Source organism: Anomaloglossus baeobatrachus, chromosome 2 (assembly GCF_048569485.1).
Source record: "Anomaloglossus baeobatrachus isolate aAnoBae1 chromosome 2, aAnoBae1.hap1, whole genome shotgun sequence".
Lineage (NCBI taxonomy): Eukaryota > Metazoa > Chordata > Amphibia > Anura > Aromobatidae > Anomaloglossus > Anomaloglossus baeobatrachus.
This window is the reverse complement of record NC_134354.1, coordinates 320,253,876-320,830,591: the sequence shown is the minus strand read 5'-3', so window position 1 is coordinate 320,830,591 and position 576,716 is coordinate 320,253,876. Positions and strand designations below refer to the sequence as shown.

General features: G+C 47.7%; 1 protein-coding gene and 1 long non-coding RNA gene across 2 annotated transcripts in view; both read right to left on the bottom strand.

Annotated features, from left to right (window-relative positions):
- Window positions 1-100,313, bottom strand: part of TNNI1 (troponin I1, slow skeletal type) — a 1,221,672-nt gene extending 1,121,359 nt beyond the window's left edge. Inside the window, exon 1 of the mRNA XM_075333870.1 lies at window positions 100,272-100,313. The gene's annotated coding sequence lies outside the window, so the exon portion shown is untranslated. The remainder of the gene's footprint in view (window positions 1-100,271) is intronic.
- Window positions 100,314-121,136: 20,823 nt separating this feature from the next.
- On the bottom strand, window positions 121,137-561,026 carry LOC142289929 (uncharacterized). The gene is made up of 4 exons (XR_012750190.1): window positions 560,960-561,026; window positions 218,111-218,142; window positions 125,275-125,334; window positions 121,137-121,193 (listed from the first exon to the last, which is right to left on the bottom strand). It is a non-coding gene; the product is annotated as an uncharacterized LOC142289929 (long non-coding RNA).
- Between the last annotated feature and the right edge of the window lie 15,690 nt (window positions 561,027-576,716).

The following is a 576,716-nucleotide window of genomic DNA, read 5'->3' as shown; positions in this document are numbered from 1 at the left end:
GGGTATATATATCTCCCATAATCCGAGCAGATTGAGCAGAAATCTGATTGTTGTTGAACCATGCTGTATATGTGGATCGTACATTTTGAGAGCAGACACTCGGCGCTTGTGAATGACAGGTATGGACTAGAGAAATGCAGCGAATAATCTAAAAAAATGGTCAGATCAGTCATGTCCATATATTTTGGGGAGGATTAGGAGGGCCCATCGAAAACCATCTTGTGAATTTCTATATATCCCCTGTAATATGAGCAGATCGGGCAGGATTTTGATTACTGCAGAAATGGGGATATGTGTATCCCCTATAATACGAGCATATCAGGCAGATTTCTCATTGCTGCTAAAGTGAGAGTATATATATCCTCTATAATACGAGCAAATCGGGCAGGTTTCAGATAGCTGCTAAAGTGGGAGTTTATACATCCTCTATAATGCAAGCAGATTGGGCAGATTTCTGATTACTGCTGAAATGGGGGTATATACAATCCCTATAATATGAGCAGATCAGGCAGATTTCTGATTGGAGCTATACCATGCTGTATATGTGGATCGTGCATTCTGGGGGTAAATACTCGGCGCTTGTGAATGATAGTTGTAGACCAGAGAAATACAGGGAAATACAGAGAATAACCTGGAAAAATGATCAGAATAATCATATCCTTATATTGGGGAGGATCAGGAGGGCCCATCAAAACTACCCTGTAGATATCTTTATATCCCCTATGATACGAGCAGATCGAGCAGATTGTTAATTGCTGCTAAAATGAGAGTATATACATTCTCTGTAATATGAGCAGATCGGGCACATTTCAGATAGCTGCTGAAGTGGGAGTTTATACATTCCTTATAATGCGTGCAGATGAAGCAGATTCCTGATTGCTACTGAAGTGGGGGTATATATATCTCCTATGATACGATCAGATCAGGCAGATATCTGATCGTTGTTGTATCATGCTCTGTATGTGGATCGTACTTATTAAGATCAGACACTCAGCGCTCGTGAATGACAGGTATAGACTAGAAAAATATAGGGAATAAAATGGTCAGATCTATCATGCCCATATATTTTGGGGAGGATTAGGAGGGCCCATCGAAAACCACCCTGCGAATATCTATATATCCCCTGTAATACGAGCAGATCAGGCAGATTTCTGATTACTGCAGAAATGGGGGTATCTGTATCCCCTATATTACGAGCAGAACGGGTAGATTTCTGATTGCTGCTGAAGTGAGAGAATATATATCCCCTCTAATATGAGTAAATCGAGCAGATTTCAGATAGCTGCTAAAATGAGTGTCTATACATCTCCTATAATATGAGCAGGTTAAGCAGATTTCTGATTACTGCTGGAATGGGGGTTTACTAAGAAGATCCAGGAGTACCTTTTTGTGGAATCCCCTATTTGCCCCATATTTCAAGGTCTTCCCAAGGTCCACAAGAATTTATTTCCCCCCCCCACTTAGACCTATAGTGGCCAGTACAGGATCCCTATTGAGTAATCTGAGCAACTGGTTGGATCATCAGATCCAACCATTAATGAAGCGCACTGTAGGCTACATTAGGGACACTAAAAATCTACTACAGAGTTTAGAGAAAATCCCTTGGACGGAGGACTCCTATTGGATTATGAGTGATGTCATTTCACTATACCCCAGTATTCCACACAGGGAAGCCATCCAAGCCCTTTATTTTCACCTTGAGAAATATAGTCCATTGGATGATACAGTGAAAGAGTACATTCTCATGGTGACAGGTTTTTTACTTACTCACAATTTTTTTGAATTCAATGGCGATTTTTATCTCCAGATAGCAGGTTGTCCGATGGGAGCAAGCTTCTCCTGTGCCTTAGCGAACATCTACATGGCCTACTGGGAGGAACAGTACATCTACACGGATAATAATCCCTTTATGGATACCCTTGTCTGGTATGCCAGATATATAGACGACCAGATTTTAATCTGCAAAACTGGTCAATTTGATACCCCCCAGGAGGCCATGAATAATATCAAAACATATTTTGACAACAATTCTCTTAATCTAAAATTCAATATGAATTTATATATGGAATCGGCTCCTTTTTTGGATGTCCTACTATCTGGAGAACCAGCCACAGGCTCGATACAGTCCACCTTATTCAGGAAGCCCATTAGTGGAAATTCTACCCTTTATGCCACCAGCTGCCACGCACCCCACACCATTAATAACTTACCTGTGGGGGAACTTCTACGAGCCAAACGTTTGTGCTCTACTGAAGCTTCCTACCATAAAGAAGCTAGTAACATCAAAGGGAGACTTGGTAGGAGAGGATACTCAGACTTAACCCTTAGGAGGGCTTCCTCTATTGCTGCTAGTCGATCTAGGGCCACACTATTGATTGACCGTCCTGCATCCCCTAGGATTGGAGACCGTGTAACATTTTCCACACCCTTTAGCACGGATTTTTTCAAAATTAAACAAACCATTCTACGTTTTGTCCCCCTACTTTGTCAGGATATTACCTTGAATCAAATTCTTCGATCAGGTGTAAACATAGTAGCCAGGAAGGCAAATACTATAGGCAACTCAGTTGCGCCCAGTAGATATGCCCCCAATAAATCCAGTAAATTGGGCAAAAACTGGCTTAGTGTCCAGGGTTCCTTTAAATGTGGATCCAATCGCTGCTAACTCTGCAAGTTTATGCTGAATAATAAATTCATTTTGGGTAGCAATGGGGAGAAATTTGAGATCAGGACTTTCATCAACTGCTCTTCTACACACATTATTTATGTAGCTACATGTACTTTATGTTGTAAAAACTATGTGGGTTGTACCTCACGTGCTCTGAGGACGAGAATTTCAGAACATTTACGCATCCCCATAGCTGCCCAGGACAAAACTTCTTTGAGCTATGCTACACTTGTCAGAAAGCGTTCCTTATCAGGTCTGACTAGACACTATATTGAAAACCATGCAGGAGATTTTTCTACACTCAGAATTACGGGCATAGAACATATTCCTAGACCTCTGCGTGGAGGTGATTGGTTTAAAGCCTTACTACTGGCAGAGGCCAAGTGGATTCTTAAGTTGAATTCCAGATACCCTAACGGGTTTAATTATCGCTCCGAACTGAGATTCATTTTTTGATTGACAGGTATGCCCAAACGCTTATAGTCCTGGAGTTATGGGGTGTTAATATCATAGGGATTATAATCGATTTGAATGTATGTTTCTTTGCTAGTTACGATACACACATGCTTCTCTTTGACATATTTTTGATATGGACATGATAGATCTGACCATTTTATTCCCTATATTTTTCTAGTCTATACCTGTCATTCACGAGCGCTGAGTCTCTGATCTTAATAAGTACGATCCACATACACAGCATGATACAACAACGATCAGATATCTGCCTGATCTGATCGTATCATAGGAGATATATATACCCCCACTTCAGTAGCAATCAGGAATCTGCTTCATCTGCACGCATTATAAGGAATGTATAAACTCCCACTTCAGCAGCTATCTGAAATGTGCCCGATCTGCTCATATTACAGAGAATGTATATACTCTCATTTTAGCAGCAATTAACAATCTGCTCGATCTGCTCGTATCATAGGGGATATAAAGATATCTACAGGGTAGTTTTTGATGGGCCCTCCTGATCCTCCCCAATATAAGGATATGATTATTCTGATCATTTTTCCAGGTTATTCTCTGTATTTCCCTGTATTTCTCTGGTCTACAACTATCATTCACAAGCGCCGAGTATTTACCCCCAGAATGCACGATCCACATATACAGCATGGTATAGCTCCAATCAGAAATCTGCCTGATCTGCTCATATTATAGGGAATGTATATACCCCCATTTCAGCAGTAATCAGAAATCTGCTCAATCTGCTTGCAATATAGAGGATGTATAAACTCCCACTTTAGCAGCTATCTGAAACCTGCCCGATTTGCTCGTATTATAGAGGATATATATACTCTCACTTTAGCAGCAATGAGAAATCTGCCTGATATGCTCGTATTATAGGGGATACACATATCCCCATTTCTGCAGTAATCAAAATCCTGCCCGATCTGCTCATATTACAGGGGATATATAGAAATTCACAAGATGGTTTTCGATGGGCCCTCCTAATCCTCCCCAAAATATATGGACATGACTGATCTGACCATTTTTTTAGATTATTCGCTGCATTTCTCTAGTCCATACCTGTCATTCACAAGCGCCGAGTGTCTGCTCTCAAAATGTACGATCCACATATACAGCATGGTTCAACAACAATCAGATTTCTGCTCAATCTGCTCGTATTATGGGAGATATATATACCCCTACCTCAGTAGCAATTAGAAATCTGTTCAATCTGCTCGTTTTGTATGGGTTATATTAAGTCCCACTTCAGCAGCTATCTGAAATATGCCCGACCTGCTTGTATTACAGGGGATGTATATACTCTCATTTTAGCAGTAATCAGAAATCTGCCCGATCTGCTTGCATTATAAGGGATATATAGATATTTACAGGGTAGTTTTTGAAGGGCCCTTCTAATCCTCCTCAATATAAAGATATGATTAATCTGATTATTTTTCCAGGTTATTCCCTACCCACTTTCCCCCTGTTTCCCCCCCCCCCCCCACACGGATCAAAGGGAGATTTATGCACACACATATAAATAGTGTCGATCCCCATATGGATGTTTATACATATATTCATATTAAATTATGTGAATGATTTAATACAGATTTGATACATCGGACATATAAATCTCATTATTTAAAACCCATCTAACCAATTGATACCATTTCGTTGTTATTTTTACCTTCATTCCTACTTTTATATTTATATTTATATTTACTCTCATTTCCTTTTCATATTTATATTCATATTTATATTTATTTTTATTTTTATTTTTACATATCTGTTTCCCCCCCCCCTCTTCTGTTTTTCTTTCTTTTTATACCATTAATTTCACATATTAATCACATATTCCCACTTGAAGGGTGACTCCATCAATCCTGACTTCCACCTGATGTTTGCATGTAATTAGCATACCTCCACTCCTCCCTCTTACTTACTCTTCAGATCAGTCTATTTTAGCAGCTCTGCAGTGTTCATGAGACACTTATGATTAAGGACTTTTTTTGCTTTTATAATAGTCCGAAACACGTTAAGTTATCATGATCCCCATGCCTACCATCTGAGTGGATACTTGGTCTTCACGCTGTTTTTTAAGATGTTTCAATAAATTTTGGATGTTTTTACCTAAGGAGATTTTGTGCCGGATCATTTCCTTCCACACTCCACGTTGTCTGCCTGCACAGTGCATGCCTGGACAAGCCTAAGGGGAAGCTCTCCCATCTGCCACATCCTGTGTCACCTCTGCTTCCATTGTAAAGGGACAGTTTATGCACCTGCTGTTTCTCTCTTGCTATACGCCTTCTATAGACTTGCAGTACATTATACCTCATTACTGCACATTGCTGGACTGCGAACCCCAAGTTTTGCTAAAGACACCTTGGGAATCTCATCAGGGAGTCCTTGCAGAGCTGCACAACGATTTTTGGACCCCTATTCAAAAGTCAAGTTTCTTAAAGAGACAGTGCACCTTAAATCAAAATGGCCGAAAAAGACCTTGGACAGTTCCCCACTGCTGAAACAGAGCAAATACAACCTGATACTGTCCATTATGAAGCCCAGGAGGCAGAGTCCACGCTTTCAGCAGACCAAGTTGTCCGACCGAAGCGCTCTTCCAAACCCACGATAAAAGTCACTGAAAACTATCACACTATGAAAGATGAGTCATGTGAACACCTGGAAGAACAGTGGGAACGAGTCACCTATTACACGTCAAGACTTGAATCCTCATCAGGTGATGCCGCATGGTTACAAGCCGCTCTGGAATGGCTGAACACAGCTCATGAAAGATACAAGAGACTGTCAACAAGGTACATTACCTTTCTAAAAGACTCTAAAATTGATGAAGCTCTTTCAGACCTGAGCAAGGCAGAAGAGGTAGACAAGGAAAGAGATGCCAAGGTGCAAGATGCCATAGACAAGGCCGAACACCGTATCTCTCACCAGCAAGAAACCAGATCACACCGATCAACCTCATCTAGACATTCCTCTCGGTCATCCGGGTCATCATCCTCAAGAAGCTCAGCCCTGAGCGACAGGATACTAGAGGCCCGCATAAGATCAGAGGAATCCAAGGTGAGACGTTCCTTCACAGAAAGAGAAGTAGAGGAAGAAGCCAAAAGGGCAGAAGCAGAAGCCCTTGCAAAGGCAGAAACTGCTAAAGCAGAAGCCAAAAGGGCAGAAGCGGAGGCTCGGATAAAGATTCTTCGGTCACAGATGGAAGAGGAAGTTGCACTAGCTAAAGTGAGACTACTTGAGCAAGCATTGATCCAAGGTCCTGATCCAGCTCACTCGCCACCACTGGAAGCAGACAATCCAGTTGATCGCACAAGAGACTATGTACTGAATCAGTTACCTGTAGCAACCCCAGTTTGCAGTATCGTCCAAGCCGACAACACCGAAACCTCCAACTTACCTCTACCAGTGCCAGTGCCACCTAAAGCACCCGAGCAAATTAATAACAGTCACCAAGAGGTGCCCTCTCAAACACAGTCACCACGGCAAGATGGCAACCAAGTGTTTCCTGACCCACTTCCACAGCTCAAGCAGCGGTCATCAGAATTTACAGAGGCTAAACCACAGCTCAACCCTGCAGCAACATCATTTTACCCGGGAACATCTCATCCATTCACGCCAGGCAGCCCATACGCCCCAGGGGCATTACGAGTCGTCGTGGCAACAAGTAGTGAGAAATCAGATATGTCTGAGTTTGCCAGGTTCATGGTGAGCAGAGAGCTAATCAACACTAGTCTCACGAAATTTGATGATCGTGCAGAGAGCTACAGGGCCTGGAAAGCAACTTTCAAGGCAGCCATCGCCAATCTCAACTTCACTGCAGAACAGGAGCTTGACCTCCTGATCAAGTGGTTGGGGCCAGGCTCTACAAACCGTATCAAGAGCCTCAGAACCGTTTATGTGGGACAAGCAGAAGCAGGTCTCGCTGCTGGATGGCAGAGACTGGAATGCACCTTTGGCAGCGCAAAAGCAATAGAGAAAGCCCTATTCAAGAGACTGCAGGACATCCCAAAGATCAACCTTAAAGAAGTCCACGAGCTTCAAGACCTAAGTGATCTGCTTATGGAGCTGGAGCTCGCCAAAAGAGATCCTCGTCTGTCTGGGCTGTGCTACCTGGATACAGCCCATGGAGTGAACCCAATCGTGGTGAAGCTGCCATACAATCTGCAGGAGAAATGGGCAACGTCAGTCTCAAGGTACAAAAGAATGCATGACGTCACCTTTCCCCCATTTATTCAGTTCTGCAAGTTCATCGACGAGCAGGCCCAGATGAGGAACGACCCCAGCCTCGACTTCCTAGAGTTCAACACTTCGGCAGCTGAAACATCATTATCAAGGTATGAAGGTGCCATACACAAACGCAGAGACATTAAGAACACTGTGAGTGTTAGGAAGACTGAGCTACCATCACCTGCAGCACGCACAGATAAACAGAACACCATCTCATCACGAGATAAGTCTTTCAATCAAGAATGTCCCATCCATAAAAAAACGCATTCACTGAACAAGTGCAGAGGGTTTAGATCCAAAACCCTACAGGAGCGCAAGAAAGTCCTCACAGAGCTTGGGATCTGTTTCAAATGCTGCGCATCACTTGAGCACATGGCCAAGGACTGTAAATCCATCGTCAAGTGTGAGGAGTGTCATAGTGAAAAACACGTTTCAGCCATGCACCCAACCCAGCTAGCTAGAGACATACCGGCTGCAGTCACCACCACTCCCACTCCAAGTCATGGCGGGGAGCCCAAGAATCAGACTGACACCACCACAGCCGTCTCCTGCTCATGCTCAGAGGTATGTGGAGAGGGCCAAACACAGAAATGTTGTGCCCGAATATGCCTCATCAAGGTTTATCCCGAGGGACATCCAGAAAAGGCAATAAAGGTGTATGCCATCATAGACGACCAAAGCAACCGGTCCCTAGCAGGAACCAAATTCTTTGAAGCCTTCGGAATTAATGGACCATCAGAACCCTACACCTTGAACACCTGCTCGGGTCGCATAGAGACTAGCGGCAGAAGAGCCCAGGGATTCATTGCTTCTCCTATCAATGGGAAGACTGAAATACCTCTACCAACGCTCGTTGAATGTGACCAAATACCCAGCCACAGGAATGAAATTCCTACCCCAGAAGCTGCACTTCATCAACCACACCTAAGACACCTCGCTAGTGTTATCCCACCTCTGGACAATAACGCAGAGATTCTACTCCTGCTCGGCAGAGACAATCTAAGGGTACACAAAATGCGACAGCAGTGTAATGGGCCTGACTATGCACTATACGCCCCAAGACTGGACTTGGGATGGGTAGTCATAGGAAATGTGTGCGTTGATCGATCAGAAATTGATTCCTTCAAGACTTTTGTGCATGGAGATGGGCGCACAACCTGCTTAAAGCCATGTCCTCATCACTATGGAGTGAAAGTGAAGTCTCCAGACACAATACTGCTACCTGACATCGCTTCTTCTCTTAATATCGACAACTTGGGAAGATCAGTCTTTCACAGAACCAAGGACGACGATAAAGTAGCCTTGTCAGTAGAGGACAGAGAATTCATTGGAATAATGGACTGTGAGTTTTCTAAAGACAAAACCAACCATTGGATCTCTCCATTACCCTTCCAATCTACCAGGGTAAGACTCCCAAACAACCGAGATCAAGCTCAGACCAGATTTAACTCTCTTCAGCGTTCCATGAACAGCAAGCCTGAAATGAGAGAACACAGCGTCGCCTTTATGGACAAAGAAGTCTGCAACAACCTAGCAGAACCTGTACCAACTGAACTGAATCCAGCAGATCACGCAACTAGACCTATGTCTATAAGTTCTTTTGCTAACTCTTCTTGGTTTACAGGTCCAGAGTTCCTGCTGAGACAGTCAGAAGAAGGTGTCCAGGAAGCCTTCAGCATCCTAGATCCAGACAACGATCCAGATGTCCGAGCTGAAGTCAATACCCTGGCCACCAGTGCAGAAAAAACTTCCAACCTCGGTTGCCAACGTTTTGAATGTTTCTCCAGCTGGATGAGGCTCGTCAGGACTGTCGCTAGGTTAGTGCACATCGCCAGATGCTATCATACGGACCTTAAAAACAAAGACTGTCATCGCTGGCATGTCTGCCACAAACCCCTTTCTGCTGAGGACATCTCCCATAGCGAGTCCCTCATAATATGCCACCTCCAACAGAGTGAATTTGCCATAGAATGGAAGTGTTTATACAACAAACAGCAGATTCCATTAAGAAATCCTCTCGCCAATTTAAACCCAGTCATCGACAGTTTCGGCTTACTGAGAGTTGGCGGTCGTTTGAACCAGGCTCATCTTGGAGTTGCAGAACAAAATCCTCTCATCATTCCCAACAAACACCATGTTACAGTCTTGCTGATCCGACACCACCATGAAAAGACTGAACACCAAGGCAGGCAAATTACAGAGGGCGCTTTACGGTCTGCAGGCCTCTGGATTATTGGAATGAAGAGACGTGTAGCACAAATACTACACGATTGTGTGCACTGTCGTAAAGCGAGAGGAAAACAACTGTACCAACAAATGGCTGACTTGCCTACAGACAGACTTTCTACAGAGCCACCTTTCACCTACGTGGGCCTAGACGTTTTCGGACCATGGATGGTGTCCACACGCAGAACTCGCGGAGGCCAAGCAAACAGCAAGCGGTGGGCTGTGTTATTCACCTGCATGAGTGTTCGAGCCGTTCACATTGAGGTGTTAGAAGGTTCCTTGCCATCAGAGGACCAGTGAAACAGCTGAGGTCTGACCGTGGAAGCAACTTCGTCGGTGCATGTAGAGAACTAAACATCGACACCAAACCTATCCAAGATCAGCTGGCAGAGAAAGGTTGCACCTGGATCTTCAATCCCCCTCACAGTTCTCACATGGGAGGCTCCTGGGAGAGGATGATCGGGATTTCACGCAACATCTTGAACTCCATGCTAATGGACGTCAATTCCTCAAGACTCACACATGAGACTCTAGTCACTCTTTTAGCTGAAGTCTCATCCATTATCAATTCAAGACCCCTTGTGCCAGTGACCATGGATCCAGAAACACCAACCATACTGACTCCTACTATTCTTATTACCCAAAAAACTGACAACGCGGTAATGCACAGCGGAGAGTTCACCCACGCGAACACTTATCAAAAACACTGGAAATGGGTTCAATACTTGGCTGACTACTTCTGGAACCGATGGAGGAAGGAATACCTCACCATTCTTCAAGGAAGAAAGAAGTGGCGACATCCCAAGCCGAACCTCAAGGAAGGAGACCTAGTCCTCATGAAAGATCAGACCACAGAAAGGACTGACTGGCCTATGGGACTAATTACTAGGATACTGCCTAGTCAGGACGGCAATGTTCGGAAGGTGGAGCTAAAGGTCATCAGGAAAGGTGAGACGAAGACCTTTGCAAGGCCAATCCACGAACTTGTTCTGCTTTTGCCCATAGAGAGCGTCCCTACAAGATGAACACTACCGGACCTGAACTTTGAGCCATCCTTCTTGTTTTGGACTCAATTGAGCTTGTTTTTGCATTTAACATGCCTTTCCTTTCAGGTTGTATTATGGACTTAATAGTGAAATCCCCAAAGTGAATTTCAGACGGGGAGTGTGCTGTTTCTATTTGTCTTAGTTAAAACTGTTATTTAATGTTTTTCATGCTTGTATCTGCTGCCATCTACTGGTCAGACCTTTCAGCTCCTCTGTTTCTTTTGTCCAGCCCATGGGAGTGTCTGATGACCCTCTTGCATCACATCCTGGTATGTTCATTCCAAACCAGAGTTTGTGAGAACAACATCCCTTATTGGATAGGAGATACTAGGAGCAAAGTCTTCTGACAACGTAGTAGCTTCAGAGGCAAGCATCACTGGAGAATTACAGTGCCAAGTACTTGGATTACTGCACTCTGCATGTCCTAACCTTTGGAGAAAATAAACCACCATTGTTTCATCTCAGCATGTGCATGTTTCACTCTGGAGCGCTCTGGTCCTGTCTGCCCCACCTATAGGAAAAACGAAGGTAAGATTCTCACAACCTCTCACAACTACGCACCTTCCATCGCCTTTAAGTGGGAACAGAACACTCACAACACAACACAAACACATGGGAAAGTGACAAGGACATATACTCATGTGAAAACAAAATAGCTGGACAGGGAAAAAGAGGAGGAGACACAGATATATGAGTATATGCAAGGGAACATCGATGCCATTACTGTGCAACTTGAGCCCTGCTCCTTCTAGGCTTCCAATCTGGATAAATTGCTTGAGCTCACCACGTACGCCTTGGGGATCCTGTTGTGTCCCGCAGCCAGCGTTCTCTCGGAACGTGTCCTCAGTGCTGCTGGGGGTGTGCTGACAGATAAGCACACGCGTCTGTCCACTGACAATGTGGACATACTAACGTTCACCAAGATGATGAAGTCATGGCTCTCAGAGGACTTTTCTTCCCCTGGGTCATCCAAGGGAGGCGAAAGGCATGTGTATTTTTGAGAGTGCTTCATGCAAAGCATATTTTTCATCTTGAAAATGGGGGTCAACTGATGCCAGTCAAGTGGGGTGTGTGTGGCCCAATTAGTGGAAACGAGGGAGACTGTGGTTGGAGTGCCCTCGCTTTTGAAAAAAGAACCAAGATGAACAAGTCATGGCTCTCAGAGGACTTTTCTTCCCCTGGCTCAGCCAGGGGAGGCGAAAGGCACGCGTATTTTTGAGAGTGCTTCATGCAAAGCATCTTTTTCATCTTGAAAATGTGGGTCAACTGATGCCAGTCAAGTGGAGTGTGTGTAGCCCAATTAGTGGAAACGAGGGAGACTGTGGTTGGAGTCCCCCCGCTTTTGAAAAAAGAACCAAGATGAACAAGTCATGGCTCTCAGAGGACTTTTCTTCCCCTGGCTCAGCCAGGAGAGGCAAAAGGCGTGCATATTTTTGAGAGAGCTTCATGCAAAGCATCTTTTTCATCTTGAAAATGTGGGTCAACTAATGCCAGTCAAGTGGGGTGTGTGTGGCCCAATTAGTGGAAACAAGGGAGACTGTGGTTGGAGTCCCCTCGCTTTTAAAAAAAGAACCAAGATGAACAAGTCATGGCACTCAGAGGACTTTTCTTCCCCTGGGTCAGCCAGGGGAGGCGAAAGGCACGCGTATTTTTGAGAGTGCTTCATGCAAAGCATCTTTTTCATCTTTAAAATGTGCGTCAACTGATGCCAGTCAAGTGGGGTGTGTGTGGCCCGATTAGTGGATACGAGGGAGACTGTGGTTGGAGTCCCCTCGCTTTTGAAAAAAGAACCAAGTTGAACAAGTCATGGCTCTCAGAGGACTTTTCTTCCCCTGGCTCAGCCAGGGGAGGCGAAAGGCACACGTATTTTTGAGAGTGCTTCATGCAAAGCATCTTTTTCATCTTGAAAATGTGGGTCAACTGATGCCAGTCAAGTGGGGTGTGTGTGGCCCAACTAGTGGAAATGAGGGAGACTGTGATTGGAGTCCCCCCGCTTTTGAAAAAAGAACCAAGATGAACAAGACATGGCTCTCAGAGGACTTTTCTTCCCCTGGCTCAGCTAGGGGAGGCGAAAGGCACGCGTATTTTTGAGAGTGCTTCATGCAAAGTATCTTTTTCATCTTGAAATTGGGGGTCAACTGATGCCAGTCAAGTGGGGTGTGTGTGACCCAATTAGTGGCAACGAGGGAGACTGTGTTTGGAGTCCCCTCGCTGTTTTTTACATGATTTTCGAAGTGCATGACATGCCTAAGAGGTTTAGTTTCAGCATCTCAAACTTGTTGGCTACAGAAAGACTGCCTTTACACCCTTTTGTCACCAAGGATTTTCGAGACCTTATGCCCATTGCAGTGCCCCAAGAGCCGATGGCCATTCGCCACTCCTTTTTCAAGAAAGTCGTGCCCGTGCTAACACAGCAGGTCGCACACAACATCACCGATTCCTTGAGAAACTCTGTGTGTGACAGGGTGCATTTCACCACAGATACTTGGAACAGTAAGCATGGACAGGAGCGTTACATGTTGCTAATTGGGCACTGGGTAACTATGGTGAGAGATGGAGAAGGGTCTGCTGTACAAGTCTTTCCGTCCCCACGAGTTGTGTGTCAATCCTTCCTCTGTATGTACAAGTTCCTCCACTGCTTCTGCCTCATCAACGTCGTGTTATTCCTGCACCTCAGCCCAAACCCTGTGTGGTCAGGCCACCCTTCCTTGTAACTGCGCCCAAGGAATCCCACACACCTCCTTACTATGCTGGCAGCAGAGCTCAAGGCCATCAGGCGGTCAAATGTTTACTTTGAAATGTAGGACCGAGTTTCATCAATGGTTGTCTCCACACAACCAGCAACCAGGGAATGCCGGGTGCGACAATGATGCAAAACAGTCTGCGGCCCTTCTTCAGGGCAATGTGACACACGTGCCTTGTATGGCTCACGTGTTGAACCTGTTTGTCCAGCAATTTTTAAAGCACTATCCCGGCCTACATGGCCTTCTCCAGAGGGCACAGTGTAACACCTGCCTGGGTCGACACACTCAGACGGGCTGTAAAGGATAGGCTAGAGGGAAGCCACTCACCAAGCTGCACCCCCAGAACCCTGAAACCCTTTAACCCCTATACAGTGATTTTGAATGACACAGGGCCCAAGTTGATCAATACCTGTGGAAGGCTGTAGTTCCAGAGAATAGTAGTCATGCAGGGTCACAACATTAATTGAGGAAGAGGAACAGAATGGGAGGGACAGGACTTAATCAGAAAACAAGCAGAGGTGAAATGCGAATCGGCCAACGAGGTACATAAACAGCAAGCAGGAAAAGTAGTCAGGTAACAAGCACACAAAATCATAAAACTAAACTGGGAGTAACAGTAACCAGAGGTTCATAGCTATGTCTGGCAGTGGTCTGAGGACAGGAGGGGCCTAAAAAAGGGTGTTGTGTCTTCCCATTGGTTGTAGCTGAATGATGGTACTTCATCTGTGAGATATCCACCACCTGCATTCAGCCATTGGTTCTGCATCTGTCAAGGTAACGCAGCCCAGTGGGTGACCATAACCTGCGTCCACCTGCACCGCTGGCGTTGACTCCTCTCCCATCATCAGCACTATGCATGAAAGGAACACGTTGTCACCTTGCGACAGGAGTACAAATTGACGTAGCGGACTCCAGTGGTGACTTAACAGCCGTGTGCGGCAATGATGCAAACCTGGCTGCGGGCCTTCGTCAAGGCAATGTGACACACGTGACTTGTATGGCTCATGTGTTTAATCTGATTCTCCAGCAATTTTTAAAACAACATCCCGGCCTACATGGCCTTGTACAGCGGGCACTCTCGCTATGTGCTCACTTCCATCGTTCACATCAAGCAGCTCAACAACTTTCATCGCTCCTGAAATCTTAAGGTCTGGCGGTTAAATGTCTGAAATGCGATGTTCCGACATGCAGGAATTGGAATCTGCACATGTTGCAGCGTCTGTGGCAGCACCGCAGAGCCCTGCTGAAATACGTTATGATGTATACACTGGGCTAACTTGATTCAGAGGTGGTGCAGATCACGATGCTGGAGTGGTGTCAGATCAAGGACCTATGCACCGTTCTACACAGTTTACAAATGTTGACGAAGATGTTTACACTCGCGATGCCATTCTCAGCGTGACAATTTTGGTCATATACATGATGGAGCACACTGTAAGTATTATTTGGAGTCAGGTGTTGGTACAAGAGGAAGGGGAGGAATTTCTGGAGGAGTCATATGTGGAAGGGATAACAAGATCTACAAGGTCCAGACGGTCAGCGGCACCTAGGCGGCAGTCATGGTACGGTGGGGGAGAGGGATTATCAAGGGCGGATAGTATCAGCAAAACTGTTGAAGAAGGTGCAGGAGCCCAGGAAGAAATGGAGGACGAACTGGCGATGGGCATGGAAGACTCAGCAGATTAGTGAGAGCTTGCTCACATTTCGGTTGTGTGAGGTTGGGGGGAGAGGGCAGAGGAAGGAGGCACAATTCTCACCTCTCCACCACCAACACACCAAGGACTTGGTCCTCCTGGATGCACAAGACACATGAGCGCCTTCTTGCTGCCCTACCTACAAAATGACCCTCGGATTGTACGAATTCCAAGTCATGCTGACTACTGGGTTGCCACACTGTTAGATCCCCGGTAGAACATAAAATTTTGCGAAATAACTCCTGCCATTGAAAGGGACGCACGTATGCAGGAGTATCAGCAGAAGGTGTTACGCAATCTTAGATCTGCTTTTCCACTAAACACCAGTGGTGCACAGAGTGAATCTCAACGCTTTGTCATGGATAGGAGGAAATGGTCTTCCTTGTCCACATCTGAGGGACCGAGGGCTGGCTGCTGTGCTGAGACGGCGTTGAGTACGGTGTCCCTGCAGAGTTGCACTTTTGATCATATACAAACTGAGTTGAAAAAGGAGAGATGCTGGTGGAAAGGGCAACAGGTGTGTTGGAAAGGGTAAAAAAGTTTGTGTCCGTGGGTTTGGTGGTTAAGCAACATTAACATTTGCTGAAGAAACAACATCTGTTATGGTGGGACTGGCAGATTTGGATAAGGTGGTATATACTATGTTACCGCTAAGAAGAAAATAAAGAGAAAGGTAGATATTCCAATCGCCATTCGGTGTCCACCGTGCTCACAGATGGAAAAGGAGAGGTTGGCAACTGTAAGATTAGGTGGAGGATACAGAGCAGGTTGACTCTCAAACAAATAGTAGCCTGAACCGAGTTAGACGCCACTCGGATCTGAAGACTGGGAGCCCTGTTAGCGTCACAGGGTCCACACGACCACCCAGCCCCGGAACTCCCTGTTAAACACACAGGGGCCATTGGTTACGCTGTCCGTGTGCGTAGGGGACACACCTGTGGACAGCAGGCGCATCAGCAGCAGCAGGCCTGTTTATGCCACTGGGCTGCACTAGCAGGACTGGTAGGACAGGAGCTGTTCTTAAACTTTCTGCGTTACCAACTGCGGTGGTGGCCTGCATCGATGACCTATCCCTGCCTACCTCTGGCCTAAAGCCGCAATGTGTTCAACACATGGAGGTGTGCTCTTTCATAGCATAACAGAAGACTGGGCACCTTCTTGTTGGCTCCAGCCCCTTTTATAACCTGGGTCCACCCCAAACCAGGGTGGACCACAATGCACCTCCTGGAGACAAAAGCAGAGTGACACGTCATGAGTGGCATAACTAGCGTCCTATTTGGAACCGCCACTTGAATGATGACCTCATGGCTGCCACGACCAAAACACTTCAACAGTCAACGTCTGACCAACAACAATGAGGTGACAAGTCATAGGGGCGGGCCTCTGCAAGCCTGTTGGGAGTGGCCTGGCTAAATTGTCAGAACACCTGATGCCCTGTGGTCTATATGGGCCCCCCACATCAGGGGCAGGGCCAATGAGTTCATTACCGGACCTAGCCTCTGATGCAGTAAGTGCCTGAGCATGCTCAGTAGCATGAAATACAGTTTTACAAAAAAGACTATCCGCTTCAGCATGCTGTCTAGGCACAACACAGGACTTAGACCCGGCACGGAGTGCAAGTACCTGTGCAAAGAGGCTTTTCGCAGTAAGTGTGAAGCCCCACAGGTGTTGTGTTGGTGCATTACCTTCAGGGACTCCACGTGGAGGAAGAGCCTGGTCACACTTAGGTTGTTTCTTTATATGTATTTTCATGACGCCACTCTCGGTATTGCGGTCAGTGGGGACCACCACTGCAGTGTAAGGGGACACCGGGGGCTGATGTTGGATGCAGCTAGTTTTAGTGGCCTCTCGAGAGTGAGTCAAGCCCCAGGGCCCTGTGTAAGTGTGTTGAGCCGCAGGTCGCAGAATGACTCAGGCACAGTCCAAACAAGCTGTAGCCCAAAATGAAGACTTTGCCTCAGGAACGACACAGTCAGGCTGAGCATACTCAGTAGGCGAAACACTGGAGTTAGGCTGCGGCTGGGGTAAATCGGCACACTCATGCGCACTGGCCGCCTCTCCACACTTACACGTGGTTGAGAAAGCAGCCAGCTGGAAAACCCGAGGCACAGCCCTAAATAGCAGCTGACGCCTGGGCGCAACTGGAACCGCAGCAGGATGCTTGCGTTTACGGCGGCACCAACTCGTAACAACAAATAACAGCTAAAATAACAGGTGTACTTCTTCCCGTAGATAATCTGATATGTTCATTTTTTCACGGGCTCGACCATCGTTAACAAAAGTAGAGGAGGCACCCAAACAGCAGCTGCTTCAATGAATGTGAAGTGCGCAATAAAGTGGGCTCTCCTCCACCTCAAGTTCAATATCCCAAATACTACATTCCACAGTGGTGTAAACTCAATCGCACATGCTTCATAACTGCTCTCAAGTTTCCACCAGCACTGCTGAATACGGGGTAACAGAGATGGTTGAGTCTGCAGAGCCGTCCAGTCACACTGTAGCCTGGGAATCAGAGGTCTGCTCTAAAGCTCCAGTGAGTACAGATAAAGAAGTTCTTATTATTAGTATTATTATTATTTATTTATAGAGCACCATTGATTCCATGGTGCTGTACATGACAAGGGGGTTACATACAGAATACATATACAAGTAACAATAGACAGACTGGTACAGAGGGCAGAGGACTCAGCCCTTGCGGGATTACATTGTAAAGTATTTTGTGGAGTAGACAGTAGGTGGGGTGTAGGTTGGGCAGAAGCTCCGCACCATGGTGGAGTATTTAATGGTTATAGTAATTTATGAACAAATGAGTTTTCAGGTTCCGTTTGAAGCTTGCGGGTGTAGCAGATAATCTGAAGTTTGAGGCAGCGAGTTACAGGAGACAGGGAAAATGATCTGCACAGATGGCCAGAAGGTATGTGAGTTGGATCCAGGCCCCGATGAAGAAGATGCTGATCATAATGTACACCCTCATTTCCAAACCGTACATCATCCTGGTGGAGACAATGGGTAACATGATGAGGAGACTCAGATACCTGATTGTAATGTCAACTTTGCTATTCAGTCAGGGCAGGAAGAGGTTGTCACAGAGGACTCAGGATGAGGGGAATGAAAACACACAGAGTGATGATGAGGTTGGAGACACAACTTACTGTCAAACCAAAGTGAGCCAATCGATGACGTCAGCAGTGGAGGTGGAGGAGGATGCTACTGACGACGAGTTTACGTTGAGTCTTCATGGACAAAGACAAAGTACTGGAAGCAAGTCAACAACTGAATCCTCGGCCACAACTCTGCCTATGAGCATAAGTCATGTTGGCTATGCAGTTCGCATGGGCCGTAAGCCTTGCCTAGCCTGGGAATTTTTTGGTCATAGCAAAGGATCACACAAGTCATGTAATCTGTAACAATCTCTAAGTAGAAGGCAAAAAATTTCAACTTTGAGTACTACCACCATAAAGTGTCACATGGATATGAATTGATAGCGTGAGGATGTATTGCTCAGCTTTAGCCACTGTCACTGCAACATGCTTATTTGCCGTTCATTGCATGCATTGTTGCAGACTACACACAAGGGGCTGCAGTTTTTTTGGAGCTGCTTTTCTCTGTTTGTTCACTATAGCAATAGCAAAACGATCTTCGGGTGTGGACTTGGAGATGCTGTCTATGAACAGAATGAAAAGATAAAGGTGTGTGTTACAGCAAGGAGCAACCGCGGAAACACTTCGTTCAATTGTGAGGGGAGTCATTTTGGAGTTTAGTGAGGAGTACCGTAACACCATACTGTTTACCATGATAGGAGCGTAAAGTCTGTATTTAAGGCAAATGGACATCACAGTACCCGGGTACGGTAGGCTGTGCCCAGACAGTAATGCGTGCACGCAACACTTTGTTCTATATAACTATATATAACTATATATATATATCAACTGTAGGAAAAGGCAGCCGAGAATCACTACCTCACTTCTTCTCATGAAGGTGACGATGGGAGGCGAGGCAGGGGGTTTCGTTTACTACCACCCACTTCTTCACATCAAGGGCGAACCACCCCCGCTCTCCACAGTGTCGGGTGCAGCTCACCATGTCTCCGGGATCCAGATTTCGGTCTGGATGACCGGTAGGCAGGTGAGGGGCCACATCCCTCCGGGATACAAATATCTCGGAGTCCAGTCCCGGCTCATAAATGAAACCCCATCCCTTCTAGGGGTCAAAGTAGCGGACCTGTCCTCGGTATGTCGGGCCCCGGACCCGGAAAGTGGCTTGCTGTATATGGTCTTTTTCTTTGTAGGTGCGGGCCAGCACCTCAGCCTCTCACGGGTGGCGATTTCTTGACGCAGCTGCCGGTGCTGCCGCTCCCAATACGGGGCACCGGTTCCGTGCTCCGCCTCCTGCTCGGGAGCCAGGCCCACTCGCATGCCCTCAGTGCCGGCGACAACCGGACTCTCTCTCTGCCGTGGGCCCCATCGCTCAGTGACCTGCTCCTCCTCTCTGCAGGTGCATGCCCGCTGTTCCCCAGCCAACACTGGGTAATTGGGAGCGACCGGCACCACGGGCCAGACAGACTTCTGGTCGAGTTCCGCCTCCGCTGCAGCAGGGCGGACTGCCGGGGCCGTCGTCATCTCTGTTACTGCCGGGGCCGGGAATGACGTCATCGGGGCTGCGGCCTGGCTCGGGGCCAGATGGGATGTCATCAGGGTTGTGGCCTGGCTCGAGGCCGAAACAGGTGCCGGATTGGTGGTGCAGGCCAGGCCCGAGGTCCCCGTTGCTGGGTCCTCCTTCTGACACGAGATGGGTTTCGCTGCCGGTGCTTGGGATAGCGGGCCTATCAAGGTGCTGGCCGCAGACACGGGTGGCGAGGGAGGCAACGTGGCGGTCGGGGGCAGGCCGGACCCCTCAGCCAGGACGGCCGGTTCCTGGGGAACATAAGGGCGTGGGTCACTGCTTACCCGCTTCTCCGAGGCCATCTCCATCTCGTGCGCCCGGACAGCTGCAGCCAGGCCCTTGATTTCAGTGGTTCACTGCGTCATGATGAAATGTGCCTGGGCCTGGATTCTTCGGCACATCTTCTCCGTCTGCGCTTCAATCCAGTCGGCAGGCCCTGGAACGGGCCTCTCCACATGCTGGTTGTCAGACCCCTGAGACATCATGCCGCTTACTTGTCCAGGAACGGGATTTGGCAAAGTCCTGGTGTCCCTGCCCTTTTTCTTCTCAGTTTACATGCTGCTCCCCCTTGGTTTTCAACAGCAGTCTTGCGAGACCCACTGTCCTTTGCAGCTTCCTGATTTTGCAGTCACCGGGTTCAGCCCCTTTTTCGGGGAGGAAGATGACGCTGTTGTTGTTTTGGCGCTAAAGATGGCGGGCAAGATAGCGGCAGTTCAAGACTTTGGAACATTTCACGGACTTCAAACCAAGGCGCATGGCAGCTACTGATGCGATAAGAATCCTGTTCGTGACAACCGGCTTTGTGTTGTCGCGGTCAGGTGCCGCCTCTGCTGCGGCAACCGGGGCTGCTCGAGGGGCGCTTGGATTTAGGATCGTGTCCTGGGCTCGAGTGGCGACCGGACCCGGGGCTCGTGCAACCGCCCGTCCTCGCACACAGATAAAAAAGGAGGTATTTACAGGGGAGATTGTCTGTGACGCTACCCGTGGGTTGCGGTGATGGGATGGTGGAACCGCCGCTGCCTTGTATATGGTAAGGGTGCCCGGGGTTGATGGAGCTGCGCAGCAAGGTGGGATCCCCTCCAAGGGTAGGGGAGGTGTAGTCCCGGGGCCCGTTTGTGGAGTAAAGAGCAGGGCTGGGGCGTTGTTGACAGGTTGGACCGGGTGACACCGGTGTACTAGCGATTACGAATAATCCACAGAGTCTGTACTGTAAATCAAAGCCATATGCCGATTGCCTCTGGAGGGGTGTGCTGGTCCCGCACACGGGTTAGCAATGTAGGGGCCCTTCCTCCTGCACTTGTGTCTTGTGGTGTGTGGATTAACCCGCTTGGAATGAGAGAAATCCGCTCCCTTGCAGCTTTGGACGCAAAGGGAGCCGTTGCCCGCAGATGCTGACCCGTGGGACTTCAATGGGTTCTTGGCGGACACCTTGTCCCCCGCGTTGGGCTTCCAGTCTGCTCTATCTGGGCTGCACTCTTCGGGAACAAGGCCTAGTACCTTGTCCCGCTGGTCAATTAACAAGGGGCTTGAAGCTTGCCTCGTCCTAGGGTCCAGATACCCCACCCGTGCACGGCCTCCGGACCGGTTTCCCATCGTCGGTACCGGCGGGCTACATTCCTGCCCCGGTCCACTTCAGGTCTCCCGCGACTGAGTCTCCGTCGCCTGTGGCCCTACAAAGCCGTCTGCCACCTAGTCGGGTCTCCCATGGTCCAAGGGCTCCAACCCTGACCACGCTGCACTTCAGCTCCTGTCATCGACTGCTCCTCCAACTCTCTACTCCAACTCAGACTCAAACTCAACTCCAAACTGCACTGAACTCGTTCCCACCCCGTGTCACCTCAAGACCCCTAGGTGAGCGTTCCCATCCGTCTGGTCCCACCCACTGGTGTTTCCTGGCTGTCCTGGGAGGGCAACTAGGATTTGTGACTGGTGTTCCTATGTGTGGGATGTGTGGTGTTAATTCCCAAGGAGGAGGCGATTCCTGCACCCTTGGTGGGGGTACAGTCATCTGTGACTACCTGGTTTTGCCAGGGTGTAACACAACTAACACACAGTCTTAGTTTTACCCAATTTTTATTAATACTTGTTGTCAAAGTCACAACTTTTGCTTCAAGGCCAGTACCTTCCTAGCAACAAGCTAGCATATTTTAGGGGGCTTCATATTTTACAGAACCTACCTAGTGGTTTGCTGCAACTGTGACGCCCTGGCAAAACAAGGTAGTCACAAATAGGCCCCTACACAACACCTTCCCTCACAAAGCAATACCAGCCAACCAGTAAACCCTAGTCACCCCCCTTAGGGACAGTTAGGCACACCAGTGGGAGTGACTAGGTGGTTGGTGCACGCCCACCCAGGGGTCTAGACAGCCCGGGGTGGGAAAAGTTCAGTCTGTTCAGTTCTGCTCAGAGTTGATGTCAAGTTCAGTTTGGAGAGGAGTGTGGGCTGGAGCTTGGGGTAGCTCCAGCAGTGAAGCCGAAGTTGAACGGTACCAGGATAGGAGCCCTGGTGCCACTGGCTTGGAAGCAGACGGTGGTCTCCATCAGCAGGAGATGGGAAAACGGCTCAGCGGAACCGAGGTGGACCAGGACAGGGTTGTAGTCCACCGGTACCGACACGGGGAACTGACCCGGAAACCATAGCACAAAAGGGGGGTACTCGGACCCTGCAGCCGGCACCAGAAACCACCGGAACCAATTAATTAACCGATTGAGGCCAGGACTAGAGGTCCTGTCCCACCCAAAGTCCCTCATAGAAGACAAGAGCCCACCGATTTAGGGATAAGAGGTCACCGCCAGGGCCCAAAGATCCCACGGGCCAGCGTCTGCGGGCATGGCTCCTTAGGCCACATCCAGCCGGGATCGGACTCCTGAGTTTTATACAAGGACAGTCCACCACACACAAACAGTGCAGGGAGAAGATAGAGACCACCAGCCGGGTGGGGGACCAGAACGCAACCGACCACGGCACCGGCCACCACCACCTTGGTTTACCAGAGACTCGTGTGTTTACTAAAAGTGAGTACAACTACACTCCCTGTGGTCACCATCCCCTGCACTGCGCCTTTGGGCCCTGGGGCCACCATCCCTACCCACGGAGGGGTTAACAACTTGCTGCACAACATCACCCCCGGGTGCCTCACAACAGCAGCGGTGGTGTCCCACCTCACCACACACCGTGGGTGGCGTCACTACGGCCTAGCCCGTATAACTACGCCCCCCCTATTTATTCGGCGAAGAGAAGGAGAAGGTCCGGATCCGAGCAGCGTCAGCTGCTGGGCACGGGGGCGGAACACAACTAACACACAGTCTCAGTGTTACCCAATTTTTATTAATACTTGGTGTCAGGGTCGGTAATTGTGCCTCAAGGCCAGTACCTTCCTACCAGCCACCTAGCATTTTGGGGGGCTTCATATCTTTCAGCACCTACATAGCGGCTTTCTGCAACTAACACACAGTCTCATTGTTAGCCAATTTTTATCAATACTTGTTGTCAGGGTCAGTAATTGAGCCTCAAGGCCAGAACCTTCCTAGCAACAACCATGTATAGTTTTGGGGGCTTCATATCTTACAGCACCTACATAGTGGCTTTCTGCAACTAACACATAGTCTCAGTGTTAGCCAATTATTATTAATACTTGTTGTCAGGGTCAGTAATTGTGCCTCAAGGCCAGTACCTTCTTACCAGCCACCTAGCATACTTTTGGGGGCTTCGTATCTTACAGCACCTACATAGTGCCTTGCTCTTACTAAAACACAGTCGGAGTACCAAAAACCAATACTAAAAGAAAAGTGTTGTAAAACCCTGTTTTCTTTTGGGGCTGAAAGACATTTACAACATCTTTGTCGACTCCTCCAAGTGGTAGTTTGTCCAATAAAGGTTTTTAGACTTAAAGAAACAGCTATCATGAGAAACTATTAATGCAAGTTTAACAACCCAGCATAAGTGTTGTTCCACTGCCTGTAGAAAAGGTCATGATACAGTATTCACCTAGAATAATCAAACCAAAAAAAATGGGAAAAAGTGGGGGTAAGGGCCATGGACGAGGTGGTAGTGACAGTAGTGGTCGCCCAAGCAGTGTGATCGAGCCAAAGAAAAAGGTTCCTGCTTTATCTACTTCTGCCTTCCCATCCCAATATTCTTCTCCACGTGGGAAAGCACTCTTGCACCCTGAACAGCGGGAACAGGTAACGAGTTGAATAGCCAAAAATGCCTGCAGTTATGTGACGCCCTGGCAAAACCAGGTCGTCACACACATTTAGGCCCCTGCAGAACACCTTCCCTCACATGGTTACACCAGCTGACCTGAAACCCTAGCCACCCCCCTCAGGGAAAGACAGGCACACCAGTGGGCAGGACCAGGTGGAAGGTAACGCCCACCTAGGGGTCTGGAGAGCCCAGGGCGGGAAAAACACAGTTCAGTTCAGTTAGTTGAGCTCAGAGGAGTGGAGAGGAGTGTTGAGGAGGTGAAGCTGACAGGTGTCAGGGTCGGTGCCCTGACACATTGGCTAGGTGGCATACAGTGGCCACATCTAGTAAGAGACGGGAAGACGGCAACCGGAGATCCGAGTTGGAACGGGGCAGGGTTGGAGCCCGCCGGTACCGACACCAGAGAACCGACCCGGAAACCGTGCACACAGGGGGTACTCGTACCCTGAAGCCAGGACCGGCACCAACGGCCTAGCTAATTAACCGATTGAGGGCAGGATCATAGGTCCTGTCCCAACCTAAGTCCCGAAAAGAGAAAACCACCCACAGAGAGGGATAGTGTATCTGCCAGGGCCCAGGAGATCCCACGGATCAGCGTCAGCCGGCACGGCTCCCAACCGTAGACCGGGAGCGGACTCCCGCATTCCAAACCGGAAAGTCCAACACACACACAACACAGTGCACAGGAAGGAGATAGTGACCACCAGCCCGGGTGGGGGACCAGAGGACAACCGGCCGCGGCGGCCGGCCACCAACACCTTGGTTAAGTACTGGACTTGTCTGATTTCTTTAACCGTGAGTAAGCTGAGACTCCATGGTCCGATCAGGTGCGCCGGCCCCTGCCATCACCATCCCCTGCACCAAGCCATCGGGTCCCGGGGCAATCATCCCTACCCACGGAGGGGTTAACAACCAGCTGCTATCCCATCACCCCGGGTGTCCCACTTCAGCAGCGGTGGTGCCACATCTCACCACACACGGTGGGTGGCGTCACGAACAATTTGTGCAAATACGTCCCCATTCATTCGGAGTGTCCGCGCGACCCCTGTGTCCGGAAGATCCCTCGAGCCACACACACCGGGTCCGGATCCAAGCAGTCCAGCTGCTACTGACGTGGGGGCCGCACACTTCGAAATCTGGCGTCACGAACAGGATACTTACCCATTCACTCACCTGGTGAAAGTGCACCTTGTTTTGGACTGTTAGCGGTGGTCCGCTGCGAAATTTTTCAAAATCGCCATTTTGGTTGCCATTTTTAGGCGCGAAAATGACAGCCCAGTGTCTTCTTCCCCGAGAAAGGGCGCGAAGTTGAAGCCCTGCCCCCTGCAAACAAAGGCGGAAGATAAACCCTGAGGCCAAAAACGAAACTAACAAGCCCCATCGGGTCCCGGGGCAATCATCCCTACCGACGGAGGGGTTAACAACCAGCTGCTATCCCATCACCCCGGGTGTCCCACATGAGCAGCGGTGGTGCCACATCTCACCACACACTGTGGGTGGCATCACGAACAATTCATTACAATCCCCATACAAATACGTCCCCATTCATTCGGAGTGTCTGCGCGACCCCTCGAGCCACACACACCGGGTCCGGATCCAAGCAGCCCGGCTGCTACTGACGTGGGGGCGGCACCGTTACTTGCCGAGTAGCAAATCCCAAGGGTCCACACTGACAGACTTGAGTAGCCCAGAGGCTGGCTCATCGAATCCTCAGCCTTGTCATCTTCCTCACAACATCAGTATTCTAAGGAAACATATGACACCAAAGCAGGTTACTCTGAAGAACTGTTTACGGGACCCTTTGACCTTTTTTGCCTCTCACCGTGCAACACCACCAACGCAGGTGAGGATGTGGTGTGCAGTGAATCACAGATCTTTAAGCACCCAAGCCCAGAAGAAAGCCATGTTCTTGGCCGTGACATGCTGGGCAATCAGGTGGACATGTTGGAGGATGATGAGACATAGTTGCCCTCTGGTCAGCCTGAAACCTCCATTCCCAAAGATATTGACCTTCAGGAAATTGAAGACGATATGGTCGATAATGAGGTGACTGATCCAACATGGACGGGTGGCATGGATTGCGAGAGCAGCAGTGCAAAGGAGCATGTGCCCATAGTCCGCAATAAGGCTGTAAGACATAGGGTTTCAACCACTGCCTGAAGTCAATCAACTGTGCACATGACACCACCACCTGTGGCATCTCAGAGTCCAAGGGTCCGTGCACCAACTGTGCCATCTCAGATTCCAAGGGTCCGTGCACCACCTGTGCCATCTCAAATTCCAATTTTGTGGGAATTTTTTTCCAAGAGTCCTTCGGACCAAACGGTTGCCATTTGTCAAATCTTTCAGACCAAGCTTAAAACAGGCAAAAATACTTCCAGCTTAGGCACCTCCAGCATGAGAAAACATATTTTAGCCAAGCACACCACTAGGTGGTTGACAGCTCTAGGGGAAAAACACGATTTACAGACTCAAAACTCTGCCTGCTTCCCAAAGTGGTGTGCAAGAAGGTGGTGCTGATGCCTCCTTCTCCCAACCTGATGTTGGCCAAACTCAATCATCAACGACATCAGCTTCGGTGTCCCAGCGTTCCGTTCAGTTGTCCTTATCACAGACCTTTGAAAAGAAGCAAAAATACCCTGTTACGCACTCAAGGGCAGAAACCATAACTGCACACATTGCACGATTAATATCCCTTGAGATGTTGCCGTATCGGCTTGTGGGAACAGAGGCTTTTTGTGACCTTTTGGTGGTGTTAGAACATTGGTACTCTGTGCCTAGCCACCACTATTTTTCTCATTGTGAAGTCCTGCGCTCCACAATCACGTGTCCGTAAACATCAAGCGGGCTCTCACCAACGCCATAACAGGGAAGGTCCACTTAACCACAGATACGTGGACAAGCGGAAGTGGACAGGGACGCTACATCTCACTGACGGCACACTGGGTGAACCTGGTAGTGGCTGGTACAGAGTCTGAGCTGGCAACATAACATACAGTATATAATTCCCAGACCAGAAAACCAGGGCCCACTTCAATCAGTTTCAGTAGCCTCCTACACAGCAACAACTCCCTCCTCCTCCTTCTCTTCATCTGGCTCCTGTGCATCCTCCTCAACATCCGCCGGTGTCCAACCATCGACATCATTCCCCAGCTGGGATCTCTGCAGCACTGCCTCGGCTAAGTGTCAAAACGCTCTACTGAAGCTCATCTGTATCGGTGACAAATCTCACATGGCACCTGATCTTTTGAAAGCAATAACTGAGCAGACCGATGAATGGCTTGAGCCTTTAGATCTTCATCAGGGATGGTAGTGTGCGACAATGGTCGTAATCTAGTGGCAGCTTTAAAGCTTGGAATGCTTGAACATGCTCCTTGTATGGCCCACATTGTAAATTTAGTAGTTCAGCACTTTCTGAAGAAATATCCTGGGATACCAGACCTACTTACCAAGCTACGACGTATTAGCGCACATTTCCGCAAGTCATCTCCCTCTTTTGCTGGCCTGGCAGAGCTGCAGCAGCGCTTACACTTGCCTCGTCACAGACTAATATGTGACCTCCCTACGAGATGGAATTCAACCTATCATATGTTGGCCAGTATCCATGAGCAGCAGAGGGCAGTATCCCAATTCCAGCTGGAACATGCCCGTCAGATGCAGCTGCCAGACATAAGTACTGCCGAGTGGGTGTGAATTGCAGACATTTGTCAGGTCTTGGAGAATTTTGATTACTGTACCAACATTGTGAGCAGTGAGGATGCTGTTATCAGCATTATCATTCCACTGATTTGTTTATTGAAACACACTTTGGATGGTCTGACTGATCAAAGTGTTCATGCATCCGGGTTGTCTGCGAATCCAGACTTCACAATAGTTGCTAGTAATCCACACAACCTCGGCCAAGAAGCTCAGGCCACCTTTGCTCAGCATCATAAGGATGAGGAGATGATGAAGAACAGGAATGCTTTGAAGTTGGTAACCAAGGGAATGACAACCCAAGCTTTAGGGCTGTCCAGCATGGATGGCCTGAGGAGGAGCAGGAGGAGGAGCAGGAGGAAGAGAGAGACTGAGGAGGAGAGGAGGTTTAGGGAGACAGAATGTATTCTTAGCAGTGACACACAAAGGTTTCCAGTTCGGAGTCTGGGACAAATGGCAAAGTTCATGTCACACTGCCTTTCTCATAACTGTCTTCTAGTCTACATTTTGGCAGACAACAAATACTGGTTATGTACCTTCCTTGACCCACGCTACAAAGACAAATTTGCTTCGCTACTTGTGGAGGCAAATAAGCATTGTACTACGAAAACATTCAAGTAGTGGAGCAGTCGATGAAACGATTACCCTCAGATCATGCTGGTGTGGCGCCCCAGGACCTGGTCGCCACAACAGCATTGCCGATCCAAAGGGTTAATGCTGAGCCTGGAGGTAATTGGGAGGTCTATTGGCCAGTAAGTTTACCATCCAACGCAGTTTCTCCCTCAGGCCAGCAGGGGGAGCTCTGAACCTGGAGTTCCAGGGAGCATTCCTTAAGTCTGACCTGAGGGAGGAGTTAGTGTGCAGTCTGTAGAAAGAAAGCAGAGAGAGCAGATGCAGAGTAGTGCTGTCCTGCGGACTGGGGCCTGGAGCTGGAGTAGCTTGGCCCTGTGGAGCAGAGAGGCACAGAAGAGACTCGGACATCGGAGTCTGTGGTTGCCAGGGTGTAAAATCCTTCCCTGGTAGCCGAATCCGGAAGGCAGGAGAGCTGCAAGCCCCCTGGCCCAGAAGCAATCTGAAGGTACAGCTGCATCCCAAGGGCCCGGTGTAGACTCCAGCAGAGAAGCACCAGGGAGGGCCTGCGCAGCCTACCACACAGAAAAAGGGACGAACCACCGGTCCCAGCAGCAAGAGGGCCATTGCCAATTCAGAGAGCAGGGTTCTATAACAGTAAGGAAAGAACAGGAGTAGGCCTCATACTCATCTGGCCAAAAAGATTCCTCAGTTACTTCCAGGCCGGCCGGAGCCCTCAACCACCTGTAACGGTCTCCCAGGACTAACCGTTTGCAAAGTAAAAGAGGAGAAGGTAAAGAGACTGTTGTTTGTGTCCGGTCCTTTCACCGCCTGTCGGCCCTGCACTACACCTTACACCATAGACTCTCACGAGCACCAACAGTGTCCCCAGGGCACCGCTCCACCTGTGGGGAGCAGTACCACCATTGCTGCCATTCCATCACCCCGGAGGCCTCATACAGCAGTGGCGGCTTAATAGCCGCAAACCACAGGTGGCGTCACGACAAATATAAACTTTATTCACCCCAAGTCACCAGCCATATTAATTGACACCCACCAGGGCCACGGAGCCGGGCCCCGCCACCACTGACGGCCCCCGGACTAGTCCGGCCCGGCACCGGGTGTCCCATAGCCCTGGGGTGGGCGAGTCACTGGCGTCAGAGGTAGCGTGTCGTCTCACGCAACAGGATTACAAGAGAGGGCTACGCCTAGTAGGAGCAACACAGGCGGGGGACTAATGTGCCAAAACTGGTCCATTTTCCACAAACCATTAACTGCGAATCAGATACCAGTTGGGGGAACGATGACAAGGAGGGAAAAGTTAAGTAAGATGGTGAGGGACTATGTAAGTGACCGTATCAGTGTGCTTTCCGAGTCTACTGTTCCCTTTAACTATTGGGTTTCCAGGCTCAACACTTGGCCAGACCTTGCATTATACGCTTTGGAAGTGTTAGCTTGCCCTGCTGCGAGTGTGTTGTCTGAGCGCGTTTTCAGCTCAGTGGGGTTAATAATAACAGATCGTCGCACCCGACTATCCACGGAAAGTGCAGACAGTTTGACCATGATCAAAATGAACCATAGATTGATTGCCCCAGAGTATCTCAGGCCGCCTGTTAACAAGACCTAATAATAAGTCTAGCCCCAAAATTTGGATTTCTTAAGTTCAAATAAGTTCCATTGTTTCTCATTCAAGACTATTTTGTCTTCTATCATCTAATGACACCGCATGACTAATGTAACTTGTTATGCTGCTGCCATGTAATTGTTTGGCCCAATCACCCAGGGCAATATTTTTCAAGTCTTTGTACATTATGCACTGGTACAAGCACTGTCAAGGCTACACTGTCTAGAACAATTGGTCAGACAGTCACTATTTGTGTTCTTTATTGATGCTGTGCTCCATTGTGTGTTACACCTGGCCCCCTGCAAAACCAGAATTTTTTTTAGCTTATTGGCATGTTATGCCCTGTTGCTTATGCGACCAATTTTTTTTAAAATAAGCTGTTGGGAGCTTTTGGGAGTACCTTGTGATGCTTAGCTACATGGTGTCTGAACCACTACACCCTAGGGGAATTGAATGTACTAAACGTCTTGGCATGTTATGCCCTGTTGCTTATGCTACCAATTTTTAAAAAATAAGCTGTTGGGAATTCTTGGGAGAACCTTGTGATGCTTAGCTACATGATGTCTGAACCACTACACACTAGGGGAACTGAATGTGTTAAACTCCTTGGCATGTTATGCCCTGTTGCAAATCCTATCAATTTTTTTAAACAAAAGCTGTTGGGAGTACCTACTGATGCAGTGCTCCATAGTATCTAAACCATTCACCCCTGGGGAAACTGATTTTTCTTAAATCCTCTGTGTTAGCTAGAGGAATAAAGCCAGACAGAGGCTTTCTGCGACCTTTTGGTGGTGTGAGAAAATGAATGTATTAAACTCTGCCAATCCCCACACTGGCTTCCCATCGCCCAATGACTCCAGTTCAAAACATTAACCATGACATACAAAGCCATCCACAACCTGTCTCCTCCTTATGACATAGTCTCCCGGTACATACCCGCACGCAACCTCAGATCCTCACAAGATCTCCTTCTCTACTCCTCTCTTATCTCCTTTTTCCACAATCACGTACAAGATTTTTCCCGTGCCTCCCCCATACTCTGGAACGCTTTGCCATAGCATATCAGACTCTACCCTACCGTGGAAAGCTTCAAGAGGAACCTCAAGACCCATCTCTTCCAACAAGCCTACAACCTACAATAACCCTCAGTCCACTACACCACTGGCAACCAGCTCTGTCCTTACCTATTGTCCCTCACCCTTTCCCTATAGACTGTGAGCCCTCGCGGGCAGGGTCCTCTCTCCTCCTATACCAGTCTGTTATGTACTGTTAATGATTGTTGTATGTATACCATCTTTCACTGTAAAGCGCCATGGAATAAATGGCGCTATAATAATAAAAATAATAATAATAATAATAATAATAATAATAATAAACTCCTTGGCATGTTATGCCCTGTTGCTTATGCTACCATTTTTTAATGAAAAGCTGTTGGGAGAACCTACTGATGCAGTGCTCCATAGTGTCTGAACCATTATCCCCTAGGGGAACTGAATGCCTTTAAACTCCTTGGCATGTTATGCCCTGTTGCTTATCCTACCATTTTTTTTTTTTTTAAATAAGCTGTTGGGAGCTCTTGGGAGTAACTTCTGATGCTGTGCTACATGGTCTTTGAACCTTTAACCCCTGGGGAAACTGATTTTTTTTAAATCCTTGGTGCTACCTAGTGGAATAAAGCCTGAGTTCCAGAGTGAAACAACTACCACTTCCACGGTGCTGCATGCTTCACAAAATGCGGTCTAGGAAGCAGGCAATGATGCCTCCTGCTCCCAACCTGCTTTTGGTCAGATGCAATCATCATCAATGACATCAGCTTTGATGTCCCAGCGTGGTATTCATTTGTCCATAAAACATACATTTCTGAATCATTTGAATAGAATTTGAATAGAGGGTCACTGGAGCCGGTGGTGTTGGTGGAGGAGGAGGAGGAAGAGGGCAAGGACAACATACAAATGACCACATTGGCAATAGCACTGTAAAGTGTTATGGAGTATGTATTCCAACTTTCACACTAATGATATAGGGGACGCAGAAAACTACAAATTACTGCCATCCCTCCCCAATGTATGTTACAGGGCCCACCTGAGAGCCCTAAGAAGTCTGAGATTTGAGAACAACCAGTGGCCCTTTCTACATTTGAATAGAGGGCCACTGGAGCCGGTGGTGCTGGAGGAGGAGTAGGAGGAGGGCAAGGTCAACATCCCAACGGGCACATTGTAGCTGACCTTTTAAAGTGCTGTCAAATTTGTCCCAAAAAAGGAGGTGTGAGATAGACACCAATAAAATGTATAAGTTACAGCCCTTTTCGAAATAGAAGGAAAAATGTAAAAAACGAAATATGTGAACATATGCTATATGTGGGTTTTTTTTTGGAGGTCGGTTCTTGATTTGACATTTTATTACAGTTATTAGCCACTAGAAACTGTTTCTTAGCAATTTCCCCTCTTTTACTTTGGATTGAGAGCTGTTCTGGTGACTACGTAAACGCCGCGTGCTGCTCTGAGCACGTTAATCAAAGACACCAGAAATGCAGTCAGGCACCTTCTACAGGCTGTGCCCATACTGTTTCAGCCTTTCCCCATCCATTTCAGCCTTTTCCTCAGTCACCACAGGTTCAACGTAAAATTATTCGATTTTCCCATAGATTTACATTGGGAGTCAAATATTCGCGAATACTCGAATAACGGCGAGGTTTTCGCCGGATATCCGTCGAAGCGAATAATAGGGTATTCGATCATCCCTAATAATTATGAATATAAATAATATCAATAGATTTAAATAGAAATAGTAGCTTGATATATAAAATTTCATAATATGTTTATGTACAGTGACTAAGATAATGACAGTGCAGCATAACTTGGCCCAATCACAACGCACACATCTGCAGTAATATATAACTATGTAAGATTTATGGTCGCACACATGTACATGGAAAAACATAATAATGATGGTCACTGTTCGCAAATATATTCCATACCGTCTACCATCCAAATACTTACTACGAGGTGGTAATCACTAAAGATGAGCCACCACCCTAGTGTTCGAGTTCGGTTCGATTCGTCGAACGGCGGGTTTGTTCGTCGAACACCGTCGAACCCTATTGAAAACAATGGCAGGCAAACACAAACACATACAAACACATAGAAAGCACCTTCTAAGGTGTCCAAAAGTTGACAAACAACTCAGAAGACACCACAAACACATGGAAAAATGACAAGTACATATACTCATGCTGAAAGAAAAGAGCTGGATGAGTAAAAGGAGGAGGAGACACAGATGTAGTATTATCTCCAAATGAACATCGATGCCATGACTGCAACTGGAGCCTTGCTCATTTTGGGCTTCCAATCTGGTAAAATGGCCTGAGCTCGCCACTTACGCTTGGAGATCTTGTTGTGTCCCGCAGCCAGTGTTTTCTCGGAATGTGTATTCAGTGCTACTGGGGATGTGCTGACAGATAAGTGCACGCATCTGTCCAGTGACAATGTGGACATACTAACGTTCATCAAGATGAACAAGTCATGGATCCGCAAGGACTTTTCTACCCCTGTGTCATCCTGGGGAGACTAAAAGCTTGTGGATTTTAGAATGTGCTTCATGCACATAACCATTTTAAGTTTGCAACTGTGGGACAATTGATGCCACTTAAGTGGTGTCTGTGGCCAAATTTTTGGAAAACACGGAGACTCTTGTTGGAGTCCCCTTCCTGTGTTTTACATGATTTTAGAAGGGCAAGACATGCCTAAGAGGTTGACTTTCAGCATCTGCAAGCTGTTGGCTACAGAAATGCTGCCATTCCGCCTGGTGGACACAGAGGATTTTTGAGACTTTATGTCCATCGCAGTGCCCCAGTACCAGATGCCCAGTCACCACTACTTCTCCAAGAAAGGTGTGCCTGCGCTACAACAGCATGTAGCACACAACATCACCGCTTCCTTGAGAAACTCTGTGTGTGACAGGGTGCATTTCACTACAGATACTTGGACCAGTAAGCAGGGCCGGCGTCAGCACCCGGCAAACCCGGTCAAATGCCGGGGCCCTGAGCTGCCGGGGGGGCCCACTCACGGTGGCAGGAGTGGCGCACCGCTACTAAGGGGGGCCCGGTGGCCGCGCTGTTACCGCCCCCCACCGAGGATCGAGCTTTCAATTGCATCGGCATCGCAGGTGCCGATACAATTGAGAGCACTGATGAGAGAGTGAGCGGCGCACTCTCTTATCATTCTCCCCTCTGTGACTGTCGGCGTTCTGACAGCTCTGCAGAGGACCGCGGTGACGTCATCACTGCGCGCCTGCAGAGAGGTCAGAGCGAGCGACAGCAATGGACGACGCGCCGAGGAGACCGGATCAGCGGGGGAACGAGAAGTGAGCCGTCCCTCTACTGACACTGGGCTCCCCTGACTCACAGGCCGGCCACTACACAGCGGCACTAGTACACATAGGGGCCCGGCAGCCGCTCTGCGTCTATGTGTAGTGCCGCTGTGTAGTGGCCGACCTGTGAGTCAGGGGAGCCCAGTGTCAGTAGAGGGGCCCCTGACCTGGAGAGGCCACCAGCCGTTTCTGAGCTGCAGGAGTGCTAGTCCTGACCTGCACAGAAGATGGAATCTCCATCCTGCAGGACCTGCGATGATGTCACGCCCATGTGACTGTGTGAGAGGAGACACAGGATGCCGGGCAGAAAGCAGGAGATACTGAATCCTGAAGGAGATGTGGACACATGATGACTGGTAATAAGAAAAGAGGGGACATGAGGGTGAGGGGGGCTGCAGGGTGAGTGGGGTATGAGGGCTGCAGACTGTGACAGAAGCATGTGAAGGGGTGCAGAGTGTTTGAGAGGGGTAAGTTGGGGTACAGGCAGGGTGAGATTTGTGGGCAGGGTGTGTGTGAAATGGGGGTGTATTGTGTGTGATATGGGGGTGCAGGCTGTATGGGGAGCAGGTTATGTGACATATGGGGGTGTAGTGTGTGAGATCTGGGGGTGCAGGCTGTATGGGAAGCAGTGTGTGGGATATGGGGGGTGCAGGCTGTATGGGAAGCAGGGTGTGAGAGATATGGGGGTGTAGTGTGTGTGATATGGGGGTGCAGGCTGTATGGGAAGCAGGGTGTGTGAGATATGGGGGTGTAATGTGTTTGATATGGGGGTGCAGGGTGTGTGACATATGGGGACAGGGGCGTAACTACCGCAGTCGCAGGGGTCGGAAGGAGAAGAGAGGTACTTGTTTTTTTTTTTGCTGGCTGCATGATACATGGAGGTCTATGGGACTGCATAATAAACATGAAGGACACCTTATACATGGACTAGGGGTGCATTATACATGAAGGAGTATGAGGCTGCATAATACAATATGATGATTTATGGCGCTACACTATAATACATATAGCACTATGGGGGCTACATTATAATATATGGAGGAATATGGAGGCTACCTTATACATGGACACACATGGGTGTGCGTTATAAAACATGGAGGACTGTGGTGCAGTATAATATATAGAGTACTATGGGGGTGCATTATAATATATGACGGGTTATGTGGGACCCTTTATATTATACGGAAGGCTATGTGGGGGCCATTATAGTATTTGGAGATCTATATACAAGGAGGACAAAGATACAAGTATGGGATGGGGATGTTTTGTGCTGAGGGAAAAAGGCTCTTTCCCTCAGCACCCAGCTTTCCCATGCTCTGCTATACATCTTCTCTCAGCACCCAGCTTTCCCATGCTCTGCTATACATCTTCTCTCAGCACCCAGCTTTCCCATGCTCTGCTATACATCTCTCAGCACCCAGCTTTCCCATGCTCTGCTATACATCTCTCAGCACCCAGCTTTCCCATGCTCTGCTATACATCTCTCAGCACCCAGCTTTACTCTGTTATGGGAAAGCTGGGTGCTGAGGGAAAGATGTATAGCAGAGCATGGGGAAGCTGGGTGCTGAGGACAAGATGGATATCAGAACATGGGAAAGCTGGGTACTGATAGAGGGATTTCAGATCATGGGAAACCTGGGTGCTGAGGGTAAGAGCCAAGTGTCAGCATCATTATCCTGTACCCCAAGTGTCAGTGTCATTATCCCGCACCTTAAGTGTCGGTGTACGTGGAGGGGGGCCCCGGTCCAAATTTTGCACCAGGGGCCATTAAACTCTAGTTACGCCACTGAGTATTAATCACTGTATTCTACATGAGGGTGCCTACTGCTATCTGGCTCTGCACTGTGCTATATACAGGCTATGCTATATACAAGCTGTATGCTACATGAGGGTGCCTAATGCTATCTGGCTCTGCACTGTGCTGTCTGGATCTGCACTGTACTATATAGGTGCTGTGTACTACATGAGGGTGCCTAATGCTATCTGGCTCTGCACTGTGGTATTTAAGGGCTGTGTACTACATGAGGGTGCCTATTGCTATCTGGGTCTGCATTGTGCTATATGTGTGCTGTATACTACATGAAGGTGCCTAATGCTATCTGGGTCTGCATTGTGCTATATGGGGGCTGCATAGTGCATATGGGGGCTACATAATACTATATGGAGGCCAATGGGGGCTTCATAACACAATATGGGGTCTGCATACTACTATACCCCCAGAGTTGTATGTCCCCTCCACCCAGGTGCTGTATACCCCCTCAGAGCTGTATGCCCCCCCCCCACCCCAGAGCTGTATACACTCAGAGCTGCATGTCACCCCCCCACCTCACAGCTGCCCCCCCCACCTCAGTCACTGCGCTCCTCTAGAGCTGTATACCCCTTTCCTCGGTAATATGTATTCCCCCCAGTATTGTGTTTGTCCCCAGCCTCTCTTGTGATGTATATACAGCAGTGTTAGTGTGCTCTATGTGCGGCCATGTCTGTTAGACAAGCCGGGAGGTGAATGAGGCTGTTGCCGGCTTCCCAATATTAGAAATATATATATACAGGATAAATATATAAAAATAATTTGTGTGCATCTATGGTGTGTATCTATGTATGGCAGTGTATATGACTGTGTCTAGATTTATGTCTATGTGTTTTTGTGAATTTCTCTTTAAATAAGTATGTGTACGTGTGCCTGTATGTGTATGTATCTGTGCATGTCTGTGTGTGGATGGGGCCCACTGAGACTCATTCGCCCAGGGCCCGCAAAAACCTGGAGCCGGCCCTGCCAGTAAGCATGGACAGGGGCGTTACATGTCGCTGACTGGGCACTCGGTAACTATGGTGAGAGATGGAGAAGGGTCTGCTGTACAAGTCTTGCCGTCCCCACAAGTTGTGCGTCAATCCTCTATATGTAAAAGTTCCTCAACTGCTTCTGCCTCTTCCACCTCGTCTGGGTCCTCTACCTCCGCCCAAAGCCTGTCTGGTCTGGCCACCCATGTTGTAACTGCACACAAGGAATCCCGCACACCTCCGTACTATGCTGGCAGCAGAGCTCAATGGCATCAGGCGGTCTTTACGTTGAAATGTCTGGGAAATGTGAGTCACACAGCTGACGAGTTGTGGTTGAGACCGAGTTTCATCAATGGTTGTCTCCACTCAACCTGCAGCCAGGGAAGGCCGTGTGCGACAATGCTGCAAACCTGGGTGCGGCCCTTTGCCAGGGCAATGTGACACATGTTCTTTGTATGGCGCATGTTTTGAACCTTGTTGTCCAACAATTTTTAACCCACTATCCAGGCCTACATGTGCTTCTGCAGAGGGCACGGCCACTATGTGCTCACTTCTGTCATTCACACCCCGCAGCTGAATGACTTGCATTGCTCCAGAAGTCTTTCAGCCTGCCGGTTCATCGCCTGAAATTCGATGTGCCGAAACACTGGAATTCGACTTTCCACATGTTGCAGCGACTGTGGCAGCACCGCAGAGCTCTGGTGCAATATGTTATGACGTATAGCCTGAGCCAATGAGATCCAGAGGTGGGGAAGATCATGCTGCTGGAGTGGTCTCAGATCAAGGACCTATGCACCCTTCTGTACAGTTTCGACATGGCGACGAAGATGTTTAGTGCTGACAATACCATTATCAGCATGACAATTCCAGACATTTACATGCAGGAGCACACTATAAACAGTATTTGGAGTCAGGTGGTGGGACAAGAAGAAGGGGAGGAAGTACAGGAGGATTCATATGCGGAAGGGATACCAAGATCTACAAGGTCCAGACGGTCAGCAGCACCAAGGTGGCAGGCATGGGACGGTGGGGGAGAGGGAATAACGAGGCCGCATGGTAGCAGCCAAATTGTTGAGGAAGGAGCAGGAGCCCAGGAATAAATGGAGGACGAACTGGCGATGGGCATGGAAGACTCAGCAGATGAGGGAGACCTTGAAAACATTTCTGTTGTGCGAGGTTAAGGGAGAGGGCAGAGGAAGGAAGCATGATTCGCCGCCACCAACACAGAAAGGACTTGGTCCTCCTGGATGCGCAAGTCACATAAGCGCCTTCTTGCTGCACTACCTACAACATGACCCTCGCATTGTCAGAATTAAAAGTAATGCTGACTACTTGGTTGCCACACTCTTAGATCCCCGATACAAGTCAAAATATGGCAAAATAAATCCTGCCATAGAAAGGGACGCACGTATGCAGCAGAAGCTGTTACGCAATCTTAGCTCGGCTTTTCCAATAAACACCAGTGGTGCACAGAGTGAATCTCATAGTTCTAACTTGCCAACCATGGGACTGTCGAGTCATCATCACTCAAACCGTACCAGCAACACCGTATCTGGTTGCAACAGCAATTTTATGGTATCGTTTCATAAATTTTTTAGGCCATCCTTTGCAAGGCCACAAGACACAAGAAGTCTGAAACATAGTCAACGCCTGCAGAGGATGATACAGGAGTATCTCCAAGTGAATATCGATGCCATGACTCTGCAACTGTTACCTTGCTCATTTTGGGCTTCCAATCTGGAAAAATGGCCTGGGCTCGCCACTTACGCCTTGGAGATCTTGTTGTGTCCCGCAGCCAGCGTTGTCTCTGAACGTGTCTTCAGTAAAGTTGAGCGCGGTTCGCGGTTCGAGGTTCACCAGTTCGCGACTCGAGTGATTTTTGGGGCTGTTCTAGATAGAACTAGAACTCGAGCTTTTTGCTAAAGCTCGATAGTTCTAGATACGTTCGAGAACGGTTCTAGCAACAAAAAGACCAGCTAATTACTAGCTGGCTTTCCACTGTAATAGTGTAAGTCACTCTCTGACTCACACTATTATGAAATTTCAGTGTATAGTGTGCGGGAACAGCGCATTCAGATCACTGCTGTATGGATAATGGTGATCGCCTTTTTCTTTTTTTTTCCTTGTCTTCCTTCTCTAAGCGCGCGCGTGTAGTGTGGCGGGCCAGCATGTCAGCCAATCCCAGACACACACACAGCTAAGTGGACTTTTAGCCAGAGAAGCAACGGCATGTGTGATAGGATGTCCATGTCACATGTCCCTGCATTATAAAAACGGACATTTTCCTCCAGCACGCCATTATCTGCCTTCTGCGTCCTTGGTGTCAGTCACCGCTGGCGCAGTGCCTATCTCCGATACTGCTGTGTACGCTCTATACACAGTGCTGTACAGAATAGGGATAGCACTTTCTATCAGTCCTTTTAAGGGCTAATACCGGCAGGGTCAGAGCCATAGGTGACAGGTCCATGAAAACAGAGTTTAACAGCTACACAAGATGACAGCGTCTGTGTAGCTAAGGTCAGGGATTTCCTCGCTGCATTTCCCCATTAGGAGGGATAGAAAGGCAGGCTTCCTTTCCTCTACCCAGAGACCCACAACCCTGCCACTGTACCCTCCTGCCCTTTGCACACTCAAACTCATTGTTACTAAGCCATTATACTAGCAAACACTGAGTGAACTTAGTGGCATCCTAAACGTGTCTGTTGGACTTATGTATTGTCCCACTAGTGCAAAGATATTTGCAGCACGTCTGCCTGCATTGCACACTCAAACTCATTGTTACTAAGCGATTATACTAGCAAACACTGAGTGAACTTAGTGGCATCATAAAAGTGGCTGTTGTACTCCATTAGTGCCCCACTGGTGCAAATCTATGTGCAGCACCTCTGCATGACACCCTCCTGCTCTGTTTTTAATAAGCTATAATGATAGCAAAAAATGCTGCCATTTAGTGGCATACAAGAACTGGCTGTTGTATTTCACTATTGTCCCACTGGTGCCAAGCTATTTCTAGCACCTGTGCAGGACACCCTCCTGCTCTGTTTTTAATAAGCTATAATGATAGCAAAAAATGCTGCCATTTAGTGGCATACAAGAACTGGCTGTTGTATTTCCTTATTGTCCCACTGGTGCCAAGCTATTTCTAGCACATGTGCATGACACCCTCCTGCTCTGTTTTTAATAAGCTATAATGATAGCAAAAAATGCTGCCATTTAGTGGCATACAAGAACTGGCCGTTGTATTTCATTATTGTCCCACTGGTGCCAAGCTATTTCTAGCACCTGTGCAGGACACCCTCCTGATCTGTTTTTAATATGCTATAATGATAGCAAAAAATGCTGCCATTTAGTGGCATACAAGAACTGGCTGTTGTATTTCATTATTGTCCCACTGGTGCAAATCTATGTGCAGCACCTCTGCATGACACCCTCCTGTTCTGTTTTTAATAAGCTATAATGATAGCAAAAAATGCTGCCATTTAGTGGCATACAAGAACTGGCTGTTGTATTTCATTATTGTCCCACTGGTGCCAAGCTATTTCTAGCACATGTGCAGGACACCCTCCTGCTCTGTTTTTAATAAGCTATAATGATAGCAAAAAATGCTGCCATTTAGTGGCATACAAGAACTGGCTGTTGGACTTCCATTAGTGCCCCACTGATGCAAATCTATGCAGCACCTATGCATGACACCCTCCTGCTCTGTTTTTAATAAGCTATAATGATAGCAAAAATGCTGCCATTTAGTGGCATACAAGAACTGGCTGTTGGACTTCCATTAGTGTCCCACTGGTGCAAATCTATTTGCAGCACCTCTGCATGACACTTTCATGCACATTTTGCTACGCTAATTTTATAGCAAACTCAGGGTATTCCTTGCTGCATTTGATCATTCGGAGGGATAGAAAGTGAGGCTTCCTTTATCTTTTCCTTCTGTTCATAGACAGCATCTCCAAGTCCACGCCCGAAGATCAATTTCTCCTCCACGTCTAAGTGTGGAGAGGCAGCTAGTGCGCATGCGTGTGCCGATTTACCCCAGCCGCAGCCTAACTACAGTGTTTCGCCTAGTGAGTATGCTCAGCCTGACTATGCCATTCCTGAGGCTAAGTCTTCATTTCGGGATACAGCGCATGCTCCCACACTTAGTGCGAAAAGCCTCTTTGCACAGGTACTTGCACTCCGTGCTGGGTCTAAGTCCTGTGTTGTGCCTAGACACCATGCTAAAGCTGATTTTTTTGATTGCTTTGTCTTTTTTCGGAGACTGTATTTCATGCTACTGAGCATGCTCAGGCACTTACTGCATCAGAGACTAGGTCCGGTAATGAACTCTTTGGCACTGCCCCTGATGTGGGGGGCCCATATAGACCACAGGGCATCAGGTGTCCTGACGATGTGGCCAGGCCACTCCGAAATGGCTTGCAGAGGCCCGCCCCTATGACTTGTCACCTCATTATTGATGGTCAGACGATGACTGGTGAGGTGTTTGTGTCGTGGCAGCCATGAGGTCATTATTGAAGTTGCGGTTCTAAATAGGACGCTAGTTATGCCACTCATGACGTGTCACTCTGCTTTTGTCTTCAGGAGGTGCAATGTTGTCCACCCTGGTTTGGGGCGGACCCAGGTTATAAAACGGGCTGGAGCCAACAAGGAGGTGCGCTGTCTTCTATTATGCTCCGAAAGAGCACACCTCCATGTGTTGAACCCATTGCGGCTTTAGGCCAGAGGTAGGCAGGGATAGGGCGTCGATGCAGGCAGCCACCACAGTTAGTAACTCAGAACGGTTAAGACCAGCTCCTGTACTACAAGTCCTGCTTGTGCAGCCCAGTGGCATTAACAGGCCTGCTGTTGCTGATGCGCCTGCTGTCCACAGGTGTGGCCCCAATGCACACGGTCAGCGTACTCAATGGCCCCTGTGATGTTAACAGGGAGTTCCTGGGCTGGGTGGGCGTGTGGACGCTGTGACGCTAACAGGGCTCCCAGTCTCCAGATCCCAGTGGCGTCTAACTCGGTTCAGGCAACTATTAGTTTCATAGCCACACAGATCTGTATCCTCCACCTAACCTTCCAGTTGCCAACCTCTCCTTTTCTATCTGGGAGCACGGTGGACATTGACTGCTGATGGGGATATATACCTTTCTCTTTCTTTTCTTATTAATTTTCGTTATATAGCGGTAACATAGTATATACCACCTTATCCAAATCTGCCAGTCCCACCGTAACAGATGGTGTTTCTTCATCAAATGTTACTTTTGCTTAACCACTAAACCCACGGACAAAAACTTTTTTCCCGTTTCCAACACAACTGTTCTCCTTTCCACCAGCATCTGTCCTTTTTCAACTCATTTGGTATATGACCAAAAGTGCAACTCTGCAGGGACACCGTACTCAATGCCATCTCAGCACAGCAGCCAGCCCTCGGTCCCTCAGATGTGGACAAGTAAAAGACCACTTCCTCCTATCCATGACAAAGCGTTGAGATTCACTCTGTGCAGCACTGGTGTTTACTGGAAAAGCAGATCTAAGAATCCGTACCACCTTCTGCAGATACTCCTGTATACGTGCGTCCCTTTCTATGGCAGGAATTATTTCGCCAAATTTTGTCTTGTACCAGGGATCTAACAGTGTGGCAACCCAGTAGTTAGCATTACTTTGAATTCGTACAATCCGAGGGTCATGTTATAGGTAGTGCAGCAAGAAGGCGCTCATGTGTCTTGTGCATCCAGGAGGACCAAGTCCTTGGTGTGTTGGTGGCAGAGAGGTGAGAATCGTGCCTCCTTCCTCTGCCCTCTCCCCCCAACCTCGCACAACCGAAATGTGAGCAAGCTCTCACTCATCTGCTTAGTCTTCCATGCCCATCGCCAGTTCGTCCTCCATTTCTTCATGGGCTCCTGCACCTTCCTCAACAATTTTTGCTGATACTATGCGCCCTTGTTAATCCCTCTCCCCCACCATGACTGCAGCCTAGGTGCCGCTCACCGTCTGGACCTTGTAGATCTTATTATCCCTTCTGCATATGACTCCTCCTGTACTTCCTCCCCTTCCTCTTGGACCAACACCTGACTCCGAATAATGCTTACAGTGTACTCCATCTTGTAGATGACTAGAATTGTCACGCTGAGAATGGCATCGCCATTGCTAAACATCTTCGTTGACATTTGTAAACTGTGTAGAAGGGTGCATAGGTCCTTGATCTGACACCACTCCAGCAGCGTGATCTGCACCACCTCTGGATCAAGTTAGCCCAGGGTATACGTCAGACCGTATTTCAGCAGGGCTCTGCGGTGCTGCCACAGACGCTGCAACATGTGCAGATTCCAATTCCTGCATGTCGGAACATCGCATTTCCGGCGTTTAACCGCCAGACCTTAAGACTTCAGAAGCGATGAAAGTTGTTGAGCTGCTGGGTGTGAAGGATGAAAGTGAGCACATAGCAACGTGCCTGCTGCACAAGGCCATGTAGGCCGGGATGGTATTTTAAAAATTGCTGGAGAATCAGATTCAACACGTGAGACATACAAGGCACGTGTGTCATTTTGCCCTGCCGAAGGGCCGCGGACAGGTTTGCATTATTGCCGCACACGGCTGTTAAGTCACCAACGTAGTCCACTCAATCAATTTGTACTCCGGTCGCCAGGTGACAACTTGTGTCTTTCGTGCATAGTGCTGATGATGGGAAAGGAGTCGATGCCAGCGGCGCAGGTGGACGCAGGTTATGGTCACCCACTGGGTTGCGTTACCTTGACAGATACAGAACCACAGGCTGAATATAGGTGGTGGGTATCTCACAGATGAAGTACCATCATTCAGCTACAACCAATGGGAAGACACCACACCCTTTTTTAGGCCCCTCCTGTCTGCAGACAAAGCTATGAACCTCTTGTTACTGTTACCCCCAGTTCAGTTTTATGATTTTGTGTGCTTGTTACCTGACTACTTTTCCTGCTTGCTGTTTATGTACCTCGTTGGCCGATCCGCATTTCACCTCTGCTTGTTTTCTGATTAAGTCCTGGCCATCCCATTCTGTTCCTCTTCCTCAATTAATGTTTTTGACCCTGCATGACTATTATTCTCTGGAACTGCAGCCTTCCACAGGTATTGATCAACTTGGGCCCTGTGTAATTCCAAATTACTGTATAGGGGTTAAAGGGTTTCAGGGTTCTGGGTGTCCAGCTTGGTGAGTGGCTTGCCTCTAGCCTATCCTTTACAGCCCATCTGAGTGTGTCGATCCAGGCAGGCGTTACACCGTGCCCTCTGCAGAAGGCCATATAGGCCGGGATAGTGTTTTAAAAATTGCTGGACAACCAGGTTCAACACGTGAGCCATACAAGGCACGTGTGTCACATTGCCCTGAAGAAGGGTCGCAGACTGGTTTACATCATTGTCACACCCGAACTTCCCTGACTGCTGGTTGAGTGGAGACAGCCATTGATGAAACTCGGTCTCACTCTCCAGAGCTTACCGTCCACAACTCCTCAGCGGTGTGACTCACATTTCCCAGACATTTCTAAGTAAAGAGTCGACCGCATCATGCTGTTGAGCTGTGCTGCCAGCATAGTAAGGAGGTGTGTTGGATTCCTTGGGTGCAGTTACAAGGAAGGGTGGCCTGACCACACAGGGTTTGGGCCAAGGTGGAGGACCCACACGAGGTTGAGGAGGCAGAAGCAGTGGAGGAACTTGTACATACAGAGGAAGGATTGACACACAAGTCGTGGGGACGGCAAGACTTGTACAAAAAACTCTTCTCCATCTCTCACCATAGTTACCCAGTGCCCAGTCAGCAACATGTAACTCCCCTGTCCATGCTTACTGGTCCAAGTATCTGTGGTGAAATGCACCCTGTCACACACAGAGTTTCTCAAGGAATTGGTGAGGTTGTGTGCGACCTGCTGTGGTAGTGCGGGCACGCCTTTCTTGGAGAAGGAGTGACGACTGGCCATCGGCTCTTGGGGCACTGCAATGGGCATAACGTCTCGAAAGTCCTCGGTCTCAAAAGGGTGTAAAGGCAGCCTTTCTGTTGCCAACAAGTTGCAGATGATGAAACTCAACCTCTTAGGCATGTCATGCCCTTCGAAAATCATGTAAAACACAGCGAGGGGACTCCAACCACAGTCTCCCTCGTTTCCACTAATTGGGCCACACACACCCCACTTTACTGGCATCAGTTGGCCCCCCTTTTGAAAAAGAAAAAGATGCTTGGCATGAAGCATTCTCAAAAATACGCGTGCCTTTCACCTCCCCTGGATGACCCAGGGGAAGAAAAGTGCTCTAAAAGCCATGACTTGTTCATCTTGGTTCTTTTACAAACACAGCGAGGGGACTCCAACCACAGTCTCCCTCATTTCCACTAACTGGGCCACACACACCCCACTTGACTGGCATCAGTTGACCCCCCTTTTGAAAAAGAAAAAGATGCTTGGCATGAAGCAATCTCAAAAATACGCGTGCCTTTCACCTCCCCTGGATGACCCAGGGGAAGAAAAGTGCTCTAAAAGCCATGACTTGTTCATCTTGGTTCTTTTACAAACACAGCGAGGGGACTCCAACCACAGTCTCCCTCATTTCCACTAACTGGGCCACACACACCCCACTTGACTGGCATCAGTTGACCCCCCTTTTGAAAAAGAAAAAGATGCTTGGCATGAAGCACTCTCAAAAATACGCGTGCCTTTCACCTCCCCTGGATGACCCAGGGGAAGAAAAGTCCTCTGAGAGCCATGACTTGTTCATCTTGGTTCTTTTACAAACACAACGAGGGGACTCCAACCACAGTCTCCCTTGTTGCCACTAATTGGGCCACACACACCCCACTTGACTGGCATCAGTTAACCCCCTTTTGAAAAAGAAAAAGATGCTTTTCATGAAGAACTCTCAAAAATACGTGTGCCTTTTAAGTCCACTGGATGATCCAGGGGAAGAAAAGTCCTCTGAGAGCCATGACTTGTTCATCTTGGTTCTTTTACAAACACAGCGAGGGGACTCCAACCACAGTCTCCCTCGTTTCCACTAATTGGGCCACACACACCCCACTTGACTGGCATCAGTTGACCCCCCTTTTGAAAAAGAAAAAGATGCTTTGCATGAAGCACTGTCAAAAGTATGCGTGCCTTTCACATCGCCTGGATGACCCAGGGGAAGAAAAGTCCTCTGAGAGCCATGACTTGTCCATCTTGGTTCTTTTACAAACACAGCGAGGGGACTCCAACCACAGTATCCCTCATTGCCACTAATTGGGCCACACACACCCCACTTGACTGGCATCAGTTGACCCCCCTTTTGAAAAAGAAAAAGATGCTTGGCATGAAGCACTCTCAAAAATACGCGTGCCTTTCACCTCCCCTGGATGACCCAGGGGAAGAAAAGTCCACTGAGAGCCGTGACTTGTTCATCTTGGTTCTTTTACAAACACAGCGAGGGGACTCCAACCACAGTCTCCATCGTTGCCACTAATTGGGCCACACACACCCCACTTGACTGGCATTAGTTGACCCCCCTATTGAAAAAGAAAAAGATGCTTGGCATGAAGCACTCTCAAAAATACGCGTGCCTTTCACCTCCCCTGGATGACCCAGGGGAAGAAAAGTCCTCTGAAAGCCATGACTTGTTCATCTTGGTTCTTTTACAAACACAGCGAGGGGACTCCAACCACAGTCTCCCTCATTTCCACTAATTGGGCCACACACACCCCCCTTGACTGGCATCAGTTGACCCCCCTTTTGAAAAAGAAAAAGATGCTTGGCAAGAAGCACTCTCAAAAATACGCGTGCCTTTCACCTCCCCTGGATGACCCAGGGGAAGAAAAGTCCTCTGAGAGCCATGACTTGTTCATCTTGGTTCTTTTACAAACACAGCGAGGGGACTCCAACCACAGTCTCCCTTGTTGCCACTAATTGGGCCACACACACCCCACTTGACTGGCATCAGTTGACCCCCCTTTTGAAAAAGAAAAAGATGCTTTGCATGAAGAACTCTCAAAAATACGTGTGCCTTTCAAGTCCCCTGGATGACCCAGGGGAAGAAAAGTCCTCTGAGAGCCATGACTTGTTCATCTTGGTTCTTTTACGAACACAGCGAGGGGACTCCAACCACATTCTCCCTCGTTTCCACTAATTGGGCCACAGGCACCCCACTTGACTGGCATCAGTTGGCCCCCCTTTTGAAAAAGAAAAAGATGCTTTGCATGAAGCACTCTCAAAAACACGCGTGACTTTCACCTCGCCTGGATGACCCAGGGGAAGAAAAGTCCTCTGAGAGCCATGACTTGTTCATCTTGGTTCTTTTACAAACACAGTGAGGGGACTCCAACCACAGTCTCCCTCGTTTTCACTAATTGGGCCACACACACTCCACTTGACTGGCATCAGTTGACCCCCCTTTTGAAAAAGAAAAAGATGCTTTGCATGAAGCACTCTCAAAAATACGCGTGCCTTTCACCTCCCCTGGATGACCCAGGGGAAGAAAAGTCCTCTGAGAGCCATGACTTGTTCATCTTGGTTCTTTTACAAACACAGTGAGGGGACTCCAACCACAGTCTCCCTTGTTGCCACAAATTGGGCCACACACACCCCAGTTGACTGGCATCAGTTGACCCCCTTTCGAAAAAGAAAAAGATTCTTGGCATGAAGCACTCTCAAAAATACGTCTGCCTTTCAAGTCCCCTGGATGACCCAGGGGAAGAAAAGTCCTCTGAGAGCCATGACTTGTTCATCTTGGTTCTTTTACAAACACAGTGAGGGGACTCCAACCACAGTCTCCCTAGTTTCCACTATTTGGGCCACACACACCCCACTTGACTGGCATCAGTTGACCCCCCTTTTGAAAAAGAAAAAGATGCTTGGCATGAAGCACTCTCAAAAATACGCGTGCCTTTCACCTCCCCTGGATGACCCAGAGGAAGAAAAGTCCTCTGAGAGCCATGACTTGTTCATCTTGGTTCTTTTACAAACACATTGAGGGGACTCCAACCACAGTCTCCCTCGTTTCCACTATTTGGGCCACACACCCCTCTTGACTGGCATCAGTTGACCCCCCTTTCGAAAAAGAAAAAGATGCTTGGCATGAAGCACTCTCAAAAATACGCGTGCCTTTCACCTCCCCTGGATGACCCAGGGGAAGAAAAGTCCTCTGAGAGCCATGACTTGTTCATCTTGGTTCTTTTACAAACACAGCGAGGGGACTCCAACCACAGTCTCCCTCGTTTCCACTAATTGGGCCACACACACCCCACTTGACTGGCATCAGTTGACCCCCCTTTTGAAAAAGAAAAAGATGCTTGGCATGAAGCACTCTCAAAAATACGCGTGCCTTTCACCTCCCCTGGATGACCCAGGGGAAGAAAAGTCCTCTGAGAGCCATGACTTGTTCATCTTGGTTCTTTTACAAACACAGCGAGGGGACTCCAACCACAGTCTCCCTTGTTGCCACTAATTGGGCCACACACACCCCACTTGACTGGCATCAGTTGACCCCCCTTTTGAAAAAGAAAAAGATGCTTTGCATGAAGAACTCTCAAAAATACGTGTGCCTTTCAAGTCCCCTGGATGACCCAGGGGAAGAAAAGTCCTCTGAGAGCCATGACTTGTTCATCTTGGTTCTTTTACGAACACAGCGAGGGGACTCCAACCACATTCTCCCTCGTTTCCACTAAGTGGGCCACAGGCACCCCACTTGACTGGCATCAGTTGGCCCCCCTTTTGAAAAAGAAAAAGATGCTTTGCATGAAGCACTCTCAAAAACACGCGTGACTTTCACCTCGCCTGGATGACCCAGGGGAAGAAAAGTCCTCTGAGAGCCATGACTTGTTCATCTTGGTTCTTTTACAAACACAGTGAGGGGACTCCAACCACAGTCTCCCTCGTTTCCACTAATTGGGCCACACACACTCCACTTGACTGGCATCAGTTGACCCCCCTTTTGAAAAAGAAAAAGATGCTTTGCATGAAGCACTCTCAAAAATACGCGTGCCTTTCACCTCCCCTGGATGACCCAGGGGAAGAAAAGTCCTCTGAGAGCCATGACTTGTTCATCTTGGTTCTTTTACAAACACAGTGAGGGGACTCCAACCACAGTCTCCCTTGTTGCCACAAATTGGGCCACACACACCCCAGTTGACTGGCATCAGTTGACCCCCTTTCGAAAAAGAAAAAGATTCTTGGCATGAAGCACTCTCAAAAATACGTCTGCCTTTCAAGTCCCCTGGATGACCCAGGGGAAGAAAAGTCCTCTGAGAGCCATGACTTGTTCATCTTGGTTCTTTTACAAACACAGTGAGGGGACTCCAACCACAGTCTCCCTCGTTTCCACTAATTGGGCCACACACACTCCACTTGACTGGCATCAGTTGACCCCCCTTTTGAAAAAGAAAAAGATGCTTTGCATGAAGCACTCTCAAAAATACGCGTGCCTTTCACCTCCCCTGGATGACCCAGGGGAAGAAAAGTCCTCTGAGAGCCATGACTTGTTCATCTTGGTTCTTTTACAAACACAGTGAGGGGACTCCAACCACAGTCTCCCTTGTTGCCACAAATTGGGCCACACACACCCCAGTTGACTGGCATCAGTTGACCCCCTTTCGAAAAAGAAAAAGATTCTTGGCATGAAGCACTCTCAAAAATACGTCTGCCTTTCAAGTCCCCTGGATGACCCAGGGGAAGAAAAGTCCTCTGAGAGCCATGACTTGTTCATCTTGGTTCTTTTACAAACACAGCGAGGGGACTCCAACCACAGTCTCCCTCGTTGCCACTAATTGGGTCACAAACACTCCACTTGACTGGCATCAGTTGACCCCCCTTTTGAAAAAGAAAAAGATGCTTTGCATGAAGCACTCTCAAAAATACGCGTGCCTTTCACCTCCCCTGGATGACCCAGCGGAAGAAAAGTCCTCTGAGAGCCATGACTTGTTCATCTTGGTTCTTTTACAAACACAGTGAGGGGACTCCAACCACAGTCTCCCTCGTTTCCACTAATTGGGCCACACACACTCCACTTGACTGGCATCAGTTGACCCCCCTTTTGAAAAAGAAAAAGATGCTTTGCATGAAGCACTCAAAAATACACGTGCCTTTCACCTCCCCTGGATGACCCAGGGGAAGAAAAGTCCTCTGAGAGCCATGACTTGTTCATCTTGGTTCTTTTACAAACACAGCGAGGGGACTCCAACCACAGTCTCCCTCGTTGCCACTAATTGGGCCACACACACCCCACTTTACTGGCATCAGTTGACCCCCCTTTTGAAAAAGAAAAAGATGCTTTGCATGAAGCACTCTCAAAAATACGCGTGCCTTTCACCTCTCCTGGATGACCCAGGGGAAGAAAAGTTTTCTGAAAACCATGACTTGTTCATCTTGGTTCTTTTACAAACACAGCGAGGGGACTCCAACCACAGTCTCCCTCATTTCCACTAATTGGGCCAAACACACCCCACTTGACTGGCATCAGTTGACCCCCCTTTTGAAAAAGAAAAAGATGCTTGGCATGAAGCACTCTCAAAAATACGCGTGCCTTTCACCTCCCCTGGATGACCCAGGGGAAGAAAAGTCCTCTGAGAGCCATGACTTGTTCATCTTGGTTCTTTTACAAACACAGCGAGGGGACTCCAACCACAGTCTCCCTCGTTTCCACTAATTGGGCCACACACACCCCACTTGACTGGCATCAGTTGACCCCCCTTTTGAAAAAGAAAAAGATGCTTGGCATGAAGCACTCTCAAAAATACGCGTGCCTTTCACCTCCCCTGGATGACCCAGGGGAAGAAAAGCCCTCTGAGAGCCATGACTTGTTCATCTTGGTTCTTTTACAAACACAGCTAGGGGACTCCAACCACAGTCTCCCTTGTTGCCACTAATTGGGCCACACACACCCCACTTGACTGGCATCAGTTGACCCCCCTTTTGAAAAAGAAAAAGATGCTTTGCATGAAGAACTCTCAAAAATACGTGTGCCTTTCAAGTCCCCTGGATGACCCAGGGGAAGAAAAGTCCTCTGAGAGCCATGACTTGTTCATCTTGGTTCTTTTACAAACACAGCGAGGGGACTCCAACCACAGTCTCCCTTGTTGCCACTAATTGGGCCACACACACCCCACTTGACTGGCATCAGTTGACCCCCCTTTTGAAAAAGAAAAAGATGCTTTGCATGAAGCACTTTCAAAAATACGCGTGCCTTTCACCTCCCCTGGATGACCCAAGGGAAGAAAAGTCCTCTGAGAGCCATGACTTGTTCATCTTGGTTCTTTTACAAAAACAGCGAGGGGACTCCAACCACAGTCTCCCTTGTTGCCACTAATTGGGCCACACACACCCCACTTGACTGGCATCAGTTGACCCTGCTTTTGAAAAAGAAAAAGATGCTTGGCATGAAGCACTCTCAAAAATACGCGTGCCTTTCACCTCACCTGGATGACTTAGGGGAAGAAAAGTCCTCTGAAAGCCATGACTTGTTCATCTTGGTTCTTTTACAAACACAGCGAGGGGAATCCAACCACAGTCTCCCTCGTTGCCACTAATTGGGCCACACACACCCCACTTGACTGGCATCAGTTGACCCTCCTTTTGAAAAAAAAAAGATGCTTGGCATGAAGCACTCTCAAAAATACGCGTGCCTTTCACCTCCCCTGGATGACCCAGGGGAAGAAATGTCCTCTGAGAGCCATGACTTGTTCATCTTGGTTCTTTTACAAACACAGTGAGGGGACTCCAACCACAGTCTCCCTCGTTTCCACTAATTGGCCCACACACACCCCACTTGACTGCCATCAGTTGACCCCCCTTTTGAAAAAGAAAAAGATGCTTGGCATTAAGCACTCTCAAAAATACGCGTGCCTTTCACCTCCCCTGGATGACCCAGGGGAAGAAAAGTCCTCTGAGAGCCATGACTTGTTCATCTTGGTTCTTTTACAAACACAGTGAGGGGACTCCAACCACAGTTTCCCTTGTTGCCACAAATTGGGCCACACACACCCCAGTTGACTGGCATCAGTTGACCCCCCTTTCGAAAAAGAAAAAGATTCTTGGCATGAAGCACTCTCAAAAATACGTGTGCCTTTCAAGTCCCCTGGATGACCCAGGGGAAGAAAAGTCCTCTGAGAGCCATGACTTGTTCATCTTGGTTCTTTTACAAACACAGCGAGGGGACTCAAACCACAGTCTCCCTCGTTGCCACTAATTGGGTCACACACACCCCACTTGACTGGCATCAGTTGACCCCCCTTTTGAAAAAGAAAAAGATGCTTGGCATGAAGCACTCTCAAAAATACGCGTGCCTTTCACCTCCCCTGGATGACCCAGGGGAAGAAAAGTCCTCTGAGAGCCATGACTTGTTCATCTTGGTTCTTTTACAAACACAGTGAGGGGACTCCAACCACAGTCTCCCTCGTTTCCACTAATTGGGCCACACACACCCCAGTTGACTGGCATCAGTTGACCCCCCTTTTGAAAAAGAAAAAGATGCTTTGCATGAAGCACTCTCAAAAACACACGTGCCTTTCACCTCCCCTGGATGACCCAGGGGAAGAAAAGTCCTCTGAGAGCCATGACTTGTTCATCTTGGTTCTTTTACAAACACAGCGAGGGGACTCCAACCACAGTCTCCCTTGTTGCCACTAATTGGGCCACACACACCCCACTTGACTGGCATCAGTTGACCCCCCTTTTGAAAAAGAAAAAGATGCTTTGCATGAAGCACTTTCAAAAATACGCGTGCCTTTCACCTCCCCTGGATGACCCAAGGGAAGAAAAGTCCTCTGAGAGCCATGACTTGTTCATCTTGGTTCTTTTACAAACACAGCGAGGGGACTCCAACCACAGTCTCCCTCGTTGCCACTAATTGGGTCACACACACCCCACTTGACTGGCATCAGTTGACCCCCCTTTTGAAAAAGAAAAAGATGCTTTGCATGAAGCACTCTCAAAAATACGCGTGCCTTTCACCTCACCTGGATGACTTAGGGGAAGAAAAGTCCTCTGAAAGCCATGACTTGTTCATCTTGGTTCTTTTACAAACACAGCGAGGGGAATCCAACCACAGTCTCCCTCGTTGCCACTAATTGGGCCACACACACCCCACTTGACTGGCATCAGTTGACCCTCCTTTTGAAAAAAAAAAGATGCTTGGCATGAAGCACTCTCAAAAATACGCGTGCCTTTCACCTCCCCTGGATGACCCAGGGGAAGAAATGTCCTCTGAGAGCCATGACTTGTTCATCTTGGTTCTTTTACAAACACAGTGAGGGGACTCCAACCACAGTCTCCCTCGTTTCCACTAATTGGCCCACACACACCCCACTTGACTGCCATCAGTTGACCCCCCTTTTGAAAAAGAAAAAGATGCTTGGCATTAAGCACTCTCAAAAATACGCGTGCCTTTCACCTCCCCTGGATGACCCAGGGGAAGAAAAGTCCTCTGAGAGCCATGACTTGTTCATCTTGGTTCTTTTACAAACACAGTGAGGGGACTCCAACCACAGTTTCCCTTGTTGCCACAAATTGGGCCACACACACCCCAGTTGACTGGCATCAGTTGACCCCCCTTTCGAAAAAGAAAAAGATTCTTGGCATGAAGCACTCTCAAAAATACGTGTGCCTTTCAAGTCCCCTGGATGACCCAGGGGAAGAAAAGTCCTCTGAGAGCCATGACTTGTTCATCTTGGTTCTTTTACAAACACAGCGAGGGGACTCAAACCACAGTCTCCCTCGTTGCCACTAATTGGGTCACACACACCCCACTTGACTGGCATCAGTTGACCCCCCTTTTGAAAAAGAAAAAGATGCTTGGCATGAAGCACTCTCAAAAATACGCGTGCCTTTCACCTCCCCTGGATGACCCAGGGGAAGAAAAGTCCTCTGAGAGCCATGACTTGTTCATCTTGGTTCTTTTACAAACACAGTGAGGGGACTCCAACCACAGTCTCCCTCGTTTCCACTAATTGGGCCACACACACACCAGTTGACTGGCATCAGTTGACCCCCCTTTTGAAAAAGAAAAAGATGCTTTGCATGAAGCACTCTCAAAAATACACGTGCCTTTCACCTCCCCTGGATGACCCAGGGGAAGAAAAGTCCTCTGAGAGCCATGACTTGTTCATCTTGGTTCTTTTACAAACACAGCGAGGGGACTCCAACCACAGTCTCCCTTGTTGCCACTAATTGGGCCACACACACCCCACTTGACTGGCATCAGTTGACCCCCCTTTTGAAAAAGAAAAAGATGCTTTGCATGAAGCACTTTCAAAAATACGCGTGCCTTTCACCTCCCCTGGATGACCCAAGGGAAGAAAAGTCCTCTGAGAGCCATGACTTGTTCATCTTGGTTCTTTTACAAACACAGCGAGGGGACTCCAACCACAGTCTCCCTCGTTGCCACTAATTGGGTCACACACACCCCACTTGACTGGCATCAGTTGACCCCCCTTTTGAAAAAGAAAAAGATGCTTTGCATGAAGCACTCTCAAAAATACGCGTGCCTTTCACCTCTCCTGGATGACCCAGGGGAAGAAAAGTCCTCTGAAAACCATGACTTGTTCATCTTGGTTCTTTTACAAACACAGCGAGGGGACTCCAACCACAGTCTCCCTCATTTCCACTAATTGGGCCACACACACCCCACTTGACTGGCATCAGTTGACCCCCCTTTTGAAAAAGAAAAAGATGCTTGGCATGAAGCACTCTCAAAAATACGCGTGCCTTTCACCTCCCCTGGATGACCCAAGGGAAGAAAAGTCCTCTGAGAGCCATGACTTGTTCATCTTGGTTCTTTTACAAACACAGTGAGGGGACTCCAACCACAGTCTCCCTAGTTTCCACTATTTGGGCCACACACACCCCACTTGACTGGCATCAGTTGACCCCCCTTTTGAAAAAGAAAAAGATGCTTGGCATGAAGCACTTTCAAAAATACGCGTGCCTTTCACCTCCCCTGGATGACCCAGAGGAAGAAAAGTCCTCTGAGAGCCATGACTTGTTCATCTTGGTTCTTTTACAAACACAGTGAGGGGACTCCAACCACAGTCTCCCTCGTTTCCACTATTTGGGCCACACACCCCACTTGACTGGCATCAGTTGACCCCCCTTTCGAAAAAGAAAAAGATGCTTGGCATGAAGTACTCTCAAAAATACGCGTGCCTTTCACCTCCCCTGGATGACCCAGGGGAAGAAAAGTCCTCTGAGAGCCATGACTTGTTCATCTTGGTTCTTTTACAAACACAGCGAGGGGACTCCAACCACAGTCTCCCTCGTTTCCACTAATTGGGCCACACACACCCCACTTGACTGGCATCAGTTGACCGCCCTTTTGGAAAAGAAAAAGATGCTTGGCATGAAGCACTCTCAAAAATACGCGTGCCTTTCACCTCCTCTGGATGACCCAGGGGAAGAAAAGTCCTCTGAGAGCCATGACTTGTTCATCTTGGTTCTTTTACAAACACAGCGAGGGGACTCCAACCACAGTCTCCCTTGTTGCTTCTAATTGGGCCACACACACCCCACTTGACTGGCATCAGTTGACCCCCCTTTTGAAAAAGAATAAGATGCTTTGCATGAAGAACTCTCAAAAATACGTGTGCCTTTCAAGTCCCCTGGATGACCCAGGGGAAGAAAAGTCCTCTGAGAGCCATGACTTGTTCATCTTGGTTCTTTTACGAACACAGCGAGGGGACTCCAACCACAGTCTCCCTCGTTTCCACTAATTGGGCCACACACACCCCCCTTGACTGGCATCAGTTGACCCCCCTTTTGAAAAAGAAAAAGATGCTTGGCATGAAGCACTCTCAAAAATACGCGTGCCTTTCACCTCCCCTGGATGACCCAGGGGAAGAAAAGTCTTCTGAGAGCCATGACTTGTTCATCTTAGTTCTTTTACAAACACAGCGAGGGGACTCCAACCACAGTCTCCCTTGTTGCCACTAATTGGGCCACACACACCCCACTTGACTGGCATCAGTTGACCCCCCTTTTGAAAAAGAAAAAGATGCTTTGCATGAAGCACTCTCAAAAATACGCGTGCTTTTCACCTCCCCTGGATGACCCAGGGGAAGAAAAGTCCTCTAAAAGCCATGACTTGTTCATCTTGGTTCTTTTAGAAACACAGCGAGGGGACTCCAACCACAGTCTCCCTTGTTTCCACTAATTGGGCCACACACACCCCACTTGACTGGCATCAGTTGACCCCCCTTTTGAAAAAAAAAAGATGCTTGGCATGAAGCACTCTCAAAAATGCACGTGCCTTTCACCTCCCCTGGATGACCCAGGGGAAGAAATGTCCTCTGAGAGCCATGACTTGTTCATCTTGGTTCTTTTACAAACACAGTGAGGGGACTCCAACCACAGTCTCCCTCGTTTCCACTAATTGGCCCACACACACCCCACTTGACTGCCACCAGTTGACCCCCCTTTTGAAAAAGAAAAAGATGCTTGGCATTAAGCACTCTCAAAAATACGCGTGCCTTTCACCTCCCCTGGATGACCCAGGGGAAGAAAAGTCCTCTGAGAGCCATGACTTGTTCATCTTGGTTCTTTTACAAACACAGTGAGGGGACTCCAACCACAGTCTCCCTTGTTGCCACAAATTGGGCCACACACACCCCAGTTGACTGGCATCAGTTGACCCCCCTTTCGAAAAAGAAAAAGATTCTTGGCATGAAGCACTCTCAAAAATACGTGTGCCTTTCAAGTCCCCTGGATGACCCAGGGGAAGAAAAGTCCTCTGAGAGCCATGACTTGTTCATCTTGGTTCTTTTACAAACACAGCGAGGGGACTCCAACCACAGTCTCCCTCGTTGCCACTAATTGGGTCACAAACACCCCACTTGACTGGCATCAGTTGACCCCCCTTTTGAAAAAGAAAAAGATGCTTGGCATGAAGCACTCTCAAAAATACACGTGCCTTTCACCTCCCCTGGATGACCCAGGAGAAGAAAAGTCCTCTGAGAGCCATGACTTGTTCATCTTGGTTCTTTTACAAACACAGTGAGGGGACTCCAACCACAGTCTCCCTCGTTTCCACTAATTGGGCCACACACACCCCACTTGACTGGCATCAGTTGACCCCCCTTTTGAAAAAGAAAAAGATGCTTTGCATGAAGCACTCTCAAAAATACACGTGCCTTTCACCTCTCCTGAATGACCCAGGGGAAGAAAAGTCCTCTGAGAGCCATGACTTGTTCATCTTGGTTCTTTTACAAACACAGCGAGGGGACTCCAACCACAGTCTCCCTTGTTGCCACTAATTGGGCCACACACACCCCACTTGACTGGCATCAGTTGACCCCCCTTTTGAAAAAGAAAAAGATGCTTTGCATGAAGCACTTTCAAAAATACGCGTGCCTTTCACCTCCCCTGGATGACCCAAGGGAAGAAAAGTCCTCTGAGAGCCATGACTTGTTCATCTTGGTTCTTTTACAAAAACAGCGAGGGGACTCCAACCACAGTCTCCCTTGTTGCCACTAATTGGGCCACACACACCCCACTTGACTGGCATCAGTTGACCCTCCTTTTGAAAAAGAAAAAGATGCTTGGCATGAAGCACTCTCAAAAATACGCGTGCCTTTCACCTCCCCTGGATGACTTAGGGGAAGAAAAGTCCTCTGAAAGCCATGACTTGTTCATCTTGGTTCTTTTACAACCACAGCGAGGGGAATCCAACCACAGTCTCCCTCGTTGCCACTAATTGGGCCACACACACCCCACTTGACTGGCATCAGTTGACCCCCCTTTTGAAAAAGAAAAAGATGCTTGGCATGAAGCACTCTCAAAAATACGCGTGCCTTTCACCTCCCCTGGATGACCCAGGGGAAGAAAAGTCCTCTGAGAGCCATGACTTGTTCATCTTGGTTCTTTTAGAAACACAGCGAAGGGACTCCAACCATAGTCTCCCTCGTTTCCACTAATTGGGCCACACACACCCCACTTGACTGGCATCAGTTGACCCCCCTTTTGAAAAAAAAAAGATGCTTGGCATGAAGCACTCTCAAAAATACGTGTGCCTTTCACCTCCCCTGGATGACCCAGGGGAAGAAAAGTCCTCTGAGAGCCATGACTTGTTCATCTTGGTTCTTTTACAAACACAGCGAGGGGACTCCAACCACAGTCTCCCTCGTTGCCACTAATTGGGTCACAAACACCCCACTTGACTGGCATCAGTTGACCCCCCTTTTGAAAAAGAAAAAGATGCTTGGCATGAAGCACTCTCAAAAATACACGTGCCTTTCACCTCCCCTGGATGACCCAGGAGAAGAAAAGTCCTCTGAGAGCCATGACTTGTTCATCTTGGTTCTTTTACAAACACAGTGAGGGGACTCCAACCACAGTCTCCCTCGTTTCCACTAATTGGGCCACACACACCCCACTTGACTGGCATCAGTTGACCCCCCTTTTGAAAAAGAAAAAGATGCTTTGCATGAAGCACTCTCAAAAATACACGTGCCTTTCACCTCTCCTGAATGACCCAGGGGAAGAAAAGTCCTCTGAGAGCCATGACTTGTTCATCTTGGTTCTTTTACAAACACAGCGAGGGGACTCCAACCACAGTCTCCCTTGTTGCCACTAATTGGGCCACACACACCCCACTTGACTGGCATCAGTTGACCCCCCTTTTGAAAAAGAAAAAGATGCTTTGCATGAAGCACTTTCAAAAATACGCGTGCCTTTCACCTCCCCTGGATGACCCAAGGGAAGAAAAGTCCTCTGAGAGCCATGACTTGTTCATCTTGGTTCTTTTACAAAAACAGCGAGGGGACTCCAACCACAGTCTCCCTTGTTGCCACTAATTGGGCCACACACACCCCACTTGACTGGCATCAGTTGACCCTCCTTTTGAAAAAGAAAAAGATGCTTGGCATGAAGCACTCTCAAAAATACGCGTGCCTTTCACCTCCCCTGGATGACTTAGGGGAAGAAAAGTCCTCTGAAAGCCATGACTTGTTCATCTTGGTTCTTTTACAACCACAGCGAGGGGAATCCAACCACAGTCTCCCTCGTTGCCACTAATTGGGCCACACACACCCCACTTGACTGGCATCAGTTGACCCCCCTTTTGAAAAAGAAAAAGATGCTTGGCATGAAGCACTCTCAAAAATACGCGTGCCTTTCACCTCCCCTGGATGACCCAGGGGAAGAAAAGTCCTCTGAGAGCCATGACTTGTTCATCTTGGTTCTTTTAGAAACACAGCGAAGGGACTCCAACCATAGTCTCCCTCGTTTCCACTAATTGGGCCACACACACCCCACTTGACTGGCATCAGTTGACCCCCCTTTTGAAAAAAAAAAGATGCTTGGCATGAAGCACTCTCAAAAATACGTGTGCCTTTCACCTCCCCTGGATGACCCAGGGGAAGAAAAGTCCTCTGAGAGCCATGACTTGTTCATCTTGGTTCTTTTACAAACACAGCGAGGGGACTCCAACCACAGTCTCCCTCGTTGCCACTAATTGGGTCACAAACACCCCACTTGACTGGCATCAGTTGACCCCCCTTTTGAAAAAGAAAAAGATGCTTGGCATGAAGCACTCTCAAAAATACACGTGCCTTTCACCTCCCCTGGATGACCCAGGGGAAGAAAAGTCCTCTGAGAGCCATGACTTGTTCATCTTGGTTCTTCTACAAACACAGTGAGGGGACTCCAACCACAGTCTCCCTCGTTTCCACTAATTGGGCCACACACACCCCACTTGACTGGCATCAGTTGACCCCCCTTTTGAAAAAGAAAAAGATGCTTTGCATGAAGCACTCTCAAAAATACACGTGCCTTTCACCTCTCCTGAATGACCCAGGGGAAGAAAAGTCCTCTGAGAGCCATGACTTGTTCATCTTGGTTCTTTTACAAACACAGCGAGGGGACTCCAACCACAGTCTCCCTTGTTGCCACTAATCGGGCCACACACACCCCACTTGACTGGCATCAGTTGACCCCCCTTTTGAAAAAGAAAAAGATGCTTTGCATGAAGCACTTTCAAAAATACGCGTGCCTTTCACCTCCCCTGGATGACCCAAGGGAAGAAAAGTCCTCTGAGAGCCATGACTTGTTCATCTTGGTTCTTTTACAAAAACAGCGAGGGGACTCCAACCACAGTCTCCCTTGTTGCCACTAATTGGGCCACACCCCCCCCACTTGACTGGCATCAGTTGACCCTCCTTTTGAAAAAGAAAAAGATGCTTGGCATGAAGCACTCTCAAAAATACGCGTGCCTTTCACCTCCCCTGGATGACTTAGGGGAATAAAAGTCCTCTGAAAGCCATGACTTGTTCATCTTGGTTCTTTTACAAACACAGCGAGGGGAATCCAACCACAGTCTCCCTCGTTGCCACTAATTGGGCCACACACACCCCACTTGACTGGCATCAGTTGACCCCCCTTTTGAAAAAGAAAAAGATGCTTGGCATGAAGCACTCTCAAAAATACGCGTGCCTTTCACCTCCCCTGGATGACCCAGGGGAAGAAAAGTCCTCTGAGAGCCATGACTTGTTCATCTTGGTTCTTTTAGAAACACAGCGAAGGGACTCCAACCACAGTCTCCCTCGTTTCCACTAATTGGGCCACACACACCCCACTTGACTGGCATCAGTTGACCCCCCTTTTGAAAAAAAAAAGATGCTTGGCATGAAGCACTCTCAAAAATACGCGTGCCTTTCACCTCCTCTGGATGACCCAGGTGAAGAAATGTCCTCTGAGAGCCATGACTTGTTCATCTTGGTTCTTTTACAAACACAGTGAGGGGACTCCAACCACAGTCTCCCTCGTTTCCACTAATTGGGCCACACACACCCCACTTGACTGGCATCAGTTGACCGCCCTTTTGAAAAAGAAAAAGATGCTTGGCATGAAGCACTCTCAAAAATACGCGTGCCTTTCACCTCCTCTGGATGACCCAGGGGAAGAAAAGTCCTCTGAGAGCCATGACTTGTTCATCTTGGTTCTTTTACAAACACAGCGAGGGGACTCCAACCACAGTCTCCCTTGTTGCTTCTAATTGGGCCACACACACCCCACTTGACTGGCATCACTTGACCCCCCTTTTGAAAAAGAATAAGATGCTTTGCATGAAGAACTCTCAAAAATACGTGTGCCTTTCAAGTCCCCTGGATGACCCAGGGGAAGAAAAGTCCTCTGAGAGCCATGACTTGTTCATCTTGGTTCTTTTACGAACACAGCGAGGGGACTCCAACCACAGTCTCCCTCGTTTCCACTAATTGGGCCACACACACCCCCCTTGACTGGCATCAGTTGACCCCCCTTTTGAAAAAGAAAAAGATGCTTGGCATGAAGCACTCTCAAAAATACGCGTGCCTTTCACCTCCCCTGGATGACCCAGGGGAAGAAAAGTCCTCTGAGAGCCATGACTTTTTCATCTTAGTTCTTTTACAAACACAGCGAGGGGACTCCAACCACAGTCTCCCTTGTTGCCACTAATTGGGCCACACACACCCCACTTGACTGGCATCAGTTGACCCCCCTTTTGAAAAAGAAAAAGATGCTTTGCATGAAGCACTCTCAAAAATACGCGTGCCTTTCACCTCCCCTGGATGACCCAGGGGAAGAAAAGTCCTCTAAAAGCCATGACTTGTTCATCTTGGTTCTTTTAGAAACACAGCGAGGGGACTCCAACCACAGTCTCCCTCGTTTCCACTAATTGGGCCACACACACCCCACTTGACTGGCATCAGTTGACCCCCCTTTTGAAAAAAAAAAGATGCTTGGCATGAAGCACTCTCAAAAATGCACGTGCCTTTCACCTCCCCTGGATGACCCAGGGGAAGAAATGTCCTCTGAGAGCCATGACTTGTTCATCTTGGTTCTTTTACAAACACAGTGAGGGGACTCCAACCACAGTCTCCCTCGTTTCCACTAATTGGCCCACACACACCCCACTTGACTGCCACCAGTTGACCCCCCTTTTGAAAAAGAAAAAGATGCTTGGCATTAAGCACTCTCAAAAATACGCGTGCCTTTCACCTCCCCTGGATGACCCAGGGGAAGAAAAGTCCTCTGAGAGCCATGACTTGTTCATCTTCATGTTCTTTTACAAACACAGTGAGGGGACTCCAACCACAGTCTCCCTTGTTGCCACAAATTGGGCCACACACACCCCAGTTGACTGGCATCAGTTGACCCCCCTTTCGAAAAAGAAAAAGATTCTTGGCATGAAGCACTCTCAAAAATACGTGTGCCTTTCAAGTCCCCTGGATGACCCAGGGGAAGAAAAGTCCTCTGAGAGCCATGACTTGTTCATCTTGGTTCTTTTACAAACACAGCGAGGGGACTCCAACCACAGTCTCCCTCGTTGCCACTAATTGGGTCACAAACACCCCACTTGACTGGCATCAGTTGACCCCCCTTTTGAAAAAGAAAAAGATGCTTGGCATGAAGCACTCTCAAAAATACACGTGCCTTTCACCTCCCCTGGATGACCCAGGAGAAGAAAAGTCCTCTGAGAGCCATGACTTGTTCATCTTGGTTCTTTTACAAACACAGTGAGGGGACTCCAACCACAGTCTCCCTCGTTTCCACTAATTGGGCCACACACACCCCACTTGACTGGCATCAGTTGACCCCCCTTTTGAAAAAGAAAAAGATGCTTTGCATGAAGCACTCTCAAAAATACACGTGCCTTTCACCTCTCCTGAATGACCCAGGGGAAGAAAAGTCCTCTGAGAGCCATGACTTGTTCATCTTGGTTCTTTTACAAACACAGCGAGGGGACTCCAACCACAGTCTCCCTTGTTGCCACTAATTGGGCCACACACACCCCACTTGACTGGCATCAGTTGACCCCCCTTTTGAAAAAGAAAAAGATGCTTTGCATGAAGCACTTTCAAAAATACGCGTGCCTTTCACCTCCCCTGGATGACCCAAGGGAAGAAAAGTCCTCTGAGAGCCATGACTTGTTCATCTTGGTTCTTTTACAAAAACAGCGAGGGGACTCCAACCACAGTCTCCCTTGTTGCCACTAATTGGGCCACACACACCCCACTTGACTGGCATCAGTTGACCCTCCTTTTGAAAAAGAAAAAGATGCTTGGCATGAAGCACTCTCAAAAATACGCGTGCCTTTCACCTCCCCTGGATGACTTAGGGGAAGAAAAGTCCTCTGAAAGCCATGACTTGTTCATCTTGGTTCTTTTACAAACACAGCGAGGGGAATCCAACCACAGTCTCCCTCGTTGCCACTAATTGGGCCACACACACCCCACTTGACTGGCATCAGTTGACCCCCCTTTTGAAAAAGAAAAAGATGCTTGGCATGAAGCACTCTCAAAAATACGCGTGCCTTTCACCTCCCCTGAATGACCCAGGGGAAGAAAAGTCCTCTGAGAGCCATGACTTGTTCATCTTGGTTCTTTTAGAAACACAGCGAAGGGACTCCAACCACAGTCTCCCTCGTTTCCACTAATTGGGCCACACACACCCCACTTGACTGGCATCAGTTGACCCCCCTTTTGAAAAAAAAAAGATGCTTGGCATGAAGCACTCTCAAAAATACGCGTGCCTTTCACCTCCCCTGGATGACCCAGGGGAAGAAAAGTCCTCTGAGAGCCATGACTTGTTCATCTTGGTTCTTTTACAAACACAGCGAGGGGACTCCAACCACAGTCTCCCTCGTTGCCACTAATTGGGTCACAAACACCCCACTTGACTGGCATCAGTTGACCCCCCTTTTGAAAAAGAAAAAGATGCTTGGCATGAAGCACTCTCAAAAATACACGTGCCTTTCACCTCCCCTGGATGACCCAGGGGAAGAAAAGTCCTCTGAGAGCCATGACTTGTTCATCTTGGTTCTTTTACAAACACAGTGAGGGGACTCCAACCACAGTCTCCCTCGTTTCCACTAATTGGGCCACACACACCCCACTTGACTGGCATCAGTTGACCCCCCTTTTGAAAAAGAAAAAGATGCTTTGCATGAAGCACTCTCAAAAATACACGTGCCTTTCACCTCTCCTGAATGACCCAGGGGAAGAAAAGTCCTCTGAGAGCCATGACTTGTTCATCTTGGTTCTTTTACAAACACAGCGAGGGGACTCCAACCACAGTCTCCCTTGTTGCCACTAATCGGGCCACACACACCCCACTTGACTGGCATCAGTTGACCCCCCTTTTGAAAAAGAAAAAGATGCTTTGCATGAAGCACTTTCAAAAATACGCGTGCCTTTCACCTCCCCTGGATGACCCAAGGGAAGAAAAGTCCTCTGAGAGCCATAACTTGTTCATCTTGGTTCTTTTACAAAAACAGCGAGGGGACTCCAACCACAGTCTCCCTTGTTGCCACTAATTGGGCCACACACCCCCCACTTGACTGGCATCAGTTGACCCTCCTTTTGAAAAAGAAAAAGATGCTTGGCATGAAGCACTCTCAAAAATACGCGTGCCTTTCACCTCCCCTGGATGACTTAGGGGAAGAAAAGTCCTCTGAAAGCCATGACTTGTTCATCTTGGTTCTTTTACAAACACAGCGAGGGGAATCCAACCACAGTCTCCCTCGTTGCCACTAATTGGGCCACACACACCCCACTTGACTGGCATCAGTTGACCCCCCTTTTGAAAAAGAAAAAGATGCTTGGCATGAAGCACTCTCAAAAATACGCGTGCCTTTCACCTCCCCTGGATGACCCAGGGGAAGAAAAGTCCTCTGAGAGCCATGACTTGTTCATCTTGGTTCTTTTAGAAACACAGCGAAGGGACTCCAACCACAGTCTCCCTCGTTTCCACTAATTGGGCCACACACACCCCACTTGACTGGCATCAGTTGACCCCCCTTTTGAAAAAAAAAAGATGCTTGGCATGAAGCACTCTCAAAAATACGCATGCCTTTCACCTCCCCTGGATGACCCAGGGGAAGAAATGTCCTCTGAGAGCCATGACTTGTTCATCTTGGTTCTTTTACAAACACAGTGAGGGGACTCCAACCACAGTCTCCCTCGTTTCCACTAATTGGCCCACACACACCCCACTTGACTGCCATCAGTTGACCCCCCTTTTGAAAAAGAAAAAGATGCTTGGCATTAAGCACTCTCAAAAATACGCGTGCCTTTCACCTCCCCTGGATGACCCAGGGGAAGAAAAGTCCTCTGAGAGCCATGACTTGTTCATCTTGGTTCTTTTACAAACACAGTTAGGGGACTCCAACCACAGTCTCCCTTGTTGCCACAAATTGGGCCACACACACCCCAGTTGACTGGCATCAGTTGACCCCCTTTCGAAAAAGAAAAAGATTCTTGGCATGAAGCACTCTCAAAAATACGCGTGCCTTTCACCTCCCCTGGATGACTTAGGGGAAGAAAAGTCCTCTGAAAGCCATGACTTGTTCATCTTGGTTCTTTTACAAACACAGCGAGGGGACTCCAACCACAGTCTCCCTCGTTGCCACTAATTGGGTCACAAACACCCCACTTGACTGGCATCAGTTGACCCCCCTTTTGAAAAAGAAAAAGATGCTTTGCATGAAGCACTCTCAAAAATACGCGTGCCTTTCACCTCCCCTGGATGACCCAGGGGAAGAAAAGTCCTCTGAGAGCCATGACTTGTTCATCTTGGTTCTTTTACAAACACAGCGAGGGGACTCCAACCACAGTCTCCCTCGTTGCCAATTGGGCCACACACACCCCACTTGACTGGCATCAGTTGTCCCCCCTTTTGAAAAAGAAAAAGATGCTTTGCATGAAGCACTCTCAAAAATACGCGTGCCTTTCACCTCTCCTGGATGACCCAGGGGAAGAAAAGTCCTCTGAAAACCATGACTTGTTCATCTTGGTTCTTTTACAAACACAGCGAGGGGACTCCAACCACAGTCTCCCTCATTTCCACTAATTGGGCCAAACACACCCCACTTGACTGGCATCAGTTGACCCCCCTTTTGAAAAAGAAAAAGATGCTTGGCATGACGCACTCTCAAAAATATGTGTGCCCTTCACCTCCCCTGGATGACCCAGGGGAAAAAAAGTCCTCTGAGAGCCATGACTTGTTCATCTTGGTTCTTTTACAAACACAGCAAGGGGACTCCAACCACAGTCTCCCTCGTTTCCACTAATTGGGCCACACACACCCCACTTGACTGGCATCAGTTGACCCCCCTTTTGAAAAAGAAAAAGATGCTTGGCATGAAGCACTCTCAAAAATACGCGTGCCTTTCACCTCCCCTGGATGACCCAGGGGAAGAAAAGTCCTCTGAGAGCCATGACTTGTTCATCTTGGTTCTTTTACAAACACAGTGAGGGGACTCCAACCACAGTCTCCCTAGTTTCCACTATTTGGGCCACACACACCCCACTTGACTGGCATCAGTTGACCCCCCTTTTGAAAAAGAAAAAGATGCTTGGCATGAAGCACTCTCAAAAATACGCGTGCCTTTCACCTCCCCTGGATGACCCAGAGGAAGAAAAGTCCTCTGAGAGCCATGACTTGTTCATCTTGGTTCTTTTACAAACACAGTGAGGGGACTCCAACCACAGTCTCCCTCGTTTCCACTATTTGGGCCACACACCCCTCTTGACTGGCATCAGTTGACCCCCCTTTCGAAAAAGAAAAAGATGCTTGGCATGAAGCACTCTCAAAAATACGCGTGCCTTTCACCTCCCCTGGATGACCCAGGGGAAGAAAAGTCCTCTGAGAGCCATGACTTGTTCATCTTGGTTCTTTTACAAACACAGCGAGGGGACTCCAACCACAGTCTCCCTCGTTTCCACTAATTGGGCCACACACACCCCACTTGACTGGCATCAGTTGACCCCCTTTTGAAAAAGAAAAAGATGCTTGGCATGAAGCACTCTCAAAAATACGCGTGCCTTTCACCTCCCCTGGATGACCCAGGGGAAGAAAAGTCCTCTGAGAGCCATGACTTGTTCATCTTGGTTCTTTTACAAACACAGCGAGGGGACTCCAACCACAGTCTCCCTTGTTGCCACTAATTGGGCCACACACACCCCAGTTGACTGGCATCAGTTGACCCCCCTTTTGAAAAAGAAAAAGATGCTTTGCATGAAGAACTCTCAAAAATACGTGTGCCTTTCAAGTCCCCTGGATGACCCAGGGGAAGAAAAGTCCTCTGAGAGCCATGACTTGTTCATCTTGGTTCTTTTACGAACACAGCGAGGGGACTCCAACCACAGTCTCCCTCGTTTCCACTAATTGGGCCACAGGCACCCCACTTGACTGGCATCAGTTGGCCCCCCTTTTGAAAAAGAAAAAGATGCTTTGCATGAAGCACTCTCAAAAACACGCGTGCCTTTCACCTCGCCTGGATGACCCAGGGGAAGAAAAGTCCTCTGAGAGCCATGACTTGTTCATCTTGGTTCTTTTACAAACACAGTGAGGGGACTCCAACCACAGTCTCCCTCGTTTCCACTAATTGGGCCACACACACTCCACTTGACTGGCATCAGTTGACCCCCCTTTTGAAAAAGAAAAAGATGCTTTGCATGAAGCACTCTCAAAAATACGCGTGCCTTTCACCTCCCCTGGATGACCCAGGGGAAGAAAAGTCCTCTGAGAGCCATGACTTGTTCATCTTGGTTCTTTTACAAACACAGTGAGGGGACTCCAACCACAGTCTCCCTTGTTGCCACAAATTGGGCCACACACACCCCAGTTGACTGGCATCAGTTGACCCCCTTTCGAAAAAGAAAAAGATTCTTGGCATGAAGCACTCTCAAAAATACGTCTGCCTTTCAAGTCCCCTGGATGACCCAGGGGAAGAAAAGTCCTCTGAGAGCCATGACTTGTTCATCTTGGTTCTTTTACAAACACAGCGAGGGGACTCCAACCACAGTCTCCCTCGTTGCCACTAATTGGGTCACAAACACCCCACTTGACTGGCATCAGTTGACCCCCCTTTTGAAAAAGAAAAAGATGCTTTGCATGAAGCACTCTCAAAAATACGCGTGCCTTTCACCTCCCCTGCATGACCCAGGGGAAGAAAAGTCCTCTGAGAGCCATGACTTGTTCATCTTGGTTCTTTTACAAACACAGTGAGGGGACTCCAACCACAGTCTCCCTTGTTGCCACAAATTGGGCCACACACACCCCAGTTGACTGGCATCAGTTGACCCCCTTTCGAAAAAGAAAAAGATTCTTGGCATGAAGCACTCTCAAAAATACGTCTGCCTTTCAAGTCCCCTGGATGACCCAGGGGAAGAAAAGTCCTCTGAGAGCCATGACTTGTTCATCTTGGTTCTTTTACAAACACAGCGAGGGGACTCCAACCACAGTCTCCCTCGTTGCCACTAATTGGGTCACAAACACCCCACTTGACTGGCATCAGTTGACCCCCCTTTTGAAAAAGAAAAAGATGCTTTGCATGAAGCACTCTCAAAAATACGCGTGCCTTTCACCTCCCCTGGATGACCCAGGGGAAGAAAAGTCCTCTGAGAGCCATGACTTGTTCATCTTGGTTCTTTTACAAACACAGTGAGGGGACTCCAACCACAGTCTCCCTCGTTTCCACTAATTGGGCCACACACACTCCACTTGACTGGCATCAGTTGACCCCCCTTTTGAAAAAGAAAAAGATGCTTTGCATGAAGCACTCTCAAAAATACACGTGCCTTTCACCTCCCCTGGATGACCCAGGGGAAGAAAAGTCCTCTGAGAGCCATGACTTGTTCATCTTGGTTCTTTTACAAACACAGCGAGGGGACTCCAACCACAGTCTCCCTCGTTGCCACTAATTGGGCCACACACACCCCACTTGACTGGCATCAGTTGACCCCCCTTTTGAAAAAGAAAAAGATGCTTTGCATGAAGCACTCTCAAAAATACGCGTGCCTTTCACCTCTCCTGGATGACCCAGGGGAAGAAAAGTTTTCTGAAAACCATGACTTGTTCATCTTGGTTCTTTTACAAACACAGCGAGGGGACTCCAACCACAGTCTCCCTCATTTCCACTAATTGGGCCAAACACACCCCACTTGACTGGCATCAGTTGACCCCCCTTTTGAAAAAGAAAAAGATGCTTGGCATGAAGCACTCTCAAAAATACGCGTGCCTTTCACCTCCCCTGGATGACCCAGGGGAAGAAAAGTCCTCTGAGAGCCATGACTTGTTCATCTTGGTTCTTTTACAAACACAGTGAGGGGACTCCAACCACAGTCTCCCTAGTTTCCACTATTTGGGCCACACACACCCCACTTGACTGGCATCAGTTGACCCCCCTTTTGAAAAAGAAAAAGATGCTTGGCATGAAGCACACTCAAAAATACGCGTGCCTTTCACCTCCCCTGGATGACCCAGAGGAAGAAAAGTCCTCTGAGAGCCATGACTTGTTCATCTTGGTTCTTTTACAAACACAGTGAGGGGACTCCAACCACAGTCTCCCTCGTTTCCACTATTTGGGCCACACACCCCTCTTGACTGGCATCAGTTGACCCCCCTTTCGAAAAAGAAAAAGATGCTTGGCATGAAGCACTCTCAAAAATACGCATGCCTTTCACCTCCCCTGGATGACCCAGGGGAAGAAAAGTCCTCTGAGAGCCATGACTTGTTCATCTTGGTTCTTTTACAAACACAGCGAGGGGACTCCAACCACAGTCTCCCTCGTTTCCACTAATTGGGCCACACACACCCCACTTGACTGGCATCAGTTGACCCCCCTTTTGAAAAAGAAAAAGATGCTTGGCATGAAGCACTCTCAAAAATACGCGTGCCTTTCACCTCCCCTGGATGACCCAGGGGAAGAAAAGCCCTCTGAGAGCCATGACTTGTTCATCTTGGTTCTTTTACAAACACAGCTAGGGGACTCCAACCACAGTCTCCCTTGTTGCCACTAATTGGGCCACACACACCCCCACTTGACTGGCATCAGTTGACCACCCTTTTGAAAAAGAAAAAGATGCTTTGCATGAAGAACTCTCAAAAATACGTGTGCCTTTCAAGTCCCCTGGATGACCCAGGGGAAGAAAAGTCCTCTGAGAGCCATGACTTGTTCATCTTGGTTCTTTTACGAACACAGCGAGGGGACTCCAACCACAGTCTCCCTCGTTTCCACTAATTGGGCCACAGGCACCCCACTTGACTGGCATTAGTTGGCCCCCCTTTTGAAAAAGAAAAAGATGCTTTGCATGAAGCACTCTCAAAAACACGCGTGCCTTTCACCTCGCCTGGATGACCCAGGGGAAGAAAAGTCCTCTGAGAGCCAGGACTTGTTCATCTTGGTTCTTTTACAAACACAGTGAGGGGACTCCAACCACAGTCTCCCTCGTTTCCACTAATTGGGCCACACACACTCCACTTGACTGGCATCAGTTGACCCCCCTTTTGAAAAAGAAAAAGATGCTTTGCATGAAGCACTCTCAAAAATACGCGTGCCTTTCACCTCCCCTGGATGACCCAGGGGAAGAAAAGTCCTCTGAGAGCCATGACTTGTTCATCTTGGTTCTTTTACAAACACAGTGAGGGGACTCCAACCACAGTCTCCCTTGTTGCCACAAATTGGGCCACACACACCCCAGTTGACTGGCATCAGTTGACCCCCTTTCGAAAAAGAAAAAGATTCTTGGCATGAAGCACTCTCAAAAATACGTCTGCCTTTCAAGTCCCCTGGATGACCCAGGGGAAGAAAAGTCCTCTGAGAGCCATGACTTGTTCATCTTGGTTCTTTTACAAACACAGCGAGGGGACTCCAACCACAGTCTCCCTCGTTGCCACTAATTGGGTCACAAACACCCCACTTGACTGGCATCAGTTGACCCCCCTTTTGAAAAAGAAAAAGATGCTTTGCATGAAGCACTCTCAAAAATACGCGTGCCTTTCACCTCCCCTGGATGACCCAGGGGAAGAAAAGTCCTCTGAGAGCCATGACTTGTTCATCTTGGTTCTTTTACAAACACAGTGAGGGGACTCCAACCACAGTCTCCCTTGTTGCCACAAATTGGGCCACACACACCCCAGTTGACTGGCATCAGTTGACCCCCTTTCGAAAAAGAAAAAGATTCTTGGCATGAAGCACTCTCAAAAATACGTCTGCCTTTCAAGTCCCCTGGATGACCCAGGGGAAGAAAAGTCCTCTGAGAGCCATGACTTGTTCATCTTGGTTCTTTTACAAACACAGCGAGGGGACTCCAACCACAGTCTCCCTCGTTGCCACTAATTGGGTCACAAACACCCCACTTGACTGGCATCAGTTGACCCCCCTTTTGAAAAAGAAAAAGATGCTTTGCATGAAGCACTCTCAAAAATACGCGTGCCTTTCACCTCCCCTGGATGACCCAGGGGAAGAAAAGTCCTCTGAGAGCCATGACTTGTTCATCTTGGTTCTTTTACAAACACAGTGAGGGGACTCCAACCACAGTCTCCCTCGTTTCCACTAATTGGGCCACACACACTCCACTTGACTGGCATCAGTTGACCCCCCTTTTGAAAAAGAAAAAGATGCTTTGCATGAAGCACTCTCAAAAATACACGTGCCTTTCTCCTCCCCTGGATGACCCAGGGGAAGAAAAGTCCTCTGAGAGCCATGACTTGTTCATCTTGGTTCTTTTACAAACACAGCGAGGGGACTCCAACCACAGTCTCCCTCGTTGCCACTAATTGGGCCACACACACCCCACTTGACTGGCATCAGTTGACCCCCCTTTTGAAAAAGAAAAAGATGCTTTGCATGAAGCACTCTCAAAAATACGCGTGCCTTTCACCTCTCCTGGATGACACCGGGGAAGAAAAGTCCTCTGAAAACCATGACTTGTTCATCTTGGTTCTTTTACAAACACAGCGAGGGGACTCCAACCACAGTCTCCCTCATTTCCACTAATTGGGCCAAACACACCCCACTTGACTGGCATCAGTTGACCCCCCGTTTGAAAAAGAAAAGATGCTTGGCATGAAGCACTCTCAAAAATACGCGTGCCTTTCACCTCCCCTGGATGACCCAGGGGAAGAAAAGTCGTCTGAAAGCCATGACTTGTTCATCTTGGTTCTTTTACAAACACAGCGAGGGGACTCCAACCACAGTCTCCCTCATTTCCACTAATTGGGCCACACACACCCCCCTTGACTGGCATCAGTTGACCCCCCTTTTGAAAAAGAAAAAGATGCTTGGTATGAAGCACTCTCAAAAATACGCGTGCCTTTCACCTCCCCTGGATGACCCAGGGGAAGAAAAGTCCTCTGAGAGCCATGACTTGTTCATCTTGGTTCTTTTACAAACACAGCGAGGGGACTCCAACCACAGTCTCCCTCGTTTCCACTAATTGGGCCACACGCACCCCACTTGACTGTCATCAGTTGGCCCCCCTTTTGAAAAAGAAAAAGATGCTTTGCATGAAGCACTCTCAAAAACACGCGTGCCTTTCACCTCGCCTGGATGACCCAGGGGAAGAAAAGTCCTCTGAGAGCCATGACTTGTTCATCTTGGTTCTTTTACAAACACAGCGAGGGGACTCCAACCACAGTCTCCCTCATTTCCACTAATTGGGCCACACACACCCCCCTTGACTGGCATCAGTTGACCCCCCTTTTGAAAAAGAAAAAGATGCTTGGTATGAAGCACTCTCAAAAATACGCGTGCCTTTCACCTCCCCTGGATGACCCAGGGGAAGAAAAGTCCTCTGAGAGCCATGACTTGTTCATCTTGGTTCTTTTACAAACACAGCGAGGGGACTCCAACCACAGTCTCCCTCGTTTCCACTAATTGGGCCACACACACCCCACTTGACTGGCATCAGTTGACCCCCCTTTTGAAAAAGAAAAAGAAGCTTGGCATGAAGCACTCTCAAAAATACGCGTGCCTTTCACCTCCCCTGGATGACCCAGGGGAAGAAAAGTCCTCTGAGAGCCATGACTTGTTCATCTTGGTTCTTTTACAAACACAGCGAGGGGACTCCAACCACAGTCTCCCTTGTTGCCACTAATTGGGCCACACACACCCCACTTGACTGGCATCAGTTGACCCCCCTTTTGAAAAAGAAAAAGATGCTTTGCATGAAGGACTCTCAAAAATACGTGTGCCTTTCAAGTCCCCTGGATGACCCAGGGGAAGAAAAGTCCTCTGAGAGCCATGACTTGTTCATCTTGGTTCTTTTACGAACACAGCGAGGGGACTCCAACCACAGTCTCCCTCGTTTCCACTAATTGGGCCACACGCACCCCACTTGACTGTCATCAGTTGGCCCCCCTTTTGAAAAAGAAAAAGATGCTTTGCATGAAGCACTCTCAAAAACACGCGTGCCTTTCACCTCGCCTGGATGACCCAGGGGAAGAAAAGTCCTCTGAGAGCCATGACTTGTTCATCTTGGTTCTTTTACAAACACAGCGAGGGGACTCCAACCACAGTCTCCCTTGTTGCCACTAATTGGGCCACACACACCCCACTTGACTGGCATCAGTTGACCCCCCTTTTGAAAAAGAAAAAGATGCTTGGCATGAAGCACTCTCAAAAATACGCGTGCCTTTCACCTCCCCTGGATGACCCAGGGGAAGAAAAGTCCTCTGAGAGCCATGACTTGTTCATCTTGGTTCTTTTAGAAACACAGCGAGGGGACTCCAACCACAGTCTCCCTCGTTTCCACTAATTGGGCCACACACACCCCACTTGACTGGCATCAGTTGACCCCCCTTTTGAAAAAAAAAAGATGCTTGGCATGAAGCACTCTCAAAAATGCGCGTGCCTTTCACCTCCCCTGGATGACCCAGGGGAAGAAATGTCCTCTGAGAGCCATGACTTGTTCATCTTGGTTCTTTTACAAACACAGTGAGGGGACTCCAACCACAGTCTCCCTCGTTTCCACTAATTGGCCCACACACACCCCACTTGACTGGCATCAGTTGACCCCCTTTTGAAAAAGAAAAAGATGCTTGGCATTAAGCACTCTCAAAAATACGCGTGCCTTTCAAGTCCCCTGGATGACCCAGGGGAAGAAAAGTCCTCTGAGAGCCATGACTTGTTCATCTTGGTTCTTTTACATGGAGAGGGTGCAGAGAAGAGCGACCAAGATTATTAGAGGAATGGGTGGGCTGCAATACCAAGACAGGGTATTAAACTTGGGGTTATTTAGTTTGGAAAAACGAAGGCTTAGGGGGGATCTAATCACAATGTATAAATATATGAGGGGACAGTACAGAGACCTTTCCAAAGATCTTTTTACACCTAGGCCTGTGACTGGAACACGGGGGCATCCGCTACGTCTTGAGGAAAGAAGGTTTAATCATAATCACAGACAAGGATTCTTTACTGTACGATCAGTGAGACTATGGAACTCTCTGCCGCATGATGTTGTAATGAGTGATTCACTTCTAATATTTAAGCAGAGCCTGGATGCCTTTTTTGAAAAATTTAATATTACCAGTTATGTATATTAGATTTTATGACAGGGTATTGATCCAGGGAACTAGTCTGATTGCCTGATGTGGAGTCAGGAAGGAAATTTTTTCCCCATTGGAACTTGTTTGCCACATTGGCGTTTTTTTGCCTTCCTCTGGATCAACATGTTAGGCTACGGGTTGAACTAGATGGACTTAGGCGGGCTTTGCACGTTGCGACATTGCACGTGCGATGTCGATGGGGTCAAATCGAAAGTGACGCACATCCGGCGTCGCAGTCGATATCGCAACGTGCAAATCCTTTTTGATACGATGAACGAGCGCAAAAGCGTCGTTATCGTATCATCGCTGCAGCCTCCGACATTTCCATAATGCCGGTGCAGCGACAGGTGCGATGTTGTTCCTCGCTCCTGCCGCAGCACACATCGCTGTGTATGAAGCCGCAGGAGCGAGGAACTTCACCTTACCTGCCGCCGGCTGCAATGAGAAGGACGGAGGTGGGCGGGATGTTTACATCCTGCTCATCTCCGCCCCTCCACTTCAATTGGCCGCCTGCCGTGTGACGTCACTGTGATGCCGCACGACCCGCCCCCTTAGGAAGGAGGCGGGTCGCCGGCCAGAGGGACGTCGCACGGCAGGTATGTGCGTGTGAAACTCCCGTAGCGATAATAATCGCTACGGCAGCTTTCACTAGATATTGCACGTGCGACGGGGGCGGGACTATCGCTGCAGCATCGGTAACACATTGTTACCGATGTCGCAGCGTGCAAAGCCCGCCTTAGAGTCTCCCTTCAACCTTAAAAACTATGATACTATGATACTATGAAGCCACTAGGTAGGTTCTGTAAGATATGAAGCCCTCCAAAATATGCTAGCTTGTTGCTAGGAAGGTACTGGCCTTGAAGCAGAAGTTGTGACCATGACAACAAGTATTAATAAAAATTGTGTAACACTGACACTGTGTGTTAGTTGGAGCAAGCAACTAGGTAGGTTCTGCAAGATATGAAGCCCCCAAAAGTATGCTAGGTTTCTTGTAGAAAGGTACTGGCCTTGATGGAGAAGTTGTGACCCTGACAAAAAGTATTAATACAAATTGGGTAACACTGAGACTGTGTGTTAGTTGCAGCAAGCCACTAGGTAGGTTCTGTAAGATAGGAAGCCCCCAAAAGTATGCTAGGTTGCTTGTAGGAAGGTACTGGCCTTGAACCATAAGTTGTGACCTTTACAAAAAGTATTAATAAAAATTGGGGAACACTGTGTGTTAGTTGCAGCAAGCCACTAGGTAGGTTCTGTAAGATATGAAGCCCTCCAATATATATTAGCTTGTTGCTAGGAAGGTACTGGCCTTGAAGCAGAAGTTGTGACCCTGACAACAAGTATTAATAAAAATTGGGTAACACTGAGACTGTGTGTTAGTTGCAGCAAGCCACTAGGTAGGTTATGTAAGATATGAAGCCCCCAAAAGTATGCTAGGTTGCTTGTAGGAAGGTACTGCCCTTGAAGCAGAAGTTGTGACCCTGACAAAAAGTATTACTAAAAATTGGGTAACACTGTGTGTTAGTTGCAGCAAGCCACGAAGTAGGTTCTGTCAGGTATGTGTGCCGCCCTTGTGCCTGCAGCCTTGCTGCTTGGATCCGGATATAGCTCGTGGGACTCTACCGGACCCGGGGGTCGTGCGGACACTCCGAATAAAAAGGGGACGTATTTATACGGGGATTGTTGAAAACTGTCGGTGACGCCACCCACGGTGTGTGGTGAAATGTAGCACCACTGCTGCTATTGTGTGGCTCCCAGAGCGATGGTTCAGCAGCTGAATGTTAACCCCTCCGTGGGCAGGGATGAATGCCCCAGGGCCCAATGTCTCTGTGCAAGGGATGATAACGGCAGGGGCCGGCGCACCCGGCCAGGTCAGGGAAGTTACTCACAGTTGAACTAATCACACAAGTCTTTTGGTAAACCAAGGTGATGGTGGCCGGCTGTCACAGACGGGTGTATCTGGTCCCACACTTGGGTTGGTGGTCACTACCCCTCTCCTCTGCACTTTGTATTTTGTGGTGTAGACTTCACGGTGTGTAACGCAGGAGTCTGCTCCCGGTCCTCTGGTTGGGAGCCGTGCCCGTCAGACGCTGACCAGTGGGATCTACCAGGCCCTGGCGAATGCCCTATCCCTCTCTGTGGGTGGTTGTCTACTTTTCGGGACTTAGGTTTGGACAGGACCTGGAATCCTGCCCTCAATCGGTCAATTAGCCAAGCCGTCGCTGACGGTCCTGGCTTCAGGGTCCGAGTACCCCCTGGTGTGCACGGTTTCCGAGTCGGTCATCCAGTGTCGGTACCGGCGGGCTACAACCCTGCTCCAGGCCACCTCGGATCTGCCGAGCAGTCTTTCTGTCCCCTGCTGATGGTGACCACCGTCTGCCACCTAGCCAATGTGTCAAGGCTCCGACCCTGACACCTGTCAGCTTCCACACTTCAACTCCTCACTCCACTGAACTTGACTGTCTGTTTTTCCCGCCCCGGGCTCTCCAGACCCCTAAGTGGGCGTTTTCCTTCCGCCTGGTCCCGCCCACTGGTGTGCCTGTCCTTCCCTGGGGGGGTGACTAGGGTTTTGTTGGCTGGTTTAACCTGTGGTTTTAACCCTGTGTGGGGTGTTGTGTGGAGGCCTCAACTGTGTGACTCCTGGTTTTGCCAGGGCGTCACATTCCCCCTTGGTTTAATACAGACCGTCCGCGAGCTGTCCGATCACCATCGTTTATTTTTAACCGGAACTGGAAAATAGAAAAAGGCAAAATATAACAATAATATATATACAATTTTCTTCCCTTATGGGAGGCTCATATTTTAAACGTTGCACATAAAAACATAACGGAACGGACCGAGCCACCTTCTTCCTACCCAAACAAACCTGACTCTGGTGCCATCTCTAAAAACTGGTTGGCACCCCTTTTCCCAAGTCCAGGAACGGGTCCGGGTGACGCCCACACGGGTCGGGTAAAAAGTTCCTTACCCGGCAGTCCTTGTCACGGGTTCCCAAGCCCTGGACCCCTCGCCTGTAGGTTACTCACCGGTTTTGGAGGTGACTGGGCCTCGGCCGACTCTACCGCAGGCCCATCCTCCAATCTGCCATCTACAATCAGTGGCTGCTGCGGGACAAGAAGGTTGCCTTTAATTATTTACAAGGCCCAAAAGTTTTTAGTTGGCTTTCAAGTTCAAAGCCATGGTCCATAACTGTAAAACGGTAACTGTATTCAACTTTTTATCTGGTGTAGCCGGGAACCACTACCTTAACAATTTTGGCTTTTAATCAGGTGAGGTATTCGGTGGATTGGTATTCAGTCACATACATATTTACACAACAAGCAGACACCACTCACTAGATTGCAGTTTCCCTGTACCTGAGTGGCGGCTGACCAAAGTTAGGGCATGTAGACCTTCGGAGCCCTCTATCTTCACTTAGGACTGGTGGAGAAGAGTGAACTACGGGTTCCGCTTCCCTAATGTCAGATATAGCTGGTAAAGACCAACGGGGCCGTGGTGTAGGTGCATTCCTGGGCGCTGGGGTTGGCATGCTGCTAGACCTTTCTGGCTCTGCATCTTCCACGGGATGTGGGAACATTATAACTGGAACAATCAACGCTCCATTCTGCATAGGCCAATCAGCTGGAAAATCGATCATAATAGTGTGGATCACCTCTTTCTTCTTGCACATGCCCGGCATAGGAGCAGGGACCTTCTCCACTATCATCAGGGGCTCTGGACACTTCTTCAGGTGGTCCCTGGAGACAGTGGTCTTAGTCTTCCCTTGATCACGACTGACAAGGTATGTCTCCTGATCTTTCCAACCAGTGGGTTGGATAACGTACGGGGTCCTCTCCCACTGGTCATCCAATTTGTGTAGTCTTCTCTTCCTCTTCAATACTACATCTCCAGGTCCAAAGGGGGCAGCCTGGGCTCGTCTATTGAAACGCTACTCTTGCCTCTCTCTGCTCTGGCGCAAGTTCCCCTCCACATATTCCTGGATTTGTCGGTACTGCCTAAGACGCTTGGCGTCCCAGCCCGTAGTTGACGGTATGGTCTCAGGCGCTTCTACGTCCAACTACTGATCCACTGGCAGTCTTCCGGGCCTCGTCCTCATTAGATATGCGGGTGTGCATTTCGTGGAGCTGCTGGGGATGTTATTGTACATGTCTACCAGATCAGGTAGTTTCTCCGGCCACTGGTTCAGCTCTTCGATAGGTAATGTCTTGAGGAGGTTGAGGATCAGGTGGTTCATCTTCTCACACATCCCGTTGGTCTGGACGTGATATGGGGTGGTACGGATGTTCTTGCACCCGTACAAACTGCAGAACTCCTGAAAGATTTCAAGCCAGGGATTGGGCAGTGAGCACTAAAGATGAGCGAACCGGTCGCGGTTCGGCTCAAGCTTTGTTCGCCGAACGGAGGTCTCGTTCGAGTTCGGTTCGGCGAACCAGTTCGGCTAACCGCTCAAACCCCAAAGGAAACAATGGAAGGCAATCACAAACACATAAAAACACATTATAAATGTACACATACAGATAATAAACATTGCCATAACACTTACCAGTCCCCGCGATCCGTCCTGCACTCTGTCTCCTGACGCTATTCCATCTGATGATCACTGCATCCACCCGGTAACCAGCACTGCCAGCAGTGATGACAGGACCTATCGTGACATCAAAATAGCCATGTGACCAGTCACGTGTCTGTTATCTCATTGGCTACAGACTGGTCACATGACTATGACGCGTCATGTAGGACCTGCGAGTGCATCTCTCCAGTTCGCGGTGATCGTTTGTGTACCGCCGTGTACCGGGGACTTGCTCTGGCATGCGGTCGGGTTCCCGGTCTGCTTCCTTGTTCCGTTATAAACTGGCTGCCAAATCCGGTCAATAACAGAGATCACCGTTGCTATAGCAACGCGCCTGTCAGTGGTGACGTCACCGCTCACAAGCAGCAGCTCCTTCTCATTCACGGAGTGAGAACACTGCATGGGCAATAGCACCGCCTGCTTCCTATGCAGCGCTACTGATGTAGCTGAGCTGCATGGGTTGAAGGAGAAAGAAGACAGAAGACCATGGATCGTGGAGGGATGAGAGGGAGCAATAAACATGGAGTCTCTAATGTGTCTGTGTATTTATTTCTATTAAAGTATTTTTTCTCTGTGTGGTGTCTTTTTTTAACCCTTTATTGGAGATTAACCCTTATTACCCAGCAAGCCACCGTCACCAGGGCTGTTGGAAGAGTTGGATACAGCACCAGATGATGGCGCTTCTATGAATGCGCCATTTTCTGGGGCAGCTGCAGATTGCAATTCACAGCAGAGGCGCCCAGAAACCTTGGGCTAACCTGTGTTGCGGATTCCAATTCCAGCTGCCTAGTTGTACCTGGCTGGACACAAAAATATGGCGAAGCCCACGTCATTTGTTTTTTAATTATTTCATGAAATAAGTGAAATAATAAAAAAAACGGGCTTCCCTATATTTTTAGTTTCCAGTCGGGTACAAATAGGCAGCTGGGGGTTGGGGGCAGCCCGTAGCTGTCTGCTGTACCTGGCTAGCATACAAAAATATGGCGAAGCCCACGTCATTTTTTTGGTGGGCAAAAAACTCCTGCATACAGTCCTGGATGGAGTATGCTGAGCCTTATAGTTCTGCAGCTGCTGTCTGCTCTTTTGCATACACTAGTGAATGGAGCATGCTGACCCTTGACATTCTGCAGCTGCTGTCTGCTCTCCTCTATACAGACAGACAGCAGCTGCAGAATTACAAGGCTCAGCATACTCCATCCAGGACTGTATGCAGGACTTTTAGGCCCCCCAAAAAATTATTTGGGCTTCGCCATATTTTTGTATGCTAGCCAGTTACAATAGGCAGCTACGGGCTACCCCCAACCCCCAGCTGCCTATTTGTACTCGGCTGGGAACCACAAATATAGGGAAGCCCTTTTTTTATTATTTCATGAATTTCATGAAATAATTAAAAAACAAATGACGTGGTCTTCGCCATGTTTTTGTGTCCAGCCAGGTACAACTAGGCAGCTGGGGATTGGAATCCACAGCAAAGTTTGGCTTGAGCTTTCTGGGCCCCTCTGCTGCGAATTGCAGTCCGCAGCTGCTACAGAAAATGGCGCTTTCATAGAAGCGCCATCATCTGGCGCTGTATCCAACTCTCCCAACAGCCCTGGTGACGGTAGCTTGCTGGATAATAATGGTGTTAGGGCTAGCTGTATATTATCAACTGGCCCTAAGCCCGAAATTCATGGTGGCACGCCAATATTAGACATGGCCACCATGAATTTCTAGGACCGATAAAAAGAACCACAACACACAGAAAAATATTTTTATTATAAATAAAACACAACACAATTAGTGACTCCATCTTTATTGAAATAAAGAACCCCCCTCCGCAGCAATCCTGGGTCAAGGGTCCCGTGCTGTCCAATCCGGATCCAATATCATCTGATCGGTTTGCTGGAAGGCAAAGCGATCAGATGATGTGTCAGGTTCAAGGGCCTGAATCACATGACACAGCAGCTGATTGTATAAACGGCTTTTATACAATCAGCTGATGCATCAGTGGAAAAAAAAAAAGAAGCAAAATACACACTTCAGTGCAGACGCCTGTCCGACAGCATGAGCTGATAGTTTAGCCGGCTGGGTGGTAAAAAGCCGGCCTCACCGCTCGACTTATAGTGTCAGCTGATTCCGTCAGGTGACTGCATCAGCTGATCATCGCCAGGTCTGAGAAAGAGAGAGAGAGAAAGAAGCAAAAGAGGAGGAAGAAGAGAAAGAGAGAAGAAAGAGAGAGAAAGAAGAGAGAGAGAAGAAAAAGAGGAGAAAGAAGAGAAAGTAGAGACAGTAGAGAAAGAAGAGAAAGAAAGGAGAGAGGGAAAGGAGAGAAAGAAAGGAGAGAGAAAGAGGGAGAGAAAGGAGAGATAGAGAGGAGAGAGAGATAGGAGAGAGGGAAAGGAGAGAGAGAAAGGAGAGAAAAAGGAGAGAGATAGGAGAGAGGGAAAGGAGAGAGAGAAAGGAGAGAGAGAGAGAAAGGAGAGAGAGAGAAAGGAGAGAAAGAGAAAGGAGAGAGAGAAAGGAGAGAGAGAAAGGAGAGAGAGAAAGAAGAGAGAGAAAGAAGAGAAAGAGAGAAGGAAGAGAAAGAGAGAAAGAAGAGAGAGAAGAGAAAGAAGAGAAAGAAAGGAGAGATAGATAGGAGAGAGGGAAAGGAGAGAGAGAGAAAGGAGAGAGAGAAAGGAGAGAGAGAAAGGAGAGAGAGAAAGGAGAGAGAAAGGAGAGAGAGAAAGAAAGGAGAGAGAGAAAGAAGAGAAAGAGAACGAAGAGAGAGAGAAAGAGAAAGAGAGAAAGAAGAGAGAGAAGAGAAAGAAGAGAAAGTAGAGATAGAAGAGAAAGAAAGGAGAGAGAGAAAGGAGAGAGAAAGGAGAGAGCTAGAGAGAGAGCTCACAGCTGATCTCCGGCTCCTCCCCTCAGTGCATAATTAAATTGTATTTATAAATATATTATAAATATAATTTAAAATTAAAAAAAAAATATATATATTTTTACCGACTCTAGAACTCACAACCTTACACTACCTAGGTGAGCACTCTATCCACTCAGCTATTGCTTCTAATATGAATGATAGGCACATTTGGTAGTCTTGAAGTCTGGATTGCTGAAGTCTCAGCTGACCACGTGATTCACTTCATTGCCATGTGAAGCTCATGCAGAGCACTCGTGTTCTGTAGCAGAGATGACAGTGTTGTGTGGATTACGTCGGACCTGGAGGGGTATTGGAGGATTTTAATAAAATGGTGAAACTGTGTTTTTTTTGTCTTTTATTCCAAATAAAGGATTTTTCGCGGTGTGTATTTATTTACTTTCATTTTATAAATAGATAATTTTAATTTAAAATTATAAAAAAAATAAAAAAAAAATTCTTTACCAGGACTAGAACTCCCAACATTATGCTTCTTAGGTGGGCACTTTATCCACTAGTGTATTGCTTCTTACAATAGAAATAGGCAGATTCTAATCTTGAAGCCTGCTGTGCTGACTGAAGTCTCTGCTAACTGCGTGAGTCACTTCATTGCTACGGAGCCACTACATCCTGAGAGAGCAGAGCTGACCTTGTCGTGTGGATTACTTCGGACCTGGAGGGGTATTTTTGGGATTAATAAAGGGGTGAACCAGGGTTGTTTTTTTGTCTTTTATTCCAAATACTGTAAAGGATTTTTCGGTGTGTGTATTTCTTTACTTTCACTTACAGTTTAATCATGGACAGTATCTTGGGGAGACGCCTGCCATGATTAAACTCATTATTACCCCAAATGCCAGCGCACCAGGGCAATTCGGGATGAGTCGGGTAGAGTCCCGCAGGACTGTTGCACCTAATGGATGTGGCAATTCTGGGCAGCTGCAGGGTAATATTGTTAGGGTGGTGGGCTCCCCATACCGTGGCACTCTCCATCCAGACAATACCAGCCTCCTCATCATAAGCGCCGGTGGGCGGGGAAAGCACAGAATAACTAATTGACTAATGAAGCGGCAGCGATTTTCTAAAGAGGAAAAGACGCTGCAGATTTGTTACAGCCGGGGAGCGAGATGCCCGTGATTGGTGAGTAGGAAAGAGAGAGGGATTATGCTGGGGACGCATGCAGATAGCAACATGTGTACATAGCCTTACTGTGAAAAGCCACGTTTATAGTGATTGAACCGTTCTTGAACGTAACTCGAGCTGCCAAACTTTTAGCAAAAAGCTCGAGTTCTAGTTCTATCTAGAACACCCCCCAAAATCACTCGAACTGCGAACTGGAGAACCACGAACCACAAACCGCGCTCAACTCTAGTGAGCACCCTCTCCGGGTAACCATGCGGCCGGCAGAAGTATGATTGAAAGACCTTAGCTGCAGTGCGAGCCGTTAGATCCTTGACACCATGAACCATGTACCACCACCATGAACCTAGAGTAGTGATCTACAATGGTGAGGGCGTAGGTGTAGCCGCTCCGGCTCGGCGAAAGCTTGACGTGGTCCAAAGCGTCAAGTTCCAGTAGCTGGTGAATGATAATTGGCTGCAACGGGGCTTTCTGGCTGGTTCCATCCCTTCTTCTTAGCACATAGGGACCACAATCCCTACACCATGCCTCGATAGACTCTCTCAATCCGATCCAGTAGAAAATTTTCCCTCAGCACCATCTCTAAATTCTTCCAGCCGAAGTGTCCTGCTCCATCATGGTAAGCTTTCAAAACCACAGGCACATACGCTTGCGGCACCACAATCTGACAGACCTTCTCATGCGTCTTAAGATTAATCAGCCCTCTGTACAATTTGCCCTGGCGCAGGTACAAACGGTCCCTTTCGTTCCACAGCCGCTGTGCTTCTGTGGGCGAGTTGGGCTCCATCCTGGAATGGTCCTGGGAGATTAGCGTCTTGACTAGCCGAATTGCAGAGTCTTCATCTTGGGCCCCCTGCCACCCATGGTGGGGCAAGGGGTTGAAGGCTGCTCTTGCTGGCCACTATATGGCTTGGGGTCTTTCGCACTGTCCGGTTGATGGAATGCAGGCAGCTCAAGTTCTTCTAACTCATTTTCATCAAGCCCTTCATCAGGCAGGTGCGGCATCCGAGACAGCGCATCTGCATTGGTGTTCTTACGGCTGGCTCTGTACTTGATGGTAAAGTCATAATTCGCCAACCGAGCCACCCATCGCTGTTCCAGAGCCCCCAGCTTCGCCGTATCCAGGTGAGTTAGAGGGTTATTATCGGTGTAGGCAGTAATCTTCGTGGAAGCGAGGTAATGCTTAAACCGTTCAGTTATCGCCCAGACAAGGGCTAGGAATTCCAATTTAAAGGAGCTATAATTCTCAGGATTCCTCTCCATTGGCCGAAGTTTTCTGCTTGCAAAAGCAATAACCTTTACTTTGCCATCCTGCTTCTGGGACAGGACAGCTCCCAGACCTTCATTACTGGCGTCTGTGTTCAGAATGAACGGGAGGCCATAGTCGGGGTAGGCTAGGAATTCTTCTCCAGTCAAAACTGACTTCAGCTGCTGAAAGGACTTCTCCTGTTCTTCACCCCAGGTGAACGGGGAGCCGGGAGTCTTGTCATTTTTAGTTTGCCCCATCATGAGGTCCTGCATAGGGGCAGCCATCTTGGTATAACCTTTGATGAAGCGACGGTAATAGCCCATCAGGCCCAGGAACTGTCTCACCTCCTTGATTGTGGTGGGCCTTGGCCAGCCCTGGATGGCTGTAAGTTTCTCTGGATCCAGCGCCACACCTTCGGCACTCACCACATGCCGAGGTACTGTACTTTAGGCTTCAGCAAATGGCACTTGGAGGGCTTCAGTTTCATCCCGTACCTGGAGGGAGCTTCGAACACCTCGGCAAGGTGCTCCAAATGGGCCTTGTACATCTTGGAATAGACAATGACGTCATCTAGATAGAGCAGGATGGTTTTGAAATTGCAGTGTCCCAAACAGCACTCCATTAGCCGTTGGAAGGTTCCTGGGGCATTACACAGCCCAAAAGGCATGCTGTTGAACTCGTGAAAGCAGTTTTCTCCCGGTCCTCTTCCGCGACCAACACCTACCAATAGCCACTGGTAAGGTCAAGCGTAGATAAATAGTTTGCTGTTTTTAGTGCAGCCAACGATTATTCAATACGAGGGAGGGGATAGGCGTCCTTGTGCGTTATCTGGTTAATCTTCCGGTAATAATAATAATAATAATAATTATTTCTATAGCACCAACATATTCCACAGCGCTTTACAATTCAGGAGGCTCATATATATATACATATCATATACATAAACATATACAAACAAGTAACAATTATACAAGATACAATATTTAAAGGGAAAAAAAAGGCAACCCTGCTCGTGAGAGTGGTAATCCACACACATCCTCATGGTGCCATCCTTTTTCTTCACCAAAACTAACGCAGCTGCCCAGGGACTACAGCTATCACGGATGACCCCTGCCTCCTTCATGTTCCTCAACATGTCCTTGGCACACTGGTAATGCGCAGGTGGAATCGGCCTATACCTTTCTTTGATGGGTGGATGTGTACCGGTAGGGATGTGGTGTTGGACCCCCTTAATTCTTCCAAAATCTAGCGGGTGTTCCTGAATACCTGCTCATACTCATGCACTACTCTGTACAGCCCTCCCTTGTAATGTGCGGGTGTGGAGTCAGTGCCCACGTGTAACTCTCAACACCACTCCTCTAACTGCTTCGGTGGACTGTCACTGTCTGACTGTGATGCGGTGACCATGGAGGTTGCTACCTGGATGGCATCAGTGTCTACTGTAAAGAGTTTGTGGCATAGCGGGGTAGCCTAACCTCTTCCTCTCCGCAATTCATCACTCTCACGGGCACTCTCCCCTTCCGGACATCAATCACCCACCTGGCTGCCATTACTGTGGGCAAGTGCTCCGTAGGCAGAGGCTCCACCACTGCTGTGTAATCCTGTCCTCTAGGACCTACTGCTGCCCTGCACCAGATCATCATTTCACTCCGCAGAAGCACCACTAGAGGCGCTACATCCATCACTCGCACACTGCAAATCTTTCCACCTGACACGTTCACCTGTTGCCGCTGCAGGAGGGCACGAATTTCTCATTGCAGAGCCCTCTGCCGGCCCGCTCTTGCTGTGGCAGACAGTTGCTGTAGCAAATGCAGTACCTCTCCCATGCAGTTCTCAATCACATTTGTCCCTAGGACCATTTTTGGGTTGCGAACACTAGGGTCATTCTGCACCACAATGAGTCCTTGCTTCTTCAGCTCCACTCGCCCCACTTTTAAAGTTACTTCCTTAAACCCTATTTGGGTAATAGAAAGTCCATTAGCGGCAATGATGGTCAAGACGGCATCAGGTGAAGTGAGTTCAGTGTCAGATCAGTAACGTTTGTATAGTACATAAGGCACAGTCGTTACCTGCGAGCCAGTGTCTAGAAGGGCGGACATCGAGATACTTTCTACAGCAAGGGAGATAATAGGGCGACCTCCGACATACCGATCACGCCAGTCAGCTGGGCCTTGAGAATCTATTCCTGAGGATTGGCCCTTGTCCCCAGGGGTTGCTCGTTTAAAGGACACCGGCGGGAATAGTAACCAGTCTTGTTGCACTTATAGCAAACGGGCTGTCCATACCGGTTGTTCTTGTTGTCCTTCTCCTGTGCATCCAGGGGATGTTCTCGGGGCTGTTGGTGAGCTGGATCTTCTCGGCTGGCTTGGCCTTCGGCCGTAGCTGGAGGGTTGCAAGGATCCTGGCTACATTCTGGCTTAGGCGCTGTACTTGTGATGAGAGGTCCTCAGGAGCCCCAGACACGACTGGAGGTGCTGGTAGGGATAATAAGGGAGGTGCTACTGAGACAGGAGCAGTGTCAGCCGGCCATGCCGGCGGTTCAGGGGCCCCAGTTTCAGATATTTGTAAGGCCTTAATGGCCTGGTCCTTTAGGACCGCAAAGTCTAAGTCCGGATGCTCCAGGGCGCACAGCTGCAGCTGTTTGCGGTCTTCAGCGAACCCCAGCCCCTGCAACAACTGCTCCACTAGCATCTTGTTGCTCTCAATCTCGGGGATAGAGTCCATCTGTCTCAGTGTACGCAAAGCAGTCTGCAGCCTCAAGGTGTAGTCCCAGATGCTGTCCTTAGGACGCCTTCGGCAATGGTAAAACTGCATCCGCAACTCCGCTTCCATGTAGGTTTCGAAGGCAACTTGCAATTTGTCAAAAATGGCGGTTACTGAGGGCCTGTCGGTGTCAGCCCAAGTCTCCACCTTCTGCTCAGCGGCGCTGGTCAGCTGCCCCAACACCACCGATGCGCGCTGTTTGCCGGTCATGGCGTATATATTAAGAACAGTGCATATTTTCTTCTTGAATACCTGCAGGCCATCGGGTCGCCCATCATACTGCGGCAACCAGGCAGCGCTGGGCACATAAGGTAAGGTGATTGGCATAACTTGGGTGACTGCCGGTACCATAGGCCTCGCCGCTCCTGCGACCGGAGCGGGAGCCGCGGCTTCTTCGGCAACCGCTGCGTTCGCGGGCGCAACCGCTCCAGCGGTGGGCGCTGCCCCACCATCATCATTGGGCATGGACATCTTCCCGCTGCTGCCCATTGGCTCTTCGAGAGCGGTCTCTAACGTGGCTTGTTAGTTTCGTTTTCGGCCTCCGTGTTTCCCTTCCGGCCTTGTTCCCAGGGAGCGGGGCTTCAACTTCGCGCCCTTTCTCGGGGAAGAAGACATGGGGTTGACATTTTTCGCACATAAAAATGGTGGCTAAAATAGTGATTTTCAAAAATTTTACAGAGGAGCACCGCTGACAGTCCAAAAGAAGGCGCACTTTCACCAAACAGGTGAATCGGTAGGAATCCTGTTCGTGACGCCAAGTTTCGAGGTGTGCTGCCCCCATGCCAGCAGCCTTGCGGCTCGGATCTGGATATACGGTATGGCTGGAGGGACTCTACCGGACCCGGGGGTCACGCGGACACTCCGAATAAAAGGGGGACGTATTTGTACGGGGATTGTTGAAAACTGTGTGTGACGCCACCCACGGTGTGTGGTGAGATGTAGCACCACCGCTGCTGTTGTGGGGCTCCCAGGGGCGATGGGTCGGGAGCTGGATGTTAACCCCTCCATGGGCAGGGATGGATGCCCCAGGGCCCAATGTCTCAGGGGATGATAGCGGCAGGAGCCGGCGCACCCGGCCAGGCCGGGGAAGTTACTCACGATTGAATTAATCACACAAGTCTTTTGGTAAACCAAGGTGATGGTGGCCGGCTGCCGCAGACGGGTGTATCTGGTCCCACACCCAGGTTGGTGGTCACTACCCCCTTCCTCTGCACTTTGTATTTTGTGGTGTAGACTTCCCGGTGTGTAACGCAGGAGTCTGCTCCCGGTCCTCTGGTTGGGAGCCGTGCCCGTCAGACGCTGACCAGTGGGCTCTACCGGGCCCTGGCGGATGCCCTATCCCTCTCTGTGGGTGGTTGTCTACTTTTCGGGACTTAGGTTGGGATAGGACCTGGAATCCTGCCCTCAATCGGTCAATTAGCCAAGCCGTCGGTGCCGGTCCTGGCTTCAGTGTCCGAGTACCTCCTGGTGTGCACAGTTTCCAGGTCGGTTCTCCGGTGTTGGTACCGGCGGGCTACAACCCTGCCCCGGTCCACCTCAGATTTGCCGAGCCCTCTTCCCATCTCCTGCTGGTGTTGACCACCGACTGCCACCTAGCCAATGTGTCAGGGCTCCGGCCCTGACACCTGTCAGCTTCCACACTTCAACTCCTCACTCCACTGAAGTTGACTATCAGACTTCACTGTTCAACTTGACTGTCTGTTTTTCCCGCCCCGGGCTCTCCAGACCCCTAGGTGGGCATTTTCCTTCCATCTGGTCCCGCCCACTGATGTGCCTGTCCTTCTCTGGGGGGTGACTAGGGTTTTGTCGGCTGGTTTAACCCTGTGTGGGAGCGGTGTTGTGCGGGGGCATCAACTGTGTGACTCCTGGTTTTGCCAGGGCGTTACATATGAAGCCCCCCAAAATATGCTAGCTTGTTGCTAGGAAGGTTCTGGCCTTGATGTAAAAGTTCTGACCCTGACAACAAGTATTAATACAAATTGGGTAACACTGAGACTGTGTGTTAGTTGCAGCAAGCCACTAGGTAGGTTCTGTAAGATATGAAGTCCCCAAAATTATGCTAGGTTTCGCGTATGAAGGTATTGGCCTTGAAACAGAAGTTGTGACCCTGACAACAAGTATTAATAAAAATTGGGTAACATTGAGACTGTGTGTTAGTTGCAGCAAGCCACTAGGTAGGTTCTTTAAGATATGAATCCCCCAAAAGTATGCTAGGTCGCTTGTAGGAAGGTACTGGCCTTGAAGCAGAATTTGTGAGTTTGACACCAAGTATTAATAAAAATTGGGTAACACTGAGACTATGTGTGAGTTGCAGCAAGCTACTAGGTAGGTTCTGTAAGATATGAAGCCCCCAAAAGTATGCTAGGTTGCTTGTAGAAAGGTACTGGCCTTGAGGCAGAAGTTATGCCACTGACACCTAGTATTAATAAAAATTTGGTAACACTGAGACTGTGAATTGAGATGGTAGCTGTCAGGCAGTACACTACACCTGAACCCTTTGTTTTTACAATTTTGGGACCTTTTTTTGCACGCTGTAATACCTGCTGCTAGTATAACATACACAAAGGATGTAGCAGTGCTGAGATTGTTGATTATTAGTAGCAGATGTCAGGATAGCTTTAAATCTCTCCCTGCCTGTCATTAAGCTGTCCCTATAACACACTGCAGTGACAGACCATATGCAGCACTAATAAGAATATTTTTTTTTTTTTTGCAGCAGTTATATGATTTAAACAGATGCTAGCACAGTGGACACTGTCTTCAGCCCTTAAAAGGACTATTTTGGATTCTGCAGCAGGAACACTATCTCTTACAACAAACTGACAAACTGCACTGTCCCTATACCTGTTTCTATGATTAACACAGTCCCTAACAGCTAATGCTAAATATCTTCAGCCCTTATAAGGACTATTTTGGATTCTGCAGCAGGAACACTATCTCATAGAACGAACTGCACTGCCCCTATACCTGTTTCTATGATTTACACAGTCACTAAAAGGTAATGCTAAATAGTGTCAGCCCTTAGAAGGACTAGTATTAGTTGGCTGGAAAAACGCTGTACCGCACACAGTACAGTCTCGCTACACCGGCAGCTCAGGAATGAATTCATGCACACAAAATGGCAGCTGCCTTATGTAGCCCCTATGACGCTGTGCGGCCAAGTCAATCACAGTAACACCACAACAAAGATGGCTGCGGCGTCACTGTGAGGGCAAGCAATGTCAGATGTGTTCATTGGCTGGAAAAAGGCACCAGGAAGTCCAGAAACGAAAATGAAAGTATCGGAGCAAATACCATATTAGCCGTCATATAGGGAATACCTTGAATACCCCATTATCCGCCGGATACCAAATGGTGGCGAATATATTCACTCATCCCTATTAATTACAAATTAATTATTGAGACAATAAAGATAAGCTAAGGAAATCAAACTAATGTTTTTGTTAGAAATGCAGATGATTTGCAAGTGGTCTGTTCAGATCACTTCTGAAATTCTTTTAAGGTATCACTCCTAAAATACTTTTGTCAATCATGGGACATAGTATTTCAATTGATTTTTCTGGCTGGCTAACACGGTACCACAATATTACATTGTATTGCACTTACTATTCAAAATCATGTAACCTGTCTTCGGACGCTTTTGTGACGCCCTGGCACACCACGTAGTCACACAGTCTAGACCCCCGCACAATACCTTCCCACAAAGGGTTACATTAGCCGACCTGAAACCCTAGCCACCCCCCTTAGGGTAGGACAGACACACCAGTGGGCCGGACTAGGCGGATGAGAAACGCCCACCTAGGGGTCTAGAGAACCCGGGGTGGGAAAAAGCTCAGTTCAAGTTCAAGTTAGAGTCTGTGAGGACTTGAGGAGTGAGAGGAGAGAGAGCATTCAGAGGAGGTGAAGCTCAAGTTGGGGTTGGAGCCCCGGCGTGCTAGCTAGGTGGCAAACGATGGTCCGTGTCTGCAGGAGACGGGAAGACGGCTGCCGGAGATCCGCGGTGGACCGGGACAGGGTTGGAGCCTGCCAGTACCGACACCGGAGAACCGACCCAGAAACCATGCACAAAGGAGGTACTTGGACCCTGAAGCCAGGACCGGAGCCAACGGCCTAGCTAATTAACCAATTGAGGGCAGGATTATAGGTCCTGTCCCAACAAAAGTCCCAAAAGCAGACAACAGCTCACTGCGAGGGATAGGGCATCCGCCAGGGCCCAGTAGATCCCAAGAGCCAGCGTCAGCGGGCATGGCTCCCACCCGTAGTTCTGGGAGCGGGCTTTTGTGTTCCATATCGGAGAGCCCAAAAAGAGAACTCACAACAGTGCAGGGAGAAGTGATACAGACCGCCACCCCGGGCGTGGGACCTGAATACACCCGGCCGCGGCGGCCGGCCACCATCACCCTGGTTTACCAGTGGCCTCGTCTAAATTCTTTAATTGTGAGTAAACTAATAACCCCCGGTCTAAGCAGGCGCGCCGGCCCCTGCCATCATCACCCCTAGCACAGAGACATTGGGCCCCGGGGCATCCATCTCTACCCAGAGAGGGGTTAACATCAAGCTGCCATCACATCGCCCCCGGGGTACCCCACAACAGCAGCGGTGGTGCTACACTTCACCATTCACCGTGGGTGGCGTCACAGACAGTATACGGAAAATCCCGTACAAATGCGTCCCCTTTATTTGAAGTGTCTGCGAGACCCCCAGGTCCGGTAGAATCCCTCGAGCCACACTGCGGATCCGGACCAGAGCAGCTCGGCTGCTGGCACAGGGGCGGCACACCTCAAAACTTGGCGTCACGAACAGGATTGTAACCCATCCATCTACCTGTGGAAGTGCACCTTGTTCTAGACTGTCAGCGGTGTTCCACTGCAACAATTTTTCAAAAGTCGCCATTTTGCTGCCATTTTTGGGCGCGAAAAACGACAACCCAGCGTCTTCGTCCCCAAGAAAGGGAGCGAAGTTGAAGCTCCGCCTCCTGGGAAGAAGGGCCTGAAGGAAGTGACCCTGAGGGCGGAAAACGAAACAGAGAGATACGAAAAAGGTCTGCTCCTGAAAAACCAGGGGGGTGGGCGAGAGTTGCGGCATGTGATTCGAGGAGATAAGAGGCAGGGACACCAGGACTCTGCCATCTTTGGTTCCTGGACACCATCTAGAGAGGATGTCTGCCAGGTCTGGCGACCCGAGCGTGGAGGAACCAGCTCCCGGGACTGCTGAATGGGTGGAAGCCCAGACTGCGAAGATGTGCCGCAGGATCCAGACCCAGGCCAACTATATGCTGGCAAGATGGACGGCCGAGATGAGGGATCTGGCTGCAGCCATCCGAGCGCACGAAGAGGAGATGGCCTCGGAGGAGCGGGTAAGCGACCCACGCCCCTATGTTCCACCGGAACCGGCCCACCAGGCTGAGGAGCTCGGTCTGCCCCCGTCCTCCATGTGCCTCCCTCGCTGCCCATACCTGCAGTTAGTGACCTAATCGGTCCGCTGCCCCAAGCCACGGCAGCGGAACCCGTTCCATCTGCCCGCGAGGACCCGGCAACGGAGCCCTCAGGCCATGCGCACACCACTGCTCCGGCACCCGTATCAGCCCCCCGCCAGACCAGAGCCCGGAAGACATCCCCTCCGGCCCCGAGCCTGGCTGCGCCAAAGATGACATCATCCCCGGTCCCGAAGATAGCAGCGCGCTCGATGACGTCGGCCCCGGCAATCCGCCCGGCCGCAACAGAGGCGACGCACGACCGGAAGTCAGCACCAGCAGAGACTCCGACTGTTCCCCAGCACCCGATCCCGACTGAGGCGCAGCCGGGATGCACCTGCAGGTCAGCAGAGCAGGCTGCGGATCCGTGGAGCCCTCTACTTCATGTGAGGCCAGTCATAACCAGCAGTGAGGGCGTCCGCATGATCCAAACCCCTGTGCAGGTGGAGGCGGAGCACGGAACCAGTGCCCCGTATTGGGAGCGGCAGCGGAAGCAGCTGAAGACCTAGATCGCGGTCCGAGAGAAGCGGAAGGCCGAAGTGCTCAACCGAGCATATCGGGAAAAGGACAACCTCCGACAGGCCACCTTCCGGGTGCGGGGCCCTACTTATCAAGGACAGATGCGGCATTTTAACCCCCAAAAGGGATAGGGTTTTATATACGAGCTGGGCCTGTAGGCCGAGATATTCGTCTCCCGTAGAGATGTGGTTCCACACCTACCTACTGGCTATCCGGATCGAGACCTGGAGCCCGGAGAGTTGGTCTCATATACCCAGCATTGCACAGGGGGTGGTTCATCCTCGATGTGAAGAGGTGGGTGAAAGCTGGTGATCAGTTGCACCTCCACCCCTCTCCGCCATTTCCAAGCCAGGATGATGAGTAAAAGGTAGCGGTTCCCGGCTACCCCAGTTAACCCCGTTGGGGTTTTACAGTTTTAATGAACCACGGCTGAGAACTGGCAAGCCAACCCAAAAACCTTTGGGCCTTGCAAATACCCCCATCCACATTCTTGTTGTTCGCCACAGTCTCTGGAAGGGCCTGCGGTGGAGTAGGCCGATGCCCTGTCACCACTGCAACCGGCGGCTAACCTCCAGGCCAGGGGTCCCCGGACTTGGGGCCGGTGACAAGGACTGTGGGGTAAGGAACTTTTTACCTGGCCCGTGTGAACGTCACCCGGACCCGTTCCTGGACTTGGGCAAAGGGGTGCGCACCAGTGCTTAGCGGTGGCACCAGGTAACAGGTTGTTTTGGGTGGGTGCAATGAGAAGGTGGCCCGTTCCGTCCCGTTCCATTTGCAACGTTCAAGATATGTGCCTCCCATAAAGTGAAGAAAAATGTTCATTTGTTTACATGTTACCTTTTTCTATTTTACAGTTCCTGTTTAATAAATGGTGGTGGTCGGACAGCCCGCGAATGGTCTTTATTCAACCAAGGGGGAATGTGATGCCCTGGCAAACCAGGTAGTCACACAGTCTAGGCCCCCGCACAACACCTATCTACAAAGGGTTACTAAACCAGCCGACCTGAAACCCTAACCCCCCCCCCTTAGGGTAGGACAGACACACCAGAGGGCCGGACCAGGCGGATGAGAAATGCCCACCTAGGGGTCTAGAGAACCCGGGGCGGGAAAAAGCTCAGTTCAAGTTCAAGTTAGAGCCTGAGAGAAGTTGAGGAGTGAGAGGAGAGAGAGCAGTCAGAGGAGGTGAAGCTCAAGTTCAGTGAGCAAAGGCGTCGGGGTTGGAGCCCCGGCATGCTGGCTAGGTGGCAGATGGTGGTTTGTGTCTGCAGGAGACGGGAAGACGGCTGCCGGAGATCCGTGGTGTACCGGGACAGGGTTGGAGCCCGCCGGTACCGACACCGGAGAACCGACCCGGAAACCGTGCACAAAGGGGGTACTTGGACCCTGAAGCCAGGACCGGAACCAACGGCCTAGCTAATTAACCAATTGAGGGCAGGATTATAGGTCCTGTCCCAACAAAAGTCCCAAAAGCAGACAACAGCTTACCGCGGGGGATAGGGCATCCGCAAGAGCCCGATAGATCCCAAGTGCCAGCATCGGCGGGCATGACCCCACCCGTAGTTCTGGGAACGGGCTTCCGTATTCCATACAGGAGAGCCCAAAGAGAACTCACAACAGTGCAGGGAGAAGTGATATAGACTGCCACCCCGGGCGTGGGACCTGAATACACCCAACCGCAGTGGATGGCCACCATCACCCTGTTTTACCAGTGGACTCGTCTGAAATCTTTAATTGTGAGTAAACTAATAAACCCCGGTCTGAGCGGGCGCGCCGGCCCCTGCCATCATCACCCCTAGCACAGAGACATTGGGCCCGTGGCATCCATCCCTACCCACGGAGGGGTTAACATCAAGCTGCCATCACATCGCCCCCGGGGTACCCCATAACAGCAGCGGTGGTGCTACACTTCACCATACACCATGGGTGGCGTCACAGACAGTATACGGCAAATCCCGTACAAATATGTCCCCTTTATTTGAAGTGTCCATGAGACCCCCGGGTCCGGTAGAATCCCTCGAGCTACACTGCGGATCCAGACCCGAGCAGCTCAGCTGCTGGCATGGGGGCGGCACACTTTAGTTCCTCAACCATCCTCTCAAAACATCCAAAATTTCCTGGACTCTGTTAATCTTCCTGTCTTTTCACATATGGAACTCCAAGACCTTAACTCCCTCTTCTCTATTGAAGTAATGTCCATGATAAAATCTGCTAAAACACAATCAGCCCCTGGTCCTGATGGTTTGCTCAACGAATACTACAAAATGTTTGGTCCCTCTCCGGCTCCTTTTTTACTTTGGCTCTTTTCCTCCTGACAGGTTAAGGGTGGCATATCTACGTCTTTCTTGGAAGCTACTATTTCTACGATTCCTAAACCCAACAAATCTCCCACTAAACCGGAAAACGTCCGCCCCATCTCTCTTCTAAATGGTGATCTTAAACTTTACTCTAAGCTTCTTGCTAGTAGATTAAATAAAATTCTCCCTTCTCTGATATCCCCAGATCAGGTGGGATTTGTTCCGGGTCGACTAACCAGACATGGCACCAGAAGGGTAATTGATCTACTTCATATTCTGGAGGGGCCTGGGATCCCCAGTGCACCCCTCTCTCTGGATTCTGAAAAAGCTTTTGATAGGGTGTACTGGGGATACCTAGATTCTATTCTTGTGAAATTTATTATTGTGGGTCCAATGGGGAAAGCAATTATGGTCCTGTACACTAATCCTATTGCAAGGGTGCTTGCCTCAGAGTTTTTTCGGCCCCATTTAAAATCACGAATGGCACACACCAGGGGTGTCCCATGTCTCTGGGAATCTTTGCACTTGCTATGGAACCTCTGGCGGAAGCTATTCGTGCATCAACTGAGATTCAAGGAATTAAAGTGGGGGAGACCTCTCATGTCATAGGACTATACGCAGATGATGTTCTCATCTTATGTGTGGAGCCAGAAAAATCCCTTCTGGCACTTCTTAACATTTTGTCCTCTTTCTCCAGAGTGTGTTTTTATAAGCTGAACATCTCCAAATCGATAATACTCCCAATAAACTGCTCTGCTTAACTTACTTTAAGGCTGAAAAGAGCTCTATCCTTTACCTGGGTGGATAAAAGTTTAAAGTACTTGGGCATAAATTTATGTTACCCCTCTTCTAACTTAGTTGATGAAAATATTAATGCCCTTATCTCTTCACTCAAACCTGATATGTATAGGATTGCCTCTCTAGAGCTATCATGGATTGCTAGAATACACACTTGCAAAATGTTGCTCCTTCCTAAAATATATCTTCAGATGTACAGTATTCCATTACCCATACCTAAATCTAAGATATCCTTTCTTCAATTGAATGAAGAATTGTTAGTCGTACCCTCTACTTTAGGTCACAAGAGGGCGGTATGGGTATTTCTAATTTTTTATTATATTATAAGGCTTGTTTAGTGGATACACTCAAAAGTTGATTGGATACAAATTCAGATCATAAATGGGTGGCGATTGAAATAGAGTTTGTGAAGTCTCACTCCACTAGAAGACTCCTAGAGGTTGAATATCTTAAACAAAGCTTGCACTCTCAGATACTTCCTGTTATGCAAAATTATTTGCAAATGTGGAAGGAATTAGTGAAAGGTCACATTTACTTTCTTTGAGAAGTCTTGAAGATGCGATCCCTTACATGTTCCTCTCACAGTGGCATTCCTTAAAGGTTGGGAATCAGGGTGTAACCATGTGTGCTCATTTGAGGATTTAAGAGAAAAATTCGGCCTTCCAAAACATTTTTTCTATCAATATTTGCAGTTGAGGAGCTTCCTGTCGTCCTGCTCGGCCGTCACTACACAAAGCCCCCCTTCTGAGATCCAACGTTATATAACTGGTAAAACAGATCTTGCTAAAGAGCTATTGATTGCATACAATATTTTTAATTCCCCGCCGGAACAGGTGAAACTGTCATACATGCTAAAATGGGAGCAAGATCCGGGTGTGACATACTCGGCAGATCAGTTAACCATTTATAACTTTTTTAAAAAAATACATCTGAGGTGGTTTCATTCTCCTAAGAGACTATCTCATATCTCTTTCGTATTCCCCTCTCTGTTGGAAAAAATGCGGGGATACCGGATCACTCCCCCATGTGTGGTGGTCTTGTCTAAAAGTTGAATCTTTCTGGAATCAGGTTTTTTCCTTAATAACCGAATGTATGCATGCTCAATTCCCTCCTGACCCAGCTATGGCACTCCTTAATATTGGAATTTCAGATTTCCCAAGAGATTAAATGGACTTGTTCATTTATTTTTACTGCTGCGAGACAAAGTATTACCGCCTTTTGGAATCGAGTGGCGATCCCATCTCTCCAGGAGGTGATTAATAGAGTTAATAACTGTAGGCTGTATGAACTCACCTTCTCCCAGGACCTGCAATGCCATATGGCTTTGGAGGCCCGATGGTCTATTTGGTCCTCTTCTTGTTATGCTACCACCCTACTCGAAGGAGTTGTCCACTATATTACATGCAGGGCCAGATTAAGGTTGGTGGGGGCCCCTGGGCAGAAAATCTGGTGGGGGCCCCATAACGTTAACATTTTTAGCCATAACAGTAGAGCACGAACTGTAGCATTTAGATATAAATCCAATGAACATTTATCTTATCCTGTTCTGCCACATTCAGATTTACAGTACTACAATACAGACACAGTTTAGGATAACTCACAGCAGTCACATATACACAGAAAGTAGAGTTACTTACATATTTTTTATTGATCCCAATGTTAAGGCAGTCAGGGCCATCTCCAGGTTTTTGTGGCCTCCGGGTGAAAGAGTCTCAGTGGACCCCATCCACACACAGACACGCAAATACACATACAGGCATACGTACATATACATATTTGAAGACAAATTCAGAAAAATACATAAATAGACAAATATATGCACAGTTATATACACTGACATACATGCAGACACAGACGCATTAGGGCTCGTGCGCATGTTGCGTAATTCCATGCATTTACGCTGCGTATAGCACTGCAGTGTAAATGCATGCGTCCTGCGTCCCCTGCACAATCTATGAAGATTGTGCATGATATGTGCGCACGTTGCTTTTATGAACGCAGCGATTTGGGTGCTAAAATGTTGACCCAAATCTGTGCGTTCATAAAATGAACATGTCAATTATTCTGTGCGCTATGGATGCAGCTCCCACTCTGTCTATGGTGGAGGCAGCAGCCATAGCGCATGAAATCGGCTTTTTTTGTACAGAAAAACTGCATCCATTATGCAGTGTTTCTGCAGCGATTTGACGCGCACATGTACTGTCAAATCGCTGCAGAATATTCAGCAGTTACGTGTGTATGAGCCCTTACAGATATTAATATGGGGAAGTCGCCAGCAGCCTCACTCACCTCTCCCGCTTGTTTCCATCCAGCTCCTTCAGGACATGTGGCTGTGTTTCACGATGGCTGTCACTAATAGACATGACTGCACACTGACAGCACTGCTGTATATACATCACAGGAGGGGCTGGGGGCTACAATATATACATTACAGGAGGGGCAGGGGGCATAGACGTTACTGGAGTGGCAAACAGCTCTGGTGGTGAACTCATTACTGGGATGGGTGACATAGCGCTCTGTTGGACCCATATAGTTATGGCGGGGGCCGCACAGACTGCTCTAATACATATATGCACACACACAGTACTGCTTCGTACACACACAGCTCTGACACACACACACACACACACACATACTCAGCTCGGACACACACACACAAATACAATGCACCCCCCATTACTCCATACACAAACACACAATACAATGCACCCTCCCATCACCCCCTACACACACACAAATACAATGCACCCGCCATTACTCCCTACACACACACACAATGCACCTCACATCACCCCCTACACACACACAAATACAATGCACCCCCCATTACTCCCTACACACACACAATGCACCCACCCATCACCCACACACCCACACACACACAAACACACACATACTGCACCCCCCATCACCCTCTACACACACACACAATACCATGCACCCCCCATCACCCCCTACGCACACACATACACACACACAATGCACCCCCCATCACCCCCTACACACACACACAAATACAATGCACCCCTCATTACTCCCTACACACACACACTGCACCCACAAATCACGCACGCACACACACACACACACAATGCACCCCCCACCACCCCCTACCCACAATACAATGCATCCCCCAATCGCCCCCTACACACACACACACACACACACACACAATGCACCCCCCCATCACCTCCTACACACACAATGCACCCCCCATCACCCCCTTAACACACACACACACACACACACAATGCACCCCTCATCACCCCCCCACACTCAATACAATGCATCCCCCATTACCCCTCCCCACACACAATACAATGCAACCCCCATCACCCCCTACGCACACACATACACATACACACACACACACACACACACAATGCACCCCCATCACACCCCACACACACACACACACACACACACACACATACAATGCACCCCCCATTACTCCCTACACACACACACACACACACAATGCACCCACCCATCACCCACCCACACACACACACACACACACACACACACACAATGCACCCCCATCACTCCCTACACACACACACACACACACAATACAATGCATCCCCCAATCGCCCCCTACACACACACACACACACAAAATGCACCCCCCCATCACGCACTACACACACAATGCACCCCCCATCACCCCCTACACACACACACACACACACACAATGCAGCCCCCATCACCCCCTACACACACGCACACAATGCACCCCCCATCACCTCCTACACACACAATGCACCTCCCCATTACCCCCTCCCCACACTCAATACAATGCACCCCCCTATTACGCCTCCCCCCACACACAATACAATGCAACCCTCATCACCCACTACACACACAATACACTACCCATTACTACACACTCCTGCCTCCTCCCCTCCCTCGGAATACAGCACTCCCCCTCTGCCTGTCACAAAGCTGTGTTCCTTCACAAATGTTCCCTGTTATGTGTCCTCTGCCCCTCCCCACTCATCATCATTAATTAAGCCTGTCTCTTCAGCTTCTTCATGGAGCGCTTACCGCTTCCTGATGTTCCCTATGTGGCGCCCGCAGCACTGTGATGACGTCAGCAAGGTGCTGATCTCATCACGTTGCTGCACGTCGGGGGCGGGGCCCAGTCCTGGCACGCTGTTCAAATGTATTACGTCTACTGGCTAACACGGTACAAAGATATATTTTACCTTTGTATATTTTGTAATTTTTCCCATTCTTTTGGTACTGACAGGTTTTGCGGACAATTCTAGTACCATCTTGCTCTATCAACACTACAGTGAAGTCCAAATAAAAAAAAAAGTTATTCTGGATTAGATTACCTTTAATAGAAGTTTGCGTGAAGCTGAAATCTTTGACTTCTTCTATGAGATAAAAAGGGCAAGAAAATGATTAGATACACGTAAAGTACTGTATTTCTTATTGTAGAAAACATGAGATAGGAATTGTTTTTCTGCGCTAGCCTACAGGAATTTCCTAATCAGCAAAAATAAATCCTTGCTATTTTACTGGGTTTACTGTGTTTTAAGGCTGTAGTAAATATGATGATATGTTTGCAATACTGCCTTAATTTTAAGCAATATCCATAGGTCAGGGTATAACTTACTGATTATTGGGCTAAGGGCCGGCGTCAACACCCGGCATACCTGGGCAAATGCCAGGGCCCTGGACAGCCGGGGGGCGCCCATTCGTGAGTTCTGGGGACCGCAGTCCTCGGAAGGAAACTACGGCTGCTGTCCCTTTAAGGCACGCTGTCCACAGCGTTCCCTGTAAACTCCTTGTCTGAACTTCATCTGTGGGTGGAGCTATCGCACGGCGTCCTGCTCCAATCACTGTCCCACAGATGAAGACAAGGAACAGTGCCAGCCAGCGACCCCCAGCACATCGCTGCCCTCCAGCGCTGAGTGGGCCCCCTCTCCACAGTGATTTGAGTGGTATGTTCTACACCCCTCCCCCCCCGATCTGTATGTGCTCTCCCCGCCCCCCCCCCCGATTTATGGGCCCCAGTGAGCTGTATGGGCTTTTTCCCTCCCCAAGATGTATGTCCTCACTCCCCCCCTGGAGATGTATGTCCTGGCCCCCAGAGCTGTGTGTTTAGGCCCCCCAGAGCCGTGTGTGGGGCCCCCAGAGCCGAGTGTGAGGCCCCCAGAGCCATGTGAACCCCCTGAATTAAGAGGAAATAACTACAACAGTAAGTGTGTGTCTGGGTGCAGTAGAGCCGAGTGTGTGTCTGGGTGCAGTAGAGCCGAGTGTGTGTCTGGGTGCAGTAGAGCCGAGTGTGTGTCTGGGTGCAGTAGAGCCAAGTGTGTGTCTGGGTGCAGTAGAGCCAAGTGTGTGTCTGGGTGCAGTAGAGCCAAGTGTGTGTCTGGGTGCAGTAGAGCCAAGTGTGTGTCTGGGTGCAGTAGAGCCAAGTGTGTGTCTGGGTACAGCAGGGCCGAGTGTGTGTCTGGGTACAGCAGGGCCGAGTGTGTGTCTGGGTACAGCAGGGCCGAGTGTGTGTCTGGGTGCAGCAGAGTCTAGTGTGTGTCTGGGTGCAGCAGAGCCGAGTATGTGTCAGGGTGCAGCAGAGCCGAGTGTGTGTCTGGGTGCAGCAGAGCCGAGTGTGTGTCTGGGTGCAGCAGAGCCGAGTGTGTGTCTGGATGAAGCAGAGCTTAGTGTGTGTCTGGGTGCAGTAGAGCCGAGTGTGTTTGGGTGCAGCAGGGCCGAGTGTGTGTCTAGGTACAGTAGGGCCGAGTATGTGTCTGGGTGCAGCAGAGCCGAGTGTGTCTATCTGCAGCAGAGCCGAGTGTGTGTTTGGGTGCAGCAGAGCCGAGTGTGTTTTTGGGTGCAGCAGAGCCGAGTGTGTGTTTGGGTGTAGCAGAGCCGAGTGTGTGTCTGGGTGCAGCAGAGCCGAGTGTGTGTCTGGGTGCAGCAGGGCCGAGTGTGTGTCTGGGTGCAGCAGAGCCGAGAGTGTGTCTGGGTGCAGCAGGGCTGAGTGTGTGTCTGGGTGCAGCAGAGCTGAGTGTGTGTTTGGATGCAGCAGAGCTGAGTGTGTGTTTGGGTGCAGCAGAGCTGAGTGTGTGTCTGGGTGCAGCAGGTGCCGAATGTGTGTCTGGGTGTAGTAGAGCCGAGTGTGTGTCTGGGTGTAGTAGAGCCGAGTGTGTGTCTGGGTGCAGTAGAGCCGAGTGTGTGTCTGGGTGCAGCAGGGCCGAGTGTGTATCTGGGTGCAGCAGAGCCGAGTGTGTGTCTATGTGCAGCAGAGCTGTGTGTATATGTGTGCAGTAGAGCTGTGTGTATATGTGTGCAGCAGAGCTATGTGTGCAGTAGAGCTGCGTGTATATATACTCTTTGGGCAGCAGAGCTTTATGAACATGTGCTGTTTGGGCAGCGCAGCAGAGATGTGTGCAGCAAAGCTGTGTATATATAGTCTTCGGACAGCAGTGATGTGTATATGTGCAGCAGAGCTGTGTGTATATAAATATACTGTATATATATATATATATATATATATATATATATATATATATATAAACAACGACAGAGCAAAGTCCAGCAATACCGTGAGCAATCCAGGATGCTGTTAAAAAAGCTTTTCTTTCTTTTTATTCATAGATCCATTAAAATACAGTGGTCCAAGTAGTTCAAAACAGCATTATCGCAGGAAAGTAGCGCAGATAGGACTACACGTTTCAGCGGTAAAATCCGCCTTCTTCACGGTCCAGAATCTAATCTGCTTTCCAAACATGGAACCTTATATACATCTCACTCCCATCAGGGTAATTACAAACATATGTGAGAGACTTAAAAACATGAGCTAGAAAAGCAGATCAAACTATAAACTATGCGCATATTGATCAGTATACAACATTCATGAGAATTATAAAGAAAGGATTCAGCATTTTGGAGAGAAATACAATCGGAAAATCCAATAACCTGACCATAAAATTTAAATGGTACAGAAACATGAAACAATAATATTAGCCAGCATTATGTAGTGCAAATATATATCAATAGTGCATAATGATATCCAGGCGGTTATTAAAGCCCTGTGGCATGTGAGTCCCCAGCTCAAATATCCACCAACTCTCTCTTGCAAGCACTTTTTTATGAAAATCTCCCCCTCTCAATGGTTTTTTTACATGCTCTATGCCCATAAAAGAGAAACCGCGTAAATCCCCATTGTGTTTTTTTAAAAAATGTCGGGATACTACTGATGCACCAACCATTGGCAAATTACTAGCATCTGATAACGGGGGAACACTATTCTCCTTAAGGAGACTTTGCAAGCCAGTCTGGCTGCCAGGTAAGGGGACTTATAGCTGCAATGCCCCTCTGGGAAATATTCAAATTGTCTCTCCAGTAAAGGAGACAAACTCTAGCACAGCGCCACCTATTGGAAGTAGCGATCCTAAAAGTCACAAGTGGATTTTCAACAATCCTTTGCAATATGACTCAGGATATATAAGCCAGATCAGAATCCCAATTTGCAGACACGGTGTTTCGGGGTGCTTGCCCCTCGTCAGTGCAAAGTATGGGGGTGTCTGATCTGGCTCATGAGAAAGCTATGTGGGGACCACGGGGGAACACTATTCTCCTTAAGGAGACTTTGCAAGCCAGTCTGGCTGCCAGGTAAGGGGACTTATAGCTGCAATGCCCCTCTGGGAAATATTCAAATTGTCTCTCCAGTAAAGGAGACAAACTCTAGCACAGCGCCACCTATTGGAAGTAGCGATCCTAAAAGTCACAAGTGGATTTTCAACAATCCTTTGCAATATGACTCAGGATATATAAGCCAGATCAGAATCCCAATTTGCAGACACGGTGTTTCGGGGTGCTTGCCCCTCGTCAGTGCAAAGTATGGGGGTGTCTGATCTGGCTCATGAGAAAGCTATGTGGGGACCACGGGGGAACACTATTCTCCTTAAGGAGACTTTGCAAGCCAGTCTGGCTGCCAGGTAAGGGGACTTATAGCTGCAATGCCCCTCTGGGAAATATTCAAATTGTCTCTCCAGTAAAGGAGACACACTCTAGCACAGCGCCACCTATTGGAAGTAGCGATCCTAAAAGTCACAAGTGGATTTTCAACAATCCTTTGCAATATGACTCAGGATATATAAGCCAGATCAGAATCCCAATTTGCAGACACGGTGTTTCGGGGTGCTTGCCCCTCGTCAGTGCAAAGTATGATAGGCGTTTGCGGATTCTGGTTTTAAGGGGGTTTATCGTGCAACCTACATATTGCATGCGGCATATGTTGCAATTAATTAGATAAACTACATTCTCCGTATTACAGTTTATAAAGGAACGAACATTAAACTGTTTTTCATTGGAAATAGGTGTAAATATTTTGGACTTATTAGCAAAACCGCAGCACTTGCAAATATTGGCACCGCATTTAAAAAATCATGTTGTTTTTAACCAGTTGCTAGGGGAGATTTTATCCGGATCTTTGAACATGCTAAGTGATAATAGTGTAGCTAAAGTCGGGGCTCTTTTTGCCACAAAGGCAATATCATTATTTTCCACAATATTTTTCAAAATGTCATTCTGAGACAACAAAGGGAGATATTTTCTGATGATTTTAACAATAGAATTAAACTGAGGACTATAATTGGTACTGAAAACCACCCTAGATTTTTTAGAGTCAAACTGTCTTTTTTTCTTAGTAGATTCCAACAGCTTAACCCTATCCATGCCTGCTATCATTTTCTTGGCTCTCTCCAAGGATCAATTAGGATACCCCCTTTTTTTAAATTATTACAAGTTATTTCAATTTCTTCCTCCAATTTATCACTAGATGTGGTATTCCCTTTTAGTCTGATAAGCTCCCCCACAGGAATATTCTGAATGACATGTTTGGGGTGACTAGAGGAAGCCATTAAAATACTATTGCATGCAATGGATTTTTTATAGGGAGATATCAAAACCTTATTATTGTCCAAATCTGCGGTCAGTTTTAAGTCCAAGACATTTGTTGATACCTCATGACCACTACTAGTAAATTTTAGATTGAAATCATTCAAATCCAAATAAGAAAAAAAAACTTTTTGCAGACGAGAGACTACCCCTCCAGACAAATATCAGATCATCAATAAATCTCCCCAGCCAAACAATATTATCCTTGTATGGGTTATCAATATTAAAGATATAATTTTCTTCCCACACGGACATAACCAGGTTAGCTAGGGAAGGTGAAAACTTAGCGCCCATACTCACGCCCTGTGTCTGGAGGAAGTATCTCTCATCAAACCAAAAATAGTTGTGGCTTAAAAGAAATTGAATTGAGGAAACAACAAACCTCTGAATGGAATCCTCATAATTACTGTATCTGGACAAATAATATGTGATGCATCGTATCGCGATGGGGATAGAGGGATATAACCCCACCACATTGCAAGATAGCCACACATAGTCAGATTGCCAATTAAATTTTTCCATAATCTGTATTATACTTTTGGAATCTTTAAGATGACTTGGTGTTAATGGCACTAAGGGTTGAAGATAAAAATCCACTCACTCCCCTAGTTTCTCACTGAATGACCCGATCCCAGACACAATAGGGCTGAGAGGGGGAGGAAAAACCTGTTTATGAACTTCAGGGAGTGAGTGGTATATTGGAACAATTGGTGTTTCACAAAAAATAAATTTCTTAATTCTGTCTGAAATACCACCCATACTAATTCCCACCTGTAATAGATGTAATAATTCAGAATTGAATGAATTAGTTGGATTAGATGGCAATTCAATATAGGTGCTACTGTTTTCCAGATCCAACAAGTTCATTTTCTTGTATAAACCAGCATTGAGAGCCACAATAGCGCCCCCCTTGTCCGCCTGGACAACAAGGAGATCGCTATTAGCTCTCAGTTCATCAATTGCCCTATGTTCAGAAGTACTCAGATTAAATTTAACCTCTTGATGTTCTACTTGGTTATAAAGAGACACCAGCTCACTTTCAATTGTTTCCTGAAAAAAATCAAGGAAAGGAGGTCTCGATTTTACTGGGTAGAACATGGGGATTACGAGTCTGAAACCTGTCATTTAAATTAACCCTGTGCTCCAACTCTGTCTCTCCCTCCAGTTATCTTAAATTAGAGACAGCTACCTGTTCACTAAAATGAATACAATTATTATCCGATGATATACTGACAGATGATAAATCATTATACACCTGAATATTATCAATAGATTTGCTCATAATTTGACCCTTAAAGCTCATTATAATAAGGATATAAATTTGAGCTGGGGACTCACATGCCACAGGGCTTTCATAACCGCCTGGATATAAATATGCACTATTGATATATATTTGCACTACATAATGCTGGCTAATCTTATTGTTTCAGATATCTGTACCATTTAAATTTCATGGTCAGGTTATTGGATTTTCCGATTGTATTTCTCTCCAAAATGCTGAATCCTTTCTTTATAATTCTCATGTATGTTGTATACTGATCAATATGCGGATAGTTTATATGTTTGATCTGCTTTTCTAGCTCATGTTTTTAAGTCTCTCACATATGTTTGTAATTACCCTGATGGGAGTGAGATGTATATAAGGTTCCATGTTTGGAAAGCAGATTAGATTCTGTACCGTAAAGAAGGCAGATTTTACTGCTGAAACGCGTAGTCCTCTCTGCGCTACTTTCCTGCGATAATGCTGTTTTGAACTGCTTGGACCACTGTATTTTAATGGATCTATGAATAAAAAGAAAGAAAAACTTTAACAGCATCCTGGATTGCTCACGTTATTGCTGGACTCTGCCTTGTCGTTGTTCACATTTATATGGATGGACTCCTACGTCCTGATCCGGGCACAACGGAGTTAACCAGGTCAGCTGAGGTTCCAGGTGATTCACAGGAGTGAGCTGGTCTACATTGTTGGACTCATATGCTGTTGGGAGCTCTGACCGTGCTTCTCTCCACAAAGAACAGCTTTTTCACTGCAGCAGGATTTACTTTTATTGATCAACTGAATACAGCATGTTACCATATAAGGATTCTACGGGAGATACACAGGACCATACGGTACGTCTCAATAAGCTTGCCAGTATTTTTCAGGAAGATATGAATGAAAATTATCCTGTTGTTGAAAGTACTAACTCCATATTAAATAAATTGGAGCAATCCTTACGTAAGGAGCAAAAGCTCTGGTGGGACCACAATTCCCTTAATAGTTATTTGGAGAGGAAAATGATACCGCGTGGTCTCAGACTGAAAAAACAATCCACCACTGCTTATGGAGCGGACTTTCAAAAAAACTGGGACATTATTCTGAGTGAGTGTTCACTTAAATTGATTAAACTGATTATAGAGGAGGAGGATAAAGAACTTGTTAAAATTAATAATGAAATTGAGACTATTAAAAACTCCGTTAAAGATCTGGAGATTTCAGACACTATCACCAAATTCCAGGACCATATGTATAATAACTTAAAAAGATGGGAGAATTCCATCATAGCTATAAAGAAAAGAAAATTTCTGAGAGATCTTGATGATTATAAGAATGGCAAAATATATAATTGGGCTAGTAATCCTCGCTCTATTTTGAGAAAACATAAGTCCTGGTACAAGAAACCTAAAGTATCTTTTAACTCCACGGCTAATTATGATACCTCTTTCGGAGAAACATCGGATGAATTAACGGACTCCTCCGTTGCCTCAGCAGCCAGTATTCAGACTGGTGGCAAAAAACACCAAAAAAGGAACTTTCAACAAGAAGGTGCCTTGCCAAAAAACGATCATGCAAGAGGGGAGGAAGGAAACATAAGTCCAAAAGGCTTTCATATGACGTTTCGCAAGCGCCGTTAATGGAGATCCCTGTATTTAATCTTTCTTGTTATATTTTGACAGATTCACAAATTGGACTTTTGTCTAAAGGACTAGGTTTTTCTCTAGTCAAAAAAATCAGTTTATTTGACACTATTGTTGATATCAATAGATTTGCACGTAATTTGACCCTTAAAGTTCATTATAATGAGGATAATATTCATGTGTATAATGATTTATCATCTGTCAGTATATCATCGAATAATAATTGTATTCATTTTAGTGAACAGGTAGCTGTCTCTAATTTAAGACAATTGGAGGGAGAGACAGAGTTGGAGCACAGGGTTAATTTAAATGACAGGTTTCAGACTCGTAATCCCATGTTCTACCCAGTAAAATCGAGACCTACTGTCCTTGATTTTTTTCAGGAAACAATTGAAAGTGAGCTGGTGTCTCTTTATAACCAAGTAGAACATCAAGAGGTTAAATTTAATCTGAGTACTTCTGATCATAGGGCAATTGATGAACTGAGAGCTAATAGCGATCTCCTTGTTGTCTAGGCGGACAAGGGGGGTGCTATTGTGGCTCTCAATGCTGGTTTATACAAGAAAATGAACTTGTTGGATCTGGAAAACAGTAGCACCTATATTGAATTGCCATCTAATCCAACTAATTCATTCAATTTTGAATTATTACATCTATTACAGGTGGGAATTAGTATGGGTGCTATTTCAGACAAAATTAAGAAATTTATTTTTTGTGAAACACCAATTGTCCCAATATACCACTCACTCCCTAAAGTTCATAAAGAGGTTTCTCCTCCCCCTCTCAGACCTATTGTGTCTGGGATCGGGTCATTCAGTGAGAAACTAGGGGAGTGGGTGGATTTTTATCTTCAACCCTAAAGGCCCCGTCACACTAAGCAACATCGCTAGCAACATCGCTGCTAACGAACAACTTTTGTGACGTAGCAGCGATGTTGCTAGTGATGTCGCTGTGTGTGACATCCAGCAACAACCTGGCCCCTGCTGTGAGGTCGTTGGTTGTTGCTGAATGTCCTGGGCCATTTTTTAGTTGTTGCTGTCCCGCTGTGAAGCACTGTGTGTGACAGCGAGACAGCAACAACTAAATGTGCAGGCAGCAGGAGCCGGCTTCTGCGGAGGCTGGTAACCAATGTAAACATCGGGTAACCAAGAAGCCCTGTCCTTGGTTACCCGATATTTACCTTTGTTACCAGCCTCCTCCGCTCTCACTGTCAGTGCCGGCTCCTGCTCTGTGCACATGTAGCTGCAACACACATCGGGTAATTAACTCGATGTGTGCTGTAACTAGGAGAGCAAGGAGCCAGCGCTAAGCGGTGTGCGCTGCTCCCTGCTCTTTGCACGTGTAGCTGCGTGCACTGGTAACCAAGGTAAATATCGGGTTGGTTACCCGATATTTACCTTAGTTACCAAGCGCAGCATCTTCCACGCGGCGCTGCTGGCTGGGGGCTGGGACATTGGTTGCTGGTGAGCTCACCAGCAACTCGTGTAGCGACGCTCCAGCGATCCCTGCCAGGTCAGGTTGCTGGTGGGATCGCTGGAGCGTCGCAGTGTGACATCTCACCAGCAACCTCCTAGCAACTTACCAGCGATCCCTATCAGGTTTGATCGTTGTTGGGATCGCTGGTAAGTTGTTTAGTGTGACTGGGCCTTTAGTGCCATTAACACCAAGTCATCTTAAAGATTCCAAAAGTATGATACAGATTATGGAAAAATTTCATTGGCAATCTGACTATGTGTGGCTATCTTGCGATGTGGTGGGGTTATATCCCTCTATCCCCCATCACATCGTGATACGATGCATCACATATTATTTGTCCAGATACAGTAATTATGAGGATTCCATTCAGAGGTTTGTTGTTTCCTCAATTCAATTTCTTTTAAGCCACAACTATTTTTTGTTTGATGAGAGATACTTCCTCCAGACACAGGGCGTGAGTATGGGCGCTAAGTTTTCACCTTCCCTAGCTAACCTGGTTATGTCTGTGTGGGAAGAAAATTATATCTTTAATATTGATAACCCATACAAGGATAATATTGTTTGGCTGGGGAGATTTATTGATGATCTGATATTTGTTTGGAGGGGTAGTCTCTCGTCTGCAAAACGTTTTTTTTCTTATTTGGATTTGAATGATTTCAATCTAAAATTTACTATTAGTGGTCATGAGGTATCAACAAACGTCTTGGACTTAAAACTGACCGCAGATTTGGACAATAATAAGGTTTTGATATCTCCCTATAAAAAATCCATTGCATGCAATAGTTCTTTAATGGCTTCCTCTAATCACCCCAAACATGTCATTCAGAATATTCCTGTGGGGGAGCTTATCAGACTAAAAGGGAATACCACATCTAGTGATGAATTGGAGGAAGAAATTGAAATAACTTGTAATAATTTAAAAAAGGGGGTATCCTAATTGGTCCTTGGAGAGAGCCAAGAAAATGATAGCAGGCATGGATAGGGTTAAGCTGTTGGAATCTACTAAGAAAAAAAAGACCGTTTGACTCTAAAAAAATCTAGGGTGGTTTTCAGTACCAATTATAATCCTCAGTTTAATTCTATTGTTAAAATCATCAGAAAATATCTCCCTTTGTTGTCTCAGAATGACATTTTGAAAAATATTGTGGAAAATAATGATATTGCCTTTGTGGCAAAAAGAGCCCCGACTTTAGCTACACTATTATCACTTAGCATGTTCAAAGATCCGGATAAAATCTCCCCTAGCAACTGGTTAAAAACAACATGATTTTTTAAATGTGGTGCCAATATTTGCAAGTGCTGCGGTTTTGCTAATAAGTCCAAAATATTTACACCTATTTCCAATGAAAAACAGTTTAATGTTCGTTCCTTTATAAACTGTAATACGGAGAATGTAGTTTATCTAATTAATTGCAACATATGCCGCATTCAATATGTAGGTTGCACGATGAACCCCCTTAAAACCAGAATCCGCAAACGCCTATCAGATGCTAGTAATTTGCCAATGGTTGGTGCATCAGTAGTATACCGACATTTTTAAAAAAAACACAATGGGGATTTACGCGGTTTCTCTTTTATGGGCATAGAGCATGTAAAAAAAACATTGAGAGGGGGAGATTTTCATAAAAAAGTGCTTGCAAGAGAGAGTAGGTAGACATTTGAGCTGGGGACTCGCATGCCACAGGGCTTTAATAAACACCTGGATATCATTATGCACTATTGATATATATGTGCACTACATAATGCTGGCTAATCTTATTGTTTCAGATTTCTGTACCATTTAAATTTTATGGTCAGGTTATTGGATTTTCCGATTGTATTTCTCTCCAAAATGCTGAATCCTTTCTTTATAATTCTCATGTATGTTGTATACTGATCAATATGCGGATAGTTTATAGTTTGATCTGCTTTTCTAGCTCATGTTTTTAAGTCTCTCACATATGTTTGTAATTACCCTGATGGGAGTGAGATGTATATAAGGTTCCATGTTTGGAAAGCAGATTAGATTCTGGACCGTGAAGAAGGCGGATTTTACCGCTGAAACGCGTAGTCCTATCTGCGCTACTTTCCTGCGATAATGCTGTTTTGAACTGCTTGGACCACTGTATTTTAATGGATCTATGAATAAAAAGAAAGAAAAACGTTTTTAACAGCATCCTGGATTGCTCACGTTATTGCTGGACTTTGCTCTGTCGTTGTTCACATTTGTATGGATGGACTCCTACATCCTGATCCGAGCACAACGGAGTTAACCAGGTCAGCTGAGGTTCCAGGTGGTTCACAGGAGTGAGCTGGTCTACATTGTTGGACTTTTTTAATATATATATATATATATATATATATATAATTTTATTCATTTATATAGCGCTATTAATTCCACAGCACTTTACATATATATATATATATATATACACACACACACACACATATGCAGCAGAGCTGTGCATGTGTTTGTGTCTGTACATATGCAGCAGAGATGTGTGCAACAGTGCTATCAAGGGGTGTGTGTAGCAGAGCTGTGTGAGTGTGTATGTATGGATCAGAGCTGTGCATGCGGCCCCCCCATAGTCATCTGTGCAGCCCCCCAGAGCACTATGCAACCCACCCCAGTAGTAATGTGTTTACCCCCAGAGCTGTTTGCTACTCCAGTAACATCTATGCCCTCCAGTAATGTCTTTACCCCATGCCCCTCCTGTGATGTATATACAGCAGTGTTAGTGTGCACTGTGCGCAGCCATGTCTGTTAGTCACAACCATCATGCCGCACAGCCACATGTCCAGGAGGAGCTGGATGGAGACAAGCGGGTATGTGTCTGTATGTGAATGTATGATGTGTATCTATGTATATCACTGTATATGACTGTATAGATTTGTCTGTAAATATGTATATGTATGTATGCCTGTATGTGTACGTATCTGTGTATGTGCGTGTCTGCATGTGGATGGGGCCCAGTTAGACTCTTCCGCCCGGGGCCCACAAGAACCTGGAGCCGGCCCTGACTGGGCCCAAGTGCTGGGACTCCATCCATCCAGAGATCAGGGCTCTAGAACCTCTACAGATCACATGTTAAGTGGAGTGCCCCATCTTGAATGGAGTAACGGTCTGCATGATCGACTTCCGTTCCTTTTATTGTATATCTGCCTGTCAGAAATAACTAAGCGCAATAGTAGTGGAGTCAGTTTCCTTAACAATTTCTTTATATAGTTGTGAGGGGGACTGGGTAGGCAGTGATAGTCGTGTGTGCAGTGGATACCAGGCTGCAGCACAACTGCTCGGTCACCCCTTGCCTGCCGGTTGTCACCCCAGTGCAAGGATGCTGTCACCACAGTCCATTCGTACTCTGAGTCAATAAAACAGACACTGGTGTAGGTCCTTTAAACAGCCGATCTTTACTAGACTTCAAAACAGGGACATTTTCCATTCCCATAACATGGGCACCACTTGTGGTCCCAATGGGGTGACCTCCAGACTCCACTTCCACATATAATTTAATGGCCGACTGATTTCCTGGCACCTGGAGTCCATCGGACACCACTAGGCCCCTCATTCTCCCATCTGATGACATGCTGCACGAACCGATTCAAATAGTTCTTAAGCCTATCCATCCCACCCACAGGGATTAGCTTGAGCTTTGGAAGTGCTAAATGTGACAGAACTCCTCCGTTCGTGCTTTTGGCCAAGACCTACCCTTCTCTGTTCAGTGCCCACTGACCTTCGGTCTCGCAGGGGATTTCTTCGGGTTTTCTTATCCAGGAAAGAACGGACGCCACCCTGATTGACCGGGCTAAAACCCATTTCTGGGGACACAGTTCCACATTCGTCTTTAGAGCAGGACCCCATGTGTCCAGGATCAAAGGGCTGCCCCTAGGATTGCTAATCAGGTTCAATAGTACGGTCTCTTCTCTCTAACTCCTATTGGGGACTCTCCTACCCTCCTTGTATATCCTGTCATATTTATATCCTATCCTCCTCCTTTCTCTTAACCCACTGTCTACCTAACCAGGTGCCAGGGCAGCTGTCACAAACTCACATTGCCACCTGGTGGCCATTTACCAGATACACAATACATTAGATAACATTACAATTAACCTTGTGTGTGCCGACTACTTCTGAAGAGGAGTGGCATAGCCTTGACCATGGGCGTACCCAGCGAGGGATAGGGGGGGCAGCTGCCCCCCCATAGAAGCAGGGGCACGCACCTATTATGACCTGTCTCTGTCAGGTAGCGGGTGCGTCAGGCAGCGCGGGTGGTGAGGAGAGGATAGGGTGGCATGGTGCATCGGTACCCGCCACCCACTAGTACCGCAGCTGCTCCTAGTAGGAGCTGTAAAATCACGTCCTCAGTGCCTACCGGCCGCTCTGCACTGCAAACCAGAACAGCAGGGACTGGACTGGAGTGATGACATTGACATCATCACTCCGTGCCCCATTGTGTCGAGTCCTGCAGTGCAGAGCGGCTGGCACAGTCACAAGCTGGGGAGACTGCTGGGAGGCCGAGCTGCTGCCACAAGTAAAAAAAAATGTATATTTTAAATCAGACAGTCTGGGAGTCTGGGGAGCTGTTGTATATGATGGGGGGGATAAAAATGGGAGGCCTATAGGGGTCCTTATATGAGATACAGCCCCCCATAGGGCTCCTATCATGTGAGCCCTATGGAGGGGCTGTATATGATGTGGGAGCCCTATGAGAGGCTGTATATGACATGGGAGCCTTGTGGGGGGTGCTGTATATTAGATGAGAGTCCTATGGGGGGCTGTATATGAGATGGGAGCCCTATGGGGGGGTGTATATGAGATGTATATGAGAGACAGCTACTGTTGAACGATCTTTTAGTACCCTTCGAAGGGTAAAGACCTGGCTCAGAAGTACAATGGGAGAGGACAGACTGACTGGGTTGTGCTTGATGAGCGTCCATCGGAAATTCTTCAAGGAAAATCAGGACTGGATTGAAACAAAAGCTTTGAACAAGTTTTCTTCAAACCCAAGAAAAATTATATTAGTATAAGACATGTAATCAGAATAAAAATCTAAATTTATTTGTAAGCAAATACAGTCATATGAAAAAGTTTGGGCACCCCTATTAATGTTAACCTTTTTTCTTTATAACAATTTGGGCTTTTGCAACAGCTATTTCATTTTCATATATCTAATAACTGATGGACTGAGTAATATTAATAGGGGTGCCCAAACTTTTTCATATGACTGTAATTGTAATAACTAATAAAGCACTGCTATAATTAAAAGTTTGGGCACCCCTTTTAATGTTACTCAGTCCATCAGTTATTAGATATATGAAAATGAAATAGCTGTTGCAAAAACCCAAATTGTTATAAAGAAAAAAGGTTAACATTAATAGGGGTGCCCAAACTTTTTCATATGACTGTAATTGTAATAACTAATAAAGCACTGCTATAATTACATTTAATTCTCTTAAAATTTTCGTTTCATTCACCTTTTCCGTTCTAATATTTTACAACCTGAATGACCATGGCTTACCCCCCCTCTAGTTTTGATCCTGGGTACGCCCATGGCCTTAACCCCTACATATACTTTGTTTATTATCTGCTTTGTTCTGTGTCCTGTGTCCAAAAATATATGCATTATTATTCTTTGAGGCCGAGTCTTGTTATGGGAATGAACACCTGAATAAAGTGGAAAATATACTAATCAAACAATCATTATGGAAACTGATACCACTACTTTTAATATAACATACTGTATATTACCAGCAAAGAAAAGGATAAACATTTTTCAAGGGGTGCTTTTCTAAAACTTTTGTAACACATTGCCAATTTGCATTTATTTTTTTGTTTTTTTCCTTTTTGTATTTTACTCCCTTCTACTAGGAGTCATAACTTTTTGATTTTTCTATTCACATGGATCTATGAGTGCTTGTTTATTTGATTGTGTCGCTATTTTTATTTCCTGAAATGTTTTATGCTTTAATTATTTGGTCAATAGAGCTGTGTAAAGCCTACTTTACACCTTGCAATTAAGCATACGATATCGTATGCGATGTGACACGCCCCCATCGTATGTGCGGCACGTTCAATCTATTGACCGTGTACAATCGATTAAAAGATGTCACACGTACTTACCCCTCCATATGACCTCGATGTGGGCGGCGAACATCCACTTCCTGGAGTGGGAGGAACGTTCGGCGTCACACCGACGTCACACGGCAGTCGGCCAATAGAAGCGGAGGGGCGGAGATGAGCGAGACGTAAACATCTTGTCCACCTCCTTCCTTCCGCATAGCCGGCGGGACGCAGGTAAGATCTGTTCATCGTTCCCGGGGTGTCACACACTGCGATGTGTGCTGCCTCAGGAATATTGAACAACCCGACGTACAATTTTTAAGAAATGAACGACGTGTATGCGATGAATGGTTTTACGTTCAATCACAGTCGCACATTCCTGTCACACGCTACAACACCACTAATGATGCCGGATGTGCGTCACTTATGACGTGACCCCGCCGGCACATCATTAGATATGTTGTTGCGTGTAAAGCGCCCTTAAGAGCTTTTTTTCTTGCGAGGCTAGAAGAAATTTCAATTTATAACATTTTTGAACAGCTAAGACATTTTGATAACTTGTTAAAGCATTTTATGCAATATTGCAGTACCCAAAAAGCACCATTTTGGCAGTTAACTTTTTTAGTTTTACTATGTTTGTGTGCCGCCCCTGCAGCAGTCGAACTGCTAGGATCCGGGGTTGCTGTGGCTCGAGGATCTCTGGACCCGAGAGCTTGCAGCCACTCGAAAATGTAAGGGGGGGTGTTTACAGGGGAAAAGGGTTTGTGACGCCCCCTGTGGTTCGCGGTAAAGGGAGTACCACCGCTGCTAATGGGAGTACCTGGGGGAGATGGAGTGGGGCAGCCAGATGGAGTTCCCTCCACGGGTAGGAGAGACCGCAGGACTCTGGAGAAATAGGTAGCGGATAGCGTTGCGCAGGCTATGCGGGCAGCGTAGCAGTGTACTCACTCAAGCTGTGTGGATGTTGGTGCAACCATTAAGAAGACTCTGAGACAGGAGTAAACCAAGTCTCTGGGTGCTGCTGCCACTCCAGGGAGCTCCTCCGGGAATCCGATCCCACTGGTATTGCTTAGTGGTCTGGAGCCTGCCTCCATGCACATGTGTATAGATGTTTCTAAGTGACCCCTCAGCCTGAAGCAGTCAGGGTCCCGCTCCCTATATTTGAATAGGGGAGCTGTGCTCTCGATGGCTGACCCTTGGGATTGCAATGGGCCGCATAAGCTAGAAAGCACTATTCTCCTCGTTGTGTTGGTGCCTTCGATCTCTGAGCTCTTGCTGAAAGTTCATTAAGAGACTATCCTCCATAGGTGAATTACCAGTTTGCGTGAAGCTACTCCCTGATTTAGGGTCCTGTACCCCGCCGTGCTCGGTACAATTCCGGTTACTGGCCTTTACGGTGCATTCTCCAAAACTGAGTCGAGGCACCCTTCTCCAATACCCTGCGACTGGGTCTCCGACTCCTCTGGTCCCAGTCCACCGTCTGCGACCCAATCAGGGTCACACAGGGAGCTACAAGTCCCTCAGCTCCTGACTCTGAGGGCTACTACTGTTCTGACTATGTCCCTCCCAATAGTCTGCCTGACCCCTAAGTGGGTGGTCCTTTTCGAGCTCAACCACCCACTGGTGTGCCTGACAGGGTGTGGTGTGACGTGTGGTTACGATTTGAGTGCTGATAGAAGCAATACCAGTAGTTAGGATCCCAGAACCATGGAGGGTGAGTTCTGCACAATGAGAGACAGGGGTATAGTTCCCTGTAACACTCTGATATAGTCAGGGGCGTCACATTTACTAATTGAGTTAATTATTTTTTTTATTTTAATAGATCAGAATTTTCTGGGCAATTCCACTTATTCGTATTTTATTTTATTTTTTCTTATGTTTATTTTAGATGGGGGAAAAGGTGCTGATTTGAACTTTTTTTCATATTGTTTAAAACCTTTTCTCATTACATTTCACTGCATTTATTCCCTTAGGAGAATTAATCTTGCGATCGTCTGACCAATTGTAGTTTATACAGCAATACAACAGTATTTGCCCCCAAAATTAACACATATCTATTTAAGATATACATGCTTACCTCTCTAATGATGTTTTATGATGTGTTCAGAAAGAAAGAAAGAAAGAAAGAAAAAATGTTAGCTGAAATTACTTAATATGTACACTTTTCCACATGAAATTACATCACAAAGAAGGAACAGTCAAGAAGTTATGGAAATCACAGGATCACTAAACAAGTTAATGATATGCAAATGATAAAAATTGGGAGATAAATCTAAATATCTCAAATTATTTAGCTCTGAGTATGAGTTTGTCGTATAGAAAAACACACAGACACACACGCAGTCGTACTACCAATGAAATTATTAATTTCTGAGGAATGTTCTGCTACTCTGAAAGGACTTGGGCACACAAATCATTAAGATCTGCTGGTGGCATCTCCTTTTGCATCTGCCAATCAATGACTTCCTAGATGTGCTTGATGGGAAATAAGTCCTAAGATGCTGCAAGGCATGATAGCATGTTTCAGCCGCATAAACTACTCATAATAGCATGAGCAACATGCTGCCTGTTATTCTTGTGCTGAAATATGGCTCCTAGCATACTTTGGAAAAATGGCTGTACCACTGGTTCCATTACCAAATTATTTGTAACATTGAAATGTTAAGGTACCTAGCATGAAGACTATAGGGATCAGCTACCATTTATTATGCCATTCAATTACATAATTCTGTGAGTAGGACTGATTTGACATTCACTTGTGAAGGCCTCTTCATAATATTGACCACGTGATCTTCAGAACAATCTCTGACTTTCATTGCACACAAGACAAAATCAAGATTCATCACTAAAGAGGAGAGGCTTCATCCCAGCCTTCATTACTACCTAGTTCTGTACCATGATAGCATTTCAGAGTGGTGATATGAGGTCATTAGAACACCTTTATGGAGCATGTCACAAGAGTCCTACTTTTGAGATTACGGTATACAGTGTAGTTTAGTCATTAACTATTTGGGGAAATCATGCGGCCACTTCACCAAAGTGTTCCAGGAGCCGCTTTTCAATATGACAATGTCAGATATCATGCTGTGTGTGCTACTTTGAGCAGCCTAAATGTGCTACCATGATGTGCAGCATCTCAGGCCTTGTGTCCCATTACCACATCTGAGACTTCATCAGTTAGTAATTGCAAAGGGAGCTGCCAGTAGCAGATCTTGATAATCTGTGTGCCTAAGCTCAATCAGCACAGCAGAATAATCCTCAGTGAACCATTTTGAAAGAAAATTTTAATTTCTTTCTAGTTTTAAATTCATTTTTTCAATATTCGCTAATAACATTATTATAGTTATCATCTGTCTCAATGATATCCTTGTTTGTTAAAACATTGAGCAACACGTAGCCTTGACCGGAGGGGGGTTTAGCTTCTTTTGTACAGATAGAATTTCCCTTGTAGGATGCAATGATTGAATGTCCACAATTTTCCAAACTTCTATTTCTTCTAAGGATAAACGATTTATCTTACGATCTTAGTCATAGTTTAGGTGCCACAGAGGCACCATAAAAGACAATCCATCATATCAAATAACAGCATCCCGTCAAAAATCATTGTCTTTACCAAGTCACATGCCAATAATGTAATGGTTATGTAATTGTAAAATAGTGAGTTTATTATGAATATTTGATTCATAGTATATCTCTTACTTACAGGCCATTAGCTTGTAAGTATAGAAATCACTGGCTTTAGATGTGTGTTTGAAAAGTTGGAGATGTCACTGACCAAACCATCTGACAAGGTACATCAAAGCTGACAGCTCAGTGCTATATTCATCTGGTTTCTAGGCGACGATCTGAAATTAGCATTGAAACCTTTCTAAGTGTTACACTGAGGTCAAAAGTCAGCAAGCCTCAAAGAGTTCTATACATTCTATGGTCTAGGGTAAATTGGCTGGTTTTATAAATCTGTACTGCGCATGATGCTGCCTCTGCAGTTTTAGGACCACTTGAAAATGACATAATGCAATACCTAAAAATGACAATTGGGTCTTGAAAGCATGTGTCAAAACCATGTAAAGACACAAGGAGAATCAGAGGGAGGAGTTTGAATTGTATTTAAGCTGGACCATAGTTAACAGAGGGTAGAATGGGACCATTCTCAACCAGATGAACCAGAGAGAATATGCTATGACATCACCAGCTATGTAAGACAATGGACTCTTTCTCTCTTATCTTTTTGTCTCTTAACTAAGGGCTGGTTCACACTAAAGCTGGGGTCACACATAACGACAACGACAACGACGTCGCTGCAACGTCACCATATTCTGTGACGTAGCAGCGACCATAGATGATCGTTAGTAAGCTGTCAAACATTTTATGAAAAGCAGCGACGGAGCAGCAATCATAGCGACGTCGACGGTCGTTGTGTGGTTTCAGACGTAGCGTAGCGTCCCTGCTGCGGTGTCAAACACAAGGATTATCAGCTTATCAGCATGGCGCAGCGGGATAGCAGCGATCAAAAAATGACCTGGAGCATTCAGGAGCGAGCAACGATTTCGCAGCAGGGGTCTGATCGTTGTTATGTGTCACACACAGCGACGTCGCTGTTGAGGTCGCTGCGACGTCGTTGTCGTCGTCGTTATGTGTGACACCAGCTTAAGCGACAGCGACAGCGAGGTCGCTGTTACGTCACCATTTTCTGTGATGTAACAGTGACCTTGTAAGTCGCTGTTATGATCGCTGCTTAGCTGTCAAACACAGCAGAAGCAGCAGCGATCATAACCGCGAGAGCAGGGAGCCGCGCACACCGCTTAGCACTGGCTCCTTGCTCTCCTAGCTACAGTACACATCGGGTTAATTAGCCCGATGTGTACTGCAGCTACATGTCACAGTGCAGAGAGCAGGGAGCCGCGCACACTGCTTAGCGCTGGCTCCTTGCTCTCCTAGCTACAGTACACATCGGGTTAATTAACCCGATGTGTACTGCAGCTACATGTGCAGAGAGCCGGAGCCAGCAGCACAAGGCAGCGTGAGAGCTGCGGAGGCTGGTAAATAAGGTAAATATCGGGTAACCACCTTGGTTACCCGATGTTTACCCTGGTTACAGCTTACCGCAGCTGCCAGATGCCGGCTCCTGCTCCCTGCTCGCTTCATTTCGTCGCTCTCTCGCTGTCACACACAGCGATCTGTGTGTCACAGCGGGAGAGCGCCTTTGAAGAAAACGAACCAGAGCTGTGTGTAACGAGCAGCGATCTCGCAGCAGGGGCCAGATCGCTGCTCAGTGTCACACACAGCGAGATCGCTAATGAGGTCACTGTTGCGTCACCAAAACCGTGCCGTAGCAGCGATTTCGGTAGCGATCTCGCTATGTGTGAAGCACCCCTAACTAAAGCCAAAACATTCTTTTTCTGTAATAATTTTTAACCTTTATTGAATAAACCCATATATGGTTTGCACCACTATTTTCTTTTCAATCATTATATACTGGCTAAGCATATTTTACGTCAAATTCTATTTTTAACAGTAATGTAATCAGGCCCCTATAAAAGATGAGCCTATATTGTAATCAACAAGACTCTAAAGATAACCTTGTGTGTGTGTCATTGTTAGACATCAGTTTAAACTATATAGAAATCCCAGGTATACTTATGCCAATAATAGAAGGAGGTTTAATCCAACACTCAGAATTTGATTATCCAGTCCCAATTATTTTTTGTGGAGTCTTAATAAAATTCAAAACATTTATTGGGTATATAAAAAAAATTCCATTGTATAAAAACAATTGCGTCTTACGCGTTTCAAGCTCTATCTGAGCTCTTACTCATAGCTTAACACACAGACTGTATAGACATTTTATACACTCCATTATACTAGAGGATCACCCCACCTCAAGTTAATTAATCACATGCCCTCAGATTGCTGATCAGGGTGTGAACTTCAGAAGCTATCATGGCAAAAAAAAAATAAAAAAATTAAATTGGCATTTATATTCATCTTAGAACTTATTCAGCCAGCAAATACATCATACAATCACATAGTACAGATTATCTCACAGATTATCTCATATACATTTTTCACTGACAGTAATAATACAATAAATCTGTCTTGTAATTTAACCCTTGTGGGTAGCTGGTCTGCAAACCGGAGATCCAAAAGGCCTCCCTAGTCCTTAGGCGAGAGACCCATTCACCTCCCCTCCGTTGACAGTGTACTCTTTCAAGAACTGACACAGTAAGGCTCTCTGTACATCCTCCATGTTTATCCAAAAAATGTCGTGATAATCCCGACATATCTTTCTTAACCTTATCTATATTTGGATTATAATCAGTGAAATGTTCTGATATGCAAACCTTTAGTTTGCGTATTGTTTGTTAAACCTACATACTGTAAATGACATAAATTGCATGTAAGGCTAAGTTCACACACTGCGTTTTTTTGATGCTACGTTTATGTGCGTTTTTCGGGTGCGTTTTTGTTCAGAAAACTGCATGACTTTGCTTCTCCAGCAAAGTCTATGAGTTTTCATTTTTGCTGTCTTCACACAGCGTTTTTTTTAGCTGCGTTTTTGTGGTGCCCACAAAAACGCAGCATGTCAATTATTTTTGCGTTTTTCACTGCGTTGTCCACTCATTGAGTTCAATGAGATGTTCAAAAACGCAATGAAAAACGCAAATTGCAAATATAGCGGCATTTTAGTGCGTTTCTATGACTAAAAACGCAGCTATAAACGCAACGGATGGGTAGTAAAGTGACATGCACAGGAAGAGGATTCCTTCTGTTAGTAAACACAGAAGTGTGAATCCTCCCGGTACTGCCACCGCTGCTTCCATTTCCCGCCCAGTGCCATGTCCGCTCCCGTGCGGCGCCATGTCCGGGCGGGAGGTGGAAGCGGCTGCTAAATCAAAAGTGAACAGTAGAAAAATCTCATACTCTCCTGTCTGCAGACTCCCGGTGCAATGTCCGCTCCCAGCTTCTCTTCCCGGTACCGCCACCCCCGCTCTGGCTGTGTGCCGGCTTCTAGGCACGTCCGATAGCTGCAGGACCTGGCGGTGAGGACCTGGTGGTGATCACTTGATGCGGTCACCTGACGCATCAGCTGATCGTAAGTCTCGCGGTGATGCCGGCTTTTTACCGCCCGGCCGGCTATCAGCTGATGCTGTCAGGAAACTTCATCAGCTGATTACCGGCAGCTCCTGCAGCGGTCGGACGGGAGTCAGCATGGACGTGTGTAGTGGTTTCTTTTTGCACTGATGCATCAGCCTAGACTGTACAGCGAGCGCCGAGTGACTGATTCCCTGGCGCTTGCAGTCAATTCATGACAGTTGCAGACAGGCCAGGCTGAACTCCGGAGTTCAGGTGAGAGCACCGGAGATCAGCCCGGCCTGTCTGCAGCTGTCATGAACTGAACCGCAAGTGCCGGGGAATCAATCACTCAGCTCTCGCTGTACAGTCTCGGCTGCACTCCGGAGCTCAGGTGAGAGCTCCAGAGGGCAATGCAGGTAGCTGAATCCAGGCCTGGCATTACTGGAGTTTCCTCCGGTAGCCAGTCCGACGCTGCACAGAAGTGTGTAGGGTTTTCTTGCACTGATGCATCAGCTGATTGTATAAAAGCCGTTTATACAATCAGCTGATGTGTGATGTGATTCAGGCCCTTGAACCTGACACATCATCTGATCGCTTTGCCTTCCAGCAAACCGATCAAATGATATTGGATCCGGATTGGACGGCACGGGACCCTTGACCCAGGATTACTGCGGAGGGGGGTTATTTATTTCAATAAAGATGGAGTCACTAATTGTGTTGTGTTTTATTTCAAATAAAAATATTTTTCTGTGTGTTGTGTTTTTTTTATCTTTACTAGAAATTCATGGTGGCCATGTCTAATATTGGCATGACACCATGAATTTCGGGCTTAGGGCCAGCGGATAATACACAGCTAGCCCTAACCCCATTATTACCCAGCGAGCCACCTGGCATCAGGGCAGCTGGAAGAGTTGGATACAGCGCCAGAAGATGGCGCTTCTATGAAAGCACCATTTTCTGGGGTGGCTGCGGACTGCAATTCGCAGCGGGGGTGCCCAGAAAACTTGGGTAGACTGCATTGAAGATTCCAATCCCCAGCTGCCTAGTTGTACCTAGCTGGATTCAAAAATTGGGCGACGCTCACGTCATTTTTTTTTTTTAAATTATTTCATGAAATTCATGAAATAATAAAAAAAAAGGGCTTCCCTATATTTTTGGTTCCCATCCGGGTACAAATAGGCAGCTGGGGGTTCAGGGCAGCCTGTACCTGCCTGCTGTATCCGGCTAGCATACAAAAATATGGCGAAGCCCACGTCATTTTTGGGTGGGGGCAAAGAAATCCTGTATACAGTCTTGGATGGAGTATGCTGAGCCTTCTAGTTCGGCAGCTGCTGTCTGCTATCCTGCATCCACTAGTTGATGGAGTATGCTGAGCCTTGTAGTTCTGCTCCCCCTGCCTCTCCCTCCAGCATACAGTCCTGGATGGAGCATGCTGAGCCTTGTAGTTCTGCAGCTGTCTGCTCTCTTGCATACACTAGTGGAGAATGAAGAACATATTGAAGAAGGAAATGACATCAGACCTTTTTTCTTTTTTTTCAACAATCTTTAATGGCATTGTTCACTGATAAAAAAAACGCAAAAAAACGCAGTGCGCAAAAACGCAGCAAAAAATGCACCAAAACGTGGTAAAAACGCATGCATTTGTTATGCCTTTTTTTGCCGTGGGTGCGTTTTTGTGCATTTTTTGACGTAAAAAAAACGCTCATAAACGCAGCGTCAAAAAAACGCAGTGTGTGAACTTAGCCTTATTAACTGCCCCAGGAAACTGGATTCGGATCCCACAAAGATATTCATGAAGAAAGTAAAATCAATGTTAGAGGAGCCATTGAATGTCATAAACAAGAGAGAATTTGATTATTTGCTGGTGGAGGAACCCATAACACCTATATTTCATGCGCTCCCCAAGATTCATAACAGGGTTTTTTCCCCTCCACTACGACCTATCGTTTCTGGAACTGGATCTCTTCTGGAACATTTATCTGCATGGGTTGACAATTTTTTACAGCCCTTTGTGTCTTTGATGCCCAGCTTTATTAAGGACTCTAAACAATTGTTGCAACAAATGGATAAATTTAATTTTCCTGAAAACGCATGTTGGATAACACGTAATGTTACTGCATTGTATTCCATGATGCCACATCAGAGGACTGTGGAAGTATTACAACATTCGTTTAGAAGAACTAATTTATATCCTAAAGATCTAAATGAAATTTTGGTTATGGCGACAACCTTTTTGTTGGAGCACAATTATTTTATGTTGAATGGTTCTTTTTTTCTACAGGTATCTGAAAGCCCTATGGGTGGTAAGGCTTCTCCTTCACTAGCGAACATCTATATGTCCTATTGGGAAAGAGAATATTTATTTACAGATTGTAATCTGTTTTCAGATCGCATCCTATGGATGGGTCATTAAATTGATGATCTGATCATTGTATGCGATCGGATCATCAATGTGGACGAATTCCAGCGTTATTTGCAGGATAACGATATGAATCTTTTTTTCATATCTGAATACAAATCTGACATCACCCCATTTTTGGATATATTGTTAAAGGGTAATAAAGAATCAAATTTAGTATCCACGGAATTATATAAAAAAACCATTTCAGGCAATACTATATTGCATTCATCAAGTTGCCACCCCAAACATGTAACTAAAAATTTACCAGTGGGGGAGTTTATTAGAGCCAGGAGAGCATGTAGTGACCCTGATAATTATATTAAAACCTCGGAATCAATCAAGAGCAGGCTGAAGAAAGGGATACAGTACAACAAATTTATGCAGAGCTAATCGTATTGCGACATCTGGTACCCGTAATGATTTTCTTTATAGTACTAAAACTAAAAATATGAATAATGCTTCTGTCAGATCTACAGTAACTTTTTCAACTACCTATTCTCAAGAATATAATAAGATAGTAGAATAATCAAAAAACATTTACCGGTATTATACCAGGAGGATAAGCTTTCTTCAATCTTGAATAATGGAGTTAATTTTGTCCCTAAAAGAGCAAATACTTTGGGTAATTTATTATCACCAAGCTTATATACGAATAAAACAACTAGCAAGGAAATATGGTTACAACAAAAAGGTTGCTATAGATGTGGATTCCCAAGATGCGGGTTATGCAAGTATATAAGTAAAGGAGCAGTTAAAAATTCTTGTACTACAGGAAAACGCTATACATTGAAGGAATTTGTTAATTGCAACACAACACATACTGTATCAATAGTTACATGCAATTTGTCATTTACAGTATGTACTGTAGGTTCAACAATACGCAAAATAAAGGTTTGTATATCAGAATATTTAACTGATTGTAATCCAAAAAAGATAAGGTTAAGAAAGATATGTCGGGATTATCACGACATTTTTTGGATAAACATGGAGGATGTACAGAGAGCCTTACTGTGTCAGTTCTTGAAAGAGTACACTGTCCACGGAGGGGAGGTGACTGGGTCTCTCGCCTGAGGACTAGGGAGGCCTTTTGGATCTCTTGTTTGCAGACCAGCTACCCACAAGGGTTAAATTACAAGACAGATTTATTGTATTATTACTGTCAGTGAAAAATTTATATGAGATAATCTGTACTATGTGATTGTATGATGTATTTGCTGGCTGAATAAGTTCTAAGATGAATTTAAATGCCGATTTAAATGTTTTTTTTTTTCTTTTTGCCATGATAGCTTCTGAAGTTCAAGCCCTGGTGAGCAACCTGAGGGCATGTGATTAATTAACTTGATGTGGGGTGATCCTCTAGTATAATGGAGTGTATAAAATGTCTATACAGTCTGTGTGTGTTAAGCTATGAGCAAGAGCTCGGATAGAGCTTGAAACACGTAGGACGCAATTGGTTTTATATAATGGAATTTTTTTAGACATTTATTTTTTTATACACAACAATAAATGTTTTGAATTTTATTAAGACTCCAGAAAAAAATAATTGGGACTGGATAATCAAATTCTAAGTGCTGGATTAAACCTCCTTCTATTGTTCAAGCTTCTGGGAACCGGCCCACTGACTGTCCGTGCACTGATCATCAAAATCGGCCATGGTTGCTTAAAAGATGAGCTGAACACACATATATTACCTTGATACTTATGCCAATCTATCTGATGGTAAATAACTATTTTCTGACAGTTTTTGAAGGCTGCAGTGAGAAATTATTTTCCATTTTGTTTTTTTGGTTCCATAACAGAATTAACAAACCAAGAGCCCCATCCCGACCACACTGAAGAAATTACACCTTGATACAATGTAAAGTAGTCAGTGTACAGCTTGTTAAACAGTGTAAGGCTAGGTTCACACACTGCGTTTTTTTGACGCTGCGTTTTTGTGCGTTTTTTGCTGCAAAAAACGCACAAAAACGCACCCGCGTCAAAAAACGCGGCAAAAACGCACGCATTTTTGCCGCAATTTGGTGTGCTTTTTGCTGCGCTTTTGCTCACTGCGTTTTTATGCGTTTTTTATCAGTGAACAAAAAAAAAGGTCTGATGTCATTTCCTTCTTCAATATGTTCTTCATTGTCCACTAGTGTATGCAGGAGAGCAGACAGCTGCAGAACTAGAGGGCTCAGCATGCTCCATCCAATAGTGTATGCAGGAGAGCAGACAGCAGCTGCAGAACTACAAGGCTCAGCATGCTCCATCCAGGACTGTATGCTGGAGGGAGAGTCAGGAGGAGCAGACTTACAAGGCTCAGCATACTCCATCCACTAGTGGATGCAGGAGAGCAGACAGCAGCTGCAGAACTACAAGGCTCAGCATACTCCATCCAATAGTGTATGCAGGAGAGCAGACAGCAGCTGTCGAACTACAAGGCTCAGCATCCTCCTTCCAGGACTGTATGCAGGATTTCTTTGCCCCCACAAACAAAAAAAATGAAGTGGGCTTCGCCATATGTTTGTATGCTAGCCGGGTACAGCAGGCAGGTAAGGGCTGCCCTCAACTCCCAGCTGCCTATTTGTACCCGGCTGGGAACCAAAAATATAGAGAAGCCCTTTTTTTTTTAATTTCATGAATTTCATGAAATAATTAAAAAAAAATGATGTGAGCTTTGCCTAATTTTTGAGTTCAGCCAGGTACAACTAGGCAGCTGGGGATTGGAATCCACAGTGCAGGGTGCCCATGCTTTCTGGGCACCCCCGCTGCGAATTGCAGTCCGCAGCCACCCCAGAAAATGGCGCTTTCATAGAAGCGCCATCTTCTGGCGCTGTATCAACTCTTCCAGCTGCCCTGGTGATGGTGGCTCGCTGGGTAATAATGGGGTTAGGGCTAGCTGTGTATTATCAGCTGGCCCTAAGCCCGAAATTCATGGTGTCACGCCAATATTAGGCATGGCCACCATGAATTTCTAGTAAAGATAAAAAAAAACACACAGAAAAATATTTTTATTAGAAATAAAACACAACACAATTAGTGACTCCATCTTTATTGAAATAAAGAGCCCCCATCCGCAGTAATCCTGGGTCAAGGGTCCCGCGCCGTCCAATCTGGATCCAATATCATCTGATTGGTTTGCTGGAAGGCAAAGCGATCAGATGATGTGTCAGGATCCAGGATGTGAATCACACGACACAGCAGCTGATTGTATAAACACCGGTTATACAAACAGATGATGCATCAGTGCAAAAAAAAAAATACTCACTTATGTGCTGATTACCGGCAGCTCCTGGAGCGGAGTCTGATCCCGTCCGATCGCTGCAGGAGCTGCCGGTAATGAGGAATGAAGTCTCCTGACGGCATCCGCTGATAGGTTAAACCGGCCGGGCACCCGCGTCACCCCGAGACTTACGATCAGCTGATGTGTCAGGTGACTGCATCAGGTGATCCATCACCAGGTCCTGCAGGCATACGTACCTGGGGAGACTGCACACAGCCGGAGCGGCGATACCGTGAGAGGAGCTGGGAGCGGGCATGGCACCGGGAGGCTGCAGACAGGTGAGTATGACTTTTTTTTTTCTGCTGTTCACTTTTGTTTTCGCAGCTGCCTCCACCTTCGCCCAGACATGATGCCGCACGGGAGCTGACATGCACAGGACTGGAGGTGGAAGCGGCGGTGACGGTACCAGGAGGATTCACGCATCTGTGTTTACTGACAGACGGAATCCTCTTCCTGTACACGTCACTGTACTACCCACCTCCTGCGTTTATAGCTGCACTTTTGGTCTTAGAAACGCACCAAAACGCAGCTATAATAACAATTTGCGTTTCTCATTGCATCTTTCAACATCCCATTGCACTCAAAGGATGAAAAACGCGGTGAAAAACGCGGGAATAATTGACATGCTGCATTTTTGTGGTCACCACAAAAACGCAGCTGAAAAAAAACGCTGTGTGCAGACAGCAAAAATGAAAACTCATAGACTTTGTTGGGGGAAGCAAAGTCATGCAGTTTTCTGGGGAAAAACGCACCTGAAAAACGCGCAAAAACGCTGCGAAAAACGCACTGCGTGAACTTACCCTAAATTTGGTGTTTCCTTTAGATAACTCAGCACACAGCCATTAGTGTTTAAAGTACTGGCAACAAAAGTGAGTACTCCCTAAGTGAAAAGGGACCAATTGTGTCCATATTGTCAATATTTTGTGTCAACATCTTTATTTTCAAGTACTGCAATAACTCTTTGGTATAACTCATGGGTATGGAGTTCACTAGCGTTTCACAGGAATCCTCTTCCACTTTTCCATGATCATGGAGCTGGTGGATGTGAGAGACCTTACGCTATTCCACCTTCTGTTTGTGGATGCCTCACAGATGCTCAATAGGGTTTAGGTGTGGAGACATTCTTGGCCAGTCCAGCACCTTTACCCTCAGTTTCTTTAGCAAGGCAGTGGTCATCTTAGAGGTGTGTTTGGGGTCGTTATAATGTTTTAAAAATGCCCTGAACATCCAAAGGTCACATATAGAAAAGGAAGATCTTTACATGATAGATTAGTCCATAGCCACTACAATAAAGCCAAACAAGTAGGAACATAGCTGGACCTCACAATATGCAGACCCTTTAGATGTGGAGAATGCTCTTTTTGCAGATGACTAACACCAAGCAAAACGTTTAGTGCATCCACAAATAAAGAATGTGTCTTTGCAAACTGCAGAATGGCAGGTGTGATATACAGTATATGGCAACTATATTTTTAAAGCAAGGAGGGATTCAGAAAACACATCACTTAACATCTGGGTACCAAATGACACAAACATGATACCACTCTGTCAAGGCATGTTAGGTAATGTTGTCAGGGAAATGGATTTCTAGATAGTAAATATGAATAGAAATATACAAGCCCCCTTAATATTTTGGATGTACCCATCTCATTTCTACATATTTGGCACCTCTGACACATAGGGGTTAAAAACATCTTGTCATTGACCTATTATTTGGCTTTTTGTTGCATTTGTATCATTATGGGCCAATATATTAATAACTGTAAAACATAGTATGAAGAACAGTTCCATTAGCATACCTGCATCATATTGTTAGTGAACTTTTAGTCCCCATCTGGATCTCCTTGCTATAAATTCATCAATATAAATGTGCATGTCACTTTTACAACTTGGTGGACATGCGCGCTATACTATGAGAACCGGAGATATGCACACAACACATATTGGAGTTACTGACCACAGCATCTAGTGGTCACGTGCATGGCACCATGACAACCGGGGGCACCATGACAACCATATGCGCCATACCTAATAGCCAACAAGAAAAACAAACTTTATAAACTTCGTCTGACAACAGGATTTTTTTTCAAGCACCAGCCAAGTTCCTCCTAAACACAGCAGCATGGAGCAAAATTGCCAGAGAGACACAGGTACAGTCACCTGTGTTATTAATTTGTCATCCCACAACCCACTAATCTAGAACTCAGTGTGCTCTCCAGAGGTCTCACATTTTATGCTACAAAACCTCTAAACAAAACAGAACTTTATAGTGACATGGTAAAGAGGACTTGAGGCTTAAAAGCAGCCAAACACAAGTCAGACTAAAGAACAAGAAAACCTCTGACTGGACATCTCCTCCTGTCTGCAACACCATTTTGGATCAATATATTAACTCATTTAGATATTCAGTATAGTCCACGATATTGGACAAAAGAGAAATGGAAACATCTAATATCAGTGTGCAGGAGAGAAAGGCAATTCACAGCCTGAAGAAAAACAACTAGATCACTATTAACCCCTTCAGCCCCCAGCCTGTTTTCACCTTAAAGACCCGGCCATTTTTTGCAATTCAGACCAGTGTCACTTTATGAGGTTATAACTCTGGAACGCTTCAACAGATCCTGGCGATTCTAACATTGTTTTTTCATGACATATTGTCAGTGGTAAATTTAGGCCGATATGTTTTGCGTTTATTTGTGAAAATTTCGGAAATTTGGTGAAAATTTTGAAAATTTCGCAATTTTCAAAATTTTAAATTTTAAAATTTTAAATTTTATGCCCAAAATGTGCAATCTGCATTGAAACAAAATTTGACAGGTGCAAAAGTATGGGAACCCTTATCAATTTCTTGATTTGAATACTCCTAACTACTTTTTACTGACTTACTGAAGCACTAAATTGGTTTCTAACCTCATTGAGCTTTGAACTTCATAGGCAGGTGTATCCAATCATGAAAAAAGGTATTTAAGTTGGCCACTTGCAAGTTGTTCTCCTATTTGAATCTCCAATGAAGAGTGGCATCATAAGCTCCTCAAAACAACTCTGAAATGATCTGAAAACAAAGATTATTCAAAATAGTTGTTCAGGGGAAGGATACAAAAAGTTGTCTGAGAGATTTAAACTGTCAGTTTCCACTGTGAGGAACATAGTAAGGAAATGGAAAAAACAGGTACAGTTCTTGTTAAGCCCAGAAGTTGCAGGCCAAGAAAAATATCAGAAAGGCAGAGAAGAAGAATGGTGAGAATAGTCAAGGACAATCCACAGACCACCTCCAAAGACCTGTAGCATCATCTTGCTGCAGATGGTGTCAATGTGCATCGGTCAACAAGACAGCGCACTTTGCACAAGGAGAAGCTGTATGGGAGAGTGATGCGAAAGAAGCCGTTTCTGCAAGCACGCCACAAACAGTCACCCGAGGTATGCAAAAGCACATTTGGACAAGCCAGTTACATTTTGGAAGAAGGTCCTGTGGACTGATGAAACAAAGATTGATTTGTTTGGTCATACAAAAAGGCGTTATGCATGGAGGCAAAAAAACACGGCATTCCAAGAAAAGCACTTGCTACCCACAGTAAAATTTGGTGGAAGTTCCATCATGCTTTGGGGTTGTGTAGCCAATGCCGGCACCGGGAATCTTGTTAAAGTTGAGGGTTGCATGGATTCAACTCAGTATCAGCAGATTCTTGACAATAATGTGCAAGAATCAGTGACAAAGTTGAAGTTATGCAGGGGATGGATATTTCAGCAAGACAATGATCCAAAACCCCGCTCCAAATCTACTCAGGCATTCATGCAGAGGAACAATTACAATGTTCTGGAATGGCCATCCCAGTCCCCAGACCTGAATATCATTGAACATCTGTGGGATGATTTGAAGCGTGCTGTTCATGCTCGGCGACAATCAAACTTAACTGAACTGGAATTGTTTTGTAAACAGAAATGGTCACATATACCTTCATCCAGGATCCAGGAACTCATTAAAAGCTACAGGAAGCGACTAGAGGCTGTGATTTCTGCAAAAGGAGGATCTACATAATATTAATATCAATTTTATGTTGAGGTGCCCATACTTTTGCACTTGTCAAATTTTGTTTAAATGCAGATTACATATTTTCTGTTGGTACAATAAACCTCATTTCAATCCAGAAATATTACTGAGTCCATCAGTTATTAGATATATGAAACTGAAATAGCTGTTGCAAAAACCCAAATTGTTATAAAGAAAAAAGGTTAACATTACTAGGGGTGCCCAAACTTTTTCATATGACTGTATGTCACACAAAATAGTTACTAAATAACATTTCCCATGTGTCTACTTTACACCAGCGCAATTTTTGAAACATTTTTTTTTCCGTTAGGAAGCTAGAAGGGTTCAAAGTTCATCAGCAATTTCTCATTTTTCCAACAAAATTTACAAAAAAAAATTTTTAGAGACCACATCACATTTGGAGTGATTTGAGAAACCTAGGCAACAGAAAATACCCAAAAGTGACCCCATTCAAAAATCTGCACCCCTCACTCTGCTCAAAACCACATCCAAGAAGTTTATTAACCCTTTAGGAGCTTCACAGCAAGCAAAGCAATGTAGAAGGAAAAAATGAAAATTTTACTTTTTTACACAAAAATGTTACTTTAGCCATAAAATATAGCATTTTCACAAGAGTATCAGGAAAAAAATGCACCATATAATTAATAGTGCAATTTTTCCTGAGTACACCAATATCTCATATGTGGTAGAAATCAGTTGCTTGGGCGCATAGCAGGACTCGGAAGAGAAGGAGCATCATTTGATTCTTTGAAAGCAAAATAGTCTGGAATCATTAGCGGATGCAATGTTGCGTTTGGAGACCCCCTGAGGTGCCTAAACAATGGAACTCACCCACAAGTGACCCCATTTTGGAAACTCCCTCATGGAATTTATCTATTTACTACGAAATTGTTATTTCAACCAGGTAGCTTTTTCACCTTTTTTTCACAAGGGTATCAGGAAAAAATGCACCATAAAACGTATTGTGCAATTTCTCCTGAGTACACCAATATCTCATATGTGGTGGAAATCAATTGTTTGGGCACACGGCAAGGCTCGGAAGAGAAGGAGCATCATTTTACAGCAAAATTGGGAGACCCCCATGAGGTGCCTAAACAATGGAGCTCCCCCACATGTGACCCCATTTTGGAAACTAGACCTCCCCATACAAAGAAATTAGTTTGGCGAAATAAAAAATACGGACGTCAGTAAAAAAAAAATAATAATAATAATATGAGTGCCTGAAACTGACACTAAGGCAAGTGCCACACGTGAGAGCGATGCACGAATCTTGCATCAGATCATCCAGCACAGTCACACACTTCTGTCTGGAAGAGAGCGAACATGCCGGATAATGCGAAGTGAGACTGGTGCATCGCTCTCATGTGTGGCACTGGGCTGACCCTTACAATATTTAGTAAAAAATAATGTAGTTGACGATTACTACGGTATAATTTTACTGGCCCTTAACTTAGTTTATTTGTGTTTCTTTCTTAGCTTACAGAAAAAAAATCAGGACGCACGCATGGATGTGCTTCAAAAAGGGGGGGAACTAGGTGGGATGGAAAAAAAGATGTATGGAGAATGGGAGAGTGCGCGGCGGATGGAGGCACAGCGAAGGATGGGAGAGTGTGTGGCGGAGGATGGGAGAGGGCGGTGGGGGATGGGAGAGGGCGGCGGAGAATGGGAGAGGGCAGTGGATGATGGGAGAGGGCTTGGTGGAGGATGGGAGAGGTCGAGGTGGAGGATGGGAGAGGGTACGGTGGATGGAGGAGCGGCGAAGGATGGGAGAGTGTGTGGCGGAGGATGGGAGAGGGCGGTGGAGGATGGGAGAGGGCAGCGGAGGATAGGAGAAGGATGGGAGAGGGCGCGGCGGAGGATGGGAGAGGGCGTGGTGGAGGATGGGAGAGGGCACGGTGGATGGAGAAGCGGTGGAGGATGGGAGAGGGCGGGCAACAGATCAGGGTGAGAGGTGGTGGAGGGAGCAGCAGATTGGGGAGGGTGAGAGAGCAGGCAGCAGATAAGGGAGGGTGAGATAGCAGGCAGCAGATAAGGGAGGGTGAGAGAGCAGGCAGTAGATCAGGGAGGGTGAGACAGCAGGCAGCAGATAAGGGAGGATGAGATAGCAGGCAGCAGATAAGGGAGGGTGAGAGAGCAGGCAGTAGATCAGGGAGGATGAGAGAGCAGGTAGCAGATCAGGGAGGGTGAGAGAGCAGGCAGTAGATCAGGGAGGATGAGAGAGCAGGTAGCAGATCAGGGAGGGTGAGAGAGCAGGCAGCAGATCAGGGAGGGTGAGAGAAGGAAGAGAGCAGGCAGCAGATCAGAAAGGGTGAGAGATGGTGGAGGGGGCAGCAGATGAGGATGGGAGAGAGCGGGCAGCAGCTCACGGAGGGGAACAGCGGCTGATGGGGACGAGCGGTGGCAGATAGAAGGGGCTGCAGCAGAAAGGGGAGATCGGCGGTGGTGACAGTGGATCGGGTAATCGGGGGCAGGGGCAGCCGATTGGGGGGCAGGGGCTTACCAGGGCACTTGCAGGGATCGCTCTCCTCAGCTTCCACAGATGGAGTGAAGCTGAGGGGAGTGATCATCGGCCCCAGATCCACGGTGATTGGAAATCGGTCACAAGGCCAGTCTCTCCAATCAGAGCTGGGGTAGGGGGAATCAGAGATCACCCAGTTCCAGCCAATGATCACTTCTATAGCTCCACAGATCGTGGCTGGATTTCAGTGTTTCAGCCATTTTCAATGACTGTAACATAACAGTGCCTGGGATTGGCTGAGTGGTGTTCATCAGCCAATCACTGCCTCCGTAGGCCTGGGGAGGAGGCACCACTCCTCATGAGGTCTGGCAGAGGTCCCCTCATCCCCGAATCTAAGGTTTGTGTGAACCGATCGCACTCACCAGGGCTTCGGGGCCGTGAATTCGCCATGACGTACTGGGTACGTCATGGGTCGTTAAGTACGAGACCCTTTGACCTTTCTTGCCTCTCACCGCGCAACACCACCAACGCAGGTAAGGCCATGATGTGCAGTGGTGCACAGATCTTTGAGCACCCAAGGCCAGAAGAAAGCCATGTTGTTGGCTGTGACATGCTGGGCAATCAGGTGGAAGTGTTGGAGGATGATGAGACACAGTTACCCTCAGGTCAGCCTGAAATATCCATTTCCGAAGATATTGACCTTCAGGAATTTGAAGACGACATGGTCGATGATGAGGTGACTGATACAACATAAACGAGTGGCATGGATTGCGAGAGCAGCAGTGCAGGGGAGCATGTGTCCATAGTCTGCAAAAAAGATGTAAGACATAGGGTTTTGACACCTGCCAGAGGTCAATCGACTGTGCACATTACACCACCACCTGTGGCATCTCGGAGTCCAAGGGTCCGTGAACCACCTCAGCCATCTCAGAGTCCAAGGGTCCATGCTGTGATTGTGTGGGAGCTTTTTTCCAAGAGTCCTTCGGACCAAACGGTTGACATTTGTCAAATCTGTCAGACCAAGCTTAGCAGAGGCAAAAATACTTCCAGGTTGGGCACCTCCAGCATGAGAAACCATATGTTAGCCAAGCACACCACTAGGTGGTTGACAGCTCTAGGTGAAAAACACGATTTCCAGACTCAAAACTCTGCCACTTCCCCTGGGCTGCCTGCTTCCCAAACAGGTGTGCAAGAAGGTGGTGCTGATGCCTCCTTCTCCCAACCTGATGTTGGCTAAACTCAATCATCAACGACATCAGCTTCGATGTCCCATTGTTCCGTTCAGTTGTTCTTACCACAGACCTTTGAACAGAAGTGAAAATACCCAGTTACGCACCCAAGGGCAGAAACCATAACTGCACACATTGCATGATTAAGCCCTTGAGATGTTGCTGTATCGGCTTGTGGGAGGCTTTCTGCGACCTTTTGGCGGTGTTAGAACATCGGTACTCTGTGCCTAGCCGCCACTATTTTTCTCGTTGTGCCGTCCCCGCGCTCCACAATAACGTGTCTGTAAACATAAAACGGGCTCTCACCAATGCCATAACAGGGAGGGTCCACTTAACCACAGACACGTGGACAAGCAGAAGTGGACAGGGACTCTACATCTCACTGACGGCACACTGGGTGAACCGGGTAGCGGCTGGTACAGAGTCTGAGCTGGCAACATCCCATATAATTCCCACACCAAGAATAGAGGGGCCCACTTTAATAACAGTTTCAATAGCCTCCTACACAGTAACAACTCCCTCCTCCTCCTTCTCTTCATCTGGCTCCTGTGCATCCTCCTCAACATCCGCGGGTGTCCAACCTTCGACATCATTCCCCAGCTGGGATCTCTGCAGCACTGCCTCGGCTAAGCGTCAACACTAGAGCGACCAGTCGTGGTTCGGCTCGAGTTCGGTTCGTCGAACGGAGGTCTCGTTCGAGTTCAGTTCGTCGAACGTTCAACGAACCGAACTCGAACCGCATAGGAAACAATGGCAGGCAATCACAAACACATAAAAACACCTAGAAAACACCATCAAAGGTGTCCAAAAGGTGACAAACAACTCACAACACAACACAAACACATGGGAAAGTGACAAGGACATATACTCATGCGAAAACAAAAGAGCTGGACAAGGAAAAAGAGGAGGAGACACAGATATAGGCATGGCACGCCCTTCTAAAATCATGTAAAACACTGCAAGGTGACTCCAAGCGGAGTCTCCCTTTTTTCCAAAAATTGGGCCACATACACACCCACCCCTTCAGTGGCAGCACTTGTGCCCCAGTTGTACACTTCACAGCTAGATTTGCATCAACCACATTCAAAAATACGCCATACATAACCATTCCCAGGATGACTCCGGGGTAGGTAGCAAAGTCTTTGCTGAACCATGACTTGTTCATCTTGGCTCCTTTTAAAAAACACAGCAAGCAAGGGTTACTCCAAGCGGAGTCTCCCTTTTTTCCAAAAATTGGGCCCCACACACACCCACCCCTTCAGTGGCAGCACTTGTGCCCAGTTGTACACTTCACAGCTAGATTTGCATCAAGCACATTCAAAAATACGCCATTCTTAACCGTCCCCAGGATGACACCGGGGTAGGTAGCAAAGTCTTTCCTGATCCCAGCTCTGTTCATCTTGGCTCCTTTTTAAAAACACTGTAAGCAAGGGTTACTCCAAGCGGAGTCTCCCTTTTTTCCAAAAATTGGGCCCCACAGACACCCCATCAGTGGCAGCACTTGTGCCCTAGTTGCAAACAGGATGTTTTGATTTGCATCAAGCACATTCAAAACTACGCCATCCTTAACCGTCCCCAGGATGACACCGGGGTAGGTAGCTAAGTCTTTCCTGATCCCAGCTCTGTTCATCTTGGCTCCTTTTTAAAAACACTGTAAGCAAGGGTTACTCCAAGCGGAGACTCCCTTTTTTCCAACAATTGGGCCCCACACACACCCACCCCTTCAGTGGCAGCAGTTGTGCCCCAGTTGTACACTTCACAGCTAGATTTGCATCAAGTACATTCAAAAATACGCCATTCTTAACCGTCCCCAGGATGACACCGGGGTAGGTAACAAAGTCTTTGCTGAACCATGACTTGTTCATCTTGGCTCCTTTTAAAAAACACAGCAAGCAAGGGTTACTCCAAGCGGAGTCTCCCTTTTTTCCAAAAATTGGGCCACACAGACACCCCATCAGTGGCAGCACTTGTGCCCTAGTTGCAAACAGGATGTTTTGATTTGCATCAAACACATTCCAAATCCACAAGCATTTACTCTCCCCAGGATGACACAGGGGTAGTAAATTCCTTGTGGATCTATGACTTGTTCATTTTGATGAACGTTAGTCTGTCCACATTGTCACTGGACAGATGTGTGCGCTTATCTGTCAGCACACACCCAGCAGCACTGAAGACACGTTCAGAGACAACGCTGGCAGCTGGACACGACAAAATCTCCAAGGCGTAAGTGGAGAGCTCTGGCCATTTTTCAAGATTTGAAACCCAAAATGATCAAAGCTCCATTTGCAAAGTCATGGCATCAATGTTCATTTGGAAATACTCCTGTATCATCCTCTCCAGCCGTTGACTATGTGTCAGACTTGTTGTCTCTGGTGGCCTTGCAAAGGACGGTCTAAAAAAATTATGAAAAGATTCCATAAAATTGCTGTTACCAGCACCAGATACGGTGCTACTGGTACGGGTAGACTGCTGAAGATGACGAGACCGTCCCATGTTTTTCAAGTTACAACTGGGAGATTCACTCCCTGCACCTGCACGGTTGTTTGGTGGAAAAGCCGAGCTAAGATCGAGTAACAGCTTCTGCTGATACTCCTGCATACGTGCGTCCCTTTCTATGGCTGGAATTATGTCACAAAATTTGGACTTGTATCGGGGATCTAATAGTGTGGCAAGCCAGTAGTCGTCATCACTTCTAATTTTGACAATACGAGGGTCATGTTAGAGGTAGTGCAGCAAGAAGGCGCTCATGTGTCTTGCGCAGCCATGCGGACCAAGTCCACGCTGTGTTTGTGGCATAGAGGTGCTAACCGTTCTTTCTTCCTCTGACATCTCCCCCCAACCTCTTTCAACAGAAATTTGACCAAGGTCTCCCTCATCCGCTGAGTCTTCCATGTCCATGGACAGTTCGTCCTCCATTTCTTCATGTTTTCTTGCACCTTCCTCAACATTTCGCCTGCTAACATGCACCCTTGTTGATCCCTGTCCCCTATGGTCCCATGCCTGCCGCGTTGGTGATGATGAACGTCTGGACCTTGGTGATGTTGTTGTGTCTTGCGCATATGAATCCTCCTGTAGTTCCTCCCCTTCCTGTTGTCTCACCCCCTGACTCCGAATAGTGTTTAGCGTGTGCTCCAGCATGTAAATGACTGGAATTGTCATGCTGATAATGGCATTGTCAGCGCTAAACATATTCGTCGCCATGTCGAAACTGTGCAGAAGGGTGCATAGGTCCTTGATCTGAGACCACTCCATCAGGGTGATCTGCCCCACCTCTGCATCTCGTTGGCCCAGGCTATACGTCATGACGTATTGCACCAGGGTTCGGCGGTGCTGCCACAGTCGCTGTAACATGTGGAGAGTCGAATTCCAGCGTGTCGCCACATCGCATTTCAGGCGATGAACCGGCAGGCCGAAAGACTTCTGGAGCGATGCAAGTCGCTCAGCTGCGGCGGTTGAACGGCGGAAGTGAGCAGACAGTTTTCAAGCCCTGGTCAGAAGGCCATCTAGGCCGGGATAGTGTGTTAAAAATTGCTGGACAACAAGGTTCAACACGTGAGCCATACAAGGCACGTGTGTCACCTTGCCCAGGCGAAGGGCCGCACCCAGGTTTGCAGCATTGTCGCACACGGCCTTACCAGGCTGCAGGTTGAGTGGAGACAACCATTTATTAAACTCAGTCTCTAGAGCTGCCCACAACTCAGCCGCTGTGTGACTCCTATTTCCAAGACATGTCAAGCTAAAGACCACCTGATGCCGATGCGCTCTGCTGCCAGCATAGTAATGAGGGGTGCGTGATTCCTTCTGCGCAGTGCGAACGCTGGTGGCCTGACCAGGCAGGCTTGGGGCGGAGGTGGAGGACCCAAATGAGGTGGAGGAGGCAGAAGCAGTGGCGGAACTTGGACAGACAGAGGATTGACACACAAGTCGTGGGGACGGCAAGACTTGTGCAGCAGACCCTTCACCATCTATCACCATAGTTACTCAGTGCCCAGTCAGCGACATGTAACGTCCCTGTCCATGCTTACTGGTTCAAGTATCGGTGGTGAAATGCACCCGTTGACACACAGAGTTTCTCAAGGAAGCGGTGATGTTGTGAGCGACATGCTGGTGTAGCGCGGGCACACCTTTCTTAAAGAAGTAGTGGCGACTGGGCATCTGGTACTGGGGCACAGCGACAGACATAAGGTCTCTAAAATCCTGTGTGTCGACCAGGCGGAAAGGCAGCATTTCGGTAGCCAAGAGCTTACAGAGGGATAAAGTCAACCTCTTAGCTTTGTCATGGGTCGCAGGAAATGGCCTTTTATTTGTCCACATCTGAGGGACAAAGATCTGGCTGCTCTGTGTAGACGGTGTTGAGTAGGGTGTCCCTGGAAAAATGCAGCTTTGTGAGGAAAGTGCAGGCGTAGACATGATGTCGCCTTCATCCAACGTTGGTGCCATCGATGTCTGAGAGAGCTGTACACACGTACTTGTTTCCCCTTCCAAACCAACTGACGACCTACCAAGCAAACTGCCTGTTCTGGTTACAGTGGTGGAAGTTTTGCGTGGAAAACCAGGTGTGACAGCTGTCCCCACAGTCCTAGAAGATGAAGAGCGCGCGGATGCACTAGAAGGGGCAGGCGGTGGATGGTTCGCTCCGCTAGGCCGCATTGCAGCACGGTGAGCTTCCCACTGGGACATATGATATTTATTCATGTGACGATTCATGGAAGAAGTTGTCAAACTGCTGAGGTTTTGCCCTCTACTAACAGAATCACGACAAATTTTACAGATCACATAATTTGGGCGATCTTTTGCTATGTCAAAAAAAGACCAGGCTAGGCAAGGCTTAGAGGGCATGCGACCTGCTGATCCACCCCGACTAGTGCTCAGAGGCACAGTGGTGGCTGAGGATGCAGTTGTAGACGTGCTACCAGTACTCCTACTCTGTCCAGGAAGGCGCAAGGTAACTTCGTCGTCAGTTGCATCCGACTCCACCGTCTCTGTTGACCTCCTCGAGGGCCTGACTGTGGGTTGACTGTAGGTGGGATCTATAACTTCCTCATCAATTGTTGTGTTTGCACTCCCCTCACCCTCAGAACGAGCCTCTTCTTGCCCTGACCGAATACTTAAGTTGTCATCCCAATCTGGTATCTGCGTCTCATAGTCATCAGTATGTTCCTCATTGTCTATAACAACAGGTGTTACAGTTTGGGAAAAAGGGTCAACATTATGCTCAGAAACTTGGTCCTCACGGCCTGAATCAGAGTCACAAAGGTTCTGGGCATCACTGCAGACCATTTCCTGGTCTGTACTCACTGTAGCTTTAAAGCAGACCTCTGATTCCCAGGCTATAGTGTGACTGAACAGCTCTGCAGACTCAGCCATCTCAGTTCCACCATACTGTGCAGGGCGGATGGAGACTTCAGAGCTGGGAGAAAGCAAGTTTGATAGGGATGACAACTCAAAGGACTGGTGTTTTTTGGATGCGGTAGTTGAGGTGGCGGAGAGGGCACTTGTTGGACCACTTGAGATCCATTCAAGCATTTTCCTTTTTTGGCCATCATCTACCTTTGTTCCATTTGTTCATGTCCGCAAAAAAGGAAGCACATCGGATTGTCCACGGTAAGTAATAGACATCTTACTTTTGCTGGAAGATGGTCTATCTTCAGCAGATGTTAATGGAGCTTTGCCACCTTCCCCACGGACAAACCCTTTTTTTCCTTTTCCAACACGCCTCTTCCCCTTTCCACCAGCATCTGTCATTTTGCCACTCATTTTGATTGCGACAAGATTGTGCACTTAAAATGTGGTAGTAAAAATTGAGAGGTGGTGTAGATTTCAGAGGTGGTCTAGCTTTATTAACAGCAGAATAAACAACAATAATTATCCCTGACAATGCAAACACGGCCCTTAAACTGGCTGCAGTGTTTGCTAGTATAATGGCTTAGTAACAAAGAGTTTGAGTGTGCAATGCAGGTAGACGTGCTGCAAATATCTTTGCACTAGTGGGACAATACAGAAGTCCAACAGCCACTTTTATGATGCCACTAAGTTCACTCAGTGTTTGCTAGTATAATGGCTTAGTAACAATGAGTTTGAGTGTGCAATGCAGGCAGACGTGCTGCAAATATCTTTGCACTAGTGGGACAATACAGAAGTCCATCAGCCACATTTATGATGCCACTAAGTTCACTCAGTGTTTGCTAGTATAATGGCTTAGTAACAATGAGTTTGAGTGTGCAATGCAGGCAGAAGTGCTGCAAATATCTTTGCACTAGTGGGACAATACAGAAGTCCAACAGCCACGTTTAGGATGCCACTAAGTTCACTCAGTGTTTGCTAGTATAATGGCTTAGTAACAATGAGTTTGAGTGTGCAATGCAGGCAGACGTGCTGCAAATATCTTTGCACTAGTGGGACAATACAGAAGTCCAACAGCCACGTTTAGGATGCCACTAAGTTCACTCAGTGTTTGCTAGTATAATGGCTTAGTAACAATGAGTTTGAGTGTGCAATGCAGGTAGACGTGCTGCAAATATCTTTGCACTAGTGGGACAATACAGAAGTCCAACAGCCACTTTTATGATGCCACTAAGTTCAATCAGTGTTTGCTAGTATAATGGCTTAGTAACAATGAGTTTGAGTGTGCAATGCAGGCAGACGTGCTGCAAATATCTTTGCACTAGTGGGACAATACAGAAGTCCAACAGCCACTTTTATGATGCCACTACGTTCACTCAGTGTTTGCCAGTATAATGGCTTAGTAACCATGAGTTTGAGTGTGCAATGCAGGCAGACGTGCTGCAAATATCTTTGCACTAGTGGGACAATACAGAAGTCCAACAGCCACTTTTATGATGCCACTAAGTTCACTCAGTGTTTGCTAGTATAATGACTTAGTAACAATGAGTTTGAGTGTGCAATGCAGGTAGACGTGCTGCAAAAATCTTTGCACTAGTGGGACAATACAGAAGACCAACAACCACATTTAGGATGCCACTAAGTTCACTCAGTGTTTGCTAGTATAATGGCTTAGTAACAATAAGTTTGAGTGTGCAATGCAGGCAGATGTGCTGCAAATATCTTTGCACTAGTGGGGCAATACAGAAGTCCAACAGCCACGTTTAGGATGCCACTAAGTTCACTCAGTGTTTGCTAGTATAATGGCTTAGTAACAATGAGTTTGAGTGAGCAATGCAGGCAGACGTGCTGCAAATATCTTTGCACTAGTGGGACAATACAGAAGTCCAACAGCCACGTTTAGGATGTCACTAAGTTCACTCAGTGTTTGCTATTATAATGGCTTAGTAACAATGAGTTTTAGTGTGCAATGCAGGTAGACGTGCTGCAAATATCTTTGCACTAGTGGGACAATACAGAAGTCCGACAGCCACGTTTAGGATGCCACTAAGTTTACTCAGTGTTTGCTAGTATAATGGCTTAGTAACAATGAGTTTGAGTGTGCAATGCAGGCAGACGTGCTGCAAATATCTTTGCACTAGTGGGACAATACAGAAGTCCAACAGCCACTTTTATGATGCCACTAAGTTCACTCAGTGTTTGCTAGTATAATGACTTAGTAACAATGAGTTTGAGTGTGCAATGCAGGCAGACGTGCTGCAAATATCTTTGCACTAGTGGGACAATACAGAAGTCCAACAGCCACGTTTAGGATGCCACTAAGTTCACTCAGTGTTTGCTATTATAATGGCTTAATAACAATGAGTTTGAGTGTGCAATGCAGGCAGACGTGCTGCAAATATCTTTGCACTAGTGGGACAATACAGAAGTCCAACAGCCACGTTTAGGATGCCACTAAGTTCACTCAGTGTTTGCTAGTATAATGGCTTAGTAACAATGAGTTTGAGTGTGCAATGCAGGCAGATATGCTGCAAATATCTTTGCACTAGTGGGACAATACAGAAGTCCAACAGCCACTTTTATGATGCCACTAACTTCACTCAGTGTTTGCTAGTATAATGACTTAGTAACAATGAGTTTGAGTGTGCAATGCAGGTAGACGTGCTGGAAATATCTTTGCACTAGTGGGACAATACAGAAGTCCAACAGCCACGTTTAGGATGCCACTAAGTTCACTTAGTGTTTGTAGTATAATGGCTTAGTAACAATGAGTTCGAGTGTGCAATGCAGGCAGACGTGCTGCAAATATCTTTGCACTAGTGGGACAATACAGAAGTCCAACAGCCACGTTTAGGATGCCACTAAGTTCACTCAGTGTTTGCTAGTATAATGGCTTAGTAACAATGAGTTTGATAGTGCAATGCAGGTAGACGTGCTGCAAATATCTTTGCACTAGTGGGACAATACAGAAGTCCAACAGCCACGTTTAGGATGCCATTAAGTTCACTCAGTGTTTGGTAGTATAATGGCTTAGTAACAATGAGTTTGAGTGTGCAATGCACGCAGACGTGCTGCAAATATCTTTGCACTAGTGGGACAATACAGAAGTCCAACAGCCACTTTTATGATGCCACTAAGTTAACTCAGTGTTTGCTAGTATAAGGGCTTAGTAATAATGAGTTTGAGTGTGCAATGCAGGCAGACGTGCTGCAAATATCTTTGCACTAGTGGGACAATACAGAAGTCCAACAGCCACTTTTATGATGCCACTTAGTTCACTCAGTGTTTGCTAGTATTTATGGCTTAGTAACAATGAGTTTGGGTGTGCAATGCAGGCAGACGTGCTGCAAATATCTTTGCACTAGTTGGACAATACAGAAGTCCAACAGCCATGTTTAGGATGCCTCTAAGTTCACTCAGTGTTTGCTAGTATAATGGCTTAGTAACAATGAGTTTGGCTGTGCAATGCAGGCAGACGTGCTGCAAATATCTTTGCACTAGTGGGACAATACAGAAGTCCAACAGCTACTTTTATGATGCCACTAAGTTCACTCAGTGTTTGCTAGTATAATGGCTTAGTAACAATGACTTTGAGTGTGCAATGCAGGCAGACGTGCTGCAAATATCTTTGCACTAGTGGGACAATACAGAAGTCCAACAGCCATTTTTATGATGCCACTACATTTACTCAGTGTTTGCTAGTATAATGGCTTAGTAACAATGAGTTTGAGAGTGCAATGCAGGCAGACGTGCTGCAAATATCTTTGCACTAGTGGGACAATACAGAAGTCCAAAAGCCACTTTTATGATGCCACTAAGTTCACTCAGTGTTTGCTAGTATACTGGCTTATTAACAATGAGTTTGAGTGTGCAATGCATACAGACGTGCTGCAAATATCTTTGCACTAGTGGGACAATACAGAAGTCAAACAGCCACTTTTATGATGCCACTATGTTCAATCAGTGTTTGCTAGTATAATGGCTTAGTAACAATGAGTTTGAGTGTGCAATGCAGGTAGACGTGCTGCAAATATCTTTGCACTAGTGGGACAATACAGAAGTCCAACAGCCACGTTTAGGATGCCACTAAGTTCACTCAGTGTTTGCTAGTATAATGGCTTAGTAACAATGAGTTTGAGTGTGCAATGCAGGCAGACGTGCTGCAAATATCTTTGCACTAGTGGGACAATACAGAAGTCCAACAGCCACTTTTATGATGCCACTAAGTTCACTCAGTGTTTGCTAGTATAATGGCTTAGTAACAATGAGTTTGAGTGTGCAATGCAGGCAGTCGTGCTGCAAATATCTTTGCACTAGTGGGACAATACAGAAGTCCAACAGCCACTTTTATGATGCCACTAAGTTCACTCAGTGTTTGCTAGTATAATGGCATAGTAACAATGAGTTTGAGTGTGCAATGCAGGCAGACGTGCTGCAAATATCTTTGCACTAGTGGGACAATACAGAAATCCAACAGCCACGTTTAGGATGCCACTAAGTTCACTCAGTGTTTGCTAGTATAATGGCTTAATAACAATGAGTTTGAGTGTGCAATGCAGGCAGATATGCTGCAAATATCTTTGCACTAGTGGGACAATACAGAAGTTCAACAGCCACGTTTAGGATGCCACTAAGTTCACTCAGTGTTTGCTAGTATAATGGCTTAGTAACAATGAGTTTGAGTGTGCAATGCAGGTAGACGTGCTGCAAATATCTTTGCACTAGTGGGACAATACAGAAGTCCAACAGCCACTTTTATGATGCCACTAAGTTCACTCAGTGTTTGCTAGTATAATGGCTTAGTAACAATGAGTTTGAGTGTGCAATGCAGGTAGACGTGCTGCAAATATCTTTGCACTAGTGGGACAATACAGAAGTCCAACAGCCACGTTTAGGATGCCACTAAGTTCACTCAGTGTTTGCTAGTATAATGGCTTAGTAACAATGAGTTTGAGTGTGCAATGCAGGCAGACGTGCTGCAAATATCTTTGCACTAGTGGGACAATACAGAAGTCCAACAGCCACTTTTATGATGCCACTAAGTTCACTCAGTGTTTGCTAGTATAATGGCTTAGTAACAATGAGTTTGAGTGTGCAATGCAGGCAGACGTGCTGCAAATATCTTTGCACTAGTGGGACACTAATGGAAGTCCAACAGCCACGTTTAGGATGCCACTAAGTTCACTCAGTGTTTGCTAGTATAATGGCTTAGTAACAATGAGTTTGAGTGTGCAATGCAGGCAGACGTGCTGCAAATATCTTTGCACTAGTGGGACAATACAGAAGTCCAACAGCCACTTTTATGATGCCACTAAGTTCACTCAGTGTTTGCTAGTATAATGACTGAGTAACAATGAGTTTGAGTGTGCAATGCAGGCAGACGTGCTGCAAATATCTGTGCACTAGTGGGACAATACAGAAGTCCAACAGCCACTTTTATGATGCCACTATGTTCACTCAGTGTTTGCTAGTATAATGGCTTAGTAACAATGAGTTTGAGTGTGCAATGCAGGTAGACGTGCTGCAAATATCTTTGCACTAGTGGGACAATACAGATGTCCGACAGCCACGTTTAGGATGCCACTAAGTTCACTCAGTGTTTGCTAGTATAATGGCTTAGTAACAATGAGTTTGAGTGTGCAATGCAGGTAAACGTGCTGCAAATATCTTTGCACTAGTGGGACAACACAGAAGTCCAACAGCCACGTTTAGGATGCCGCTAAGTTCACTCAGTGTTTGCTAGTATAATGGCTTAGTAACAATGAGTTTGAGTGTGCAATGCAGGCAGACGTGCTGCAAATATCTTTGCACTAGTGGGACAATACAGAAGTCCAACAGCCACGTTTAGGATGCCACTAAGTTCACTCAGCGTTTGCTAGTATAATGGCTTAATAACAATGAGTTTGAGTGTGCAATGCAGGCAGACGTGCTGCAAATATCTTTGCACTAGTGGGACAATACAGAAGTCCAACAGCCATTTTTATGATGCCACTACGTTCACTCAGTGTTTGCTAGTATAATGGCTTAGTAACAATGAGTTTGAGTGTGCAATGCAGGCAGACGTGCTGCAAATATCTTTGCACTAGTGGGACAATACAGAAGTCCAACAGCCACTTTTATGATGCCACTAAGTTCACTCAGTGTTTGCTAGTATAATCGCTTAGAAACAATGAGTTTGAGTGTGCAATGCAGGCAGACGTGCTGCAAATATCTTTGCACTAGTGGGACAATACAGAAGTCCAACAGCCACTTATATGATGCCACTAAGTTCACTCAGTGTTTGCTAGTATAATGACTTAGTAACAATGAGTTTGAGTGTGCAATGCAGGCAGCAGTGCTGCAAATATCTTTGCACTAGTGGGACAATACAGAAGTCCAACAGCCACTTTTATGATGCCACTATGTTCACTCAGTGTTTGCTAGTATAATGGCTTAGTAACAATGAGTTTGAGTGTGCAATGTAGGTAGACGTGCTGGAAATGTCTTTGCACTAGTGGGACAATACAGAAGTCCAACAGCCACGTTTAGGATGCCACTAAGTTCACTCAGTGTTTGCTAGTATAATGGCTTAGTAACAATGAGTTTGATAGTGCAATGCAGGTAGACGTGCTGGAAATATCTTTGCACTAGTGGGACAATACAGAAGTCCAACAGCCACGTTTAGGATGCCATTAAGTTCACTCAGTGTTTGGTAGTATAATGGCTTAGTAACAATGAGTTTGAGTGTGCAATGCACGCAGACGTGCTGCAAATATCTTTGCACTAGTGGGACAATACAGAAGTCCAACAGCCACTTTTATGATGCCACTAAGTTCACTCAGTGTTTGCTAGTATAATGGCTTAGTAACAATGAGTTTGAGTGTGCAATGCAGGCAGACGTGCTGCAAATATCTTTGCACTAGTTGGACAATAAAGAAGTGCAACATCCATGTTTAGGATGCCTCTAAGTTCACTCAGTGTTTGCTAGTATAATGGCTTAGTAACAATGAGTTTGGCTGTGCAATGCAGGCAGACGTGCTGCAAATATCTTTGCACTAGTGGGACAATACAGAAGTCCAACAGCTACTTTTATGATGCCACTAAGTTCACTCAGTGCTTGCTAGTATAATGGCTTAGTAACAATGACTTTGAGTGTGCAATGCAGGCAGACGTGCTGCAAATATCTTTGCACTAGTGGGACAATACAGAAGTCCAACAGCCATTTTTATGATGCCACTACATTTACTCAGTGTTTGCTAGTATAATGGCTTAGTAACAATGAGTTTGAGAGTGCAATGCAGGCAGACGTGCTGCAAATATCTTTGCACTAGTGGGACAATACATCAGTCCAAAAGCCACTTTTATGATGCCACTAAGTTCACTCAGTGTTTGCTAGTATACTGGCTTAGTAACAATGAGTTTGAGTGTGCAATGCATACAGACGGGCTGCAAATATCTTTGCACTAGTGGGACAATACAGAAGTCAAACAGCCACTTTTATGATGCCACTATGTTCACTCAGTGTTTGCTAGTATAATGGCTTAGTAACAATGAGTTTGAGTGTGCAATGCACGCAGACGTGCTGCAAATATCTTTGCACTAGTGGGACAATACAGAAGTCCAACAGCCACGTTTAGGATGCCACTAAGTTCACTCAGTGTTTGCTAGTATAATGGCTTAGTAACAATGAGTTTGAGTGTGCAATGCAGGCAGACGTGCTGCAAATATCTTTGCACTAGTGGGACAATACAGAAGTCCAACAGCCACGTTTAGGATGCCACTAAGTTCACTCAGTGTTTGCTAGTATAATGGCTTAGTAACAATGAGTTTGAGTGTGCAATGCAGGCAGACGTGCTGCAAATATCTTTGCACTAGTGGGACAATACAGAAGTCCAACAGCCACTTTTATGATGCCACTAAATTCACTCAGTGTTTGCTAGTATAATGGCTTAGAAACAATGAGTTTGAGTGTGCAATGCAGGCAGACGTGCTGCAAATATCTTTGCACTAGTGGGACAATACAGAAGTCCAACAGCAACGTTTATAATGCCACTAAGTTCACTCAGTGTTTGCTAGTATAATGGCTTAGTAACAATGAGTTTGAGTGTGCAATGCAGGCAGACGGGCTGCAAATATCTTTGCACTAGTGGGACACTAATGGAAGTCCAACAGCCATGTTTAGGATGCCACTAAGTTCACTCAGTGTTTGCTAGTATAATGGCTTAGTAACAATGAGTTTGAGTGTGCAATGCAGGTAGACGTGCTGCAAATATCTTTGCACTAGTGGGACAATACAGAAGTCCAACAGCCACGTTTAGGATGCCACTAAGTTCACTCAGTGTTTGCTAGTATAATGGCTTAGTAACAATGAGTTTGAGTGTGCAATGCAGGTAGACGTGCTGCAAATATCTTTGCACTAGTGGGACAATACAGAAGTCCAACAGCCACGTTTAGGATGCCACTAAGTTCACTCAGTGTTTGCTAGTATAATGGCTTAGTAACAATGAGTTTGAGTGTGCAATGCAGGTAGACGTGCTGCAAATATCTTTGCACTAGTGGGACAATACAGAAGTCCAACAGCCACGTTTAGGATGCTACTAAGTTTACTCAGTGTTTGCTAGTATAATGGCTTAGTAACAATGAGTTTGAGTGTGCAATGCAGGCAGACGTGCTGCAAATATCTTTGCACTAGTGGGAGAATACAGAAGTCCAACAGCCACGTTTAGGATGCCACTAAGTTCACTCAGTGTTTGCTAGTATAATGGCTTAGTAACAATGAGTTTGAGTGTGCAATGCAGGCAGACGTGCTGCAAATATCTTTGCACTAGTGGGACAATACAGAAGTCCAACAGCCGCGTTTAGGATGCCACTAAGTTCACTCAGTGTTTACTAGTATAATGGCTTAGTAACAATGAGTTTGAGTGTGCAATGCAGGTAGACGTGCTGCAAATATCTTTGCACTAGTGGGACAATACAGAAGTCCAACAGCCACGTTTAGGATGCCACTAAGTTCACTCAGTGTTTGCTAGTATAATGGCTTAGTAACAATGAGTTTGAGTGTGCAATGCAGGCAGACGTGCTGCAAATATCTTTGCACTAGTGGGACACTAATGGAAGTCCAACAGCTACGTTTAGGATGCCACTAAGTTCACTTAGTGTTTGCTAGTATAATGGCTTAGTAACAATGAGTTTGAGTGTGCAATGCAGGCAGACGTGCTGCAAATATCTTTGCACTAGTGGGACAATACAGAAGTCCAACAGCCACGTTTAGGATGCCACTAAGTTCACTCAGTGTTTGCTAGTATAATGGCTTAGTAACAATGAGTTTGAGTGTGCAATGCAGGTAGACGTGCTGCAAATATCTTTGCACTAGTGGGACACTAATGGAAGTCCAACAGCCATGTTTAGGATGCCACTAAGTTCACTCAGTGTTTGCTAGTATAATGGCTTAGTAACAATGAGTTTGAGTGTGCAATGCAGGTAGACGTGCTGCAAATATCTTTGCACTAGTGGGACAATACAGAAGTCCAACAGCCACGTTTAGGATGCCACTAAGTTCATTCAGTGTTTGCTAGTATAATGGCTTAGTAACAATGAGTTTGAGTGTGCAATGCAGGTAGACGTGCTGCAAATATCTTTGCACTAGTGGGACAATACATAAGTCCAACAGCGACGTTTAGGATGCCACTAAGTTCACTCAGTGTTTGCTAGTTTAATGGCTTAGTAACAATGAGTTTGAGTGTGCAATGCAGGTAGACGTGCTGCAAATATCTTTGCACTAGTGGGACAATACAGAAGTCCAACAGCCACGTTTAGAATGCTACTAAGTTCACTCAGTGTTTGCTAGTATAATGGCTTAGTAACAATGAGTTTGAGTGTGCAATGCAGGCGGACGTGCTGCAAATATCTTTGCACTAGTGGGACAATACAGAAGTCCAACAGCCACTTTTATGATGCCACTATGTTCACTCAGTAAAAAAACCAAGGAGAAAATTGTAGAAAAAATACCCTGACTATAAATAAATAAATTGCAAGTGCTTAATAAACAGGGTACTTAGTATATACATTTTTGCAAAAAGGTAAGAAGCTGTCTCACCTCGTCACGGTGTACCCATCTGAGACAGTCCCTAAACTACTAAAGTTAAAAACATATTCTGTACCTGACTAGTGTCATGTCAAAACTTCAATATGGATGGTAAAGTGATTAGCTGGGTCCCAGATTAAATACACAGCAAAAAGTGAGAAGCAGGTAATTGTTCAGCCTCAGTATCAGGAGGGCTGCACCCCCAACTTGCATTAAAGCAAGATAACAGACAAAAAAACCAAAAAACTGAGCTGTGACAAATGTTCAAAAAACATGCAACATTACAAGCATGTGAATTGCAGCCTCAAGACTAGAAAAAAAACAAGGAGAAAATTGTAGAAAAAATACCCTGACTATAAATAAATAAATTGCAAGTGCTTAATAAACAGGGTACTTAGTATATACATTTTTGCAAAAAGGTAAGAAGCTGTCTCACCTCGTCACGGTGTACCCATCTGAGACAGTCCCTAACCTACTAAAGTTAAAAACATATTCTGTACCTGACTAGTGTCATGTCAAAACTTCAATATGGATGGTAAAGTGGTTAGCTGGGTCCCAGATTAAATGCACAGCAAAAAGTGAGAAGCAGGTAATTGTTCAGCCTCAGTATCAGGAGGGCTGCACCCCCAACTTGCATTAAAGCAAGATAACAGACAAAAAAACCAAAAAACTGAGCTGTGACAAATGTTCAAAAAACATGCAACATTACAAGCATGTGAATTGCAGCCTCAAGACTAGAAAAAAACCAAGGAGAAAATTGTAGAAAAAATACCCTGACTATAAATAAATAAATTGCAAGTGCTTAATAAACAGGGTACTTAGTATATACATTTTTGCAAAAAGGTAAGAAGCTGTCTCACCTCGTCACGGTGTACCCATCTGAGACAGTCCCTAACCTACTAAAGTTAAAAACATATTCTGTACCTGACTAGTGTCATGTCAAAACTTCAATATGGATGGTAAAGTGGTTAGCTGGGTCCCAGATTAAATACACAGCAAAAAGTGAGAAGCAGGTAATTGTTCAGCCTCAGTATCAGGAGGGCTGCACCCCCAACTTGCATTAAAGCAAGATAACAGACAAAAAACCCAAAAAACTGAGCTGTGACAAATGTTCAAAAAACATGCAACATTACAAGCATGTGAATTGCAGCCTCAAGACTAGAAAAAAACCAAGGAGAAAATTGTAGAAAAAATACCCTGACTATAAATAAATAAATTGCAAGTGCTTAATAAACAGGGTACTTAGTATATACATTTTTGCAAAAAGGTAAGAAGCTGTCTCACCTCGTCACGGTGTACCCATCTGAGACAGTCCCTAACCTACTAAAGTTAAAAACATATTCTGTACCTGACTAGTGTCATGTCAAAACTTCAATATGGATGGTAAAGTGGTTAGCTGGGTCCCAGATTAAATACACAGCAAAAAGTGAGAAGCAGGTAATTGTTCAGCCTCAGTATCAGGAGGGCTGCACCCCCAACTTGCATTAAAGCAAGATAACAGACAAAAAAAACAAAAAACTGAGCTGTGACAAATGTTCAAAAAACATGCAACATTACAAGCATGTGAATTGCAGCCTCAAGACTAGAAAAAAACCAAGGAGAAAATTGTAGAAAAAACAGCCACGTTTAGGATGCCACTAAGTTCACTCATTGTTTGCTAGTATAATGGCTTAGTAACAATGAGTTTGAGTGTGCAATGCAGGTAGACGTGCTGCAAATATCTTTGCACTAGTGGGACACTAATGGAAGTCCAACAGCCATGTTTAGGATGCCACTAAGTTCACTCAGTGTTTGCTAGTATAATGGCTTAGTAACAATGAGTTTGAGTGTGCAATGCAGGTATACGTGCTGCAAATATCTTTGCACTAGTGGGACAATACAGAAGTCCAACAGCCACGTTTAGGATGCCACTAAGTTCACTCAGTGTTTGCTAGTATAATGGCTTAGTAACAATGAGTTTGAGTGTGCAATGCAGGTAGACGTGCTGCAAATATCTTTGCACTAGTGGGACAATACAGAAGTCCAACAGCCACGTTTAGGATGCCACTAAGTTCACTCAGTGTTTGCTAGTATAATGGCTTAGTAACAATGAGTTTGAGTGTGCAATGCAGGCAGACGTGCTGCAAATATCTTTGCACTAGTGGGACAATACAGAAGTCCAACAGCCACGTTTAGGATGCCACTAAGTTCACTCAGTGTTTGCTAGTATAATGGCTTAGTAACAATGAGTTTGAGTGTGCAATGCAGGCAGACGTGATGCAAATATCTTTGCACTAGTGGGACAATACAGAAGTCCAACAGCCACGTTTAGGATCCCACTAAGTTCACTCAGTGTTTGCTAGTATAATGGCTTAGTAACAATGAGTTTGAGTGTGCAATGCAGGCAGACGTGCTGCAAATATCTTTGCACTAGTGGGACACTAATGGAAGTCCAACAGCCACGTTTAGGATGCCACTAAGTTCACTCAGTGTTTGCTAGTATAATGGCTTAGTAACAATGAGTTTGAGTGTGCAATGCAGGCAGACGTGCTGCAAATATCTTTGCACTAGTGGGACAATACAGAAGTCCAACAGCCACGTTTAGGATGCCACTAAGTTCACTCAGTGTTTGCTAGTATAATGGCTTAGTAACAATGAGTTTGAGTGTGCAATGCAGGCAGACGTGCTGCAAATATCTTTGCACTAGTGGGACAATACAGAAGTCCAACAGCCACGTTTAGGATGCCACTAAGTTCACTCAGTGTTTGCTAGTATAATGGCTTAGTAACATTGAGTTTGAGTGTGCAATGCAGGCAGACGTGCTGCAAATATCTTTGCACTAGTGGGACAATACAGAAGTCCAACAGCCACGTTTAGTATGCCACTAGGTTCACTCAGTGTTTGCTAGTATAATGGCTTAGTAACAATGAGTTTGAGTGTGCATAGGGCAGGAGGGTACAGTGGCAGGGTTGTGGGTCTCTGGGTAGAGGAAAGGAAGCCTGCCTTTCTATCCCTCCTAATGGGGAAATGCAGCGAGGAAATCCCTGACCTTAGCTACACAGGCGCTGTCATCTTGTATAGCTGTTAAACTCTGTTTTCACGGACCTGTCACCTATGGCTCTTACCCTGCCGGTATTAGCCCTTAAAAGGACTGATAGAAAGTGCTATCCCTATTCTGTACAGTTCTGTGTATAGAGCGTACACAGCAGTATCTGAGATAGGCGCTGCGCCAGCGGTGACTGACACCAAGGACGCAGAAGAGATAATGGCGTCCGGACGGGCAGATACTCGTTTTTATAATGCAGGGACATGTGACATGGACATCCTATCACACATGCCGTTGCTTCTCTGGTTAAAAGTACACTTAGCTGTGTGTGTGTCTGGGGTTGGCTGACATGCTGGCCCGCCCCACTACACGCGCGCGCTTAGGGAAGGAAGACATGGAAAAAAAAAAAAAAATGGCGAATCCCATTATCCATACAGCAGTGATCTGAATGCGCTGTTCCCGCACACTATACACTGAAATTTCATAATAGTGTGAGTCACAGAGTGACTTACACTATTACAGCGGAAAGCCAGCTAGTAATTAGCTGGTCTTTTTGCTGCTAGAAACGTTCTCGAACGTATCTAGAACTATCGAGCTTTAGCAAAAAGCTCGAGTTCTAGTTCTATCTAGAACAGCCCCCAAAATCACTCGAGCCACGAACTGGAGAACCTCGAACCGCGAACCGCGCTCAACTCTAGTCAACACGCTCTACTGAAGCTCATCTGAATCGGTGACAAATCTCCCATGGCACCTGATCTTTCGAAAGCAATAACTAAGCAGACAGATGATTGGCTTTAGCCTTTGGATCTCCATCCAGGGATGGTAGTGTGCGATAATGGTCGTAATCTGGTGGCAGCTTAAAAGCTTGCAAAACTTGTACACGTTCCTTGTATGGCCCACATTGTAAATTTAGTAGTTCAGCACTTTCTGAAGAAATACCTTGGTATACCAGACCTACTTACCAAGGTACGACGTATTAGCGCACATTTCCGCAAGTCATCTCCCTCTTTTGCTGGCCTGGCAGTGCTGCAGCAGCTCTTACACTTGCCTCGTCAAAGACTAATATGTGACCTCCCTATGAGTTGGAATTCAACCCATCATATGTTGGCCAGGATCCATGAGCAGCAGAGGGCAGTATCCCAATTCCAGCTGAAACATTCCCGTCAGAGTCAGATGCAGCTGCCAGATATAAGTACTGCCGAGTGGGTGTGGATTGCAGACATTTGTCAGGTCTTGGAGAATTTTGATTACTGTACCAACATTGTGAGCAGTGAGGATGCTGTTATCAGCATTACCATTCCATTGATTTGTTTATTGAAACGCTCTTTGGATGGTCTGACTAACCAAAGTATTCATGCACCCGAGTTGTCTGTGGATTCAGACTTCACAATGGTTGCTAGTAATCCACACAACTTCAGCCAACAAGCTCAGGCCACCTTTGCTCAGCATCATGAGGATGAGGAGGATGATGAAGAACAGGAATGCTTTGAATTTGGCAACCGATGGATTGACAACCCAAGCTTCAGGGCTGTCCAGCATAGATGGCCTGAGGAGGAGCAGGAAGAAGAGAGAGAGACTGAGGAGGAGAGGAGGTTTAGGGAGACCGAATGTATTCTTAGCAGTGACACACAAAGGTTTCAGGTTCGGAGTCTGGGACACATGGTACAGTTTATTTCACACTGCCTTTCTCATGACTGTGGGCTAGTCCACAATTTGGCAGACAACAAATACTGGTTATGTACCTTCCTTGACCCACGCTACAAAGACAAATTTGCTTCGCTACTTGTGGAGGCAATTAAGGATTGTACTACGGAAACATTCAAGAGGGCTGTAGTGGAGCAGTTGATGAAACGATTACCCTTAGATCATGCTGGCGTCAGAGGTAGCGTGTCATCTCACACAACAGGATTACAAGAGAGGGCTACGCATAGTAGGGGCAACACAGGCTGGGGATTAATGTGCCAAAACTGGCAAAAATTTTCCACAAACCGTAAACTGCGAATCAGATACCGGTTGGGGGAACGATGACAAGGAGGGAAAAGTTAAGTAAGATGTTGAGGGACTATGTAGATGACCGTCTCAGCATGCTTTCAGAGTCTACTGTTCCCTTTAACTATTGGGTTTCCAAGCTCAACACTTGGCCAGACCTCACGTTATACGCTTTGAAAGTGCTAGATTGCCCTGCTGCGAGTGTGTTGTCTGAGTGTGTTTTCAGCTCAGCGGGGTCAATAATAAGAGATTGTCGCACACGACTATCCACGGAAAGTGCAGACAGTTTGACCATGATCAAAATGAACTATAGATGGATTGCCCCAGAGTATCTCAGGCCGCCTGTTAACAAAACCCAATAATAAGTGTAGCCCCAAAATTTGGATTTCTTAAGTTCAAATAAGTTCCCTTGTTTCTCATTGAAGACTATTTTGTCTTCTATCATCTAATGACACCGCATGACTAATGTAACTTGTTATGCTGCTGCCATGTAATTGTTTGGCTCAATCACCCAGGGCAATATTTTTCAAGCCTTTGTACATTATGCACTGGCACAAGCACAGTTGAGGCTACACTGTCTAGAACAATTGGTCAGGCAGTCTCTATTTGTGTTCTTTATTGATGCTGTGCTACACATGGCCCCCTGCCAAATCAGAATTTTTTTTAGCTCCTTCCCATGTTATGCCCTGTTGCTTATGCTACCATTTTTTTAAAAAATGCTGTTGGTAGTACCTACTGATGCAGTGCTCCATAGTGTCTGAACCATTATCCCCTGGGGAAACAATGTATTAAACTTCTTTGCATGTTATGCCCTGTTGCTTATCCTACCAATTTTTTTTTACAATAAGCTGTTGGGAGTACCTTGTGATGCTTAGCTACATGGTGTCTGTACCACTACAGCCTATGAGAACTGAATGTATTAAACTCCTTGGCATGTTATGCCCTGTTGCTTATGCTACCATGTTTTTAATAAAAAGCTGTTGGGAGTACCTACTGATGCAGTGCTCCATAGTGTCTGAACCATTATCCCCTGGGGAAACTGAATTTTTTTAAATCCTCGGTGTTAGCTAGTGGAATAAAGACAGAGTTCCAGACTCAAAACTCTGCCACTTCCTCTGGGCTGCCTGCTTCCCAAACTGGTGTGCAAGAGGGTGGCGCTGATGCCTCCTTCTCCCAACCTGATGTTGGCCAAACTCAATCATCAACGACCACATCTGCTTCGGTGTTCCAGCGAATGGCAGGAACCATAACTGCACACATTGCACGATTGTTAGTCCTTGAGATGTTGCCGTATCGGCTTTTGGGAACAGATGCTTTTTGCGACCTTTTGGCGGTGTGAGAAAATGAATGTATTAAACTCCTTGGCATGTTATGCTCTGTTGCATATGCTACCATTTTTAAAAAAAAAAAAAGCTGTTGGGAGTACCTACTGATGCAATGCTCCATAGTGTCTGAACCACTACATCCTAGGGGAACTCAATGTATTAAACTCCTTGGCATGTTATGTTTTGCTGCTTATGCTACCATTTTTTAAAAAAAAGCTGTTGGGAGTACCTACTGATGCAGTGCTCCATAGTGTCTGAACCACTACACCCCAGGGGAACTGAATGTATTAAACTCCTTGGCATGTTATGCCCTGTTGCTTATCCTACCATTTTGTTTAAAATAAGCTGTTGGGAGCTTTTGGGAGTAACTTCTGATGCTGTGCTACATGGTCTTTGAACCATTCTCCCCTGGGGAAACGGAATTTTTTTATATCCTCGGTGTTAGCTAGTGGAATAAAGCCTGAGTTCCAGAGTGAAACAACTGCCACTTCCACGGTGCTGCATGCCTCACAAACTGCGGTCTAGGAAGCAGGCGATGATGCCTCCTGCTCCCAACCTGCTTTTGGTCAGATGCAATCATCATCAACGACATCAGCTTCGATGTCCCAGCGTTCATTTGTCCATAAAACATACATTTCTGAATCATTTGAATAGAATTTGAATAGAGGGCCACTGGAGCCAGTGGTGTTTGTGGAGGAGGAGGAGGAAGAGTGCAAGGCCAACATACAAATGGCCACATTGGCAATAGCACTGTAAAGTCTTATGGAGTACGTATTCCAACTTTCACACTAATGATATAGGGGATGCAGAAAACTACAAATGACTGCCATCTCTCCCCAATGTATGTTACAGGGCCCAGCTGAGAGCCCTAAGAAGTCTGAGATTTGAGGACAGCCAGTGGCCCTTTCTACATTTGAATGGAGGGCCACTGGAGCCGGTGGTGCTGGTGGAGGAGTAAGAAGACGGCAAGGTCAACATCCCAACGGGCACATTGTAGCTGACCTTTTAAAGTGCTGTCAAATTTGTCCCAAAAAAGGAGGTGAGAGACAGACACCAATATAATGTATAAGTTATAGCCCTTTCTAATCGAAAAAGAAGGAAAAATGTAAAAAACGAAACGTGTGTACATATGCTAAAATGGTTTTTTTGGGAGGTCGGGGCTTGATTTGATGTTTTATTACAGTTATTAGGCACTAGAAACTGTTTCTTAGCAATTTCCCCTCTTTTACTTTGGTTTGAGAGCTGTTCTGGCGACTACATAAACGACGCGTGCTGCTCTGACCACATTATTCAAAGACACCAGAAATGCAGTGAGGCACCTTCTAGAGGCTGTGTCCATACTGTTTCAGCCTTTTCCCATCCATTTCAGCCTTTTCCTCAGTCACCACAGGTCACCGACAGGTCCGATGTAAAATTATTCTGGTTTCCCATAGACTTACATTGGGTCGAATATTCGCGAATACTCGAATAGCGGCGAGGTATTCGCCAGATATCGGTCGAAGCGAATAATAGGGTATTCGATCATCCCTAGTTCACCAAACACATAGGCTGTGGGATTGTTTTTTCTTTAGTTTTAAATAAAGATATGCATTAGTGGACCTGTAGCAGGCCTGAATGCTGGCAGTAACCACTCCACAACATTTGGAGACCCATTTCTAGTGTCTACCGTTATACAGTAAACAGTAGTTTAATACCATGAATTGTCCCCTCCCCATAGGGCTTGAAAACACCAGGAAGTTGCAGTCCATGCAACTCAGGCATTGGGCCAATTTTTTATGGCAAACAGTGAAGACATGCATTAGACTATTGTCCACTAATAAAAGGATGTTGTGCAAAGATGACAGCTTTTTTGTAGTCCTAAAATATTGGCGAAACCTCATTAATGACAACTTTGAGTGGGACACCCAACTACTTGGTTCATGAGGTGTTGATCACAGGAGGACGAATAAGCAATAGACGAGGTTGATTTGGTGGCCGGTGGTTGGGTAGGCATGGTAGTCTGAATTTTAATGCAGTCAGATTACTACACTAATGTATGTTGTTTGCGCATGTACCGGTTCATGCATCTAGTAGTAACATTTATTGAACTTTGACTCTACTGAGTCGTTTTTCACAATGTTGGCTAATAAGGAAGGTAACTGTTACGGTTCCGCTGTGCAAAATATCTTGCACACTAGTGATGCTCTGCCATGGTTTCCTGAACTACGAAGCTGGCATTTACATGTTTACTTTGTGCAGAGCATTTTGCATTTGGAGATGATCTGCTGTGTTTATTTGAGCACTTACTGACAGGTTGTTTGACCCCATAAGTTTCCATGCTGGTTCTGGGAGGTGCTAACTCAGGTCTTCCACATTCCTGAAAATTGCTCTGTTTCATTACTGAGCATGCTCTTCCAGAACTTCGCCAGTCGTACTTTCTGGTTCTGCAGTTGTGCTCTTGGCTCCTGTTTGTGCTTATGTTCTGATCTAGGCTTTTTGACCCCAGACTGTTTATTGACTTGTTATTCTGGTTACCTCCTGGCTTCTGACCTTGGACCATTACCTGACCACATCTCCGTCTGCTCCCTGACTTTCTGCTTACTCCCTGACTCCTGTTGTGTCCTCCTGTTTTCTGATCCTGGCTTGTCTGACAACCCTTCTGTCCAAACTGGCTGTAAGTAGTGAATAGCATCACAGTAATATTGAGGTGGATGACAGCCAGGTGTACAGCTGGTGTTCCTATACCAATGACACTACAGACAAGAATCAACTTGGACAACCATCTTGGAGCCTCAAGATACAAAAACCTTTCAGGCACATAGCAGAGTAGCATAGTAGCATCATGTGCCCCCTCCCCATAGAGTCTTAAAACATCAGGGAGTTACAGTCCACCAAACACATTGGCTGTAGGCCTTTTTTTTTCTTTTTAAAAAAGCAAAAACAAGATTTCCATTAGTGTTCCTGAGTCAGGCCTGAACACTGGCAGCCAGTAACCTCTCCACAACACTTATAGACCCAAATTTCTAGTCTCTGCCTTTGAAAACTTCAGTACACTAACACCAATTGCACCACCCCCATAGGGAATTGCCTCCTCCCCATAGGGCTTTCAAACAGCAGGCAGTTACAGACCTCCAATATGTAGGCTGTGGGCGATTTATTTTTTTTTTCATTTTTTCTTTTTGGTAAAGTCAAGATATGCATTAGAGGGCTTGTGGCAGGCCTGAGCACTGGCTCTACCCAGCAATCGGATACTCATCATTCTGTATGTATGTACCCAAACAGCAATACACTACCATCAATTGCCTCATCTGAATAGGGAATTGCCCCCTCCCCATACGGCTTTAAAACACCAGTGAGTTACTATCCACGAAACACATAGGCTGTGGCCATTTTCTTTTTTAAAATCAAGAAATGCATTAGTCGGCCAGTGAAGGCATAGGCCTCTCTTTCCAACAACACTGGCAGTAACCTCTCCACAACATTTGGAGACACATTTTGGATTCTCTGCCCCCCATGTCTGTAGCATACCATAGCACACTGAGGACTTGATCCCTTGCCCATAACTACCCCCCCTGGCCTCATTACATTTGGCGTAGTTGGCAGGATGTGGACATCTTATAAGAAAGTGGGGAGAATGTGACCACCGAACTTCGGGAGATTCAACCTGAAGATGTTTTGAATTTACAAGAAGAAATCATCCATGAAGTTGTGTACAGTTTCAGTGGGATGAATATCTGTGAAGATGATATGCCTCTGGTTTTAGGTCATTTAGATGTGGTCGAAATTGAAGATTCTTTGACAGTGCAGCAAGGACAGATGGTGAACAGGAGTCCAGCTAGTGAAGATATCGTGGCCATTGAGTCGATTCGTGTCGAAGATGTCTGTGGATATGAAGACATGGAATCTGTTGAGGGATTGACTGAATATTTAGAGACTCTAACTAATGAAGACTTTGGGCAGAGTGAAGAGGATTCATCCACCTTCAACATCACTGAGTGTGGAGAGATGACAAGTAAAGGCTATGAAGCGATTCAGACAGAGGAAAACTTTCTCTCTCCAGAAGTAACGAGTAGAAAACTTTGTGTAAGCTTTGAAGAGTTTAAAGCCACCGTTACCAAAGATTCATTGACTGACGTCAGTCAAGATTGTAAGGCTAGTGGAGGGGAAGAATTAGTGTTTGATGAAGACGTGAAACTCAAAGACCTCCATGAAGAGTTTGCAGGTAAAGAAGACGCTGGGATGCCAGAGAAGAAGAGAAATGTTGATAGAAATGTAGAGTTTTATTGAATGCATGACGTGCCTTTATGTTTTACAGGTGACCGCATGGTTGAGGACATCCATGATTAAAGTGGGGGTCAATGTAAGAAGGTATCCAGTGCCCCGTTGCCCCCGAAGATGGAAATGCTATTGACATGTTGACATTGTAATGTTTGCTAATGTGGAAATGTCCAAATGCTTGTCATGTGGGTCATGTTGCACAACTGTCCACTACCACTAGATGGCAACAGGCTCCTTAGCAGGGAAGGAAGGCTCAGATAGAATATGTAGTTCCAGTACTGAAAGGGTTAGCTGAATAAGCCCACCTCACAGTGAGGATATAGGAAGGAATTTCCTGGTTTTAGTGAGCTAGAGGAGAGTAACAGAGAGAAGTGTAAGTAGCAGATGTAGCACAGTGGAACAGTGTGGTGTGGAGATGAACAAGCAGGAGATTGAGCAGGAGGAAGAAATCCAGTGACCATAAAATATGGAAGGCAGCAGGAAGGCTTCAGTGAGGAAGAGCAAAGGACCAGACAACACCCCCTCCTCAATTGGGCAAACATGAACGGTGCAGACAGTTGGCAGAGTCAGTGTTGATTGACAGGGCCACTGACACCGCAGGATAGAAGGGTCTACCAGTTATCCTGGGAAAGTAGTGTAGCCATCAGGGGGAGCAGCACAGCGCCTAACAACACCAGCGCCAAACCCTCATCCTCTATGAAAGCCGGTGGGACTCTATTAGCTATCGTAATGGGAGAGCCAAAATCTGTAGTACAGAAATTACCTGTTAAAGAATGTGGTGTCAAGCCTGTGAATATTAACTGGAAACAATGTTTAAGACGAATATGCAGTAAAGCCATTGAAGTTTTAACTGATTATGGACTCATGTCTGATAAGGCTCCATGTGCAGCTGCACAATGTGAATGGGATCCAGAGAAGCCGACTGAAGTCTGGAGTATCCGGCTGCAACCAAGTACCACACATCTGCCCCCTGTGTCTGTAGCGTAACAGGGCGGACTGAGGACTGCAACCCTCGCCCATGACTACAGCCCCAGGCCACGTTACAATTATTCTCTGAGCGCTGTTTTAAAAATGTTCTAGTCAATTTCAGTTGGCAAGATGCAGTGTGTAGATACTGCACTACCAACTTTTTTATCACAACAAATAATACGTGGATATAAGCGACCGGTGTTTTTAAATTTTTCTGAATACAATAACATTTGCCAACATGCAGTGTGTACATTATTATTATTTATTATTATTATTATTATTATTATTATTATGTAGGTTGACTGGAGCCAGCCATTTATCAAACTCGCTCACCAAACTACCGATTCTGGAGCAGCTGAATATTCCTGATGACATTAATTTTATAGTAAATGTGGAAAGGAAGGAGAAAGCAATGGAAAAAGAACACTTACAATAACCTCTCCACAACAATTGAAGACACATCTTTTCGTCTCTGGCTTCCAAAACAGCAGTTTAATGCTATCAATTGCCCCCTTCCCATAGGGCTTTAAAACACCAGGGAGTTATTGTCCATACAACACAGGCTGTGGCCAGGCATTTCAATTTTAAAAATCAAGACATGCCTGAGTGCCAGGTGTAGTCCTTCTCTTAAGTAAACCACAAAAGAATACTCTGATCCATATTAAAGATGCATGAACCTTAACAAGAGTCACCAAAGCAGAGAATAATTTAAACAATAGACTCTATTTGTAAGTACCGTAAATCAGTAAATGAAGGCTACGTGCCAAAAGATTTACAAAAAATACAAAATTTGTTTTATTAAGCAATGCAATACAGGGACACACAGTTAGTGCAATGAGTGAAAATAAAATCAATAACTCACAGACAAAAAACAGGGCAGCTATGCGTGTCAGGATAAAATATCGCGCCAAAGTCTTGGTTACAAGGATGATGTAATTATTAAGAGACCAAAAGTGATTGGAAGTGGTACAATGCAAAATATCATGAATGTAAATATATTTGAATGGATTGTACCAAAATCAACCACTAGAGGTCGCACAAGGTTAGGTCACAGATTTAATGCAGGATACTGCAAACCACAGCTGAACAGTATAGCAATAATGTGGCACAGATATTATAATAAATATGGGAGTTTATAATAATACATAAATAATGACCAGAATTGGTCTTTTACACTCTCAAAATTCATCACAAAAAGAGTCATAAACCTTAAACATGCCAACTGTTTCAGCAAAGATGTACTATACATGCAATGTGCATTATATGGTTGCAAAAAGATTTTTTGTATATAAGTGATTGATAATGGTTCTACAAGAAAACAGTGCAACCAAAAGCTAGTAAACCTGTATAATGTGCAGCCTCACATCCCCTATGTAAAGTTACAGACCATAAGGTAAGCAGTAAGAAGGCATGTTGCCAATGGTCAGCAGGGGGAGATCATGCTGCACATAAAGGAGAAAATACTCCAGGAAGATGGAGCGACCCACCGGATTCCTGGATGCCCATGTGCTCTGGAGGATGGTCCTCGGTGTGCCAACGCGCGCCACTATTGGCAGGTAAGCGCCACAATGGGGGAATTTAAACCACTGCCAGCACACTCCCTGCACCTCCCGATGAAGCGGAAGCTAAATACGTGTTGAGGTGCAGGGCAGCGTGTTCAGTCAGGTTTTATCCTCGGTGGGTCGCTCCATCGCTTAATCTGCACAGTCTGAGACTGGGGTGGCAAAGTCACTGGACATCCACGACTTTTTCATCTTTATGATAGTTAGGTGGTCTACGCTTCTAGGGAACAGACGGCTGAGCTTATCCATCAATACATTGCCAGTACTGCTGAAGACATGTTCTGAGAGAACGCTGGCTGCTGGATAGGCCAATACTTCCAAGGCGTGAGTAACAAGCTCAAGCCACTCTTCCATTTTTGAAGACCTAAATGCAAAAAGGTCCAATCCTCCCCGTATTGCATCCATATTGAGCTCTAGAAAATCCAGGACCATGCTCTCTAGTCATTGACTATGTGTCAGACTTCTAGCCTGATCTGCTGGTGCATGCGATGGTGTAAAAAATGTGTTCCAACAAGCATATAAATTGGTTCAGGCACTTGAACTGCTGCTGCTAAGGTTTCTGCTTTGAGGACACGATGTTCCCATGGTTGGAAGTAGAGAACTGCTATGCACGCTGTGTGCCTCCCTGCTGGCTTGTGGAAAAGTACTGTTAACATGGTCTACAAGCTTGTTTCGATACTCCAGCATCCGCATGTCCCTTTCCAGGGGTTGAAGCATCTTGCTAAACTGACTCTTGTAATGTGGATCTAACAGAGTAGCAACCCAGTAGTCAGCTCTATAATCTTATCAATACCGACATTATGTTGCAAATAGTGCAGCAAGATGACGCTCATGTGTCGGACTCTTCAATGCTGTCCAAGTCCATGTTGGGTTTGTGGCAGGTTAATGCTCAAGCTTGCCACGTCCTCCTCTGTCTCCTCACACCAACTATGTTCAAAAGAAATGGAACCAATATCTTCATCGTTGCTGGACTTTTCTGCCCCAATCACATCTTCCTCCTCCATTTGGTGCTTGGCTCCTGCACCTTCACTACCAGTTTCTCTGTTACCAAGAATCCGCCTCTAAATCGATTGCCTACACCCTCCTGTGACACCCGCCAATGCGACGAGTGTCTGGACATTCCATTAAATGTTATCCCTTCCTCATCCTCATCTGCTTCCTCCTCTTTTGGGACCCTAACTTCCTCCCGAAGATTATTCAAAGTGTGCTCTAACATGTAGATGAGCGGAAAAGTGATGCTGATGAAGGCATCATCAGCTCTAAACATGTTTCTAGCCATTTCAAATGTGTCAAGGAGGTTGCAGAGGGCCTTGATCTGTACCCACTCCACAAACATGATTTTCCCTACCTCTGAACTGCCTTGTCAAAGGTTATGCCTCAAGGTATACTGCAGCAAATCTTGCTGCTGCTGACACCGTTGCTGAAACATGTGCGGAGTGGGATTCCATTATGTTGGCACATCGCATATCAACCGGTGAACCGCTAGGTCTAAACTCCTTTGTATTGTTGCCAGTCGATTAGCAGCAGGGTGCGAACGGCGGAAGTGAGCACACACCAACCGTGCCTTCTGCAGCAGCGCATCCAGCCCAGGATACTGGGCTAGAAATTTCTGTACAACTAGGTTCAGAACGTGAGCCATGCAAGGCACATGTTTGATTTTTCCCAGGTGTTGGGTCGCTAACAGGTTTGCACCATTGTCGCACACGACCTTCCCTGGCTCCAGATTATGTGGAGACAGCCATTGATGAAACTCGGCCGAATAGCTTTTAACAACTCTGAAGCTGAGCAACTGCGTTCTCTGATGCAGATTAATTTCAGCACTGCCTGATTGCGATGAGCCCTGGCTGAGTTGTATGGAAGTGAGGGAGGGGGTAATCTCTGCACTCTTATAACACATGTTACATTAAGGGAGTGATTGAGGGCGCAGGTAGAGGCCCTAGAGGAGGTGGAGGAAGCAGAAGAAGAAGCGGTAAATCCAGAATTTTGGCACGCGATCCTTTGGGATTTTAACACTTCGGAAGCAGCCCCTTCCTCGCCTATCCCCACAGCCACCAGAGTAACCAAATGCCCAGTCAGCAAGATATAATGCCACTGCCCATGCTTGCTGGTCCAGGTGTCAGTGGTGAAATGCACCCTTGGAGACACAGAGTTTTCCAGAGTAAAGGTAATTTTGGCTGCAACTTGTTGATGCAGCGCAGGAACAGTGTTGGCCTAATGCATGTTGATCTGTATGTATTGCAACAATTATTGTTTGTTTAATATGATGTGATTTTATGTCTGCATGTGTATTGTTCAGATGTTAACAAAGTTAAAAAAAAAAAAAAAAAAAAAATCCTCATTCACAGACAGGATGTTCCTCCTCCTTCTCCCAGTGTGTGTATTCTAGTGTGGAGCTGGAAGCTGAAGGTCACAGCAGATTTTCTCTCTCCCTCTCCCAGAAACCAGACTGATCCTATTCTCATGTTGTAAACTGGATGTTCTTAATTCTCAATAAATGAATATTGTCTGTTGCTCACTGTGGACATCATGCTGGTTAACCCGCTGCTAACAGGTTATGGGCTCAGAGTCAAAGCAGTCCCAGACCTCCAGAGCACAGAGATAGAAAGACAACAGCGAACTGAGAAGAAGTAAAGATGGCCACCAGCGGCAACTCAGCAAAGTTTACAGTGCCAAGCCTGAATAACCAGAACTACAAATCCTGGAAATTCAATGTGAAGATGCTGCTGATAAGAGAAGGTACGTGGAAATACACTCAGGAGCCTAAGCCTGACCCAGTACCACAGGAATGGCTAGAGATGGATCAGAAAGCACAGAGCACCATATCACTCAGCATAGAGGATGATCAGATTGTGCATGTGTGTAAGTGTGAATCTGCAAAGGAAATGTGGGAGCAGCTGCAGAAAGTACATGAGAGGATAAATCTAAGTAATAAACTCTATCTAATGAGAAAGCTGTATCAGTCTAAGCTGCACAATGACCAGGACATGCAGGACTACTTTAGAAACACTCTAGAGACCGTAGAGCACCTGCGGGGCATTGGGGAAGATATGAAGGACTTCCATGTAGCAGCACTACTACTTAGTGGTCTCCCAGAAAGCTATGACACGCTTGTAACTGCACTAGATGCATGCCCAGATGATGAGCTTACATTGGAGGACGTCAGAGAAAAGCTTGTAGATGAATATAAGAGAAAGGCAGAAAGTGTGAGCAGCAAGATATGCAACAAAGAAACTGCTTTACAAACACAGGATGTGCCCACCAGCAGAAACCACCCTAAAGAAACACGTGAATGTTTGGTATGCAAGAAGCCAGGTCATTTAAAAGCTGAATGCAGAGTCTGAAAAGCTAAAATGAATCAACTGAAGAAGCAAAACAGTGAACAAAGAGTTAAGAGCGCTGTATCTGAAAATAATACTCCTGTAAATACTGAGGCTGCATTCACATCAGTCAATGCATTTAAATCAAAGCATGCGTGGTGTATAGATTCTGGTGCAACCAGTCACATGACCAATGACAGAGACTTCTTTACTAAGCTTATCCAAAGCAAGTTAGAGAAAGTGATGATGGTGAATGGTCAGTGTATGAACTCAGAAGGCATAGGAGATGGTTATATTGATTGTAACATCTCTGCAACACAAAGCAGAAGGATCCATGTAAGGGATGTGCTATATGTGCCTAGTCTTTAAAGTAATCTATTATCTGTGAAAAAACTCACAAAACAAGGGAATGAAGTTACATTTAAGCACGATAGCTGCATCATCTCAAAGGAGGGTCACACACTAGCAAAAGGAAAAATCAGAGATGAACTGTATCAGTTGAAATGTAAAGAGTGTGTATACACAGCTAAGCAAGAACTGCACAAGAACCGTATTCATGTATGGCACAGGCGGCTTGCCCATAGAGACCCAGAAGCAATAAGAAAGTTATTTCAAGAACAATTAGCTGATGATATTACAATTGATCCATGTAACCAGACAATGAGGTGTACCAGCTGTATCAAAGGGAAAATGTCCAGAAAGGCCTTTGCTACTCAGACCCCTGGAAAGAAGAGATATTTTCTTACATTTATTGATGACTATTCAAGATATACAGTTATCCATCTACTTCACAGCAAAAATGAAGTTCCAGAGAAACGTGAAATATATCTAGCTGAAGTATATAACAAGTTTGGGAGAATGCCAAAAATTCTACGTGCAGATAATGGGACTGAATATACAAGTAATGAGACACAGAGCATTTTAAAGAAAAATGGAATCATATTTCAGACTATTGTACCATACAACCCTGAGCAAAATGGTGTAGCAGAAAGAAGGAACCGAACACTCTGTGAAAGCGGAAGTAGTATGTTATTTGATGCAAATCTGCCTACAGTATATTGGGGCGAAGCTATTATGACGGCTTGCTATCTTCAGAACAGACTACAAGGTAAAGCGACAGAGAAAACTCCATTTGAGCAATGGAATTGTACAAAGCCAAAACTACAACACATAAGGATTTTCAGAAGTAGAGCATTTGCACACATTCCCAAAGAAAAACGAACTAAGTGGGAATCTCACGCTAAGGAAGGCATCCTGGTAGGCTATAGTGAAACCCAGAAAGGTTATAGAATTCTACACCCAGAGACAAACAAGGTCACAATAAGCAAAGATGTAGTGATTGATGAATACTTGGTGTCACCCAAGTTTTATGACATTATGCCAGTAGTCCAGATGAAGCAACAACAACAATCTCAGTCACAATTACAAGATAACGAAAGGGAGAATGTAGAAGTCTGGCTAGATTCTTCAACCACTGAAGGAACATCAAAAAGCCTAAGTGAACCTGAAATCAGACGATCGTCAAGATCAAACAAAGGAATACCAGCTAAACGTCTATCCTACATTGTCAAGACACTACCTGAGTCAGAGCTACAGTCATGGGATGAAATGCAAAAACTACCTGCCCATGAAAGAACAAAGTGGATCAATGCCGCTAATGAAGAAATGAACTCACTTCATCAACTTCAAACTTGGAAACTCACTGAGTTATCACAGGGTAAAAGGGCAATCAAGTGCAAGTGGGTATTTAAAACCTAATATGACTCTGAAGGTAAAGTCCACAGATTCAAAGCGAGGTTGGTCGCAAAAGGATATTCTCAAAAGTATGGCGAAGACTATGATGCTATTTTTTCTCCAGTCGCCAAGCAGACAACCTTTAGAGCCTTGATGGCCGCAGCTGCTGTACAAAAGATGTTTGTCAGACATTTGGATATCAAAACTGCATTTTTAAATGGTGACATTGAGGAGGACTTATACATGACTCAACCTGAAGGTTATATAAAGGAAGGTGAACAGAATCTTGTTTGCAAACTACAAAAATCTCTTCATTGTCTTAAGCAATCGGCAAAAGCATGGAACACCAAAATGAACAAAGTCTTCTAAGAAGAAGGATTTAAAAGAGATCAAGCGGATCCATGCTTATATATGAGATATACAGATGGAAAGTGGATGTATATTCTCTTATATGTGGACGATGTAATTGTAGTTCATCAAGAAGAAGCCGAAATTGGGAAAATTAATGAAATTTTGAACCAGCATTTTGAAACAAAAGACCTTGGAAATGTGACATATTATCTAGGAATCCATATCCAGAGAGAGGAAGATGAAAGTTTTCTTCTAAATCAAAGTGCAAAAATTAATTCAATTCTGAATCAGTTTGGAATGACAGAAGCCAAAGGTGTATCAACGCCAATGGAATCATCCTACCTGAAACTGGAAGAAGATGACCTGTTGCCTAAAAATGAGAAATATCGACAGGCAGTGGGGGCACTTCTGTACATATCAACTATGACTCGACCAGATATTAAAACAGCAGTTGGAATATTGTGCAGATATGTGGAGAAACTGCGCCAAAAGGACTGGAATGCTGTTAAAAGAGTTCTCCGATATTTAAAAGAGACACAAGGTGTAAATTTAAAATTATTTGCAGCAGGAAATCTAAAACTCACTGGCTATGCTGACGCAGATTGGGCTGGTGATTCTCATGATCGTAAATCCACAAGCGGATACGTATTTAAACTTGGAGAAAGTTCAATCTCCTGGTCTAGTAGAAAACAAGTATCGGTTGCTTTGTCATCTACAGAAGCTGAGTATGTGTCTGCAGCCTATGCAAGTCAGGAGATCATTTGGCTAAGGCAACTGATGGATGATCTTGGTAAACCGTTAACTCAGCCAACGGTGATATATGAGGACAACCAAGAATGCATTAAACTTGCATGCAGTGAAAAGATCAGTGCTAGAACTAAGCATGTCAGATATCATCATCTACATGATTTGATAGATCATGGTATAATTCAGTTTGTTTATTGTGAGACTCATAAAATGATAGCTGACAGTTTGACTAAGCCATTGCCACGACCTAGGTTCCAAGGATTGAGAACCACTATGGGACTAACAGAATAAGTAGTTGTTGAGTGGAGCTGTTGGCCTAATGCATATTGATCTGTATGTATTGCAACAACTATTGTTTGTTTAATATGATGTGATTTTATGTCTGCATGCATATTGTTCAGATGTTAACAAAGTTAAAAAAAAAAAAAATCCTCATTCACAGACAGGATGTTCCTCCTCCTTCTCCCAGTGTGTGTATTCTAGTGTGGTGCTGGAAGATGAAGGTCACAGCAGATTTTCTCTCTCCCTCTCCCAGAAACCAGACTGATCCTATTCTCATGTTGTAAGCTGGATGTTCTTAATTCTCAATAAATGAATATTCTCTGTTGCTCGCTGTGGACATCACGCTGATTAACCCGCTGCTAACAAAGAGCTTTATTAGAGAAGTAATGGCAACTGGTACTGAGGGACTGTGACGGTCAGGAGTTTTCAGAAACCGTCTTTATCCACAAACCGGAAATACAGCATTTCCGTGGCCAACATTTTCAATTTGATCACGTTTAAGCACTTTGCTTTTTCATGAGTGGGAGGAAAAGCTCTTTTACATAACCAAACCTGCATGACCGAGGGCTGGCAGCTGTGCCACAAGAGGAAGGAAGAAGGTGTGCATGACTGACTAGTGAACTGGCCGGGAGGTATAGAGGGAGTTGTAATGCTGGATTGAGAACCATGTGGTGTGGTCGATGTCTCACATGGATCTGAAGCACGAGGCATGGTCACATCCATACCTACTGGCGGTCTTTCACTTACCCCCACTGTAGCGGGTACACAAAAGGAGGTTCTGCGGTCAGAGACCCGTGTTACAATCTTTTCTCTGGTGACTCAGGAGGAGGAAGAATTGGAAGACTATATTGATTTGGCAGCCAGGGGCTGGGTTGGCCCATTACTTTGCATTTTAGCACAGTGAGATTCCCACAGTAATGCATGTTGATTGCTCATGTGCCTGTTCATGCTTGTAGTAGTCAAATTATTACTATTTCTGTGTCTACTCAGTCGTTGTTTACAACGCTGGCAGATAATGCAAGTTGGGTCATCTTTTGCAGTCTCAAAAAAGGCCCAGACTAGGCAAAACATCTTGCAAACTGCATTCCTGCAACCACCCCTTGCCACAGTTGTGGCTGAGGATGTAGTGCTTTTCATGGTTGCATCACTACATGTGTGGGCGGTAATTGACACTGTAACATCTTCTTCTTCCTGCTCCTTCTTCTCATCATCAGTTGAGCTAATCAATTGTGTGCGTCTGGGTTCACACCAAGTGGAATCTAACACTGTCGTCATGCTCTATGCTGCCCCCTTTTCCTCCTCCTGACCTGACATCACAGCACAGTACGTGTGCAACTCAGGTGTCTGAGTTTTGTCATCATCACCTCCATCCCCGGGGCTTAATATCAGTTGATAAGGGTGGCTGGGGATCCTCCTGGGACCCTACTTCGTCCGAGCCAGGATCCAACTCACAAAGTTTTTGGGCATCGGTGCAGATGTTTTCCTCCTTAACAGTCTGGGAATCTTTGGAGTGGACCTGTGATGCCCATGGGATAGAATATGTGAAGAGCACTGCAGGCTCAAACATGTCTGGTTCCCCACAGTCAGTTTGACTCTTGGAGATCTGTGACGCAAGTGCAAACAAGTGTAGTTGGGGTGGCACCTCTGAGGAATGAACTGTGTGTGATGTGGAGGTGGAGGAAGAGGAGAGGCTATTTGAAACAGCCCTTTAAACCCACTTTACCACTTGATGTTGATGAGCCTTATTTTGAAGTTGAATCAATGTACAACTGCCAAACAAATCTAATTTAATAGGCTGTCCAGTAACCTGTTGTTCCCATTTCTCTTGGCACAGTCTGAGCTAGTGTTTGCTCACTAGACCTTTGACTAATAGAACTTCCCAAATGTACACCTCCAACACCCCGTCTACTCCCTTTTCTACGACAACCTCGTCCTGATTTACCACTCATGGTTAATGTACCATTTCCCTTTTAAACAGATGTTTCACAAACCTATGACTACCTCTCAGACACCTGACTAGTATGGTCAGGAGACCGCTGATATTCCCTTAAATATCCCATTCAAGGGTAAATGTCTTCCCTATCCAGGAATAGAGGGAACCCAAGAACTATGAACTACTACCCCAAGAGTCCAGGAGGAAAAAAAATAGGTAAACCCCAAAAATAGAGCACAAGAGTGGTTGGAAACTAATTGTCAGCAACCCCTGGACTATATATACACAACTAGAAATAGAGGTGGAGCATGCCTACTCTACCTCGATGCCTCATCACCACCTAAGAAACTAGCTAGCCTCAAAGATGAAATCAGGAATCCAAACTTGCCTCAGTGCAGCCCCAAATAGATTGTTAAAGCACCCAACATATATTGACAATGATATAAGAAGCAAACAATACACAGTCAATTAGGAATAGACTTGATCATAGAGAGGCCATGCTAACTAAGACACAAAAGGATAGGATAGATCACTGGGTGCAGCCAGCAAAAATCCCAATATATGACAAATGCAAAGAAAGAAATCCAGCACCTGTAGCCCGATCTTCAATTTAAATACAACATCCTTTTATTGGAAACATGTTACAATAAACATGTATAGAGAGAAAATCCTTACGCGTTTCAGGTCATAGTGATCCTTAACTCATAGGTAGTATGTTTAGAATAAAGCAGACATTTATACAAACTTTGAAGAAAGGGAATGCAATACACGTGTTAAATTACAACAGCTGTGCCCATTAACTATTTCTTGTCCATAGTCAGGATCACAAAAGGGGGTGGAGGGGAGAGGATCAAATATCTCGGAGGAATATAAATCTCAAATGAGAAAAAGTGTAATAGCAGAATACAAATACAGATATAATTCCAGCACACAATATTACATCAATAAAAACATTGCATTAAATATCACATACAGTCAGGGCCAGAAATATTTGGACAGTGACACAAGTTCTGTTATTTTAGCTGTTTACAAAAACATGTTCAGAAATACAATTATATATATAATATGGGCTGAAAGTGCACACTCCCAGCTGCAATATGAGAGTTTTCACATCCAAATCGGAGAAAGGGTTTAGGAATCATAGCTCTGTAATGCATAGCCTCCTCTTTTTCAAGGAACCAAAAGTAATTGGACAAGGGACTCTAAGGGCTGCAATTAACTCTGAAGGTGTCTCCCTCACTAACCTGTAATCAATGTAGTTAAAAGGTCTGGGGTTGATTACAGGTGTGTGGTTTTGCATTTGGAAGCTGTTGCTGTGACCAGACAACATGCGGTCTAAGGAACTCTCAATTGAGGTGAAGCAGAACATCCTGAGGCTGAAAAAAAAGAAAAAATCCATCAGAGAGATAGCAGACATGCTTGGAGTAGCAAAATCAACAGTCGGGTACATTCTGAGAAAAAAGGAATTGACTGGTGAGCTTGGGAACTCAAAAAGGCCTGGGCGTCCACGGATGACAACAGTGGTGGATGATCGCCGCATACTTTCTTTGGTGAAGAAGAACCTGTTCACAACATCAACTGAAGTCCAGAACACTCTCAGTGAAGTAGGTGTATCTGTCTCTAAGTCAACAGTAAAGAGAAGACTCCATGAAAGTAAATACAAAGGGTTCACATCTAGATGCAAACCATTCATCAATTCCAAAAATAGACAGGCCAGAGTTAAATTTGCTGAAAAACACCTCATGAAGCCAGCTCAGTTCTGGAAAAGTATTCTATGGACAGATGAGACCAAGATCAACCTGTACCAGAATGATGGGAAGAAAAGGTTTGGAGAAGAAAGGGAACGGCACATGATCCAAGGCACACCACATCCTCTGTAAAACATGGTGGAGGCAACGTGATGGCATGGGCATGCATGGCTTTCAATGGCACTGGGTCACTTGTGTTTATTAATGACATAACAGCAGACAAGAGTAGCCGGATGAATTCTGAAGTGTACCGGGATATACTTTCAGCCCAGATTCAGCCAAATGCCGCAAAGTTGATCGGACGGCGCTTCATAGTACAGATGGACAATGACCCCAAGCATACAGCCAAAGCTACCCAGGAGTTCATGAGTGCTAAAAAGTGGAACATTCTGCAATGGCCAAGTCAATCACCAGATCTTAACCCAATTGAGCATGCATTTCACTTGCTCAAATCCAGACTTAAGACGGAAAGACCCACAAACAAGCAAGACCTGAAGGCTGCGGCTGTAAAGGCCTGGCAAAGCATTAAGAAGGAGGAAGCCCAGCGTTTGGTGATGTCCATGGGTTCCAGACTTAAGGCAGTGATTGCCTCCAAAGGATTCGCAACAAAATATTGAAAATAAAAATATTTTGTTTGGGTTTGGTTTATTTGTCCAATTACTTTTGACCTCCTAAAATGTGGAGTGTTTGTAAAGAAATGTGTACAATTCCTACAATTTCTATCAGATATTTGTGTTCAAACCTTCAAATTAAACGTTACAATCTGCACTTGAATTCTGTTGTAGAGGTTTCATTTCAAATCCAATGTGGTGGCATGCAGAGCCCAACTCGCGAAAATTGTGTCACTCTCCAAATATTTCTGGACCTAACTGTAGATATTGTTTGTAAATATGAAAAAACCATAAGGCTACTTTCTGTTATAATATACATTAATTCATGAGCAAAAATTCTCCAAAATCTGTATATTTCCTAACTAAAAATTGAGTTGCCAGTTGTCTCATTGATTAAATTCATCTGAGATTAAGGATTATAAGGATTATACGTGTTGTTTAACCTGGTCTGAAGATGCGTTTATATGAAAAAACGTCATTTAATTTTCCTAAGTTCAGCATTATACATAAAAAAAAATATATCATTTGGTTTCCAGAAAAATACAACATTATGCCTCAAAAAATGGGGTGAAAAAAAAAAAGTGTATTTCAGAAATATTTAATTATAAAGCGGAATATCTGACTACTCATAGTTCTACTTCCAAAATTAATTAATTCTGATTGGAAAACAATTCCCAAAAGCAATGTAAAATCTTCAAATTTAACTAAAAAATTAATTGTAGGTCATTCCGGTAATTAAGTCCATCTAGGGCCCGGGATTTCAGGAGTAGTATCCACTGAGCCTCCCTCAATAGGAAGTTTTTTCTCCAGTCCCCTCCACGGATGGGTTTAAAAACCCTCTCAATGCCTATAATGGATAGTGCTGATAAATCTCCTTGATGTTCCTCAATAGAGTGTCTAGATAAACCAGACAAACCTTTTGCTAGTTCTAGTGTTTTTGTTAATTACCGCACCAATGTGTTCAGACATGCGTTTTTTTAAAGTTCTAGTAGGACATACAATATAATTTTTTTTGCATTTTTTACAATCCGCCTTATAAATTACATGTATACTAGAACAATTAATAAAAGATTAAATATTATATTGTTTAGTGTCATTATTAGTAAATGAAGACGTCTTATTACAGAGATTACATCTCTGCGATCCACAAGCAAAACACCCCTTAATAATAAGCCAGTTCTTATTCTGGTTGCCTAGATTATTGAGATAAATGCTGGGAGAAACAATATTGCCAATTTAAGGGGCCTTTTTTGATACAAAATTAATTCAATTTTTTTAATATAGCTTTTAGTTTATCATCCTTGGATTATATTTTTGAATAATTTTTGATAAGGGTAGTAATTTTTTAAAAATCTGTGGAAAAGGTAGTTGAAAAAGTGATCTTATTTTCATCAATTTTTTTACCTGCATTGGTTTTTGATTTGGTATCTGGATATTTTTCTGGATGTAATAAACAATCTTGAGACCTGTTGGATGCAATGATAATCGCCTTTTGTATGGTAGCTTGTGAATAACCCCTTTTGGAAAATCTGTTTTTTATTATACTGCATTCAGCTTGAAAACTAGTCTCAGAAGAGCAAAGTCGCCGTGCCCGAAGAAATTCACCAACTGGTAGATTTTTGGTGACACGATGCGGATGGCAACTAGTGGCAAACAAAGTGGCATTGCCAACTATTGGTTTGCAAAAAAGTTTGCTCTGTATTGTACCAGTACTAGCATTTCCTTCCAAACAAATATCCAAAAAAAGGGGCTTCTACAGAATAAGATGACAAAACAAATTTTAGATTTAATTCATTAGAGTTTAAATACTCCTTGAAATCATTCAGATTTTCATCCTCATCAGTGGTACGCCAGATAATGACTATATCGTCTATATATCTGGCGTACCACCTGATGTTATCACAAAAGGGATTACTTTCAGAAAAAATGTATGTATTTTCCCACCATGCCACATACAAATTGGCAAGGGTTGGGGAAAAGCTCGAGCCCATTGGGCAGCCATATATTTGCAAAAAGAATTGTTTATTAAAAGAAAAACTAGTTGTTCTTTAGCAAAAATCCTATAACATTTATTATAAACAGTATTTATTCAAATCTTCAGAATAAAGTCCACTTTTGTCTAAGTGATATTTAACAGCTCGGATAGCTAAATGATGGTGTATACACAAATAAAGAGTATTAATGTCAGCCAATATCCATTTATTATTAGGGATGATTGAATACCCTATTATTCGCTTCGACGGATATCCGGCGAATACCTCGAGTATTCGCGAATATTCGACCGCCAATGTAAATCTATGGGAAACTCAAAAAATTTTACGTTGAACCTGTCGGTGACCTGTGGTGTCTGAGGAAAAGGCTGAAATGGATGGGAAAAGGCTGAAACATTATCGGCACAGCCTCTAGAAGGTGCCTGACTGCATTTCTGGTGTCTTTGAATAACGTGGTCAGAGCAGCACGCGTTGTTTGCGTAGTCGCCAGACAGCTCTCAAACCAAAGTAAAAGAGGGGAAATTGCTAAGAAACAGTTTCTAGTGCCTAAGAACTGTAATAAAACATCAAATCAATCCCCGACCTCCCAAAAAAAAAAACACTTTAGCATATGTTCACACGTTTCGTTTTTTACATTTTTCCTTCTTTTTCGATTAGAAAGGGATGTAACATACATTATATTGGTGTCTGCCTCACACCTCCTTTTTTGGGACAAATTTGACAGCACTTTAAAAGGTCAGCTACAATGTGCCCGTTGGGATGTTGACCTTGCCCTCCTCCTCCTCTACCAACACCACCGGCTCCAGTGGCCCTCTATTCAAATTCTATTCAAATGATTCAGAAATGTATGTTTTATGGACAAATGAACGCCACGCTGGGACATCGAAGCTAATGTCGTTGATGATGATTGCATGTAACCAAAAGCAGGTTGGAAGCAAAAGGCATCATCGCCTGCTTCCTTAACCGCAGTTTGTGAAGCATGCAGCACCGTGGAAGTGGCAGTTGTTTCACTGTGGAACTCAGGCTTTATTCCAAGGACTTAAAAAAAATCAGTTTCCTCAGGGGAAAATGGTTCAAAGACCATGTAGCACAGCATCAGAAGTTATTCCCAACAGCTCCCAACAGTTTTTTTGTTTTGCTTTTTTTTCAAAAAATTGGTAGGATTTGCAACAGGGCATAACATGCCAAGGAGTTTAATACATTCAGTTCCCCTAGGGTGTAGTGGTTCAGACATCATGTAGCTAAGCATCACAAGGTACTCCCAAGAGATCCCAACAGCTTATTTTAAAAAAATTGGTAGGATTTGCAACAGGGCATAACATGCCAAGAAGCTAAAAATAAGTCTGGTTTTGCAGGGGGCCATGTGTAACACACCGTGGAGCACAGCATCAATAAAGAACACAAATAGAGACTGCCTAACCAATTGTTCTAGACAGTGTAGCCTCGACAGTGCTTGTGCCAGTGCATAATGTACAAAGGCTTGAAAAATATTGCCCTGGGTGATTTTGCCAAACAATTACATGGCAGCAGCACAACAAGTTACATTAGTCATGCAGTGTCATTAGATGATAGAAGACAAAATAGTCTTGAATGAGAAACAATGGAGTTTAAAGTGCCACAATCTGCCTCATTATAGTGAGTTGTTCCATTGGAGGTTTGTAGTTTTGTATTAATCATGTTTTTTGGGAACTTACATGGAAACCCCAACACAGGTGCTCTCACACTGTACACTGCACTCACAGCCCAAACACAGCACTTACTGTACATCCCGTACACTGCATTCATACCCAATAAACAGCATTTTATCCTTGAATAAGGCTCTACTAGCTGAAACATGTCGGATTTCTCTTAATGTGTCCCCCCTCACTGTTTTCATGATCGATGGATCTTTTTTAATAGAACCTCAATAAATATTTTTAAGTTTCTTTGAAGTGCTGGAGATCATACTCTAGTTTGCTTGTCAATAAACAGCATTGACACCTAGTACATAGCACTAACACCCCCTACACAGCACTCACACCCTATATACAGCACTCACACTTTGTACAGAATACTCACACCCTATACAAAGCAATCACACCCCGTACACAGCACTCACACCATGTATACAGCACTCACATATTGGCCATATACAATATGCAACATACAGTATATATTGTACATTGAAGTCCCTAATACATTAGATATACAGTATATAGTTAGATATAACCCACTTAGCTCAGATATGAATGCCTGCTGCTTACGTTTCCCTGTGCCCCTTATTACTAGAAATGAGCAAAGCCCCCACAGCTTTGTTGCTTAGCTGAGCCAAGCATGTGGTGTGTTCACGAGCCTTTTTTGAACTGAGCCCAAACCAAACCTGAATCTTTATCCAAGCCTTTATACCTTTAACTCAAATGACCACCTGACGACACCTCAGCAATACACAGTAGCAGTGGTGTCCTGGTGGTGTGGTCAGGAGGTCATCTAAGTTTATTACATACTCTGATGAACTCCTGATTAGAGATGAGCGAACCGGTCGCGGTTCAGCTCGAGTTCGGTTCGCCGAACGGAGGCCGCGTTCGAGTTCGGTTCGGCGAACCGTTCGACGAACCACACGAACCCCATAGGAAACAATGGGAGGCAATCACAAACACATAAAAACACCTAGAAAACACCCTCAAAAGGTGTCCAAAGGGTGACAAACAACTCACAAGACAACACAAACACATGGGAAAGTGACAAGAACAAATTATCATGCGAAAACAAAACAGCTTGACGAGGAAAAATATGACGAGACACAGATATATGCATGGCATGCCCTTCTAAAATCATGCAAAACACCGCAAGGGGACTCCAAGCGGAGTCTCCCTTTTTTCCAAAAATTGGGCCACACAGACACCCCTTCAGTAGCAGCACTTGTGCCCCAGTTGTACACTTCACAGGTAGATTTGCATCAAGCACATTCAAAAATACGCCATCCTTAACTGTCCCCAGGATGGCACCGGGGTAGTTAGCAAAGTCTTTGCTGATCCCAGATCTGTTCATCTTGGATCATTTTTATAAACACTGCAAGCAAGGGTTACTCCAAGCGGAGTCTCCTTTTTTTCCAAAAATTGGGCCACACAGACACCCACCCCTTCAGTGGCAGCACTTGTGCCCCAGTTGTACACTTCACAGCTAGATTTGCATCAAGCACATTTGAAAAATACGCCATCCATAACTGTCCCCAGGATGGCACCGGGGTAGTAAAGTCTTTGCGGATCCATGACTTGTTCATCTTGATGAACGTTAGTCTGTCCACATTGTCACTGGACAGACGCATGCGCTTATCTGTCAGCACACACCCAGCAGCACTGAAGACATGTTCTGAGACAATGTTGGCAGCTGGACATGACAAGATCTCCAAGGCGTAAGTGGAGAGCTCTGGCCATTTTTCAAGATTTGATGCCCAAAATGAGCAAAGCTACAGTTGCAAAGTCATGGCACCAATGTTCATTTGGAGATACTCCTGTATCATCCTTTCCATCCGTTGACTATGTGTCAGACTTCTTGTCTCTTGTGGCCTTGCAAAGGATGGTCTAAAAAAATTATGAAACGATTCAATAGCCAGGGAAGGAGTCTTGCGAGGATAATTTGCATATTCCCAGTGCCTTCTGGGATAAGTGAAGAGTCACCGCGAGCTCAAGGAGAACCGGGTTTTGGCCGTTACAGCCGGAAGGAAGACTTCTGTAAGCCAGGGAAGGAGTCTTGCGAGGATAATTTGCATATTCCCAGTGCCTTCTGGGATAAGTGAAGAGTCACCGCGAGCTCAAGGAGAACCGGGTTTTGGCCGTTACAGCCGGAAAGAAGACTTCTGTAAGCCAGGGAAGGAGTCTTGCGAGGATAATTTGCATATTCCCAGTGCCTTCTGGGATAAGTGAAGAGTCACCGCGAGCTCAAGGAGAACCGGGTTTTGGCCGTTACAGCCGGAAGGAAGACTTCTGAAAGCCGCGCGCCGCGAATTTTAGCCTGTCTTCTTCATTGTGAGCGTGAGTGAGCAAAGTGTGAGCAAAAGTAAGTGTGAATAGAATTGTTTGTATTTAGTTGTTTAATTACTCAACATTTGTTTTGTGCTATCCCCATTAGAAAATGTGCTCCACTATTGCTAATGCGATCCAGTGTACATCTTGTCTCATGTATGCAGTCCTTGAAAAGCCGTTCGAGGGTGCATACTGTTGTTCGAGATGTGCGCAAGTTGCACGTTTGGATGCCCAGATACTGGATCTAAATGAGCAGCTGGCAACTCTGAGATGCATTAGCAACATGGAAAGGAGTGTGCTGCTCACTGAGCAGCAGCTTGCTGGGTCAGATGTGAGGGAGGATCGTAGTAGGGAGCGGCAGGACGGTGAGGTAGGTAGCTGGGTGACAGTTAGAAAGGGGGGTAAAGGGAAAAGTGCTAGGGAGGCTAGTCCTGAACTGACACACCCCAATAGGTTTGCAAACTTGGCAGATGAGGGGGATGTCATTACAGGGGTAGCATTGCTGCAGCAAGGCATGACCTCTGAACGCCAGAGGAGTGTCTGCTCCAGTAAGGGGGGGAATAGGAGTGCAGGGCAGGCAAGACAGGTACTGGTAGTGGGGGACTCAATTATTAGGGGGACAGATAGGGCAATCTGTCACAAAGACAGGGATCGCCGAACAGTGTGTTGTCTTCCTGGCGCTCGAGTTCGGCACATCGCTGATCGGGTTGACAGATTACTGGGAGGGGCTGGGGAGGACCCAGCGGTCATTGTACATATTGGCACAAATGACAAAGTTAGAGGTAGGTGGAAGGTCCTTAAAGATGATTTCAGGGAATTAGGTTGTAAGCTTAAAGCATGGACCTCAAAGGTGGTATTTTCGGAAATACTACCTGTGCCACGAGCCACACCAGAGAGGCAAAGAGAGATCAGGGAGGTTAACAGGTGGCTCAAGAATTGGTGTAGGAAAGAGGGTTTTGGGTTCCTGGAGAATTGGGCCGACTTTTCAGTTGGCTACAGATTCTATGCTAGGGATGGGCTGCATCTTAATGGGGAGGGTGCAGCTCTGCTGGGGCAGAAAATGGCTAGAAGGTTGGAGGAGTGTTTAAACTAGGAATGGGGGGCGAGGGTATTCACTTTATAGAAGGGGAATGTAGTGCAGATAGTGACCAGGGCACAAGTAATGAAATTGGGGGTGGTACGGGGGGAAGGGTTAGGACAGTCAATGCAGTAAGCAGGAATATAGGTACAGAGTCATACGTAACGTGCATGTACACTAATGCCCGAAGCCTCACAAATAAGGTGGAGGAATTAGAATTAATATTGTTGGAAGAAAATTATGATATAGTGGGGATATCAGAGACATGGCTGGATGAGAGCTATGACTGGGCTGTTAATTTACAGGGTTATAGCCTATTCAGGAATGACCGTACAAATAAGCGAGGGGGAGGTGTGTGTCTATATGTAAAATCATCCTTAAAACCCATCCTGCGTGACAACATATGTGAGGGTACTGAGAATGTAGAGTCCCTATGGGTGGTGATAAGGGGGGGGAGAGTGAATAATAAAATACTGATAGGGGTGTGTTATAAGACGCCGAATATTATGGAAGAGGTAGAGAATCTCCTCATAAAGCAAATTGATAAAGCAGCGAGTCTCGGAGAGGTAATTATTATGGGGGACTTTAACTATCCTGATATAAATTGGGGAACAGAAACTTGCAGTTCCAGCAAAGGAAATAGATTTTTGATAACAATGAAAGATAATTACCTTTCACAAATGGTACAGGACCCCACAAGAGGGGGAGCACTACTAGACCTTGTACTAACCAATAGGCCAGACCGCATATCAAATATACAAGTTGGGGGTTACTTGGGGAATAGTGATCACAAAATAATAAGTTTTCATGTATTCTTTAGTAAGATGTATAGTAGAGGGGCTACAAGGACACTAAACTTCAGGAAAGCAAATTTTAAACGGTTGAGAGATGATCTTAGTGCAATAAACTGGGATGATGTACTAAGTAATAAAAGTACACAAAGCAAATGGGAGACTTTTATGAGCATCCTGAATAGGGCTTGTGCACAAAATATACCCTATGGGAACAAACATGCTAGAAATAGGAGGAAACCCCTATGGCTAAATAGAGCTGTAAGGGAAGCAATAAAAGAAAAACAGAAAGCCTTAAAAGAATTAAAGAGGGTAGGTAGTGATGAGGCATTATATAATTATAGAAAATTAAATAAAATATGTAAAAAGCAAATTAAGTTAGCTAAGTTTGAGACAGAGAGACTCATTGCGAGAGAAAGTAAAAATAATCCTAAAATATTCTTTAACTACATAAACAGTAAAAAACTGAAAAGCGATAGTGTTGGCCCCCTTAAAAATAGTCTTGGTGAAATGGTGGAAGGGGATGAGGGTAAAGCCAACCTGCTGAATGACTTTTTTTCTACGGTTTTTATACAAGAAAATGCCATGGCAGATGACATGACCAGTGATGCCATAAATTCACCCTTGAATATTACCTGCTTAACCCAGCAGGAAGTACGCCGCCGCCTCGAAATCACTAAGGTTGACAAATCTCCGGGCCCGGATGGCATACACCCCAGAGTACTACAGGAATTGAGTTCTGTGATAGATAGACCATTATTTTTAATCTTCTCAGATTCCTTAATAACAGGGTCGGTACCGCAGGACTGGCGCATAGCAAATGTGGTGCCAATATTCAAAAAGGGGACAAAAACTGAGCCGGGAAATTATAGGCCGGTAAGTTTAACCTCTACGGTTGGTAAAATCCTTGAGGGTTTCTTGAGAGATGCTATACTGGAGTATCTCAAGAAAAATAACCTTATGACAGAGTATCAACATGGGTTTATGAGGGATCGATCCTGTCAAACTAATTTGATCAGCTTCTATGAAGAGGTAAGTTCAAGCCTGGACCAGGGAAATGCAGTGGATGTTGTGTATATGGACTTTTCAAAAGCTTTTGATACGGTGCCACACAAAAGGTTGGTACATAAAATGAGAATAATGGGGATAGGGGAAAATATGTGTAACTTGGTTAAAAACTGGCTCAGTGATAGGAAACAAAGGGTGGTTATTAATGGTATGTACTCGGACTGGGTCTCAGTTCATAGTGGGGTACCACAGGGGTCAGTATTGGGCCCGCTTCTTTTCAACATATTTATAAATGACCTTGTTGGGGGCATGCGGAGTAGAATTTCAATATTTGCAGATGATACTAAACTCTGCAGGGTAATCAATACAGGGGAGGATAATTTTATATTACAGGGAGATTTATGTAAATTGGAGGATTGGGCTGAGAAGTGGCAATTGAAGTTTAATGTAGATAAATGTAAGGTCATGCACTTGGGTAGAGGAAATAACATTTATGATTATGTACTTAATTGTAGAACACTGGGTAAAACAGACACAGAAAAAGACTTGGGTGTATGGGTGGATGGTAAACTTCACTTTAGTGGACAGTGTCAGGCAGCTGCTGCCAGGGCTAATAAAATAATGGGATGTATTAAAAGAGGTATAAGTGTTCATGAAAAAAATATAGTTCTACCTCTGTACAAGTCACTAGTGCGACCGCACTTAGAATACTGTGTACAATTCTGGTCACCGATATATAAGAAGGACATAGCTGAACTGGAGAGGGTGCAAAGAAGAGCGACCAAGATTATTAGAGGAATGGGGGGGCTGCAATACGAAGACAGGTTATTAAACTTGGGGTTATTTAGTCTGGAAAAACGAAGGCTTAGGGGAGATCTAATCACAATGTATAAATATATGAGGGGACAGTACAGAGACCTTTCCAAAGATCTATTTACACCTAGGCCTGCGACTGGAACACGGGGGCATCCGCTACGTCTTGAGGAAAGAAGGTTTAATCATAATCACAGACGAGGATTCTTTACTGTACGAGCAGTGAGACTATGGAACTCTCTGCCGCATGATGTTGTAATGAGTGATTCACTACTAACATTTAAGCAGAGCCTGGATGCCTTTCTTGAAAAATTTAATATTACCAGTTATGTATATTAGATTTTATGACAGGGTATTGATCCAGGGAACTAGTCTGATTGCCGGATGTGGAGTCAGGAAGGAAATTTTTTCCCCATTGGAACTTGTTTGCCACATTGGGGTTTTTTTTGCCTTCCTCTGGATCAACATGTTAGGCTACGGGTTGAACTAGATGGACTTAGAGTCTCCCTTCAACCTTAAAAACTATGATACTATGATACTATGAATAAAATTGCTGTTACCACCACCAGATACGGTGCTGCTGGTACGGTTAGACTGTTGATGACGAGACAGTCCCATGTTTGTCAAGTTACAACTGGGAGATTCACTCAGTGCACCACGGGGGTTTGGGGGAAAAGCCAAGCTAATATCAAGTAACAGCTTCTGCTGATACTCCTACATACGTGCGTCCCTTTCTATGGCTGGAATTATTTCACCAAATTTGGACTTGTACCGGGGATCTAATAGTGTGGCAAGCCAGTAGTCATCATCACTTCTAATTTTGACAATCTGAGGGTCATGTTGTAGGTAGTGCAGCAAGAAGGCACTCATGTGTCTTGCGCATCCATGCGGACCAAGTCCTTGCTGTGTTTGTGGCATAGAGGTGCTAACCGTTCTTTCTTCCTCTGACATCTCCCCCCCAACCTCTTTCAACTGAAATTTGACCAAGGTCTCCCTCATCTGCTGAATCTTCCATGTCCATGGACAGTTCGTCCTCCATTTCTTCATGTTCTCCTGCACCTTCCTCCACATTTTGCCTGCTACCATGCGCCCTTGCTGATCCTTCTCCCCCACCGTCCCATGCCTGCCACCTTGGTGATGATGAACGTCTGGTCCTTGTAGATGTTGGTATCCCTCGCGCATATGAATCCTCCTGTACTTCCTCCTCTTCCTGTTGTCCCACCCCCTGACTCCGAATAGTGTTTAGCGTGTGCTCCAGCATGTAAATGACTGGAATTGTCATGCTGATAATGGCATTGTCAGCGCTAAACATATTCGTCGCCATGTCGAAACTTTGCAGAAGGGTGCATAAGTCATTGATCTGAGACCACTCCATCAGGGTGATCTGCCCCATCTCTGCAGCTCGTTGGCCCAGGCTATACGTCATGATGTATTGCACCAGTGCTCAGCGGTGCTGCCTCAGTTGCTGTAACATGTGGAGAGTCGAATTCCAGCGTGTTGGCACATCGCATTTGAGGCGATGAACCGGCAGGCCGAAAGACTTCTGGAGCGATGCAAATCGCTCAGCTGCGGCGCTTGAATGGCGGAAGTGAACAGACAGTTTTCGTGCCCTGTGCAGAAAGCCATCTAGGCTGGGATAGTGTGTTAAAAATTGCTGGACAACAAGGTTCAACACGTGAGCCATACAAGGCACGTGTGTCACCTTGCCCAGGCGAATGGCCGCACCCAGGTTTGCAGCATTGTCGCACACGGCCTTACCTGGCTGCAGGATGAGTGGAGACAACCATTTACCAAACTCAGTCTCCAGAGCTGCCCACACCTCAGCCGCTGTGTGACTCTTATTTCCAAGACATTTAAAGCTAAAGACCGCCTGATGCCGTTGCGCTCTGCTGCCAGCATAGTAATGAGGGGTGCGTGATTCCTTCTGCGCAGTGAGAACGCTGGTGGCCTGACCAGGCAGGCTTGGGGCGGCGGTGGAGGACCCAGACGAGGTTGAAGAGGCAGAAGCGTTGGAGGAACTAAGACAGAAAGAGAATTGACGCACAAGTCGTGGGGACGGCAAGACTTGTTCAGCAGACCCTTCTCCATCTATCACCATAGTTACCCAGTGCCCAGTCAGCGACATGTAATGTCCCTGTCCATGCTTACTGGTCCAAGTATCGGTGGTGAAATGCACCCGTTCACACACAGAGTTTGTCAAGGAAGCTGTGATGTTGTGTGCGAAATGCAGGTGTAGTGCAGGCACACCTTTCTTAGAGAAGTAGTGACGACTGGGCATCTGGTACTGGGGCACAGCGATGGACATAAGGTCTCGAAAATCCGCTGTGTCCACCAGGCGGAAATGGAGCATTTCGGTAGCCAAGAGCTTACAGAGGGATAAAGTCAACCTCTTAGCTTTGTCGTGGGTGGGAAATGACCTTTTATTTGTCCACATCTGAGGGACAGAGATCTGGCTGCTGTGTGGAGACGGTGGTGAGTAGGTTGTCCCTGGAAAAATGCAGGTTTGTAAGGAAAGTGCAGGCGGAGACATGATGTTGCCTTCATCCAAAGTTGGTGCTATCGATGTCTGAGAGAGCTGTACACCCGCACTTGTTTCATTTCCAAACCAACTGATGACCTGCCAAGCAAACTGCCTGTTGTGGTTAAAGAGGTGGAAGGTCTGCATAGAAGAACAGATGTGCCAGCTGTCCCCACAGTCATAGAATATAAAGAGCGCGCAGATGCACTGGAAGAGGCTGGCGGTGGTTGGCCCGCTACGCTAGGCCGCATTGCAGCACAGTGAGCTTCCCACTGGGACTTATGATAGCTATTCATGTGACGATTCATGGAAGAAGTTGTCAATCTGCTGAGGTTTTTGCCTCTACTTACAGATTCCTGACAAATTTTACAGATCACATGATTTGGGCGATCCTTTGCAAGGTCAAAAAAGGACCAGGCTAGGCAAGGCTTAGAGGACATGCGACCTGCTGAGCCACCCCGACTGGTGCTCAGAGGCAGAGTGGTGGCTGAGGATGCAGTTGTAGACATGCTACCAGTACTCCTCCTCTGTCCAGGAAGGCGCAAGGTAATTTCGTCATCAGTTGCATCCTCCTCCACCGCCTCTGTTGACCTAGAGTGCCTGACTGTTGGTTGACAGTAGGTGGGATCTAGAACTTCATCATCAAGCGTTGTGTTTGCACTCCCCTCGCCCTCAGACCTAGTCTCTTCCTGCCCTGACTAAATATTTAGGTTGTCATCACAATCTGGTATCTGTGCCTCATCGTCATCAGTATGCTCCTCATTGTCTCTACCAACAGGTGTTACAGTTTGTGAATGAGGGTCTACATTATGCTCAGAAACTTGGTTATCAGGGCTTGAATCTGAGTCACAAAGCTTCTGGGCATTACTGTAGACCATTTCCTGGTCTGTACTCACTGTAGCTTGGGAGCAGGCCTCTGATTCCCAGCCTATAGTGTGACTGAACAGCTCTGCAGACTCAGCCATCTCAGTTCCACCATACTCTGCAGGGCGGGTGGAGACTTGAGATTTGGGAGATAGCAAGTGCGATTGTGATGACAACTCAGAGGACTGTTGTTTTTTGGATTTAGTAGTTGAGGTGGAGGAGAGGCCACTTGTTGGAGCACTTGAGATCCATTCAAGCATGTGCTTTTTTTGTGCATCATCTACCTTTGTCGCAGTTGTTTTGTTCCATAAAAAAGGGAGCACATCGGATTGTCCAAGGAAAGTAGTAGACATCTTACTTTTGCTGGAAGATGGCCTATCTTCAACAGATGTTAATGTAGCTTTCCCACCTTCCACACGGACACAAACTTTTTTCCTTTTCCAACACGCCTGTTCCCCTTTCCACCAGCATCTGTCCTTTTGCCACTCATTTTGTTAGCGACAAGATTGGCCACTTAAAATGTGGTAGCAAAAATTGAGAGGTGGTGTAGATTGCAGACGTGGTCTAGGTTTATTGACAGCTGAAGAGACAACAGTGACTATCCCTGACAATGCAACTATGGCCCTACAACTGGCAGCACTCTTTGCTATTAAAATAGCTTTGCAAGGGCAGCAGGGTACAATGCAGAGGTGGTGAGACTTGCTTGGCACAAGTGGGACACTAATGGAGTACAGCAGCCACTTTTTGGATGGCACTAACTGGCAGCACTCTTTGCTATTAAAATAGATTTGCAAAAAAGGGCAGCAGGGTACAATGCAGAGGTGGTGGGACTTGCTTGGCACAAGTGGGACACTAATGCAGTACAGCAGCCACTTTTTGGATGACACTAACTGGCAGCACTCTTTGCTATTAAAATAGCTTTGCAAAAAAGGGCAGCAGGGTACAATGCAGAGGTGCTGGAAAATTCTTGGCACCAGTAGGACACTAATGGAGTACAGCAGCCACTTTTTGGATGGCACTAACTGGCAGCACTCTTTGCTATTAAAATAGCTTTGCAAAAAAGGGCAGCAGGGTACAATGCAGAGGTGGTGAGACTTGCTTGGCACAAGTGGGACACTAATGGAGTACAGCAGCCACTTTTTGGATGGCACTAACTGGCAGCACTCTTTGCTATTAAAATAGCTTTGCATAAAAGGGCAGCAGGGTACAATGCAGAGGTGCTGGAAAATGTTTGGCACCAGTAGGACACTAATGGAGTATAGCAGCCACTTTTTGGATGGCACTAACTGGCAGCACTCTTTGCTATTAAAATAGCTTTGCAAAAATGGACAGGAGGGCACAGTGGCCGGGTTGTGGGTCAGTGTAGAGGAAAGGAAGCCTCACTTTCTATCCCTCCTAATGGTGAAATGCATCAAGGAATTCCCTGAGCTTAGGTACACAGACGCTGTTATCTGAAGCTGTATACAGCGTTTTCACAGACCTGACTGTCACCTATGGCTCTGAGCTCGAGAAAATGAGCCCTGAAAAGGGCTGAAATAAACTTCTGTCCCTATTCTGTAAAGCGCTGTGTGTATAGCGTACACAGCAAGACCGGCGACAGGAGCTGCATGAGCGGTGACTGTCACCCAGACACAGAAGGCAGATAATGGCGCCATGAGGGAAAATGGCCGTATTTATAATGCAAGGACATGTGACATTCACAACCTATGACACATGCCCTTGCTTGTCTGGCAAAAAGTCCACTTACCTGTGTGTGTGTGTGTGTGTTGGGATTGGCTGACATGCTGGCCCGCCCCACTACACGCGCGCTTACGGAAAAAAAAAATAATGGCGATCGGCATTCTCTCAGCAACACAGATCTAAACCCCGCCCCCCCGCACACTATACGCTGGAATTAGATAATAGTGTGAATCACAGAGTGACTCACACTATTACAGTGAAAGGCCAGCTAGTAATTAGCTAGGCTTTTTGCTGATAGAACCGTTCTCGAACGTAACTCTAGCTGCCGAACTTTTAGCCAAAAGCTCGAGTTCTAGTTCGATCTAGAACACCCCCCCAAAATCACTCGAACATGAAATTGGCGAACCTCGAACCGCGCTCAACTCTACTCCTGATATCACTGCACACACTTATGGGTACTTCACAGTGGGCAGTCATGCTCTATGACAGCTTGCTGTGATTGTCAGATGTAGCAGTACTGGAAACATCGTGGGACCTTGTGTGGATTACATTGGACCTCCAAGGGTGATTTGGGGATTCATAAAGTTGTGAAAGAGGGGGGTTTTTGTCTTTTATTACAAATAAAGGATTTTTAGGGTTTTTGTGTTTAATTATTTCTACTTACAGATTAGTGATGGGGGTCTCATAGATGCCTGCCATCTCTAATCTAGGGCTTAGTATCAGCTGTGTGCTGTTATTAACCCCTGCTATTACACCAATTGCCACCACATCAGGGAAATTGGGAAGAGCTGGGTAAAATGCTGAATTTGTCGCATCTAATAACCATAGGCCTCCCCAGCCTGAGAACACGAGCCCCCAGCTGTGGAGCTTTATGTTAGCTAGGTATCAAAATTGGGGGGTAACTCCGGCACACTACTAATTTCCCGTTTTGCTTGTGAGATTGTGAAAGAAGTGCTGTACAAAAGTCCGCCGACGTTTCGGACAATCGGCCTTCTTCAGGTCGGACAAACTGCGTATTTGCAATAGTGAAAATACAAAATAAAACAAAAAGACATTAATCAATACAGGTAATAGAGGATATGTAAATACAAAGGTATACATGAGTTAGTACATAGTGGGGTACAAATGGTCAATGGGGAGACCATGATACAGTATCAAGAGTATTAGTCACCATACAGGGATTATGCCATGAATTAAGTGAAACTTCACCAGAGAGATGATGAGTTAGTATAGATACGTATAAGTCAAATTGGTATCTTAGGCTTATAAGTGAGAATGTGGTCATATGATGAACGTGTGTCTGGAGTCAGTTGTGGTACCAACGACGTTTAGTAAAAAAATATATTTTAGAGAGAATAGGTGTAAAGGTGCTATGGGGGAGGGGGGTCGGGGATCGCTCACCTGGAGAGCAGCAGGAGATGAAGGAGTAGAAATAAAAGTAGATGTACTAGACCTGTAATGTGAAAAGATGAATGATGAGAACACGTGGGGGAAATGGATAAGGGAAGGTCTCTTATCTCTTGTCTCTTATCCTCTCACTATGTCTCCCACTGTGATTCCATTCATCTTCACACATAGGTCCTTTGTCAGGATTGACGAAACTTGGTGACCCCCTACATTTAATTTTCGGTTGCCACATTGCGGCTACCAGAGGAACATTATATTCAATTTGCCCTCCTGACAAGAGGTAATCCCTACATGTTTCAGAATTCTTATCACTCTGTTAACACTCAACATACCATATAACATAACCTAATGTAATATCTTTGATTTCAGAGTGACCCACTACTCTCATTAGAACTACATAGGTTTTCCTGTGTATATCAGCATTCACCCCGCTGTTTAAACATACGGTATGATATCCCTAACTATCTAACCTTCCCTTATCCATTTCCCCAACGTGTTCTCATCATTCATCTTTTCACATTACAGGTCTAGTACATCTACTTTTATTTCTACTCCTTCATCTCCTGCTGCTCTCCAGGTGAGCGATCCCCGATTCCCCCCTCCCCCATATCACCTTTACACCTATTCAGCACTTGTGCCCCAGTTGTACACTTCACAGCTAGATTTGCATCAAGCACAATCAAAAATACGCCATACTTAACCGTTCCCAGGATGACCCCGGGTTAGGTAGCAAAGTCTTTGCTGAACCATGACTTGTTCATCTTGGCTCCTTTTAAAAAACACAGCAAGCAAGGGTTACTCCAAGCGGAGTCTCCCTTTTTTTCAAAAAATTGGGCCCCACACACACCCACCCCTTCAGTGGCAGCACTTGTGCCCCAGTTGTACACTTCACAGCTAGATTTGCATCAAGCACATTCAAAAATACGCCATACTTAACAGTCCCCAGGAGGACACCGAGGTAGGTAGCTAAGTCTTTCCTGATCCCAGCTCTGTTCATCTTGGCTCCTTTTAAAAAACACAGCAAGCAAGGGTTACTCCAAGCGGAGTCTCCCTTTTTTCCAAAAATTGGGCCACACAGACACTCACCCCTTCAGTGGCTGCACTTGTGCCCTAGTTGTACACTTCACAGGTAGATTTGCATCAAGCACATTCAAAAATACGCCATACTTAACAGTCCCCAGGATGACCACGGGGTAGGTAGCTAAGTCTTTCCTGATCCCAGCTCTGTTCATCTTGGCTCCTTTTAAAAAACACAGCAAGCAAGGGTTACTCCAAGTGGAGTCTCCCTTTTTTTTAAAAAAATTGGGCCCCACACACACCCACCCCTTCAGTGGCAGCACTTGTGCCCTAGTTGCAAACAGGATGTTTTGATTTGCATCAAGCACATTCCAAATCCACAAGCATTTACTCTCCTCAGGATGACACAGGGGTAGTAAATTCCTTGTGGATCCATGACTTGTTCATTTTGATGAACGTTAGTCTGTCCACATTGTCACTGGACAGACGCGTGCGCCTATCTGTCAGCACACACCCAGCAGCACTGAAGACACGTTCAGAGACAACGCTGGCAGCCGGACACGACAAAATCTCCAAGGCGTAAGATGAGAGCTCTGGCCATTTTTCAAGATTTGAAGCCCAAAATGAGCAAGGCTCCATTTGCAAAGTCATGGCATCGATGTTCATTTGGAGATACTCCTGTATCATCCTCTCCAGCCATTGACTATGTGTCAGACATGTTGTCTCTGGTGGCCTTGCAAAGGAGGGTCTAAAAAAATTATGAAAAGATTCAATAAAATTGCTGTTACCAGCACCAGTTACGGTGCTACTGGTACGGGTAGACTGTTGAAGATGATGAGACCGTCCCATGTTTGTCAAGTTACAACTGGGAGATTCACTCCCTGCACCTGCACGGTTGTTTGGTGGAAAAGCCGAGCAAAGATCGAGTAACAGCTTCTGCTGATACTCCTGCATACGTGCGTCCCTTTCTATGGAAGGAATTATGTCACAAAATTTGGACTTGTACCGGGGATCTAATAGTGCGGCAAGCCAGTAGTCATCATCACTTCTAATTTTGACAATTCGAGGGTCATGTTGGAGGTAGTGCAAAAAGAAGGCACTCATGTGTCTTGCGCAGCCATGCGGACCAAGTCCTCGCTGTGTTTGTGGCATAGAGGTGCTAACCGTTCTTTCTTCCTCTGACATCTCCCCCCAACCTCTTTCAACTGAAATTTGACCAAGGTCTCCCTCATCCGCTGAGTCTTCCATGTCCATGGACAGTTCGTCCTCCATTTCTTCATGTTCTCCTGCACCTTCCTCAACATTTCGCCTGTTACCATGCGCACTTGTTGATCCCTGTCCCCAATGGTCCCATGCCTGCCACGTTGGTGATGATGAACGTCTGGACCTTGGTGATGTTGTTGTGTCTTGCGCATATGAATCCTCCTGTAGTTCCTCCCCTTCCTGTTGTCCCACCCCCTGACTCCGAATAGTGTTTAGCGTGTGCTCCAGGATGTAAATGACTGGAATTGTCATGCTGATAATGGCATTGTCAGCGCTAAACATATTCGTCGCCATGTCGAAACTGTGCAGAAGGGTGCATAGGTCCTTGATTTGAGACCACTCCATCAGGGTGATCTGCCCCACCTCTGCATCTCGTTGGCCCAGGCTATACGTCATAACGTATTGCACCAGGGCTCGGCGGTGCTACCACAGTCGCTGTGACATGTGGAGAGTCGAATTCCAGCGTGTCAGCACATCGCATTTCAGGCGATGAACCGGCAGGCCGAAAGACTTCTGGAGCGATGCAAGTCGCTCAGCAGCGGTGGTTGAACAGCGGAAGTGAGCAGACAGTTTTCGTGCCCTGTTCAGAAGGCCATCTAGGCCGGGATAGTGTGTTAAAAATTGCTGGACAACAAGGTTCAACACGTGAGCCATACAAGCCACGTGTGTCACCTTGCCCAGGCGAAGGGCCGCACCCAGGTTTGCAGCATTGTCACACACGGCCTTACCAGGCTGCAGGTTGAGTGTAGACAACCATTTATTAAACTCAGTCTCCAGAGCTGCCCACAACTCAGCCGCTGTGTGACTCCTATTTCCAAGACATGTCAAGCTAAAGACCACCTGATGCCGTTGCGCTCTGCTGCCAGCATAGTAATGAGGGGTGCGTGATTCCTTCTGTGCTGTGAGAACGCTGGTGGCCTGACCAGGCAGGCTTGGGGCGGAGGTGGAGGACCCAGATGAGGTGGAGGAGGCAGAAGCAGTGGCGGAACTTGGACAGACAGAGGATTGACACACAAGTCGTGGGGACGGCAAGACTTGTGCAGCAGACCCTTCACCATCTATCACCATAGTTACCCAGTGCCCAGTCCGCGACATGTAACGTCCCTGTCCATGCTTACTGGTCCAAGTATCGGGGGTGAAATGCACCCGTTCACACACAGAGTTTCTCAAGGAAGCGGTGATGTTGTGTGCGACATGCTGGTATAGCGCAGGCACACCTTTCTTAGAGAAGTAGTGGCAACTGGGCATCTGGTACTGGGGCACAGCGACAGACATAAGGTCTCTAAAATCCTGTGTGTCCACCAGGCGGAAAGGCAGCAGTTCGGTAGCCAAGAGCTTACAGAGGGATAAAGTCAACCTCTTAGCTTTGTCATGGGTCGCAGGAAATGGCCTTTTATTTGTCCACATCTGAGGGACAGAGATCTGGCTGCTGTGTGTAGACGGTGTTGAGTAGGGTGTCCCTGGAAAAATGCAGGTTTGTGAGGAAAGTGCAGGCGTAGACATGATGTTGCCTTCATCCAACGTTGGTGCTATCGATGTCTGAGAGAGCTATACACACGCACTTGTTTCCCCTTCCAAACCAACTGACGATCTACCAAGCAAACTGCCTGTTGCGGTTACAGTGGTGGAAGTTGTGCGTGGAAAACCAGGTGTGAAAGCTGTCCCCACAGTCCTAGAAGATGAAGAGCGAGCAGATGCACTGGAAGGGGCAGGCGGTGGATGGTTCTTTCCGCTAGGCCGCATTGCAGCATGGTGAGCTTCCCACTGGGACATATGATATTTATTCATGTGACGATTCATGGAAAAAGTTGTCAAACTGCTGAGGTTTTGCCCTCTACTAACAGAATCACGACAAATTTTACAGATCACATAATTTGGGCGATCTTTTGCTATGTCAAAAAAGGACCAGGCTAGGCAAGGCTTAGAGGGCATGCGACCTGCTGATCCACCCCGACTAGTGCTCAGAGGCAGAGTGGTGGCTGAGGATGCAGTTGTAGATGTGCTACCAGTACTCCGACTCTGTCCAGGAAGGCGCAAGGTAACTTCGTCGTTGGATGCATCCTCCTCCACCGCCTCTGTTGACCTCCTCGAGTGCCTGACTGTGGGTTGACAGTAGGTGGGATCTAGAACTTCCTCATCAATTGTTGTGTTTGCACTCCCCTCACCCTCAGACTGAGCCTCTTCTTGCCCTGACCGAACATTTAAGTTGTCATCCCAATCTGGTATCTGCGTCTCATCTTCATCAGTATGTTCCTCATTGTCTATAACAACAGGTGTTACAGTTTGTGAAAAAGGGTCAACATTATGCTCAGAAACTTGGTCCTCACAGCCTGAATCAGAGTCACAAAGGTTCTGGGCATCACTGCAGACCATTTCCTGGTCTGTACTCACTGTAGCTTGGGAGCAGACTTCTGATTCCCAGGCTATAGTGTGACTGAACAGCTCTGCAGACTCAGCCATCTCAGTTCCACCATACTGTGCAGGGCGGATGGAGACTTCAGAGCTGGGAGAAAGCAAGTGTGATTGGGCTGACAACTCAGAGGACTGGTGTTTTTTGGATGCGGTAGTTGAGGTGGCGGAGACGGCACTTGTTGGACCACTTGAGATCCATTCAAGCATTTTCCTTTTTTGGCCATCATCTACCTTTGTTCCAGTTGTTCATGTCCGTAAAAAAGGGAGCACATCGGATTGTCCACGGTAAGTAGTAGACATCTTACTTTTGCTGAAAGATGGTCTATCTTCAGCAGATGTTAATGGAGCTTTGCCACCTTCCCCACTGTTACGGTTGCTGCGAGCACTGGAGACTATGTCCAGATTTCTTGCTACTGCACATGTGCGAGCGCTGGAGACTAAGTCAAGATTTCTTGCTACTGCACATGTGCGAGCGCTGGAGACTAAGTCCAGATTTCTTGCTACTGCACATGTGCGAGCGCTGGAGACTAAGTCCAGATTTCTTGCTACTGCACATGTGCGAGCGCCGGAGACTAAGTCCAATCTTGGAGCCATTGCACATGTGCGGGTGACATCATCGCTGACACGAGGTCACATGTCTCTGACACCTTCTATGCCGATTGGTCGCTGGTCATGTGCTTGTGACGTCTTGCTCGGTGATAGGCCAGCATGACGTCACTCCTGTCGTTCTGGAAGCGGATTGGCTCTGGTGTCCTCCATCTTGGATGAGGCACAGAGTCTATATAAGACCCTGACACACGCCGCATGGTGCTCAGTCCTCTTGGTTCATGCATATGAGTAGACGCTCTGTGCGCGTTCCTCTAGGCATTCCTCTGTCTATGCTAGGTGAGCGCTACCGGCAGGGTAGCGTTCTTATACCTTACAGCTTCGGCTGCTGTCCGTATCCTTACCTCTTAGGGGAGCGGACATAGGCAGGTGCCTGAGGCACATGGTCTGGCTGGGCCTTGTGATTGTACTCGTAGGTGGACGTTGCCGCTAGGGTAACGTTCCTTATACTGCGTCTGGCAGTTGTTCGTATCCTCGCACACTAGGGGAGCGAACAGAGGTAGGAGCTTTGTGCGGCTTACGCTGCTGTTCGTCTCTTTTGCACCACTAGAAGAGCGGACCTAGGCAGGTGCCATATCTAGTGGTTCGTGTCCTCGCACACTAGTGGAGCGAACGCAGGTAGGAGCTTTGTGCGGCTTACGCTGCTGTTCGTCTCTTTTGCACCACTAGAAGAGCGGACCTAGGTAGGTGCCATTTCGCACACATTGCCTTTGTCTCTGTGATTATTAACAGAGATCATTCCACACACCCTCCAAGTAAGGGAGGAATTGCTTTACTTTCTTATTATATCCTTCTGTGAGTTAACAGAGGTATCGCACTCTGCCATAGTCTGCAGCAAAGTCTTTGCACGGTGGACCCTGACTGTCTGATACTCCTTTCGGTTATTATCAGACAGCCCCCCGTAACATTAGGACTGAGCCAAGGGTCTGGCAGTTATGGCAGAATATCAGCAGTTACACCGTTACATACAAGTACTTGAGTCACGGCTCAAGAGTATAGAGGATAAACCTCAGACCATGGTGACATCTGCACATGATCCTCGACTTGCTCTACCAAACAGATATTCTGGCGATGCCAGATCATGTCGTGGTTTCATTAGTCAGTGTCAGATACACCTAGAGGTTAACTCTTCTCGCTTCTCTACGGAGAGGTCCAGAGTAGGCTTTATCATCTCCTTACTTCAGGACAAAGCCTTAGAATGGGCGACTCCCCTATGGGAGCGCTCTGATGTGGTTACTCTGAGACATCAAGACTTTCTTGATGCTCTTAAGGCGGTATTCATGGGTCCGCAGGTTACCCATGATGCGGCCCTGAGACTGTTAGATCTATCTCAGGGTTCGTTATCCACTAGTTCTTATGCCATTGCTTTTAGAACTCTGGTGGCAGAACTAGATTGGCCAGAGAAGGTGTTGATTCCTATCTTCTGGAGAGGGTTGGCTGGCTATGTCAAGGATGCCCTTGCTACTCGTGAAGTCCCTGCTTCTCTGGAGGACTTGATCACAGTAGCAACGAGGATCGATGTACGCCATAAGGAACGTAGACTCGAGGTCTCTTCCTCACGCCCTAAGCATCGGGCTATTCCAGTTGTTGAGGGTCCACTACCATCTTCCTCAGCATCTGAAACATCTCCCACTCCTATGGAGTTAGGTCATACGTTCTCCAGACTACGCAAGTCTGGTCCTCCTATATGTTACGTATGTCGTCAGGCTGGGCACTATGCCAACAAGTGTCCTAGTCGTCAGGGAAACTCCCTGGCCTAGTAACCATTAGAGGGGGGTTACTAGAGACGTCTTCTGCACCCTCTAAGTGTTGTATCCCAGGTCAGCTCTCGTTATCTGAGAATACATGGCCTATTATGGCTTTTGTGGATTCCGGAGCTGACGGGATTTTTGTGTCCTCAGGATTTGTAAAGGGACACAATATTCCCTCTATCATGTTAGAGGCGCCTATTCCTGTCCGTGTTGTTAATGGAACTATGTTGTCTGACTCCATTACATTGAGGACAGTTCCCTTGCGCCTTTCCCTGTCTCAGGGTCACATTGAGGAGATTTCTTTTCTTGTTTTGCCTGAGGGTATAGACGACGTCCTTCTGGGTCTTCCATGGCTTCGGACTCATGCTCCTCACATTGACTGGGAGTCTGACAGCATTATTAGTTGGGGTTCGAAATGTCAGTCCCGATGTCTTCCCTTACCACCTAAGGTCGTTGCAGTTGCATCAACTGATCTCTCTCCCATACCTACACCCTATTTGGATTTCGCTGACGTGTTCTCCAAACAGGGTGCTGAGGTTCTTCCACCCCATAGGCCGTATGACTGTGCCATAGACCTTATCCCAGGTTCGGTTCCACCTAAAGGCAGGGTTTACCCCCTGTCGATACCTGAGTCGGAGGCCATGTCGACCTATATAAGAGAGAGCTTAGAGAAGGGGTTCATTCGTAAGTCTGTCTCTCCCGCGGGAGCTGGGTTTTTCTTTGTTCGGAAGAAAGAGGGTGATTTGCGTCCCTGCATAGATTACAGGGGTCTCAACGCAATCACAATAAAGAACAAATACCCATTACCTTTAATTTCGGAGCTCTTTGACAGACTGAGAGGAGCTCAAGTTTTTACGAAGTTGGATCTGAGGGGTGCGTATAACTTGGTACGAATTCGAGAGGGTGACGAATGGAAGACCGCTTTTAACACCCGAGACGGTCACTATGAATACCTCGTCATGCCTTTTGGGTTATGTAATGCACCCGCAGTATTTCAGGACTTCGTAAATGATGTGTTCAGGGATTTACTGTTATCCTCAGTAGTGGTGTATCTGGACGACATCCTGATTTTTTCTCCTGATCTGGAGACTCATCGTCAGGATGTCGTTCGTGTCCTTTCCCGTTTAAGGGAGCACTCATTGTTTGCTAAACTCGAGAAATGTGTATTCGAGCAGTCCTCATTGCCTTTTTTGGGTTACATTATCTCACAAGAGGGTCTGGCTATGGATCCTGCGAAGCTCTCTGCTGTCCTGCAATGGTCCGAACCTCATTCCTTGAAGGCGGTGCAACGCTTCTTAGGATTTATAAATTATTACAGGCAGTTCATACCCCATTTTTCTACTTTGGTGGCCCCTTTGGTGGCCTTGACTAAGAAAGGTGCTAATCCCAAAGCCTGGTCTACTGAGACATCTCAGGCTTTTGAGGCAGTAAAAAGACACTTTTCAACTGCTCCCGTTCTTCAAAGACCCGATGAGAGTAAGCCCTTCCTCTTAGAGGTTGATGCCTCTTCAGTGGGTGCTGGTGCGGTCTTGTATCAAAAGAACGGTGCAGGTAGAAAAAGGCCGTGTTTCTTCTTTGCTAAAACCTTTTCACCGGCAGAGAGAAACTATACCATTGGGGATAGGGAACTGCTCGCCTTGAGATTAGCCTTGGAGGAGTGGCGTCACTTGCTGGAAGGAGCGAAACATCCTTTCCAGGTCTATACAGACCATAAGAATCTGACGTACTTACAAACTGCTCAGCGTCTGAATCCTCGCCAAGCCCGCTGGTCCTTGTTTTTCTCCCGCTTTCACTTCTCCATCAACTATTTGTCTGGGAGTAAGAATAACAAGGCAGACGCCCTGTCTCGCTCTATGCTTTCTACCCAGGAAGAGATTGACGAACCTCGTCTTATCCTTCCCTCCAGGGTTTTTCATACGCTCTCCCCTGTGACGTTAGACCAAATCCCACCGGGCAAGACATTTGTTCCGCCTGATCGACAGAATGATATACTGTCATGGGCCCACACCTCAAAGGTGGGTGGGCATTTTGGTATTAGGCGGACACGAGAGTTACTGGAGAGGTGGTATTGGTGGCCACACTTAGCCAGCCACGTCAAGAGATATGTCGGTTCCTGCTACTCGTGTGCTCGCAACCGTCCATTACGGCAGAGACCGGCTGGGCTCTTGCATCCTTTACCAGTGCCAGATAGACCATGGGAGGTGGTAGGCATGGACTTTGTGGGTGATCTTCCATGTTCACAGGGACATAGATTTGTGTGGGTCATTACGGACCATTTCTCCCGGATGGTTCATCTCGTACCGTTATCGAGAATCCCATCTTCCAGGGTACTAGCCAAACTATTCCTCAAGCATGTCTTTAGGCTTCACAGGATGCCAGATTGTATCATTTGTGATAGAGGCCCGCAATTTACTTCCCGTTTCTGGCGAGATCTTTGTAGCCTTCTGCAAATTGAGTTGAATCTCTCTTCGGCATACCATCCGGAGACTAATGGTTTGGTTGAACGTACCAATCAATCTATGATTATATACCTTCGACACTTTGTTGCTGAGAACCACGATAACTGGTCCTCCCTCCTACCCTGGGCAGAATTTGCCCTTAACAATTCGCTGGCTGAGGCCACTGGGCAGACACCGTTCGTACTCAATAATGGGCAACACCCTAGGGTACCGGTACCGTTTCCCGCTGCTGCACCTCCTCCTCTTGTGGCCGACTGGGCAACTAATGCCAGAGAGGTTTGGGATCGGACTCAAGAGTCGATCCAAGCAGCTAAGGACCGTATGAAGACGGTGTCCGATCGGTTTCGTCGCCCGGCTCCTGTCTTTTCTCCAGGGGACTTTGTGTGGCTCTCTGCAAAACACGTGAGACTTAGAGTGAGCTCTGTCAAATTTGCTCCTCGCTTCCTGGGTCCTTATGAGGTTCTTCGACAGGTAAATCCTGTAGTCTATCAATTGAAGTTACCTGTTCATCTTAGGATTCATGACAAATTCCATGTCTCACTGCTAAAGCCGGCTATTTTACCTCACGCTCGTGAAGTGCACTCTCCTGCCTCTGATTCCTCTCGCTCTAGCTATGAGGTACGAGCCATAGTTGGTTCTAAGATGGTTAGAGGGCGCAGGTTCTTCTTGATAGATTGGGAGGGCTATGGCCCGGAACATCGCTCTTGGGAGCCTGAGGAGGCTGTCCATGCTCCCGACTTAGTTGCCGATTATCTGCGTCGCCGGGAGGGGGGCCCTTGAGGGGGAGGTACTGTTACGGTTGCTGCGAGCACTGGAGACTATGTCCAGATTTCTTGCTACTGCACATGTGCGAGCGCTGGAGACTAAGTCAAGATTTCTTGCTACTGCACATGTGCGAGCGCTGGAGACTAAGTCCAGATTTCTTGCTACTGCACATGTGCGAGCGCTGGAGACTAAGTCCAGATTTCTTGCTACTGCACATGTGCGAGCGCCGGAGACTAAGTCCAATCTTGGAGCCATTGCACATGTGCGGGTGACATCATCGCTGACACGAGGTCACATGTCTCTGACACCTTCTATGCCGATTGGTCGCTGGTCATGTGCTTGTGACGTCTTGCTCGGTGATAGGCCAGCATGACGTCACTCCTGTCGTTCTGGAAGCGGATTGGCTCTGGTGTCCTCCATCTTGGATGAGGCACAGAGTCTATATAAGACCCTGACACACGCCGCATGGTGCTCAGTCCTCTTGGTTCATGCATATGAGTAGACGCTCTGTGCGCGTTCCTCTAGGCATTCCTCTGTCTATGCTAGGTGAGCGCTACCGGCAGGGTAGCGTTCTTATACCTTACAGCTTCGGCTGCTGTCCGTATCCTTACCTCTTAGGGGAGCGGACATAGGCAGGTGCCTGAGGCACATGGTCTGGCTGGGCCTTGTGATTGTACTCGTAGGTGGACGTTGCCGCTAGGGTAACGTTCCTTATACTGCGTCTGGCAGTTGTTCGTATCCTCGCACACTAGGGGAGCGAACAGAGGTAGGAGCTTTGTGCGGCTTACGCTGCTGTTCGTCTCTTTTGCACCACTAGAAGAGCGGACCTAGGCAGGTGCCATATCTAGTGGTTCGTGTCCTCGCACACTAGTGGAGCGAACGCAGGTAGGAGCTTTGTGCGGCTTACGCTGCTGTTCGTCTCTTTTGCACCACTAGAAGAGCGGACCTAGGTAGGTGCCATTTCGCACACATTGCCTTTGTCTCTGTGATTATTAACAGAGATCATTCCACACACCCTCCAAGTAAGGGAGGAATTGCTTTACTTTCTTATTATATCCTTCTGTGAGTTAACAGAGGTATCGCACTCTGCCATAGTCTGCAGCAAAGTCTTTGCACGGTGGACCCTGACTGTCTGATACTCCTTTCGGTTATTATCAGACAGCCCCCCGTAACACCCACGGACAAACGCTTTTTTTCCTTTTCCAACACTCCTCATCCCCTTTCCACCAGCATCTGTCATTTTGCCACTCATTTTGATTGCGACAAGATTGTGCACTTAAAATGTGGTAGTAAAAATTGAGAGGTGGTGTAGATTTCAGCGGTGGTCTAGCTTTATTAACAGCAGAATAAACAACAATAATTATCACTGACAATGCAACTACGGCCCTTAAACTGGCAGCATAGTTTGCTAGTATAATGGCTTAGTAACAATGAGTTTGAGTGTGCAATGCAGTGGTGCTGCAAATAGCTTTGCACCAGTGGGACACTAATGGAAGTCCAACAGCCACTTTTAGGATGCCACTAAGTTTCCTCAGTGTTTCCTAGTATAATGGCTTAGTAAAAATGAGTTTCAGTGTGCAATGCAGTGGTGCTGCAATTAGATTTGCACTAGTAGGACACTAATGGAAGTCCAACAGCCACTTTTAGGATGCCACTAAGTTTCCTCAGTGTTTGATAGTATAATAGCTTAGTAACAATGAGTTTGAGTGTGCAATGCAGTGGTGCTGCAAATAATTATTGTCCCACTGGTGCAAAGCTAAGTCCAACAACCACCTTTAGGATGCCACTAAGTTTCCTCAGTGTTTGCTAGTCTAATGGCTTAGTAACAATGAGTTTGAGTGTGCAATGCAGTGGTGCTACAAACAGCTTTGCACCAGTGGGACACTAATGGAAGTCCAACAGCCACTTTTAGGATGCCACTAAGTTTACTCAGTGTTTGCTAGTATAATGGCTTAGTAACAATGAGTTTGAGTGTGCAATGCACTGGTGCTGCAAATAGCTTTGCACCAGTGGGAAAATAATGAAGTCCAACAGCCACTTTTAGGATGCCACTAAGTTTCCTCAGTGTTTACTAGTATAATGGCTTAGTAACAATGAGTTTGAGTGTGCAATGCAGTGGTGCTGCAAATAGCTTTGCACCAGTGGGACACTAATGGACGTCCAACAGCCACTTTTAGGATGCCACTAAGTTTACTCAGTGTTTGCTAGTATAATAGCTTAGTAACAATGAATTTGAGTGTGCAATGCAGTGGTGCTGCAAATAGCTTTGCACCAGTGGGACAGTAATGGAAGTCCAACAGCCACTTTTAGGATGCCACTAAGTTTACTCAGTGTTTGCTAGTATAATGGCTTAGTAAAAATGAGTTTCAATGTGCAATGCAATGGTGCTGCAATTAGATTTGCACTAGTAGGACACTAATGGAAGTCCAACGGCCACTTTTAGGATGCCACTAAGTTTCCTCAGTGTTTGCTAGTATAATGGCTTAGTAACAATGAGTTTGAGTGTGCAATGCAGTGGTGCTGCAAATAGCTTTGCACCAGTGGGACACTAATGGAAGTCCAACAGCCACTTTTAGGATGCCACTAAGTTTCCTCAGTGTTTCCTAGTATAATGGCTTAGTAAAAATGAGTTTCAGTGTGCAATGCAGTGGTGCTGCATATAGATTTGCACTAGTAGGACACTAATGGAAGTCCAACAGCCACTTTTAGGATGCCACTAAGTTTCCTCAGTGTTTGATAGTATAATAGCTTAGTATCAATGAGTTTGAGTGTGCAATGCAGTGGTGCTGCAAATAATTATTGTCCCACTGGTGCAAAGCTAAGTCCAACAACCACCTTTAGGATGCCACTAAGTTTCCTCAGTGTTTGCTAGTCTAATGGCTTAGTAACAATGAGTTTGAGTGTGCAATGCAGTGGTGCTACAAACAGCTTTGCACCAGTGGGACACTAATGGAAGTCCAACAGCCACTTTTAGGATGCCACTAAGTTTACTCAGTGTTTGCTAGTATAATGGCTTAGTAACAATGAGTTTGAGTGTGCAATGCACTGGTGCTGCAAATAGCTTTGCACCAGTGGGAAAATAATGAAGTCCAACAGCCACTTTTAGGATGCCACTAAGTTTCCTCAGTGTTTACTAGTATAATGGCTTAGTAACAATGAGTTTGAGTGTGCAATGCAGTGGTGCTGCAAATAGCTTTGCACCAGTGGGACACTAATGGACGTCCAACAGCCACTTTTAGGATGCCACCAAGTTTACTCAGTGTTTGCTAGTATAATAGCTTAGTAACAATGAATTTGAGTGTGCAATGCAGTGGTGCTGCAAATAGCTTTGCACCAGTGGGACACTAATGGAAGTCCAACAGCCACTTTTAGGATGCCACTAAGTTTACTCAGTGTTTGCTAGTATAATAGCTTAGTAACAATGAGTTTGAGTGTGCAATGCAGTGGTGCTGCAAATAGCTTTGCACCAGTGGGACACTAATGGAAGTTCAACAGCCACTTTTAGGATGCCACTAAGTTTACTCAGTGTTTGCTAGTATAATGGCTTAGTAAAAATGAGTTTCAGTGTGCAATGCAGTGGTGCTGCAATTAGATTTGCACTAGTAGGACATTAATGGAAGTCCAACAGCCACTTTTAGGATGGCACTAAGTTTCATCAGTGTTTGCTAGTATAATGGCTTAGTAACAATGAATTTGAGTGTGCAATGCAGAGGTGCTGCACTTAGATTTGCACTAGTGAGACAATAATGAATTCCAACAGCCACATTTAGGATGCCACTAAGTTTCCTCAGTGTTTGCTAGTATAATGGCTTAGTATCAATGAGTTTGAGTGTGCAATGCAGTGGTACTGCAAATAGCTTTGCACCAGTGGGACACTAATGGAAGTCCAACAGCCACTTTTAGGATGCCACTAAGTTTCCTCAGTATTTGCTAGTATAATGGCTTAGTAACAATGAGTTTGAGTGTGCAATGCAGTGGTGCTGCAAATAGCTTTGCACCAGTGGGACACTAATGGAAGTCCAACAGCCACTTTTAGGATGCCACTAAGTTTACTCAGTGTTTGCTAGTATAATAGCTTAGTAACAATGAGTTTGAGTGTGCAATGCAGTGGTGCTGCAAATAGCTTTGCACCAGTGTGACACTAATGGAATTCCAACAGCCACTTTTAGGATGCCACTAAGTTTACTCAGTGTTTGCTAGTATAATGGCTTAGTAAAAATGAGTTTCAATGTGCAATGCAGTGGTGCTGCAATTAGATTTGCACTAGTAGGACACTAATGGAAGTCCAACAGCCACTTTTAGGATGCCACTAAGTTTCCTCAGTGTTTGCTAGTATAATGGCTTAGTAACAATGAGTTTGAGTGTGCAATGCAGTGGTGCTGCAAATAGCTTTGCACCAGTCGGACACTAATGGAAGTCCAACAGCCACTTTTAAGATGCCACTAAGTTTCCTCAGTGTTTGCTAGTATAATGGCTTAGTAACAATGAGTTTGAGTGTGCAATGCAGTGGTGCTGCAAATAGCTTTGCACCAGTGGGACACTAATGGAAGTCCAACAGCCACTTTTAGGATGCCACTAAGTTTACTCAGTGTTTGCTAGTATAATAGCTTAGTAACAATGAGTTTGAGTGTGCAATGCAGAGGTGCTGCACATAGATTTGCACCAGTGGGACACTAATGGAAGTCCAACAGCCACTTTTAGTATGCCACTAAGTTTCCTCAGTGTTTGCTAGTATAATGGCTTAGTAACAATGAGTTTGAGTGTGCGAAGGGCAGGAGGGTACAGTGGCAGGGTTGTGGGTCTGGGTATAGGAAAGGAAGCCTTTCTTTCTATCCCTCCTTATGGGGAAATGCAGCGAGGAAATCCCTGACCTTAGCTACACAGACGCTGTCATCTTGTGTAGCTGTTAAAATCTGTTTTCACGGACCTGACTGTCACCTATGGCTCTGACCCTGCCAGTATTAGCCCTTACAAAGGCTGAAAGAAACTTCTATCCCTATTCTGTAGAGCGCTGTGTATAGAGCGTACACAGCAGTATCGGAGACAGGAGCTACGCCAGCGGTGACTGACACCAAGACACAGAAGGCAGATAATGGCGTGCTGGAGGGAAATGTCCGTTTTTATAATGCAGGCACATGTGACATGGACATCCTATCACACATGCCGTTGCTTCTCTGGCTAAAAGTCCACTTAGCTGTGTGTGTATCTGGGATTGGCTGACATGCTTGCCCGCCCCACTAGTACTACACGCGCGCGCTTAGGGAAGGAAGACAAGGAAAAAAAAAAATGGCGATCGCCATTATCCAAACAGCAGTGATCTGAATGCGCTGTTCCCGCACACTATACGCTGAAATTTCATAATAGTGTGAGTCACAGAGATATTTACACTATTACAGCGGAAAGCCAGCTAGTAATTAGCTTGTCTTTTTGCTGCTAGAACCGTTCTCGAACGTATCTAGAACTATCGAGCTTTAGCAAAAAGCTCGAGTTCTAGTTCGATCTAGAACAGCCCCCAAAATCACTCAAGCCGCGAACTGGAGAACCTCGAACCGCGCTCAACTCTACTCATCTCTACCTATAACATCATGTGCAGTACAAGTTAGAGAATTAAAGGGAACCAATCACCAGGATTTTTGCATATAACCTAAAGCCAGTGTTATACTGGCACAATCAGGCTGATTACATATCTGTAGTGGTCAGCTCGGATGTTTAGGTTTTGAAATCCAAGAAAGTGAAGTTTGGAAAATGAGCAGCTTCGTGAGTGACAGCAGCTGAGGATCAGATCATATACAGTATTCATAGTTATCCCCTCTCCTTGTTAGAATTAGCATAAGCACTATACAAACGACTCACTTTGTCTAGCAGGACCTGTAGTGAGGTCATACTTATGTGACCAGAAGGGGCGGGGCCTCAGCCACCAAAGCTTGATACCAGGTCACCTGGGTGTGACCTCACTACAGGTCCTGCTAAACAAAGTGAGTTGTTTGTATAATACTGATACTAATTCTAACAAAGGGAGGTGATAACTATGAATATATGATCTGCTCCAGTGCAACTGTCACTCAATAAGCTACTCATTTTACAAACTTCCCTTTCTTAGATTTCAAAACCTAAAAATCTGAGCTGACCACTAATGGTATGTAGATAATCAGCCTGATAGTGCCAGTATAGCATTGGCTTTAGGTTAGATAAGAAAATCCTGGTAATTAATTCCCTTTAAGCTTCCTTCTTATACAAGATGAAGCAGCTGAGCTAAGCCTCCTTCCAACTGGCTAATGTTCGACCAATCAGCACTGGATGCTCGCCTGTCTTCTCGGCAGTACTGTAGTTGATCATCTGTGCACAAAGGACATGAGAGGGGAGAGGGGAGTACATGGCAGTCACCCCATCTTCTGTGTTCTATTAGAAAAATGTACAGGAATTCAGAGGGAGAGGAGAAGTGTAGTCTTACAGCTGGTGTACCAGACATTCACGGACTGTCAGCGCTGGTATCTTTAGATAAGCCATTGCTGCAATTACACTGGAAACTCCCTCCTTTACAGAGTTTTTCCTGTTCATTCACCTCTGTGTGAAACTCTGAAAGGAGTGAGATTCAAAGTATTATCTCAGTGCTGTATTCTATGAAAAAGATGTCACCACTCACAAAACTGATAGGAGACACTGTTCTGTATAGTCACAGTACTTGTGAATATACTTGAAATGTCCTTCCTCCGTACAGCTGATTGGGCAGTTCAGACCAATCAGTGTTCACACAGATGTAGTGGGTGCGCATACCCCCTACTAAAAGACCCGGAAATGTTGTTAATAAAAATGTTTGTTGATATTGATGTCCTGTGTTAGGGCACCCCCTAGTGGCCGGGTGGGACGGCTGTTGCCACCGGGGAAGGAGGAGTCGGCTGAATGGCTAGGGAAGGTCTGTGTGTGTGTGAAGGAGTTGGATCCGGGACAGCAGGGTGTGAACATCGGTGGCAGTGTGTGAGCGAAACATCAGGGGACGCCGGAGCAACGGAGGGGAACGTATCCTCAAGTCGTGGAATCCGCTGGTGTGGGTCCAGTGTGTGCTTGACTTAAGAGTGGGAGCCCGGAGAAGCGGAGTACCCAGGGCATATCCCCACCAGAGGGCGCGTTTGGGCAGGTTGTCCCCAGCTCCACAGAAAGTGCCGGATTCTGCTGACCGGATTGTATTGTGCAAATAAATGTCATCTTTTGTTATAACCAGCTTTTGCCTGAAGACTGTTTGTGCACCATCCGGCGAATGCACCGTCATACTCTGCCCCACAAGGTCAAAGCCCGGTTTTCAAGTAATGGCGGAGCCAGGGGTAAGCCAATCCTCAAGTGCCACGACTACAAGGCCAGAGGCGCCCCTGGCCCATCATTTCATGTGGCGTAGTCGGCAGGATGCGAATTCCCTGCCAGGGACCCAAGAAGCTGGAGATCAAGTGGTGCCTGGTGCACAGGATCCCGACTACGGGAGAAGATTTCCAGTCCCCTGGTGGGAAGAAAACACAGTGCCTACAGCGTTGGACCGGGCACAAGATGGCGGCAAGAGGGCCGTTATCTCTGAGGATGAAGAAAAGGCGCGAAAAGTTGGCGCCAAAAGAAGAGCCTGGGGCTGGCCGGTGCCGAGGAAGAGGTACAGAGTACTCCGCCCAAAGAGGGGAGGCGCCAGTCCCAGGGCATTGAGGAAGACATACGAAGTGGGCGGTGTTCGGAAGAAAAAGAAGTACCGCCGCGGAGGAGTCAAGATGATGCGTGAGGCTGGGGGTGGAACCTGTTTAAGAGCGGGAAACAAAGGCCCACCTCCACTTTCCTCAGTCTCAGCTTTGACGCCGCCGCCATTGTTAGGACGACAATCAGAGACAGGAATGGAGACTTCCGGACAACCAGAAGAACTCGCCACCACCATGGCTCTGGTCAGCCTAGGCCGGGGGCGTCCCAAATTTGCTGCCGCCAGTGAGGCATCTTTAGTAGACCTTCCGACCGGGCCGGGAGGTTCCACGCGTCCCGAGAAGGTGACCTGGAAGACCACTTGGGATGCGAAGACCGGAGGTACGATTACGGAGGTACGGGCAATGTATGCCACCCAGCCACCAGTGAGAGACCGGATTCCGGGGATTACGTATTCCCCTTGGGAGACACCACAGCCTGGCGCCACCGCCGCCACACCATCTGTCCCATCTGGGGAGCCGGCTGAAGTGCCTGCCGAGAGGCTGGAGGAAGACCACCTGGGCTTCTTTTGGGACCCGGTAGTCCCGTTCCCCGTATCGCACCCCAGAGCTCCGTCCCCGGTACCAGACCCCGTCAGAGAACGCCTGCTGGCTGAAACCATCGTCCGGGAAATGTTGTCCGGTCCCGGCGGTGAGGAGCTGGCCCTGAAATTCACCACTGGCAAAGTGGTGAAGTTCAATCAGCAGGAGGGCTACGGGTTTATCCGCGAAGCAAACACCGGGGACGATTACTTTTACAATCGGGTCCACCTGGACGTAGAGGGGCTGCCGAAACGTCTCCACACGCTCTACCCGGGAGAGAAGGTACAATTCTTGCCCGATGCGGGTAGTCGCGGCCTGTTCGCGGTGGGGGTCACTCGGATGCCGACCGCCCGGGAAGCGGCCCAGTGGCAGCAAGAACTGGAGTGGGAGGAGCAACAGGAACGGCGCCGGAGCCACCCAAAACCGGTACCGACCGCGGCCTCTCATTCCAGGCGCACCTCGGCAGCTGCACCGGAAGTACCATCTGGCCCGACCGCTGACCCGGAAAGGGTTACCCCGGTGGTAGCGGTAAATCAGAGTGTGACCAACAGACCGGTCATAGTCCTGGACGTGCCGCAACCCGCACCTCAACCACCCCGGGTAGCGACGCCATCACCCCCGCCGGGAGCTGAAGAAGCTGTGCCAGCAGAGCCACCTTTTGCCCCCGTGTCATTCCGGAGAATACGCCGCCAACCTGGGCAGTCCCTGGGTGCCTATATACAGGCACAGGCGGAGGAGTGGAAGCGGTCCTGGCCTCCGGAATAGATCCCTGCAGATATCCTGTTTGAAGACCGGTATCGTTCCTAGACCGGCAGAAGTTCTTGTTCCAAAGGGTTAAAAGTTTTACGGGCCTGTTGCCCACCACCTAAGACCGGGAGCGCTGTTGAGCCTCCGGGCCCCACCTAAGACCGGGAGCGCTGTTGAGCCTCCGGGCGCCATCTGAGACCGGGAGCGCTGTTGAGCCTCCGGGCGCCATCTGAGACCGGGAGCACTGTTGAGTCGCCAGGTGCCAGCAAAGACCGGGAGCGCTGCTAAGCTGCCGGGCACTGGACTGGTGCCTCTTTTTGCGGATGGGCCGCCTGTGATGGCCGGGACTGAAGGTTACCACCTTGATATGTATATTTTTATAGTTATGTGTGTTTTAAATAAGAGCCGTGCCAGGAGGCTCGGATTTTAAGAGGGGAGGCATGTAGTGGGTGCGCATACCCCCTACTAAAAGACCCGGAAATGTTGTTAATAAAAATGTTTGTTGATATTGATGTCCTGTGTTAGGGCACCCCCTAGTGGCCGGGTGGGACGGCTGTTGCCACCGGGGAAGGAGGAGTCGGCTGAATGGCTAGGGATGGTCTGTGTGTGTGTGAAGGAGTTGGATCCGGGACAGCAGGGTGTGAACATCGGTGGCAGAGTGTGTGAGCGGAACATCAGGGGACGCCGGAGCAACGGAGGGGAACGTATCCTCAAGTCGTGGAATCCGCTGGTGTGGGTCCAGTGTGTGCTTGACTTAAGAGTGGGAGCCCGGAGAAGCGGAGTACCCAGGGCATATCCCCACCAGAGGGCGCGTTTGGGCAGGTTGTCCCCAGCTCCACAGAAAGTGCCGGATTCTGCTGACCGGATTGTATTGTGCAAATAAATGTCATCTTTCGTTATAACCAGCTTTTGCCTGAAGACTGTTTGTGCACCATCCGGCGAATGCACCGTCATACTCTGCCCCACAAGGTCAAAGCCCGGTTTTCAAGTAATGGCGGAGCCAGGGGTAAGCCAATCCTCAAGTGCCACGACTACAAGGCCAGAGGCGCCCCTGGCCCATCATTTCACAGATACAGGGAGACACGCTTGCTGGAGTCTGGGCATAACCTCAATTGTGACGTTATGACCAGCCTCAAGATAGGAAAACACTAATCGGAGTGTGAGCAGCTCCTACAGAATAAGCAGAGAGTTTGTCACATGCCTAGGTTTTGTATCTAGGCAACAGAGCAGAATGCTGAGAGGGAGTAAATTACTAAGGGCTCTTTTCCATCAGCGATTTCCTGGTGCGAGTGCGATCCGATAAAATATCAGATTGCACTCGCACCAGTGTTAATCAATGAGACAGTTTCCTTTGTTCTGTTTTTTCTCCACACGAATTGGGCTCTTAGTGCAATCGCAGCATGCTGCATTTTGCACCAAGTCTCGGCTCACGCGTGTGTAAAATCGCACTGCACTCGCATGTTATGCGAGTGCAGTGCGGTGCACAATGAGACAGACAATGGAGGAGATGGGAGACAGTGTTCCCTCCATCATATCCTCTCCTGTGATGTGTTCACAAGATCGCATCACAGTCGCATGACCCTCGGGTGACACACGCAGCATATTGCTTCCGATGCTCCTGCATTGGAAGCAGTATGCAAGTGGAAAAGAGCCCTACCAGTAAGCATTTTGCAGCCTAGGTTCAAACAAAAATGCTTACAGAAATCCCAGGTAATCCCTTTAAGGAGTAATATTAGTAATTGTTGTGTTGTTCACACACCACAATGATCTAAAAGTGACTGGACAACTTTCTAAGAAATAGATGATGATGAAATGTAAAATTATAACATGGTATAATAAGTAGAGTTGAGCGCGGTTCGCGGTTCGAGGCTCTCCAGTTCGCGGCTCGAGTGATTTTGGGGGCTGTTCTAGATCGAACTAGAACTCGAGCTTTTTGCTAAAGCTCGATAGTTCTAGATACGTTCGAGAACGGTTCTAGCAGCAAAAAGCAGGGCTTTTTACAGCTACAGTGTGCAGGAGCCATCGCTGGCAGCCTGCCAGAAGCTGGTAACCAAGATAAACATCGGGTATCCAAGCAAAGCGCTTTGGTTAGTAACCCGATGTTTATCCTAGTTACGTGCAGGAAGCCCACACTTCCCCGCTCAGCTCACTCCGCCCCCTCCTGCACGCGGCATGTACACACACACACACACACACACTCACACTCACCTGTCCCCAGCCAAGCAGTCCACGACACTGACATCCTCAGCGCCACCCACTTCGCACTCCGCCGCCAGCACACATGGCTCCGCCCACCTGCACTCTGCACACATGGTCCCGCTTGGCTTACCTGCGGTGATGAAGTCCCGACCTCAGCGCTGTCACTGTCCTCCATGGCCGCCGCTTGTCACATCACCTTCTCTCGCTTCCGACCCGAGACTGACTAGCGGTGACGTCACGGGCCGCTCGCGATACTTGGCTGTGAAGGCGGCGGTCATTGAACTCAGTGACAGGTGCTGTCAGCAGTGCAGGAGATCAGCGCAGGTAATGTACCTCGCTGACAGCAGCACTTGTCATCCCCTGCAGTGACCTGGGCTGACTCATTGATGTTAGCTCAGGTCACTGCACTGCTCTCCCAGCCAATGGGGAACATCCTGCTCTTCATTGACTGGGACAGTGTGGATCGTCATGGCAACCCCTTGGATTACACCAGACCTGGATTTGTTTTTCTTTCTAATAAATTGGTTAAAGAGGGAATGAATTGGGGAGTGTTTTTTCAAATAAAAATGTGTTTGTCGTCTATTTTCTTTTATTACTGACTGGGTTGGTGATGTCGGGTATCTGATAGACGCCTGACCTCACCAACCCCAGGGCTTGATGCCATGTGACATTACACATCTGGTATTAACGCCATATATTACCCCGTTTGCCACCGCACCAGGGCGCGGGATGAGCTGGGGCGAAGCACCAGGATTGGCACATGTAATGGATGCGCCACTTCTGGGGCGGCTGCGGCCTGCTATTTTTAGGCTGGGGAGAGTCCAATAACCATGGACCTCCCTAGTCTGAGAATATCAGACCCCATCTGTCTGCTTTACCTTGGCTGGTGATCCAATTTTGGGGGGACCCCTACGTGTTTTTTTTTTTAATTATTTATTTAATTTAAAATAACAGCGTGGGGTGCCCTCAGTTTTGGATTACCAGCCAAGGTGAGGCTGCCAGCTGTGGTCTGCAGGCTGCAGCCGTCTGCTTTACCCTAGCTGGCTACTAAAATAGGGGGAACCCTACGTCATTTTTGTTTTCATTTTTTTGGCTAAATACAAAGCTAAGCACCCCTTAGTGCCACATGAAAGGCACCAAAGGGTGCAAAATTACAAAATGCAGGAGAGTGGGACATTATGTGTCTTTCTGCCATTATAATGACAGAAAAGACTGATATGAAGTGTACAAGAACAAGAAAATCACCAGAGCGCTCTACGCTGTGAAAAGCAGTAGAAAATGGCACTGGAGTGAACATGTGACCGCCTCATGTAGGATGAAGCTATGGATCCTGGGTAAATTTATGCATTTTCCCTCCTTCAGTTTTTTGCAGTACACAAAAAAAAGCGGAAGGCACACGGATGACAAACAAATGACATACGGACCGTCTACGGAACGGAAACGGATGCCACACGAATGCACCCGTGAAAAAAAACGGACTGTTTTTTGCAGACCGCAAAAATGGATCGGTCATGTTAATGTAGCCTTATTCTGATCTGCCGTTTATAAACAGCAGGCAGAAATAAGTGAATAGCGCCCCCCAGCGTTAGAAAATCTCCGGGGTTTCAGGGCTAGCTGAGACCCTGGAGATCATGATTCAGGACGGTTTTTCCGGTCCCCGCTCACGTGATCACAGGTATACACCGTACACCGATGATCACGTTACAGTAAATGACATCGCCGGTAAAAAATTATTTATCTCCCATCTGGCATGAACAAACATGATAAATCTCCTCCTCGGTCCCCTCCGGTCCCCCGGTGTCGCCAAAGTGCCTACCCTGATGCCCTCCCAGAAATCCAAGATAGCCGCGCGCACAGCAGCGCGCCGGCCGCATTCACCCTACTCCTCTGATTTCTGTCGCATGTGCCATGACACATGCGACAGAAAACTCCTCCCCAGGCCCTGCCAGGTCACCCCCTATAACCCCACCGGTGTTCCCCGGTGTCCCACGGTACCTGTGCAGCGTTGATCCCCCACGGCCCTCTCCTTCACAATAGACGCTGCCGCATGCACAGAGCGGCTGTCAGCTCAGCTTCCGGTGTTCAGACACAGTGAGTGGTGGTTATGCATCTGTAAGCTAAATGGGCGGCACGGTGGCTCAGTGGTTAGCACTGCAGTCTTGCAGCGCTGAGGTCCTGGGTTCAATTCTCACCAAGGACACCATCTGCAAGGAGTTTGTATGTTCTCCCCGTGTTTGCGTGGGTTTCCTCCGAGTACTCCGGTTTCCTCCCACACTCCAAAGACATACAGCGCTATGGAATTAATAACGCTATATAAATTAAGAAATTATTATTATTACTGTAATGCCCTGCTCATGAGGTAAGGAACATAATTGATCAGGAGAGCTATATACTACATTTCCAAATGGAGGGATTTGCTTTTATAGTTTCCCTGCTGAATGACTACCAAACATGAGAGTCCGTTATATGCCACAAGAAAACACATCTAAATAGCGAGCTCTGTTGTTAAGTATTCATTCAGCTGGATAACTGGACTTAAAGGGGTATTCCATCTCCAAGATCCTATCCCCAATATATAGTAGGTGGAATAGCAATAATATCAGCAAATACCAATATTTGGAAATGTAGAATAGTTCTTCTGATTAGGCATGCCCTTACCTCATGAGCAGGGCATTGCAGCTTTGGTAGCAACCATTACGACATGGACTCTGCTGCTGTGGACCCGGGGAGAGTGAGTGCATATTCATTGCACCCACACTCCTCACATGAAGGGTCTGCACTCCTAGAAAATGGGGGATACATTCCCTGAGTGTTTCCCCCCCATATTCTAGACGGTCCAGAGTCGTCGTGGGACCCCTTTATTTTTTTTCTTACAATAAATTGGTGAAAGAGGAAATGTTTTGGGGACTGTTTTTTCAAATAAATTTCTTTTGTCGATTTTTTTTTTGTTAGTACTGACAGTTTATGATGTTGGGTATCTAATAGACGCCATGACATCACAAACTGCTGGGCTTGATGTCAGGTGACCTTACAGCTAGTATCAACCCGATTTATTACCCCGTTTGCCACTGCACCAGGGCACGGGATGAGCTGGGGTGAAGCGCCAGGATTAGCGCATCTAGTGGATGCGCCATGTCTGGGGTGCCTGCGGCCTGCTATTTTTAGGCTGTGAAGGCCCAATAACTATGGACCTTCCCACCCTGAGAATACCAGACCACAGCTGTCCGCTTTACCTTGGCTGCAAGTAAAATATATCTTTGTACCGTGTTAGCCAGTAGAGATAAAAAAATTGTTTAAAAGAACAGAGAGTCCTCAGTGGTTGATACCTTTTAATGGCTTTTTTTTTTTTTTTTTTTTTTTTTTTTTTTTTTTTTTTTTACTGCACTATTCTAAGTCCTGTTGTGTATAAATACGTGACTCTTCAGATTTTGTGTTATACCATGCCTGATGAAGAGACCTGAGTAGTCTCGAAAGCTTGCAATTATTACCATCTTTTCAGTTAGCCATTAAAAGGTATCAACCACTGAGGACTCTCTGTTCTTTTAAACAATTTTTTTACCTTGGCTGGTGATCCAATTTGGGGGGGACCCTACTTTTTTTGTGTAATTATTAATATTTATAAAATAATTATAAAAAAACTGCCTAGGGGGACCTCCACATTGGATCCCCAACCACGATAAAGCTGCCAGCTGTGGTTTTCAGGCTACAGCTGTCTGCTTTACCCTAGCTGGCTATCAAAAATGTGGGGACCCAACGTCATTTTTTTTTTAACTGTTTTTTAAATAGAAAAAATTAATGGGCTTCTCTGTATTTTGATTGCCAACCAAGGTAAAGGCAGGCAGATGGGGGTGGCAACCCATAGCTGTCTGCTTTATCTGCGCTGAGAATCAAAAATACCGCGGAGCGCTACGTCATTTTTTTTAAAGATTTATTTTTACAGCACTGTGATGTCCAGCAATCAAAATACAGGGAAGCCCATTTTGTTTTTAGTTATTTAAATAAATAATTTAAAAAAATATATATGGGCTCCTGCTGCATTTTTGGTATTGCTAGCTAAGGGTAATCCAAGCAGCTACTGGCTGCTAACCCCCACTGCTTGGTGTTACCTTAACTGGCAATGGAAAATCCAGGGAAGCATTTTTTATTTTTTTTGCCAAAAAACTACAAAAAAAGATAGTGAGCTTCGCCATATTTTTGTATGCTAGCCAGGTATAGCAGGCAGGTGCTGGAAGAGTTGGATACAGCGCCAGAAGATGGCGCTTCTATGAAAGTGCCATTTTCTGAGGCGGCTACAGACTGCAATTCGCAGCAGTGGGGCCCAGAAAGCTCAGGCCAACCTGTGCTGCGGATTCCAATCCCCAGCTGCCTAGTTGTACCTGGCTGGACACAAAAATGGGGCGAAGCCTACGTCATTTGTTTTCTAATTATTTCATGAAATTCATGAAATAATAAAAAAAGGGCTTCCCTTTATTTTTGGTTCCCAGCCGGGTACAAATAGGCAACTGGGGGTTGGGGGCAGCCGTACCTGCCTGCTGTACCTGGCTAGCATACAAAAATATGGCGAAGACCACATAATTTTTTCAGGGGGTAAAAAACTTCTGCATACAGTCCTGGATGGAGTATGCTGAGCCTTGTAGTTCTGCAGCTGCTGTCTGTCTGTATGGAGAAGACCAACTCTTCCAACAGCCCTGAAGCCGGGTGGCTTGTTGGGCAATAATGAGTTAATACTAGCTTTGTTTTACTAGCTAGTATTAAGCCAGAGATTCTTAATGTCAGGCACGTTTGACCCGGCCATTAAGAATCTCCAATAAAGGGTTAAAAAAAAGACACGACACAGAGAAAAAATACTTTAATAGAAATAAATATACAGACACATTAGAGACTCCATCTTTATTACCCCCTGTCAGCCCTCCACGATCCATGGTCTTCTGTCTTTCTCGTTCAACAAATGCAGCTCTGCTTCATCACTGCTGCATGGGGGAAGACGCTGCTTCCCGTGCAGCCTTCACTCCGTGAAGGCTGCACGGGAAGCAGCGTGCAGCCTTCACTCCGTGAGTGATCAGTGCTGCTGGCTGTCAGCGGTAACAGCGGTAACGCTGACAGACGCGTTACCATAGCAACGGTGCTCCCGGAGCCGCGGTTATCCTATTGGTTCGAGTTTGGTTCGTCGAACGTTCGCCGAACTGAACTCGAACGAGACCTCCGTTCGACGAACCGAACTCGAGCCGAACCACGGCCGGTTCGCTCATCTCTAATAATAAGCCTTAGGAAAAATTTATATTTTTATGCATTTCACAGAGTAGAGGCACAGGACAAGCTGCAGTTGCTTTTTCAATGTTATCGGGTCTGAAAAGAATATTTATCTTGTTAGGTGAAAGCCATTTTTTATTAGCATTCATAGATCGCAGAATATTTTTAATCTATAAAATATACTATCTACTAATAAATTGTTCCAGAGAACATGTGCTTAACACTACCCAAAGCTTAAATTGAATATATACTTACGGCTCTGGCATGATGCAAATGAAACTGATACTCTGTGTGTAAAAAGAAAAAAAAATATATTAGCAAATTATATTAACGATCGTTTTTAAAAATTGATACCATAATTCTAGATATTTATAAGAGAATTAGCATACATTTACACGTTCACAAAGGACTGCTAGTACAAATAAATGAGGTTTGACTTAGACTGAAAATCAGCCCTGGCATTTGAAAGCATTCAAGTCAGTCCTTACCCAATTTATTTTCCTAAAGGGGGCTTTACACACAACGACATCGCTAGCGATGTCGCTCGTGAAAGCACCTGTCCCCGTCGTTTGTGCATCATGGGCAAATCACTGCCGTGGCGCACAATATCCCTAGGAGCCGTCACACGTACTTACCTTCCTAGCGACGTCGCTGTGGCCGGTGAACAGCCTCTTTTCTAAGGAGGCGGTTCGTGCAGCGTCACAGCAACATCACATGGCAGGCGTCCAATAGAAGCAGAGGGGCGGAAAGCAGCCGCATGGAAGTCACGCCCACCTCGTTGCCGGAGGACGCAGGTACGGTGTTGTTCGTCGTTTCTGGGGTGTCACACGTAGGGATGTGTGCTGCCTCAGAAAGGACGAACAACCTGAGTCCTGAAACAGCAACGACATTTTGAAAATGAACCACGTGTCAACAATCAGCGATTAGGTGATTATTTCTGATCGTTAGCGGTCGCTCGTACATATCACACACAACAATGTCGCTAACGAGGCCGGATGTGTGTCACGAATTCCGTGACCCCAACGACATCTCGTTAGTAGAGATGAGCGAACCGGTCCCGGTTCGGCTCGAGGTCGGTTCACCGAACGGAGGCCCCGTTCGCGTTCGGTTCGTCGAACGTTCGACGAACCGAACTCGAACCGCATAGGAAACAATGGCAGGCATTCACAAACACATAAAAAACACCTAGAAAACACCCTCAAAGGTGTCCAAATGGTGACAAACAACTCACAACACAACACAAATACATGGGAAAGTGACAAGGACATATACTCATGCGAAAACAAAAGAGCAGGACAAGGAAAAAGAGGAGACACAGATATAGGCATGGCACGCCCTTCTAAAATCATGTAAAACACCGCAAGGTGACTCCAAGCGGAGTCTCCCTTTTTTCCAAAAATTGGGCCCCACACACACCCACCCCTTCAGTGGCAGCAGTTGTGCCCCAGTTGTACACTTCACAGCTAGATTTGCATCAAGCACATTTAAAAATACGCCATAATTAACCGTCCCCAGGATGACACCGGGGTAGGTAGCAAAGTCTTTCCTGATCCCAGCTCTGTTCATCTTGGCTCCTTTTAAAAAACACAGCAAGCAAGGGTTACTCCAAGCGGAGTCTCCCTTTTTTCCAAAAATTGGGCCCCACACACACCCACCCCTTCAGTGGCAGCAGTTGTGCCCCAGTTGTACACTTCACAGCTAGATTTGCATCAAGCACATTCAAAAATACGCCATAATTAACCGTCCACAGGATGACACCGGGGTAGGTAGCAAAGTCTTTCCTGATCCCAGCTCTGTTCATCTTGGCTCCTTTTAAAAGACACAGCAAGCAAGGGTTACTCCAAGCGGAGTCTCCCTTTTTTCCAAAAATTGGGCCCCACACACACCCACCCCTTCAGTGGCAGCAGTTGTGCCCCAGTTGTACACTTCACAGCTAGATTTGCATCAAGCACATTAAAAAATACGCCATAATTAACCGTCCCCAGGATGACACCGGGGTAGGTAGCAAAGTCTTTCCTGATCCCAGCTCTGTTCATCTTGGCTCCTTTTAAAAAACACAGCAAGCAAGGGTTACTCCAAGCGGAGTCTCCCTTTTTTCCAAAAATTGGGCCCCACACACACCCACCCCTTCAGTGGCAGCAGTTGTGCCCCAGTTGTACACTTCACAGCTAGATTTGCATCAAGCACATTCAAAAATACGCCATAATTAACCGTCCTCAGGATGACACCGGGGTAGGTAGCAAAGTCTTTCCTGATCCCAGCTCTGTTCATCTTGGCTCCTTTTAAAAGACACAGCAAGCAAGGGTTACTCCAAGCGGAGTCTCCCTTTTTTCAAAAAATTGGGCCCCACACACACCCACCCCTTCAGTGGCAGCAGTTGTGCCCCAGTTGTACACTTCACAGCTAGATTTGCATCAAGCACATTCAAAAATACGCCATAATTAACCGTCCTCAGGATGACACCGGGGTAGGTAGCAAAGTCTTTCCTGATCCCAGCTCTGTTCATCTTGGCTCCTTTTAAAAAACACAGCAAGCAAGGGTTACTCCAAGCGGAGTCTCCCTTTTTTCCAAAAATTGGGCCCCACACACACCCACCCCTTCAGTGGTAGCAGTTGTGCCCCAGTTGTACACTTCACAGCTAGATTTGCATTAAGCACATTCAAAAATACGCCATAATTAACCGTCCCCAGGATGACACCGGGGTAGGTAGCAAAGTCTTTCCTGATCCCAGCTCTGTTCATCTTGGCTCCTTTTAAAAAACACAGCAAGCAAGGGTTACTCCAAGCGGAGTCTCCCTTTTTTCCAAAAATTGGGCCCCACACACACCCACCCCTTCAGTGGCAGCAGTTGTGCCCCAGTTGTACACTTCACAGCTAGATTTGCATCAAGCACATTCAAAAATACGCCATAATTAACCGTCCCCAGGATGACACCGGGGTAGGTAGCAAAGTCTTTCCTGATCCCAGCTCTGTTCATCTTGGCTCCTTTTAAAAAACACAGCAAGCAAGGGTTACTCCAAGCGGAGTCTCCCTTTTTTCCAAAAATTGGGCCCCACACACACCCACCCCTTCAGTGGTAGCAGTTGTGCCCCAGTTGTACACTTCACAGCTAGATTTGCATCAAGCACATTCAAAAATACGCCATAATTAACCGTCCCCAGGATGACACCGGGGTAGGTAGCAAAGTCTTTCCTGATCCCAGCTTTGTTCATCTTGGCTCCTTTTAAAAAACACAGCAAGCAAGGGTTACTCCAAGCGGAGTCTCCCTTTTTTACAAAAATTGGGCCACACAGACACCCCATCAGTGGCAGCACTTGTGCCCTAGTTGCAAACAGGATGTTTTGATTTGCATCAAGCACATTCCAAATCCACAAGCATTTACTCTCCCCAGGATGACACAGGGGTAGTAAATTCCTTCTGGATCCATGACTTGTTCATTTTGATGAACGTCATTCTGTCCACATTGTCACTGGACAGACGCGTGCGCTTATCTGTCAGCACACACCCAGCAGCACTGAAGACACGTTCAGAGACAACGCTGGCAGCTGGACACGACAAAATCTCCAAGGCGTAACTGGAGAGCTCTGGCCATTTCTCTAGATTTGAAGCCCAAAATTAGCAAGGCTCCATTTGCAAAGTCATGGCATCGATGTTCATTTGGAGATCCTCCTGTATCATCCTCTCCAGCCGTTGACTTTGTGTCTGACTTGTTGTCTCTGGTGGCCTTGCAAAGGAGGGTCTAAAAAAATTATGAAAAGATTCCATAAAATTGCTGTTACCAGCACCAGTTACGGTGCTACTGGTACGGGTAGACTGTTGAAGATGACGAGACCGTCCCATGTTTGGCAAGTTACAACTGGGAGAATCACTCCCTGCACCTGCACGGTTGTTTGGTGGAAAAGCCGAGCTAAGATCGAGTAACAGCTTCTGCTGATACTCCTGCATACGTGCGTCCCTTTTATGGCTGGAATTATGTCACAAAATTTGGACTTGTACCGGGGATCTAATAGTGTGGCAATCCAGTAGTCATCATCACTTCTAATTTTGACAATACGAGGGTCATGTTGGAGGTAGTGCAACAAGAAGGCACTCATGTGTCTTGCGCAGCCTTGCGGACCAAGTCCACGCTGTGTTTGTGGCATAGAGGTGCTAACCGTTCTTTCTTCCTCTGACATCTCCCCCCAACCTCTTTCAACAGAAATTTGACCAAGGTCTCCCTCATCCGCTGAGTCTTCCATGTCAATGGACAGTTCGTCCTCCATTTCTTCATGTTGTCCTGCACCTTCCTCAATATTTAGCCTGCTACCATGCGCCCTTGTTGATCCCTGTCCCCCATGGTCCCATGACTGCCGCATTGATGATGATGAACGTCTGGACCTTGGTAATGTTGTTGTCCCTTGCGCATGTGAATCCTCCTGTAGTTCCTCCCCTTCCTGTTGTCCCACCCCCTGACTCCGAATAGTGTTTAGCGTGTGCTCCAGCATCTAAATGACTGGAATTGTCATGCTGATAATGGCATTGTCAGCGCTAAACATATTCGTCGCCATGTCGAAACTGTGCAGAAGGGTGCATAGGTCCTTGATCTGAGACCACTCCATCAGGGTGATCTGCCCCACCTCTGCATCTCATTGGCCCAGGCTATACGTCATGACGTATTGCACCAGGGCTCGGCGGTGCTGCCACAGTCGCTGTAACATGTGGAGAGTTGAATTCCAGCGTGTCGCCACATCGCATTTCAGGCGATGAACCGGCAGGCCGAAAGACTTCTGGAGCGATGCAAGTCGCTCAGCTGCGGCGCTTGAACGGCGGAAGTGAGCAGACAGTTTTCGTGCCCTGTTCAGAAGGCCATCTAGGCCAGGATAGTGTGTTAAAAATTGCTGGACAACAATGTTCAACACGTGAGCCATACAAGGCACGTGTGTCACCTTGCCCAGGCGAAGGGCCGCACCCAGGTTTGCAGCATTGTCGCACACGGCCTTACCAGGCTGCAGGTTGAGCGGAGACAACCATTTATTAAACTCGGACCGCAGAGCTGACCACAACTCCTCAGCTGTGTGACTCTTATTCCCAAGACATGTCAAGCTAAAGACCGCCTGATGCCGTTGCGCTCTGCTGCCAGCATAGTAATTAGGCATGCGTGATTCCTTCTGCGCAGTGAGAACGCTGGTGGCCTGACCAGGCAGGCTTGGGGTGGAGGTGGAGGACCCAGATGAGGTGGAGGAGGCAGAAGCAGTGGCGGAACTTGGACAGACAGAGGATTGACACACAAGTCGTGGGGATGGCAAGACTTGTGCAGCAGACCCTTCAACATCTATCACCATAGTTACCCAGTGCCCAGTCAGCGACATGTAATGTCCCTGTCCATGCTTACTGGTCCAAGTATCGGTGGTGAAATGCACCCGTTCACACACAGAGTTTCTCAAGGAAGCGGTGATGTTGTGTGCGACATGCTGGTGTAGCGCGGGCACACCTTTCTTAGAGAAGTAGTGGCGACTAGGCATCTGGTACTGGGGCACAGCGACAGACATAAGGTCTCTAAAATCCTGTGTGTCCATTAGGCGGAAAGGCAGCATTTCGGTAGCCAAGAGCTTACAGAGGGATAGAGTCAACCTCTTAGCTTTGTCATGGGTCGCAGGAAGTGGCCTTTTATTTGACCACATCTGAGGGACAGAGGTCTGGCTGCTGTGTGTAGACGGTGTTGAGTAGGGTGTCCCTGGAAAAATGCAGGTTTGTGAGGAAAGTGCAGGCGGAGACATGATGTTGCCTTCATCCAACGTTGGTGCTATCGATGTCTGAGAGAGCTGTACACACTCACTTGTTTCCCCTTCCAAACCAACTGACGACCTACCAAGCAAAGTGCCTGTTGCGGTTACAGTGGTGGAAGTTGTGCGTGGAAAAACAGGTGTGACAGCTGTCCCCACAGTCCTAGAAGATGAAGAGCGCGCGGATGCACTGGAAGGGGCAGGCGGTGGATGGTTCGCTCCGCTAGGCCGCATTGCAGCAAGGTGAGCTTCCCACCAGGACATATGATATTTATTCATGTGACGATTCATGGAAGAAGTTGTCAAACTGCTGAGGTTTTGACCTCTACTAATAGAACCATGACAAATTTTACAGATCACATAATTTGGGCGATCTTTTGCTATGTCAAAAAAGGACCAGGCTAGGCAAGGCTTAGAGGGCATGCAACCTGTTGATCCACCCCGACTAGTGCTCAGAGGCAGAGTGGTGGCTGAGTATGCAGTTGTAGACGTGCTACCAGTACTCCGACTCTGTCCAGGAAGGCGCAAGGTAACTTCATCATCAGTTGCATCCTCCTCCACCACCTCTGTTGACCTCCTCGAGTGCCTGACTGTGGGTTGACAGTAGGTGGGATCTAGAACTTCATCATCAATTGTTGTGTTTGCACTCCCCTCCCCCTCAGACCGAGCCTCTTCTTGCCCTGACCGAATATTTAAGTTGTCATCCCAATCGGGTATCTGCGTCTCATCTTCATCAGTATGTTCCTCATTGTCTATAACCACAGGTGTTACAGTTTGTGACAAAGGGTCAACATTATGCTCAGAAACTTGGTCCTCACGGCCTGAATCAGAGTCACAAAGGTTCTGGGCATCACTGCAGACCATTTCATGTTCTGTACTCACTGTAGCTTGGGAGCAGACCTCTGATTCCCAGGCTATAGTGTGACTGAACAGCTCTGCAGACTCAGCCATCTCAGTTCCACCATACTCTGCAGGGCTGATGGAGACTTCAGAGCTGGGAGAAAGCAAGTTTGATTGGGATGACAACTCAGAGGACTGCTGTTTTTTGGATGCGGTACTTGAAGTGGCTGAGAGGGCACTTGTTGGACCACTTGAGATCCATTCAAGCATTTTCCTTTTTTGGCCATCATCTACCTTTGTTCCTGTTGTTCGTGTCTGTAAAAAAGGGAGCACATCGGATTGTCCACGGTAAGTAGTAGACATCTTACTTTTGCTGGTAGATGGTCTATCTTCAGCAGATGATAATGGAGCTTTGCCACCTTCCCCATGGACAAAACCTTTTTTTCCTTCTCCACCACGCCTCTTCCCCTTTCAACCAGCATCTGTCATTTTGCCACTCATGTTGATTGCGACAAGATTGTGCACTGAAAATGTGGTAGTAAAAATTGAGAGGTGGTGTAGATTGCAGCGGTGGTCTAGCTTTATTAACAGCAGAATAATAAAGAATAAATATCCCATGGCGGCCGGGCTGATCACGTCCGATTTCTTTTTTCATATATTTCTAATGTCTCATTCCCCTATAGATGGCGGACCTCACCATAGCCTCTCTCAACGCCAAGGGCCTCAATGTCCCGGAGAAAAGGTCGCAGATACTTTACCACCTTCATAAACGAAAGGTGAGTATAGTATGTTTCCAGGAGACCCATTTCAAACAGGGACACTCCCCAACCATCAAGAATAAATACTACCAGACATGGGTGACCTCAGATAATCCAGACTCCCGTTCTAAAGGTGTAGCGATAGCCATTCATAAATCCCTCCCTCATCAAATCTTAAAGTGCACGACTGATAGCTTTGGAAGATATATTATCCTGTCACTGAAGGTGGGGGACCAAACACTTACAATAATCAATGCATACGCCCCAAATTTAAGGCAGGATAGCTTTGTTGCACGGCTGGTAGACGTTGCGATCCCTTTGATACAAGGTACCGTAATTTTATGCAGTGACCTTAATGTCACCCTTGACCCCACATTGGATAACTCCAGGGGGAAATCCAGCATTGCTTACTCTACCATTAAACGTATCAAAAAAGCTTTATTTCGTATCCAAATGTTCGATGCTTGGAGACTACAACACCCATCCGACAGAGATTATAGTTTCTATTCCCACACGCAGGACTCATATAGCCGTATCGACTATATATTTCTACAGCACAATGCCCTCCCTTGGATACGACATACCGGGATAGGTAACATACTATGGTCTGACCACGCGCCGGTCTATTGTACGATCGAAATTCCCTCTCTCTCGACCCCTAGAGGGTCATGGCGGCTGAACGAGTCGTTGCTGCTGGATGAGCTCTGTGTTACGGATGTTCAGACCTCTATTACTAGGTTCATAGAGGACCACTCAGTGGACGACACTGCCCCCACCTATAAGTGGGAAGCATTGAAGTGCGTTCTACGAAGCATTTTTATTAAACACGGGTCCCGCATCAAAAAAGAAAGGGCCCAAGACATAGTAAAAGCTCTTCATAGGGTTTCTGAACTGGAGCTCATCCACAAACGTGCCTTATCGGCCCCTACTCTGCAGGCCCTATTACACGCTAGGATTGAGGTTAAAAAGCTGCTGGACTCTTCTTATAAACGTCTATTACAGGTGGGTAAGGGGAGGTTTTATGAGTTTGGGGATAAGCCAGGCAGACTGCTGGCCAATGCGCTGAGAGAAAGGAGAGCTCATACTCTCATTCCATGCATCAAGAACTCACATGATGAACTACTTTATGCCACCCCCGACATCTCAAATACTTTCCACGACTTTTATTCTAGACTATACAATTTACCTGTTGGACCTCCTGAGTTAGGTGAGGGGTGCCCTTCCATGCCCTCGCCATTTAGGCAACTCGACAGCTCTGTAGTTGAAGACCTGGAGCGTCCTTTTTCATTGGAGGATTTATTGGCGGTGATCCGCGACACACCTGGCAACAAGAGCCCTGGTCCCGACGGGTTTCCCGCCAAGTTTTACAAATCCTTTTCAGAACAGCTAGCACCCTTAATGCTTCTCTCCTTTAACTCGATTTCAGATTTAGTCCCTTTCCCACCCCACTCCACCACGGCCCATATTTCTCTGCTCCTTAAGACTGGAAAAGACCCCACGGCGTGTAGTAGCTTTAGACCAATATCTCTCCTTAATGTAGATTTAAAAATTTATGCCAAGCTCTTGGCAAACAGACTTAGCCCTCTGCTGCCTGACCTGATCCATTTGGATCAGGTCGGTTTTGTCCCAGGTAGGGAGGCGAGGGATAACACCATAAAGACCCTGGACCTAATCCATCATGCACACACTAAAAAGCTTTCTCTGATGTTGTTGTCTCTGGATGCTGAGAAGGCTTTCGACAGAGTCTCCTGGCAGTCACTTTCTCAGACACTGGAGCATATAGGCTTGGGGCCGGTGTTCTCGTCCAGGATTATGGCCTTATACCATTCTCCGACGGCACACCTTAAGATTAATGGCACTCTGTCGAGACCCTTCTCCATCCATAACGGGACCCGACAGGGGTGTCCTCTGTCACCTTTGTTGTACATCCTGGTCATGGAACATTTGCTATCCGCCATTAGGAACAATCCCGATATACGGGGAATCAATATTGCCAATCGGGAGCATAAGTGTGCCGCTTTTGCCGACGATCTCCTCGTTTATCTGTGCAATCCCCTTAAATCTCTCCCGTCACTAATGTTGGAACTAAACCGCTTTAGCAGGTGGTCCAACTTCAAAATCAATTTTGAAAAATCAGAGGCCCTAAATATTTCCTTGCCTCAAACAACTATAGATGCTATAAGACCAAATTTCCCCTTTAGATGGCCACCCCACGGCAGTATTGGTTACTTGGGCATTCATATCCCATCCGATCTGACCAGGCTCTTCGCACTGAATTATCAAAATTTTCTGTCAAAACTTGAGGGAGACTTAGTTTCCTGGCAAAGGGGTACTCTTTCTTGGTTCGGCAGGATCAGTGCTCTCCGGATGACGGCCCTGCCAAGACTGTTATATTTGATACAAACGGTCCCGGTTTATGTTCCGGCGGCATATTGGGCCAGGATACAGCGCTTATTCAATCAATTTGTTTGGTCGAAGAAACGCGCCCGTCTAAGGAGTAGCGTCCTGACTAGGACCAAGAACGCGGGTGGGGCGGGGTTGCCCGATTGTAGGCGGTATTATCTGGCAACCGCTTACGCTAGAGTTTTAGACCTGTTACATAACTCTAGTTCCAAGCTTTGGGTTAGTCTGGCACAGGATTTATGCCCTTTATCAGTGCCGACCCTGCCGTGGACCTGGCCACTCCTTACTAAACATAAGATTAACATGTCTTATAGCACCAAACAAACACTGAAATCTATACACGCTACACCACTTCGCAATCGCCTGATCCAGCCCAGGGGTCCCCTCATGCCCCTAACGGATAACCCAGAGTTTATACCAGGGGCATCATCCAACAACTTTCTGGGCAGCTCAAAACAAAACCCTTTGAGACTGAACCAGGTAGCCCCGGAGGGTTCCCTCCTACCACTCTTGAAGATTGTAGAGAATCGTACTTTTAAATTGCGGTTCCATTTTGAATATGGCCAACTTAAACATTTTATAACCTCACAAGACAGTGTTATGGCCCATCCCTCGCCTCCGACATGTTTTGAAAACCTCTGCGCGGTTTCCTCTGATACACGTCATGCAATATCAAAAGTGTACAAACTCATGACAAGCGCGACAGAGGTATCTCTTCCCCGCTTTTGTGCGGCTTGGGAGGAGGAGCTCAATCAGACGTTCGGGGGGGATCAGTGGGAGCGCTGTTTCCGTCTGACACACAGGTCCGTGGTTGCCACCAGGATGCAAGAAACTAGTTATAAAATACTTTCCAGGTGGTACAGGGTCCCAGCATTTTTGCATGCTTGGTGCCCAGAAGTACCTGATACCTGCTGGCGTTGTGGAGCGCAGGGGGGCACCATGTCCCACATCTGGTGGTATTGCCCGAGCCTAGCGGTCTTTTGGAACAAAGTACTAACAGCCATACGGGAGGTCACCGGGATCACAGTTCCTGGTCGTCCAGAGGCAGTCTTATTGTACATCTTTAATGTACCAGAAAAGACCTACAAAAAATCCCTCCTGGGTCACCTCCTTCAGGCGGCCAAGACGGTGATCCCGCGGCGTTGGAAGGACCCTGCTCCCCCCATGTTAGATGAGTGGGTATTGGAAGTGAATGTGATTCACCGCATGGAGATGGTGATGGCCCAGTCACGTGGACAGACAGTAGGGATGGCCACTAAATGGTTTCAGTGGGAATCATTCCTGTCTGGCGAAAAATTTCTTGACCTAATTTAATCTCCGGTGATTGGGTACTCTGGCCCTTTTCCCCCTGTTATTATACTCCACCCATCCGACAAATTTTGGTCCAACGGACTATGTATCAGACCCGGCCGACACACTTTTTCTTCCTCTATTTCTTCTTCTTTTGCTGTCTTATCCCTCTTTCTCTAAATATCAGGACTGCTGCTCTTCTTTACCTTCCCTTTCTGTTTCATTATTTCTTTTTCTTTCTCTCATGGTTTAAATTGAATACCCATGTACTATGTTAATCATTTACATTCTGCCTTCAGGTCTACGATGGTGTTGTGTCGTTTAGACCTTTGATCTATTTCATTTGTCAAAGCATGGATGTATATTTTCTTATTATTTTCTTATTATAAACTCAATAAAAAATTTTAAATTGGAAAAAAAAAAAGAATAAATATCCCTGACAATGCAACTACGGCCCTTAAACTGGCGGCATAAATTGCTAGTATAATGGATTAGTAACTATGAGTTGGAGTGTGCAATGCAGGCAGACGTGCTGCAAATGTCTTTGCACTAGTGTGACTAAACAAAAGTCCAATAGCCCCGTTTAGGATGCCACTAGGTACACTGAGTGTTTGCTAGTATAATGGCTTAGTTATAATGAGTTAGAGTGTGCAATGCAGATAGATGTGCTGCAAATGTCTTTGCACTAGTGTGACTAGACAAAAGTCCAATAGCCACGTTTAGGATGCCACTAGGTACACTGAGTGTTTGCTAGTTTAATGGCTTAGTTATAATGAGTTGGAGTGTGCAATGCAGACAGACGTGCTGCAAATGTCTTTGCACTAGTGTGACTAGACAAAAGTCCAATAGCCACGTTTAGGATGCCACTAGGTACACTGAGTGTTTGCTAGTATAATGGCTTAGTTATAATGAGTTGGAGTGTGCAATGCAGACAGACGTGCTGCAAATGTCTTTGCACTAGTGTGACTAGACAAAAGTCCAATAGCCACGTTTAGGATGCCACTAGGTACACTGAGTGTTTGCTAGTATAATGGCTTAGTTATAATGAGTTGGAGTGTGCAATGCAGGCAGACGTGCTGCAAATGTCTTTGCACTAGAGTGACTAGACAAAAGTCCAATAGCCACGTTTAGGATGCCACTAGGTACACTCAGTGTTTGCTAGTATAATGGCTTAGTTATAATGAGTTGGAGTGTGCAATGCAGGCAGACGTGCTGCAAATGTCTTTGCACTAGTGGGACTAGACAAAAGTCCAATAGCCACGTTTAGGATGCCACTAGGTACACTGAGTGTTTGCTAGTATAATGGCTTAGTTATAATGAGTTGGAGTGTGCAGAGGACAGGAGGGTACAGTGTCAGGGTTGTGGGGCTCTGGGTAGAAGAAAGGAAGCCTGCCTTTCTATTCCCTCCTAATGGGGAAATGCAGCGACGAAATCCCTGACCTTAGCTACACAGACGCTGTCTCTGTTTTCAGGACCTGTCACCTATGGCTCTGACCCTGCCGGTACGAGCCCTTAAAAGGACTTATAGAAAGTGCTATCCCTAAGCTGTCCAGCGCTGTGTATGGAGCGCATACAGCAGTATCGGCGATAGGACAAAGGACGGAGCTGCGCCAGTGATGTCTGACACCAAGGACGCAGAAGGCAGATAATGGCGTGCTGGAGGAAAATGTCCGGTTTTATAATGCAGGGACATGTGACATGGACATCCTATCACACATGCCGTTGCTTCTCTGGCTAAAAGTCCACTTAGCTGTGTGTGTGTCTGGGATTGGCTGACATGCTGGCCCGCCCCACAAGACGCGCGCTTAGGGAAGGAAGACAAGGAAAAAAAAAAAAAATGGCGATCGCCATTATACAAACAGCAGTGATCTGAAGGCGCTGTTCATGCACACTATACACTGAAATTTGATAATAGTGTGAGTCACAGAGTGACTTACACTATTACAGCGGAAAGCCAGCTAGGAATTAGCTGTTTTTTTGCTGCTAGAACCATTATCGAACGTTTCTAGAACTATCGAGCTTTTGCAAAAAGCTCGAGTTCTAGTTCGATCTAGAACAGGCCCCAAAATCACTCGAGCCTAGAACTGGAGAACCTCAAACCTAGAACCGCGCTCAACTCTACTCGTTAGCGATGTCGTTGCGTGTAACGAGGCCTTAAGATGGGGATATCTACTACAAATATGACCTCATCTGAAATTGGAGTTAATCATCATTCATCACCACAGTGTCTGAATATTGCTACTAAACTGATCATTACTAGGGATGATCGTATACCAAAATATCCGCTTCGACGAACATCCGACGATTAGGTCGCCGCTATTCACGTATTCGTGAATATTCGACGCCCAATGTAAATCTATTGGAAACCCAAATAATTTCACGCTGGACCTAACGGTGAGCTGTGGTGACTGAGGAAAAGGCTGAAATGGATGGGAAAAGGCGGAAACAGTATGGGCACAGCCTGTAGAAGGTGCATGACTGCATTTCTGGTGTCTTGGAATAAAGTGCTCAGAGCAGCACGTGGCTTTTACATAATCGCCAGTACAGCTCTCAAACCAAATCGCTTTTTTGACAAAACAGAACGCAGGTCTTTCGGTCTCTCTCTCTGTCTGTCTCTCCCTCTGCACTCTCATACTCACCGATCACTGACCAATCACCGTTACGGCGCTGCATTGCTGTCAAACTGCTCAGGCGGCTTCTCCAGCTTTTGAAAATGTCGGCCGCTCATTATTACATCTTGTATTCCCTGCTTCCCCCTCCCACCGGCGCCTATTATTGGTTGCATTCAGACGCACCTCCACGCTGAGTGACAGCTGTCTCACTGCAGCCAATCATAGCCGCCAGTGGGCGAGTCTATGTTACATAGTTACTTAGGTTGAAAAAAGACCTAAGTCCATCTAGTTCAACCTTCCTCCACCAGTTCTACATTTAGTCACTAAGTCATTTATAACTAACAATGTTTTGTGTACTGAGGAAATCATCCAGCCCTTTTTTAAAAGCTGTTATAGTATCTGCCATTACTACCTCTTGTGGTAGGGCATTCCACAGTCTGACTGCTCTAACTGTAAAGAACCCTTTCCTATTTAGCTGTTGGAATCGCTTTTCTTCCACTCGCAGTGAGTGCCCACTGGTCCTAAGTACTGTCTTTGGAAGAAATAAGTCATGTGCCAGTCCTTTATATTGACCACACATGTATTTATACATATAAATGAGATCTCCTCTGAGACGTCTTTTTTCTAAGCTAAACATATTTAACTTTTTCAACCTGTCATCATATGGGAGGCCTTCCATTCCTTGTAATAGTCTAGTTGCCCGCCTTTGAACTGACTAACTTCTGAATGTCCTTTTTAAAATGTGGAGCCCAAAACTGGATCCCGTATTCCAGATGTGGCCTTGCAAGTGATTTATAGAGGGGTAACAATACGTTGGGATCACGGGATCTAATCTCTCTTTTTATACACCCTAAAATCTTGTTTGCTTTAGCAGCTGCTGCTTGACATTGAGTGCTGCTGCTCAGCTTATTTGTAATGAGAATACCCAAGTCCTTCTCCTGTTCTGTAGTCCCGAGTTTACTTCCATTTAATGTATACGCAGCTATAAGATTACTCCGTCCTAGGTGCATTACTTTACATTTATCAACATTAAATCTCATTTTCCAAGTATCTGCCCATTCTGACATCTTATCCAGATCTTTTTGTAATATTGTACTATCCAGGTCAGTTTTTAATATCCTACATAGTTTGGTGTCATCGGCAAAGACTGACTGTTATGGGGGGCTGTCTGATAACCTAAAGGAGTATCAGACAGTCAGGGTCCACCGTGCAAAGACTCTGCTGCAGACTATGGCAGAGTGCAATACCTCTGTTAACTCACAGAAGGATATAATAAGTAAGTAAAGCAATTCCTCCCTTACTTGGAGGGTGTGTGGAATGATCTCTGTTAATAATCACAGAGACAAAGGCAATGTGTGCGAAATGGCACCTACCTAGGTCCGCTCTTCTAGTGGTGCAAAAGAGACGAACAGCAGCGTAAGCCGCACAAAGCTCCTACCTGCGTTCGCTCCACTAGTGTGCGAGGACACGAACCACTAGATATGGCACCTGCCTAGGTCCGCTCTTCTAGTGGTGCAAAAGAGACGAACAGCAGCGTAAGCCGCACAAAGCTCCTACCTCTGTTCGCTCCCCTAGTGTGCGAGGATAAGAACAACTGCCAGACGCAGTATAAGGAACGTTACCCTAGCAGTAACATCCACCTACGAGTCGAATCACAAGGCCCAGCCAGACCATGTGCCTCAGGCACCTGCCTATGTCTGCTCCCCTAAGAGGTAAGGATACGGACAGCAGCCGAAGCTGTAAGGTATAAGAATGCTACCCTGCCGGTAGCGCTCACCTAGCATAGACAGAGGAATGCCTAGAGGAACGCGCACAGAGCGTCTACTCTTATGCATGAACCAAGAGGACTGAGCGCCATGCGGCGTGTGTCAGGGTCTTATATAGACTCTGTGCCTCATCCAAGATGGAGGACACCAGAGCCAATCCGCTGCCAGAACGACAGGAGTGACGTCATGCTGGCCTATCACCGAGCAAGGCGTCACAAGCACATGACCAGCGACCAATCGGCATAGAAGGTGTCAGAGACATGTGACCTCGTGTCAGCGATGATGTCACCCGCACATGTGCAATGGCTCCAAGATAGGTCTTAGTCTCCGGCGCTCGCACATGTGCAGTAGCAAGAAATCTGGACTTAGTCTCCAGCGCTCGCACATGTGCAGTAGCAAGAAATCTGGACATAGTCTCCAGTGCTAGCAGCAACCGTAACACTGACACTGTACTATCAATCCCATCCACAAGGTCATTAATAAAGAGATTAAAAAGAATCGGTCCAAGCACAGATCCCTGCGGCACCCCACTGCTGACTATAGCCCATTTAGAGAATGTACCATTTATGACTACTCTTTGTTTCCTATCTTTTAGCCAATTCCTTACCCAGTTGCATATTGTGTCCCCTAGTCCTTGCTTCTGGAGCTTTAGTATAAGGCTATTATGTGGTACAGTATCAAATGCCTTTGCAAAGTCCAAATAAATCACATCAGCTGCATTACCAATATCCAGGTTTGAACTTACCCCCTCATAGAACCCCAACAGGTTGGTTAGACACGACTTATCTTTCATGAATCCATGCTGTTTGTCAGTTATCATATTATTTTCTGCAATATATTTTTGCATGTCATCCCTTAAAATGCCCTCAAAAACTTTGCATACTACTGATGTCAGGCTTACTGGACGGTAGTTGCCTGGATCTACCCTCTTACCTTTCTTAAATATCGGTACCACATCAGCAATCCTCCAATCCTGAGGCACCAACCCTGTTACAAGTGAGTCTAAAAAGATGAGATACAGCGGTCTGTCGATTACGGAGCTCAATTCCCTCAATATTCGTGGATGAATGCCATCTGGCCCTGGGGATTTGTCAATGTTTAATTTACTCAGACGTAGGCGTACTTCATCTTGTGTTAAATTAATTATATCGGGTGGTGAACTTTGATTTTTCACTTGTTGAATGATCCCTGGTACAGTCAGTTCCTTGGTGAATACAGATGAGAAATGCCTATTTAATATCTCAGTCTTTTGTTTGTCCTCTATAACTAACTTGTTATTATATTTTAAGGGGCCGATACTATCCTTTGTTTTCCTTTTGGCATTAATGTATTTATAATTAGCATGTAAAATACACCTTTATTTCTGAACCTGCAGGAGCAACATTAATTACTCCAAAGCACACAAGTCAGGTACTGAAAGCCATCACTAATAAGGTGAAAACACCCTGGCCACATAGAATGGCCAATAATGTGCGCACCCAATGGGGTCACGCCTAGTGATGGCCACTAGAAATAACAAACACAAGAAAAAAACCAAACAAACATAAAGAAAATGTGATGTTGCTATAGGCAAAGGACAGTGGTCCAATTGACTAAATAAACACAACAAACAAAATCATACCTAAAAAACAAAACAAGGTGCACTCTCTTGACTGACAGTGGTCAGTCATACAAATACATAAAATGCAATGAGTTTTTAGGCATTATAAAAGGAATGGTCTCACCCAATCCCTTTAGAAAGAGGGACATGCAGTCTCTTGATCCTGAGTAGTGCATGCGTCCGCCATGTGCTAGCCCTACCACCTACTAGATATAAAATAACAAAAGACTGCTGTCCCAAACTTCCGTCCTAACAAGGACGGACCACAACTAGGTCTCAAGCTGGACCCCTATGCTGACCCTGATGACATCCCGACGTCCCGACGCGTTTCGTCACTCAGACTCCTCAGGGGACATGATAATCGTTAGTCAGGTCCTTTCTGCCAGCCCTCACCAAACCATAATGTCAGAGGTTCTGGCGTGGTCAATATTGGGGTCAATTAAACGTATGGGTGATATCATTGCTCCAATCAGGAGCTACACCTCACCTGATGCTTATTCAATCAAAGTCATGTGGATCCCCTCATGTGGGTTTTGATTAGCCATGTGTACTTACGCCCCCTAGGTAGTGTCACAGGCACTCCACCAATGCGACGTCCATGTTCACATGGTGGAGATGCACGTGTCCTGAGATTTACTGGAATTGACAAAGTCCTGAGACCGAAGAGAGGGGGGGACTGGGATAGATTCATCCTACAAAGGGAGACAAGGTGGATCTTCCAGCTAGAAGCCCTCTCCCCCAAAGGCCTAAATGAGCAGCTAATATTCAACAGTTTTATTTAGTCCATTGGATTGTGTTTCGCTGCTATCCTAATCTATCTATACCCTTTGGTACCTAATAAACGGAATTATGGGAAGCAAAATTTTGCTGTTGCCCCTTCCATTTATTCATCATTTATTGTCATACGATTTATGTATGCGCCTGCAATTGCAGGTGCATACATATGTGATAATATAACAACACTATGTGGATCTGATTATCCTTATGGGTATGGTTGTTTATTGAAACCTCTATGGTTGAGGTAATTAAGTGTTAGAGATGACCCCCCAAACATGCCCTCATGAATTTAGTGAGGGTGGACTGCGATCGGATAAATGAAGCCTATCAGGGCTATATGCTTTTGCGCCTGATTTTGCCTCTGCACTCCTGATGTACACGGGGGTGGGAGGTTACGTGCGCTATAGCACTGATATACAGAGCGGACCGCATCCCCATGGAGAGGGGGAGGTACCCTTATCTCCATACTGGGCATGGTATGGGAGGTGACGCGCGGTGTATTCCTGACGCCCACCTCCGATCACGTGTCCGGGGATAATGTGAAGCGCCTCCCCTATTGCTGACGCGTGTGGGAGCTGTACCTGAAGCTGGGATGATTGACATATTTGACCGGAAGTGACACGGGGGAAATCTCCGATCACATGATCCCGGGCAACAGGAAGTCCCTCCCCCCGGATGCCGGCGCACACGAGATGTGCATCCCCGGCCGGATGTGGGCAGACAGCCGATCAGAGAGGATGTGGGGAGGGCTTCTGAGTGTGCACCTGGTGTGGGCATACACCTAAGTGCTAATTGGATCAGCTCCCATGGAGAACATGGACGTCGCATTGGTGGAGTGCCTGTGACACTACCTAGGGGGCGTAAGTACACATGGCTAATCAAAACCCACATGAGGGGATCCACATGACTTTGATTGAATAAGCATCAGGTGAGGTGTAGCTCCTGATTGGAGCAATGATATCACCCATACGTTTAATTGACCCCAATATTGACCACGCCAGAACCTCTGACATTATGGTTTGGTGAGGGCTGGCAGAAAGGACCTGACTGACGATTATCATGTCCCCTGAGGAGTCTGAGTGACGAAACGCGTCGGGACGTCGGGATGTCATCAGGGTCAGCATAGGGGTCCAGCTTGAGACCTAGTTGTGGTCCGTCCTTGTTAGGACGGAAGTTTGGGACAGCAGTCTTTTGTTATTTTATATCTAGTAGGTGGTAGGGCTAGCACATGGCGGACGCATCCACTACTCAGGATCAAGAGACTGCATGTCCCTCTTTCTAAAGGGATTGGGTGAGACCATTCCTTTTATAATGCCTAAAAACTCATTGCATTTTATGTATTTGTATGACTGACCACTGTCAGTCAAAAGAGTGCACCTTGTTTTGTTTTTTAGGTATGATTTTGTTTGTTGTGTTTATTTAGTCAATTGGACCACTGTCCTTTGCCTATAGCAACATCACATTTTCTTTATGTTTGTTTGGTTTTTTTCTTGTGTTTGTTATTTCTAGTGGCCATCACTAGGCGTGACCCCATTGGGTGCGCACATTATTGGCCATTCTATGTGGCCAGGGTGTTTTCACCTTATTAGTGATGGCTTTCAGTACCTGACTTGTGTGCTTTGGAGTAATTAATGTTGCTCCTGCAGGTTCAGAAATAAAGGTGTATTTTACATGCTAATTTTGAATATTAACGTACTTGGATTGCTATAATTCTCTATTGTGATGGCAGGGTTCCTCTCCACTGGTCTAAATACTGAGGAATGGTTGGTTGAGGCTAGAAATGTCTTTTCTGATAAGGAGTTCACACAGAAGAAATATATACCGTCCTATGGGGCAGCCTTTAATGAATTGACTCAAGTATACAGGGACCAAATTGCCTCATGGTGGGAGGTTCAGTCCCTGGAGAGCTACATTAAGGCTGGAATAGTCCCAAGGGGCCTGAGAATTCAACTGTCAGTTGGGCCACGGTATAAAAGTGCTTCCTTTGTGGCTAATTGGGAGAGAGAGGCCACTAATAGCTCCCTTAGATTAATGCAGATTATGCTGGAGGAGGAGAAGGCCACTCTCTCACAGTTGAACGCCAAACTTAAGGAATCTATTGAAGTCACCAAAAAATATTCTGGTAAGCCTGACTTTATCAATAAGGAAAAGAAATTACAGGATAGTTTGGAAAGGTTCCAATACTATCTTAAGGAACGAAAACATAAACAGTATAATAGGGATATCTTGGACTTCAAGGACAATCGAGCCTATCAGGTCCTTAATAATCAACCAGGCCCAGATATCCCTCACACAGTACCATCTTCTACGGATACTGAAACCTCCGACACTGAGAACTTTAGGAAGGCCAGGAAAAATAAAAACAAAGGTAGAGGTAGAGGCAGGGGTGGTTTTAAATCTGGGGAAAGGGTGGATTTCACCTCCCCCACTCACTCCTTTGAGCCCCATTTTCTCAGAAAATAGGAAATACTACTACTTACCGGTAATGATGTTTCCAGGAGCCAACATGACAGCACGGTAGGAGTTGCTCCTTTGACCTTTACAGGGACAGGAAACGCAAGAGTTTAAAAGCCCCTCCCCATCCCCCTTTCCTCAGTGATTTTTTAAGTACCACACCAGGATGGGAGATAACACCATTTTATCAATGCAGAACGTACAACAACACGGTACATAATCAGACGGGAGGGAAATAAGAGTGCTGTCATGTTGGCTCCTGGAAACATCATTACCGGTAAGTAGTAATTCCTATTTTCCAGGACGCCACATGACAGCACGGTAGGAGAATGCCAAAGTAATCCCTATGAGGGCGGGACCACAGTCTGTAGAACCTTCCTACCGAACAAGGCTTGTTGCTCAGTGAGAAGATCTAGTTGATAGTGCTTACAAAACGTGTGGGGACCAGACCACGCCGTTGTACGGCAAATTTGTTCTAGGGAAACCCCTGCCCTTTCCGTCCATGAAGTAGACAGAGCTCTGGCTGTGAGTGGGGGGGTCGCGACCCGCGGACTGGTAAGTAGCTGAAATAGTAGACCTAACCCACCGAGACAGAGTTGTCTTAAACACCGTCTTCCGTCGGTTCGTTCCCGCAAATTGCACAAGAGGGTAGAATCTATGCGCCAGCTCCGGGTAGGCCCCAAATATGCCAGAACCGCTCGTCTGACGTCCAGAGAGTGCAGGTACTCTTCATGAGGGGAATGACAATAAACGAGGTAGTCAGCTTATACTGCAGAGACCAGATATAGAGAGATATACCCGAAAAATGGGTTAAACGAACATTCTTAACACCGCAACTATATATTAGATGGGAAAGGCCTTAACAGCCTATCAAGGAATGAATAAACCACAGCCCGATAGAATGACCACCGTCTTGGATCAAGAATAAACTTGTCCGTGCAGAAGAAACCAGGCCAGTACTGGCATCAGCTCTCCTAGGCTCAACGACTATCCCTGGACACAGACCAGCTCACCATACCACCAGAGTTCGCCATCTGGCTCCAGAAGCCCAAGATGTCAATGCATAAACTACTGGATCTCGAGTAATGAGAAGGACCGCCATGAAACTAAAGACATGAAGAGTTGGAGTCTGGAAGGCACGTCTTCCCATATTAGCAAGCCAAGTACATCATCCGACCACTTGAAAGAAGCATTGTCCCCAAGATGCAGATGCCAAGGACAGCAGGGTATGGAATCTGGATGTGATGAAAGTGTCCCAGAAATGTAGCCAAACCTCATAGATACATTGTATACAGTATATAGACTGGAATTTAAAGAAGTGGTTTGGCATATCCGTGTTAGCTAATACAGAAGTCTAGTGTTGCCCTGAGCTGGAGTAAAGAAACCACTACCACCTGGGGCAGACTACCCAACTAGAAATGGACTATACTCCATTAGCATGTGGTCACCACTAGATCGTACACTATCGTAACATACCACACAGTCTGCCATAGAGACCAGGGAACATCTTCTAGAGGAGTGAGGGCCTCTAAATCACAGAGTGATATTTCATGTGACCGTGGTGAGACCCTGGATTTTATCTCGTGAGAGCAGTGAGCCTATGAGGGAGACTATGGAGCTCCCTGCCACAAGATGCTGGAAAACCTCACAGGTTATGTACGAGATTCTGTATGTAGAACAATGGTCCAGAAAACTAGTCCACTTGCCATCAAAGGCCCCGTCACAGTAAAACGGGGCTATTACCATGATCGGCCACATTCAGTTCTTTCCACTATAGGATGAACTCGATAACATTTTCCCTTTAATCATAAGATATAAATGAAAGACCAGAGCTAAGCAACTAAGCACCGCTGAATACTACTGATTAGAAAGGAAGGACCGTAGCTGAACTCAGATTCCTGTACGGAAGCCACAATAAGGAGAATTACTAGGCCAACTCAAACATGGCTGCCTATCACGCTAAGCCAAGTGCATGTCCAGAAGCGTGAGGCCCCTCTTAACCAAAGCCAAAGCTAGAGACCCAAGATGCGAAGTATGCAGCCTGAGGCGCAAGGGACGAGGCCACTGCAAGGCCAAGGCGCAGAGGCGCAAGGCCAAAGGCGCAGAGGCATAAGGCCCAAGGCGCAGAGGCGCTCCAATGTCAGACGCGCAAGGCCAGAAACATGAAGTGCAAGGCGCAAGCCCGGAGGCGCAAGGCCAGAGGCGCAAGGCGCAAGGCCAGAGGTGCAAGGCACAAGGCCAGAGGCGCAAGGCCAGAGGCGCAAGGCACAATGCCAGAGGCGCAATATCAGAGGCACAAGGCATAATGCCAGATGCACAAGGCGCAATGCCAGACACGCAAGGCCGGAAACATGAAGCGCAAGGCGCAAGTCCAGAGGCGCAAGGCACAATGCCAGAGGCGCAAGGCACAATGCCAGAGGCACAAGGCCAGTGGTGCAATGCCAGAGGCACAAGGCCAGTGGTGCAATGCCAGAGGCGCAATGCCAGAGGCACAAGGCGCAATGCCAGAGGTGCAAGGCCAGAGGCACAAGGCGCAGTGCCAGAGGCGCAAGGCCAGAGGCACAAGGCGCAATGCCAGATGCGCAAGGTCAGAAGCATAAAGCGTAATGCGCAAGCCCGCAGGCACAAGCCCGGAGGCACAAGGCACAATCCCAGAGGAACAAGGCACAAGCCCAGAGGCACACGGCAAAACGCAGAGGCACAAGGTACAAGCCCAAAGGCACAAGCCCAGAGGCACAAGGCACAAGTCCAGAGGCACAAGCCTTGAGGCACAAGCCCAGAGGCACAAGCCTAGAGGCACCAGGCACAAGCCCAGAGGCACAAGCCTAGAGGCACAAGGCACAAGCCCAGAGGCACAAGGCACAAGCCCAGATGCACAAGCCTAGAGACACAAGGCACAAGCCCAGAGTCACAAGCCTAGAGACACAAGGCCCAAGCCCAGAGGCACAAGCCTAGAGACACAAGGCACAAGCCCAGAAGCACAAGCCTAGAGACACAAGGCACAAGCCCAGAGACACAAGCCTAGAGACACAAGGCACCAGCCCAGAGACACAAGCCTAGAGACACAAGGCACCAGCCCAGAGACACAAGCCTAGAGACACAAGGCACAAGCCCGGAGGCACAAGCCTAGAGACACAAGGCACAAGCCCAGCGGCACAAGCCTAGAGACACAAGGCACAAGCCCAGCGGCACAAGCCTAGAGACACAAGGCACAAGCCCAGAGGCACAAGCCTAGAGACACAAGGCACAAGCCCAGAGGCACAAGCTAGAGGCACAAGGCCCAAGCCCAGAGGCCCAAGGCACAAGCCCAGAGGCCCAAAGCCAGTGAAGCCAAGCCATGAAGGGCAAGGCTGAGAAACAGTAAGACCAGACGTCAAGCAGTGAGGCCTTAACAGGCCCAAGGTGCCAAGCCAGCGTGTGGTCAGAGCTGTGTGGCGTGTGGGCCGAGGCCAGAGTCGTGAGGCGCGATGCCGGAGCTCCAAGTCGTGAGGGACGAGCCAGGAGGCGCGAGGCCCCAGGAGGCGCGAGGCCGGAGCCAGGAGCCGTGAGGCGCGAGGCAGGAGCCAGGAGGCCGGAGCAGTGAGGTGTGAGCCAGAGTCATCACGAGGCCAGAACCCTGAGGCGTGAGGCCAGAGTTGTGAGGCCCCATCAGAGTTACCCCTAAGAGTGTAATTCACCTGTGAACTTCAGGATACACCTACTGCATGAGTGGTATCCTAATGCCAAATTAGTCACACCTGAACCAATTAACACACCTTGAGGTTCAGCTGGAGGGCAAGATCCAATGCGAGATAATGTGTTATATCCACAATTTTTCCTCTTATAGAAGGAGTAAATCAGCCAGAACCCGGTCTGGTGAGATAATAGTGGGATCAAATGTGTTATTAAACCATAACAGGAGGATCCACATAAGGTTCCATCAACAGGTAAATTCTGAATTTAAACATGAGGTCTGCTGATCCCAGCAAAACATGAGGCAGTAACCTCACCATGCAGCATAATCTACTTAGAAAGTTCCAAGGGTAAATTTCTAATTTTAGTGCAGGACTCTGACAGATGTAAATGACAGACTGCGCACTTTTTTTTTTTTTTTTTAATTCTGGGATAGTGCTGGTGCGTGTCGTGGAAGAATCCTAAAAGGAAGGGGAGACTGAACCAGGCTCTACCCACACCACCACAGGTCAGATTCCTGACGCACCTGCACTTACGTGACCCTGGGACTCGTCAGGGGGGCTAGCATCTGACCTGTCCTGTCATCTTCAGCCTTGTAATAGGCAGTGAGTAGGTCATTATACAGAACCACACAGAATGCACATTTCCCCGTTCCCAAGGTTGTATACCTGTTTGGGCGACGACAGGGCCCGTTCCCGCCTCCAGTGTTCCGTCCTGGATCACACGCCGCCTTCCAGGGCGCCGCCATATTCCTGACCAGGAAATGCGGAAGGCTTTGCACCGCACATGCGTCAGCGTGCGTGTCAGGCTGGAACGCATGGCGCGCGCACACCCGGAAGTGCCACATGGCCGCGGCAGACAGCGGGATGCCGAGAGCTCTTACCTGAGGGAAGCGGCTTTTGCCGGGAACTCCTGCTCCACCGGCCGGCTGAGGGACCTCTCCTTTAGAGGTGTCGGCCAGGGCTGCTTGACAGGCCGGAACGAGAGAGCAAGACCCCCCCCGATCCACCTGGAACCCGTACATCCCGACGGTAAGACTTGCGTCCGTCCTGTACAGGGACAGGAAAAACACTGAGGAAAGGGGGATGGGGAGGGGCTTTTAAACTCTTGCGTTTCCTGTCCCTGTAAAGGTCAAAGGAGCAACTCCTACCGTGCTGTCATGTGGCGTCCTGGAAACCGGCAATTCCACAGGGGGAAATGACACCCAACATAGAGATCATCAATTTGTCCAACAGGATACTCAGTCCAATAGAAATTGATTTATTAAAAAGGGGGTTGTCATTTGTGCCAACCTCCAATTTTGACTTATTTGAATCCATCAAGGACCTTAATCTGTTTCTTAGAAAATTGAGGTGGAGGAAGCATTTTCTCAGGCAGGATGCCAGGGTCTGTCAAGATCTTGATATCCCATCTGATTTGCTTCCGGATGTAAGGCTTTTAAGTAGTTTGGAGGAGGAGGACCCGAATTTAAGGGGTCTTGGCCCCTTCACTAGACTTAAGAATAAAAGTTCCAAGATGCCACCGACCGCTGGAGATTTATCAGCGATTGACATTTTTGAGCGGTTGGTGACAGACGAGCTTAAGAGTCTTTCTGCGACTGGTACCTTCTCCAGGTATAATCTTGATAGCTTGGAGATCCAGGCTCTGAGAAATCTGGAGAGTGACGACCACATTGTCATAAAACCCTCTGATAAGGGTGGCAATGTGGTCGTCATGGATAAGGACAGATATGTTGAACTCTGTTTGGGATTGCTGAGTGATAAGGGGACTTATGAGATTCTCCCGGGGAATCCCACTAGGACCTATATGGAAGAGCTGAGAAGGATTTTGGATGAGGGACTGGCAGTAGGAGTTATTGACAGATCAGAATATGAATTTTTGTTCCAAAAAAATCCTGTCATGGCAACCTTCTACTGCCTCCCCAAAATCCATAAGGGATTGGACCCCCTGAGAGGGAGACCGATTGTCTCGGGGATCAATAGTCTCACACAGAATTGTGGAATATACCTCGATAAAATCTTGAGGCCTTTTGTCCTGGCCCTACAGTCCCATGTTCAGGACACACCGGACCTTCTGCGTAAGCTAGAGGGTATCAGCGTTCAACCTTGTGCTACTCTCGCCAGCATTGATGTGGAGGCTCTCTACTCCTCCATCCCACATGATAAAGGGATGGAGGCGGTGAGATACTTTCTCTCGACAAGGGGTACTCAGTACCAGCAGCATAATGACTTTGTTTTGAGACTCCTTGACTTCTGCTTGACCAAGAATGTCTTCCTCTTCGATGGCCGTTTCTACCACCAGCTCAGGGGCACTGCGATGGGGAGCCCTTGTGCCCCATCATATGCCAACTTGCTCCTGGGCTGGTGGGAGGAGACTATGATTTTTACATCTGCGACGGAGGAGGTTACATCATATTTTGAGATCTGGGCCCGCTACATAGACGACATTCTGGTGGTCTGGAATGGCGCCAGAGATGAGTTGTCTAACTATATAGCGGGCCTGGACATGAACAATATTGGTCTAAAGTTTACATCAGCTTTTGAGGAGGGTGGCTCCCTCCCCTTTTTGGATGTCTTGATCCAGAAGGATATGTTGGGGAATTTACAGACCTGTACCTATTACAAACCGACAGCTTCTAATTCCCTTCTCCGGTGGGACAGTAGTCACCCTAAACATCTAAAGAAGGGTATACCGAAGGGACAATTTCTTCGTGTTAGAAGAAATTGTTCCAGGGAAGGTGACTTCCAAACACAGGCGAATGACCTTGGAGTTAAATTCCAGGAGAGGGGATACCCAAAGACCATTATCAAAAGAGCCTATGATGTGGCAAGGGAAAGACCTAGAACTGAACTTCTGGTCCCGAAGAAAAAAGAGGAGACCCAGTATGGTATAACTAGATTTATAACCACCTTTGACAATGGGGCGGAAAATGTACGTCGCATACTGGGTAAACACTGGGCCATTTTACAAATGGACAGGGACCTGTGTCCAATGCTCCCGACTAGACCGCAAATTACATATAAGAGGGGTAAATCCCTCTCGGACCGGCTGGTCCATAGTCATTTTGCACGGTCAGTCGAGGACAATTGGTTGACAAGAGGAGTTAAGGGATGTTTTAGGTGTTCAGGATGTATTGCGTGCCCGGTGATACAGACCACCAAGACATTTAGAAGCAATGTAAACTTGAGAGAGTATGCTATCCGGCATTTTATCAACTGCCGCACAGAGGGGGTTATTTACAAGATTGACTGTGTCTGTGGCCTTGAATATATCGGAAAAACCATCCGAGAATTTAGACGGAGGATTGGTGAACACCTTAGTGACGTCGAACATCACAGGGACACTGCGGTGGCTAGGCACGTTACTGAAAAACATGGTGGAGATGCACGTGTCCTGAGATTTACTGGAATTGACAAAGTCCTGAGACCGAAGAGAGGGGGGGACTGGGATAGATTCATCCTACAAAGGGAGACAAGGTGGATCTTCCAGCTAGAAACCCTCTCCCCCAAAGGCCTAAATGAGCAGCTAATATTCAACAGTTTTATTTAGTCCATTGGATTGTGTTTCGCTGCTATCCTAATCTATCTATACCCTTTGGTACCTAATAAACGGAATTATGGGAAGCAAAATTTTGCTGTTGCCCCTTCCATTTATTCATCATTTATTGTCATACGATTTATGTATGCGCCTGCAATTGCAGGTGCATACATATGTGATACTATAACAACACTATGTGGATCTGATTATCCTTATGGGTATGGTTGTTTATTGAAACCTCTATGGTTGAGGTAATTAAGTGTTAGAGATGACCCCCCAAACATGCCCTCATGAATTTAGTGAGGGTGGACTGCGATCGGATAAATGAAGCCTATCAGGGCTATATGCTTTTGCGCCTGATTTTGCCTCTGCACTCCTGATGTATACGGGGGTGGGAGGTTACGTGCGCTACAGCACTGATATACAGAGTGGACCGCATCCCCATGGAGAGGGGGAGGTACCCTTATCTCCATACTGGGCATGGTATGGGAGGTGACGCGCGGTGTATTCCTGACGCCCACCTCCGATCACGTGTCCGGGGATAATGTGAAGCGCCTCCCCTATTGCTGACGCGTGTGGGAGCTGTACCTGAAGCTGGGATGATTGACATAATTGACCGGAAGTGACACGGGGGAAATCTCCGATCACATGATCCCGGGCAACAGGAAGTCCCTCCCCCCGGATGCCGGCGCACACGAGATGTGCATCCCCGGCCGGATGTGGGCAGACAGCCGATCAGACAGGATGTGGGGAGGGCTTCTGAGTGTGCACCTGGTGTGGGCATACACCTAAGTGCTAATTGGATCAGCTCCCATGGAGAACATGGACGTCGCATTGGTGGAGTGCCTGTGACACTACCTAGGGGGCGTAAGTACACATGGCTAATCAAAACCCACATGAGGGGATCCACATGACTTTGATTGAATAAGCATCAGGTGAGGTGTAGCTCCTGATTGGAGCAATGATATCACCCATACGTTTAATTGACCCCAATATTGACCACGCCAGAACCTCTAACATTATGGTTTGGTGAGGGCTGGCAGAAAGGACCTGACTGACGATTATCATGTCCCCTGAGGAGTCTGAGTGACGAAACGCGTCGGGACGTCGGGATGTCATCAGGGTCAGCATAGGGGTCCAGCTTGAGACCTAGTTGTGGTCCGTCCTTGTTAGGACGGAAGTTTGGGACAGCAGTCTTTTGTTATTTTATATCTAGTAGGTGGTAGGGCTAGCACATGGCGGACGCATCCACTACTCAGGATCAAGAGACTGCATGTCCCTCTTTCTAAAGGGATTGGGTGAGACCATTCCTTTTATAATGCCTAAAAACTCATTGCATTTTATGTATTTGTATGACTGACCACTGTCAGTCAAGAGAGTGCACCTTGTTTTGTTTTTTAGGTATGATTTTGTTTGTTGTGTTTATTTAGTCAATTGGACCACTGTCCTTTGCCTATAGCAACATCACATTTTCTTTATGTTTGTTTGGTTTTTTTCTTGTGTTTGTTATTTCTAGTGGCCATCACTAGGCGTGACCCCATTGGGTGCGCACATTATTGGCCATTCTATGTGGCCAGGGTGTTTTCACCTTATTAGTGATGGCTTTCAGTACCTGACTTGTGTGCTTTGGAGTAATTAATGTTGCTCCTGCAGGTTCAGAAATAAAGGTGTATTTTACATGCTAATTTTGAATATTAACGTACTTGGATTGCTATAATTCATTAATGTATTTATAAAAGATTTTGGGATTTATTTTAATGTCATTGGCGATTTTTGTTTCAGTAGCTAATTTTGCTTGTTTAATTTCTTTTTTACATTTCCTATTGATATCTTTATACTTCTGAAATGCTATTTCTGTATTCTCAGCCTTTAAGATTTTAAATGCCCTTTGTTTTTGTTTTATTATACTTTGTACAGTCTTATTTATCCATAGTGGTTTCTTTTTATTCCTGGACATTTTATTACCAGAGGGTATACGTTTTTTACAGGACTCTAGTAGTATATCCTTAAACTTACCCCATTTATGTTCGGTATCCCCAGTTATTATGACTTTGTCCCAATCTACACATTTAAGCTCTTCCCTTAATTTGTTGAAAACAGAGAGAAGTGTAGAAATTGGGTTTCTGAAAGCCGCGCCAATGATCACAACCAGGACATCAGATTAATGTGACTTTATTGCAGCATCGGTCTACGCGTTTCAGGAGCTCTGCCCCCTTCCTCAGGACCATAGAAAAGACACCATCAAATCTACCATGTAAGATACAAGTGTACATTAAATAGACATAGTGACATCATAGTACCGCCCCCTATAGAAAAAACGAGCGGGAAAAAGACCTTGTGTTGAAAACATGACGCAATACAAGAGGAACAAGGTGAAGACACAAAACATGAATAACTATACAACAACAGGTGAACCGCACATAAAAGGATCATAATAAATTGAAAGAAAATGAAATATATGTATCCAACCTCATTGTCTAAGATCCAACCATATAAAAATATATATATATATATACACATATATATATCTGTCCACACTTATGATTCCTCCACAAGTCAGGACGAGCCTGGAACCTATGAAGGCCAATTAGCCCAAGAAAATCCGCAGGAGCACTAGCCCTCTCAACCAGGGGAAATGTGACAAGTTCAACCGTAAAAAATAAAGCAAGAAAAAAATCGGCCCGAAAATAAATATATATCTATAAAATATGACTATTGTGATTTATGAATTGGTGACAGCTAACCAAGGTATTCAAGAAATAGTAGGTGTGTGAAAAAACGTTAAAGGTGAAACAATTTATTATAGACAGAACTTAGCATACCGATACCGTGACAGAAAAAGTTACGGTGTATCAGCCCACAAGGCCACACAATTATATGTGCCCATATGAGTGTTTATACAAGGTGAAATCCTTGGAGCAATGTAGCTATCAAGGAAATTACTGCACTCACTCCCCTTCTTTGCAAGGAGTGAGGGTTTACTGCAGTTCAATACCGTGGGAAAACCACCACAGCGGCTGCGCAGGGAAAGTCTAGACAAACGGGGTGAATCAAGTTCATACCCGTGGGAAAATGCAACAAGCGCATGCGTCGGTTATCGCTAGAAACCCGAGTAAGCCGGGCGCTGACAAGAAGGGGCAGTGATTGTCGGGAAGGTGATAGCTCAAGACAAAACAATTAAAAGGATCAGGCTCATTCAATTTGAAAGAGCATCCACACATAAGAAACTGTATCGGCCACAATTATAGAGGAAACAGAATTTAATTAAAACAACGTGTATCAATTTAAGTACTAGGAATTCGTGTGTTACCGTGCCGCCATAAGAAAAACAAAAAGAGACAACAACAAAAAAATAATGTTATGTTCATGTGTCAAAAAATTAATTAACCCGTAATTCTATGGGGACATATAAACCAAATTTTTATCTTTTTATTATTAAGGGAAAGGGACAGATCCCAAACAACAATTAAAACCTAACAGACCATGAACCCACGGCCCTGCCTAAAAACCAACAATAGTGGTGGCATAAACTTCATTTGTTCCATGCTCATAATGACCCATAAAGGAACCGTACTAAATACCCCGATAAGACTCCTAATGATGATGGATATACAAGAATATCTGAGATAGGGTATTAACACTTGACTCTCTGAGCCACCAATACTGATAAAATTAAGAACCACTAATACAAAGGAATAATATAATAAAAAATGTATATAAATATAAAACACGATTTCATGGCATAATACAGTCACAGGGGGTAAAGGAGTTTTTCTTATAAAACATATAAAAAGCCCTCTTGAACAATTAATGTATATGTATATAATTATATATAAAAAATTTTAAAATAATTTAAAAACAATATATACCCACATATCATAAAAAAACAATATTCAATCATTTACCTTACTGACAATGTGACCCTCAAAGAGATGGAAACCCACCAGGAGGAGTGATAATTTAATGGAATAGATCGGTTACTTCATTCAAGCCCTGAGGTTTCAAGGTATTAAGCTTATAGATCCAGTATGTTTCTTTTCTATTAAGGGTCTCAATTCTATTGGACACATGTGGGGGAATCTGTTCAATAGGTGTCACTTTGAGTTTGATTTTTTTATCATGATATAGGGTCACATGCCGAGACAGACCATGTAGCATGAAACCCACTTTGATATTGTGCCTGTGGGCGTTTATCCTATTGTGTAGAGCCTGGACTGTTCTACCCACATAGCGTTTGGCACAATCACATTCAATGAGGTAGATGACGAAATCTGATTGACATGTCAAATGTCCCTTGATCATAAATTCTACTCCTCCAGGGGCTGCACCGAAATTTTTTCTCCCATGTTGGATATTATTGCAACATAAACAATTTTTGGTGAAGCATTTGTAGACGCCCAAATTTTTCCTATTACCGGTGGAACTAACCTCCTCTCTAAGCCTACTGGGGGCTATCTGATTTTTTAGGGTAGACGCCCTGCGATATGTGACCCCAGGGTATTTCGGTAGTACCTTTTTGAGAAATGGGTCATTATGAAGTACGGCCCAATGTTTTTTCAGGATGCTCTTAATCAAATTTCCATCACTACTGAAAGTAGTGAGAAAATGGGACGAGAACCTTTCACCAGAGGTATCAATGGTGCCCCTGTCCTCTTTTTCAATCAGATCTGTCTGTTTGAGATCAATGTTGGCCTGATATGCTTTTTTGATAGAGGCCAACGGGTAATTTTTCTCTCTAAATCTGTCTCTTAATATATTAGCCTGATCCTTATAATCCTTATCCAAAGTACAGTTCTTCCTGATCCTTTGGAATATGCGATTATAGTAGTTGTAACTGTCACAACTATATATGGTGAGTAGTATTGCTCCCCCTACCCGTGCCCTGTACCTATAAGGGTAAGACCCTATTGCGCTTATTTTCCACAGCTCCTGTGTATATTGTCTTTCTGGACCTGGCTTGACCAGATCTACTTACCTGTGGATACAGCAGCAGAGGGTCCTACATACATACATCATGGATTACTTCAAGAACCGACTGTCATCGAGAGAAAAACTTATACAGCAAACAGTAGGTGCCTCTGATACTCTTAATGTTGACTGGGATCTAAATCTGCCAAATGTGTACTCCGATGAGGACACTGAGAACATGAAAAAATTGTTCGTGCGCCTAGAGGATTTGCTCAAGGAGGAGCTACGTTTTGGGCTGGATGCCCGTTTCTTGACTATATACTTGGAAGAAAAACTTTGCCCCAGGGGCCTGAGAATCAAACATGATTCACCATTCCCATCAGACCCGACTTTCACCAGTGAATGGGATAATGTATTGAACAATTGCATGCAAGGGATGCTGCAGTGTCTCTTCAAAAAACGGAACAATATTGCTAATGAGACATCCGCCAAAATCGCTGAACTCCATAAAGAGCTCAGCATTTATGACCTACATCCTGAGTTTAGAATACTGAACTCAGACATCAATACTAAACTGACCCAATTGGAACAAGAGACTATTTTTCGTAAGTCCAAGAAACTCCAACGGGACAGGTCTGACATGATCCCTGGGAAAGTGTCTAGACCTGAAACAAGGAGAGGAAGTTTTAAACCGCTTGATCGGAGACCTAGGTCTAATAGTAACCACAGGATTTTTTTTAACAGTAAATTTCACAAAAAGAACTCTAACTCTGTTACGGATAAAGATGGTATTATCCCTAATGAATGCTCTAGAAGGACCCCCGTCCCGGCCAGTCCAAAGGTATCATTACCCTTGGTGTCCCCTAATGTGACTGTCATTGATGAAGTCTTTACCGTAATACCCAGCACTGCACTACAGGTTGACACTATTCCTATGGAGGTGATTCCTACCACATATATCCCTGACCCTCGGATACCTATCAGAACGTCTGCAGATTTCGAGGAAACTAAGAGACAGTTTGAAGTACTTAGACTACAGATAGAAAGAATACGCAAAAATAGAGCCATCAGTCCACCTATTGAGGTGAAGGAGAATACCCCTATCGATAATACTCTTCCTGAGAATGATATTGCTGATTTGTTGGAGCTATCAACACATGAGGAATATATACCCCTACCAGGGACGACAGGGACTGAGGAGGTCATCGCCAGTCCCTCTCTGGTGGTTGAAACCTCTGGCACCCTGAATAAAGGGGCTATCACCATCGATAATACCTTGAAAGGAAACTCCTGTGTTCCTTTTTTACCGGTGGCCAGGAACACACAGGTCCACATCACCAATTTTCTCACCCCCAGAGGGGAGAAAAGAAAAAGCACCACAGAGGGGTCAGAGCAGGGTATAGGGTCCAACAAAAAAGAGAAAAGAAGCGTCCACTGAGCGGTGGGTCCACAGGTATTTTCAACCTGTCCAGTTATGAGCTTTCCAGGAGTGAGATTAGTGTCTTGAAAAAAGGCCTTTCCTTTTGCCCCACTAAACAGGCTAATGATTTTGAGCTATATATTGATTTTCAGAGATTCATTAGAAAATTAACCCTCACCCGACATTTTCAGATTAATAAGGTGAATCCTACCAAGGAGGCCTTACTGTCTGACGATTTTCTCCATACAGAATTGAAATTAAAGTCTAAATTTTATCCGCTACAGAGCAGAGGGCATCATATTAAAACTTTCAATGATCTGGTGTTGGAGGACTTTAAGGGATTTCTCACTAAGAAAGGTCGTTCCAATACGAATTTAACTAGAGATGAAATTACAGCCTTGGCAGCGCTAAAGAACAATCCCCACATAAACATCAGAAGTGCTGACAAGGGTGGGGGCATTGTGGTACAAGATAAGACTGCCTGTGTTCAGGAAGCCCTTAGGATGCTGTCCAATACGTTACATTATGAGGTTGTGGATGTGAAAGTATACCATAAGGCCATCCTAGATTATCATACCCTTATTATAAATGCAGTGGGAGCAGGGTTCCTTAATAATGATGAAAAAAAGTTCCTGGAAATGAAAAACCCTAGACTGGCTTTTTACTACCATCTGCCTAAAATCCACAAGAGTTTATCTAACCCACCCGGGAGACCCATCATATCTGGGATTGGGGCTTTGACGGAGAACTTGGCAGCATACATAGATGTCATAATGAGAGTACATGTTACAAACCTCAGAAGTTACCTGAGAGACTCTTCTCATCTAATTACTATTCTTAAAGATATCAAATGGAAGGATTCATATGTGTTGGTGACCCTAGACATAGCTGCACTATATACGAACATTTCGCATCCCTTAGGACTTAATTGTTTCAGGCAATTTTTGGAGATGGATGATAGACTGCCACCGTCACAAAAGGAGTTCATCTATGAAGGGATGAGATTCATCCTGGAGAATAACTTCTTCACTTTTCAAGACACCCTGTACCATCAGTGCTGTGGTGTCGCAATGGGCTCCAAGGTTTCACCCACGTTTGCTAATTTAGTTATGGGACTTTTTGAACTGTTGTACATATATTCCTCTAAATATTTCAAATACGTGGTGTTATACAAAAGATACATAGATGATCTCTTCATCATTTGGGATAACAGCAGTAACAATCTCACCAGTTTCCTAGAGGACATTGATAAAAATAATTGGGGTTTAAAATTTTCTCCCACCATTGGTATAGAGTCCATTGATTTCCTGGACCTTACTATATTACACAGTAATGAAGCAATCATAACCAAAACCTTTTTTAAACCCGTGGACTCTAATGGGTATATAGATTTTTCTAGCAGCCATTATGACAAATGGTTGCTCAACATACCTAAAAACCAATTCCAAAGGATCAGGAAGAACTGTACTTTGGATAAGGATTATAAGGATCAGGCTAATATATTAAGAGACAGATTTAGAGAGAAAAATTACCCGTTGGCCTCTATCAAAAAAGCATATCAGGCCAACATTGATCTCAAACAGACAGATCTGATTGAAAAAGAGGACAGAGGCACCATTGATACCTCTGGTGAAAGGTTCTCGTCCCATTTTCTCACTACTTTCAGTAGTGATGGAAATTTGATTAAGAGCATCCTGAAAAAACATTGGGCCATACTTCATAATGACCCATTTCTCAAAAAGGTACTACCGAAATACCCTGGGGTCACATATCGCAGGGCGTCTACCCTAAAAAATCAGATAGCCCCCAGTAGGCTTAGAGAGGAGGTTAGTTCCACCGGTAATAGGAAAAATTTGGGCGTCTACAAATGCTTCACCAAAAATTGTTTATGTTGCAATAATATCCAACATGGGAGAAAAAATTTCGGTGCAGCCCCTGGAGGAGTAGAATTTATGATCAAGGGACATTTGACATGTCAATCAGATTTCGTCATCTACCTCATTGAATGTGATTGTGCCAAACGCTATGTGGGTAGAACAGTCCAGGCTCTACACAATAGGATAAACGCCCACAGGCACAATATCAAAGTGGGTTTCATGCTACATGGTCTGTCTCGGCATGTGACCCTATATCATGATAAAAAAATCAAACTCAAAGTGACACCTATTGAACAGATTCCCCCACATGTGTCCAATAGAATTGAGACCCTTAATAGAAAAGAAACATACTGGATCTATAAGCTTAATACCTTGAAACCTCAGGGCTTGAATGAAGTAACCGATCTATTCCATTAAAATATCACTCCTCCTGGTGGGTTTCCATCTCTTTGAGGGTCACATTGTCAGTAAGGTAAATGATTGAATATTGTTTTTTTATGATATGTGGGTATATATTGTTTTTAAATTATTTTAAAATTTTTTATATATAATTATATACATATACATTAATTGTTCAAGAGGGCTTTTTATATGTTTTATAAGAAAAACTCCTTTACCCCCTGTGACTGTATTATGCCATGAAATCGTGTTTTATATTTATATACATTTTTTATTATATTATTCCTTTGTATTAGTGGTTCTTAATTTTATCAGTATTGGTGGCTCAGAGAGTCAAGTGTTAATACCCTATCTCAGATATTCTTGTATATCCATCATCATTAGGAGTCTTATCGGGGTATTTAGTACGGTTCCTTTATGGGTCATTATGAGCATGGAACAAATGAAGTTTATGCCACCACTATTGTTGGTTTTTAGGCAGGGCCGTGGGTTCATGGTCTGTTAGGTTTTAATTGTTGTTTGGGATCTGTCCCTTTCCCTTAATAATAAAAAGATAAAAATTTGGTTTATATGTCCCCATAGAATTACGGGTTAATTAATTTTTTGACACATGGACATAACATTATTTTTTTGTTGTTGTCTCTTTTTGTTTTTCTTATGGCGGCACGGTAACACACGAATTCCTAGTACTTAAATTGATACACGTTGTTTTAATTAAATTCTGTTTCCTCTATAATTGTGGCCGATATAGTTTCTTATGTGTGGATGCTCTTTCAAATTGAATGAGCCTGATCCTTTTAATTGTTTTGTCTTGAGCTATCACCTTCCCGACAATCACTGCCCCTTCTTGTCAGCGCCCGGCTTACTCGGGTTTCTAGCGATAACCGACGCATGCGCTTGTTGCATTTTCCCACGGGTATGAACTTGATTCACCCCGTTTGTCTAGACTTTCCCTGCGCAGCCGCTGTGGTGGTTTTCCCACGGTATTGAACTGCAGTAAACCCTCACTCCTTGCAAAGAAGGGGAGTGAGTGCAGTAATTTCCTTGATAGCTACATTGCTCCAAGGATTTCACCTTGTATAAACACTCATATGGGCACATATAATTGTGTGGCCTTGTGGGCTGATACACCGTAACTTTTTCTATCACGGTATCGGTATGCTAAGTTCTGTCTATAATAAATTGTTTCACCTTTAACGTTTTTTCACACACCTACTATTTCTTGAATACCTTGGTTAGCTGTCACCAATTCATAAATCACAATAGTCATATTTTATAGATATATATTTATTTTCGGGCCGATTTTTTTCTTGCTTTATTTTTTACGGTTGAACTTGTCACATTTCCCCTGGTTGAGAGGGCTAGTGCTCCTGCGGATTTTCTTGGGCTAATTGGCCTTCATAGGTTCCAGGCTCGTCCTGACTTGTGGAGGAATCATAAGTGTGGACAGATATATATATGTGTATATATATATATATATATATTTTTTTTATATGGTTGGATCTTAGACAATGAGGTTGGATACATATATTTCATTTTCATTTTCTTTCAATTTATTATGATCCTTTTATGTGCGGTTCACCTGTTGTTGTATAGTTATTCATGTTTTGTGTCTTCACCTTGTTCCTCTTGTATTGCGTCATGTTTTCAACACAAGGTCTTTTTCCCGCTCGTTTTTTCTATAGGGGGCGGTACTATGATGTCACTATGTCTATTTAATGTACACTTGTATCTTACATGGTAGATTTGATGGTGTCTTTTCTATGGTCCTGAGGAAGGGGGCAGAGCTCCTGAAACGCGTAGACCGATGCTGCAATAAAGTCACATTAATCTGATGTCCTGGTTGTGATCATTGGCGCGGCTTTCAGAAACCCAATTTCTACACTTCTCTCTGTTATCAGCCGCTTGGGTTGCCGCTGCCGGGGTCCATTTCTACATGCGATTATAGTAGTTGTGACTGTCACAACTATATATGGTGAGTAGTATTGCTCCCCCTACCCGTGCCCTGTACCTATAAGGGTAAGACCCTATTGCGCTTATTTTCCACAGCTCCTGTGTATACTTAATTTGTTGAAATCAGCTTTCCTAAAATTCCAGGTTTTAGCATTCCCCCTTTGAAATGTTCTATTGAATATTATGTTGAAGCTTACCATATTATGATCGCTGGTGCCCAAGTGCTCCCGGACCTGTAGATCTGAAATTGTATCCGGTCTATGTAGTGCAGTAAAATAAATAAATAAATAATTAAAAAATAACGGCTTACGGTCCCCCCAATTTTGATACTAGCCAAAGTAATAAAGCCACATGGCTGAAGGCTCGTATTCTCAGGATAGGGAGCCTCATGTTATGGGGAGCCCCCCAGCCTAAAAATATCAGACAGCAGCCGCCCGGAATTGTCGCATCCATTAAATGTGACAGTCCCGGGACTCTACACGGCTCATCCAGAATTGCCCTGGTGAGGTGGCAATCGGGGTAATAAGGAGTTAGTGGCAGCAACAGAATATAGACAATACCAGCCTTCAGCCATGTGGCTTTACTTTGGCTGGTATCAAAATTGGGGGGGACCGCACGCCGTTTTTAAAAATTATTAATTTATTTATTTTACTACACTACATAGACCCGCCCACCGGCGGCTGTGATTGGGTGCAGTGAGACAGCTGTCACTCAACGTGGGGGCGCATCTGAATGCAACCAATCATAGGCGCCAGTGGGCGGGGGAAGCATGGAATATGAGATGGAATAATGAGTGGCTGGCATTTTCAAAAGCTGGAGAAGCCGCTGGAGCAGTGACAGCCGTGCAGCGCCGTGCCGGTGATCGTTCAGTGATCGGTGAGTATGAGAGAGGGGGGGGGAGAGTGTTGTGAATACATTTTTCAGTTTGGGGCTACCTCTTGTGGTCAGTGCTGGTGGTGCAGTTGACTTGTTGAAAGGGAGCTAGACACCTGTGGAGGACTGGCAATCAGGTCATTCAGATTGGGCCTAAATAACTGAGTAGTTTTCTCCTAATCCTTGCCGGTGCTCAATGTATCTCCTGTGTGCTAAGGACATTCTGAAACCAGCCCTTCTCTCTACCAGAACTCATCTCAGATAAGTTGGTCTTTGTACCTCTGCTTATTGTTTCCATTTTCTTGTAGTTTTATCTGTTTTGATACTAATGCTTGATTCCTGATTTTGCCTTTGAGGAGTTCTTGGTGGAGTTGGATCATTCCCTGCTGGGACTGTCTGTATACCTAGCTCCATGTTCTGCTATGTATTGTGTTTTTTCATGCTTGGTATTCAATTCAGTCCCTCATCTATATTAGTGTTTTTTGGATCCCAGTAACACCAAAGTACTGATTTAGTGGGGGTCGCCTGTGTGGGCTTAAGACTTTTCCATATCAGGCGTGCTGAGATTTATTAGGGTTTTTATGGCTGCAGACAGTGCTCTTTCCTATCCTTTCCTATACAGATAGTTTGGGCCTCATCTTTGCTGAATCTTACATGTGGGGGGCTAGCTATATCTTTGGGGATTGCTCCGAGACAGATTAGCTTTTCTAATTTCTCTCTGTTAGAATATTTAGTTCTTTGGCTTTGTCGAGGTGACTAGGTCATCGTAGGCAAGCCCCACGGCTACTTCTAGTTGTGTGTCAGTATTAGGTCTGCAGTCCATTAAGGTTCCAGCCACTCTGGTTACTTTTTGGGTTTCACATATTTGTCCTTTTTCTGATCCTCCTCGGTCACTGAATCATAACAGGAGAGGGAGAGACCGACAGACAGAGAGAGAGAGATTGAAAGACCTGCATTCTGTTTGTCAAAAAAGCGATTTATGGAGCTGCTAGCAGCTACTGGACACTGTGTTCAGCCCTTACACAGGGTAGTTGGATCTACGAATGCTCTCCCGCACACAAAACAGTCTATCTACACCGCCAGCTCCCTATCACTGCATGTACACAAAATGGCCGCTGGCTTATATAGCCCCTATGATGCTGTGCGGCCAATCCAATCACAGTAACACCACAACAAAGATGGCTTTGGCGATACTGTGAGGGCAAGCAATATCAGATGTGTTAATTGGCTGGAAAACAGGCACCAGAAAGTCAGAATTGAAAATGAAAGTATCAGAGCAGTATCCGTCGGATACCGAATGGTGCGAAAAGTCTGTTATCTGTCGGATACCGAATAGTGACGAATACATTAGCTCATCCCTAATCATTACCAAACATGACTGTACTAAGATTAATGCTACAATCAATACTACAATATACAGTATGTCACAAAATTGTGTACACCCCTCACATATTTGTAAACCTTTTTTTACATGTTTTCATGAGACAACACGGAAGATATATTTAATGGGGGAACAAAAGTGTGACGCCCTGACCTATCAGGTCATCACAGGGTATTGTGCAATCTGCCCTTCTGCATGATATCCACCTCCTTCTTGGTTACGGGTCCCTGAACTTTGGTGTTGCTAAGAATAAGCTAATCAAAACCCTAGGAACACTCTGCACCACACCCACCAGACACACCAGTGGACAGCCTGAAGGGAATAGGGTTGGCCACTTGGGGGAATGGATAAGGGGAGGTCAGGAGTGTTAGGAGACAGTCAGTGTAGTGTTGGAGGTGAAAGTGAGAGGAGGTCAGGAGCTGGGCTCCTTGTACTACTAGGTGGCAGACGTTGGTCTGGGCCTGGTAGGAGCTGGACCCCGGTCGCAGAAGATCGTGACAAGGGGCACAGACTGTCGAGGAGGACAGCCTGCGGCCTTGTGCCATCACCGGGCAGGGGCCAGGGCACGACGGGGTACGTGGACCCTAGGCCAGGAAGTAGCTTCAGGCGTCCTGGTAATTTACCCGACGAGGACGGAGCCTTTAAGATCTGTTCTCCACCCACTCCAAAATCAGGGTACTAGCGCAACAAGGGGGATAGGATTTTCCCACTGCATAGTCTAGAAAATCCCAAGCGTGAACCCCTAGAGCAAGCTCACCCAGTTAGCCACACTGGGAAGCGGGACCCATTTAGTTTCAAGCTAAAAGGGACCAACTACAGAAAAGAGGTGCCAAGGTTAAGGTCACAGGCTAACAAGCAACAGCAATGGGCACGGGATCCAGGCGTCCTCCCTCCATGCTGCAGTGGCATCAAGATCTTTGGTTTACCACAGTTGTCAGCGTCAGCATTATTGGACTGAGTGAGTACGCAATTAACCATTACTGGCCCGACGGCATCTCCCTGACACCATCACCGAGTCCTGGGGCATTCCCCTTACCCATGGAAGGGTTAAACACCTGGCTGCCCACTCCATTGCCACTGGGTACTCCCAGCTGCAGCGGTGGTCCTTCATCCTTACCACACACCACGGGTGGTGTCACAAACTTTAACCAAACAGCCCCAAGTAAATATTCCCCCTTTTGTTTGAGTGGCCGCGCGACCCCAACCCCCGGGTCCAGTGATTCCTCGAGCCACCGCAGATCCGGATCTGGATCTGAGCAGCCCGGCTGCTGACGCGGGGGTGGCACACCTCAAATTTCCTAATGTCACGAACAGGATCCGAGTAAGACCCACTTACCTGGGTGACGTGCGCCTTGAAAGCTGAAAATCGCGAGTCAAAATTCCTTTTCCCGCCAATTCTGTTATCTTTTCGCACCAAAACGCCATCTTCCCCGTGAAAGCACGCGAAACAGAAGCCCCGCCCTTTGTCCTGCATGTGAGGCCGGAAGTTCCCAGAGGGCCACAGCGCACGAAAGAGTGCTGAGTGAAAAACGAGGGGGCGCGTGAAGATGTCGGCTCCAGACGATGGAAGTGTGGCGGCGCTGCCTCCGCCCGACCAGGGTAACGCTGGTGTGGCGGATGCCACTCTGGCTGCAGGAGCGGCGGCAACGGGACCCGAGGCAGTTATTCCCATAATGCCTATAACCTTGCCCTATGTGCCGGGCGCTGCCTGGCTTCCCCAGAATGATGGCCAACCAGACGTGCTGCAGGGATTCAAAAGGAAAATATGCAACGTGCTTGATATGTATGCCCTAACCGGACGGCAGAGGGCGTCTGTAATGCTCAGGCAGCTAACCGGTGCTGCTGAATTGGAAGTGGAGACCTGGACTGAGGCGGATTGGATCTCAGTACCCGCCATCTTCAGAAGACTGGGAGCTGTCTTTGAAACCCGCACTGAAGCGGAGCTGAAGAGGAGGTTCTACAGCTGCAAATAATGGCCCCAAGACAGCATTAGGGATTACGCCTTAAAGCTACAAGCGGCGCTGCACACCCTGAGACTGACCAATGATATTGGAAAGCAAGAGGGGGACAAGATGCTGGTGGAGCAGTTCCTGCAAGGCTTTGAGTCAGTGGAGGAGCGGAAGCAGCTCTGGCTGTGGGCCCTGGACATCCTACCTTAGACGTTGCTACTCTGAAAGTGCAGGCTATCAAAGCCCTGCAGCCCCCAGAGGCCTCTCATTCTCCACTCCCGTCCTGGCAAGCTGGAACATTTCCGATGCAAGTGAAGCCCCCTGCCCTGGCACTGCCGGAGCCCACTTCTTTAATAATGTCTGGGAGCGGAACAAGTGATCTGTCTGCCCAAGTCCAGCAACTGAGTAATGATGTTGCAAGAATTCTGGAGGCGATGCAGCTCAAGTCGAGGGAAATCCAACTGGCTGACTGCCCGGAGGACGTCCTCTGGATGAGGAAGCGGACCTCGGCATATAAAGGAAGGAGCAGTGACTGGCATGGACCCCCCTGTTTTTTACAAATGTAACAAGACCGGCTACTATGCTAGGAGCTGTCCTTTAAACGGGCAACCCCTGGGGCAAAGGGCCAATCCCCAGGAATAAATTGCCAAGGCCCAGCAGACTGAAGAGAGCGGTATGTGGGGGGACGGCCCATCAATTCCATCACCCTGGATGGGATCCCGACTAGAGTTGAGCGATGTTCGAGGTTCGCCAATTTCATGTTCGAGTGATTTTGGGGGTGCTCGAGATCGAACTCGAACACGAGCTTTTTGCTAAAAGCTTGACAGCTCGAGTTACGTTCGAGAACGGTTCGATCAGCAAAAAGCCTAGCTAGTTACTAGCTGGCTTTTCACTGTAATAGTGTTAGTCACTCTGTGATTCACACTATTATCAAATTCCAGCATATAGTGTTCGGGGGTGGGGGGCGCGTTTAGTTCAGTGCTGCTGGGATAATGGCGATCGCCATTTTATTTTTCCCTAAGCGCGCGTGCAATGGGGCGGGCCAGCATGTCAGCCAATCACAGACACACACACAGCTAAGTGGTATTTTTTGCCAGACAAGCAAGGGCATGTCTCATAGGCTGTGAATGTCACATGTCCTTGCATTATAAATACAGCCATTTTCCCTCACGTCGCCATTATCTGCTTTCTGCGTGTAGGTGACAGTCACCGCTCACGCAGCTCCTGTCGCCGCTCCGGCTGTGTACGCTATACACACAGCGCTCTACAGCTTAGGGACAGAATTTTATTTCAGCCCTTTTCAGGTCTAATTTCCTGGGGCTCAGAGCCACAGGTGACAGGCAGGTCTGTGGACACGCTGTATACAGCTTCAGATAACAGCGTCTGTGTACCTAAGCTCAGGGAATTCCTCGCTGCATTTCACCATTAGGAGGAATAGAAAGTGAGGCTTCCTTTCCTGTCCACTGACCTAGAGAACCCGGCCACTGTACCCACCTGCCCACTTTTGCCACACTATTTTTATAGCAAACAGTGCTGAAACTTGTTGGCATTCAAAAAGTGGCTGCTATACTACATTGTTGTCCCACTGAAGCCAAGCAATTTCCAGCACCTCTGCATTCTACCCTCATGCACATTTAGCTACGTTTTTTTTTATAGCAAACAGTGCTGAAAATTAGTGGCATCCACAAAAAGTCTGCTATATTAAATTTGTGTCCTACTGGTGCAAAGCAAGTCCCAGCACCTCTGCATTAAACCATCGTGCACATTTTGATATGCTATTCTTATAGCAAACAGTGCTGGACATAAGTGGCATCCACAAAGTGTCTGCTATACTAATTTAGTGTCCCACTGGTGCCAAGCAAGTCCCAGCACCTCTGCATTCAACCCTCATGCACATTTTGCTACGCTATTCTTATAGCAAACAATGCTGAACATAAGTGGCATCCAAAAAGTGTCTGCTGTACTAATTTTGTGTCCCACTTGTGCCAAGCAAGTCCCATCACCTCTGCATTCTACCCTCATGCACATTTTGCTACGCTATTGTTAGAGCAAACAGTGCTGAAAATTAGTGGCATCCACAAAGTGTCTGCTATACTACTTTTGTGTCCCACTGGTGCCAAGCAAGTCCCAGCACCTTTGCATTGAACCCTCAAGCACATATTGCTATGCCATTCTTATAGCAGACAGTGCTGAACATATGTGGCATCCAAAAAGTGTCTGCTATACTAATTTTGTGTCCCACTTGTGTCAAGCAAGTCCCATCACCTCTGCATTCTACCCTCATGCACATTTTGCTACGCTATTCTTTTAGCAAACAGTGCTGAACATAAGTGGCATCAAAAAAGTGTCTGCTATACTAATTTGTGCCCCACTGGTGCCAAGCAAGTCCCAGCACCTCTGCATTAAACCATCGTGCACATTTTGATACGCTATTCTTATAGCAAACAGTGCTGGACATAAGTGTCATCCATAAAGTGTCTGCTATACTAATTTAGTGTCCCACTGGTGCCAAGCAAGTCCCAGCACCTCTGCATTCAACCCTCATGCACATTTTGCTATGCTATTCTTATAGCAAACAGTGCTGAACATAAGTGGCATCCAAAAAGTGTCTGCTATACTAATTTAGTGTCCTACTGGTGCCAAGAAAGTCCCAGTACCTATGCATTCTACCCTGATACACATTTTGCTACGCTATTTTTATAGCAAAGAGTGCTGAATATTAGTGCCATCCATAAAGTGTCTGCAATACTAATTTAGTGTCACCCTTGTGCCAAGCAACTCCCATCACCTCTGCATTCTACCCTAATGCACATTTTGCTATGATATTCTTATAGCAAACAGTGCTGAACATACAGTTAGGTCCAGAAATATTTGGACAGTGACAATTTTCGCGAGTTGGGCTCTGCATGCCACCACATTGGATTTGAAATGAAACCTCTACAACAGAATTCAAGTGCAGATTGTAACGTTTAATTTGAAGGTTTGAACAAAAATATCTGATAGAAATTGTAGGAATTGTACACATTTCTTTACAAACACTCCACATTTTAGGAGGTCAAAAGTAATTGGACAAATAAACCAAACCCAAACAAAATATTTTTATTTTCAATATGTTGTTGCGAATCCTTTGGAGGCAATCACTGCCTTAAGTCTGGAACCCATGGACATCACCAAACGCTGGGTTTCCTCCTTCTTAATGCTTTGCCAGGCCTTTACAGCCGCAGCCTTCAGGTCTTGCTTGTTTGTGGGTCTTTCCGTCTTAAGTCTGGATTTGAGCAAGTGAAATGCATGCTCAATTGGGTTATGATCTGGTGATTGACTTGGCCATTGCAGAATGTTCCACTTTTTTGCACTCATGAACTCTTGGGTAGCTTTGGCTGTATGCTTGGGGTCATTGTCCATCTGTACTATGAAGCGCCGTCCGATCAACTTTGCGGCATTTGGCTGAATCTGGGCTGAAAGTGTATCCCGGTACACTTCAGAATTCATCCGGCTACTCTTGTCTGCTGTTATGTCATCAATAAACACAAGTGACCCAGTGCCATTGAAAGCCATGCATGCTCATGCCATCACGCTGCCTCCACCATGTTTTACAGAGGATGTGGTGTGCCTTGGATCATGTGCCGTTCCCTTTCTTCTCCAAACTTTTTTCTTCCCATCATTCTGGTACAGGTTGATCTTTGTCTCATCTGTCCATAGAATACTTTTCCAGAACTGAGCTGGCTTCAGGAGGTGTTTTTCAGCAAATTTAACTCTGGCCTGTCTATTTTTGGAATTGATGAATGGTTTGCATCTAGATGTGAACCCTTTGTATTTACTTTCATGGAGTCTTCTCTTTACTGTTGACTTAGAGACAGATACACCTACTTCACTGAGAGTGTTCTGGACTTCAGTTGATGTTGTGAACGGGTTCTTCTTCACCAAAGAAAGTATGCGGCGATCATCCACCACTGTTGTCATCCGTGGACGCCCAGGCCTTTTTGAGTTCCCAAGCTCACCAGTCAATTCCTTTTTTCTCAGAATGTACCCGTCTGTTGATTTTGCTACTCCAAGCATGTCTGCTATCTCTCTGATGGATTTTTTCTTTTTTTTCAGCCTCAGGATGTTCTGCTTCACCTCAATTGAGAAATCCTTAGACCACATGTTGTCTGGTCACAGCAACAGCTTCCAAATGCAAAACCACACACCTGTAATCAACCCCAGACCTTTTAACTACTTCATTGATTACAGGTTAACGAGGGAGACACCTTCAGAGTTAATTGCAGCCCTTAGAGTCCCTTGTCCAATTACTTTTGGTCCCTTGAAAAAGAGGAGGCTATGCATTACAGAGCTATGATTCCTAAACCCTTTCTCCGATTTGGATGTGAAAACTCTCATATTGCAGCTGGGAGTGTGCACTTTCAGCCCATATTATATATATAATTGTATTTCTGAACATGTTTTTGTAAACAGCTAAAATAACAAAACTTTTGTCACTGTCCAAATATTTCTGGCCCTGACTGTAAGTGGCATCCACAAAGTGTCTGATATACTAATTTTGTATCCTTCTGGTGCCAAGCAAGTCCCAGCAGCTCTGCATTCAACCCTCATGCACATTTTTCTACGCTATTTCTATAGCAAACAGTGCTATAAAGTAATGACATCCACAAAGTGTCTCCTATACTAATTTAGTGTCCCCTTGGTGCCAAGCAAGTCCCAGCACCTCTGCATTCTACCCTCATGCACATTTTGCTACGCTATTCTTATAGCAAACAGTGCTGAACATATGTGGCATCCACAAAGTGTCTGCTATACTAATTTAGTGTCCCCTTGGTGCCAAGCAAGTCCCAGCACCTCTTTATTCTACCCTCATGCACATTTTGCTAAGATATTCCTATAGCAAACCGTGCTGAACATAAGTGGCATCCAAAATTGTCTGCTATACTAATTTAGTGTCCCCCTGGTGCCAAGCAAGTCCCAGCACCTCTGCATTCTACCCTCATGCACATTTTGCTACGCTATTCTTATAGCAAACAGTGCGGAACATAAGTGGCATCCACAAAGTGTCTGCTATACTAATTTTGTGTCCCACTGATGCCAAGCAAGTCCTATCACCTCTGCATTCAACTCTCATGCACATTTTGCTACGCTATTCTTATAGCAAACAGAGATGAACATAAGTGGCAACCAAAAAGTGTCTGCTATACTAATTTTGTGTCTCACTTGTGCCAAGTCTTATCAATTCTGCATTCTACCCTCATGAACATTTTGCTACGCTTTTTTTTTTATAGCAAACAGTGCTGAAAATGAGTGGCATCCACAAAGTGACTGCAATACTAATATAGTGTCCAACTGGTGCCAAGCAACTCCCAACACCTCTGCATTCAACCCTCATGCACATTTTGCTACGCTATTCAATAGCAAACAGTGCTGAAAATTATTGGCATCCACAAAGTGTCTGCTATACTAATTTAGTGTCACCCTGGTGCCAAGCAACTCCCATCACCTCTGCATTCTACCCTAATGCTCATTATCTACGCTATTTGTATAGCAAACAGTGCTGAAAAGTAATGGCATCCACAAAGTGTCTGCTATACTAATTTTGTGTCCCCCTGGTGCCAAGCAAGTCCCAGCACCTCTTTATTCTACCCTCATGCACATTTTGCTGAGCTATTCCTATAGCAAACCGTGCTGAACATAAGTGACATCCAAAAAGTGTCTGCTATACTAATTTAGTGTCCCCCTGGTGCCAAGCAAGTCCCAGCACCTCTGCATTCTACCCTCATGCACATTTTGCTATGCTATTCTTATAGCAAACAGTGCTGAACATAAGTGGCATCCACAAAGTGTCTGCTATACTAATTTAGTGTCCCACTGGTGCCAATTAAGTCCCAGCACCTCTGCATTCAACCCTCATGCACATTTTGCTACACTATTTTTATAGCAAACAGTGCTGAATATAAGTGGCATCCACAAAGTGTCTGCTATACTAATTTAGTGTCCCCCTGGTGCCAAGCAAGTCCCAGCACCTCTGCATTCTACCCTCATGCACATTTTGCTATGCTATTCTTATAGCAAACAGTGCTGAACATAAGTGGCATCCACAAAGTGTCTGCTATACTAATTTTGTGCCCCACTGGTGCCAAGCAAGTCCCAGCACCTCTGCATTCATCCATCGTGCACATTTTGCTACGCTATTCTTATAGCAAACAGTGCTGAAAATTAGTGGCATCCACAAAGTGTCTGCTATACTAATTTTGTGCCCCACTGGTGCCAAGCAAGTCCCAGCACCTCTGCATTCATCTATCATACACATTTTGCTACGCTATTCTTATAGCAAACAGTGCTGAAAATTAGTGGCATCCACAAAGTGTTTGCTATACTAATTTAGTGTCCCCCTGGTGCCAAGCAAGTCCCAGCACCTATGCATTCTACCCTGATAAACATTTTGCTATGCTATTTTTATAGCAAACAGTGTTGAAAATTAGTGGCACCCACACAGTATCTGCTGTACTAATTTAGTGTCCAACTGGTGCTAAGCAAGTCCCAGCACCTCTGCATTCAACCCTAATGCACATTTTGCTATGCTATTTTTATAGCAAACAGTGCTGAAAATTAGTGCCATCCATAAAGTGTCTGCTATAATAATTTAGTGTCCCCTTGGTGCCAAGCAAGTCCCAGCACCTCTGCATTCTACCCTCATGCACATTTTGCTACGCTATTCTTATAGCAAACAGTGCTGAACATAAGTGGCATCCACAAAGTGTCTGCTATACTAATTTAATGTCCCCCTGGGGCCAAGCAAGTCCCAGCACCTCTTTATTCTATCCTCATGCACATTTTGCTACGCTATTCCTATAGCAAACCGTGCTGAACATAAGTGGCATCCAAAATTGTCTGCTATACTAATTTAGTATCCCCCTGGTGCCAAGCAAGTCCCAGCACCTCTGCATTCTACCCTCATGCACATTTAGATGGGCAGTGATCTCCATAGGGGTGAATAGGCCCATGACGATCGGGAGGGTTAGGGTGGGAAAGAGTTAAGTTCTAAGGTTGGAGGTTCATAGGGGCTGCCTGATTGGTGGGAGAGTCGGGAAAGAGATTGGGTGAGGGACAAGATATGGGAGGGTTGTTGTGGTGAGTATAAAGTGGGCTGCGCAGAAGTCACTGCCCCTTTTGACCTACAGACAGCGTGTCCCGCCCACCCGCCCTGCAATAATGTAAAAAAAAAAAAAAAAGTATATAATTAAAAAAAATTATAGAATAAAAAAAAAAAATAAAATAAACAGGAAATGCAAAAAACAAAAAAAAGGGGTGTTGTTTTCTTTTGAGTTTGTTGTCACAGCGGGGTGATAGGTCCGTTCAGAGAGGTTTGTTGGTATGAAGCCACTCAGGGGGAGTGGCTTCGAGTTGGATGGGAACTTGTAGGCGGAGGTCCTGCAGGTTCTGGGGAGGGGTAATTAACGATGGAACGTTAATTACCCTACACCTCGGGTCGGATGGTCACGGCCGAGGTGGTCCCCTGGGCCGGTTGGAGGTTACGGCCGGGGGATAGGAATGATGGTTGCCCTCTCGGATGGACCTATCAGGTGTCATTTTGTGGAGAATATCTATATATGTACAAGTTCAGGTGTTAATGGGGTGGCATGTTGAGCCACAAGTTTGGTACATATATACTGTTTAATAAAGCTGTGGCCATTCGGCAATAAAGTCGTAGTCTGTGTCGTTAATTTAAATATAGTGGTAAGGGGAAGTTTGTCACTGGAGACCCGCTTATCCCTATAGATACGTCATGCTACGCTATTCTTATAGCAAACAGTGCGGAACATAAGTGGCATCCACAAAGTGTCTGCTATACTAATTTAGTGTCCCCCTGGTGCCAAGCAAGTCCTAGCACCTCTGCATTCTACCCTCATGCACATTTTGCTACGCTATTCTTACAGCAAACAGTGCTGAACATAAGTGGCATCCACAAAGTACCTGCTATACTAATTTTGTGTCCCACTTGTGCCAAGCAAGTCCCACCACCTCTGCATTCAACCCTCATGCACATTTTGCTACGCTATTTTTCTAGCAAACAGTGCTGAAAATTAGTGGCATCCACAAAGTGTCTGCTATACTAATTTTGTGTCCCACTTGTGCCAAGCAAGTCCCATCACCTCTGCTTTCTACCCTCATGCACATTTTACTATGCTATTCTTATATCAAACAGTGCTGAACATAAATGGCATCCAAAAAGTGTCTGCTATACTAATTTTGTGTCCCACTGGTGCCAAGCAAGTACCAGCACCTTTGCATTCAACCCTCATGCACATTTTCCTACGCTATTCTTATAGCAAACAGTGCTGAAAATTAGTGGCATCCACAAAGTGTCTGATATACAAATTTTGTGTCCCACTTGTGCCAAGCAAGTCCCATCACCTCTGCTTTCTACCCTCATGCACATTTTGCTACGCTATTCTTATAGCAAAGAGTGCTGAACATAAGTAGCATCCACAAAGTATCTGCTATACTAATTTTGTGTCCCACTTCTGCCAAGCAAGTCCCACCACTTCTGCTTTCTACCCTCATGCAGATTTTGCTACGCTATTCCTATAGCAAACTGTGCTCAACATAAGTGGCATCCACAAAGTGTCTGCTATAATAATTTAGTGTCCCACTGGTGCCAACCAAGATCCAGCACCTCTGCTTTCAACCCTCATGCACATTTTACTACGCTATTCTTATAGCAAACAGTGCTAAACATAAACGGCATCCAAAAAGTGTCTGTCATACTAATTTTGTGTCCTACTTGTGCCAAGCAATTCCCAGTACCTCTGCATTCAACCCTCATGCACATTTTCCTACGCTATTCTTATAGCAAACAGTGCTGAACATAAGTGGCATCCAAAAAGTGTCTGCTATAATAATTTAGTGTCCCACTTGTGCCAACCAAGATCCAGCACCTCTGCTTTCAACCCTCATGCACATTTTACTACGCTATTCTTATAACAAACAGTGCTGAAAATTAGTGGAATCCACAAAGTGTCTGCTATAGTAATTTAATGTCCCACTGGTGCCAAGGAAGTCCCAGCACCTCTGCATTCAACCCTCATGCACATTTTGCTACGCTTTTTTTTTCTAGCAAACAGTGCTGAAAATTAGTGGCATCCACAAAGTGTCTGCTATACTAATTTAATATCCCACTGGTGCCAAGCAAGTCCCAGCACTAGAGATGAGCGAACCGGTCTTGGTTCGGCTCGAGTTCGGTTCGTCGAACGGAGGTCCCGTTCGAATTCGGTTCGTCGAACGTTCAACGAACCGAACTCGAACCGCATAGAAAACAATGGCAGGCATACACAAACACATAAAAACACCTAGAAAACACCCTCAAAGGTGTCAAAAAGGTGACGAACAACTCACAACACAACACAAACACATGGGAAAGTGACAAGGACATATACTCATGCGAAAACAAAAGAGCTTGACAAGGAAAAAGAGGAGGAGACACAGATATAGGCATGGCACGCCCTTCTAAAATCATGTAAAACACCGCAAGGTGACTCCAAACAGAGTCTCCCTTTTTCCAAAAATTGGGCCACACAGACACCCACCCCCTTCAGTGGCAGCACTTGTGCCCCAGTTGTACACTTTACAGCTAGATTTGCATCAAGCACATTCAAAAATACGCCATCCTTAACCGTCCCCAGGATGACACCGGGGTAGGTAGCAAAGTCTTTCCTGATCCCAGCTCTGTTCATCTTGGCTCCTTTTAAAAAACACTGTAAGCAAGGGTTAATCCAAGCGGAGTCTCCCTTTTTTCCAAAAATTGGGCCCCACACACACCCACCCCTTCAGTGGCAGCAGTTGTGCCCCAGTTGTACACTTCACAGCTAGATTTGCATCAAGCACATTCAAAAATACGCCATTCTTAACCGTCCCCAGGATGACACCGGGGTAGGTAGATAAAGTCTTTGCTGAACCATGATTTGTTCATCTTGGTTCCCTTTTAAAAACACTGTAAGCAAGGGTTACTCCAAGCGGAGTCTCCCTTTTTTCCAAAAATTGGGCCCCACACACACCCACCCCTTCAGTAGCAGCAGTTGTGCCCCAGTTGTACACTTCACAGCTAGATTTGCATCAAGCACATTCAAAAATGCACCATTCTTAACCATACCCAGGATGACACCGGGGTAGGTAGATAAAGTCTTTGCTGAACCATGACTTGTTCATCTTGGCTCCTTTTAAAAAAACACAGCAATCAAGGGTTACTCCAAGCGGAGTCTCCCTTTTTTCCAAAAATTGGGCCCCACACACACCCACCCCTTCAGTGTCAGCAGTTGGGCCCCAGTTGTACACTTCACAGCTAGATTTGCATCAAGCACATTCAAAAATACGCCATCCTTAACCGTCCTCAGGATGACACCGGGGTAGGTAGATAAAGTCTTTGCTGAACCATGACTTGTTCATCTTGGATCAATTTTAAAAACAATGTAAGCAAGGGTTACTCCAAGCGGAGTCTCCCTTTTTTTCCAAAAATTGGGCCCCACACACACCCACCCCTTCAGTGGCAGCAGTTGTGCTCCAGTTGTACACTTCACAGCTAGATTTGCATCAAGCACATTCAAAAATACGCCATCCTTAACAGTCCCCAGGATGACACCGGGGTAGGTAGATAAAGTCTTTGCTGAACCATGACTTGTTCATCTTGGCTCCTTTAAAATAACACAGCAAGCAAGGGTTACTCCAAGCGGACGCTCCCTTTTTTTAAAAAAATTGGGCCACACAGACACCCCATCAGTGGCAGCACTTGTGCCCTAGTTGCAAACAGGATGTTTTGATTTGCATCAAGCACATTCCAAATCCACAAGCATTTACTCTCCCCAGGATGACACAGGGGTAGTAAATTCCTTGTGGATCCATGACTTGTTCATTTTGATGAACGTTAGTCTGTCCACATTGTCACTGGACAGACGCGTGCGCTTATCTGTCAGCACACACCCAGCAGCACTGAAGACATGTTCAGAGACAACGCTGGCAGCTGGACACGACAAAATCTGCAAGGCGTAACTGGAGAGCTCTGGCCATTTTTCAAGATTTGAAGCCCAAAATGAGCAAGGCTCCATTTGCAAAGTCATGGCATCAATGTTCATTTGGAGATACTCCTGTATCATCCTCTCCAGCCGTTGACTATGTGTCAGATTTGTTGTCTCTGCTGGCCTTGCAAAGGACGGTCTAATAAAATTATGAAAAGATTCCAAAAAATTGCTGTTACCAGCACCAGATACGGTCCTACTGGTACGGGTAGACTGTTGAAGATGACGAGACCGTCCCATGTTTGTCAAGTTACAACTGGGAGATTCACTTCCTGCACCTGCACGGTTGCTTGGTGGAAAAGCCGAGCTAAGATCGAGTAACAGCTTCTGCTGATACTCCTGCATACGTGCGTCCCTTTCTATGGCTGGAATTATGTCACAAAATTTGGACTTGTACCGGGGATCTAATAGTGTGGCAAGCCAGTAGTCATCATCACTTCTAATTTTGACAATACGAGGGTCATGTTGGAGATAGTGCAGCAAGAAGGCGCTCATGTGTCTTGCGCAGCCATGCGGACCAAGTCCACGCTGTGTTTGTGGCATAGAGGTGCTAACCGTTCTTTCTTCCTCTGACATCTCCCCCCAACCTCTTTCAACTTTAATTTGACCAAGGTCTCCCTCATCCGCTGAGTCTTCCATGTCCATGGACAGTTCGTCATCCATTTCTTCATGTTCTCCTGCACCTTCCTCAACATTTCGCCTGCTACCATGCGCCCTTGTTGATCCCTGTCCCCCATGGTCCCATGCCTGCCGCGTTGGTGATGATGAACGTCTGGACCTTGGTGATGTTGTTGTCCCTTGCGCATATGAATCCTCCTGTAGTTCCTCCCCTTCCTGTTTTCCCACCCCCTGACTCCGAATAGTATTTAGCGTGTGCTCCAGCATGTAAATGACTGGAATTGTCATGCTGATAATGGCATTGTCAGCGCTAAACATATTCATCGCCATGTCGAAACTGTGCAGAAGGTTGCATAGGTCCTTGATCTGAGACCACTCCATCAGGGTGATCTGCCCCACCTCTGCATCTCTTTGGCCCAGGCTATACGTCATGACATATTGCACCAGGGCTCGGCGGTGCTGCCACAGTCGCTGTAACATGTGGAGAGTCGAATTCCAGTGTGTCGCCTCATCGCATTTCAGGCGATGAACCGGCAGGCCGAAAGACTTCTGGAGCGATGCAAGTCGCTCAGCTGCGGCGGTTGAACGGCGGAAGTGAGCAGACAGTTTTCGTGCCCTGGTCAGAAGGCCATCTAGGCCGGGATAGTGTGTTAAAAATTGCTGGACAACAAGGTTCAACACGTGAGCCATACAAGGCACGTGTGTCACCTTGCCCAGGCGAAGGGCCGCACCCAGGTTTGCAGCATTGCCGCACATGGCCTTACCAGGCTGCAGGTTGAGTGGAGACAACCATTTACCAAACTCAGTCTCCAGAGCTGCCCACAACTCAGCCGCTGTGTGACTCTTATTCCCAAGACATGTCAAGCTAAAGACCGCCTGATGCCGTTGCGCTCTGCTGCCAGGATAGTAATGAGGGGTGCATGATTCCTTCTGCGCAGTGAGAACGCTGGTGGCCTGACCAGGCAGGCTTGGGGCGGAGGTGGAGGACCCAGATGAGGTTGAGGAGGCAGAAGCAGTGGCGGAACTTGGACAGTCAGAGGATTTACACACAAGTCGTGGGGACGGCAAGACTTGTGCAGCAGACCCTTCACCATCTATCACCATAGTTACCCAGTGCCCAGTCAGCGACATGTAACGTACCTGTCCATGCTTACTGGTCCAAGTATCGGTGGTGAAATGCACCCGTTGACACACAGTTTCTCAAGGAAGCGGTGATGTTGTGTGCGACATGCTGGTGTAGCGCGGGCACACCTTTCTTAGAGAAGTAGTGGCGACTGGGCATCTGGTACTGGGGCACAGTGACAGACATAAGGTCTCTAAAATCCTGTGTGTCCACCAGGCGGAAAGGCAGAATTTCGGTAGCCAAGAGCTTACAGAGGGATAAAGTCAACCTCTTAGCTTTGTCATGGGTCGCAGGAAATGGCCTTTTATTTGTCCACATCTGAGGGACAGAGATCTGGCTGCTGTGTGTAGACGGTGTTGAGTAGGGTGTCCCTGGAAAAATGCAGCTTTGTGAGGAAAGTGCAGGCGTAGACATGATGTTGCCTTCATCCAACGTTGGTGCTATCGATGTCTGAGAGAGCTGTACACACGCACTTTTTTCCCCTTCCAAACCAACTGACAACCTACCAAGCAAACTGCCTGTTGCGGTTACAGTGGTGGAAGTTGTGCGTGAAAAACCAGGTGTGACAGCTGTCCCCACAGTCCTAGAAGATGAAGAGCGCGCGGATGCACTAGAAGGGGCAGGCGGTGGATGGTTCGCTCCGCTAGGCCGCATTGCAGCTAGAGATGAGCGAACCGGTCCCGGTTCGGCTCGAGGCGGTTCGCCGAACGGAGGTCCCGTTCGAGTTCGGTTCGTCGAATGTTCGACGAACCGAACTCGAACCAATAGGCTATAATGGGAAGCAATCACAAACACATAAAAATGCATGATAAATAGTACACAAACAGTTAATAAACATTGCCATAACACTTACCGGTCCCCGCGATCCCTTCTGCACTCTGTCTCCTGCCGCTATTCCATCCGATGATCGCTGAATCCTCCCGGCGACCGACACTGCCAGCAGAGATGCAGGACCTATCGTGACGTCAAAATAGCCATGTGACCAGTCACGTGGCTATTATCTCATTGGCTACAGACTGGTCACATAACTATGACACGTCATGTAGGACCTGCGAGTGCATCTCTCCGGTACACGGTGCACATATGTGTATCGCTGTGTACCGGCGACATGCTCTAGCACACGGTCGACTCCCCGTCCCGTTAGGGACCGGCTGACACAGCTGGTCATTAACGGAGATCACCGTTGCCATAGCAACGCAGTTAGCGGTGACGTCACCGCTAACCACGGCTCCGAGAGCACCGTTGCTATGGTAACGCGTCTATCAGCATTACCGCTGTTACCGCTGACAGCCAGCACTGATCACTCACGGAGTGAAGGCTGCACGCTGCTTCCCGATTGTAGTGAGGATTGTACTGAGGATGAGGTTCCCCAGCCCCAAGTGATGAGCTGGTGCACATCATCCTCACTACAATCGTCACTACTACTACACTAGTGAGGATTGTAGTGAGGATTGTAGTGAGGATGAGGTTCCCCAGCCCCAAGTGATGAGCTGGTGCACATCATCCTCACTACAATCGTCACTACTACTACACTAGAAAGAAAGAAGACAGAAGAGCAGGATCGTGGAGGGCTGACAGGGGGTAATAAAGATGGAGTCTCTAATGTGTGTGTATTTATTTCTATTAAAGTTTTTTTTCACTGTGTGGTGTTTTTTTTTAACCCTTTATTGGAGATTCTTAATGGCCGGGTCAAACGTGCCTGACATTAAGAATCTCTGGCTTAATACTGGCTAGTAAAACAAAGCCAGTATTAACTCATGATTACCCAACAAGCCACCCGGCTCCAGGGCTGTTGGAAGAGTTGGATACAGCGCCAGATGATGGCGCTTCTATGAGAGCGCCATTTTCTGGGACGGCTGCGGACTGAAATCCGCAGCAGAGGCGCCCAGAAACCTCGGGCTAACCTGTGCTGCGGATTCCAATCCCCAGCTGCCTAGTTGTACCCGGCTGGACACAAAAATGGGGCGAAGCCCACGTCATTTGTTTTTTAATTATTTCATGAAATAAGTGAAATAATTAAAAAAAAACGGGCTTCCCTATATTTTTGGTTCCCAGCCGGGTACAAATAGGCAACTGGGGGTTGGGGGCAGCCCGTGGCTGCCTGCTGTACCTGGCTAGCAAACAAAAATATGGCGAAGCCCACGTCATTTTTTTGGTGGGCAAAAAAATTCTGCATACAGTCCTGGATGGAGTATGCTGAGCCTTGTAGTTCTGCAGCTGCTGTCTGCTCTTCTCCATACAGACAGACAGCAGCTGCAGAACTACAAGGCTCAGCATACTCCATCCAGGACTGTATGCAGAAGTTTTTTGCCCCCTGAAAAAATTATGTGGGCTTCGCCATATTTTTGTATGCTAGCCAGGTACAGCAGGCAGGTACGGCTGCCCCCAACCCCCAGTTGCCTATTTGTACCCGGCTGGGAACCAAAAATAAAGGGAAGTCCTTTTTTTATTATTTCATGAATTTCATGAAATAATTAGAAAACAAATGACGTAGGCTTCGCCCCATTTTTGTGTCCAGCCAGGTACAACTAGGCAGCTGGAGATTGGAATCCGCAGCACAGGTTGGCCTGAGCTTTCTGGGCCCCACTGCTGCGAATTGCAGTCTGCAGCCGCCTCAGAAAATGGCATTTTCATAGAAGCGCCATCTTCTGGCGCTGTATCCAACTCTTCCAGCACCTGCCTGCTATACCTGGCTAGCATACAAAAATATGGCGAAGCTCACGTCCTTTTTTTGTAGTTTTTTGGCAAAAAAAATAAAAAATGCTTCCCTGGATTTTCCATTGCCAGTGAAGGTAACACCAAGCAGTGGGGGTTAGCAGCCAGTAGCTGCTTGGATTACCCTTAGCTAGCAATACAAAAAATGCAGCGGGAGCCCATATATATTTTTTTTAATTATTTATTTAAATAACTAAAAATAAAATGGGCTTCCCTGTATTTTGATTGCTGGACATCACAGTGCTGTAAAAATAAATCTTTAAAAAAATAACGTAGCGCTCCGCGGTATTTTTGATTCTCAGCGCAGATAAAGCAGACAGCTATGGGTTGCCACCCCCATCTGCCTGCCGTTACCTTGGTTGGCAATCAAAATACAGGGAAGCCCATTAATTTTTTCTATTTAAAAAATAGTTAAAAAAAAAAATGACGTTGGGTCCCCCCATTTTTGATAGCCAGCTAGGGTAAAGCAGACGGCTGTAGCCTGAAAACCACAGCTGGCAGCTTTTCCGTGGTTGGGGATCCAATGTGGAGGTCCCCTCAGGCTCTTTTTTATAATTATTTTATAAATATTAATAATTACACAATAAAAGTAGGGTCCCCCCCAAATTGGATCACCAGCCAAGGTAAAGCGGACAGCTGTGGTCTGGTATTCTCAGGGTGGGAAGGTCCATAGTTATTGGGCCTTCACAGCCTAAAAATAGCAGGCCGCAGGCACCCCAGACGTGGCGCATCCACTAGATGCGCCAATCCTTGCGCTTCACCCCAGCTCATCCCGTGCCCTGGTGCAGTGGCAAACGGGGTAATAAATCAGGTTGATACTAGCTGTAAAGTCACCTGAGATCAAGCCCAGCAGTTTGTGATGTCATGGCGTCTATTAGATACCCAACATCATAAACTGTCAGTACTAACAAAAAAAAAAATCGACAAAAGAAATTTATTTGAAAAAACAGTCCCCAAAACATTTCCTCTTTCATCAATTTATTGTAAGAAAAAAAAAAGGGGTCCCAGGACGACTCTGGACCGTCTAGAATATGGGGGGGAGACACTCAGGGAACGTATCCCCCATTTTCTAGGAGTGCGGACCCTTCATGTGAGGAGTGTGGGTGCAATGAATCTGCACTCACTCTCCTCGGGTCCAAAGCAGCAGAGTCCATGTCGTAATGGTTGCTACCAAAGCTGCAATGCCCTGCTCATGAGGTAAGGGCATGCCTAATCAGGAGAACTACTGTAGAGAAAGCTCTGCTCACTGGTATATAGGTGCTCAGAGGTAATAATAGATAAAATTAGTGAGTAACCTCGGCACTCTAAATCTCCCAGACTAAGTCAGTAAGTCACAACGGATAGTAATGCAAAATCACTCTTTATTGGTCCGTATTAAGAAAAAAAAATTTTCATAAGCATATATGTTTTTGTCCAAAGCAAGTTACAAATGACGTTTCGGCCTGAGCCTTCGTCAGATTGGACTTATCTGCATGTAATCATGAAAAATGACAATAATCAGTATCACATAAGAGTGAGAGAACAATAACATAAACTCGAACAATGTAGAGGTACAATTGGGATGCAGCAAAAAAATTGCAACACAGCAAGAAATGAAACACATGATACAAATGTCATAATACAGTACAAGGACAATATAGTAATGACAAATATGGGGTCAGAGTAGGCTTAGACAGCTCTGGTACGAAAGAGATGTCAATCATAAAGTAACATGTGCAGTAGGTGTAGAGCTACAGTATGCATGGCAGAGCTAATGGGTAGACCGACCATAGAAAAAGAACGGAGAAAAAAATGGAGAAAAAGTGGAGAAAAAGTGGAGAAGAAGTGGAGAATAAGTGGAGAATAAGTGGAGAAAAAGTGGAGAAAAAGTGGAGAAAAAGTGGAGAAAAAGTGGAGAATAAGTGGAGAAAAAGTGGAGAAAAAGTGGAGAAAAAAGTGGAGAAAAAGTGGAGAAAAAGTGGAGAAAAAGTGGAGAAAAAGTGGAGAAAAAGTGGAGAAAAAGTGGAGAAAAAAATGGAGAAAAAGTGGAGAAAAAGTAGAGGAAAAAGTAGAGAAAAAGTGGAGAAAAAGTGGAGAAAAAGTGGAGAAAAAGTGGAGAAACAGTGGAGAAAAAGTGGAGAAAAAGTGGAGAAAAAGTGGAGAGAAAGTGGAGAAAAAGTGGAGAAAAAGTGGAGAAAAAGTGGAGAAAAAAATGGAGAAAAAGTGGAGAAAAAAATGGAGAAAAAGTGGAGAAAAAGTGGAGAAAAAGTGGAGAAAAAGTGGAGAAAAAAATGGAGAAAAAAATGGAGAAAAAGTGGAGAAAAAGTGGAGAAAAAAATGGAGAAAAAATGTAGAAAAAGTAGAGAAAAAATGGAGAAAAAGTGGAGAAAAAGTGGAGCACCCTTTGGTGCCTTTCATGTGGCACTAAGGGGTGCTTAGCTTTGTATTTAGCCAAAAAAATGAAAAAAAAATGACGTAGGATTCCCCCTAGTTTTGTAGCCAGCTAGGGTAAAGCAGACGGCTGCAGCCTGCAGACCACAGCTGGCAACCTCACCTTGGCTGGTAATCCAAAACTGAGGGCACCCCACGCTGTTATTTTAAATTAAATAAATAATTAAAAAAAAAAACACGTAGGGGTCCCCCAAAATTGGATCACCAGCCAAGGTAAAGCAGACAGCTGGGGCCTGATATTCTCAGACTAGGGAGGTCCATGGTTATTGGACTCTCCCCAGCCTAAAAATAGCAGGCCGCAGCCGCCCCAGAAGTGGCGCATCCATTAAATGCGCCAATCCTGGTGCTTCGCCCCAGCTCATCCCGCGCCCTGGTGTGGTGGCAAACGGGGTAATATATGGGGTTAATACCAGATGTGTAATGTCACTTGGCATCAAGCCCTGGGGTTGGTGAGGTCAGGCGTCTATCAGATACCCGACATCACCAACCCAGTCAGTAATAAAAAAAAATAGACGACAAACACATTTTTATTTGGAAAAACACTCCCCAAAACATTCCCTCTTTAACCAATTTATTAGAATGAAAAACAAATCCAGGTCTGGTGTAATCCAAGGGGTTGCCATGACGATCCACACTGTCCCAGTCAATGAAGAGCAGGATGTTCCCCATTGGCTGGGAGAGCAGTGCAGTGACCTGAGCTAACATCAATGGGTCAGCCCAGGTCACTGCAGGGCATGACAAGTGCTGCTGTCAGCGAGGTACATTACCTGCGCTGATCTCCAGCACTGCCGACAGCACCTGTCACTGAGTTCAATGACCGGCGCCTTCACACCAAGTATCGCGAGAGGCCCGTGACGTCACCGCTAGTCAGTCTCGGGTCGGAAGCGAGAGAAGGTGATGTGACAAGCGGCGGCCATGGAGGACAGTGACAGCGCTGAGGTCGGGATGGCGGGACTTCATCACCGCAGGTAAGCCGAGCGGGACCATGTGTGTGTGTGTGTGTATGTGTGTGTGTGTGTGTGTGTGTGTGTGTGTGTGTACGTGTGTACAATACATGCTGCGTGCAGGAGGGGGTGGAGCGAGCTGAGCGGGGAAGTGTGGGCTTCCTGCACGTAACTAGGATAAACATCGGGTTACTAACCAAAGCGCTTTGCTTGGATACCCGATGTTTATCTTGGTTACCAGCTTCTGGCAGGCTGCCAGCGATGGCTCCTGCACACTGTAGCTGTAAAAAGCCCTGCTTTTTGCTGTTAGAACCGTTCTCGAACGTATCTAAAACTATCGAGCTTTTGCAAAAAGCTCGAGTTCTAGTTCGATCTCGAACAGCCCCCAAAATCACTCGAGCCTAGAACTGGAGAACCTCGAACCTAGAACCGCGCTCAACTTTAATTGCAGCACGGTGAGCTTCCCACCGGGACATATGATATTTATTCATGTGACGATTCATGGAAGAAGTTGTCAAACTGCTGAGGTTTTGACCTCTACTAACAGAATCATGTCATATTTTACAGGTCACATAATTTGGGCGATCTTTTGCTATGTCAAAAAAGAACCAGGCTAGGCAAGGCTTAGAGGGCATGCGACCTGTTGATCCACCCCGACTAGTGCTCAGAGGCAGAGTGGTGGCTGAGGATGCAGTTGTAGACGTGCTACCAGTACTCCGACTCTGTCCAGGACGGCGCAAGGTAACTTCGTCATCAGTTGCATCCTCCTCCACCACCTCTGTTGACCTCCTCGAGTGCCTGACTGTGGGTTGAAAGTAGGTGGGATCTAGAACTTCCTCATCAATTGTTGTGTTTGCACTCCCCTCACCCTCAGACCGAGCCTATTCTTGCCCTGACCGAATATTTAAGTTGTCATCCCAATCTGGTATCTGCGTCTCATCGTCATCAGTATGTTCCTCATTGTCTATAACAACAGGTGTTATAGTTGGTGAAAAAGGGTCAACATTATGCTCAGAAACTTGGTCCTCACAGCCTGAATCAGAGTCAAAAAGGTTCTGGGCATCACTGCAGACCATTTCCTGGTCTGTACTCACTGTAGCTTGGGAGCAGACCTCTGATTACCAGGCTATAGTGTGACTGAACAGCTCTGCAGACTCAGCCATCTCAGTTCCACCATACTGTGCAGGGCTGATGGAGACTTCAGAGCTGGGAGAAAGCAAGTTTGATTGGGATGACAACTCAGAGGACTGGTGTTTTTTGGATGCGGTTGTTGAGGTGGCGGAGAGGGCACTTGTTGGACCACTTGAGATCCATTCAAGCATTTTCCTTTTTTGGCCATCATCTACCTTTGTTCCAGTTGTCCGTGTCCGTAAAAAAGGGAGCACATCGGATTGTCCACGGTAAGTAGTAGACATCTTACTTTTGCTGGAAGATGGTCTATCTTCAGCAGATGTTAATGGAGCTTTGCCACCTTCCCCACGGACAAACCCTTTTTTTCCTTTTTCAACAAGCCTCTTACCCTTTCCACCAGCATCTGTCATTTTGCCACTCATTTTGATTGCGACAAGATTGTGCACTTAAAATGTGGTAGTAAAAATTGAGAGGTGGTGTAGATTGCAGCGGTGGTCTATCTTTTTTAACAACAGAATAAACAACAATAATTATCACTGACAATGCAACTACGGCCCTTAAACTGGCAGCAGTGTTTGCTAGTATAATGGCTTAGTAACAATGAGTTTGAGTGTGCAATGCAGGCAGAGGTGCTGCAAATATCTTTGCACTAGTGGGACAATACAGAAGTCCAACAGCCACGTTTAGGATGCCACTAAGTTCACTCAGTGTTTGCTAGTATAATGGCTTAGTAACAATGAGTTTGAGTGTGCAATGCAGGCATACGTGCTGCAAATATCTTTGCACTTGTGGGACGATACAGAAGTCCAACAGCCACGTTTAGGATGCCACTAAGTTCACTCAGTGTTTGCTAGTATAATGGCTTTGTAACAATGAGTTTGAGTGTGCAATGCAGGCAGACGTGCTGCAAATATCTTTGCACTTATGGGATGATACAGAAGTCCAACAGCCACGTTTAGGATGCCACTAAGATCACTCAGTGTTTGCTAGTATAATGGCTTAGTAACAATGAGTTTGAGTGTGCAATGCAGGCATACGTGCTGCAAATATCTTTGCACTTGTGGGACGATACAGAAGTCCAACAGCCACGTTTAGGATGCCACTAAGTTCACTCAGTGTTTGCTAGTATAATGGCTTAGTAACAATAAGTTTGAGTGTGCAATGCAGGCAGAGGTGCTGCAAATATCTTTGCACTTCTGAGACGATACAGAAGTCCAACAGCCACGTTTAGGATGCCACTAAGTTCACTCAGTGCTTGCTAGTATAATGGCTTAGTAACAATGAGTTTGAGTGTGCAATGCAGGCAGACGTGCTTCAAATATCTTTCCACTTGTGGGACGATACAGAAGTCCAACAGCCACGTTTAGGATGCCACTAAGTTCACTCAGTGTTTGCTAGTATAATGGCTTAGTAACAATGAGTTTGAGTGTGCAATGCAGGCAGACGTGCTGCAAATATCTTTGCACTTGTGGGACGATACAGAATTCCAACAGCCACGTTTAGGATGCCACTAAGTTCACTCAGTGTTTGCTAGTATAATGGCTTAGTAACAATGAGTTGGAGTGTGCAAAGGGCAGGAGGGTACAGTGGCAGGGTTGTGGGTCTCTGGGTAGAGGAAAGGAAGCCTGCCTTTCTATCCCTCCTAATGGGGAAATGCAGCGAGGAAATCCCTGACCTTAGCTACAAAGACGCTGTCATCTTGTGTAGCTGTTAAACTCTGTTTTCATGGACCTGTCACCTCTGGCTCTGACCCTGCCGGTATGAGCCCCTAAAAGGACTGATAGAAAGTGCTATCCCTATGCTGTACAGCGCTGTGTATGGAGCGTACACAGCAGTAACGGCGATAGGAGCTGCGGCAGTGATGACTGACACCAAGGACGCAGAAGGCAGATAATGGCGTGCTGGAGGAAAATGTCCGGTTTTATAATGCAGGGACATGTGACATTAGAAAATGTGCTCCACTATTGCTAATGCGATCCAGTGTACATCTTGTCTCATGTATGCAGTCCTTGAAAAGCCGTTCGAGGGTGCATACTGTTGTTCGAGATGTGCGCAAGTTGCACGTTTGGAAGCCCAGATACTGGATCTAAATGAGCAGCTGGCAACTCTGAGATGCATTAGCAATATGGAAAGGAGTGTGCTGCTCACTGAGCAGCAGCTTGCTGGGTCAGATGTGGGGGAGGATCGTAGTAGGGAGCGGCAGGACGGTGAGGTAGGTAGCTGGGTGACAGTTAGAAAGGGGGGTAAAGGGAAAAGTGCTAGGGAGGCTAGTCCTGAACTGACACACCCCAATAGGTTTGCAAACTTGGCAGATGATGGGGATGTCATTACAGGGGTAGCATTGCTGCAGCAAGGCATGACCTCTGAACGCCAGAGGAGTGTCTGCTCCAGTAAGGGGGGGAATAGGAGTGCAGGGCAGGCAAGACAGGTACTGGTAGTGGGGGACTCAATTATTAGGGGGACAGATAGGGCAATCTGTCACAAAGACAGGGATCGCCGAACAGTGTGTTGTCTTCCTGGTGCTCGAGTTCGGCACATCGCTGATCGGGTTGACAGATTACTGGGAGGGGCTGGGGAGGACCCAGCGGTCATTGTACATATTGGCACAAATGACAAAGTTAGAGGTAGGTGGAAGGTCCTTAAAGATGATTTCAGGGAATTAGGTTGTAAGCTTAAAGCATGGACCTCAAAGGTGGTATTTTCGGAAATACTACCTGTGCCACGAGCCACACCAGAGAGGCAAAGAGAGATCAGGGAGGTTAACAGGTGGCTCAAGAATTGGTGTAGGAAAGAGGGTTTTGGGTTCCTGGAGAATTGAGCCGACTTTTCAGTTGGCTACAGATTCTATGCTAGGGATGGGCTGCATCTTAATGGGGAGGGTGCAGCTCTGCTGGGGCAGAAAATGGCTAGAAGGTTGGAGGAGTGTTTAAACTAGGAATGGGGGGCGAGGGTATTCACTTTATAGAAGGGGAATGTAGTGCAGATAGTAACCAGGGCACAAGTAATGAAATTGGGGGTGGTACGGGGGGAAGGGTTAGGACAGTCAATACAGTAAGCAGGAATATAGGTACAGAGTCATACGTAACGTGCATGTACACTAATGCCCGAAGCCTCACAAATAAGGTGGAGGAATTAGAATTAATATTGTTGGAAGAAAATTATGATATAGTGGGGATATCAGAGACATGGCTGGATGAGAGCTATGACTGGGCTGTTAATTTACAGGGTTATAGCCTATTCAGGAATGACCGTACAAATAAGCGAGGGGGAGGTGTGTGTCTATATGTAAAATCATCCTTAAAACCCATCCTGCGTGACAACATATGTGAGGGTACTGAGAATGTAGAGTCCCTATGGGTGGAGATAAGGGGGGGGAGAATGAATAATAAAATACTGATAGGGGTGTGTTATAAGACGCCGAATATTATGGAAGAGGTAGAGAATCTCCTCATAAAGCAAATTGATAAAGCAGCGAGTCTCGGAGAGGTAATTATTATGGGGGACTTTAACTATCCTGATATAAATTGGGGAACAGAAACTTGCAGTTCCAGCAAAGGAAATAGATTTTTGATAACAATGAAAGATAATTACCTTTCACAAATGGTACAGGACCCCACAAGAGGGGGAGCACTACTAGACCTTGTACTAACCAATAGGCCAGACCGCATATCAAATATACAAGTTGGGGGTTACTTGGGGAATAGTGATCACAAAATAATAAGTTTTCATGTATTCTTTAGTAAGATGTATAGTAGAGAGGCTACAAGGACACTAAACTTCAGGAAAGCAAATTTTAAACGGTTGAGAGATGATCTTAGTGCAATAAACTGGGATGATGTACTAAGTAATAAAAGTACACAAAGCAAATGGGAGACTTTTATGAGCATCCTGAATAGGGCTTGTGCAGAAAATATACCCTATGGGAACAAACATGCTAGAAATAGGAGGAAACCCCTATGGCTAAATAGAGCTGTAAGGGAAGCAATAAAAGAAAAACAGAAAGCCTTAAAAGAATTAAAGAGGGTAGGTAGTGATGAGGCATTATATAATTATAGAAAATTAAATAAAATATGTAAAAAGCAAATTAAGTTAGCTAAGTTTGGGACAGAGAGACTCATTGCGAGAGAAAGTAAAAATAATCCTAAAATATTCTTTAACTACATAAACAGTAAAAAACTGAAAAGCGATAGTGTTGGCCCCCTTAAAAATAGTCTTGGTGAAATGGTGGAAGGGGATGAGGGTAAAGCCAACCTGCTGAATGACTTTTTTTCTACGGTTTTTATACAAGAAAATGCCATGGCAGATGACATGACCAGTGATGCCATAAATTCACCCTTGAATATTACCTGCTTAACCCAGCAGGAAGTACGCCGCCGCCTCGAAATCACTAAGGTTGACAAATCTCCGGGCCCGGATGGCATACACCCCAGAGTACTACAGGAATTGAGTTCTGTGATAGATAGACCATTATTTTTAATCTTCTCAGATTCCTTAATAACAGGGTCGGTACCGCAGGACTGGCGCATAGCAAATGTGGTGCCAATATTCAAAAAGGGGACAAAAACTGAGCCGGGAAATTATAGGCCGGTAAGTTAAACCTCTACGGTTGGTAAAATCCTTGAGGGTTTCTTGAGAGATGCTATACTGGAGTATCTCAAGAAAAATAACCTTATGACAGAGTATCAACATGGGTTTATGAGGGATCGATCCTGTCAAACTAATTTGATCAGCTTCTATGAAGAGGTAAGTTCAAGCCTGGACCAGGGAAATGCAGTGGATGTTGTGTATATGGACTTTTCAAAAGCTTTTGATACGGTGCCACACAAAAGGTTGGTACATAAAATGAGAATAATGGGGATAGGGGAAAATATGTGTAACTGGGTTAAAAACTGGCTCAGTGATAGGAAACAAAGGGTGGTTATTAATGGTACGTACTCGGACTGGGTCTCAGTTCATAGTGGGGTACCACAGGGGTCAGTATTGGGCCCGCTTCTTTTCAACATATTTATAAATGACCTTGTTGGGGGCATGCGGAGTAGAATTTCAATATTTGCAGATGATACTAAACTCTGCAGGGTAATCAATACAGAGGAGGATAATTTTATATTACAGGGAGATTTATGTAAATTGGAGGATTGGGCTGAGAAGTGGCAATTGAAGTTTAATGTAGATAAATGTAAGGTCATGCACTTGGGTAGAGGAAATAACATTTATGATTATGTACTTAATTGTAGAACACTGGGTAAAACAGACACAGAAAAAGACTTGGGTGTATGGGTGGATGGTAAACTTCACTTTAGTGGACAGTGTCAGGCAGCTGCTGCCAGGGCTAATAAAATAATGGGATGTATTAAAAGAGGTATAAGTGTTCATGAAAAAAATATAGTTCTACCTCTGTACAAGTCACTAGTGCGACCGCACGTAGAATACTGTGTACAATTCTGGTCACCGATATATAAGAAGGACATAGCTGAACTGGAGAGGGTGCAAAGAAGAGCGACCAAGATTATTAGAGGAATGGGGGGGCTGCAATACGAAGACAGGTTATTAAACTTGGGGTTATTTAGTCTGGAAAAACGAAGGCTTAGGGGAGATCTAATCACAATGTATAAATATATGAGGGGACAGTACAGAGACCTTTCCAAAGATCTATTTACACCTAGGCCTGCGACTTTAACATGGGGGCATCCGCTACGTCTTGAGGAAAGAAGGTTTAATCATAATCACAGACGAGGATTCTTTACTGTACGAGCAGTGTGACTATGGAATTCTCTGCTGCATGATGTTGTAATGAGTGATTCACTACTAACATTTAAGCAGAGCCTGGATGCCTTTCTTGAAAAATTTAATATAACCAGTTATGTATATTAGATTTTATGACAGGGTATTGATCCAGGGAACTAGTCTGATTGCCGGATGTGGAGTCAGGAAGGAAATTTTTTCCCCATTGGAACTTGTTTGCCACATTGGGGTTTTTTGCCTTCCTCTGGATCAACATGTTAGGCTACGGGTTGAACTAGATGGACTTAGAGTCTCCCTTCAACCTTAAAACTATGATACTATGATACTATGACATGGACATCCTATCACACATGCCGTTGCTTCTCTGGCTAAAAGTCCACTTAGCTGTGTGTGTGTCTGGGATTGGCTGACATGCTGGCCCGCCCCACTACACGCGCACGCTTAGGGAAGGAAGACAAGGAAAAAAAAAAAAAATGGCGATCGCCATTATTCATACAGCAGTGATCTGAATGCGCTGTTCCTGCACACTATACACTTAAATTTCATAATAGTGTGAGTCACAGAGTGACTTACACTATTACAGCGGAAAGCCAGCTGGTAATTAGCTGGTCTTTTTGCTGCTAGAACCGTTCTCGAACGTATCTAGAACTATCAAGCTTTAGCAAAAAGCTCGAGTTCTAGTTCTATCTAGAACAGCCCCCAAAATCACTCGAGCCGCGAACTGGAGAACCTCGAACCACGAACCGCGCTCAACTCTACCCAGCACCTCTGCATTCTACCCTCATGCACATTTTGCTACGCTATTCTTCTAGTAAACAGTGCTGAACATAAGTGGCATCCACAAAGTGTCTGCTCTACTAATTTTGTGTCCCACTTGTGCCTAGCAAGTCCCACCACCTCTGCATTCAACCCTAATGCACATTTTGCTACGCTATTCTTATAGCAAACAGTGCTAAACATAAGTGGCATCCACAAAGTGTCTGCTATACTAATTTTGTGTCCCACTGGTGCCTAGCAAGTCCTAGCACTTCTGCATTCTACCCTCATGCACATTTTGCTACGCTATTCTTACAGCAAACAGTGCTGAACAAAAGTGGCATCCACAAAGTGTCTGCCATGCTAATTTTGTGTCCCACTTGTGCCAAGCAAGTCCCACCACCTCTGCATTCAACCCTCATGCACATTTTGCTACGCTATTTTTATAGCAAACAGTGCTGAAAATTAGTGGCATCCACAAAGTGTCTGCTATACTAATTTTGTGTCCCACTGGTGCCAAGCAAGTCCCAGCACCTCTGTATTCAACCCTCATGCACATTTTGCTACGCTATTTTTATAGCAAACAGTGCTGAAAATTAGTGGCATACACAAAGTGTCTGCTATACTAGATTTGTGTCCCACTTGTGCCAAGCAATTCCCAACACCTCTGCATTCTACCCTCATGCACATTTTGCTACGCTATTTTTATAGCAAACAGTGCTGAAAATTAGTGGCATACACAAAGTGTCTGCTATACTAATTTTGTGTCCCACTCGTGCCAAGCAAGTACCAGCACCTTTGCATTCAACCCTCATGCACATTTTCCTACGCTATTCTTATAGCAAACAGTGCTGAACATAAATGGCATCTAAAGGTGTTTTCTATACTAATTTTGTGTCCCACTTGTGCCAAGCAAGTCCCATCACCTCTGCATTTTACCCTCATGCACATTTTGCTACGCTATTCTTATAGCAAACAGTGCTGAACATAAATGGCATCCAATAACTGTCTGCTATACTAATTTTGTGTCCCACTGGTGCCAAGCAAGTCCCAGCACCTCTGCATTCAACCCTCATGCACATTTTGCTACGCTATTCTTATAGCAAACAGTGCTAAACATAAGTGGCATCCACAAAGTGTCTGCTCTACTAATTTTGTGCCAAGAAAGTCCCACCGCCTCTGCATTCAACCCTCATGCACATTTTGCTACGCTATTTTTATAGCAAACAGTGCTGAAAATTAGTGGCATCCGCAAAGTGTCTGCTATACTAATTTTGTGTCCCACTGGTGCCAAGCACGTCTCAGCACCTCTGCATTCAACCCTCATGCACATTTTACTACGCTATTCTTACAGCAAACAGTGCTGAACATAAATAGCATCCAAAAAGTGTTTGCTATACTAATTTTGTGTCCCACTTGTGCCAAGCAAGTCCCACCACTTCTGGATTCTACCCTCATGCACATTTTGCTACGCTATTCTTATAGCAAACAGTGCTGAACATAAGTGGCATCCAAAAAGTGTCTGCTATACTAATTTTGTGTCCCACTGGTGCCAAGCAAGTCCCACCACCTCTGCATTCAACCCTCATGCACATTTTGCTACGCAATTTTTATAGCAAACAGTGCTGAAATTAGTGGCATCCACAAAGTGTCTGCTATACTAATTTTGTGTCCCACTGGAGGCAAGCAAGTCCCAGCACCTCTGCATTCAACCCTCATGCACATTTTGCTACGCAATTTTTATAGCAAACAGTGCTGAAATTAGTGGCATCCACAAAGTGTCTGCTATACTAATTTTGTGTCCCACTGGTGCCAAGCAAGTCCCAGCACCTCTGCATTCAACCCTCATGCACATTTTGCTACGCTATTCTTAAAGCAAACAGTGCTAAACATAAGTGGCATCCAAAAAGTTTCTGCTATACTAATTTTGTGTCCCACTTGTGCCAAGCAATTCCCACCACCTCTGCATTAAACCCTCATGCACATTTTGCTACGCTATTTTTATAGCAAACAGTGCTGAAATTAGTGGCATCCACAAAGTGTCTGCTATACTAATTTTGTGTCCCACTGGTGCAAAGCAAGTCCCACCACCTCTGCATTCTACCCTCATGCACATCTTGCTACGCTATTTTTATAGCAAACAGTGCTGATAATTAGTGGCATCCACAAAGTGTCTGCTATACTAAGTTTGTGTGTCACTGATGCCAAACAAGTTACAGCACCTCTGCATTCAAACCTCATGCACATTTTGCAATGCTATTCTTATAGCAAACAGTGCTGAACAAAAATGGCATCCAAAAAGTGTCTGCTATACTAATTTTGTGTCTTACTTGTGTCAAGCAAGTCCCATCACCTCTGCATTCTACCCTCATGCACATTTTGCTACGCTTTTTTTTATAGCAAACAGTGCTGAAAATTAGTGGCATCCTCAAAGTGTCTGCTATACTAATTTGTGTCCCACTGGTGCCAAGCAAGTCCCATCACCTCTGCATTCTACCCTCATGCACATTTTGCTACGCTATTTTTATAGCAAACAGTGCTGAACATAAGTGGCATCCACAATGTGTCTGCTATACTAATTTAGTGTCCCACTTGTGCCAAGCAAGTCCCAGCACCTCTGCTTTCAACTCTCATGCACATTTTACTACGCTATTCTTATAGCAAACAGTGCTAAAAATTTGTGGCACCCACAAAAAGTCTGCGATACTAATTTTTTGTCCCACTGATGCCAAGCAAGTCCCAGCACCTCTGCATTCAACCGTCATGTACATTTTGCTACGCAATTATTATAGCAAACAGTGCTGAACATAAGTATCATCCAAAAAGTGTCTGCTATACTAATTTAGTGTCCCACTGTTGCCAAGCAAGTCCCATCACCTCTGCATTCTACCCTCATGCACATTTTGCTACGCTATTTTTATAGCAAACAGTGCTGAAAATTAGTGGCATCCACAAAGTGTCTGCTTTAGTAATTTAGTGTCCCACTTGTGCCAAGCAAGTCCCAGCACCTCTGCTTTCAACCCTCATGCACATTTTACTACGCTATTCTTATAGCAAGCTGTGCTGAAAATAAGTGGCATCCACAAAGTGTCTGCTATACTAATTTAGTGTCCCACTGGTGCCAAGCAAGTCCCAGCACCTCTGCATTCAACCCTTATGCACATTTTGCTACGCATTTCATATAGCAAACAGTGCTGAAAATTAATGGCATCCACAAAGTGTCTGCTATACTAATTTGTGTCCCACTGGTGCCAAGCAAGTCCCAGTACCTCTGCATTCAACCCTTATGCATATTTTCCTATGCAATTCTTATAGCAAACAGTGCTGAACATAAATGGCATCCAAAAAGTGTCTGCTATACTAATTTAGTGTCCCACTGGTGCCAAGCAAGTCCCAACACCTCTGCATTCAACAATCATGAAAATTTTCCTATGCTATTCTTTTAGCAAACAGTGCTGAACATAAATGGCATCCAAAAAGTGTCTGCTCTACTAATTTTGTGTCCCACTTGTGCCAAGCAAGTCCCACCACCTCTGCATTCTACCCTCATGCACATTTTTCTATGCTATTTTTATAGCAAACAGTGCTGATAATTAGTGGCAACCACAAAGTGTCTGCTATACTAATTTGTGTCCCACTGGTGCCAAGCAAGTCCCAGCACCTCTGCATTCAACCACTATGCATATTTTCCTACGCAATTCTTATAGCAAACAGTGCTGAACTTAAATGGCATCCAAAAATTGTCTGCTATACTAATATTGTGTCCTACTTGTGCCAAGCAAGTCCCATCAACTCTGCATTCTACCCTCATGCACATTTTGCTACGCTATTTTTATAGCAAACAGTGCTGAAAGTTAGTGGCATCCACAAAGTGTCTGCTATACTAATTTAGTGTCCCACTTGTGCCAAGCAAGTCCCAGCACCTCTGCTTTCAACCCTCATGCACATTTTACTACGCTATTCTTATAGCAAACAGTGCTAAAAATTTGTGGCATCCACAAAAAGTCTGCTATACTAATTTAATGTCCCACTGGTGCCAAGCAAGTCCTAGCACCTCTGCATTCAACCCTCATGCACATTTTGCTACGCTATTCTTATAGCAAACAGTGCTGAACATAAGTGGCATCCAAAAAGTGTCTGCTATACTAATTTTGTGTCCCAATTGTGCCAAACAAGTCCCATCACCTCTGCATTCTACCCTCATGCAAATTTTGCTACGCTATTTTTATAGCAAACAGTGCTGAAAATTAATGGCATCCACAAAGTGTCTGCTATACTAATTTAGTGTCCCACTTGTGCCAAGAAAGTCCCAGCACCTATGCTTTCAACCCTCATACACATTTTACTACGCTATTCTTATGGCAAACAGTGCTGAAAATTAGTGGCATCCAAAAAGTGTCTGCTATACTAATTTATTGTCCCACTGGGGCCAAGCAAGTCCCAGCATCTCTGCATTCTACCCTCATGCACATTTTGCTATGCTATTCTTATAGCAAACCTTGCTGACTAGGGATGAGCGAGTACTAAAAAGCTCAGATGCTTGAGGCTCGGGCCGAGCATCCCAAGATACTCGGCCCGAGCACCGAGCCCAATGTTATCCTATGGGAGCCCCGAGTATTTTTATGAAATGACCCCCGGCAGCATGTAGAAACCCTAAAAATGTCACAAAAGTCTCAGAAGAGTGCTTAAATGACATGGCAACAGCATGGGGAAGACCCCTTGAAGCATTTATCACTCAAAAGTCACAGCTGTGAACAATGTTGTCCGCGTTTTACGCCATTTTTACGGACTCACCAGAAAACCTTCCAAAATGACACCAAAATGAATTTTCATGGTAGAAATGTTAAGTGCACATACCCAATAGTGAGATAGAGCTGGTGTATGTTACTTTTTGAGATTAATACATGAAAGATTTTACGTAAAACATTGTGTGGCACTCCGATGTCCGTGAGAAGAGACGTACATGAAGGCCTCTTGAGTCTAATGTGCCCATTTTGAGGAAGTGAGTCTTTGTAGTATTTTCCTTTGCCAGGGCAGTCCAAAATTGTGAGGTTCACCAATGCCCCTGCATACAGACGTGCATGAGGGCCTGTAAACCTGAAGTGCCTATTGTAAGGAAGTGGGTCTATTGTAGGATAGTCCTTTGGCCGGACAGCCAAAAATTGGGAGGCTCCACGTTGTCCCTGGATAGAGACGTGCATGAGGGCCTGTAAACCTGAAGTGCCCATTGTAAGGAAGTGGGTTTATTGTAGTATAGCCCTTTGGCAGGGCAGCCAAAAATTTGGAGGCTCCACGTTGTCCCTGGATAGAGACGTGCATGAGGGCCTGTAAACCTGAAGTGCCCATTGTAAGGAAGTGGGTCTATTGTAGTATAGCCCTTTGGCAGGGCAGCCAAAAATTGGGAGGCTCCACGTTGTCCCTGGATAGAGACGTGCATGAGGGCCTGTAAACCTGAAGTGTCCATTGTCAGGAAGTGGGTGTATTGTAGTATAGCCCTTTGGCAGGGCAGCCAAAAATTGGGAGGCTCCACGTTGTCCCTGGATAGAGACGTGCATGAGGGCCTGTAAACCTGAAGTGCCCATTGTAAGGAAGTGGGTGTATTGTAGTATAGCTTTTTGGCAGGGCAGCCAAAAATTGGGAGGCTCCACGTTGTCCCTGGATAGAGACCTGTTAGGTTCTTAGTGCCTCCGTGCTTGCATTTAAAAACCGCACGTGTGTGCCTGTTGGTGGCAGCGTTAAGGTGCACTTGTGTGCGTTTTGCAAAAACTTGGATATAACGCACAAGTCTAGTGAATACACATCAGCACAGCATTGCAAATGCGCAAGGGCGTTGGCAACGAACAAGGAAGTGGACGTGATGGTGGTGCAGGCAGAGACCGAGGTCGTGTGCAAGCTCTAATTTCGCCACAACAAAGGGCCACATCTACTCGCTCGCACGTCCTGTCCCAAATTCTTGGGGATCTCAGCAGTACACCGCTCTTGAACCAAGACCAGTGTCAACAGGTTGTTAGTTGGATAGCGGATAATGCTTCCAGTCAGATTGGCACCACCACAAACACTCTGTCTTCCACACGGTCAAGTGTCAGTAGCCGTGATACTGCACCGCACATTTCAGAACCTGATCCTCCTTCCTACCACCAGGCCGAGTACACGTCCACGGACATTACTGATCCCACACTTGGACACTCGGAAGAGCTGTTCACGTTTCCATTCACACGTTCTGGCCTCTCGCCAGCTCCTGTTGAAGTGGGCCATGACGAGATTGTATGTACAGATGCCCAAATATTTGAGAAGCCACGTTCTCACGAAGTTGGCAACGTGTCTCAACAAGGGGTGGACGATGATGAGACACAATTGTCAGGAAGTCAGGAGGAGGAGCAGGGTGCGGAGGAGGAAGACGACGTGGTGGATGATCCAGTAACTGACCCAACCTGGCAGGAGGATATGCAGAGCGAGGACAGCAGTGCACAGAGGGAGGGAGGCGTAGCATCCCAACAGGCAGTAAGAAGCAGGGTGGTGGCCCCAGGCAGACGTCAGGCAACCGTTCCCCGGAACAACAACACGACACAAGGTGCCTGTACAAATGTTAGGTCTTCCCGAGTCTGGCAGTTTTTTAAGTTGGCTCCAGATGATTCTAAAAAGGCCATTTGCAACACCTGCCATTCCAGCATCAGCAGGGGTACCAAAACTAGCAGCCTGACCACCACCAGCATGATCAGGCACATGTCAGCCAAGCACCGGACTTTGTGGGATGTACAACAGAGTCGAGGAGAAGTGCTTGCTGATGTCACTGCTACGTCTTCGCTTGTTGTGCATGCGAGCCAATCCCCTGTCCATGCTGCCCGCGAACAAGCCTCCTCCGGCCCTGCACCTGCAGTTGCCCACGCAGAAATAACACCATCATCAAGCACGTCCTTGTCCCAGCGCAGCGTTCAGTTATCCATTCAGCAAACCTTTGAACGCAGGCGCAAATACACTGCCAACGCCCCACATGCCACACTTCTAAATGCTAACATTTTGCGACTGCTTGCGCTGGAAATGTTGCCTTTTAGGCTGGTGGAGACAGAAGCATTCCGCGACCTGATGGTGGCAGATGTCCCACGTTACTCGGTCCCCAGCCGCCACTATTTCTCCCGGTGTGCCATCCCCGCATTGCATAACCACGTGTCACAAAACATCACACGTGCCCTGAACAACGCTGTTTCAGCCAAAGTCCACCTAACGACAGACACGTGGACAAGTGCTTGTGGGTAAGGTCGCTACATCTCGTTGACGGCACACTGGGTTAATATTGTGGAAGCTGGGACCCAGTCTGAGCGAGGGACGGAACACGTCCTTCCCACACCAAGTTTTGCAGGCCCTACCTCAGTCAGGGTTTCACCCACACTCTACAGCTCCGGAATGTCATGCTCCTCAGCCTCCTCCTCCTCCTGCGCATCTTCATCCACTTTACCCTCCACACCAGTCCCAAGCTGGAAGTGTCGCGGGCGGAGGAGGGGACGCTGCGCTCTCCCACTGCTCGGGTCCGGCTGCCGCTGCTCTATGGCTGCTGCTTGGTGGCTCGAGCGATGGCCGGATCCCGGGGACTCGAGCGGCGCTCCTCGCCCGTGAGTGAAAAGGGGTGATTTGGGTTTTGGGGATATTGTCCGTGACGCCACCCACGGTTGTGGTGATTGTGTGGACACCACCACTGCTCTGGACGGGGATCCCGGGAGCCTGTGACAGGGAGCAGCTTTGTTGTTATTTCTCCCCTCCGTGGGTAGGGGGGTTGGTTGTCCCGGGGCCCGGTGATGGGGTATAGATGGATGACAGGCGGGTTGCGGGGCCTGATGAGGTGCAGGGTCGCAGGGGCAGCGCTGTGCCGCACGGCACGGAGGTACTCACTCAGCCCAATGATGATGACAGAGTTCACGGTAAAACAAGTGGCTGGATGGACGGGTCCCTCGGACGGCTGCGGTTGTTCCTCCCTGCAGGTTAGTGATGACTGTCTCTCCCTGCACCTAAGTTCAGTGTTGGTAGTGATGTTTTCCCACCGGTAACCCGCTCCCCGACCTGGATATGGGCCGGAGGAGCCCCTTTTGCCCACAGGCGCTGGCCCTGGGAGACGGTTGCCCTTGGCGGTGGCGTGGTCTCCCCTTCACGGTTGGACGGTTGCCTTCTATCGGGACTTGGCTGTTTGGAAACGCGGAGGTCCCCTTCACTAACGGATTTGGCAAATTCACGGCGACACCAAGCCTTGCTGGGATCCGAAAGGCCCCTGCCAATGGTGCTGGCTTCTCTTTGTATACCGGTCCGGTACGGCCGGGTCACCACCCGTCCACGGTCCTTACGGCAGACTCCAATTGGCCTCCACTGCAGACGGTCACCACATCCTGCCAACCTTGCTGTCCTGTCCGGGCCACACACCCAGACCAACTTCAGGCTCTTTGCTGTCACTTTTCTCCTCTCTACTACTTTCCTCCTTCCACTTCCTTAGCTTAACTCTCACTGCCTGTGTTTTCCCTCCTCCAGGACTGTGAACTCCTTGGTGGGTGGAGACCAACCGCCTGGCTCCACCCCCTGGTGTGGACAACAGCCCCTGGGGAAGGCAACAAGGATTTTGTGTTTTGACTATGATGTGCCTGCAGGGAGTGTGGGGTGTGTAAGTGTTGTGCTCTGTGGCCCCTGGCTTGTCCAGGGAGACACAGAAGCACTGCAGCACTGCCTCGGCGAAGCGGCAACAGGCTGTGCTGAAGCTAATCTGCATAGGTGACAAACCCCACAATGCAGAAGAGGTGTGGACAGCTCTGAAACAGCATGCAGATCACTGGCTCACACCTCTGAACCTAAAGCCAGGAAAGGTTTTGTGTGACAATGGCCGGAACCTGGTGGCGGCTTTGAGGCGAGGCAGGCTGACACATGGTCCATGCGTGGCCCATGTGCTCAACCTCGTGGTTCAGCGGTTTCTAAAGTCATACCCAGAGCTGTCTGATCTGCTGGTAAAAGTTCGCCGCCTGTCTGCACATTTTCGAAAGTCACCTACTGCTTCAGCCGGCCTTGCCTGCTTTCAGCGCCATTTGCATCTTCCGGCTCACAGACTGGTGTGTGATGTCCCCACGCGTTGGAATTCAACTCTGCACATGTTGGTCAGGATATGTGAGCAGAAGAGGGCAGTTGTTGAGTACCTGCATCACCTAAGCCGTAGGGAAATGGGTCAAACTCCACACATAACACCTGAGGAGTGGAGATGGATGTCCGACCTATGTACCATCCGCCAAAACTTTGAGGACTCCACCAAGATGGTGAGCGGCGATGACGACATTATTAGCGTCACCATACCGCTTCTCTGCCTTCTAAAATGGTCTCTGCTCAAAAAACAACCATGATGCATTGCAGGCGGAGCGCGATGAGTTTGAGCAAGAAACAGAAGTGGGTGTGGGTGATAACCCACAGCCCAGTCTCGTCTCATCACAACGTGCAGTGGAGGACTATGACGAGGAGGAGAATGAAGACATGGAGCAACTCTCCGGCCAAATTGAGGATATGACATGCAGTCATATCCTCGGTTCAGCGTGGCTGGCCAGAGGACAGGGTAGATGATGAGGAGGAGGAGGACAGCATGTTCAGTCATCGTGTTGGTCAGGATACTGAAGTGATGGCTGTTAAGAGTCTGGCACACATGGCTGACTTTATGGTAAGCTGCCTGTCTCGTGACCCTCGCGTTAAGAACATCTTGGCCGACAATCATTACTGGTTGGTAACACTGTTAGACCCACGCTAAAAGGAGAACTTTATGTCTCTTATTCCCGAGGCGGAGAGTTCAGGCAAAATGCAGCAGTTCCAGAAGGCCATAGTCACGGAAGTAGGCAAAGCATTCCCCTCACAAAATGCTAGTGGAATAGGTCAGGTATCAGTGGACAACCAAGGCGTACAGCCGAGAGGGGCACAAGTCCAATCCGCCAGAGGTAGGGGAACAGTCTTCAAGATGTGGGACAGTTTTCTCAGCCCCTCACATACCACAGCCCCTGAGGTGCGGGGTAGTGCCACAAGAAATCCTAAGTTTGCCCAGATGCTCAAGGAGTACCTTGCAGATCAAACAACTGTACTCCGACATTCCTCTGTGCCTTACAATTAATGGGTATCCAAGCTGGACACGTGGCATGAATTGGCTCTCTACGCCTTTGAAGTCCTGGCCTGCCCTGCCGCTAGCGTTTTGTCACAGCGTGTTTTTAGTGCCGCAGGTGGAATCATTACAGATAAACGCACCCGCCTGTCAACTGAAAATGCTGACAGGCTGACTCTGATCAAGATGAACAAGGGTTGGATTGGGCCAGACTTCACCACACCACCAGCAAATGACAGCGGAATTTAAAGTTTGTAACGGGAATTTGCCATGTACCTCCACTCACCCATGGTAACACACTTCTGGACTTTGGATAATCGCTGGACTGCTCCTCCTTCTCCTCATGCGCCATCATGATGACCGTTACAATAGTTAGGCCGTTGTTTCAGGTATACCCCCAGTGGTAAATTTTTTCGCCCATTCCTTCAGAATGGGCATTACAACGACAGGAGACCCGCTCCTTTGCAATGGGAACAATGTTTTGAGGCCCTCATGCACATCTCTATCCAGGGACAATGTGGAGCCTCCAAATTTTTAGCTGCCCTGCCAAAGGGCTATACTACAATAGACCCACTTCCTTACAATGGGCACTTCAGGTTTACAGGCCATCATGCACGTCTCTATCCAGGGACAATATGGAGCCTGACGCTGCCACCGACTGCCACACACGTGCGGTTTTTAAATGCAAGCACGGACGCACTAAGAACCTAACAGGTTTTTAGGAGCGACAATTACTGAGAAGTCTGACACTATCAGACACTGCTGACTGACGTGTATTATTCACTAGACTTGTGCGTTATATAATAGTTTGTGCAAAACGTGCACCTGTACGCTGCCACCGACAGGCACACACGTGCGGTTTTTAAATGCAAGCACGGACGCACTAAGAACCTAACAGGTTTTTAGGAGCGACAATTACTGAGAAGTCTGACACTATCAGACACTGCTGACTGACGTGTATTATTCACTAGACTTGTGCGTTATATAATAGTTTGTGCAAAACGTGCACCTGTACGCTGCCACCGACAGGCACACACGTGCGGTTTTTAAATGCAAGCACGGACGCACTAAGAACCTAACAGGTTTTTAGGAGCGACAATTACTGAGAAGTCTGACACTATCAGACACTGCTGACTGACGTGTATTATTCACTAGACTTGTGCGTTATATAATAGTTTGTGCAAAACGTGCACCTGTACGCTGCCACCGACAGGCACACACGTGCGGTTTTTAAATGCAAGCACGGACGCACTAAGAACCTAACAGGTTTTTAGGAGCGACAATTACTGAGAAGTCTGACACTATCAGACACTGCTGACTGACGTGTATTATACACTAGACTTGTGCGTTATATAATAGTTTGTGCAAAACGTGCACCTGTACGCTGCCACCGACAGGCACACACGTGCGGTTTTTAAATGCAAGCACGGACGCACTAAGAACCTAACAGGTTTTTAGGAGCGACAATTACTGAGAAGTCTGACACTATCTGGACTGTTTTAGGCCTGCGCCACACATCCGTGCCTCCGGCACGTGTTTGTCATTTTTTACACGTACCGGCGGCACGGAGACACGTTAAGCAATGCTACCCTATGGTAGCAGGCACACACACGTAAAACCACACGGAACGTGTGTCCGTGTGCGTTTGTACGTGTGTGCGATTTTCAAAGCGCTGACATGTCAGTGTTTTCTCCGGCAGCACGGGTGTCACACGGCCCGCACCCGTACCACACGGGTGTAGTGTGGATGCGGTCCCGTGTGACACGCGCCGGAGTAAACACACATGTCAGGGAAAAAAATAAAAAACATTAACTCACCTTCTCCAGCCCTCCTGTCTCTGCCGCTGCTGCCTCTTGCTGCCGACCGCCGCTCATTATTCTCATTGAATATTCACTTCACTGCCTGGCAGCAGCAGCAGCGGGGAGACGGGAGGGCTGGAGACCGAGGATCAGCACCACGGACATCAGGAAGGACCAGGTGAGTATAATAATTACCGGTTCTACGTGTGCTATCGCGGATAGCACACGTAGAACACACGTGGCCCGCACGTTCCAGAGACACGTACTTACCTGCACGCAACACGCAGGGAAAATACGTGTCTCTCGGCACGTGCGTGAAATTCACGTGAGTGTGGCAGAGGCCTTAGACTGTGTACACCAGCCCCAGATATGATGAAGGCTGGTATACGGTCACCACTAGGAATGGCTATATACCCTACCTGCCTGCCTGCTTGTATACTGCTACAATAGTCCTGACAAGGACTCTTCTGGTCACTAGCCTGTATTCCGACCTGGCTATACCCTGCCTGTATACAGCAACAATAGTCCTGAGAAGGACTCTGCTACTGTACTCCGACCTGGCTATACCCTGCCTGCCTGTATACAACTATAATAGTCCTAAGAAGGACTTCTGGTCACACTGTTTGCAGCCCTGCTACGGAAATAGCTATAAAGGGCCGCAAACCTTTCCCTGAAGCAGCAACACTCTCCCTGCACTGACTGTCTGGATGGCTGTGTGCAGAGCACAGCGCGCCCGCCGGTATAAAGGCTCGGTCACGCTTTTGCAGGCCGGCCAATCACTGCAATTCCACAACTAACAGGGCTGTGGCATTGCAGTGGTCTGCCAGTCACTCCCTGCATGAGGGCTGGCTCTCAAAAGAGCGCCAACATGCAGGGATGAAGACCACGAGTACAGCACGAGTATCGCGAGATTACTCGGTCCCCGCCGAGTAGCCCGAGTACAGTGATACTCGTGCGAGTACCGAGTAGTAACAAGCATACTCGCTCATCACTATTGCTGACCATAAGTGGCATCCAAAAAGTATCTGCTATATTAGCTTTGTATCCCACTTGTGCTAAGCAAGTCCCATCACCTCTGCATTCTACCCTCATGGGCATTTTGCTACGCTATTTTTATAGCAAACAAACAGTGCTGAAAATTAGTGGCATCCACAAAGTGTCTGCTATACTAATTTAGTGTCCCACTGATGCTAATCAAGTCTCACCACCTCTGCATTCAACCCTTATGCACATTTTGCAACGCTATTCTTATAGCAAACAGTGCTGAACATAACTGGCATCCAAAAAGTGTCTGCTTTACAAAATTTGTGTCCCACTTGTGCCAAGCAAATCTCATCAGCTCTGCGTTCTACCCTCATGCACATTTTGCTACACTTTTCATATAGCAAACAGTGCTGAAAATTAGAGGCATCCACAAAGTGTCTACTATACTAATTTGTGTCTCACTGGTGCCAAGCAAGTCCCACCTCCTCTGCATTCTACCCTCATGCAAATTTTGCTATGCTATTTTTATAGCAAACAGTGCTTAAAGTTTGTGGCATCCACAAAGTGTCTGCTATACTAACTTAGTGTCCCACTGGTGCCAAGCAAGTCCCAGCACCTCTGCATTCAACCCTCATGCAAATTTTCCTATGCTATTCTTTTAGCAAACAGTGCTGAACATAAATGGCATCCAAAACGTGTCTGCTCTACTAATTTTGTGTCCCACTTGTGCCAAGCAAGTCCCACCACCTCTGCATTCTACCCTCATGCACATTTTGCTACGCTATTTTTATAGCAAACAGTGCTGATAATTAGTGGCATCCACAAAGTGTCTGCTATACTAAGTTTGTGTCCCACTGATGCCAAGCAAGTCCCAGCACCTCTGCATTCAAACCTCATGCACATTTTCCTACGCTATTCTTTTAGCAAACAGTGCTGAACAAAAAAGGCATTCCAAAAAGTGTTTGCTATACTAATTGTGTGTCCCACTTGTGCCAAGCAAATCACATCACCTCTGCATTCTACCCTCATGCACATTTTGCTACCCTTTTTTTATAGCAAGCAGTGGTGAAAATTAGTGGCATCCACAAAGTGTCTGCTATACTAGTTTAGTGTCCCACTGGTGCCAAGCAAGTCCCACCACCTCTGCATTTAACCCTCATGCACATTTTCCTACGCTATTCTTATAGAAAACAGTGCTGAAAATTAGTGGAATCCACAAAGTGTCTGCTATACTAATTTTGTGTCCCACTGGTGCCAAGCAAGTCCCAGCACCTCTGCATTTAACCCTTATGCACATTTTCCTACGCTATTCTTTTAGCAAACAGTGCTGAACAAAAATGGCATCCAAAAAGTGTCTGCTATACTAATTTTGTGTCTTACTTGTGTCAAGCAAGTCCCATCACCTCTGCATTCTACCCTCATGCACATTCTGCTATGCTTTTTTTTATAGCAAACAGTGCTGAACATAAGTAGCATCCAAAAAGTGTCTGCTATACTAAATTTGTGTCCCACTTGTGCCAAGCAAGTCTCATGAGCTCTGCATTCTACCCTTATGCACATTTTGCTATGCTTTTCATATAGCAAACAGTGCTGAAAATTAGTGGCATACACAAAGTGTCTGCTATACTAATTTAGTGTCCCACTTGTGCCAAGCAAGTCCCTGTACCTCTGCTTTCAACCCTCATGCACATTTTACTACCCTATTCTTATAGCACACAGTGCTAAAAATTTATGGCATCCACAAAAAGTCTGCGATACTAATTTTGTGTCCCACTGATGCCAAGCAAGTCCCAGCACCTCTGCATTCAACCGTCATGCACATTTTGCAACGCTATTTTTATAGCAAACAGTTCTGAACATAAGTGGCATCCAAAAAGTGTCTGCTATACTAATTTTGTGTCCCACTTGTGGCAAGCAAGTCTCATCACCTCTGCATTCTACCCTCATGCACATTTTGCTACGCTATTTTTATAGCAAGCTGTGCTGAAAATAAGTGGCATCCACAAAGTGTCTGCTATACTAATTTAGTGTCCCACTGGTGCCAAGCAAGTCCCACCACCTCTGCATTCAACCCTCATGCACATTTTGCTACGCTTTTCATATAGCAAACAGTGCTGAAAATTAGTGGCATCCACAAAGTGTCTGCTATACTAATTTGTGTCCCACTGGTGCCAAGCAAGTCCCAGCACCTCTGCATTCAACCCTTATGCATATTTTTCTACGCAATTCTTATAGCAAACAGTGCTGAACATAAATGGCGTCCAAAAAGTGTCTGCTATACTAATTTTGTGTCCTACTTGTGCCAAGCAAGTCCCATCAACTCTGCATTCTACCCTCATGCACATTTTCCTACGCTATTTTTATAGCAAACAGAGCTGAAAATTAGTGGCATCCACAAAGTGTCTGCTATGCTAATTTAGTGTCCCATTTGTGCCAAGCAAGTCCCAGCACCTCTGCTTTCAACCCTCATGCACATTTTACTACGCTGTTCTTATAGCAAACGGTGCTAAAAATTTGTGACATCCACAAAAAGTCTGCTATATTAATTTAGTGTCCCACTCGTGCCAAGCAAGTCCTAGCACCTCTGCATTTAACTGTTATGCACACTTTCCTACGCTATTCTTTTAGCAAACAGTGCTGAACATAAGTGGCATCCACAAAGTGTCTGCTATACTAATTTAGTGTCCCACTTGTGCCAAGAAAGTCCCAGCACCTCTGCATTTAACTGTTATGCACACTTTCCTATGCTATTCTTTTAGCAAACAGTGCTGAACATAAGTGGCATCAAAAAATTGTCTGCTATACTAATTTAGTGTCCCACTTGTGCCAAGAAAGTCCCAGCACCTCTGCTTTCAACCCTCATGCACATTTTACTACGCTATTCTTATAGCAAACAGTGCTGAAAATTAGTGGCATCCACAAAGTGTCTGCTTTACTAATTTTGTGTCCCACTTGTGCCAAGCAAGCCCCACCACCTCTGCATTAAACCCTCATGCACATTTTGCTACGCTATTCTTATAGCAAACAGTGCTGAAAATTAGTGGCATCCACAAAGTGTCTGCTATATTTGTTTTGTGTCCCACTGGTGCCAAGCAAGTCCCAACACCTCTGCATTCAACCCTCATGCACATTTTGCTACGCTATTCTTATAGCAAACAGTGCTAAACATAAGTGGCATCCCAAAAGTGTCTGCTATATTTGTTTTCTGTCCCACTTGTGCCAAGCAAGCCCCACGACCTCTGCATTCTACCCTCATGCACATTTTGCTACGCTACTTTTATAGCAAGCAGTGCTGAAAATTAGTGACATCCACAAAGTGTCTGCTATACTAATTGTGTGTCCCAGTTGTGCCAAGCAGGTCCCAGCACCTCTGCATTCAACCCTCATGCACATTTTACTACACTATTCCCATAGCAAACAGTGCTGAACATATATGGCATCCAAAAAGTGTCTGCTATACTAATTTTGTGTCCCACTTGTGCCAAACAAGTCCCATCACCTCTGCATTCTACCCTCATACACATTTTGCTACGCTATTCTTATAGCAAACAGTGCTAAACATAAGTGGCATCCCAAAAGTGTCTGCTATACTAATTTTGTGTCCCACTTGTGCCAAGCAAGTCCCATCACCTCTGGATTCTACCCTCATGCACATTTTGCCACGCTGTTTTTATAGCAAACAGTGCTGAAAATTAGTGGCATCCACAAATTGTCTGCTATACTAATTTTGTGTCCCACTGGTACCAAGCAAGTCCCAGCACCTCTGCTTTCAGCCCTTATGCATATTTTTCTACGCAATTCTTATAGCAAACAGTGCTGAACATAAATGTCATCCAAAAAGTGTCTGCTATACTAATTTTGTCTCCTACTTGTGCCAAGCAAGTCCCAGCACCTCTGCTTTCAACCCTCTTGCACATTTTACTACGCTGTTCTTATAGCAAACAATGCTAAAAATTTGTGACATCCACAAAAAGTCTGCTATACTAATTTATTGTCCTACTGGTGCCAAGCAAGTCCCAGCACCTCTGCATTCAACCCTTATGCATATTTTAATACGCAATTCTTATAGCAAACAGTGCTGAACATAAATGGCATCCAAAAAGTGTCTGCTATACTAATTTTGTGTCCACTTGTGCCAAGCAAGTCCCATCACCTCTGCATTCTATCCTCATGCACATTTTACTATGCTATTTTCATAGCAAGCAGTGCTGAAAATTAGTGTCATCTGTGGCGCCCCTGACCTGGTCAGGCACCACAGAGTATTGCACCCATGCGGGGGCAATGCTTCCAGGTAATCTCCAAAGGCCAGGATGAGGTGCACACACAAACATATAGTGACCAGGCCTCCCACATCACCAGAGGGGACCCTTGGGTAGCCAGAAGGGGTTAACTTTCAATTCCCAGCTAGGGGTGTGTTCAGGGGCTGGTTGCTAGGAAGCAGGGCAGAGAGAGAGAGGAAGAGGAGAGTCGAGAGGAAGAAGTTGAAGTGTATGGAGGGGGAGCAGAGAAGCTCCCGTGCAGACAGGTCCTGAGGAGTGCTGTAGCTGAAAGCGGAGGAGAACGGAGTACTGTGGGTCGGCCTGAAGAGCATCCAGAGAAAGAGGGGTGGCTGAGTACGGAGATCCCGGTATCCGAGCACCCAAGGGGAACTAGATCCCCATTACAGGCAGCAAACCAGTCAGAGCTGCTCAATCTACAGGTGGGGATACTCCATGCCCTCACCACTACTACGCAGCGCTCGGGCCAAGCAGCAATCAGCAGGCCCATAAGGGGACAGGGCCAGAAGCCATCCCACCAAGGCCACGCTGCCGGCAGACGAGCCAGAGAGAGGGGAGCAGGGTGGTAACAGCTTCCCTGGAGGGGTCCTACCACGCTTCAAGCAAAGGACCCTCCCAAAACAGAAGGGGTGCAAGGAAGGCGAGTGGACAGCTACCCTCAGAACGGCCTCCTGGAATTCCTGGTTCCACCTGGTTATCACAGTGTCGCCCGGGCATCTCACCGTGACCTCCCAACAGTGAGTAAACACATTGAAAGACTTTTAGACTGTGTTTGAGTTCTTCTGCGACTTGTGGTACTACAAACCCACACCGGGCCCTGGGGCTTGCCTCACTCTCAGGAGGCTACTACATCCGACTGCACCCACCATCAGCCCCAGGCGTCCCCTAACCTGCAGTGGCGGTCCCCACTGACCGCAATACTGAGAGTGGCGTCACGATCAAAACCGAAGATTCCCTACCTGTGACCAGACTGTTCCATCCACGTGGAGTCCCTGAAGGTACTGCACCGACACATACTAGCGGGGCTTCACAACTTCTGGCGTCACGAACAGGATAAGGACTAGACCTGTTCAGACAGGTGACCGTGTGCCTCAGAGGTCCGACCGCAAAAATTGAACCGCCGCCATATTGCCATCTTCAAAAGCGCGCGCTGCAGCCCGCGCGAGGGAGAAGAGCACCGCCCACGAAGAGGTGTGGCCGCCCCAGAATCCCCACAATTCAGAGAGCGTACTGACCCCGGAAGTGGAGAGGGAGCGCGCAGATTTCTGAAGAAAAATGGACGCTGCAGGAGGTAATGCCCCTGGTCAGGGCGACGCAGCCCAAGCGATGCCAGCCCCTGTCGCGCTGGACGCCGCAGCGCCTGGTGCCGGTGCCGCGGTCGCAGCTGCGCCGGCCGAAGTCGCCCCCATAATGCCAGTGTCCTTGTTGTATGCCCCAGGGGCGCAATGGCTGCCTCAATACGCCGGTAAAATAGACACGCTGACCGGGTTTAAGAAAAAGATCAACACCCTGCTAGACATGCACGCGATGACTGGTAAACAGAGGGCCGCTGTGGTGCTGGGACAATTGACTGGAGCAGCAGAATTGGAAGCTGAGTCCTGGGCCAATGATGACCGGAGCTCTGTTGAGACCATCTTTGCCAAACTAGCAGCTGCTTTTGAACACCGCACGGAGGGAGAGCTGAGAACGGACTTCTATCACTGCCGTCAGAAGCCCCAAGATAGTATAAGAGACTATGCCCTCAGGCTGCAGGCTGCACTACGGGCTCTCAAGCTGGTGGACCCTGTCAGTGACCAGGAAGGAAACCGGATGATGAAGGAACAATTCCTGCGGGGCCTGCGCTCTCCTGAGGATGGGAAGCAGATGAAGCTGTGGTCCCTAGAACACCCCGACGTGGACTTTGCCATTCTGAAAGACCGGGCAGTGAAAGCACTCCAACCCCCTGTGGACACAGACCCTGCCAGTTCCACGGCAGCAGGAGCGGAATCCTCCACGCAGGCCCTGATGACTGCAAAAGGACTCAACGCGCCAGCAGAGACCATAAGTACGCTATCCTCCCAAGTGCAGCAGCTCACTAAGGACGTCGCACAAATCCTGAAAGCAATGCAGTTGCCCTCAGAGACCAAAGTCCCTCATCAGATCCTGCTAGCCGACAACCCAGAGGACGTCCCTTGGATGCGGAGGAGAAGGGGTCCCCCAACTCGAGGCAGGAGCAGTGATCGCTATGACTCAGCTGGACAACCCATCTGTCGTCGTTGCCAGAAGGCAGGTCACTATGCAAGGGCCTGTCCTTTAAACGAGTCAAACCTGGGGCCGAGGGCCAGTCCTCAGGATTAAGAAGATCAGGCCCAAGTCGCTGCTATGATCAGTACGTGGGTGGACGTCCTGTCCTGTCCATCGTCTTGGACGGGATCCCTACCCCGGCATTATTAGACACCGGCTCTCAGGTCACCACGATCCCGTATGTCCTTTATCGGAGGTTTTGGTCGGACGACGATCTCCGACCACCGGACCCCTCCCTCACCATCTATGCTGCCAACGGACAACCTATAGACCAGATCGGGGTCAAAGAGGTAACCATAAAGGTGGGAAGGCAAGAAATGAAGGGACAAGGACTGATTGTTGTGGACACTGATGTTAGAGAAAGGAACCCGCAAATGATTTTAGGCACTAATGTCATAGAAAATCGCCTAGGGGAAGTGTTGTTGTTGCTTCACCAGATTGTTGAAGGTGCTGACGGCAGGTCGCAAAGAGCCTTGCAAAAGGAGATCCGAATCATTCTGAGTAAGCAACAGGTAAAACAGACTGGCGGTGAGATTGGTAGTGTACGGGTGATGGATGCTAACCCCATTGTGATACCCCCACGGAGTGAAATGATGATGTGGTGTAGAGCAGCGGTAGGTCTCAGAGGACAAGATTACCAGGCTGTACTAGAGCCCACTCATTCAGACCACTGGCCCACGATTCTGGTAGCCAGGGGGGTAGTTGATGTACACAAGGGACGAGTGCCTGTACGAGTGTTGAACTGTGGGGAGGAGGAAGCCAGACTACCAAGGTACGCTACCATAGCCAAACTGTTTACATGCTCAGATGACGCCATAACACCTGTAGGTCCCCTGACACAAGCTGACTCAACAGAGGACGAGACCTCCCAAAAGCAGTTAGAGGATTGGTGTCAGAAACTACACGTGGGGACTGACTCTACACCCGACTACCAGAAACATGGGGTTTACAGGGTCGTGCAGGAATATGAGCAGGTCTTTAGTAAGAACCCACTAGACTTCGGTAGGATCAAAGGGGTGCAACATCACATACCCACAGGCAGTCACCCTCCCATTAAGGAAAGACATAGGCCTATTCCACCAGCCCATTACCAGCGTACAAAGGACATGCTGAAGGACATGAAGGAGGCAGGCGTCATAAGGGACAGTTGTAGCCCCTGGGCAGCTCCTCTGGTCCTGGTAAGAAAGAAGGATGGCACGATGAGGATGTGTGTGGATTACAGACGGATAAATCAGATAACACACAAGGATGCCTACCCTTTGCCAAGGATAGAGGAATCCCTCGCTGCCTTGAAAGCCTCTAACTACTTTTCTACCCTAGATCTTACTAGTGGCTACTGGCAAGTATCTGTAGCAGAAGAAGATCGGGAGAAGACGGCCTTCACCACCCCAATGGGCCTCTGTGAGTTCAACAGCATGCCATTTGGACTCTGCAATGCCCCCGGGACCTTCCAGAGGCTTATGGAATGCTGCCTAGGGCACCTCAACTTTGAAACCGTCCTGCTCTACCTGGATGATGTCATCGTGTACTCCAAGACCTACGAGGACCACCTGAAACACCTGGCTGAAGTCTTTGAAGCACTATCCCGATATGGAATGAAGCTGAAACCATCCAAGTGCCATCTACTGAAGCCAAAGGTCCAGTACCTAGGTCACGTGGTCAGTGCAGAAGGAGTAGCACCGGACCCAGAGAAGGTCACAGTCATCCAGGAATGGCCCACACCTACTACCGTCCGGGAGGTACGTCAGTTCCTTGGCTTGGTAGGCTACTACAGAAGGTTCATCAAGGGCTACACGAAAATGGCAGCGCCTTTGCAAGAGCTCCTGGTAGGCCACCCAAAGAAGAGAGGAAAGATCTCCGGCCCGCCATTTCACTGGGGAGAAGCAGAAGAACACTCCTTCAGACAAATGAAAGGGGCCTTGACGGGTGAAGAGATCCTAGCCTACCCTGACTACGGTCTGCCATTCGTACTGTACACAGATGCCAGTAATGTGGGACTGGGAGCAGTGCTTTCACAGGTGCAGGGAGGCAAAGAGCGTGTGATTGCTTATGCCAGCAGGAAGCTCAGGCCTACCGAAAGAAACCCAGAGAATTATAGCTCATTCAAGCTAGAGTTCCTGGCCATGGTATGGGCTATCACAGAGCGGTTCAAGCACTACCTGGCAGCCACCAAATTCACTGTCTTCACGGACAACAACCCCCTGACCCACTTGGATACTGCTAAATTGGGTGCCATGGAGCAGCGTTGGGTAGCCCGACTGGCGAATTATGACTTTACTGTCAAGTATCGAGCTGGCCGCAAGAACGGCAACGCAGATGCTCTGTCCAGGATGCCTCACCTAGCAGACGAGGGTGAAGATGAAGATGATCTGGAAGAGATTGAGCTGCCAGCGTTCCATCGCCATGGAGCAAAACAGTGTCGGCAGTTGCGTGCCAACCGCCAAGAGGTGACCCTGAACCCACTACCTCACTACAACTGGAAGGAGACCCAGGAAAATGATCCAGCGGTAGGCTTGGTAAAGAAACTGATCAGCCAGCCTGGCGCCAGCCTTGACAAAGGAGCCCCACCTGAGGCACAGTACCTATGGAAAGAGAGGGGTCGATTATTCATCTATCAAGACAAACTTTACAGGAGCATCATTGACCCGAGGACGCATGAGAAGGTGTGGCAAGTGATTGTACCACAGAAGGATACGAGGATGGTGCTAGAAGCCTATCACAATGGTGCAGGCCACTTTGGTTGGAAGAAACTGGAGGCCCTACTTAAAGTAAGATTCTACTGGGTGGGCATGAGATCTGCCCTAGAGAAGTGGTGTCGAAACTGCGGGCCCTGCAATCTTAGAAGAAAAGACCAGCACAGCCAGAGAGCACCACTCCAGCCAATCCAAACTAAACGGCCCCTGGAGATCGTGGCCCTGGACCATGTAAAGTTGGCACCCAGCAGACAAGGCTACAACTACGCTCTCACTATGGTTGACCACTACTCCAGATTCCTGGTGGTAGTACCAGTCAAGGACTTGACAGGTCAAACTGCAGCCAAAGCTTTCCAGACACACTTCTGTCGACCACATGGCTATCCAGATCAAGTGCTCACTGACCAAGGACCAGCCTTTGAAGCTGAAGTGTTTAAGGAGTTTTGTAACCTATACGGCTGCCAGAAGATCCGTACTACGCCTTACCATCCTCAGACCAATGGCATGTGTGAGAAGATGAACCACATCATTCTCGACCTTCTGAAGACGCTCCCACTAGAAGAACGAAGTCAGTGGCCGGAAAAACTGCCCGATCTAGTGGACATGTATAACAACATCCCTGTGAGTTCCACGAACTGCACACCGGCATACCTGATGAGGGCCAGACCAGGGAGATTGCCAGTAGATCTGGAAATGGGAGTTGAGACCCCTGAAGACCATCTACAAGGTGCTGATTGGGATTCCAACCGCCAAGCCCAATACAAGAAAGTACAAGAGTGTGTGGAGCGAAGCCTGACTCAGCAGCGTGAGAAACAAGAAAAGGCCTATAATCGAAAAGCACCTGCTGTTCCTTTGATGCCAGGAGACATAGTTCTCAAAGGAAAGAGAAGGCGTCATAAACTTGACAATCATTGGGAAGAAGAACCCTACACCGTATTACCATCAACGCTTAGCAATGAAAAGACATGCCTTATCAGCAAAGATGGAGGAAAAACAACAGCTGTCGTTTCTAGAGATCGCCTAAAGAAATGTCCTGAACAACTAAGAATCCCTGAAGAAATTCCCAACCCTTTGCCAGTTCAAGAACCAAAAGAAAGGATGATCCATACTGCGCTTGGAGATTTTCCAGCAAGTTGGCCTCAATACAATGGAGCCGTTGTTATTCCAGTCATTACATTCACTCAATCTAGAGAAGTAAGAGACCCAGAAGAGCCTATTCAGAACCTAGAAGTGCCAAATGTAGCTGAAGCAGAAAACCACGCATTGGTATCAATACCCAGTACACCCATTATTCACATTGAGACACATACATCGGGTGGGAGGACACAACCTCAGACAGATGACAGTATAGTACTGCGTAGATCAACCCGCAGCAACTTTGGTCAGCTCCCATTACGCTATAGACAAAGTACAGTTTAGTTGAAAGTGACGGTATGAAGTGTAATGTTTAACCTGTTATAGTTAAGTAACGTTTAAGCGAAATGTGCCCACAAGGACTATTGTGAGACCTCCTTAAAATGTTAGACTACTGGTTATGAACTGGCTTTAACCACAAACTTTGCATTGTAAAAAGTTGCCTTCTTGGTATCAACCACAGAGTCTGCCTGTTGAGGGGCATGGCTCTGCACCAACAAGGGGGCACGCCTGTTTATGGGGCCTGCCCTCCAACACTCGGAAGCGGGTACGCCTGTTTATGGGGCCTACCTTACACCACTCTCCTCAGGAGAGGAAGATTGGAGGAAAGGTCTGGGGAATGTGATGGCCCAGATCTGGTCACCAAAAGGACCGGCGACCTACCTCCTGGAGGTTTTTGGGTGGCTTTCGGACATGTGGGTGGTTGGTGGCGGAATGGTACCTGGCATGTTTTAAATGTAAATAATTGCCCCTGTGTGGGAAAAGTTTGTATTTACCTTTTCTCTTGTCTTTGCAGCCCGAGGACGTGCTGATGATAACTAAGGGGGAATGTGGCGCCCCTGACCTGGTCAGGCACCACAGAGTATTGCACCCATGCGGGGGCAATGCTTCCAGGTAATCTCCAAAGGCCAGGATGAGGTGCACACACAAACATATAGTGACCAGGCCTCCCACATCACCAGAGGGGACCCTTGGGTAGCCAGAAGGGGTTAACTTTCAATTCCCAGCTAGGGGTGTGTTCAGGGGCTGGTTGCTAGGAAGCAGGGCAGAGAGAGAGAGGAAGAGGAGAGTCGAGAGGAAGAAGTTGAAGTGTATGGAGGGGGAGCAGAGAAGCTCCCGTGCAGACAGGTCCTGAGGAGTGCTGTAGCTGAAAGCGGAGGAGAACGGAGTACTGTGGGTCGGCCTGAAGAGCATCCAGAGAAAGAGGGGTGGCTGAGTACGGAGATCCCGGTATCCGAGCACCCAAGGGGAACTAGATCCCCATTACAGGCAGCAAACCAGTCAGAGCTGCTCAATCTACAGGTGGGGATACTCCATGCCCTCACCACTACTACGCAGCGCTCGGGCCAAGCAGCAATCAGCAGGCCCATAAGGGGACAGGGCCAGAAGCCATCCCACCAAGGCCACGCTGCCGGCAGACGAGCCAGAGAGAGGGGAGCAGGGTGGTAACAGCTTCCCTGGAGGGGTCCTACCACGCTTCAAGCAAAGGACCCTCCCAAAACAGAAGGGGTGCAAGGAAGGCGAGTGGACAGCTACCCTCAGAACGGCCTCCTGGAATTCCTGGTTCCACCTGGTTATCACAGTGTCGCCCGGGCATCTCACCTTTGACCTCCCAACAGTGAGTAAACACATTGAAAGACTTTTAGACTGTGTTTGAGTTCTTCTGCGACTTGTGGTACTACAAACCCACACCGGGCCCTGGGGCTTGCCTCACTCTCAGGAGGCTACTACATCCGACTGCACCCACCATCAGCCCCAGGCGTCCCCTAACCTGCAGTGGCGGTCCCCACTGACCGCAATACTGAGAGTGGCGTCACGATCAAAACCGAAGATTCCCTACCTGTGACCAGACTGTTCCATCCACGTGGAGTCCCTGAAGGTACTGCACCGACACATACTAGCGGGGCTTCACACATCCACAAAGTGTCTGCTATACTAATTTAGTGTCCCACTCATGCCAAGCAAGTCCCAGCACCTCTGCATTCAACCCTCAAGCACATTTTGTTACGCTATTCTTACAGCAAACAGTGCTAAAAATTAGTGGCATCCACAAAGTGTCTGCTATACTAATTTTGTGGCCCACTGGTGCCAAGCAAGTCCCAACACCTCTGTATTCTACCCTCATGCACATTTTGGTACGCTATTCTTATAGCATACAGTGCTGAACATAAGTGGCATCCAAAAAGTATCTGCTATATTAATTTTGTATCCCACTTGTGCCAAGCAAGTCCCATCACCTCTGCATTCTACCCTCATGCACATTTTGCTACGCTATTTTTATAGCAAACAGTGCTGAAAATTAGTGGCATTCCCCATTGGAGCTTATTTGACACATTGGGGTTTTTTTGCCTTCCTCTGGATCAACATGTTAGGCTACAGGTTGAACTAGATAGACTTAGAGTCTCCCTTCAACCTTAAAAACTATGAAACTATGAAACTATGAAACGTGTCTGCTATGTTAATTTATTGTCCCACTGGTGCCAAGCAAGTCCCAGCACCTCTGCATTCAACCCTCATGCACATTTTGCTACGCTATTCTTATAGCAAACAGTGCTGAACATAAGTAGCATCCACAAAGTGTCTGCTATACTAATTTTGTGTCCCACTGGTTCCAAGCAAGTCCCAGACCCTGTGCAATCAACCCTCATGCACGTTTTGCTACGCTATTCTTATGGCAAACAGTGCTAAACATAAGTGGAAACTAAAAAGTGTCTGCTTTACTAATTTTGTGTCCCACTTGTGCCAAGCAAGCCCCACCACCTCTGCATTCTACCCTCATGCACATTTTGCTACGCTATTTTTATAGCAAGCAGTGCTGAAAATTAGTGACATCCACAAAGTGTCTGCTATACTAATTTTGTGTCCCAGTTTTGCCAAGCAAGTCCCAACACCTCTGTATTCTACCCTCATGCACATTTTGGTACGCTATTCTTATAGCATACAGTGCTGAACATAAGTGGCATCCAAAAAGTATCTGCTATATTAGTTTTGTATCCCACTTGTGCCAAGCAAGTCCAATCACCTTTGCATTCTACCCTCATGCACATTTTACCACGCTATTTTTATAGTAAACAGTGCTGACATTTTGTGGCATCCACAAATTGTCTGCTATACTAATTTTGTGTCCCACTGACGCCAAACAAGTCCCAGCACCTCTGCATTCAACCCTCATGCACATTTTGATACGCTATTCTTATAGCAACAAGTGCTGAATGTAAGTGGCATCCAAAACGTGTCTGCTATAATAATTTTGTGTCCCATTTGTGCCAAGCAAGTTCCACCACCTCTGCATTCTACCGTCATGCACATTTAGCTACGCTATTTTTATAGCAAACACTGCTGAAAATTAGTGGCATCCACAAAGTGTCTGCTATACTAATTTTGTGTCCTACTGGTGCCAAGCAAGTGCCAGCACATCTGCATTCAACCCTCATGCACGTTTTGCTACGCTATACTTATAACAAACAGTGCTGAACTTAAGTGGCATCCAAAAAGTGTCTGCTATAATAATTTTGTGTCCCTCTTGTGCCAAGCAAGTCCCACCACCTCTGCATTAAACCCTCATGCACATTTTGCTACGCTATTTTTATAGCAAACACTGCTGAAAATTAGTGGCATCCACAAAGTGTCTGCTATACTAATTTTGTGTCCTACTGGTGCCAAGCAAGTGCCAGCACATCTGCATTCAACCCTCATGCACGTTTTGCTACGCTATACTTATAACAAACAGTGCTGAACTTAAGTGGCATCCAAAAAGTGTCTGCTATACTAATTTAGTGTCCCACTTGTGCCAAGCAAGTCCCACCACCTCTGCATTAAACCCTCATGCACATTTTGCTACGCTATTTTTATAGCAAACAGTGCTGAAAATTAATGGCATCCACAAAGTGTCTGCTATACTAATTTTGTGTCCTACTGGTGCCAAGCAAGTACCAGCACATCTGCATTCAACCCTCATGCACGTTTTGCTACGCTATACTTATAACAAACAGTGCTGAACTTAAGTGGCATCCAAAAGGTGTCTGCTATACTAATTTTGTGTTCCACTTGTGCCAAGCAAGTCCCACAACCTATGCATTAAACCCTCATGCACATTTTGCTACGCTATTTTTATAGCAAACACTGCTGAAAATTAGTGGCATCCACAAAGTGTCTGCTATACTAATTTTGTGTCCTACTGGTGCCAAGCAAGTACCAGCACATCTGCATTCAACCCTCATGCACGTTTTGCTACGCTAAACTTATAACAAACAGTGCTGAACTTAAGTGGCATCCAAAAAGTCTCTGCTATACTAATTTTTTTGTCCCACTTGTGCCAAGCAAGTCCCACCACCTCTGCATTAAACCCTCATGCACATTTTGCTACGCTATTTTTATAGCAAACAGTGCTGAAAATTAATGGCATCCACAAAGTGTCTGCTATACTAATTTAGTGTCCCACTGGTGCCAAGCAAGTCCCAGCACCTCTGCATTCAATTCTTATGCACATTTTGCTACGCTATTCTTATAGCTAACAGTGCTGAAAATTAGTGGCATCCAAAAAGTGTCTGCTATACTAGTTTTGTGTCTCAGTTGTGCCAAGCAGGTCCCAGCACCTCTGCATTCAACCCTCATGCACATTTTACTACACTATTCTCATAGCAAACAGTGCTGAACATATATGGCATCCAAAAAGTGTCTGCTATACTAATTTTGTGTCCTACTGGTGCCAAGCAAGTGCCAGCACATCTGCATTCAACCCTCATGCACGTTTTGCTACGCTATACTTATAACAAACAGTGCTGAACTTAAGTGGCATCCAAAAAGTGTCTGCTATACTAATTTAGTGTCCCACTTGTGCCAAGCAAGTCCCACCACCTCTGCATTAAACCCTCATGCACATTTTGCTACGCTATTTTTATAGCAAACAGTGCTGAAAATTAATGGCATCCACAAAGTGTCTGCTATACTAATTTTGTGTCCTACTGGTGCCAAGCAAGTACCAGCACATCTGCATTCAACCCTCATGCACGTTTTGCTACGCTATACTTATAACAAACAGTGCTGAACTTAAGTGGCATCCAAAAGGTGTCTGCTATACTAATTTTGTGTTCCACTTGTGCCAAGCAAGTCCCACAACCTATGCATTAAACCCTCATGCACATTTTGCTACGCTATTTTTATAGCAAACACTGCTGAAAATTAGTGGCATCCACAAAGTGTCTGCTATACTAATTTTGTGTCCTACTGGTGCCAAGCAAGTACCAGCACATCTGCATTCAACCCTCATGCACGTTTTGCTACGCTAAACGTATAACAAACAGTGCTGAACTTAAGTGGCATCCAAAAAGTCTCTGCTATACTAATTTTTTTGTCCCACTTGTGCCAAGCAAGTCCCACCACCTCTGCATTAAACCCTCATGCACATTTTGCTACGCTATTTTTATAGCAAACAGTGCTGAAAATTAATGGCATCCACAAAGTGTCTGCTATACTAATTTAGTGTCCCACTGGTGCCAAGCAAGTCCCAGCACCTCTGCATTCAATTCTTATGCACATTTTGCTACGCTATTCTTATAGCTAACAGTGCTGAAAATTAGTGGCATCCAAAAAGTGTCTGCTATACTAGTTTTGTGTCTCAGTTGTGCCAAGCAGGTCCCAGCACCTCTGCATTCAACCCTCATGCACATTTTACTACACTATTCTCATAGCAAACAGTGCTGAACATATATGGCATCCAAAAAGTGTCTGCTATACTAATTTTGTGTCCCACTTGTGCCAAGCAAGTCCCATCACCTCTGCATTCTACCCTCATGCACATTTTGCCACGCTATTTTTATAAGAAACAGTGCTGAAAATTAGTGGCATCCACAAATTGTCTGCTATACTAATTTTGTGTCCCACTGACGCCAAACAAGTCCCAGCACCTCAGCATTCAACCCTCATGCACATTTTGCTACGCTATTTTTATAGCAAACAGTGCTGAAAATTAATGGCATCCACAAAGTGTCTGCTATACTAATTTTGTGTCCCAGTTGTGCCAAGCAAGTCCCAGCACCTCTGCATTTAACCCTTATGCACATTTTGCTACGCTATTCTTATAGCAAACAGTGCTGAAAATTAGTGGCATCTAAAAAGTGTCTGCAATACTAATTTTGTGTCCCAGTTGTGCCAAGCACATCCCATCACCTCTGCATTCTACCCTCATGCACATTTTGCTACGCTATTTTTATAGCAAGCAGTGTTGAAAATTAGTGGCATCCACAAAGTGTCTGCTATACTAATTTATTGTCCCACTGGTGCCAAGCAAGTCCAAGCACCTCTGCATTCAACCTTCATGCAAGTTTTGTTATGCTATTCTTACAGCAAACAGTGCTGAACATAAGTGTCATACAAAAAGTGTCTGCTATACTAATATTGTGTCCCACTGGTGCAAAGCAAGTCCCAGCACCTCTGCTTTGAACCCTCATGCACAGTTTACAACGCTATTCTTATAGCAAACAGTGCAGAAAATTAATGGCATCCAAAAAGCGTCTCCTATACTAATTTTGTGTCCCACTTGTTCCAAACAAGTCCCATCACCTCTGCATTCAACCCTCATGCACATTTTGCTATGCTTTTCAGATAACAAACAGTGCTGAAAGTTAGTGGCATCCATAGTGTGTCTGATATACTAATTTGTGTCCCACTGGTGCCAAGCAAGTCTCAGCACCTCTGCATTCAACCCTTATGCATATTTTCCTACGCTATTCTTATAGCAAACAGTGCTGAACATAAATGGCATCCAAAAAGTGTCTGCTATACTAATATTGTGTCCTACTTGTGCCAAGCAAGTCCCATCACCTCTGCATTCAACCCTCATGCATATTTTACTACACTGTTCTCATAGCAAACAGTACTGAACATATATGGCATCCAAAAAGTGTCTGCTATACTAATATTGTGTCCCACTTGTGCCAAACAAGTCCCATCACCTCAGCATTCAACCCTCATGCACATTTTGCTACGCTATTCTTATAGCAAACAGTGCTGAACATAAGTGGCATCCAAAAAGTGTCTGCTATACTAATTTTGTGTCCCACTTGTGTCAAGCAAGTCCCATCACCTCTGCATTCTACCCTCATGCACATTTTGCCACGCTATTTTTTTAGCAAACAGTACTGAAAATTAGTGACATCCACAAAGTGTCTGCTATACTAATTTAGTGTCCCACTTCTGCCAAGCAAGTCCCAGCACCTCTGCATTCTACCCTTATGCACATTTTGCTACGCTATTCTTATAGCAAACAGTGCTGAAAATTAGTGGCATCCAAAAAGTGTCTGCAATACTAATTTTGTGTCCCAGTTGTGCCAAGCACATCCCATCACCTCTGCATTCTACCCTCATGCACATTTTGCTACGCTATTTTTATAGCAAGCAGTGCTAAAAATTAGTGGCATCCACAAAGTGTCTGCTATACTAATTTATTGTCCCACTGGTGCCAAGCAAGTCCAAGCACCTCTGCATTTAATCTTCATGCAAGTTTTGTTATGCTATTCTTACAGCAAACAGTGCTGAACATAAGTGTCATACAAAAAGTGTCTGCTATACTAATTTTGTTTCCCACTTGTGCCAAGCAAGTCCCATCACCTCTGCCTTCTACCGTCATGCACATTTTGCTACGCTATTTTTATAGCAAAGAGTGCTAAATATTTGTGGGATCCACAAAGTGTCTGCTATACTAATTTAGTGTCCCACTGGTGCCAAGCAAGTCCCAGCACCTCTGCATTCAACCCTCATGCAAATTTTGCTACGCAATTCTTATAGCAAACAGTGCTGAACATAAGTGGCATCTAAAAAGTGTCTGCTATACTAATATTGTGTCCCACTTGTGCCAAGCAAGTCCCATCACCTCTGCATATTACCCCCATGCACATTTTGCTACGCTATTTTTATAGCAAACAGTGCTGAAAATTAATGGCATCCACAAAGTGTCTGCTATACTAATTTAGTGTCCCACTGGTGCCAAGCAAGTCCCAGCACCTCTGCATTGAACCCTCATGCACAGTTTACTACGCTACTCTTATAGCAAAGAGTGCTAAATATTTGTGGGATCCACAAAGTGTCTGCTATACTAATTTAGTGTCCTACTGGTGCCAAGCAAGTCCCAGCACCTCTGCATTCAACCCTCATGCAAATTTTGCTACGCAATTCTTATAGCAAACAGTGCTGAACATAAGTGGCATCTAAAAAGTGTCTGCTATACTAATATTGTGTCCCACTTGTGCCAAGCAAGTCCCATTGTGGCGCCCCTGACCTGGTCAGGCACCACTGAGTACTGCACCCATGCTGGGGACAGTACAATACAGGTAATCCAGAAGGCTGACCGAGGTGTGGTACACAGGCGCATAGTGATCAGGTCTCACACATGTACCTTTGAGAGGACCCCTGGGGATCCCAGGAGGGGGAAAAGCCTTGACCTCCACTGGAATAGTGGAGGGGGCCAAAAGCCTCCATCTCCTCTCAAGGGGTGTGGTAAGAGAGTCTGGTTGCTAGGTGGCGTAGGCAAGACCAGGAGAGGAGGGGCAGTGAGCCAGTTCAGTGTAGAGTGCAGGGAGCTCGAGTGAGGAGCAGACCCCTGGGGCTGTGCAGTCTGACAGCGCCCGCGCAGTGGCTACTGACGGGGGAGAACGGTCAACTAGGAGTGCTACCCGAAATCCATCTTCAGCTAAAGAGAGAGCACGGAGTGGGAAGTAAGGAGACTGCTAGAGAGTACCAGGCCCAAACGGGCGGCAGATCCCGATGCGGGGATAGATCCACCTTTCCTTGCTAAACCTGCCGGTGTGGGGCCCTCAAAGCCCACGCCACAACACCACAAAAGCCGCAGCCACGTAGCCACAGTTAGGGCCCATAGTTCACAGGAGGCAAGCAGCTGGAGTGATCTGGTCCAGGCGACAAGCAAACGGCAACTGAAGGGGAGAGAGGCTTCAGCAACTTCCCTGGGTGACCCCCATAGGGACTAAAAGTCGGGGTTACCCCAAACCACCAAGGGCTAAGGAAGGCGAGTCGGTAGTCACCCTCATAAGTCAGCCTGAAGGACACCTGGTTCCAGCCTGGTTCATCCCAGCTACGCCCGGGTCACTCACTCTGCCATCTTTTGTGAGTAAAAACCCTGAAAGACATCCTGCTTGTGTGGAGTTATTCTGCGCCTTGTGGTTCTACACCTTTACACAGGGCCCTGGGGCTTGCCTCACTCTCAGGAGGCTACTACAACTGACTGCACCCACCATCAGCCCCAGGCATCCCTTAATCTGCAGTGGCGGTCCCCACTGACCGCAATTCTGAGAGTGGCGTCACGACAATCAAGAAGAAGGTTCCCTACCTGTGACCAGATCCAGCTACGTGGAGTCCCTGAAGGTAATGCACCGACACGATACTTGTGGGGCTTCACATCTGGCGTCACGAACAGGATAAGGACTAGACCTGTTCAGACAGGTGACCATGTGCCTGGGCGGTCCGCTTGAAAAATTGGAAGCGCCGCCATATTGCCACCATGAAAAGCGCACTGAAAAACAACAGCAGCCCGCGCTGGAAGAAGTTACCGCCCACGAAGAGGTGTGGCTACCCAGAGATCCCCTGCAGAGTCCTGACCTCGCAAGTAATGAGAGCGGAGGCGTTCAGAGACGGCGGAACGGAGAAGGAGCCAGCAGCTTGTTAGAGAAAATGGCGTCTGAGTGCAGAGACCAAGAGCCAGGCTCCGCTGCCTGGTGGTGTCGGGAGCTTGCCGAGTTCTGCGATCAACTGGAGGCCAGGATCGGAAGGCAGATCAGAGAGGGGCGAATGGAGTTCTGGGCAATGACCGCGGCGGTTCAGGCCTATGAAGGGAGAGCCGCGCGCCGAGTGCCAGACCGGGAGGTGACGACTCAGACCCCGATGATGCTACCGATGGGTGAGTCCGGTGTAGCCCCTGCCAGCACGAGTGCCCCGACCCCTGCTGCCACGCCCGCAGTCCCTGAAGAGGCGCCCGGCGTGGTGACGCTGAGCCAGGCCGCAGCCACGCCAGGTGCGGCCCGCCAAGCCCAGGCCGCCGCAGCGATGCCCTGCTCGGCCCACCAAGACCCGGTCCCTGCAGCAACGCCCAGTCCGGCCCGCAAAGAACCGGCTGCCACCGCGACCCTCATCCGCGCCGCAGGTGTGACGCTGACCCAGGCCGCCGCCATGCTAGGCCCGGCCCGCCGAGACCCCATCGCAGCAGCAACGCTCGTCCGCGCCGCAAGTGAGGTGCTGAACCAGGCCGCAGCCACGCCAGGTGCGGCCCGCCAAGCCCAGACCGCTGCAGCGACGCCCAGCCCAGCCTGCACAGATCCCATCGCAGCTGCGACGCCGATCCAGGCCGCCGCCATGCCAGGCGCGGCCCGCCAAGACCAGGCCGCCGCCATGACAGGCGCGGCCCGCCAAGAGAAGAATGTATCACCATTTACCCCCGCCTGCAAGGCCAGAGCAGATACCGCTCCCCAGTTCAAGGAGGTCCCGGCTAGGAAGCCCACGCTGGGGGAGGACCCCGCATACTGGCAGCTGAAGGCTGACCTGGAGGCCAAGTTCCCACAGGAGATGGTGGACCGGTACATGTTCCCTCCGCACACCCCTAAGGCAACTCCTGCAGCAACCACGCCAAAGAGTTCACCGCTCGGGCCTGCCGATGAAAGTCCATCCCCAGCACTGCCACCACCGGAGTGCTCGGAAGAACTAAGGGGGAGAGGAGGCCAGGAGGCTGAGGAGCTGACCCCGGAGCCATCAGCAGTGGATCCATGCCCAGAGCCGGAGATGTTGCCATATTCCCGCTGGGATGAAGAAGATCTGACACCGTCTGCTGAAGAAGAGCTGCCCAAAAGCCTCACCTGGGAGTGTGTAAGCTGTACCCCGCAGAATTCAGCCCGCAAGACACGGCGCCGTAGCAGAACCCAGTTGCCTCCTGCACCACAGTCGCCAGAGAATAAAAAGGAAATGACGGCCAGAGACTTGGAGGAGAAACGGTTCCTGAGAAGGTCCAAAGCCCAGGTCAGAGGACCCCTTTGTAGAGGAGTAGTAGAAGATTTCAGCCTAAAATCAGGATACGGCTTTATAGTTGCACCTGGTATGAAGGAAGGCATCTTTGTCAATAGAAGAGACGTTAGAGCTCATTTGCCCAGAGGACATCCTGGAAGAAACTTGAGGATGGGAGATTCAGTGCAGTTTACCATGCATCAAGGAGAAAGAGGCTGGTATGCGCTTGATGTTACACCATGTCCTAAAGAAAAAGCGACAGACACAGAAGAAAGGAAAGACAGAGATAGAGAAAGAACAGATAAAGAACCCACTGATGAGACCACCACGGATGATGAAAGAGGTCAAGAAAGCAGCAGGTGCCGCAGCCCTACAGGCCCAAGCCCTGGTATGGAGGAGTAGAGGAAAGTAAAGAAAAGTAAAGTACAGCAGTTGAAAAGTTGAAGTTTTGCAACGTTAATGTTTAAGCAATGTGCCCACATAAACTAATGTGAGAAATGAACCTTAAGGCTATGAACTGGCTATAGCCACAAACTCTCGCAGTGTAAATAGTTACACCAGAGGGTACCACCACCAGAGCCAGCCTGTTTAGGGGCTTGGCTCGTCTGCCACCAGGGAGCCCGTCCGTATATAGGGCCTTGGCTCACCTGCAACCAGAGAGCATGCCTGTTTATGGGGCCTGGCTCTCCACCACAAAGAGGGTACCTGGTCAGCACCAACTGTGGAGGCCGCCTCTACATCCTGCCAGAAGAGGCTGAAGGCGCGGCTCCACTAGGCCAGGTATACCCTGAAACCACCAGGCCATGAAAGCCGCCTCTACATCCTGCCAGAAGTGGCTGAAGGCGCGGCCAACGGGAGAGGAAGATTGGAGGAAAGGTCTGGGGAAGTGGATGGCCCAGACCTGGTTACCAACAGGACCGGTGACCTGCCTCCTGAGAGGGTTTGGGTGGGTTAACGGACTTGTGGGTGGAGGGTGGTGATGTATGGTACCTGGTGATCTTAAAAATGTTTTACATGTTTTAATATTTTATGCATTTTAAAATGTTGTCTTGCAGCCCGAGGACGTGCTGGTGATAACTAAGGGGGAATGTGGCGCCCCTGACCTGGTCAGGCACCACTGAGTACTGCACCCATGCTGGGGACAGTACAATACAGGTAATCCAGAAGGCTGACCGAGGTGTGGTACACAGGCGCATAGTGATCAGGTCTCACACATGTACCTTTGAGAGGACCCCTGGGGATCCCAGGAGGGGGAAAAGCCTTGACCTCCACTGGAATAGTGGAGGGGGCCAAAAGCCTCCATCTCCTCTCAAGGGGTGTGGTAAGAGAGTCTGGTTGCTAGGTGGCGTAGGCAAGACCAGGAGAGGAGGGGCAGTGAGCCAGTTCAGTGTAGAGTGCAGGGAGCTCGAGTGAGGAGCAGACCCCTGGGGCTGTGCAGTCTGACAGCGCCCGCGCAGTGGCTACTGACGGGGGAGAACGGTCAACTAGGAGTGCTACCCGAAATCCATCTTCAGCTAAAGAGAGAGCACGGAGTGGGAAGTAAGGAGACTGCTAGAGAGTACCAGGCCCAAACGGGCGGCAGATCCCGATGCGGGGATAGATCCACCTTTCCTTGCTAAACCTGCCGGTGTGGGGCCCTCAAAGCCCACGCCACAACACCACAAAAGCCGCAGCCACGTAGCCACAGTTAGGGCCCATAGTTCACAGGAGGCAAGCAGCTGGAGTGATCTGGTCCAGGCGACAAGCAAACGGCAACTGAAGGGGAGAGAGGCTTCAGCAACTTCCCTGGGTGACCCCCATAGGGACTAAAAGTCGGGGTTACCCCAAACCACCAAGGGCTAAGGAAGGCGAGTCGGTAGTCACCCTCATAAGTCAGCCTGAAGGACACCTGGTTCCAGCCTGGTTCATCCCAGCTACGCCCGGGTCACTCACTCTGCCATCTTTTGTGAGTAAAAACCCTGAAAGACATCCTGCTTGTGTGGAGTTATTCTGCGCCTTGTGGTTCTACACCTTTACACAGGGCCCTGGGGCTTGCCTCACTCTCAGGAGGCTACTACAACTGACTGCACCCACCATCAGCCCCAGGCATCCCTTAATCTGCAGTGGCGGTCCCCACTGACCGCAATTCTGAAAGTGGCGTCACGACAATCAAGAAGAAGGTTCCCTACCTGTGACCAGATCCAGCTACGTGGAGTCCCTGAAGGTAATGCACCGACACGATACTTGTGGGGCTTCACACCATCACCTCTGCATATTACCCCCATGCACATTTTGCTACGCTATTTTTATAGCAAACAGTGCTGAAAATTAATGGCATCCACAAAGTGTCTGCTATACTAATTTAGTGTCCCACTGGTGCCAAGCAAGTCCCAGCACCTCTGCATTGAACCCTCATGCACAGTTTACTACGCTACTCTTATAGCAAACAGTGCTGAAAATTAATGGCATCCAAAAAGCGTCTCCTATACTAATTTTGTGTCCCACTTGTTCCAAACAAGTCCCATCACCTCTGCATTCAACCCTCATGCACATTTTGCTATGCTTTTTAGATAACAAACAGTGCTGAAAGTTAGTGGCATCCATAATGTGTCTGCTATACTAATTTGTGTCCCACTGGTGCCAAGCAAGTCCCAGCACCTCTGCATTCAACCCTTATGCATATTTTCCTACGCTATTCTTATAGCAAACAGTGCTGAACATAAATGGCATCCAAAAAGTGTCTGCTATACTAATATTGTGTCCTACTTGTGCCAAGCAAGTCCCATCACCTCTGCATTCAACCCTCATGCACATTTTACTACACTGTTCTCATAGCAAACAGTACTGAACATATATGGCATCCAAAAAGTGTCTGCTATACTAATTTCGTGTCCCACTTGTGCCAAACAAGTCCCATCACCTCTGCATTCTACCCTCATGCACATTTTGCTACGCTATTCTTATAGCAAACAGTGCTGAACATAAGTGGCATCCAAAAAGTGTCTGCTATACTAATTTTGTGTCCCACTTGTGCCAAGCAAGTCCCACCACCTCTGCATTCTACCCTCATGCACATTTTGCCACGCTATTTTTTTAGCAAACAGTGCTGAAAATTAATGGCATCCACAAAGTGTCTGCTGTACTAATTTAGTGTCCCACTTGTGCCAAGCAAGTATCAGCACCTCTGCATTCTACCCTTATGCACATTTTGCTACGCTATTCTTATAGCAAACAGTGCTGAAAATTAGTGGCATCCAAAAAGTGTCTGCAATACTAAATTTTGTGTCCCAGTTGTGTCAAGCAAGTCCCATCACCTCTGCATTCTACCCTCATGCACATTTTGCTACGCTATTTTTATAGCAAGCAGTGCTAAAAATTAGTGGCATTCACAAAGTGTCTGCTATACTAATTTATTGTCCCACTGGTGCCAAGCAAGTCCAAGCACCTCTGCATTCAACCTTCATGCAAGTTTTGTTATGCTATTCTTACAGCAAACAGTGCTGAACATAAGTGTCATACAAAAAGTGTCTGCTATACTAATTTTGTTTCCCACTTGTGCCAAGCAAGTCCCATCACCTCTGCCTTCTACCGTCATGCACATTTTGCTATGCTATTTTTATAGCAAAGAGTGCTAAAAATTTGTGGGATCCACAAAGTGTCTGCTATACTAATTTAGTGTCCCACTGGTGCCAAGCAAGTCCCAGCACCTCTGCATTCAACCCTCATGCAAATTTTGCTACGCAATTCTTATAGCAAACAGTGCTGAACATAAGTGGCATCTAAAAAGTGTCTCCTATACTAATTTTGTGCCCCACTTACTCAAAACAAGTCCCATCACCTCTGCATTTGTCACACTCCCCGGGTCCCCTGTCACGCTCTCTGGCTCCCCTGCCTCACTCCCCGGCTCCTCTGCCAGGCGTCCCCCGCTCCACAGCCTCCATGCCCCATCACCTGCGGTCCCCAGGCAGCCCGGTCCCCGCTCCCGGCGCCCGTCGGCAACTCTGCTCCAGCCCGGCTCTCCTGCTTCCAGTACACCGCTCCCTGCTCTGGCTTCTGGCACCCGGGCCTCGCGCATGCGCATTAGGGCGCGCGCTCGCGGTCATTGACCCCCTCTTAAAGGGCCAGTGTCCTCCAACAGGATACTGAAGAATCAGGTACAGGGTATATAGGGGAATCCTTTCCAAGTGGGCGGGGCCTGTTCTTCGTGTTTTGCTAAGCTAGGAGTCAGGTCTCCTTGTGTCTTCTGGTATACTTACCTATCTCTCTCGTAGAGCCGCTCCTGCCTCGCCAACCGGTCCTGACGATACCCGAACCCCGAACGGTGACTGTCTGCCATCCCGTTAGTTCATACCATCTCCGATCCCTGTGGTGACCCGTCTTCTCGCTCCGTCGGTTCCGGACTCTGCCTGACGTCATCTCGGCCTCCGAACCTGAGCTCCGTCACCCGGACTACCTTCAGTGACTCCGTGGTCCCAGGGACTTCTATACTCCACTCCTCTGAACGGACTGTCCTGCTACCCGTAGTGCTCCGGCTACCGGGCACCTTGCCTTCGGTGAGGTGTTCAGCCCAGTGGATCCACCTCCTGGGTCTGCCCGTCCACCTGGCCCTAACAGCATTCTACCCTCATGCACATTTTGCTACGCTATTCTTATAGCAAACAGTGCTGAACATAAATAGCATCCAAAAAGTGCCTGCTATACTAATTTTGTGTCCCACTGGTGCCAAGAAAGTCCCATCACCTCGGCATTCTACCCCCATGCACATTTTGCTACGCTATTTTTATAGCAAACAGTGCTGAAAATTAATGGCATCCACAAAGTGTCTGCTATACTAATTTAGTGTCCCACTGGTGCCAAGCAAGTCCCAGCACCTCTGCATTCAATTCTTATGCACATTTTGCTACGCTATTCTTATAGCAAACAGTGCTGAAAATTAGTGGCATCCACAAAGTGTCTGCTATACCAATTTTGTATCCCACTGGTGCCAAGCAAGTCCCGGCACCTCTGCATTCAACCCTTATGCACATTTTTCTACGCTATTCTTATAGCAAACAGTGCTGAACATAAATGGCATCCAAAAAGTACCTGCTATACTAATTTTGTGTCTCACTTGTGCCAAACAAATACCATCACCTCTGCATTCTACCCTCATGCACATTTTGCTACGCTATTTTTATAGCAAGCAGTGCTGAAAATTAGTGGCATCCACAAAGTGTCTGCTATACTAATTTCGTGTCCCACTGGTGCCAAGCAAGTCCCAGCACCTCTGCATTCAACCCTCATGCAAATTTTGCTACGCTATTCTTATAGCAAACAGTGCTGAACATAAGTGGCATCTAAAAAGTGTCTGCTATACTAATTTAGTGTCCCACTTGTGCCAAGCAAGTCCCATCACCTCTGCATTCTACCCCCATGCACATTTTGCTACGCTAATTTTATAGCAAACAGTGCTTAAAATTAGTGGCATCCAAAAAGTGTCTGCTATACTATATTTGTGTCCAACTTGTGCCAAGCAAGTCCCACCACCTCTGCATTCAACCCTCATGCACGTTTTGCTACGCTATTCTTATGGGAAACAGTGCTGAACATAAGTGGAATCCAAAAAGTTTCTGCTATTCTAATTTTGCGTCCCACTTGTGCCAAGCACGCCCCATCCCCTCTGCATTCTACCCTCATGCACATTTTGCTACGCTATTTTTATAGCAAGCAGTGATGAAAATTAGTGGCATCCACAAAGTGTCTGCTATACTAATTTAGTGTCCCACTGGTGCCAGGCAAGTCCCAGCACCTCTGCATTCAACCCTCATACACATTTTGTTACACTATTCTTATAGCAAACAGTGTTGAACATAAGTGGCATCCACAAAGTGTCTGCTATACTAATTTTGTGCCCACTTGTGCCAAGCAAGTCCCACCACCTCTGCATTTAACCCTCATGCACATTTTTTTACTACGCTATTTTTATAGCAAACAGTGCTGAAAAATAGTGGCATTCACAATGTGTCTGCTGTACTAATTTTGCGTCCCACTGGTGCCAAGCAAGTCCCAGCACCTCTACATTCAACCCTTATGCACATTTTCCTACGCTATTCTTATAGCAAACAGTGCTGAACATAAATGGCGTCCACAAAGTGTCTGCTATACTAATTTTGCGTCCCACTGGTGCCAAGCAAGTCCCAGCACCTCTGCATTCAACCCTCATGCACATTTAGCTACGCTATTTTTATAGCAAACACTGCTGAAAATTAGTGCCATCCACAAAGTGTCTGCTATACTAATTTTGGGTCCTACTGATGTCAAGCAAGTCTCAGCACCTCTGCATTCAACCCTCATGCACATTTTGCTACGCTATTGACTCGCCCACCCCAGGGCTATGGGACACCCGGTGCCGGGCCGGACTAGTCCGGTGGTAGTCAGTGGTGGCTGGGCCCGGCTCCGTGGCCCTGGTGGGTGTCAGTTGAATATGTGGCTGATGAGTTAGAGTTAATGTTCGTGACGCCACCTGTGGTATGCGGCTATTAAGCCGCCGCTGTTATGGGAGAACTCCGGGGTGATGTTATGACAGCTATGATGGTACTGCTCCCCACAGGTGGAGCGATGCCCCGGGATACCGTTGGTGCCCGTGAAAGTCTATGGTGTTGTGTGGCTAACACGGTGCAGGGCCGACAGGCGAGGAAAGAACCAGGCACAAACAACAGTCTCTTTACCTTTTCCTCTTTTACTCTGGGAACAGTCCAGTCCTGGGAGACCGTTACAGGTGGTGATGGGGATCCGGTCGGCCTGGAAGTACTTGGGATGATCTTTCTGGCCAGCTGAGTATGAGGCCTACTCCTGTACTTTGCTTTGTGATGATAGGACCCTGCTTCTCTGAATCCAGCAATGGCCCTCTTTGCTGCTGGGACCGATGTCACGTCCCTTCTTTCTGTAGGTGGCTGCGCAGACCCTCTCTCTGGTGCTTCTCCGCTGGAGTCCACACCGGGCCCTGATGCTGCAGCTGTACCTTGGATCTTTCTGGGCCAGGGGCTTGCAGCTCTCCTGCCCTTCGGACTCGGCTACCAGGGACGGATTTTATACCCTGGCAACCACAGACTCCGATGTCTGAGTCTCTCTGCTGCCTCTCAGCTATTCCTGCTTCTCTGGGCCAAGCTGCTCCAGCTCTAGGCCCCAGATTCACAGGACAGCTCACTCTGCGTCTGTTCACTTTCACTACTCCCTTCAGACTGACTCCACTTCCTCCCTCTGGTCAGGTAGAGGAAGGCTCCCTGGAATTCCAGGTTCAGAGCTCCCCCTGCTGGCCGGAGGGAGAACTGTGTTGGGTGTTAAACCTGCTGGCCAATGGATCTCCCAATTACCTCCAGGCTCAGCATTAACCCTTTGGGAGGGCAATGCTGTTGTGGCGACCAGGTCCTAGGGCGCCACACTCCCCCTTAGTTAAATTCAGTACTCCCGGACTGTGGAAACAAAACATAACATGTCATACATTTCATCCCAATATGGGAGGCACATTCTCTTTAACGTTACAAATTCAAACAGTACTATAAGAGTCCAGTGTGGCTCCCTGCCGGGTGTCCATTACACTGCTCCATGGGGGACCCGCCGCGATAAAACCCCCAACGTAGGCTCTGGGCGTGCGTCAGAGCATTGATGACCCCACTCTATGCACGCCGGACGGGTTTTTCTTCAGGGGTGTCGAGCACACTGGTGCTAACTATGAACAATTTAGGTGTTGGCCACCCATAGTCCAGTGGCCCAATTGTCCATTTTCACAATCAAAGAAAAAGAAAAACATTTTGTACACAACATTACAGACATTTCGCATAACTATTTACATTCCAATAAATACTCTTTCTTTCTCCTTTATACATTTGATTCCCTATACCTTAGAGGGGGTTGTCCCCGAGTGCTGCGTTGGGACCTGCGTAGCTCTGGTGTTTGTCCCTGACTACTTAGTGTGTCTCCTATCTCAGCACTACCGGTAGGCCTAACCCCAATAGGTATGCATGATGATCGCCCATGTGGTCTAAGAGTCGCCAAGGGTATGACAGGTTCACCACTGACAGGGGGTTGATCCTCCTGTTCCACTGCTGGCGTGTCACCTCGTGTCGGGGCGGACGGTTCTTTGGGTGAATCCGGAACCTGTTCTGTTTCTGGCTCGACCAACTGTGGGAACGTCAGGACCGGTACCACTACGGCACCATTTATGCGGGTCCAAGTCTTGGGGAATTTGCCGAGGATTGTTTGTATCATCTCTTCCCCCTCTTCTTGAACTTCCTCCACTTCCTTTTGAACTTTGCACCGCTCAGGGCACGTCTTCAGGCGGTCTCGGGAAATTGCTTGGCAGGTCTTGCCTTCATCTTTACTTATGAGGCATACCTTACTATTGTCAAAGTTGGAGGGGATAATGGTGTAGGGCTCGTTTTCCCACTGATCATCCAACTTATGCGTCTTCCGCTTCTTCTTGAGGACTTGTTCTCCAGGTGCTAAGGGAGTTGCTGGGGCTGTTTGATTGTAATGCTGTTCTTGTCTCGTTCTTGCTTGAGACAGGCTCCTTTCCACGCACTCCTGGACCTTACGGTACCGCTGCTGCCGTTCTGCATCCCAATCCTCTATTTCTTGAGCCGCCTCAGGCGACACAGTCCCCATCTCAAAGTCTACAGGCAACTTGCCTGGTCTGGCTCGCATCAGGTAAGCGGGGCTGCAGTTGGTCGAAGTCACTGGGATGTGGTTGTACAGGTCTACCAGATCTGGCAACTTTTCTGGCCATTGGTTCCTCTCTTCCAGCGGTAGGGTCTTCAGCATATCAATAACCACATGGTTCATTTTCTCGCACAGTCCATTGGTCTGGGGGTGGTACGGTGTGGTTCGAATTTTCTTACAACCGTACATGTTACAGAACTCTTGGAACACTTCAGCCTCGAATGCAGGACCCTGATCCGTCAGTACCCTTTCCGGATAGCCGTGCGGTCGACAAAAGGATGCCTGGAACGCTCTAGCTGCCGTCCTGGCTGTCTGGTCCTTCACAGGCACTACTACCAGGAAACGAGAGTAATGGTCCACAATGGTGAGGGCGTACACATAGCCTGACCGACTTGGTGTCAACTTCACGTGGTCCAGGGCCACCAACTCCAGGGGCTGCTTCGTGACAATTGGCTGTAGGGGAGACCTTTGGCTGGCATCATCTTTCCGCCTCAAGTTACACGGGCCACAGTCTCGGCACCATTTCTCGATCATCTTTCTCATGTGCACCCAGTAGAACCGATCACGGAGTAAGGCCTCCAACTTCTTCCACCCGAAGTGTCCTGCGTTATCATGATACGCTGCTAGGACCATTGGAGCATCCCTCTGCGGAACCACTATCTGCCAGACAAGTTCATTTGTTCGATAGTTGACATATCTCTTGCAGAGCTTGCCTTGGTAGGTGAACAGTCGTCCCCTCTCCTTCCACAGCTGCTGGGCTTCCTCTGGAGCGTCTGGGCCAAGATGGGTCTCAGCTTGCGCTAGCTTCTCTTTGACCAATCGCACGGCCGGGTCACCATTCTGTGTTTCTTCCCAATTATGGTGGAGTAATGGGTTAACCGAGACCTCGTGTTGGCTCGAGCGCTTCACTCCCACAGCATGCTCACACTGGGAAACACCCTGATGATGGAAAGCCGGTAACTCTATCTCTTCGAGTTCATCCAGGTCTTCTCCAGATTCGGGTAAGTGAGGCATTCTGGACAGCGCATCAGCATTGTTATTCTTCTTGCCAGCCCGATACTTGATGGTAAAGTCAAAGTTAGACAGCCGGGCCATCCACCGCTGTTCCAACGCACCTAACTTGGCTGTTGCCAGGTGTGTCAACGGATTGTTGTCCGTGAAGATGGTGAACTTGGCCGACGCCAGATAGTGCTTGAAGCGTTCAGTCACTGCCCAAACAATAGCGAGGAACTCCAGCTTGAAGGAACTGTAGTTTTCTGGATTCCTTTCTGTGGGCCGAAGCTTCCTACTGGCGTACGCTATCACCTTCTCTCTGCCTCCCTGCACCTGGGACAACACGGCTCCCAGGCCCACGTTGCTGGCGTCTGTATACAGTACAAACGGCTGGCTGTAGTCAGGGTAGGCCAGAATTTCTTCTCCCGTGAGAGCCCCTTTCAGCTGGACAAAGGATGTTTCTAGTTGGCTGCTCCATTCAAAGGGAGGGCTCTGCTTCTTAGCCTGCTTTGGCTGGCCCACCAGGAGATCTTGAAGGGGCGCTGCTATCTTGGTGAAACCATCAATGAACCTTCGGTAGTAGCCCACCAGCCCAAGGAACTGCCGCACCTCCTTTACCGTGGTGGGTCTTGGCCAGTCCTTGATTACGGTGACTTTCTCCGGATCAGGTGCCACACCTTCTGCGCTGACCACATGACCCAGGTACTGTACCTTTGGCTTCAAGAGGTGACATTTGGACGGCTTGATCTTCAGGCCATATTTTGACAAAGACTCAAACACTTCTGCTAAGTGCTTCAGGTGGTCTTCATAAGTCTTGGAGTAGACTATGACGTCATCCAGGTACAACAGCACGGTTTCGAAGTTGTGGTGGCCCAAGCAGCACTCCATCAACCGTTGGAATGTCCCTGGGGCGTTGCAGAGCCCGAATGGCATACAGTTGAACTCGCAGAGGCCCATTGGCGTCGTGAATGCAGTCTTCTCCTTGTCCGCCTCTGCCACGGGAACCTGCCAATACCCACTGGTGAGATCCAAGGTGGAGAAATAGTTAGCTGACTTTAAGGCTGTTAGTGACTCCTCTATTCTGGGTAGTGGATAAGCATCTTTATGTGTAATGCGGTTAATTTGCCTGTAATCTACACACATTCTCATTGTACCATCTTTTTTCTTTACGAGCACTAGTGGAGCTGCCCAGGGGCTACAACTATCTCTGATAACCCCAGCCTCCTTCATTTCCCGTAACATTTCTTTGGCACGCTGATACTGTGCGGGGGGTACAGGGCGGTATCTCTCTTTAACGGGAGGATGATCACCCGTGGGGATTTGATGTTTAACCCCTTTCACCTGCCCAAAATCTAGGGGGTGTTTGCTGAAGACCCGCTCGTACTCCTGTACCACCCGGTAAACCCCATGCTTTTGGTGTGAGGGGGTGGAGTCGGTGCCCACATGTAAGTTTTGGCACCAGTCTTCCAGCTGCCCCTTGGAGCCATTGTCTTCCGCCTGGTCGGACGGGATCAAGGGTTCCACTGCTTTGATGGTGTTGTTGCTGACAGTGTACAGTTTTGCTACAGTGGCGTACCGGGGCAATTTGGCTTCCTCCTCCCCACAATTCAGGACACGGATGGGCACTCTCCCCTTGCGGACGTCTGCTACCCCTCTGGCTATCAGGACTCCAGGCCTGCTGTCTGAATACACCGGTTCTACCAAGGCATGGTAATCCTGACCCTTGAGGCCTATTGCTGCCCGACACCATATCAACATTTCACTTCTTGGGGGTATTGCAATGGGGAGGGGGTCACTTACCCTCACACTGCCAATTTCTCCTCCGGCCAGCTCCACCTGCTGCCTCCTCATCAGGGCTCTGATCTCCCTCTGTAGGGCACGCTGCTGCCCGGAGCTGGCAGTTTCAGACGCCTGTTGCAACAAAATTATCACTTCGGCAACACAATTTTCTATCACATTTGTACCAATGGTTACCAATGGGTCAGATTCTTTGCGATCAATATCTACAATTATCATCCCCTGACACGGCAATTCTACCCGCCCCACTTTAATGGTTACTTCTTTGTACCCAATTTGAGGTAAGGGCTGACCATTACTGGCCACAATTGTTAAATCATCATCTGGGCCATGGTCAATGTCTGAATCAGCCCAATATCTTTTATACAGTTTGTAGGGGATGGTTGTTACCTGGGACCCCGTATCCAGGAGGGCATTCAAAGGGATCCCATCCAGCACAATAGGAAGGACCGGTCGTCCTCCCACATACTTGCTGCGGCTGGGTGTTGAGCCGGGCTTCCTTACACCTGGGGGTCGGCTCCTGGCCCCAGGCTCGGCCCATTTAAAGGACAGTATCGTGCAATGTGGCCCGACTGGCTGCAGCGGCGGCAGATCGGTTGTCCCGTTGAATCATACCGGTCTGTGTCTCTGCCTCGGGTCGGCGGAACCCTCCTCTGTCGCATCCATGGGACGTCATCTGGGCTGGAGGCCAACTCGATTCTTGCAGGCGATGGGGTCACTTGTAGAGACTGCACGGTCTTGGCAAGGGCAGCCACAGTCTTGGTCAGCTCCTGGACCTGCTGTCTGAGCTCTGCAGTGGGATCCTTATCCAGGGACTGCGCCTCAGCCCCTGCAGTGGCTCGTGTTGCAGGCACCACCCCGGGGTACGTGATAGCAAGAGGCCGGAGGGGTACTGGGTCATTCGGTGTAGATTCTCTCAGTACCCGGATGGCCTGGTCCTTAAACTTTGCAAAGTCCAGAGCAGGGTTCTGCAGGACCATGATACGCAGCTGGGTCCTGTGGGCATCTGACAGGAGCCCCTCTATGAACTGCTCGGTTAGGAGTTTGTGTTCCTCACGTACACTCTCTGGGTCCACTTGTTTAACCGCTTTCAGGGCCTCCTGCAGGTTTAAGGCATAGTCCCTTATGCTGTCTGTGGCCCGCTGCTTGCACCCAAAGAATCTCATCTTTATCTCTGCTGCGGTGCGGGTGTCAAAAGTACTCTTTAGCTTGGCCAGTATCTGGGTTACTGTCCCTTTATCTGTATCAGGCCAGGACTTCACTTCACGCTGGGCTGCGCCGGCTAGCTGTCCCATTAATATGCCCACCTTCTGGCTCTCAGTCAGCGGATACACCCGGAACAAGCTGTGCAGGCTTTCTCTGAAGTCGCTCAAGGTATGGGACTCCCCGGAGTACTGCGGCAGCCATTCTGCTCCCGGTATGTACGGCATGGTGATCGGCATTACCGGCGCTACAGCGGGGGCTGGGGCGACGGCGACAGGGATCGCTTCGGCTGGTGCTGCGGCGTCTCGGGCTATGGCAGCCACCTGCCCTCCCTCTGCGTCGGACATCTTCCTCCCCCTTAGTGAACCTTACCAGGCTCCGTTCACTTTTCAAATTTCCTTCTGGGTCGCGCGGGGTTAACAGCGCTCTGCTCTGATGGCGCGCTCCCTTCGCGCTCTTTGTCAGGCACGCCCCCCTTCTTCCTGCGCTCAGTGAGGCTAATGGCGGCGGCAGTTTTCAAACAGTGAAACACGCAGTAATACAGTCTTTAAAGCGCAATTCTTCAGGCGCACAGTACCCGGTGTGACCGGGCACGAAATCCTGTTCGTGACGCCAAAAGTTGACTCGCCCACCCCAGGGCTATGGGACACCCGGTGCCGGGCCGGACTAGTCCGGTGGTAGTCAGTGGTGGCTGGGCCCGGCTCCGTGGCCCTGGTGGGTGTCAGTTGAATATGTGGCTGATGAGTTAGAGTTAATGTTCGTGACGCCACCTGTGGTATGCGGCTATTAAGCCGCCGCTGTTATGGGAGAACTCCGGGGTGATGTTATGACAGCTATGATGGTACTGCTCCCCACAGGTGGAGCGATGCCCCGGGATACCGTTGGTGCCCGTGAAAGTCTATGGTGTTGTGTGGCTAACACGGTGCAGGGCCGACAGGCGAGGAAAGAACCAGGCACAAACAACAGTCTCTTTACCTTTTCCTCTTTTACTCTGGGAACAGTCCAGTCCTGGGAGACCGTTACAGGTGGTGATGGGGATCCGGTCGGCCTGGAAGTACTTGGGATGATCTTTCTGGCCAGCTGAGTATGAGGCCTACTCCTGTACTTTGCTTTGTGATGATAGGACCCTGCTTCTCTGAATCCAGCAATGGCCCTCTTTGCTGCTGGGACCGATGTCACGTCCCTTCTTTCTGTAGGTGGCTGCGCAGACCCTCTCTCTGGTGCTTCTCCGCTGGAGTCCACACCGGGCCCTGATGCTGCAGCTGTACCTTGGATCTTTCTGGGCCAGGGGCTTGCAGCTCTCCTGCCCTTCGGACTCGGCTACCAGGGACGGATTTTATACCCTGGCAACCACAGACTCCGATGTCTGAGTCTCTCTGCTGCCTCTCAGCTATTCCTGCTTCTCTGGGCCAAGCTGCTCCAGCTCTAGGCCCCAGATTCACAGGACAGCTCACTCTGCGTCTGTTCACTTTCACTACTCCCTTCAGACTGACTCCACTTCCTCCCTCTGGTCAGGTAGAGGAAGGCTCCCTGGAATTCCAGGTTCAGAGCTCCCCCTGCTGGCCGGAGGGAGAACTGTGTTGGGTGTTAAACCTGCTGGCCAATGGATCTCCCAATTACCTCCAGGCTCAGCATTAACCCTTTGGGAGGGCAATGCTGTTGTGGCGACCAGGTCCTAGGGCGCCACACTATTCTTATAGCAAACAGTGCTGAACATATATTGCATCCAAAAAGTGTCTGCTATACTAATTTTGTGTCCCACTGGTGCCAAGCAAGTCCCAGTACCTCTGCATTCAACCCTCATACATTTTTTGTTACGCTATTCTTATAGCAAACAGTGCTGAACATAAGTGGCATCCAAAAAGTGTCTGCTATACTAATATTGTGTCCTACTTCTGCCAAGCAAGTCCCATCACCTCGGCATTCTACCACCATGCACATTTTGCTATGCTATTCTTATAGCAAACAGTGCTGAAAATTAATGGCATCCACAAAGTGTCTGCTATACTAATTTAGTGTCCCACTGGTGCCAAGCAAGTCCCAGCACCTCTGCATTCAATTCTTATGCACATTTTGCTACGCTATTCTTATAGCAAACAGTTCTGAAAATTAGTGGCATCCACAAAGTGTCTGCTATACAAATTTTGTATCCCACTGGTGCCAAGCAAGTCCCGGCACCTCTGCATTTAACCCTTATGCACATTTTTCTACGCTATTCTTATAGCAAATGTCGCGGGTGGGGAGGAGGGTGTCAGCACACCGCGCTCACCCCTTCTGCTCGGGTCCGGCAGCTGCTCCTGGTGGCTCGAGCCGTAGGCCGGATCCCGGGGTTTCCCGAGCGACACTCCTCGCCCGTGAGTGAAAGGGGGGTGTTTGTTGGGTGTTGGGATTGTTATAGTTCGTGACGCCACCCACGGCTGTGGTGATTTCACCACCGCTGCTCGATGCGGGGATCCCGGGAGTGATGGTGGGAGAGCAGCTAGTTGTTGGGTGCCTCTCCGTGGGTAGGGGTTGGTGATCCCGGGGCCCGGTGATGGTTTGTGGGGTGTAGGGCCTGGTGGGCGCAGGGACGCGGGGGCAGCGCCGTGCCTTGCGGCACTGTGGTACTCACTCAGCCTGAGACACGGACACAGTTTGTACGGTAAACCAAACGGCTGGTAGGACGGTCCCACAGACGGCTGCACTTGCTTTCCCGGTAGTTGACGGTGATGTCACACTTCCCTGCACCTTATGTTCAATGGTGGTAGCGGTGGATTCCCTCCGGTTACCCGCTCCCCGGCTGCAATCTGGGCCGGAGGAGCCCTACACTTTGCCCGCAGGCGCTGGCCCTGAGGAAACTGGTGCCTTAGCGGTGGCGGTGTCTCCTCGGTAACGGTTGAGCTGTTGCCTTCAATCGGGACTTGGTTGTTGGGGGATCTACGTCCCCTTCACTAACGGATTTAGCAGTTTTGACGACTCCTAGCCCTGCCGGGGTCCGAAAGGCCCCTGTCCTGGTGCTGACTGTCCTTCGGAACACTGCTCCAGACCACCGGGCACACACAGCCTCCGGGGTCCTTCCAGGAACTTCCAAACGGTCCCCCTCCAGACAGTCACCGTCGTTGCCAACCTTGCTGGTTCCGTCCGGACACTCAGTCACAGACCACTTCAGGCTTCTCACACTCTTTCTTTCCTTCCACTATTCTTACTTTCCTCCTTTACCACTTTCTCCTTTCTGCTTTCACTTTGCTGTTTACTTTCCTTCACTTAGCTCCTTACTCAAGCTCCCCCTGAGCTAATCTGCACTCCAGCCCTGCCTGGGCTAATCTGCCTGGTTCTTCCTGCCTCCAGAGCTGTGACCTCCTCGGTGGGCGGAGCCAACCGCCTGGCCCACCCCCTGCTGTGCATCATCAGACTCTGGAAGCAGGCAACAAGGATTTGTGTTTTGGCTGTGGTGTTCCTACCTGGGATGTGGGGTGTGGGTGTTGTTGTGACCTGTGACCCCTGGCTTGCCCAGGGCGTCACACAAACAGTGCTGAACATAAATGGCATCCAAAAAGTACCTGCTATAGTAATTTTGTGTCCCACTTGTGCCAAACAAATACCATCACCTCTGCATTCTACCCTTATGCACATTTTGCTACGCTATTCTTATAGCAAACAGTGCTGAATATAAGTGGCATCCAAAAAGTGTCTGCTATACTAATTTTGTGTCCCACTTGTGCTAAGCACATCCCATCACCTCTGCATTCTACTCTCATGCACATTTTGCTACGCTAGTTTTATAGCAAGCAGTGCTGAAAATTAGTGGCATCCACAAAGTGTCTGCTATACTAATTTAGTGTCCCACTGGTGCCAAGCAAGTCCAAGCACCTCTGCATTCAACCTTCATGCAAATTTTGTTACGCTATTCTTACAGCAAACATTGCTGAACATAAGTGGCATACAAAAAGTGTCTGCTATACTAATTTTGTTTCCCACTTGTGCCAAGCAAGTCCTATCACCTCTGCCTTCTACCGTCATGCACATTTTGCTACGTTATTTTTTTTTGGGATCCACAAAGTGTCTGCTATACTAATTTAGTGTCCCAATGGTGCCAAGCAAGTCCCAGCACCTCTGCATTGAACCCTCATGCACAGTTTACTACGCTATTCTTTTAGCAAACAGTGCTGAACATAAGTGGCATCCAAAAAGCGTCTCCTATACTAATTTTGTGTCCTACTTGTTCTAAACAAGTCCCATCACCTCTGCATTCAACCCTCATGCACATTTTGCTATGCTTTTCAGATAACAAACAGTGCTGAAAGTTAGTGGCATCCATAATGTGTCTGCTATACTAATTTGTGTCCCACTGGTGCCAAGCAAGTCCCAGCACCTCTGCATTCAACCCTTATGCATATTTTCCTACGCTATTCTTATAGCAAACAGTGCTGAACATAAATGGAATCCAAAAAGTGTCTGCTATACTAATATTGTGTCCTACTTGTGCCAAGCAAGTCCCATCACCTCTGCATTCAACCCTCATGCACATTTTACTACACTGTTCTCATAGCAAACAGTACTGAACATATATGGCATCCAAAAAGTGTCTGCCATACTAATTTTGTGTCCCACTTGTGCCAAACAAGTCCCATCACCTCTGCATTCTACCCTCATGCACATTTTGCCACGCTATTTTTTTAGCAAACAGTGCTGAAAATTAGTGGCATCCACAAAGTGTCTGCTATACTAATTTAGTGCCCCACTGGTGCCAAGCAAGTCCCAGCACCTCTGCATTCAACCCTCATGCACAGTTTACTACGCTATTCTTATAGCAAACAGTTCTGAACATAAGTGGCATCCAAAAAGCGTCTTCTATACTAATTTTGTGCCCCACTTACTCCAAACAAGTCCCATCACCTCTGCATTTGTCACGCTCCCCGGGTCCCCTGTCACGCTCTCCGGCTCCCCTGCCTCGCTCCCCGGCTCCTCTGCCAGGCGTCCCCCGCTCCACAGCCTCCATGCCCCATCACCTGCAGTCCCCAGGCAGCCCGGTCCCCGTTCCCGGCGCCCGTCGGCAACTCTGCTCCAGCCCGGCTCTCCTGCTTCCTTTTCACCGCTCCCTGCTCTGGCTTCTGGCACCCGGGCCTCGCGCATGCGCATTAGGGCGCGCGCGCGGTCATTGACCCTCTCTTAAAGGGCCAGTGTCCTCCAACAGGATATTGAAGAATCAGGTACAGGGTATATAGGGGAATCCTTTCCAAGTGGGCGGGGCCTGTTCTTCGTGTTTTGCTAAGCTAGGAGTCAGGTCTCCTTGTGTCTTCTGGTATACTTACCTATCTCTCTCGTAGAGCCGCTCCTGCCTCGCCAACCGGTCCTGACGATACCCGAACCCTGAACGGTGACTGTCTGCCGTCCCGTCAGTTCATACCATCTCCGATCCCTGTGGTGACCCGTCTTCTCGCTCCGTCGGTTCCGGACTCTGCCTGACGTCATCTCGGTCTCCGAACCTGAGCTCCGTCACCCGGACTACCTTCAGTGACTCCGTGGTCCCAGGGACTTCTATACTCCACTCCTCTGAACGGACTGTCCTGCTACCCGTAGTGCTCCGGCTACCGGGCACCTTGCCTTCGGTGAGGTGTTCAGCCCAGTGGATCCACCTCCTGGGTCTGCCCGTCCACCTGGCCCTAACAGCATTCTACCCTCATGCACATTTTGCTACGCTATTTTTATAGCAAACAGTGCTGAAAATTAATGGCATCCACAAAGTGTCTGCTATACTAATTTAGTGTCCCACTGGTGCCAAGCAAGTCCCAGCACCTCTGCATTCAATTCTTATGCACATTTTGCTATGCTATTCTTATAGCAAACAGTGCTGAAAATTAGTGGCATCCACAAAGTGTCTGCTATACTAATTTAGTGTCCCACTGGTGCCAAGCAAGTCCAAGCACCTCTGCATTCAACCTTCATGCAAATTTTGTTACGCTATTTTTACAGCAAACAGTGCTGAACATAAGTGTCATACAAAAAGTGTCTGCTATACTAATTTTGTTTCCCACTTGTGCCAAGCAAGTCCCATCGCCTCTGCCTTCTACCGTCATGCAAATTTTGCTATGCTATTTTTATAGCAAAGAGTGCTAAAAATTTGTGGGATCCACAAAGTGTCTGCTATACTAATTTAGTGTCCCACTGGTGCCAAGCAAGTCCCAACACCTCTGCATTCAACCCTCATGCAAATTTTGCTACGCTATTCTTATAGCAAACAGTGCTGAACATAAGGGGCATCAAAAAAGTGTCTGCTATACTAATATAGTGTCCCACTTGTGCCAAGCAAGTCCCATCACCTCTGCATTCTACCCCCATGCACATTTTGCTACGCTATTTTAATAGCAAACAGTGCTGAAAATTAATGGCATCCACAAAGTGTCTGCTATACTAATTTTGTGTCCAATTTGTGCCAAGCAAGTCCCATCACCTCTGCATTCTACCCCCATGCACATTTTACTACGCCTTTTTTAAAGCAAACAGTGCTGAAAATTAATGGCATCGACAAAGTGTCTGCTATACTGAATTACTGTCTCTCTAGTGCCAAGCAAGTCCCAGCACCTCTGCATTGAACCCTCATGCACATTTTACTACGCTATTCTTAAAGCAAACAGTGCTGAACATAAGTGGCATCCAAAAAGCGTCTCCTTTACTAATTTTGTGTCCCACTTGTGCCAAGCAAGTACTACCACCTCTGCATTCAACCCTCATGCACATTTTGCTACGCTATTTTTATAGCAAACAGTACTGAAAATTAGTGGCATCCAAAAAGTGTCTGCTATACTATATTTGTTTCCCACTTGTGCCAAGCAAGTCCCACCACCTCTGCATTCAACCTTCATGCAAATTTTGTTACGCTATTTTTACAGCCAACAGTGCTGAACATAAGTGTCATACAAAAAGTGTCTGCTATACTAATTTTGTTTCCCACTTGTGCCAAGCAAGTCCCATCGCCTCTGCCTTCTACCGTCATGCAAATTTTGCTATGCTATTTTTATAGCAAAGAGTGCTAAAAATTTGTGGGATCCACAAAGTGTCTGCTATACTAATTTAGTGTCCCACTGGTGCCAAGCAAGTCCCAGCACCTCTGCATTCAACCCTCATGCAAATTTTGCTACGCTATTCTTATAGCAAACAGTGCTGAACATAAGTGGCATCTAAAAAGTGTCTGCTATACTAATATTGTGTTCCACTTGTGTCAAGCAAGTCCCATCACCTCTGCATTCTACCCCCATGCACATTTTGCTATGCTATTTTAATAGCAAACAGTGCTGAAAATTAATGGCATCCACAAAGTGTCTGCTATACTAATTTTGTGTCCAATTTGTGCCAAGCAAGTCCCACCACCTCTGCATTCAACCCTCATGCACGTTTTGCTACGCTATTCTTATGGCAAACAGTGCTGAACATAAGTGGAATCCAAAAAGTTTCTGCTATACTAATTTTGCGTCCCATTCGTGCCAAGCACGTCCCATCCCCTCTGCATTCTACCCTCATGCACATTTTGCTACGCTATTTTTATAGCAAGCAGTGATGAAAATTAGTGGCATCCACAAAGTGTCTGCTATACTAATTTAGTGTCCCACTGGTGCCAAGCAAGTCCCAGCACCTCTGCATTCAACCCTCATACACATTTTGTTACACTATTCTTATAGCAAATAGTGCTGAACATAAGTGGCATCCAAAAGTGTCTGCTATACTAATTTTGTGTCCCACTTGTTGCCAAGCAAGTCCCAGCACCTCTGCATTCAACCCTTATGCACATTTTCCTACGCTATTCTTATAGCAAACAGTGCTGAACATAAATGGCGTCCACAAAGTGTCTGCTATACTAATTTTGTGTCCCATTTGTGCCAAGCAAGACCAATCACCTCTGTGTTCTACCCTCATGCACATTTTGCTACGCTATTCTTATAGCAACAAGTGCTGAACATAAGTGGCATCCAAAAAGTGTCTGCTAAAATAATTTTGTGTCCCACTTGTGCCAAGCAAGTCCCAGCACCTCTGCATTCAACCCTCATGCACATTTAGCTACGCTATTTTTATAGTAAACACTGCTGAAAATTAGTGCCATCCACAAAGTGTCTGCTATACTAATTTTGGGTCCTACTGATGTCAAGCAAGTCACAGCACCTCTGCATTCAACCCTCATGCACATTTTGCTACGCTATTCTTATAGCAAACAGTGCTGAACATATATGGCATCCAAAAAGTGTCTGCTATACTAATTTTGTGTCCCACTTGTGCCAAGCAAGTCCCACCACCTCTGCATTCAACCCTCATGCACATTTTGCTAGGCTATTTTTATAGCAAACAGTGCTGAAAATTAGTGGCTTCCACAAAGTGTCTGCTATACTAATTTTGTGTCCCACTGGTGCCAAGCAAGTCCCAGCACCTCTGCATTCAATTCTTATGCACATTTTGCTACGCTATTCTTATAGCAAACAGTTCTGAAAATTAGTGGCATCCACAAAGTGTCTGATATACAAATTTTGTATCCCACTGGTGCCAAGCAAGTCCCGGCACCTCTGCATTTAACCCTTATGCACATTTTTCTACGCTATTCTTATAGCAAACAGTGCTGAACATAAATGGCTTCCAAAAAGTACCTGCTATACTAATTTTGTGTCCCACTTGTGCCAAACAAATACCATCACCTCTGCATTCTACCCTTATGCACATTTTGCTACGCTATTCTTATAGCAAACAGTGCTGAATATAAGTGGCATCCAAAAAGTGTCTGCTATACTAATTTTGTGTCCCACTTGTGCTAAGCACATCCCATCACCTCTGCATTCTACCCTCATGCACATTTTGCTACACTAGTTTTATAGCAAGCAGTGCTGAAAAGTAGTGGCATCCACAAAGTGTCTGCTATACTAATTTAGTGTCCCACTGGTGCCAAGCAAGTCCAAGCACCTCTGCATTCAACCTTCATGCAAATTTTGGTACGCTATTCTTACAGCAAACATTGCTGAACATAAGTGTCATACAAAAAGTGTCTGCTATACTAATTTTGTTTCCCACTTGTGCCAAGCAAGTCCCATCACCTCTGCCTTCTACCGTCATGCACATTTTGCTACGCTATTTTTATAGCAAAGAGTGCTAAAAATTTGTGGGATCCACAAAGTGTCTGCTATACTAATTTAGTGTCCCACTGGTGCCAAGCAAGTCCCAGCACCTCTGCATTGAACCCTCATGCACAGTTTCCTACGCTATTCTTTTAGCAAACAGTGCTGAACATAAGTGGCATCCAAAAAGCGTCTCCTATACTAATTTTGTGTCCCACTTGTTCCAAACAAGTCCCATCACCTCTGCATTCAACCCTCATGCACATTTTGCTATGCTTTTCAGATAACAAACAGTGCTGAAAGTTAGTGGCATCCATAATGTGTCTGCTATACTAATTTGTGTCCCACTGGTGCCAAGCAAGTCCCAGCACCTCTGCATTCTACCCTCATGCACATTTTGCTATGCTATTCTTATGGCAAACAGTGTTGTACATCAGTGGCATCCAAAAAGTATCTGCTATACTAATTTTGTGTGCCACTTGTGACAAGCAAGTCCCACCATCTCTGCATTCAACCCTCATGCACATTTTGCTACGCTATTTTTATAGCAAACAGTGCTGAACATAAGTGCCATCCAAAAAAGTGTCTGCTATACAAATTTTGTGTCCCACTTGTGCCAAGCAAGTCCCAGCACCTCTGCATTCAACCCTCATGCACGTTTTGCTATGCTATTCTTATGGCAAACAGTGTTGTACATCAGTGGCATCCAAAAAGTATCTGCTATACTAATTTTGTGTGCCACTTGTGACAAGCAAGTCCCACCATCTCTGCATTCAACCCTCATGCACATTTTGCTACGCTATTTTTATAGCAAACAGTGCTGAACATAAGTGCCATCCAAAAAAGTGTCTGCTATACTATTTTGTGTCCCACTTGTGCCAAGCAAGTCCCATCACCTCTGCATTCTACCCCCATGCACATTTTGCTACGCTATTTTTATAGCAAACAGTGCTGAACATAAGTGCGATCCAAAAAAGTGTCTGCTATACTATTTTGTGTCCCACTTGTGCCAAACAAGTCCCATCACCTCTGCATTCAACCCTCATGCACATTTTGCTATGCTTTTCAGATAACAAACAGTGCTGAAAGTTAGTGGCATCCATAATGTGTCTGCTATACTAATTTGTGTCCCACTGGTGCCAAGCAAGTCCCAGCACCTCTGCATTCAACCCTTATGTATATTTTCCTACGCTATTCTTATAGCAAACAGTGCTGAACATAAATGGCATCCAAAAAGGGTCTGCTATACTAATATTGTGTCCTACTTGTGCCAAGCAAGTCCCATCACCTCTGCATTCAACCCTCATGCACATGACCATTGAGGAAGGATTCTCCAGTCGTGCTGTATGTGTGTTACCCACCAATACCATCTGTAAATAATACACGAACTGCATGTGACTTGGTTTAAAATTGGCCACAGCAGCCTTTATTACCTATTATTTACATACTAACACAAGGGGGCGCCGTCCAACGGGCGACCCCAACAAATAACAATAGGTAACACAGTAACCAATACAGTAAATATACAACCCTGAGTAGGCCCAGTCCAGGAACCACTTCTCACTCCAGTATCCCTGGCCGCAACACACCGACCCAGAGATGAGGTATTAATCACCTACGGATTAACCCCCCAACTTTGCAGAACCCCGTGCCTGCAACATCCCGGAACCTGGAGCCACCATACCAAGATGGTGTCTCTCTGTCCAGTTACCATTGCCTTCAACCGCCTCTGGACCAGACCTACCCCCCGCTGCTGTGACAAAGAAACAACTCAGACAAAATTCCCCTCGGTATTAAACACAAGGGAGGGTGGGCGGGGATTGTTCCATATCCGGAAGTCAAGAGAGAGGGGGGTAAGTCAAGGTCCTTTACTTACACCCCTCAACTGTCCCACCTCTTCCTCCAGGGAACTCCTCCTACCCACCAATCCCTCTATTCTGCCTTATAAACAAACCATTCCTGTTTCCATTAACCCCATCACTCCTTCCCTTCCCTCTAGTCATGTCGCCCCTCCACCCTATGGGTTCCATGGCTTTCTTGACCATTGAGGAAGGATTCTCCAGTCGTGCTGTATGTGTGTTACCCACCAATACCATCTGTAAATAATACACGAACTGCATGTGACTTGGTTTAAAATTGGCCACAGCAGCCTTTATTACCTATTATTTACATACTAACACAAGGGGGCGCCGTCCAACGGGCGACCCCAACAAATAACAATAGGTAACACAGTAACCAATACAGTAAATATACAACCCTGAGTAGGCCCAGTCCAGGAACCACTTCTCACTCCAGTATCCCTGGCCGCAACACACCGACCCAGAGATGAGGTATTAATCACCTACGGATTAACCCCCCAACTTTGCAGAACCCCGTGCCTGCAACATCCCGGAACCTGGAGCCACCATACCAAGATGGTGTCTCTCTGTCCAGTTACCATTGCCTTCAACCGCCTCTGGACCAGACCTACCCCCCGCCACAGGACAGGGCACGTGACTCCTTACGTGGCCTGGACCCGCCACACACCAAAAGCTTGTACCACACCTCCACGCAATCACAGCGTCCACAAAACAGCACCAATAACGTTAAGATACACCCCCATCGCATCTCCAAAACCACCAGTTCAGCGTCACCAACTTTGGCGCCGCCCCCAATAAGGCTCGATTGATACTGCCTACCGCTCGAGCCCCACGCCATTCCAACCTGGTCACACTATCAAAACTACCCCACGCTTAAGCCCGGGTATGTCTTCCACAATGCAACAAACCAACAACAATTTTTTTTTTTTTTTTTTTTAAACATTCATAAATAACTTCTCGAGGTACCAAATCGCTGCCTCCCACTTACTGGACCAGTACCATCGACCTGTCCAGACCCAACTGGCAAAATTCGGGCGAGCCTCAGACCCCCGAGGCCCCGAGAACCAACGAATGCCCAAATATCCAAATGAGGCACACCCTCACCACAAAACCCAGAGGTTATAAACCCACAGATAACACCAACCTGTTACACCAACCCATTCCACTCCCAAAATTACTCAAACGCCCCCATTGGCCTTAACCCGATAACAACTGAGGCCAAACGTAACGCCGACAAACGAGAGGACTCCCACCTCCCAATACTTTTCACAACCCCTTTTCTGAGACCACCGAGGGGCCTCCGTGGCAGCCCAATCCAGAAGGAATACGACCCGTAGTATTCCGGGCGCCCACCCCCGCCACTTGCAATCAAGTCTGCAGCACTGCCACAAAATGGTACCTTAACTAACGTGACACAACAATAACCCTGGGCGTCCTCATAACATAATTCCGCACCCGGGACCGCATACAACAACACCAACCTTCACCATCCGCCTAACCTGATTCAGTGAGCGACGAAGCCGGCGCTCAACCCACTGCACCACCGCGGACACATCCTCCAACATTCAACCTCCGCTCTTAACCGTAGATGGGCTGACCAACCCCACAATCTCAAAGCCCCCCAAAAGGCTAACACGAACCGTTGTGGACAAGAGGAAACAAAACCCGCTCGTGCTCAGATGAACATAGCAACCACAAAACACTCACCAAACGCTGCCACAAAACAACGGAGACGGACCCTTGTGTCCCGCTCCCTCACACCCGTACGACAAAACCCCTTCAAGACCTGCCGCGCACTAAGATCCTGCGAAAACATCTCTCCACATCTAATCCTCAACAAGACAGCCACAGCCGCCACCCTCTGCTCCACTGCCGACGCCGGCCTAGCAACCTGAAAACCGTTACTCACCACTGCCAACGCCGCCACCAAATACTCCACCAGGCTTTCCTCACACATGGCCCCAAACCACGTTATCCGCGCCACCCACACTTCTGGATATCAGCACCAAATAACCTCAGTCACTGAGCTCCGAGCCGCTCCCCAACACAGCCACACCAGACTCCACAAGCCCTCCGGACACACCGTGCCCACCTCGTCTGCTACCCGGCCTCAACTCTCGAAACCTGCAGAACTGGAAGGAAACAAAGCAGCTGCTATACCCTTGGCGAACCCCCAGTACTGGTTGCGCCACGCATAAAATTTTTTTTTTTTTTTTTTTAAAAAACGCATACAATTGAGAAACCAACTGCCACAAGTACGCCACCCTTGGCCCCAGGATTAGCAAACCAACTATTAATCTAATTCTCCACCAACTGATAGTCCGAATGACAGCACATCTTCCTCTCGGAAAAAACTGCCAACCTCCACAACTCGACCCCTACCACCGATTGGAAGTGCTACCCACGATGCCCAACCCGAAAACAACTGGACCCGCTGCAACCGAGTACCGCAGCCACGTTCCATCAGGTACCACCTTACCCAGCCAGAATCCGCGGCCACTAAATCGCCGTAAAAAAAACAAAAAACCTCCTACACCATCAGATCATCATTGATCTCCCTCGTGACCCACACAAATGATCCGATGGCTGCACCCTTGGCGCAGCCATCGCCAGCCGTCCAGCAGACACTCGCCCCAGCGGCGTAACTCTGCACCCGTGGTTCGACCGCCCCAGCAAAGACTGCACCGCCTGAAACCACACCGTCTTAGCTGGCCTAACTGCCTCTATCACAGCCCATAGGACCACCCCATTACACACGAAGCCTACCTCTCTGACCATAACATCAAACTTTATCCCCCACAAACCGTATCACTGGCGTTGGACCCTCAGTCTTCGCCTGCGCCAACCGGCCCAAAAAAAAAAAAAGAGTATCCACCACCATCTGCAATGAAACAATCAACCCAAACGAATCATCAACCCGCCAACCCGATGGAAAGAGAATCAACCTATAATGAATGAGAGGTGTAAGCTTGGACACACCACGCACCAAACACTCCACCAAGGAATAACCGCCTCCAAAGGAACATAAAATGGGACAAAACCCATTAGCCCCCACCGATCAACATAATAATAACTCCCCTCCCCCCCGCAGCACCCGAACTGCTAGCTAGCAGGGTAGACCAGTAACAACCTAATGCCGCCTCCAAACCGCCTTTGCCATCAATGCTCCACGGCTCACCGCCTTTACCAAATCCCACCCTCTGTCAAACGACACATAATAAACCGCCGACAATTCTGGAGCCAAGCAGGCATACACCGATGACTCCTCCAGATAAGATACGTTTTGAACAAGCCGAAATATATATATATTATATATATATATATATATATATATATATATATATATATATATATATATATATATATATATATATATATATATATATATATATATATATATACACATACGGCTCCTTTCCGGCACTGCCCCCCCAACAGAGAAACCCAATCATGACAAGGAGGGCCCCGAATGGCCCACCCATCCTGCCCAAAGCCACTTCCTGACCCCTATTTCCACCGACAACCACCAGGGGTCCCCTAGCCCAGCGCAAACTTCCAATAAGGAGGCGAAGATCCACCAATACAAATAGAAAGACACAGAATTACTATGATCTTTACCACCACCCAACACTTATGCTTAAGACAACCGTCCGCGCCAAATCTGCACCACCCATCATTCTATGCCCCCCAAACAACCCTCATTGTCCGTGTCGCCGGGGTTCCAAGCCCCGAACCGCCAACTGCCCCCCAAAAGGGGCTGACTAGGAGCCGCCATCCACTGCAGCCCTAAGGATGTGCCCGTATGATCCTACCGCATACCGGCACGCAACACCTTCCCTTGCTGAAATTACTCGGCGTACTGAAGCCAGACTAAACCGCCATATGACCTAACATGCCACCCCAAATGGATCCATATAACCAAACCATGCCGAACCAATTACCCAATTCCTTCCCCTGATACCCTTGCCAAAAACGCAAATCCCCGCAGCCACGTTGCAAATGTACGAGGGGTGAGCCTCCACCGGCGCTCCCCCCCCCCTCTACTTATCCTTCCCGGAATCACTTGGCTTAACCTAATCCAGGTGCCACTGTTCCAGGGGGAGCAGCGAAATTATTTCTACACTTTCCCCCATTCAAATCTTATCCCTCACATCCTCCAGCAGGTGAGCCCCCCACAACGGGCCTTCGAAGTACCCATACCTCTCACACTTGGCCACTGTCATCCAGACGCACCACCTCACCCCCTCTTCTTTCCTCACCACTCACTCTGTCACAGCCCTTGCCGCCTCTGCCCGAAAATGCTCCCCTGCCGCCTCATGCGCCCTCACTCTGCTTGCCGCACCTGCGCCCACTAACCACCGATCCCGTCCATGCCCCCGGCGGTGCATGCGCACTCTCCACAACCGTATATACCACTGCAGTAAAATACCCCATGCCTGATCAAAACACAAAAACCCACTCGGCGCTGCCGTGTCCGCAGCCGCCCCCCCACCAACTGCGCCCCAACCCTGCCGAATCCACGGCCGTCTCACCCGACCGCGACCCGGCGTATCCTGGAATAAAAGTCACGCCATCCGGACATCTGATTCTTCCGTCGCTGCTTCCTCCTCCTCCTCGCTGGAGCCAACCGCCTCTGGCTCATGTAACGCAGACGCCGCCGAAGCGCTGCCACCACCACGGCCGTCCTCCTGGTACGCCGCGTGGGCACCATCCTCCAAGCTCCATCTTCTGTCCCGCGGCGACAACCCCGGAAACCGTCCCGTCCCACGGGCTGCCACCGCGGGCCTCATCTTCTGGCCCGACCCCCCCCCCCGCTGCCTGCAAGGACGGGGGGTACCTGTGGCCCGACCCGCTGCCAGCAGACTCCCATCCAGAGCCGCCAGCCTTCTGCCCTCCTGGGTCCAGAAGGCATCCGTCCGCCGGGCCCTCCCCCCCCTGGGGGAGACCGCCGCTGCCGGGAGCTGCACGCCTGCTCTGGGTGACCAGGCAGGGACCGCAGGGCCCCCGCCGTCACCCCCACGTACCGACGCCTCCCGGGCATCCGTCGCACCAGGCTCGCCTGCCCTGGTGCCGGACCCCCTGCTGGCTGCAACCCCCCGCCCCCCCCCCCTCCACCCGCGGTGGGGGGGGGATAACGCTGGCCTCCGTCCTCGCCAGGCGCTCTCCTGGCCAGGAGCCGCCGCATCCAGCCCTCCTGGGCCCGTGAAAGCCTCTGTCCGCCGGGCCCTCCCCCTCCTGGGGGAGACCGCCGCGGCCGGTAGCTGCACCCTGATCTGGGTGACCAAGCAGAAACTGCAGGGCCCCTGCTGTCACCCCACTCACCGCCGCCTCCTGGGCGCCCGTCGCACCAGGCCCGCCTGCCCTGGTGCCGGACCCACCACTGGCTGCAGCTCCGCGGCCCCCCCCCGCCGTCCGCGAGGGGTAAAGCTGGCCTCTGTCACAGCCGGGCGCTCTCCCCGTCCGGGAGCCGCCGCATCCAGCAATCCAGGCCGCTGCTCGGACCGGAAGTAGGCCACAGACTAGCCACGCCCCCTTCCCGGTTGCCGCGGCCCGGACGGAGATTCCTCCCGCGGCCGGAGCAGCAGCTAAGTACTGCCCTGCCCCACGTCACTACCGCGGAGGGTCCCCGAAGGGGCTCTCGCATCTCCTCCTCGCTCCCCCCGCACACGGCCAGTACCTGAGAGATGAGGGAGGGGGGGGGGGACGCCGCCCGCAGCTGACAGGGGAGCGAGGGGAAAGTGCCAACGGGTTAACCCCCAGCAGCCAAGACGTGGGACCGCGCTGCCAGGGGCCCGTGCACTGCCATGATGAATCCGCTGGTCCCGGATAGCAGCCATCCTGTCGCACGTCCGGATCGTTCCATATCCGGAAGTCTGGTGATGTGAGGGGCTTGGGAAACTCCATCATGACGTCCTTGTACAGATCTTTGTGTCCTTCTAAATACTCCCACTCCTCCATGGAGAAATAGAAGGTGACGTCCTGACACCTTATAGGAACCTCTCCAGTCAGATTGTTCCATATCCGGAAGTCAAGAGAGAGGGGGGTAAGTCAAGGTCCTTTACTTACACCCCTCAACTGTCCCACCTCTTCCTCCAGGGAACTCCTCCTACCCACCAATCCCTCTATTCTGCCTTATAAACAAACCATTCCTGTTTCCATTAACCCCATCACTCCTTCCCTTCCCTCTAGTCATGTCGCCCCTCCACCCTATGGGTTCCATGGCTTTCTTTTTATTACACTGTTTTCATAGCAAACAGTACTGAACATATATGGCATCCAAAAAGTGTCTGCTATACTAATTTTGTGTCCCACTTGTGCCAAACAAGTCCCATCACCTCTGCATTCTACCCTCATGCACATTTTGCTACGCTATTCTTATAGCAAACAGTGCTGAACATAAGTGGCCTCCAAAAAGTGTCTGCTATACTAATTTTGTGTCCCACTTGTGCCAAGCAAGTCCCATCACCTCTGCATTCTACCCTCATGCACATTTTGCCACGCTATTTTTTTAGCAAACAGTGCTGAACATAAGTGGCATCCACAAAGTGTCTGCTATACTAATTTAGTGTCCCACTGGTGCCAAGCAAGTCCCAGCACCTCTGCATTGAACCCTCATGCACAGTTTACTACGCTATTCTTATAGCAAACAGTTCTGAACATAAGTGGCATCCAAAAAGCGTCTCCTATACTAATTTAGTGTCCCACTGGTGCCAAGCAAGTCCCATCACCTCTGCATTTAACCCTCATGCACATTTTATTACACTGTTCTCATAGCAAACAGTACTGAACATATATGGCATCCAAAAAGTGTCTGCTATACTAATTTTGTGTCCCACTTGTGCCAAACAAGTCCCATCACCTCTGCATTCTACCCTCATGCACAGTTTGCTACGATATTCTTATAGCAAACAGTGCTGAACATAAGTGGCATCCAAAAAGTGTCTGCTATACTAATTTTGCGTCCCACTTGTGCCAAGCACGTCCCATCACCTCTGCATTCTACCCTTATGCACATTTTGCTACGCTTTTTTTATAGCAAGCAGTGCTGAAAATTAGTGGCATCCACAAAATGTCTGCTATACTAATTTAGTGTCCCACTGGTGCCAAGCAAGTCCCAGCACCACTGCATTCAACCCTCATGCACATTTTGCTACGTTATTCTTATAGCAAACAGTGCTGAACATAAGTGGAATCCAAAAAGTGTCTGCTATACTAATTTTTCGTCCCATTTGTGCCAAGCACGTCCTATCACCTCTGCATTCAACCCTCATGCACATTTTGCTACGCTATTTTTATAGCAAACAGTGCTGAAAATTAGTGGCATCCACAAAGTGTCTGCTATACTAATTTTGTATACCACTTGAGCCAAGCAAGTCCCAGCACCTCTGCATTCAACCCTCATGCACATTTTGCTACGCTATTTTTATAGCAAACAGTGCTAAAAATTAGTGGCATCCACAAAGTGTCTGCTATACTAATTTTGTGGCCCAGTTGTGCCAAGCAGGTCCCAGCACCTCTGCAATCAACCCTTATGCACATTTTGCTACGCTATTCTTATAGCAAACAGTGCTGAACGTAAGTGGCATCGAAAAAGTGTCTGCTATACTAATTTTGTGTCCCACTTGTGCCAAGCAAGTCCCAGCACCTCTGCATTCAACCCTCATTCACATTTTGCTACGCTATTTTTATAGTAAGCAGTGCTGAAAATTAGTGCCATCCACAAAGTGTCTGCTTTACTAATTTAGTGTCCCACTGGTGCCAAGCAAGTCCCAGCACCTCTGCATTCAACCTTCATGCAAATTTTGTTACTCTATTCTTATAGCAAACAGTGCTGAACATAAGTGTCATCCAAAAAGTGTCTACTATACTAAATTACTGTCCCTCTGGTGCCAAGCAAGTCCCAGCACCTCTGCATTGAACCCTCATGCACATTTTACTACGCTATTCTTATAGCAAACAGTGCTGAACATAAGTGGCATCCAAAAAGCGTCTCCTTTACTAATTTTGTGTCCCACTTGTGCCAAGCAAGTCCTACCACCTCTGCATTCAACCCTCATGCACATTTTGCTACGCTATTTTTATAGCAAACAGTGCTGAAAATTAGTGGCATCCAAAAAGTGTCTGCTATACTAATTTTTTGTCCCACTTGTGCCAAGCAAGTCCCACCACCTCTGCATTCAACCCTCATGCACAGTTTGCTACGATATTCTTATAGCAAACAGTGCTGAACATAAGTGGCATCCAAAAAGTGTCTGCTATACTAATTTTGCGTCCCACTTGTGCCAAGCACGTTCCATCACCTCTGCATTCTACCCTCATGCACATTTTGCTACGATATTTTTATAGCAAGCAGTGCTGAAAATAAGTGGCATCCACAAAGTGTCTGCTATACTAATTTAGTGTCCCACTGGTGCCAAGCAAGTCCCAGCACCTCTGCATTCAACCCTCATGCACATTTTGCTACGCTATTTTTATAGTAAGCAGTGCTGAAAATTAGTGGCATCCACAAAGTGTCTGCTTTACTAATTTAGTGTCCCACTGGTGCCAAGCAAGTCCCAGCACCTCTGCATTCAACCTTCATGCAAATTTTGTTACTCTATTCTTATAGCAAACAGTGCTGAACATAAGTGTCATCCAAAAAGTGTCTGCTATAGAAATTTTGTGTCCCACTTGTGCCAAGCAAGTCCCATCACCTCTGCATTCTACCCTCATGCACATTTTGCTACGCTATTTTTATAGCAAGCAATTCTGAAAATAAGTGGCATCCACAAAGTGTCTGCTATACTAATTTAGTGTCCCACTGGTGCCAAGCAAGTCACAGCACCTCTGCATTCAACCCTCATGCACGTTTTGCTATGCTATTCTTATGGCAAACAGTGTTGTACATCAGTGGCATCCAAAAAGTGTCTGCTATAGAAATTTTGTGTCCCACTTGTGCCAAGCAAGTCCCACCACCTCTGCATTCAACCCTCATGCACATTTTGCTACGCTATTTTTATAGCAAACAGTGCTGAACATAAGTGTCATCCAAAAAGTGTCTGCTATAGAAATTTTGTGTCCCACTTGTGCCAAGCAAGTCCCATCACCTCTGCATTCTACCCTCATGCACATTTTGCTACGCTATTTTTATAGCAAGCAATTCTGAAAATAAGTGGCATCCACAAAGTGTCTGCTATACTAATTTAGTGTCCCACTGGTGCCAAGCAAGTCACAGCACCTCTGCATTCAACCCTCATGCACGTTTTGCTATGCTATTCTTATGGCAAACAGTGTTGTACATCAGTGGCATCCAAAAAGTGTCTGCTATACTAATTTTGTGTCCCACTTGTGCCAAACAAGTCCCATCACCTCTGCATTCTACCCTCATGCACAGTTTGCTACGATATTCTTATAGCAAACAGTGCTGAACATAAGTGGCATCCAAAAAGTGTCTGCTATACTAATTTTGCGTCCCACTTGTGCCAAGCATGTCCCACCACCTCTGCATTCTACCCTTATGCACATTTTGCTACGCTATTTTTATAGCAAGCAGTGCTGAAAATTAGTGGCATCCACAAAGTGTCTGCTATACTAATTTAGTGTCCCACTGGTGCCAAGCAAGTCCCAGCACCTCTGCATTCAACCCTCATGCACATTTTGCTACGCTATTTTCATAGCAAACAGTGCGGAAAATTAGTGGCATCCACAAAGTGTCTGCTTTACTAATTTTGTGGCCCAGTTGTGCCAAGCAGGTCCCAGCACCTCTGCATTCAACCCTTATGCACATTTTGCTACGCTATTCTTATAGCAAACAGTGCTGAACGTAAGTGGCATCAAAAAAGTGTCTGCTATACTAATTTTGTGTCTCACTTGTGCCAAGGAAGTCCCATCACCTCTGCATTCTACCCTCATGCACATTTTGCTATGCTATTTTTATAGCAAATAGTGCTGAAAATTAGTGGCATCCACAAAGTGTCTGCTATACTAATTGTGTGTCCCACTGATGCCAAGCAAATCCCAGCACCTCTGAATTCAACCCTCATGCACATTTTGCTACGCTATTCTTATAGCAAACAGTGCTGAACATAAGTGGCATCCAAAAAGTGACTGCAATACTAATATTGTGTCCCACTTGTGCCAAGCACGTCCCATCACCTCTGCATTCAACCCTCGTGCACATTTTGCTACGCTATTTTTATAGCAAACAGTGCTGAAAATTTGTGGCATCCACAAAGTGTCTGCTATACTAATTTTGTATACCAATTGAGCCAAGCAAGTCCCAGCACCTCTGCATTCAACCCTCATGCACATTTTGCTACGCTATTTTTATAGCAAACAGTGCTGAAAATTAGTGGCATCCACAAAGTGTCTGCTTATACTAATTTTTGTTGCCCAGTTGTGCCAAGCAGGTCCCAGCACCTCTGCAATCAACCCTTATGCACATTTTGCTACGCTATTCTTATAGCAAACAGTGCTGAACGTAAGTGGCATCGAAAAAGTGTCTGCTATACTAATTTTGTGTCCCACTTGTGCCAAGCAAGTCCCAGCACCTCTGCATTCAACCCTCATGCACATTTTGCTACGCTATTTTTATAGTAAGCAGTGCTGAAAATTAGTGGCATCCACAAAGTGTCTGCTTTACTAATTTAGTGTCCCACTGGTGCCAAGCAAGTCCCAGCACCTCTGCATTCAACCTTCATGCAAATTTTGTTACTCTATTCTTATAGCAAACAGTGCTTAACATAAGTGTCATCCAAAAAGTGTCTGCTATACTAAATTACTGTCCCTCTGGTGCCAAGCAAGTCCCAGCACCTCTGCATTGAACCCTCATGCACATTTTACTACGCTATTCTTATAGCAAACAGTGCTGAACATAAGTCGCATCCAAAAAGCGTCTCCTTTACTAATTATGTGTCCCACTTGTGCCAAGCAAGTCCTACCACCTCTGCATTCAACCCTCATGCACATTTTGCTACGCTATTTTTATAGCAAACAGTGCTGAAAATTAGTGGCATCCAAAAAGTGTCTGCTATACTAATTTTTTGTCCCACTTGTGCCAAGCAAGTCCCACCACCTCTGCATTCAACCCTCATGCACAGTTTGCTACGATATTCTTATAGCAAACAGTGCTGAACATAAGTGGCATCCAAAAAGTGTCTGCTATACTAATTTTGCGTCCCACTTGTGCCAAGCACGTCCCATCACCTCTGCATTCTACCCTCATGCACATTTTGCTACGCTATTTTTATAGCAAGCAGTTCTGAAAATAAGTGGCATCCACAAAGTGTCTGCTATACTAATTTAGTGTCCCACTGGTGCCAAGCAAGTCCCAGCACCTCTGCATTCAACCCTCATGCACATTTTGCTACGCTATTTTTATAGTAAGCAGTGCTGAAAATTAGTGCCATCCACAAAGTGTCTGCTTTACTAATTTAGTGTCCCACTGGTGCCAAGCAAGTCCCAGCACCTCTGCATTCAACCTTCATGCAAATTTTGTTACTCTATTCTTATAGCAAACAGTGCTGAACATAAGTGTCATCCAAAAAGTGTCTGCTATAGAAATTTTGTGTCCCACTTGTGCCAAGCAAGTCCCATCACCTCTGCATTCTACCCTCATGCACATTTTGCTACGCTATTTTTATAGCAAGCAATGCTGAAAATAAGTGGCATCCACAAAGTGTCTGCTATACTAATTTAGTGTCCCACTGGTGCCAAGCAAGTCACAGCACCTCTGCATTCAACCCTCATGCACGTTTTGCTATGCTATTCTTATGGCAAACAGTGTTGTACATCAGTGGCATCCAAAAAGTGTCTGCTATACTAATTTTGTGTGCCACTTGTGACAAGCAAGTCCCACTACCTCTGCATTCAACCCTCATGCACAGTTTGCTACGATATTCTTATAGCAAACAGTGCTGAACATAAGTGGCATCCAAAAAGTGTCTGCTATACTAATTTTGCGTCCCACTTGTGCCAAGCACGTCCCATCACCTCTGCATTCTACCCTTATGCACATTTTGCTACGCTATTTTTATAGCAAACAGTGCTGAACATAAGTGGAATCCAAAAAGTGTCTGCTATACTAATTTTGCGTCCCATTTGTGCCAAGCACGTCCCATCACCTCTGCATTAAACCTTGATGCACATTTTGCTACGCTATTTTTATAGCAAACAGTGCTGAAAATTAGTGGCATCCACAAAGTGTCTGCTATACTAATTTTGTGTACCACTTGTGCCAAGCAAGTCACCACACCTCTGCATTCAACCCTCATGCACATTTTGCTACGCTATTTTTATAGCAAACATTGCGGAAAATTTGTGGCATCCACAAAGTGTCTGCTTTACTAATTTTGTGGCCCAGTTGTGCCAAGCAGGTCCCAGCACCACTGCATTCAACCTTCATGCAAATTTTGTTACTCTATTCTTATAGCAAACAGTGCTGAACGTAAGTGGCATCCAAAAAGTGACTGCAATACTAATTTAGTGTCCCACTTGTGCCAAGCAAGTCCCATCACCTCTGCATTCTACCCCCATGCAAATTTTGCTACGCCATTTTTAAAGCAAACAGTGCTGAAAATTAATGGCATCGACAAAGTGTCTGCTATACTAAATTACTGTCTCTCTGGTGCCAAGCAAGTCCCAGCACCTATGCATTGAACCCTCATACACATTTTACTACGCTATTCTTATAGCAAACAGTGCTGAACATAAGTGGCATCTAAAAAGCGTCTCCTATACTAATTTTGTGTCCGACTTGTGCCAAGCAAGTCCTATCACCTCTGCATTCAACCCTCATGCACATTTTGCTACGCTATTTTTATAGCAAACAGTGCTGAAAATTAGTGGCATCCACAAAGTGTCTGCTATACTAATTTTGTGTCCCACTTGTGCCAAGCAAGACCCACCACCTCTGCATTCAACCCTCATGCACGTTTTGCTACGCTATTCTTATGGCAAACAGTGCTGAACATAAGTGGAATCCAAAAAGTTTCTGCTATACTAATTTTGCGTCCCACTTGTGCCAAGCACGTCCCATCCCCTCTGCATTCTACCCTCATGCACATTTTGCTACGCTATTTTAATAGCAAGCACTGATGAAAATTAGTGGCATCCAAAAGTGTCTGCTATACTAATTTTGTGTCCCACTTGTGCCAAGCAAGTCCCACCACCTCTGCATTCAACCCTCATGCACATTTTTTTACTACGCTATTTTTATAGCAAACAGTGCTGAAAAATAGTGGCATCCACAAAGTGTCTGCTATACTAATTTTGTGTCCCACTTATGCCAAGAACGTCCCATCACCTCTGCATTCTACCCTCATGCACATTTTGCTACGCTGGTCTTATAGCAAACAGTGCTGAAAATTAGTGGCATCCACAATGTGTCTGCTGTACTAATTTTGCATCCCACTGGTGCCAAGCAAGTCCCAGCACCTCTGCATTCAACCCTTATGCACATTTTCCTACGCTATTCTTATAGCAAACAGTGCTGAACATAAATGGCGTCCACAAAGTGTCTGCTATACTAATTTTGTGTCCCATTTGTGCCAAGCAAGACCAATCACCTCTGTGTTCTACCCTCTTGCACATTTTGCTACGCTATTCTTATAGCAACAAGTGCTGAACATAAGTGGCATCCAAAAAGTGTCTGCTAAAATAATTTTGTGTCCCACTTGTGCCAAGCAAGTCCCACCACCTCTGCATTCAACCCTCATGCACATTTAGCTACGCTATTTTTATAGCAAACACTGCTGAAAATTAGTGCCATCCACAAAGTGTCTGCTATACTAATTTTGTGTCCTACTAATGTCAAGCAAGTCCCAGCACCTCTGCATTCAACCCTCATGCACATTTTGCTACGCTATTCTTATAGCAAACAGTGCTGAACATATATGGCATCCAAAAAGTGTCTGCTATACTAATTTTGTGTCCCACTTGTGCCAAGCAAGTCCCACCACCTCTGCATTCAACCCTCATGCACGTTTTGCTAGGCTATTTTTATAGCAAACGGTGCTGAAAATTAGTGGCTTCCACAAAGTGTCTGCTATACTAATTTTGTGTCCCACTGGTTCCAAGCAAGTCCCAGCACCTCTGCATTCAACCCTCATACATATTTTGTTACGCTATTCTTTTAGCAAACAGTGCTGAAAATAAGTGGCATCCAAAAAGTGTCTGCTATACTAATTTTGTGTCCAATTTGTGCCAAGCAAGACCCATAACCTCTGTATTCTACCGTCATGCACATTTTGCTACGCTATTCTTATAGGAACAAGTGCTGAACATAAGTGGCATCCAAAAAGTGTCTGCTATACTAATTTAGTGTCCCTCTTGTGCCAAGCAAGTCCCAACACCTCTGCATTCAACCCTTATGCACATTTTGCTACGCTATTCTTATAGCAAGCAGTGATGAACATATATGGCATCCAAAAAGTGTCTACTATACTAATTTTGTGTCCCCCTGGTGCCAAGCAAGTCCCATAACTTCTACATTCTACCCTCATGCACATTTTACTACGCTATTCTTATAGCAAACAGTGCTAAACATAAGTGGCATCCAAAAAGCGTCTCTTATACTAATTTTGTGTCCCACTTGTGCCAAGCAAGTCCCACCACCTCTGCTCGTAACACTCATTCACGTTTTGCTACGCTATTCTTATGGCAAACAGTGTTGAACATAAGTGGCATCCAAAAAGTGTCTACTATTCTAATTTTTTGTCCCACTTGTGCCAAGCAAGTCCCATCACCACTGCATTCTACCCTCATGCACATTTTGCTACGCTATTTTTATAGCAAACAGTGCTGAAAATTAGTGGCATTTACAAAGTGTCTGCTATACTAATTTTGTGTTTCACTTGTTCCAAGCAAGTCCCAGCACCTCTGCATTCAACCATCATGCACATTTTGCTTCACTATTCTTATAGCAAACAATGCTGAAAATTAGTTGCTTCCACAAAGTGTCTGCTATACTAATTTAGTGTCCCACTGGTGCCAAGCAAGTCCCACCACCTCTGCATTCAACCCTCATGCACATTTTGCCACGCTATTCTTATAGCAGACAGTGCTGAACATAAGAGGCATCCAAAACGTGTCTGCTATACTAATCTTTTGTCACACTTGTGTCAAGCAAGTCCCATCACCACTGCATTCAACCCACAAGCACATTTTGCTACGGTATTTTTATAGCAAAGAGTGCTGAAAATTGGTGGCATCCACAAAGTGTCTACTATACTAATTTAGTGTCCCACTGGTGCCAAGAAAGTACCAGCACCTCTGCATTCAGCCCTCATGCACATTTTGCTATGCTATTCTTATAGCAAACAGTGCTGAACATAAGTGGCACCAAAAAGTGTCTGCTATACTAATTTTGTGTCCCACTTGTGCCAATTAAGTCCCAGCACCTCTGCATTCTACCCTCATGCACATTTTGCTACGCAATTTTTATAGCAAACAGTGGTGAAAATTTTGGCATCCACAAAGTGTCTGCTATACTAATTTAGTGTCCCACCGGTGCCAAGCAAGTCCCAGCACTTCTACATTCAACCCTCATGCACATTTTGCTACGGTATTTTTATAGTAAACAGTGCTGAAAATTAGTGGCGTCCACAAAGTGTCTGCCATACTAATTTAGTGTCCTATTGATGCCAAGCAAGTCCTATCACCTCTGCCTTCAACCCTCATGCACATTTTGATACACTATTCTTATAGCAAACAGTGCTGAACATAAGTGGCATCCAAAAAGTGTCTGCTATACTAATGTTGTGTCACACTTGTGCCAAGAAAGTCCCAGCACCACTGCATTCAACCCTCATGCACATTTTGCTACGCTATTCGTATAGCAAACAGTGCTGAAAATTAGTGGCATCCTCAAAGTGTCTGCTATACTAATTTTGTGTACCACTTGTGACAAGCAAGTCCCACCACCTCTGCATTCAACCCTCATGCACATTTTGCTACGCTATTTTTATAGCAAACAGTGCTGAAAATTAGTCGCATCCACAAAGTGTCTGCTATACTAATTTTGTGGCCCAGTTGTGCCAAGCAGATCCCAGCACTTCTGCATTCAACCCTTATGCACATTTTGCTACGCCATTTTTATAGCAAACAGTGCTGAACGTAAGTGGCATCGAAAAAGTGTCTGCTATACTAATTTTGTGTCCTACTTTTGCCAAGGAAGTCCCATTACCTCTGCATTCTACCCTCATGCACATTTTGCTATGCTATTTTTATAACAAACAGTGCAGAAAGCCACGGACCCACTTGGGGGGAGGGGCGACATGACCAAGGGGGAGGTAGGGAGTGATGGGTTAATAGGGACAGTGGTATATGCCTAATATGGCTTTGGGGGATGGTTTTAGCCGGGGAGGAAGAGGAGGAGCAGGGAAAGGGTTAGCTGGGAGAGGAAGGAGTTACCTCCTCTTCTGTTTCCGGACGCCGAACGATCTGCACGTGCACCTCCATGGCAGATCTTCAGGAGCTCCAGCGTCTGATTCAGGCAGCGGTCGCAGCGCACGGGCCCCTGGCAGTGCAGTCCCACATCAGGGCTGCCGGGGTTAACCCGTCGGCGCTTGCCCCTCGTCCCCCCAGCAGCGGCGGGCGCCAGTCGCGGCCCCCCCCGCAGGTATTCCCCGGGCGCGGGGGGGGCGAGGAGGAGATGTAAGAGCCCCTCCAGGGACCCTCCGCAGAGTGCAGCGCAGCAGCAGCGTCTGGCTGCTGCAGAGGCCGGCGGGAGGAATCTTCGTTCCAGCCGCGGCGGTCGGGAGGTGGGAGTGGCCAGCACGGGGCCTGCTTCCGGTCCCGGCCTCCGGGCTGGAGTTACTGAGACTGCAGCGGCTCCAGGCCGGGAGCGCGCTCGGCGCAGGAGAGAGGCCAGCAGATCCCCCTGCAGTCGGCGGGGGGACCGCGGGGCTGCACGTGGCGGTAGGTCCGGCGCCGGGGGGGGGGTCTGCGGTGCCTGACCCCGGTGCGGCTGAGAGAAGGAGTGACGGCGGGAGCCCTGCGGCAACCGCCGGGTCACTCAGTACCGCTGTGCAGCCCCCGGATGTGGCAGTCTCCCGTGGGAGCGGGAGGACTCGGCGGATGGAGGCCTGCAATAGCCCAGGAGGGCCAGAGGCGACGACGGCTGAGATCCGGAGCCGGGCGTCTGGTCGTCCGCGCCCAGAGGCCCCTTGCAGTCGGCAGGGGGGCGGGCGCAAGAGGTCGAGGCCCGGGGTGCCGGCGCGGGGGACAGGACGGTCTCCTGGGTTGTCACCCCGGGGCAAGAGATGGAGCGGGGATGACTCTGCCCACGCGGCGGCCCTGTCTGGCGGCCGTGGTGGGGGGGGTGCTGCGGCGGCGCCCCCCGGATGTCGGATGGAAGATGAGGCCAGCGGCGAGGAGGGGGAAGAGGCTTTCGGTTCGGAGGAGTCGGATGGACGACAGACGGAGGACAGCGAGGCGGCGGTCTCGGGAGACGCCGAGCGGCGGTCGGGTGAGACGGCCGCGGAGGCGGCAGGGGCTGCGCTGGCGGGGGGCTTCGGGGGGGGGGGCGGCTGCGGCTACGGCAGCGCCCGCTGGTTTCGCAGTGTGGAGTCAATTGTTGGGGCTGTTGCAGGGGCTGGCGGCGGCTTCGGGAGCGGGGGGGGGAGGGGGCCCAGGCGCCGGTGGCGGCGTGGGTGGGTGCAGCCGGTTTAGGGGCCTCGGCGGCGACGGGGGGTGACGGAGCGGGTGCGAGTAGAGGGGGGGGGCGAAGGGGGGAGTGAGACGGGGGGGGGGAAAGGAGAAGGAAAAGGAAAAGGAGAAGGAAAAGGAGAAGGAGGATGAGGTGGTGCGCTTAGATGATAGGGCTAAAAGCGAAGTTTATGTTTGTTTTGAGGGCCCGCTGGGGGCCCATTTAAAGAAGGAGGTGCGGGAAAAAATTTGGAAAGGGGAATATGTGGAGATATTTTCTCTGCTTCCCCTGGAGAAATTTAATTTGGATAGGGTTAAGCCGAGTGATTCCAAAAAGGAGAAGGACGAGGAGGAAAAGCGCCGTTATAGGCTTATTCCTCGGACTTTTGCCAACTGGCTACAGGCATTTGCGATTTTGGCGAGCGTGGTCGGGGAGAAGGAGCCGGAGCATTGTTCGGCTTTGTTCGGCTACATGGATGCGATAGGGGAGGCTTATCGAGTTTATGGCGGACTGGCGTGGCTGCGCTACGACGAGCAATTTAGGCAGCGGAAGGCATTGCGGCCAGATATGCGTTGGGACCATAAGGATATTTCCTTATGGATGCGATTGATGTCGGCACCGGCTCAGCCCTTTCGGGGGGGCGCCGGGGGTTCGGGGGGGGCCGGGTCCCCGGCAAGTTTCAAGAAAGGTTTGTGTTGGCAGTACAATGAAGGGCAGTGCGGGTTTGGAGCGGCGTGCCGTTTTAAGCATGAATGCTCCGGATGTGGGGGGGGACATAGCTTGTCCAAATGTTTTAAAAAAGGAAAAGGAAAGGCTGGTGATGGGGCTGGTAAGAGGGACGACGCCGGTGAAGGTAGAAGTGATGGTTCCGTTTTTAAATAGGTATCCGGACAAGGAGGCGGCGGCGTTGTTAAGTTCTGGTTTTTCGGATGGTTTTCATATTCCGTCGGTTGTTAATGCATCGGTTCCGCCGTATCGTAATTTGCGTTCCGCTCGGGATCACCCGGAAGTGGTGGATGAGAAGCTGGAAAGGGAGGTGGCTTTGGGCAGGATGGGCGGCCCTTATGTCGCCCCGCCGTGCGGGAATTTGGTGGTGTCACCGTTGGGGGTGGTACCAAAGAAGGAGCGGAATAAATTTCGGCTGATTCATCATTTGTCTTACCCGGAAGGGTTATCGGTGAATGATGGCATTGCGCCGGAGTTGTCGGCGGTATATTATGTGTCGTTCGATAAGGCGTTGGACCTGGTTAGGGCGGCGGGGCGGGGTGCATTGATGGCAAAGGCGGATGTGGAAGCAGCGTTTCGGTTGTTACCGGTTCATCCAGATAGTCAGCATTTGTTGGGTTGCTGGTGGGATGGCAGTTATTATGTTGATCGTTGTTTGCCAATGGGCTGTTCCATTTCGTGTTCGTACTTTGAGGCATTTAGTTCGTTTGTTGAGTGGGTGGTTCGGGACGTGTCCGGGCTTACGTCCATCATTCATTACTTGGATGATTTCCTGTGTGTCGGGCCGGCGGGTTCGATGGTTTGTGCGGGTTTGCTATTTGCGTTGCAAAAAGTTGCGGCCAGTTTCGGGATTCCTTTGGCGCCGGATAAGACGGAAGGCCCGGCGCCGGTGATGTGTTTTCTGGGAATTGAAATTGACACCATTGCTATGGAATGCAGGTTGCCGGCGGAGAAGGTCCGTGATTTGAGGTCCGCAGTGTCAGGGGTAAAAGCGGCGAAGAAGGTGCGGCTTAAGGCGGTGCAGTCTTTGCTTGGAAAATTGAATTTTGCTTGCAGAATTGTGCCAATGGGGAGAGTGTTTGCGAGGCGTTTGGCGACGGCGACGGCCGGGGTACGGTTGCCGGCGCATTTTGTGCGGATCACAAAGGCGATCAGGGACGATTTGGAAGTATGGGATCAATTTTTGCAGCATTTCAACGGCCGGACGCTGGTGATGGAGAGGGTGGCGTCTAACGGGGCGTTGCAGCTGTTTACGGATGCGGCGGGGTCGGCCGGGTTTGGGGCTGTCTTCAGAGGTCATTGGTGTGTCGGGCAGTGGCCACAGGCGTGGCGGGAGAGCGGCTTGGTTAGGAATTTGGCTCTGTTAGAGCTATTCCCCATTGTAGTGGCAGTGGAGCTATGGGGGTCGCACTTTGCCGGAAGGAAAGTGTGTTTTCATTGTGATAACCAGGCGGTGGTGCACGCGATTAACAACTTGTCTGCTAAGTCGGAGCCGGTGGTGGTGTATTTGCGGCATTTAGTGTTGAGATGTCTGCAGTTGAATGTGCAGGTAGTGGCAAGGCACGTTCCGGGTGTTGACAACGAGGTGGCTGATGCTTTGTCTCGTTTTCAGTTCAGCAGGTTTCGGGCGCTGTTGCCGTGGGCGGACGAAGTTGGAGTGGAGTGCCCCGAGGATTTGTGGCATCTGGTGAGGCGGTGATCTCAGACTTGATTCGGAACTCGGTGACCGAGGTGACTTGGTGCCGGTATGCTAAGGTGTGGGCTGAATGGGAGGAGTTGTTGCGTCTGATGTTTGGTGGGGAAAGCGTGGATTACTTGGTGGCTTTGTTGTCATTGGTGAGTACGGATTTTTCAGCCGGGCGATCGGCATCGGCTGTGGCACATCGGGTGTCGGCAGTGGCATTTTGGTTAAAAATGAGAGGGGAGCGTGATGTTTCACAGGATTTTCGGGTTCGTCAGGCTTTGCGGGGCTTTCGCCGTGGCGTACGGGAGAGGGACAAGAGGCGCCCTGTATCGTTTGGTTTGTTGAGACGGATGGTGGGTGGCCTGAGCGGCATTTGTGAGTCTGTGTACGAGACGGTTCTATTTACAACGGCTTTCGGTCTCGCTTTTTATGGGGCGTTCCGGATAGGCGAGCTGGTGAGCCCGTCCAGGGTGACGGGTGGTGGTTTGATGTTTGAGGACGTGCAAGTGAGCAGTAGTCAGGTGGAGTGCCGGATTCGCCGGTCAAAAATGGATCAGCTGGGCCGTGGTAGATTGGTGGTGTTATATGCGGTTCCAGGAGAGGAATTGTGCCCTGTGCGTTTAGTCGAGAGATTTATGGCCGTGAGGGGAGGCTTACCTGGCCCGTTGTTGCGGCATTTGAATGGGTCGTTTTTGTCGAGGTTTCAGTTTGTGGCGGTGCTGCGGCTAAGTCTACGTAACGCGGGGGAGCGCCCGGAGGAATTCGGGTCGCATTCATTCCGAATTGGTGCAGCAACGGAGGCAGCCCGTTGGGGGCTTGGAGATGAGGTGGTAAAGCGTATTGGTAGATGGGAATCTTCTTGTTTTCGGCGGTATGTGAGACCGCAGTTGTTGTAGCATCATGGGACTTTGGTTACGTGCGGAAGGTTTGAGGAAAGGGGTGTTTTTTGATGTGTTGGTGGTTGTGCTGTTATTGGTTTTGATATTTTCGTTTTGTTTTATTTGTTATAGGGAAGTGCCTGATCTGGATCTTGGGGCACTCCTTCGTATTTTGGGGTGCCCGTCGGGCGGAGGTCCGCCCGAATGGTCGACAGCTGGGTTTGGATCGTGCGCAGGCGACTGTTCGATGGATCGGAGTTCGGGGCATGGAGTGGGGCAGGGTGGTCCCGGAATTTCGTTTCCATTGTAAAGTTGAGCGGCCCCCGGATGTGCTGGTATTGCATGTGGGGGGTAATGATCTTGGTGCCAGGGCGTCGCGGGATTTGATCCGAGACATAAAGATTGATTTACTGCAGTTGTGGAAGCGGTATCCTGGTTTGCTGGTCGTATGGTCTGACATAGTGACCAGGTTGGCATGGAGAGGGGCTCGGTCGGTGGAGAAGGTTAATAAGGCCAGGGCCCAGGTGAATAGGGTAGTGGCTAGGTTTGTGACCAGGAATGGTGGGATTGTGGTACGGCACAGGGATTTGGAGCCGGCTGATTGGCGATTTCGGAGGGGTGATGGTGTGCACCTCAACGAGGTCGGTCTGGATTTATGGGCGTTGGGTCTGCAGGATGGTGTGGAGCGTGCTTTTGGTGTGTGGCGGGTCCAGGCCACGTAAGGTGTCACGTGGTCTGTCCTGTGGCGGTGGGGGTAGGTCTGGTCCAGAGGTTTGGAAGTGATTGGTGGCTGGACCGGGAGTCATTGTCTTGGTATGGTGGCTCTCGGTTTCCGGGATGTGGCAGGCACGGGGTTCTGCCAAAGTGTGGGGGTCAATCCGTGGGTGATTGGCACCTCGTCTCTGGGTCGGTGTGTTGCGGCCGGGGACAGGGGGAGTAGTAGTAGTGGACTGGGCCTACCCCGGGGGGTATTGTAAATGTTATTGTCTATTGTTACCGTTATGTGGTTGTTTTGGGTCGCCCGTTGGACGGCGTCCCTAAGGTACTAGTCTGTAAAACAATAGGCAATAAAAAAGGCTGCTGTGGCCATTTGAACCAAGTCGCATGCAGTCCGTGTGTTTAATTTTAGAGGATAAGGGGGTTTGGTTACACAGACATCATGACCGGAGAATCCTCCCTCAGCTGGTCAAGAAAGCCACGGACCCACTTGGGGGGAGGGGCGACATGACCAAGGGGGAGGTAGGGAGTGATGGGTTAATAGGGACAGTGGTATATGCCTAATATGGCTTTGGGGGATGGTTTTAGCCGGGGAGGAAGAGGAGGAGCAGGGAAAGGGTTAGCTGGGAGAGGAAGGAGTTACCTCCTCTTCTGTTTCCGGACGCCGAACGATCCCCGCCCACCCTCCCTTTGTGTTGTCATGTGGGAGATGTTTTTGGGTAGTTGGGATACCTTTTGTCACAGTAGCGGTGGGGGTAGGTCTGGTCCAGAGGTTTGGAAGTGATTGGTGGCTGGACCGGGAGTCATTGTCTTGGTATGGTGGCTCTCGGTTTCCGGGATGTGGCAGGCACGGGGTTCTGCCAAAGTGTGGGGGTCAATCCGTGGGTGATTGGCACCTCGTCTCTGGGTCGGTGTGTTGCGGCCGGGGACAGGGGGAGTAGTAGTAGTGGACTGGGCCTACCCCGGGGGGTATTGTAAATGTTATTGTCTATTGTTACCGTTATGTGGTTGTTTTGGGTCGCCCGTTGGACGGCGTCCCTAAGGTACTAGTCTGTAAAACAATAGGCAATAAAAAAGGCTGCTGTGGCCATTTGAACCAAGTCGCATGCAGTCCGTGTGTTTAATTTTAGAGGATAAGGGGGTTTGGTTACACAGACATCATGACCGGAGAATCCTCCCTCAGCTGGTCATGAAAATAAGTGGCATCCACAAAGTGTCTGCTATACTAATTTTGTGTCCCACTGATGCCAACCAAGTCCCAGCACCTCTGCATTCAACCCTCATGCACATTTTCCTACGCTATTCTTTTAGCAAACAGTGCTGAACATATATGGCATCCAAAAAATGTCTGCTATACTAATTTTGTGTCCCACTTGTGCCAAACAAGTCCCATCATCTCTGCATTCTACCCGCATGCACAATTTGCTACGCTATTCTTATAGCAAACAGTGCTGAACATAAGTGGCATCCAAAAAGTGTCTGCTATACTAATTTTGTGTCCCACTTGTGCCAAGCAAGTCCCATCACCTCTACATTCTACCGTCATGCACATTTTGCCACGCTATTTTTATAGCAAACAGTGCTGAAAATTAGTTGCATCAAGAAAGTGTCTGCTATACTAATTTTGTGTCCCACTGATGCCAAGAAAATCCCAGCACCTCTGCATTCAACCGTCATGCACATTTTGCTACGCTATTCTTATAGCAAACAGTGCTGAACATAAGTGGCATCCAAAAAGTGACTGCTATACTAATATTGTGTCCCACTTGTGCAAAGCAAGTCCCATCACCTCTTCATTCTACCCCATGCACATTTTGCTATGTTATTCTTATAGCAACAAGTGCTGAACATATGTGGCATCCAAAAAAAGTCTTCTATACTAATTTTGTGTCCAATTTGTGCCAAGCAAGACCCGTCACCTCTGTATTCTACCGTCATGCACATTTTGCTACGCTATTCTTATAGCAACAAGTGGTCAACATAAGTGGCATCTAAAAAGTGTCTGCTATACTAATTTTGTATCCCACTTGTGCCAAGCAAGTCCCACCACCTCTGCATTCAACCCTTATGCACATTTTGCTACGCTATATTTATAGCAAACAGTGCTGAAAAATAGTGGCATCCACAAAGTGTCTGCTATACTAATTTTGTGTCCCACTAGTGCCAAGCAAGTCCCAGCACCTCTGCATTCAACCCTCATGCACATTTTGCTAGGCTATTCTTATAGCAAAAAGTGCTAAACATAAGTGGCATTCAAAAAGTGTCTGCTATACTAATATTGTGTCCCACTTGTGCCAAGCATGTCCCATCACCTCTGCATTCTACCCCCATGCACGTTTTGCTACGTCATTTTTAAAGCAAACAGTGCTGAAAATTAATGGCATCGACAAAGTGTCTGCTATACTAAATTACTGTCCCACTGATGCCAAGCAAGTCCCAGCACCTCTGCATTGAACCCTAATGCACATTTTACTACGCTATTCTTATAGCAAACAGTGCTGAACATAAGTGGCAACCAAAAAGCGTCTCCTTTACTTATTTTGTGTCCCACGTGTGCCAAGCAAGTCCCACCACCTCTGCATTCAACCCTCATGCACATTTTGCTACGCTATTTTTATAGAAAACAGTGCTGAAAATTAGTCGCATCCACAAAGTGTCTGCTATACTAATTTTGTGTCCCACTTGTGCCAAGCAAGTCCCACCACCTCTGCATTCAACCCTCATGCACGTTTTGCTACGCTATTCTTATGGCAAACAGTGTTGAACATAAGTGGCATCCAAAAAGTGTCTGCTATAATAATTTTTTGTCCCACTTGTGCCAATCAAGTCCCAGCACCTCTGCATTCTACCCTCATGCACATTTTGCCACGCTATTTTTATAGCAAACAGTGCTGAAAATTAGTGGCATCCACAAAGTGTCTGCTATACTAATTTAGTGTCCCACTGGTGCCAAGCAAGTCGCAGCACCTCTGCATTCAACCCTCATACACATTTTGTTACGCTATTCTTTTAGCAAACAGTGCTGAACATAAATGGCTTCCAAAAAGTGTCTGCTATACTAATTTTGTGTCCCATTTGTGCCAAGCAAGACCCATCACCTCTGTGTTCTACCCTCATGCACATTTTGCTACGCTATTCTTATAGCAACAATTGCTGAACTTAAGTGGCATCCAAAAAGTGTCTGCAAAAATAATTTTGTGTCCCACTTGTGCCAAGCAAGTCCCAGCACCTCTGCATTCAACCCTCATACATATTTTGTTACGCTATTCTTATAGCAAACAGTGCTGAACATAAGTGGCATCCAAAAAGTGTCTGCTATACTAATATTGTGTCCTACTTGTGCCAAGCAAGTCCCGATACCTCTGTATTCTACCCCCATGCACATTTTGCTATGCTATTCTTATAACGAACAGTGCTGAATATAAGTGGCATCCAAAAAGTTTCTGCTATACTAATTTTGTGTCCCGCTGGTGCCAAGCAAGTCCCAGCACCTCTGCATTCAACCCTCATGCACATTTTGCTACGCTATTCTTATAGCAAACAGTGCTGAACATAAGTGGCATTCAAAAAGTGACTGCTATACTAATATTGTGTCCTACTTGTGCCAAGCAAGTACCATCACCTCTGCATTCTACCCCATGCACATTTTGCTACGCTATTCTTATAGCAACAAGTGCTGAACATAAGTGGCATCCAAAAAGTGTCTTCTAAACTAATTTTATGTCCAATTTGTGCCAAGCAAGAACCATCACCTCTGTATTCTACCGTCATGCACATTTTGCTACGCTATTCTTATAGCAACAAGTGCTGAACATAAGTGGCATCCAAAAAAGTGTCTGCTATACTAATTTTGTGTCCCACTAGTGCCAAGCAAGTCCCAGCACCTCTGCATTCAACCCTCATGCACGTTTTGCTACGCTATTCTTATGGCAAACAGTGTTGAACATAAGTGGCATCCAAAAATTGTCTGCTATACTAATTTTTTGTCCCACTTGTGCCAAGCAAGTCCCAGCACCTCTGCATTCAACCATCATGCACATTTTGCTACGCTATTTTTTTAGCAAACAGTGCTGAACATAAGTGGCATCCAAAAAGTGTCTGCTATACTAATTTTGTGTCCCACTTGTGCCAAGCAAATCCCAACACCTCTGCATTCAACCATCATGCACATTTTACTATGCTATTCTTATAGCAAACAGTGCTGAACATAAGTGGCATCCAAAAAGTGTCCGCTATACTAATTTTGTGTTTCACTTGTGCCAAGCAAGTCCCAGCACCTCTGCATTCTACCCTCATGCACATTTTGCTACGCTCTTTTTATAGCAAACAGTGCTGAAAATTAGTGGCATCCACAAAGTGTCTGGTATACTAATTTTGTGTCCCACTGGTGCCAAGCAAGTCCCATCACCTCTGCATTCTACCCTCATGCACATATTGCTATGCTTTTTTTTCATAGCAAACAGAGTTGAAATTTATTGTCATCCACAAAGTTTCTGCTATACTAATGTTGCTTCCCACTGGTGCCAAGCAAGTCGCAGCACCTCTGCATTCAACCCTCATGCACATTTTGCTACGTTATTCTTATAGCAAACAGTGCTGAACATAAGTGGCATCCATAAAGTGTCTGCTATACTAATTTTGTGTCCCACTTGTGCCAAGCAAGTCCCAGCACCTCTGCATTCTACACTTATGCACATTTTTCTACGTTATTTTTATAGCAACTAGTGCTGAACATAAGTGGCATCCACAAAGTGTCTGCTATGCTAATTTTGTGTCCCACTGGTGCCAAGCAATTCCCACCACCTCTGCATTCAACCCTCATGCACATGACTATGGAATGTCTGACTGACGGCCTTACCTCCTTTGACCTCTTAACCTAAAATAAAACACGGACTACGTGACATTGGATGTAAAGGCCACAGCAGCCTTGTTTATTATCACCAAAATAATAACGCTTTAACCATAACATAGTAAATAATTCAATAAAACATAACCACCAGCAAAGGAGGGGGGGTAATTGAAGAGTACCATTGTACATGATTGCAACATCAGCTCCACCATGTGCCCTCAGCCGCAACACACCGACTCGAGGACACCCAGCCGAGTGTTGCCCAACCACTGCCCTGCTGGGACCGAGCCCAGCAGGGACCCACATTAACATGCCCCGCTGTGACCCAGCACAGCAGGGTCCCACGTTAACATGTCCCGTTGTGACCCAGCACAACAGGGACCCACCTTAACCAACACACAATTGCACCACCAGGGGTAACCCGCTCCTGCACTGGGTTCCCCCCCGCTCTTTGTGCAATCCACCGACTTCAAATACCCCCCTCCTTTCCGCCAACTGCTGCGACGAGTGCACTCCTCTTCTCTTCCGCCGTGATCCGGACATCTCAAAAATAGGGCGGGTGGGTGGGCGATTCCAGACTTCTTCCAGGTGCCGAATGACCAACCCCCCAACAGTCTGCCCTATATATACTAACCCACACTGACCTACCCCTAACCAATCAAATGTCCCTATAACTCCAGTAGCCCCACCCCCTGGTTTCCCGCCCAAAATAGCTCACCTTAACCCTTTGCTACACCCTCTGGCCTAGCATCCCTCTTAGTCATGTTGCCCTTCCTTGAGCCCCTTTGGGGCAGCAGTCCGGGCTGTCTTGACTATGGAATGTCTGACTGACGGCCTTACCTCCTTTGACCTCTTAACCTAAAATAAAACACGGACTACGTGACATTGGATGTAAAGGCCACAGCAGCCCCGTTTATTATCACCAAAATAATAACGCTTTAACCATAACATAGTAAATAATTCAATAAAACATAACCACCAGCAAAGGAGGGGGGGTAATTGAAGAGTACCATTGTACATGATTGCAACATCAGCTCCACCATGTGCCCTCAGCCGCAACACACCGACTCGAGGACACTCAGCCGAGTGTTGCCCAACCACTGCCCTGCTGGGACCGAGCCCAGCAGGGACCCACATTAACATGCCCCGCTGTGACCCAGCACAGCAGGGTCCCACGTTAACATGTCCCGTTGTGACCCAGCACAACAGGGACCCACCTTAACCAACACACAATTGCACCACCAGGGGTAACCCGCTCCTGCACTGGGTTCCCCCCCGCTCTTTGTGCAATCCACCGACTTCAAATACCCCCCTCCTTTCCGCCACAACGAGCACGTATGACACCTTGTACGTGCGAGTCCCGCCACCAAAGACCATCCAGGGCCAACTCCACGGTTCCCTTTAACCAATACCTGGCTGTCTCCACCATCCAGATGAAAACCACCCCATTAAACTTCCAAAATTAACTGGGGACTCCAAGGCTCCCCTGCCCTAGGACCATCTTCCCTCACATGGCCGGCTGCACATAAAACCCGGTACCCAGCCGGCCCCAGCATCTGCCCAAAACAGCCTGCGCGACCAGTCCCCAACGAAAAGCATGAGACGCCGGCCCTATCCCGAAAGGATTGGACGCGAACTCTGCTTCGTTGAGACCGCCACACTGCAGGCATCTTTGAAAATATAGACAAACTGACAATTGAACCAAGCCAGCCTACCTTGATGTAACCAATTGGGAACCCACATGGGTTCACTTAATCTCTGACCCCCTTGTGGAAACACACTTTGTCAACCAACCAAGATGTCCCTAAATAAGCTGTGACACCCTACAAGTGACCACATGGGCACTAACACTGCGACGGACAGACACAGGCCCAAGGCGGTCATGCCTGGTGTCACAAAACAGGCCCCTTGACAGTATGGTGCCCAATTCCTTTCCGCCCGGATGCCGCACCAAACAACCGTGGTCGCTCCTTCTGCTGGGACAGAACAGTCCTTAAATATCCGACTACATGGCCGTCCCAAACGCAAACCGTTAAAACATCCTAAATGTCCCAGAGCCAACACTGAAGCCCATCCAACCAAACTGAACCCCTATACATTACCACTGATCAAACATCTGTACCCCCAAAGAAGGTCCAAAACTTCTAACAGACCAGGGCGCCGCACCGCTCGAGTACTGCCCAAACATGAACCAATCAGGCCTGTGGTGCAAACTGCTGCATGGAATACCCTCGGTTAATATGATGCCTGACAACAGACCCGAACACCAAACGAACAACAGACCTCTCTCCACAAACTGAATAGGTCATTAGCCTGTACCCTAAAATTACCGCTGTAAAGCCCACCTGTGGAACACTCATAAAATCGCCAGACAGCGATAAGACTTTTCATGCGATCCAAAGGATCCTTGCTTCCGCTAATTGAACCCTGTACGTGTCCCCCCAGCCAATTGGAAATTACAACGACAGCCGTAATTCGTCAACGCTGTCTCTTACCGCAAAGAAATCCAGAACCCCCCGACAATTCCGAACTAAGGAGCTGAATCAAGCTTCTCACCCCCAACTCATTCAGCACCAAGATCCCTCGCTGGCAGCCGTCCGTCATACCTGTCACTTTACGACCATCAGTCCCACCTGTGTAAAGAAAACCTGTGCCTGGCAAATGGCCTGTTGCACACGACTGCCGTCCAATCCTCGAAACAATACTAACTGCAAAACCCCTCAGTGCCTAAACCTGGCATACAAAAACCCAATATGCACAAGGTCTGACAAGCTGACGTTGGCAACCAGCCACACCATGACATACTGGATTCCCAGACAGTCCCCCCCAAGACAAACCCATGTTGTGTCTCGAGTAGAATGTGTCCCCATGGCACGAAAAGCCCACCTTAACATCCCGGACGTCGGTCCCAGGCCTTAAAAGCTCAGGCACCCGCAGCATCCAGTGGTACGAATAACCCATGCAGCATTGGATAACAGGCCCGACCCAAATTATCCTCTGCCGATGTGCAAATCCCGTCACCTCTCACTAACGTCAGTTGTTACACCACAAGGAAACAATCCAAACACGCCTGCTATTGAGAGGAGCCATGATCCCAGCCACAACAATATGCTATAATATCCTAAACCGACCTGGAAAACCCAAACAATATCCCGCCATGACCGTTGGAACCCCGGTCCTCGTGGAATGATAACCTTCCACCCCCTTAGCTAAACCTTACAAATTCCAGAACCCGCAATATGCCTTCCACTTTGCTCACTCATATACCAACAAAGATCAATGTGAAACACTGCCAGTGCATATGCCCGCCGGCGAGAAATCCCTGCCCGGAAAGAAGCCTGCCAGCAGCGCCCGCTAATCCCCAAGGACTGCACACCATGCCCGAAACTATCATGCTGCTGAAAACACGAAACCATGGGCTGCGCCGCAACGTATACCGCCGATCGGGCTGAAACCTTCCATGCGAGCGGGCTTTACTCTAATGCCCGCCCACGGTTGCCAAAACGGTCACACCCCAACTGGTGTAGCAAAACCCATGCAACATTGCACCATAGCTAGGGCGGCCCGAATGAAGCCCCCCGCTGGTTCCAAAGCCAGCCAGACATAAAACCATAGGGGGTTCGGCCAGGCCGCACTCTGTTATGAAACCCGGAACAGCCAAACAACCTCTAAGACGACTGAAAATTACCCAACTCTGAGCAAGCCGGAATCCACCCCATGCTGTATCCATCCGCAAAACTGTACCAGGGAAAGCTCGAACCACACCAAAACTGAAAACAGTGGAACTATTACCTTATCGAGAGGATAACTCAACCAGCGCACACTGCCATGCCACTGTTCCTACTGTCAAGAACTGGGCAGGCCCCTGACCCCGGAAATGTACCAATGAACAGTATTAAGATAAGACACGCTATGACCCCTCACAACCCAGCTAGTCTCTACTGTGAGGCAACCCAACAGTCACTAGAAGGGGACTCCTCATAAACCCCGACCGGCTAGGCTCACTCCTCTGCAGCCTGCAACAACGGGCCCCCACTGCTTCAATAAACAAAACACTTGTGTGCCACCCGTGGTAGCCCCAAACAGAGAAATACTACCCCTCCATGCCTCTATCGATGCCGCGGGGAGTATATACACATGTATACACATACATATCTTTTTTTTTTTTTTTTTTATATGAACTTCATCTGAAATCATCGCACCTGGACCTTACCGAAGCAACTGCCGGGTCCACCACTGCCATAAAATTAGACTAATGCAACAATCCCAACGACCGCGGCTAACCCACATGACACTAAACCGTCGGCGTATACACCCCCGACCCCAAAAAAAAATGCAATAACCTCCCTAATCCCAACAACTACTCCCATTCAACATCCAGGAAACCACCCTGAGCTCCAGGCCCTTGTCCTGGACGACCCGCAAGCATCGGACCACTAAACAATCCTACAAGGTTTACAACCGTTCCCCATATCAAGCCAGGCCACAATGCCCGTACCAAAGCGCGACTGACTACCCGACAACCATAACACTATAGTTAACCCCAGCACCCCAGCGCTACTTGCCAAAAGGCAGAATGCCACTCAGCACCTGAGCTAGCTGCAGGGCTGACAATTTGAAATCAACTACAACCTCCCAGAACCAAGACCTTTAAACCAAACTCCCCCACTACTATCAAACACAAACCCCAAGTATGCTGCATACCCAACCCCCCCACCTAATCAATAAACAGAGTACGAGGTGCAAGTGAACCATAATCTTACCAGGCTGACTCCAAGGTGTCCCCGGAACAGCCGTCAATGATCCTCCGCGCCGAGCAGCCCCAGGCCCCGGGACCTCACCAGCGTCACCGGCAAGGTCGACCGGCTGCCCAGGCTGGAAGCCAACTTCAAGATGTTGCCGACCCAGAGCAGTATTTAAGCAGCTCCGGCCGCTCCTCCGTCATGCGTCTCTCCGTCGTCTGCAACGATCGCCGCTGTCCAGGATCCTACACCGGCCCTGCACTACTGCGCAGGCCGCAGCCGCTGCCCGGGAGCACGCACCGGCCCTGCGTGGACGCGCAGGCCGCATCTACGGGGTCGCCGTCCGGTCACATGACAGCCCCGCAGGTTCACCTCCTCCGGACGCCGGGGCCAAGTGATTGCGACGCCGGACCACATAACCGCGCCGCGGGTCACGTGGCCGCGCCAGCCACCTCACAATGCCGACCCCGCGCCGCAACAGAAAAAGGCAATGACGTCACTCACCGCCTCGTCGCTGTCCTCTCCTTGGCATCCTTGCTGCTGCTGCCCGGGATCGCACACCGGCCCTGCGTGGACACGCAGGCCGCACTTCCGGGTCCGCCGTCCGATCACATGACCGCACCGCCGGGCCACGCGACCACCTCATCCGGACGCCAGGGCCAGGTGATTGCGACGCCGGACCACATGACCGCGCCGCCGGTCACGTGGCCGCGCCGGCCACATCACCCTGCCGACCCTGCGCCGCACCAGAGAAGGCGATGACGTCACTCCCGCCTCGTCGCTGTAGTCTCCCCGGCGTTGCCTCCCCCAACGTCCTCGCTGCTGCCCGGGATCGCTCACCGGCCCTGCGTGGACACGCAGGCCGCATTTCCGGGTCCGCCATCCGGTCACATGACCGCACCGCCGGGCCACGTGACCACTTCATCCGGACGCCGGGGCCAAGTGATTGCGACGCCGGACCACATGACCGCGCCGCGGGTCACGTGGCCGCGCCGCCCCCCATCACCATGCCGACCCCGCGCCGCAACAGCGAAGGGCGGTGAAGTCACTCACCCCCTAGTCGCTGCACTCACTGCGTCGCCGCCTCCCTCAGACATCCTCGGTGCCGCTGCCGCCCAGAGCACTGCTGCTGCTGCCGCCGGAGGGTCCTGCTGGGCTCTGGCCGCACTTCCGGGTTCAGCGCCCGGTCACATGACCGCACCGCCGAGCCATGTGACTGTGACGTCAGGACGCCATGTGACGTAAGAGCATGCGATCGCGCCGGCCCCACGTGACCGCTCCGGCCCACATGACCGCGCCGGCCCCACGTGACCGCGCCGCCCCCACGCGACCGCGCCGGCCCCACGCGACCGCAGCGCCGCAGGTGAGCCCAGCAGATCGGGGAAGCCCAGCGGGTCGGGTGAGCGCAGCGGGTCGGGTGAGTGCAGCGGGTCAGGCGACCGCATCGGGTCGGGTGACCGCGCCGCGTCACGCAGCCGCAACATGCACGTCACCACTGGCCACTGCGACCCGGAAATGGAGGGGAGCCGGCTACAGCACTCACCGCCCCGCAGCCTTTCAGCCTGCGCCCGACTTCCGGCCCAGGCCCCGCGATGTCCCGTCTCCTGGATCCGCCGCCGCCACCGCTGCCGTGGATCCTCCGCTGGGGCTCCTCTCCCATCGCCGGCTCCTTGCAGTCATCCCAGGGCTGAGGCGCTCAGGAGTCGCTGCCGCTTCGGAGGCAGATGGGTCCCATCTTCAGCGCCGCCGACGTCACCGGACCATCGATTCCAGACTTCTTCCAGGTGCCGAATGACCAACCCCCCAACAGTCTGCCCTATATATACTAACCCACACTGACCTACCCCTAACCAATCAAATGTCCCTATAACTCCAGTAGCCCCACCTCCTGGTTTCCCGCCCAAAATAGCTCACCTTAACCCTTTGCTACACCCTCTGGCCTAGCATCCCTCTTAGTCATGTTGCCCTTCCTTGAGCCCCTTTGGGGCAGCAGTCCGGGCTGTCTTTTTGCTACGCTACTTTTATAGCAAACAGTGCTGAAAATTATTGGTATCCAAAAAGTGTCTGGTATACTAATTTTGTGTCCCACTGGTGCCAAGCAAGTCCCAGCACCTCTGCATTCTACCCTCATGCACATTTTGCTACGCTATTCTTATAGCAAACAGTGCTGAAAATTATTGGCATCCACAAAGTGTCTGCTATACTAATTTTGTGTCCCACTGGTGCCAAGCAAGTCCCAGCACCTCTGCTATAAGAATAGCGTAGGAAAATGTGCATAAGGGTTGAATGGAAACAGTGCCGAACATAAATGGCATCCAAAAAGTGTCTGCTATACTAATGTTGTGTCCCATTTGTGCCAAGCAAGACCCATCACCTCTGCATTCTACCCTTATGCACATTTTGCTACGCTATTCTTATAGCAACCAGTGCTGTACATAAGTGGCATCCACAAAGTGTCTGCTATACTATTTTAGTGTCCCACTGGTGCCTATCAAGTCCCAGCACCTCTGCATTGAACCCTAATGCACATTTTACTACGCTATTCTTATAGCAAACAGTGCTGAACATAAGTGGCATCCAAAAAGCGTCTCCTCTACTAATTTTGTGTCTCACTTGTGCCAAGCAAGTCCCACCACCTCTGTATTCAACCCTCATGCACATTTTGCTTAGCTATTTTAATAGCAAACAGTGCTGAAAATTAGTGGCATTCACAAAGTGTCTGCTATACTAATTTTGTGTCTCTCTGGTGCCAAGCAAGTCCGAGCACCTCTGCATTCAACCCTTATGCACATTTTGTTACGCTATTCTTACATCAAACAGTGCTGAACATAAGTGGCATCCAAAAAGTGTCTGCTATACTAACTTTGTGTCCCACTTTTGCCAAGCAAGTCCCATCACCTCTACATTTTACCCTCATGCACATTTTGCTATGCTATTTTTATAACAAACAGTGCTGAAAATTAATGGCAACCACAAAGTGTCTGCTATACTAATTTAGTGTCCCCCTGGTGCCAAGCAAGTCCCATAACTTCTACATTCTACCCTCATGCACATTTTACTACGCTATTCTTATAGCAAACAGTGCTAAACATAAGTGGCATCCAAAAAATGTCTCTTATACTAATTTTGTGTCCCACTTGTGCCAAGCAAGTCCCACTACCTCTGCATTTAACACTCACTTTCACTTAAAAGTTGAAAATGAATGATAAGTGAATGATTAACCGAAGAGTCACCTGATTGAAGTCCTGATTTGCACCGGTTGTTGCCGGCAACTGGTCCCCGTTGGGACCCCTTACAAACCACTGCGTAGGAACTACTATGGACAAGCCCGAGAACTGGCAGGGCAACCACGAACTTGTGGTCTGTAAATAAAAATGATGTTTTTATGGCTAAACCGTTACCGCCTCTGGAGAGGCTGATTTGGAGGATGGGCTTGGAGGGAAGTGATGGCCCAGGCCTGCCACTACCGCAACCGGTGGCGATCCTCTGGTGGTTTCAGGGCTTCCCCATGGACGTGGGTCCCCTGAAAAGGACAGAACCCGCTCGGGTAACTTGTGCTGGACTGGGGTCAAGGGGTGCTGCCTGTTTGCTTAGGGGCAGCATCAAGGCCAGGTTACTTGGGTGGGAGAGAGCGGAAGCCGCAACAGTTTTAGCAACATTTAAGTACCATGCCTCCCGATGTGGGAAGATGTTATTATACTTGTAATATGTTTACCGTTTTATCTTTTCCAGCTTGTGAAAATAAAAACGGTGATGGACGGGCAGCCCGCGGACGGTCTGCATTTTACTAAGGGGGAATGTGGCACCCTGGACAAGCCAGGACGTCACAAGCACAACACCAACATACCCCACACTCCCGTTCAGGCACACCGAAGTCAGACAAAAACCCTTGTTGCCTTCCTCCAGGGGCTGATGTCCACACCAGGGGGTGGGCCAGGTGGTTGGCCCCGCCCAACGAGGAGTTCACAGTCCTGGAGATGGGAAAAGTAGGGCAGATTAGTTTTGGAAGTACAAGTGGAAGGAGGAGAGTGGCAGTAGAGAAGCCTGAAGTTGGTCCGGGTGTGTGGCCCGGACGGATCAGCAAGGTTGGCAGACGGTGGTGACCGTCTGCAGGAGTGGCCTATTGGAGCCAGCCGTAAGGACCGTGGATGGGCGGTGGCCCGGCGGTACCGGACCGGTACACAAAGAGAAGCCAGCATCATCCGGCAGGGGCTTACGGACCCCGGCAAGGCTAGGAGTCGCCGTGAATTTGCCAAATCCGTTAGCGAAGGAAACCTCCTGGGTTTCCCAGCAGCCAAGTCCCGACAGAAGGCAACAGTCCAACCGAGAGAGGGAAACACAGTCACCGCCAAGGCTAAAGTTCCCAGGGCCAGAGCCTGCGGGAAAAAGGGGCTCCTTCAGCACCCATTCAAGCTGGGGAGCGGGTTACCGGTGGGAACCCATTAGAACCGTACACGTTACACAGGTGCAGGGAAAGGCAGTCACCATCAACCTGCCGGGAGGAGAAACACCGCAGCCATCTGTGGGACCCGTCCATCCAGCCGTGTGTTTTACCGAGAACTGTGTCCTCATCATTGGCTGAGTGAGTACCACAGTGCCGTACGGCACAGCGCTGCCCCCGCGACCCTGCACCTCACCAGGCCCCGTAACCCGCCTGCTAACCATCACTACCCCATCACCGGGCCCCAGGACAACCAACCCCCTACCCACGGAGGGGAGAACCAACATCCAAGCTGCTCCCTGTCACCGCTCCCGGGATACCCACCCAGGGCAGCGGTGATGTCACAACCTCACCACAACCGTGGGTGGCGTCACGGACAATCAATCCCCAAAACCAAACCCCTTTTCACTCACGGGCGAGGAACGCCGCTCGAGTCCCCGGGATCCGGCCCACCGCTCGAGCCACCACCGAGCAGCAGCAGCAGCAGCCGGACCCGAGCAGTGGGAGAACGCAGCGTCCCCTCCTCCGCCCGCGACACAAGCTTGCACACCGGGTCGGACCTGGTAGAATCCGTGGGATCGTCCCATCAGGACAGGAAACCAAAACTGATGTGGAGGAGAGGTGCCGCCTTTTTATCAGTGGGTTTCCTGTCCTGATGTGGGCGGAACCTATCTCTCAGGTGGTGCTGTCATGGGCGAAGGGGAAAAATGATTATTCACTGTTGTTATATACCCATGATAAAGCCACGTACTATGTTCATTTATTTAGATATAAAGAGCAAAAATCATTTCCTTCAGGACCGTTGTGTCCCTAGTATTCCATATCAGAATCCTAAGGTAGATATTTTTCCTATACCCCGGGGGTTTCTAAGGTCTCCTCTCTTGGGGCGGCTTTGCAGGTTGCGACATCGCAAGCCGATGCTGCGATGTCGCACGCGATAGTCCCCGCCCCCGTCGCAGGTATGATATCGTGTGATAGCTGGCGTAGCGAAAATTATCGCTACGCCAGCTTCACATGCACTCACCCGCCCTGCGACCGTCGCTCTGGCCGGCGACCCGCCTCCTTCCTAAGGGGGCGGGTCGTGCGGCGTCATAGCGACGTCACACGGCAGGCGGCCAATAGCGGCGGAGGGGCGGAGATGAGCAGGATGTAAACATCCCGCCCACCTCCTTCCTTCCGCATATCCTACGGAAGCCGCAGTGACGCCGGTAGGAGATGTTCCTCGCTCCTGTGGCTTCACACACAGCGATGTGTGCTGCCTCAGTAGCGAGGAACAACATCGGACCGTCGCGTCAGCGTAATTATGGATTACGCCGACGCTGCACCAATGATACGATTACGACGATTTTGCGCTCGTTAATCGTATCATCTAGGCTTTACACACTACGATGTCGCATACGATGTCGGATGTGCGTCATTTTCAATTTGACCCCACCGACATCGCACCTGCGATGTCGTAGTGTGCAAAGCCCGCCTTGGTCTTGACACTTCCCAGTGGACCTTGATATTTTTTTCTATCTACTATTCATGTTTCATGTTTTCTCATGTTCCTTTATTTATTTGTCTCAGGCATTCCACCTTAATATTATACTTACCAGAAGCAACAGCCATTGCATAGCAACCTTCCACTATTGTTTGTGCTTAGGTGGGTTGACATTTAACGCTTTACATTTCAGTGTTATGTCTGTTGATAAATACACCTTGATCTACTGAGAAATTGAACACTAATGTCTTAGTTCCTGCAAAATATGTATTTAATTTGGCTGTGCATATTATTCAGTTATTGCTCTCCAATATGAAAAAGACTATTGTATAGCATGGAATTAATGCATGTATTTCTTTTATAATGATTGTGAAAATTTCTGTTTAATGTCTTAATGTATAACATTCCTTGTACATTATCTAAAAGAATTTTTTTGTCATGTTTATCTGTACCGCCCCGCGCTCGGCCGCAGCCGAGCTGCTCGGATCCGGGCTCGTTTGGTGGGTGGCTCGAGCGCCTCTGGACCCAGGGGTCACGTCGCTCTGCAAGGGGTTGCTGGCGATCTCAATGGGGGTGGTGGTTTGGTAGGTGTATGGCCGGAGCCGTGTTTTGAGTTTGTGACGCCACCCACGGGGCATGGTGAAGGTGTAGACACCACCGCTGCAATTACGGAGCACCGTGGGGAGATGGTCGTGCAGCAAGATGTTAACCCCTCCGTGGGCAGGGATTGTGGCCCCGGGACCTGTTTGGGAAGTGTGTGGCTGTTGGGCGGTGCAGGGCGGCGCATGGCCTGATGGCATTGTTGTACTCACTATGACAGATACACCGGAGTCTCTTGTAAACCAAAAGGATGGTGGTCGGTGTCCGCAGCCAGCTGCGTCTGGTCCCCCACCCGGTTTGGTGGTCCCCGCCTTTCTCCTGCACCTCTTTTGAAGATTTTGACTGCCTGCGCTTCAGCGACGGGAGTCCGCTCCCCGGCGTGTATGTGTCGGTGGAGTCCGTTTGCCCGCAGGCGCTGGCCCGTGGGATCTCTCTGCCTGTGGGGTGGCTTTCTATCCCCCTCGGTGGGCTGTTGCCCTCTTTCAGGTCCTGGGACGGGAAAGGACCTAAGGTCCAGACCTCAATCAGTAAATTTGACGTAGTCCAGTGGTTTCTGGACCTCGTTCTGGGTCTGAGTACCCCTCCTGGTGCTCTAGTTTCCAGTTGGTTCCCCGGTTCAGTACCGGCAGGCCACTACCCTGTCCCGGTCCCTTACGGTTCCACCAGCCGTCTTCCCGGATCCTGCAGGCGGCAACCACCATCTGCCTCCTGGCCACAGGGTATCCGGGCTACAACCCAGATCCCTGACAGACGTTTCTCCTTCTCACTCCTCTCCGTTAACTCCCTTCTTCAACTCCCTTCTTCAACTCTCTGCTTTTTCCCCGCCTCAGGCCCTCCGATCTCCTCGGTGGGTATGACCAACCTCCTGGCTCTGCCCCCGGGTGTGAACGTCAAAGTCTGAGTGGGGTGACTCAGGGTTTTTAGGTTGGCTGCTGTTACCTTTTTGGGGGACTGGTGTTTGTGCATGGGCCTGTCTGTGACTACCTGGCTAGTCCAGGGCATCACATATTTCTTTTGATCAAAAAGAAAAACTTGTCCTTGATAAAGACCTGACTTATGGTCGAAACGGACTTTTTTTATGCACAAATTTAATAAAAATACTGAAGCAGCACATTTTTTCCTAATTCTTGGAGTGTGCCAGAGCTTGTTCTATAATTCAGTTCTCTATTTTCTCTGAGCACCTACTAATAGAGTGAGCCAGGTTTACCTTATTCGTTGCCAGGAAGCAGGCCATTACATGAGGGTCTGTCCTTTAAATAGGCCAAACCTGGGGCCAAGGGCCAGTCCCCAGATTTAAGAAACCAGGTCCAGCTGACTGCCGTGATCAGTATGTGGGTGGACGACCGGTCCTGTCCATCACCCTGGATGGGATCCCAACCTTGGCATTATTGGAGACTGGTTCCCAGGTAACGACAATCCCGTATGTCCTTTATCGCAGGTTTTGGTCGGATGAAGATCTCCGGCGACCGGACCCTGACCTAACCATCTATGCAGCTAATGGACAACCTATAGACCAGGTTGGGATCAAAGAGGTAACCATAAGGGTAGGAAGGCAGGAAATGAAGAGACAAGGACTGATTGTTGTAGATAATGATGCAAGTGAAAGGAACCCACAAATTATTTTAGGCACAAATGTCATAGAAAATTGCCTATGAGAAGTGTTGTTGTTGCTTCACCAGATTGCTAAGGGTGTTGAGGGCGGACAACAGAGAGCCTTGCAAAAAGAGATCCGAGTCATCCTGAGGAAGCAACAGGTAAACCAGATTGGCGGTGAAATTGGTAATGTACGGGTGATAGATGCTAACCCCATTGTGATACCCCACGGAGTGAAATGATGATGTGGTGTAGAGCAGCATTAGGTCTCAGATGACGGGATTACCAGGCTGTAGTAGAACCCACTCATTCAGCACTGGCCCACAGTCCTGACAGTCAGAGGGGTAGTTGACGTACACAAGGGAAGGGTACCTGTACGAGTGCTGAACTGTGGGGAGGAGGAAGCTAGATTGCCAAGATACGCTACTATTGCCAAGCTGTTTACTTGCCCAAATGACGCTATACACCCTGTGGGTCCCCTGGCGCCAGCTGACTCACAAGAGGATGAGACCTCCCAGAAACAGTTAGAGGACTGGGGCCAACAACTCCATGTAGGAACTGACTCTACCCCCACCTACCAGAAACACGGGATTCACCGGGTCGTGCAGGAATACAAGCAGGTCTTTAGTAGAGATGAGCGAACCGGCCGCGGTTCGGCTCGCCGAACGGAGGTCTGGTTCTAGTTTGGTTCGGCGAACCGGTTCGGCAAACTGCTCGAACCCCATAGGAAACAATGGGAGGCAATCACAAACACATTAAAACACATTATAAATGTACACATACAGTTAATAAACGTTGCCATAACACTTACCTGTCCCCGGGATGCGTCCTGCACTCTGTCTCCCGCAGCTTTTCCATCGGTAATCGCTGCGTCCACCGGGAACACCAGCAGTGATGCAGGACCTATCGTGACGTCAAAATAGCCATGTGACCAGTCACATGTCTATTATCTCATTGGCTACAGACTGGTCACATGACTATGACGCATCATGCTAGGACCTGTCATTGCATCTCTCTGTTACACGGTGCATGTTTGTGTATCGCCGTGTACCGGCGACATGCTCTAGCACACGGTCGACTCCCCGCTCTGCTTCCCCATTCCCTTAAGGTACCGTCACACTAAGCAACGCTCCAGCAATCCCACCAGCAACCTGACCTGGCAGGGATCACAGGAGCGTCGCTACACGGGTTGCTGGTGAGCTGTCACACAGGCAGATCTCACCAGCAACCAGTGACCAGCCCCCAGCCAGCAGCGCCGCGTGGAAGCGATGCTGCGCTTGGTAACTAAGGTAAATATCAGGTAACCAACCCGATATTTACCGTGGTTACCAGCGAACACCGCTTAGCACTGGCTCCCTGCACTCCTAGCCAGAGTACACATCGGGTTAATTTTACCCGATGTGTAGTCTGGCTATGTGTGCAGGAGCAGGGAGCCGGCACTGGCAGCGTGAGAGCGGGGGACGCTGGTAACGAAGGTAAACATCAGGTAACCAAGGAAAAAGCTTCTTGGTTACACAATGTTTATGTTTAACCAGTGTGCAATACAATTCCCTTTAAAAAATCAATTTTATTAGTTCATATAAAAACGCCCAGGTGAAAAAAATCCCAAAAAACTCAAACAATAAAAAGGGAGCTACTATGGATCAGGTACAGCCATATACCCTCAGGTTTCGTAGGCAATAAAATGTCAGACCAGAATTTATTTATGCTATTGTGACCCTAATATGTCACTGTGTCTGGCCTTGCCTAACAACGGAGGGTGTGACGCCCTAACTTAGCTGGACGCCCCCGTTCCTCGACGGCTGACCCTCACTCTCCCTACTAAGACCCTACCAATATGATGATAGTTTCTGTACCCAAAACTTTCAATAACATATGGTGTAATACTCCATATTAAACTCAGTAAGAGGAAAAATACCTCAAATCACAACTTTGCAGGCACAGAGCAGGGAACTAGGGGAGCTACTGTGAAAACGGGTACAGCAATAATAACATAACAGAGGCAGATATAAAGAACAAGGCAGTCCCAAGCTCATTTGAGCCAAGGTGCCCCTAATATATCACTATATCTGGCTCTGCCTAACAACGGAGGGTGTGACGCCCTAACGTTACTGGGCGCCCCCGTTCCTCGACGGCTGACCCTCACTCTCCCTAGTCAACCCTGCCAATACAAGGATAGTGCCTGTGCCCAATAATCTCAGTTATCAACATGTAGTATAATACTCCATTTAGAGTCCAATTAAGGGATTAATACCCCAATAGACAAACTTCCAGGTACAGAACACAAACAAAGGACATCTGCTGCCTCAATCAGCTTACAGCATGTCTATCAATATACAATGGGGACAAAAAATGTACTTCCCTCAGTTTGATGCTGTTTACATGGCCTCAACGTGTTTCCCCGCCCGTCATCGGATCATCAGGAAGCCCAAGGGTAATGATAAGAGAATATAAATCCCAGCATCCCAGCAACACATGATGCTGGGATTTATATTCTCTTATCATTACCCTTGGGCTTCCTGATGATCCGATGACGGGCGGGGAAACGCGTTGAGGCCATGTAAACAGCATCAAACTGAGGGAAGTACATTTTTTGTCCCCATTGTATATTGATAGACATGCTGTAAGCTGATTGAGGCAGCAGATGTCCTTTGTTTGTGTTCTGTACCTGGAAGTTTGTCTATTGGGGTATTAATCCCTTAATTGGACTCTAAATGGAGTATTATACTACATGTTGATAACTGAGATTATCGGGCACAGGCACTATCCTTGTATTGGCAGGGTTGACTAGGGAGAGTGAGGGTCAGCCGTCGAGGAACGGGGGCGCCCAGTAACGTTAGGGCGTCACACCCTCCGTTGTTAGGCAGAGCCAGATATAGTGATATATTAGGGGCACCTTGGCTCAAATGAGCTTGGGACTGCCTTGTTCTTTATATCTGCCTCTGTTATGTTATTATTGCTGTACCCGTTTTCACAGTAGCTCCCCTAGTTCCCTGCTCTGTGCCTGCAAAGTTGTGATTTGAGGTATTTTTCCTCTTACTGAGTTTAATATGGAGTATTACACCATATGTTATTGAAAGTTTTGGGTACAGAAACTATCATCATATTGGTAGGGTCTTAGTAGGGAGAGTGAGGGTCAGCCGTCGAGGAACGGGGGCGTCCAGCTAAGTTAGGGCGTCACACCCTCCGTTGTTAGGCAAGGCCAGACATAGTGACATATTGGGGTCACAATAGCATAAATAAATTCTGGTCTGACATTTTATTGCCTACGAAACCTGAGGGTATATGGCTGTACCTGATCCATAGTAGCTCCCTTTTTATTGTTTGAGTTTTTTGGGATTTTTTTCACCTGGGCGTTTTTATATGAACTAATAAAATTGATTTTTTAAAGGGAATTGTATTGCACACTGGTTAAACATATTTTGAACATTCCCATCAGTATTTGTAATTGTTAAATTACACAATGTTTACCGTAGTTACCAGTGTCCGCAGAAGCCGACTCCTGACCGGCTGACACAGCCGGTCAATAACGGAGATCACAATTGCCATAGCAACGCGCTTGGTAGCGGTGACGGTGACGTCCCGCTACCAGCACGCAGCGGCACCGGAATCACGTGATATCGGAGCAGCGTTGCTATGGCAACCCATGCCACCGCTTACAGCCGGGAGCCTGTGGTCACTCTGAGTGATTTCTGCACGGAGCACAGCGTCCTTTCTCCCATGCAGCTGTGCTGTCTGATGGAGCAGACAGAGCTGCATGTGTTGAAGGAGAAAGAAGACAGAAGAGCATGGATCGTGGAGGGGTGACAGGGGGTAATAAACATGGTGTCTGTGTATTTATTTCTATTAAAGTATTTTTTCTCTGTGTGGTGTTTTTTTTAACCCTTTATTGGAGATTCTTAATGGCCGGGTCAAACTTGCCTGACATTAAGAATCTCTGACTTAATACTAGCTAGTAAAACAAAGCCAGTATTAACTCATGATTACCCAACAATCCACCCGGCTTCAGGGCTGTTGGAAGAGTTGGATACAGCGCCAGATGATGGCGCTTCTATGAGAGCGCCATTTTCTGGGGTGGCTGCGGACTGCAATTTGCAGCAGAGGGGCCCAGAAACCTCGGGCTAACCTGTGCTGCGGATCCAATCCCCAGCTGTCTAGCTGTATCATAGTATCATAGTATCATAGTTTTTAAGGTTGAAGGGAGACTCTAAGTCCATCTAGTTCAACCCGTAGCCTAACATGTTGATCCAGAGGAAGGCAAAAAAACCCCAATGTGGCAAACAAGTTCCAATGGGGAAAAAATTTCCTTCCTGACTCCACATCCGGCAATCAGACTAGTTCCCTGGATCAATACCCTGTCATAAAATCTAATATACATAACTGGTAATATTAAATTTTTCAAGAAAGGCATCCAGGCTCTGCTTAAATGTTAGTAGTGAATCACTCATTACAACATCATGCGGCAGAGAGTTCCATAGTCTCACTGCTCGTACAGTAAAGAATCCTCGTCTGTGATTATGATTAAACCTTCTTTCCTCAAGACGTAGCGGATGCCCCCGTGTTCCAGTCGCAGGCCTAGGTGTAAATAGATCTTTGGAAAGGTCTCTGTACTGTCCCCTCATATATTTATACATTGTGATTAGATCTCCCCTAAGCCTTCGTTTTTCCAGACTAAATAACCCCAAGTTTAATAACCTGTCTTCGTATTGCAGCCCCCCCATTCCTCTAATAATCTTGGTGGCTCTTCTCTGCACCCTCTCCAGTTCAGCTATGTCCTTCTTATATATCGGTGACCAGAATTGTACACAGTATTCTAAGTGCGGTCGCACTAGTGACTTGTACAGAGGTAGAACTATATTTTTTTCATGAACACTTATACCTCTTTTAATACATCCCATTATTTTATTAGCCCTGGCAGCAGCTGCCTGACACTGTCCACTAAAGTGAAGTTTACCATCCACCCATACACCCAAGTCTTTTTCTGTGTCTGTTTTACCCAGTGTTCTACAATTAAGTACATAATCATAAATGTTATTTCCTCTACCCAAGTGCATGACCTTACATTTATCTACATTAAACTTCAATTGCCACTTCTCAGCCCAATCCTCCAATTTACATAAATCTCCCTGTAATATAAAATTATCCTCCTCTGTATTGATTACCCTGCAGAGTTTAGTATCATCTGCAAATATTGAAATTCTACTCCGCATGCCCCCAACAAGGTCATTTATAAATATGTTGAAAAGAAGCGGGCCCAATACTGACCCCTGTGGTACCCCACTATGAACTGAGACCCAGTCCGAGTACGTACCATTAATAACCACCCTTTGTTTCCTATCACTGAGCCAGTTTTTAACCCAGTTACACATATTTTCCCCTATCCCCATTATTCTCATTTTATGTACCAACCTTTTGTGTGGCACCGTATCAAAAGCTTTTGAAAAGTCCATATACACAACATCCACTGCATTTCCCTGGTCCAGGCTTGAACTTACCTCTTCATAGAAGCTGATCAAATTAGTTTGACAGGATCGATCCCTCATAAACCCATGTTGATACTCTGTCATAAGGTTATTTTTCTTGAGATACTCCAGTATAGCATCTCTCAAGAAACCCTCAAGGATTTTACCAACCGTAGAGGTTAAACTTACCGGCCTATAATTTCCCGGCTCAGTTTTTGTCCCCTTTTTGAATATTGGCACCACATTTGCTATGCGCCAGTCCTGCGGTACCGACCCTGTTATTAAGGAATCTGAGAAGATTAAAAATAATGGTCTATCTATCACAGAACTCAATTCCTGTAGTACTCTGGGGTGTATGCCATCCGGGCCCGGAGATTTGTCAACCTTAGTGATTTTGAGGCGGCGGCGTACTTCCTGCTGGGTTAAGCAGGTAGTATTCAAGGGTGAATTTATGGCATCACTGGTCATGTCATCTGCCATGGCATTTTCTTGTATAAAAACCGTAGAAAAAAAGTCATTCAGCAGGTTGGCTTTACCCTCATCCCCTTCCACCATTTCACCAAGACTATTTTTAAGGGGGCCAACACTATCGCTTTTCAGTTTTTTACTGTTTATGTAGTTAAAGAATATTTTAGGATTATTTTTACTTTCTCTCGCAATGAGTCTCTCTGTCTCAAACTTAGCTAACTTAATTTGCTTTTTACATATTTTATTTAATTTTCTATAATTATATAATGCCTCATCACTACCTACCCTCTTTAATTCTTTTAAGGCTTTCTGTTTTTCTTTTATTGCTTCCCTTACAGCTCTATTTAGCCATAGGGGTTTCCTCCTATTTCTAGCATGTTTGTTCCCATAGGGTATATTTTCTGCACAAGCCCTATTCAGGATGCTCATAAAAGTCTCCCATTTGCTTTGTGTACTTTTATTACTTAGTACATCATCCCAGTTTATTGCACTAAGATCATCTCTCAACCGTTTAAAATTTGCTTTCCTGAAGTTTAGTGTCCTTGTAGCCCCTCTACTAGACATCTTACTAAAGAATACATGAAAACTTATTATTTTGTGATCACTATTCCCCAAGTAACCCCCAACTTGTATATTTGATATGCGGTCTGGCCTATTGGTTAGTACAAGGTCTAGTAGTGCTCCCCCTCTTGTGGGGTCCTGTACCATTTGTGAAAGGTAATTATCTTTCATTGTTATCAAAAATCTATTTCCTTTGCTGGAACTGCAAGTTTCTGTTCCCCAATTTATATCAGGATAGTTAAAGTCCCCCATAATAATTACCTCTCCGAGACTCGCTGCTTTATCAATTTGCTTTATGAGGAGATTCTCTACCTCTTCCATAATATTCGGCGTCTTATAACACACCCCTATCAGTATTTTATTATTCACTCTCCCCCCCCTTATCTCCACCCATAGGGACTCTACATTCTCAGTACCCTCACATATGTTGTCACGCAGGATGGGTTTTAAGGATGATTTTACATATAGACACACACCTCCCCCTCGCTTATATTGCGGACTGCGGACTGCAATTTGCAGCAGAGGGGCCCAGAAACCTCGGGCTAACCTGTGCTGCGGATCCAATCCCCAGCTGTCTAGCTGTACCCGGCTGGACAAAAAAATGGGGCGAAGCCTATGTCGTTTTTTTTTTAATTATTTCATAAAATTCATGAATTAAGTAAAAAAAGGGCTTCCCTATATTTTTGGTTCCCAGCCAAATAGGCAGCTGGGGGTTTTGAGGCAGCCGTACCTGCCTGCTGTACCTGATACAAAAATATGGCGAAGCTCCCATCATTTTGTTTGTACTTTTTTGGCAAAAAAAATAAAAAATGCTTCCCTGGATTTTCCATTGCCAGTGAAGGTAACACCAAGCAGTGGGGGCTAGCATCCAGTAGCTGCTTGGATTACCCTTAGCTAGCAATACAAAAAATGCAGCGGGAGCCCATATATATATTTTTTAATTATTTATTTAAATAACTAAAAACAAAAAGGGCTTCCCTGTATTTTGATTGATGGACATCACAGTGCTGTAAAAATAAATCTTTAAAAAAAATGACGTAGCGCTCCGCGGTATTTTTGATTCTCAGCGCAGATAAAGCAGACGGCTACGGGTTGCCACCCCATCTGCCTGGCGTTACCTCGGCTGGCAATCAAAATACTGGGAAGCCCATTAATTTTTTTTATTTAAAAAATAGTTAAAAAAAATGATGTTGGGTCCCCCCATTTTTGATAGCCAGCTAGGGTAAAGCAGACGGCTGTAGCCTAAAAACCACAGCTGGCAGCTTTACCGTGGTTGGGGATCCAATGTGGAGGTCACCCCAGGATCTTTTTTTATATATATATTTTATAAATATTAATAATTACAAAAAAAAAGTAGGGTCCCCCTCAAATTGGATCACCAGCCAAAGTAAAGCGGACAGCTGTGGTCTGGTATTCTCAGGGTGGGAAGGTCCATAGTTATTGGGCCTTCACAGCCTAAAAATAGCAGGCCGCAGGCACCCCAGAAGTGGCTCATCCACTAGATGCGCCAATTCTGGCGCTTCACCCCAGCTCATCCCGTGTCCTGGTGCAGTCGCAAACGGGGTAATAAATGGGGTTGATGCTAGCTGTAAAGTCACCTGACATCAAGCCCAGCAGTTTGTGATGCCATGGCATCTATTAGATACCCGACATCACAAACTGTCAGAACAAAAAAAAAAAAATAGCCAAAAAATATGTATTTGAAAAAACACTCCCCAAAACATTCCCTCTTTCACCAATTTATTGTAAGGAAAAAAATATAAAGGGGTCCCACGATGACTCTGGACCATCTAGAATATGGGGGGGACACGTTCAGGGAACGTATCCCCCATTTTCTAGGAGTGCAGACCCTCCATGTGAGCAGTGTGGGTGCAATGAATCTGCATCCACTCTCCCCGGGTCCACAGCAGCAGAGTCCATGTCGTAACTGTTGCTACCAAAGCTGCAATGCCCTGCTCATGAGGTAAGGGCGTGCCTAATCAGGAGAACTATTCTACGTTTCCAAATATTGGTATTTGCTGATAATATTGCTATTCCACCTACTATATATTGGGGATAGGATCTTGGAGATGGAATACCCCTTTAAGTCCAGTTATCCAGCTGAATGAATACTAAACAACAGAGCTCGCTATTTAGACATGTTTTCTTGTGGCGTATAACGGACTCATGTTTGGTAGTCGTTCAGCAGGGCAACTATAAAATCAAATACCTCCATTTGGAAATGTAGTATAGCTCTCCTGATCAACTATGTTCCTTACCTCATGAGCATGGCATTGCAGTAGCTTACAGATGCATGGTTACCACCACTCACTGTGTCTGGACACAGGAAGCTGAGCTGACAGCCGCTCTGTGCATGCAGCAGCGTCTATTGTGAAGGAGGGGACCGCGGGGGATCAACACTGCACAGGTACCGTGGGACACCAGGGAACACCGGTGGGGTTATAGGGGGTGACCTGGCAGGGCCTGGGGAGGAGTTTTCTGTCGCATGTGTCATGGTACATGCAACAGAAATCAGAGGAGTAGGGTGAATGCGGCCGGCGCACTGCTGTGCGCGCGACCATCTTGGATTTCTGGGAGGGGGGAGGGGGGCAGTTTGGCGACACCGGGGGACCGGGGAGGAGATTTATCTCCCATCTGACATGTTTGTTCATGCCAGATGGGAGATAAATAATTTTTTACCGGCGCTGTCATTTACTGTAACGTGATCACCTGTATACGGTATATACCGGTGATCACGTGAGCTGGGATCGGAAAAAACGGCCTGAATCATGATCCCCGGAGATTTTCTGATGTCGGGAGGCGCTATTCACTTATTTCTGCCTGCTGTTTATAAACGGCAGATTAGAATAAGGCTACATTCACACGACCGATCTGTTTTTGCGGTCCGCAAAAAACGGTCCGTTTTTTTCACGGGTGCATCCGTGTGGCATCCGTTTTCCGTTCCGTATTGTTAGGTCCGGGTGGTGTATCCACTGAGCCGTGCACCCCACCGGAGGCCTGGGTGCACGTTAGCCGGAGCACTAGCGTGGCAGGGACTGCGTCCCACAGGGGATGGGTGGAACAGTCACTGGGGCTTCAGAGTTCATGGAGACAGTGCAGGAATCCGGCACAGGTGCCGGGTAGGAATGTCAGGCAATAGTATTGATCACAGGACACGGCACAAGGGGGACCTGAGCACCTAGCTTTTAAGACAAGGCTTACAAGACACGTTGATCAGGCCTCGCCCACATGGCAAGGCCAGTCTTATATACCCAGCACAGCCTCATGTCATATCCTGCTGCAGCAGTGCTGGGCCCATAAGACCAGATGAGTGGGCGCGGCCCGACCCTATACAGAAGCATGAGTCAGACACATGAGACTGGGGACAGGACACAGGAAAGCATGAGCGGGAGCCGTGACCGGTGGACACGCGGACCGGATCAGTGGGTAAGGAGCAGTGCCGTGCAGGTGCGACCAGATCAGTGAGTAAGGAGTGGTGCCGTGCAGGTGCGACCGGATCAGTGGGTAAGGAGTGGTGCCGGGATGGTGCAACCGAATCAGTGGGTAAGGAGCGTTGCTGTGCAGGTGCGACCGGATCAGTGGGTAAGGAGCGGTGCCGTGAAGGTGCGACCGGATCAGTGGGTAAGGAGTGGTGCCGGGATGGTGCGACCGGATCAGTGGGTACGGAGCGGTCCTGAGGCATGACACGTATACGGTCCGTATGTCATCCGTTTGTCATCCGTGTGCCTTCTGTTTTTTTGGCGTACTGCCAAAAAACTGAAGGAGGGAAAATACATAAATTTACCCATGATCCATAGCTTCAACCATGTGGGCGAGGCCTGATCAACGTGTCTTGTAAGCCTTGTCTTAAAAGCTAGGTGCTCAGGTCCCCCTTGTGCCGTGTCCTGTGATCAATACTATTGCCTGACATTCCTACATGTTCACTCCAGTGCCATTTTCTACTGGCTTTCACAGCGTAGGGCGCTCTGGTTAGTTTCCTGTGCTTGTACACTTCATATCAGTCTTTTCTGTCATTAAAATGGCAGAAAGACACATAATGTCCCACTCTTCTGCATTTTGTAATTTTGCACCCTTTGGTGCCTTTCATGTGGCACTAAGGGGTGCTTAGCCTTGTATTTACCAAAAAAATAAATAAATTTAATAAAATATGACGTGGGATTCCCCCTATTTTTGTAGCCAGCTAATGTAAAGCAGACGGCTGCAGCCTGCAGACCACAGCTGGCAGCTTCACCTTGGCTGGTAATCCAAAACTGAGGGCACCCCAAGCGGTCATTTTAAATTAAATAATAATAATAATAATAAAAAATAAAAAAAACCACGTGGGGGTCCCCCCAAATTGGATCACCAGCCAAGGTAAAGCAGACAGCTGGGGTCTGATATTCCCGGACTAGGGAGGTCCATGGTTACTGGACTCTCCCCAGCCTAAAAATAGCAGGCCGCAGCCGCCCCAGAAGTGGCGCATCCATCAGATGTGCCAATCCTGGTGCTTCGCCCCAGCTCATCTTGTGCCCTGGTGCGGTGGCAAACGGGGTAATATATGGGGTTAATACCAGATGTGTAATGTCACCTGGCATCAAGCCCTGGGGTTGGTGAGGTCACGCATCTATCAGATACCCAACATCACCAACCCAGTCAGTAATAAAAAAAAAAAAAGTAGACGACAAACACATTTTTATTTGAAAAAACACTTCCCAACACATTCCATCTTTCACCAATTTGTTAGAAAGAAAAACAAATCCAGGTCTGCTGTAATTCAAGGGGTTCCCATGACGATGCATAGCATAGTCGCTGTCCCAGCCAATGAAGAACAGAATGTTCCCCATTGGTTGGGAGAGCAATGCAGTGACCTGAGCTAACATCAGAAGGTCAGCCCAGGTCACTGCAGGGGATGCCGAGTGCTGCTGTCAGGAGGATAGCGAGGTACATTACCTGTGGTGACGATCTCCTGCACTGCTGACAGCAGCACTGTCACTGACTTCTATGACCGCCGACTTCACAGCCAAGTATCGCGAGAGCCCGTGACATCACCGCTAGTGACAGTCTCGGGCTGCAGTGAGAGATGTGAAGCGGCGGCCATGAAAGACCGTGTCAGCGCTGAGGTCGGGAGAGCAGGACTTCCATCACCGCAGGTAAGCCTAGCAGGGTAATGTGTGCGAAGTGCCAGGTGGGCGGAGCCTAGCAGGGCCATGTGTGCAGAGTTCCATGTGGGCACCCAGCAGACAAGGCTACACTTATGCCCTCACCATGGTGGATCATTACTCTAGGTTCCTGGTGGTCGTACCAGTCAAGGACTTGACGGGCCAGACTGCAGCCAGAGCTTTCCAAGCCCATTTCTGTAGACCACATGGCTATCCAGACCAAGTGCTCACTGACCAAGGCCCAGGCTTTGAAGCTGAGGTGTTCAAGGAGTTTTGTAACCTTTTTGGTTGCATGAAGATCCGTACCACGCCTTATCCTCAGACCAATGGCATGTGTGAGAAGATGAATCACATTGTTCTCGACCTCCTGAAAACTCTACCACTGGAAGAAAGATGCCAGTGGTCAGAGAAGCTGCCTGACCTGGAGGACATGTAGAACAACATCCCCGTGAGTTCCACAAACTGCACACCATTATATCTGATGAGGGCCAGACCTGGAAGATTGCCAGTGGATCTGGAAAAGGGAATTGAGACCCCAGAAGACCCTCTACAAGGTGCTGACTGGGATACCACCTGCCAGGCCCAGTACAATAGAGTACAAGAGTGTGTGGAGCAAAGCTTGACTCAGCAACGGGAGAGACAAGAAAAAGCCTACAATCAGAAAGCAACTGCTACTCGTTTGATGCCTGGAGAAGTGGTCCTCAAGAGAAAGAGAAGGAATCAAACTCGACAATCATTGGGAAGCTGAACCCTACACCGTGCTACCGTTAACACCTAACCGTGAGAAGACATGCCTCATCAGCAAAGATAGAGGAAAGACGACGGCAGTGGTTTCCAGAGACCACCTTAAGAGATGCTCTGAACAGCTAAGAATCCCTGAGGAAGTCCGCAACCCTTCTCCAGTTGAAGAACAAAGAGAAGATGATCCATACTGTGCTTGGAGATTTTCCTGCAAGTTGGCCTCAATACAATGGAGTCATTGTAATCCCAGAAATCACCTTCCCTCAACCCAGAGAAGAAGTTAGAGGACAAGAAGAACCTGTTCAGAACCTAGAAGAGTCGGGTGAAGCTGAATCAGACGACAGTATACAGATATCAGCACCCAGTACACCCATCACTCACATTGAGACACATACACCGAGTGGGAGGGCACAACCTCAGACAGATGACAGCATAGTACTGCGTAGATCAAACCGCAGCAACTTTGGTCAGCTCTCAATACAGTATAGAGAAAGTACAGTTTAGAAGGAAGTTAGTTTAAAATGTCTTTATGAAAAGTACTGTTTAACCTGTTTTAAAGTTAAGTAATGTTCAAGGATATGTGCCCGCAAGGACTTTTGCGCAAACTGTTTGAATATTTATTTAGTACCAGGTTTTGTGCTTTACTTTAAATATGGACCACAGGCTATGAACTGGCTATAGCCACAAACTCTCGTATTGTAAAAAGTTACCTCAGCGCTACCAACTCACAGAGTCTGCCTGTTGAGAAGCATGGCTCTACACCACCAAGGGGGCACGCCTGTTTATGGGGCCTGCCCTCCAACACTCGGAAGCGGGTATGCCTGTTTATGGGGCCTTCCTTACACCACCCTCCTCAGGAGAGGAAGATTGGAGGAAAGGTCTGGGATAGAGCTGGCCCAGACCTGGTCACCAAAGGGACCAGTGACCTGCCTCCTGGAAGTTTTTTTGGGTATGAACCGGACTTCTGGGTGGTGGGTGGTGGTGGAATGGTACCTGGTATGTTGTGAAAGTAAATAACCCTCACCTGTGTGGGAAAAGTTGTATTTTACCTTGTCTCTTGTCTTTGCAGCCCGAGGACTTGCTGATGATAACCAAGGGGGAATGTGGCACCCCTGACCTGGTCAGGCACCACAGAGTACTGCACCCATACTGGGACAGTGCTTCCAGGTAATTCCAAAAGGCCAGAATGGGGTGTGTACACACAGACACATAGTAACTAGGTCTCCACACCATTAGAAGGGACCCTTGGGTAGCCTCTGAAGGGGTTAGCTTACAATTCCTGTCAAGGGGTGTAGTGGAGGGGCTGGAAGCTAGGTTGTAGTGGCAGTCAGAAAAGGAGGAGGAGCAAGCCAGTCTGGGGGCAGTGTACAGAAGTTGCTGAATGAAGTAGACGTACAGACACGCTAGTCAGACCCTGCACATGTAGTTGCTGCTAGCGGCACGGGGGGGGAGTACAGTGACCAGAAAGTCGGTCTGAAAGACACCTGAAGAGAGGCAGTCGAGTACGGGGACTGCTGGTGACTAAGCACGCACAGGGAACAGGTCCCTAGAGCGGACATCCATCTACTGATCTGCTAAACCTGCTAGTGAGGGGACTAGAGGTTCTTCACCAAAAATACAGAGTTCGAGCCTCAGCAACAACAGGGGGACCCATAAGGAGATAGGGCCAGAAGCCATCTCACCTGGTCCACGCTGTTGGCAAACGGGCCAGAAAGAGGAGGAAAAGCAGTAGCGACTTCCCTGGATGAATCCCACAATACTGCAAGTCAGGGGTTTATCCGAAACAAAAGAAGTGCTAGGAAGGCGAGTTAACAGTTACCCTCAGAACAGCCTGAAGGAGTTCCTGGTTCCACCTGGTCCATCTCAGCATCGCCCGGGTTGCTTCACTATACCATCAGAGAGTGAGTAAACAAATTGAAAGACATTTCTGACTGAGACTGAGTTATTCTGCAACCTCTGGTTCTACACACACATACCCGAGCCCCTGGGGCCAGCCTCACTCACGGGAGGCCACACCATCCAGACTCAAAACCGTGAGTGGCGTCACGACTCCCATGTACATAAACCTGACATACCTGTTGCAATAAGTGACCAAGTGTAGCCCCTGTGGCGTTTCGGAAGGTGGAGTAACGTCCCAGAGGCGACCGCTACAGGTGGGCGACACATTGCCATTGAGGGGTATTGTGAGGCTGTTGTTTCTGCCCCCCCCCTCTATTGGACAACATTGATTTTGCCATATTTACCGCATTGATGTTTGACCAATGGTTTTGGTGATATTCCTAACACTGTAGGGTATGTTCAATGTGATTTATATCTTGGTGTACACATTGGTGTGACAATTGTCCAATTTTTGTCACCTCTAATATCCTTATGTACGGTGAGTGAATCCCTCACCGTTTTTTTGTCCTTTTGGTAATAGTGGGAGCTTTTTATAGCACTTGCTCCAATCACATTTTTAGGTTGGTTTTACAACCGTATATGTCATGTGTGGAAAATATTATAATTAGTTATTAAAAGTTATTTTTTAATTGTTACCACACTATTGTTCATACCTTTTGCTTGGCTGTTTTATACTGGACCATATATAACAAGCTTTTCTCCCCCCCATTCACCTTTTGTGCCTCCCCTATTTCCTCATAGACTGTAAGTTAACGAGCAGGGCCCTCACTCCTCCTGGTATCTTAATTTTGTTATTTTGTATTGTCTCATTGTCTGTACATGTCCCCTCTGAATTGTAAAGCACTGCGGAATATGTTGGCGCTATAGAAACAAAACTTATTATGATATTATTATTATAGCACATTGAACTTATCACTGCGACATATGCTTCATTGAAAGTCATGTTCAGGGTGGGCTCCCCAGTATACAGCTAAACCACGCACCAGGAAACGGACTCTAGGAGGTTGGGTCGATAAATGATTGGTTTTTTTTGTTTTGGTAAATTAAAACAAACAAACATGCATAAAACAGAAAGAATAGAACAATCTATTCACAAGGTCAAAAGCCTACACCCCTATGCTGTGCCAATCGTAATGGCAATTTATACCGCCTTCTCAACAACCTTTGCCTAATCAAGGGACTGTCTAAACATTCGCTTAATACCTGGTAATCCCTCGGGGTAGCAGGAGTAAGTGTGCGTGTGTGTGTGCGAGCGCGCGCGCAAACACAACCTACTAGTGGCACAGCACAAGAGCTTACAACATATCTACCTAAACATAGACAAAACCCATTAACCCCCCTGAATACCCTTATTTGCTGAAGCCTCAAAGATAAAGCAGATGATAACAGTGGGAAGGCAAACCACACAGTTCAGCAGCAGCGGCTCCTTTCTGTTACGCACACCTTTCGCTTTTCCGTCATCTCACATATAGCACCTCCTCCGGTCTCCAAGTCCACAGCTGAAGACAGTTTTGCTGTTGCTATAGTGACCAAGCAGTCAAAGGCAGATGCAAAACAGCGGCCCATTGTGGGTAGTCAGCAACAATGCATACAATAGACAGTAAATAAGCCTTTTGCATTTACAGTGAATAAAGGTCATTTATACACTCTTACCCTTTTACATGTCAATAACAATGCATACAATGAATGGCAAATAAGTATCTTGCATTCACAGTGGATAAAGGTCATCAATGCACCCTCACCCGATCACATCATATCCATGTGACGGTTCATGGACGAAGTACTCAAACTAGTGAGTTTTTGGCCTTTACTTACACATTGGTGACAAATCTTACACATGACACGAGTTGGGTGATCCTTTGCGATGTCAAAAAAGGCCCAGGCTAAGCATGGCTTACAACCCATGCGACCTGCAGAGCCACCACGACTTCTGCTCAGTGGCAGAGTTGTGGCTGAGGATGCAGTTGTTGACGTGCTTCCAGTACTCAGTCTCTGTCCAGGAAGTCGCAACCTAACCTCGTCATCAGTAGAGATGAGCCACACCCCCTAGTGTTCGAGTTCGGTTCGTCTAACGGCGGGTGTGTCGACGAACGTTTGACGAACACCTTCGAACCCCATTGAAAACAATGGCAGGCAAACACAAACACATAGAAATACATAGAAAACACCTTTTAAGATGTCCAAAAGGTGACAAACAACTCACAAGACACCACAAACACGTGGAAAAGTGACAAGTACAAATACTCATGCTGACAGAAAAGAGCTGGATGAGTAAAAGGAGGAGGAGACACAGATATAGGAGTATCTGCAAGTGAACATCGATGCCATGACTGTGCAACTTGAACCTTGCTCATTTTGGACTTCCAATCTGGAAAAATGGCCTAAGCTCGCCACTTACGCCTTGGGGATCTTGTCATGTCCCGCAGCCAGCGTTCTCTTGGAACGTGTATTCAGTGCTGCTGGAGGTGTGCTGACAGATAAGCGCGCGCGTCTGTCCAGTGACAATGTGGACAGACTAACGTTCATCAAGATGAACAAATCATGGATCCGCAAGGACTTTTCTACCCCTGTGTCATCCTGGGAAAACTAAAAGCTTGTGGATTTTTGAATGTGCTTCATGCAAATAACCATTTTAAGTTTGCAACTGTGGGACAATTGATATCACTTAAGTGGTGTCTGTGGCCAAATTTTTAGAAAAAATGGAGAGTCTTGTTGGAGTCCCCTTGCTGTGTTTTACATGATTATAGAAGGGCATGACATGCCTAAGAGGTTGACTTTCAGCATCTGCAAGCTGTTGGCTACAGAAATGCTGCCCAGTCGACACAGAGGATTTTTGAGACCTTATGTCCATCGCAGTGCCCCAGTACCAGATGCCCAGTCGCCACTACTTCTCCAAGAATGATGTGCCTGCGCTACACCAGCATGTTGCACACAACATTACCGCTTCCTTGAGAAACTGTGTGTGTGACAGGGTGCATTTCACAACAGATACTTGGAACAGTAAGCATGGACAGGGGCATTACATGTCGCTGACTGGGCAACTATGGTGAGAGATGGAGAGGGTCTGCTGTACAAGTCTTGCCGTCCCCACGAGTTGTGCATCAATCCTCTGTATGTAGAAGTTCCTCCACTGCTCTGCCTCCTCAACCTCATTTCGGTCCTCCACCTCGGCCCAAATCCTGTCTGGTAAGGCCACCCATGCTGTAACTGCGCACAAGGAATCCCACACACCTCCTTACTATGCTGGCACCAGAGCTCAATGGCATCAGGCGGTCGACTCTTTACTTTGAAATGTCTGGGAAATGTGAGTCACACCGCTGAGTAGTTGTGGACAATTAGCTCTGGGGACCAAGTTTCATCAATGGTTGTCTCCACTCAACTTGCAGCCAGGGAAGGCCATGTGCGACAATGCTGCAAACCTGGGTGTGGCCCTTTGCCGGGCAATGCGACACACGTGCCTTGTATGGCTCACGTGTTGAACCTGGTTGTCCAGCAATTTTTAAACCACTATCCAGGCCTACATGGGCTTCTGCAGAGGGCACGTTCGCTGTGTGCTTACTTTCGCCGTTCACACCCCGCAGCTCAATGACTTGCATCGCTCCAGAAGTCTTTCGGCCTGCCGTTTCACCATCTGAAATGCGATGTGCCGACACGCAAGAATTTGAATCTGCACATGTTGCAGCAACTGTTTCAGCTCCGACGAGCCCTGCTGCAATACGTTATGAAGTATAGCCTGGCCCAATGAGATCCAGAGGTGGGGCAGATCACGCTGCTGGAGTGGTGTCAGATCAAGGACCTATGCACCCTTCTGCACAGTTTCGAAATGGCGAAGAAGATGTTTAGCACTGATGATCCCATTATCAGCATGACCATTCCGGTCATTTACATGCTGGAGCACACTCTAAACAGTATTCGGAGTCAGGTGGTGGGACAAGAGGAAGGGGAGGAAGTACAGGACGAGTCATATGCGGAAGGGATAACAAGATCTACAAGGTCCAGACGGTTAGCAGCACCAAGGCAGCAGGCATGGGACAGTGGGGGAGATGGATTAACAAGGGCGCATGGTAGCAGCCAAACTGTTGAGGAAGGCGCAGGAGCCCAGGAAGAAATGGAGGACGAACTGGCGATGGGCATGGAAGAATCAGCAGATGAGGGAGAATTTCATCACATTTCTGTTGTGCGAGGTTGGGGGGAGAGGGCAGAGGAAGGAAGCATGATTCTCACCTTGCACAGCAAGGACTTGTTCCTCCTGGATGCGCAAGACACATGAGCGCCTTCTTGCTGCACTACCTACAACATGACCCTCGGATAGTCAGAATTCGATATCATGCTGACTACTGGGTTGCCACACTCTTAGATCCCTGGTACAAGACAAAATTTGGCGAAATAATTCCTGCCGTAGAAAGGGACGCACATATGCATGAGTATCAGCAGAAGCTGGTACGCAATCTTAGATCAACTTTTCCACTAAACACCAGTGCTGCACAGAGTGATTCTCACATTTTTAACTTGCCAACCAGGGGACTGTCGAGTCATCACTCAAACCGTACCAGTAACACCGTATCTGGTGGTAACAGCAATTTTATGTAATCATTTCATCATTTTTTTTACACCATCCTTTGCAAGGCCAGAAGACAAAAGAAGTCTGATACATGGTCAACACCTGCAGAGGATGATACAGGAGTATCTCCAAGTGAACATCTGTGTCATGACTGTAATTGAAGCTTTGCTCATTTTGGGCTTCCAACCTGAAAAAATGGCCTGAGCTCACAACTTACGCCTTGGAGATCTTGTCATATCCCGCAGCCAGTGTTCTCTCAGAATGTTTCTTCAGTGCTGCTGGGAGTGTGCTGACAGATAAGATGGGCAGTGAGCCCCATAGGGGTGAATGATGACAATCGGGAGGGTTCAGGGTAGGAAAGGGTTAAGTTATGTGGCTAGAGGGCTGTAGATGGGGCTATAAGATTGGTGGGAGAAACGGCAGGGGGGATTGGAGGAGAGCAGGGAAGGGGTGGGGTGTTGTATTAGGTATAAAAGGGGCTGTGCACAGGTTACCTCCTCTTTGTCGTGCCAAGCTGTGTGTCCAACCTGAGGGTGCTGCCTCACCGACTTGTGGACTGGCGGATCTGGCTGCGCTGTTTGAGCTGGTGCGTGGGGACTCTGAGGTCCTTGGTGTTGACGCGCTGCGGGAGCAGCTGGCGGCGGTCTCTGAGGCTGGAGCGGTAATGCCTGCTGCTCCTGCACCCGGGCCTGCGCTGTGTGCTCGGCGGGCACGTCCGCCGGAGCGCTACTCCCCCGGCGGGGGAGGAGACAAAGATCCAGGAGCCCCCTCGGGGACCCTCCGGGGCAGCGGAGCCCTCCATCCCTACCAAGAGAGTTACCGGCCGCCGGGAGGAATCCTCATTGGAGATCCCGCGGGCCGGAGGTGGGCGGAGCTTCGGCGGAGGCCTATTTCTGGTTTGCGGCCTGCACAGCCCCGGACCAGAGAAGCGGCAGCCCCTAGTGAAGAGCTGGCTGGGGGTGGTGCCCGGCACCACGGAGCAGAGGAGGAGACTCCATGCAGGCGGAAGGGGAGAGATGGTAGTTGAGGGGCGGCGCAGACCAGAGCGGCAGCCAGAGAGGACCGGAGGCAGGGTCCTGCAGTCCGCAGGGTCGTATGCTGCGGTCTATCGCAACGGTCCCCCCCAGCGGGGATCAGGCTGGGGGGAGTTCCCAGCACACGTCGGGAGCGGCACGGCCTTCCTGCAGTCGGCAGGGAGGAAGACCCCTGAGAAAGGCAGATGTTGTGGCGGTGCAACAGGCAGGCATGGGGGCAGCAAAGAAGGATGGTGGCAGGACGCCGCGTTGTGGCAAGAGAAAGAGGCCCAGCAGGAGACGCCCGGAGGGTGCGGTGACCGTGGGGGTCAACGGCCGCCAGGTGCGGGCTGTCCCCTCGCTGGTCCCCCCTGAGGACTTCAGCAGCACTTCTGATTCTGGCAATGAAGAAGGACCGGAGGAGGCAGCAGGACGGATGGAGCGGCAGCTGGATGTTCGTGCTACGGCTGCTCCGGATTCGGTTCAGAGGCAGCCCGGTGAGAGGACGACAAATATGTTTAAGGCTGGTTTCACACTACGTTTATTTAACATCCGTCCATAACGTTTTTTTAGCGGAAAAACGGATCCAGTGCAAATGCGTTTTGATTTCAATGCATTTGCAATGGACTCGCGTCCACCTGCGTTCGCATGCGTTTGCGTGCGTTAGACACAGGATCCGTACTTTTGCGTTATTTTAACATGTTTCAAAAACGCTACTTGTAGCGTTTTTGAGCTTCGTCCAACTTCTGCAAATTGCTGGATCCTGACTAAACAGCACGCAAACGCAGGTGAACGCTGGCGTGCTGATAGGCAGGATCCTGCATGCTCTACTGAGCATGCCCAGAAGCCAGCCTCCGTGATCAGTCCCTCTATCTCTATCTCTCTCCTCTCTCCTCCCTCTCTGTCTCTCCCCTCCCTCTCTGTCTCTCCCCCTCCCTCTCCCCCACCTGAGAGCTGCGGACACTCGTAACCAAGGTAAATATCGGGTAACCACTTATCTTAGTTACCCGATGTTTACGTTGGTAACGTGTGCAGGGAGCCCGGCTCCTAGCAGCTGCAGACGCTCGTATCCAAAGTAAATATCGGGTATCCAAGCAAGTATACCCGATGTTTACCTTGGTTACGAGCCTCGCAGCTGTCAGATGCCGGCTCCCAGTCTGGCACGTTAAGTTCCCCTCACTCCCGATCACATGACACATGACTCCGCCCGCCCCTAAACATCCAGTGACAGGATCCTGCAAAGTACACATGCGTTTGCATGCGTTTTTTGCTGTAAAAGCAGGATCCGCTTTTGCAGCAAAAAAACGTTATGGACGGATGTTAAATAAACGTAGTGTGAAACCAGCCTAATGTGGGTAGTGGGGGCGGGGGTTCCTCCGCCAGGGGCAGTATGCAGGGTGCGAGTGCGGTTGGACAGTCGGGGTTACCTGGGTCAGAATTTTGGGGTCAGCTGTTTGGGGTGTTGCAGGGGTTGTCGGCTGAGCGCTTAGGACTGAGTGGGCTCGGGTCACCGGCGGGGGCCGGCGCACGAGGTAGATGCTCAAGAAGCTGTGACGGCGGTTGTTGTGGAACAGGCGGACGGCGTGGCGGCTGAGGCGGTGGTGAGTAAGGACGCGGAAAAGGAAAAAGAAAAGGAGGACGAGGTTGTGCGGTTGGACGATAGGGCACGGATTGAAGCTTATGTGTGCTTTGAAAGTCCGTTAGGGGTACATTTAGAAAAGGAAGTGAGGGAGAAGATTTGGATAGGGGAATATGTGGAAATTTTTTCCCTGCTCCGCTTGGAAAAGTTTAAATTGGACAAAGTGAAGCCAAGTGATTCAGAGAAGGAAAAGGAGAATGAAGAGAAGAGGAGGTATAGGTTGATCCCGAGAACTTATACTAACTGGCTACAGGCTTTTGCGATCCTGGCCAGCGTGATTAAGGAAAAGGAGTCGGAGCATTGTTCCGTCTTTTTCGGTTATATGGATTCGATAGGGGAGGCGTACAGAGTGTACGGAGGTTTAGGGTGGCTGAGATCTGACGGGCAGTTCCGGCAATGGAAGGCTCTGCGGCCTAGCATCCGGTAGGACCACAAGGATATTTCCTTGTGGATGCGGTTAATGACGGATCCGGCTCAGCCCAGGATTTCGTTTGAATCTGAGGCGCCGGTGTTTTGCCCGGGTAACTTGAGGTCCGCAAAAGAACATCCGGAGGTGGTGAGGGAAAAGCTGTAAAATGAGGTGGAGTTGGGGAGGATGGCAGGCCCGTTCCAGGATCCGCCATTCTCCAACTTCCAATTTCACCACTGGGGGTGGTACCCAAGAAGGAGCCGAACAAATTTCGGCTCATTCATCATTTATCTTATCTGGCAGGGTTGTCAGTAAATGATGGGATATCACCTAAGTTGTCGGCAGTCTGTTATGTCTCGTTTGACAAGGCATTGGAGTTAGTACGGGTAGCTGGGCAAGGGGCCCTGATGGCGAAGGCGGACGTGGAAGCAGCTTTTAGTTTACTTCCGGTGCATCCAGAGAGTCTTCATCTCTTAGGGTGCATGTGGGATGGAGAATACTATGTGGATCATTGCCTGGCCATGGGTTGTTCCATTTCGTGTGCTTATTTTGAGGCATTCAGTTCTTTCGCGGAATGGGTAGTCAGGGACGTGGCAGGAGTCCATTCAGTGATTCACTATTTAGATGATTTCTTTTGCGTTGGACCGCGGGCTCCTCGGTTTGCTCCTTGTTGTTATTTACGTTAGAGCGGATAGCGCGGAATCTGGGTATTCCATTGGCAAAGGAGAAAATGGAAGGGCCGGTGACGGCCCTGTGTTTTTTAGGCATCGAAATTGATACAGTGGCAATGGAATGCCGGTTGCCGGAGGGCAAGCTGAGAAATCTGAAGGCGTCAGTGTGGTTTTTGTATCGGACTAAGAAGGTGAAGTTGCGGGATTTGCAGTCAGTGCTTGGAAAATTTAATTTCGCCTGTCGCATTATGCCGATGTGGCGGATATTTAATAGGAGATCGGCGAGCGCAACCGCGGGGGTGACAGCTCCGAATCATTATGTCAGAGTGACAAAGGTGATGAAAGGGGATTTGCTTGTTTGGGATGCTTTTCTCGACCAGTACAACGGAAGGACATTATGGATGAGCAAGGCATTGTCGAATAGCCAACTGGAATTGTTTATGGACGCGGCGGGTTTTAGAGCAATCTTTCAAACGCACTGGTGTGTTGGAAAATGGCCACGGCTTTGGGTGGAAAAAGGGTTGGTAAAGAACCTGGCGCTGCTTGAACTGTTTCCCATCATAGTGGCAGTGGAGTTGTGGGGCCCTGAATTTGCAGGCAAGAAGGTTTGCATGCATTGTGATAACATGGCGGTGGTGCATTCTATCAATGCACTGTCGGCTAAATCACCTCCTGTAGTGGGGTACTTGAGGCATCTAGTGTTGCGTTGCCTGGCTTTAAACATGTGTGGTGGCGCGGCATGTGCCCGGGGTACAAAATGAGGTGGCTGATGCGCTATCTCGGTTTCAGTTTCATAGGTTTAGGAGACTGGTGCCGGGAGCGGAAGAGGATGGAGAACTATGCCCGGAATGGCTGTAAGACCTGGCGTCTATGTAGCATTTGAGGGAATTAGGAGATCGGTGGCCGAGGCTACATGGTACCGATACCAGTCGGTGTGGTATGAATGGGAAGAGTTGGAAAGGGCAGATTTTATGGAGCCTGGTTACACGGGTCGAGTGTTGGGGGTCTTGACGTTGATTAGTGGGGATTTTTCAGCAGGTCGGTCTGTCTCGGTGATAGGTAACAAGTTGGCATTCTTGTTTAAAATGCAAGGGGTTCAGGACGCGACAAAGGATTTCCTGGTGTGGCAGGCGATGAGAGGTTTTCGAAAGGGGGCCCGGTCGTGTGACACGAGGCGGCCTATATCGTTTCCTTTGTTGGTTCATTTGTGTCTCGTCCCCACTGGAGCCCGCTCCTGCAACTTCTGCTCCGATCGCCAGACAACGCAGTGTTCCCACCATAGATAGTGCTGGTGATGGGAGAGGAGTCGGTGCCCGTGGCTCTGCAGAGCACAATCTCCGCTCATCCACTAGGCTAGGTTTCCATGGAACCTGCAGTACCACTGGATGACTGTAGGTGGCGTGTGTGTCTTCCAGCTGAAGTTGCCAACATTCACCTGCAGCCAATGAGAAGACACCACACCCTTCTTATTCCTCCTCCTGTCACATGACCACTGCCAGAGATAGTTCTGTACTCCTGGCTCATGTGCTGTTTGTATGTTGATTCCTGTGCGCTGACCTTTGCTTGTTTTTTGACTACCCTCCTGCCTGTCGTTTTTGTACCTTGCTGCCAGTTCCGGATTTGACCTCTGCTTTGTCTCCTCACTATGCCCTTGCCTGCTGATTCGGTTCCTGTTTTGCTTCTCCTGGTTTTTGACCCTGCCTGACGACCACGGACTACAGCCTACCACAGGTAATGATTAGAGATGAGCGAACCGGTCCCGGTTCGGCTCGAGGTAGGTTCGCCGAACGGAGGTCCCGTTCGAGTTCGGTTCGACGAACCGAACTCGAACCGCATAGGAAACAATGGCAGGCATTCACAAACACATAAAAACACATAGAAAACACCCTCAAAAGGTGTCCAAAAGGTGACAAACAACTCACAACACAACACAAACACATGAGAAAGTGACAAGGACATATACTCATGTGAAAACAAAAGAGCAGGACAAGGAAAAAGAGGAGGAGACACAGATATAGGCATGGCACGCCCTTCTAAAATCATGTAAAACACCGCAAGGTGACTCCAAGCGGAGTCTTCCTTTTTTCAAAAAATTGGGCCCCACACACACCCACCCCTTCAGTGGCAGCAGTTGTGCCCCAGTTGTACAATTCACAGCTACATTTTCATCAAGCACATTCAAAAATACGCTATTCTTAACCGTCCCCAGGATGACACCAGGGTAGGTAGCAAAGTCTTTCCTGATCCCAGCTCTGTTCATCTTGGCTCCTTTTAAAAACAATGTAAGCAAGGGTTACTCCAAGCGGAGTCTCCCTTTTTTCCAAAAATTGGGCCCCACACACATCCACCCCTTCAGTGGCAGCAGTTGTGCCCCAGTTGTACAATTCACAGCAACATTTGCATCAAGCACATTCAAAAATACACTATTCTTAACCGTCCCCAGGATGACACCGGGGTAGGTAGCAAAGTCTTTCCTGATCCCAGCTCTGTTCATCTTGGCTCCTTTTAAAAACAATGTAAGCAAGGGTTACTCCAAGCGGAGTCTCCCTTTTTTCCAAAAATTAGGCCCCACACACACCCACCCCTTCAGTGGCAGCAGTTGTGCCCCAGTTGTACAATTCACAGCTACATTTGCATCATGCACATTCAAAAATACGCTATTCTTAACCGTCCCCAGGATGACACCGGGGTAGGTAGCAAAGTCTTTCCTGATCCCAGCTCTGTTCATCTTGGCTCCTTTTAAAAACAATGTAAGCAAGGGTTACTCCAAGCGGAGTCTCCCTTTTTTCCAAAAATTGGGCCCAACACACACCCACCCCTTCAGTGGCAGCAGTTGTGCCCCAGTTGTACAATTCACAGCTACATTTGCATCAAGCACATTCAAAAATACGCTATTCTTAACCGTCCCCAGGATGACACCGGGGTAGGTAGCAAAGTCTTTCCTGATCCCAGCTCTGTTCATCTTGGCTCCTTTTAAAAACAATGTAAGCAAGGGTTACTCCAAGCGGAGTCTCCCTTTTTTCCAAAAATTGGGCCCCACACACACCCACCCCTTCAGTGGAGGCAGTTGTGCCCCAGTTGTACAATTCACAGCTACATTTGCATCAAGCACATTCAAAAATACGCTATTCTTAACCGTCCCCAGGATGACACCGGGGTAGGTAGCAAAGTCTTTCCTGATCCCAGCTCTGTTCATCTTGGCTTCTTTTAAAAACAATGTAAGCAAGGGTTACTCCAAGCGGAGTCTTCCTTTTTTCAAAAAATTGGGCCCCACACACACCCACCCCTTCAGTGGCAGCAGTTGTGCCCTAGTTGCAAACAGGATGTTTTGATTTGCATCAAGCACATTCCAAATCCACAAGCATTTACTCTCCCCAGGATGACACAGGGGTAGTAAATTCCTTCTGGATCCATGACTTGTTCATTTTGATGAACGTCAGTCTGTCCACATTGTCACTGGACAGACGCGTGCGCTTATCTGTCAGCACACACCCAGCAGCACTGAAGACACGTTCAGAGACAACGCTGGCAGCTGGACACGACAAAATCACCAAGGCGTAACTGGAGAGCTCTGGCCATTTTTCTAGATTTGAAGCCCAAAAGGAGCAAGGCTCCATTTGCAAAGTCATGGCATCGATGTTCATTTGGAGATACTCCTGTATCATCCTCTCCAGCCGTTGACTATGTGTCAGACTTGTTGTCTCTGGTGGCCTTGCAAAAGAGGGACTAAAAAAATTATGAAAAGATTCCATAAAATTGCTGTTACCAGCACCAGATACGGTCCTACTGGTACGGGTAGACTGTTGAAGATGACGAGACCGTCCCATGTTTGTCAAGTTACAACTGGTAGATTCACTCCCTGCACCTGCACGGTTGTTTGGTGGAAAAGCCGAGCTAAGATCGAGTAACAGCTTCTGCTGATACTCCTGCATACGTGCGTCCCTTTCTATGGCTGGAATTATGTCACAAAATTTGGACTTGTACCGGGGATCTAATAGTGTGGCAATCCAGTAGTCATCATCACTTCTAATTTTGACAATACGAGGGTCATGTTGGAGGTAGTGCAACAAGAAGGCACTCATGTGTCTTGCGCAGCCATGCGGACCAAGTCCACGCTGTGTTTGTGGCATAGAGGTGCTAACCGTTCTTTCTTCCTCTGACATCTCCCCCCAACCTCTTTCAACTGAAATTTGACCAAGGTCTCCCTCATCTGCTGAGTCTTCCATGTCCATGGACAGTTCGTCCTCCATTTCTTCATGTTCTCCTGCACCTTCCTCAACATTTCGCCTGCTACTATGCGCCCTTGTTGATCCCTGTCCCCCATGGTCCCATGCCTGCTGCGTTGGTGATGATGAATGTCTGGACCTTGGTGATGTTGTTGTCCCTTGCGCATATGAATCCTCCTGTAGTTCCTCCCCTTCCTGTTGTCCCACCCCCTGACTCCGAATAGTGTTTAGCGTGTGCTCCAGCATGTAAATGACTGGAATTGTCATGCTGATAATGGCATTGTCAGCGCTAAACATATTCGTCGCCATGTCGAAACTGTGCAGAAGGGTGCATAGGTCCTTGATCTGAGACCACTCCATCAGGGTGATCTGCCCCACCTCTGCATCTCGTTGGCCCAGGCTATACGTCATGACGTATTGCACCAGGGCTCGGCGGTGCTGCCACAGTCGCTGTAACATGTGGAGAGTTGAATTCCAGCGTGTCGCCACATCGCATTTCAGGCGATGAACCGGCAGGCCGAAAGACTTCTGGAGCGATGCAAGTCGCTCAGCTGCGGCGCTTGAACGGCGGAAGTGAGCAGACAGTTTTCGTGCCCTGTTCAGAAGGCCATCTAGGCCGGGATAGTGTGTTAAAAATTGCTGGACGACAAGGTTCAACACGTGAGCCATACAAGGTACATGTGTCACCTTGCCCAGGCGAAGGGCCGCACCCAGGTTTGCAGCATTGTCGCGACACGGCCTTACCAGGCTGCAGGTTGAGTGGAGACAACCATTTATTAAACTCGGACCGCAGAGCTGACCACAACTCCTCAGCTGTGTGACTCTTATTCCCAAGACATGTCAAGCTAAAGACCGCCTGATGCCTTTGCGCTCTGCTGCCAGCATAGTAATGAGGGGTGCGTGATTCCTTCTGCGCAGTGAGAACGCTGGTGGCCTGACCAGGCAGGCTTGGGGCGGAGGTGGAGGACCCAGATGAGGTGGAGGATGCAGAAGCAGTGGCGGAACTTGGACAGACAGAGGATTGACACACAAGTCGTGGGGACGGCAAGACTTGTGCAGCAGACCCTTCACCATCTATCACCATAGTTACCCAGTGCCCAGTCAGCGACATGTAACGTCCCTGTCCATGCTTACTGGTCCAAGTATCGTGGTGAAATGCACCCGTTCACACACAGAGTTTCTCAAGGAAGCGGTGATGTTGTGTGCGACATGCTGGTGTAGCGCGGGCACACCTTTCTTAGAGAAGTAGTGGCGACTAGGCATCTGGTACTGGGGCACAGCGACAGACATAAGGTCTCTAAAATCCTGTGTGTCCACTAGGCGGAAAGGCAGCATTTCGGTAGCCAACAGCTTACAGAGGGATAGAGTCAACCTCTTAGCTTTGTCATGGGTCGCAGGAAGTGGCCTTTTATTTGACCACATCTGAGGGACAGAGATCTGGCTGATGTGTGTAGACGGTGTTGAGTAGGGTGTCCCTGGAAAAATGCAGGTTTGTGAGGAAAGTGCAGGCGGAGACATGATGTTGCCTTCATCCAACGTTGGTGCTATCGATGTCTGAGAGAGCTGTACACACTCACTTGTTTCCCCTTCCAAACCAACTGACGACCTACCAAGCAAACTGCCTGTTGCGGTTACAGTGGTGGAAGTTGTGGGTGGAAAAACAGGTGTGACAGCTGTCCCCACAGTCCTAGAAGATGAAGAGCGCGCGGATGCACTGGAAGGGGCAGGCGGTGGATGGTTCGCTCCGCTAGGCCGCATTGCAGCACGGTGAGCTTCCCACCGGGACATATGATATTTATTCATGTGACGATTCATGGAAGAAGTTGTCAAACTGCTGAGGTTTTGACCTCTACTAAGAGAACCATGACAAATTTTACAGATCACATAATTTGGGCGATCTTTTTCTATGTCAAAAAAGGACCAGGCTAGGCAAGGCTTAGAGGCCATGCGACTTGTTGATCCACCCCGAATAATGCTCAGAGGCAGAGTGGTGGCTGAGGATGCAGTTGTAGACGTGCTACCAGTATTCCGACTCTGTCCAGGAAGGCGCAAGGTAACTTCGTCATCAGTTGCATCCTCCTCCACCACCTCTGTTGACCTCCTCGAGTGCCTGACTGTGGGTTGACAGTAGGTGGCATCTAGAACTTCATCATCAATTGTTGTGTTTGCACTCCCCTCCCCCTCAGACCGAGCCTCTTCTTGCCCTGACCGAATATTTAAGTTGTCATCCCAATCGGGTATCTGCGTCTCATCTTCATCAGTATGTTTCTCATTGTCTATAAACAAAGGTGTTACAGTTTGTGACAAAGGGTCAACATTATGCTCAGAAACTTGGTCCTCACGGCCTGAATCAGAGTCACAAAGGTTCTGGGCATCACTGCAGACCATTTCCTGTTCTGTACTCACTGTAGCTTGGGAGCAGACCTCTGATTCCCAGGCTATAGTGTGACAGAACAGCTCTGCAGACTCAGCCATCTCAGTTCCACCATACTGTGCAGGGCTGATGGAGACTTCAGAGCTGGGAGAAAGCAAGTTTGATTGGGATGACAACTCAGAGGACTGGTGTTTTTTGGATGCGGTACTTGAAGTGGCTGAGAGGGCACTTGTTGGACCACTTGAGATCCATTCAAGCATTTTCCTTTTTTGGCCATCATCTACCTTTGTTCCTGTTGTTCGTGTCCGTAAAAAAGGGAGCACATCGGATTGTCCACGGTAAGTAGTAGACATCTTACTTTTGCTGGTAGATGGTCTCTCTTCAGCAGATGATAATGGAGCTTTGCCACCTTCCCCACGGACAAACCCTTTTTTTCCTTTTCCACCACGCCTCTTCCCCTTTCCACCAGCATCTGTCATTTTGCCACTCATGTTGATTGCGACAAGATTGTGCACTGAAAATGTGGTAGTAAAAATTGAGAGGTGGTGTAGATTGCAGCGGTGGTCTAGCTTTATTAACAGCAGAATAAACAACAATAATTATCCCTGACAATGCAACTACGGCCCTTAAACTGGCAGCATCAATTGCTAGTATAATGGCTTAGTTATAATGAGTTGGAGTGTGCAATGCAGGCAGAGGTGCTGCAAATGTCTTTGCACTAGTGTGACTAGACAAAAGTCCAATAGCCACGTTTAGGATGCCACTAGGTACACTGAGTGTTTGCTAGTATAATGGCTTAGTTATAATGAGTTGGAGTGTGCAATGCAGGTAGAGGTGCTGCAAATGTCTTTGCACTAGTGTGACTAGACAAAAGTCCAATAGCCACGTTTAGGATGCCACTAGGTACACTGAGTGTTTGCTAGTATAATGGCTTAGTTATAATGAGTTGGAGTGTGCAATGCAGGCAGAGGTGCTGCAAATATCTTTGCACTAGTGTGACTAGACAAAAGTCCAATAGCCACGTTTAGGATGCCACTAGGTACACTGAGTGTTTGCTAGTATAATGGCTTAGTTATAATGAGTTGGAGTGTGCAATGCAGGCAGAGGTGCTGCAAATATCTTTGCACTAGTGGGACTATAGCAAAGTCCAATAGCCACGTTTAGGATGCCACTAGGTACACTGAGTGTTTGCTAGTATAATGGCTTAGTTATAATGAGTTGGAGTGTGCAATGCAGGCAGAGGTGCTGCAAATATCTTTGCACTAGTGGGACTATAGCAAAGTCCAATAGCCACGTTTAGGATGCCACTAGGTACACTGAGTGTTTGCTAGTATAATGGCTTAGTTATAATGAGTTGCAGTGTGCAATGCAGGCAGAGGTGCTGCAAATATCTTTGCACTAGTGGGACTATAGCAAAGTCCAATAGCCACGTTTAGGATGCCACTAGGTACACTGAGTGTTTGCTAGTATAATGGCTTAGTTATATTGAGTTGGAGTGTGCAATGCAGGCAGAGGTGCTGCAAATGTCTTTGCACTAGTGGGACTAGACAAAAGTCCAATAGCCACGTTTAGGATGCCACTAGGTACACTGAGTGTTTGCTAGTATAATGGCTTAGTTATAATGAGTTGGAGTGTGCAATGCAGGCAGAGGTGCTGCAAATATCTTTGCACTAGTGGATCTATAGCAAAGTCCAATAGCCACGTTTAGGATGCCACTAGGTACACTGAGTGTTTGCTAGTATAATGGCTTAGTTATAATGAGTTGGAGTGTGCAATGCAGGTAGAGGCGCTGCAAATGTCTTTGCACTAGTGTGACTAGACAAAAGTCCAATAGCCACGTTTAGGATGCCACTAGGTACACTGAGTGTTTGGTAGTATAATGGCTTAGTTATAATGAGTTGGAGTGTGCAATGCAGGCAGAGGTGCTGCAAATATCTTTGCACTAGTGGGACTATAGCAAAGTCCAATAGCCACGTTTAGGATGCCACTAGGTACACTGAGTGTTTGCTAGTATAATGGCTTAGTTATAATGAGTTGGAGTGTGCAATGCAGGCAGAGGTGCTGCAAATATCTTTGCACTAGTGGGACTATAGCAAAGTCCAATAGCCACGTTTAGGATGCCACTAGGTACACTGAGTGTTTGCTAGTATAATGGCTTAGTTATAATGAGTTGGAGTGTGCAATGCAGGCAGAGGTGCTGCAAATGTCTTTGCACTAGTGGGACTAGACTAAAGTCCAATAGCCACGTTTAGGATGCCACTAGGTACACTGAGTGTTTGCTAGTATAATGGCTTAGTTATAATGAGTTGGAGTGTGCAATGCAGGCAGAGGTGCTGCAAATATCTTTGCACTAGTGGGACTATAGCAAAGTCCAATAGCCACGTTTAGGATGCCACTAGGTACACTGAGTGTTTGCTAGTATAATGGCTTAGTTATAATGAGTTGGAGTGTGCAATGCAGGTAGAGGTGCTGCAAATGTCTTTGCACTAGTGTGACTAGACAAAAGTCCAATAGCCACGTTTAGGATGCGACTAGGTACACTGAGTGTTTGCTAGTATAATGGCTTAGTTATAATGAGTTGGAGTGTGCAATGCAGGTAGAGGTGCTGCATATGTCTTTGCACTAGTGGGACTAGACAAAAGTCCAATAGCCACGTTTAGGATGCCACTAGGTACACTGAGTGTTTGCTAGTATAATGGCTTAGTTATAATGAGTTGGAGTGTGCAGAGGACAGGAGGGTACAGTGCCAGGATTGTGGGGCTCTGGGTAGAGGAATGGAAGCCTGCCTTTCTATTCCCTCCTAATGGGGAAATGCAGCGACGAAATCCCTGACCTTAGCTACACAGACGCTGTCTCTGTTTTCAGGACCTGTCACCTTAACTCTGACCCTGCCGGTACGAGCCCTTAAAAGGACTGATGGAAAATGCTATCCCTATGCTGTCCAGCGCTGTGTATGGAACGCATATAGCAGTATCGGCGATAGGACAAAGGACGGAGCTGCACCAGTGATGTCTGACACCAAGGACGCAGAAGAGATAATGGCGTCCGGACGGCCAGATACTCGTTTTTATAATGCAGGGACATGGACATCCTATCACACATGCCGTTGCTTCTCTGGCTAAAAGTCCACTTAGCTGTGTGTGTGTCTGGGATTGGCTGACATAATGGCCCTCCCCACTACACGCGCGCGCTTAGGGAAGGAAGACAAGGAAAAAAAAAAAAAAATGGCGATCGCCATTATACAAACAGGAGTGATCTGAAGGCGCTGTTCACGCACACTATACACTGAAATTTCATAATAGTGTGAGTCACAGAGTGACTTACACTATTACAGCGGAAAGCCAGCTAGGAATTAGCTGTTTTTTTGCTGCTAGAACCGTTCTCGAACGTTTCTAGAACTATCGAGCTTTTGCAAAAAGCTCGAGTTCTAGTTCGATCTAGAACAGGCCCCAAAATCACTCGAGCCTAGAACTGGAGAACCTCGAACCTAGAACCGCGCTCAACTCTAGTAATGATCTCTGGGGCTCTGTGTTATTCCACATCCCTGTATAGGGGTTAATGGGTTGCAGAGTTCTTGGGGTCCTGCTTTGTGAGCGGCTTTTCTCTAGACTCCCCTTAAAGCTAGTCTGAGTCTGTGGCTCCAATCAGGCATTACAGTTTGGTGGGGTGTTTGGGGGATGTATGTTCGTCCCCTTATGAACGGGCATTGTTCATGTTAGTGTTCGTATTGGCGGTTTTTGGGGCCTTTCGCTTTGGCGAATTGGTTAGCCCTGCTAGGCAAGCGTTAGGTGGTCTGTTGATGGAGGACGTGATGCTCGGGGTGGATAGAGTGGAATGCCGGCTACGTTTTTCAAAAACCGATCAGAGGGGCCGGGGACGCCTGGTGGTGTTGTTTGAATTGCCAGGGCACCAGTTATGCCCGGTGGTACAGTTGACGGAGTTTTTGAAGGTGCGAGGTGGTTACCCCGGTGTTTTCCTTAGGCATGTGGATGGATCTGCTTTATCACGATTCCAGTTCATCGCAGTGCTGAAGACGGCTTTAGCACGGGCGGGGGAAGAGCCAAGGGATTACGGATCTCACTCCTTCCGGATTGGGGCAGCAACTGAAGCCGCTAGGTGGGGGTTGAGTGAGGATTGGATTCGGCGGATTGGGAGATGGGACTCTTCCAGGTTTTGTTTGTATATTAGACCACACCTGGTCAGGTAATGGTTAGTGAGTTGGGTTAACTTTTTTGAGTTATGGTTCCGGAGCGCAGTTTTTTCTTGTTTCAGTTGCTGTTTTTATTCATGGTCTTTATATTTTCATAGGTCCATGTCTCGTGTGGATTCTCGGGCACTCCTTTGTGTATTGGGGAGCTTTGTGGGCGGTAGTTCATCGCGAAGGTCGGCAGCTCAGAGTGACGAAAGCCCATGTGAAATGGCTCGGAATTCGGGGCATGACCTGGGGGAGAGTGCGCCCTGAGGTGGCGTATTATAGCCCTATTGATCGCGAACCGGATGTGTTAATTTTGCATGTGGGAGGGAATGATCTTGGAGTGAGAGCGGCGAGAGAGTTGAAGAGGGATATTAAGCTGGATTTGTTGCATTTGTGGAGGGCGTTCCCGGGTATTGTGATTGTCTGGTCCGATATCATAGCCCGGACGCAGTGGCATTTCGCGAGGTTGGTTGATCGGATTAACAGGGCCCTGGTCAAATTGAATCGGGCAATTGGCAGGTTTGTGGCGCGAAATGGGGGATTGGTGGTGCGACATAGAGAGCTGGAGGATTCCACTGAGCAGTATTTGAGGCGAGATGGGGTCCATCTCACGGACATAGGGTTGGATTTGTGGATGTTGGGTTTGAGGGATGGTTTGGAACAAGCGATGGGTGTGTGGTGGGCCTGGGCCAAGTAAGGTGTCACTTGGCCGGTCTGTGGCGGGGGATAAGTCCGTTCAGAGAGGTTGGGAGTACCGACAGTCGGTTTGTTGGTATGAAGTCACTCAGGGGGAGTGGCTTCGGATTGGATTGGAACTTGTGGGCGGAGGTCCTGCAGGTTCTGGGGAGGGGTAATTAACGATGGAACGTTATTACCCCACACCTCGGGTTAGTCACGGCCGAGATGGTCCTCTGGGCTGGTTGGAGGTTACGGCCGGGGGATAGGAATGATGGTTGGCCTCTCGGATGGATCTATCAGGTGTGGTTTTTGGAATAAAGGTATATATGTATAGGTTATGTGTTAACAATGGGTGGCATGTTGAGCCACGAGTTTGGGTACATATATACTGTTAAATAAAGCTGTGGCCTTTCGTGCAATAAAGTCGTAGTTTGCGTCATTAAGTATAGATCTGGAGGGGGGAGTGTTACATTGTAGACCCGCTTATCCCTGATAGATGCGTCAAGCGCATGCGACTGTCCAGTGACAATGTGGACAGACTAATGTTCATCAAGATGAACAAGTCATGGATCCGCAAGGACTTTTCTACCCCTGTGTCATCCTAGGGAGACTAAAGGCATGTGGATTTTTGAAAGTGCTTCATGAAAATGACCATTTTAAGTTTGCAACTGTGGGAAAATTGATGCCACTTAAGTGGTGTCTGTGGCCAAATTTGGCGAAATAATTTCTGCCATAGAAAGGGACGAACGTATGCAGGAGTTTCAGCAGAAGCTGTTACACAATCTTAGATCAGATTTTTCAATAAACAGGAGTGGTGCATAGAATGAATCTCACCGCTTTGTCATGGCTAGGAGGAAATGGTCTTTTACTTGTCCACATCTGAGGGACCAAGGGCTGGCTGCTGTGCTGAGTAGGGTGTCCCTGCAGAGTTGCACATTTGGTCATATACAAAATTAGTGGAAAAAGGCCAGATGCTGGTGGAAAGGGGAACAGGCATGTTGGAAAGGGAAAAAAAGTTTGTGTCCATGGGTTTGGTAAAGCAACAGTAACATCTGCTGAAGAAACACCATCTGTTATGGGGGGACTGGCAGATTAGGATAAGGTGGTATATATCCCAATGCCAGTCGGGGTCCACCATGCTCCCAGATGGAAAAGGAGATGCTGGTAACCCGAAGGTTAGGCGGAGGATACAAAGCTGGGTGGCTCTGAAACTAATAGGAGCCTGACCCGAGTTAGACGACACTCGGATCAGGAGACTGTGAAGCCTGTTAGTGTTACAGAGTCCACACACCCAGCCCAGGAGCACCCTGTTAACAACACAGGGGCCCTAAGGTATGCTGTCCGTGTCCGTAGGGGGCACACCTGTGGCCAGCAGGCGAAGCAGCAGCAACCCAGTTAATGCCACTGGGCTGTACTAGCAGGACTGGTAGGACAGAAGCTGGCCGCAACCGTGCTACGTTACCAAGTGTGGTGGTGTCCAGCACCGACGCCCTATCCCTACTTACTAGTGATGAGCGAGTATGCTTGTTACTACTCGGTACTCGCACGAGTATCACTGTACTCGGGCTACTCGGCGGGGACCGAGTAATTTCGCGATACTCGTGCTGTACTCGTGGTCTTCATGTTGGCGCTCTTTTTAGAGCCAGCCCTTATGCAGGGATTGGCTGGCAGACCACTGCAATGCCACAGCCCTGTTGTGGAATTGCAGTGATTGGCCGGCCTCACAGCATGACCGTGCCTTTAGCCCGTCACTTCCCCGCTCGGCTACGGCCCCTCCCGCACTTCACTCCGCGTGTATATATATATGCACGCTTACACACACACGTACGTTTTTTTGGTTAATTTACAGTTTCTTGGTTTCTACATGCTGCCGGGGGTCATTTCATAAAAATACTCGGGTCTCCCATAGGATAACATTGGGCTCGGTGCTCGGGCCGAGTACACGAGTATCTTGGGAGGCTCGGCCCGAGCCTCGAGCACCCGAGCTTTTTAGTACTCGCTCATCACTACTACTTACCTCTGTCCTAAAGCCGCAATTGGTTCAACACATGGAGGTATGCTCTGTCTAAGCATAATAGAAGACTGCGCACCTCCATGTTGTCTCCAGCCCTTTTAATAACCTGGGTCCGCCCCAACCCAGGGTGGACCACAATGCACCTCCAGGAGGCAATAGCAGAGTGCCACGTCATCAGTCACATAACCAGCGGCCTATTTGGAACTGCTACTTCACTGATGACCTCATGGCAGCCACGCCCCAAACACCTCACCAGTCATCGTCTGACGAACAATGATGAGGTGCCAAGTCATAGGGGCGGGCCTCTGCGAGCCAGTCCGGAGTGGCCACATCATCAGGACACCTGATGCCCTCTGGCCTATCAGGGCCTGCCACCTCATGGACATGGCCAGTGAGGTCCTTACCAGACCTAGCCTCTGATGCACTAAGTGCCTGAGCATGCTCAGTAGGCTGTACAACAGTCTCAGAAAACAGATTATCAGCTTGAGCATGCTCAGTAGGCACAACACAGGACTTAGACACGGCACGGAGTCCAAATACCTGTGCATAGAGGCTTTTCGCACTAAGTTTGGGAGCATGCTCAGTAGCCCGAACTGAGGACTTAGCCTCAGGAATGGCACAGTCAGGCTGAGCATGCTCACTAGGCGAAACACTGGTCTTAGGCTGTGGCTGGGGTAAATCGGCACATGCATGCGCACTAGCCACCTCTTCACACTTAGACATGGAGGAGGAAGCAGCCAGCTGGACGACTTGAGGCACGGCCAAAAATGGCAGCCGACGCATGGGCGCAACTGGAACAGCAGCAGGCTGCTTGCGGCTATGGCAGCATCGATTCGTAACACCATCTTCCAGCCAAAATAAGATGTGTTCTTCTTCCCCTGGATAATCTGATATGATCCCTTTGTTACGGACACGACCATCGCTACCAAATGTTGATGAGGCACCAAAACAGCAGGTGCTTGAATGGATCTCAAGTGCTCCATCAAGTGGCCTCTCCTCCACCTCAACTTCAATATTCAAAATACTCCAATCCTCTGTGGTGTCACTCCAATCGCACTTGCTTTCTACCAGCTCTCAAGTCTCCACCTGCCCTGCTTAGTATGGGGTAACAAAGATGGTGGAGTCTGCAGAGCTGTTCAGTCACACTATAGCCTGGGAATCAGAGGTCTGCTCCAAAGCTGCTGTGAGTCCAGACAAGGAAATGATCTGCACTGATGCCCAGAAGCTTAGTAAATCAGATCTAGGCCCAGATGAAGAAGGTTCTGAGCATAATGTAGACCCTCATTCCTAAACTGTAACTCCTCTTGGTGGAGACAATGGGGAACATGCTGATGAGACTCAGATACCTGATTGGAACGACAACTTTACTATTCGGTCAGGGCAGGAAGAGGTTGGCTCTGAGGAGTCAGGACGAGGGGAGTGAGAACACACAGGGTGATGATGAGGTTGGAGACCCCACTTACTGTCAACCCACAGTCAGCCAGTCGATGAGGTCAGCAGAGGAGGTGGAGGAGGATGGTACTGACGACGAGGTTAGGTTGCGTCTTCCTGGACAAAGACGGAGTACTGGAAGCACGTCAACAAGTGCATCCTCAGCCACAACTCTGCCTATGAGCAGAAGTCATTGTAGCTCTGCAGGTTGCATGGGCTGTAAACCTTGCTTAGCCTGGGCCTTTTTTGACATCGCAAAGGATCACCCAACTCATGTCAACTGTAAAATTTGTCACCAATCTGTAAGTAGAGGTCAAAAACTGACCAGTTTGAGTACTTCGTCCATGAACCGTCACATGGATATGATGTGATCGGGTGAGGGTGTATTGATGACCTTTATCCACTGTGAATGCTAGATTCTTATTTGCCGTTCATTGTATGCATTGTTATTAACATGTAAAAGGGTAAGGGGTACTTTACACGTTGCGACATCACTAGCATTTGCTAGCGATGTCGACAGCACTAGAACCCGCCCCCGTCGTACAAGTGATATCTAGTGCTTGCTGCCGTAGTGAAAATAATCGCTACGGCAGCTTCACACGCACTTTCCTGGTCGGCGACGTCGCTGTGACCGCCGAACAATCCCTCCTTCAAGGGCGAGGTGCGTTCGGCATCACAGCAACATCACCGCGACATCACTAAGCGGCCGGCCAATAGAAGCGGAGGGGCGGAGATGAGCAAGACATAACATCCCGCCCACCACCTTCCTTCCGCATTGGCGATGGAGGCAGGTAAGGAGATGTTTGTCGTTCCTGCGGCTTCACACACAGCGATGTGTGACGCCGCAGGAGCGACAAACAACATCGTATCTCTTGATGGAGCGACATTATGGATATAAACAACGTGACACAGATCAGTGATTTTTATTGCTTCTGTGCTCGTTCATCGTCGCTCCGAGGATTTACACGTTGCGATGTCGCTACCAGCGCCGCATGTGCGTCACTACTGACATGACCCTGACTATATATCGGTAGCGATGTCGCAACGTGTAAAGTACGCCTAAGGCCCGTTTCACACGTCAGTGAAAAACAGACGTTTTTCACTGGCGTGTAAAACACGCACATGTCCCTGCGTGTGCCGAAAATCACGGCACACGTGGGTTGTCTAAGTGCAATCCGGGCTCCATTCTCCGTGGCCCGTGATTGCACTTAGAGATTCACTCACCTGCGCCCGCTCCCGCTGTCCATGGTGCTGATCGCTCCCGCGACGCAGCATCCGGCCGGCGGTGACCCCTGCAGGAGCTGCTTCCGGGTCGGCTGTGTCGCGCATAATGAATATGCGCGACAGTAATCAGCCGGCTTAGAAGCAGCAGGGAGAACGGGCTGCAGAGGACATCGCTGGACGCCGGGTGAGTTAAAATACTTTTTATTTTAAAAGCACGTTTTTTTCTGGCACGTGTTTCACGGACCACACCACTGCGTGGTCCGTGGAACATCAGTGATGCCAGAAAAAAATGGACATGTCTCCGTGCAGCAATCACGCACACGCGGGTACGCCGCACGGAGACACGTGCAGTGACAAATCACTGACGTATGAGTAGACCCATTCATTAGAGAATGGGTCTGCGTATGTCAGTGTTTCTGGTACGTTTAAAAAAAGCACAAACGTACCAGAATCACTGACATGTGAAAGGGGCCTGAGAGTGTATAAATGACCTTTATTCACTGTAAATGCAAAATGCTTATTTACTGTCTATTGTATGCATTGTTGCTGACCACCCACAAGGGGCCGCTGTTTTGCATCTGCCTTTGACTGTTTGGTCACTATTGCAACAGCAAAACGGTCTTCACCTGTGGACTTGGAGACCGGAGAAGGTGCTGTATGTGAGCTGATGGAAAAGCGAAAGGAGTGCGTAACAGAAAGGAGCCGCCGCAGAAACACTTAGGTGGATAGTGAGGAGACTTGTGTTGGAGTTTGGTGAGGAGGACCGTAACGCATGTGAGCAGCATCCTGTGCTGGAGACCGCCATTCTTCAGTTGCTGGCTATACTGATTACTGTGAGAGGATCTTCAAGTCTGTATTTATGGCAGCTGGACAGTAGGCTGGGCCCAGGAGTGCATGCACGCAACACTTTGTTTTGGTACCAAAACACATATCGGTTCTGCTTAGGCCGACTATATAGACAATAAGACTTGCTGGTTCTGCTCTGTCACTTTGTCAGTTACAGTTAAAATCTTAAAAGGACAGCGACACATGTTTGTGACTCGCCCACCCCAGGGCTATGGGACACCCGGTGCCGGGTCGGACTAGTCCGGGGGTAGTCAGTGGTGGCGGGGCCCGACTCCGTGGCCCTGGTGGGTGTCAGATAAATATGGCTGGTGACTTGGGAGCAATTAAAGTATTTGTTTCGTGACGCCACCTGTGGTCTGCGGCTATTAAGCCGCCGCTGCTGTGTGAGGCCTCCGGGGTGATGATATGGCAGCAATGGTGGTACTGCTCCCCACAGGTGGAGCGGTGCCCCGGGGACACTGTTAGTGCTCGTGAAAGTCTATGGTGTGGTGTGGATAACACGGTGCAGGGCTGACAGGCAATGAAAGAACCAGGCACAAACAACAGTCTCTTTACCTTCTCCTCTTTTACTTTAGGAACAGTCCAGTCCTGGGAGACCGTCACAGGTGGTGAAGGGGATCCGGTCGGCCTGGAAGTACTTGGGGTGATCTTTTTGGCCAGCTGAGTATGAGGCCTACTCCTGTTCTTTTCTTTACTATGATAGGACCCTGCTCTCTGGATCTAGCAATGGCCTTCTTGCTGCTGGGACCGGTGGTACGTCCCTTTCCCTCTTTGGTAGGCTGCGCAGGCCCTCTCTGGTGCTTCTCTGCTGGAGTCCACACCAGGCCCTGATGCTGCAGCTGTACCTTCAGGCTGTTTATGGGCCAGGTGCTTGCAGCTCTCCTGCCTTTTCGGATTCGGCTACCAGGGAGTATTTTAAGCCCTGGTGGCCACAGACTCCGATGTCCGAGTCTCTTCTCTGCCTCTCTGCTACTCCTGCTTCCCTGGGCCAAGCTGCTCCAGCTCTAGGCCCCAGATCCACAGGACAGCACACTCTGCGTCTGCTCGCTATCACTTCTCTCTACAGACTGACTGCTACTTCCTCCCTCAGGGCAGACTTAAGGAATGCTCCCTGGAATTCGAGGTTCAGAGCTCCCCCTGCTGGCCAGAGGGAGAACTGCGATGGATGTTAAACTTGCTGGCCAATGGACCTCCCAATTACCTCCAGGCTCAGCATTAACCCTTTGGAAGGGCAATGCTGTTGTGGCGACTAGGTCCTGGGGTGCCACACTCCCCCTTAGTTAAATTCAGTACTCCCGGACTGTAAAACAAAACATAACATGTTAGAACATTTCATCCCATTATGGGAGGCGCATTACTTAAACGTTACAAACTTAACACTACTATTAGAGTCCAGTGTGGCTCACTGCCGGGTGTCCATTACACTGCTCCATGGGGGACCCGCCGCGATCAAACCCCCAACGTAGGCTCTGGGCGTGCGTCAGAGCATTGATGACCCCACTCTATGCACGCCGGACGGGTTTTTCTTCAGGGGTGTGGAGCACACTGGTGCTAACTATGTACAATTAGAGGGTTGGCCACCCATAGTCCAGTGGCCCAATTGTCCATTTACTTAATCACCTAAAACAAAACATTACATACCAGACATTTTCACATAACTATTTACACTCTGTTAGGTATTTTACTTTCTATGTTCTATACCTTGGAGGGGGCTGTCCCCGAGTGCTACGTTGGGATCAGCGTAGCTATGGGGTTTGTCCCTGACTACTTGGAGTGTCTGCCCCCTCCGTGTCACTGGTAGGCCTAACCCTGACAGGTATGCGTGTTGGTTGCCTACGGGGTCTCAGATTCGCCAAGGGTACGGCAGGTTCACCACTGGCAGGGGGTTGATTCTCCTGTTCCACTGCTGGCGTGTCATCTGGTGTTGGGTCGGACAGTTCCTTAGGTGGATCTGGAACCTCTTCTGTCTCTGGCTCGACCAACTGTGGGAACGTCAAGACTGGTACCACTATGGCATTGTTTATTCGAGTCCAAGTTTTGGGGAATTTTCCAAGGATTGTTTGGATCATCTCTTCCTCTTTTTCTTGACTTTGGGGACTTTCTTGTACTTCTACTTCTTTTTGGGTTCTGCACCGTTCAGGGCACGCTTTCAGGCGGTCTCGAGAAACTGCTTGATAGGTCTTGCCTTCATCTTTGCTTATGAGGCATACCTTACTATTGTCAAAGTTGGAGGGAATAATGGTGTAGGGTTCATTCTCCCACTGATCATCTAATTTATGCGTCCTCCGCTTTTTCCTGAGGACCTGTTCTCCAGGTGCTAAGGGAGTTGCTGGGGCTGTTTGATTGTAGTTCTGCTCTTGTCTCGTTCTTGCTTGGGACAGGCTCCTTTCTACGCATTCCTGGACCTTGCGGTACTGCTGTTGTCGCTCTGTATCCCAATCTTCTATCTCCTGAACCGCTTCAGGTGACACAGTCCCCATCTCAAAGTCTACAGGTAACTTGCCAGGTCTTGCTCGCATCAGGTAAGCAGGGCTGCAGTTGGTCGAATTTACTGGGATATGGTTGTACAGGTCTACCAGATCTGGTAACTTCTCTGGCCATTGGTTTCTTTCTTCCAGAGGTAGAGTCTTCAGCATATCAATAACCACATGGTTCATCTTCTCGCACAATCCATTGGTTTGGGGGTGGTACGGTGTTGTTCGGATTTTCTTACAGCCGTACATGTTACAGAACTCTTGGAACACTTCGGCCTCGAATGCAGGACCTTGATCAGTCAGTACCCTTTCTGGATAACCGTGAGGCCGACAAAAGTATGCCTGGAATGCTCTAGCTGCTGTTCTGGCTGTCTGGTCCTTCACAGGCACTACTACCAGGAAACGAGAGTAATGGTCCACAATGGTGAGGGCGTACACATAGCCTGACCGGCTTGGTGTTAACTTCACGTGGTCCAGGGCCACCAACTCCAGGGGCTGCTTCGTGACAATTGGCTGTAAGGGAGACCTCTGGCTGGCATCATCCTTCCGCCTCAGGTTACACGGACCACAGTCTCGGCACCACTTCTCGATCATCTTTCTCATGTGCACCCAGTAGAACCGATCGCGGAGTAGGGTCTCCAACTTCTTCCACCCGAAGTGTCCTGCTTTATAATGGTAAGCTGCTAGGACCATTGGAGCATCCCTCTGTGGGACCACTATCTGCCAGACTAGTTCATTCGTTCGCCAGTTGACATATCTCTTGCAGAGCTTGCCTTGGTAGGTCAACAGTCGTCCCCTCTCCTTCCACAACTGCTGGGCTTCTTGTGGAGCGTCTGGACCGAGATGGGTCTCAGCTTGTGCTAGCTTTTCTTTGACCAATCGCACGGCTGGGTCACTGTTCTGTGTCTCTTCCCAATTATGGTGGAGTAATGGGTTGACCGAGACCTCGTGCTGGCTCGAGCGCTTCACTCCCACAGCATGCTCACACTGGGAAACACCTTGGTGATGGAAAGCCAGTAACTCTATCTCTTCGAGTTCATCCAGGTCTTCTCCAGACTCGGGTAAGTGAGGCATTCTGGACAGCGCATCAGCATTGTTATTCTTCTTGCCAGCCCGGTACTTGATGGTAAAGTCAAAGTTAGACAGCCGGGCCATCCATCGCTGTTCCAACGCACCTAACTTGGCTGTTGCCAGATGTGTCAACGGATTGTTGTCCGTGAAGATGGTGAACTTGGCCGATGCCAGATAGTGCTTGAAGTGTTCAGTCACTGCCCAAACAATAGCGAGGAACTCTAGCTTGAAGGAACTGTAGTTTTCTGGATTCCTTTCTGTGGGCCGAAGCTTCCTACTGGCGTAAGCTATCACCTTCTCTCTGCCTCCCTGCACCTGGGACAGAACTGCTCCCAGTCCCACGTTGCTGGCGTCTGTATACAGTACAAACGGCTGGCTGTAGTCAGGGTAGGCCAGAATTTCTTCTCCCGTGAGAGCCCCTTTCAGCCGGACAAAAGATGTTTCTATTTGGCTGTTCCATTCAAATGGATGGCTCTGCTTCTTAGCCTGCTTTGGCTGGCCCACCAGGAGATCTTGAAGAGGCGCTGCTATCTTTGTGAAACCATCAATGAACCTTCGGTAGTAGCCCACCAGCCCAAGGAACTGCCGCACCTCCTTTACCGTGGTGGGTCTTGGCCAGTCCTTGATTACGGTGACTTTCTCCGGATCAGGTGCCACACCTTCTGCGCTGACCACATGACCCAGGTACTGTACCTTTGGCTTCAAGAGGTGACATTTGGACGGCTTTATCTTCAGGCCATACTCCGACAGGGACTCAAACACTTCTGCTAAGTGCCTCAGGTGATCTTCGTAGGTCTTGGAGTAGACTATGACGTCATCCAGGTACAGTAGCACGGTTTCAAAGTTGTGATGGCCCAAGCAGCACTCAATCAATCTCTGAAATGTCCCTGGGGCATTGCAGAGCCCGAACGGCATACAATTGAACTCACAGAGACCCATTGGTGTCGTGAATGCAGTCTTCTCTTTGTCCGCCTCTGCCACGGGAACCTGCCAATACCCACTGGTGAGATCCAGGGTGGAGAAATAATTAGCTGATTTTAAGGCTGTTAGTGACTCCTCTATTCTGGATAGTGGATAAGCATCTTTATGTGTAATGTGGTTAATTTTTCTGTAATCTACGCACATTCTCATTGTACCATCTTTTTTCTTTACGAGCACTAGTGGAGCTGCCCAGGGGCTACAACTATCTCTGATAACCCCAGCCTCTTTCATTTCCCGTAACATTTCTTTGGCACGCTGATACTGTGCTGGGGGTACAGGGCGGTATCTCTCTTTAATGGGATGATGATCACCCGTGGGGATTTGATGTTTAGCCCCTTTTACCTGCCCAAAATCCAGGGGGTGTTTGCTGAAGACCCGCTCGTACTCCTGTACCACCCGGTAAACCCCATGCTTTTGGTGTGAGGGGGTGGAGTCGGTGCCCACATGTAATTTTTGTCACCAGTCTTCCAGCTGCCCCTTGGAGCCATTGTCTTCCGCCTGGTCGGACGGGATCAAGGGTTCCACTGCTTTGATGGTATTGTTACTGACAGTGTACAGTTTTGCTACAGTGGCGTACCGGGGCAATTTGGCTTCCTCCTCCCCACAATTCAGGACACGGACGGGCACTCTCCCCTTGCGGACGTCTGCTACCCCTCTGGCTATCAGGACTCCAGGCCTACTGTCTGAATACACCGGTTCTACCAAGGCATGGTAATCCTGATCCTTGAGGCCTATTGCTGCCCGACACCATATCAACATTTCACTTCTTGGGGGTATTGCAATGGGGAGGGGGTCACTTACCCTCACACTGCCAATTTCTCCTCTGGCCAGCTCTACCTGCTGCCTCCTCATCAGGGCTCTGATCTCCCTCTGTAGGGCACGCTGCTGCCCGGAGCTGGCAGTTTCAGACGCCTGTTGCAACAAAATTATCACTTCGGCAATACAATTTTCTATCACATTTGTACCAATGGTTAGTAGTGGGTCAGATTCTTTGCGATCAATATCTACAATTATCATCCCCTGACATGGCAATTCTACCCGCCCCACTTTAATGGTTACTTCTTTATACCCAATTTGAGGTAAGGGCTGACCATTACTGGCCACAATTGTTAAATCATCATCTGGGCCATGGTCAATGTCTGAATCAGCCCAATATCTTTTGTACAGTTTATAAGGGATGGTTGTTACCTGGGACCCCGTATCCAGGAGGGCATTCAATGGGATCCCATCCAGCACAATAGGAAGGACCGGGCGTCCTCCCACATACTTGCTGCGGTTGGGGGTTGAGCCGGGCTTCCTTGCACCTGGGGGTTGGCTCCTGGCCCCAGGCTCGGCCCATTTAAAGGACAGTGTCTTGCAATATGGCCCGCCTGACTGCAGCGGCGGCAGATCGGTTGTCCCGTTGAATCATACCGGTCCGTATATTTTCCTCGGGTCCACCTGGAATCCTCCTCTGTCGCATCCATGGGACGTCATCTGGGCTGGAGGCCAACTCGATTCTTGCATGCGATGGGGTCACTTGTAGAGACTGCACAGTCCTGGCAAGGGCAGCTACAGTCTTGGTCAGCTTCTGGACCTGCTGTCTGAGCTCTGCAGTGGGATCCTTTTCCAGGGACTGCGCCTCAGCCCCTGCAGCGGCTCGTGTTGCAGGCACCACCCCTGGGTATGTGATAGCAAGAGGCCGGAGGGGTACTGGGTCACTCGGTGTAGATTCTCTCAGTACCCGGATGGCCTGGTCCTTAAACTTTGCAAAGTCCAGAGCAGGGTTCTGCAGGACCATGATACGCAGCTGTGTCCTGTGGGCATCTGACAGGAGCCCCTCTATGAACTGCTCAGTGAGGAGTTTGTCTTCTTCACGTACACTCTCTGGGTCCACCTGTTTAATTGCTCTCAGGGTCTCCTGCAAGTTTAAGGCATAGTCCCGTATGCTGTCTGTGGCCCGTTGTTTGCACCCAAAGAAGCTCATCTTTATTTCTCCTGCGGTGCAGGTGTCAAAAGTACTCTATAACTTGGCCAGTATCTGGGTTGCTGTCCCTTTATCTGTATCAGGCCAGGACTTCACTTCACGCTGGGCTGCGCCGGCTAGCTGCCCCATTAATATGCCCACCTTCTGGCTCTCAGTTAGCGGATACACTATGAACAAGCTGTGCAGCCTTTCTCTGAAGTCGCTCAGGGTATGTGACTCCCCGGAGTACTGCGGCAGCCATTCTGCTCCCGGGATGTACGGCATTGTGATCGGCATTACCGGCGCTACAGCGGGGGCTGGGGCGACGGCGACTGGGATTACATCGCCCGGTCCTGCTGCGTCTTGAGCTACCACAGCCACCTGCTCTCCCTCTGTGTCGGACATCTTCCTCCCCCTTAGTGAACCTCACCAGGCTCCGTTCACTTTTAAAAATTTCTTCCGGGTAGCGCGGGGTTAACGGCGCTCTGCTCTGATGGCGCGCTCCCTTCGCGCTCTTTTTCGAGCACGCCCCCCTTCTTCCTGCGCTCAGCGAGGCTAATGGCGGCGGCAGTTTTCAAACAGTAACACAGTCTTTTAAGCACAGTTTCTGCAGGCGCACAGTACCCGGTGGGACCGGGCACGAAATCCTGCTCACAGCGCCAAGTTTGACTCGCCCACCCCAGGGCTATGGGACACCCGGTGCCGGGCCGGACTAGTCCGGGGGTAGTCAGTGGTGGTGGGGCCCGACTCCGTGGCCCTGGTGGGTGTCAGATAAATATGGCTGGTGACTTGGGAGCAATTAAAGTATTTGTTTCGTGACGCCACCTGTGGTCTGCGGCTATTAAGCCGCCGCTGCTGTGTGAGGCCTCCGGGGTGATGATATGGCAGCAATGGTGGTACTGCTCCCCACAGGTGGAGCGGTGCCCCGGGGACACTGTTAGTGCTCGTGAAAGTCTATGGTGTGGTGTGGATAACACGGTGCAGGGCCGACAGGTAATGAAAGAACCAGGCACAAACAACAGTCTCTTTACCTTCTCCTCTTTTACTTTAGGAACAGTCCAGTCCTGGGAGACCGTCACAGGTGGTGAAGGGGATCCGGTCAGCCTGGAAGTACTTGGGGTGATCTTTTTGGCCAGCTGAGTATGAGGCCTACTCCTGTTCTTTTCTTTACTATGATAGGACCCTGCTCTCTGGATCTAGCAATGGCCTTCTTGCTGCTGGGACCGGTGATACGTCCCTTTCCCTCTGTGGTAGGCTGCGCAGGCCCTCTCTGGTGCTTCTCTGCTGGAGTCCACACCGGGCCCTGATGCTGCAGCTGTACCTTCGGGCTGTTTATGGGCCAGGTGCTTGCAGCTCTCCTGCCCTTCGGATTCGGCTACCAGGGAGTATTTTAAGCCCTGGTGGCCACAGACTCCGATGTCCGAGTCTCTTCTCTGCCTCTCTGCTACTCCTGCTTCCCTGGGCCAAGCTGCTCCAGCTCTAGGCCCCAGATCCACAGGACAGCACACTCTGCATCTGCTCGCTATCACTTCTCTCTACAGACTGACTGCTACTTCCTCCCTCAGGTCAGACTTAAGGAATGCTCCCGTGAATTCCAGGTTCAGAGCTCCCCCTGCTGGCCGGAGGGAGAACTGCGATGGATGTTAAACTTGCTGGCCAATGGACCTCCCAATTACCTCCAGGCTCAGCATTAACCCTTTGGAAGGGCAATGCTGTTGTGGCGACCAGGTCCTGGGGCGCCACATTTGCACTGACTGTTGCTTTACAAGATTTCCAGGACTGTGTTGCTGAGCTGTGTGGTTTGCCTTACCACTTTTATCATCTGCCTTATCTGTGAGGCTTCAGCAAACAAGTGTATTCAGGGGGGTTAATGGGTTTTATGTTTCTATGTTTAGGTAGATAAGTTGTAAGCTCTTGTGCTGCGCCACTGGTAGGTCGTGTTCACACACACACACACACACACACACACACACACACTTACTCTTGCTACTCAGAGGGATTACCAGGTATTAGGCGACTGTTTCCACAGTCCCTTGGTTAGGCAAAGGTTGGTGAGAAGGCGGTATAACTCGCCATTACGAGTGGCACAGCATAGGGGTGTAGGCTTTTGGCCTTGTGAATAGATTTTTCTATTCTTTCTGTTTTATGCATGGTTTTTATTGTTTGTTTTGGTAAAGTAAAACAATCATTTATAGACCCATCTGCCTAGAGTCCTTTTCCTGGTGCGTGGTTTAGCTGTATACTGGGGAGCCCACCCTGGACACAACTTTAAATAAAGCATAAGTCGCAGTGGGAAGCTGTGCTACAATGCGGCCTAGTAGGGCGGGGCAACCACTGTCTGCCCCATCAAGTGCATCTACATTCTCTGTGACTGTGGGGACAGCAGTCTCACATGCTTTTGGACGCAGACCTTCCATCTTTTTACCCGCAAAAGGCAGTGTGATTGGCAGGTCGTCAGTTGTTTTGGAAGTGGAAACAGCTGCTGGTGTTGAGCTCTCTCAGACATCGAGAGCACCACCTTTGGATGAAGGCAACATTATATCTACGCCTGCACCTTCCTCACAGATTGGCTGGACTAGCTGCAGTTACAAATTGGCTACTAGAGATGGAGAGGTGGGGTAGCTTTCTTGACAGTAGTGGTACGTCACTGACTATCACACACACTGATACTATGCACCAAAGAATTGCCTGCACTGTTTGCAGTTAAAAATTGGCTAGTAGAAATGGAGAGGTGGGGTAGCTTTCTTGACAGCAGTGGTACGTCACTGACTATCACAAACACTGATACTATGCCCCAAAGAATTGCCTGGACTACCTGCAGTTAAAAATTGGCTAGTAGAAATGGAGAGGTCGGGTAGCTTTCTTGACAGCAGTTATACGACACTGACTATCACACACACTTGTACTATGCCCCAAAGAATTGCCTGAGCTGATTTAGACAGACGCTGTGAAAAACCCTTGCACAGCGCTAGTGTGCCATCCCCATGTCAGCAGCAGCCGGGCTACTCGGATCCGGACCCGCAGTGTGGCTCGAGGGACTCTCTAGACCCGGAGGTCACGCAGACAATCCAAATCAAAGGGGGACATATTCGTACGGGATTTGCTGTAGTCAGTTTGTGATGCCACCCACGGTGTGTGGTGAAGTATGGCACCACCGCTGCTGCTTTGGGACACCCGGGGCGATGGGATGGCAGCCGGTTGTTAACCCCTCCGTGGGTAGGGATGGTTGCCCTGGGACCCGGTGACCTGGTGCAGGGGACGGTGATGGCAGGGTCCGGTGTGCCTGGTCAGACCAAGGAGTCTCAGCTTACTCACGGTTAAAGAAATCAGACAAGTCTATTGATTAACCAAGGTGCTGGTGGCCGGCCACCGCGGCCGGGTGTATGCTGGTCCCCCACCCGGGCTGGTGGTCTGTGTCACTTTCCTCTGCACTATGTTGTGTTGTGGTGGACTTCCCGATGTGGAACGCAGGAGTCCGCTCCCGGTACTATTATTGGGAGCCGTGCTCACTGACGCTGACCTGTGAGATCTCAATGGGTGTTTTCAGATACCCTATCCCTCTCGGTGGGTGGTTGTCTGCTTTTGAGACTTTGGTTGGGACCGGACCTATAATCCAGCCCTCAATTGGTTAATTAGCTAGGCTGTTGGTTCCGGTCCTGGCTTCAGAGTCCAAGTACCCCCTCTGTGCACGGTTTCCGGGTCGGTTCTCCGGTGTCGGTATCGGCGGGCTCCATCCCTGCCCCGGTCCACCTCGGATCTCCGGCTGCCATCTTCCTATCTCCTGCTAGACACGGACCACCATCTGCCACCTAGCCAATGCACCAGGGCTCCAACCCCGGCGCCTCTGCTCTCTGTACTTGAGCTCCACTCGACCTGAGCTCTCAACTACAACCTTCACCTTCAACTTCCAACTACCACTCTCCTTTTTCCCACCCCGGGCTCTCCAGACCCCTTGTGGGCGTTCTCCATCCACTTGGTCCCGCCCACTTGTGTGCCTGTCTTTCCCTGGGGGGGTAACTAGGGTTTTAGGTTGGCTGTATGTAACCCTGTGAGGGAAGGTGTTATGTGGGGGCCTATGTGTGTGACTACCTGATTTTGCCAGGGCGTCACATTTCCCCTTGGATTGATAGAGACCGTCTGCAGGCTGTCTGACCCCCAACATTTATTTTAACTGGAACTGAAAGATAAAAACAGGATAACAAGTATACTAACATTTGTACAATTTCTTCCCTAAGAGGCACAGATCTTAAACGTTGCATAACTTAACGGACCGGGCACCCTTCTGCTCGCCACTGCCACCCAAACGACTTTGTTCCCTGGTGCCACCACTAAGACAGGTGACACCCCTTTGCTTAAGTCCAGGGACGGGTCCAGGTAGCGCCCACACGGGCCGGGTAAAAATTTCCTTACCCGGCAGTCCATGCTACGGGTCCTACGGTCTGGAGGGTAGTCACCGGTTGCAATGGTGATGGGCCTCGGCCGACTCCACCGCAGGCCCTTCCTCCAATCAGTCTCTCTGGAGACCAGGTCGGTGTCACATGAAGGTGGACGGAATTTATTTACAGAACCCAAAAGTTCTTGGGTTGGCCTGCCAGTTCACGGCCGTGGTCCATGGTTAAAACGCTGTATAAACTGTAGAACGGTTCCAATGGGGACACATAACTAGGGTAGCCGGTAACTTGCTACCTACTGCCACATAGAGCCGTACGGCTCAGTCGGCAGCCTGGGGACAGCATCTCTGGACCAGCCGCAACACATCCCGGAACTCTGGGCTTCTATCTGGAACGGAGGTGGCATAGCTGACGTTGCTGTCGCTTCCAAGAGCTGTGTCGGTCGGCACTCCCCAGCCACGCAGGGAACAGTCTCAAGCTCCGAGCAGGTCAGCGAGGCCGGGAGGGTCTGTGTTCCCCTCTCCCGATGCGGCACTGCATGGGCGGCTTGGCTCTCACGGGCCCACACCACGGCCACCTTCCAACGGACCTCTGCTTTCCAATCCAGCACTTGTTGCAGCGACTGAGCTCGCACCCGAACACAGAACCTTGCTAGTTCTCGCTCCAGGCAGCGGTCCCCTGTGGTAAGCGGTCCGATTCTTGCTCATCTGCAGGAAGCAGCACTCCGCTTCTGCCACTTCTGAGCGCCGTCACTCCAGCGGCCGGCGCGATCCCGCCATCAACATTGGGTGCAGACATCTTCCCGCTTCTCCCCCTTGGTCTTTTGCGAGCACTCTCTTTTCGCTCCTCTTTTCAGTTTCGTTTTCGGCCTCAGGGTCTTCCTTCTGGCCGTGTTCCCAGGGGCTTCAACTTTGCACCCTAACTTGGGGAAGAAGACGCTGGGTTGTCCTTTGTCGCGCCTAAAACTTGCGACAAAATGGCGGCTTTTCAGAAGTTTTGCAGTGGCGTTCTGCTGACAGTCCAATACAAGGCACACTTCCACCAGGTAAGTGGATGGGTAAGAATCCTGTTCGTGATGCCTAGTTTTTGGGGTGTGCCGCCCCCACGCTGTGAAAAACCCTTGCACAGCGCTGGTGTGCCGCCCCCACGTCAGCAACAGCCGAGCTACTCGGATCCGGACCCGCAGTGTGGCTCGAGGGACTCTCCGGACCCGGAGGTCACGCGGACACTCCAAATCAAAGGGTGACGTATTCGTACGGGATTTGCTGTAGTCAGTTTGTGATGCCACCCACGGTGTGTGGTGAAGTATGGCACCACCGCTGCTGCTTTGGGACACCAGGGGCGATGGGATGGCAGCCGGTTGTTAACCCCTCCGTGGGTAGGGATGGTTGCCCTGGGACCCGGTGACTTGGTGCAGGGGACGGTGATGGCAGGGTCCGGCGTGCCTGGTCAGACCAGGGAGTCTCAGCTTACTCACGGTTAAAGAAATCAGACAAGTCCAGTGATTAACCAAGGTGCTGGTGCCGGCCGCCGCAGCCGGGTGTATGCTGGTCCCCCACCCGGGCTGGTAGTCTGTGTCACTTTCCTCTGCACTGTGTTGTGTTGTGGTGGACTTCCCGGTGTGGACCGTGGGAGTCCGCTCCCGGTACTATTGTTGGGAGCCGTGCCCGCTGACGCTGACCTGTGGGATCTCAATGGGTGTTTGCGGATACCCTATCCCTCTTGGTGGGTGGTTGTCTGCTTTTGGGACTTTGGTTGGGACAGGACCTATAATCCTGCCCTCAATTGGTTAATTAGCTAGGCCGTTGGTTCCGGTCCTGGCTTCAGGGTCCAAGTACCCCCTCTGTGCACGGTTTCCAGGTCAGTTCTCCGGTGTCGGTACCGGCGGGCTCCAACCCTGCCCCGGTCCACCTCAGATCTCCGGCTGCCGTTTTCCCGTCTCCTGCTAGACACAGACCACTGTCTGCCACCTAGCCAATGCACCAGGGCTCCAACCCCGGCACCTCTGCTCTCTGCACCTGAGCTCTACTCGACCTGAGCTCTCAATTACAACCTTCACCTTCAACTTCCAACTACCACTCTCCTTTTTCCCGCCCCGGGCTCTCCAGACCCCTAGGTAGGCGTTCACCATCCGCTTGGTCCCGCCCACTGGTGTGCTTAACTTTCCCGGGGGGGGTGACTAGGGTTTTAGGTCGGCTGTATGTAATCATGTGAGGGAAGGTGTTATGCGGGGGCCTATGTGTGTGACTACTTGGTTTTGCCAGGGCGTCACATTGGCACAGACCTGCCTAGCAAAAATGGCTATGAACTGCTCTAATCTAGCCCTGAAAAGGGCTAAAATTACAAGTAGTCCCTAATCCCTAAACCGATGTGTAGATTGCACTGTATAAGTGTATAGCGCCCACAGAAGCAGCAGCATCAGCGAGAGCGGTGACTGAAACACACCCGCAGCAATGAGATAATGGCGGCGATGGGGAAAATGGCCGGGTCTTGTAGGGCAAGAACATGTGACATGCACAGCCAATGAAACATGCCCTTGCTTGTCTGGCAAAAATCCACTTTGCTGTGTGTGTGTCTGTGATTGGCTGACAGCCTTGCCCACCCCACTGTACGCGCGGTTAGGAAAAAAAAATGGTGATCGCCATTGTTTCAGCACTCAGCAGCACTGATCTAAACCCCATCCCTCCCGCCCACTATACGCTGAATTTTGATAATATCCTTCTTAACAGTGACTGACAGTAATACAGTGAAAAGCCAGCTAGTAACTACGCTTTTGGTGATCGAACCGTTATCGAACGGTAACTCAAACGGTCGAACGGTAAGCAAATCGTTCGAGTTCATCGAACGACTCGAACATCCAAAACAACTCGAATTTGAAATTGGCGAAGAGTTCGATTCGAACACCGCTCATCCCTAGTCGTCAGTAGCATCCTCCTCCACCTGCTTTGCTGACCTCATCGACTGGCTGACTGTGAGTTGGCAGTAAGTTGGGTCTACAACCTCATCATCACCCTGTGTGTTCTCACTCCCCTCTGTTGTGAATGTTAGTTATGTCTTGGCTGCTGGGAGGCTCCCTCTGGTGGCCAGGAAGGGTTTGAACAGAGACCAGGTGGGTTGTGCAGTGGGTGTTTCCTTTCCTAACTCTCTGCTTATTTAAGTCCTGGTCTGATTGCAGGCTGTTGCCGGATGTCAGTTGTTCTTTGTATCTCCAGCCTGCTTAATCCTGCTCTACATTACATCCACTCCAGATAAGTTCTTGCTCTTTATTTATTGCCTGGTTCTTTTGCTTATCTGGGTTGTCATTTGTTGGGGTTGGTTTCAGTTTATTTCCTTCCAGGGATTTTCCCCCTTAGTGGATTGTTGAGGAACTCCCTGCAGTTCTGTGTGGAGTATAGCTCCTTTGGGTCCATGTGTTTGTGGCTTGTTGAATTTGTTATAATTCTTGTTTTCTGTCCATTGGTATGACAAGGGCACCTGGTATAGGACGGAGTTCAGATCGAGCGATCTGAGGGCCTTTTTGTACTATCAGGAAGTTGGTATTTTGCAGGGTTTTTCTCTGGCTACCATCAGTCCCTTTCCTGTCCTTTCCTATTTTAGTCAGCGGGGGCCTCACCTTTTGCTAATCCTGTCATCTACCTGTGTATTGTGTTTTTCCTATATCACCGCAGTCTTTGAATGTGGGGGGATTGCTATTCTTGTCTATTTTCTGAGGCAGAGAGTTATTCATCTTTCCTACCTTTAGGATAGTTAGTTCTCCGGCTGGGTTCGCGGTGCACAGGATGTTAGTTCACCCCTCGGCTACTTCTAGTTGTGTTGGTTAGTAAGGGGATGGCGGCCAGATTAGTTGCCAAGGCTCTTGTCACCTTTTTGCCAATAATTTGTGGTGATCTTCCATGGTTCCGGATCATAACACCCCTCGTCCTCAGAGCCAACCTCTTCCTGCCCTGACCGAATAGTAAAGGTGTCGTTCCAATCAGGTATCTGAGTCTCATCAGCATGTTCCCCATTGTCTCCACCAAGAGGAGTTACAGTTTAGGAATGAGGGTCTACATTATGCTCAGAACCTTCTTCATCTGGGCCTGGATCCGATTTACAAAGCTTCTGGGCATCAGTGCAGATCATTTCCTTGTCTGGACTCACAGCAGCTTTGGAGCAGACCTCTGATTCCCAAGCTATAGTGTGACTGAACAGCTCTGCAGAGTCAACCATCTTTGCTACCCCATACTAAGCAGGGCTGGTGGAGACTTGAGAGCTGGTAGGAAGCAAGTGCGATTGGAGTGACACCACAGAGGATTGGAGTATTTTGAATATTGAAGTTGAGGTGGAGGAGAGGCCACTTGATGGAGCACTTGAGATCCATTCAAGCACCTGCTCTTTTGGTGCCTTATCTACATTTTGTAGCGATGTTCGTGTCCATAAGAAAGGGATCATATCAGATTGTTCACGGAAAGAAGTAGACATCTTACATTGGCTGGAAGATGGTCTTTCTTCAGCAGATATTACTGTTGCTTTACCACCTACCCCACGGACACAAACTTTGTATCCCTTTCCAACACAACTGTCCCTCTTTACACCAGCATCTGGCTTTTTTCCTCTCATTTTGCAGATTACCAAATTTGCAACTCTGCAGGGACACCCTACTCAACACCATCTCAGCACAGCAGCCAGCCCTCGGTCCCTCAGATGTGGACAGTAAAAGACAATTTCCTCCTAGCCATGAGAAAGCTGTGAAATTCATTCTGTGCACCACTGGTGTTTATTGGAAAAGCCGATCTAAGATTGTGTAACAAGTGCTTCTGTGATACTCCTGCATACGTGCGTCCTTTTCTATGGCAGGAATTATGTCGCCAAATTTTGTCTTGTACCGGTGATCTAAGAGTGTTACAACCCAGTAGTCAGCATTACTTCGAATTCTGACAATCCAAGGGTCATGTTGTAGGTAGTGCAGCAAGAAGGCGATCATGTTTCTTGCGCATCCAAGAGGACCAAGTCCTTGCTGTGTTGGTGGCGGAGAGGTGAGAATCATGCCTCCTTCCTCTGCCCTCTCCCCCCAACCTCGCACAACCGAAATTTCACCAAGGTCTCCCTCATCTGCTGAGTCTTCCATGCCCATCGCCAGTTCATCCTCCAATTCTTCATGGGCTCCTGCACCTTCCTCAACAGTTTTGCTGATACTATACGCCCTTGTTAATCCCTCTCCCCCACCATCGCATGCCTGACGCCTTGGTGCTGCTGACCGTCTGGACCTTGGAGATCTTGTTATCCCTTCCACATATCACTCCCACTGTACTTCCTCCCCTTCCTCTTGTCCCACCACCTGACTCAGAATACTGTTTATAGTGTGCTCCAGCATGTAGATGACCGGAATTGTCATGCTGAAATTGGCATCGTCAGCGCTAAACATCTTCGTCGCCATTTCGAAACTGTGCAGAAGGGTGCATAGGTCCTTGATCTGAGATCATTCCAGCAGCAGGATCTTCCCCACCTCTGGATCTCGTTGGCCCATGCTATACGTCATAACGTATTGCAGCAGGGCTCATTGGTGCTGCCACAGTCGATGCAACATGTGAAAATTCGAATTCCTGCATGTCGGCACATTGCATTTCAGCCGGTGAACCGACAGGCCGAAAGACTTCTGGAGCGGTGCAAGTGGTTGAGCTGTGGGGTTTCAACGACGGAAGTGAGCACATAGCAAACATGCCCTCTGCAGAAGCCTATGTAGGCCGGGATAGTGGTTTAAAAATTGCTGGACAACCAGGCTCATCACGTGGGCCATACAAGGCACGTGTGACACATTGCCCTGGCGAAGTGCCGCACCCAGGTTTGCAGCATTGTCGCACACGGCTGTTACGTCACCACCAGAGTCAGCTCCAGCGACTTCTACTCCGTTCGCCAGGCGACGCCATATTCCTGCCGTGGATAGTGCTGGTTATGGGAGAGGAGTCAATGCCAGCGGCGACGGTGGGCGCAGGCACCGCTCATCTACTGGGCTGGGTTTCCTTGAGATCTGCAGTACCACTGGCTGACTGTAGGTGGAAGGTGTCTCCCAGCTGAAGTACCATAATCCAGCTACAACCTATGGGAAGACACAACACCCTTTTTAATGCTGACCACTGCCAGAGATAGTTCTGAACTTGTGGTTCCTGTTCCGCCCTGTTCTGTTTTGTGATTTTGTGTGCTGTCTACCACTTGTTTCCTGGCTACGTCTCCTGCCTCCTGTTTATGTACCTCACTGCCCTATCCAGATTTCACCACTGCTTGTTTTCTGCTTACATCCTTGCCTGCCGATTCTATCCCTGTTCCACAATTCCTGTTTTGACCCTGCCTGACTACTACTCTCTCGGACTGCAGCCTTTCACAGGTAGTGATGACCTTGCGCCCTGTATAACAGGGGTTAAAAGGTTTCAGGGTTCTAGGGGTCCTGCTTGGTGAGTGGCTTCCCTCTAGCCTATCCTTTACAGCCCGTCTGAGTCTATGGATCCAGGCAGGCAGTACACCGTGCCCTCTGAAGAAGCCCATCTAGGCTGGGATAGTGGTTTAAAAATTGCTGCACAACCAGGTTCAACACGTGAGGCATACAAGGCTTGTGTGTCACATTGCCCCGGTGAAGGGCCGCACCCCGGTTTGCAGCATTATCGCACATGGCTTTCCCTGGCTGCAGGTTGAGTGGAAACAACAATTGATGAAACTCGGTCTCCAGAGCTGACTACAACTGGTCAGCTGTGTGATGTATCAACGTAAAGACCGCCTGATGGCGTTGAGCTCTGCTGCCAGCATAGTAAGGAGGTGTGCGGGATTCCTTGTGCGCAGTTACAACGTTGGTGGCCTGACCAGACAGGCTTTGGGCGGTGGTGGAGGATCCAGAAGAGGTGGAAGAGGCAGAAGCAGTGGAGGAACTTCTACATACAGAGGATTGACGCACAACTCGTGGGGACGGCAAGATTTGTACTGCAGGCCCTTCTCCATCTCTAACCATAGTTACCCAGTGCCCAGTCAGAGACATGTAATGCCCCTTTCCATGCTTACTGGTCCAAGTATCTGTGGTGAAATGCACCCTGTCACACACAGAGTTTCTCAAGGAAGTGGTGATGTTGTGTGCAACTGTAAGGGGGTGTAAGGCTCGGTCACCCCGAACCTGTGTGTATGATGTATATGTAAAATGTGTAATATGTAAAGTCCATGTTATAGTGTAATATTACATGTAAAGTCTATGTTATAGTGTAATGTAATATGTAAAGTCCATGTTATAGTGTAATGTAATGTATTCAAATGGCCACTAGGTGGCCACAGTGTGTGGGCTATTTCCCTGATGATCCAGAACAGTAAGGGGGAGGAGTCTAGTTTTAAAAAGAGCAGTTAGAAATCAGTTGGTGAGGAAGGTCCCTGAAGAGAAGTACACTGCATCTGTGAGAGGCGTAGTGAAGAAAAAGGCCAGTAAAATTAATTTGGTGTGGCCTTCTGGGCCGAATCCAGTTATTTTTTCGGACACAAAAAGTGGTACGGAAAAAGGGTGGCTATTGCCTGGTGAGATCTTACAAATCCTTCAGTGAGAAAAGAGTTAGTGGGCCTCTAAAGGGAAGAGTGGTCCTGACTGACTGAAAAGATGGTTGAGTCTACCGTGGCTAGTGTAATTGGGTACTCCAATGTGAGCCCGAACACCAGAGAAACAGTCAGCTGGATGATATGTAAAGAAAAATGAAATTTTGTGGAAAAGAAAAAGATATTACCTGTAATGTTCAAGCAATGTGCCTGCCTAAAGGCCCCGTTACACGTAACGACATCGCTAACGAGATATCACTGTGGTCACGGAATTCGTGACACACATCTGGCGTCGTTAGTGACATTGTTGCATGTGACACCTATGAGCGATTGCTAACGATCCGAAAAATGGCACAAATCGTTGATTGTTGACAAGTTGTTACTTTACCAAATATCGTTGCTCATTTAGGACACAGGTTGTTCGTCGTTCCTGAGGCAGCACACATCGCTACGTGTGACACCCCGGGAACGACAAACAACAGCGTTCCTGCATTCTCTGGCAACAAGGTGGGAGTGACCTTAATGTGGCTGCTCTCCGCCCTTCCACTTCTATTGGTGGCCCGCTGTTTGTAATTGCTGTGATGCCGCACGAACCTCCCCCTTAAAAAAGAGTTTGTTCGCTGTCCACAGCGACTTTGTTAGGAACGTATGTGCATGTAACGCGTACTAGCGATATTGTTCACCACGGGCAGTGATTTGCCCGTGACGCACACACAACGGGGGAGACGCCTGAAGAGAAAATGCGCTTAATACTGAATTGCACTGGAGTGGTGGTTGGGGCGCAGAGGAAGAGTACCGGGCTGTGCAACAGCCAGAGGGCAGTATCTGCCACGACTACAATGGTCCTCGGTCGCCCCTCTAACACGACATGCTGGTGCAGCGCAGGCACACCTTTCTTGGAGAAGTAGTGGCGACTGGGCATCTGGTACTGGGATACTGCGATGGGCATAAGGTCTCGAAAATCCTCTGTGTCCACCAGGTGGAAAGGCAGCATTTCTGTAGCCAACAGCTTGCAGATGCTGAAAGTCAACCTCTTAAGAATGTCATGCCCTTCTAAATTCATGTAAAACACAGCAAGGGGACTCCAACAAGAGTCTCCATTTTTTCCAAATATTTGGCCACAGACACCACTTAAGTGGCATCAATTGTCCCACAGTTGCAACTTAAAATGGTTATTTGCATAGAACACAATCAAAAATACACAAGCCTTTACTCTCCCCAGGATGACAAAGGGGTAGAAAAGTCCTTGCGGATCCATGTTTGTTCATCTTGATGAACCTTAGGGGTACTTTGCACACTACGACATCGCAGCTGCGATGTCGGTGGGGTCAAATCGAAAGTGACGTACATCCGGCATCGCTGTCGATATCGGAGTGTGTAAATTGTTTTTGATACGATTAACGAGCGCAAAAGCGTCGAAATCGTATCATCGGTGTAGCGTCAGTCATTTCGGAAGGACCGATGTTACGATGTTGTTCCTCGTTCCTGCGGCAGCACACATCGCTGTGTGTGAAGCCGCAGGAGCGAGGAACATCTCCTACCTGCGTCCTGCGGCTCACGCCGGCTATGCGGAAGGAAGGAGGTGGGCGGGATATTTTCGTCCCGCTTATCTCCGCCCCTCCACTTCTATTGGCCGCCTGCCGTGTGACGTCGCTGTGATGCCGCACGACCCGCCCCCTTAGGAAGGAGGCGGGTCGCCGGCCAGAGCGACGTCGCAGGGCAGGTAAGTCCATGTGAAGCTGCCGTAGCGATAATGTTCGCTACCGCAGCTATCACAAGAGATCGCAGCTGCGACGGGGGCGGGGACTATTGCGCTCGGCATCCCAAGCATTGGCTTGCGATGTTGTAGTGTGCAAAGTACCCCATAGTCTGTCCACATTGTCACTGGACAGACGCGTGCGCTTATCTGTCAGCACGCCCCCAGCAACACTGAATATACGTTCCGAGAGCACGCTGGCTGCGTTGCACGACAAGATCTCCAAGCGTAAGTGGCGAGCCCAGGCCATTTTTCCAGATTCAAAGCCCAAAATGAGCAAGGCTCCAGTTGCACAGTCATGGCATCGATGTTCATTTGGAGATACTACTACATCAGAAAGCCACGGACCCACTTGGGGGGGAGGGGCGACATGACAGAGGGGGAGGTAGGGAGTGATGGGGTTAATAGGGCAGTGTGAGGTATGCCTAATATGACATTTGGGGATGATCTTTGCCTGGGAGGAAGAGGAGGAGTAGGGAAAGGGTTAGTCTGGGAGAGGGAAGAGTTACCTCCTCTTCTGTTTCCGGACGCTGAACGATCTGGACGTGCACCTCCATGGCAGACCTTCAGGAGCTCCAGCGTCTGATCCAGGCAGCGGTCGCAGCGCACAGGCCCCTGGCAGTGCAGACCCACATCAGGGCTGCCGGGGTTAACCCGTCGGCGCTTGCCCCTCGTCCCCTCAGCAGCGGCGGGCGCCAGTCGCGGCCCCCCCGCAGGTATTCCCCGGGCGCTGGGGGGGCGAGGAGGAGATGTAAGAGCCCCTCCAGGGACCCTCCGCAGCGTGCAGCGCAGCAGCAGCGTCTGGCTGCTGCAGAAGCCGGCGGGAGGAATCTTCGCTCCAGCCGCGGCGGTCGGGAGGTGGGAGTGGCCAGCACGGGGCCTACTTCCGGTCCCGGCCTCCAGGCTGGATTTCCTGTGAGTGCAGCGGCTCCAGGTCGGGAGCGCGCTCGGCGCAGGAGAGAGGCCAGCAGATCCCCCTGCAGTCGGCGGGGGGACCGCGGGGCTGCAGGTGGCGGTACGTCCGGCACCGGGGGGAGGTCTGCGGTGCCTGACCCCGGTGCGGCGGAGGGAAGGAGTGATGGCGTGAGCCCTGCGGCGACCGCCGGGTCACTCAGTACCGCTGTGCAGCCCCCGGATGTGGCAGTCTCCCGTGGGAGCGGGAGGACTCGGCGGATGGAGGCCTGCAGTGGCCCAGGAGGGCCAGAGGCGACGACGGCTGGGACTCTGAGCCGGGCGTCTGTCCGTCCGCGTCCAGAGGCCCCTTGCAGTCGGCTGGGGGGCGGGCGCAAGAGATCGAGGCTCGGGGTGTCGGCGCGGGGGACAGGACGGTCTCCTGGGTTGTCACCCCGGGGTAAGAGACGGAGCGGGGATGACTGCCCACGCGGCGGCCCGGTCTGGCGGCCGTGGTGGGGGGGGTGCTGCGGCGGCGCCCCCCCGGATGTCGGATGGAAGATGAGGCCAGCGGCGAGGAGGAGGAAGAGGCTTTCGTTTCGGAGGAGTCGGATGGACGACAGACGGAGGACGGCGAGGCGGCGGTCTCGGGGGACGCCGAGCTGCGGTCGGGTGAGACGGCCGCGGAGGCGGCAGGGGTTGCGCTGGCAGGGGGCTTCGGGGGGGGGTGGCTGCGGCTATGGCAGCGCCCGCTGGTTTAGCTGTGTGGAGCCAATTGTTGGGGCTGTTGCAGGGGCTGGCGGCGGCTTCGGGGGCAGCGGGGGAGGGGGCTCAGGCGCCGGTGGCGGCATGGGTGGGAGCGGCCGGTTCAGGGGCCACGTCGGTGACGGAAGGTGACGGAGCGGGGGCGAGCAAAGGGGGGGGGCGAGGGGGGGAGTGAGACGGGGGGAGAAAAGGAGAAGGAGAAGGAGGATGAGGTGGTGCGCCTGGATGATAGGGCTAAAAGCGAAGTTTATGTTTGTTTTGAGGGCCCGCTGGGGGCCCATTTAAAGAAGGAGGTGCGGGAAAAGATTTGGAAAGGGGAATATGTAGAGATATTGTCTCTGCTTCCCCTGGAGAAATTTAATCTGGATAGGGTTAAGCCGAGCGACTCCAAAAAGGAGAAGGACGAGGAGGAAAAGCGCCGTTATAGGCTTATTCCTCGGACTTTTGCCAACTGGTTACAGGCATTTGCGATTTTGGCGAGCGTGGTCGGGGAGAAGGAGCCGGAGCATTGCTCGGCTTTGTTCGGTTACATGGATGCGATAGGGGAAGCTTATCGGGTTTACGGCGGGCTGGCGTGGCTGCGGTACGACGAGCAATTCCGGCAGCGGAAGGCGTTGCGGCCAGGTATGCGATGGGACCATAAGGACATTTCCTTATGGATGCGACTGATGTCGGCACCGACTCAGCCCTTTCGGGGGGGCGCCGGGGGTCCGGGGGCCGGGTCCCCGGCAAGTTTCAAAAAAGGTGTCTGTTGGCAGTACAATGAAGGGCAGTGCAGGTTTGGAGCGGCGTGCCGTTTTAAGCATGAATGCTCCGGATGTGGGGGAGGACATAGCTTGTCCAAATGTTTTAAAAAAGGAAAAGGAAAGGCTGGTGACGGGGCTGGTAAGAGGGACGACGCCGGTGAAGGTAGAAGTGATGGTTCCGTTTTTAACTAGGTACCCGGACGGGGAGGCTGCGGCATTGTTATGTTCTGGTTTTTCTGATGGTTTTCGTATCCCGTCGGTTGTTAATGCATCGGTTCCGCCGTAGCGTAATTTGCGTTCCGCTCGGGATCATCCGATAGTGGTGGATGAGAAGCTAAAAAAGGAGGTGGCTTTGGGCAGGATGGGCGGTCCTTACGTCGCCCCGCCGTGCTCGAATTTGGTGGTTTCGCCGTTGGGGGTGGTACCAAAGAAAGAGCGGAATAAATTTCGGCTGATTCATCATTTGTCTTACCCGGACGGGTTATCGGTGAATGATGGCATTGCACCGGAGTTATCGGCGGTATATTATGTGTCGTTCGATAAGGCGTTGGACCTGGTCAGGGCGGCGGGGCGGGGTGCATTGATGGCAAAGGCGGATGTGGAAGCGGCGTTTCGGTTGTTACCAGTTCATCCAGATAGTCAGCATTTGTTGGGTTGCTGGTGGGATGGCAGTTATTATGTTGATCGGTGTTTGCCAATGGGCTGTTCCATTTCGTGTTCGTACTTTGAGGCATTTAGTTTGTTTGTTGAGTGGGTGGTTCGGAACGTGTCCGGGCTTACGTCCATCATTCATTACTTGGACGATTTCCTTTGTGTCGGGCCGGCGGGTTCGATGGTTTGTGCGGGTTTGCTATTTGCGTTGCAAAAAGTTGCGGCCAGCTTCGGGATTCCTTTGGCGCCGGATAAGACGGAAGGCCCGGCGCCGGTGATGTGTTTTCTGGGAATTGAGATTGACTCCATTGCTATGGAATGCAGGTTGCCGGCGGAGAAGGTCCGTGATTTGAGGACCGCAGTGGCGGGGGTGAAAGCGGCGAAGAAGGTGCGGCTTAAGGCGGTGCAGCCCTTGCTTGGAAAATTGAATTTTGCTTGCAGAATTGTGCCGATGGGGAGAGTGTTTGCGAGGCGTTTGGCGACGGCCGGTGTAAGGTCTCCGGCGCATTTTGTGCGGATCACGAAGGCGATCAGGGACGATCTGGAAGTATGGGATCAATTTTTGCAGCATTTTAACGGCCGGGCGCTGGTGATGGAGAGGGTGGCGTCTAACGGGACGTTGCAGCTGTTTACGGATGCGGCGGGGTCGGCCAGGTTTGGGGCCGTCTTCCGAGGTCATTGGTGTGTCGGACAGTGGCCACAGGCGTAGCGGGAGAGCGGCTTGGTTAGGAATTTGGCTCTGTTAGAGCTATTCCCCATTGTAGTGGCGTTGGAGCTATGGGGGTCGCACTTTGCCGGAAGGAAAGTGTGTTTTCATTGTGATAACCAGGCAGTGGTGCACGCGATTAACAACTTGTCTGCTAAGTCGGAGCCGGTGGTGGTGTATTTGCGGCATTTAGTGTTGAGATGTCTGCAGTTGAATGTGCAGGTAGTGGCAAGGCACGTTCCGGGTGTTGACAACGAGGTGGCTGATGCTTTGTCTCGTTTTCAGTTCAGCAGGTTTCGGGCGCTGTTGCCGTGGGCGGACGAAGTCGGAGTGGAGTGTCCCGAGGATTTGTGGCATCTGGTGAGGCGGTGATTTCAGAATTGATTCGGAACTCGGTGACCGAGGTGACTTGGTGCCGGTATGCTAAGGTGTGGGCTGAATGGGAGGAGTTGTTGTGTCTGATGTTTGGTGGGGAGAGCGTAGATTATCTGGTGGCTTTGTTGTCATTGGTGAGTACGGATTTCTCAGCCGGGCGATAGTCATCGGCTGTGGCACACCGGGTGTCGACAATGGCGTTTTGGTTGAAAATGAGAGGGGAGCGTGATGTTTCGCAGGATTTTCGGGTTCGTCAGGCTTTGCGGGGGTTTCGCCGCGGAGGACGGGAGAGGGACAAGAGGCGTCCTGTATCGTTCGGTTTGTTGAGACGGATGGTGGGTGGCCTGAGCGGCATTTGTGAGTCGGTGTACGAGACGGTTCTGTTTACAACGGCTTTCGGTCTCGCTTTTTATGGGGCTTTCCGGATAGGCGAGCTGGTAAGCCCGTCCAGGGTGACGGGTGGTGGTTTGATGCTTGAGGATGTGCGATTGAGCGGTAGTCAGGTGGAGTGCCGGATTCGCCGGTCAAAAATGGATCAGCTGGGCCGTGGTAGGTTGGTTGTGTTATATGCGGTTCCAGGAGAGGAATTGTGCCCTGTGCGTTTGGTCGAGAGATTTATGGCCGTGAGGGGAGGCTTACCTGGCCCGTTGTTGCGGCATTTGAATGGGTCGTTTTTGTCAAGGTTTCAGTTTGTGGCGGTTCTGCGGTTAAGTCTACGTAACGCGGGGGAGCGCCCGGAGGAATTCGGGTCGCATTCATTCCGAATTGGTGCAGCGACGGAGGCAGCTCGTTGGGGGCTTGGAGATGAGGTGGTAAAGCGTATCGGTAGATGGGAATCTTCTTGTTTTCGGCGGTATGTGAGACCGCAGTTGTTGTAGCATCATGGTAATTTGGTTACGTGCGGGAGGTTTGCGAAAGGGGGTGTTTCTAGCCGTGTTGGTGGTTGTGATGTTCTTGGTTTTGATTTTTTTTTTTTTCGTTCTGTTTTATTTGTTGTAGGGAAGTGCCTGATCTGGATCTTGGGGCACTCCTTCGTATTTTGGGGTGCCCGTCGGGCTGAGGTCCGCCCGAATGGTCGGCAGCTGGGTTTGGATCGCGCGCAGGCGACTGTTCGATGGATCGGAGTTCGGGGCATGGAGTGGGACAGGGTGGTCCCAGAATTTCGTTTCCATTGTAAAGTTGAGCGGCCCCCGGATGTGCTGGTATTACATGTGGGGGGTAATGATCTTGGTGCCCGGGCATCGCGGGATTTGATCCGAGATATAAAAATCGACTTACTGCGGTTGTGGAAGCAGTATCCCGGTTTGCTGGTCGTGTGGTCCGACATAGTGACCAGGTTGGCATGGAGGGGGGCTCGGTCGGTGGAGAAGGTCAACAAGGCCAGGGCCCAGGTGAATAGGGTGGTGGCTAGGTTTGTGACCAGGAATGGTGGGATTGTGGTGAGGCACAGGGATTTGGAGCCGGCAGATTGGCGATTTCGGAGGGGTGATGGTGTGCACCTCAATGATGTCGGTGCGGATTTGTGGGCGTTGGGCCTGCAGGATGGTGTGGAGCGGGCTTTTGGTGTGTGGCGGGTCCAGGCCACGTAAGGGGTCACGTGGTCTGTCCTGTGGCAGGTGGGGTAGGTCTGGTCCAGAGGTTTGGAAGTGATTGGTGGCTGGACCGGGAGTCATTGTCTTGGTATGGTGGCTCTCGGTTCCGGGATGTGGCAGGCACGGGGTTCTGCCAAAGTGTGGGGTGTCAATCCGTGGGTGATTGGCACCTCGTCTCTGGGTCGGTGTGTTGCGGCCGGGGACAGGGGGAGTAGTAGTTAGTGGACTGGGCCTACCCCGGGGGGTATTGTAAATGTTATTGTCTATTGTTACCTTTATGTGGTTGTTTTGGGTCGCCCGTTGGACGGCGTCCCTAAGGTGCTAGTTTGTAAACGATAGGCAATAAAAAGGCTGCTGTGGCCATTTGAACCAAGTCGCATGCAGTCCGTGTGTTTATTCTTAGAGGATAAGGGGTTTGGTTACACAGACATCACGACCGGAGAATCCTCCCTCCGCTGGGCAAGAAAGCCACGGACCCACTTGGGGGGGAGGGGCGACATGACAGAGGGGGAGGTAGGGAGTGATGGGGTTAATAGGGCAGTGTGAGGTATGCCTAATATGACATTTGGGGATGGTCTTAGCCTGGGAGGAAGAGGAGGAGTAGGGAAAGGGTTAGTCTGGGAGAGGGAAGAGTTACCTCCTCTTCTGTTTCCGGACGCTGAACGATCCCCGCCCACCCTCCCTTTGTGTTGTTATGTGGGGGATGTTTTGTTTGTTTTTGGGGTAGTTGGGATGCTATTTGTCACAGCAGCGGGTGGGGTAGGTCTGGTCCAGAGGTTTGGAAGTGATTGGTGGCTGGACCGGGAGTCATTGTCTTGGTATGGTGGCTCTCGGTTCCGGGATGTGGTAGGCACGGGGTTCTGCCAAAGTGTGGGGTGTCAATCCGTGGGTGATTGGCACCTCGTCTCTGGGTCGGTGTGTTGCGGCCGGGGACAGGGGGAGTAGTAGTTAGTGGACTGGGCCTACCCCGGGGGGTATTGTAAATGTTATTGTCTATTGTTACCTTTATGTGGTTGTTTTGGGTCGCCCGTTGGACGGCGTCCCTAAGGTGCTAGTTTGTAAACGATAGGCAATAAAAAGGCTGCTGTGGCCATTTGAACCAAGTCGCATGCAGTCCGTGTGTTTATTCTTAGAGGATAAGGGGTTTGGTTACACAGACATCACGACCGGAGAATCCTCCCTCCGCTGGGCATGTGTCTCCTCCTCCTTTAACTTGTCCAGCTCTTTTGTTTCAGCATGAGTATATGTACTTGTCACTTTTCCATGTGTTGGTTGTGTCTTCTGAGTTGTCTGTCACCTTTTAGACACCTTAGAAGGTGTTTTCTATGTGTTTGTATGTGTTTGTGTTTGCCTGCCATTGTTTTCAATGGGGTTGGAAGGTGTTCATCGAACGTTCGTCGAACGTCTGACGAACACACCCGCCGTTCGACGAACCGAACTCGAACACTAGGGTGGTGGCTCATATCTACATCTGAGCTCAAATTTTACTGACACTCGGGAACGACTGGCCACGATACTGGCTATTGTTTTCTATACTCTATTCATAAAAGGACAAAATTTTCATCTGAAGCTTCTGAGCTAAATATTGTTGACACAGGTTACACTTGTTCACAACTCACCACAATAGAGGACCTTGATTTCCATAACTTATTTCTAAACGGAAAAAAAAAATATTCTGTTTATGAGCTAAATTTTATTCACAATGTTATGGGCTCTGTGAGGGTCTAATTAAATTATCTTAGGCCTTTCATTGTCTTCCCTTGCATCTGTTGGACCTTGTGTGAGTCTTCCCCTCGGTTGCCCAAGGAACTCTGACCTCTGCCACCGGTGTTAAATAGGAATTTATGTACTAACTACAAGGTGGCCCGATTCTACGCATCGGGTATTCTAGAATTTACGTATTGTGTAGTTAATGTATGATTTTTGTTATATATATAGATGTTGTTGTGTGTAGTTACCAAGTGTTTGTGTAGGGCGCTGTACATGTTCTGGGTGTGGCGGGGGGTGAGAGCGGTGTTGTTTGTGTGTTGCGTTGTGTGTGTTGCGTTGTTTGTGAAGCCCTGTGTGCGTGTGTTGCGCGGTTTGGGTGGGTGTGGGGTGTGTGTGTTTTGGTGGCAGGTATGTTTTGTGCAATGTGTGTGTTGTGCTATATGTGCGTATATTTGTGTGTGCCGCGCTGTTTGTGCGTTGGGTGTTGGGTGTGTGCGCGGCGTTGTCTGTGTGGGTGTCTGTGTAGGGCGGTGTTTGTGGTTCCCAGTGTGTGTGTGTGTGTGTGTGGTGTGTTGTGCAGTGCGTGTATGGCAGTGTGTGTGTGTGTGTTTTGGGGGGAGGTGTGCACCCCCCATCGTGCTCCATCCCCCATGCTGCGCATTCCCCATCGTGCTCCATCCCCCATGCTGCGCATTCCCCATCGTGCTCCATCCACCATGCTGCGCACTCCCAAACGTGCTCCATCCCCCATGCTGCGCACTCCCCATCATGCTCCATCCCCCATGCTGCGCACTCCCAAACGTGCTCCATCCCCCATGCTGCGCACTCCCCATCGTGCTCCATCCCCCATGATGCGCACTCCCCATCGTGCTCCATCCCCCATGCTGCGCACTCCCCATCGTGCTCCATCCCTCATGCTGCGCATTCCCCATCGTGCTCCATCCACCATGCCGTGCTCCATCCCCCATGCTGCGCACTCCCAAACGTGCTCCATCCCTCATGCTGTGCACTCCCCATCGTGCTCCATCCCCCATGCTGCGCACTCCCCATCGTGCTCCATCCCCCATGCTGCGCACCCCCCATCGTGCACCATCCCCCATGCTGCGCACTCCCCATTGTGCTCCATCCCCCATGCTGCGCATTCCCCATCGTGCTCCATCCCCCATGCTGCGCACTCCCAAACATGCTCCATCCCCCATGCTGCGCACCCCCATCGTGCTCCATCCCCCATGCTGCGCACCAACATCGTGCTCCATCACCCATGCTGCGCACCCCCCATCGTGCTCCATCCCCCATGCTGCGCACCCCCCATTGTGCTCCACAGTCACACATCAGACAGTAAACACGCACACATCTGATCGCATACATTCACACACACCCCACTTCTCCCTGTGCCCACCGGTGGGCGGTCCCAGCAGCTGTGCTGCACGCCGTGCTTCTCTGCCGACACTCACAGATCCGATCGCATACACTCACACATACACATTCACACATCAGAATACACTCACACACATCCAATCGCATACACTCACACACACTGACGATATCGCACATACGCGCTGACACAATCACAACATCCGGAGATACCACATGCTTCCGGTGATGTGATCCTCCAGCAGGTCCTGGAAGGTCACTGCACAGTATCGCTGCCGAGAAGCAAGCGATATCACGGGATGTGTTAAGTATGTGGATGCAATCTGATGTGTGTGTGAGAGTGAGTGTGATCTGATGTGTGTGTGTGTGTGTGTGTCTGTTCTTATGTGTGTGCGTGTGTGTATGTTCTGCCGCTGCAGGACCTTGATGCGCTCACCTCAGGGCGAGAGGCCATTCCGTGTGGGTGGCGGAGCCTGGGCGAGCGGCCAATCCGTGCAGGGGGGCGGAGGCAAGCGGCCAATCCGTGCGGGGGGGAGGAGCCGAGGCGAGCGGCCAATCCGTGAGGCCGAGCGGCCAATCCGTGTGGGGGGCGGGGCCATGGCGAATCCGTAAAGCCGAGCGGACAATCCGTGCGGGGAGGCGGGGCCATGGCGAGCCCAGCGGCCAATCTGCTGTTTGTCACCGTAAGGACATGGCCAATCCGTGCGGGGGGGGCGGACCCGAGGCGAGGCGAGCGGCCAATCCGTGAGGGGGGAGGAGCCGAGGCGAGGCGAGCGGCCAATCCGTGCGGGGGGGCGGGGCCATGGCGAGCCCAGCGGCCAATCCGTTGTTTGTCACCGTAAGGACATGTCACGGTAAGGACACAATTTTGGAGCAAGACAGACAGACAGACAGACAGACAGACAGACAGACAGAATAAGGCAATTATATATATAATTATTTGACTAGGGCCTTCTAGTATTGCACTATTTTACTAGCCCATTTTGTTAAAGGAATGAGAGCTGTAAAGTGTAGTGTTGGTCGAACAACTATTAATCAGTTTTGGCCAAAATGCATATAACGTGAGGGTTACGGGAAAGGCAGTGGAACATAAGGTCAGCCGTATGTGCCAAACTCGCAAGAGTCTGTCACCAAAAGGAAAACAACTCTCCATTTACTCCTTCTGCTCCTCTAAACACTTCAGGATTGTTGCTCGACAACAATTTTTTAAAAATTGCTCAAAAAGCCTGTGAGGCAAATCATTTACATTAATTAGTTACATATAGTTACATGTTGTTACATAGGTTTAAAAAAGACCTAGGTACATCTAGTTCAACCTTCTTTCACCAATTCTACATTTTGTCAATAAGTCACTTATAACCAGCAATGTTGTATGTACTGAGGAAATCATCCAGCCCTTTTTTTAAAAGCTTGTAGCATCTGCCATTACTGCTTCTTGTGGTAGGGCATTCCACAGTCTGATTGCTCTAACTGTAAAGAACCCTTTCCTATTTAGCTGCCGAAATCGCTTTTCTTTCACTCGCAGTGTATCTGGTCCTTAGTATTGTCTTTGGAAGGAATAAGTCATGTGCCAATCCTTTATATTAACCACAAATGTATTTAGAAATATAAATGAGATCTCCTCTGAGACATCTTTTTTCTAAGCTAAACAAATCTATCTTTTTCAACCTCTCATTATATGGGAGACCTCCATTGATTGTAGTAGTCTAGTTAGCCGCCTTTGAACTGACTCAAACTTCTGAATGTCATTTTTAAAATGTGGAGCCCAAAAAGAGAGAGAGAGAGAGAGAGAGAGAGAGAGAGAGAATTTAACAAGTTGTGGAACGAATTGTCTGCATTGCAATGATTTCCTATGGGAAATCTTGCTTTGCTGAACGAGTAACTTGGTTAACAAGCACACTCCCAGAACGGACTGTTCTCGTTAACCAAGGTTCCACTGTATTAACATTGAATGAAAGTATTACTGTGAAAAGCCAGTTACGCTTTTGGTGATCGAACCGTTATCAAACGAAAACTCGAACTGTCGAACTTGAAGCTAATTGTTCGAGTTCGTCAAACGACTCAAACATTGCCTAAACCAGATCGATTTTGAGATTGGTGAACAGTTCGATTCGAACACCGCTCATCTCTAATAAAGAGATTAAAAATAATCATTCCTAGCACAGATCCCTGCGGCACCCCACTGCTGACTAAATACTTTTTAGAGAATGTACCCTTTACGACTACTCTTTGATTCCTATCTTTTATCCAATTCCATACCCAGTTGCATATATTTTCCCCTAGTTCTTGCTTCTGGAGCTTTAGTATAAGGCTATTATTTGGTACTTGTAAAGTTCAAGTAAATCACATCAGCTGCATTACCAATATCCAGATTTGCACTTACTTCCTCATAGAACCCCAACATGTTGGTTAGACACAACTTATCTTTCAAGAATCTATGCTGTCTGTCAGTTATTATATTATTTTCTGCAATATATTTTTGCATGTCATCCCTTAAAATGCCCTCAAAAACTTTGCATACTATTGATGTCAGGCTTACTGGCTGGTAGTTGCCTTGATCCACCCTCTTACCTTTCTTAAATATCGGTACCACATCACTAATCCTCCAATTTTAAAGTACCAAGCCTGTTACAAGCGAGTCTAAAGCTGGTGTCACACATAACGACGACGACAACGACGTCGCTGCTACGTCACCATTTTCTGTGACGTTGCAGCGACGTCCCGTCGCTGTCGCTGTGTGTGACATCCAGCAACGACCTGGCCCCTGCTGTGAGGTCGCCGGTCGTTGCTGAATGTCCAGCTTCATTTTTTGGTCGTCACTCTCCCGCTGTGACACATACATCGCTGTGTGTGACAGCGAGAGAGCGACGAAATGAAGCGAGCAGGAGCCGGCACTGGCAGCTGCGGTAAGCTGTAACCAGCGTAAACATCGGGTAACCAAGGGAAGACCTTTCCCTGGTTACCCGATGTTTACGCTGGTTACCAGCCTCCGCTCTTGCTGCCAGCGCCGGCTCCTGCACTGTGACATGTGTTTGCAGTATGCATCGGGTAATTAACCCGATGTGTGCTGCAGGAGAGCAAGGAGCCAGCGCTAAGCGCGGCTCCCTGCTCTCTGAACTGTGACATGTAGCTGCAGCACACATCGGGTTAATTAACCCGATGTGTGCTGCAGGAGAGCAAGGAGCCAGCGCTAAGCGCGGCTCCCTGCTCTCTGAACTGTGACATGTAGCTGCAGCACACATCGGGTTAATTAACCCGATGTGTGCTGCAGGAGAGCAAGGAGCCAGCGCTAAGCGCGGCTCCCTGCTCTCTGAACATGTAGCACAGCGACGTTATGATCGCTGCTTCTGCTGTGTTTGACAGCTAAGCAGCGATCATAACAGCGACTTACAAGGTCGCTGTTACGTCACCGAAAATGGTGACGTAACAGCGACGTCGTTGTCGCTGTCGTTTAGTGTGACACCAGCTTAAGAAGATGAGATATAGCGGTCTGTTGATTACAGAGATCAATTCCCTCAATATTTGTGGATGAATAAACAATAAACTGATGATCTGCACAAAATTAAGTGAGGGCATCTGAGGGCCTTCCCAAATTATGACTGTCCACATATTGGTTCTTGTTACTATTTTTTTTTGTTACTACTTTTGTATATGAATTTTATTCCACTTACCGTAATTGTCATTATCTATGCACTTTTTTCTATTAAAAGCAGCAATTAGAATGTATTTACGGTTTTGAGTGATTTGTCTATATATTGAACTTGTACAAAAAAACTTCTTTTTTTCTAAGATTTCTCATGTTATATGGGTTTATTGCATCTCTCATTTTATTATGAGGTTCTGTTATCTTGGTAATTTTTCAATATTAATTTTACTGTGTTATTTCACAGATTTTTCACCAGAATTCTTGATGGATCAATTTTCACGAGAAAAAACGTGGCAGGACAAATTGAACCAGATTTTTGAGGCAGAGGGAGACGTGGCCTCTGATCCAAAATCAGTGGAGGCTGGTGCACTTATGAGCAGCATGAGGCATTTGTATGGCAAAAAATATGTCTTTGGTTGAACCTCTCCTTCATGCAGAAATACATTGAGAAGGACGTGATTTCCCCATGGTTTACGGGTTCAGGTTTTCATTCTTTTTATGTTACTAATGAAGTTTTTAAACAGAAATGGGAGGCAGCAACCACTAATTGTTCGAGATCTTTCATGCAACTATTGGTGCAATCAAATGAAGAATCTATTAAGGAAGTGGAGGCTGAGATTGGGCAATCGCAGAAAAGCTTTTAAACTGTGAGTCATTGACGACATTTTATGATTCCATCGATAAAGAGTTCCTTAAGTAGGAAAAAGATATTTTGTCCGTAAAATCTAAGAAATATCAGCGGGACACTTCAGATTATAAGAATAAGACAGTGTACAGGTGGAGGGGGCAGCGAATTAAGAACAAATGTAAAAACACATTATCTGGGTCTATCTCCATGTCTTCTATCTCCTCCTGTGATGAGGCTCCATCTATCAGCAGTATGTCCACAAGACAAGGCAGGTGCGATGTCGGTGGGGTCATGTCAAAAGTGACGCACTTCCTGCGTCGCTCTCGACATTGTAGTGTGTAAATCCTAGATGATACGATTAATGAGCGCAAAAGCGTCATAATCATATCATCGGTGTAACGTCAGCGAATTCCATAATTATGCTGACGCGACGGTCCGATGTTGTTCCTCGCTCCTACGGCAGCACACATCGCTGTGTGTGAAGTCACAGGAGCGAGGAACATCTCCTACCTACGTCACCGCGGCCCCCGTCGACTCTGCGGAAGGAAGGAGGTGGGCGGGATGTTTACATCCCGCTCATCTCCGACCCTCCGCTCCTATTGGCCGCCTGCCGTGTGATGTCGCAGTGACGCCGCACGACCCGCCCCCTTAATAAGGAGGCAGTTCATCGGCCACAGCCACGTTGCACGGCAGGTCAGTGCATGTGAAGCTGCTGTAGCGATAATATTCGCTACGGCAGCTATCACAATGATATCGCAGCTGCGACGGGGGTGGGGGACTATCGCGCTCGGCATCGCAGCATCGGCTTGCGATGTCGTAGTGTGCAAAGTACCCCTAAGGGCCAACAACCATCTAAGCGCACATCAAACCAACCCCCAGTTATTGAGAAATCAGGAGAACTATCAACATCAAAAATTGGAGGCCGGAACACCATGGAGGTAATCAACCTTACCAAATTTCCTCTATCTGTGGATCAGATAGAGGTTTTACAGTTCGGTCTAACCTTTGTACCTGACACTGTCTTTGATTTATTTTCAGTGACTAAGGACTTGAATCTTTTCCTGAAAAAGTTGAATCTCCGTAGGATCCACTCTAATAAATCTAGTCACACATCCTCTTCTGAGATGGAGCAGGTGGCCCTTCAGGATCTGGAGCATTTGGAGATGGAGAGTGACAGCACAATTACAAATATTTTTCCATCCTCGATCTTGCCCAGGTGCGCCACTTTCCCCCCATTGTTTCTCTGCCCACAACTCCATATATTCCATGATTTAGTAGTCAGCAACTTACAAAAATTATCTACCAAGATCAAGAAACCCAATCTCCTACACAGATTGCGGGTCGCTTTAAAAGAACTTCAATCAATGGAAGGGGTTGTTTTTAAGCTGACAGACAAGGGGGCAACATGGTGGTCTGGTCAAAGGAGGCTTAAGAAAGAGAAGCCTATAAACAATTGTGTAATAAAGAATTTTATGATACACTCCTCTCAAATCCTTTGGAGGGGTTTATGGTGGAATTGCAATTCATTCTGGAAATGGCCTTTGACCATAGTGTCATCCCAAAAAGGTGATGGATGGCCTCCTAACCAAGTTGCCGGTGACACCCACCTTCTACCTGCTCCCCAAGATACATAAGCATCTGACAAACCCCCCTGGGCATCCAATTGTTTCTTTCATTGGAGGGCTATGTGATACGGTCTATAAGTTTATTGAATTCTTTCTCTAACTACTAGTGGAGACGCTGCCCTCTTATGTCAGAGATACTTTGGACGTCCTTAGAAGATTGGATGGGGTGTATATCATTGGTGACTTTGGATGTTGAGGCATTATATACCAGCATTATTCACCAGCACGGTCTACATGCGGTGGAATACTTTCTTGGGATGAGCTGCTGGAATCCTTCTCTACGTTCTCTGGTACTTGAGCTGTTGGAGTTTGTGCTCACACACAACTTCTTCATGTTCAATGATTGGTATTTCCCTCAGCGACGTGGCACTGCAATGGGGGCGGCATGTGTGCCTTCCTACGCAAATCTCTTCCTGGGCTTCTGGGAGAGAGAGGTTTTCGGGGGAGGCGTCCCCGCTAGTTCCCATGTGCAGTGCTCGCTTCGCTACATTGATGACATTTTTGTCATCTGGGGGGAGTACCAGCCCTGAGCTGGATGATTTTGTGAATCAGCTTAACTCCAACAGCCTTAATATCTCACTTACCTACCGTTATCATGCGCGAGTCATGGATTTCCTGGATCTAAGAATCTCCATTATGGACGATGGTGCGGTGGAACCGATAATTTTTAGAAAATCCACGTCTATGAACTACATGCCACTTCGAGTCATCCGGTATCAACAATACAGGCAATTCCAGTTGGGCAGTTTTTACGCCTGTGACAGATTTGCTCGACAGATGTACTCTTTAAACACCAAGCGAAGGACATGCGGGAGAGATTCACAGCACGTGGATATAGTAAGAGATCAATAAAATTAGGATACCAGAGGGCTAGAGCTTCCAACAGACCTGGTCTTTTATCCCAGACCATTTGGAGTCGCGACCCCTCCTCTTCCTCCTCTTCCACTTCCTCCACCTCCGTTGGTGCCACACCATTTAACGCTCAATGGCAGGAGATTCGGCAGATCCTCACAAGAGACTGGGGGATCCTGAAAACGGACCCATTTCTGAGGCGTTTCGTGTCGGATTACCCCCTATGACAGCAAGTTGAGGCAGGAGCCTTAATGACTTATTAGTTCATAGTCACTATCTACCAAAAACAGGCTTACCCTTTTATACGGGTCGCCCAAATGGGGCTGTTTTCCATGGGGTTATTGCCTCACCTGCCGAAATATAGTTCGTGCCACTACTTTATGCCGGCCAATTCTGTAAAGGAATATCAGATGCGCCACTATATTACGTGTGGCACGACCGGGGTTATCTACCAAGGCCACCTGTGGTTGTGGGATAATTTACATCGGCCTCACTTACTGGGAATTAGAGAATTAGAAAGACGATGCGTGAACATGTCCGCGACATTATGGCGGCAGCTGAAGCTGAATCGATTGAGACTCTAAAGACACTTTCACATTATTTTAAGCTTTAGCATAATTGTGATCCATCAAGCCTCACTGTCCGGGGTATTGACAATGTCCATTTTGAGATTACGTGGAGGAGGTTTCAAAAAAGCCTTGGCTCAGCGTGAGGGCCAATGGATCTTTCGCCTTGGTACCGTGTCTCCAAATGGACTTAATGAATGATTATCATATGCACCATTCCTTCATTAGTGACATAGGTGTTGTATTTTCGCAGATTTGTCTTTTGTGTATTTTTTGCGTCCACACTTTTCCATCTGTGGTTCTTTCTGCATGGACTTTTGTTCACAGTGTGTCGTTAATAATTTTTGTGATGTATTTTACCTGCAATCATTCTCATGCTTTTTCATTTTTGTACATTTAACAGCCTTCTCTGTTTTTCTCATCTATTTTTATTAGTCTAGCAGTGTTTTTATTATTGTTTTTTTTTTCTTCATTTTCAGGTTAATATGTATTTTATATATATATTTGCTATGGTAATCAAAACAATGGAGGAAGCAGAGGATGTTCTTACAAAAGATCTTAATGTAATGGGAAAGTACTTCCGACAATGGAGATTAAAACCTAACCCATCAAAAATGGAAGTTTGTTGCTTTCATTTACACAATGCAAGTGCTAAGACTGAACTTAAAGTACAATTTGAAGGCCAATCTGTTAAACACAATTTCAATCCTAAGTACTTCGGTGTAACCCTTGATAGAAGTCTAACTTTTAAATCCCATCTGGATAAATTGGCGCAGAAACTGAAAGCTTGTAATAATATTATTTAGAAACTTTGTGGATCCTCCTGGGGCTCGGCAACATCTGTTTTGAGAACATCTACTCTTGCCCTGGTGTACTCTGCTGCAGAATACTGTGCTCCAGCATGGTTAAATAGCTGTCATGTAAACTTGACACTCAGCTGAACAACTCTTGACCATTGAGGAAGGATTCTCCAGTCGTGCTGTATGTGTGTTACCCACCAATACCATCTGTAAATAATACACGAACTGCATGTGACTTGGTTTAAAATTGGCCACAGCAGCCTTTATTACCTATTATTTACATACTAACACAAGGGGGCGCCGTCCAACGGGCGACCCCAACAAATAACAATAGGTAACACAGTAACCAATACAGTAAATATACAACCCTGGTTAGGCCCAGTCCAGGAACCACTTCTCACTCCAGTATCCCTGGCCGCAACACACCGACCCAGAGATGAGGTATTAATCACCTACGGATTAACCCCCCAACTTTGCAGAACCCCGTGCCTGCAACATCCCGGAACCTGGAGCCACCATACCAAGATGGTGTCTCTCTGTCCAGTTACCATTGCCTTCAACCGCCTCTGGACCAGACCTACCCCCCGCTGCTGTGACAAAGAAACAACACAGACAAAATTCCCCTCGGTATTAAACACAAGGGAGGGTGGGCGGGGATCGTTCCATATCCGGAAGTCAAGAGAGAGGGGGGTAAGTCAAGGTCCTTTACTTACACCCCTCAACTGTCCCACCTCTTCCTCCAGGGAACTCCTCCTACCCACCAATCCCTCTATTCTGCCTTATAAACAAACCATTCCTGTTTCCATTAACCCCATCACTCCTTCCCTTCCCTCTAGTCATGTCGCCCCTCCACCCTATGGGTTCCATGGCTTTCTTGACCATTGAGGAAGGATTCTCCAGTCGTGCTGTATGTGTGTTACCCACCAATACCATCTGTAAATAATACACGAACTGCATGTGACTTGGTTTAAAATTGGCCACAGCAGCCTTTATTACCTATTATTTACATACTAACACAAGGGGGCGCCGTCCAACGGGCGACCCCAACAAATAACAATAGGTAACACAGTAACCAATACAGTAAATATACAACCCTGGTTAGGCCCAGTCCAGGAACCACTTCTCACTCCAGTATCCCTGGCCGCAACACACCGACCCAGAGATGAGGTATTAATCACCTACGGATTAACCCCCCAACTTTGCAGAACCCCGTGCCTGCAACATCCCGGAACCTGGAGCCACCATACCAAGATGGTGTCTCTCTGTCCAGTTACCATTGCCTTCAACCGCCTCTGGACCAGACCTACCCCCCGCCACAGGACAGGGCACGTGACTCCTTACGTGGCCTGGACCCGCCACACACCAAAAGCTTGTACCACACCTCCACGCAATCACAGCGTCCACAAAACAGCACCAATAACGTTAAGATACACCCCCATCGCATCTCCAAAACCACCAGTTCAGCGTCACCAACTTTGGCGCCGCCCCCAATAAGGCTCGATTGATACTGCCTACCGCACGAGCCCCACGCCATTCCAACCTGGTCACACTATCAAAACTACCCCACGCTTAAGCCCGGGTATGTCTTCCACAATGCAACAAACCAACAACAATTTTTTTTTTTTTTAAACATTCATAAATAACTTCTCGAGGTACCAAATCGCTGCCTCCCACTTACTGGACCAGTACCATCGACCCGTCCAGACCCAACTGGCAAAATTCGGGCGAGCCTCAGACCCCCGAGGCCCCGAGAACCAACGAATGCCCAAATATCCAAATGAGGCACACCCTCACCACAAAACCCAGAGGTTATAAACCCACAGATAACACCAACCTGTTACACCAACCCATTCCACTCCCAAAATTACTCAAACGCCCCCATTGGCCTTAACCAGATAACAACTGAGGCCAAACGTAACGCCGACAAACGAGAGGACTCCCACCTCCCAATACTTTTCACAACCCCTTTTCTGAGACCACCGAGGGGCCTCCGTGGCAGCCCAATCCAGAAGGAATACGACCCGTAGTATTCCGGGCGCCCACCCCCGCCACTTGCAATCAAGTCTGCAGCACTGCCACAAAATGGTACCTTAACTAACGTGACACAACAATAACCCTGGGCGTCCTCATAACATAATTCCGCACCCAGGACCGCATACAACAACACCAACCTTCACCATCCGCCTAACCTGATTCAGTGAGTGACGAAGCCGGCGCTCAACCCACTGCACCACCGCGGACACATCCTCCAACATTCAACCTCCGCTCTTAACCGTAGATGGGCTGACCAACCCCACAATCTCAAAGCCCCCCAAAAGGCTAACATGAACCATTGTGGACAAGAGGAAACAAAACCCGCTCGTGCTCAGATGAACATAGCAACCACAAAACACTCACCAAACGCTGCCACAAAACAACGGAGACGGACCCTTGTGTCCCGCTCCCTCACACCCGTACGACAAAACCCCTTCAAGGCCTGCTGCGCACTAAGATCCTGCGAAAACATCTCTCCACATCTAATCCTCAACAAGACAGCCACAGCCGCCACCCTCTGCTCCACTGCCGACGCCGGCCTAGCAACCTGAAAACCGTTACTCACCACTGCCAACGCCGCCACCAAATACTCCACCATGCTTTCCTCACACATGGCCCCAAACCACGTTATCCGCGCCACCCACACTTCTGGATATCAGCACCAAATAACCTCAGTCACTGAGCTCCGAGCCGCTCCCCAACACAGCCACACCAGACTCCACAAGCCCTCCGGACACACCGTGCCCACCTCGTCTGCTACCCGGCCTCAACTCTCGAAACCTGCAGAACTGGAAGGAAACAAAGCAGCTGCTATACCCTTGGCGAACCTCCAGTACTGGTTGCGCCACGCATAAATTTTTTTTTTTTTTTTTAAAAAACGCATACAATTGAGAAACCAACTGCCACAAGTACGCCACCCTTGGCCCCAGGATTAGCAAACCAACTATTAATCTAATTCTCCACCAACTGATAGTCAGAATGACAGCACACCTTCCTCTCGGAAAAAACTGCCAACCTCCACAACTCGACCCCTACCACCGATTGGAAGTGCTACCCACGATGCCCAACCCGAAAACAACTGGACCCGCTGCAACCGAGTACCGCAGCCACGTTCCATCAGGTACCACCTTACCCAGCCAGAATCCGCGGCCACTAAATCGCCGTAAGAAAAACAAAAAACCTCCTACACCATCAGATCATCCTTGATCTCCCTCGTGACCCACACAAATGATCCGATGGCTGCACCCTTGGCGCAGCCATCGCCAGCCGTCCAGCAGACACTCGCCCCAGCGGCGTAACTCTGCACCCGTGGTTCGACCGCCCCAGCAAAGACTGCACCGCCTGAAACCACACCGTCTTAGCTGGCCTAACTGCCTCTATCACAGCCCATAGGACCACCCCATTACCCACGAAGCCTACCTCTCTGACCATAACATCAAACTTTATCCCCCACAAACCGTATCACTGGCGTTGGACCCTCAGTCTTCGCCTGCGCCAACCGGCCCCAAAAAAAAAGAGTATCCACCACCATCTGCAATGAAACAATCAACCCAAACGAATCATCAACCCGCCAACCCGATGGAAAGAGAATCAGCCTATAATGAATGAGAGGTGTAAGCTTGGACACACCAAACACTCCACCAAGGAATAACCGCCTCCAAAAGGAACATAAAATGGGACAAAACCCATTAGCCCCCCCGATCAACATAATAATAACTCCCCTCCCCCCCGCAGCACCCGAACTGCTAGCTAGCAGGGTAGACCAGTAACAACCTAATGCCGCCTCCAAAACCGCCTTTGCCATCAATGCTCCACGGCTCACCGCCTTTACCAAATCCCACCCTCTGGTAAACGACCCATAATAAACCGCCGACAATTCTGGAGCCAAGCAGGCATACACCGATGACTCCTCCAGATAAGATACGTTTTGAACAAGCCGAAATATACACACACACACATATATATATATATACACATATATATATATATATATATATATATATATATATATATATATACATATACATATATATACATATATATACGGCTCCTTTCCGGCACTGCCCCCCCAACAGAGAAACCCAATCATGACAAGGAGGGCCCCGAATGGCCCACCCATCCTGCCCAAAGCCACTTCCTGACCCCTATTTCCACCGACAACCACCAGGTGTCCCCTAGCCCAGCGCAAACTTCCAATAAGGAGGCGAAGATCCACCAATACAAATAGAAAGACACAGAATTACTATGATCTTTACCACCACCCAACACTTATGCTTAAGACAACCGTCCGCGCCAAATCTGCACCACCCATCATTCTATGCCCCCCAAACAACCCTCATTGTCCGTGTCGCCGGGGTTCCAAGCCCCGAACCGCCAACTGCCCCCCAAAAGGGGCTGACTAGGAGCCGCCATCCACTGCAGCCCTAAGGATGTGCCCGTATGATCCTACCGCATACCGGCACGCAACACCTTCCCTTGCTGAAATTACTCGGCGTACTGAAGCCAGACTAAACCGCCATATGACCTAACACGCCACCCCAAATGGATCCATATAACCAAACCATGCCGAACCAATTACCCAATTCCTTCCCCTGATACCCTTGCCGAAAGCGCAAATCCCCGCAGCCACGTTGCAAATGTACGAGGGGTGAGCCTCCACCGGCGCTCCCCCCCCCCCTCTACTTATCCTTCCCGGAATCAATTGGCTTAACCTAATCCAGGTGCCACTGTTCCAGGGGGAGCAGCGAAATTATTTCTACACTTTCCCCCATTCAAATCTTATCCCTCACATCCTCCAGCAGGTGAGCCCCCCCCAACGGGCCTTCGAAGTACCCATACCTCTCACACATGGCCACTGTCATCCAGACGCACCACCTCACCCCCTCTTCTTTCCTCACCACTCACTCTGTCACAGCCCTTGCCGCCTCTGCCCGAAAATGCTCCCCTGCCGCCTCATGCGCCCTCACTCTGCTTGCCGCACCTGCACCCACTAACCACCGATCCCGTCCATGCCCCCGGCGGTGCATGCGCACTCTCCACAACCGTATATACCACTGCAGTAAAATACCCCATGCCTGATCAAAACACAAAAACCCACTCGGCGCTGCCGTGTCCGCAGCCGCCCCCCCACCAACTGCGCCCCAACCCTGCCGAATCCACGGCCGTCTCACCCGACCGCGACCCGGCGTATCCTGGAATAAAAGTCACGCCATCCGGACATCTGATTCTTCCGTCGCTGCTTCCTCCTCCTCCTCGCTGGAGCCAACCGCCTCTGGCTCATGTAATGCAGACGCCGCCGAAGCGCTGCCACCACCACGGCCGTCCTCCTGGTACGCCGCGTGGGCACCATCCTCCAAGCTCCATCTTCTGTCCCGTGGCGACAACCCCGGAAACCGTCCACGGGCTGCCACCGCGGGCCTCATCTTCTGGCCCGACCCCCCCCCCCCCGCTGCCTGCAAGGACAGGGGGGTACCTGTGGCCCGACCCGCTGCCAGCAGACTCCCATCCAGAGCCGCCAGCCTTCTGCCCTCCTGGGCCCAGAAGGCATCCGTCCGCCGGGCCCTCCCCCCCCTGGGGGAGACCGCCGCTGCCGGGAGCTGCACGCCTGCTCTGGGTGACCAGGCAGGGACCGCAGGGCCCCCGCCGTCACCCCCACGTACCGACGCCTCCCGGGCATCCGTCGCACCAGGCTCGCCTGCCCTGGTGCCGGACCCCCTGCTGGCTGCAGCCCCCCGGCCCCCCCCCCCTCCACCCGCGGTGGGGGGGGGGATAACGCTGGCCTCCGTCCTCGCCGGGCGCTCTCCTGGCCAGGAGCCGCCGCATCCAGCCCTCCTGGGCCCGTGAAAGCCTCTGTCCGCTGGGCCCTCCCCCTCCTGGGGGAGACCGCCGCGGCCGGGAGCTGCACCCTGATCTGGGTGACCAAGCAGAAACTGCAGGGCCCCTGCTGTCACCCCACTCACCGCCGCCTCCTGGGCGCCCGTCGCACCAGACCCGCCTGCCCTGGTGCCGGACCCACCACTGGCTGCAGCTCCGCGGCCCCCCCCCGCCGTCCGCGAGGGGTAAAGCTGGCCTCTGTCACAGCCGGGCGCTCTCCCCGTCCGGGAGCCGCCGCATCCAGCAATCCAGGCCGCGGCTCGGACCAGAAGTAGGCCGCAGACTAGCCACGCCCCCTTCCCTGTTGCCGCGGCCCGGACGGAGATTCCTCCCGCGGCCGGAGCAGCAGCTAAGTACTGCCCTGCCCCACGTCACTACCGCGGAGGGTCCCCGAAGGGGCTCTCGCATCTCCTCCTCGCTCCCCCCGCACACGGCCAGTACCTGAGAGATGAGGGAGGGGGGGGACGCCGCCCGCAGCTGACAGGGGAGCGAGGGGAAAGTGCCAACGGGTTAACCCCCAGCAGCCAAGACGTGGGACCGCGCTGCCAGGGGCCCGTGCACTGCCATGATGAATCCGCTGGTCCCGGATAGCAGCCATCCTGTCGCACGTCCGGATCGTTCCATATCCGGAAGTCTGGTGATGTGAGGGGCTGGGGAACCTCCATCATGACGTCCTTGTACAGATCTTTGTGTCCTTCTAAATACTCCCACTCCTCCATGGAGAAATAGAAGGTGACGTCCTGACACCTTATAGGAACCTCTCCAGTCAGATCGTTCCATATCCGGAAGTCAAGAGAGAGGGGGGTAAGTCAAGGTCCTTTACTTACACCCCTCAACTGTCCCACCTCTTCCTCCAGGGAACTCCTCCTACCCACCAATCCCTCTATTCTGCCTTATAAACAAACCATTCCTGTTTCCATTAACCCCATCACTCCTTCCCTTCCCTCTAGTCATGTCGCCCCTCCACCCTATGGGTTCCATGGCTTTCTTTGCGTATAATATCTGGTGCTATTAGACCTACACCTGTTCACTGGTTACCTGGGCTGAGTCATATCGCACCCGCAAATCTAAGAAGACAAAAACTCCTACTTAAAGAATACACTAAAGTAGTGAATAATGAAAAACTTCCAGTACACCAAAATATCAGAGATGTTACAATACAACGATTGAAATCAAGACACCCACCCATCCGAACTGCAATCACCTTGCATGAACAAGACTTCAATTTAGAGGAGAAATGGCGAGAACTTTGGGTAAATGTAGTAGACTGATCCCCAAATGTTCCCTAATTTACAAAACCCTCCACCAGGCTTCAATCGACCAAGGAAAACATGGGTTACTCTAAATCGTATCAGAACAAACTTTGGCGTCTGTGCAGATTTTATGTATAAGTGGGGACAATATGACTCTCCGACCTGTGACTGTGGAGCAGATCGTCAAACTATCCAGCACATTGTTGAGGAGTGCCCCCTGAGATCCTACCATGGTGACAAGAATGATTTCTATATTGTAAATGATAACGCTATTGCATATATAGAAAATATTGATATTCAAATTTGATTTTTATCCTTTTGATATTTTTCAATCACTGTCTATTGTCTGGTGTTTATTTTTATATGATGGTAAGGTATACATTCATACGATTAAATAAAAAAAAAAAAAATATATATATATATATATATATATATATATACACTGATTTCTTTTACCATGATGGATACACTTACTGGGGCTGTCTTTGATCGAAGAGTGAAATTGAAAATCTACGCTGAGGAAATTTCTACATATTTATCTTATAGCATGTCTTTACATATATATGCATATATTTTTCAGACTAAGAGAAACCAAGGGAAAAATTGTGAAAACATACCCTGCTGTAACTAAATAAAAGCATAGTGCATATAAACATAGGGTACTTAGTAAACACTGTTTTTGATCAAAAAAAGCATAAAGCTATCCCACCAACGCCAAGGTGTACCCAATTGGGATAGTACCTACACTGTATACTACAGTGTAAGTACTATCCCAACTGGGTACACCTTGGCGTTGGTGGGATAGCTTTATGCTTTTTTTGATCAAAAACAGTGTTTACTAAGTACCCTATGTTTATATGCACTATGCTTTTATTTAGTTACAGCAGGGTATGTTTTCACAATTTTTCCCTTGGTTTCTCTTTGTCTAATGGCCAGTGTGAACATGAGCTCACAAGCTCCATGTATACCATCTCATACTCCGGCTCACTTTTTTGTTTTTATATATTTTTCAGACTGTTGCTAGTCTGTGTGATGATGACAATTTTGTGACCTTGCATGAGTTCGTAGGTTTTCTTCTTTTTTCTCTCTTGCGGTCATTCCCTCTTGCTAAGTATTGTTTATCTTGCCTTTTTAATGAGAGTTTTTAAAATGGACGCTTTTGGAATAAATTACCCTTATTTTTGCCGGTAATAATCATGGCCGTGAGTGCTCAGCACTGCTATGGGACACTGATGCATATGTATTCATGACTGGCCTCTTTTGCAATGACTTCTAAGTAATTGTGACGTCACTGAAGGTTTTCCTCCAAACCCGGAAGTCATTCTGAGTGCCGGTCACTGGTGCGATTCATGCACAGCTGCCCCTGGTTACAGCGCTGATCTAATCAGCTGGTTTACCTCATGGTTGGTATGCTATATATACCCTGTACACTGCTGTAGCCACATGGTCTCCTTGAAACAGCACAGGCAAACACGTTTCGGGACCTTCCCACATTGCCTGGAATTGTGCATCTGTCGCGGGCGGTGGGGCGCTGCGCTCGCTAACACTCGGGTCCGGTGGTGCTGCTGCTGCTCGGTGGCTCGAGCGGTGGGCCGGATCCGGGGACCCGAGCGGTGCTCCTCGCCCGTGAGTGAAAAGGGGGTGGTTTGGTTTGGGGATTTAGTATGTGACGCCACCCACGGGTTGTGGTGAAGGTGGGCCCCACCGCTGCTGGTGACGGGGATCCCGGGAGCGATGGTAGGGAGCAGCTGGGATGTTGTATTCCCCCTCCGTGGGTAGGGGTTGGTGGTCCTGGGGCCCGGTGGTGTGACGGGGAGGCAGGGTTGGTGAGGTGCAGGGTTGCAGGGACAGTGCGGCGCGGTGCCGGATGGCACGGGTGTACTCACTCAGCAAAAGAGGCACAAAGTCTCCGGTAAACCAAACGGCTGGATGGACGGGTCCCGCAGCCGGCTGCAGTGTCTCTCCCCAGACAGGTGATGGTGGCTTTCTCTCCCTGCACCTTTGTGTACTATGTTGACTCCAATGGCTTCCCAACAGTAGTCCACTCCCCGGTGTACAGATACCGGAGGAGCCTATTTTGCCCGCAGGCACTGGCCCTTGGATTTCTAGCCGTTGGCGGTGGCTGTATATCCTCGTGGTGTGAGCGGTTGCCTTCAATCGGGACTTGGTTGTTAGGGAACCCCGGGGGTTCCTGTCACATTCGGATTTGACTATTGACGGCGGCTCCAAGCCTGGTCGGGGTCCGATGGCCCTGCCTGGATGTGCTTAGCTTCACTCCATTCCCTGGTCCGGTACCGGTGGGCCAGCGCCCAGCCCCGGTCCTTACGGCTCTGCGGAGTTCCACCAACTCCTGCAATCGGCCACCACCGTCTGCCAACCTTGCTGTCAGTGCCTGGGCTCCGACCCAGACACCTGCAGTATGTGACCTCTCTCTGTCACCTCCTGAACTGAACTCCTCCAAACTCTAACTCACTAGTTTTCCCGCCTCCAGGCCTGTGAACTCCTCGGTGGGTGGGAACAACCGCCTGGCTCCACCCCACCTGGTGTGGACATCAGACCCTGGAGGGAGGCAACAAGGGTTTTGTGTTTGACTAATGTAACTGTCTGGGGGGTGGGGGCGTGTGTGTGTTTTGTCTGTGGCTACCTGGCTAGTCCAGGGCGCCACACATTCCACCTCTTCTACTAGCAGGTAAGGTCTTCAGATGCCACCTTTAAATCACCTATTCCCTAATTTATTAGTGCACTTTATGCCTTTCCTATAGCAAGTTATTGATGGGAATAAGTGTGTGTATTTTTTTCATACAGTGGCTCTGTACTGACCTGCCTGCTCGTTAGTGAGCACTCTTTTGTGCTTTTTGGCTATTAGGACCAGCTCTTTAGGCTTTGTTAGACTAACTACATATATAAGCTGGATTTGGGCCATATATTTAGGGAGTTTCTTTTTCCTAGCAGCTGGGGATATTTTTCCTTCTCCAAATCTTCTTTTCTGGTGCATTTTTGTTACTACTTTTGTATATGAATTTTATTCCACTTACCGTAATTGTGATTGTCTATGCACTTTTTTTCTAATAAAAGCAGCAATTAGAATTTATTTACAGTTTTGAGTGATTTGTCTATATATTGAACTTGTACAAGCAACCCTCTTTTTTCTAAGATTTCTCATATTAATCCTTCAGTGGACATTCCAGGTAACTGCGTTGGTGAGGGCATGGGTGATGTTACAAGACGCGTGCTGGTGCAGGGCAAAAAACGCTGGGGAGTGATTATTGATGGACATCCACCACCATTAGGTTGCAGCAAGCCTCAGTGTCCACATGCCTGAACAACAGCATCTGCAGGGCAATCACTCTGTAAATATTCTGGTTTAGAGTTTGGACCTGTGAGTTGCTGGAGGGTGCTTGAAATGTATAACTGAAGGCCCTCACAAGTCTATGAGTGAGGGTAGTCCCAAATGTAGGAGAAATGATCCTCTCAAATCTATCAGTGAGGGCCCTCCCAAATATATGAGGTAGGGCACTCCAAAATGTTTGGGAGAGGACCCTCCCAAATGTATGAGTGAGGGCCCTCACAATTGTCAAAAATGCATGACAGATGGCCATTCAAATGTTTGAGTAAGGGCCCTCCCAAATGTATAAGTAAGAAACCTCCTAAATATGAGTGAGGGTCCTCCAAAATATGAGTGAGGGCCCTTACAAATGAATGAGAGAGAGCCCTGACAAATGTATAAGTGAGGACCCTCTCAAATGTATGATTCAGAGCCCTCCAAAATATATACACCCAAGATTATCCAAGAATCTTATGTTCTTATAAAATAATGCGATCGCACCAGAAATGTTTTAATCAAATATTAATTTATTATAGAAATATATAAAACATTAAAAAAACTGGAAAAAATAGAAAAAATGCCTCTTTGAAAAAGCATTAGTGAAACGTACGTCAGAGGTGGAGGGACACGTCAACGCTGCTGGTAGTTTATGGTAAATGAAGCTGAAATGTGCTTTCTGTGCATCTCTAATAGATAAATTTATTTTATCATTAGCACGCTTTATATTGTGTCTTTATCATGTGCACGATGTATTCTCATGCAGTGAGGGTAATGTGATTTGACACAATCCATGTCAGTGATCTTATATCTCATGACTGACCAGCCCGTCACTTATATATAGGTGAAATAGGGTGGCTGTCTGCGCTCTGGTATTTTCTCCACTGCGTGCAGTTGCATTGTGTATACATGCGGTTATATCGTATATATGACTACACATACTTAACAGCGTCTTTTACTTCATGTTTGTACGCTGCACTTTAATAGCTAGTTGGTAACTATATAGTGATCATTCACATTGCGGTTTCAATTTTTTGAATGCATTAATGGGATATATAGTGCCATTAATTGATCATGGGCTAACTAGCATATTGGTGTACTGTGTATACATGCAGTTATAGCATATATATATGATTACACATACCTAATAGCAAAAAAATTGTTTAAAAGAACAGAGAGTCCTCAGTGGTTGATACCTTTTAATGGCTAACTGAAAAGATGGTAATAATTGCAAGCTTTCGAGACTACTCAGGTCTCTTCATCAGGCATGGTATAACACAAAATCTGACAAAATACGTGACTCTTCAGATTTTGTGTTATACCATGCCTGATGAAGAGACCTGAGTAGTCTCGAAAGCTTGCAATTATTACCATCTTTTCAGTTAGCCATTAAAAGGTATCAACCACTGAGGACTCTCTGTTCTTTTAAACAATTTTTTTCTCTACTGGCTAACACGGTACAAAGATATATTTTACTTGTACATACCTAATAGCGTCTTTTATTTTCTGTCCGCACGCTGCACTTTAATGGGTAGTTGGTAGGTAACTATAGAGTGATTAATCACATTGCGGATCCTATTTTTTGATACGTTATTTTAATACAGTATATTGCAGTATATAGCACCAATAATTAACTATGGGCTAACTAGCATATTAATTACTCATTGGCATTACCTTGCTACCATTACAGTAACAGTATATGCAGGGCCGGCCTTAGGCTAAATGGCGCCCTGTGCCAAATTACCCTTTGGTGCCCCCAAACCATGTCACAGGCGACCTGCAGCCAATCAGCAGCTGGTTTACTCTCTCATCCTTTAGATAAAACTGACATCCAGAGGAAGTCATAAAACAGCAGCAGCTGGATTACAGTTTTGAAAGAGGGATAGTGAAGCAGCCGCTGATTGGCTGCAGATCACAAGACCCCGGTGCCCGTTTGTATTGCTTTTCTGCTGCGTTTGTTTTTTTCATGTTCTGTAAAATGACAAAAAAGCCTCGCCCTAAGTATACTGCAATTTAGTTATTAAAAAAAAAATAAAAATCATTTGCAAAAAACATCCTGAAAGTCTATATGTATGCGCCATTGTTACTGGCTTCATTTCTGGTGTCTATTCAATGACGGTATTCTGCGTCCTTTAAGTATATAGAGCGAGTGGCTTCTTCCAATTTTAGCCGCCCCACGAATGAAAAGGTTACTTCTTTTAGCTGTTTCATGGCTTTTGAAGCCTACAGCAGCTAAAATAATTAGCCAAAGACGCAACATGTGCACAGCAAAATCATTTTGAAATTGCTGTGCACCATGTCCCTTTGCTATGGTGTATTTGCAGTGCTTTTTTAGGCAAGGTACTCACTGTTGCTCACACGCTTTATCTGTTGTGCACAGAAACATGTCCGCTTTTTTCCGGCATCACTCATGTCCCACAGACCACACTATGGTGTTATCCGTGAAACATGTACCAGAAAAACACGGACATTGAAAATAAAGTGATTTTTACATTCAACTTCTCCAGCTGTCTACGGCCTCTGCTGGCTGCTGCTGCCTGCCCGGCTAATTACTGTCATGCATATTCATTTATGCACGGCACAGCTGACCCGGAAGTACTTGCAGAGGGGAGACACAGCGGCGGCCAGATGCAGCACAGATGGAGAGTTCAGCCCCATGGACAGCAGGAGCGGGGGCAGGTGAATTTATCTCCATGTGCTATCATGTATCACAGATCACGGATTGCACATTGACAACCCACGTGTGCTGTGAATCACGGCACACAGAGGGACACATGCGCTTTTAACACGTCAGTGAAAAACGTCTGTTTTTCATTGACATGCAAAACAGGCCTAAAATCTTAAATCTTAGAATATGTCAGAACGGATGCAGTCAGTAATCTCTGGTGAGGTAGCAAAAAACTGCTGACAGATTCTCTTTGTTGGTGCTGTTACATTGATACCAGATTTATATTGTTCTGCTTCTATCACACAGTGAAAATGCTTTTTTTATAAAAAAAAAAGTTTTTGCATCGCCATATTGTGAGAACTGTAATTTTTTTCTTTTTGGAGCGAACAGGGCTGTGTGGAAGCTTATTTTTTTGCGCAATAAGCTGAAGGATTTTTGGTACTATTATGGGGTACATACCAGTTTTTGATTGCTATTTATTCAGATTTTTGAGGGAAAACCAGCGATTCGCTTATTCTTTTAAATTTTTTGCTCAGTTCACCATGCGATAAAAGTGATGACTAATTTATTCTTTGGGTCAGAACGATTACACTATACCAGATTTATACAATTTTTTATACTTTGCGACGTTTGCACACTAAAAAAAATATTTTACAAAAATTATTTTCTTTTTGCATCGCCATATTCTGAGAGCTGTAACTTTTTTAATTTTTTTGTTCAAAAGAGCTTTTAGGGCTTATTCCTTCACATAGGACTTTTGTTGGCTTTTTATTCCATTTTTGTGTTTTCAGTAAGACTAAAAAACATTTTTGGAGTGATTTTTCCCAAAGTTTTTTTTTTTTTTTTAATTTACGGTGTTTGCGTAACAGCATTATAATTTCTTTATAATAACCTACACCTTAGGTTACACATTTACTAAAAGAACAGCCCCTTTAAAAGGGCTGTCCACTAAATTTGACAACCCCTATTCATTCCATTTGTTGAAGCATAACCACATACACCCTTTGTAATAAAATGATGCCCCACTTCAATCCATAAAAGGTATGTCAACAACCCCTTCTCATTCCCCTTGTTTGCCCCAGGAAAATAAATAAAGCTATACTCCCCTCCGGTACGGCTTCGGTTCCAGCGATGTCTAAAGCTGCGTTCCATGAGGCCCCTTGACCAAATAGCGCCCAGTGTCTCTCTCTCCGCCTTCAGACATTTGAGCAGGATGTGAGCACTGCACTGAATTTCTGCCGAAATGTTCAAAGGTGGGCATAAGAAAGCCGGCACTGATTGCTTTTGGGGCTCGTGTGTCATAACAATGTCACAGATGTCCCTGGAACGCAGTTTTAGACATCGCTGGAACCGAGGCTGCACTGGATGGGTGTATAGCTTTCTTTATTTTTCTGTAGCAAACAAGGGGAATGAGAAGGGGTTGTCCAAGTAGTGGACTTCCCTTTTATGGACTGGAGTGAGGCATCATTTTATTACAAAGGGTGTATGTGGTAATGCTTCAAGGAGGTGCCATTTTACAATAATGGGTGCATATTAATATACTACTATGTAAGGACTCTATGATGCCCACTCCAGGAACACAATCACATATCCTTGATGGTAACAAAAGCACATACCATATTTTTTGTTTTATAAGATGTGCCGGATTATAAGACGCACCCCAAATTTAGAGATAAAAAAAAGGTAAAAAAATGGGGTCCGTCTTATACTCCATTGTTGTCTTACTGGAGAGGGAGCAGAGTCACAGGAGGCAGGCATGGCAGTGGGAACGGTGTGGCGGTGCTGGCAGCGGAAGCTGTGCTGGCAGCGGAAGCTGTGCTGGCTGTGTGGAGCAGGCTGGTGCGGCGGGTGTCCCAGATGCTCTGTCAGTGGTGCGGGCTTCAAAGAAATAGCCTCCGGAGCAGATTGAGCTCTCAGTTCAATGACAAGATCTTGAGCTAAGGGCTCCATCTGCACACACGCCGCCCCGGACACCATCATTTGAACCCAGAGCATCTGGGACATCAGTCACACCGCCCTGCTCCACACAGCCACCACTGCCCGCAAAGACAGATATCCAGCCGGCCGGCCTCCAGCACAGAGAGGCAGGCAGCCGGCCGCTCGTAGAGAGAGGCAGCCGGTTGCCCGCAGAGAGGGGCAGCCGGTCGCCCGCAGAGAGGGGCAGCCAGTCGCCCGCAGAGAGAGGCAGTCGGTCGCCCGTGCAGAGAAGCAACCGGTCGCCCGCGCAGAGAGGCAGCCGGTCACCCACGCAGAGAGGCAGCCGGTCGCCCGCGCAGAGAGGCAGCCGGTCGCCCGCGCAGAGAGGCGGCCGGCCTCCCGCCCGCACAAAGAGGCAGGCGGCCGGCCTCCCGCCTGCACAGAGAGGCAGGCGGCCGGCCTCCCGCCCGTACAGAGAGGAAGGCGGCCGGCCTCCCGCCCGCACAGAGAGGAAGGCGGCCGGCCTACGGCCCGCACAGAGAGGAAGGCGGCCGGCCTCCTGCCCGTACAGAGAGGCAGGCGGCCGGCCTCCCGCCCGTACAGAGAGGAAGGCGGCCGGCCTCCCGCCCGCACAGAGAGGAAGGCGGCCGGCCTCCGGCCCGCACAGAGAGGCAGGCGGCCGGCCTCCCGCCCGCACAGAGAGGCAGGCGGCCGGCCTCCCGCCCGCACAGAGAGGCAGGCGGCCAGCCGGCCTCCCACCCGCACAGAGAGGCAGGCGGCCGGCCGGCCTCCCGCCCGCACAGAGAGGCAGGCGGCCGGCCGGCCTCCCGCCCGCACAGAGAGGCAGGCGGCCGGCCGGCCTCCCGCCCGCACAGAGAGGCAGGCGGCCGGCCGGCCACCCGCCCGCACAGAGAGGCAGGCGGCCGGCCGGCCTCCCGCCCGCACAGAGAGGCAGGCGGCCGGCCGGCCTCCCGCCCGCACAGAGAGGCAGGCGGCCGGCCGGCCTCCCGCCCGCACAGAGAGGCAGGCGGCCGGCCGGCCTCCCGCCCGCACAGAGAGGCAGGCGGCCGGCCGGCCTCCCCCCGCACAGAGAGGCAGGCGGCCGGCCGGCCTCCCGCCCGCACAGAGAGGCAGGCGGCCGGCCTCCCACCCGCACAGAGAGGCAGGCGGCCGGCCGGCCTCCCGCCCGCACAGAAAGGCAGGCGGCCAGACGGCCTCCCGCCCGCACAGAGAGGTAGGCGGCCGGCCGGCCGCCCGCCCGCACAGACAAGCAGCCGGCGCCCGCAAAGAGAGGCAGGCACCCGGCCGCCCGCACAGAGAGGCAGGCGCCCGCCCACACAGACAAGCAGCCGGCGCAGGCACAGAGAGGGAGGCGGCCGGCGCCCACACAGAAAGGCAGGCACCCGGCCGCCCGTAAAGAGAGGCTGGCACCCGGCCGTCCGCCCGCACAGAGAGGCAGGAAATTAACTTCTTACTTCTCTGTGGTGCCCCCCCTGAAGCATGGCCGTCGGCGCCCTGTGCGGCCGCACAAGTCGCACATGCCTAAAGCTGGCCATGAGTATATGTATATTAACATATACCGGTTGCATAATTATAACGCACAATATACTGGTGTCTGGATTAATATGTATGGTACTATCTACAGTAATCGGTATTTTGGCTGTTGTCTCTCCAGGTAGCTTCCTGTTTTTCTATTTTTTTCACTTTTTTGAATGTCTTATATATTTCTATAATAAACTAATATTTGATTAAAACATTCGTGGTGCAATCACATTATTTTATAAGAACATAAGATTCTTGGATGATGTTGGGTGTTTATGTTGTAATGTGTGCACAAATTTAGTGTTAAGGACAACTTGTTGACTAACGCTCCAAAATATATGACTGAGCACCCTCCCAAATATATGAGTGAGGGCCCTCCAAAATATGAGTGAAAGCCCTTAAAAATATATGCGAGAGGGCCCTCTCAAATGTTTGAATGAGGGCCCTCCTTAATATATGAGTGAAGGCCCTTCAAAATGTATGTGAGAGGGCTCTCAAAAATTCAAGAGTGAGGGCCCTTTCAAATGTGGGAGAGAGGGCCCTCAAAAAAGTATGGCTGAGGGCCCTCAAATATGTATTAGAGAGAGCTTTTTCAAATATATGAGAGAGGGCACTGTATGAGTGAGGGCCTTTCCAAATGTATGGTAGAGAGCAGCCTGAGGGCTCTCCCAAATGTGTGCATGATGGCCATCCAAAATGTATGGTTTCAAGCAGCCTGCTGGCTCTACAAAAATTAGGATTATATGCTACATGCTGACTCTATGAATATGGTGGAGGAAAAGGCAAAATAAATAAGATCCACAGACACCAACTTTGTGGCAGAGGGACACCTGAGGGCCCTCCCAAATATATAAAATATATGAGTGAGGGCCTTCCCAAGTTTCTGGTAGAGGGCTGCCTCAAGGCCCTTCAAATGTATGAGTAATGGTCCTCTCAAATGTGTTACTAAAGGCCCTCAAAAATGTAAAAACGAAATCCCTCCCAAATGTATGAGAGAAGGCCCTCACAAATGTATGAGAAATGGTCCTCCCAAATCATGAGTGAAGGCCCTCTCAAATATATGAGAGAAGGGCCTCCTAAAAGTTTGAGTAAGGGTCCTGCCAAAAGAGTGAGAACTGTCAGAAATGAATGAGTGAGGGCCCTTCCAAATGTATGAGAGGGTCTTCTGTTATGATTCAGGGACCGAAAAGGATCAAAAAATGCGGAATCCCAAATAGTAACAGAGTGGCTGGAACCTTAATGGATTGCAGACCTAATCCTGACACACAACTAAAAGTAGCCGTGGGACGAGCCTACGATGACCTAGTCGTCTCGACACAGCCGGAGAACTAAAAATTCTCACAGATAGAGATATAAGAAAGCTAATCTGCCTCGGAGCAGTCCCCAAAGATAGCTAGATAGCACCCCACATGTAAAGGCTATGGTGATATAGAAAAACACAATACAAAGCAAGAAAAGACAGATTCAGCAAAGGTGAGGCCCAAACTATCTTTATAGGAAAGGATAGGAAGGAGCAACTCTCTGCAGCCGTAAAAAACATTAATATATACCAGCACTTTTGATATGGAAAAATCCTGAGGTCACACAACCTCTCCCCCACTGTATCAGCACTCTGATGTTACTGGGATCCAAAAACACTAATACAGATGAGGGACTGAATTAATACCAAGGATGACAATCAAAATACCTTGCAGAATCATGGAGCTAAGTATACAGATACTCCCAGCAGGGAATGACCCCATTCCAACAAGAACTCCACACAGACAAAACAGGAATCAAGCATTAGTATCAAAGCAAAAAAAACAACAAGAAAGTGGAAAACAAACAGCAGAGGTACAAAGACCACTTATCTGAGAGGAGTTCTGGTAATGAGCAGAGCTGGTTACAGAATGTCCTTAACACACAGGAGACCATTGAGCACCGGCAAGTAACAAGAGAAAACTACTCGGTTAAATAGCCCAATCAGACCCTGATTGCCAGTCCTCCACAGGTGTGTGGCTTTCATTCCACACATCAACTGCAGCGCCAGCACTGACCACAAGAGGGAGCCCCAAAATGGAAAACGTATTCACAACAGTCTTCCAAAATTTAAGAGTGAATGCACCCTCTCAAATGTGTGAGAGAGGGCCCTCACAAATACATAAGAGATGGCCCTTCCAAATTAAGAGTGAGGATCCTCACAAATGTATGAGTGAGGGCACTTACAAATGTATAACAGAGGTCTCTTCCAATTGTATGAGTGAGGAACCTCACACATGTATGAGAGAGGGCCCTCGCAAATGCATGATTGAGGGCCCCCTTACTGCATGAGTGAGGGCCCTCCCAAATGAATGAGAAAGGATCCTGCCAAATGTATGAGTAAGGGCCCTATCAAATGTATGAATGAGGGACCTACCAAATGTATGAATGAGGCCCTCCCAAATGTATAAGTGAGGCTCCTACCAAATTTATGAGTGAGGACCCTCCAAAATGTATGAGGGAGGGCCCTTAGAAATGTATGAGAGCCTTAGCCAATGTGTGATTGAGGGCCCTCCCAAACACATGAGAGTGGGCCCCCCAAAATGTATGAGTATAGGTCTCCAGATCATAAGTGAGAACCCTGCCAAATGTGTTAGACAAGGCCATCACAAATGAAGGAGATGGACCCCTCAAATGTATGAGAGAGGGCTCTTCTAAATGTCTAAGTGAAGGCCCTCTCAAATGTATGAGAAAGCCCCCTCCCAAATGTATGAGAGAACCCTCCCAAATGTATGAGTGAGAACCCTCTCAAAAATATGAATTGGGCCCTCCCAAATATGAGTGAGGGCCCTCACAAACATATGTGTGAGGGCCCTCACAATTTTATGATAGAGGGTCCTCCCAAATCATGAGTAAGGGCCCTCCCAAATATATAAAAGAGAGCCCTCCCAAATGTATGAATAAGAGCCATCCTAAATATATAAGTGAAGCCCTCACAAAAAAAGTATGAGAGCGTGAGGGCCCTCACAAATATATAAAAATGGGCCCTTCCAAATATAAGACTTAGGGCTCTCACAAATGTATGATTAAGGGTCCTCACAAATGTATGACTCAGTGCCCTCCAAAATGAATGAGTCAGGTCCCTCCCAAATGTATGAGGTCCCTCCCAAATATGAGTGAGAGCCCTCCCAAACGTATGTGTGAGGGCCCTCACAAAGTTATGATAGAGGGTCCCCCAAATCAGGAGTGAGGGCCCTCCCAAATATATGAATGAAAGCCCTCCTAAATGTATAAGTGAGGGTCTCAAAAATGTATGAGAAAGTGAGGTTCCTCACAAATAAATAAAAAAGAACCCTCCCAAATGTATGAGTGAGGGCCCTCCCAAATGTATGAATGAGTGCCCTCTCAAATGTATGAGGTCCGTCCCAAATGTATGAGAGAAGGTCCTCTCAAACAATGATTGATGGCCCTCCCATATGTATGAGAGGGCCCTTACAAAATTAAGAGAGAGGGCCCTCTTAAATGTGTGTGAAAGCTCAAAGAAGTGTATGAGTGAGGGCCCTCACAAATGTTTGAAAGAGAGCCCTCCCAAATGTATGAGAGAAGGCCCTCACAAATATATGAGTGGGGGATCTCACAAATGTATTATTTATGACCTCCTCAAATGTATGAATGGGGGCCCTCTTAAATGTATGACAGAGCCCTCCCAATTGTATGAGGGAGGGCACTCCAAATGAATGAGTGAAGGCCCTCCCAAATGTATTAGAGAGGATGCTTCCAAATATGAGTAAGAGCCGTCCCAAACGTATGTTTGAGGACCCTCAGAAATTTGTGATAAAGGGTCCTCCCAAATACAGTATATAAAAGAGGGCCCTCCCAAATGTATGAATGAGGGCCCTCACAAATGTATGAGGTCCGTCCCAAATGTATGACTGAAGGCAATCTCAAAGAATGAGTGACAGCCCTCCCAAATGTATGAGATGGCTGTCACAAATTTAAGAGTGAGGGCCCCTCTAAATGTGTGAGTGGGATCCCTCAGAAGTGTATGAGCGAGGATGCTCACAAATGTATGAGTGAGGGCCCTAATAAATGTTTGACAGAAGGCCCTCCCAAATGTATGAACGAGTGCCCTCCCAAAAGTATGAGTGAGGGCCCTCCCAAATGTATGCGAAAAGGCCCTCACAAATCTATAAGTGAGGGACCTCACAAATGCGGACTTCACAAACGTATTATTGAGGGCCTTCCCAAATGTATGAATAAGGGCCCTCCCAAATGTATGAGTGAGAGCCCTCCAAAATGTATGAGCGAATGCCCTTCCAAATGTATTAGAGAGGACCTTCCCAAATGTATGAGTGAGAATCCTCACAAATTTATGATAGAGAGTCCTCCCAAATCATGAGTGGGGACCCTCCCAAATATATAAAAGAGGACCCTTCTAAATGTACAGTATGAATGAGGGCCTCAAAAATGTATGAGTGAGGGCCATCCCAAATTTAAGAGTTACTTCCCAAATGTATGAGTGAGGGCACTCTCAAAAAATGAATAACAGCCCTACCAAATGTATGAAATGGCCCTCACAAATTTAAGAGTGAGAGCACTCCCAAATGTGAGTGTATGAGTGAGGGCACTCCCAAATGTATGAGAGAAGGCCCTCACAAATCTATTATTGAGGGCCTTCCCAAATGTATGAATGAGGTCCCTCCCAAATGTATGACTGAAGGCCCTCTCAACTGTATGAGAGCCCCCTCCCAAATGTATGAGTAGGAGCCCTTACAAATGTATGAGTGAGGGTCCATACATATGTATGAGATTGGGCCCTAAACAAATGTGTGAGAGAGGACTCTCAAAAATCATAAGTGAGAACCCTGCCAAATGCCATCACAAATAAAGAGAGTGAGGGCTCTAAACAAATATATAAAACAGGCTCTCCCAAATGTATGAGTCAGGGCCCTCCCAAATGTATGACTGAAGGCCCTCTCAAATGTATTAGAGGGGACCTGCCAAAATGTATGAGTGAGAGCCCACCCCAAACGTTTGTGTGAGGGCCCTCACAAAGTTATGATTAAGGGTCCCCAAAATTATGAGTGAGGGCCCTCCCAAATATATAAAAAAGGGCCCTCCCAAATGTATGAGTGAAGGCTCTCCCAAATGTAGTAGAGAGGACGCTCCCAAATATGAGTAAGGGCCCTCCCAAACGTATGTGTGAGGACCCTCCCAAATTTATGAGGTCCGTCCCAAATGTATGACTGAAGGCCCTCTCAAAAAAATGAGTGAAAGCTCTCATAAATGTATGAGACGGCCCTCACAAATTTAAGAGTTAGGGCCCTTCCAAATGTGTGAGTGGGAGCCCTCAGAAGTGTATGACTGAGGACCGTCACAAATGTTTGAGTGAGGGACCTCACAAACATATTATTGAGGGCCTTCCCAAATGTACGAATGAGGGCCCTCCCAAATGTATAAGTGAGAGCCCTCCAAAATGTATGAGTGAATGCCCTCTCAAATGTTGAATGAGGCTCCTCCCAAATATGAGTGAGGACTCTCCCAAACATATGTGTGAGGGCCCTCACATATTTATGATAGAGTGTCCTCCCAAATCATGAGTGAGGGCCCTTACAAAAGTATAATTGAGGGCCCTACCAAATGTATGATTGAGGGCCCTTCCAAGTGTATGAGGAAGGACTCTCACAAATGTATAAGTGAGGGCCCACACATATGTATGAGAATGGGCCCTAAGAAGTGTGTGAGAGAGGGTCCTCAAAAATGTATGAGTGTAGGCCTCCCAAATCATAAGTGAGAACCCTGCCAAATGTATGAGACAAGGCCATCACAAATGGAGAGTGAGGGCTCTCAGAAATGTATAAAAATGGGCCCTCGCAAATGTATGAATTAGGGCCCACCAAAATGTATGGGTGAGGGCCCTCCCAAATTTATTAGAGAGGACGCTCCCAAATATGAGTAAGGGCCCTCCCAAACAAATGAGTGAAGGCCCCCACAAATGTATGGTATGTGTAGTGCCCCTGAGGCTTCAGTAGCCACAGGCAGCGTCGGACTGGCCCAGCGGAGCACCAGAGAATCCTCCTGTGGGCCCCAAGGGGCCCCCGTCCCCAGTGGGCCCCCATGCTTTATATGGTGCGGGGTACCGCTGGCCTGTTATAGCGGGCTGGGCAGGGGCATTTAGCGGGCAGACTGGGCCCCCCCATGGTCTGATGGGCTCCCAGCTTTTCCATCATAAACTGCAGTGATCGCACAGAATAATCTGTGCGATCTCTGCAGTTTCCATGGTTGTAGCAGGACCTGTGGTGAGTCATCACAGTCATGTGACTCACCATAGATTCTTGAGTCCTCAGGCCTGCCTCTCATATTCCAATGTACGCTCTTTTTTTAGGCGCGCATACATTTGAACGGTGCAGTGCCAGGACTGAGGCAGAGGATCTCCTCAGCATCGCACCGACATCCATCAACCCCGGGGCCGCACGGAAGAAGAGGACACGCAGGAATCAGGTAAGTGCTTCACCCTCCTCCTTGCTGTGAGCCTCCCTCTACAGTGAGCCTCCCTCTGCTGTGAGCCTCCTGCCTCCCCCTGCTTTGAGCCTCCCCTTGCTGTGAGCCTCCCCCCTGCTGTGAGCCTCCCCCCTGCTGTGAACCTCCCCCTGATGTGAGCCTCCACCTGCAGTAAGCCTCCTGCCTCCCCTGCTGTGAGCCTCCCCCTGCTGGGAGCCTCCCACTGCAGTGAGCCTCCTGCCTTTTGCTTCAGTAAGCCTCCCCCTGCAGTGAGCCTCCTGCCTCCCCCTGCAGTGAGCCTCCCCCTGCAGTGAGCCTCCCCCTGCAGTGAGCCTCCTTTTGCTGTGAGCCTCCACCTTGCTGTGAGCCTCCACCTTGCTGTGAGCCTCCCCCTGCTGTGCGCCTCCCCCTACAGTGAGCCTCCTGCCTCCCCCTGCTGTGAGCCTCCTGCTTCTGTGAGCCTCCTGCCTCTTGCTCCAGTGAGCCTCCCCCTGCAGTGAGCCGCCTGCTTCCTCCTGCTGTGAGCCTCTCCCTGCTGTGAGCCTCCCTCTGCTATGAGCCTCCCCCTGCTGTGAGCCTCCTGCTGCTGCTGTGAGCCTCCTGCCTCTTGCTCCAGTGAGCCTCCCCCTGCAGTGAGCCGCCTGCCTCCCCATGCTGTGAGCCTCCCCCCGCCGTGAGCTTCACCCTGTAGTGAGCCTCCTGCCTCCCCATGCTGTGAGCCTCCCCCTGCAGTGAGCCTCCCCCTGCAGTGAGCCTCCTTTTGCTGTGAGCATCCCCCTTGCTGTGAGCCTCCCCCTGCTGTGAGCCTCCTGCCTTTTGCTCAAGTGAGCCTCCCCATGCAGTGAGCCTCCCCCTGCAGTGAGCCTCCCCCTGCAGTGAGCCTCCTGCCTCCCCATGCTGTGAGCCTCCCCCTGCAGTCAGCCTCCTTTTGCTGTGAGCCTCCTGCTGCTGTAAGCCTCTTGCTCCAGTGAGCCTCCCCTTGCACTGAGCCACCTGCCTCCCACTGCTGTGAGCCTTCCCCTGCAGTGATCTTCACCCTGTAGTGAGCCTCCTACCTCCCCATGCAGTGAGCCTCCCCATGCAGTGAGCCTCCCCCTGCAGTGAGCCTCTTTTTGCCGTGAGCCTCCCCCTTGCTGTGAGCCTCCCCCTGCTGTGAGCCTCCCCCCTGCTATGAGTCCTGTGAGCCTCCTGCCTCCCCTTGCAGTGAGCCTCCTGCCTCCCCATGCTGTGAGCCTCCCCCTGCTGTGAGCCTCCTGCCTCCCCTGCTGTGAGCCTCCCCCTGCTGTGAGCCTCCCCCTGCAGTGAGCCTCCTGCCTCTTGCTTCAGTGAGCCTCCCCCTGCAGTGAGCCTCCTGCCTCCCCATGCTGTGAGCCTCCCCCTGCAGTGAGCATCCCCCTGCAGTGAGCCTCCACCTTGTTGTGAGCCTCCACCTTGTTGTGAGCCTCCACCTTGCTGTGAGCCTCCCCCTGCTGTGCGCCTCCCCTTGCTGTGAGCCTCCACCTGCAGTGAGCCTCCTGCCTTCCCCTGCTGTGAGCCTTCCCCTGCTGTGAGCCTTCCCCTGCTGTGAGCCTCCTGCTGCTGTGAGCCTCCTGCCTCTTGCTCCAGTGAGCTTCCCCCTGCTATGAGCCTCCCCCCGCTGTGACCCTCCTGCTGCTGTGAGCCTCCTGCCTCTTGCTCCAATGAGCCTCCCCCTGCAGTGAGCCACCTGCCTCTTGCTCCAGTGAGCCTCCCCCCTGCTATAAGAGCTGTGAGCCTCCTGCCTCCCCTTGCAGTGAGCCTCCTGCCTCCCCATGCTGTAAGCCTCCCCCTGCTGTGAACCTCTTGCCTCCCGCTGCTGTGAGCCTCCTGTGTACACCCCTAGTACTGTGTGCCACCAACCCAGTGCTGTGCCACCCATGGTGTAGAAATAGGGGGAAAGTGAGGAATGTGCTCTGGGTGTGATTGGCTATAGGTGACTGTTGACTGTTATTTTCTGCAGAGTCCAGTCATAGCAGGAAGAAGTGATGGCGGTCAGCACCGGATGAAGAGGAAAAGCAAAGATGAATAACATCAGCTAGAGATGTCACTGGTAAGTCAGTGTATTACATGTACACACACACACATACACTATACACTATATACAGAGCTCCTGTGTATAATGTCACTAATAATGTCACTGGTATTCACTGTATTACTTGTACACTGACACTATATACAGAGCTCTTGTGTATAATGCCACTGATGGTAATATTAGTGTTATTAGTATTGTGGTTTTTATTCATGATCATTATTGTAGTATTATTCGGGCACTGTGTGGTGGTAATACGTGGTCTGGCTACAGTGTGGTGGTATTTCTCTGTTGTATGTGGTATTATTTGGTCATTTATTTTGTCTGGTCATAGTGTTGCGGTATTTCTCCCTTGTATGTGGTAATATTCGGTTACTATGTGCTCTGATTATGGTGTGGCAGTATTTCTCTCTTGTATGTGGTTGTATTCGGTTACTATTTGGTGGTAATATGTTGTCTGGTCATGGTGTGGCGGTATTTCTCCCTTGTATGTGGTTTTATTGGTCTTGGTAGAGTGGATTGTTTTGTGTCTGGAGGATGTTTTTTCTCTATCAATAAAGGGAAGATAATTTCCAATAGAGATTAAATACGTGAATGTTTAACATCTCCCTGTCCTGTGACTATTACACTGCACAAATATGCTAAGTAATCGCCTTTTCTAAGGCCACGTGCACACGTTGAGTATTTGGTCAGTATTTTACCTCAGTATTTGTAGCCAAAACCAGGAGGGGTAAAAATCAGAGGAAAAGTATAATAGAAACAATTCTGAATTTTCACCCACTCCTAGTTGGCTCAGAAATACTGATCAAATACTGACCGTGTGAACGGGGCCTAAGGATCAGTGATAACTTATTCATCTGTGGGGACCGATTGCTGGGATTTGCACTGATCGGGCAACTTTCATCCCCATTAAAATGGAGCTGATGTCCGACTCGTCCATTGATCCATTCATTCAATAAGTGATCACCTACCAAACCTGTGGATCCATAATCACTTGTCACCAAAGATTCTCCTTAGGGTACTTTCTCACTTGCGTTCAGCGCAGTCCGTCACTATGGAGAATAGCGCAGTCCGTTAATGCACTGCGCTATTCTCCATAGACTTGTATGGATGACGCACTGTAACGCAAGTGTCAGCATTGCATCCGCTGGACGACGCAGCGTTATTTTGACGCTGCGCCGGGCGGGAGGAACGCAGCATGTAACGTTTTTTTGAGCAGCGCAATCCGTAGGATTTCACTGCGCATGCTCTCTCTGGCTCTCTGCACCCGTAACCAAGGTAAATATCGGGTAACCAAGCAAAGTGCTTTGCCGATATTTACCCTCGCTATGTGTGCAGGGAGCCCGACACTTCCCTCTTGGCTCCGCCCCCTTCCGCACTTCACTCCGCATGTATGTACACACACCCACACATATACACACACACACACTCACCTGTCCTCAGCGCCATGGCCCGCTTGGCCCCACCCACTCCGCACTCCGCCCCCCCCCCCCCGCACACATTTTCGGCGGCCGAATGATCAGCTGATCGACCGGCTGCCGGCATGTGAGAGCGATCAGCTGATAGTTCACAATAGTCTGCTGCCGGTAAAACTGTAAAGAAGAAAAAAATATATAAATAAAAAAAAAAAGCTTTCCGTTGTTTTGTACAATCCGTTGCATCTGTTGTGCCACTATATGCAACGCATCTGTTGCATCCGTCACACAACACAATGCAACGGATGCCGTTTAACGCAAGTGTGAAACTAGCCTTACTGCAAACTACTGTAATTGTACATCAGTTATTGTGTGCACAGGAGGTGTGCAGGAGCCGGCTGTGCTTCACAGTCAGCGCTCCACTATAACGGTGATAACGGCTAACAGGTATTTGCATATTGCTGTAGGATGGGACCCTAGGGTCAATTCCTCTGGTGGGCCCCAGACACCCCAGTCCGATGCTGGCCACACGGCATTGCATTTCATTTATGGTGCAATGCTTGGAATCGAGTGATGAAGGGGTTAATCACCGGTGTTTTTTCACTTAGGCTAGTTTCACACTTGCGTTGAACGGCATCCGCACCATTGTGTTGTGTGACGGACAGTGGCACAACGGATGCAACGGATCGTACAAAACAACAGAATCTGCTTTTTTTTTTTTTACAGTTTTATCGGCGGCATACTATTGTAAATGATCAGCTGATTACCCGGCTGCTCTCAAAAGCTGGCTGCCAGGCGATCAGCTGATCGCTCTCAAGAGCCATCTGCCGGGCAATCAGCTGATCGTTCGGCCACCGAGAGACAAAACAAAGTTTCTGTGATTAAAAAAAAAAAAGATGAGTATGTGCAGTGAAAAAATAAAGGATTCCGCCGCCCAAAAAACGTTACATGCTGCGTTCCTTCCGCCTGGCGTAAGCAATGGAGCGTCGGCCAGCGGAAGCATCGCAGGACCATCAGTCGCAATCCGTCGTCCATACAAATCTATGGGAAGCAGCGGAATACGTTAACAAAACGGCGGATTGCGACTGAAGGAAAGAAACGCAAGTGTGAAACTAGCCTTACAAAGCAGCTAGCTATGAGTCACCACTTACACAGGAAGCTGGACAGTCTGGGGAATTCCAGGTTACCCGGGCAACAGCCACTAAGAGTCACCCCAAGGGTGGGGGCACTAAGTGAGGAAGAGATCACAATCAGTTTTGACTTCAGAACAGTCTGAGAAGCGAAGGAACAACAGGTCCCTTGGGGGGAGTGCTATGCTCAGCTCCCCTCAGGGGGACCGCCCGAAATGTGTGCTTAGGAGCTATCTCGGGGAAAAAGGAGAGAGTGCCAGAACATCATGGGACTTGTAGTACCATGGCTACTATAGAGAGTGCTTCACAGAACTTCTATAGCTATGACCGGCCAGACTGGAAGAGGGCCAGAGACAGAGGCGACCAGTGGAGATGGTGAGACGGAGGAGACATGGCAGCTTGGGGGAGCTTAACCGCTTCCACAGTACCAGCGCAGTCGGGGTGAAGAACCCTCGGTTGGGGACACCTTCACGGGCTCTAACAAATCTGCAGGGGTTGGGGATTTCATGTCCAATTGCTCACCACCCACTTTCCCGGAGCACAGTGACATATATGATCTGGGGTCGAGTTTACAGCCAGGCTAAAAGGCCAGGACCTGCGTCACCTGCATACGGGATGGGACACTTAACATGGACAGCGGAGTCCCCAAGTTTCTTCAGGCCATGGGGAGCCGCGAGTCAGCGCAAGGAGGAAGGTCTCACACATTTCCATAGACACCGGTGATTGCTTTGATTCACCCGGAACTGGCTGGAGTCCATCCATGGCGGCGGAAAGCAGCACCTCAAGGGACGTTGAAGAACTTTGAGTAAAAAGAACTTTGAACCGCAGCCCCAGTGTTGTGCTTGTCATTGCCGGCGCCGCCGCCCTGCGCTTTGGCACCATCAGCCTTTCCTATCGCCCTCATACTCCCTGGGGGAGATGGAATATCTGGGCTTCGTTAACATCAGCCCCAAAGAAGAGTGACATCTCGCAGCGGCGGCCGATTCCGGGCTGCGCACCACGGGTGGCGCTGCAAAGCATCCCCCATTCCCATCCAACACCACTTCTGGAAGAAGAAAAGTCGCAGGAAGTGTCAGCGGCGGAGGAGACCGGGACCCCCGTCACCACTGCAACCGGTGACACACTTCACCCTCCTTCCATTCCCTTTACACCAGACACCCGTTCGTTTGTCCTTTACATGTAGCCGATAGGGCCACGAAGCCGAGTCAGGCCAGTCACAGCAACCCCACAAAACCACTGGCCCGGTGACAAGTAACCCCTGAGGCCCCGTGGGGTGTTACATATGAGCGAGGGCCCTCACAAATGTATGAGGTCCGTCCCAAATGTATGACTGAAGACCCTCTCAAAAAATGAGTGGGAGCCCTCAGAAGTGTATGAGCAAGGACCCTCACAAATGTATGAGTGGGGGCCCTCACAAATGTTTGAATGAGGGGCCTCCAAATGTATGAGTGAAGGCCCTCCCAAATGTATTAGAGAGGATGCTCCAAAGTATGAGTAAGGGACCTCCCAAATGTATGTGTGAGGGCTCTCACAAATTTATGATAGAGGATCCTCCCAAATAAATAAAAGAGGGCCCTCCCAAATGTATGAGTGAGGGACCTACAAAATGCATAAATGAGAGCCCCCACAAATGTATGAGTAACGGCCCTCACAAATCTATGAGGTCCGTCCCAAATGTATGACTGAAGACCCTCTCAAAAAATGAGTGACAGCCCTCCCAACTGTATGAGAGAGACCATTAATTTAGTGAAAATATAAGGAAAAAATTGCTGGGCACTAGAGTTGAGCGCGGTTCGTGGTTCGTGGTTCTCCAGTTCGCGGCTCGAGTGATTTTGGGGCATGTTCTAGATCGAACTAGAACTCGAGCTTTTTGCAAAAGCTCGGTAGTTCTAGAAACGTTCGAGAACGGTTCTAGCAGCCAAAAAACAGCTAAATCATAGCTTGGTTTCTGCTGTAATAGTGTAAGTCACTCTGTGAATCAAACTATTATCACATTTCAGTGTATAGTGTGCGTGAACAGCGCCTTCAGATCACTGCTGTTTCTATAATGGCGATCGCCATTTTTTTTTTTTTTTTTCTTGTCTTCCTTCCCTAAGTGCGCGCGTCTTGTGGGGCGGGCCAGCATGTCAGCCAATCCCAGACACACACACAGCTAAGTGGACTTTGAGCCAGAGAAGCAACGGCATGTGTGATAGGATCTGCATGTCACATGTCCCTGCATTATAAAACCGGACATTTTCTTCACGGACGCCATTATCTGCCTTCTGCGTCTTTGGTGTCAGACATCACTGTCGCAGCTCCGTCTTCCTGAGTCCTATAGCCGATACAGCTGTATGCGCTGCATACACAGCGTTAGACAGCTTAGGGAGAGCACTTTATAGCAGTCCTTTTAAGGGCTCCAACCGGCAGGGTCAGAGAGCCATAGGTGACAGGTCCTGCAAACAGCAACAGCGTCTGTGTAGCCCAGGTCAGGGATTTCCTACCTGCATTTCACCATTAGGAGGGAATAGAAAGGCAGGCTTCCATTCCTCTACCCAGAGCACCACAATCCTGCCACTGTACCCTCTTGTCCTCTGCACACTCCAACTGATAACTAAGCCATTATACTAGCAAACACTCAGTGTACCTAGTGGCATCCTATACGTGGCTATTGGACTTTGCTATAGTCCCACTAGTGCAAAGACATTTGCAGAGCGCGTCTGCCTGCATTGCACACTACAACTCATTCTAAACAAGCCATTATACTAGCAAACACTCAGTGTACCTAGTGGCATCCTATACGTGGCTATTGGACTTTGCTATAGTCCCACTAGTGCAAAGACATTAGCAGAGCACATCTGCCTGCATTGCACACTACAACTCATTCTAACCAAGCCATTATACTAGCAAACACTCAGTGTACCTAGTGGCATCCTATACGTGGCTATTGGACTTTGCTATAGTCCCACTAGTGCAAAGACATTTGCAGAGCGCGTCTGCCTGCATTGCACACTACAACTCATTCTAAACAAGCCATTATACTAGCAAACACTCAGTGTACCTAGTGGCATCCTATACGTGGCTATTGGACTTTGCTATAGTCCCACTAGTGCAAAGACATTAGCAGAGCACATCTGCCTGCATTGCACACTACAACTCATTCTAACCAAGCCATTATACTAGCAAACACTCAGTGTACCTAGTGGCATCCTATACGTGGCTATTGGACTTTGCTATAGTCCCACTAGTGCAAAGACATTAGCAGAGCACATCTGCCTGCATTGCACACTACAACTCATTCTAACCAAGCCATTATACTAGCAAACACTCAGTGTACCTAGTGGCATCCTATACGTGGCTATTGGACTTTGCTATAGTCCCACTAGTGCAAAGACATTTGCAGAGCGCGTCTGCCTGCGTTGCACACTACAACTCATTCTAACCAAGCCATTATACTAGCAAACACTCAGTGTACCTAGTGGCATCCTATACGTGGCTATTGGACTTTGCTATAGTCCCACTAGTGCAAAGACATTTGCAGAGCGCGTCTGCCTGCGTTGCACACTACAACTCATTCTAACCAAGCCATTATACTAGCAAACACTCAGTGTACCTAGTGGCATCCTATACGTGGCTATTGGACTTTGCTATAGTCCCACTAGTGCAAAGACATTTGCAGAGCGCGTCTGCCTGCGTTGCACACTACAACTCATTCTAACCAAGCCATTATACTAGCAAACACTCAGTGTACCTAGTGGCATCCTATACGTGGCTATTGGACTTTGCTATAGTCCCACTAGTGCAAAGACATTTGCAGAGCGCGTCTGCCTGCGTTGCACACTACAACTCATTCTAACCAAGCCATTATACTAGCAAACACTCAGTGTACCTAGTGGCATCCTATACGTGGCTATTGGACTTTGCTATAGTCCCACTAGTGCAAAGACATTTGCAGAGCGCGTCTGCCTGCATTGCACACTACAACTCATTCTAAACAAGCCATTATACTAGCAAACACTCAGTGTACCTAGTGGCATCCTATACGTGGCTATTGGACTTTGCTATAGTCCCACTAGTGCAAAGACATTAGCAGAGCACATCTGCCTGCATTGCACACTACAACTCATTCTAACCAAGCCATTATACTAGCAAACACTCAGTGTACCTAGTGGCATCCTATACGTGGCTATTGGACTTTGCTATAGTCCCACTAGTGCAAAGACATTTGCAGAGCGCGTCTGCCTGCATTGCACACTACAACTCATTCTAAACAAGCCATTATACTAGCAAACACTCAGTGTACCTAGTGGCATCCTATACGTGGCTATTGGACTTTGCTATAGTCCCACTAGTGCAAAGACATTAGCAGAGCACATCTGCCTGCATTGCACACTACAACTCATTCTAACCAAGCCATTATACTAGCAAACACTCAGTGTACCTAGTGGCATCCTATACGTGGCTATTGGACTTTGCTATAGTCCCACTAGTGCAAAGACATTTGCAGAGCGCGTCTGCCTGCGTTGCACACTACAACTCATTCTAACCAAGCCATTATACTAGCAAACACTCAGTGTACCTAGTGGCATCCTATACGTGGCTATTGGACTTTGCTATAGTCCCACTAGTGCAAAGACATTTGCAGAGCGCGTCTGCCTGCGTTGCACACTACAACTCATTCTAACCAAGCCATTATACTAGCAAACACTCAGTGTACCTAGTGGCATCCTATACGTGGCTATTGGACTTTGCTATAGTCCCACTAGTGCAAAGACATTTGCAGAGCGCGTCTGCCTGCATTGCACACTACAACTCATTCTAAACAAGCCATTATACTAGCAAACACTCAGTGTACCTAGTGGCATCCTATACGTGGCTATTGGACTTTGCTATAGTCCCACTAGTGCAAAGACATTTGCAGAGCGCGTCTGCCTGCATTGCACACTACAACTCATTCTAAACAAGCCATTATACTAGCAAACACTCAGTGTACCTAGTGGCATCCTATACGTGGCTATTGGACTTTGCTATAGTCCCACTAGTGCAAAGACATTAGCAGAGCACATCTGCCTGCATTGCACACTACAACTCATTCTAACCAAGCCATTATACTAGCAAACACTCAGTGTACCTAGTGGCATCCTATACGTGGCTATTGGACTTTGCTATAGTCCCACTAGTGCAAAGACATTTGCAGAGCGCGTCTGCCTGCGTTGCACACTACAACTCATTCTAACCAAGCCATTATACTAGCAAACACTCAGTGTACCTAGTGGCATCCTATACGTGGCTATTGGACTTTGCTATAGTCCCACTAGTGCAAAGACATTTGCAGAGCGCGTCTGCCTGCGTTGCACACTACAACTCATTCTAACCAAGCCATTATACTAGCAAACACTCAGTGTACCTAGTGGCATCCTATACGTGGCTATTGGACTTTGCTATAGTCCCACTAGTGCAAAGACATTAGCAGAGCACATCTGCCTGCATTGCACACTACAACTCATTCTAACCAAGCCATTATACTAGCAAACACTCAGTGTACCTAGTGGCATCCTATACGTGGCTATTGGACTTTGCTATAGTCCCACTAGTGCAAAGACATTTGCAGAGCGCGTCTGCCTGCATTGCACACTACAACTCATTCTAAACAAGCCATTATACTAGCAAACACTCAGTGTACCTAGTGGCATCCTATACGTGGCTATTGGACTTTGCTATAGTCCCACTAGTGCAAAGACATTAGCAGAGCACATCTGCCTGCATTGCACACTACAACTCATTCTAACCAAGCCATTATACTAGCAAACACTCAGTGTACCTAGTGGCATCCTATACGTGGCTATTGGACTTTGCTATAGTCCCACTAGTGCAAAGACATTTGCAGAGCGCGTCTGCCTGCATTGCACACTACAACTCATTCTAAACAAGCCATTATACTAGCAAACACTCAGTGTACCTAGTGGCATCCTATACGTGGCTATTGGACTTTGCTATAGTCCCACTAGTGCAAAGACATTTGCAGAGCGCGTCTGCCTGCGTTGCACACTACAACTCATTCTAACCAAGCCATTATACTAGCAAACACTCAGTGTACCTAGTGGCATCCTATACGTGGCTATTGGACTTTGCTATAGTCCCACTAGTGCAAAGACATTTGCAGAGCGCGTCTGCCTGCGTTGCACACTACAACTCATTCTAACCAAGCCATTATACTAGCAAACACTCAGTGTACCTAGTGGCATCCTATACGTGGCTATTGGACTTTGCTATAGTCCCACTAGTGCAAAGACATTAGCAGAGCACATCTGCCTGCATTGCACACTACAACTCATTCTAACCAAGCCATTATACTAGCAAACACTCAGTGTACCTAGTGGCATCCTATACGTGGCTATTGGACTTTGCTATAGTCCCACTAGTGCAAAGACATTTGCAGAGCGCGTCTGCCTGCATTGCACACTACAACTCATTCTAAACAAGCCATTATACTAGCAAACACTCAGTGTACCTAGTGGCATCCTATACGTGGCTATTGGACTTTGCTATAGTCCCACTAGTGCAAAGACATTTGCAGAGCGCGTCTGCCTGCGTTGCACACTACAACTCATTCTAACCAAGCCATTATACTAGCAAACACTCAGTGTACCTAGTGGCATCCTATACGTGGCTATTGGACTTTGCTATAGTCCCACTAGTGCAAAGACATTAGCAGAGCGCGTCTGCCTGCATTGCACACTACAACTCATTCTAACCAAGCCATTATACTAGCAAACACTCAGTGTACCTAGTGGCATCCTATACGTGGCTATTGGACTTTGCTATAGTCCCACTAGTGCAAAGACATTTGCAGCACGTCTGCCTGCGTTGCACACTCCAACTAATTATAACTAAGTTGCATTGTCAGGGATATTTATTCTTTATTATTCTGCTGTTAATAAAGCTAGACCACCACTGCAATCTTCACCACCTCTCAATTTTTACTACCACATTTTCAGTCCACAATCTTGTCGCAATCAACATGAGTGGCAAAATGACAGATGCTGGTGGAAAGGGGAAGAGGCGTGGTGTAAAAGGCAAAAAAGGTTTTGTCCGTGGGGAAGGTGGCAAAGCTCCATTATCATCTGCTGAAGATAGACCATCTACCAGCAAAAGTAAGATGTCTACTACTTACCGTGGACAATCCGATGTGCTCCCTTTGTTACGGACACGAACAACAGGAACAAAGGTAGATGATGGGCAAAAAAGGAAAATGCTTGAATGGATCTCAAGTGGTCCAACAAGTGCCCTCTCTGCCACTTCAAGTACCGCATCCAAAAAACACCAGTCCTCTGAGTTGTCATCCCAATCAAACTTGCTTTCTCCCAGCTCTGAAGTCTCCATCAGCCCTGCACAGTATGGTGGAACTGAGATGGCTGAGTCTGCAGAGCTGTTCAGTCACACTATAGCCTGGGAATCAGAGGTCTGCTCCCAAGCTACAGTGAGTACAGAACAGGAAATGGTCTGCAGTGATGCCCAGAACCTTTGTGACTCAGATTCAGGCCGTGAGGACCAAGTTTCTGAGCATAATGTTGACCCTTTGTCACAAACTGTAACACCTGTGGTTATAGACAATGAGGAACATACTGATGAAGATGAGACGCAGATACCCGATTGGGATGACAACTTAAATATTCGTTCAGGGCAAGAAGAGGCTCGGTCTGAGGGGGAGGGGAGTGCAAACACAACAATTGATGATGACGTTCTAGATCCCACCTACTGTCAACCCCCAGTCAGGCACTCGAGGAGGTCAACAGAGGCGGTGGAGGAGGATGCAACCGACGACGAAGTTACCTTGCGCCTTCCTGGACAGAGTCGGAGAACTGGTAGCACGTCTACAACTGCATCCTCAGCCACCACTCTGCCTATGAGCATTATTCGTGGTGGATCAACAGGTCGCATGGCCTCTAAGCCTTGCCTAGCCTGGTCCTTTTTTCACATCGAAAAAGATCGCCCAACTCATGTGATATGTAACATTTGTCATGATTCTGTTAGTAGAGGTCAAAACCTCAGCAGTTTGACAACTTCTTCCATGAATCGTCACATGACTAAATATCATAAGTCCCGGTGGGAAGCTCACCGTGCTGCAATGCGGCCTAGTGGAGCGAACCATCCACCGCCCGCCCCTTCCACTGCATCCGCGCGCTCTTCATCTTCTAGGACTGTGGGGACAGCTGCCACACCTGTTTTTCCACGCAAAACTTCCACCACTGTAACCGCAACAGGCAGTTTGCTTGTAAGGTCGTCAGTTGGTTTGGAAGGGGAAACAAGTGAGTGTGTACAGCTCTCTCAGACATCGATAGCACCAACGTTGGATGAAGGCAACATCATGTCTCCGCCTGCACTTTCCTCACAAACCTGCATTTTTCCAGGGACACCCTACTCAACACCGTCTACACACAGCAGCCAGATCTCTGTCCCTCAGATGTGGTCAAATAAAAGGCCACTTCCTCCGACCCATGACAAAGCTAAGAGGTTGACTCTATCCCTCTGTAAGCTGTTGGCTACCGAAATGCTGCCTTTCCGCCTAGTGGACACACAGGATTTTAGAGACCTTATGTCTGTCGCTGTGCCCCAGTACCAGATGCCTAGTCGCCACTACTTCTCTAAGAAAGGTGTGCCCGCGCTACACCAGCATGTCGCACACAACATCACCGCTTCCTTGAGAAACTCTGTGTGTGAACGGGTGCATTTCACCACCGATACTTGGACCAGTAAGCATGGACAGGGACGTTACATGTCGCTGACTGGGCACTGGGTAACTATGGTGATAGATGGTGAAGGGTCTGCTGCACAAGTCTTGCCGTCCCCACGACTTGTGTGTCAATCCTCTGTCTGTCCAAGTTCCGCCACTGCTTCTGCATCCTCCACCTCATCTGGGTCCTCCACCTCCGCCCCAAGCCTGCCTGGTCAGGCCACCAGCGTTCTCACTGCGCAGAAGGAATCACGCACCCCTCATTACTATGCTGGCAGCAGAGCGCAACGGCATCAGGCGGTCTTTAGCTTGACATGTCTTGGTAATAAGAGTCACACAGCTGAGGAGTTGTGGTCAGCTTTGCGGTCCGAGTTTAATAAATGGTTGTCTCCACTCAAACTGCAGCCTGGTAAGGCCGTGTGCGACAATGCTGCAAACCTGGGTGCGGCACTTCGCCTGGGCAAGGTGACACACGTACCTTGTATGGCTCACGTGTTGAACCTTGTCGTGCAGCAATTTTTAACACACTATCCCGGCCTAGATGGCCTTCTGAACAGGGCACGAAAACTGTCAGCTCACTTCCGCCGTTCAAGCGCCGCAGCAGAGCGACTTGCATCGCTCCAGAAGTCTTTCGGCCTGCCGGTTCATCGCCTGAAATGCGATGTGGCGACACGCTGGAATTCAACTCTCCACATGTTACAGCGACTGTGGCAGCACCGCAGAGCCCTGGTGCAATACGTCATGACGTATAGCCTGGGCCAACGAGATGCAGAGGTGGGGCAGATCACCCTGATGGAGTGGTCTCAGATCAAGGACCTATGCACCCTTCTGCACAGTTTCGACATGGCGACGAATATGTTTAGCTCTGACAATGCCATTATCAGCATGACGATTCCAGTCATTTACATGCTGGAGCACACGCTAAACACTATTCGGAGTCAGGGGGTGGGACAACATGAAGGGGAGGAACTACAGGAGGATTCATATGCGCAAGGGACAACAACATCACGAAGGTCCAGACGTTCATCATCACCAACGCAGCAGGCATGGGACCATGGGGGACAGGGATCGACAAGGGCGCATAGTAGCAGGCGAAATGTTGAGCAAGGTGCAGGAGAACATGAAGAAATGGAGGACGAACTGTCCATGGACATGGAAGACTCAGCGGATGAGGGAGACCTTGGTCAAATTTCAGTTGAAAGAGGTTGGGGTCAGATGTCAGAGGAAGAAAGAACGGGTAGCACCTCTATGCCACAAACACAGCATGGACTTGGTCCGCATGGCTGCGCAAGACACATGAGTGCCTTTTTGTTGCACTACCTCCAACATGACAGTCGTATTGTCAAAATTAGAAGTGATGATGACTACTGGATTGCCACACTATTAGATCCCCGGTACAAGTCCAAATTTTGTGACATAATTCCAGCCATAGAAAGGGACGCACGTATGCAGGGATATCAGCAGAAGCTGTTACTAGATCTTAGCTCGGCTTTTCCACCAAACAACCGTGCAGGTGCAGGGAGTGAATCTCCCAGTTGTAACTTGACAAACATGGGACGGTCTCGTCATCTTCAACAGTCTACCCGTACCAGTAGGACCTTTTCTGGTGCCGGTAACAGCAATTTTATGGAATCTTTTCATAATTTTTTTAGACCCTCTTTTGCAAGGCCACCAGAGACAACAAGTCTGACACATACTCAACGGCTGGAGAGGATGATACAGGAGTATCTCCAAATGAACATCGATGCCATGACTGTGCAACTGGAGCCTTGCTCCTTTTGGGCTTCAAACATAGAAAAATGGCCAGAGCTCTCCAGTTACGCCTTGGAGATTTTGTCGTGTCCAGCTGCCAGCGTTGTCTCTGAACGTGTATTCAGTGCTGCTGGGTGTGTGCTGACAGATAAGCGCACGCGTCTGTCCAGTGACAATGTGGACAGACTGACGTTCATCAAAATGAACAAGTCATGGATCCAGAAGGAATTTACTACCCCTGTGTCATCCTGGGGAGAGTAAATGCTTGTGGATTTGGAATGTGCTTGATGCAAATCAAAACATCCTGTTTGCAACTAGGGCCCAAGTGCTGCCACTGATGTGGTGGGTGTCTGTGTGGCCCAATTTTTGGAAAAAAGGGAGACTCCGCTTGGAGTAACCCTTGCTTGCTGTGTTTTTAAAAGAAGCCAAGATGAACAGAGCTGGGATCAGGAAAGACTTTGCTACCTACCCCGGTGTCATCCTGGGGACGGCTAAGAATAGCGTATTTTTGAATGTGCTTGATGCAAATCAAAACATCCTGTTTGCAACTAGGGCCGAAGTGCTGCCACTGATGGGGTGGGTGTCTGTGTGGCCCAATTTTTGGAAAAAAGGGAGACTCCGCTTGGAGTAACCCTTGCTTGCTGTGTTTTTAAAAGAAGCCAAGATGAACAGAGCTGGGATCAGGAAAGACTTTGCTACCTACCCCGGTGTCATCCTGGGGACGGATAAGAATGGCGTATTTTTGAATGTGCTTGATGCAAATCTAGCTGTGAAGTGTACAACTGGGGCACAACTGCTGCCACTGAATGGGTGGGTGTGTGTGGGGCCCAATTTTTGGAAAAAAGGGGAGACTCCGCTTGGAGTAACCCTTGCTTACATTGTTTTTAAAAGAAGCCAAGATGAACAAGTCATGGGTCAGCAAAGACTTTGCTACCTACCCCAGTGTCATCCTGGGGACGGCTAAGAATAGCGTATTTTTGAATGTGCTTGATGCAAATCAAAACATCCTGTTTGCAACTAGGGCCCAAGTGCTGCCACTGATGGGGTGGGTGTCTGTGTGGCCCAATTTTTGGAAAAAAGGGAGACTCCGCTTGGAGTAACCCTTGCTTGCTGTGTTTTTAAAAGAAGCCAAGATGAACAGAGCTGGGATCAGGAAAGACTTTGCTACCTACCCCGGTGTCATCCTGGGGACGGCTAAGAATAGCGTATTTTTGAATGTGCTTGATGCAAATCAAAACATCCTGTTTGCAACTAGGGCCCAAGTGCTGCCACTGAATGGGTGGGTGTGTGTGGGGCCCAATTTTTGGAAAAAAGGGGAGACTCCGCTTGGAGTAACCCTTGCTTACATTGTTTTTAAAAGAAGCCAAGATGAACAAGTCATGGGTCAGCAAAGACTTTGCTACCTACCCCAGTGTCATCCTGGGGACGGCTAAGAATAGCGTATTTTTGAATGTGCTTGATGCAAATCAAAACATCCTGTTTGCAACTAGGGCCCAAGTGCTGCCACTGATGGGGTGGGTGTCTGTGTGGCCCAATTTTTGGAAAAAAGGGAGACTCCGCTTGGAGTAACCCTTGCTTGCTGTGTTTTTAAAAGAAGCCAAGATGAACAGAGCTGGGATCAGGAAAGACTTTGCTACCTACCCCGGTGTCATCCTGGGGACGGCTAAGAATAGCGTATTTTTGAATGTGCTTGATGCAAATCAAAACATCCTGTTTGCAACTAGGGCCCAAGTGCTGCCACTGAATGGGTGGGTGTGTGTGGGGCCCAATTTTTGGAAAAAAGGGGAGACTCCGCTTGGAGTAACCCTTGCTTACATTGTTTTTAAAAGAAGCCAAGATGAACAAGTCATGGGTCAGCAAAGACTTTGCTACCTACCCCAGTGTCATCCTGGGGACGGCTAAGAATAGCGTATTTTTGAATGTGCTTGATGCAAATCAAAACATCCTGTTTGCAACTAGGGCCCAAGTGCTGCCACTGATGGGGTGGGTGTCTGTGTGGCCCAATTTTTGGAAAAAAGGGAGACTCCGCTTGGAGTAACCCTTGCTTGCTGTGTTTTTAAAAGAAGCCAAGATGAACAGAGCTGGGATCAGGAAAGACTTTGCTACCTACCCCGGTGTCATCCTGGGGACGGCTAAGAATAGCGTATTTTTGAATGTGCTTGATGCAAATCAAAACATCCTGTTTGCAACTAGGGCCCAAGTGCTGCCACTGAATGGGTGGGTGTGTGTGGGGCCCAATTTTTGGAAAAAAGGGGAGACTCCGCTTGGAGTAACCCTTGCTTGCTGTGTTTTTAAAAGAAGCCAAGATGAACAGAGCTGGGATCAGGAAAGACTTTGCTACCTACCCCGGTGTCATCCTGGGGACGGCTAAGAATAGCGTATTTTTGAATGTGCTTGATGCAAATCAAAACATCCTGTTTGCAACTAGGGCCCAAGTGCTGCCACTGAATGGGTGGGTGTGTGTGGGGCCCAATTTTTGGAAAAAAGGGGAGACTCCGCTTGGAGTAACCCTTGCTTACATTGTTTTTAAAAGAAGCCAAGATGAACAAGTCATGGGTCAGCAAAGACTTTGCTACCTACCCCAGTGTCATCCTGGGGACGGCTAAGAATAGCGTATTTTTGAATGTGCTTGATGCAAATCAAAACATCCTGTTTGCAACTAGGGCCCAAGTGCTGCCACTGATGGGGTGGGTGTCTGTGTGGCCCAATTTTTGGAAAAAAGGGAGACTCCGCTTGGAGTAACCCTTGCTTGCTGTGTTTTTAAAAGAAGCCAAGATGAACAGAGCTGGGATCAGGAAAGACTTTGCTACCTACCCCGGTGTCATCCTGGGGACGGCTAAGAATAGCGTATTTTTGAATGTGCTTGATGCAAATCAAAACATCCTGTTTGCAACTAGGGCCCAAGTGCTGCCACTGAATGGGTGGGTGTGTGTGGGGCCCAATTTTTGGAAAAAAGGGGAGACTCCGCTTGGAGTAACCCTTGCTTACATTGTTTTTAAAAGAAGCCAAGATGAACAAGTCATGGGTCAGCAAAGACTTTGCTACCTACCCCAGTGTCATCCTGGGGACGGCTAAGAATAGCGTATTTTTGAATGTGCTTGATGCAAATCAAAACATCCTGTTTGCAACTAGGGCCCAAGTGCTGCCACTGATGTGGTGGGTGTCTGTGTGGCCCAATTTTTGGAAAAAAGGGAGACTCCGCTTGGAGTAACCCTTGCTTGCTGTGTTTTTAAAAGAAGCCAAGATGAACAGAGCTGGGATCAGGAAAGACTTTGCTACCTACCCCGGTGTCATCCTGGGGACGGATAAGAATGGCGTATTTTTGAATGTGCTTGATGCAAATCTAGCTGTGAAGTGTACAACTGGGGCACAACTGCTGCCACTGAATGGGTGGGTGTGTGTGGGGCCCAATTTTTGGAAAAAAGGGGAGACTCCGCTTGGAGTAACCCTTGCTTACATTGTTTTTAAAAGAAGCCAAGATGAACAAGTCATGGGTCAGCAAAGACTTTGCTACCTACCCCAGTGTCATCCTGGGGACGGCTAAGAATAGCGTATTTTTGAATGTGCTTGATGCAAATCAAAACATCCTGTTTGCAACTAGGGCCGAAGTGCTGCCACTGATGGGGTGGGTGTCTGTGTGGCCCAATTTTTGGAAAAAAGGGAGACTCCGCTTGGAGTAACCCTTGCTTGCTGTGTTTTTAAAAGAAGCCAAGATGAACAGAGCTGGGATCAGGAAAGACTTTGCTACCTACCCCGGTGTCATCCTGGGGACGGATAAGAATGGCGTATTTTTGAATGTGCTTGATGCAAATCTAGCTGTGAAGTGTACAACTGGGGCACAACTGCTGCCACTGAATGGGTGGGTGTGTGTGGGGCCCAATTTTTGGAAAAAAGGGGAGACTCCGCTTGGAGTAACCCTTGCTTACATTGTTTTTAAAAGAAGCCAAGATGAACAAGTCATGGGTCAGCAAAGACTTTGCTACCTACCCCAGTGTCATCCTGGGGACGGCTAAGAATAGCGTATTTTTGAATGTGCTTGATGCAAATCAAAACATCCTGTTTGCAACTAGGGCCCAAGTGCTGCCACTGATGGGGTGGGTGTCTGTGTGGCCCAATTTTTGGAAAAAAGGGAGACTCCGCTTGGAGTAACCCTTGCTTGCTGTGTTTTTAAAAGAAGCCAAGATGAACAGAGCTGGGATCAGGAAAGACTTTGCTACCTACCCCGGTGTCATCCTGGGGACGGCTAAGAATAGCGTATTTTTGAATGTGCTTGATGCAAATCAAAACATCCTGTTTGCAACTAGGGCCCAAGTGCTGCCACTGAATGGGTGGGTGTGTGTGGGGCCCAATTTTTGGAAAAAAGGGGAGACTCCGCTTGGAGTAACCCTTGCTTACATTGTTTTTAAAAGAAGCCAAGATGAACAAGTCATGGGTCAGCAAAGACTTTGCTACCTACCCCAGTGTCATCCTGGGGACGGCTAAGAATAGCGTATTTTTGAATGTGCTTGATGCAAATCAAAACATCCTGTTTGCAACTAGGGCCCAAGTGCTGCCACTGATGGGGTGGGTGTCTGTGTGGCCCAATTTTTGGAAAAAAGGGAGACTCCGCTTGGAGTAACCCTTGCTTGCTGTGTTTTTAAAAGAAGCCAAGATGAACAGAGCTGGGATCAGGAAAGACTTTGCTACCTACCCCGGTGTCATCCTGGGGACGGCTAAGAATAGCGTATTTTTGAATGTGCTTGATGCAAATCAAAACATCCTGTTTGCAACTAGGGCCCAAGTGCTGCCACTGAATGGGTGGGTGTGTGTGGGGCCCAATTTTTGGAAAAAAGGGGAGACTCCGCTTGGAGTAACCCTTGCTTACATTGTTTTTAAAAGAAGCCAAGATGAACAAGTCATGGGTCAGCAAAGACTTTGCTACCTACCCCAGTGTCATCCTGGGGACGGCTAAGAATAGCGTATTTTTGAATGTGCTTGATGCAAATCAAAACATCCTGTTTGCAACTAGGGCCCAAGTGCTGCCACTGATGGGGTGGGTGTCTGTGTGGCCCAATTTTTGGAAAAAAGGGAGACTCCGCTTGGAGTAACCCTTGCTTGCTGTGTTTTTAAAAGAAGCCAAGATGAACAGAGCTGGGATCAGGAAAGACTTTGCTACCTACCCCGGTGTCATCCTGGGGACGGCTAAGAATAGCGTATTTTTGAATGTGCTTGATGCAAATCAAAACATCCTGTTTGCAACTAGGGCCCAAGTGCTGCCACTGAATGGGTGGGTGTGTGTGGGGCCCAATTTTTGGAAAAAAGGGGAGACTCCGCTTGGAGTAACCCTTGCTTGCTGTGTTTTTAAAAGAAGCCAAGATGAACAGAGCTGGGATCAGGAAAGACTTTGCTACCTACCCCGGTGTCATCCTGGGGACGGCTAAGAATAGCGTATTTTTGAATGTGCTTGATGCAAATCAAAACATCCTGTTTGCAACTAGGGCCCAAGTGCTGCCACTGAATGGGTGGGTGTGTGTGGGGCCCAATTTTTGGAAAAAAGGGGAGACTCCGCTTGGAGTAACCCTTGCTTACATTGTTTTTAAAAGAAGCCAAGATGAACAAGTCATGGGTCAGCAAAGACTTTGCTACCTACCCCAGTGTCATCCTGGGGACGGCTAAGAATAGCGTATTTTTGAATGTGCTTGATGCAAATCAAAACATCCTGTTTGCAACTAGGGCCCAAGTGCTGCCACTGATGGGGTGGGTGTCTGTGTGGCCCAATTTTTGGAAAAAAGGGAGACTCCGCTTGGAGTAACCCTTGCTTGCTGTGTTTTTAAAAGAAGCCAAGATGAACAGAGCTGGGATCAGGAAAGACTTTGCTACCTACCCCGGTGTCATCCTGGGGACGGCTAAGAATAGCGTATTTTTGAATGTGCTTGATGCAAATCAAAACATCCTGTTTGCAACTAGGGCCCAAGTGCTGCCACTGAATGGGTGGGTGTGTGTGGGGCCCAATTTTTGGAAAAAAGGGGAGACTCCGCTTGGAGTAACCCTTGCTTACATTGTTTTTAAAAGAAGCCAAGATGAACAAGTCATGGGTCAGCAAAGACTTTGCTACCTACCCCAGTGTCATCCTGGGGACGGCTAAGAATAGCGTATTTTTGAATGTGCTTGATGCAAATCAAAACATCCTGTTTGCAACTAGGGCCCAAGTGCTGCCACTGATGTGGTGGGTGTCTGTGTGGCCCAATTTTTGGAAAAAAGGGAGACTCCGCTTGGAGTAACCCTTGCTTGCTGTGTTTTTAAAAGAAGCCAAGATGAACAGAGCTGGGATCAGGAAAGACTTTGCTACCTACCCCGGTGTCATCCTGGGGACGGATAAGAATGGCGTATTTTTGAATGTGCTTGATGCAAATCTAGCTGTGAAGTGTACAACTGGGGCACAACTGCTGCCACTGAATGGGTGGGTGTGTGTGGGGCCCAATTTTTGGAAAAAAGGGGAGACTCCGCTTGGAGTAACCCTTGCTTACATTGTTTTTAAAAGAAGCCAAGATGAACAAGTCATGGGTCAGCAAAGACTTTGCTACCTACCCCAGTGTCATCCTGGGGACGGCTAAGAATAGCGTATTTTTGAATGTGCTTGATGCAAATCAAAACATCCTGTTTGCAACTAGGGCCCAAGTGCTGCCACTGATGGGGTGGGTGTCTGTGTGGCCCAATTTTTGGAAAAAAGGGAGACTCCGCTTGGAGTAACCCTTGCTTGCTGTGTTTTTAAAAGAAGCCAAGATGAACAGAGCTGGGATCAGGAAAGACTTTGCTACCTACCCCGGTGTCATCCTGGGGACGGATAAGAATGGCGTATTTTTGAATGTGCTTGATGCAAATCTAGCTGTGAAGTGTACAACTGGGGCACAACTGCTGCCACTGAAGGGGTGGGTGTGTGGGGCCCAATTTTTGGAAAAAAGGGAGACTCCGCTTGGAGTCACCTTGCGGTGTTTTACATGACTTTAGAAGGGCGTGCCATGCCTATATCTGTGTGTCCTCCTCTTTTTCCTTGTCCAGCTGTTTTGTTTTCGCATGAGTACATGTCCTTGTCACTTTCCCATGTGTTTGTGTTGTGTTGTGAGTTGTTTGTCACCTTTTGGACACCTTTGAGGGTGTTTTCTAGGTGTTTTACTGTGTTTGTGATTGCCTGCCATTGTTTCCTATGGGCTCGAGTTCGGTTCGTCGAACGTTCGACGAGCCGAACTCGAGCCAGACCCCCCGTTCGGCGAACCGCCTCGAGCCGAACCGGGACCGGTTCGCTCATCTCTACTGGGCACTGCTTACCATTCCATCTGGGAATATCTGCGGCGTCTTTTCAGTCCAATACGTCCCATATGGGGGAGCCACCTGAACTTATCCAGTCCTGCAGCATGGTCCTGTGCGCCTGCTTAGTCTTCCCCTTACTGGCCCGGCTGGAGGAAAACTGTCAGGGTCCGAGGTGCTATTGTGACGCCCTGGCCAGCCAGGTAGTCACAGATAGGGCCCTGCACTACACCAGTCCCCAACTAGGTCACATCTGCCAAACACTTTAAGACCTAGTCACCTCCCTCAGGGCGTAAAGGACATACCAGTCAGTTGGCCATGCCCACCGAGGAATTCAGAGAGCCTGAGGCAGGAAACATGGTCAGTTTTAGCCTGGAGTTCAGTGGAGGAGGTCAGGCCTGTGTGTGGCAGGCCTGAGACAGACTGACAGGTACCAGGGTGGGAGCCCGGGCACCTTTGGCTAGGAGGCATACGGAGGCCTCCATCTGCAGGAGATGGGAAGACGGTTCGGCAGAACCGGGTTGTACTGGGACAGGGTCGTAGCCTGCCGGTATCTTCACCAGGGACCCGACTGGAAACCGTGCACAAAAGGGGGTACTCAGACCTTGAAGCTAGGTCCAGAAGCTACTGGGGGCTAGCTAATTAACTGATTGAGGCCAGGACTTTATGTTCTGTCTCACCCAAGTCCCGACTGAAGACAACAGCCCAACGAGGGGGATAGAAAGCCACCACTCAGGCAGAGAGATCCCACGGGCCAGCGTCTGCGGGCAACGGGCTCCTCAGGTGACCACAAGCCGGGGAGCGGACTCCTGAAACTGCAAGTGCAGGAAGTCCACCAGAACACTACAGGTGCGGGAGAAAGACGGAGACCACCAACCAAGTGGGGGACCAGACTGCAGCTGGCTGCGGGCACCGACCATCACCTTGGTTTACCAGAGACTCGTGTGGTTATTGACAGTGAGTACATCAGTGCCTTCAGGTCGCCCATCTTCCTGCACCGCCTAAGCTCTCCCAATGGGTCCCGGGGCCACCATCCCTACCCACGGAGGAGTCAACATCTTGCTGCACAACATCTCCTCCGGGTGCGCCACAACCGCAGCGGTGGTGTCTACCTTCACCACATCCCGTGTGTGGCGTCACGAACTTAACACGGCTCCGGATGTACAACTACGTCCCCATACCGCAAACACCCCCCTTTTTGATCGGAGTGACCACAGGACCCCCGGGTCCGGAGACCCTCGAGCCACCCACTGAAGGTCTGGACCCGAGCGGCTTGGCTGCCACCGAGCACGGGGCGGCACCATATTATCAAAGTGAGGATACATCCATCCAAAGGAAATAACGGCAGCACACTGCGGTGTAAGTGCACTTTAATTTTACTTCATGCAAACAGGTGAGACAACGGCAACAGGGGGAGAGGGAGGGGAGAGCGCATGCAGGACATGTATGAGATGTATGAGAGGGCCCTCACAAATTTAAAAGTGAGGGCCCTTCCAAATTTGTGAGTGGGAGCCCTCAGAAGTGTATGAGCGAGGACTCTCACAAATGTATGAGCGTGGGCCCTCACAAATGTTTGACAGGGCTCTACCAAATGTATGACTGAAGACCCTCTCAAATGTAATAGAGGGGACCCTCCCAAATGTATGAGTAAGAGCCCTCCCAAATATGAGTGAGAGCCCTCCCAAATGTATGTGTGAGGGCCTTCACAAATGTATGAGAGAAGGCCCTCATAAATGTATGAGTGAAGGACTTCACAAATATATTATTGATAATTTCCTCAAATGTATGAATGAGGGCCCTCCCAAATGTATGAGTAAGAAACCTCCCAATTTTAAGAGTAAAGGCCTTCCCAAATGTATGAGTGAGGGCCCTCCAAATGTATGAGTGAAGGCCCTCGCAAATGTATTAGAGAGTATGCTCCCAATTATGAGTAAGGGCCCTCCCAAGTGTATAAATGAGGACCCACCCAATTGTATGAATAAGAGCCCTCACAAATGTATGAGGTCCAAATTTAAGAGTGAGAGCCCTCACAAATGTATGAGGTCCAAATTTAAGAGTGAGGGCCCTCCCAAATGTCTGAATGAGGGCTTTCCCAAAAGTATGAGGGAGGGGAGAGCACTCCCAAATGTATGAGAGAAGGCCCTCACAAATGTATGAGGGAGGGACCTTACAATCGTATTATTGAGGGCCCTCCCAAATGTATGAGTGAATGCCCTCCTAAATGAATTAGAGAGGACCCTCTCAAATGTATGAGTGGGGTCCTTCCCAAATATGAGTGAGGGCCCTCACAAATTTATGACAGAGGGTCCTCCCAAATATATTGATAAGGGCCCTCCCAAATATATAAAACAGTACCCTCCTGATTGTATGAGTGAGGGCCTCAAAAATGTATGAGAGAGTGAGGTTCCTAACAAATATATAAAAACAGTCCCTCCCAAATGTATGAGTGAGGGCCATCACAAATGTATGAGGTCCATCCCAAATGTATGACTGAAGACACTTTCAAAAATTGAATGACAGCCCTCCCAAATGTATGAGAGGGCCTTCACTAATTTAAGAGTGAGGGCTCTTCAAAATGCATGAGTGGGAGCCCTCAGATGTGCATGAGCAAGGACCCTCACAAATGTATGAGAGAGGGTCCTCACAAATGTTTGACAGAGGGACCTCCCAAATCTATAAACGAGGGCCCTCCCAAGAGTATGAGTGAGGACCCTCCAAATGTATGAGAGAAGGCCCTCCCAAATATGAGTGAGGGTCCTCACAAACATATGTGTAAATTTATTATAGAGGGCCCTCCCAAATCATGAGAGAGGACCCTCCCAAATATATAAATGAGGGCCCTCCAAAATGTATGAATCAGGGCCCTCCCAAATGTATGAATGAGGACCCTCACAAATGTTTCAGAGAGGCCCCTCACAAATGTATCAGGTCACTCCCAAATGTATGACAGAAGGCTCTCTCAAATGTATGAGAGCCCCCTCCCAAATGTGTGAGTAGGAGCCCTTACAAATGTATGAGTGAAAGCCCTCTCAAATACGTGAGTGAGGGCCCTTACAAATGTATAATTGAGGGCCCTACCAAATGTATGATTGAGGGCCCTCCCAAGTGTATGAGGAGGGACTCTCACAAATGTATAAGTGAGGGCCCACACATATGTATGAGAGTGGGCCCTAACAAATGTGTGAAAGAGGGCCCTCAGGAATGTATGAGTGTAGGCCTCCCAAATCATAAGTGAGAACCCTGCCGAGACAAGTCCATCACAAATGAAAAGAATGAGGGCTCTAATAAAATATATAAAAACGTGCCCTCCCAAATGTATGAGTCAGGGCCCTCTCAAATGTATGACTGAAGGCCCTCTCAAATGTATTAGAGAGGACCCTCCAAAATGTATAAGTGAGGGCACTCCCAAATATGAGTGAGAGCTCTCCCAAACGTATGTGTGAAGGCCCTCACAAAGTTATGATAGAGAGTCCCCCAAATCATGAGTGAAGGCCCTCCAAAATATATAAAAGAGGGTCCTACCAAATGTAGGAGTGAGGGTGCTCCTAAATATATGAATGAGAGCCCTCTTAAATGTATGTGTAGTGCCCCATAGCCACTCAGGGCACTACTAGGTACTGCATCCTCACGGGGATGCAGGGCCTACCCCCAGGGACCTGGAACACCACTGCCAGTGATATCAGCACACACTAAATTCCCAGCTTCCACTCCACACCAGGGGTAATGTGCTAGGTAGATACCCAAAGGGATGGCCACCTAGAGGGCGGAGCCAGTCCAGGGGACTAGACAACCTGGTGGGAGGGGACTCTGAGCAGTCAAGTCTAGAGAGTGGAGAGTAGAGACGTGTCTAGAGCTGGGTTGTGTAACTGTGGCGCCCCAGGACCTGGTCGCCACAACAGCATTGCCCTTCCAAAGGGGTAATGCTGAGCCTGGAGGTAATGGGGAGGTCCATTGGCCAGCAAGTTTTACATCCACCGCAGTTCTCCCTCCGGCCAGCAGGGGGAGCTCTGAACCTGGAATTCCAGGGAGCCTTTCTCAAGTCTGACCTGAGGGAGGAAGTAGAGTCAGTCTGTAGAGAGAAGTGACAGTGAGGAGACGCAGAGTGTGCTGTCCTGTGGATCTGGGGCCTAGAGCTAGAGTAGCTTGGCCCAGGGAAGCAGGAGTAGCAGAGAGGCAGCGAAGAGACTCGGACATCGGAGTCTGTGGCCACCAGGGCTTAAAATACTCCCTGGTAGCCGAATCCGAAGGGCAGGAGAGCTGCAAGCACCTGGCCCATAAACAGCCCGAAGGTACAGCTGCAGCATCAGGGCCCGGTGTGGACTCCAGCAGAGAAGCACCAGAGAGGGCCTGCGCAGCCTACTACAGAGGGAAAGGGACGTACCATCAGTCCCAGCAGCAAAGAGGGCCATTGCTGGATTCAGAGAAGCAGGGTCCTATCATAACAAAGAAAAGCACAGGAGTAGGCCTCATACTCAGCTGGCCAGAAAGATCACCCCAAGTACTTCCAGGCCGACCGGATCCCCATCACCACCTGTAACGGTCTCCCAGGACTGGACCATTCCCAAAGAAAAAGAGGAAAAGGTAAAGAGACTGTTGTTTGTGCCTGGTTCTTTCATTGCCTGTCGGCCCTGCACCGTGTTAGCCACACAACACCATAGACTTTCACGAGCACTAACAGAGTTCCCGGGGTTCCGCTCCACCTGTGGGGAGCAGTACCACCACTGCTGCCATAACATCACCCCGGAGGCCTCACACAGCAGCGGCGGCTTAATAGCCGCAGACCACAGGTGGCGTCACGAACACAAACTTTAATTCAAGCCACATATTCTACTGACACCCACCAGGGCCATGGAGCCGGGCCCAGCCACCACTGACTACCTCCGGACTAGTCCGGCCTGGCACCGGGTGTCCCATAGCCCTGGGGTGGGCAAGTCAACTTTTGGCGTCACGAACAGGATTTCGTGCCCGGTCTCACCGGGTACTGTGCGCCTCCAGAAACTGTGCTTAAAAGACTGTTACTGTTTGCAAACTGCCGCCTCCATTAGCCTCACTGAGCGCAGGAAGAAGGGGGGCGTGCCTGACAAAGAGTGCAAAGGGAGCGCGCCATCAGAGCAGAGCGCCGTTAACCCCGCGCGACCCAGAAGGGAATTTGAAAAGTGAACGGAGCCTGGTAAGATTCACTAAGGGGGAGGAAGATGTCCGACTCGGAGGGAGGGCAGGTGGCTGCCATAGCCCGAGACGCTTTGGCACCAGCCGAAGCAATCCCAGTCGCCGTCGCCCCAGCCCCCGCTGTAGCACCGGTAATGCCGATCACAATGCCGTACGTCCCGGGAGCAGAATGGCTGCCGCAGTACTCCGGGGAGTCCCATACCTTAAGCGACTTCAGAGAAAGTCTGCACAGCTTGTTTCGGGTGTATCCGCTGACTGAGAGCCAGAAGGTGGGCATATTAATGGGGCAGCTAGCCGGCGCGGCCCAGCGTGAAGTGAAGTCCTGGCCTGATACAGATAAAGGGACAGCAACCCAGATACTGGCCAAGCTAAAGAGTACTTTTGACACCCGCACCGCTGCAGAAATAAAGATGAGATTCTTTGGGTGCAAACAACGGGGAACAGACAGCATAAGGGACTATGCCTTAAACTTGCAGGAGGCCCTGAAAGCAGTTAAACAGGTGGACCCAGAGAGTGTACGTGAAGAACACAAACTCCTAACTGAGCAGTTCATAGAGGGGCTCCTGTCAGATGCCCACAGGACCCAGCTGCGTATCATGGTCCTGCAGAACCCTGCTCTGGACTTTGCAAAGTTTAAGGACCAGGCCATCCGGGTACTGAGAGAATCTACACCGAATGACCCAGTACCCCTCCGGCCTCTTGCTATCACGTACCCCGGGGTGGTGCCTGCAACACGAGCCGCTGCAGGGGCTGAGGCGCAGTCCCTGGATAAGGATCCCACTGCAGAGCTCAGACAGCAGGTCCAGGAGCTGACCAAGACTGTAGCTGCCCTTGCCAAGACCGTGCAGTCTCTACAAGTGACCCCATCGCCTGCAAGAATCGAGTTGGCCTCCAGCCCAGATGACGTCCCATGGATGCGACAGAGGAGGATTCCGCCGACCTGAGGCAAAGACACAGACCGGTATGATTCAACGGGACAACCGATCTGCCGCCGCTGCAGCCAGGCCTTCCACATTGCAAGACACTGTCCTTTAAATGGGCCGAGCCTGGGGCCAGGAGCCAACCCCCAGGTGTAAGGAAGCCCGGCTCAACCCCCAGTCGCAGCAAGTATGTGGGAGGACGCCCGGTCCTTCCTATTGTGCTGGATGGGATCCCTTTGAATGCCCTCCTGGATACGGGGTCCCAGGTAACAACCATCCCTTATAAACTGTACAAAAGATATTGGGCTGATTCAGACATTGACCATGGCCCAGATGATGATTTAACAATTGTGGCCAGTAATGGTCAGCCCTTACCTCAAATTGGGTATAAAGAAGTAACCATTAAAGTGGGGCGGGTAGAATTGCCATGTCAGGGGATGATAATTGTAGATATTGATCGCAAAGAATCTGACCCACTGCTAACCACTGGTACAAATGTGATAGAAAATTGTATTGCCGAAGTGATAATTTTGTTGCAACAGGCGTCTGAAACTGCCAGCTCCGGGCAGCAGCGTGCCCTACAGAGGGAAATCAGAGCCCTGATGAGGAGGCAGCAGGTAGAGCTGGCCGGAGGAGAAATTGGCAGTGTGAGGGTAAGTGACCCCCTCCCATTGCAATACCCCCAAGAAGTGAAATGTTGATATGGTGTCGGGCAGCAATAGGCCTCAGGGGTCAGGATTACCATACCTTGGTAGAACCGGTGTATTCTGACAGTAGGCCTGGAGTCCTGATAGCCAGAGGGGTAGTGACTCGCCCACCCCAGGGCTATGGGACACCCGGTGCCGGGCCGGACTAGTCCGGTGGTAGTCAGTGGTGGCTGGGCCCGGCTCCGTGGCCCTGGTGGGTGTCAGTAGAATATGTGGCTTGCTGAATAAAGGTTGGTGTTCGTGACGCCACCTGTGGTATGCGGCTATTAAGCCGCCGCTGCTGTGTGAGGCCTCCGGGGTGATGTTATGGCAGCAATGGTGGTACTGCTCCCCACAGGTGGAGCAATGCCCGGGGCACGGTTGGTGCTTGTGAGTGTCTATGCAGATGAAATAACAGAGGCAACTTCAAGGGTGCAGTTCAAGTTCTTTACTCACAGTTCTTGTCAAAGCAGGCAGGACCCTTGGACTGCTGGGACCACTGTCAGGGACCTCCGCCGTTTCTGGATGTTTCAGAGAGCAAAAGCCGGTACCCTTCCCTTAGTGTCTCTTTCTTCTGCTGTCTTCCTTAGCCTTGCCTTTGTTAGGATGGACCTGGCTTGGCCTCCACTACAGCCTCCAGGCTGGGGGGTCACCTGTCGGCTGATTACCCCTTTTCTGGAAGTCTGCTATGGGTTCTGGCCCTGGGAGTCTACAACCTTCCCTGGGCCTCGGTTTTTACTGTTTGGAGATGATTTTGCACTCCTCCAGTCTCTAGGGACCGTCCCCTGTCGCAGCTTGGTCCCTCCACCGATGTGACTGTGGAACAGGCCACCGCAGCCTACAACTACCCGTGGCACTTCTAGGGCCCTCTCCTTGGTACCTCTAGGACTGCTCGTGATACTTCCAGGACTACCCGCGGCCCTGCGACTCCTTCTGTCTCCTACGTGGTGTCACCTGGACCTCTGGGTCCCAGGATCTTCACCAGGAAGCGTCTCCTTCTGTTTCTCTGCTCCTGACTGACTTGGAGCTCTTTTCCTTCTTTCTTTCTTTCTTTCTTTCTTTCTTTCTTTCCTCCTCCTTGCCTGCCTCCAGCAGGCCTCCTCCTCCCTCCTTTCTCTCATTCTTCTTCTCCAACTACATGCTCACTCTCTCACTCCCTGAGGTAACTGACTAAACTTGACCTTCCTATCTGTGTCTGCTCTCAGATGGCTCCTCCCACCTCCCCAGTTGCTAAGCTGTACCCTATAGGAGCAGGGATGGGTCTTACAGCCCCTCCCAGCATGCAGCATGGGAGGGTTGCCTGCCACTTTCCCTTGTCCCAGTATGTACCTAACAATGGGTGTAGTGTGGATTTACCAGGGGACCGGAGTTCACTCTCCTCCTCACCCAGAATGGGGCATCACACCGCTGATGGGGTGCAATGACCTGTGGCGACGGAAGCCTCAGGGGCGCCACACTCCCCCACAGCAAATCCCAGCACGTCCTCGGGCTGAAAAACAACAAAAACATGTGGAAGAACTGCAAAAACATTTTTACATGCAGGTAACAAGAACAATAAAACATTTCTTCCCTTTATGGGAGGCACATATCATTAAACGTTACGAACTTCTTATAAAGAAACTTCTATGTGTGCACTTTCAGTCTATTGCACAGTTTGGGCACATCCCCCATAATTCTGGTAGGGGGCACAACGGGTGCAACTATTTACATTTCTGGCTACAACAAGTCCAGTAGCCTGGCAGTTCGTTTCCTTTTCAAACAACAATAGGACACAATCAACCAGCCACTAAGTCCAATGGCCTGGTTACATAAGACACTTAAGACATCACATTCGCCGGGGCCCGCATTCCAGTTCAGTGGCCCGGTACACATACATGGGGGGTGACTTCTTCAAAAAGCATAAGGGACAGTACATCAGGAAAGGGGTGTCATCTTCGAAAAGAACATTGGGGCAGATCACAAGGGACTTCTTCAAAAAGAATGAGGGACAGACAGGGGCTATATACAGTTCAGCATCTCTTCATCTTTACTCACGAGGGTAGATGTCAGGATCCCACTCCGGCATTGCTCCTGGCAGCAGATAGGCCAACGATATCATCGTCTGGGTCCCCTGGGCGTTGGTCCCTGACCTTCTGCGCTGTTCTGCAGCCTGGATTGGAGTGGGGCTGCTTGCAGGTGCTGCACGGCGGTGCTGCAGAGGGCTGCTTGTCTGCAGGGGGCTGTTGCTGTGGTCTGTTGGGCCCTGTTTTGGCCGGGCTCCCTGCATCACACACGCCATGGAGATCCTGGTCTGCGTCTCCTGGGTGACGGTTGTAGGCCCGCTGCAATGTTCTGCGGCCTGGGTTTGCCTTGAGGGAGGGCTGCGGCCGCTGCTGACAGGGGAGACGCTGCACGATGGCATAGTGCGGCGCCACTCCGGTTCCTCTGGGGCTGCTTCTTCCTGCAGAATATGTACATGCAGCGCGTACCATCCCCGGTCCCCCATCAGCCGGGTATATTCCACCACATCACCCGGCTTGGCATCTCGCCCTGGGTGGCCTCTGGGCAGGTGCTCCTCGATGTCACGTCGGGCCACAAATACGTCCTTGCCCAGGCCGGGCTCCCTGATGAAGCCCCAGCTGCCATCTTGCCGGAAATCTACTACTAGGCCCCGTCTCACTGGGCCCTCGGATCCCTTCAGGGCCTTCCTGACCTCTTCCTTGGAGGCCAGATTTGCGGCTTCCCTGGCCTTCCGTTTCTTCTCCCGGAGCTCCCGCTCCCTCTGGTACTCTACCACTAGCCTCCGGCAGGTTATCTCGTTGGCCAGGGGAGTCTCCTGGGGGAGCAGCGGCCGCTGCAGTCCCCCACTTCCGATGGGCGCTGCGTCCCAGTTCACTCCCGGGGATGACATTCCCAGGAGGCTCACAGGGGGACTCGGTAAGGGGCCCACTAGCTGTTCGGGACTCTCCCCTCCCCAAGCTCCAGCTGCGGGGGTTTCCGGCAGGCCTCCCATGCCCCACTGGGCGTCGGCGGGGTAGGCCGGGAAGGCCAGGGGGTTAGTGAAGGGGCTAAGCGGTGGCATGTGGCGGGACCCTGGGTCCGGACTGGTCGGGGTTTCTGGCTGCTCACCCTGCTTCTGCTCCGCGGCATCCATCCACCTCTCCAGATCCTCCGGCACCCTCGGCGTTGCTCTCTGCCGGTCCGCTTCCACTTCCATATTGCTCAGCCTCCAGGTTAGGACTCGCATTTCTTCTCTCAGCAGGTCCAGCTCGGGATCCACTCTTCCGGACCCTGGTGCACCTTGCTGCAGCTCCTCCGCCATGCTACCGACCTGGGGGATGCTGCCTGGGACACTGCTCGGGTGCTCGACCACGCCACTCGGCTGCTCCCTTTCCCTTCTCGGAGGCGGGGCCAGGGGCTGCACTAGCAACTGGCGCCAGACTGGCGCCCAGCCCATCACGGCCGGCACCGCTCCACTTAGTATCAGGTACATTTTCTTTATTTGTTGATCTGGCATCTAGGTTTGTTCTTTCTGCCGACCAGCTTTTCTAGGCGCCATTGCTTCTTCTTCCGCCTTCCATGGCGGGCACCGCTTCGCGCTCTTTTCTTGGACAAGGGGCGGGGCTTCTCTTCGCGCCCTTTCTTCTTGCACGCCCCCCTTCTTCCCGCTCTCAGCAGCGCTAATGGCGGCGGTTTCTTGCTGTAAAACGCAGGCTACTTCACGATTCTTCAGGCGCACAGTACCCGGTGTGACCGGGCACGAAATCCTGTTCGTGACACCAAAGTTGACTCGCCCACCCCAGGGCTATGGGACACCCGGTGCCGGGCCGGACTAGTCCGGTGGTAGTCAGTGGTGGCTGGGCCCGGCTCCGTGGCCCTGGTGGGTGTCAGTAGAATATGTGGCTTGCTGAATAAAGGTTGGTGTTCGTGACGCCACCTGTGGTATGCGGCTATTAAGCCGCCGCTGCTGTGTGAGGCCTCCGGGGTGATGTTATGGCAGCAATGGTGGTACTGCTCCCCACAGGTGGAGCAATGCCCGGGGCACGGTTGGTGCTTGTGAGTGTCTATGCAGATGAAATAACAGAGGCAACTTCAAGGGTGTAGTTCAAGTTCTTTACTCACAGTTCTTGTCAAAGCAGGCAGGACCCTTGGACTGCTGGGACCACTGTCAGGGACCTCCGCCGTTTCTGGATGTTTCAGAGAGCAAAAGCCGGTACCCTTCCCTTAGTGTCTCTTTCTTCTGCTGTCTTCCTTAGCCTTGCCTTTGTTAGGATGGACCTGGCTTGGCCTCCACTACAGCCTCCAGGCTGGGGGGTCACCTGTCGGCTGATTACCCCTTTTCTGGAAGTCTGCTATGGGTTCTGGCCCTGGGAGTCTACAACCTTCCCTGGGCCTCGGTTTTTACTGTTTGGAGATGATTTTGCACTCCTCCAGTCTCTAGGGACCGTCCCCTGTCGCAGCTTGGTCCCTCCACCGATGTGACTGTGGAACAGGCCACCGCAGCCTACAACTACCCGTGGCACTTCTAGGGCCCTCTCCTTGGTACTTCTAGGACTGCTCGTGATACTTCCAGGACTACCCGCGGCCCTGCGACTCCTTCTGTCTCCTACGTGGTGTCACCTGGACCTCTGGGTCCCAGGATCTTCACCAGGAAGCGTCTCCTTCTGTTTCTCTGCTCCTGACTGACTTGGAGCTCTTTTCCTTCTTTCTTTCTTTCTTTCTTTCTTTCCTCCTCCTTGCCTGCCTCCAGCAGGCCTCCTCCTCCCTCCTTTCTCTCATTCTTCTTCTCCAACTACATGCTCACTCTCTCACTCCCTGAGGTAACTGACTAAACTTGACCTTCCTATCTGTGTCTGCTCTCAGATGGCTCCTCCCACCTCCCCAGTTGCTAAGCTGTACCCTATAGGAGCAGGGATGGGTCTTACAGCCCCTCCCAGCATGCAGCATGGGAGGGTTGCCTGCCACTTTCCCTGGTCCGAGTATGTACCTAACAATGGGTGTAGTGTGGATTTACCAGGGGACCGGAGTTCACTCTCCTCCTCACCCAGAATGGGGCATCACACCGCTGATGGGGTGCAATGACCTGTGGCGACGGAAGCCTCAGGGGCGCCACAGTAGCAGAAGTTCGCAAGGGGAGAGTGCCCGTCCATGTCCTGAATTGTGGGGAGGAGGAAGCCAAATTGCCCCGGTACGCCACTGTAGCAAAACTGTACACTGTCAGCAACAATACCATCAAAGCAGTGGAACCCTTGATCCCGTCCGACCAGGCGGAAGACAATGGCTCTAAGGGGCAGCTGGAAGACTGGTGCCAAAAATTACATGTGGGCACCGACTCCACCCCCTCACACCAAAAGCATGGGGTTTACCGGGTGGTACAGGAGTACGAGCGGGTCTTCAGCAAACACCCCCTAGATTTTGGGCAGGTGAAAGGGGTTAAACATCAAATCCCCACGGGTAATCATCATCCCATTAAAGAGAGATACCGCCCTGTACCCCCCGCACAGTATCAGCGTGCCAAAGAAATGTTAGGGGAAATGAAGAGGCTGGGGTTATCAGAGATAGTTGTAGCCCCTGGGCAGCTCCACTAGTGCTCGTAAAGAAAAAAGATGGTACAATGAGAATGTGCGTAGATTACAGGCAAATTAACCGCATTACACATAAAGATGCTTATCCACTACAAAGAATAGAGGAGTCACTAACAGCCTTAAAGTCAGCTAACTATTTCTCCACCTTGGATCTCACCAGTGGGTATTGGCAGGTTCCCGTGGCAGAGGTGGACAAGGAGAAGACTGCATTCACGACACCAATGGGCCTCTGCGAGTTCAACTGTATGCCATTCGGGCTCTGCAATGCCCCAGGGACATTCCAAAGGTTGATGGAGTGCTGCTTGGGCCACCACAACTTTGAAACCGTGCTGTTGTACCTGGATGACATCATAGTCTACTCCAAGACTTATGAAGACCACCTGAGGCACTTAGCAGAAGTGTTTGAGTCCTTGTCGAAATATGGCCTGAAGATAAAGCCGTCCAAATGTCACCTCTTGAAGCCAAAGGTACAGTACCTGGGTCATGTGGTCAGCGCAGAAGGTGTGGCACCTGATCCGGAGAAAGTCACCGTAATCAAGGACTGGCCAAGGCCCACCACGGTAAAGGAGGTGCGGCAGTTCCTTGGGCTGGTGGGCTACTACCGAAGGTTCATTGATGGTTTCACAAAGATAGCAGCACCCCTTCAAGATCTCCTGGTGGGCCAGCCAAAGCAGGCTAAGAAGCAGAGCCCTCCATTTGAATGGAGCAGCCAAATAGAAACATCCTTTGTCCGGCTGAAAGGGGCTCTCACGGGAGAAGAAATTCTGGCCTACCCTGACTACAGCCAGCCGTTTGTACTGTATACAGACGCCAGCAACGTGGGACTGGGAGCAGTTCTGTCCCAGGTGCAGGGAGGCAGAGAGAAGGTGATAGCTTACGCCAGTAGGAAGCTTCGGCCCACAGAAAGGAATCCAGAAAACTACAGTTCCTTCAAGCTGGAGTTCCTTGCTATTGTTTGGGCAGTGACTGAACGCTTCAAGCACTATCTGGCATCGGCCAAGTTCACCATCTTCACGGACAACAATCCGTTGACGCATCTGGCAACAGCCAAGTTAGGTGCGTTGGAACAGCGATGGATGGCCCGGCTGTCTAACTTTGACTTTACCATCAAGTACCGGGCTGGCAAGAAGAATAACAATGCTGATGCGCTGTCCAGAATGCCTCACTTACCCGAGTCTGGAGAAGACCTGGATGAACTCGAAGAGATAGAGTTACCGGCTTTCCATCACCAAGGTGTTTCCCAGTGTGAGCATGCTGTAGGAGTGAAGCGCTCGAGCCAGCACGAGGTCTCGGTCAACCCATTACTCCACCATAATTGGGAAGAGACACAGAACGGTGACCCGGCCGTGCGATTGGTCAAAGAAAAGCTAACACAAGCTGAGACCCATCTTGGCCCAGATGCTCCAGAAGAAGCCCAGCAGCTGTGGAAGGAGCGGGGACGACTGTTCACGTACCAAAGCAAGCTCTGCAAGAGATATGTCAACTGGCGAACGAATGAACTCGTCTGGCAGATAGTGGTCCCACAGAGGGATGCTCCAATGGTCCTAGCAGCTTACCATGATAACGCAGGACACTTCGGGTGGAAGAAGTTGGAGACCCTACTCCGTGATCGGTTCTACTGGGTGCACATGAGAAAGACAGTCGAGAAGTGGTGCCGAGACTGTGGTCCGTGTAACCTGAGGCGGAAGGATGATGCCAGCCAGAGGTCTCCCCTACAGCCAATTGTCATGAAGCAGCCCCTGGAGTTGGTGGCCCTGGACCACGTGAAGTTAACACCAAGCCGGTCAGGCTATGTGTACGCCCTCACCATTGTGGACCATTACTCTCGTTTCCTGGTAGTAGTGCCTGTGAAGGACCAGACAGCCAGAACAGCAGCTAGAGCATTTCAGGCATACTTTTGTCGACCTCACGGTTACCCTGAGAGGGTACTGACTGATCAAGGTCCTGCATTCGAGGCAGAGGTGTTCCAAGAGTTCTGTAACATGTACGGTTGTAAGAAAATCAGAACAACACCGTACCACCCCCAAACCAATGGATTGTGCGAGAAGATGAACCATGTGGTCATTGATATGCTCAAGACTCTACCTCTGGAAGAAAGAAATCAATGGCCGGAGAAGTTACCAGATCTGGTAGACCTGTACAACTATATCCCAGTAAATTCGACCAACTGCAGCCCTGCTTACCTGATGCGAGCAAGACCTGGCAAGTTACCTGTAGACTTTGAGATGGGGACTGTGTCACCTGAAGCGGTTCAGGAGATAGAAGATTGGGATACAGAGCGACAACAGCAGTACCGCAAGGTCCAGGAATGCGTAGAAAGGAGCCTGTCCCAAGCAAGAATGAGACAAGAGCAGCATTACAGTCAAACAGCTCCAGCAACTCCCTTAGCACCTGGAGAACAGGTCCTCAAGAAAAAGCGGAGGGCGCATAAATTAGATGATCAGTGGGAGAATGAACCCTACACCATTATTCCCTCCAACTTTGACAATAGTAAGGTATGCCTCATAAGCAAAGATGAAGGCAAAACCTATCAAGCAGTTTCTCGAGACCGCCTGAAAGCATGCCCCGAACGGTGCAGAACCCAAAAAGAAGTAGAAGAAGTACAAGAAAGTCCCCAAAGTCAAGAACAAGAGGGAGAGATGATCCAAACAATCCTTGGGAAATTCCCCAAAACATGGACCCGAATAAACAATGCCATCGTGGTACCAGTGTTGACGTTCCCGCAGTTGGTCGAGCCAGAAACAGAAGAGGTTCCAGATCTACCTAAAGAACCGTCCGCTCCAACACGAGATGACACGCCAGCAGTGGAACAGGAGAATCAACCCCCTGTCAGTGGTGAACCTGTCATACCCTTGGCGACTCTTGGACCACATAGGCACTCATCACGCATACCTATCAGGGTTAGGCCTACCTGTAGTGCTGAGGTAGAAGACACACCAAGTAGTCAGGGGCAGACACCAGAGCTACGCAGGTCCTAACGCAGCACTCGGGGACAGCCCCCTCCAAGGTAGAGAGAGTAAAAAGAAAGAGTACTTATTAGAATGTAAATAGTTATGTGCAATGTCTGTAATGTTGTGTATAAAATGTTTTTCTTTTTTGATTGAGAAAATGGACAATTGGGCCACTGGACTATGGGTGGCCAACACCTAGCTGTACATAGTTAGCACCAGTGTGCTCAGCACCCCTGAAGAAAAACCCGTCCGGCGTGCATAGAGTGGGGTCATCAATGCTCTGACGCACGCCCAGAGCCTACGTTGGGCGTTTTATCGCGGCGGGTCCCCCATGGAGCAGTGTAATGGACACCCGGCTGGGAGCCACACTGGACTCTTAAAGTTGTTTAAGGTTGTAACATGTATGTCTTGTTTTGTTTTCCACAGTCCAGGAGTACTGAATTTAAGGGGGAGTGTGGCGCCCCAGGACCTGGTCGCCACAACAGCATTGCCCTTCCAAAGGGGTAATGCTGAGCCTGGAGGTAATGGGGAGGTCCATTGGCCAGCAAGTTTTACATCCACCGCAGTTCTCCCTCCGGCCAGCAGGGGGAGCTCTGAACCTGGAATTCCAGGGAGCCTTCCTCAAGTCTGACCTGAGGGAGGAAGTAGAGTCAGTCTGTAGAGAGAAGTGACAGTGAGGAGACGCAGAGTGTGCTGTCCTGTGGATCTGGGGCCTAGAGCTAGAGTAGCTTGGCCCAGGGAAGCAGGAGTAGCAGAGAGGCAGCGAAGAGACTCGGACATCGGAGTCTGTGGCCACCAGGGCTTAAAATACTCCCTGGTAGCCGAATACGAAGGGCAGGAGAGCTGCAAGCACCTGGCCCATAAACAGCCCGAAGGTACAGCTGCAGCATCAGGGCCCGGTGTGGACTCCAGCAGAGAAGCACCAGAGAGGGCCTGCGCAGCCTACTACAGAGGGAAAGGGACGTACCATCAGTCCCTGCAGCAAAGAGGGCCATTGCTGGATTCAGAGAAGCAGGGTCCTATCATAACAAAGAAAAGCACAGGAGTAGGCCTCATACTCAGCTGGCCAGAAAGATCACCCCAAGTACTTCCAGGCCGACCGGATCCCCATCACCACCTGTAACGGTCTCCCAGGACTGGACTGTTCCCAAAGTAAAATAGGAAAAGGTAAAGAGACTGTTGTTTGTGCCCGGTTCTTTCATTGCCTGTCGGCCCTGCACCGTGTTAGCCACACAATACCATAGACTTTCACGAGCACTAACAGAGTTCCCAGGGTTCCGCTCCACCTGTGGGGAGCAGTACCACCATTGCTGCCATAACATCACCCCGGAGGCCTCACACAGCAGCGGCGGCTTAATAGCCGCAGACCACAGGTGGCGTCACGAACACAAACTTTAATTCAAGCCACATATTCTACTGACACCCACCAGGGCCACGGAGCCGGGCCCAGCCACCACTGACTACCTCCAGACTAGTCCGGCCCAGCACCGGGTGTCCCATAGCCCTGGGGTGGGCGAGTCATAATGGTGGCACGGGGGCACAGGAGATTGGTCGCCAGGGCTGGTACACCCGAGTACTGCTGGGACCAGAGCACCGACTGGGCATAGGGCTATAGTGCAGACGCCAGTTTCATACAGTCTGGCAAATACTAGAAAGAAAAAAATCCAGCATCCAGTTCTGGCAAATCCTTAAAACAAACTATTTATTTATCAAAAATTAAAAAGGTAGACATCCTTCCATATTATTAAAACCGCCTCATGACAAGATAATGGTAATGCGGTACGCGTTTCGGAGGGTTCCCTCCTTACTCTAAGACAAAACCATATGAATTAAGATGCCATTAAAAAGGAAATGAGGAGGACTCAAAGGAAGTGATGAAGCAATCAATCAATCTCGACAAGTCCATAGCAACAAGGTGAGATATAATTACAAAACATTTGAAATTTAATTCCTAACATTTAAGCCTGTTGTTGACACTCTGCTATTAAGCAGAATCATTCATTTAGCTTCACGGCGACGCAACATTTTAGTTAAATCACCACCTCGTTTAGGTAAAGCTACCTTCTCTGCTGTATTTACTCTGAAGGATGCTAGATTACCTCGGTGCTCATTCAAAAAATGTTTTGATGCGGCTGACAAACTACGTGTGGTGGTGTGATCTACGTCATATACGTGTTCAGAGATGCGGCGCCTCAATGCACAGGAAGGACTCTCTACATATTGGACCTGGCATATCATACAGGTAATAACGTAAACCACTCCAGTGGTGCCACAGTTTATAAGAGACTTGATGTAAAATTCCTGTTTTGTGACACAAGATACAATCCTGGCCGTATTAGTCATAAACTTGCACAATCCGCAATTTTTTTGAGCACATTTGTAGGAACCTAAAGTGGGTAACCAATTCTGTGAATTTTGGCCATTAGTTTTTTTAGTTTGCTTACGTGTGGTATGATCACTGGGAGAGATGCGATTTGTGATACTAGTATTTCTTCTAGAAACAAATTTCACCCCATTAGTGAATACTTGTTTCAAAATGTTATCCATCTGCAGAATTGGCAAATATTTTTTAATGACATTTATAACCCGATAGTAATCGCAACTAAAACTGGTTGAAAAAACTACAGATGGAGAACTTTGTGCAGAGACAGGGGGTATGGTTTCTTTTTTAGCTAAATATTGGTATCTGGTCTTTCTTTCTGATTTTTTCCTTGCAACATCAATGATATTTGGGGAATAACCCCTTTTTCTAAACCTATTGGTAATAATGTCACATTGATCCTGATATGTGGCATCTAGAGTACAAGTTCGCCTGGCCCTCACAAATTCACCAATTGGGATGTTATTGATAATGTGCCGTGGGTGGCAGCTCATAGCAAACAATAGAGAATTGCCTGAAAGTGCCTTTCTGAAACTGTCACACTCAACACTTTTTGTTTGTAGGTTAGAAGATAATTGAATATCCAGAAAGGAAATTGTTAGCAAATCCGATTGATAGGTGAAGGATAAATTGCACGGATTATGGTTTAGATACAAAATGAAATTTTCCATATCCTCCAATCCTCCATCCCAGACTATTATAACATCATCGATGTATCTCAAAAAAATGTTAAGATTTGGCGTAAAAGGGTTTTTTTTCGGAAAAAATGTACTCCTCCTCCCACCAAGACATAAACATGTTGGCGAGAGAAGGAGAAAATTTAGCGCCCATCGAACAACCCTGAGTCTGCACAAAGAACTCAATCAAAAATGTGAAAAAATTGTTTTTTAAAAGAAAAAATGCTACCTCAATGATAAAGGTCTGTAGGTTGATGAAATAATTACTATACTTATGCAAATACATTTTTAATGCCAAGAGGGCTAGATCATGGGGGATTGATGTGTATAAACTTTGTATATTGCACGTTAACCAACGATATGTATTGTTCCAAGTTATATTGCCTAAGATATTCAGGGCATGTTTGGTATCGTGTATATAACTAGGTGACAGTTTCGCTAGGGGATTTAATCTCATATCCAACCACTCTGAAAGATTTTCTGTGGGGGACCCCATCCCAGAAATTACGGGTCTAAAAGGTGGTGGAAAGATATTTTTGTGTGTTTTTGGGAGGGCATGTAACAAGGGAACTCTCGGATAAATTGGATTAAAATAATCCTTTTGTTTTTGGTTCAATATACTTAAATCCAGACCCCTATTCAATAGATCTTCCAGTTCAGATCTAACATTTTTGGTGGGATCCTGCTGGATTTTTTTGTATATTGAACTGTCCCTTAGCATATTCTTTACTTCCCTCTCGTACAGTCCCACATCCAAAACTGCCACTGAACCCCCCTTGTCCGAGTTCTTAACATTAATATGATCATTCTCCATCAAAGATCTCAAAGCCGATTTCTCCACGCTTGTAAGATTGGGTTGCGTTTTATTTTCCATATTGCTGAGTTTCATGAGATCTTCCTCTACCTAATACTGAAAGTCCTTTATGACAGAAACTTTAGATTGATCTGGGTAACATTCTGGGTTAGGAACCCTGGATGGGAAATTCTTATCAACAAGATGCGGTAATTTAGATTCAGAAAGATCTCTCAGGAATTGTAAGGAAATCTGTTCTTTGAATGAAGTTGGCATAAATTCCTGGGTATCTTGTGCAGCGGCTGTAAAAATATCCATCTCTTGATAATTAGTGTCTGCTTGAAAAAAATGTCTCCGTAATGTTAATCGCCTTATGAAATTATTAACGTCAAGGATTGTGTTGAATACGTCCATTCTCGTCGTGGGAACAAAATTTGGTCCCTTGCAAGAACATGTATTTGTTCTGTTGATATGAGACTTGTGGATAAATTAATCACCGTGAAGTCATTTTTTGACATTAATAATTCTTGTTCCATGTAGAGCTTCTGAATTCCCTTACAACGGGAATGTTTTCTCCCGGATCTTCTCCGGCGTTTCTTGAACCGTTTTTTGGCCGATTGTGATTGTCTCCAGGTGGGAAATTGGCAGAGCTGGTTAAGGGTGTTCTTTCGGTATCAGATATGTCAGTATTCGGATCGGACGATTCAAAATCGGTAGAAGAAAAACTGACTTTATTTTCCATTTTCTTCAATATAGAAGGATTTATTTGTGTTTTCCTTCTACAATACTGCTGCCAATTGTAAATGCGATTGTTTTCATAATCTGTTATGTCTCTTTTATATTTGTTTTCTTTGATAGCAGTGATTGAATCCTCCAATTTATTCAAATTAAAGTTAATTTTATCCTTCATAGGTTTTAAAAAGCTCATATCACTGAATTTAGTAAGATCGTCCTCAATTTTTTTTAATACTTTCATCTAATTTTGTCAGTTTTTCAGCTTCTTTCTCCGCAATTAAATTAATATGTTTAACAGAACACTCAGACAGGATAGTATCCCACTTATTGGTAAACTCCTGATCATATTCTGTGGGCGGGCGTTTTTTAATTTTCAGCCCTCTTTGGATCATATTGCCATTTAAATAGGCCTGGAGTGTTTTATGATCCCACCACACTCTCAAATGAGGCGGTTTTAATATTATGGAAGGATGTCAACCTTTTTAATTTTTGATAATTAAAGAATTTGTTTCATGGATTTGCTAGAACTGGATCCTGGATTTTTTCCTTTCTACTATTGATCTCAGTGGGGCTCTGCTGAATTTTCCTTTCACCGTTTGGCCATTATAGGTTCTCCAGGTGGGGGAGCTGGTTTTTCTACTTTTTCGGTTTATTCTTGTTGACAGACCCAGACTCCGTGCTCCCCGGGTTATATCATTTGAATTTGAAATCTTGAACAGATTAATTTAGCACAAATATGGAGATTCCTACCAATAATGTGGCGGACGAATTTTTAATTTTAAATAACCAAACTCGACTTAACAAAGCTGCCAGCATTTTTTCCAACCTAAAAAATGTTTCTCTAGAGGACGGGACTGATCTAAAAACGTTAATGTGGGAGTTGGAGAAACACATGTCTCGAGAAAAGCAATGTTCGAGTCGAACGGTTCGCCAATTTCATGTACGAGTGATTTTGGGGGGTGTTCGAGTCGTACAACGAACTCGAATGATTTGCTAAAAGTTCGGCAGTTCGAGTTAAGTTCGAGAACGGTTTGATCACCAATAGTGTGGCTTTTCACAGTAAGCATGTGCGCACGTTGCGTATCTGCATGCGTCCTGTGTCCCCAGCACAATCCCTCTCTCTTTCCTACTCACCGATCACAGGCGCCTCACTGCACGGCTGTCACAAATCTCCGGCGGCTTTTCCTCTTTTGAAAATGGCTGCCACTTCATTATTCAATCAGGTATTCCGTGCCTTCCCCTCCCACCAGCGCCCATGATTGGTTGCAGTCAGACACGCCCCCACGATGAGTGACAGCTGTCTCACTGCAACCAATCACAGCCGCTGGTGGGCGGGTCTATATCGTGCAGTAAAATAAATAAATAATTTAAAAAAAATGCGGTTCCCCCAATTTTGATACCAGCCAGGATAAAGCCACACAGCTGGAGGCTGGTATTGTCAGGATGGGGAGCGCCACGTTATGGAGAGCCCACCACCTTAAAAATTTCACCCAGCAGCCGCCCGAAATTGCCGCATCCATTAGATGTGGCAGTCCAGGGACTCTACCCAGCTCATCCCGAATTGCCCTGGTGCGGTGGCAATCGAGGTAATAAGGAGTTAATCATGGCAGGCGTCTCCCTGAGATACCTTCCATGATTAACCTGTAAGTGAAAGTAAATAAACACACACAACGAAAAATCCTTTATTTGGAATAAAAGACAAAAAACCCTCATTTACCTCTTTATTAATCCCCAAACAACAATCCAGGTCCGAAATAATTCACACGACACTGTCAGCTCTGCTCCATGAAGATGACAGGAAGCCCCATAGAACACAAACGCTTTGTGTCCTCTCCACGCACCACCTGAAGTGAGCCACGCTGTCACTGACTTCACTCTGCAATGCAGAGGTCAAGATAACCAAATCTTCCTATGTTTCTCATTAGAGCCAGTGGCTCAATGGTTAGAGCTCCCGCCTAAGAAGCATTAGTTCAAGAGTTCAAGTCCTGGCCGCCCCGAGAAAGAATTTAATTTATATTTAATTTTAAATTATAATTATTATTTATTTATAATTATGATTCAATTTAATTTAATTATGCACTGAGGGATGAGCCGGACATCAGCTGTGTGCTGCAGGCCACACCTCTAAAATCGGAGCAGTTTACGGAATGAGGCTGCATTGCTCTCTCCTCTCTCTCTTCTCTCTTTTGTTCTCTCTCTTTTGTTCTCTCTCTCTCTTGTTCTCTCTCTTTCTCTCTCTCTCCTCTCTCTCTCCTCTCTAATCTCTCTCTTCTCTCTCTTCTCTCTCTCTTCTCTCTTCTATCCTCTTTCTCTTCTCTCTCTTTCTCACTCTTGTTCTCTTTCTCTTGTTCTCTCTCTCTTGTTCTCTCTCTCTATCTTTCTTTCTCTCTCTCTCTCCCTCTTCTCTCTCCTCTCTCTCTTCTCTCCTCTTTTCTCTCTCTCTCCCTCTCTCTTCTCTTTTCTCTCTATTTTCTCTCTCCCTCTCTCTTCTCTTTTCTCTCTATTTTCTCTCTCCCTCTCTCTCTTCTCTTTTCTCTTTCTTGTTCTCTCTCTTTTGTTCTCTCTCTCTTGTTCTCTCTGTCTCTCTCTTTCTCTCACTTTCTCTCTCTCTCCTCTCTCTTTTATCTTTCTCTCCCTCTCTCTTCTCTCTCCTCTCTCTTCTCTCTTTCTCTTCTCTCCTCTTCTCTCCTCTTCTCTCTCTCTTCTCTCTCTCTCTCTCTCTCTCCCCCTCTCTCTTCTCTTTTCTCTCTCTTATCTCTCTCTTTTCTCTCTCTCAGACCTGGCGATGATCAGCTGATGCGGTCACCTGACGGAATCAGATGACACTATAAGTCGAGCGGTGAGGCCGGCTTTTTACCACCCAGCCAGCTAAACTATCAGCTGCTGCTGTCGGACAGGAGTCTGCACAGAAGTGTGTAGTTTGTTTTTTTGCACTGATGCATCAGCTGATTGTATAAAAGCCGTTTATACAATCAGCTGCTGTGTCATGTGATTCAGGCCCTTGAACCTGACACATCATCTGATCGCTTTGCCTTCTAACCGATCAGATGATATTGGATCCGGATTGGACGGCACGGGACCCTTGACCCAGGATTACTGCGGAGGAGGGTTCTTTATTTCAATAAAGATGGAGTCACTAATTGTGTTGTGTTTTTTTTCTATTAAAAATATTTTTCTGTGTGTTGTGGTTTTTTTTTATCTGTACTAAAAATTCATGGTGGCTATGTCTAATATTGGCGTGACACCATGAATTTCGGACTTAGGGCGAGTTGATAATATACAGCTAGCCCTAACCCCATTATTACCCAGGAAGTCACCCGTCACCAGGGCAGCTTGAAGAGTTGGATACAGTGCCAGAAGATGGCGCTTCTATGAAAGCCCCATTTTCTGGGGCGGCTGTGGACTGCAATTTGCAGCAGGAATGCCCAGAAAGCTTGGGCACCCTGCGCTGAAATTCCAATCCCCAGCTTCCTAATTGTACCTGGCTGTACACAAAAATTGGGCAAAGCCCACGTCATTTTTTTTTAAAATTATTTCACGTAGCTGCCTGCTGTACCTGGCTAGCATACAAAACCATGGCGAAGCCCATGTAATTTTTTTGGGGGGGGCAAAAAACTCCTGCATACAGTCCTGGATGGACACAAGTAAAAAAAGAAAAAATACAGCTCACCGTAAGATATTATGCTGGTAAATTCATGTTGTAGAGAAGGTCAGACGTTGCATGGAATAAGGGAGGCTCAAACGTGATTGCAACAAAAAGAAAAAAATATCCAGCAGCAACGTCTTCATAGGGAAAATATTTTTCTTAAAATTCAATTTTATTGAAAACTAATTAAAAAACATAGTGCAGCAAGTTATAAACACGCGGTTGACGCATTTCAGAAGTTAGACTTCCTTAATCATTACCATTGTTGTTATGGTTATGATTAAGGAAGTCTAGCTTCTGAAAGTTATTAATAATTATTAAAAGGTCCAGAGGCGGGCAATTAAAATAATAAGTGTAGTGGGTGCATTACAATACCCAGAAAGGTTATCAAAATTAGGTCTATTTACTCTAGAAAAGAGAAGACTTACTGGAGACCTAATAAATATGTACAAGTATATCAGAGGGCAATATAGAGATCTCTCCCATGATCTGTTTGTACTAAGGACTGTGACAAGAACAAGGGGGCATTCTCTTCGATTGGAGGAAAGAAAATTTCTACATCAGCATAGAAGAGGGTTCTTCACGGTAAGAGCAGTGAGGCTCTGGAACTCTCTTCCTGGGGAAGTGGTGATGGCCAACACACTGAATGAATTTAAGAGAGGAATGGATGCTTTCCTTGAAAGCAACAGTATAGAAGGTTATGAATAACATAATATTACAGGTAGATAGTTGACCCAGATTAGGAGTCGGGAAAACAAAGAAAACAAATATAAAAGAGACATTATTATATGATTATGAAAAGAATCGCATTTACAATTGGCAGAAGTATTGTAGAAGGAAAACACAAATAAATCCTTCTATATTGAAGAAAAGGGAAAATAAAGTCAGTTTTTCTTCTACGGAGTTTGAATCGTCCGATCTGAATACTGACATATCTGATACCAAAAGAACACCCTCAACCAGCTCTACCAATTTCCAACCTGGAGACAATCACAATCGGCCAAAAAACGGTTCAAGAAACGCCAGAGAAGATCCGGGAGAAAACATTCCCATTGTAAGGGAATTCAGAAGATCTACAAGGAACAAGAATTATTAATGTCAAAAAATGACTTCACGGTGATTTTTTTTTTAAATCAGATCTTTTTTTATTAAACACTGGTACAAGGGTACAAAACAGAGAAATGTTCATTGTATAACATAAATGTACATTATCATAGTAGGTTGAACGTCATCGTATTATGCAGAGCTATACAATTACACCTCATACACATTTATGATAGTATTTTGATTTTCCATAAACTAACCAATTGAACTACTTAACTTCTTTAAAATAACAAAAAGTCATTAGGATAAAAGTTGTTTTTCCTACTATGTTTGTCCCGCTCAACACTCATTCTCCGACCATGTCACTCCACATTTTCCGCTCAATCACATCTAACCCTCCCTCTCTTTTCGGTACACCAAAATTATTTCTGTTGCTCTTCTCAATGCCCCCCAGAGGCTCCGATACCATATGAAATTTCCAAGCTCCCAGTATTTCAGTGGTGTCCCCCTATTGCTAACATAACAACAAATTATCCAGTATGCTATCCCGTAGTAGCGCATTGGAGGGAAGACCAGGAACATCCATCCAGGGCCGCCAGATCTTATAGAATTTGCCCAGTGCCCTCCTCTTCAGATATACTCCTCTCTCCAGTCGAAGTAAATTATTCAATTTATTTTTAAGCTCTAGTATAGTCGGAGGCGAGGGATCAAGCCAGTGATACGCTAGTAACTTTCTCGCTTGGTATAGGATGCGAGATATACCCAGGGCTACCGGGGAATCCGGATCCACTCCATCCTCCCACAGGTTCACCAAACAAAGATGGGGTGAGGGATGAATCTTGATATTATACACCTGTTCTATGAGTCCCAAGGTTTGCTTCCAAAATTCGCCTATGTGTCCACATTCCCACATTACATGCATCAGGTGAGCCCCCTCTTGTCCACATCTAACACATTGCGCATTTAGCCTAAGTCCAATCTAGAACAGAAACCTAGGTGTTCTGTATACCCTATGAATAAGAAACAGCTGAGAAAGCCTCTGGCTCTCTGAGACTGCCATTTTGGGAATCTGCTCCAATATATCTGACCCCTGATCATCTGTTATGGGACCTAGGTCTGTCTCCCACTTAGTCTTAACCACTAATAGAAATCTATTCAAATGGGAGGACGACAGTCTTTTATATAGATCAGATATGAGGCCTCTAGAGGATTCAGGTATAGCTAAGGCATACAGCATGGAGTTGTGTGTCACCTTCACGGAGCCCAATCTGCCCTGCTTCTCTAGTGCGTGTCGCAATTGCAGATATTGATAGAAAAAGGAATGTGGAAGACAAAACATACCACAAAAAAAAAAGACCCGGAAGACTACCAGTGGATCTTGAAATGGAAGTAGAGATGCCAGAAATCAGCTCACCAGATGAAGATTGGGACTCCAACCGTCAAGCTCAATATAAAAGAATACAAGACTATGTTGAGCAGAACTTGAATCGCAGTCGAGAAAAACAAGAAAAAGACTACAATAGAAAAACGTGTGCTATTCCTCTTACACCTGATAAAACAGTTCTCAAAAGAAAGAGAAAACTTTTTAAACTCGATGATCAATGGGAAAAGGGACCCTATGTGGCATTACCTTCTAACTTGGATAATCATAAAACCTGCCTAATCAGTAAAGATCAAGGGAAAACCACATCCACTGTTTCATGGGATCACATAAAAAATGCCGAGAACTATTGAAACCAACAGCAGAAGTGCCACACCAACCTTAAGTCACAGAAAAGAAAGAAAAAGTGATCTATACCATATTGGGATACTTTCCAAAGAATTGGCCTAGGTACAGTGGAGCAGTCATCGTACCAGTCATTACTTTCCCACAACCTGTGGAAGAACTAGTTCCAGAAGGGCACTACCAAGAGTACACTGACAATTACCAAGTCCTCGTACAAACAGTAGTGAGACACCTGCAATAGACACCAGAACACAACAGGGGTTAACTGAAAGACGAGAGTTACGTATATCAACCCGTAGCAATTTAGGTCAGCCCCCACTCAGATATAGAGAATAGAGTCTTAAGTAAAGATGAGCCACCCCCCTAGAGTTCGAGATCGGTTCGTCGAACGGAGGACAAGTTTGTCGAACGTTCGACGAACGTTCAACGAACCAACTCGAACCCCATTGAAAACAATGGCAGGCAAACACAAACACAGACAAACACATAGAAAACACCTTCAAATGTATCCAAAAGGTGACAAACAACTCCCAAGACACCACAAACACATGGGAAGGTGACAATGACATATACTCATGTGAAAACAAAAGAGCTGGACGAGTAAAAAGAGGAGGAGACACAGATATAGGCATGTCATGCCCTTCTAAAATCATGTAAAACACAGCAAGGGGACTCCAAGCAGAGTCTCCCTTTTTTCCAAAAATTGGCCAACACACACCACTTCAGTGGCATCACTTGTGCCCCAGTTGCAAACTTCACATGTTGATTTGCATCAAGCACATTGAAAAATATGCCAGCTTAAACTGTCCCCAGGATGACACCGGGATAGCAAAGTCCCTGCTGAATCATGACTTGTTCATCTTGGATCATTTTTAAAAACACAGCAAGGGGACTCCAAGCAGAGTCTCCCTTTTTTCCAAAAATTTGGCCACACAAACCACTTCAGTGGCATCACTTGTGCCCCAGTTGCAAAATTCACATGTTCATTTGCATCAAGCACATTCAAAAATACGCCAGCCTTTACTCTCCCCAGGATGACACCGGGGTAGCAAAGTTCTTGCTGATCCATGACTTGTTCATCTTGATGAACGTTAGTCTGTCCACATTGTTATTGGACAGACGTGTGCGCTTTTCTGTCAGCACACACCCAGCAGCACTGAAGACACGTTCAGCTGGCTGCAGGACATGACAAGATCTCCAAGGCGGGGGGCGTGGCTTGAGTTTGATGGCAGGCAGACGTGCTCTGTAGGAGCTCTTGCAGGCTGAGGTGGCAAATAACATAGCAAAACCCACCTGGCACTCTCTAACATGCTGGGGAAGAGAGGCACAGCACCACAGACCGGACCACCGGCCCTGAGAAGCAGCAGCGCAGCAGTGGATCATCTGTTCAAAGGGGGGAAGCTCTCTCCGGTCTCCAGGCCTGCTCCAGTAATGGTGCCTGCATCCATGAGGCAGGTGCCTGCAGCAACAGCAGCCGTCAGTGGTGGCAGCGGGACAGAAGTGGCAGTGGCGATGCATAGCGTGCAGGTACAGGGCGGTACCGTCAGAGATCAGCTGGGACCGGGTTCTCCGCTCTCATCACAGAGACCAGTGGTGCAGGGGTATACAGGAGGTGAGGCTGTTGCACAGAATACTGAGAAGGAGGGGGGCCGTGGAGTTCAGGCCCCACAGCAGAGCTTGATAAGCCAGGCTGGTGAAGAGAGCAGGAGTCTGGGCACTGATGGAGATATTCATGGGGGTAATGAAAGCAGGGCCTCCCAGGCATGTCAGGAGTTGTCAGGCTCCCAAAGCAGTCAATCCCCACACAGTCAGGGGAACCAAAATGGAGGTCAGATCACACAAGGAGTTAACCCAGGAAGCTCCACTGTGGATACAGAGTGCATCCTGCAGCTGCAGGCTGCTCTCCCCACCAAACATGACCTGGACAATCTAGTTACTAAAATGGAGGCGGCACATGAGAGGGCTCTGTCCATTGTGAAAGGGGACATTGATGCTCTGGATACACACACTACTGCAGTGGAGAATGATGTGTTTACACTATTTGAAAGAGTTAACACACTGGAGCAAAATCTATCCAAATCCAGTACACACCTGCAAAATGTCGCCATCTTGTTAGATGATCAAGAAAACAGGGGGAGGCGAAATAATATTCGTTTGAAAGGCATCCCAGAAGAGATAGCAGCAGCTGTCCTCACTAAGTCTGTAACTTTAATTTTCAACAAAGTTATGGGAGCTGCAGAGGACTTCACTTATGTGATTGACAGAGTCCACAGAGTGTTCCGCCAGGGGCCGGGTGACACAGCACAGCCGAGAGATGTTCTGTGCAGACTGCATTACTACACAGATGAAGAAGCCATACTGAGGAAGGCATGGGTCCATGGAACCGTCTCTTACGAAGGGTCAGAAATCAAGCTTTTTCCTGACATATCAGCCAGAACCCTGTATATGAGGCGTCAGCTCCTCCCTATTCTACAAAAAATTAAAGAGAATCTTACAGATGGGGACATCCATTTCACCTAATAGTACACCACAATGGAGACCAATATCTGCTGAAGCGGCCGGAGGAGGTGGAGGGTCTCTTCCAATTTCTTGATACATCGGCAGTAGAGATCCCTAACTGGCTACATATAGACAGACCCGCCGGGTTACCCCAAAGAAGAAGAGGAGGTGGACGCCGCCGTGCAAGACGTCAGAAGAGTTCCAGGGATCCCAAGCCGGCCGGAGAATCTTCCCAGGAGGAGCCAGATTGAAGACTTGGGTCTGATTGCGGTTTTCTATCTTGTGGTGGGGGGAGCGGGAGATGTGGGAGGATGGCCCCTTATAAGCCAGACGCGATCATCATAAATATTGGGTTAATTGCTACTTGAAATGTATTTGTCTCTCTTTTCTTGGGTGGGAGGGAGAGAGGTGGAGAGATTATTATTCCCCCTCTATGCTCTCTTTTATCCGTTTGTGTTCCTCCCTTTTCTCTCTTTTTCTCTCTCTCTTCTCTCTCATACTTCCCTCTCTTTCTCCTCTCTCTTCTTGCTCCTTCTTTTCTCTCTCGTCCCTTTCTCTCTTTCTTCTCTCTCTCTGTGCTCCGTCGTTTCTCTTTCGCCCCTTTTTCTCTCTTCCTCCACTCTCTCCTTTATCTTTTTCTCCCCTTTTTTCCCCTTTTCTCTTTCGCTCTCCCTTTCACACCCCCTCTCTTTGTCTCTCTCTCTCCCCCTCTCTCTCTCCCCCTGAGGGGGTCTCACATGGACCCTTCAATTGATAATGTTGATGGATAGTCTGATAAACGTGTTGTTCTTCTAAGAAATGTGCCTCTCACTGCCCTGTCGTGTAACGGGGAGGTGAGACGTGGGTTCAGTTCACTATAATATTGTCATTTCTGCCTCGAGCTTGTTTAGCTTTTGCCCTTGGTCTTCCACGCACCCCAAGGGTGGTTCTCCCATCTGGAGAGCACCAGGTCTCTAACTTCTTCAGAGACTGCATAGTTTTATTGTGTGAAACTTACCGGCCATTCCTTTAGGCCAGCTGTTACTGTTCATATTTTCTGTCTGCTAATACTTATCGCTTTTTCTCTCTCTTCTCTTTCTTCTCTGCTGCTAGTTCTTTTTTCTACCTGATTCTTGATCCCCCCCTCCCACCCGATCCTTACCCCACTTTCCCATATCCGGTCAGTGTTTTGTAGGGGGTTCAACACTGTTTCTGACCCAACATGCATAAACCAGGGAACTCGGAGGTGAAATGTGGGACATTGAATGTGAAAGGTTTACATAGCCCGGGGAAGAGGTCTATCCTGGCAAATACGTTAAAAAAAACGGGGGTCCAAATTGCTTTCCTGTAAGAAACGCATCTGTGCAAACATAAACCGTTTAAATTGACATCACGCTGGTTCCCTGAGGCGTATCATAGCTTCTCGCCAGACCCGAAGTCCCGAGGTACTAGTATTTTTGTCTCGCGCTCCATCCCTTGGGAATTCATGGACTCTCGCAGTGATGACAGGGGACGGCTATTGTTGGTGAAGGGCAGGATCGCTACGCATATTTACACATTAGCTTCTATATACCTCCCCAATGTGGGGCAAATTGATACCCTGGCCAGATTTGTTGAAACTATGGAGGATTTCGTGGAGGGGACACTCATTATGGGGGGGGATTTCAATATCGCTCTAAACCCAGCTCAGGACACCTCCTCGGGGGCCTCTGCACATCCTACATCAGCCCTCCCAGGCTGCGGTGCTTATTACATGAGCAGCAGCTCGTGGACACATGGAGATTGTTGCACCTGACCGACAGGGACTACTCTTTCTATTCAAATGCACATGGTGTATACTCCAGATTGGACTACTTTTTTGTAAAACATAAAGACCTCGAAAGGATCTCCAAAGCCCAGATAGATAGCATAACATTCTCTGACCATGCACTTTGCACTGTGTCTATGGTGCTACAGTCTCCGTTTTCACAGCAGTGGCAATGGAGACTGAACACTTCCCTACTGGAGGACCCTGAAAGCCTTCAATCAGTACAGAACTCCCTGACTGAATACTTTACGTTGAACGCGGGTGGGGATACATTACCAACAACGGTCTGGGAGGCCCACAAATGTGTTATTCGAGCAAGGGGCAAGAAGAAAGAGGGAAAGGGAACTAGAGGTCAGCAGACTGCTAACACAGCTGAGAGATCTGGAGACACAACATAAGCAGATGCCCTCGGCGGAGGTGGGAGGAGCCTTATTCAAAGTCCGGGACGAGCTACGGAAATTACTTAACAGCAAGGCAAAAGGGGTCCTTAATAGATGCCGTAGACATTTTTATGAATACGGGAACAAGTGTAGCAAGACATTAGCGAGAGCACTCAGACAACAACAGGCGACAACCTTTATATAAAAAATTTCCCCTACACAGCCTCAGGGCTCAATATTACATTCTTCGGCAGAAATTGCGGAGACGTTCCAAAAATTCTATGCATCCTTATATAATTTAGAGACACATGACCCCACTTTGTCAAAATCATCTATTAAAAGTAAAATTTCAGAGTACATCAGAGAAGCAAAAATGCCGCGGTTGACAGACTCCGACATAGCCGCATTGGAAACTCCAATTTCAAATCAAGAGCTGGTGGACGCAATAGGGTCATCCAAATCGGGAAAGGCGCCTGGGCCTGATGGACTCCCCCTCGTATACTACAAAAAACTTAAGGAGATTATATCCCCACACCTCCTGTCAGCCTTTAATTCTAGGGCTTCAGAGGGCTCAACTCCCAATGCAGATTCATTGAGAGCACACATCACGGTAATACCTAAGATGGGGAAAGACCCAACACAATGTGCTAGCTATCGCCCGATATCCCTGTTGAATGTAAATACAAAATTATTTGCTAAAATCCTTGCAAGCAGGCTGGCACCTCTGATCTCTCAAATAATCCACCCAGATCAGGCGGGGTTTATGGCGGGTCGTGAGTACATGATAACACAGTTAAGGCCATTAATTTGATATATAAAGCTAAAATTGGGGGTCTACCCTCTATCCTGCTGTCAACTGATGCCGAAAAGGCTTTTGATAGAGTGGATTGGACCTTTATGGAAGCCACGCTCGGGTGTCTGGGGTTGGGAAGTGGAATGATGGGTTGGATCATGTCTTTATACTCGGTACCCTCGGCGAGAGTCCGAGTGAATGGGATTCTGTCGGACCCATTTAAAATATCTAATGGCACCCGTCAGGGATGTCCGCTGTCTCCCTTCATCTTGACGCTAGAACCCTTCCTCAGACACGTACGAGCCAACTCAGATATTGCGGGTATTGGGGTGGGCCATGTTACGCACAAAGTAGCTGCATATGCAGACGATCTCCTGTTTTTCGTGTCAGCCCCCAGGATCTCCCTGCCCAACATAATGAGGGAATTCCGGAGATACTCCAGTTTCAAGATAAATTTCACGAAATCTGAGGCCCTTAACATAAATCTCTCATCCAAAGAGGTGGAAGAGTTGAAGGCATCGTTTAATTTCCGATGGGCATCCCAATCTCTAAATTACCTGGGGATACGGCTGACTGGGGATCTCGGTCTGCTCTACTCTCAGAATTTCCCGTCTCTGCTGTCTTCCATTAGGCTGGACTGTGACAGATGGGGGAAATCATTATTCTCTTGGTTTGGCAGAAGCCAGATTTACAAAATGAATATCTTACCTAGAATTATATATCTACTGCAGGCGCTCCCAATCAAAATACCCTCAGGATTTTTCAAATCTCTGGAGTCCATTCAGTCCTCCTTCATTTGGGCAGGTAAATCGGTACGAATAAAAAGAGCTATCTTGCACAGGACCAAGGGTAGTGGGGGGATTGGGCTGCCAGACATGAAAAGGTATCATTTAGCAGGTCATCTAACTAGAATGATTGATTGGTGCAGGAACGGGTCTCAAAAGGCTTGGATACAAATTTAGCAGTCCTTTTCCCCAATTCCCCTCAACAAATTGCCATGGGTGCTCTCAGAGGTCCCTGCAAGCTTGAAAACACATCCAACTATCGGGTCAACTGTGACATACTGTAATACGGGGAAGGTGCAATCAGAAATGTTACCCAGGCAATTGAGCTTGACGCCAATCCTGAGCCATCCTACCTTTGAGCCAGGCAGAGCGGATCCAGTTTTTCAGTCTTGGGTTCGGGGTGGGGTGGATGGGGTAGAGGACTTTGGAAACCGGGACACCTGGCCGTCGGTAGAAGGATTGGCAGCTAAACAGGATCCCATCTCACTTGGTCATTGGAGATGCTTGCTACTGGCACACTTTTCAGTAGCCTTCCAGCCAGATCCCTCTTTCAGCGACCCAAGACACAGTTTGAACAAATATGTATGGGACCAGGCACGATACAGCATTCTCTTTCGGCAGTATATTCGCTCCTATCTTCGCCCCCGGACCAACAAATCCCCCCTTTTGCTTCGCAGTGGGAACGGGATCTGGGAATCCAGCTGACACCAACACAGTGGGAAAGGGTCTTCAGATTGGCGCACACATCCTCCATCAGCTCCAGGTTTCAAGAGAGCTAGCTACAAGCTGCTAACCAGATGGTACAGAGTACCTTCGAGGTTACATGCGATGTTCCCAACGGTTGATCCCATATGCTGGCGGTGTGGCACAGCAGAGGGCAACATTCTACACGTATTCTGGGAATGTGAGGCGATCCGGCCCTTCTGGAGGGGAGTGTCTGATATCATTTCACGGGTGACGGGTGGAGAGGAGGAATTGGGACCTGCTGCCGCCCTGTTACATCACTGCGGGACGTCTGAAAAAATATACAAAAAATCTTTGAGGAAATTCCTCATCATGGCGGCGAGAGTGTGTATCCCAGAGAGATGGAGGAGCACGGCACCCCCCTCGCTGATTCAATGGATCAATAAGGTCAATGACCTCATGTATATGGAGGATCTAACTTCATCATTACACGACTCATATGAGAAATTTTGGGCCACGTGGAGGGAGTGGATGGACTTCCAGCACTCGAAGGACTATGGTGCTCTGGTGGGTGGTGTTGAGGCGGCTGAGGGAACCACAGAAGGTAATACATAAGCGGATCCCCAGACCCCCCCCACCCCTTGTTACCCTCACCTGGCCCCTCCACCTCCCAGCCCCCCCCCCACCCTCCTCCTTTTCCCCAGTTTCTCACTCTTTTCTATTCTTTGTTTTATTTCTCTTGCTTTCTTTCTGGTCTTTTCCTCTTTCGCTTCTTACTATTCTTGGTGAGTGACGTATGTTACCTGTTAAATGTGAATTTATTCTTTGAAAAAGCTAGATGGAACCCTGAATGTCTATACACCTGAAAGGGGGCATTTGCGGGAACATTTTCTGTCACGATGTAAAAATGTAAAGTGTGCCTTATGTCCTCTTTTTTGGTGTGTTGAATGTATCTTACGAAGGTCCATTTGATCTTAAGAACTGTTACGTGTACTGTTAAAGGATTACACTTATACATAAAAGAATTTAAAAAAAAAAGATCTCCAAGGCGTAAGTGGCAAGCTCAGGCCATTTTTCAAGATTGGAAGCCCAAAATGTGCAAGGCTCCAGTTGCACAGTCATAGCATCGATGTTCATTTGGAGATACTCCTGTATCATCCCCTCCAGCCGTTGACTGTGTCAGACTTCTAGTCTCTTGTGGCCTTGGATGGTCTAAAAAAATTATGAAACAATTCCATAAAATTGCTGTTACCACCAGCAGATACGGTGTTGCTGGTACGGTTTGACTGATGATGATGAGACAGTCCCATACTTGGCAAGTTACAATTGGGAGATTCACTCTGTGCACCACTGGTGTTTGGTGGAAAAGCCGAGCTAAGATTGCAAAACAGCTTCTGCTGATACTCCTGCATACGTGCGTCCCTTTCTATGGGTGGAATTATTTTGCCACATTTGGACTTGTACCGGGGATCTAAGAGTGTGGCAACCCAGTAGTCATCATTACTTCTAATTTCGACAATCCGAGGGTCATGTTGTAGGTAGTGCAGCAAGAAGGCACTCATGTGTCTTGCACATCCATGAGGACCAAGTCCTTGCTGTTTTTGTGGTGGTGAGGTGATAACCGTGCTTCCTTCCTCTGAGATCTCCCCCTAACCTTGAACAACTGAAGTTTGACCAAGGTCTCCCTCATCTGCTGAGTCTTCCATGCCCATCACCAGTTCGTCCTCCATTTCTTCCTGGGCTCCTGCACCTTCCTCAACAGTTTGGCTGCTACCATGCGCCCTTGTTAATCCCTCTCCCCCACCGTCCCATGCCTGCCGCCTTGGTGATGATGAACGTCTGGACCTTGTAGATCTTGGTATCCCTTCTGCATATGAATCCTCCCGTACTTCCTCCCCTTCCTCTTGTCCCACGCCCTGATTCCGAAGAGTGTTTAGAGTGTGCTCCAGCATGTAAATGACTGGAATTGTCATGCTGATATGGCATTGTCAGTGCTAAACATATTCGTCGCCATGTCGAAACTGTGCAGAAGGGTGCATAGGTACTTGATCTGAGACCACTCCATCAGCATGATCTGCCCCACCTCTGCACCTCGTTGGCCCAGGCTATACATCATAACGTATTGCACCAGGGCTCGGCAGTGCTGCCACAGTCGCTGCAACATGTGGAAAGTCGAATTCCAGCATGTCGCCACATCGCATTTCAGGCAGTGAACCAGCAGGCCGAAAGACTTCTGGAGCGATGAATGTCAGTCAGCTGTGCCAGTTGAACGGCGGAAGTGAGCAGAGAGTGACCGTGCCCTGTGCAGAAGCCCATCTAGGCTGGGATAGTAGGTTAAAAATTGCTGGACAACAAGGTTCAACACATGAGCCATACAAGGCACGTGTGTCACCTTGCCCCGGCGAAGGGCCACACCCAGGTTTGCAGCATTGTCGCACACGGCCTTCCCTGGCTGCAGGTTGAGTGGAGACAACCATTTACTAAACCCAATCCCACTAACATCAACGACCACATCAGGGAGTCCAAGAGCGGAGCTCCACCAGACAGTGGTCACAACAGCTGAGGTGGTGCACGGACCCTTGGACTCTGAGATGGCAAAGGTGGTGCACGGACCCTTGGACTCTGAGATGCCACAGGTGGTGGTGTCATGTGCACAGTTGATTGACTTCTGGCAGTGGTCGAAACCCTATGTCTTACAGCACTTTATGGACTATGGGCACATGTTCCTCTGCACTGCTGCTCTCGCAATCCATGCCAGCCGTCCATGTTGGATCAGTCACCTCATCATCGACCTGGTCGTCTTCAAATTCCTGAAGGTCCACATCTTCGGGAATGGAGGTTTCAGGCTGACCTGAAGGCAACTGTGTCTCATCATCCTCCAACACTTCCACCTGATTGCCCAGCCTGTCATGGCCAACAACATGGCTTTCTGGCCTTGGGTGCTCAAAGATCTGTGCATCACTGCACACCACGGCCTCACCTGCATTGGTGGTGTTGTGCGGTGAGAGGCATGAAAAGTCAAAGGATCCCGTAAACAGCTCCTCAGTGTAACCTGCTTTGGTGTCATATGGTTCCTTAGAATACTGATATTGTGAGGAAGGAGGACCAGGCTGAAGATTCGATGGGCCAGCCTCTGGGCTACTTAAGTCTGTCTGTGTGGACCCTTGGGATTTGCTACTCGACAAGTAACTGGAGGCATTTTCTCCTAGCCAACTCATTACCTGTTCATACTGTTCAGGGCGCAAGAGTGCTTTCCCACGCGGACAAGAAAATTGGGATAGGAAGGCAGAGGTAGATAAAGCAGGATTCTTTTTCTTTGGCTCAATCACACTGCTTGGGCGACCTCCACTGTCACTACCACCTCATCCACGGCCCTTACCACCTGTTTTTCCCATTTTTTTGGTTTGATTATTTGAAGGTGAATACTGTAACGTGACCTTTTCTACAGGCAGTGGAACAACACTTATGCCGGGTTGTTAAACTTGGGCTAATAGTTTCTCACGATAGCTGTTTCTGTAATCTAAAAACCAAAAGGTAACTTTATTGGACAAACTACCACTTGGAGGAGTCGACAAAGATGTTGTGAATGTCTTTCAGACCCAAAGGATATCAGGGTTTGACAACACTGAGACTGTGTTTTTAATAAAAGCAAGCCACTATGTAAGTTCTGTAAGATATGAAGCCCCCAAAATTATGTTAGTTTGCTGATAGGAAGGTACTGGCCTTGAGGCAAAAGTAGTGCCACTGATACCAAGTTTTAATAAAATATGGGTACATTCTCTAAATGGGCTATAGGCAGCAGTGGGGTGCCGCAGGGATCTGTACTTGGACCGATTCTTTTTACTCTCTTTATTAATGACCTTGTGGATGGGATTGATAGTACAGTGTCAGTCTTTGCCGATGACACCAAACTATGTAGGATATTAAAAACTGACCTGGATAGTACAATATTACAAAAAGATCTGGATAAGATGTCAGAATGGGCAGATACTTGGCAAATGAGATTTAATGTTGATAAATGTAAAGTAATGCACCTAGGACGGAGTAATCCTATAGCTGCGTATACATTAAATGGAAGTAAACTCGGGACTACAGAACAGGAGAAGGACTTGGGTATTCTCATTACAAATAAGCTGAGCAGCAGCACTCAATGTCAAGCAGCAGCTGCTAAAGCAAACAAGATTTTAGGGTGTATAAAAAGAGAGATTAGATCTCGTGATCCCAACGTATTGTTACCCCTCTATAAATCACTTGTAAGGCCACATCTGGAATATGGGATTCAGTTTTGGGCTCCACATTTTAAAAAGGACATTCAGAAGTTAGAGTCAGTTCAAAGGCAGGCAACTAGACTATTACAAGGAATGGAAGGCCTCACATATGATGACAGGTTGAAAAAGTTAGATATGTTTAGCTTAGAAAAAAGACGTCTCAGAGGAGATCTCATTTATATGTATAAATACATGTGTGGTCAATATAAAGGACTGGCACATGACTTATTTCTTCCAAAGACAGTACTAAGGACCAGGGGGCACTCACTGCGAGTGGAAGAAAAGCGATTCCGACAGCTAAATAGGAAAGGGTTCTTTACAGTTAGAGCAGTCAGACTGTGGAATGCCCTACCACAAGAGGTAGTAATGGCAGATACTATAACAGCTTTTAAAAAAGGGCTGGATGATTTCCTCAGTACACAAAACATTGTTGGTTATAAATGACTTAGTGACTAAATGTAGAACTGGTGGAGGAAGGTTGAACTAGATAGACCTAGGTCTTTTTTCAACCTAAGTAACTATGTAACTATGTAATATGGGTAATATGAGATTGTGTTTTAATGGGTAATATGAGATTGTGTTTTAATAAGAGCAAGCCACTATGTAGGTTCTGTAAGATCTCAAGCCCCCAAAAATTATGCTAGTTTGGTGCTATGAAGGTATTTTGCTTCAGGCACATGTAGTGCCACTGACACAGAGTATTAATAAAAATTGGGTAACACTGAGACTGTGTTTTAATAAGAGCAAGCCATTATGTAGGTTTCTGTAAGATATCAAGCCCCCAGAAATATGTTAGGTTGCTGATAGGAAGGTACTGGCCTTGAGGCACAAGTAGTGCCACTGACACCAAGTATTAATAAAATAATCGGTAACACTGAGACTGTGTTTTAATAAGAGCAAGCCACTATGTAGGTTCTGTAAGATATGAAGCCCCCAAAACTAGGCTAGTTTGGTGTTTTGAAGGTATTTTGCTTCAGGCACAAGTAGTGCCACTGACACCAAGTATTAATAAAATATTGGTAACACTAAGACTGTGTTTTAATAAGAGAAAGCCACTATGTAGGTTCTGTAAGATATGAAGCCCAAAAAATGACACTAGGTTGCTGATACAAAGGTACTGGCCTTGAGGCAGAAGTATTGCCACTGACTCCAAGTATTAATAAAAATTGGGTAACACTGAGATTGTGTGTTAGTGGCAGCAAGCCACTATCTAAGTTGTGTAAGTTATGAAGCCCCCAAAATTAGGCTAGTTTGGTGCTATGTAGGTATTTTGCTTCAGGCACAAATAGTGCCACTGACACCGAGTAATAATAAAATATGGGTAACACTGAGATTGTGTGTTAGTGGCAGTAAGCCACTATCTAAGTTGTGTAAGTTATGAAGCCCCCAAAATTAGGCTAGTTTGGTGCTATGTAGGTATTTTGCTTCAGGCACAAATAGTGCCACTGACACCGAGTAATAATAAAATATGGGTAACACTGAGATTGTGTGTTAGTGGCAGCAAGCCACTATCTAAGTTGTGTAAGTTATGAAGCCCCCAAAATTAGGCTAGTTTGGTGCTATGTAGGTATTTTGCTTCAGGCACAAATAGTGCCACTGACACCGAGTAATAATAAAATATGGGTAACACTGAGATTGTGTGTTAGTGGCAGCAAGCCACTATCTAAGTTGTGTAAGTTATGAAGCCCCCAAAATTAGGCTAGTTTGGTGCTATGTAGGTATTTTGCTTCAGGCACAAATAGTGCCACTGACACCGAGTAATAATAAAATATGGGTAACACTGAGATTGTGTGTTAGTGGCAGCAGGCCACTATCTAAGTTGTGTAAGATATGAAGCCCCCAAAATTAGGGTACTTTGGTGCTATGAAGGTATTTTGCTTTAGGCACACGTAGTGCCACTGACACCTAGAATTAATAAAAATTTGGTAACACTCAGACTGTGCATTGAGATGGTGGCTGACATGCACTACACTACACCTGAACCCATTGTTTTTACAATTTTGGGACTTTTTTTTGCAAGCTGTAATACCAATTGCTAGTAGATCAGGCACAAGGGATGTAGCAGTGCTGAGATTGTTGGTTATTAATAGCAGATGTCAGGACAGCTTTAAATCTCTCCCTGCCTGTGAATAAGCTTTCCCTATATCACACATTGCAGTAACCGACTGTATGCAGCACTTAGAAGAGGATTTTTTTTTTTAGCAGGTTTAAGACAGGAACGGCTGTCACTTAACTAAGCAATGCACTACACTGTCCCTATACCTGGTTCTATGATTCACACACACAGCTGATAGTACTTAGTGGACACTCTGTTCAGCCCTTAAAAGGACTATTTTAGATTGTGCAGCAGGAACACTATCTCATACAATGCACTGCACTGTCCCTATACCGGTTTCTATGATTTACACAGCTGCTACCAGCGAATACTAAATATCTTCAGCCTTTAGAAGGACGAGTATTAGTTGGCGGGAGAAGCGCTGTCCCGCACACAGTACAGTCTAGCTACACCGGCAGCTCAGGAATTAATGCGGGTTCACAAAATGGCGGCAGCCCCTATGACGCTGTGCGGCCAAGCCAATCACAGTAACACGACAACAAAGATGGCTGCGGCATTACTGTGAGGGCAAGTAATGTCAGATGTGTTCATTGTCTGGAAAAAGGCCCCAGGAAGTCAAGAAACGAAAATGAAACTATCGGAGCGAATACGATATTAGTCGTCGGATACCGAATACCCCATTATCTGCCGGATACCGAATAGTGGCGAATATATTCGCTCATCCCTAATGACTACCCGCTAAAAATTATGTTTGAGCACCACCTGCTGGTCCTGTAAAAATTAGACCGCATGATGACTTTGTGGATATTGTGAAGGAGGAGGACCACCCAAAAATAAGGTCCACAGACACCATCTTGTGAGCAGTTTCTCCAGATAGTGTAGGATGTGCTTTTGACATTTTAAGGGGGAAATTTTTGAGCTGCATTTATACACTTGCTGGTACAATAATTAGCCAAACAAGTCCTAATTACAATCCAGTCTAAAGGGGGTTTTACACGCTGCGACCTCGCTAGCAAGATCGCAAGCGATGGTACCCGCTGTTACGGTTGCTGCGAGCACTGGAGACTATGTCCAGATTTCTTGCTACTGCACATGTGCGAGCGCTGGAGACTAAGTCCAGATTTCTTGCTACTGCACATGTGCGAGCGCTGGAGACTAAGTCCAGATTTCTTGCTACTGCACATGTGCGAGCGCCGGAGACTAAGTCCAATCTTGGAGCCATTGCACATGTGCGGGTGACATCATCGCTGACACGAGGTCACATGTCTCTGACACCTTCTATGCCGATTGGTCGCTGGTCATGTGCTTGTGACGTCTTGCTCGGTGATAGGCCAGCATGACGTCACTCCTGTCGTTCTGGCAGCGGATTGGTTCTGGTGTCCTCCATCTTGGATGAGGCACAGAGTCTATATAAGACCCTGACACACGCCGCATGGTGCTCAGTCCTCTTGGTTCATGCATATGAGTAGACGCTCTGTGCGCGTTCCTCTAGGCATTCCTCTGTCTATGCAAGGTGAGCGCTACCGGCAGGGTAGCGTTCTTATACCTTACAGCTTCGGCTGCTGTCCGTATCCTTACCTCTTAGGGGAGCGGACATAGGCAGGTGCCTGAGGCACATGGTCTGGCTGGGCCTTGTGATTCTACTCGTAGGTGGACGTTGCCGCTAGGGTAACGTTCCTTATACTGCGTCTGGCAGTTGTTCGTATCCTCGCACACTAGGGGAGCGAACAGAGGTAGGAGCTTTGTGCGGCTTACGCTGCTGTTCGTCTCTTTTGCACCACTAGAAGAGCGGACCTAGGCAGGTGCCATATCTAGTGGTTCGTGTCCTCGCACACTAGTGGAGCGAACGCAGGTAGGAGCTTTGTGCGGCTTACGCTGCTGTTCGTCTCTTTTGCACCACTAGAAGAGTGGACCTAGGTAGGTGCCATTTCGCACACATTGCGTTTGTCTCTGTGATTATTAACACAGATCATTCCACACACCCTCCAAGTAAGGGAGGAATTGCTTTACTTTCTTATTATATCCTTCTGTGAGTTAACAGAGGTATTGCACTCTGCCATAGTCTGCAGCAAAGTCTTTGCACGGTGGACCCTGACTGTCTGATACTCCTTTCGGTTATTATCAGACAGCCCCCCGTAACATTAGGACTGAGCCAAGGGTCTGGCAGTTATGGCAGAATATCAGCAGTTACACCGTTACATACAAGTACTTGAGTCACGGCTCAAGAGTATAGAGGATAAACCTCAGACCATGGTGACATCTGCACATGATCCTCGACTTGCTCTACCAAACAGATATTCTGGCGATGCCAGATCATGTCGTGGTTTCATTAGTCAGTGTCAGATACACCTAGAGGTTAACTCTTCTCGCTTCTCTACGGAGAGGTCCAGAGTAGGCTTTATCATCTCCTTACTTCAGGACAAAGCCTTAGAATGGGCGACTCCCCTATGGGAGCGCTCTGATGTGGTTACTCTGAGACATCAAGACTTTCTTGATGCTCTTAAGGCAGTATTCATGGGTCCGCAGGTTACCCATGATGCGGCCCTGAGACTGTTAGATCTATCTCAGGGTTCGTTATCCACTAGTTCTTATGCCATTGCTTTTAGAACTCTGGTGGCAGAACTAGATTGGCCAGAGAAGGTGTTGATTCCTATCTTCTGGAGAGGGTTGGCAGGCTATGTCAAGGATGCCCTTGCTACTCGTGAGGTCCCTGCTTCTCTGGAGGACTTGATCACAGTAGCAACGAGGATCGATATACGCCATAAGGAACGTAGACTCGAGGTCTCTTCCTCACGCCCTAAGCATCGGGCTATTCCAGTTGTTGAGGGTCCACTACCATCTTCCTCAGCATCTGAAACATCTCCCACTCCTATGGAGTTAGGTCATACGTTCTCCAGACTACGCAAGTCTGGTCCTCCTATATGTTACGTATGTCGTCAGGCTGGGCACTATGCCAACAAGTGTCCTAGTCGTCAGGGAAACTCCCTGGCCTAGTAACCATTAGAGGGGGGTTACTAGAGACGTCTTCTGCACCCTCTAAGTGTTGTATCCCAGGTCAGCTCTCGTTATCTGAGAATACATGGCCTATTATGGCTTTTGTGGATTCCGGAGCTGACGGGATTTTTGTGTCCTCAGGATTTGTAAAGGGACACAATATTCCCTCTATCATGTTAGAGGCGCCTATTCCTGTCCGTGTTGTTAATGGAACTATGTTGTCTGACTCCATTACATTGAGGACAGTTCCCTTGCGCCTTTCCCTGTCTCAGGGTCACATAGAGGAGATTTCTTTTCTTGTTTTACCTGAGGGTATAGACGACGTCCTTCTGGGTCTTCCATGGCTTCGGACTCATGCTCCTCACATTGACTGGGAGTCTGACAGCATTATTAGTTGGGGTTCGAAATGTCAGTCCCGATGTCTTCCCTTACCACCTAAGGTCGTTGCGGTTGCATCAACTGATCTCTCTCCCATACCTACACCCTATTTGGATTTCGCTGACGTGTTCTCCAAACAGGGTGCTGAGGTTCTTCCACCCCATAGGCCGTATGACTGTGCCATAGACCTTATCCCAGGTTCGGTTCCACCTAAAGGCAGGGTTTACCCCCTGTCGATACCTGAGTCGGAGGCCATGTCGACCTATATAAGAGAGAGCTTAGAGAAGGGGTTCATTCGTAAGTCTGTCTCTCCCGCGGGAGCTGGGTTTTTCTTTGTTCGGAAGAAAGAGGGTGATTTGCGTCCCTGCATAGATTACAGGGGTCTCAACGCAATCACAATAAAGAACAAATACCCATTACCTTTAATTTCGGAGCTCTTTGACAGACTGAGAGGAGCTCAAGTTTTTACGAAGTTGGATCTGCGGGGTGCGTATAACTTGGTACGAATTCGAAAGGGTGACGAATGGAAGACCGCTTTTAACACCCGAGACGGTCACTATGAATACCTCGTCATGCCTTTTGGGTTATGTAATGCACCCGCAGTATTTCAGGACTTCGTAAATGATGTGTTCAGGGATTTACTGTTATCCTCAGTAGTGGTGTATCTGGACGACATCCTGATTTTTTCTCCTGATCTGGAGACTCATCGTCAGGATGTCGTTCGTGTCCTTTCCCGTTTAAGGGAGCACTCATTGTTTGCTAAACTCGAGAAATGTGTATTCGAGCAGTCCTCATTGCCTTTTTTGGGTTACATTATCTCACAAGAGGGTCTGGCTATGGATCCTGCGAAGCTCTCTGCTGTCCTGCAATGGTCCGAACCTCATTCCTTGAAGGCGGTGCAACGCTTCTTAGGATTCATAAATTATTACAGGCAGTTCATACCCCATTTTTCTACTTTGGTGGCCCCTTTGGTGGCCTTGACTAAGAAAGGTGCTAATCCCAAAGCCTGGTCTACTGAGACATCTCAGGCTTTTGAGGCAGTAAAAAGACACTTTTCAACTGCTCCCGTTCTTCAAAGACCCGATGAGAGTAAGCCCTTCCTCTTAGAGGTTGATGCCTCTTCAGTGGGTGCTGGTGCGGTCTTGTATCAAAAGAACGGTGCAGGTAGAAAAAGGCCGTGTTTCTTCTTTGCTAAAACCTTTTCACCGGCAGAGAGAAACTATACCATTGGGGATAGGGAACTGCTCGCCTTGAGATTAGCCTTGGAGGAGTGGCGTCACTTGCTGGAAGGAGCGAAACATCCTTTCCAGGTCTATACAGACCATAAGAATCTGACGTACTTACAAACCGCTCAGCGTCTGAATCCTCGCCAAGCCCGCTGGTCCTTGTTTTTCTCCCGCTTTCACTTCTCCATCAACTATTTGTCTGGGAGTAAGAATAACAAGGCAGACGCCCTGTCTCGCTCTATGCTTTCTACCCAGGAAGAGATTGACGAACCTCGTCTTATCCTTCCCTCCAGGGTTTTTCATACGCTCTCCCCTGTGACGTTAGACCAAATCCCACCAGGCAAGACCTTTGTTCCGCCTGATCGACAGAATGATATACTGTCATGGGCCCACACCTCAAAGGTGGGTGGGCATTTTGGTATTAGGCGGACACGAGAGTTACTGGAGAGGTGGTATTGGTGGCCACACTTAGCCAGCCACGTCAAGAGATATGTCGGTTCCTGCTACTCGTGTGCTCGCAACCGTCCATTACGGCAGAGACCGGCTGGGCTCTTGCATCCTTTACCAGTGCCAGATAGACCATGGGAGGTGGTAGGCATGGACTTTGTGGGTGATCTTCCATGTTCACAGGGACATAGATTTGTGTGGGTCATTACGGACCATTTCTCCCGGATGGTTCATCTCGTACTGTTATCGAGAATCCCATCTTCCAGGGTACTAGCCAAACTATTCCTCAAGCATGTCTTTAGGCTTCACGGGATCCCAGATCGTATCATTTGTGATAGAGGCCCGCAATTTACTTCCCGTTTCTGGCGAGATCTTTGTAGCCTTCTGCAAATTGAGTTGAATCTCTCTTCGGCATACCATCCGGAGACCAATGGTTTGGTTGAACGTACCAATCAATCTATGATTATATACCTTCGACACTTTGTTGCTGAGAACCACGATAACTGGTCCTCCCTCCTACCCTGGGCAGAATTTGCCCTTAACAATTCGCTGGCTGAGGCCACTGGGCAGACACCGTTCGTACTCAATAATGGGCAACACCCTAGGGTACCGGTACCGTTTCCCGCTGCTGCACCTCCTCCTCTTGTGGCCGACTGGGCATCTAATGCCAGAGAGGTTTGGGATCGGACTCAAGAGTCGATCCAAGCAGCTAAGGACCGTATGAAGACGGTGTCCGATCGGTTTCGTCGCCCGGCTCCTGTCTTTTCTCCAGGGGACTTTGTGTGGCTCTCTGCAAAACACGTGAGACTTAGAGTGAGCTCTGTCAAATTTGCTCCTCGCTTCCTGGGTCCTTATGAGGTTCTTCGACAGGTAAATCCTGTAGTCTATCAATTGAAGTTACCTGTCCATCTTAGGATTCATGACAAATTCCATGTCTCACTGCTAAAGCCGGCTATTTTACCTCACGCTCGTGAAGTGCACTCTCCTGCCTCTGATTCCTCTCGCTCTAGCTATGAGGTACGAGCCATAGTTGGTTCTAAGATGGTTAGAGGGCGCAGGTTCTTCTTGATAGATTGGGAGGGCTATGGCCCGGAACATCGCTCTTGGGAGCCTGAGGAGGCTGTCCATGCTCCCGACTTAGTTGCCGATTACCTGCGTCGCCGGGAGGGGGGCCCTTGAGGGGGAGGTACTGTTACGGTTGCTGCGAGCACTGGAGACTATGTCCAGATTTCTTGCTACTGCACATGTGCGAGCGCTGGAGACTAAGTCCAGATTTCTTGCTACTGCACATGTGCGAGCGCTGGAGACTAAGTCCAGATTTCTTGCTACTGCACATGTGCGAGCGCCGGAGACTAAGTCCAATCTTGGAGCCATTGCACATGTGCGGGTGACATCATCGCTGACACGAGGTCACATGTCTCTGACACCTTCTATGCCGATTGGTCGCTGGTCATGTGCTTGTGACGTCTTGCTCGGTGATAGGCCAGCATGACGTCACTCCTGTCGTTCTGGCAGCGGATTGGTTCTGGTGTCCTCCATCTTGGATGAGGCACAGAGTCTATATAAGACCCTGACACACGCCGCATGGTGCTCAGTCCTCTTGGTTCATGCATATGAGTAGACGCTCTGTGCGCGTTCCTCTAGGCATTCCTCTGTCTATGCAAGGTGAGCGCTACCGGCAGGGTAGCGTTCTTATACCTTACAGCTTCGGCTGCTGTCCGTATCCTTACCTCTTAGGGGAGCGGACATAGGCAGGTGCCTGAGGCACATGGTCTGGCTGGGCCTTGTGATTCTACTCGTAGGTGGACGTTGCCGCTAGGGTAACGTTCCTTATACTGCGTCTGGCAGTTGTTCGTATCCTCGCACACTAGGGGAGCGAACAGAGGTAGGAGCTTTGTGCGGCTTACGCTGCTGTTCGTCTCTTTTGCACCACTAGAAGAGCGGACCTAGGCAGGTGCCATATCTAGTGGTTCGTGTCCTCGCACACTAGTGGAGCGAACGCAGGTAGGAGCTTTGTGCGGCTTACGCTGCTGTTCGTCTCTTTTGCACCACTAGAAGAGCGGACCTAGGTAGGTGCCATTTCGCACACATTGCGTTTGTCTCTGTGATTATTAACAGAGATCATTCCACACACCCTCCAAGTAAGGGAGGAATTGCTTTACTTTCTTATTATATCCTTCTGTGAGTTAACAGAGGTATTGCACTCTGCCATAGTCTGCAGCAAAGTCTTTGCACGGTGGACCCTGACTGTCTGATACTCCTTTCGGTTATTATCAGACAGCCCCCCGTAACACCCGCCCCCGTCGGTGGAGCGACATGGGCATATCACTGCCCGTGTCGCACAACCTCGCTTACCCCCATCACATGGACTTACCTGCCCTGTGACGCCGCTCTGGCCGGCGACCCGCCTCCTTTCTAAGGGGGCGGGTCGTGCGGCATCACAGTGACCTCACACGGCAGCCATCCAATAGAAGCTGAGGGGCGGAGATGAGCGGGACGTAAACATCCAACCCACCTCCTTCCTTCCGCATAGCCAGTGGAGGCAGGTAAGCAGATGTTCCTCGCTCCTGCGGTTTCACACACAGCGATGTGTGCTGCTGCAGGAACGAGGAACAACATCGCTAATTAGAAATAAACAATTTTTGGTTTTAAGACGAGCTCTCCACGGCAAACGATTTTTTCTGCTTTGGCGATTGCACAAAACTGTCACACACTACGATATCGTTAATGACGCTGGATGTGCGTCACAAACAACGGGACCCCAACAATAAAACATTAACGATATCATAGCGTGTAAAGCCCCCTTAAGGCCTCTTTCACATGTACGTGCCTCCGGTACGTGTTTGGTGCGTTTCCTCACATACCGGAGACATGTACACACGTAGACCTATGTTTTCAAATGGAGTTGGACACATGTATGTATTTACGCACGGAACGTGTGTCCGTTCCGTACATACGTGTGTCCGTGTGTTTCTCACTGCAACATGTCAGTTTTTCTCTGGCATCACGGGTGTCACACGGAACGCAAACAGACCACACGGAGGTGTTCCGTGTGACACCCGCTGGAGAAAACACACGTGTTTTAGAAAAATAAAAAAAACTTTACTCACCTTCCACAGCCCTCCTGTCTCTGCCGCTGCTGTCACTTGCTTCCGACCGCTGCTCATTATGCTCATCGAATATTCACTTCACTGTGGCCGGAAGCTGCAGCAGCGGGGAGTCGGCAGGACCGGAGACCAAAGATCAGCACCACGGACAGCGATGCCAGGGACACGTGAGCAGAATGTTTCCGTTCTCCGTGTGTTATCACGGATAACACACGGAGAACACACGTAGGCCATAAATATGCTCACGGAGGGCAAAACGCACCTGACACATCCGTGAAAAACGTGCATGGTTTTTCATGGACGTGTGAAAGAGGCCTAAGGCCTCTTTCACACGCCAGTGATTCTGCTTACGTTTGTGCTTTTTTTTAAAACGCACCAGAATCACTGACATACGCAGACCCATTATAATCAATGGGTCTGCTCACACATCAGTGATTTTTCACTGAACGTGTCTCCATGCAGCGTACACCCGTGGCCGTGATTCTGCATGGAGACAAGTCAGTTTTTTTCTGGCATCACTGATGACCCACGGACCACACTAGGGTGTGATCCGTGTGTGATCAGTGAAACACGTACCAGAAAATCACGGACATATTAAATATAAAATATTTTCAACTTACCTTGCCTGTGATTCTCTCTGCAGCCTTCGGTCTTGGCAGCTCATGCCTGGCTCATGAATATTCATGAGAGCAGGAATTGCCGACCAGGAAGTAGCTGCTGAGAGCGGTGGGCGGACGCTGCAGAGCTGGAGACTTTAGCACCATGGACAGCAGGAGCGAAGGCAGGTGAGTAATGTCCATATGCAATCACGGATCACGGATTACACATGGACAACCCACGTCAGTGTCTTTCACTGACGTGTGAAACGTGTAAAACACGCACATGTCCCTCTGTGTGCCATGAATCACGGCACATGTGGGTTGTCTAAGTGCAATCCAGGCTCCGTTTTCCGTGGCCCCTGATTGCACTTAGAGATTAACTCACCTGTGCCCGATCCTGCTCTCCATGGTGCAGCATCTGGCCGGCGCTGACCCCCACAGCAGCTGCTTCCAGGTCGGCTGTGTCATGCATTATGAATATGCACAACAATAATGAGCCGGCTCAGAAGCAGCAGGCTGCACGGGCTGCAGAGGACATCACTGGAGCCGGGTGAGTAAAAATGATTTTTATTTTAAAAGCACGTTTTTTTCTGGCACGTGTCTCACGGATCACACTACTGCGTGGTCCGTGGGACATCAGTGATGCCAGAAAAAAATGGACATGTCTCCGTGCGGCAATCACGGACATGCGTGAACGCTGCACGGAGACATGGTCAGTGAAACATCACTGATGTGTGAGCAGACCCATTCATTATAAAGGGTCTGCGTATGTCAGTGATTCTGGTACGTTTAAAAAAAAGCACAAACGTACCAGAATCACTGACGTGTGAAACGGGCCTAACATGGATTAATTTTAGCTATTCATAAAGTAAACAGCAGGTGTCTAACCATGTCACGCACGCCACATGCCCACATCTGGTAGTATAGTGTTACAACTACATTTCCCAGGAAACTTTTTGTTCAGGATTAAAAGCAATGAGAAAAACAAAAGCAAAATCTCTACATGTGAACATAGGCTAAAGGGGAGATTTTTTTTTATTTTGCCCTAAATATGTCATTATCCAGGAAAGAATGTTTTTTATTGTTTCTTCCGCATGCTGTTCCCTTTCAGTTTCAGCACTTTTCCATTCATTTCAGAATTCTTTTACAGCCCTGCATGAGCTCCTAGAAATCCGGAAAAATATTCAAGTTTCCCTTTGACTTGCATTAACGTTGTTATTCGGTATAATTACTCTAAGGCTGGACTCACACGAGCGTATGGCATCCGATGCGAGAGCATCGGATGCGATATGCTAATGCCCCCTGGCTCAGGCTCTGCTGTGAGCCTGAGCCGAGTGTCATGCGACTGTAACCCGATCTTGCGATCGGGTCACAGCTGTGAAGCTGAGTGCGGGCGCTGCGGAGGAGAGGGAGGGGTTAATCCTCCCATCTCCTCCACTGTCAGCCTGTGCGTATATCGCACTGCACTGGGATAACATCCGAGTGCAGTCCGATGTATCTCTCGCATCCATTCACTTGAATGGGTGCGAGAGATACGGCGGTAGCAGCAAAACGCAGCATGCTGCTGCTTTTCTCGCATCCAGAATCTGGATGCGAGAAAAGCTGACCAACAGCTCAACCTCATTGCCTAACATTGGTCAGAGTGCAATGCGAGAATTTCTCGCATTGCACTCGTCCGATTACCATCTGTTCATAATAATAATCTGAATATTTTACTATTCACCCATCATTAGTTATTAATTCATAATGTGACAGTGGTCAGAATTGAAAAAATTGGCCTGGTCTTGAAGGTGAAAATAGGCTGTGGGTGAAAGGGTTAACCTGCAGATTAACCCCATATCTGTAGGTTAATAGCATTTTTTCACGCGACAGGTTCCCTTTGAGTTTCTATGAGGAGTATTTACTATGTTTTTGATGCTGCATATTTTCATTGCACAAAAATGCAGGTTTCAAACACTATTAACCCTTTCACGACCGGCCGATTTTGCACTTTCCGGTTTTTTTTTTTCGCCATTGTTCTTCCGAGAGATGTAACCTTTTTATTTTTTGGTCAATATGGTCATGTGAGAGCTTGTTTTTTTGTGCAACAAGCTGTACTTTTAAATGAAACCATTAGTTTTAATATATAGTGTACTAGAAAACACCAAAAAAATTCTAAATGCGGAAAAATTGCAAAAAAAGTGCGATAGCACTATTGTTTTTGAGATATTTTATTCACAGTGTTCACTATATGGTAAAACTGATGTATCAGTATGATGCCTGAGGTCGGTGCGAGTTCGTAGACTCCAAACATGTATAGGTTTACTTGTATCTAAGGGGTTAAAAAAATCAGAAGTTTGTCCAAAAAAAGTGGCATATGTTTTACGCCATATTCCGTGACCTATAGCGTTCTCATTTTTTGGTATCTATGGCTCAGTGACAGATATTTGATATTTTTTTGCATCTCGAACTGACGCTTTTAATGGTACCATTTTTGCACAGATGCTACGCTTTGATCGCCTGTTATTGCATTTAGCGCAAAATTTGCGGCGACCAAAAAATAATAATAATTTTGGCATTTGGAATTTTTTTGCCGCTTACCGATCAGTTTAATGGATTTTTATATTTTGATAGATTGGGCATTTCTGCCAAATATGTGTATATTTTTTATTTTTTTAACCCTTTAATTTTCAATGGGTGAATGGGGGTTGATTTGAACTTTTAGGTTTTTTTATTTTTTTTAAACTTTTTAAAACTTTTTTTAATTTTTTTTTTTATTTTACAAGGTCCCCTAGGGGAGTATATGGATCAGCAATCTGATCGCTCTGGTCTGCTCTGTGAACAGCAGATATACTCATTTCATGTCTCTGGGCCGGGTGAAACAGAAAGTGAGTCATGTGAGCTACAGGAGTCATCACATGACCCTGTGTTACCATGACAACCACCGGAAGTCACATGATCACGTCACGTGACTTCCGGTATTGGCGGTATGTAATCATTTGCCGCACTTGCGATCATAATGGCGCTTTCACTTATTGACAGCGCCATTTAAGGGGTTAAACGGCACGGTCGGATAACGATTCCGCTTGTGCTTAACAGGCACACATCTCAGTTGTATAAATCAGCTGAGATGTGCACTGATGTCCCGCTGCTGCCGCCGGCAGCAGCAGGAGATTAACCCTATAGGATGTAATTTTTCCGCCCTCGCTCATTAAGGGGTTAAGTTGCAGATTAAACCTACATCTGCAGGTTAATAGTGTTTTTTTCACACAACACGTTCTCTTTAAGAATTAAAGGAATCTGTCATTAGGTTTTTGCAACCTAATCTGAGAGCAGCATAATGTAGGGGCAGAGATCCTGATTCCAAGTGATGTGTCACTTACTAGGCTGCTTAGTGTAGTTTTTGATAAAATCTCTGTGTTTAAGCAGCATTAGATTATCATTAGAGGAATACTTGGCATGCTGCTAGGTAGTCAGGCCTATTCATGAGCTCTGTATAACTGCTAGATCTGCAGCAGAGAAAACATTGATTTTTTCAAAATGACAGCAAACGGCTCAGTAAGTGACACTTCACTTGAAACAGAGTCTCTATCTCTACATTATGCTGCTCTCAGATGGGGGAGCAAGAACCTGGTGATAGATTCCCTTTAAGCAAATAAACAATAAGTACACATTATATCCAAAAAAGAAAAGACAAGGCACTCACCGGAGATGCAACAGGCCGGCTGTTTAATCCAGCAAAAGGTTACATGTGTAGGCTTGTGAGGGAGGGAGGGCAAACAGCACGGTAAAGATGGCCGTTTCGCGCCTGCGCTTGGCGCTTCTACGAGTTCACATTATTATTATAATAACACATTTAAGTCATTATTGTGTAACAAGCCCTTAGGTTGTAAATTGACACTAGTTTTGTGTCTTATTATTTGGGGGGGGGGGCAAATTTCTAGCTTTTATTCAGGCAAAAAGTGTTTAAGATTTCACATGTTGCGTTTTTCCATTCCGAATATGGAAGTGGGAAAAAATCACTATGTGCACTATAGTCTCATTTTCCCAGAAAAATCAATATTATTTGAAGGGGTTATTTTATATTTTGGAACGCCGGGGCAGCCATGATATTTGCTCCCCTTTAGGGTTCGCTCACACTAGCATATGGCATCCGGTGATTTTTTATTGTGAGAAAATTGGATGATATACGCAAATGACACTCGGCTCAAGCTCTGAAGTAAGCATGATCCGAGTGTCTTTCTCTGTGCTCCATTTCTCTTGCAAGTATTGGAGCACAGATGCGGAGAGAGTGGAGAACTTAATTTCTCTATCTTCTCCAGTGTCTGTGTCATCATACATTGGACTACACTTGGATGTCACTGCTCTTCAGAGGTGCCAGTCTCGCACAGAGCAGCATGACCCAAAAGGCCTGTAAGCAAAGTCTATGGCGCGTCAGAACGATGCTCCATAGACTGTTTGTCAGAATCGCTGGACTACATTGGACCTGCATTGGAATGGTTATTTTTTAGTGAAGTGGTAAATAAGGGTAAGTCTTTTTATGTCTCTGTGTTTGTATTTTTTTCAGGCTACCAATGGTGGACTATGATGGATTTGGTGGACTAAAAGTGAATTTCCTGGACTACGGCAGACCTAGATTTATTTTTTGGGGGGAATAAAGTGGAGAATGAGGGAACGTTTCGGGGAGAGTTTATTTCAATAAAGGAATTTTGGGTGTGTGTGCCTGTTTTTTTATTACTGGGTTAGTATTGGGGGTGTCTAATAGACACCTCTCCATTACTAACACCAAAGCTTGATGCCAGTTGTATTTTTGGACAGTACACAGCTGACATCAACCACAAATACCATTACCCCATGTGATCCAGGGCAATCCAGAAGAGCAGAGGTAAAGCGTCAGAATTGGGGCATCTCGTGATGCTCCATTTCTGGGGTGACTGTGAGATTGTGTTTTCAGGCTGGGAGGGGCCAAATAATCATGGACCTTCCCATCCTGACAATATCAGCAAACAGCTGTCTGCTTTACTTTTGTTGGTAATAAAAAAAATGGGGACACCCCACGTTTGTTTTTCCATTTAATTATTTATTTGGTTAAATAGAAAGCTGTGCACTGTCTATATATCTTTCATCTTTGCACATCTATAACACATAAAATCCTTAATTCCTCAATGGTAGATGACACACTTATACCACACGTGTACAGATGCCCATGGATAGCAAATGGATGACACACAAATGACACACACGTACACACGAATGGCCACACAGATGGTCAAAATGGACCTGCCAGATGTGCATTTTTATGTGCATGTGTGCAGGGGACTTATTCAAAAGTTTAAGCAGCTTCACTTGAATAACCTTATTTATTATTAAGGATTGCTGGATAATACACCTCAAGCACTGCTTACCTTCTGCGACACCTCTATTAGCTTATATATGGAAAGTTTGTAAATATAAAAAAATGTTGAATTTTGTGTTAATGTGTAATGTCCAATATTGTTTGTACTATTACCCCCTGAATTGTTAAAGGCTGTGGAATATTTAGATCATATTTACTGTACATATTAATATTACTAGGAGAACTATGCTAATGAATCATATTGCAGTTAAAAGGAATCTGACACTTGATCCATGCTACTCAAAACATAGGCAGCATAACTTAGACCCTGGCTGCATATTCTGGGCACCATAGGACACAGATCTCTCCCATGTGTGCACATAGGGAGAGACCTGTCAATCTACTGGGGAGGTGCAGGAGAGAAAAGGTGACTAGGGTCAGGTCTTTCTTCAGCCGACCCTTCAAACTATGTTTTCTCTAAAATGCTGGAAATTTCACAGAAAAACATAACTGGCTACAATCATGCAGGCAAGCTCTGTTTCATGTTACCTGTGTTTAAAGCTTATTGTAAGCACTACATCATACAATATTTTATTTACAGCTGGAAAAACATTTTAGGTTGGGGCTATATATCAGCTTGTGATTTCCTATCTGGTTGCACAATGTCTTACAGCCTACTGCAACTATACAAATGTTATTACATTTTATTTGATTTTCTGTTGGGCTTAATTGAGACACAGCTTATTTTTTATAAACCTTAGTGCAATTTGAATGCAAATACGACTTGTCTACAGTTTGGCTTTTTTCAAAGTAACATTGCAGCACTTTAAAATAAGTCATAAACAACTAAGGTCAACTTTTTTGTTAGTTTTGAAAATGTAGATTTTTGCAGGATCCATTTCTTTAACATTTGAGTCTGTGCTGTGGAAAATAGATCCATTAGCGGATTGCTATTTATCTTTTATGTGTAACGGATCCAGTAAGCAAAAAGCAGATCCTTTACAAATGCAAGAAAAACGGATAGCTTAATAGCAATCTGTTAATGGATCCATTTTCCATAGACTCCCATGTTTATAAAAAAAAAAAACAAAAAAAAAAAAACGGATCCTTGAAAAATCTGTATTTTCAAAATGAACAGAAAAGTTGTGTTTGCAGAACTTTTTTTGCCAAAGGATCCGTTCTAATGGATTACTACTGGACATGTAAACTCCACCTTAACCAAGTTGTTTGGTTGCGAAACATAACTTGCTGTGTTGCCCCATCCTTAAGCAATTTAAAAATGTTAATATTTTCCTATTATATCATACCCACTGTCTTGTAACACAAATTCATAGAAAGATGCAACAGTAATGTTACATTTTAAATAGTATTGTAGGACTAGGTCCCACAAACATAAATCTATCCTCCATTAAATGTCATCTCAGTAATACATATTTCATGAACATTTTTATAAAGTAACTGGCTTTGGCAATTATTTGTCTTAAAGAAAAATGGACTTACCTCTGTATGAACTGGTTTGGATTAGCTGGTGTAGCTGACTGAGAAGTCTTTGTGCTGCACAGATTTTTAAATAGTAAGTGACACTCAAGGGGATTTGCAACCAGTAAAAAGACATACTTTTTTGGAAGGTTGAAGAGTCAGCCTGATTATTGTGCACCTGTTTCTGTTCTGGAAATATTGTTCACTGAGCGCATCAGGGATTGCAATGAATACAATTTTAATCCTAGGCATTATTGTAGAAAAGAAAAAACAAAAAGGTCCAACATCTATTTTAAGTCAAATGAAATTTGATCTGTTTTCCATGTATCCATGAAGATCTATAGTGTTGGCCAAATATTTTGACACGGAGACAAATTTTGTTTTTTTACATAGTTTGTTGCTTCAGTGTTGTTAGGTCTTTTATCTAAGTGTCAGATAAAACTCATAATTAAGTCTATGGACACCTAAAAGCATCAGACAGTGCTCGGATACCATCCGTATGCTGTCTGTTCTTTATGGACTGTTCAATACGCGAAGCTCGAGAAACCTGTATATTTTTCTTCTTTACATAAAAACTGATGAAACCCTGACTAATCTCTGATGAAACTCAGATTACGCAGGTCTGAAAAAAAAATATTTTCGAGAGCTGTTTTGGTTATTCCACGTAATCTTTATGTTTTTGAGTGCGCTGAATCCGAAAATGACCTCCATTTTGTTATAAGACATCCCGTTTTCTGACAATTTAACTATATTATTATTATTAATTATAAATAAGACAATACCTCAAAATAAATGAAAATAGACTCATAAAATTAATTTATTACAAATGTTTCATGAAAATAATTTTTTTTACTGCAATGAGCTCACTAACACACACTAAAATCGATTCTTCTTCCCTGTGAGGCTTCTCTTGGTATATTTACGCTTGTGAGTAGCATCTGTAATGTCTCTCTGAAGCGTCCAACAGTAGTCTGCCATCATTGTAATGCTCCATCTTCCCTGGTATCTTCTTCCCATCTCTTTCTAGTGTTATGGTGGAATCGTTCACCTTGCTCTTCACTCACAGCTCCCAAATTTCAGGAAAGTTGTCAAGGTGGGAATGGAGGAAATGCACTTTCAAACTCATCAGGCAACCCAAAGCTTGAAATGCTTTCAGCATTCGTCCGACAATTTGTTTGTAGTCAGGGTCTTTGTTATTGCCTAAAAAGGTCTCTACGACCTCTTTAAATGCAATCCACCCTTCTTTTTGAGGATACGTCATGGTAGTGATAAACTCTTGATCAGCTAGAAGCCTTCTAATGTCTGGTCCAATGAACACACCTTCCTTCAATTTTGCCTGGAGAGGCCTGGAAACTTGGTGACCAAGTATTTGAAGCATTCTCCATCTTTTGGAAGTGATTTTACGAATTGCTTCAACAATCCCAATTTGATGTGGAGAACTGGTAGAAGAACTTTATGGGGAGGAACCAAAGTTTCTCGGAGGACATTTTTTTCACCAATTGTGAGCACCCTCAGCTTCCAATTCTTCTTGGTCCAGTGATTTTGTCGGTCTCGACTGTCCCATAGACACAGAAAACAAGGGTATTTGGTATACCCAGCTTGTTGCACGAGCAGCATGCACAAGACTTTCAAATCCCTGCACACTTGCCAACCGTGGTCTTCATATTTAAGTTTACGAAGAACCAATTCCAAGTCCTTGTAGGTTTCCTTGAGGTGTACGAAATGACCTACAGGGATGGAAGCATAAAAACCGCCGTTGTGGAGTAAAACTGCTTTGAGACTTCTTTTTGAAGAATCTATAAAAAGATGCCATTGCGCTGAATCATATTGGATTTTGAATTGACCCATCAAACCTTCGACGTCGATGCAATAAAAAAACAACTTATCTTCCTGGGTAAAGTAAAGAACGAACTCGTCTTCACGATGTCTGAACCATGAAAAAGACACTCCTGGCAACAATAATTTTTTGCTTTTGAGCCTTGAGCCAAGTAACTCAGCAGCATCTTTGGGAAGATTTAAGACTCTTACCAAATCATTCATCTCCTCCTGGGAAAAGAATTTTGGTCTTGTATCATCTTCAAAGTCAGAACTTGATTCATCTGGTTCAGGTATGACTCCACCTTCATTAGACATAGTTATCTCTTCCAAGGTATCAGGGGCCTTGGGTACATGTGACATATCTGTCACATGGGGCATGGAACATATTGCTGAGTGAATATTGGGGTATGAAATAGAATGCTTCCATTTTGAATTATACCCTTTCACATTGCATGAACAAAAGTAACAATCATCACTATGGTTCTTTTGCTCTCGCCATACCATAGGAATTCCATAACATAAAGCTTTTTTCTTACCCTTGAACCAATTTCAGAGGTCCTCAACACACCGTTTGCACACTTTATGAAAAATTGTTTAAAAGAACTGAAGTCCTCAGCGGTACAAAGATATATTGCACACTTTATGAGGCGCCCAAGCTTTATCTTGATCTCCAAGCTTTAGTCCAAAATATGCGAAGTATACTTTTTTCACAAAGTCTGTAATATTCAGCTGTTGCTTCAACACTGTATATTCACCACAAATGTAACAGAAACTGTCAGGCGAATTAATACACTTCCGCTGAGCCATGATGCTAATTTTGGGAAACACGATTGAATATGAAGAGCTAACACGAACTGAGATTAAAAAGTGTGAACAGGCGAAAACAAAGATAAAACAATTGAAAAAAGCCCGGGCATGTCAGAGCCCGCTCATTCAGCTTGCAAAATGTTAATGCTGGTTTCATTGGCTCACTCTGAAAGTTCTTTTCTTTGAAAGCTATATTTTTTTGGCATTATATATTGTTAGGGCCAGGTGGACGGGCAGACCCAGGAGGTGGATCCACTGGGCCGAACTCCTTGATGAAGGCATGCCTCGGCCGTGAACCGCGTCTCTCCCGTTGTCACTTGAACTGTCCACGTAACCGGGTCTGAGAGAGTCCCAGCACCTAGGGTGGCCTCTCCTACCAACCCTAGGCTTTGGAGTTTCCCGGCCTCTCTGGACAGGAGCGTAGAAGGTGTGTGCCCTCTCCGCAGTAGAAGCAGAGGCCCTTGGCGAGCCGTTCTGCTCGGCGTTGTTCAGACTGCCGCAAACGGTCGATCTGCATGGGCTCGTGGACGGAGACACCAGATGACGTTGACTGAAGTACGGCGGGCTTCTGCGGAGGAGAGGAATGCCGTATCGGACGTCTCTCACGGGACACCTCTTTGGATCGTTCCTGAAAACGAAGATCCACTCGAGTCGCTAGGGCAATCAGGGCATCCAGGGTGGACGGCACGTCACGACCAGCCAGCTCATCTTTAATTCGACCCGAGAGGCCTTCCCAGAAGGCGGCGGTTAGAGCCTCATTGTTCCACCCGAGTTCCGAAGCCAAGGTGCGAAAACGGATGGCATATTGACCCACCGTCAGAGTCCCCTGACGTAGCCGGAGGAGAGATGAGGCAGACGCGGAGGCGCGTCCGGGCTCATCAAAGGTGCCACGAAATGCCTGCAGGAACTCCTGGATGTTGGTGGTCACCGGATCCTCCTTCTCCCACAAGGGGTTCATCCAGGCCAGCGCCTCACCCTCTAGATGGGACATCATGAACGCGACCTTGGCTTGGTCGGAGGCAAACAAGTGCGGTAGCTGCTTGAAATGGAGGGAGCATTGGTTTATGAATCCCCTGCAGGTCTTGGGATCTCCGGCGTACCGGGGTGGTGAGGCCAAACGAAGCCTGGAAGCATCCGAGGAGGCTGCCACGGGAGCTGTGGCCGTGGATTGTCCAGTGGAAGCTCGAGATGCCGAAGATGTGACCGACGCTTGCAGCGTGTTCAGGCGGGCGTCCACAGAAGACATGAAGTTCAGCATGCGGGTCTGGGTCTCACGCTGGCGTGTGAGTTCCTCCTGCAAGGCCGCTAGTGCTTGGGCGGGATCCATGGCCTGTTCTTACTGTTAGGGCCAGGTGGACGGGCAGACCCAGGAGGTGGATCCACTGGGCCGAACTCCTTGATGAAGGCAAGGGGTCCGGTAGCCGGAGCACTACGGGTAGCAGGACAGTCCGTGCACAAGAGTGGAATGGAGAAGTCCCTGGGACCACGGAGTCACTGTTGGTAGTCCGGGTGACGGAGCTCAGGTTCGGAGGCCGAGATGTTGTCAGGCAGAGTCCGGAACCGATGGAGCGAGAGGACGGGTCACCACAGGGATCAGAGATGGAACGGACTGACGGGATGGCAGATAGTCAGCGTTCGGGAATTGGCAGGACCGGATGGCGAGGCAGGAGCGGCTCTAGAAGAGAGATAGGTAAGTATGGCACAGAGACACAAGGAGACCTGACTCCTAGCTTAGGAAACACGAAGAACAGGCCCCGCCCACTTGGACACTAAACCCCTTTATACCCTGTACCTGTGTGTTCAATTTCCTGTCAGTGGATGCTGGCCCTTTAAGAAAGGGTCAATGACCGCGCGCGCGCCCTAATGCGCATGCGCGAGGCCCGGGTGCCAGAAGCCAGGGCAGGGAGCGGTGAGCAGGAAGCAGGAGAGCCGGGCTGGGGCTGAGTAGCCGACGGGCGCCGGGAGCGGGGACCGGGCCGCCTGGAGACCGCAGGCAATGGAGGCTGGAGACCGGGGAGAGAAGCAGGGAAGCCGGGGAGCGTGGCAGGTGAGCCGGGGAGCAGAGCAGGGGACCCGGAGAGCGTGACATATATCTTCAATTCATTGATGTGAATTAATTAATAGTAATTTTGACTTTCAAAACCCTAAAAAAAAGAAAAAAAATTATGAAAAATTTTCTAAATTTGAAGAGAATTTTGCATTTTGTGGCAAATCCTGACGTCCAGGATTTTTTTCAATATTTTTTTCATTTTCAGCACACCAAAATACATGAACAGCTTTTTAGTCGCAGACCTGTGTTATTTGTGCATGAAGAAAATTACTGACGTGTGAAGAAGCCATAAGGGGGCTTTACACGCTGCGACATCGCTAGCGATTTATCGTCGGGGTCACGGTGTTTGTGATGCACATCCGGCGTCGTTAGCGACATCACAGCGTGTGACACGTACGAGCGACCTTAAACGATCGCAAAAGAGACAAAAATCGTTGGTTTTGGAGAGGTTGTCCAAAAAACAAAAATCGTTGTCTGCTTAGTAGCGATGTTGTTCCTCGTTCCTGCGGCACCACACATCGCTGTGTGTGACACTGCAGGAACGACAAACCTCTGCTTACCTGCATCCACCGGCAATGCGGAAGGAAGGAGGTGGGCGAGATGTTACGTCCCGCTCATCTCCGCCCCTCCGCTTCTATTGGCCGGCCGCTTAGTGACGCCGCAGTGACGTCGCTATGACGCCGAACGCACCTCCCCCTTGAGGGAGGGATTGTTCGGAGGTCACAGCGACGTCGCTGAACAGGTATGTGCGTGTGAGACTGCCATATCGATAATGTTCGCTACGGCAGCGATCACCACATATCGCACCAACGACGGGGGCGGGTGCTAATGCTAGCGACATCGCTAGCAATCGCTAGTGATGTCGCAACGTGTAAAGCACCCTTCAAGTGAGATTTTCTGTGGTTACAAACATACCATAGAAGTATGCAGTGAGCAACAGTGGAGGCGCCAGATGTTGCAAAGAGAGGGGGGCAGAGGAGATATGTAGTTCCACTGGCAGCAAATGGTAGTGTCATGGTAGCTGAAGTGGGTCGCTGGACCCCTATAAACTTTCCTCGTGTCCACAACAATTGTCAATAGTGGGAGATGGCATTTACAGAGCTGATACAGGACCCCCAGGGGCACTACTGTAGAGGTGGTTTCTAGGTGCAAGTGTTGGAGCACCCATACTTATCATGCAATTACAAGCAACCAGACACATGAGTGAACTTGCAAACATAATACTTTACTGGAGTTGAAAACAGGGTACATTCTCTCTTAAAGGCAAAGAAGTAGTAGTTCACTATACAGGATACAGTGCATATTTTGCATAAAAAAGGTGTCTTCTTCTTATGGAACAAGCAAGTTTAGGGCCTCTCAGGCTGACTAGAGTACTTTTCACTTGCTCTTGGAGGTAATATTACATACAGTTCAGGTAATGCTATGTTGATAGAGGGACCTACACAAATTGGCACCCCAAGGAGACACACCAATGGTATGGAGCCAGTTTTGGCCTATAGTTCCCCAATGTAGAGGGTGGGTCAGACAGAGTTTGTGAAGTAGAAGTCACGTTGTACTGGTTTAAACTAGTGATGAACAAATATACTCGGCAATATTCGTTATGTATTCACAATATCCATTACTCGACAAGCATTTTGCTCCTCACCTCACGAGATTCGAGTCTGCTCCCCATATGTTTGGTGCCTTATTTTCAGCCACTAAACATGCTGGGATTTCTTTCAAATCACAGTGATTTCGTAGCCATCTTTGCTACTGGCATTACTGTGATTGGCTGGCCAAATCACGTCATCGGGTCTATAAAAAAAACGCCGATGCCATCTTAGATGCATTTCATCCACAGCAAGCATAGAGAGAGCTGATACTGCTTCATAAGGAATAGTGTTGGTGCATGGCAGAACCTGTTTGACGTTTCAACTAAGCTGAGTGTAGTGCAGGGCAAGATATCTAATTAGGGTACAGCTTCTATAAAAAGGCATTTAGGCAGAGTTCATTGTTTTAAATGACCTACTGCTGTTACAAATAAGATGCCATTTTAAAGAAAATATTCCATAACCACTGCTTTAAGAGCTTGTTGGTGCATGGTGATATATCCGATTAGGGTCGAGTGTGTTTAAAAGGTATTTAGGGAGGGTTGATTGTTTTAAATGACCCACTGCTGGTACAAAGACGACACCATTTTAAAAGGGATTATTCCATAACAGCTGCTATAAGAGCTTGTTAGTGCAGGGCTATATATCTGATTAGTGTCCATAGTTACATAGTTACATAGTTACTTAGGTTGAAAAAAGACCTAGGTTCATCTAGTTGAACCTTCCTCCACCAGTTCTACATTGGTCACTAAGTCATTTATAACCAACAATGTTGTGTGTACTAAGGAAATCATCCAGCCCTTTTTTAAAATCTGTTATAGTATCTGCCATTACTACCTCTTGTGGTAGGGCATTCCACAGTCTGACTGCTCTAACTGTAAAGAACCCTTTCCTATTTAGATGTCGGAATCGCTTTTCTTCCAATTGCATTGAGTGCCCCTTGGTCCTTAGTATTGTCTTTGGAAGAAATAAGTCATGTGCCAGTCTTTTAAATTGATCACACATGTATGTATACATATTAATGAGATCTCCTCTGAGACATCTTTTTTCTAAGCTAAACATATCTAACTTTTTCAACCTGTCATCATATGGGAGGCCTTCCATTCCTTGTAGTAGTCTAGTTGCCCACCTTTGAACTGACTTCTGAATGTCCTTTTTAAAATGTGGAGCCCAAAACTGGACCCCATATTCCAGATATGGCCTTACAAGTGATTTATAGAGGGGTAACAATACGTTGGGATCACGGGATCTAATGTCTCTTTTTATACACCCTAAAATCTTGTTTGCTTAAGCAGCTGCTTCCTGACATTGAGCGCTGCTGTTCAGCTTTTTTGTAATGAGAATACCCAAGTCCTTCTCCTGTTTTGTAGTCCTGAGTTTACTTCCATTTAATGTATACGCAGTTATAGGATTACTCCGTCCAAGGTGCATTACTTTACATTTATCAACATTAAATCTCATTTGCCAAGTGTCTGCCCATTCTGACATCTTATGCAGATCTTTTTGTAATATTGTACTATCAATGACAGTTTTTAATATCCTACATAGTTTGGTGTCATCAGCAAAGATTGACACTTTACTATAAATCCCATCCACAAGGTCATTAATAAAGAGATTAAAAAGAATCGGTCCTAGAACAGATCCTTGCGGCACCCCACTGCTGACTATAGACCATTTAAAGAATGTACCATTTATGACTACTCTTTGTTTCCTATCTTTTAGCCAATTCCTTACCCAGTTGCATATAGTTTCCCCTAGTCCTTGCTTCTGGAGCTTTAGTATAAGGCTATTATGTGGTACAGTATCAATGCCTTTGCAAAGTCCAAATAAATCACATCAGCTGCGTTACCAATATGCAGGTTTGCACTAACCCCCTCATAGAACCCCAACAGGTTGGTTAGACATGACTTATCTTTCATGAATCCATGCTGTTTGTCAGTTATTATATTATTTTCTGCAATATACAGTATTTTTGCATCTCATCCCTTAAAATGCTGAAAGGTCCTGGTGGTGGAAACGCTGGGCCGTGCACCGGACTCCTCCAGCGGAGCAACTCGGAGCTAACCCCTATACAGGGACTGTCCGGTCACCCCGTCAGAGGGCCTTGATGCACGGTAGCCGAAGCACTAGCTGTGAGAGCACAGTCCGTTCCGGAAGGAGGAAGGAAGATGTCCCTGAGGTCACAAGGGTCCAGATGGTAGTCCCAACAACAAGGCTCTGGTTCCGGTGCCGGATGCAGATGACAGGTGGAACCAGATTCTGCTGGACGAGAGGACGGAGGTCACCACGTGGCGTTGGGGATCGGAGCCGGGTCCGGACTGAAGAAGATGGTGGTCACCTCAGCCGACAGCTCCTGACAGGAATTGCGCAGCAGTCGTGGTTAGGACCAGATGGCGTGGCAGGACGGGCTCTGCGAGACAGAAAAGGGTTAATACCGGACAAGGCAAGGGGGGAGCTGAACTCCTAGCTAAACACGTAGAACAGGCCCCACCCACCCGGAAGAAGAATCCTTTTATACCCTGTACCTGCAAGCCAATATCCTGTTTCTGGATGCTGGCCCTTTAAGATAGGGGCAATGACCACGCGCGCGCCCTAACGCGCATGCGCGAGGCCTGAGTGCCTGAGAACAGGGAAGGAAGCGGCGCCGAGGAAGCAGGAGTGCCGGACAGGGTGTCCTGCGATGCGGAGGGACGCCTGGAGCGGGGACGCCTGGAGGATACCGGCGGGAGAGAGGGAGCAGGAAGACCGGGAGCGGGAGTGGTGAGCGTAGCGCACCGTCGGGAACCGGAGAGCGTGCCACGGGGACCGGGGAGCGCAGCACAGGGACCGGAGGGCGCCGCACAGGGACCGGGGATCGCAGCACTGGGACCGGGGAGCGCAGCACAGGGACCGGGGATCGCAGCACTGGGACCGGGGAGCGTGACAAATGCCCTCAAAAATTTTGCATACTATTGGTTGTCAGGCTTACTGGACGGTAGTTGCCTGGATCTACCCTCTTACCTTTCTTAAATATCGGTACCACATTAGCAATCCTCCAATCCTGAGGCACTAACCCTGTTAAAAGCGAGTCTAAAAAGATGAGATACAGCGGTCTGTTGATTACGGAGCTCAATTTCCTCAATATTCGTGGATGAATGCCATCTGGCCCTGGGGATTTGTCAATGTTTAAATTTACTCAGATGCAGGCGTACTTCTTCTTGTGTTAAATTAATTATATCGGGTGGTGAACATTGATTTTTCACTTGTTGAATGATCCCTGGTACAGTCAGAAATGCCTATTTAGTATCTCAGTCTTTTGTTTGTCCTCTATAACTAACTTGTTATTATATTTTAAGGGGCCGATACTATCCTTTCTTTTCTTTTTGGCATTAATGTATTTATAAAAGATTTTGGGATTTATTTTAATGTCATTGGCGATTTTTGTTTTAGTAGCTAATTTTGCTTGCTTGATTTCTTTTTTTACATTTCCTATTGATATCTTTATTAGTGATGAGCGAGCATGCTTGTCACTACTCGGTACTCGCACGAGTATCACTGTACTCGGGCTGCTCGGCGGGGACCGAGTAATCTCGCGATACTCGTGCTTTACTCGTGGTCTTCATCCCTGCATGTTGGCGCTCTTTTGAGAGCCAGCCCTCATGCAGGGATTGGCTGGCAGACCACTGCAATGCCACAGCCCTGTTAGTTGTGGAATTGCAGTGATTGGCCGGCCTGCACAGCGTCACCGAGCCTTTATATAGGCCGGCGCGCTGTGCTCTGCTCACAGCTATTCTGACAGTGAGTGTAGGGAGAGTGTCGCTGATTCAGGGAAAGCTTTGCGGCCCTTTATAGCTTTTTCAGTTGCAGGGCTGCAAACAGTGTGACCAAAAGTCCTTCTCAGGACTATTCTAGTTGTATACAGGCAGGCAGGGTATAGCCAGGTCGGCGTACAGTAGCAGAGTCCTTCTCAGGACTATTGTTGCTATATACAGGCAGGGTATAGCCAGGTCTGAATACAGGCTAGTGACCAAAAGAGTCCTTGTCAGGACTATTGTAGCAGTATACAGGCAGGCAGGCAGGCAGGGTAGTGGTGACCGTATACCAGCCTTCATATCTGGGGCTGGTGTACACAGTGTAAAACAGTCCAGATAGTGTCTGACTTGTCTGTACTGTAATTGTCGCTCCCCAAAAAAACCTGTTAGGTTATTATTGCGTCCGTGCTTGGTTTTTAAAACCGCACGTGTGTGCCTGTTGGTGGCAGCGTACAGGTGCACTGGTGTGCGTTTTTACCAAACTATTATATAACGCACAAGTGTAGTGTATAATACACGTCAGTCAGCAGTGGCTGATAGTGTCAGAGTTCTTAATTTTTGCTCCTAAAACCTGTGTTAGGTTATTATTGCGTCCGTGCTTGGTTTTTAAAACCGCACGTGTGTGCCTGTTGGTGGCAGCGTACAGGTGCACTGGTGTGCGTTTTTACCAAACTATTATATAACGCACAAGTGTAGTGTATAATACACGTCAGTCAGCAGTGGCTGATAGTGTCAGAGTTCTTAATTTTTGCTCCTAAAACCTGTGTTAGGTTATTATTGCGTCCGTGCTTGGTTTTTAAAACCGCACGTGTGTGCCTGTTGGTGGCAGCGTACAGGTGCACTGGTGTGCGTTTTTACCAAACTATTATATAACGCACAAGTGTAGTGTATAATACACGTCAGTCAGCAGTGGCTGATAGTGTCAGAGTTCTTAATTTTTGCTCCTAAAACCTGTGTTAGGTTATTATTGCGTCCGTGCTTGGTTTTTAAAACCGCACGTGTGTGCCTGTTGGTGGCAGCGTACAGGTGCACTGGTGTGCGTTTTTACCAAACTATTATATAACGCACAAGTGTAGTGTATAATACACGTCAGTCAGCAGTGGCTGATAGTGTCAGAGTTCTTAATTTTTGCTCCTAAAACCTGTGTTAGGTTATTATTGCGTCCGTGCTTGGTTTTTAAAACCGCACGTGTGTGCCTGTTGGTGGCAGCGTACAGGTGCACTGGTGTGCGTTTTTACCAAACTATTATATAACGCACAAGTGTAGTGTATAATACACGTCAGTCAGCAGTGGCTGATAGTGTCAGAGTTCTTAATTTTTGCTCCTAAAACCTGTGTTAGGTTATTATTGCGTCCGTGCTTGGTTTTTAAAACCGCACGTGTGTGCCTGTTGGTGGCAGCGTACAGGTGCACTGGTGTGCGTTTTTACCAAACTATTATATAACGCACAAGTGTAGTGTATAATACACGTCAGTCAGCAGTGGCTGATAGTGTCAGAGTTCTTAATTTTTGCTCCTAAAACCTGTGTTAGGTTATTATTGCGTCCGTGCTTGGTTTTTAAAACCGCACGTGTGTGCCTGTTGGTGGCAGCGTACAGGTGCACTGGTGTGCGTTTTTACCAAACTATTATATAACGCACAAGTGTAGTGTATAATACACGTCAGTCAGCAGTGGCTGATAGTGTCAGAGTTCTTAATTTTTGCTCCTAAAACCTGTGTTAGGTTCTTAGTGCGTCCGTGCTTGCATTTAAAAACCGCACGTGTGTGCCTGTCGGTGGCAGCGTACAGGTGCACTTGTGTGCAATTTCCACAAACTTTGATATAACGCACAAGTAGTGAATATACACGTCAGCAGTGCACAGCATTGCAAAATGCGCAAGGGCATTGGCAAGGAACAAGGAAGTGGACATGATGGTGGTGCAGGCAGAGGCCGAGGTCGTAGGCAAGCTCTAATTTCGCCACAACAAAGGGCCACATCTAGTCGCTCGCACGTCCTGTCCCAAATTCTTGGGGACCGCAGCAGTACACCGCTCTTGAACCAAGACCAGTGTCAACAGGTTGTTAGTTGGATAGCGGATAATGCTTCCAGTCAGATTGGCACCACCACAAACACTCTGTCTTCCACACGGTCAAGTGTCAGTAGCCGTGATACTGCACCGCACATTTCTGAACCTGATCCTCCTTCCTACCACCAGGCTGAGTACACGTCCTCCTCGGACATTAATGATCCCACACTTGGACACTCGGAAGAGCTGTTCACGTTTCCATTCACACATTCTGGCCTCTCGCCAGCTCATATTGAAGTGGGTCATGAGGAGATCGTCTGTACAGATGGCCAAATATTTGAGCAGCCACGTTCTCACGAAGTTGGCAACGTGTCTCAACAAGTGGTGGACGATGATGAGACACAATTGTCAGCAAGTCAGGAGGAGGAGCAGGGTGCGGAAGAGGAAGACGACGTGGTGGATGATCCAGTAACTGACCCAACCTGGCAGGAGGATATGCAGAGCGAGGACAGCAGTGCACAGGGGGAGGGAGGCGTAGCATCACAACAGGCAGTAAGAAGCAGGGTGGTGGCCCCAGGCAGAAGTCAGGCAACCGTTCCCCGGAACAACACGACGACACAAGGTGCCTGTACAAATGTTAGGTCTTCACGAGTCTGGCAGTTTTTTAAGTTGGATCCAGATGATTCAAAAAAGGCCATTTGCAACACCTGCCGTGCCAGCATCAGCAGGGGTACCAAAACTAGCAGCCTGACCACCACCAGCATGATCAGGCACATGTCAGCCAAGCACCCGACTTTGTGGGAAGTACAACAGAGTCGAGGAGCAGTGCTTGCTGATGTCACTGCTACGTCTTCGCTGGTTGTGCATGCGAGCCAATCCTCTGTCCATGCTGCCTGCGAACAAGCCTCCTCCACTCCTGCACCTGCAGTTGCCTACGCAGAAAGAACACCATCATCAAGCACGTCCTTGTCCCAGCGCAGCGTTCAGTTATCCATTCAGCAAACCTTTGAACGCAGGCGCAAATACACTGCCAACACCCCACATGCCACAGTTCTAAATGCTAACATTTCGCGACTGCTTGCGCTGGAAATGTTGCCTTTTAGGCTGGTGGAGACAGAAGCATTCCGTGACCTGATGGCGGCAGCTGTCCCACGTTACTCGGTCCCCAGCCGCCACTATTTCTCCCGGTGTGCCGTCCCCGCGTTGCATAACCACGTGTCACAAAACATCACACGTGCCCTGAACAACGCTGTTTCACCCAAGGTCCACCTAACCACAGACACGTGGACAAGTGCTTGTGGGCAAGGCCGCTACATCTCGTTGACGGCACACTGGGTTAATATTGTGGAAGCTGGGACCCAGTCTGAGCGAGGGACGGAACACGTCCTTCCCACACCAAGGTTTGCAGGCCCTACCTCAGTCAGTGTTTCACCCACACTCTACAGCTCCGGAATGTCATGCTCTTCAGCCTCCTCCTCCTCCTGCGCATCCTCATCCACTGTGCCCTCCACACCAGTCACAAGCTGGAAGCACTGCAGCACTGCCTCGGCGAAGCGGCAACAGGCTGTGCTGAAGCTAATCTGCATAGGTGACAAACCCCACAATGCAGAAGAGCTGTGGACAGCTCTGAAACAGCAGGCAGATCACTGGCTCACACCTCTGAACCTAAAGCCAGGAAAGGTCGTTTGTGACAATGGCCGGAACCTGGTGGCGGCTTTGAGGCGAGGCCAGCTGACACATGTTCCATGCGTGGCCCATGTGCTCAACCTCGTGGTTCAGCGGTTTATAAAGTCATACCCAGAGCTGTCTGATCTGCTGGTAAAAGTTCGCCGCCTGTCTGCACATTTTCGAAAGTCACCTACTGCTTCAGCCGGCCTTGCCGGCTTTCAGCGCCGTTTGCATCTTCCGGCTCACAGACTGGTGTGTGATGTCCCCACGCGTTGGAATTCAACTCTGCACATGTTGGTCAGGATATGTGAGCAGAAGAGGGCAGTTGTTGAGTACCTGCATCACCTAAGCCGTCGGGAAATGGGTCAAACTCCACACATAACACCTGAGGAGTGGAGATGGATGTCAGACCTATGTACCATCCTCCAAAACTTTGAGGACTCCACCAAGATGGTGAGTGGTGATGACGCCATTATTAGCGTCACCATACCGCTACTCTGCCTTCTAAAACGGTCCCTGCTGAAAAACAAACATGATGCATTGCAGGCGGAGCGCGATGAGTTGCAGCAAGAAACAGTAGTGGGTGTGGGTGATAACACACAGCCCAGCCTCGTCTCATCACAACGTGCAGTGGAGGACTATGACGAGGAGGAGGATGAAGACATGGAGCAACTCTCCGGCCAAATTGAGGATATGACATGCACACCAGTCATATCCTCGATTCAGCGTGGCTGGCCAGAGGACAGGGTAGATGAGGAGGAGGAGGAGGAGGAGGAGGAGGACAGCATGTTCAGTCATCTTGTTGGTCAGGCTACTGAAGTCCTGGCTGTTAAGAGTCTGGCGCACATGGCTGACTTTATGGTAAGCTGCCTGTCTCGTGACCCTCGCGTTAAGAACATCTTGGCCGACAATCATTACTGGTTGGTAACACTGTTAGACCCACGCTACAAGGAGAACTTTTTGTCTCTTATTCCCGTGGAGGAGAGGTCAACCAAAATGCAGCAGTTTCGGAAGGCCATACTCACGGAAGTAGGCAAAGCATTCCCCTCACAAAACGCTAGCGGCATAGGTCAGGAATCAGTGGACAACCGAGGCGTACAGCCGAGAGAGGCACAAGTCCAATCCGCCAGAGGTAGGGGAACAGTCTTTAAGATGTGGGACAGTTTTCTCAGCCCCTCACGTACCACAGCCCCTGAGGTGCGGGGTAGTGCCACAAGAAATCCTAAGTTTGCCCAGATGCTGAAGGAGTACCTTGCAGATCGAACAACTGTACTCCGACATTCCTCTGTGCCTTACAATTATTGGGTATCCAAGCTGGACACGTGGCATGAATTGGCTCTCTACGCCTTGGAAGTCCTGGCCTGCCCTGCTGCTAGCGTTTTGTCAGAGCGTGTTTTTAGTGCCGCAGGTGGAATCATTACAGATAAACGCACCCGCCTGTCAACTGAAAATGCTGACAGGCTGACTCTGATAAAGATGAACAAGGGTTGGATTGGGCCAGACTTCACCACACCACCAGCAAATGAGAGCGGAATTTAAAGTTTGCCATGTACCTCCACTCACCCATGGGTACACTTCTCGACTTTGGATAATCGCTGGACTGCTCCTCCTTCTCCTCATGCGCCATCATGATGACCGTTACAATAGTTAGGTCTTTGTTTCAGGTATACCCCCAGTGGTAAATTTTTTCGCCCATTCTTTGCAGAATGGACATTACAACGACAGGAGACCCGCTCCTTTGCAATGGGAACAATGTTTTGAGGCCCTCATGCACGTCTCTACCCAGGGACAACGTGGAGCCTCCCAATTTTTGGCTGCCCTGCCTAAGGGCTATACTGAAATACACCCACTTCCTTAAAATGGACACTTAATGTTTTGAGGCCCTCATGCACGTCTCTACCCAGGGACAATGTGGAGCCTCCCAATTTTTGGCTGCCCTGCCTAAGGGCTATACTGAAATACACCCACTTCCTTAAAATGGACACTTAATGTTTTGAGGCCCTCATGCACGTCTCTACCCAGGGACAATGTGGAGCCTCCCAATTTTTGGC